At 42.4% G+C, this 576,716-nt stretch overlaps 3 protein-coding genes across 7 annotated transcripts; 1 reads left to right on the top strand and 2 right to left on the bottom strand.

The window, feature by feature from the left end:
- Nucleotides 1-100,572: 100,572 nt before the first annotated feature.
- Nucleotides 100,573-280,125, bottom strand: dicer1 (dicer 1, ribonuclease type III). 4 transcript variants are annotated; one of them, XM_060829478.1, is made up of 29 exons: nucleotides 279,776-280,125; nucleotides 232,591-232,651; nucleotides 227,631-227,729; nucleotides 209,387-209,569; nucleotides 207,873-208,035; nucleotides 197,841-197,971; nucleotides 196,645-196,779; nucleotides 189,884-190,044; nucleotides 185,805-185,976; nucleotides 184,497-184,969; nucleotides 182,976-183,108; nucleotides 180,701-180,943; nucleotides 177,598-177,752; nucleotides 173,797-173,929; nucleotides 172,885-172,960; nucleotides 172,657-172,796; nucleotides 171,168-171,347; nucleotides 169,301-169,514; nucleotides 168,346-168,499; nucleotides 155,791-155,973; nucleotides 151,070-151,175; nucleotides 142,472-142,647; nucleotides 134,882-135,677; nucleotides 118,260-118,415; nucleotides 113,270-114,179; nucleotides 109,970-110,238; nucleotides 105,583-105,745; nucleotides 105,422-105,497; nucleotides 100,573-103,754 (listed from the first exon to the last, which is right to left on the bottom strand). In XM_060829478.1, exons 4-29 carry the CDS (start codon nucleotides 209,498-209,500, stop codon nucleotides 103,589-103,591), a joined length of 5,778 nt encoding a protein of 1,925 aa, XP_060685461.1. In that variant the 5' UTR covers nucleotides 209,501-209,569; nucleotides 227,631-227,729; nucleotides 232,591-232,651; nucleotides 279,776-280,125; the 3' UTR covers nucleotides 100,573-103,588. The 4 variants fall into 4 exon arrangements, with proteins under 4 accessions (XP_060685461.1, XP_060685462.1, XP_060685463.1 ...); XM_060829479.1 differs by lacking the exons at nucleotides 100,573-103,754; nucleotides 105,422-105,497; nucleotides 105,583-105,745; nucleotides 109,970-110,238 and having other exon boundaries at nucleotides 113,989-114,175; XM_060829480.1 differs by lacking the exons at nucleotides 100,573-103,754; nucleotides 105,422-105,497; nucleotides 105,583-105,745; ... (1 more) ...; nucleotides 113,270-114,179; nucleotides 118,260-118,415 and adding an exon at nucleotides 129,907-129,965.
- A 10,197-nt stretch (nucleotides 280,126-290,322) lies between these two features.
- On the bottom strand, nucleotides 290,323-378,468 carry LOC132818434 (calmin-like). Of its 2 annotated transcripts, none has more exons than XM_060829483.1 (14): nucleotides 378,299-378,468; nucleotides 330,609-330,670; nucleotides 327,701-327,796; nucleotides 321,596-321,679; nucleotides 321,057-321,149; nucleotides 318,273-318,460; nucleotides 313,531-313,724; nucleotides 310,565-310,647; nucleotides 307,382-308,761; nucleotides 305,315-305,466; nucleotides 304,719-304,815; nucleotides 302,432-302,557; nucleotides 300,694-300,758; nucleotides 290,323-293,981 (listed from the first exon to the last, which is right to left on the bottom strand). In XM_060829483.1, the coding sequence occupies exons 1-14, from the start codon at nucleotides 378,378-378,380 to the stop codon at nucleotides 293,777-293,779; spliced, it is 2,907 nt and encodes a 968-aa protein (XP_060685466.1). In that variant the 5' UTR covers nucleotides 378,381-378,468; the 3' UTR covers nucleotides 290,323-293,776. The 2 variants fall into 2 exon arrangements, with proteins under 2 accessions (XP_060685466.1, XP_060685467.1); XM_060829484.1 differs by lacking the exon at nucleotides 378,299-378,468 and adding an exon at nucleotides 329,619-329,665.
- A 63,741-nt stretch (nucleotides 378,469-442,209) lies between these two features.
- LOC132818228 (cytosolic carboxypeptidase 3-like) lies at nucleotides 442,210-562,493 on the top strand. Its single transcript, XM_060829008.1, has 11 exons — nucleotides 442,210-442,360; nucleotides 503,935-504,082; nucleotides 510,938-511,720; nucleotides 516,763-516,925; nucleotides 526,884-527,010; nucleotides 530,166-530,266; nucleotides 533,355-533,482; nucleotides 534,869-534,935; nucleotides 539,840-539,935; nucleotides 551,268-551,435; nucleotides 562,374-562,493. The coding sequence occupies exons 1-11, from the start codon at nucleotides 442,210-442,212 to the stop codon at nucleotides 562,491-562,493; spliced, it is 2,052 nt and encodes a 683-aa protein (XP_060684991.1).
- Nucleotides 562,494-576,716: the final 14,223 nt, after the last annotated feature.

Raw genomic sequence — 576,716 nt, forward strand, 5'->3', positions numbered from 1 at the left:
CTCAGCCATCTGCTGTTAAACCTTCCTCCACATCTTTGTTACCTGATGTGACTAATCCAACATTGTCCCTAACATATTCCAAATAGTATAATTCAAACTTATTCAAAACCTTGTTTCCCGTATCTTAATGAACACCAGCTCTCATTTACCCATCCTCCCGTGCTCTATTCTGGATTATCAACTCCTCACTTTTCAAATTCTCATTCTTCTTTTCAAATATCCTCATTGTCTTTCTCCTCCTTTTTCTCTGAGACTTCCTCCAACCCACTACCTTCTGAAGTCTCTGCCATACTCCAACTTTATTGCCTGTTTTACTTGCTCTGTTATTAGTGCTCATGCTTTCAGCTGCCAAAGCCCTAATTTCTGGAACTCTCTACCTAAACCTCTGTCTCCTTGGCCGTTTGCCTCTCCAAATGGCTCGATGGTTCTGTAAGTTCATAATGACCTGATGGTGGCCTCAATTCCACATTCCTGTTAACTTCTGATAACCAATGACTCCATTGAATCTACCTACATCTGCCTTAGAAATATTCAAGGACCCTGACTTGGCCAGCTTCTGGACAAGTGAGTTGCACAGGCCCAGAGGAAAAAAAATCCACCTAATTGCCTTAAATGTGGACCTTGCTTTTTAATCTTAGTCCCCTAGTTCTAGCCTCTCCCACATGGGGAAACCTTTCTGCATCCACATTCCTCCACAGTTCAATGGATACAAGCTAAATCTATCCAACCTTCCTTCATAATGAGAAGACTCTTTCCCATTTTTATAGATGCACCATATAAAGAATCCTATCTGGATGGCAACTGTTCTTCCCAAGACCACGAGAAACTACAGAGAATCATGAACACAGTCCAGTCCCTCACACAAACCAGCCATTGAATCCATTGACTCCATCTATACTTCCCACTGCCTCGGGAAAACAGCCAACATCATCAAAGACCCCTCGCATTTCAGTTACACTCTCTTCTACACTTACATCAGGCAGAAAATATAAAAGTTTGAATACCTGTACAAACAGATTCAAGAACAGCTTCTTCCCCAATGTTATCAGACTTTTGAACAGACCTCTCAAATATTAATTCTGATCTGTCTTTGGGCTTTCTCTGTGTCTATAACACTGAATTTTACACTCTATTCTGTTATCCTTTGTACTTTGTACAGTACAATCTGCCTGTATAACACACAAAACAACACTTTTCACTGTATCACTGTACACATAACAACAATAAATCAATCGATCTGATCAAGGTCTCATTGTACTCTGAGATAATCTTCTTCACTGTCCACTACACTACTTATTTTGCTGTCATTTGCAAACTTACTTAACCATGCCTCCTATATTTACACCCACATCTGGCCCTCTTGAAATTAATGCTAACATTGCAATTGAGGAGAAAGTGAGGATTGCAGATGCTGGAGATCAGAGCTGAAAATGTGTTGCTGGAAAAGCGCAGCAGGTCAGGCAGCATCCAAAGAGCAGGAGAATCGACATTTCGGGCATGAGCCCTTCTTCAGGAAATTGTCGATTCTCCTGCTCTTTGGATGCTGCCTGACCTGCTGCGTTTTTCCAGCAACACATTTTCAGCTAACATTGTAATTTCCCCGTTTACTGCCAACTCAATCTGCATGTTAACTTTAAGAGAATTCTGAACTCGAGCTCCTAGGTCCCTTTTTTCTTAAGAACTCTGGTGCCCTTCGCTGTTTAGAAAATAGTCAATGCTTCTATTCTTCCTACCAAAGTGGATAATGTCACATTTTCTACATGGTATTCCATCTGCTACTTCTTTCCCAATCTCCTAGCCTGTCAAAGTTCTTCTACAGTCTCCCTGCTTCCTTAACACTACCCATCCCTCCATCTATATTTGTGTCATCTGCAAACTTTGCAACAATGCCCTCCGGTCCTTTGCCCGAATTATAAATGTATAGCACGAATACTTGTGGTTCCCGACACTGACCCCTGCAGAACTCCATTACCTCTGGGCTGCCATCCTGAAAAAGACCCCATTGTCCCCACTCTCTGTCTCCTGCCAGTCAGTCAATTCTTTAGCCATGACAGTACCTTGCTCCTCACACCATGGGCTCATCTTATTTAGCAGCGTTCTCTGAAGCACCTTTTCAAAGGCCTTCTGGAAATCCAAATGGATCACATCCACTGGCTCTCCTTTGTCTAACTTACCATACATTCGAACCATATCTTACTTACAGCGATGTTAATTTGTTAAACATGACAAAATATCTCCTTAAATGTCTCCATGCCTCTCTACTGATCTGTCCCTCAACCTCGTTTTGCCATTCACTTTAGCCAGCTCTGTCTTGAGACCATCAGAATTTCCCTTATTTAAGCATAAAGCTCTAACCTTAAAGACAAATGATGAATTCTAATACAAATCATTTTACCAGAGCGGCGAGCAGAGAAGGAGTGGTGAAGTGAGGGATGCCAGGAAGGGTGAGGTTTCCCCGCAATAAAAGGAACTTACTTTGGGAGTCGGGCCTCCATTTGCCAAGAGGTACGAGGGAGGAGCAAAGGAATTCTGGGAAGTCATATATTTGTGTGGTTGCGTTATCTGAAACACTACTCGAGTAGTGTCTCCCACCCATCCTCCTCCTCTAACCAAAAATAAAGGTTCTGTGGGCCAGATTGGGATGGTACTGAGCTTATTTTTTATTCCTTATTTTTCAACAGTCTCTTTGGGAATTTAGAATCATGGGAATGGTGGTTAGGACAGTTGAACCTTCCTCCTGCAGAATGTGGGAGGTAAGGGTCACCACTCGTGTCCCTGCTGACTGCATCTGCAGGAAGTGCACCCAACTCCAGCTCCTCGAAAACCGTGTTAGGGAATTGGAGCTGGAGCTGGATGAACCTCAGATAATTTGGGAGGCAGAGGGGGTTATTGAGAGGAGTTACAGGGAGGTAGTCACTCCTCAGGAACAAGAAAAAGGCAGATGGGTTACAGTCAGGGGATGGAAAGGGAACCGAGAGGCAGTGCAGGGATCCCCTGTGGCCATTCCCCTCAACAATAAGTATATCATTTTGGATACTGTTGGGGTGGACGACAGGGGAAAGCGGTGGGGCACAGGGCTCTGGCACAGAGTCTGTCCCTGCTGCTCAGAAGGGAAGGGGGAAAACGATCAGAGTGGTAGTCATTGTGGACTCCATAGTTAGGGGGACAGATAGGAGGTTCTGTGGGGACGAGAGAGACTCACGGTTGGTGTGTTGCCTCCCAGGTGCCAGGGTTCATGATGTCTCTGATCATGTTTCTGGGATCCTTAAGGAGGATGGGGAGCAGCCCCAGGTCGTGGTCCACATAGGCACCAACGACATAGGTAGGAAGAGAGATGGGGATTTTAGGCAGAAATTGAGGGAGCTAGGATGGAAGCTTAGAGCTAGGATGAACAGAGTTGTTGCCTCTGGTTTGTTGCCCGTGCCACGTGCTAGTGAGGCAAGGAATAGGGAGAGAGGAGTTGAACACGTGGCTGCAGGGATGGTGTAGGAGGGAGGATTTTGGATTCTTGGATAATTGGGGCTCTTTCTGGGGTAGGTGGGACCTCTACAAGCAGGATGGTCTTCATCTGAACCAGAGGGGTACCAATATCCTGGGGGAGAAATTTGCTAAGGCTATTGGAGTGGGTTTAAACTAATCCAGGAGGGGGATGGGAATCAAAATTGTAGTTCAAGTATAGAAAAGGTTGAGAGTAGGGAGGTCTGAAATCAAGTTTCAGGGACACAAGATGGCACCTGCAAGCAAGAAGTTGGATTGAAGTGTGTCTACTTCAACGCCAGGAGCATCTGGAATAAGGTGGATAAACTTGCAGCATGGGTTGGTACCTGGGACTTCGATGTTGTGACCATTTCGGAGACATGGATAGAGCAGGGACAGGAATGGCTGTTGCAGGTTCCAGGATTTAGATGCTTCAGTAAGAACAGAGAAAATGGTAAAAGAGGGAGAGGTGTGGCATTGTTGGTCAATGACAGTCTTACAGTTGCAGAAAGGATGTTTGGGGACTCGTCAACTGAGGTAGTATGGGCTGAGGTTAGAAACAGGAAAGGAGAGGTCACCCTGTTGGGAGTTTTCTATAGGTCTCCGAATAGTTCCAGAGATGTAGAGGTAAGGATAGCAAAGATGATTCTCGATAGGAGTGAGAGAGACAGGGTAGTTGTCATGGGGAACTTCAACTTTCCAAATATTGACTGGGAACACGATAATACGAGTACTATAGATGGATCAGTTTTTGTCCAGTGTGTGCAGGAGGGCTTCCTGACACAGTATGTAGACAGGCCAACAAGGGGCGAAGCCACATTAGATTTGATAATGTGTAATGAGCCCGGCCAGGTGTTAGACTTGGAAGTTGGTGAGCACTTTGGTGATAGCAATCACAATTCTGTTATGTTTACTTTAGTGATAGAAAGAGGTAGGTGTACAGCACTGGGCAAGAATTACCACTGGGGAAAAGGCAATTACAATGCGATTAGGCAAGATTTAGAAAGCATATGATGGGGAAGGAGACTGCAGGGGATGGGCACATCAGAAATTAGATTCTTTATTAGATTAGATTACTTTATTAGATTACTTACAGTGTGGAAACAGGCCCTTCGGCCCAACAAATCCACACCGACCCGCCGAAGCGCAACCCACCCATACCCCTACATATACCCCTTACCTAACACTACGGGCAATTTAGCATGGCCAATTCACCTGACCCGCACATCTTTGGTCTGTGGGAGGAAACTGGAGCACCTGGAGGAAACCCACGCAGACACAGGGAGAACGTGCAAACTCCACACATTCAGTCGCCTGAGGCGGGAATTGAACCCAGGTCCCTGGCGCTGTGAGGCAGCAGTGCTAAATAATGTGGAGCTTATTCAAGGAAAAGCTACTGTGTGTCCTAGATAAGTATATACCTGTCAGGCAGGGAGGAAGCTGTAGAGCGTGGGAGCCGTGGTTTATGAAGGAAGTGGAATCTCTGGTCAAGAGGAAGAAGAAGGCTTATGTTAGAATGAGATGTGAAGGCTCAGTTACGGTGCTTGAGGGTTACTAGGTAGCCAGGAAAGACCGAAAGAGAGAGCTCAGAAGAGCCAGGAGAAGACATGAGAAGTTGTTGGTGGATAGGATCAGGGTAAACCCTAAGGCTTTCTATAAGTATTTAAGGAATAAAAGAATGATGAGAGTAAGATTAGGGCCAATCAAAGATAGTAGTGGGAAGTTGTATGTGGAGTCAGTGAATATTTTTCGACAGTATTCACTCTAGAAAATGACAATGTTGTCGAGGAGAATACTGAGATGCAGGCTACTGGACTAGGTGGGATTGAGGTTCACAAGGAAGAGGTATTAGAAATCCTGCAGTGTGTGAAAATAGATAGGTCCCGTGGGCCGGATGGGATCTATCCTAGGATCCTCTGGGAAGCCAGGGAGGAGATTGCTGAGCCTTTGGCATTGATCTTTAAATCGTCATTGTCTACAGAAATAGTGCCAGAAGACTGGAGGATAGCAAATGTGGTTCCCCTGTTCAAGAAGGGGCGTAAGGACAATCCTGGTTATTATAGACCAGTGAGCCTTACTTCAGTTGTTGGTAAAGTGTTGGAAAAGGTTATAAGAGATAGGATTTATAATCATCTAGAAAAGAATAATTTGATTAGGGATAGTCAGCATAGTTTTGTGAAGGGTAGGTCGTGCCTCACAAACCTTACTGAGTTCTTTGCGAAGGTAACCAAACAGGTAGATGAGAGTAAACCGGTTGATGTGGTATATATGGATTTCAGCAAGGCATTCGATAAGGTTCCTCACAGTAAGCTATTGTACAAAATGTGGAAGAATGGGATTGTGGGAGATATAGCAGTTTGGATCAGTAATTAGCTTGCTGAAAGAAGACAGAGGGTGGTGGTTGATGGGAAATGTTCATCCTGGAGTCCAGTTACCAGTGGTGTACCGCAAGGGTCGGTGTTGGATTCACTGCTGTTCGTCATTTTTATAAATGACCAAGATGAGGGCAGAGAAGGGTGGGTTAGTAAATTTGCAGATGATACTAAGGTCGGTGGAGTTGTGGATAGTGACGAAGGATGTTGTAGGTTACAGAGAGACATAGATAAGCTGCAGAGCTGGGCTGAGAGGTGGCAAGTGGAGTTTAATGTGGACAAGTGTGAGGTGATTCACTTTGGTTGGAGTAACCGGAATGCAAAATACTGGGCTAATGGTAAGATTCTTGGTAGTGTAGATGAGCAGAGAGATCTCAGTGTCCAGGTACACAGATCCTTGAAAGTTGCCACCCAGGTTGACAGGGTTGTTAAGAAGGCATACAGTATTTTAGCTTTTATTCATAGAGGGATCGAGTTCCAGAACCATGAGGTTATGCTACAGCTGTACAAAACTCTGGTGCTGCCACACTTGGAGTATTGTGTACAGTTCTGGTCACCACATTATAAGAAGGATGTGGAAGCTTTGGAAAGGGTGCAGAGGAGATTTACTAGGATGTTGCTTGGTATGGAGGGAAGGTCTTACAAGGAAAGGCTGAGGGACTTGAGGCTGTTTTCGTTGGAGAGAAGAAGGTTGAGAGGTGACTTAATAGAGACATATAAGATATTCAGAGGGTTAGATGGGGTGGACAGGGAGAGCCTTTTTCCAAATCTGGTGACGGCGAGCACAAGGGGGCATAGCTTTAAATTGAGGGGTGATAGATATAGGACAGATGTCAGAGGTAGTTTCTTTACTCAGAGAGTAGTAAGGGTATGGAATGCTTTGCCTGCAACGGTAGTAGATTCGCCAACTTTAAGTACATTTAAGTTGTCATTGGACAAGCATATGGACATACATGGAATAGTGTAGGTTAGATGGGCTTCAGATTGGTATGACAGGTCGGCGCAACATCGAGGGCCGAAGGGCCTGTACTGCGCTGTAATGTTCTATGTTTAAATGTTCTATAAATCTGTCTATTCTTATTACATGTCAGTAAGCAGATTGTGACATAAATGTTCCTTTTTTTAAACAATGGGGGCATATGTTCCCACTCTGTCTATTTGTGTGATCTGACTTTACAAGGACTGTACGAATATTGTTGACAAGTTAAACCAGAAGATGGGAGTCAGAGAAAGGGCAGTGGCACTTCAAGACACAAATAACTTGAGGGTAGAGATTGAACAAAAAGAAGGATAAAGAGATTATTCAACTAATGACAACTCAAATTCAAAACAATTGAGAGGTATCAGTTTATCAATGACCTTGCTTTTGAGATGGTGTATAAAAGCCCAACAATGGAGTTAGCAGTCTTGCATTCCTTTGTGCTGCAAATGTGTTGCTGGTCAAAGCACAGCAGGCCAGGCAGCATCTCAGGAATAGAGAATTCGACGTTTCGAGCATAAGCCCTTCATCAGGAGTAAGAGAGAGCAGCCAAGCAGGCTTACTCCTGATGAAGGGCTTATGCTCGAAACGTCGAATTCTCTATTCCTGAGATGCTGCCTGGCCTGCTGTGCTTTGACCAGCAACACATTTGCAGCTGTGATCTCCAGCATCTGCAGACCTCATTTTTTACTCTTATATTCCTTTGTGCTGAATTGGCGAGCCAGCAGTTATAGAGTCATAGAGATGTACAGCATGGAAACAGACCCTTTGGTCCAACCTGTCCATGCTGACCAGATATCCTACATTAATCTAGTCCTATTTGCCAACATTTGGCCCATATCCCTCTAAACACTTCCTATTCATATACCCATCCAGATGCCTTTGTAATTGTACCAGCCTCCACCACTTCCTCTGGCAGCTCGTTACATACACATACCACTCTCTGCGTGAAAACGTTGCCCATTAAGTCCCTTTTAAATCCTGCCCCTCTCACCTTAAACCTATGCCCTCTAGTTTTGGACTCCCCTGTCTATTTACCCTATCCATGCCCCTCATGATTTATAAACCTCCACAAGGTCACCTCTCAGCCTCCAACGCTCCAGGGAAAACAGCCCCATCCTATAGCTCAAACCCTCCAAACCCCAACATCTAATTTAAGTGTCACAGTTTCTTCTCTTTAAAAACTTATTTTAACATTGTCCAAGGAACTTTGTTGAACTGTAACTTCTGTTTCACTGTTTTGGTGAAAGAAAGTTGATGTCTTGTAGATTGTTGGCTGTTTTCACAGGCTGGAGGTTTTTACTTTGTACCCTGCAGTTAGGGATTTTGCTATAAATAGGTGCTGCACGCTGTTGAGCACTTAAGTGATTGCTGTTTCAATAGGTTTGTTGTAGAAAGGGTTCAATGCTGTGGGGGTCATGTGACAAGCCTCTGTGGGGGTGGGGAAACAGTTTTCATCAATACAAAAGTTTGCATTGCATTCAGTCGACTGTCTGTGACCCATCTCAGAGGTTAAGTGGAAAATCAATAACACAGCATCTTGCAGGATAGCTATAACTTGAAATTCTATTGTATCTCTTTGTTTCTTGGAGACAGTCATTTGGAGCAAGTTATAAGAAATTAGTTAGCATCCCAGTCCTATCAGAATGTATACGAAGCTATATATTTCATTTTTAGGACAATAAACTAAAATGGAAGCTGGACTGGTCTAACTCAAATACAGGGGAACTTTACATCTCAAAAGGCTACATGTACTGATGGATTATGTTGATCTAATGTTGCTTTTCAAAGGACCAACAAGGAGAAGTCAAAACTGAGCAGCACCAAGAGTTTTTCCAGTTCTGGAAATTCTGCCTGACAACAGCTCTCTGATTGATTGAGTTGCAGAGGGTTTAAAAACCTGTAGGCGCCCATATAAACATAGGAAAAGAAAAGGCTAGAGCCTGGACGGAGAACATCTCCCTCTCTGTCTCCGGGGAAAAAAAAAGTTTAAAAGAAATAATTTACACAAGAAAAGATCCAAGTTCACCTGATCAACCATTGAATTCAGGAAATTCCATCTTCCTACTGTCAACAGTGTATCAACATTACAAAAATGTGAGAAAATAGCTTTCCATTTTTTTGATCCTTGGAATCTTTGTTTATCCCTCTGATATTATTTTCCCATCCATAGTATATGTGTTAAATCAGTTCTCTTTTGCCTGTCTTAACTGTGATTGAGTTTATGTGGGTTCTGGGGCTTGGAAGGAGCATAGTTTAACTTGCATAATCATGCGTTCCTTTTTTTAACTGCTCTTGGTAAAGTTAAGCATGTTACAATAAAGAGGCTTTTTTTCCTGTTACTGAAAATACACCTTGTGTGAATTGCTTTCATCCTGCATAGCAATCAGTTAGCAAATTGGTCAGCGTAACTATTCTTATCTGACCCAAACTGATTGTACACCTCAATATTTAGCATTGAGGCAATATTTCCTTTGTACTAATGTCATCTCTAGTTATCACAGCTAGCCCTCCACTTCTTCCTTACTGCCAGTCCTTCTGAAATCTGATGTACTCTAAAGGCACAATCATTGTTATATTGCCATGCTGTTTAATGGGTGTCAGATCATCCATATTTAATGATTTTTATGTCATCATTTCAGCTGTTTTGTCACAAAAGGCTCTGATACAGAGCCTTTAGAACTTTTTAAAGCCCTCTGGATCATGATAGTTACAGGATTCGCAATACATTGGTTACATCACAATACAGGTACAAACCATCCTTGTGGTATATCTTCCACATTCTCCCTGAATCAAGCCCATGTCTTCCACACCAGCCTTTGTACCACACACTTAACTTTCTAATATTATTTTGCTATAACTGAGACGAGCAGTGCACTGTTGCTAGTTCCATGACTTCACAGGTAATAATATACAATAAAAATATTTTGCCTGATACCAAGATGGTAAATTAAATACCTTATCTTCATAAGATTTAACATACAGTATATATAATGTAGAAGTATAAATGTTTATGCCTCTAATTACCTCAAAAGTGTGACGAACTTAGACTATGATGTTGCGGCCATAACAGAGACGTGGGTTTCACAGGGGCAGGAAGGGTTGCTTGATGTTCCAGGGTTTAGAACATTTAAAAATATCAGGGAGGGTGGAAAAAGAGGAAGGAATGTAGCATTGCTAATCAGAGAGTGCATCACAGCTACGGAAATGAAGATTGTTGAGGAAGGTTTGTCTACTGAATCAGTGTGGATAGAAGTTAGGAATAGCAAGGGAACAGCCACCTCATTGGGGATTTTCTACAGATCACCTAATAGTAGGAGAGAGATTGAAGAACTCATAGACAGGCAGATTTTGGAAAAATGCAGATGTAGCAGTGTTGTTGCTTTGGGTGATTTCAACTTCTCAATATTGACTGGAACCTCCTAAGTGCAGATGGTTTGGAAGGAGCTGTTTTTGTCAGGTGTGTTCAGGAGGGTTTCCTTACTCAGTATGGAGACAGACCGACGAGGGGAGAGGCCATTTTGGATTTGGTGCTCAGCAATGAGCCAGGACAGGTGTCAGATCTTGTGGTGGGAGAACAGTTTGGTGAGAGTGATTACAACTGCCTCACATTTAGCATAGACTTGGAGAGGGAAAGGTGCAGTTACTGAGGGAAGATATTTAATTGGAGAAAAGGAAATTATGACGCTATCAGACAGGATTTGGGATGTAAAGACTGGGAGCAATTGTTCCACAGAAAGGGCACAGTAGACATGTGGAGACTATTTAAGGAGCAGTTTTGCAAGTGATGCACGAATTTGTTCCTCTGAGACAGGTAAGACGGGGTAGGATTAAGGAACCTTGAATGATGAGAACAGAGGAGCTTCTCGTCAAAAGGAAGAAGGCAGCTTATGTAAGGTGGAGGAAGCAATGATCTAGCACAGCTTTAGAGGATTACAGGCTTGATAGGAAGGAGCTAGAAATGGACTGAGGAGAGCCAGAAGGGGGCACGAAAAAGGTTTGGCAAGAAGGATTAGGGAGAACCCAAAGGCATTTTACTCATTCGTGAGGAATAAGAGAATGATTAGGGAGAAGGTAGGGCCAATCAGGGATAGCGTAGGGTACTTGTGCGTGGAGTCTGAGCAGATAGGGGAAGCCCTCAATGAGTTTTTTCTTTCGGTTTTCACGAAGGAAAGGGACCTTGTTATGAATGAGAACTTTGAGGAGCTGGGATACAGGCTTGACCAGATCAAATTGATGAAGTTGATGTGCTGGAAATTTTGGCAAACATTAAGATTGATAAGTCCCCCGGGCCAGACCAGATTTATCCCAGGCTGCACCGGGAAGTGAGAAAAGGGGTTGCTAAGCTGTTGGCAAAGATCTTTGCCTCCTCACTCTCCACAGGAGTCGTACCGGAGGATTGGAAGGAGGCGAATGTTGTTCCTCTTTTCAAGAAGGGGAGTAGGGAAATCCCTGGCAATTACAGACCAGTCAGTCAGTCTTACGTCTGTGGTCAGTAAAGTTTTGGAAAGAATTCTGAGGGATAGGATTTATGACTATTGGGCAAACCATAGTGTGATTAAAGGAAGTCAGCATGGCGCTGTGAGGGGCAGGTCATGCCTCATAAATCTTATTGAGTTCTTTGAGGAGGTGACAAGACAGGTCAACGAAGGTTGAGCAATGGATGTGGTGTATATGCACTTCAGCAAGACATTTGATAAGGTTCCCCATGGTAGGCTCATTCATAAAGTTAGGAAGTATGGGATACAGGGAGATTTGGCTGTCTGGATTCAGAATTGGTTGGCTGACAGAAGGCAGAGAGTGGTTGTAGATGGAAAGTATTCTGCCCTGAGGTCCCGCAGGGCTCTGCTCTTGGGCTTCTGCTCTTTGTAGTTTTTATAAATGACTTGGATGAGGAGGTTGAGGGGTGGGTTAGTAAATTTGCTGATGACACAAGGTTGGACGTGTCGTTGATAGTATTGAGGGCTACTGCAGGCTGCAGTGTGAAATAGACAGGATGCAGAGCTGGGCTGAGAAATGGCAGATGGAGTTCAACCTGGATAAATGCGAAGTGATGCATTTTGGAAGGTCGAACTCGAATGCTGAATATAGGATTAACTTAGATTACTTACAGTGTGGAAACAGGCCCTTCGGTCCAACAAGTCCTCACCGACCCTCTGAAGAGCAACCCACCCAGACACAGTCCCCTACATTTTACCCCTTCACCTAACACTATGGGCAATTTAGCATGGCCAATTCACCTAACCTGCTCATTTTTGGACTGTGGGAGGAAACCGGAGCATCCGGAGGAAACTCACGCAGACATGGGGAGGATGTGCAAACTCCATACAGACAGTTGCCTGGGGCGGGAATTGAACCCGGTCTCTGGTGCTGTGAGGCAGCAGTGTTAGCCACTGTACCAGGTCTTGGCAGTGCTGAGGAACAGAGGGATCTTGGTGTTCAAGTACAAAGATCCCTCAAAGTTGCCACCCAAGTGGATAGGATTGTTAAGAAAGCATAAGGTGTTTTGGCTTTCATTAACAGGAGGATCGAACTTAAGAGCCGTGAGGTTTTGCTACAGTTCTACAAATCACTGGTGAGACCACACTTGGAATATTGTGTCCAGTTCTGGCCGCTGAACTATAGTAAAGATACAGAGGCTTTGGAGAGGGTGCAAAGAAGGTTTACCACAATGCTGCCTAGACTGGAGGGTTTGTCTTATGAAGAGAGGTTGACTAAGCTTGGACTTTTCTCTCTGGAGAGAAGGAGGAAGAGAGGTGACCTGATCGAGGTGTACAAGATAATGAGGGGAATGGATAGGGTCAATAGCCAGAGACATTTCCCCAGGGCAGGATTGACTGGTACGAGGGGTCATAGTTTTAAGATACTAGGAGAAAGGTATAGAGAGGATGTCATAGGAAGGTTCTTTACGCAGAGAGTTGTGAATGCATAGAATGCATTGCGAGTGGTAGAAGCAGAGCCATTCGGGATATTTAAGCAACTGCTGGACATACACATGGATAGCAGTAAATTGAGGGGTGTGTAGGTTAAATTATTTTATTTTACATTAGGATTAATCCTCAGCACAACTTCATGGGCCAAATGGCCTGTTCTGTGCCATTTTCAGCATTCTATGTTCTTAAAACACATACTCTCTCTCTGAAACAACCTCTGCAGAGGTCCACTTTAGAACAACTTTTTTCTGCCATTAGAATTATTTTTGAAGGCAAAAAATACAATGCATAGGCTTTTCTGAAGTCTTTGACTCTGATCTTCTGCCACATATCATTAATTCAGTAATCACATGTGGTGCCTGGAGTCTTGGCAGACCCAGCTTGCTCAGGAGCTACAATATTGAGAAATTCCTGACAAACAATAATATTCACCCGAAAATCAACAACAGGTTTCTTTTCAGAAGTAGAAGAAATCAGCAGGTCAGTTCTTCCTCACAGGCAACATATTCCCCAACTAATTCTAAAGTACCAAAGTACTCTCCACCTCGTCACTGTTCAGACAACTCCAACAGGGATCAATAGCAAAGCAAGTAGTTATCATTAATCAAATAATTTCTAGGAGGCCTTGTTAAAAAAAATTCTGCTATCACAGAGACCTTCCAATTACATCTTTTTTAAAAAATGCCCGCTCCAAATATTTTCACAATACTTGAAATAAATCAATTTCCACACCTTCAAAATTTAAGGTTTCCATGCAACATTTATAGAATCCCTACAGTGTGGAACCAGGCCATTTAATATGACTTGTTACAAAAAACAATTGCCCTATGCCAATTTGCTTACGGCTCAGCATAATCCAGAGATTAATATCATTGAAGTTCCAGTTTTTTAAAAAAAATTAGTCTCTCATTGTTCCTGCTCTCCCCAGCAGAGCTAGTTTCCTAATCCCATATTGTTGATAGCTACATAGACTACAACAACTGGATCCTCCCCATCCTCTCCAGCCCACAGCCAATGTCCTCAATCCTGATCCTGAACAGACAATACAACCCTCTGGTATCTATCCTGGCTGTAGACAACTGGGTCTCTGCTCCTGACTGTCCTCTCTAAGACTCTGTCATCCTTTCAGGCACTTTAAGACACTCCTTAAAACCTACAACAAAAACAGCATCTGCTGCAGAAACAGGATACATCTGAAGAAGGGTCACTGGACTTAAAACGTTAATTCTGTTTTCTTTTCACAGCTGCTGCCAGACCTGCTGAGTTTCTTTGGCGATTCTTGTTTCTGTTTGTTTCAGATCTCCACCATTCACAGTTCTTTGTTTTCATTTGCTCCTTAAAATCAATCTATTTTCCAAACCTCTTTGATTTAAGTTCTTTTCAGTCAACTGTCCTGATTATTTCATGTGGTTTGGTGTCAAAATTGGAAAGCCTGCAACATGTAACTAAATATGTTGCAGAATTGCAAGTTATAGTTATCAGTGTTTATATATGTGTGTTTTTAGCAGGAGATTTAATGTTAGACTAATTACAAAACAAGGTTTAATATATCTGATGGTGCTACAAAATGCAATCTAAATATCAGAGTTAGTGAGAATTGTATCTGAAAATGTTAAAATGAGAGATTGAATTTTGGTTACGCAAGGAGATTAATTATATCAGAGTATAATAGAGGGGGGCTGATTATATCAGAGTAGTATAGACTGAGATTGATTATAACAGAGTTTTAGAATAGGAGATTTAATATCTTAGAAATTGTAGCAACAACATAGGATGCCTTCCTTGAAGAAGCTCTCTTCCTCCCTCTACAAGGATTTCAGTGAGTCCCTCTCTCACTGCACCCCCCAGGTCATCTCCTCTGCATATAATGCATCAGAGAAGCACAGTGAGGAAAAATGTGCCAGTATGTAGTTAGGGAATTATTATGTCAGGAAGCACTACAACAGAATGTTTAATATATCAAGGAGTGTTATAGTCAGAGGTTTAACATATTGAAGAGTGCTGGAGTGAGAAATGGAATATATCAGTGTAACAATAAGATTTAATATATCAGAATTACTGTTGGAGATTTACTGCAACATGTTATTACAAGAGGTGGTTTAGTATATCAGAATTACTGTGGGAGGTTTTCAGAGGGTTACAGTGCAAGGCCTGATTTCAAGTCTAATAAGAGCATAAGAAATAGGAACAGAAGTAGGCCATTTGGTCCCTTGAGCCGACTCCACCATTTATTAGGATTGTGGCTAGTCTGTCGTTCCTCACTCCACTTTCCTACCCCTTCCCTGTCATCTTTGATTCCCCGACTGATTGAAGATCTCTCTCTCTCTCAGCCTTCAATACACACCTGGACTCTTCTCCCACAGCTCTCTGTGACAAGGAGTTCCAAAGACTTGAAACCAAAAAAATGAGAGAAGGTGATTGGGAGAAACCTAGGGAACTGAGGTTAAAGATTTGCAGTGTCATTTTCAGAGGATCACTTCTGTTCCTTTTGAACCACAAACAAATCTGAAAAATAAAACATTAAATCTCCTTGCATGGGTCTCCACATCTGTGGTGACCTTTCAGGAAGTTATGTCTTGAAGTGATATATTACAGTTGTCTCAATAAAACCACAACCTGCAGATTCCTGGAGAGTTCAGCGATGTAGGTGCCTTGATTAGTGACTTACAAATCAGGAAGGTTGTGGAATCCAGAAAGGGATCGATTGGTTCCACTTGTTGAAAGAGCGAACTCAATTGGATTCCCCTAGGCAGGCAATATTTTAAAAAAGAGTTAGACAGGAGGAAATGGGGAAGGAAGGAAAGAGAAGAGAAAAAGGGAAGGACAGAGGGGAAGGGAAAGGAGGAAGGCTGGAAAAAGCTAGGGAGAGAAAGGTTGGGAGGGAAAAAAGGAAGAAAAAGGAGGGAGGGATGAAATAATTCATTAAGAGATACTGGGATGAGTACAATTCTCATTGTGACCGAAAGCACCCAATTAGGTTAGACATCGATAAATTCGGATCACTGATTCACTGTGGACAGAACCATCCAGTGAATCTTGTTAACACAATGTCCAAGTTCAGACGGAAATAGTTTGAGACCTGTTTCTGGTGAGCACATCTTTAATTTACTTCAATCCTATATTTGCTGGGAACTCCCTGGCCCTCAGTTTCTCTCGGGCCTGCAGCCTGACAGTGTGGTGTGGGATTCATTCCTGGAACATGGGCATCACTGTCAAGGTTGGCATGTTACTGTCCTCAGAGGTTAGTTATATAATCAAATAGTCCCAAGACGCAACAGCACTGCAAGTGTACCCGACCAGGTGAGTTTGGCAGGGTATTGGTGAACTAATTCCTTTTTTACAATAATCCAAGTACTTCACACTGATCTTTATTTCCAATACAAGTATCCCCCACTTTTTGAAAGTTTGCTTTATGCTACTTCGTTTTCACGAAAGACCTACATGAGTACCTGTTTTCGCGAATCCGAAGAGGATTTTCACTTTTACAAAAGAACTGGCGAAATTTACCCCATATTAGTCATGCATTTTTGCTTTACGCCATTTGAGGGTATGAAAGGTTTCCTGGGAATGCTCTACTTTTGGATAGTGGGGGATACCTGTATTTTTTAAAAAACTGTAACTTTTTGTTGTGAAGCTGCTGTGACGATATTATGGCTTTAAGAGGTGAATTTTGTCCTTTAGTATTATGAAGAATGGTTGAACCAGAGGTAATGAGCAGTCTGCTCAAAGCCAATAAACCAAACAGCTTGTGAGACTCTGGGTTTTTTTTAAAAGTTGAAACAATAGAAGCAACTTGAATGGGTGGGATTAAGCTCTCACAGAATCAAGAGTTTTTGTTTCAGTTTTTCAGGAGCAGTTGCTGGGCTCTTGAAACTGGATGTGGAAACTGTTTTTCCTTTCCCTGTTCCTGGTAAAAGCTGCAGTTCTCTTCTTGCTGTGAGAATTACCCAGGAGTAAAAAATGAGGTCTGCAGATGCTGGAGATCACAGCTGCAAATGTGTTGCTGGTCAAAGCACAGCAGGTTAGGCAGCATCTCAGGAATAGAGAATTCGACGTTTCGAGCATAAGCCCTTCATCAGGAATAAGATGAAGGGCTTATGCTCGAAACGTCGAATTCTCTATTCCTGAGATGCTGCCTAACCTGCTGTGCTTTGACCAGCAACACATTTGCAGAATTACCCAGGAGACAATCTATTTTAATACATTTGCTTTCGCCAAGAGTGTGTTTATAGGATGTTCCTGTATTGGAACAGTTACTGTTTAACAGTTAAATAATCTATTATTCTGTTATATTTTCCAATAGAATTCAGTTATTCCAATTCTTTCTTTTGTTGTATTTTAACTAAAGTCTGCGAATAATGTATGTTTTTCTTCAAATCTGACAGTTTGACCAATTGATTTGCAACAAAGTTGCAATGCCCAGCATATACTTTTAAAATAAGAAAACTTCGGGACCTAGGCTATTTCCTTGACATATTTTGAGGGGGTTTGGTCTGGTCCATCACACTGCTTGTGACGACATTTGAAAATATAAATATTAGATCATTTGCATCCATAACGCTGTTCATCCCTGCCAAAAGCAAACCAAAGAACTGCAGATGCTGGAAAGCCGAAACAAAAACAGAAAGTGCTGGAAAAGCTCAACAGGTCTGGCAGCATCCGTGGAGAGAAAACAGAGTTAATATTTTGGGTCCAGTGACCTTTCTTCAGAATTGATTTTAGCTGGGAAAATGTTGGCATTTATGCTGAAGATGTAAACAGGGGCTTGGAGCCAACAATAGATGGAGATGGAGCCCAGAGAGAGAGAGAGAAACAACTGGGCAGACAAAGAACTGAGTAAACGACAGCCTGGGGGGAGTGAATAGCTGCTAATGGGGAGCATTAGCAGCTGACAATGGCTAGTGTATCAGAACAGACCAAGAGGTGACAAGGCCGAGTGTGTGGGGTTGAGGTAAGGACATGAGATAAGGTGGCTCAAGCCCTAACGTTATCGAAATCGGTATTACGTCACAAAGGCTGCAGGTTCCTAAAGTGGAAATTGAGATGTTATACTTCCAGCTGACACTGGCCTCCACTAGAGTACTGCAGCAAGTTCAAGACAGAGATGTTGGCCAGGGAACAGTGTGGTGTGCTTTTCCAGCAACTTCTGCTTTTGTTACTGTTCCCTGTTAGAGTTTGAAGGTGAGTTGATAGGTGTATTAGTGTCATAGTAAGGGTTCAGCAAAGATTTACAAGGATGTTGCCAGGGTTGGAGGATGTGAGCTATAGGGAGAGGCTGAACAGGCTGGCGCTGTTTTCCCTGGAGCGGAGGCTATGAGGTTTACAAAATTATGAGGGGCATGGATCGAGTAAATAGGCAAAGTCTTTTCCCTGGAGTTGGGGAGTCCAGAATTAGAGGGCATAGATTTAGGGTGAGAGGGGAAAGATATAAAAGAGACCTAGAGGGGCAACTTTTTCACACAGAGGGTGGTACGGGTATGGAATGAGCTGCCAGAGAAAGCTAGTACAATTGCAACATTTAAAAGGCATTTGGATGGGTATATGAATAGGAAGGGTTTGGAGGGATACGGGCTGGGTGCTGGCAGATGGGACTAGATTGGGTTGGGACATCTGGACGTCATGGACGGGTTGGACCGAAGGGTCTGTTTCCATGCTGTGCATCTCTATGACTCTATGACTCTAGATCAGTTGGTTTGCAATATGCAGCAATGTCAGTGTGGGTTCAATTCCCACACCAGCTGAGGTCTCTCAGAAGGATTTTCCTACTCATTCCTCTCCTGCCCCCTGAGGTACAGTAACCCTCTGGTTAAACCACCACTGGCTGTCTCTCGCTGATGAGGAAGCAGCCCTATCGTCTGGTGGCACTAGGGTGACCTTACCTTCAGTGTAATTGCTGGACTTGAATCTGCAGCCTTCAACAAACAATCTGGAAATAGGGAGGTGATAGCCTTGTGGTATCATTGCTGATCTGTTAATCTAGAGACACAGGTAATATTCTGGGGACCCAGGTTCGAATCTCACCACAGCAGATGATGGAATTTAAATTCATTAGAAATCTGGAATTGTAAGTCTAATCATGCCCATGAATTCATTGTCAAATGCTGGGTGGGAAAACCCATCTGGTTCACTAATGCCCTTTTGGGAAGAGAACTGTCATCCTTACTTGGTCGGGCCTCCATTGGTGGTAAAGTAGGAGGTATCATGGATAGTGAGGAAGATTCTCAGAAATTGCGGCTGAGAAATGGTAAATGGAGTTTAATATAGATAAGTGTGAGGCCTTGCATTTTGGAAAGTCAATTCAAGGTAGGAGTTTCATGGTGAATGGTAGGGCCTTATGGAGTGTAGTGGAACAGAGGGACCTTGGAGTTCAGGTGCATGGGTCTCTGACAGTGGAGTCACAAGTAGATAGGGCAGTGAAGGCAGCTTTTGGCACTTTGGCCTTCATCAGTCAGGGCATTGAGTATAGAAGTTGGGAAGTTATATTGCAGTACTACAGAATGATGGTGAGGCCGCACTTGGAGTACTGTGTTTAGTTTTACCTTGTTGTAGGAAGGATGTTATTAAACTGGAAAGAGTGCAGAATAAATTTAAAAAGATGTTGCCAGGACTCAATGGTCTGAGTTACAGGGAGAGGTTGGATAAGCTACGGCTTTTTTCTTTAGAACGTAGGAGACTGAGGAGGGGGGGGGCTACCCCATAGAGGTGTATAATATCATGAGAGGCATGGATAGGGTGAATGCACTCAGTCTTTTTCCCAGGGTTGGGGAATCGAGGACTGGAGGGCATCAGTTTAAGGTTAGAGGAGAAAGAATAAAAGGGAACCTGAGGGGCAAATATTTTACACAGAGGGTGGTACGGATATGGAATGAGCTGCCAGTGGAAGTGGTTGAGGCAGGTACATTAACAACATTTAAAAGACATTTGGACAAATACATGGATAGGAAAGGTTTAGAAGAATATAGGCCAAGTGCAGGGAATCAGGGTTAGCGTGGATGGACATTTTGGTTGGCATGGACCAGTTTGAGCCAAAGGGCTTGTGTAGGACTCTTTGACTCCACACCCACAGTAATATGGTTCATTCTTTACTGTCCTCTGGGGTGGGCAATAAATACTGACCTTGACAGTGACACGCTCATCCCATGAATATATATATGTGAAGCAGCTTAGCTGGCACAGATTGGATAGGCTGAATGGCCTCATTAAATGCCAACAATCTTTATATCACAGCCATCCTGCCTTCAAGGGACACTGTCCTATCTTTATTCATTTACACTCACTGACACCACTCCCAAGCCTTATACCATCTCAATCAGAGTCTGACCAATTGAAAGAATGGTGGGCGCTGAAAGTCAGAAACAAAAACAGAAATTGCTGGAAAAGCTCAGCAGGTCTGACAGCATCTGTGGAGAGAAATCAGAGTTAACGTTTCAGGTCCAATGGCCAGTCTTCAGAATTACTCTCGGGAGAGGTGACGACCGAGTGGTATTATTGCTGGATTGTTAATCAAGAGACCCAGGTGATGTTCTGAGGATCTGGGTTCGAATCCCACCACAGCAGAATTTGAGTTCAATAAAAATTTGGAATTAAAAGTCTAATGACGACCATGAACTGATTGCCAGAAAAGTCCATCTGATTCACTAATGCCCTTTACGGAAAGAATCTGCCATCCTTATCTGGTCTGGCCTACATGTGACTCCAGACCCACAGCAATGTGGTTGACTCTTACCTGCCCTCTGGGTAATCGCTGCTGTTCTAACCAGTGATACCTTCATCCTATGACGGATCATCCTATGGGTGGCACGGTGGCTCAGTGGTTAGCACTACTGCCTCACAGCGCCAAGGACCTGGGTTCAATTCCTGCCTCGGGCATCTGTCTGTGTGGGTTTCCTCCCACAGTCACAAAGATGTGCAGGTTAGGTGATTTGGCCATGCTAAATTGCCTGCAGTGTTGGATGGTTTAGTCAGGGGTGAATGTAAGGGAATGGGTCTGGCCGGGTTGTTATTCGGAGGGTCGGTATGGACTTGTTGGGCCAAAGGGCCTGTTTCCACACTGTACGGAATCTAGTCTAATAAAGAAAAATATATATATTTTCCCTCCTGTCCACAGTTTTTGCACTTAGCCAGAAACAACCCTAAGCCCCTGGCCCCAATCACATCTCCTGCAGTCCAACACAAGCTGCAGTCCTTAATTAATCAGTTGTTATTGGCTCCCCCAGATAGGAACCCTGATCAAAGGAATTCTGTAACTTTAAGCTGAACAGATCTGGAAAATATAGAAGCAGAATTTCCCCATGTAGCTCCAAACTGGGATAGATTTTCTGTTTTAGCTGAGCATGTGTGGGACGACACAAGGAGGGGAAAAGAATGGAGGGAGGAGAGGATTATGAAAGAGCTAACCACGACAAAGTGACTCCCAGATCTTCAGAGCCCAGGGCTGAAGTAGGTTTCATTAAAACTAGAAAAATGTTCATGCAGCTCCCTGTAAACTTGTATTTTTCATGAGGACCATGATTCAAAAGTGTTTTTTTTAAAGAATACTATGCTGAAGATATTAATGCAAGCTTCCATTTGATGCAATAAAAGCCAATCTGGGCGCTTATTAACGCTCTGGTTTAGGTTCAGTTGGAGTACACTGTAAATTTGGCTCTGGGTTTCCTCTCTGCTCTCTCTCTCTCTCCCTGTCTGTTGAGTAAAGCCTCACATGCAGCTCATATGTAGATCTGTTTTGGATTGTAAAATAGGATTATTGCGCTAAAGTGTGATTAGGATGGTTAAACACAATTAATTGGAACAGACCTAAGTCGCCGAGGGAGCACGGCTGCTTTTGGCCACTTTCCAGGTTCTGAATTGGAGCGAGGGAGAGAGCAGGCGGAGAGTTGCAAAATCTTGCTATGTGCCTTTGTATAGTCTCCGAGCCAACTTGTCTCAGCCCAGATTAAATACAGCTGAGAATGTTGGTGCAGACCTGCTGTGTGTGTTCCCGTGGGGATAGGCAGGAACATTGAGGCCAGACTTGGTTTGGTTGAAGTGCTGGATGAAAGCTGTCATGTACTCAGGGCAAGAATCCAGGTGTATCGGCGAGGGAGTGGGAGTAATTTCGCTTTCTTTATATAAAAAAAAGTTCTATTAAACTTCTGAACTTTAATCAGGATTGCTACCAGGCTGACAATTGTGATTTAGTTACAAATCAGCAATCAGGGAGCTTTAAGGAGGTGGAGTGGTGGGGAAAGCTGAAAATTCCCTTCTCTCTTTCTCATCCAAATGCTCGTTTTTAAATACATGTATACCAGGAAAAACAGTTGAGGATTTTGCACCTCTGATTAAGCGAGAGAAAGCAGACTCTCGTCAGTTGAGAGAGTTTAAATTGTGGGTAAATGCTGCACACACACATCCCTGCACAGTCTGAATGAGCACTGAACTTTCACCGCACTATTCACACATCGACTGACACTGCTGCACTTCTTGGTGAGAGATATACTGACAAGAGTTCTTCCATGTGGAGGGAAAGACCCATCTGTGTCAGAGAGATAGCAAGAAATCAGATCGTGAATTTGGTAGAAATGTGAAGAGAGAGATGTGGAACTGGCTACCACAGGGTTAGTTGCGGCTGTTAGTATAGGCGCTATACAAGGGAAGGGGGTGATAAAGGCAAAGTAGTCCAGATGCTGGCAATCCGACACAAAAAAAAACTAGACAGTACTGGAGTAGCACAGCAAGTCTGTGGAGAGAGAATGAGTTAATATTTCAAATCTAGTCCTTGGTTCACAGACAGGAGAAGGGATAGATGGGTCCAAGGGGCGATTGAGATGACAAAAGATTGGGAGATGGCTCAGGTGGAGTGTGGACAGCAGGATGGAGTTTTGGGGCTGAATGTGTTGGAAATTCTCTGTTTTCAGGTGTCAGCCTCACCAGTTGAGATAGCAGCACCTTGTCCAGGCTGACATTCCACTCCTCTGAGTCTGTCTATGCAGACCCAGGATCACGAGGAGAAAGTGAGGATTGCAGATGCTGGAGATCAGAGTTGAGAGTATGGTGCTGGAAAAGCACAGCAGGTCAGGCAGCATCTGAGGAGCAGGAGAGTCGACATTTCAGACATAAGCCCTTCCTCAGAATGAGCTGATGATTCCTGATGAAGGGCTTATGACCAAAAAATTGATTCTTCTGCTCCTTGGATGTTGCCTGACCTGCTGTGCTTTTCGAGCACCACAGACCCAGGATCACTCCCTTACGCACAAAGACACACACATGCACATAAGCACACTCACGCACGCATACACACACACACACAAACACACACAAACACTCGCGCACACACAAACACTCATGCACACTCACACACACACACAAACACTCACGCGCACATACACACACACAAACACTACGCACATGCACACACACACAAACACTCGCACGCGCGTGCACACACACGGTTTGGAGGTGACTGAACAGCCCAGTGTTGGAGGCACACCCTTTTCCTTGGGCTGCTGTATGCTGAAGTGGCTGTTTCAGACACACTCCTTCCACCTGGGGCCTGTTGGAGATCCTCGAATTGCAGATGCCTCTTCTCTAGTTTGGGAGGTTTTTGGCTGAGAGATCCCCATGACACTTTGACTTCCCGTTCCAGGAATCACTGCCACACACTGAGAAAACAAAGCAAGAGGGAGCATTGTCCCTGAGGCGTCGGGAAGTTTAATTTCTTTCAGGGAGACTTTGAAGACACCAGGAGGGTATTTCGTCTGCTGTACTGGTAACAGCTTGACCTGATAAAGCTCAGGGGGATTAGAGAGGCTTTTTTGAAAGTCTTGTGTCAGGCATGTGGAGGATGTGGCCAACGTGATTGACTGTTACCAATATGTCAATACTGGGGATGTTGAGCTAGAGAGAACCCTGATATTGCAGTGCCTATCCTGCAATACACTTGTCAGATTTAGTGGAAGCGTCACTGGTGATATTTCCCCAAGGACTGGAGCTGTCTGCTGGACGTTGTCCATGTCTCTAACTCATTCGGGAGAGTAGGTAACATTGTGACCCTGTACGCCGTGAGCTTGGTGCTGGGTTTGCAGTCTTTGTCATCAAGCACTCTTATCTCGGATGGCCAAAGGCTGCACTAGAACAATGGAGGCCATGTGAAATTACATCGTGAATGTCTACCCTCCCTGAGAGGTGCCATGTTGGCCAATAGCTCAGTGGGGATCTTGATCACTGGGATCGGCGGGGGGTTGGAGGAACGGTGCCGGGGGGACCGGACAGTGTTGTGTGGCAAGAGCAGGCTGGAAGAGGAGCTTTGTTCTCTGGATGTTTAGCCTAAGGCCCATTCCTCCATATGGCTATGAGAAGGTGTCAATGATGGTTTGAAGCCCAGCCACTGAGTGTGTGTGCACACAAGCATCATCTGTGTACTGAAACTTGACAACAGAGGCTGGGGTTGTCCTGGGTGTGAACTGGAGGTGGCACAAGTTTCCAATTTGTCCTGGAGAGAAGCTCCACACCAGTGAGAAACAACATGGAGATGGGGTGGAGTTGGTCAGTGAACAAGACAGAGAAGAGGATTAGTGCAATGACACAGCCTTACCCAATCCTGTTTTAGTTTGGGCCAGTGGTGGGTCTGTTAGTGAGGGTTACGGGTTGTTGTCATTTAGCAGATGGGTGATGGAGACCTCAGCTCCTGTAACAAGCCGGCTGCAACTCTTTCTCTGCTATTTTCCACTCAGCCAATCATTTACCAGCTTTCCTTCTGAGTGGCTCCCCCTGGTGGTGGTAGCACTCACTGCTCCCCACTGTATCCTCACTGGCTTGGTGCTGCTTCAATCCCCACAGGGTCAAATACTACCAAGTGTCGTACTGAGGGAGTGCTGCACTGCCAATGCAATGAAATGGTAGGCCAAGGTCTGTTTGGTTTTGTGGTATTGCTGGAACAACATAACAGAATGAAACCTCGATTTGATTCGCTAATTAAACAAGGAGAGCTCATACTCGCTTTCATTTAGAAGGTTAAGGTGTGATTGATCAAAGCTCTCCAAATATTGAGGGGAACAGGTAAGGCCAATTGGGAGAGGGTTGTATTGTTTTCCTTGAAGAGAGGAGATTTGTCGAATGCGTTCAAAAACATGAGGGGTTTGGACAGGGTATATTGGGAGAAACGGTTCCTGTTGGTGGAAGGTTTGAGAATGCAAGGGTGCGGTTTAGCACGAGAAGCAAAGACAATATGAAGAGAAACTATTTCATGCAGTGTGTGCTTGGGGTCAGGATTGAACCCCTGAGGGTGTGGTCGAGGCAGATTCAAATGCGGCCTTCAACACAGAGTGGGATGATTATTTGAAAAGGAGCAACAAAGAGTTCCTGGGAGAAGGCAACATAACGGAACTAAGTCATGATGCTAATTTGGGAGAGTCAGTGAAGTCACAGTGGGCCGAATAGCCTCTTCAGCATTGTAACAACTCAGTGTGAAACTGGGAGGAATATTCCCACCATTTGTGGAATCTGGGAAAGGGACATAGTCTAAAATTTAGAGTGAAATGAGGAAACATTTAGATACACACAAGATAGTAAACGTTTGGAATTCCCTTCCAGAAATGGCCAATAATGCTCGATCAATCGTTCATTTCAAATGAGAGCTTGATGATTGTTTTGTAATCCAGAGTTGATGAGGAGATGGGGCAATAATGGATAATTGGATTTGGCTTCCCCTTGGACCAAGATCTCCTTGGGCAGTGGCAGCTAACTCTTTACAGAAGGAATTTAATGAAGGTGAGGATTTGAGATAAGGTTCCTTCCTTGTTCTCCCCAGATGGATGGGATGTACTAACATGCTATTCCAAGGAGAGGAGCAGATGTCAGGAATTTCGGCTAAGTGTCCATTTCAAATACTGGGGCAATGCCAGGTTACTTTGTATTTTGAACAGCGGAAAGCAGTTTATCAGCTTTATGCCCTTCTGACCACTTTGATCAATCAGAAACTCAAGCTAATCTTTTTCCCCATCTTAAACAGCTCGATTAAATTCCAGTCTGTAACTCACTCCTGGATATCTGTAATTCTGTATATAAACCACCCTGAACACCTCAATTAGATTCCTGCCTGTAACGCACTCCTGGCTATCTGTTATTCTATATATAAACCGCATTAAACACCTCGATTAGATTCCAGTCTGTACTCACTTGAAGGTATCTGTTATTCTATATATAAACCACCCCAAACATCTCGATTAGATTCCAGTCTGTAACTCATTCCTGGGTATCTGTTATTCCATTTATAAACCACCCTGAACACCTCGATGAGATTCCAGTCTGTAACTCCCTCCCGGATATCTGTTATTCTGTATATAAACCACACCAAACCCCTTGATTGGATTCCAGTCTGTAACTCACTCCTGGGTATCTGTTATTCTATATATAAACCACATCAAACCCCTCGATTAGATTCCAGTCTGTAACTCACTCCCAGGTATCTGTTATTCTGTATGTAAACCATCCCGAACCTCTCGATTAGATTCCAGTCTGTAACTCACTCCCAGGTATCTGTTATTCTGTATAGAAACCATCCTGAACCTCTCAATTAGATTCCAGTCTGTAACTCACTCCCAGGTATCTGTTATTCTGTATATAAACCATCCCAAACCCCTCGATTAGATTCCAGACTCCCGGGTGTCTGTTATGCTATATACAGATAACCCTGAACATCATCCCTTTGGTAGCAGCCGACAAGCATCCTAGCTCAGCAAACTGGGACACAGTTCCCTGGGTCACAGATCCCCCCGGGTCATAGTTTCCTGGGTCACAGATCCCCCCGGTTCACAGATTCCCCCGGTTCACAGTTCCCCACTGGTTCACAGTTCCCCATTGCGGGAACGGTGGCACGGTGGCACAGTGGTTAGCACTGCTGCCTCACAGCGCCTGAGACCCGGGTTCAATTCCCGCCTCAGGCGACTGACTGTGTGGAGTTTGCACATTCTCCCCGTGTCTGCGTGGGTTTCCTCCAGGTGCTCCGGTTTCCTCCCACGGTCCAAAGATGTGTGGGTCAGGTGAATTGCCCATGCTAAATTGCCTGTAGTGTTAGGTAAAAGGGGTAAATGTAGGGGCATGGGTGGGTTGCGCTTCGGCGGGTCGGTGTGGACTTGTTGGGCCGAAGGGCCTGTTTCCACACTGTAAGTAATCTAATCTAATCTAAGGGTCACAGTTTCCCCCCGGGGTGACAGTTCCCTGCTGGATATGGAGAGCATTCCCTGGAAGTTGAGTTGTGTCACCGCTGCTTTTGCTCAAACCCTTAACGGATTGAGGGAGGCAGAGAGAGAATGAAAAAGAAGCAATATAAAGCAGGGGCGGGAAGGAAATAAAGAAGTGTTCATTTCTGCAGCTTGTTTCACATCTTCAGGATATCTGAAAACATTTACAATAATATGATCACTGTTGTGATAGAGGAAACATAGCAGTCAGTTAGTGCACCGAATGTGATCACTAAAAAATCATCTGTTTCAGGCACTGGGGGAGGGATAATTGTTGGCTGGGACACTTGGGAGTATAGTACCAGGTTGAGACCAAATTACTATATTCTGGATTAGTGGTGCTGGAAAAGCACAGCAGTTCAGGCAGCATCCGAGGAGCAGTAAAATCGACGTTTTGGGCAAAAACCCTTCATCAGGAATAAAGGCAGTGAGCCTGAAGCGTGGAGAGATAAGCTAGAGGAGGGTGGGGGTGGGGAGAGAGTAGCATAGAGTACAATAGGTGAGTGGGGGAGGGGATGAAGGTGATACGTCAGGGAGGAGGGTGGAGTGGATAGGAGGAAAAGAAGATAGGCCGGTAGGACAAAGTCCGGACAAGTCATGGGGACAGTGCTGAGCTGGACGTTTGGAACTAGGGTGAGATGGGGGAAGGGGAAATGAAGAAACTGCTGAAGTCCACATTGTTGCCCTGGGGTTGAAGTGTTCCAAGGCGGAAGATGAGGCATACTTCCTCCAGGCGTCTGGTGGTGAGGGAGTGGTGCAGTAAAGGAGGCCCAGGACCTCCATGTCCTCAGCAGAGTGGGAAGAGGAGCTAAAATGTTGGGCCACGGGGCAGTGTGGATGGGTGCGGGTGTCCCGGAGATGTTCCCTAAAAGTGCTTTGCTAGGAGGTGTCCAGTCTCCCCAATGTAGAGGAGACCGTATCGGGAGCAACGGATACAATAAATGATATTAGTGGATGTGCAGGTAAAACTTTGATGGATGTGGAAGGCTCCTTTAGGGTGTTGGATGGAGGTGAGGGAGGAGGTGTGGGCACAGGTTTTACAGTTCCTGCAGTGGCAGGGGAAAGTGCCAGGATGGGAGAGTGGGTTGTAGGGGGGGAGGGGGGAGGGGCGTGAACCTGACCAGGTAGTCACGGAGGGAACAGTCTTTGCGGAAATCGGAAAGGGATGGGGAGGGAAATATATCCCTGGTGGTGGGGTCTTTGTGGAGGTGGCGGAAATGTTGGCAGATGATTTAGTTTATGCGAAGGTTTGTAGGGTGGAAGGTGAGCGTTCTGTCCTTGTTACGGTTGGAGGGGTGGGGTCTGAGGGCGGAGGTGCGGGATGTGGACGAGATGCGTTGGAGGGCATCTTTAAGCACATGGGCAGAGAACTTGCGATCTCTAAAGAAGGAGGCCATCCGATGTGTTGTGTGGTGGATCTGATCCTCCTGGGAGCAAATACAGCGGAGGCGGAGGAATTGGGAATACGGGATGACATTTTTACAAGAGGTAGGGTGGGAAGAGGTGTATTCTAGGTAGTTGTGGTAGTCAGTGGGTTTGTAAAAAATGTCAGTGTCAAGTCGGTCATCATTAATGGAGATGGAGAGGTCCAGGAAGGGGAGGGAGGTGACAGAGATGGTCCAGGTAAGTTTAAGGTCAGGGTGGAATGTGTTTGTGAAGTTGATGAATTGCTCAACCTCCTCACGGGAGCACGAGGTGGCGCCAATGCAGTCATCAATGTAGCGGAGGAAGAGGTGGGGAGTGGTGCCGGTGTAATTACGGAAGATCAACTCTTTTACGTAGCCAACAAAGAGACAGGCATAGCTGGGTCCTATATATGTGCCCATGGCTACCCCTTTGGTCTGGAGGAAGTGGGAGGATTCGAAGGAGAAATTGTTAAGGGTGAGGACCAGTTCGGCCAAACGAATGAGAGTGTCGGTGGGAGGGTACTGTCGGGGATGTCGGGAGAGGAAGAAAACGGAGGGCTTGGAGGCCCTGGTCATGGCGGATGGAGGTGTAGAGGGATTGGATATTCATGGTGAAGATGAGGCATTGGGGGCCGGGGAAACGGAAGTCTTGGAGGAGGTGAAGGGCATGGGTGGTGTCTCGAACGTATGTGGGGAGTTCCTGGACTAGGGGGGATAGGACAGTGTCGAGGTAGGTAGAAATGAGTTCAGTGGGGCAGGAGCATGCTGAGACAATGGGTCGGCCAGGGTGGTCAGGCTTGTGGATCTTGGGAAGGAGGTAGAACCGGGCAGTGCGGGGTTCTCGGACTATGAGGTTGGAAACTGTGGATGGGAGATCTCCTGAGGTGATCAGGTTATGTATGGTCTGGGAGATGATGGTATGGTGATGGAGGGGTGGGGTCATGGTCAAGGGGGCAGTAGGAAGAGGTGTCCTTGAGTTGGCGTTTGGCTTCAGCGGTGTAGAGGTCAGTGCGCCAGACTACCACTGCACCCCTTTATCCATTGGCTTGATGGTGAGGGCAGGATTGGAGCAGAGGGATTGGAGGGCTGTGCGTTGTGAGGGTGAGAGGTTGGAGTGGGGGAGGGGAGTAGACAGGTTGAGGCGGTTAATGTCCCAGTGGCAGTTGGAAATGAAGAGGTCGAGGGCAGATAATAGGCCAGCGTGGGGTGTCCAGGTGGATGCAGTGTGTTGGAGGTGGGCGAAGGGGTCCTTGGAAGGTGGGCAGGAGTCCTGATTGTGAAAGTAAGCTCGGAGGCGGAGGTGACGGAAGAATTGTTCGATGTCACGGCGTGTATTAAATTCATTGATGCGTGGGCGGAGGGGGATGAAGGTGTGTCCGTTGCTGAGGACTGATCGTTCGTCCTCAGTGAGGGGGAGGTCTGGAGGGATGATGAAAACTCGGCAGGGCTGGGAGCTGGGATCTGGTGTGGGTGTGGAGCTGGGAGTTGGGGGCAGAGCCGGTAACTGGAGTGGGTGTGATGGTGGGGTGAATGGGGGTGGAGTCATGAGCAGGGGTAGTGTTCCTCTCAGGGTTCTAGGGGCCAGGAATGGTGACAGTGGAATCTGTGGGAGGTGCGTGTCAGCAGAATGCAGGTGAGTGGCATTGGTGGGGGCGGAAGTGGTGGCAGACACGGCAGTAGGGGTGGCGGAAATCACTGAGTGTGTGACATCAGCGATGATGTGAGAGGTGGAAGTGATGTCACGTGTAATGCATGAGGAGTTGTGAGGAGCGGAAGTGGCTGTGGGAGTGGCCATGATGGGGGTGGAAGTGACATCATCAATCAGCATCGGGGTGGCAGCTGCACCAGCCGCATAGCTAATGGCAGCCGAGCAGTTCCAGAGGCCGGGGGAATCTTCTGGAATGTTTGAGGATCGTTGGTTATGGAGGTGGTTAAATAAAAGTTTGTTGTACTTACCGTTTTGGATGTTTGAGATGGAGTTGAAATACTGTTTGTTGAGAGTATGAATTCTCCTGAGGATGTAGTCCTTTGCGATTCTAAGAGAGTGTGGCCCTCAGCTGAGGCAGGGCTGACAGTAGAGAGGTTAGGTGCTGGCGTATTGCTGCGAGCGTGGAGCAGAGGATCTTGAAAGAGAACTGTTGCTGGTGTTTTTGAATCTGTAGTCTGTACTGTTTGTCCTGTTCGGGTCCAAACTCTGCTGGTTTAAAGATGGTCTGGAGTCCGTGTGGGATGAGTTGGTTACAGAGGCAAGCACTGAGGAAGCAAATGTGGCTGTGGTACCGAGTTTGTTTCAGGACATGGTTGAAGAGCTTCAGGACAGAGGAAATGACCTGGGAGTTGCAGTGGGAGAGGGACTCACTGAGATTCTTGTAGAGAGAGGAGGAAAACTTATTCAAGGCAGGCGTCCTTGCAAGAGGATTCACAGTATGGTTAAAATCAACTAGGTAAAAACAATGACTGCAGATGCTGGAAACCAGATTCTGGATTAGTGGTGCTGGAAGAGCACAGCAGTTCAGGCAGCATCCGAGGAGGCCCAACATTTCAACATCCCCTCCCACTCTGTCGAGGACATGGAGGTCCTGGGCCTCCTTCACCGCCGTTCCCTCACCACCAGATGCCTGGAGGAAGAACGCCTCATCTTCCGCCTCGGAACACTTCAACCCCAGGGCATCAATGTGGACTTCAGCAGTTTTCTCATTTCCCCTTCCCCCACCTCACCCTAGTTCCAAACTTCTAGCTCAGCACTGTCCACATGACTTGTCCTACCTGCCTATCTTCTTTTCCACCTATCCACTCCACCCTCCTCCCTGACCTATCACCTTCATCTCCTCCCTCACTCACCTATTGTACTCTATGTTACTTTCTCCCCACCCCCACCCTCCTCCAGCTTATCTCTCCACGCTTCAGGCTCTCTGCCTTTATTCCTGATGAAGGGTTTTTGCCCGAAACGTCGATTTTACTGCTCCTCGGATGCTGCCTGAACTGCTGTGCTCTTCCAGCACCACTAATACAGAATCTGATTTCCAGTATCTGCAGTCATTGTTTTTAACCAAATGACTATAGCTATAGGCAGAAGCTGAATAGGCTGGGGCTATTTTCTCTGGAGCATTGGAGGCTGAAGGGTGACCTTATAGAGATTTATAAAATAATGAGGGGCATGGATAGGGTAAATAGACCCGGTCTTTTCCCAGGATAAAGGAGACCAAGACTAGAGTGCATAGGTTTAAGGAGAGAGGGGAACAATTTAAAATTGACCTAAGGGACAGCTATTCCATGCAGAGGTTGGTGTTTGTGTATGAATTAAACTCTCAGAGGAGGTTGTGAAGGCTAGTACAATTACAACATTTAAAAGGCATATGGATGAGTATATGAATAGGAAGGGTTTAGAGGGATATGGGCCAAATGCAGACAAATGGAATTAGATTAACTTAAGATATCTGCTCGACATGGACCAAAGGGTCTGTTTATGTGCTGTACAACTGTATGACTCTATGACTACTGTGGCAGAGATTTGTTTAACTTCGAATTGGCCAGGAAACCACCCTGGGAGTTTTTTTTTGGTTCATAACTACAGACACAAATATTTGTCCACCAGGGTGCCTACCACTGCTATAACCAATGAGCAAAATTCTTCACTATAGCCCAGTCCATCGAGTGCCTGCTGTGGACATAGTGTAACGTTTGTTACTGGGCCCAACTGAGAATCGAATCATCATCATGGGTGAGGAAACTGAAACAGCTGTCCCCAGAGGAATGAGATTGAAATAAAAAGATCACTTGGAGCACCACCGCAGTTAGGTGGTAGTGTGGGGGTAAAAAAAACAGAAAAAGAAATTTAACAAAAAAGACCACTTGGCTTGGATGATGAGTGCAGGGTGAAGGGAAGTCAAGCATAGTTTGACCAATCGGAATAAGGATTCTAGTTTCCTTTGAAGTCATTCAAGGGAAAAGCAAGAGTTGAAGTTGATATCTGCTCAGGGTTATCGAGTTATTATAGTGTCTCATTTGATTTCTCTTTCCAGGAAAGACTGGGGAATGAGCTTCATGTTCCTTGGAGCATTCCAGGCGTGGTATAGGATTGAGGGATCGATTCTGGATGGCCATTTCTCACTCTTGGTACTGCACGTACACACACAAACACAGGGACACCTTTATATATATATATATCTATCAAACACACACAAATGTATAAAGGCATTTATCATCAAACCTACATCTATACAGAAAAACACACACAGGAACACACAGACAGACAGACCCACACACACATGCACACTGGCACACCTAGGCACAGGCATGAGAAATTACATTTACATGGACACTGACACACGTTAGATAGACACAGTATGTCATATTTCTAGATTCAGGATGCTTAGGAAATTCAACATGCCCATAAGGACCCTCACCAACTTTTACAAATGCACCGTAGAAAGCATTCTATCCAGGCGCAATACAGCCCGGTACAGCAACTAAAGAAGGTGGTGTGAACAGCCCGGACCATCCCGGAAGCCAACCTCCCATCCATGGACTCCATTTACACTTCTTGTTGCCGTGGAAAGGCTGCCAACATCATCAAAGACCACTCCTACCCCTGTGATGCTCTCTTCCAACCTCTTCCACCAGGCAGAAGATGCAGGAGCATGAACACATGCACCAAAAGGTTCAAGAACAGCTTCTTTCCTGCTGTTAATAGACTGCTGGATGGACCCTCTAACTTCAAATAGTATTGATCTTGCTTTATGAACCTCCTGTGCAGTGTCACCTTGTCTGCCTCACTCTGTTTAAGCACCGTATGATCTGTATGTCCTTGCTTGCCTGCTCGCAAAACAAAACTTTTCAATGTACTGAAGTACATGTGACTACAAACAAGACAATCAAATTTTTTTACATGAAGGGGTTTTATTTTAATGCAATTTATATTGGTCTCAGCTTTAAGAAGACCCCCTTAAATGAAAGGGAGAAATAGAAGATTTTGTTCTTTAAGATTACGAAATAATGCAAAAAACCTTTTGAACTTCCCAAGTCTTTAAGAGGGTTGAGTTTGGACACAGTAAGAGGCCTTTGAGCACTTAATGCAGCACCAAGAAAACACACAAACATGAACTGGGAAGAATGGGCTATTCAAACCTCTTGCACCATTCAATGGGATCTTGGATGATCAGTTAGTCGCTCCCATCTCTCCGTGATAACCTACGACTCTCTTGCAAACAAGGTGGTTAGCACAGCTGCCACACAGCACCAGGGTCCCAGGTTGGATTCCAGCCTCGGGTGACTGTGTCGAGTTTGCACATTCTCCCCGTGTCTGCGTGGGTTTCCTCTGGGTGCTCTGGTTTCCTCCCGCAGTCCAAAAATGTGCAGGTCAGGGGTGAATTGGCCATGCTAAATTGACCATAGTGTTAGGTGCATTAGTCAGAGGGAAATGGGTCTGGGTGGGTTACTCTTTGGAGGGTCAGTGTGGACTGGTTGGGCCGAAGGGCCTGTTTCCACACTGTAGGGAATCTAACCTACTTCAGCCTGAAATAATGTTTCAATGACTCTGCTTTCTAAGGCTGAATATTTCAAAATCACACAGACCTTAGAGAGAAAAAAAACTTTCTGCACATCGCTGTCTTAAAAGGGTGATCCAGAATTTTATAACAGTGCCCTCTCATTCTGGATCGATCCAGAAGAGGAAACATCTCTTCATATCCACCTTGTTAAGATCATTTAAGATCTTATAAACTTCAGTCAAATCAGTGGAGACAAGCCCAGTCTGCCCAACCTTTCCTCATAAGACAACATACTCATTCCAGGTATCAGAGTCGAATAATGTGGTGCTGGAAAAGCACAGCAGGTCAGGCAGCATCCGAGGAGCAGGAGAGTCGATGTTTCAGGCATAAGCCCTTCATTAGGAATGCCCGAAATGTTGATTCTCCTGCTCCTCAGATGCTGCCTGACCTGCTGTGCTTTTCCAGCGCCACACTTTTTGACTCTGATCTCCAGCATCTGCAGTCCTCACTTTCTCCCATTCTGGGTATCAATTTGATAACCCCCCCCTGTGAACTGTTTCCAACACATATACATTCTTCAATTATTAAGGAGACCAAAACTGCTCAAAATATTTGAGATGCTGTGGGAATGGAGGGTTTGAGTTATAGGGGTTTGAGTTGTAGGGAGATGCTGGGAGTTTTTCCATTGCACCAGAGGTGTTGAGGAGTGACCTTAAAGAGGTTTATAAAATCATGCTCCTTCATCAGGTGGTTGTGTAGTCCACACAAACCATCTGATGAAGGAGCATTGCTCCGAAAGCTAGTGCTTCAATTATACCTGTTGGACTATAACCTGGTGTTGTGTGATTTTTAACTTTAGTACATCACAGTCCAATGCCGGCAACTCCAAATTATAAACTTATGAAGATTATAGATAAGGTGATTTGCAGGTGCCATTTCTCTAGTGTGGGGTATTTCAAGACTGAGGGCATACTTTAAGGAAAGAGGAGAAAGATTTCAGAAAGACATGAAGGGCAATATTTTTTGCACAGACACTGATTCATGTATGCAATGAACTTTCAGAGGAAGTGGTTGATGTGGGTACAGTTAGAATGTTTAAAAGGCATTTGGACGAGTACATGAATAAGAAAGGTTTGGAGGGATATGGGCCAAGTGCTGGCAGGTGGGACTAGTTTAGTTTGGGAACATGGTGTGGATCTGTTAGAGCAAAGGGTCTGTTTTCATGCTGTATGACTCTACATGGTTTCATTCAATATCCTGTTCAAGTGAAGCATCACATCATTACTTTTATAGTCAATCCCTCTCTTAAAGAAGGAACTAAACTTCTAGGAGCAAGAGAAAAATGACTCTTGGAAATTCTGCCGTGTCCTTACAGCAATCCGTGACCATTTAGAATCTACTTGTCTGGTCTGGGAATTAAGATTAACTGTTCTTTCTGCATCTTCATGCCAATGATGGTTCAACAATTAGCACCCTCTTCTCATGCTGTTCGAAACAGTCTTTCTTTTCTCAACTCTGTTCTTGTCTAGTAGTTCTGATAAGGGCAAGGCATGAAGAATCAACTTCTTAACTTAAATAAGACATGCATTGTCGAGCATTTATTTAAATGGGAGGGTATGTAGGCAGTACAACAGCAACAATCTGCATTTACATTGCCTCTTTGATGTAGCAAACCGCCCAAGACACTTCATAGGCGTGTTATTAGAGTTTTACAAATGGATATTCTTCAACTGCAGTGAGTAACTCACCTCCTGACCCCCCCAAAGCCTGTCCACCATCTACAAGGCACAGGTCAGGGGTGTGATGGAATACTCCCCACTTGCCTGGATTGGGTGCAGCTCCAACAACACTCAAGAAGCTTGATACCATCCAGGACAAAGCAGCCCATTGATTGGCACCATATGTACTGTCTGTAGCATGCACTTTCTTCACCACTGACATGCTATGCCAACAGTGAATGTTAACCACAAGATGCACTGCAGTGACATAGCAACGTTCCTTTGAAAGTGCCTTCCCAAACCTGCAATCACTACCACCTAGAAGGACAAAGGCAGTAGATGCATGGTAAGATGACCCAGTAGACGCTGCTCCGTCAGTCACATACTAGCCTGGCTTGGAAATATGTCACTGTTTCTTCACTTCCGCTGGGTCAAAACTCTGGAACTCCCTCCCCAGTGTTGTGACCCTCCCTTCACCCAGAGACTACACTGGTTCAAGAATGCAGATCATTACCACCTTCTCCATGACAATTAGCGTTCGGTATTAAATGCTGTCCTAGCCAAGAGTTTTCACATTCCATGAACTAATTTTAAAAAAGACTGAAAACTAGTTATCTTTGATGATGTTAGAGATGCTTAAGTAGAAGACGACTCTACAGAATTAGGCTTACATACGCAAAATCATTGCAGCTGACAAGACAGGTTGAGAAAGTGGTTAAAAAGACTTAAGGGGTCCTGAGATTGCTAACAGAGGCAAACAAGTTACTGTGAACTTAATAAAACAGTTGTGTCCAATTCTGGAAGAGTGAAAGACTTTAGAAAGGATGTAGGACAGATTTCATGAGAATGATTCCAGAATCGAGGAACTACAGTTAGGAGCATGCATTGGACAAACTAGCAGTGTTCTTATATGGAGAAGTGAGGGCGTTTAAAATCATGAAGGGTCTAGGGAGAGTAAATTAAGATGAAACCCTTTGCAATGGCAGAAGAATTGAGAACCAAAGGGCAACAATTAAGTGCAAATTGCACCTAAAGACAACATGAAAACATATTCTTGGTTAGAAACCTGAAAAGCACTGTGTAGAGAGTGCGCTGGGGAGAAGGTTCAATTGCAGTTTTCAAAAAAGAATTGAGTAAGTGCTCACTGATCAACAAAAAAAACATGGTTGTGTTGGGGGAAAACATGGGACGAGCTATATTGTGCATGCAGACATTTCGAGGCAGAATGGCCTCTTTCTGAGCTATAACCAATCTATGATTTGAAAGCTTTGGTTACAATGAAAGCCAAGGATTTGGGACAGGGAGAGGCTTCATTTGGACTGTAGGTTAAGGTAAGGGCTATTCTGTTCAAGTAGATCACTGTACCTTGTTCATTATTTTGGATAAGTTGTCCCGGTTGAACAAAGTGATTAATGTATAATCCTCAGAAGCAGCTTCCCATTCAATCAGCACGTGTACAGAACCACAGAAAGTCCTGTTCGAAAATGATACTTGAGCTGACGGGTCCAGCTATCAGGAAGGATTGATGAGGCTGGGAACCTTTTCTTCAGGAAAGGCTGAGGGACAATCAGATAGTGGTACTTATGGTAGGGAAAATGTTTCCATTTGGTTGGGGGGGGGTGTGGGGTGATGGGGGGTGTGTATCCAAAGCTAGGAGCCATAAATATGAGATAGTCAATAATAAATCCAATCAGGAATTCAGGCAAAATCTTTTTACACAGAGAATGGTGAGAATGTGAAACTTTGGACAGTCTGAAGAAATGCAGATATCGAGTTCAGTTCTCCAGGGTGTTTTGATATTCTGTCTTGGATTATGCTACTGAGTCGATTCAAGCCTCGATATATTATAAAAGTCAATGCAATCCAAGTTTATGCAATGTCTGAATATAATTTAACCCTTTAATACCTGATGTGATTCTGATGATTAAACTCAGTATTCCGATTATAGCCAAAGTATTATCCCTAAGGTACAATGCTAAATTGGGAAGCAAGTGGGCCGACGCTGTCAGATGTTTCCAGGTAGAATGAAAAGGGCAGTGTTGGGAAGGGGTCCCTGTAAACATTACCGGGATTTTGAATGCAATGTAACAGAACAAGGAAATCTATTGGAGACCTGTGAGGGCCAAGTATGGGATAAGATTCTTGGATGGGCTTCTGGATAGGTGAGACGTTGGAGGTCTCCGTGGGGAGTGATTGAGAACAGGAGAATGGAGTGGCCTTCTTCATGATGAAGTGGGTCAAGTCAAGATGAAAGTGGGTAATGTCGGTATCCCTCAGCTGTTGGCATCAATCTTCATTCTAAACCAACTGTCCAACCAACTGACCCTCTAATCCTGTATCGGCTGAGGTCACTGTGAGGGATTCTCCTTCTCAACCTCTCCCCTCGCCTGAGGCACAGGGACCCTCAGCTTAAACTGATACCAGTTTGTCTCTAATGAGAGACTAACCCCACGGTCCTCTGGGATGGTGGTGACTTTATCTCCACCAGTTTTTACATATCAGGGAATATTGGATGTAAATGCATGGCAAACCGAATTCTAATTGGACTGAGGCATCTCGGAGTCCCATTCAAACCTTCAAACAAGGAACAGGTGTAGCCCACTCCACCCTTCGAGCCTGCTCTCCCATTCAGTGGAAATGTAGAATCCAGGTGCAGGAATAGGCCATTCAGCCCCTCAAGCCTGCTCCACTATTCAATAGGATCATGTCGGATCATTCAACTCAGTATCCACTTCCCATTTTTTCCTCATTCTCTTTGACCTCTTTAGCCCTCAGGACAATATCAAACTCTTTTCTTGAAGACATTCAAAGTTTTGGCTTCGACTGCTTTCTGTGGCAGTGAATTCCGCAGACTCCCCGCTCTCTCGGTGATGACATTTCTCCATATCTCAGTCCCAAATGGCCTATTCCATACCCTGAGACTGTGACCTGATTCTAGACACACTGGTCATCGGGAAAAGTCCTTTCCAACAGTGAAGGGGTAAGTGTAGGGGAATGGGTCTGGGTGGGTCGGTGCTCTTCGGAGGGCCGGTGTGGACTTGTTGGGCATAAGGGCCTGTTTCCGCACTGTAAGTAATCTAATCTAATCAATAATACCCCATCAATAGTATCATTGCTGATCAGTCTACTCCATGTCCCTGCTAACCCTCCAATACACGTTCACCCTTTGTGCCTATCCAGAGTCTACTTGCTTCCAGTTTACTTACAACCTGATCCACAACTGAACTACAAGTCTTCTCCAAAATCTACTTACTTCTGTCTTTAAAATATTCACACTCTGCTTCCATGATCTTTTGAGAAAGAGTTCCAAAGACTCATAGCCCTTGGTGAGGAAAACATTCTCCTATACCTTTGCCTTTAACGGGTGACCCCCCTTATTTCTATGGACTATATTTAAGGAAATTGATTTATATTGCACTATGTGAATCACCACACTTGAACCATCCTGTGATGTATTTTCACAAACTTTGCGAACTGTGCATTTATGAAAACTAAAATGTGTATTTTCACAAAACAGTGTGTCTAACGGGGCTGAATCCTTGGAATCTTCACAGGTGTTGAATAACTCAGAGTTGTCTTTTTTGATTCATTTTTACTCATTTTGAACACCATTGTACACATCTGAGTTTGCAATGGGAGGTGCTGGCGTTGGACTCGGCTGGACAAAGTTAGAAGTCACATGACACCAGGTTATAGTCCAACAAGTTTGTTTGGAATGACGAGACTTTGGAGCATAGCTCCTTCATTCGGGGCAGCACTTTGAAAGCTTGTGATTTCAAATAAACCTTTTGGACTATTACCTGCCATCGTGAAACTTCTGATTTTGCAATATGAGATTGCAGATAGAAAAGTTGGCAAAAGCTTGACTACTCCTGCTCTTGATCCTGACTGGGGCCCTGAATATCTGGCGATTAATTAAAGATTAAAGATTATCGAGGCATCAAGACTGATTGCCTCATCCTGACTGGGGCTGTAATATGGAAGTCAAACAGTGGCCTTAGACATCACTCCCACCTCACAGTCCACCACCAACTGGTCCCCAGACCCACACCCCAAACCTTGCCCAGCCAGACATCTCAGCTCTGACAGAGGAGAACGACACAAACGAGATGGAAATTGAGAGCTGTACCAAGGCCCAGTGGGAGGTTGGTGGATAAGCATGATTAACAAATTGGTATTCTCATAGATTTGTGGGGAGAGAGAGAGGGAGCCATTTCTAATCACCCTAAGGCTGGGCAGAGGCAGGGGTCAATTCTCAACTTATCGCACACCCCGTGCGCTTGAACCGAGGGCCCCGTCTTAATTAAAAGACTTCGACGCAAACGCAAACCAGCTGTGAGTAATTAGACAATTAAATCGCTATTGAGAACGAATCATTTCAGTGACCATTGCAATAAATCTTTTGCTGCCTGGGTTCATGCTTTAACATGAACTTTTTGGTAATGCTAGCAGAAAAACATTATTGACTTAAAGAAACAGTATCCTTTTTGTGTGAAGGCCCCAGCTCAGTTTTGTAACAGAGACGCGTCCCGAGCAAAAGCCTGATGCTGTATCTGACCCTTCTTATCCACCAGCCACTGCTGAACGCTGTCAGGGAGTCTCTCTGGATATCGATGGGAAACGCTGTAGGTCCAGTGGGGGAGTAGGGGGGGTGGTGGGTGGGTAACCTGCTGAGAAGTTAGCCATTAAGATCTGCTGCTTCTCCTATTTCTTTTGCTTTCACTTGTGGGTGGGAGGGGTATGCTGAGTGAAGGAAAGGGGGGTTGGGCTCCTGTAGGATGAAGATGGCGGGGTGGGGTGTCTTGCTTGGGGTAAGTAGGTGGACCAGGACGGGTGTGCAAGTGTGGGTGTTAGTGGGTCAGAGAGGGTGATCGTGTGGAGCCGCCTCAGGTGCCAACATCTACCTCTGTGGCCAAGCAGTCAAGCTGTGGCACTGAGCAAACATAGTGAGTTCCACATGGTACACAACCCTCTGAAGACAGATGCCAAAGACACAGAGTGGGTAAATGACCAGCTTATCACCGGGATCTTCCCTGAAGTTTCTTGGGATTGGCTCTCACATGACAGCAGAAATGATTTAAGTACACCATGCACCAAAGATCGAGAGAAACCGGCAGGAACTATCCAGGAAGTCCATTGTTTAAGGGCAAAGTATTGGCCAGTACACTGAGGAGAAACTCCTTCCCCTTCTTCAGTTCAGTGCATTGAGATCCTCTACGTCCCTCTGAAAGGGCAAAACGTTTCTCAAATTGGCATTTCATTCAAGAGTTGGCACCTCTGGCAGTGCGGCATTCCCTCTGAACTGACCCTCTGATGGTGCGGCACCCCCTCAGTACTGACCCTCTGACAGTGTGGCAATCCCTCCGTACTGACCCTCCGTACTGCTCCCACTGACAGTGTGGCACCCCTTCCGTACTGCTCCCACTGACAATGCTGCATTCCCTCCGCACTGATCCCACTGACAGTGTGGCACTCTCTCCGTACTGCTCCCACTGACAGTGTGGCACTCCCTCCACACAGACCCTCCGTACTGCTCCCACTGACAGTGTGGCACTCCCTCTGTACTGATTCCACTGACAGTGTGGCACTCCCTCCGTACTGCTCTCACTGACAGTGTGGCATTCCCTCTGTACTGATCCCACTGACATTGTGGCACTCCCTCTGTACTGCTCCCACTGACAGTGTGACACTCCCTCAGTACTCACCCACTAACAGTGCAGCACTCCCTCTGTACTGCTCCCACTGACAGTGTGGCACTCCCTCTGTACTGCTCCCACTGACAGTGTGGCACTCCCTCTGTACTGCTCCCACTGACAGTGTGACACTCCCTCTGTACTGCTCCCACTGACGGTGCAGCACTCCCTCTGTACTGCTCCCACTGACGGTGGGTAGGTTTGGGTGTGGGGAAGTCTGGGCCTTTGTCTTTAAAGGCAGTAGTTTTGGTTTGCTCTGGGCAGAGAATTGTTCTCAGTTTCAATCCATTAATCACATAATCACAGCAATATTTGGGGTTTCCAAGGCTTCCTGAAACATGCAAGTAGACAATGGAGGGTGGGTATGGGGTTTGGGGGGGTGGGAAGTATAGCAACAATCTCTAGTTACACTCAGCTGCTGTCCGTGTTGCGTGTGTGCACTGATCTCCTCCTGTGAATTGGTGAATGTAGAGCTGTGATCCACTCCAGCGAGTATGGACACCACACTGGACTGTGCTGGGCTGGATCCCAGATATGACTTGAGATAATGAGCAGCAGGAATGGTCCCAGGGTGAGCACTGTCTCCCACTGCGGGAATACCCTGCCTCAGGGAGGGCAGGAGCGGTGAAGGTGCATTCCCAGGAAGCCATGTCCTCCACACAGACTCTGCAGCTCCAGGAAGAGCTTCCTCAATGTGCTGCTGAGTCTAAACTAAGGCATGGAACTTGAGAGAACACCTGGATACCTGAAACAACAACGGCAAATCCAAGCCTGTAAAGTCCTCCCCACTAACATCTGGGGGCTGGTACCAACATTGGGAGGACTATCTCACAGACTATTCAAGCAACATCCCCCGACATAGTCATACTCACAGGATCATACCTTACAGACTGTGTCCCAGGCACCACCATCACCATCTTTGGATACATCCTGCCCCACTGCCAGGACAGACCCAGCAGAGGTGGTGGCACAGTGGGATACAGTCGGGAGGGAGGGAAGTGCTCTGGGAATCCCAACATTGACTCCGGACCTTGTGATGTCTCATAGCTTCAGGTTTAACATGGGCAAGGAAACCTCCTGCTGATTACCATGTACCATCCTCTCTCAGCTGATGAATCAGTACTCCTCCATGTTGAATAACACTTGGAAGAAGCACTGAGGATGGCAAGGACCCAAAATGTACTCTGGGAGGGGGAGTGACTCGGCAGCAAAATGGTCTGGTACAGTAACTGCTGTGCCCAGGACAGTAAGAAACTACAGAAGGCAGTGTGCACAGCCCAGACCATCACAGAAGCCAACCTCCCATCCATGGACTCCATCTACACAGCTCGTTGCTATGGAAAGGCTGCCAACATCAAGAAGGACCTCTCCCCCGACCCCCCATAATGCTCTCCTACAACCTCTTCCATCAGGCAGAAGATTCCACGCACGCCAACAGGTCCAAGAACCGCTTCTTCCCTGCCGTTATTAGACTGATGAATGGACCTCTCTAACTTTGAATAATGTTGATCTTCCTTTATGCCCCTCCTGTGCAGTGTAACCCTGTATGCCCCGCTCAGTCTGAGCACCCTGTGATCTCTATGTCCTTGTTAACTATGATCCGACTGTACCGCTCGCAAAGCAAAGATTTTCACTGTATTTAGGTACATGTGACTGCAATAAATCAAATCAAAATCAAACTACTGATCGAGCTGGTTGGGTCCTAAAGGAATAGCTGTTGAACTGAGTCTGTGGCAGGCAGCGAGGGAACCAACAGCGGGAAAAACATATGTGATCTCATCCTTACCAATCTGCCAGCTGTAAATGCATCTGTCCATGACAGTATCGGTGAGAGTGACCACCGTACAGTCCTTGTGGAGATGAAGTCTCCCATTCACATTGAGAATAACCTCCAGTGAGTTGCAGTACTATATCACGATAATGTTAACCCCTATAGACTAGACATACACAAACATACACATATGCACAGACACACACTGATACGAACACACACACACACACACACACACAAAGACACTCTCACACACAGACAAACACACGTATACACACACACATGCACACACTGGGCTGAATGGCATTTTTCTATGTTGTAAATGTTCTCATTCTGGTATCTTCAGCTGGTCATAATCACAGAGTCACAGAGTCCTCCAGCAAGGAGACAAGCCCTTTGGCCCAAACTGGTCCATATCGACCAAAATGTCTATCCACACTAACCCTATTTCCCTGCACTTTCCCCATGCCCTTCTAATCCTTTCCTATCCATGTATTTGTCCAAATGCCTTCTAAATGTTATTAATGGTCCTGGAATATCCCTGTTGCTCTTCTTAAACATAAGAACAACATGAGCTATTCTCCATTCCTCTGGAACCTCCCCTGTGACAAAAGAGGATGCAAACATTTCTGTCAAGGACCCAGACATCTCCTCCCTTGCCTCCCTCAGTATCCTGAGAAAGATCACATTAGGCCCCAGGGGCTTATCGATCATATTGGGGATGTTAATTCATACACAGCAACAACTTTCAGTATAACCCCATTACGGTGATTGCACCTTTCTGAGTTCTACCCATAATGCCTTGCTGGATGACCCCTCCAAGATGTCCTCTGTCGGTACGGCTGTGACATTCTCCTTAGTCAGTCATGGAACTCCGCCTCCCCTTTTACATCCCTCTCTGTCACACCTGAAACATCTAAACCCTGGAACACTGAGCTGTCACCCCTGCCCTTCTCTCAACCAGGTTTCTGTAATGGTTACCACTTCATAGTCCCATGTACTAATCTGGGCCCTGAACTCATCTGCCTTCCTCTGTTATATTCCTTGCAGTGAAATAAATACACCTCAGATGGCTAATCCCACTGTGTTCATTAACCTGGCCCTGCTTTTACTTCCAATTAGACTGACTTGACCTTCACCTTCTCCTCAATCACTCCACATGCTGACCTGTTGATCTAGTTCCCACCCACTGCCGCAGTAATCTAAACCCTCCTGAATGGCACTAACAAATCTCCCTGCCAGGGTATTGGTGACCCTCCAGTTTAGGTGTAACCCGTTCTTCTTGTACAGGTCCCTCCTGCCCTGGAAGAAATCCCAATGATCCAGATATCCGAATCCCTCTGTCTCACACTAGCTCTTCAACTTTAATACCTTCTTATTTTTGACTTCACCTAGCATGTGGCATAGGGTGTAATCTCAAGATTACAACCTTAAACGTCCTGCTTTTCAACTTTCTATCTAACTCCCTGAGGTCCCTTTGCAGGAGCTCATTTCTCTTCCTGCCTACGTCATTTGTGCCAATATGGACGATGACTTTTGTCTACTTACCATCCCCTTGCAGAATATCCTGTGCCCTCTCACAGATATCCTTGACCCTGGCATCAGGGAGACAACTTACTATCCTGAAGTCTTGCTTGGAGACACAGAAATGACCAGTTAGTGCCCCTGACTGTAGAATCTCTATTCACCTTCCTTTAACCTTCTCCACTGTCCAACAGAGCTGATCATGGTGCCAATGATCTGGCTATTGGCATTGCTGTCTCCTGAGGGGCCATCCCTTCTCTAACAATATCCAAAACGGTATATCCGTTTTTGGACGGTTAGGGATAGGGTTGTTAGATAAAGCCCCAGGACAGTCCGGCACTGCCTGCCCCTCCTGGTGGTCACCCATCCATCTGGCTGAACCTCCCTGAAGCTTTTATCGATCCCACTGTATTTCCTGTATGTTCCTCAGTGAGTCTAACCGCCGCTCCAATGATTGATGCAATCTGACAGGAACTGCATGTGGACACACTTCCTGCATTGTCGGGGCACTTAACATTCCCCGATTTCTGACATCTGACAGGAGGAGCAGGCCTTTACAGTAACTGCTAGCGCCGAATGTCTCTAGTAACTGATTGATTAAACAATAGACCTTACCTTGCCTTACCTTAATGCTGTCTGCCCTCCTCAGCGAAAGCCCATGCTCATCCACACCTCTCATTTTACTAATCTTCAATTTCCACAACCTCCTCTTTTCAGGCAATCCCCTGATTCCCAGGAATTTCTGAGAGAAATTACCAGAGCCTCACTCAGGGATCAGAGCAACTGAATTCCTGGGCACCAATGCACTGACATTACTGAGCATGGGAATGCACGCACTACAGCTCAAGGTTGGGATGAAACCCAGGGACAGGGAATTGGAGGGTGGGAAAGCAAGGAGGAGAAAACCAAAAACAGATAGGATTCATAAAACAAAAGCTGAAAATCGCTGGAGAAACTCAGCAGGTCTGTGGAAAGAGAAACAGAGCTAACATTTCGAGTCCAGTGACCCTTCTTCAGACCAGCTAGGACCCAGGAAAAGGGATATTTCTCTCAATGACAAAGGAATGAGGAAGAAAAGCAGTAAGTGGACAGGTGAGAACAGAACACAGACAGAGAGTGGGAGAAGGAGTGAGAGAGAGGGGGAATAAAGGGATTGTGGATTGTAAATCAGGAAAGGAAAAAGATTGGATGGATCAAAATGGGGATGATGAGCATGTGACAATGGCTAGGCTATGCTGAAAGCAGAGTCCAGATTAGAGTGATGCTGGAAAAGCACAGCAGGCCAGGCAGCATCCTAGGAGCAGGAAAATCAACGTTTCAGACAAAAGCCCTGATGTAGGGTTTTTGCCCGAAATGTCGATTTTCCTGTTCCCTGAATGCTGCCTGACCTGCTGTGCTTTTCCAGCACCACTCTAATCTTGACTCAGATCTCCAGCATCTGCAGTCCTCACTTTCACCCTGTGCTGAAAGCAGTCCACTTGATGACAGGAGCTGGACTGTGGAAATGGGGAAATGACATGGAAAGACCTGTTCAGCCTCTGAAATCATTGAACTCAATTTTGAGTCCTGAAGGTTGCAAGGTGCTTTATTTTAGGATTGTTTCATTTTAGGATTTATAAACACCTCGTGCAGGATAATTCTGATGATCTGGCTGAATGAACTGAGGGCATTGTTGCAAAAGTTTGCAGATGACACAATGATTGGTCCAGGGATGGGTAATGTTGAGGGAGTGGGGAGGCTGCAGAAAGACTTGGACAGGTTTAGAGAGTGGGCAAAGAAGTGGCAGATGGAATACAATGTGGGGAAGTGTGAGGTTATGCACTTTGGCAGCAAGAATAGAGGTGCAGACTATTTTCTAAACAGGGATAGGCTTCGGGAAACAAAGGGAGTCCGGGTTCAGGATTCTCTTAAAGTTCAATTGGCAGTCAGGAAGGAAAATGCAATTTTAGCATTTATTTCAAGAGGGCTAGAATACAAGAGCAGAAATGTACTGTGAGGATGTATAAAGGCTTGGTCAGACCGCATTTAGATTATTGTGGAAAGTTTTGGGCCCCGTATCTAAGGAAGGATGTGCTGGCGTTTGAGGGGGGCAGTCCAGGGATGATGGGTTTGTCATATGAGGAGCAGTTGAGGACTCTGAGTCTGTACTTGATGGAGTTTAGAGGGATGATTGAAACCTACAGAATACTGAGAGGCCTGGATAGAGTGGATGTGGAGAAAATGCTTCCACTAGTAGGAGAGACTGGGACTGGAGGGCACCCCACGATGAAGGGATAACCCTTTAGAACTGAGATGAGGAACTTCAGGTGGTGAATCTGTGGAACTCATCCGTGCAGAGGGTTGTGGGGGCCAAGTCATTGAGTACATTTAAGACAGAGATAGGTTTTTGGTTAGTGAGAGGATCAAAAGTTACAGGGAGAAGGCAGGAGAATGGGGTTGAGAAACATATCAGCCATGATCAAATGATGGAGCAGATTGACGGACAGAATGGCCTAATTCTGTTCCTAGATCTCATGGTCTTAGCCATGTAAGCATATGGTGGCAAGAGAAAATGTGAACTCAATTGAGTTGGTACAGGACAGATAGAAGGTACAAAAAAAAATTAAAGACAGGACAAAGTGACTGAGATTGCTGGGAGGAGCAGAGAGATCCAGGACATTGTGTCACGTCACCATGGGAACATCAAGAATGATAAACACGAGTGGAGTTAAAAGGATTAACTGAATCAACAGCACTGTGCACCCAGCCAACTGAATGGTGGAGCAGGCCAGGAATAAACCATGACACAGCAGCCCTTTATTGTTCAGCATCTTCTGTCAAAAGGAAAGGACTTGCATTGCCATAGTGCCTACCACCACCAAAACACATTTAATTACTTTTCAGATGCTTTCCTAGTGGTATTTGGGAAAAGGAGGCAGCACGATCCCACAAACAGCAATAATTCTGTGTGTTGTTTTTCGAGTGCTGTTGGTTGAGAGACAAGTGTCAGTCCAGACAGCAGGGATAAGTTGTTTTATAGTGGCTGTCCAGTCTTTGACGTTCAGTTGAGTGGGTAGGCAAGGCCTTGGGAAATGAAGAAAAGGAGCATCTTTCTGAAGCAGTGACCCTCAGCCAGTAAGGACAGGGAAAGCAGACTCAGTCAGAACTGTGGAAATGGAATTGGGTTAATATCTGCCAGTTCTACATGGGGTATAGATAAAGACACCATAATCCCACACTCTCATTGGAGAGAGAGAGAGAGAGAGAGAGAGAGAGACAACTAGTGCTGGTTTAACCTGAGGGTCAGCATCTTTTCCCTGGAACGTCAGAGGCTGAGGTGTGACCTGATAGAGGTTTAGAAAATTATGAGGGACTTGGATAGGGTGAATAGACAAGGTCATTTCCCCAGGGTAGGGGAGGCCAAAACTAGGAGGGATTTAGGGAGAGGAGAAAGATTCAAAGGTGATCTAAGGGGTAAAGTTTTCACTCACAGGGTGGTATGTGTATGGAATGAGCTGCCAGAGGAAGTGGTGGAGGCTGGTACAATTACAGCATTTAAAAGGCATCTGGATGGGTGTATGAATAGGAAGGGTTTGGAGGGGGGCCAAAATTAACTTAGGAAACCTGGTTGGGATGGACAAAGAATCTGTTACTGTGCTGTACATCTCTAGGACCTTAGGCGAGGGGAGAGGTTGAGAAGGAGAGTCCATCATGGGGGACATCAGCTGGTGTGGAAATTGAACCCACGCTGTTGGCATCACTCTGTGTCACTAACCAGCTGTCCAGCCAACCGAGCTAGCCAATTCTTTAGGGTGATGTTGTGGGGGAGCGTAGTTAATGAACAGGGAACAATTAAGTTCTTTCAAAGGGCTGGTATGGACTTGATGGGTAGATCAGCCAGCCTCAGCTCCATTGTTCCGTGATGTGGAAGGAGACTGGGAAGGGGAAGAGAAGGATGTTTAAGCTCACCCCGCGATGGGGCTCAGTAGAGGGCTGTGCCACATATGCTGGCTATTTACATTCTCACAGTCAATGTGTGGACACGGCTGTGTGCATTCTCTCTAAGTGTTCCGAACACTTCAAGGGCAGTGTTATTGTAAGCACTCATGTTGACACTTACATCAACTTGAAGCCACACAGAGCAATGATTGGGACCCTAATCGTGGCTTTCGGACTTGTCCTGTGCATTTAAAACCCATTGACAGGGAAAGCAGTAAGATGTTTCTGAATTAGATTTGAATTACAGCCACTAAATGCCTTTGTCAGAACTTATTACATCTGACAATCTCCATGAGCCCTTGGCCTGACTCGAAGCTAGGGGGAGGAGCTCTGATGTGAACAAAAGGAAATCTCGCCGACCTCACATTGAATTGTCAAAGCCCTGAGCCCTGACAGCGCGGCAGCTGAACACTGACACTAGCCAGGGTTCCCACAATATCTGAGTAATGAAACAAGAATAACGCTGGGGCTTTGGAGAGAGAGAAAGAGAATGGCAGAAAGGTGGGTGGGAGGGAGGAGATGGGATTGTTGCTTTAAAATCATTGAGGCTATTTGGTGCGGTGGGTGAATTAAAGTTTTCAAATCTGAAATTATCACTTCAATTTGTTTGCTAAGGCCATTAAAGGTTAGGGAACAAGACAATTGGTTAGGAAACAGGTCAGGCGTGACCTTACTGAATGGTGGAATAGGTTGGGTGCCTCTATGGCCTCCTCCTGTTGGAGTACACCCTGGTTTGTATTTATCAGCAGCCTCTCAGTTACATCAGCTCCACTCTCCAAAAGCCCGGGCCTTCTCTTAGAAGCATTTAACTGTTTCCAATGGGGTTCCTTTGATAAATGTTTTAATGGGATATTTTAGTTATTCTCAGTAAAACTCAGCAATGGGTAGAAACAGTCAGAAGCCTGAGTTTACTGTGTCAGGTTCACAACCAGCGTGGATGATTGAACTTGAGACCAGAATTTAATGGCCCCTTTGTGATGTTAAAAATTGATACTGAATACGAACCTGTATAATGGAAGCAGTACACTTTCAGATCGACAAAAGATGCAGGAGATCACAGCGGGTCAGGCAGCATCTGTGGAGAGGAAACAAGCTAACGTTTCGAATCACGCTGGCTCTTCATCAGAGCTGATGTTAGCTTACCTGACCCTCTGTGATCTCCAGCACTTGTTGCTTGCGGTATAGCTTCCAGCATCTGCAGTAATTTACTCTTACATTTTCAGATAGATGTGTGTGCCATCTGTGTGTACATATTTGAGGGCTTATATACACATGAATGCACACCTGCCTGTCTGTGTGAGAACACGTGCGTTTATGTATATGTAAGTTCATATGCGTTTGCATACATGTGCATAGTTTTGGGCTTGTATGTTTATATGTGAGATTCAAGTGCGTGCGTCCATATACATATTTATGCAAATGTATGTCTATGCATGTATGGTTGTAAATGTGAGCATTTTTGCATTTATATGCATGTGAACAAGAAATCAAAACCATTACATTATGTGAAACTTGCATTGAATAGTGGTTATTCTTCAATTGAGAAAACTGTGCAAATGCCAGTCTCTATATTACACAAACACTGGAGAAAGTGCAAAACAGATTTTCCAAACTGATACCAGAACTGAGAAATTCTAACTATTACAGGTTGGGACTATTTTCACTGGAAAAGAAGTGGTTTGAGAGAGGTCTTTAATTTATGAAGGGGTTTGACAAGGTAGATGTAGAAAAGATGTTTCCACTTGTGCAGAAAGTACAGAACTAGGGGCCATAAATATAAGGCAGCCTCGAATAAATTCAGTTGTAATTTCCAACAAATTCAAGTGCACATTTCTTTTCCCAGAAAGTGGTTAGACTGTGGAACTTGCTACCACAAATAATGCTGCTATTTCTTTATTCACTAATGACATGTGGGATGGCTGCTAGCAAGTCCATTTTTATTACACTTAAGTAGGCAGTGGGTGAGATACCTTCAGCAAAAGTGAGGACTGCAGATGCTGGAAATCAGAGTCTAGATTAGAGTGGTGCTGGAAAAGCACAGCAGGTCAGGCAGCATCCGATGAGCAGGAAAATTGATATTTTGTGCAAAAGCCCTTCATCAAGAAGGTGAGATATCTTGCTGAGTCACTAGAAGGTCTTATTTTGCAGTTACTATTGCAATGAGGACCTAGAATGAGTAAATTACCTTCTGCAGAAAGACTGAACAGGCTGGGCCAGTATCCTCTGGAGTTGAGAAGAGTTAGTGGTGATTTTATTGAAACATATAAGATCCTGAATGAACTTGACCCGACTGATGTGGAAATGATGTTTCCCCTTCTGGGAGCATCTAAAACTAGGGGATGGTAGTTTATAAATAACGGTCACCCATTTAAGACAGAGATGAGGAAACATGTGTTTCTGTCAGAGGATTGAGGGTCATTATAATTCCCTTCCTCAAAAGTGGATGCAGAATCTTTAAATAATTTTGAGACAGACTTGATAGGTTATTGATGGCCAAGAATCAGAGAGTCATCGAGATGTACAACACGGAAACAGACCCTTCAGTCCAACTTGTCCATGCTGAACAGATATCATAATCTAATCTAGTACCAATTGCCAGCACTTGGCCCATTTTCCTGTAAACCCTTCCTATTCATATACCCATCCAGATGCCTTTTAAATGCTGTAATTGTACCAGCCTCCATCACTTCCTCTGCCAGCTCATTCCACACATGCACCACCCTCTGTGTGAAAAGGTTGCCCCTTAGGTCCCTTTTAAATTTTTCCCCTCTCACCCTAAACCTATGCCCTCTAGTTCTGGACTCCCCGACCACAAGGAAAAGACTTTGTCTATTTACCCTATCCAAGCCCGTTATGATTTTATAAACCTCTATGAGGTCACCCCTCAGCCTTCGCTCCTCCAGGGAAAACAGCCCCAGCCTATTCAGCCCCTCCCCGTAGGTCAAATTCTCCAACACTGGCAACATCTTTGTAAATTTTTCTGAACCCTTTCAAGTTTCACAACATCTTTCCGATAGGAAGGAGACCAGAATTGAATGCAATATTCCAAAAGTGGCCTAACCAATATCTGGTACAGTCCCAACATGACCTCCCAACTCCTGTACTCAATGTTCTGACCAATAAAGGAAAGCTAACCAAACGCCTTCTTCACTATCCTACCTACCTGCGACTCTACTTTCAAGGAGCTATGAACCTGCACTCCAAGGTCTCTTTGTTCAGCAATACCCCCTAGGACCGTACCATTAAAGATGAAAGATTATTGGGGGATATGCGGGAACATAGAGTTGAGGTGAAAATCAGATCAGCCATGGTCTTGTTGAACAGCACAGCAGGCTCGAAGGACTGAATGGCCGCCTTCTGTTTCTTGTTTGTAAGCTTCTATAAAAAGTCTTGGACTGGAGGTTGATAAATTCCTTGGACCAGATGAGGCACATCCCAGAATGTTAAAGGATGATCATGGATTGTGGTTGTAATTCATGATTCTACTGCTTTCTGGAAAGGTTCCTGGGAAGTATGAAGTGTAACCCCATTATTTAAGAAAGGCGGGTGATGAAGTATGGAAAAACATACACTGTAAGTTTGACGTCAGTGGTCTGTAAAATTGTATCTGCTAATATAAAGGATATGAATTAGAAACAATAAAAAGAACATTTGGAAAAGAATGGCAAGACTGAGCTGAGTCAATCTGGATTGGTGAAAGGGATTGTAAACTCCACCTACCACTCCTCAGCCCATTGGCCCTTCTGATCAAGATCCCATTGTATTCTAATCGCACCTCCCATTTTGGTGTCATCTGCAAACTTACTAACCATACCTCCTGTGTTCACATCCAAACCATTTATATAAATGATGAAAAGCAGTGGACCCAGCACTAATCCTTGTGAATAAAATTATGTTTGAGGGCCAATGTACCAGTATGGATTGATTGGGGTTAGCAGATTGAGAGCAGTGAATAAAAGCATAACACTGGAGGCCTGTGACCACTGGAGTGCCACAAGGATCGGTGCTGTGTCCGCTACTTTTCTTAATTTGTATTAATGATTTGGATGTGAGCATAAGAAGTATAGTTAGTAAGTTTGCAGATGACACCAAAATTGGAGATGTAGTGGACAGTGAAGAAGATTACCTCAGATTACAATGGGATCTTGATCAGATGGGCCAATGGGCTGAGAAGTGGCAGATGGAGTTTAATTCAGATAAATGTGAGATGCTGCATTTTGGGAAAGCAAATCTTAGCAGGACTTATACACTTAATGTTAAGGTCCTAAGGAATGTTGCTGAATAAAGAGATCTTGGCGTGCAGGTTCATCGCTCCTTGAAAGTGGATAGGATAGTGAAGAAGGCGATTGATATGCTTTCCTTTATTGGTCAGAGTATTGAGTACAGGAGTTGGGAGGTCATGTTGCGGCTGTACAGGACATTGGTTAGGCCACTGTTGGAATATTGCATGTAATTCTGGTCTCCTTCCTATCAGAAAGATGTTATGAAACTTGAAAGGGTTCAGAAAAAGTTTACAAGGATGTTGCCAGGGTTGGAGAGTTTGATCTGTAGGGAGAGGCTGAATAGGCTGGGGCTGTTTTCCCTGGAGTGTCAGAGGCTGAGGAGTGACCTGATAGAGGTCTATAAAATCATGAGGGGCATGGATAGGATAAATAGACAAAGTCTTTTCCCTGTGGTAGGGGTGTCCAGAAGTAGAGAACATAGGTTTAGGGTGAGAGGGGAAAGATATAAAAGTGACCTAAGGGGCAACTGTTTCACTCAGAGAGTGGTAGTGTATGGAATGAACTGCCAGAGGAAGTGGTGGAGGCTGGTACAAGAAGCAACATTTAAAAGGCACCTGGATGGGTATTTGAATAGGAAGGGTTTGGAGAGATATGGGCTGGATGCTGGCAGGTGGGACTAGAATGGGTTGACATATCTGGTTGGGATGGACGAGTTGGGCTGAAGGGTTTGTTTCCATGCTGTACATCTCTATGACTCTATGACTCTAAATAGGAACAGGAGTAGTCTGTTCGACTATCATTCAATGGGATCATGGCTGATAAAAAAATTCCTCACTTCCAGTTTACTGCCTTACCCTGTAACCTTTGATTCCTCGACTGATCAAGAAACTCTCTCTCTCAGCCTCATAGACAAAGACTCTGCCCTCACAGCTCTCTATGGCAAGGAGTTCCAAAGACTCACAACCCCCTTAGAGAAGAAATTCCTCCTCATTTCAATGTTAAATTAGCATCTCTTTATGCTGAGTCTGTACCCTCTGGTCCCAGGGCGAACATCTTTTCAGCATTTATCCTGTCAAGCTCCTTAACAACCCAACATGTGTCAATGAGATGACCTCTCATTCTTCTAACCTCCAGTGAGTAGACTCCAGACCCTGTTTAGCCTTTGCTCATCAAACAAACCCATCCACACCAGGGATCATCCTCGGGAGCCTTCTCTGACCTTCCTCCAATTAAATTATATCTTTCCTTAAATAAGCAATTCCCCAGATGTTGCCCTCACCAGCGGTTTGTACAATTGCAATAAGACTTCCCAACTCTTATACTCCAACCCTCTTAAAATCCAAGCCAACATACAGTGGCTCAGTGGCTAGCACTGCTGCCTCGTAGCACTAGGGATCCAGGTTCGATTCCAGCCTCGGTGACTGTGGGAAGTTTGCACGTTCTCCTTGTGTCTGCGTGGATTTCCTCTGGGTGCTCCGGTTTCCTCCCACAGTCCAAAGATGTGCAGGTCAGGGTGGAATGGCCATGCTAAATTGCCCATATTGTGCAGATTGGATGCGTTAGCCATGGGGAATACAGGGTTAACGTAGGGGGGGATCTGACTGGGATACTCTTCAGAGGTTTGGTGTGGACTTAATGGGTTGAATGGCCTGCTTCCATGCTGTAGGGATTGTATGATATAAAAGGGAAATCCGGTGTAAATGGTCTCCATAATTCTCCGTCTAAAAACAAAAATTCTAGCTCTTTTCTGTAATCAGACAGATTTCCAGGAAATACAGGTTGAAAGTGCAATTACAAAGGGTTTGGGTTAATCTCCCTTTCTTCATTTTTCTTGTCGGCTATGTGCTTGGCACTCATTGCAAAGGAGAACTCTGTGTCTCCCAACAAAACACAGGATGTTTGGGCCACACAAATTTAAAACTCAAGTCTCACTTGCAGGTCCTACTCACTTTTGGATGTGTGGAAACACCCGAAAGAGAGGGTGGAATAAACTAACGTTAATCCTCCGACCTGTGTGGGAGGCAGCTTCACTGCCTTCAGAAATCCAGTTTTATTTTTCATTATTCTTGAATGGCATTTGTTGCCAATCCAGAGTTGCCCTTGAACAGAAAGGGTTCAGTTACACAATTCATTGGAAGTTGCGTCGCATATAGACAGGGTAGTTCAGAAGGTGTTTCGTACACCTGCCTTCATTACTCAGAGCTTGGAGTATAGGAGTTGGGCATCATGTTGAGGTTGCACAGGACATTGGTGAGTTTTGTTCTGGAATATTGTGTTGAGTTCTGGTTAAAAAATGAGGTCTGCAGATGCTGGAGATCACAGTTGAAAATGTGTTGCTGGTTAAAGCACAGCAGGTTAGGCAGCATCCAAGGAATAGGAAATTCGACGTTTCGGGCACAAGCCCTTCATCAGGAATGTGGAGAGGGTGCCAGGCAGGCTAAGATAAAAGGTAGGGAGGAGGGACTTGGGGGAGAGGCGATGGAGATGTGATAGGTGGAAGGAGGTAGCATGTGGCTGAAGAGCTTCTGTGCAGAGGAGATGACCTGGGGGGTGCAGTGAGAGAGAGACTCACTGAAATCCTTGTAGAGGGAGGAAGAGAGCTTCTTCAAGGAAGGCATCCTTGCAAGAGGATTCGCAGTAGGTTAAAATCTTCGGGTAAAAAATGAGGTCTGCAGATGCTGGAGATCACAGTTGAAAATGTGTTGCTGGTTAGAGCACAGCAGGTTAGGCAGCATCCAAGGAATAGGAAACACAGCAGGTTAGGCAGAATGTGCCCGAAGGGCTTGTGCCCGAAACGTCGAATTTCCTATTCCTTGGATGCTGCCTAACCTGCTGTGCTTTAACCAGCAACAGATTTTCAATTGAGTTCTGGTTGCCCTGCTGTAGGAAAGATGTTTTTAATCTGTAAAGAGTTCAGAAGAGATTTACCAAGATATTGCCAGGAATGGGGGGGTTTGAGCTATACAGAGAGGCTGGGTAGGTTGGGACTTTTCTCATTGGGGCGCAGGAGGTTAAAAGGTGACCTTATAGAACTTTATAAATCATGAGGAACATAGATGAGGTGTCTTTTCTCCAGGGTGGGGTATTTCAAGATGAGGGAGCATATTTCTAAGGTGACAGGAAATAAGATTTACAAAGGACGTGAGGGGCAACTGTTTTACACAGAGAGTGGTTCGGGTGTGGAATGAGCTGCCAGAGGAAGTGGTGGATGTGGTACAGTTACAACACTTAAAAGACATTTGGATAAGTTCATGAATAGGAAAGGTTTGGATGGATATGGGCCAAACGGAGACAGGTGGGACGAATTTAGTTTGGGGTTATGGTTGGCCTGGGCTGGTTGGATGAAAGGCTCTGTTTCCGTGTTGTATGACTCTATGAGAAACAGAAATTGCAGGAGAAACTCAGCAGGCCTGGCAGTAACTGTAGGAAGAAAGCAGAAACAACATTACGAGTGAGCTATTCAGCTGGCAAAAGTTCAGCAGAGATTAATAAGTGTTCTACCAGAACAAGTAAGGTGAAGCTGCTTTGGGGTGCAGAATGCCTAGATATGGGGCTATGGGGAAAAGGGCAGGAGATCGGCAGTAGATAATAGAGCCACTACTGGCATAGCAGGCTGAATGGCCTCCACCTGTCCTGTAATACAATGCAGAAGAGTCAGTAACTTGAGGAAACAAAGTTCAGACCTAATCAGCCAGATGGGAAATGAGGAAGAACATCTTTTACCAGGTGTGATTACGATTAGGAATGTCCCGTGTGAAAGGATGATGGAAGTACATTACTTCCAAAATGGAACCTAATAAATATTTGTAAGGGCAACGCTGGCAGGGTGATGGTGAGAGAGGGAACAGAATGATAACATCATGATTATGTTACAGCAATAATGATTCAGGATACAAAGAGGAAGTGATAATCAGTGTATTATCGCTAGATTATTAATCCAGAAACTCGGGGATGTGCTTTTGAATCTCACCCTGGCAGATGGTGGAATTTGAACTGAAACAAAATCTGGAATTACGAGTCTAATGATGACCATTGTCGATTGTCAGAAAAAACCCATCTGGTTCACTAACATCCTTCAGGGAAGGAAACTGCCATCTTTACCTGGTCTGACCTCTATGTGACCCCAGACCCACAACAATGTGCTTGACTCTTAACCACCTGCTGGGCAATTAGGGTTGGGCAATGAATATTGACCGGGCCAGCGATTCTCTCGTCCTGTGAATTAATAAAAAAAGACAGGAGTTCAAATCCCACTAAGAAAGTTTGGAAATTTAAATTCAATCAATTAAATTTGGAAATGAAAAAGTTAGTGTGAATGACTCATCTACCAACCCACACCTGTCATTCCAATATTCCATAAATATCAAAGGAGAGACTGCGGAACATTTTCCCAGATTTTGGCAGCCACTGGTCACCATTGATGATGGGGTCTAAGATCAGATCAGCCTTGTACAAACGATGGGCAGGAAGGATCTCCACAAGCCAACAAAACTCTGAGCATATGGAGCCAATATCATGCTCCTTTTCTGCAGTGGGACCTGGCCTGTGTATCAGTGACATCACATTCACCAGCAATCTTTGCTGGATTCAATAGAAGATCTATCGAACAAAGTTTTCTGCCCTTCTTGAAGCGAGGTGTACTAGCTTTCAGGCAAAACTCAATCAACACTGGATGGCTAGTAGCCATTACCACATCTCCCACCCTCCCGCGCCCCCCTCCCCTCCACCCCGCCCACCCCCACACCTCTTTCAGGTCCTGTTTACCCAACTCGCAAATATCCAAGATTCCAGGGGATGGTGCTACAAAGTCACTCTGAAGTTCTCCCTCGTGCACGGCAGCATTGACATCACTAACTAGGAGGAGTTTAAGACCATAGGACATGGCAACAGAAGTAAGCCATGCAGCCCATTGACTCTGCTCTACTCATGAATGAGATCATGGCTGATCTGATGATCTTTAACTCCACTCTCCAGCCTTTTACCCCTAACCCTTGATTCCCTTCCTGATTAAAAATCTGCCTCTCAGCCTTGAATATACTTCATGACCCAGCTGCCACAGCCCCCGTAGCAAAGAATTCCACAGATTCACTCCCCTCTGAGAGACAAAATTCTCCTCATCCCTGTCTTAATTGTGCAACCCTTTATTCTGGGATGATGCCCTCTGGCCCTAGACTCTCCCACAAGAGGAAACACTTTCCCCCTTGACCCTGTCAAGTTCCCTAAGAATGTTGCATGTTTCAACAATGTCACCACTCATTCTTCTAAGTTCCAACACTAGCCCAAACTACTCAGCCTCTCCTCATAAGACAGTCCCTCCATCCCCGGGATCAGTGGGTGGACCTTCTCTTGACTGCATCCAATACCAATACCCCTTCAGAAAAGGGGCCCAAGGCTGTTCACAGTATTCCAGCTGTGGTCTGACTACTGTCCTGCATACTTTTAGCAGAATTTCCTACATTTGAAATAAAGATCAACATTCCATTTGCCTTCCCTATTGCTTGATGTACCTACATACTAGCTTTCTGTGATTCAAACTCTGAGGCTCCCACACCCCTAGCTTTCTGTCGTCTTTCTCCTTGTAAACAATATTCAGCTTCTCTATTCTTCCTGTTAAAGTGTATAACTTCACATTTCCCTACATTATATTCTATCTATTACGTTTTATTCCCTTTCATTTAACTTGTCTATTTCCTTCTGCTGACTAATTCTGTCATCCTTAATATTTCCCTTCCCACGTGATTTTGTGTCATCCACAAACTAGGCGATCGTACATTCACTTTCCACATTCCTGAAGAAGGGCTCATGCTCGAAACGTCGACTCTCCTGTTCCTTGGATGCTGCCTGACCTACTGCACTTTTCCAGCAACACATTTTCAGCGCTATTCATGTATCTATCCAAATTAATGTTGATGTGGAGGTGCTAGTTATAGTCCAACAGGTTTATTTGGAAATACTAGCTTTTGGAGCGCTGCTCCTTCATCAGGTAACTGAAAAGCAGGATCATAGGACAGAATTTAATGCAATTGAAATGATATATTGAACAAATGTAACATAAGTTATCTCAAGAATGTGACTTGATAGAAGTTCCAGGATTTATATATTAATGAACCAAAACCTGCAACCCATTCTAAAAGATGAAGGATTTAACAGCAATCCAGGTTTGTTCAATATGTCATTTCAATTGCATGACACTGTAATTTTTGCTCTAAATTCTGTGTCTTATGATCCTCTTCCAAAGCTACCTGATGAAGGAGCAGCGCTCCGAAAGTTAGTTCTTCCAAATCAACCCGTTGGACTATAACCTTGTGTTGTGTGATTTTTAACCAAATGAATGTTGGATTGTTGTAACTGTATCAGCATCTACCACTTTCTCTGGCATTTCATTCCACATACAAACCACCCTCTGTCTGAAAGAATTGTCCCTCAGGCCCGTCTTTTTCCCCTCACATTAAAATTTAGCCTTTAGTTTTGAAATACCCACCTCTAGGGAAAGGACGCTTGCTATTCACCTTATCGATGCCCCTCATGATTTTATAAACCTCTAATAAAGTCACCCCTCAACCTTCAATGCTCCTGGGGAAGATGTCCCAGCCTATCCAACCTCTCTGTATTACTCAAAACTTTGAGTTTTGGTAAATACTTGTAAATCTTTTCTGCAGCATCTCCAATTTAATAATGTCCCTCTTATAACTGGGCAATCAGAAATGGACACTGTACTCCGAAAGTGGCCTCATCAATGTCCTATATAACCTCAACATGACATACCAACTCCTATACTCAATGGTCTGAGCAATGAAGGCAAGCGTGCCAATGCGTTCAATACCAACCAGTGACACAAATCCCAATGAACTATGTACATGAAACCCTAGGTCTCTCTGTTCTACAATTATTGTTGATTTTATGGTCACCAAGACTGAGTATAACTCTCATAGAATCATGCAATCCCCACCATGTGGAAAGAAGCCATTTGACCCATTGAGTTCTGCACCAACCCTTTGAAGAGCATCCCGTGTGGTGGCATGGTGGCTCAGTGTTTAGCACTCTTGCCTCAGCGCCAAGGATCTGGGTTCAATTCTCACCTTGGGCAACTGTCTGTGTGGAGTTTGCACATTCTTCCCGTGTCTGCGTGGGTTTCCTCCGGGTGTTCTGGTTTCCTCCCACAATCCAAAGATGTGCAGATCAGGTGAATTGGCCATGCTAAATTGCCCATAGTGTTAGGTGCATTAGTCAGTGGTCAGTATAGGTTAGGGGACTGGGTCTGAGTGGGTTACTCTTTGGAGGGTCGGTGTGGACGTGTTGGGCTGAAGGGCCTGTTTCCATACTGTTGGGAATCAAATGTAATCTTAAAAAAAACCCTCCATTTCCCATGGTTAACCCACCTAGCTTGTACACTATGGGGCAATTTAGCATGGCCAATCCATCCTAATCTACACATCTTTGGACTGCAGGAGGAAACAGGAGCACCCAGAGGAGACACAGGGAGAACATTCAAATTCCACACTGACAGTCATCCAAGGCTGGGATTGAACCTGAGTCCTTGACACACTGGGGAAGGAGTGCTAACCACTGAGCCACCATGGCTTTCAACTCTGAGATGAAATTACAGCAGCTGCTGCAGAGAATGCCCAGGCTGTGCCTGTAAACCTCTGGATTGCTAATCCAGTGACATCACTGTTCTGTTTCCCACAATGCCCCTGAAATAGCTTTGTCAACACCGTCATCTTACCATCACGAACAACTAGGGATATGCTGAACCTGCAGAGACACCTGAAGGGTAAACCTAATGAGGTTATTCAGCTGATGTTGGAGTAAATGGTCTGTACTGTATAATTCCACAATTCTCAAGAATGATTATTACTCCAAATTAACTATGCTCAATTCAGACTGTAAATTAGAACCCTAGATAGGCAATGTATACTGTGGTATATAACAATGGTGATAATACGTAACTATTTCAGAACTGCCTCAAATTGTAAAGCTGTTCCTGCTCTCTAGTGCTAATGATTATTACTGCAGATAGTTTCTGTGCCATGCTCCAGCTTCTATAGGTACCAGTTGTAGTCAATTGAATTGGTGCAGGGAAATCCGGACTGGGGTGAGACACAGCATTGAAATTTCATGGCTCCTATTTCTGTAGGCTGGCACAGAGAGGTTGGGTCTCGGGGGAATGCTAAAAGCTTTACCTATTGGTTGACTTTTTCAATGTTGTTCAATAAACTCTCTGAGTCAGGAGGTTGTGGATTCAGGGAGTTGTGCACACACAGTGCACCACTGAGAGAGTGCTGCAATGTCACAGGTGCCATCCATCGAATGAGGCATTAAATCAAAGCTCCAAATGAATGTAAAGGACCCAATGGCACAATTTTTAAAAACAGAGGAATTCTCCCATGCGCCCTTCAATCAACATCTCAAAAACAAGCTTTCACACGCAGCTATCGACAAACAGGCACATGAACACGAACTAGCCACAAAATGACATGACCCTTCTCACTAGTTTCCTTACATACAGATAAGGAAGGACATTACTTCGACTGGACAATACATCCATCCTTGGACAAGCCAAACAGAGACATGCGCAAGAATTCCTAGAAGCATGGCATTCCAACCGGAACTCTATCACCAAACACATCAAGTCAGAGCCCATTTACCACCCCCTGGGAAAAAGAACAGGAAATTACATCACAGCAGGAAATGACATCACCATGGGAAATGACATCACCAACCCAAAGAAACCCAAACATATAAATGGAAAGCAGGATTCATGAACAGTGCTTCACTTGGAGGCCCACTGAAGATGTTACCTAGTAGGGTGATGAAACGTCTGGAAATGAACCTTTCAGCTCAGCGAGCAAACCTACATCCAAAACCTCAACCTGAGCTACAAATCTTCTCAAAACAGCTATATATAGCTTACTGTGCACAAAGGTTGCCATGTTTCTTAGATTAAAAAAGAGATTGAACTTCAAAATGATTCAATTGGCTGTAAATTGCACTGGTGAAGTTACAGAGGTGCTACAGAAATGCAAGTCTATCTTATATTCTTTAACTGGTGACTTGTCATGTGATGAATGAGAGGCCCTGACTGGCTGACATTTTAAAGATGTGGTCAGCCTTATTGTAGTAGGTCATTGTACCTCTCAGACATATCCTAACGAGATTATCACTGTATGATCTAAAGGTGTAAATGTCTCGTATTGCATCTGACTGGAGATCACTTGAAGCATGACACGCTGAAGGATGCATGCTACTCTTTGTAATTAGAGAGCATAATATTAGCCCAGATATTGAAGTGCCGTTATATTTGTAAATGCTAGGGAGCTGTGATAAACATGTATTAAAGGTTTCAAAACCAAATTACCACATCCTGGTACATTATAAATGATAATATCATGGCGTTGGGCAAAGATGACTGCTGGAGGAAGAAAACACATTATATTAAGGAGCAATGGAAATCTGTAAGAAACTACACCAAGATCTCAGTGGTAGATACTTGGAAACCTAATTGAAGATCAACTAGACAGCACTCCTGTCTCTCATTGAAAAAACAAGTTCTGATTTTTTAAAAGGCAGACAAATGCTGCAGTAGCATATCTGCAAAGATCTCAAAGAAAATCCAACTTCTAAAACACTAAAACTTAGTTTTCTACACTAAGCAGCCTTACCTGTGTCTGAAAGGTTAGTATATTTTGTTTCTTCAAATTGGCATCAAAGTAGAGGGATGCACAAATGACTTCATCGCTCCTTATTTGGTATAAACACTATTTAGAGGTGAAAACCTTCAATGAAGAGCATGCAAGCTCTGAATTACAAAGCTATAATTCTTAAATCATTATTCTTAAGGGGATTTAGGCCAAACAATAATGGAAAACAGTAGCAAGATAGAGAATGAAATTGGGTTGGTCAGTTTGCTGTGACCTCTACTGTGCACCTCGCAAACTTGTCATAACTCAGGGCCTGAGACTGAAGACAGATAGACAACCAGAGAATTGTTACAATACAGTAGGCCATACAGTGCACAACTCTAAATTGATGCACAGAGAAACGGAGAGGATGCTATTCCTGCTGCCAATAGAATTTAAAACAGTAGAATTTACTCCAGCAAGACAGTAAATGTAGGTCATACATGAACAGGAAAGGATGAACTCAGCGATGGATCTATAGAGCCAGTGTGTGTCAGGTGCAAGGTGAGTAGGTACGTAGTTTGGCAGCTCTGACCATCATGCTGGTTTTTGTCACCATCTCGCTGCTCCCAGACCCACTTTCCTTGAGGCAGGATTAGGATCAGGGCTACTTCCCATGGTCAGTGGACAGGTAGCCAATTAAATCAGTTGGAAGACCTGTTACGGCTGATTGTCAGAGATTGAGCTTTACAAGCTGACCTCCAGGAGGAAGCCCGTACTGGCAGACCTGAGGGCCAAGCACTCCCAGCAAGAGTTGAGGTCCTTCTGCCCATGTGTCAGCTGCTGCCTCAGTCTGGTCTATGCTGGTTCTGCTGTTAACAGCTACTCCTACCAGGAGGCTGGTGTCAAGGCCTAGATCACCTGTCCATCTTGCCCCACTCTCACAGGGAGGGTAGTCTTACTGTAACTGGATAAGGGGCTGGAGTGCAGTGAGCAGTTAGGTCTCTTTCTTTAAGGATATATCATTTCATTGGAGGCAGTTCAGAGAAGGTTCATGAGGATGATCCATGGTATGGAGGGATTGTCTTATGAGCAAACATTAAACAGGTTGGGACTCTACTCACTGGAGTTTAAATGAGAGGTGATCTGACAGAAACATATCAGACAGGATCAATGCTGAGAGAATGTTTCCCCTCATGGGAAAGTTTAGGACCAGAGGGTACAGTCTCAGAATAAAGGGGCTCCAATTTGAGACTGAGATGTGGAGGAATTTCTTTTCTCAGAGGGTTGTGAGTCTTTGGAACTCCTTGCTCCAGAGAGCTGTGGGGGCAGAGTCCTTATGTATACTTAAGGCTGAGAGAGAGGGAGAGAGAGATTCCTGATCAGTCAGAGAATCAAGGATTACAGGGAAAAGGGCAGGAAAGTGGATGTGAGGAATGTTTGATCAGCCCTGATCCTACTGAACAGTGGAGCAGCCTTGAAGGGCCAAATGGCTAGCTCCTATTCCTATTTTCAAAGATGTGCACATTAGGATAGATTGACCGTGCTACATTACCCATAGATCAGGGTGGATTGGCCATACTAAACTACCCACAGTATCTAGGGATGTGCAGATTAGGGTGGATTGGCAGTGCTAAATTAACCATAGTGTTCAGGGATATGTAAGTTTGTCATGTGAAATGCAGGTTATGGTGATAAGATTGGGGGGGTGGGGGTAGGTCTGGATGGGATGCTTTTTGGAAGGTCGGTGTGGACTCAATGGGTTGAATGGTCTGCTTCCACACTGTAGGGATTCGATGACTCTATGATTCTGATGGTTTGAGCTACTCTACTGTCGCTCATCTGCAACTGGTCAGTGACACCTGTCATCCAGCCAGGCTTTCTGTAACGGTTAATCAGGGCAGGACCTATACACTTAATGGTAAGGTCCTAGGGAGTGTTGCTGGACAAAGAGACCTTGGAGTGCAGGTTCATAGCTCCTTGAAAGTGGAATCACCGGTAGATAGGATAGGGAAGAAGGCGTTTAATATGGTTTCCTTTATTGGTCAGAGCATTGAGCGCAGGAGTTGGGAGGTCATGTTATGGCTGTACAGGACATTAGTTAAGCCACTTTTGGAATATTGTGTACAATTCTGGTCTCCTTCCTATCAGAAAGATGTTGTGAAACTTGAAAGGGTTCAGAAAAGATTTGCAGGGATGTTGCCAGGGTTGGAGGACTTGAGCTAGAGAGAGAGGCTGAATAGGCTGGGACTGTTTTCCCTGGAGCGTCAGAGGCTGAGGGGTGACCTTATAGAGGTTTATAAAATCATGGATGGGACAAATAGACAAGGTCTTTTCCCTGGGGTAGAGGAGTCCAGAACTACAGGGCATAGATTTAGGGTGAGAGGAGGAAAATATAAAATGAACCTAAGCGATAACTTTTTCACACAAATGAGCTACCAGAGAAAATGGCAGAGGCTGCAACATTTAAAAGGCATCTGGATGGGTATATGAATAGGAAGGGTTTAGAGGGCTACGGGCCAAATGTTGGCAAATGGGACTAGATTAGGTTAGGATATCCGGTCGGCATGGATGAGTTGGACCGTAGGGTCTGTTTCCACGTTGTACATCTCTTTGACTCTATGAATCTATCTAAAACTCTGGAGGGATTGAGAAGGAGGGCCCCAGAAGATGGCAGTACCCTCTATTACATTTGAAGGATGCTCCTTCCTGTGGCTCTCCAGCTTTGTCAATCTGTACGCCATCTTTAATGGCCCTGCCTGGCCAAAGTCAGGACCGCCACAATCTGAGGGCCTTCCCCCACAGCCACGCGCCATGGTTCCTGTTTCACCCAGAATCCTTTTGGGAGAACCCTGCTCCCCCCACCCCCACCCCCATCCCAGAGCTTGAAGAGGAAGGAGCAGACCGGGTCGATAAACCAGAGAAACATAAGAGCCAACAGCCTGAATGACAAGACCTTCCTGAACCAGCACTTGAGAACATGATTCAAATAAATTCAGTTGTAAATGACGGCACTACAGAGCCTACAGAAGGATCTTAAGCAGAATTGGAGGTTGTTCATCGGACTGATTTTTATTAAACAAGGAGAGACAGAATGAGACTAACAGAACAACAACTGACTATTGAGTAATTAGACAATGAGACAACAGCTAACACGAACCCAGGAGGCCACATTGCCTGGCATGAGCCAGGAAATGATCCATTTGCTCTAATCCTCAAGCAGCTCAACACCAGGAAAAAGCAGCCAATTAATCAACACCCATAAACAGTCACTTGCCCTGCAAAAAATACACAGTATGTTTACCATCAATAAGAGCATGTTACAGAGAGGGGTATGGGACATATCAGTGTTGCAGTGAGGGGTGTGGCAAGTATAAGAGTGTTACAGTGAGGGGTGTCAGGTATTTCAGAGTCTTACAGTGGGGAGTGTGGGAAATATCAGAATGTTACTGGGACGGGTGTGGGAAATATCAGAGCGCTACAGTAAGGGGTGTCAGGTATATCCGAATGTTACAGTGGAGGATGGGAAATATCAGAATGTTACTGAGGGCTGTGGAAATATCAGTGTTACAGTGAGGAGTGTGGGAAATATCAGTGTGTTACAGTGAAGGGTGTGGGAAATATTAGAGTGTTACAGTGAGGAGTGTGGGAAATATCAGTGTGTTACAGTGAAGGATGTGGGAAATATCAGTGTGTTACAGTGAGGGGTGTCAGGTATTTCAGAGTTTTACAGTGGGGAGTGTGGGAAATATCAGAATGTTATTGTGAGGGATGTGGGAAATATCAGAGTGTTATAGTAAGGGGTATCAGGTATATCCAAATGTTACAGTGGAGGGTGGGAAATATCAGAATGTTACTGAGAGGTGTGGAAAATATCAGTGTTACAGTGAGGAGTGTGGGAAATATCAGTGTATTACAGTGAGGGGTGTCAGGTATATCCGAATCTTACAGTGGAGGGTGGTGTGGGTTATATCAGAGAGTATTTCAGTGAGGGGTTTCAGATATATAAGAAGGATTTGGACAGGTTAGGAGAGTGGGCAAAGAAGTGGCAAATAGAGTACAATGTGGAAAAGTGTGAGGTCATGCACTTTGGGAGGAAGAATAGAGGCATGGAGTGTTTTCTAAATGGGGAGAAAATTCAGAAACCTGAAGTGCCCTAAAGAGACTTGGGAGTTCTTGTCCAGGATCCTCTCAAGGTAAAATTGCAGGTTGAGTTGGTAATTAGATTAGATTACTTACAGTGTGGAAACAGGCCTTTCGGCCCAACAAGTCCACACCGACCCGCCGAAGCACAACCCACCCAGACTCCTACATTTACCCCTTACCTAACACTATGGGCAATTTAGCTTGGACAATTCACCTGACCCGCACATCTTTGGACTGTGGGAGGAAACCGGAGGAAACCCACACAGACACGGGGAGAACGTGCAAACTCCACACAGTCAGTGCCTGAGCTGGGAATTGAACCCAGGTCTCTGGCGCAGTGCTAACCACTATGCCACCGTGCCACCCATGATTTATTAATTGCTGTCTAATATTGATGGTTCTCGGTTTTCCCCTTGCCCCCACCTTCTTCACTTCTACCCTAACAAGCCCCTTTGTCATTTTAGGATTTCCATGAGACTGAGGTTTATATTAACAAAGGTGAGGAGTAAGGAAGGCAAATGCAATGCTTGCATTTATTTTGAGAACTTGAACTGTTGGTAGGAGAGTCTGGGACCCGAGGGCACAGCCTGTGAGTAAAGGGAAGACCTTTTAGAATGGAGGTAAGGAGCAACTTGTTCAGCCAGAGAGTGGGGAATCTGTGGAACTCACTGCCACAGAAGACTGTGGAGGCTAGGTCATTGAGTGTATTTAAGATGGAGATTGATAGGTTCTTGATTGTCAAAGGGATCAAGGATTACAGGGAAACGTTGGAGAATGAGATTGAAAAAACATGATTGAATGGTGGAGCAGACTCGATAGGCTGAATGGCCTAATTTCTGTTCCTATGTCTGATGGTCTTATGGTGATATCAGAATGTTAAAGTGAGGTGTGAGGGGTATATCTGTGTGTTACAGTGGAGGGGGAGTGGATGATGTGTGGGGTATATCAAAGACTGTTATAGTGAATGGTGTGGGGTATATCTGTGTGTTACATTCAGGGGAGTGGGGTATATCAGAGAGTTACAGTGAGTGGGGGTGGGATATTCAGCGAGGGGTGCGGGATATTTCATAGCATTATAGCAAGGGGAGTGGGATATATCAGAGTATTATGGTGGGGCATGTGAGGTATATCTGAATGTTTTAATGAGTGGATGTGGGATATTCAGAGTGTTACAGTAAGGAAATGACCACAGGAAATGACATCACCAAAGAAAATGACATCACCAAGCCAAAGAAACCAAATCATATAAATAGAAAGTAGGATTTATCAGCAGTGCTTCACCTGAGGCCCACTGAAAATGTCGGTTAAAGCACAGCAGGTTAGGCAGCATCCAAGGAACAGGAAATTCGACGTTTTGGGCCAGAGCCCTTCATCAGGAATGAGGAGAGGGTGCCAGACAGGCTAAGATAAAAGGTAGGAGGAGGGACTTGGGGGAGGGGCGATGGAGATGTGATAGGTGGAAGGAGGTCAAGGTGAGGGTGATAGGCCAGAGTGGGATGGGGGCGGAGAGGTCAGGAAGAGGATTGCAGGTTAGGAGGGCGGTGCTGAGTTCAAGGGAATCGACTGAGACAAGGTGGGGGGAGGGGAAATGAGGAAACTGGAGAATTCTGAGTTCATCCCTTGTGGCTGTAGGGTTCCCAGGCGGAAGATGAGGCGCTCTTTCTCCAACCGTCATGTTGTTATGTTCTGGCGATGGAGGAGTCCAAGGACCTGCATGTCCTCGGTGGAGTGGGAGGGAGAGTTAAAGTGTTGAGCCATGGGGTGGTTGGGTTGGTTGGTTCGGGTGTCCCAGAGGTGTTCCCTGAAGCGTTCTGCAAGTATGCGGCCTGTCTCCCCAATATAGAGGAGGCCACATCGGATGCAGCGGATGCAATAGATGATGTGTGTGGAGGTACAGGTGAATTTGTGGCGGATATGGAAGGATCCCTTGGGGCCTTGGAGGGAAGTAAGGGAGGAGGTGTGGGCGCAAGTTTTGCATTTCCTGCGTTTGCAGCGGAAGGTGCCGGGAGTGGAGGTTGGGTTGGTGGGGGGTGTGGACCTGATGAGGGAGTCACGAAGGGAGTGGTCCTTGCGGAACGCTGATAGGGGAGGGGAGGGAAATATATCCCTGGTGGTGGGGTCCGTTTGGAGGTGGCGGAAATGGCGGCGGATGATACGCTGTATATGGAGGTTGATGGGGTGGTAGGTGAGAACCAGTGGGGTTCTGTTTTGGTGGCGGTTGGAGGGGCGGGGCTCAAGGGCGGAGGAGCGGGAAGTGGAGGAGATGCGGTGGAGGGCATCGTCGATCACGTCTGGGGGGAATCTGCGGTCCTTGAAGAAGGAGGCCATCTGGGCTGTACGGTATTGGTCCTCCTGGGAGCAGATGCGGCGGAGGCGAAGTAATTGGGAATATGGGATGGAGTTTTTACAGGGGGCAGAGTGGGAGGAGGTGTAGTCCAGGTAGCTGTGGGAGTCAGTCGGTTTATAGTAGATGTCTGTGTTGAGTCGGTCGCCCGAGATAGAAATGGAAAGGTCTAGGAAGGGGAGGGAGGAGTCTGAGACAGTCCAGGTGAATTTGAGGTCGGGATGGAAGGTGTTGGTAAAGTTGATGAACTGTTCAACCTCCTCGTGGGAGCACGAGGCAGCGCCGATACAGTCATCGATGTAGCGGAGGAAAAGGTGGGGGGTGGTGCCAGTGTAGTTGCGGAAGATGGACTGTTCCACATATCCTACAAAGAGACAGGCATAGCTGGGGCCCATGCGGGTGCCCATGGCAACTACCCCGTGGCTCAACACTTTAACTCTCCCTCCCAGTCCACCGAAGACATGCAGGTCCTTGGACTCCTCCATCGCCAGAACGACGGTTGGAGGAAGAGCGCCTCATCTTCCGCCTGGGAACCCTCCAGCCACAAGGGATGAACTCAGATTTCTCCAGTTTCCTCATTTCCCCTCCCCCCACCTTGTCTCAGTCGATTCCCTTGAACTCAGCACCGCCCTCCTAACCTGCAATCCTCTTCCTGACCTCTCCGCCCCCACCCCACTCCAGCCTATCACCCTCACCTTGACCTCCTTCCACCTATCACATCTCCATCGCCCCTCCCCCAAGTCCCTCCTCCCTACCTTTTATCTTAGCCTGTCTGGCACCCTCTCCTCATTCCTGATGAAGGGCTCTGGCCCGAAACGTTGAATTTCCTGTTCCTTGGATGCTGCCTAACCTGCTGTGCTTTAACCAGCAACATATTTTCAGCTCTGATCTCCAGCATCTGCGGACCTCACTTTTTACCCACTGAAGATATTACCTAGTATGATGATGAAACATCTGGAAATGAACCTTCCAGCTCAGCGAGCAAACCTACATCCAGAACCTCAACCTGAGCTACAAATCTTCTCAAAACTCACTAATATCAGAGGCTTACACTGACAGATGTCAAATATATCTGAGGGTTAAGTGAGGGCTGTGGGGTATATCAGGATGTTCCTTGAGGGGTGTGGAGTATATCAGAGTGTTACAGCGAGGGATGAGAGGTATATTCTAGTGTTACAGTAAGGGGTGTGCTCTATAAAGTAGTGTTATAGTGAGGGATATGGGGTATATCAGCGTTACAGTGAAGGGTGTCAGGTATATCAGAGTGTTACAGTGGGGTATATCAGAGAGTGTTACATTGAGGGATATGGTCTATATCAGAGAGTTACAGTGAGGTGTATGGGTTATATCAGTTTTACAGTGAGGGATGAGAGGTGTATCAGAGAGTTACAGTGGAGTATATTAGTCAGTATTACAGTGAGAGGTACAGTCTATATCAAAGGGTTACAGTTCAACGTGTGGTGTATATCAGAGGGTTACAATAAGGGATGTGGGGCATATCAGTGTGTCACAGTAGAGCATGTAGGGTATGTCAGAGAGTGTTACTGTGAGGGGTGTGGTCTATATCAGAGGGTTACAGTAAGGGGTGTGGGGTATATCAGTGTTACAGTGAAGAGTGTGGACTGTGTCAGCAGCAGTTCGTTAAAATTACTAAACATATTAAAAACTCTTTTGAAAAAATTATGTCTAATACGACTTAAGTTCTGAAAGGATTATAAAGTAACTGTACAAGAGGTATTACAGCATTAAGGGAAAGAGAGCAGAGAGAAACGATCCACCATCAATTAATATCAGCTCGAGATAAAGTGGATTTCTGGAGAATGATGGGATGGATCGCTGAAACACATGGGCCCAACTGGTTCTAATTACGTCTGAGTGAGTGCAGGCTGAGCCTAGCGCTGAAAACGGCCTGCTGTATACATGCCATTAATAAGCAGCCCAGTGCCCTGTGCATTGTATTTGTCATATGGCAATTTACAGTAATCCTCCAGTACAAAACTTAAATATCTACAGCTGTTTTTTTTTAATCTTCTGTTTTTTTTCTCTCTTGTAGAAATAGGCGCAAGGCAAAAATAGCTGAGAGAAGAGAAAACCAAGATGGGTTGTGTGGTCAGGGCCAAACTGAACAAGCGAGCAACCGTGTTGAGTGATGGGTATTTTAGTGCTAACTTGGGACTGCATTGAGAGGTCATAGGAAAGTTTCTTGGCAGCGGGTTCTCGGGAAACAATGAACTTCCACATATTTATTTGCCATTTCTTTGTTTTTACAGCGAGTTGAATAAATGAGTTAAACGACATGAAGTGAGTCTGCACAGTGTCTACACAGGTTATAAGTCATTATTATACTTCACTGTGCTGTGCTAAGTTGGTCTGGAAAAGGCAGTTAAAAAAACTATCCTGAATTCTTTCTGTCAAAAAAATCATATAGATTTTCCTGTGTTTTCTTTTAAATATTAAATGCAATCACTTGTGTATTTCATTATTTTGTTTCAGTCCAGATCAAGACCTCTGCAGATTCCTAGCTTTCTGAACAAAGAGTCTATTTATTAAAGTGTTTCCTGATTCTGTTGCAGGGGCTCTGATTGCTTTTCACGCATTAATCCTAAATAAGATTAGCTCTTGAGTATGTATTGCTGCAATAGGAAGCTTATCAAGATCAAGGCTTTTTTTTAAACTCGTCGAATATGTGACACTAACAGAAAGCAGGGAAGGACTTGGGGTAAGACAGGTCTCCCAGTGGACGCACTGTTTTCCAAATCACGAGCCTTTGGAGGGAGAGGTCTGACATAAAAAGTGATTCTGAAACTCTGTGTAGAAAGCTTAAACTGTGCCATAGTTGCACTCTGTCAGGTCTGAAATAACAGAAGATATATTTTGTGAATGTTTGATGGAGACAGTGTAGACAAAACCTTACTTTAGTTTAATAGAGTAGAGGGAGCTTTGTCCTATATCTAACCCCTTGCTGTCCCTGTCTTAGGTGTGTTTCATGGGGATAATGCAGAGGGAGCTTTACCCTGTATCTAACCCTGTGCTGTCCCTGTCCTGGGACTGCTTGATGGCAAAAATATAGAGGGAGCTTTAGTTTGTACATAACCCCTGTGCTATACCTGTCCTGGGTGCATTTCATGGGGATGGTGTAGAGAGAGATTTACTCTGTATCTAAACTTGTCCTGCCCCTGTCCTGGGATTGTTGGATGAGGACAATTTAGAAGGATATTTGTTCTGTATCTAATTTTGTGCTGTCCCTGTCCTGGGAGTGTTGTATGGGTAGAGAACATGTATTTAAATCACACCATGGCATTTTGAGTTTGAATTTAATTTAGAAAAAAAAATTATGTCAAATGACCATGTAGCTGTTGGATTGTCAAACCCACCTGGATGTTTAATGGGGTTCAGGGGAGGGTGACCTTAAGCAGTCTGCTATCGAGGTGACTGAAGTCTCACTCTCATGTGGCTGGATACTGAACCATCACAAAAGACTGCTGTTTGGCCCATCTTGTTCATTGCTTAAAAATGTTTTGCTGGAAAAGCGCAGCAGCTCAGGCAGCATCAAAGGAGCAGGAGAATCGACGTTTCGGGCATAAACCCTTCTTCAGGAAGGCTCATTGCCAACCCAATACTAGCCAGTTACTTCTATCATAATAGAATTGATGTTTCTTTTCATTCATTCCTGGAATTTGGGCATTGCTGGCTGGGCCCAGCATTTATTGCCCACCCCTAGTTGCCCCTTGAGAAGGTGGGGGTGAGCTGCCTTCTTGAACTGCTGAAGTCCATGTGCTGTAGGTGGACCCACAATGCCCTTAGGGATGGAATTCCAGGATTTTGAGCTAGTGAAGGAATTTCAAGTCAGGATTGTGAATGGCTTGGAGGGGAACCTGCAGGTGACAGTGTTCCCATATATCTGCTGCCGTTCTAGATGGAAGTGGTCATAGATTTGGAAGGTCTGGTCTAAGGATCTGTGGTGAATTTTTATTGTGCATGTTGTAGATGGTATACATTGTTATCACTACTACTGAGTATCAATAGTGGGGGGAATGGATACTTATGGATGTGGTGCCAATTATGTGGGATGCTTTGTCCAGGATGGTTTCAAGCTTCTTAAGCGTTCTTGGAGCTGCACCCATCCAGGCAAGAGGGGAGTATTCCATCACACTCCTGACTTGTGCCTTGGAGATGATGGACAGACTTTGGGGAGTCAGGAAGTTACTTTTGACAGTATTCCTAGCCTCTGACCTCCTGTCATAGCCACTGTGTTTATATGCTGAGTCCAGCTGAGTTTCTCATCAATGCTAACTCCCAGGATGTTGATGGTGGGGGATTCAGTGATGGTAACCCCATTGAATATCAAGGGACGGTGGCTAGATTGTCTCTGATTGGCAATGGTCATTTCCTGGCATTTGTGTGGCATGCATGTTAATTGCCACTTGTCGGCCAAGCCTGGATATTGTCCAGACCTTGTTGTATTTGAGCACGGATTGCTTCAGTATCTGAGGAGTGGCGAACGGTGCTGAACATTTTGCAATCATCGGCGAACATTCCCACTTCTGACCTGATGATGGAGGGAAGGTCATTGATGAAGCAGCTGAAGATGGTTGGGTCAAGGGCACTCTCCTGAGGAACTCCTGCAGAGATGTCCAGGAGCTGAGATGACTGACCTTGATCAACCACAACCATCTTCCTATGTGCCAGGTATGATTCCAACCAGCGGAGAGTTTGCCCTGATACCCATTGATTCCAGTTTTTCTAGGAGTCCCTGATGTGGCACTCGGTTGAATGTGGCCTTAACATCAAGGGCTGTCACTCTCCCATTCCCCTCTGGGATTCAGAATGTATTGAGAGAAAATCCTTCATTGCCCTCCCAGGTTAACTATGCCTGGTGCTACTATATGCACTATCCAGTCTAGTGATGTGACACATCCCGTTCCTAACTACAGCAACAACAACCATTGGTACTTAAATGGTGCCTTAAATTTCAAAAACATTTCAAAATGCTGCACAGGAGTATAATCAAAACAGAAATTGCCCTTGAGTCTCATAGAGGCAAGATGACCATTTGCTAGATCCAAGAGGAACAGGGAGGAGGAGAAAGAATGAGAGATGGATTTAAGAAAGGAATTCAAGACTGAAGGGCTGGATGACTGAATACCTTAGTGTCAGTGGTACAGCAATTAAAATTAGGGCTATTTGGGGTCTCTCCAATGTAAGCCCCACCTCAAGTAAGAGGACCAAAACTGAACTCCAGGTGCAATCTCACTAATTACAACACTTCCCTACTTTTATACTTGCTTCCTTTTGCAATAAATGACGAAACTCCATTTGCCTTCCTGATTACCTGCTGTTCCTGTATATTAGCTTTTTGTGATTCATGCTTCAATCCCTCTGCTCCGACATACTCTGTAATTTTAGTTCATTTAGATAATGAGTTGCCTTTCCATTATTCTGACACAAGTAGATAGCTTTACACTTATCCATGTTAAACCTCATCTGCCAAATTCCGATCCATATCTATTTGTAGCCATGATTTGGAGGAGTTGGTGTTGGACTGGGGTGTACAAAGTTAAAAAATCACACAACACCAGGTTATAGTCCCAACAGGTCTGTTTGGAAGCACTAGCTTTTGAAGCACTGCTCCTTCATCTGGTGGTTGTCACCTGATGGAGCAGCGGTCCGAAAGCCAAACAAACCTATAACCTGGTATTGTGTGATTTTTAACTACTTGTAAATTTCTTATTTCTTCATTGCAACATTGCAATAGGGATTCTATGATACTATGAACTTATGTTTAACCTATGTTTGTGGGCGGCACGGTGGCACAGTGGTTAGCACTGCTGCCTCACAGCGCCTGAGACCCGGGTTCATTTCCCGACTCAGGCGACTGACTGTGTGGAGTTTGCACGTTCTCCCCGTGTCTGCGTGGGTTTCCTCCGGGTGCTCCGGTTTCCTCCCACAGTCCAAAGATGTGCGGGTCAGGTGAATTGGCCATGCTAAATTGCCCGTAGTGTTAGGTAAAGAGTAAATGTAGGGGTATGGGTGGGTTGCGCTTCGGCGGGTCAGTGTGGACTTGTTGGGCCGAAGGGCCTGTTTCCACACTGTAAGTAATCTAATCTAATCTATTTTAGTATCATCTGGCTATCATATATATTCTGTCGCTGCATCCATTAATACAGATTATAAATAGTTGGGGGTTGAGGATCAAACACTGTGGCACCCCATTTGTCTTGACTCTCTGCTTTCTGGCGGTTAGCCGGTCCTCCAGCCAAGGCAATTAAATACCCCAACCCCGTGTGATCCAATCACTTACTCTGAACTCCACTTACTTTCTCCCCCAGAACTCAGCTCCCCTCCTGCCCACTGTACATAAATACTGCCTCCTCCCCACTTCATGTCAGTTCTGATGAAGAGTCATTTAGACTCGAATTGTTAGCTTGCTCTGTCTTCATGGATGCTGCCTGACCCGTTGTGATCTCCAGCATTTGTTGTGTTCAGAACGGATTCCAGCATCTGCAGTAACTTGCTCCCCTACTTGTGTTTTAATCTTTAGTGCAGCATTTTATCAAATGCTTCTCGAAGTCCAGATGTACTATATCTACAGGATCCTCATTACCCACCTTGTTTGATATCCTCAAATAATTCTAGTGGACTAGTCAAACACAATTTACTTTTCATAAACCATGCTGACTCCGATGGATTAGATGTTGATTTTGCAAATGTCCTGTTATTCCTTCCCTAATGATGGATTTCAACAATTTCCCAATGATACTGCTGTGTAGTTTCCTACTTTCTGCCTGCCACTCTTTTTGAACAATGGCATTATATTAGGGGCAGCACGATGGCTCAGTGGTTAGCACTGCTGCCTCACAGCACCAGGGTCCCAGGTTCAATTCCAGCCTCAGGCTGCGTGGAGATTGTACATTCTCCCTGTGTCTGTGTGGGTTTCCTCCAGGTGCTCTGGCTTCCTCCCACAGTCCAAAGATGGTACAGGTCAGGTGAATTGGCCGTGCTAAATTGCCCATAGTGTTAGGTGCATTAGTCAGAGGGAACTGGGTCTGGGTGGGTTGCTCTTCGGAGGGTCGGTGTGGACTGGTTGGGCCAAAGGGCCTGTTTCCACACTGTAGGGAATCTAATCTAATTAGCATTATTCCAATCTCCTGAAGCCTTTCCTGCAATTTTAGAATATTAGTAGAACTATATGCTGATAGGATACAACTGCTTACCTGTACCTCGAGTCTAATTACTTGTAAATAATAGGGACTGTGTTCAGTCTCTATCATTCTGGGGCTGAAAATCAGATAAACTGGGGAACAATGAATACTTTTTAAAAGTTTTAATTATTGTGATGATTATGGGAATAGTGAGAATCTAGAACCAGAGGGTATCACTGGAGAGTGAAAGGTCTCACATTTAAGAGAGAGATGAGGAGGAATTTCTTTCCATAGAGGGGAGTGAAACTGTTGAATTCTTTGCCCCAGAGGGCTGTCGAGGCTGGGTTGTTGAGTATATTGAAGGCCAAGGTAGTCAGTCTTCATGAGTCTTACTGAAAACGAAAGCAGACATCGTTATATCTTTACAATTATGAATGTGACAACTTGATTCCTAGAAGCTATTCCCTTATGAATGATTACTGCTGGTGGAAAAGTTATCAGTTTATTACTGGTTATGGACTACCAACTGAAATACAATCTGATCAGGGTTCTAACTTTTATGTCTAAGGCTTTTCAGGAAATTATTAGCAGTTTGGGAACAAAATAACTGAAATCAACTGCATATTGAAGTCAACAAATACAGGGAACTTTGGAGGCATGTCATCAGACTCTGGAATACTGTTACAAATACCTATGTGATTGCACTGAAGGATTAGATTTCTTACTGTTTGCTACCAGAGATTCTCCAAATGAATCTATTGAGTTTAGCCATTTGAATGGGTTTACAGCGATGAGATTAGAGGACTATTAGGGAGAATTGAATTGGAAACGATGAATCCTCAGCGTTGGATTACATGTCCATTTTTGAGAGACTCACAGTAGCAAGTAATGACTGGGATGGACAAAGTTAAAAATCACAACACCAGGTTATAGTCCAACTAGTTTATTTGGAATCACTAGCTTTCGGAGTGCAGCTACTTCATCAGGTGGTTGTGGGGGTTAAGATCATAAGACACTGAATTTATAGCAAAAGCTTAGAGTGTCATGCAATTGAAATGATATATTGAACAAACCTCAATTATTGTTAAGTCTTTCATGTTTTAGAATCTGTTGCTGGTTTTGGTTCATTAATATGTAAATCCCAGAATTTATTTTAAGTCACCTTCTTGAGATAATTTCAGGTTTTATAACAAAAGGTGACATCTCAGCTCAGACACTGTATTAAAGATGTGAGATCTGAGTCTGTCTGTATCCCAATCTTGAGTCAGATTGGTTGTATTTCCAAAGTGGAATTTACAAAATATTCCATGTATTGACTGCCAGCATTCACTGCCTGCAGACTGTGCATTTTTTTGAGCAAAATAGAATATATCTGCAAATAGAATTCTACAAACACAGATTCACCCCATAGACCTATATATGTGTGTGTGTGCGTGTGTGTGTGAGTGCACATGAGAGAATGTGTGTATGCATGTGAAAGCTTGGTAAAGTGTGTGTGGGGGTGTTAGTGTAATGGAGTCTAAGCCTGTGACAGGATGTGTGCGTTGGTGTGAGTGTGGGGAGGGGTGTATGTGTGTGCATATGAGAGAGAGCGTGTGAATTAGAGAGGGTCTGCATGAGTGTATATGTAAGAATGTGTATGTGAGAGAGATAGCGTAGTGGGGTCACATGAACCCAAGGTCCCAATTGAGGCCATCCCCATGGGTACCGAACTTGGCTATCAGCCCCTGCTCGGCCACTCTGCATTGTTGCCTGTCTCGGAATCTGCCTTGGAGGATGGTCACCCGAAGATCCGAGGCTAAATGTCCCAGACTGCTGAAGTGCTTCCCGACTGGGTGGGAACACCCCTGCCTGTTGATTGTTGTGCAGTGTCCATTAATCCATTGTCACAGTGTCTGCTTGGTCTTGCCAATGTACCGTGCCTCAGGACATCCTTGCCTGCAGCATATGAGATTGACAATGTTGGCCAAGTCACCTCTGCACCTGCTGCACGCATGGTTGGTGGTGTCCCCATGTATCAAGATTAGAGTGGTGCTGGAAAAGCACAGCAAATCAGGCAGCATCTGAGGAGTAGGAAAATCAATGCTACATCAGGAATGAAGACCCCACGTGTCCCCACGTGAAATGGTGGTATCCATGTTGACACTCTGACAGGGTTGTACGGTGTTGTGGTCGATGTTGTCTTGAAGGCTGGGCAGTTTACTGCAAATAATCATTGCATTGTTCCTGACATTCTTGGACAGGGTAACTAAGGGGAAATTGGTACCTGCTATGTAGGCAGAGAACGAGAGACTTTGCTGCATGGAATTGTGCAGTGGTGGGATTTCCTCTTCCCCTGGGACCAGAGATAAGACCACAAATTCAATCAATAGAAATCTGGAACTGAAAACTATTTGTGACCATCAGAACAATCAACGTGAAGAAAAAACTCCTTTGATTCACCACTGTTCTTTAAGGAAGGAAAGGTCCCATCATTGCATGGTCTGACTTACATGACTACACATTAACATCATGTGTTTGATTCTGAATTGCCTTCTCAAATACTCTAGCAAACGACTCAGTTTAAGAAAAATTAGGGATAGGCAAGAAATACTGGCCTTCCCTATGGCACTTATATCCCATGAAAAGCATAAAACAAAAGACATTGGCCAATAGACAGGCCAGTGAGTAAAAAGTGAGGTCTGCAGATGCTGGAGATCAGAGCTGAAAATGTGTTGCTGGTTAAAGCGCAGCAGGTCAGGCAGCATCCAAGGAGCAGGAGATTCGACGTTTCGGGCACCAGCCCTTCATCAGGAATTGGCCAACAGACAGGCCCCAAAAGATGATGCAGCCACACTTACAACTTAGCCAGGAAAGACCTAAAGAGAGCTAGGAAGAGCCAGGAGGGGACATGAGAAGTCATTGGCAGATAGGATCAGGGTAAACCCTAAGGCTTTCTACAGATATATCAGGAATAAAAGAATGAATAGAATAAGATTAGGGCCAATCAAGGATTGTAGTGGGAAGTTGTGCGTGGAATCAGAGGAAATGGGAAAGCGTTAAATGAATACTTTTCGTCAGCATTCACACTCGAAAAAGTCAATGTTGTCGAGGAGAATACTGAGATACAGACCATTAGATGAGATAGGATTGAGGTTCACAAGAAGGAGATGTTAGAATTCTGGAAAGTGTAAAAATAGATAGGCCCCCGGGGATGGGATTTATCCTAGGATTGTCTGGGAAGCCAGGGAGGAGATTGCAGAGCCTTTTGCTGTGATCTTTATGTTGTCATTGTCTATAAGAATAGAGCCAGAAGACTGGAGGATAGCAAATGTTGTCCCTTTGTTCAAGAAGGGGAGTAGAGACAACCCTGCTAATTATAGACCAGTGAGCCTTACTTCAATTGTGGGTAAAGTGTTGGAAAGGGTTATAAGAGAGCGGATTTATAATCATCTAGAAAGGAACAAGTTTATTAGGGATATTCAACAGTTTTCTGAAGGTCGGTTGTGCCTCACCAACCTTATTGAGTTCTTTAAGAAGATGACCAAACAGGTGGACGAGGGTAAAGCGGTAAATGTGGTGTACATGGATCTCAGTAAGGCATTTGATAAGGTGCACCATGGTAGGCTGTTACATTAAATATGGAGGCATGGGATTGAGGGTGATTTAATGGTTTGGATCATAAATTGGCCAGCTGAAAGAAGACAGAGGGTGGTGATTGATGGGAAATATTTATACTGGAGTTCAGTTACTAGTAGTGTAACGCAAGGATCTGTTTGGGCTCACTGCTGTATGTCATTTTTATAAATGACCTGGATGAGGGAGGAGAAGGATGGGTTAGTAAATTTGCGGATGATACTAAGGTTGGTAGAGTTGTGGATAGTGAAGAAGGCTGTTGTAGGTTACAGAAGGACATAGATAAGTTGCAGAGCTGGGCTGGAAGTGGCAATTGGAGATGAATGTGGAAAAGCGTGAGGTGATTCACTTTGGAAGGAGTAACAGGAATGCAGAGTATTGGGCTAATGGTAAGATTCTTGGTAGTGTAGATGAACAGAGAGATCGCGGTATCCATGTCCATGATCCTTGAAAGTTGCCTCCCCGGATTGATAGGGTTGTTGGGAAGGCTTACAGTGTGTTAGGTTTTATGGGTACTTGTTGTGTTTTGGAACCATGAGGCCATGCTACAGCTGTAGAAAACTCTGGTGTAGCTGCACTTAGAGTATTGTGTAGAGTATCACTGCAATATAAGAAGAATTTGGAAGCTTTGGAAAGGGTTCAGAGGAGATTTACTAGGGTGTTGCTAGGTCTTACAAGGAAAGGCTGAGGGACTTGAGGCTGTTTTCATTAGAGAGAAGAAGGTTGGGAGATGACTAAGTTGAGACCAAGCTAATCAGGGGGTTAGATAGGTTGGACAGTGAGAGCCTTTTTCCTTGGATGGTGATGGCTAGCTCGAGGGGACATAGCTTTAAATTGAGGGGTGGTTGATTTCAGAGATAGTTTATTTACTCAGAGAGTAGTAACAGCATGGAATGCACTGCCTGCAACAGTAGTAGATTTGCCAACCTTAAAGGGCATTTAAATGGTCATTGGATAGACATATGGATGAGAATGGAATAATGTAAGTTAGATGGGCTTCAGATTGGTTCCACAGATTAGAACGAACAAAGAAAATTTACAGCCCAGGAACAGGCCCTTCGGCCCTCCAAGCCTGAGCCAATCCACATCCACTGTCTAAACCTGTCGCCCAATTCCTAAGCATCTGTATCCCTCTGCTCCCCACCTACTCATACATCTGTCTAGACACATCTTAAATGAATCTACTGTACCTGCCTCTACCACCTCTGCTGGCAACGCGTTCCAAACGCCCACCACCCTCTGTGTGAAGTACTTGCTGCATATATATTCCTTAAACTTTCCACCTCTCACCTTGAAAGCATGACTTCTCATTATTGAATCCTTCACCCTGGGAAAAAGCTTGTCTCTATCCACCCTGTCTATACCCTTCATGATTTTGTAAACCTCAATCAGGTCCCCCCTCAATCTCCTTTTTTCTAATGAAAACAAACCTAACCTACTCAACCTCTCTTCATAGCTAGCACTTTCCATACCAGGCAACATCCTCTTAAACCTTCTCTGTACTCTCTTGAAAGCATCCACATCCTTTTGGTAATGTGGCGACCAGAACTGTACATAGTATTCTAAATGCGGCTGAACCAAAGTCTTGCACAATTTTAACATAACCTGTCGGCTCTGATACTCAATACCCCGTCCGATGAAGGCAAGCATACTATATGCCACCTTGACCACTCTATCCACCTGTACAGCAACCTTCAGGGTACAATGGACCTGCACTCCCAGACCTCTCTGCCCATCAACTTTTCCCAAGGCTCTTCCATTCATTGTATAAGTTGCTCCAGAATTAGACTTGCCTAAATGCATCACCTCACACTTGTCTGGATTGAAATCCATCTGCCACTTTTCTGCCCAACTCTCCAGTCTATCTAGATCCTCCTGTATTCTCTGACAGTCCCTTATGCTTTCTGCTACTCCACCAATCTTTGTGTCATCTGCAAATTTACTGATCATACCAACAGTGCCCTCTTCCAGATCATTTATGTATATTACAAACATCAGTGGCCCCAACACTGACCCCTGTGGAACACCACTGGTCACCTTTCTCCATTTCGTGAAACTCCCTTCAACTACTACTCTCTGTCTCCTGTTGCTCAACCAGTTCTTTATCCACCTAGCTAGAACACCCTGCACACCATGTGACTTCACTTTCTCTATTAGTTTACCATGAAGAACTTTATTAAATACCTTACTAAAGTCAATGCATATGGCATCTACAGCCCTTCCTTCATCTATCAACTTGGTCACTTCCTCAAAGAACTATTAAGTTGGTAAGGCATGATCTCCCCCGCACAAGACTATGTTGTCTATCACTGATAAGCTCATTCTCTTCCAAGTATAAATAGATCCTATCCCTCAGTACCTTCTCCAGCAACTTTCCCACCACTGATGTCAGGCTCCCTGGTCTGTAGTTACCCAGAATATCCCTACTACCCTTCTTGTACAGGGGGACAACATGAGCAACCTTCCAGTCCTCCGGCACCTCACCTGTATTTAAGAATGCCACAAAGATATCTGTCAGGGCCCCAGCTATTTCCTCTCTCCCCTCCCTCAGCAACGTGGGATAGATCCTATCCAGTCCTGAGGATTTGTCCACCTTAACAAACTCTAGCCTACCCAACACAACTTCCCTAGTTATGTCAACGTGATCCAGACTAATCAAACTTCTATCTCTAATCTCAACATTCATCATGTTCCTCTCCTCAATGAACACTGATGCAAAGTAATCATTCAGAATCTCACCCATTCTCTCAGGTTCGACACACAAACTTCCTTCCTTATCCTTTAGTGGACCAATCCTTTCTCTAGTTACCTGCTTGCTTCTTATATAAGAATAAAATGTTTTGGGATTTTCCTTAATTCTGCTCACTAAAGCTACTTCATGACCCTTTTTAGCCCGTTTGATTCCTTGTTTAAGATTGGTCCTACACTTCCGATATTCCTCCAGGGCCCATTCTGTTCTTAACTGCCTGGACCTTATGTACGCTTCCCTTTTCCTCTTGGCTAGTCGTACAATTTCTCCTGTTATCCACGGTTCACGAATCTTGCCTTTCCTATCCTTTGCCTTCAACGGGCATGCCTATCCTTCACTATCTTCAACGGATCTTTGAATGCCTCCCACATCTCAAACATGGACTTTCCTTCAAATAGCTGTGTCCAATCCAGCTCCTGCCTAATTTTGATATAATTCACCTTGAAGCTGAAAATGTGTTGCTGGTCAAAGCACAGCAGGCCAGGCAGCATCTCAGGAATAGAGAATTCGACGTTTCGAGCATAAGCCCTTCATCAGGAATGATATAATTCACCTTGGCCCAGTTTAGTACTCTTCCCTTAGGACCACTCTCTTCTTTATCTATGAGTATTCTAAAACTTGTAAAATTGTGGTCACTGTTCCCAAAGAAATCCCCCACCGCAAATCCTACCACTTGTCCAGGCTCATTCCCCAACACCAAGTCCAATATGGCCCCTTCCCTCGTCGGACTATTGACTTACAGCCCTAGAAAACTCTCCTGGATGCTTCTTACAAATTCTACCCCATCCAGATCTCTGACGCGAAGTATATCTCAGTCAATGTTGGGGAAAATTAAAATCTCCCATCACCACTACCCTATTGCTTCTACATTTTTCCATAATCTGTTTACCTATTTGTTCTTCTACCTCACGCTCACTGTTGGGAGGTCTGTAATACAGCCCCAACAATGTAACTGCACCCTTATTTCTCAGCTCCACCCATAATGCCTCACTATCCAAGACTGCCATAGTGTCCTCCTTTAGCACAGCCGTGATATCGTCCCTGACCAGCAATGCAACTCCAGCCCCTCTTTTACTTCCCTCCCTGTCCTGTCTGAAGCGTCTATATCCTGGAACATTTAGTTGCCCTTCCTTCAACCAAAATTGAGGTTGGTGCAACATTGAGGGCCGAAGGGCCTGCACTGTGCTATAATGTTTCATGGTCTATGATCTGCATCCATGCCTCTCTCCTCCTTTAAAGCAACACTTAAAACTAGCCTCTATGTGACACAAATCTTGGTCACCTGCTCTAATCTCCCGTAGCTCAGTGTCAATTATTTGTCTGATACTGTGAAGTACTTTGGGCACTTATCTAATTTATTGGTTGTGTTTAAATGCTCTCTCATGCACGCGCACACACATAAATCTGTGGGGTGAATTTGTATTTGCAGAATTATATTTGCAGATAACATTCTATTTTGATCAAAAATACACAGTCTGCAGGCAGCCAATACACATCATATTTTGTAAATTTCACTTTGGAAATAGAATCAGTCTGACTCAAGATTGGGATACAGGCAGACTTTGACCTCACACCTTTAATGCATTGTCTGAGCTGAGATGTCACCTTTTGTTATAAAACCTTAAATTATCTCGAGAATGTGACTTAAAAGAAGTTCTGTGATTTACGTATTAATGAACTAAAATCTGCAACCCATTCTAAAACATGAAAGACTTAACAATAATCCAGGTTTGTTCAGTATATCATTTCAGTTGCATGACATGTAATTCTTTCGCTTTAATTCTGTGTCTTATAATCTTATCCTCCACAATCACCTGATGAAGGAACAGCGCTCCAAAAGCTAGTGCTTCCAAATAAATCTGTTGAACTATAACCTGGTGTTGCATGATTTTTAACTTAGTAGCAAGTAAGGTAGCAAAGGAACATTTAAAGGTTTCACAGGTGAAAATGAAAAGATGGGCAGAGAAACATTCAGAAAGTAGAATGATTCCAGTGTGCAATGACGTAATAGTATTGTTGCGTTTGTAAAGTGACCCTCTGAAAGTGAATTTCAATGGTCTGTGCAAAGTAGTTTAAAGGGTTAGGAAAATGACTTGTCCGGTAAATACTCCTAATCACAGGAGAAAGAGTTATGTGCTGACATATAGTGGCTCAGTGGTTAGCTCTCCTGCCTCACAGCGCCCAGGGACCTGGGTTCAATTCCAGCCTTGGCTGACTGTCAATGTGATGCTTGCACATTCTCCCTGCGTCTGTGTAGGTTGCCTCCCACAGTCCAAAGTTAAGCAAGTTAGGTGCTAAATTGTTTGTAGTGTCTTGGGATGTGAAGGTTTGGTAGATTAGCCATGGGAAATGCAGGGATAGTGTGAGGGTCTGGGTGGATGCTGTTTGGAGGGGTGGTGTGGATTCAGTAGGCCAAATGATCTGTTTCCACACTGTAGGGATCCTCTGTTGAAATAGTATTATGTAAAGAAGATGATAAAGAGGAACAAATAGGTCAGGTGGTAAGAGTTATGGAAAATGACAGAGATAATTCCAGATAGTTCTCAAAGTGAACCTCCAGCAATTTTACTAGTGAACACAAATACTGGGAGAATTAGACACTGTGTTCTCATATGTAAAGAAAGGACAATGAGACAATATTGTAAGATTATTGAGAAAGTATGGGATAATCTAGAGATAAAGCTGGATAAACTACATTCGTGAGGCACGATCTGGATGTTGACAGAGTCAGGACTGGTAGAACCACATCCTATTGGTTGAATGCAGAGAAAAAAGGTCAGGTGGGATTTGAGGTTCAGGACATTCCTGAAAACCACTTAACTGAAGCTGGTCAAGTCAACTGGAGTTCACCGACAGGATTAGTTCTTAAACCAGACAGACAAAGGAGACTTTGTAACGATTATGGAAAGGTAAATGTGTCACAAAAACAGATTTGACAATTGGAAGATTCCATCAATAGGGTTGGCCAGTGACTCATTCCTTTCTAAGACTGATGTATTAAAGGAGGATTGGCCTTAAACATCAAGAGGTAATGAAATGTCCAGTTTTGCCACATCAGATGCATTATACTAATGTCACGTGATGTCATTTGGCTCAAGGAATGCCCCAGCTATACTCCAGGGGCTTATGAGATCAAAATGGACATTTGTTTTTGGGTAGTGTATTTGGATGATATCATTTATAGTAGCATTTGGGAAGAGCGTACAGGAAATATCAAAGACTCGTTTAAGCGATGATGTGGAGGTGCCGGTGTTGGACTAGCTTGGACATCACATCACTTGTATGACACTTGGATCTTGTACTATACATTCTGTGTCCTATGATCCTACCCCACTAGCTATCTGACAAAGGAGCAGTGCTCCAAAAGCTTGTACTTCCAAATAAACACACCTTGTGTTGTGTGATTTTTACCTTTGTTTCAGCAATTAGAATTGTCTAGCAGAGTGACGTGTTTAGCTAAAAGTGAGTCTGTGAAAGCAAGAGTAACTAACTCAGGATAGCTGGTTGGACAAGGACAGGTACTGCCAGGTAAGCGGAAGTAAAGGATTTAATAGAATTCCCTGTTCCTAAAACTAAATGATAAATCACAAACACTTTTAGAAATGTGAGAATTTTACTGGAAATATGCATAGTTTCAGTACGATAGCTATGCCTTTAACAAAATTGCTAAAAAAAAAGCAAAAATGTTATGGTCAGCAGTATGCCAAGTACATTTGAGAAACTAAGGCAATTCTGGTAAATGAAACAGTATTGGCCACCCTCGACTTTTCCAGAAGTTTCAGAATGGCAGTTGATGCTAGTCATCTGGGGTTTAGGTGAAGTCTTGTAACTGGATGATGTGTTGGGAAAAGAGAATCTGGAGGAGGCCTTCTGTAAGAAACTAAACCTTAACTGTAAATTAAGAGAGTTTGAGATTGTTAGATGTTCAACACCACGAAGTTTATATCCAGAATGGAAACAAGGAAACTCTAATTTATACTGATCACAATTTACTCGCTCTCATTCAAAAGTTTAAAAAATGGAATATGAGACTGTTCAGTTGGAGGCTTTTGTTGGAACCATTTAATTTACAGATAAATATCACTGGAATTGATAATGTCATTGCAGACACAGAGAGAAAAAACTTTGAGGAAGTTAAAGGCTTAAGAAATGTTAAGACTTTATAATGTTTTATAGAGGGGAGGAAGAGTAAATGGATATGGGTTTTGTTTAGTTATTTGACTACCATATGTTTTGAAATGAAACTCATTTTTGAAATGTTGCTTAATTTTCTTTAGTACAGAGGAATATAAATTATTTTTGTGTGTTTAAATTGAAGTGAGGAAGAGCTGTTCTTAAAAGACAGTTTGAAGAATGACTCAGTTTTGAAAAGCGAGTAACCTAACATCTGTGCCAGGCACCTGTTTGAACAAGCAGGCATTGAGGTTTGGTTGAAGATGATTTGGAGCCAAGGGGATGTACTGATGCAGCTTTTGCTGGCAACAAGACATTGAGTGGTCTATGGACTAGTGACAGTTACATACTTGTGGGATGTGATGTTACTGGCTGGCCAGCATTTATTGCTGGTTCAGATCTCGAGCATCCATATCCATTGTTTTATTCCATTGCCCATTCCTGGTTGCCCTTGAGAAGGCTAGAAGTCACACGACGCCAGGTTATAGTCCAACAGGTTTAGTTGAAATCACAAGCTTTCAGAGCACTAATCTTTTGTCAGGTGAAGTGTCACTCACCTGATGAGGGGACAAGGCTCCAAAAGCTTGTGTTTGAAATAAACCTGTTGGACTGCAACTTTAATTGTGACCTTTTTCACCCCAGTCCAACACCAGCACCTCCTCACCATGGCTCTTGAGAAGGTGGGGCTGAACTGCCTTCTTGAACCGCTGCAGTCCATGTGCTGTATGTAGACACACAATGCTTTTAGGGCTGGAATTTCAGGATTTTGACCCACAGTGAAGGAATGGTGATACATTTCCAAGTCAGGATGATGAATAGCTTGGAGGGAAATGTGCAGGGGGTGATGTTCTCATGTACCTGCTGCCCTTGTCCTTCTAGATGGAAGTGGCCACGGGTTTGGAAGGTGCTGCTACTGAGCATTGGTGGTCAAGGGAGTGGATGTTTGTGGATATGGTGTCAATCAAGCAGCTGCTTTGTCCTGGATGGTGTCAAGCTACTTGAGTGTTGTTGGAGATGTCTCCATCAGGCAAGTGGGGAGTATTCCATCACACTCCTGACTTGTGCCTTGTAGATGGCGAACAGGCTTTGGGGAGTCAGGAGGTGAGTTACTCATTGAAGGGCTCCTAACTTCTGGCCTGCACTTATATGTGGTGAGTCCAGTAGATTTTCTGGTCAATGGTAATCTCCAGGATGTTGGTAGTGGGGGATTTAGTGATGGTTACAGTACTGGATATCTAGGGGTTGTGGTTAGATTGTCTCTTATTGGAGATAGTAATTGGCATTTATACAGCATGAATGTTACTTGTCACTTGTCAGCCCAAGTCTGGGTATTGTCTAAATGTTGCTACATTTGGACACAGACTGCTTCAGATAGTTAGGCCTAGGACACTTCCCTGAGGAACTCCTGCAGAGATGTCCTGGTGCTGGGTTGACTGACCCCTGACAATTACAACCATCTTCCTATGTGCCAGTTGTGACACCAGTCACTGGAGAGTTTGCCCCCGATACCCATTTACTCCAGTTTTGCTGGGGCTCCTTGATGTCCCACTCGGTCAAATATGGTCTTGATGTCAAGGGCTGTCCCTCTCCCCTCCCCTCCCCTCTGGAATTCAGCTCTTTTGTCCATGTTTGAACCAAGGCTGTGATGATGTCAGGAGCTGAGTGGCCCTGGTAGAAACCAAACGGGGCATCACTGAGCAGGTGGTGCTTGACAGCACTGTTGGTGACCCCTTCCATCACTTTACTGATGATCGAGAGTTGACCGATCGGGTGGTAATTGGCTGGTTTGGATTTGGCCTGCATTTGTGTATGGGACATACCTTGGCAATTTCCCACATTGTCGGGTAGATGCCAGTGTTGTAACTGGAAGAGTTTGGCAAGGGGAGCGATGAGTTCTGGAACACAGGTCTTCAGTACTATTGCTGAGACGTTATCAGGGCCTGTTGCCTTTGCAGTATCCTGTACCTCCAGCTGTTCCTTGATGTCACATGGAGTGAATCGAATTGGCTGGAAACTGGTATCTGTGATGCTGGGGATCACTGGATCATCCACTCAGCACTTTTGGCTGAAGATTGCTATGAAAGCTTCAGCCTTATCTTTTGCCCTGATGTGCTGGGCTCATCCATGACTGAGGATGGGGATATTTATGGATCCACCTCCTCCGGTGAGTTGTTTAATTGTTCACTACCATTTGCGACTAAATGTGGCAGGACTGTAGAGCTTAGATCTGATCCATTGGCTCTGGAATCACTTAGCTCTGTCTATCACTTGCTGTTTATCCTGTTTGGTACACAAGTAGCCCTGATTGGTGGCTTCACCATGTTGATGCCTCATCTTCAGGTATACCTGGTGCTGCTCCTGGCATGTCCTCCTGCACTCTCCATTGAACCAGGGTTGATCCCCTGGCTCGATGGTAATGGGTGAGTGGGGGATATGCTGGGCCGTGAGGTTACAGATTGTGCTGGAGTACAGTTCTGCTGCTGTTGATGGCCCACAGCACGTCATGGATGACCCCCCCAGCCTTGAATTGCTGGATCTGTTCAAAATCTGTACTGTTTAGCACAGTGATAGTGCCACAGAACACAATGGAGGGTATTCTCAATGTGAAGACCTCAAGGACTGTGCGGTGGTCACTCTCACCGATACTGTCATGGACAGATGTATCTGCAGCTGGCAGATTGCTAAGGATGAGGTCAAGTACGTTTCTCCCTCTTGTTGGTTCCCTCATCACCTGCTGCAGACACAGTCTTGCAGTTATGCCCTTTAGGATCTGACTAGCTTTATCTGTAGTATTGCTGCCAAGCCACTCTTGTTGGGGGGGCATTGAAATCCTCCACCCACAGTACATTTTGTGCTCTTCCCATCCTCAGTGCATCCTGCACATGCTGTTCAACATGGAGGAGTACTGACCCACCATCTGAGGGAGGACAGTACGTGACAATCAGCAGGAGGTTTCCTTGCCCATGTTTAACCCAAAGCCATGAGACATCATGGGGTCAGGAGTCAATGTTGGGGACTCCCAGGGCATCTCCCTCACTACAGTATCCTATTGTGCCTCCACCTCTGCCGGTGGGACAGGACATATTCAGGGATGGTGATGGCAGTGTCTGGGACACTGTCTGTCAGGTATGATCCTGTGAGTATCACTATGTCAGGCTATTTCTTGACTAGTCTGTGAGACAGTTCTCCCAGCATTGGCACCAGCCCCAGATATTAGTGTGGAGGACTTTACAGGGTGGACAGGGCTGTTTCTGATATTGTTTAGGTGCCTCAGTCAAGGCCAGACAGTTCATCTTGTTTCATTTCTTGTTGCAATCAATACAACTGAATATCTTCTAACACCATTTCAGAGGGCAGTTGAGAGTGAATCACCGTGCTGTGGGTCTGGACTCACGTAGGCCAGACTTGATTTGGTTTGATTTAATGTTGTCACAAGTTCTGTGAAAAGTTTTATTTTACATACAGCACAGACAGATCACAGCAAACAAGGATCATAGGGTGCTCAGAGCAGGATACACGGGGTTACATTAGACAGGAGGTGCGCAAAGCAAGAACATTATTGAAATTAGAGAGTCCATTCATCAGCCTAATAACAGCAGGGAAGAAGCTGTTCCTCAACCTGTTGCCCAAGCTTCTGCCTGATGGAAGAGGTTGGAAGAGAGTATTACTGGGGTGGGAGGGGTCCATGATAATGTTGGCAGTCTTTCCATTACAGTGAGAAGTGTAGATGGAGTCCATGGATCGGAGGTTGGCTTTGAACACAACTTTCTGTAGTTTCTTACAGTCATGGGCAGAGCAGTTGCTGCATCGAGCCGTGGTGCACCCAGACAGTATGCTTTCTGTGATACATCAGTAAAATTTGGTGAGGGTCTGTGTGGACATGCTGAATTTCCTTAGCCTCCTGAGGAAGAAGAGACATTGTTGTGTCTCCTTCAATGTTGCATCTATGTGGGGGGACCAGGACAGATTGTTAGTTATGTTTGCTCCTAGGAAGGCGATGCTCTTGAATCTCTCCAACTCCTTGCATTGATGTAGATCGGGGTGTGTCCTCTTCCTTTTTTCCTGAGATCTTTTGTCTTGCTGATATTGAGAGAGAGATTGTTATCATTGCACTACGACACTAAGCGCCCTGTTTCCTTCCTCTATTCTGACTCATCAATTGTTGTATATCCGGTGGTGTCATCAGCAAACTTATAGATGGTATTCGTATAGAATTTGAAACACAGTCGTGGGTGTACAGGGGGTACAGTAAGGGGCTGAGTACATATCCTTGTGGGCCTCCAGTGTTGAGGATTATCGTGGAGGTTAAAAATCACACAACACCAGGTAATGGTCCAACAGGTTTATTTGGAAGCACTTGCTTTCGGAGTGCTGCTCCTTCATCAGGTGGTTGTGGAGTATAATATTGTAGGACACAGAATTTAAATTAAACCACCCGATGAAGGAGCAGCGCTCCAAAAGCTAGTGCTTCCAAATAAACCTGTTGGACTATAACCTGGTGTTGTGCGATTTTTAACTTTGTCCACTCCAGTCCAACACCAGCATCTCCAAATCATGACTATTGTGGAGAAGGTGCTATTGTCTATCTTCTCAGATTGCGGTCTGTGGGTCAGGAAGCTGAGGAAACAGTTGCAGAGGGTGGAGTTTTGAGATCAGTCTGGAAGGGACTATGGCGTTGAAGGCGGAGCTGTAGTCGATGAGCAGGAGTCTGGCACAGGTGTCTTGTCATCTAGATGTTCCAGGGATGAGGGTATAGTTGGGGAAATGGTTTCTGCTGTGGAACTGTTGTCAGTAGGTAAATTGCAGGGAATTGAGGCAGGATGGGAGGCTAGAGGGGGCAGTGGTTACATTGTCTCTTATTGGTGAAGGTCATTGCCTAGAATTTGTGTGGCGTGGATGTTACTTGCCACTTGTCAGCCCAAGCCTGGATATTGTTGAGCACGGACTGCTTCAGTATCTGAGAGTCGTGAATGGTGCTGAACTTTGTTAATCATCAGCAAACATCCCCACTTCTGACCCTACGATGGAGGGAAGGATATCTTTGAAGCTGCTGAAGGTGGTTGGGCCTAGGACACTACCTTGAGAAATTCCTGCAACGATGTCTTGGAGCTGAGGTGACTGACCTCCAACAACCACAATCATCTTCCTATGTCCCAGGTATGACTCCTACCAGCAGGGAGTTTGCTCTTGATACCCATTAATTCCAGTTTTGTTTGGGTTCCTTGATACCACACTCGGTCGAATGCTGCCTTGATGTCAAGGGCTGTCCCTCTCCCCTCCCCTCTGGAATTCCGCTCTTTTGTCCGTGTTTGAACCAAGGCTATAATGAGGTCAGGAGCTGCGTGGCCCTGGTAGAACCCAAACTGGGTGTCACTGAGCAGGTTATTGCTGTGCAGGTACTGCTTGATAGCATGATTGATGACACTGCCCATCACTTTACTGATGATCAAGTAGACTGATGGAGGTGTAATTGGATGGGTTGGATTTGTCCTGCTTTTTGTGTACAGGACATACCTGGGCAATTTTCCACATTGGCGGGTAGACGCCAGTGTTGTAACTGTACTGGAAGAGCTTGGCTCAGACAGCAGCACATTCTGGAGCACAAGTCTTGAGTATTATTGGTGGAATGTTGTCAGGACCTGTAGCCTTTGCAATTTCCAGTGTCGCCAACCATTTCTTGATATCATGTGGACTGAATCGTATTGGCTGGAGACTGGTATCTGTGATGCTGGGGAAAGTGAGGTCTGCAGATGCTGGAGTATCAGAGCTGAAAATGTGTTGCTGGAAAAGCTCAGCAGGTCAGGCAGCATCCAAGGAACAGGAGATTCGACGTTTCAGGCATAAGCCCTTCTTCAGGAATCAGGACCATTGGAGGAGACCGAGATGGATTATCCACTCAGCATTTCTGACTGAAGATTGCTGTGAAAGCTTCAGCCTTATCTATTGCACTGATGTGCTGGGCTCTTCCATCATTGAGGAATCAGGAAGGCTAATGGAATAAAAAAATGAAAGAATTGTGGATACTGTTAATCAGAAACAAAAACATAAGTCGCTGGAAAAGTTCAGCACCTGTGAAGAGAAATCAATCTTAAGGTCCAGTGACCCTCCTCAGTTCTGAGTTAGTCTTACTGCAAAGTTGGCCCTTACTTCAAGCCGGTTAGTGCATACAGGTAAGCAACTCTTACTGCAACTATATAAGGAGCTGGTGAGATCAAATCTGGTCTATTTTGAGCAGTTTTGATCCCTTATTTAAGGAAAGATATCATTCTATTGGAATCAGCTCAGGATGATCCCCGGTATGGAGGAATTGTTTAATGAACAAAGACTAAACAGGTTGGTCCTCACTGGAGTTTAGAAGAACAAGAGTTCTCATTGAAACATGTCGGATCACTAAAGGGCTTAACATGGTAAATGCTGAGAGGGATGTGCCCCTTCATGGGAGAGTCCAGGACCGGAGGGCACAGTCTCGGAATAAAGGGGTGCCAATTTGAAGATGAGGAGAATTCCTTCTCTTAAGAGGGTCGAGTGTCTTTGGAACTCCTTGCCACGGTGAGTTCTGGGGACAGAGTCCTAGCGTATATTTAAACAGCATGGTGGCTTAGTGGTTAGCACTGCTGCCTTACAGTGCCAGGGACCTGGGTTTGATTCCAGCCACGGGTAACTGTCTGTGTGGAGTTTGCACATTGTTCCTGTGACTATGTCGGTTTCCTCTCACAGTCCAAATATGTGCAGGTTAGGTGAATTAGCCATGCTAAATTGCCCATAGTGTTAGATGCATTAGTCAGAGGGCAATGAGACTGGGTGGGTTACTCTGCGGAGGGTTGGTGTAGACTGGTTGGGCTAAAAGGCCTGTTTCCACACTGTAGGGAATCTAATCTTAAACTAGAGATAGAAAGATTCTCGATCAGTTGGAGAATCAGGGGTTATGGAGCAAGGGCAGGAAAATGGCCATGAGGAATGTTGGATCAGCCATGCTCCCACTGAAAGGCAGAGCAGGCTCAGGGTTGAATGGCCTACTCTTGGTTACTGTTTCATATAGTCTTGAGATATGAGGTGAACATACCTTTAAAACAGTCTACCTTAAAATGCTGCCAATCACTATCTATGATGCTGTACAGAGCACGCAACAGCAGTCATTGAAGTCAGATACGTATACACTGTTCTCCCATTTGACTTTGCATGCAGGCAGAGTTATTTTCCAAGAAAGAACCGACATTTTCATATCACCAATCCTGGTCATATAATCAATACGTTTACATCGAATAAAGGAATACGACAGTCTTCACAAACCACTTTAAACAACAAATGCTGGAGATCACAGCGGGTCAGTCAGCATCCATGGAGAGAGGGCAAGCTAACATTTCAACTCTAGATGACTCTTCATCAAAGTTGAGTGGCAGCATTTATACAATAGCGGAGATTGGTGGGGGCGGGGGGTGAAGGTGCTGGGGGAGATGAACCATTGCAGTCTTGATGAGCAAAGTATACCCAGTGCTTTTAGGGAGTTCTTGCCTTGGTTTGTATGGTCAGGAAGACAAGAGTAGGTGAAAAGCTTCAACAGAACATTCTAAAAGTCACAGCAAATTTAGTTTTAGGCACATTGGCAGGATTCAGCTGTGTTTCTGAATCCCGCTACTAAGTACTTTTTTTGTTTAAGACTTAGCACTAGAATGAGACCTACAAAAAAGTTCTTCTTTGCCATATGATAATATCACATGATATGTGACCCTCTAACATTGAGGGTGAAAATGCTGACATATGGAAGTCTGCTGTGGGAAGTGTGATGCTTTCAACCATTAAAAATGGGAGTAAATGTCAGACAAATCCTTTAGCAAACTGCTCTCAGACACCCTCTTGTGGCTGATATCAAGACAAAGTACCTACAAACAGGAATAGGAATATGCTTAACTAAATAACAGAAGGGCTCTGCTCCAGACTTTGTTCTATACAAATTTTATAAGGCAAGGAAACAAGTTAAGGTCGTCTGCACATTTTCAACAGCGTGCATGCCTGACCGAGTGCTAGTCTTTCTTGACTGTGAGCTCTGAATAGTTATAGTTTCTAGCTTCCTTCCCGTATTTAAGCATGTATGCCAGCTGGCGTATGAGTGCAGCTCTTAAGGGAGTGCAGCATTGTCAGAAGTGCTGTCTTTGACATGAGATGTTACACCAAGACTCTGAATGCTGTTTAGATGATCTCACATTCCGATTATAAAAAACAAAACTTGTTTGAGGCCTGATAAACATTACTTTTTTATTCAATACCAGCACTCTATATAACAATATAATTGCACATCAAGTAGTAATGCATTCACGGTGAATATGAAGTATTATACAGCAAGTCCTAGGAGCACCATTTCCATGTGCACATCAGATCGACACAATTATATGGGTGCCAACCAATGAATAAACTATTAATTTGTATTGCTGCAGTGCTTGATGTTCTCCTCACACTGCTTCTACATATAGCTGCTGATCACGATGGGGTAAGAAAGAGTCTATGTTTGATTATTCCTCCCTCTCATTGGTTTCCACCACAAGTCACAGCAGGGAGTTGCAGGGGCCAGGGTTGAGCAGAGTAATTCCAGTACAGTCCCTTACTAATGCTCTAGCTAAAACCATCTCCTAAAACCCCTCAAACAAAATTGCATTATTTAAGTGTGAAAAATCCAGTTTGCTGCCAAGAAGTTTGGGTTCAGTTCACTCTGCAAGCTCATCAGCGGATCATGAAAAGATGATATTTTTGCCAAATGCCTCCTGTGGGGAGCTAGAAAATGTTGACACATCATGAGATGCTTAGCCCTGTCTTCACAGGATTTGCTGATTTGGCTGTGTAAAAGTCTGAATGTTGGTTTTAACTTACAGGAGTCATGGCTGTAATAGCTTTGACAAGGATCCAAGACACAGAGCCCTGCGCCATTAAAAACAACAGTAATTTAAGTTCCAAGGAGCATGCCTTAAGACACTACTGTGCTTGACATTCAAGTTTCACAAGTAGACAGATGTAGTTGTTACAAAGGGGATGGGTGGGAAGGGATGTGAGAGTGGGAAATGGGAAGAGGACCACCCAAGATAGGATTTCAGAGTTTTTATATTTGTATCAAGTTTTGCATTCATGGTGAAGTTTTATTTTTGATGAGTGTCTTTCCAAACTGAATTTAAATGTGAAAAAAAATGAAGTCAGAGTCAGGAATTGGGACTATTTGACAGAGCAAATACAGTCTTAGCAGGCAAAGTTGGCTCATTCTGTAATATTCTATGATTGGGATTCTTTCTGCCAGGAGCTCTTCAACCTCCAAGCCAAGTGATTAATCTTCTTCAACATGGATAACCTCCATTTTTCACCACAGTGTTGTTATCAAAAGCTAACAAGGGAACTTCATATTCAGGACTGCCTATTTTTATGGGAGGGATGTCTCCATTTCACATAACAAAAAGAAATTAACATCCTTTGTGGGACCTTCTATCCAAAGTTTATGTTTTATTTACTTGTGGGATGAGAATTGTTGGCTGGGAGTCCCTAATTGCCCTTCAGAAGGTGGGATAGAGTTGCCTTTTTGAAGTATTGCAATCCGTGAGATGCAGGTGGGCCCAAAATAACCTCAGGGAGGGAATTCCATGATTACTGACTCAATGACACTGGTATATTTTCAAGTCAGAATAGTGAGTGGATTGGAAGGGGGAGCTTGAAGGTGGTAGTATTCCCATCTATTAGCTGCCCTTGTTATTGAGCCATACAGGACAGAAACAGACCCACCAGTTCAACCAGTCCATGCCGACTATAATCTCAAACTAAACTAGTCCTGCCTGCCTATGCTCGGCCCATATCTCTCCAAACATTTCTTATTCGTGTACTTACCTCAATGTCTTTTAAACATTGTACCCGCACCCATCACTTCCTCTAGAAGTTCAAACCACACAAAAACTGTGTGTAAAAGAAATTGCCCCTCATATCTTTTTGAGATCTTTCTCTTCTCATCTTAAAAATATGCCCCCGGTATCAAAACCTTTTCTGGATGGAAGTGGTCATGGGTTTAGAAGGTGCTGTCTTAGGATCTCTGGTGAACTTCTGCAGTGTATCTTATAGATAGTACACAGTGCTGCTGCTGAGTATTAGTGGTAGAAACATAGAAAATATTTATACCATTTGAGCTCTTGAGCCTGTTTCACCATTCAACATGTTCATGGCTGATCATCAAAGTAATAACCTAATTCTGCTGTTTCCCCTGTATTCATTTAGCCACTAGAGCCATCTATCTCCTTGAAAACATATTTTGGCCTCAACCTCTCATTGTGGTAGTGACGTCCAAAGGCTCACCACTCTAAGCAAGAAAGCTTCTCATTTCAGTCTGAAAAGATTTACCTCCATTCTCAAACTATGACCCCTAATCCTGGACTCTTCCACCACTGGGAACACACTTACTGCATCTAACCGGTCTCGTCCTGTTAGAATTTCAGACGTTTGTCTGAAATTGTTCTAATTGTTCTAATCACTAGAGAATATAATTCTAACTGATTCAACCTCTTTTCATGTCATTCCTGCCACTCCAGGAATCAATCTGGTAAATGTTTGCTGTACTCTCTTTATAGTAAGAGCATCCTTTCTCAGATGAGACCAAAACTGCACAGAATACTCTGGGTGTGGCTTTATCAATGCCTTGTATAATGGTTACAGAATTCCTACAGTGTGGAAACAGACCACTTGGCCCAACAAGTCCATACAATCCCTCCGAAGAGTAACCCACCCAGACCCATTTCCCTCTGACTAATGCAACCGACACGAAGGTGAATTGGTCATACCAAATTGCCAGACCTGCACATCTTTTGGACTGTGGGAGGACACCCATGTAGACACAGGGAGAATGTGCAAACTTCACAGCCGGTTGTTGGAATGGAGGCTGGAATCAAACCCGGATCCCTGGTGCCATGAGGCACCAGCACTAACCACCAAGGCACCTTGCTGCCAGAAAGACTGTTTAATCTTTTCACTGACATCTTTTCACAGGACAACTTTTACTAACAGTATCTGCGCAGGCTTCACATTCATCTTCAATGGATTTTTTGTTTTATTCATTCTGTGGATAAAGAAGTTGCTAGCTTGGCCAGCATTTGTTATTTGTCCCTAATTGCCCAGAGGGCAGTTCAGAGTCACCCAAATTGCTGTGGGTCTGGAGTCACAATCGCTACAAGGCATCCTTGTTCCTGTACTCAAGTCCCCTTGCTTTAAAGGCTGTCATACAGTTTGCCTTCTTTACTGCTTGCTGCATCTGCACACTTACTTTCAGTAGCTGGTGTACAGGGACATCAAGATTTTGTTGAGCACTTCTTTGTCTCAATTTGCAGGTCATTCAAATAATATTTATCTATCCTTCCTATTTTTGCTACCAAAGTGGGTAACCTCCTCTTTCTCCACATTATGCTGCATCTCCCATGCATCTGTCCACTAACTCAGCCTGCACTAAATCACACTGCAAAATTTGTGCATCCTCCTCACAGCTCACCCTTCCACCCAGCTTTATGTTATCTGCCAAATTCCTGAAACTAACCAAGCCTGGGTTCATTCACAGCTGGTTTAACTCCTACTTTGGGAGCAACTACTAAATTTTGTTCCTTTTCATCTCTTTTCCCTTTGTAATTTTCTTTTTTTAAAAACCTCTCAGCTGAACAGCTCATTTTAACATGCAAAAATAGAAGAAAAACTACTAGAAATCTCAGCAAGTCAGGCAACATCTTGAGAGGTCTGAATCTTACTTTTTTTTGGGTTTAAAGTGTAAACCACATCAGGTCTGATGGTGATTCTCACAAGAGCTTGTTACCAAACTCACTGCAGCTCTAATTCCTGATGAAGGGCTTTTGCCCGAAACATCAATTTGCCTGCTCCTCGGATGCTGCCTGACCTGCTGTGCTTTTCCAACACACTAATCTATTTCTGTCCTGATGGCAAAAGTCACCAGATTTCTGTCCCAACTTGTCAGGTACCATCATCTTTGAATGATTGGGGCCTGCTGAGCCTTGATAAGCTCAAGTTTGTGCCTGCTCAGAATAGCAAGACAGGACAGTCATAACGTGAACCTGGCATCTGTGGCTGAGGGGGGCATGACTGCTGTATGCATCTAGATAAGCTCTGAATGAGCAGTGACAGTTGAAGACCTGAGAGCTGCAGCCCAGTCCAGGCCATGAGGGGTGTGTGCATTCCGGAGTGCAAAATGCTCATGATGCAGCATTACAATGAGTTGCCAATGTAGTCCAAGGTGCAACACTGAAATGCAGAAGTGACTTGTTAAGTGGATCAGAGGGGTTCCAGTGCTAGCATGTGTCAATACCGTTGTCCATGGATGTGGGCAGATCTTGGTCAGTGCCCATGAAGCAAACCTGAGCTGATGGTATGTTACGTCCAGGTCTTTTAGACTAAGCGGCAAGTTGAATCAGTCAAGAACCCATTCTGACTTCTGTGTCAAGATTTCCCAGTCTAGTTTGTATGACATATATAAACATAAGCTGTGACAAGTTAGACTGTCAAAACGACATCTCACAAGCAACAATGAGCATCAATTGGGACCTTGCCACTGCCAATGTCACACCACTTGTAAAAAGCATACAAGATATGGTTAGATGATCCTGATATCAAGTGGGTCTCACTGAACATCCTCTCTGATTATGCCACCATCTTGCCATAGCTCACTTTGGTCAAATCCTCACAGGATTCCATCTAATGCTTCAAGTCAACATGACCTTTGTTCAGAACTAAAGAGAAACAGAATTACAATAAAATGTAATGTTCAAATCATTGGAAGTGGTTGGGAAGAGACAAGGCAGGAAAAGTAAAATGGAAGGCATGTGATCATGCAGATGGAGAGAGAAATTAAAGATTTTACAGCACAAAAAACCAGAGTGTAATAATGGATGCAAGAAAGAAACAGAATTTGTCATTTTGAGGTGTGGATGGCTAGATTGGCCTCCTAAATGCAACACTAAAGAAAGAATTGAGACCAATTAACCAGGAAATCAAAACATATAGAACAAAATGGAGACAGAGGATATGATCTAAAATTTGCCATGTAAAACAGCTTAGCAGTACAAACCACAGATGTCTTGATAATTTGCAAGGCACAGCACTAGAGACAACTGATTTGGTGATTGACTTCAGTCGAATATCTTTTTCCCAGTGAGATCGAAGGAAGCAAATAATTTTATTTTGAGCGGGGTGAGGAGGGGTATGGGAGTTTGTCAGGTGTGTGCCATTTGACATTGCCAGAGAGGAGAAGCAATAGATTGCCAATCTTCTTGCTCCTTGCAGAAGGCCACACGGTGACTGTGGAATGATGTGCAACACAAGCTGATCTGATGGATTTCTTCTCAAATTGAAGCTCCACACACAGTCCCTGGCCTTCTGTATTACAGAAAGGAACATGGAGGTACAAAAGCTTTACAACAATGCTACCAAAACGGATTCATTCTAATCTGGAAATATTGAAGAGGTTGGGCTAGTTTACTTCTCTCAGAAAGACATGATCCAATTAAGGTCTTTAAAATAACTAAATGGGGTTTGATAAAGCAGGCATAAACAAGGTGCTTCCATATGTGGGAGAGAAGAAAACCAGGTGTCATAAACAAAAGTTATTAAAAACCTAACTAGGGAATTTTGAAAAAATCTTAGAGAACATGAACTCCCTACCTTGTGGCAAATGATATGGATGCATTTAAGGGCAAGCTAATAAGTACTTGAGAAACTGAAGAAAAAGAAAGTAATGCTGAGGTTAGAGGAACAGGGATGAGTGAGAGGAGGCATATGTGGAACTTGAGTAATGGCATTGACCAATTGGATCATCTTTTGTAAATTTCGTCAAGTAATCTACCAGTAACCGAGTAAAATAAGTTTCACTCCTCTGCTCTTTAACTGTCAGGTTTCTCTGCTCACAGATGATAGTGTTATTGAAAACACAAAAAAACTTTTGATACATACACTGAAATCACCAGGCTTCAAAATAATGAACAACCAGACCATACTTTATTGTAGATATTCAGCTACAATTACAAAAAGAAACTATTAAAAGGTAAAATTGTGATCCATAAGGTGCAGAATGCAAATCTCTGCAGCGAGTTTACAGTATGAATGAGATATATTCCATGTCCCTTAAAGACTGCTGCAGCATATGATGATGCACTTAATTTAGTTTCAATACATTTCGTATCCACTCCCATTCTGCTACAGGTGCTTTAAAATCACACTATTTACAGTACAGCAAACGCCTGCAAATACTCAAACGCCTCGCAAACACGCATTCTTTCTCTTCTTCCTTTAATAAATCACAGTTATCATTCTGCTACAAAATACCAACAAAACAATAAGTTTCTGCCACTGCTGCTGACCCGCTGATGCTATGAAGTTCGAGTGCATTAAAGTCATGTATTGTACAGTGAGTGAGGGACTGCAGGCACACAATAGATAGCAAGTTAATTATCTTTTACATAAAAAACCTTAGCAGTTATAACAGCAGCAAGGCCCAAACCGAAAATAAAAAAATCATTGTTTCTGTTAAGCATATTAGCATATACATTTCTCGTTTGAAATGAGGTAAAGCATGGTGCCAAGTGCAATGCTTAAATCGTGCTACATGTATACAACGGCGAAGGGGACAAAAAAAAACTGTTTTGTGCCTCGACAAAGACAAGGAGGAATTAAACTGCAGCATTGATTAGGACTTTAAAGTAAATGTAGATTGTTCAGTTACAATGAGAAAAAATGGTTTCACAATGAATGCACATGCCATAAATAACCTCACACTTCTGTGGATTTCAATAAAGTGTGATGCACTGTTAATACTGGAAATACTCCCAAACTTGTGGCACACTGTTTGACATAGCAGTTTTTGCCAAGTAAATTAAAAATAGATGTATACATAGATGAGTGCTCGCCTAGGTCTACGCCCACAGAATGAAAGATCTTTCTAACAAAATTAGGGTAATAACAGAGCATAAAAACAGATACAAATCCATCTTCTGTATCATGTTATGAATTAAAATGAGTTTATGCCAATCAGTAAGACAATACACATATGACAGAAGTATTAAAATCACTTACACATTTTTCAGCTTCTACTTTAAAAAGTACCCACTTATTAAAACTGCTAAGTGGACAGGATAAATGACTTTACCTTTTCAAATAAAGTGAAAGGAAAAGGGACAGAATGGGATGCAAAAAAAAAGGAACACCTCAACATACGTATTTCAAATTTCTATCTCCAACTCAAGAGACCAACAAAAAAAAATGGCTAGCTCTTGAAATCTGAAGCATATCATGGTGGTTGGGTGGTGACGACTGCAGATAACTTGAAAGAATTATTTAGAGTGTACTGGGATGAAATTCTCAAACAATTTTTTAAAAAAAGTAAATTAAAAGAGGTATTATAGTTACAGTGCAAAAACAATTATTTTTTAAACATTTCAAGCATAATAAAAACATAGCACCAAAATAAACGAGAAATCAAAAACGCATGCAATTAAGAACTGAGGTATTTAAAGGGAAGAACGCCTAACTGGTAACTACTGAAAATGTAACTACAATTTTGAGCCGAGCCAAGTAGGATGCATCCTTTTTTTAAAAGCTTGAACGCTGAAGACTGATTAAACATGATCGTCTTTTGTCACAGGATTTCATTTTTCTTGCTTGTGCCGCTTTTGAAGAGAAAAACAAATGAAACTAATGGAACATGAATGCGCTTCTTCACAAACACAGCTTTGGTGTAAAAGTCAACTGTTAGGTGCTATAGACAGATGTTGAGGATAGTCATATGCATGTGTTGTACTCATCTGTCTTTTTTTGTCTGCGTGCATTGTATATGCATGTACCATGTGTCTTGTATGCTGTATATATGCATGTATGTGTACATTAATCCCCACCCCCTTAGAAATGGAAAGGTGCTCATATTAATTAAAAAACCCTTTCAACGGTTCTTACAAAATTCTGCAGCATATATTTTGAATGATATGTCTAAAGTTGCTGTGTCATGAATGTGACAGTTTCTGTACTGCACCATCTACTTCACGTTGCTTGCGTTTGGAAGCACCGCACTCACATTGTCAGCACAATGCACACTTTCCCCAAAGACCACATAGTGTAAATTTAGCTGCTTCTTGCATCAAAGAAAATTTTCAACACCTTGACTCTAAGTATCTGGAACCATTTAATCTGTATTAAAATATATGTGCAGCTACCTCTAGCTCTGCAATAAGTTACACAGCCACAGCTCCAAAAGAGGTCAGTCAAGGGCTGTGGTTAATTATCATACAATATGTGTATTAAATGGGAATGTAAAATCAGCTATAGAAATGTATCAAAAGGTTTAGGAAAAAAACAAGTGGGGTTACGTTCAATTAAGGCAAAACCCTTTTGATTAAATGCAAGAGACTCAATATGTGGCATTATGTTGAACAAATGCTACTGAAAATGCCAGTCGCTTTAAGTGGAACCTGTTCCTATTTAAATTAAGTGCAAAACAAGGATTGGAAATGCCATCTCAAAATGTGAAAGGATGACAAGGAAACAGGACAATACTGGCACACTCACTCGCTCTCTCTTACCAGCTCATACACAACAGTTTTACACACTGTGGCTGGACTGGCACTAGTGCACAGGTCGAGAATTTCAAGATTAGTAAAAATGTGCAATCTAATAACTAATCACTTTCCAGCATAAGCTTCCTGGCTCACTAAACAACAAGCAAAAGCTTCTATTAATAAAAAAATTAAGTAAACATAGGGGGACCTGACAACTGTTAAATGGTTGCAAAATGAATATAAAGCACTCTTGTGATTAATCTAGCAAAAGGAGGAGGGGGGGGCAGGATTGTGTTCGCGCAAGAACTTACTATAAACTACGATTATTCCTAAATTATACTACTGTAGTACAAACACTTTACACCTTCATAGAATGACTCTTTTGACCCAGACTCGTGTGGTGTAACCTCAGGTGAGCTGATGAAGGGGCTGGGTTGGCCTGGAGGTTGGGAGAAAGGGTCTCAGCTATTCTGCAGTGGAGGCTGATTTGCCTTCAGGCTCCGGAGTGCTCTCCGGGCAGCTGCAGACTTGGCGATCCTGTAACTGCGGCCAACACCTTTGAACTTGCCTTTGCCAACCACCTCCACGGTGACACGGACTTTTCCGTCGTAAGTTCTTTCTGCAGGACTTCAAAAACAACAGAATTTACATTAAAAAAAAGTATCAATTACAGAATGGTTAAACATTCCTACTCTTCAAAACAAGTAAAACTGATTATTACAAGTTTTACAATCCTGCTTACTATCTGTCAAAAATCAATAACTATATAAATATGTACAAATATTGACAGATGGAATGAAGAAAGCATGCATTAAATTTGCCTTCAACATCTGTGGCTTGCCTCTTGATCAGAAAATTATAGGTTTGAAATTTAGCTCTCTCCTAACTTCAAGTTAAGCAGGTAAAGTTGATATAAATTCCTTCCAGGTGCACTGTCCTTAAAGATATTGCTATAACTTGTACTTTATACATTTCCAATAACACACACGTTCTAATTCAGCAGCTATCTGCTCAGCATGACTTATGGACAGAACAGAGGAGTTCCAGCAGACAAACTGCACTTCTTGCCCATACTGCTGACACAGATTTGGGAAATTATAAGCTCTTCATTACCACGAAGACTAAGTTGACTCCTGAACACTGTGGAGTTGACTGGGGGTGAAAGAAGAGAGAGAACTAAAGCTGGAAATTAATGCGAGCAGCAGTATGGTGAAATATTTTGCAGACAGTGATCATAACTCCATTAGATTGAAGATTGTTACAGAAAAGGAAAAGGATGAGCCTGAAATTAAAGTTCTCAACTGGGCGAAGGCTGATTTTAATAAGATTAGGTATAATTTGGCTAGAGTGGACTTGGAGTTGATACTTTTAAGTCTGTTTGTAAAAGAGCAGTGGAATTATGCAAGTAGGAAATGGAGTGTTCAAGGCCAACATGTACCAATAAAGGTAAAGGGTAGGACAAACAAATTCAGTAAACCCTGGATATCAAGGGATATGCAGAATTGGATAAAGAGAAAAAGGGAGGCTTATGGCAGATACCAAGGGCTCAAAATAGAACAAGTCCAAGGGAATACAGTTTATGCAAGGCAAAACGAAAAAGGGGACACGAAAGAATAATTGCAAGTAAAATGAAACTCCTAATTTATTTCACAAGTACGTGAAGAGTAAAAGGATAACTAGGAAAGTAGTACAGCCCACTAAGGACCACTGTGGTAACTTCTGAGGGAAGCAGAAAGATGTAGGTACAGATCCAAATGAATTCTGTGTGTTGATATTCACTAGTGAGAGGTTCATGTGGATACAGAAGTCAGGGAAAAGGACAGAGACATATTTTTAAAAATTTGCATAGACAGAGAGGAGGGTCTGAATGGTCCCTGTGCTCTTTTTCATGTGTTCAGTTAAGTCACCTAAACACCCTAATAAATTATGTGAAAGATCCCTCAGCAATTTAGAATACTTTGCACTGTTAAGTGTTTCTCCTTGCTCAAACTGGATGTTGATATTCTTGATAACTTAGAGTGGACTTATTGCAACAACACAAACATTGTATATTTAATTTCTTCTCTGGTCACAGAGTTTAACTATCTTTGAAAGAGCTAAAGTGAATCTCCAAGAAAAGAAAAAGGCACAGCATTCAAAACAGAAAACTGACGATCTGGGTGGAACACTACCCGGTCACATGAGATCTAGGTGAAACACTGCCCGATCCCCTCTTTCACACACTAGTGTACCTGCTAAATATTTTGAGCCACTTTTCTTGCCCATTTCTCAAGGATGTTTCGTCCACTCCTTACCTGAACTTGGCAGTCTCTGGCTCCATCTCCAACAACTCACGAACAGGGGAACGGGGTACATTTGCTGAAAATTTCTCTAAAATAGGAAACACGTTGAGGTATTAGCAACTTAGTCAAAGCAACAAGGGAAATGGTAAGGGGAGAACAATAAGGACGACTACCTATCAAGGGTCTCATCATGGGGTAATAGACTTGCCAAACTGTTTCCAAGGACATCCTGCTATCCATGTAGATGGCACCGGCAAGAGATTCAAAGATATCTCCCATGGCCTTTGGAACCTCAATATCTTCCTCCTTTTCTTCATCTTCTTCAGATCTTCTTAGCTTTTATAATAAATAAATTAGTGCATTAAACATTCAGAAAAACGCTGTTAAATCAGGGCATAGATCGGAAAAAGGAACAGCAAGAACAGGAGACATAGTAAGTGACCATTGATGAATTCTGAAATGGTTAGAATAGCAAAATTATACAGCCTAAGATTTTCATAAAACAAGAGTCACCAGACTTGAAATGCTGACTATCTTCTCCTGACAGATGCTGCCAGACCTGCTGAGTTTTGCCAGCAATTCCTGATCTGGAACCACATTGTCTTTCCTTCACTGCTCCTGGGTCAAAAACCTGCAACTTCTTCAGCACTATGGGTGTACCTATTCAACAGATTGCAGTAGTTTAAGATAGCATCTCACCATCACCTTCAAGAGTAATTAGGGATGGGCAATAAATACTGCTCTAGCCATTGGTGCCCACAGCCCATGAAAGAATAATTGTAAAAATGCCAATAAATAGGGTGTTACTGTGTGCAAATTAGCTGCTGAGTTTCCTAAATTACAAGAAATCACATTTTAAGTGCACTTTACTGGCTGCAACATGTTTTGAAATTCCAGTGGTCATGAAATGTACCATATATCTGAAAATGCTTAGACTTCCTCATAATTAGAAGGCATAAAGTCAATTACTCCAAGTTGCACGTATTCGCTATTCATCATAGAGTGCTCCCTTCAAATCGCTATAAGAGTCTACTCCAGGTCACATGAAGCGGAAAATGCCAAACATTTGTCTCAACCACAAACTGTTGTGACATGATGCTAGGTGCCTTACTATGCTCCAAAGTTTGAGAGAAGATTTGTAGCTAGAGTGCTCGTTGCTGTGGTTCTGTTCGCCGAGCTGGGAATTTGTGTTGCATCCATCTGCATAAACTCCAGTTAAGCTAAAACCTTGTTACCGAGTTTTGAGAAGATTTGTAGCCGAGGTTGAGGTTCTGGATGTAAGTTTGCTCGCTGAGCTGGAAGGTTCATTTCCAGACGTTTCGTCACCCTACTAGGTAACATCTTCAGTGGGTCTCTGGGCGAAGCACTGCTGATAATTCCTGCTTTCTATTTATATGTTTGGGCTGGTGATGTCATTTCCTGCTGTAATGTCAATTCATGTTCTTTTTCTCAGGGGGATGTAGATGGGGCCTAACTCGATGTATTTGTTAATGGAGTTCCAGTTGAAATGCCATGCTTTTAGGAATTCTTGTGCATGTCTGTTTGGCTTGTCCTTGGATGGATGTGTTGTCCCAGTCGAAGTGGTGTCCTTCCTTATCTGTATGTATGGGATGCGAGAGAGAGGGTCACGTCGTTTTGTGGCTAGTTTTCTTCCTGTTGTCCAATGTAGTGTTTGTTACAGTTCTTGCACAGTATTTTGTGAACGACATTAGTTTTGCTTGTTGTCTGTATAGGGTCTTTGAAGTTCATTAGCTGCTGTTTTAGTGTGTTTGAGAGTTTGTGGGCGACCAAGATACCAAGGGGTTTGAGTAGTCTGGCAGTCATTTCAGAGATGTCTTTTGATGTAGAAACCCTAGCCACTCTCCCCTACATCAAAGACATCTCGAAAATGACTACCAGAATACTCAGACCCCTTGGCATCATGGCAGCCCACAAAACCAATCAACACACTAAAACAGCAGCTAATAAATTTCAAAGACCCTGTACAGACAATGAGCAAAACTAATGTCATTTACAAAATACTGTGCAAGAACTGTAACAAACACTACATTGGACAAACAGGTAGAAAACTAGCCACCAGGATACATGAACACCAACTAGCCACAAAACAACATTACCTTCTCTCACTAGTAGTCTTACATACAGATAAGGAAGGACACCACTTCAATTGGGACAATATATCCATCCTAGGACAAGCCAAATAGAGACATGCACGAGAATTCCTAGAAGGATGGCATTCCAACCGGAACTCTATCGATAAACACATCGAGTTAGATCCCACCCACTACCTCCTGAGAAAAACGAACAGGAAATGACATGACAAACCCAAACACGTAAATAGAAAGCAGGAATTATCAGCAATCTTCACCCGGATGCCCACTGAAGACGTCTGGAAGTGAACCTTCCAGCTCAGCAAGTAAACCTACATGCTAAAATCTTGTTGCCCACATCTTATCCCACTTTGCCTTTATGCAATACAAACTGACCTACTTTGGAGTGTGGATGGCCAACATTTGAAGGCTACATCATTTTTATATATTTTTAAAGTTGCATTTGGGAAGAGGCTTGTTGGTATGCCTACAATTTATTGTCTATCCCTAATTGCCCTGAAGAAAGTAGAAATGAACCATATTCTCAATTTGTTGCTAGCTATCTGGTGCAACCAGACACAGTCTGAGACCTGCAGCAACTTTGTACAAATGAAATGCCTTACTAAGCCATTCAGAGGGCAGTCAGGAATGAAATAAATTGCTGTGGGTCTGTTGTCAACACACCAGGCCTGGTCAACTTGGCAGATTTCATCACCTGCAAGACATTAGTGAACCACATTACCAGATTGTCATTTAAAAAAAACAAACTCATGGTCATTAGAAATTAAGACTAGAACTTTATTCCAGATTTTATTAATTAAGTAAACTTGAATTCCCCTAACCACTGTGACAGGATGTGATCATGTCTGTTAATGGAGTCTGGATTTCTAGCAATCTACTGTCACTTTAAATTCCTTCCTGGTTTCACTCCAACATTTTCTTGCAATCTTTACTACCATGCCATAAGAGAAAAGAGCAGAATTAGACCATTTGGCCCATCCAGTCGGCTCTGCCATTTGACCATGGCTGATGTTTCTCAACTCCTTTCACCTGCCTTCTTCCTGTAACCCCTGATCCCTATACTAATCAAGAACCTATCATTGTTGTCAATACATTCAATGACTTGGCCTACACAGCCCCCTGCAGCAATGAGTTCTAAAGATTTACCACCCTTTGACGGAAGAAATTCCTCATCATCTCAATTCTCACATCTCATAGGGACTCTCAGGGCGCTGGGCCCTCAGATCCTAGTCTCTCCTACAAGTGGAAACATGTTCTCTACATTCACTCTATCCAGGCTTCTCAGTATTTTCTAAGTTTCAATCAGATTGCTCCTTACGCTCCTAAACTCTGAGTACAGACCCAGAGTCCTCAACCGCTCCTCATATGATAAGCCCTTCATCCCATATATCATTCTTGTGAACCTCTGGACTACTTACACCATTTGATCCTCTCACTTCGGTCTCTAGTGTGTAGTTGAATGAGAGGAGAAACAAGAGATAGACTTAAATTGCCCTCTCCACACCTCTACCCTTTTGTTTAACCCTCCTTTTAAGGTCTTTGTTAAATCTGGGGGCTACCCCAACTTCAACTGCATTTGCCTTTAAGTGCATGTTTCTTACTGTAATACTTCAATGAAGGATGCTGAGAAGTTTTCTTATAACAATGCAAACTGGAAAGCGAATATATTCTCTTGAGTAATGTGGATAATGCTGGGCAGTTAGTTATAAAGGCAAGACTTGAGAAGGCAGGACTTTTTTCATTGAAGTTGAGAAAGGATTAGATTAGATCGGATTACTTACTGTGAGGAAACAGGCCTTTCGGCCCAACAAGTCCACATCAACCCCCGAAGCGAAACCCACCCACACCCCTACATTTACCCTTTCACCTAACACTACGGGCAATTTAGCATGGCTAATTCACCCGACCCGCACATTTTTGGACTGTGGGAGGAAACCGGAGCACCCGGAGAAAACCCATGCAGACAAGGGAAGAACGTGCAAACTCCACACAGTCAGTCGCCTGAGGCGGGAATTGAACCCGGGTCTCTGGCGCTATAAGGACTTTAAACATTATGAAGATTATAAGCTAAATATTAAACTACTGATCAACAAGGCAGTATATGCATATGAATTTAATATGCAACTTCACAGAACCAATTAAAGGAGAGAAGAGATAAAATTAGATACTGAGAGATAAGAATGATTTGTGGCAGAGAATTGCCCAAAGTGGAAGTACATTCCGTAATGTATTAGAGTAGGGAATGAAATTGCTGGGAAAGCTCAGCAGGTCTGGCAGCATGTGTGGACAGACATCAGAGTTAACATTCCAGGTTGAGTGACCCTTCCTCAGAATTGGAATGAGGTGATTGCTCCAACGTGCAGTTCTGAGTATCCCTCAAACCAGACCCTCTTATGGGGTTGTAGCTCTCTTTAACAGGTTAGTGGAAGATCAAAATGCAGAGACTAACCTCAGAGTCCATTCCTTGCATCTCATTCTTTTCTAACTGGAACTGAACAAAGTCATCTATAACATGGAACAACTCAGGTGAGATGGCTTTGAAGTATTTGTGATAGTCATACTTCACAGCTAAAGAAGCAAAGATGGTGTTGTTCACAAGAGCAGAGCGCAGGTCAGTCAACACTCCAGGAGAATGCTGCCGGGGATCTTCGTAAAGGTGCTTGGTTATGAGGTAGTCCAAAATTGCATCTCCAAGGAATTCCAACCGCTGGTAACAATCTACAAAAAAAGTTTTAAAAAATTATTCTAAAATAGTCATTCATAAATTGTTTGGGAAAAGTCCATTGGATCTTGCTTGGATTTCTATTGTAGGAAAAGTTTCCTGCTACTTTTCTGATGTACAAAATTGGAACTAAAATGCCAATTTTAAAATTCACACACAATGACAGTTAAAATCTTAAGTGCTTCCTTCTTCACCCTCAATTAAAAAGTGGTTATTTGTCCAATAGGTTTTCTGCAGACACAAGTCAACAAATATTTCTCTGTAACGTCATTAATACATGGTGGGGTAATAAACTTTCAGTAACTTAGCAATGACTTTAGCCATGAGTCCAAATTCTCACTTCAACTATTCTCATACAACTGACCTTCTACAGTTTCAGAACTCACTTCCATGAATAAGACACCTGCCTGCTGATTTCAATTGTTGTTCTTGAGACATGGTCAGAAATTACATGACACCAGGTTGCTGGCAGGTGGGGCTAGATTGGGTTGGGATATCTGGTCAGCATGGATGGGTTGTTTGTTTCCGTGCTGACTCTATAATCCAACAAGTTTATTTGAAATTACAAGCTTTTGGAGTGTGGCCCCTTTGTCAGGTGAAGTGAGAAAGCAGCATACAGAATACATGAGCAGAGAAATCAAGGTCAGAAATCAAAAGAAATCATACAACTGGTGCGAATGGATTGTCGAATAATAAGTCTCTGCAGGTGACCAAGAGTGCTAGACAGTGAGAGTAAAGTGTCAACAGCTGAATAACAAGCTAACTGATGACCTTTAATCCAATTAAATGAGGCAGGGAGATAATTACAAAAAAGTAAAAAGTAAGGTGGTGCTGGAGACACACCCAAAGACTGGAATAACATGGAACAAAATCAGAAGCAGCTGGAAAAACCCAGAAGGTCCAGCAGCATCTGTGAAAAAAAACTAGAGGAAAGGTCACCGGACCAGAAATGTTAACTCTGATTTTTTTTCCACAGATCTCACCAGACCCACTGAGCACCCCCAGCAAACCCTGCTGGGCTTTTCCAGCATCTCCTGGTTTTGCTCCATGTCATATTTCAGTCAGCTGGTTTGTTTCCAGCATCATGTTTTCTCAATTTTTGTAACTATTTCTCAGCCTCATTTAATCGGAATAAACGTTATCCCTTCACTTGTTATTCAGCTGTGGACACTTTACTCACACCACTTGATGATCTTTTGATCTCCCTGCCTATAAATTCTGTATTCTGTGTGCTTCACTTTCACTTCAACTGACAAAGAGGCTATGCTCCAAGAGCTATCAAATAAGCTTGTTGGACTATAACCTGGTGTCATCTGATTTTGGACTTTTTGCACCCAATCCAACATGGGCAACTCCACATCTTCAGACATGGGCATGGAGTCAGTTTTACATTTTTCAATCCAGCACAAAATGGCTTCCATGGATATTTCAGTTAAGAGTCAACCGCACTTGTGGGGGTTTGGATTCTCATGGAGGCATATCAGGGTAGGAAGGAGGATTCTTTTTATTTAATACACATAGGACATGGACATTGCTGGCTGGGCCAGAACTTATTGTTTATCCCTAGTTGCCCTCGAGGGATCTAGATCAGCTGCCTTCTTGAACTGCTGCAGTCCGTGTGCTTTAGTTAAACACAATATGCCATCAGGGAGGGAATTCTAGGTTTTCAACCCAATGACACTGAAGGAACAGCAATATATATTCAAGACAGGGTGGTCATGGTCTTGGAGGTGAACTTGCAGGTGGTGTTGTTCTCCTGTATCTGCTGCCTTTGTTGTTCTAGATGGTGGTGGTGCTATCTGAAGATCTTTGGTGAAATTTTGCAGGGCATTTTGTATATAGTAACACTGCTGCTACTGAGGATTAGTTGTGGAGTCAATGAATGGCAGCACAGCCACAAACAATCAAGGGGGCTGCCTGTCAAGCTTCTCAAGTGTCGTTGGAACTGCACTCATTCAGGCAAATGGGGAGTATTCCATCACATTCCTTACCTGCCCTTGTAGATGATGGACAGGCTTTAGGGAGTAAGGTGGCGTGTTACTTGCTATATCATTCCTCACTTCTAACCTGCTCTTGTAATCACTGTATTTACATAGCTACCCTAGATCATTTTCTGGTAAATGGTAATCCCGAGGATGTTGACAGTGGGGGACTGAGTGATGGTAATGTCAATAAATGCCAAGGGACAGTGGTCAAATTGTCTCTTAAGAGATGGTCATTGACTGGCATTTGTGAGGTGCAAATGTTACCACTTGTTACCCCAAACCTGGATTTTTGACATGGACAATAGTATCTGAGGAGTTGTGAATGGCGAATATTATGCAATCATCAATGAACATCCCCACTTCTATCCTTACGGAGGATGGAAGGTCATTAATGAAGAAGTAGTTGAAGATAACTGGGCCTAAGACAATACTCTAAGGAACTCCTTCCTTGAAGGACATTTGTACATGCAGGTTGGTTGGATAAACCAAGGCATTCTACCATTGAAACAGCCTTAAAACAAAATAATCATGCACCTCACGGATTCTAATACCCAATTCTTCTGGTGTTTGTTCAGACCAAATTATAATTTGCATGAACTCAAATGAAATTATTACCTCAACCCAAGATGATCTTCAATTTGCTCATGCTACCCATCAAAATGGCCACATTACCTGTAATTTCCCTTTAAAGGTCATTCTCAAAACTGTTTATGCTGTTTAGTTACTGTTTTCCTAATCATCTAATTTCAGCAATACCTTTCTTCTGACTCTAAAAATTTCAGTCACCTACAATACAATCTCTATTGCCAATGACCCAGGTACTCCATTGATTTTCTTATGCCTAACCAATGAAAATAAAACTCTCAGATCACAAATCCAACAGCAAACCACCACTAATTCCAACTCTATTTCACAGTCCTTCTGACAGTCTCCTGTGACAAAGTAAGACCCTGAAATGTACTCTCTTTCTCTACAAATACTGGCAGACCAGCTGACTACATTAAGCATTTATTGTTGCCTACAGGAATTGGCAGGGCTTTACCTGTGATTGTATTGTAGTGGTAGGAGGCATGGGTAAATGCCTGTAAAAGATACGCCTTGTTCTTGAACCTATAGTTTATTTTCTTCTCAAAGTTTTCATAGCCTGATATTAAATGGCCCAGGGTCCTATCAGCATCTGGGTGATCGAACATACATCTAGGAGGAATCTGAAGATGTCCATATTCTAGGTCTTTGCAAGAAGGGGATTTCAAAGTGGATGAAAGAAGAGGAGTTTCAGTGCCTGTCTGAGAGTTTAGATCAAAGGCGCTCTGTTCCTCAGGTAGAATCTTTTTGTTGACAAGCTTTTCTTCAGCTGGGAGGACTTTCAAACCCAACGAGCAGAGAAATAGCTGGGCAGCTCTTTCACCACAGCTAGTTAAGTAGCAGCCCAACAAAGCCTCTACGCAATCAGCAATGCTCTTATCTGCTATGCACTGCTCAGTGTGCAAGTCATAAGAGATGGACTGCTTGCCAGTATCAACACCGCCATTCTCTTCAGATGGGTTCCAGAATCCCACAACAAAATCATCTTCATCTGTAGCCTTACTAGGGTCAAGGTAGCACATAGCGTCCCAGGAGCTGTAGTCAAATTCATCACAATCGGAGGAGGAATGACCATTTCCTGATGCAGATTTTTTGGGAGGTTTCCACTCGTAGCTTGCATCATTGGGAGGGAAAGCAGGAAGAGAGATCTTTTTTCCAAAAGCCCCAGAGCCCATAAGCATATTGTCGATGAATTTAATGTGCTCCTGATCATACTCGGAGAAGTCATCATCATATTCTGCTTCCTCCTTCTGTGCCCTCCACATCAAATCTTCACGGAAATCAGGGTCATCGTCCTCCTCTTCCTCCTCCTCCTCATCGTCATCATCCAAATAAGAATCACCATTAGCCACTTGATCGGTTTCTGTCTAAAAGAAAATTTCAAGATTAGACATTGTGCATCGTCTCTTCATAATGCCCCGAGTTTCGATTTTGTGCAGCCTGGACTTGCATGCAATCATTACAAGAATCTTGATGACTGGGTCCACTTAATCATGGGAGAGATCCATGTCACTCTCCTGATACCAAAAAGTTGGCAGATGGAACAGGATTCCCAACAGCATGTCAACAATTGACTTATTAATGATACAAATGCCCCTGAAGCCACTGCAATTGAATGTGGCTTAATGATTATCAGAAGCCACACAGACAACCAAGGCCCATTTGGGGGTCTGGGTGAGAGAAGGATGAAATAAAACCACTCAAAGCTAAATGTCCTGCCCTTTTGTCTGCATTTGTTCACTTCCCCACCACAACATTCATATTCCATACCTCAAGATCAAGAAAAACTTGATAGGCTGGGACTTCCCATTGGAGTGTAGGAGGTTGAGGGGTGATCTGATGGAACTTTATAAAATAATGAGGCATGGATACAGTTAATGCTCATTGTCTTTTCCTTAGGATGGGGGATTTCAAGACAAGGGGGTACATTTTTAAGGCGAGAGGAGAGAAATTTTAAAAAGACATGAGGCAATTTTTTTTGTTTTACACAGAAGGTGGTTCACGTGTGGAATAAACTTCCTGAGGAAGTGGTGGATGCTGGTACAATTACAACATTTACATGAAGGAAAGGTTTGGAGGGATATGGGCCAGGAGCAGGCAGGTTTATTTTGGGATTATGTTCGGCACCGACTAGTTGGACTGAACAGTCTGTTTCCATGCTGTATGACTCTATCACCAACATGCTGTTGGGACCAAGTCTGTTAGGATCAATCTCAGTTCAGAGATCAAAAGCCTCTTATGCATTTATGAAATGAATACAACACCCAAACAGATCATTCAGCTGGTCAATTCACTGATGGCCCATTCTGACAGCTACTTGGCAAGTCCCATTCCCTTGCCTTTTCTCAACAGTATTGCAAATGCCTTCACCTTGAGATAATCATTCAATTCTTTCATAAACTAGCATTAAATCTGCTTGTACCATACATACACACACGAGATGTATTCCTAATCTGGGTGATCGAACTACTGTTCTATAACATAAGGACATAATGAGTCAACAGTTGTTTATTCTATAGCATGAGTCAGGGTGTGCAGTAAATTGGTTCCTGAAGTGACTGACCTCAGATATACAAATAAATAATAAAATATGTTTATCGGAAATATCTTCTGCACATTTCATGAAATTGGAGTAATACAAAAAGGTTGCAGACTCAGTAATTTATATTCACATAACTCATTAGAGAAGTAAAGTAACCAAACATTTCACACATGAAGAAAAAGTGAAAGTTGGAATTAAGTAGTGAACAAAAACAGTTAGAGATTTTCAGGTTTTTAAGAGATGACAAATGTAAAAGAGGAAGGGATTTTCAAGATGGAGTGTGATACTTCCAAGGTTGATGAAGGCTGATACCAGTAGACGGGTGGAGTGCAGAACAACAGTAAGTGAGTATGTGACGGCAGTGGAATGAAGTTGTGAGAAGCTTTGTAAATCAAGGATTTCAATTTATTCCGCTAGATAGGGACAAATCAGGGAGTTGTTGGGCAAGTGGTAAATAATATAAGGCAACTGTGGATTTGAGATGAGTTATAATGGCACAGACATGAGTGAATCCTTAAACTGCATTGGAGATCATGCATTGTAGAGAATGGAGAATTCCTAAAGATATCCAGTACTTTGGGACATTTTGCTACATTAAGGGGATTACATAAATTATAAGTTGATGAGGGTGGAGTAGAAGATTGGCAGCTTAGTTCTGAGTGGGAGAAGACAGTAAATTTGCACAAAATATCCAAGAAGCCATTCATTACTAGTTCAAAGGTAGATATTATATTCACCGTTTATCATCATTCTTCAAAAAAAGAAATAGGAAAGTTGGTCCCATGAGTCAAATGCAACAAGATTACAGGAAATTGAATTTAGACCTCAACTCTACTTTCCTGCCTACTCCCACACCCATTCCACTGATGACCTAATCTCCACTGCTCGCCAGGGAAGAGAATTACAAAGATTACAACTCATCAAGAAGCAGAAATTCCTCCTCAGTGTCTTAAATGGGAGACCTTTCACTCAAACTATACTCCAGCTCTAGATTCCTCCAATAAAGGGAAGCATTCTCTCAACACCTACCTTGTTAAGTCTCTTCAGAATATATTTTAAGAAGATTACCTTTCATTCGTCTAAGCTGCAATGAGTATTGGCCTAAATCAAAAAGGCAACAGGAGTATCCTAGAAATCGACCTAATGAATTTTATGTGGCCTATTTCCAATTTATCTGATCCTTAAATAAATGGTCCAAAACTGTACCCAGTTGCAGTCTCACCATTTTTATGTATAGCTGCGTCAAGACTCCCCTACTTTTATATTTCATCAGTTTTGCAAAAAGCTCTACATTTCACATGCCTTACAAATTATTTGCTGCACTTGCATGCTAATGTTTTGTAATTCAGGCACGATGAAGCCAAATCCTCTGCATTGACACACTTTGCAATTCTCATATCAATTGAAATAATATTCCGATTTTCTATTCCTCCAAAATGGACCATCTCATTACTCATATTATACTCCATTTGTCAAATTACAGCCCATTCACTTAACATATATTTTTGACATCCTCATAACTAGCCTTCCTTTCCATCTTTGCATCATTAGCAAAGATGACTTCAATACAGTTGGCCCTTCATCCAAATCATCAGCACAGGTCAGAGTGTGTTTAGGTACCAGCACTAATCTCTGTGGTGCTCCTCTAATTACAGTTTGCCAACCCGGAAATAACTTTTCTCATGCTGTTTTCTGTTAGCCAGCCAATGCTTTGTTCATCATTGATATACCTAAGTGACAACGATAGTAATAAGTTCATCCCTTCTTTTTGCCCCATGATTTCTCCTTATTGTGATGTTTTTGGTGCTTATTATCCTAAAGACAGATCAAGAATACCTGCTTAAAGTTTCTGCTATTTCCTAGTTTTCCAATGTCAATTCTCCATATTTTCTAAGGGACCAACATTCACTTTAGCTACTTTTAATATAATTGTATAAGTTCTTATTGTCTTTCTATCTCTTGCGATTTACTATCATATTCTAATTTCTCCCTATTGTATTTTGTTTTAAAAATTATCCTTTGCTTGTTTCTAAAATTTCCCCATCTCCGTCTCAGACCTACCTCTAATATTTGCAGCACTGTGCATCTTTTCTTTCAATTTGATACAATCCACAACTTCTTTAGTTATCAATGAATATTTTGTCTTTCTCATAGACTTACTTCCTTCATGAATCATACATTTGGAAGTTACAAAATCTCTCTCAAATGACTGACACTGCTCATTGTTGAGTTTTCTTTAACATATACAGCTAGAAACTTGTAAAAAAAAGTCAAAATTAAATAATATATTCCTTTCTTTTCTTGATATCTCCACCGATTTCACTGGAGGACTCAACACTTTTCCTTGCTAATAGCAATTAGATGAAGGCTTGACTATCTAATCAAGCGTCTTGTCCTTTGACCTTAATCTCCTATCCTATGCTAGGAGTTGAAATCAAGTAGTCTCAGAAATAACCCAGACTGTACCTCACATATTGTAGGAAAAGTTAAAGAGAAACAAAGTAGTTAGTTTATTCCATGCTTGCACAGCACAGAAACCTGCACTGGAAACAAACTGCATGCACAATCAATCATTCTTCTCGACACAATATGCTTGAGAACTAATATCTTCCACACTTACACAGTTTGAAGACAAAACATCCCAAAAGCTATGAGCAATCAAAAGCAAGCTCTGGAACTTGCAGATGCAGACACTGCCAACATGTTGCTCAGCAACAGAATATTTATTGTCCATGGTGAATTCAGGCACTGGTGCAGCGATTTCAGCCAGGTTTTACAAAGTTGGTATGGAAAATGTTATTTTAAATTCCACGAAAGAAACTGGGAGCCCTCTATTCCAGCATTTGTCCTTTCATTGTAAATAAACCTTACCCATCTCTCCCTATCTCAACTAGCTTACACATACCATGTCCTTCACTTCACTCTTGTCCATAATGCATCTGTCTTGATTTACCACGTAGCCAGGAGGAAGCCAATTCACTGGTGGGTCAAATATTGAGACAACCATCCGACTGGGAAGTCCTTTCTTCTTTCCAAGACGATAGAGATTACAGTTGCTGACCTGAATAAATGAAATAAATTGATAGATATTGATAGATCTTCAATCAGAGCAAAAAACCAGCAAGAAACCATCTCTGCTACAAACAGAAATACAACATCTTCCAACTAGTGCATCTTGAAGACACAGGAATACTGTTTATTATATAGCTATAAATTAAGACTTAATTAATAATTGTATCCATGACTCAAAAGTCAATTCCATGAGTATTTTCCAATAATCTGCTGCAAACAGTTTAGTAGGATTTGTATACTATCTCAATGCTTGAAGTTGTTTCTAAATGCCAGCTTTAAGCAACTCTACCAAATTAAAAGCCAAGGGTCACAAACTTGATTTTGGAAAAATTATACATATTTTCAGAGCAGCCCTCTGAAGGGAGATGCTGAGCTTTGTCTGGCCTTTCAGTTTTGTCTTGTGTCATACTTAGGACGATACTTACTTACCAGCACAAACAATATCAAGTGGTGTTTATGATATTGCTATAATCTGTGAAATTGTTGGATAGCTATCTTATTGCTCTTTACAACGCAGAACAGTAACTCAAGACATTCTGGAGTGATTTCCAAAATTCTGATGTCAGGTGACTGACTGATACATCAGTTTAATTTGCTTCCACGCTATATACTCTATAGGTGAATGAGAGTCCCTTGATATTTCACAACCATTCTTCACTAATCGGCAATCTAAATAAACATTGCAGGTTCAGTACAGAGAGTAGGGACAAATACAAAGGATGTGAGAAAGAGTGATCATGCTGTAGATTAGAGATCTGAGGGCACAGAGGGAAAAGCTTACAGGAAGACTTCCTTCAATAACATACAGTAGTTGCGTTAATCTGTAAGCGCGTTCATGAATTAGATTCAATAAAAATGAGAAGTTTGGATCAATTGTAAATTGGAAAAAGTAGAACTGTGATGCTGCAAAGTCAAACAAATGAGGAGGGTAGATATTCCTGAAGGAACAGAAATAGGCCATTGGTACATCAAATCTGGTCCACTGTTTGATCTTGGCTAATTTGTTTCTCAACCCCATTCTTCTGCTTTCTCCACATAAGCCTTGATCCCCTCACTAATCAAGAACCTATCTCTGTCTTAAAGACATTAGAAACTTTACTTTCTAAACAGTGAGAAAATTCGTAAAGCCAAAGTACAAAGGGATCTGGGAATGTTAGTCGAGGATTCTCTAAAGGTAAACATGCAGGTTGAGTCTGTGATTAAGAAAGCGAATGCAATGTTGTCACTTATCTCAAGAGGGTTGGAATATAAAAGCACCGTTGTGCTACTGAGACTTTATAAAGCTCTGGTCAGGCCCCATTTGGAGTACTGTGTCCAGTTTTGGTCCCCACACCTCAGGAAGGACATACTGGCACTGGAACGTGTCCAGCTGAGATTCACACAGATGATCCCTGGAATGGTTGGTCTAACATATGAGGAACGGCTGAGGATCCTGGGATTGTTTTCATTGGAGTTTAGAAGATTAAGGGGAGACTCAATAGAAACTTACAAGATAATACATGGCTTGGAAAGGGTGGACACTAGGAAACTTTTTCCGTTAGGCGAGGAGACTAGGACCCGTGGACACAGCCTTAAAATTAGAGGGGGTCAATTCAGAACAGAAATGTTGAGACATTTCTTCAGCCAGAGAGTGGTGTGCCTGTGGAATTCACTGTCGCAGAGTGCAGTGGAGGCCGGGACGCTAAATGTCTTCAAGGCAGAGATTGATAGATTTTTGATGTCTCGAGGAATTAAGGGCTGGGGGAGAATGCGGGTAAGTGGAGTTGAAATGCCCATCAGCCATGATTGAATGGTAGAGTGGACTCGATGGGCCGAATGGCCTTACTTCCACTCCTATGTCTTATGGTCTAAAGAATCAGCTTACACAGCCCTCTGCAGCAATGAGTTTCACAAATTCACCACCCTCTGACTGAAGAAACTTCTCATCTCAGTACGAATGGGTCATCCCTTCACTCTGGGGCTCTCACCTTGGGTCCTAGTTTCTCGTATTAGTGGAAATATATTCTCCACGTCTAATCTATCTAGGCCTCTCAGTATTCTGAAAGTTCCAAGCAAAACCCTCCTCATCCTCCTATGGCCCACTGTGTACAGACCCAGAGTTCTTGACTGCTCCTCATATTACATGTATTTTATTTCCAGTGTCATTCTTGTGAATCTCCTCTGGACTTCCTTCAAAGCCAGCACATCCTTCCTTAGATCCGTGGCCTAAAACTGCTCACAATATTCCAAACTCTACAGCCTTACGCACTCTCAACAGTACATCCCTGCAGTTGTACTGTAGCCCTCACAAAATTAATGCTAAAATTGCAATTCCCTTCTGAACTGCCAACTATTTAATATTCACTCATAGGATGGCCAGAACTTACTGCCTGTCCCTTGTTGCCACTAAAGTTAGCAGTGAGCAGCCTTCTTAAACTGTTGCAGTCCACGTGGTGTAGGTTGACCCATAATGTCATGCTTAGTTGTTGGGGGGAGGGTGGAAGTGGAGGTGAAATTACAGGATTTCAACCCAGCAAGATTGAAGGAAAGGCAATATGTTTGGGAGTCAGGATGGTGAATGTCTTGGAGGGGAACTTGCAGGTGGTGGTCTTTCCAGATATCTACTGCCCTGTCCTTCTAGCTAAAAGTGATCACTGGTTTGGGATGTAGTGTCTAAGGCACCTTGGTGAGTTTCTGCAGTGCAGCTAGTACATAGTACACACTGGGTCACTGTGTCGGTGATAGGGGGAATGGATTCTTGTGAATGTGGTTCCAGTCAAAAGGGATACTTTGCCCTGGATGGTGTTGAGCTTCTTGAGTATTAGACCATAGACACAGGAACAGAAACTAGGCCATCCAATTCATCCACTCCACTCTGCCATTCGATTATGCTGATGAGTTTCTCAATCCCATTCGCCTGCTTTCTCCCCATAACCCTCGATACTGAAGAACCAATCTACCTCTGTCTTAAATATACTCAATGACGTGGCCTCCACAGTTTCTTTCATTTCTCACAGAATTCCGACAGTGCGGAAACAGGTCCTTCGACCCAACAGTTCCACACCAACCCAATCAAGAGTAACCCATCCAGATCCATTCCCCTACCCTATGTTTATTCCTGACTAATGCACATCCCGGAACACTATGGGCAATTTAGCAAGGCCAATTTACCTAAACTGCACATCTTTGGATTGTGGAAGGAAACCAGAGCATCTGTAGGAAACCCAAGCAAACATAGGGAGAATGTGCAAATTCCACACAGAAAGTCGCCAGAGGTTGGAATTGAACCCGGGTCCCGGAGCTGTGAGGCAACAGTATCCCCTGTGGCAATGAATTCCCCTGTGATAATGAATTCCATAGCTTCACCATTCTTTGGTTGAAGTTTCTCCTTATCTCTGTTTTAAAAGGTCTTCCCTTTACTAAGGCTGTGTCTCAGGTCCTAATCTCTCCTATCAATGGAAATATCTCTGACCAGGTAATTCAGCATTCTGTATGTTTCAATTAGATACCTCCCCTCAACCTTCTGAACTCCATAAAGTACTGACCCAGCGTCCTTAAACATTCCTCATATGTTAAGCTTTTCATTCCTCCCCGTTTCTGTCAAGTTTCTCGAGTGTTGCTAGAACTGCTCTCATCCAGGCAAGTGGGGAGTAGCCCACCACACTGATGTGTGCTTTGTCAATGGTGGACAGGATGGTGGTTATTTGCTACAATATCCATAGCTTTTGCTTGGTTATTGAAACCACTGTATTTGTATGGCTAATTCGATTCAGTTTCTAGTCAATGGCAACCCCTAGGAATAGCAGGAGATTCGGTTAAATTTATTCCAATGAATGTCAAGGAACAATGGTAGACTCTGTTGTTGGAGATGGTCATTGCCCAGTACTTCCATGGCATGAAAGTAATGCCACTGGTCAGGTCAAAGCTGGGTCTTGTCCACGTCTTGATGCATTTTGACATGGACTGTTTCAATACGATGGTAAAAATGGTTTTCTGATGACTACACATTGCCACTTTTGACCTAGTGAAGCAGCAGTGGTAGATGGTTAGACCTCTGACACTACCCTGAGGAAGTCCTGCAGAGACGTCTTCCTTTTTGCTCAATAGGACTCTAGCACTGGAGAGTATGCCTTTTATTCCCAATGACTCCAGCTTTGTTAGAGCTCCTTAATGCCACACATCAAATGTAGCCTCAATGTCAAGGGCAGTTACTTGCACTTCACATCTGGAATTCAGTTCCTTTGTCCAGGTTTGGACTACTACTGCAAAACACTTGAACTCTGTGTCAATGAATAGGTTAATGCTGAACAAGTGTTGCTCGATACCAGTATTGATAGCATCTTCCATCACTCTGCTGATGATCAAGAGCAGACTGATGGGGTGGTAATCGGCCAGGTTAGATTTGACCTTACTTTTGCGCATGACATACCTGGGAATTTTCCACATTGTAGGGTAGATGCCATTATGGTAGCTGTGCTGGAAGAGTCTGGCAAGGAGCACAGTACATTCAAAAGCCTTTATTAGAAAAAAGGAGATTGAGGGAGGATTTGATTGAGCTCTACAAAGTCAAGGGTATAGACAGGGTAGATAGAGATAAGCTTTTCCCCCCAAGAGTGAGTATTGGGTATATGCAGGAATATACCATTGAAGTTCAATAAGATCATGGTAGATCTGACTTTAAGTAGAAGGAGCCTGCTCCATTGTTCATGGCCAAAGTGAGGACCGCAAATGCTTGAAATCAGAGTCTATATTAGAGTGGTGCTGGAAAAGCAGAGCAGGTCAAGCAGTATTCGAGGAGCAGGAAAAATCGATGTTTCGGGCAAAAGCCCTTTTACTTCATGATTGCATGCCATCTGGTTCACCCAGGTTCGTTCAGTTTTGTTCCTTTCTAACTATTGCTAGAGTGGTTGAGTGCCTTGTAACTATAACCTAAGATAAATTAATCTTTTAAAATGTAAATTTCAGTATGAGGTGGTAAAGAAATTGTACATATCAAATCCATACGGTACATTTTCTTCTCAGCATTTCTTCACAGATGATGAACTTAGGAGTGGGTGCAGTCAGAGTGGTTGAGTGCCTTGCTGTGAGTCACAAGTCAGTTTTCATGATTATCAGTTTTTAACCCCAGGTTTTAATTGAATTCAAACTGCACAATCTGGCTTCAAACCCAGGTGTCAATAAATCATCTGGGTCTCTGGAATACTAGGCCAACTCTTCCCCCTTCTTGTAGGCAAGCTAGAAACTGGTAATCAGCACTGAAAATGTAACTATAACCTAAGATAAATTAATCTTTTAAAATGTAAATTTCAGTATGAGGTGGTAAAGAAATTGTACATATCAAATCCATACGGTACATTTTCTTCTCAGCATTTCTTCACAGGTGATGAACTTAGGAGTGGGTGCAGTCAGACTATCACAAACTCAGGATTTCAGTTTTGTTGGCAGTAGGGGTTTAGAGTTGGCTGTTGAAGGTGATAGATACAGCTCTCTTTCTACTGTTGCAAAAAGCTTAAACTCTCTCTCTGCTAGATGGTTTCTTTAAGTGTTCCTTTCTCCTGGCCTGGAGAAGATAGCTCTGCCAAAGGAGTCATAGGATGCAACTACATTAGAACAGTTGATTAGTAGATAAATGATATATTGTTTTATTACATTTTTCAATATGGTTATGCTTTTTTTTGTTGTTTGCACTTGAACTGTATTGTAAGAATTAAATGGGTTTTGCTTAAAGGCTAGCGGTAGACCAAACAAATCACACTTGGAACACAGTGCCTTGCACTTGCCTTTAAATAACCTAAAAAAAATGTCGTCTATCTCCTTGACATATGTTGAGGGGAATTAGTCTAGTCCATAACAAGAGGTACTTGTCCCTCCATTCTGCTTACCAATAGCCAGCTCCTAGCACTTCAATGTTTGTGATGTAGTCTTGTGAGCTGATCTTGAGGATGCTGCAAAGACAGTACTGACAGAAGTGGTCTAAAAAAATGTACATGACAATGGTGCATGAACTATGATTTGGTGCCATACAAAAAAAAGTGAGCTCTAATGCTTTGTACATCTCGAGCTCTGAAGTGATGGTTACTTCACATTAGTTTGTAGAATCTGCAAATTGTGCTGCTTGATTTTGAAAGCCTAATTTCAAATTTCTTGTTCATGTTGGCATTGAAGTAGATGACACTCCCCAATAGGTAAGCTGCTTGACGAATTCCAGCTTGATTCCCTTGATGACAATGCTTGGCAGTATATATTTTGCAGCTCCAGGCTGATTCAAAACTTCAGTTTTCTTTAAACTGATTCTTAACTCAGTTGAGCTGCTTCAGAGAAACGCATTAAACGGGCAAGTCTGACTGACTGTGAACCAGAATGGTGCAATTATCAGAACTAAAATGTAGTTCATGCATTAGTTTTCTTATGTCTTTGTGAGGTCAAAAGACCTCCAACAATTTGGAAGCATATGTAACCTTCCTCCTCAAGGTCGTCTTCTAGTATGATGCTGCAGTAGACAAAGATAGTGGTAAATATGACTGGGGCCAGCATATATCCCTGCTTCAAGCCACTGTAATTCTGTAAGTGACTCAGGAGGATTGGTGTTGTGCTGGACATATTGTATTGATTTTTGTGAAAATACTTTATCATTGTTGGATATAATTTATAATCCAATGAATTAGCATTTTAACTGCAGTAAAAGATTGAGAAAGTGATAAACAACTCTGATTTAAAGGCAATTCAAACAAGCTCATAAGCTTGTTTAACTTTCAAAGACAGAGTTGAATAGTGTAACAAACTTGAATAATAGATTTCTGGACTTTTTAATAGAGTCAGGATGTCTATTGTTATCTCCATTAAAAATGTAGTAATTTTGGGGGAAAAAAGTCATAAAACTCCATTAGAAACATACGTTATGACTTCCCAGAAGCAAGGAAAAAGTTGGATGTGAAATGGATTCCACTTGAATTTCTACTTGAGAAAGGGGTGTGTGGACCTGATAAGAGAGTGTGTGTAAGATATCGATTCTGAGTAAAGACTTGGTCAAAGGTCTCCAGTTCCATCACAGAACAATCTGATGGCCTCCTTCTTTGAAGGCTGCAATTTCCCATTCCACATGATTGATGATGCCCTCCAGTGCATCTCATCCACTTCCTGCACCTCTGCCCTTGAATGCCACCCCTCCAACTGCATCAAGGACAGAACCCCTTGGTTCTTACCTTCCATCCCATCAACCTCCGTATACATTGAATCTTCCTCCGCCATTTCTGCCACTGATAAACAGACCCCACCATTAGAGATATATTTCCCTCCCCACCCCTATTCACTTTCCGTAAGGACCATCCCCTCTGCGACTCTCGTCAGGTCCATGTCGTCCCCCACCAACCCACCCTCCCCTCCCGGCACCTTCCCCTGCCACAGCAGGAATTGCAAAACCTGCACTCACATCACCCTCCCTCTTACCTCCATCCAAGACCCAAAAGGTGCCTTCCACATCCAAGATTTCATCTGCACTTCTACACGTGTCATTTACTGTATCAGTTGCTCCCGATGCAGTCTCCTCTACTGAGGGGGAGACAGGACGCCTACTCACAGGGAACATCTCCGGGACACCCGCACCAACTAACCTCACCACACCGTGGCCGAACACTTCAACTCCCCCTCCCACTCCGTCAAGGACACGCAAGTCCTGCGCTGTCTCCATCACCACCTGACACCTGGAGGAAGAACACCTCATCTTCTATCTCGGGACCCTCCTGCCCCATGGCATCAATGTGGATTTCATCAGTTTCCTCATTTCCCCTCCTCCCCACCTTATTCCAGTTCCAACCTTCCAACTCAGCACTGCCCTCATGATCTGTCCATCTTCCTTCCCACCTATCCGCTCCATCCTTCTCTCTGATCTATCACAGTTAACCCCACCTATCGCACTCTCAGCAACTTTCCCCCCAGCCCTATTCTTGAAGAAGGGCTTTTGCCTGACACGTTAATTCTCCTTCTTCCTCTGATGCTGCCTGACCTGTTTTGCTTTTCCAGCATCACACTCTCTACTCTCATCTGCAAGTCCTCACTCATCAAAAAGATTCATTTACAGAGTCATGGAAACAGGCCCTTCAGCCCAACTCATCCATGCCAACCAGGTTTGCTAAACTGAACTAATCCTATTTTCCTGCATTTGGCCCATATGCCCCTAAACCTTTCTTATTAATGTACATGTAAAAATGTATTTTAAATGTCATAATTCTACTTGTCTCTCACATTTCCTCTGACAAGTTGTTCAATATATACCACCACGCTGTGTATGAAAACATTGCCCTTCAGGGCCCTTGTAAATCTTTCCATTCCCGCTTAAAACTATGCCATCTAGTCTTGGACTCCCCTAGCCTGGGGACAAGACCCAGGCCATTAACATTATCTATGCTCATGATTTCACAAACCTTTAAAGGTCACCTGGGCCTTTGTCTCTACCTATCCAGCCTCTTCTTAAACTCATACTCTTCAGTTTATGTCACATTCTTTTACATCTAATTTTCACTCCATCCTATTTAATAACATCCCTCATGTAACAGGGCAACTAGAAGTTTATGCAGTACTCCAAACGTGGCCTTACCACCTTGCCTTGTACAGCTTTAACATGACAGCCCAACTTGTTCTTACCGATGAAGACAAGCATGACAAACAGTTTCTTCACTACTCTGTCTACCTAGGACATCACTTTCAAGAAATTATGTACCTTCCCCCCCCTAGGTCTCTCTGACTGCCAACAGGGCAATTTGATTTGGAAATAATCAGAAACAGTTAGAGTTTTGCTTTGATGAAAACGCATTTCATTGGATTGAAAGCCAAGAGGAAGACACTAATTTAGGCCTGCATTTCAAGCAGAGAAATGACCAAATGGAATGCACAAAGGGCTGTCAGTTTGGATCTTGTGATAAAAAAAACAGCTGGAAGATTTACTTTAGCCGGATCTAATGGAAGAATCTACAGTGGCCCTCAGAGCCTTGTGATAGAAATCAGTCAGCAGAATTCGCTTGGAAGGCAGTTGGATATCTGACAATAACCTGTTCCAGAGATGAAGCAATTGCACTCATGAGGTCAGCTTAAATCTCACAGTCAAACAAAAAAAAAACACATTGGAATCTCTCTCAAATGAACAGCTGGAACATTAAGGAAAATTAAACTCTGGTGGGCTATGGCATAACTTTAGGGTTAGTTCCAGAGTATGCAAATGAAGCTTCAAGATTTCCTAAGATAAGGAAACTTAACCTTTTAAAAATTCTTTCATGGGACATGTGCATCACCGGCAAAACCAGCATTTACTAGCCATCACTAATCGAGCTTGAACTGAATCACTTGCTTTGTAATTTGAGAGAATATTACTGGTCCAGTGATATTACCACCATCTCCTCTCAAACTTTGTGATGGTGATTACTAAAGGGGAGTAGAGGTAAGTTTACAACATATGCATAAGCTTTGCTCTTCAATAAATTACATTTGGTTTGTTTAGCTTCTCTTTAAAGACAATAAAAGTTCACTTTTTATTAACAACCAGGAAATCTTTGGTATTCTGCTTTTCTTCATGTCGGAGTGCTGCAGAAACCAAGCAGATTCGGCAACATCTGGGAGATAGAAACAGAGTTTCAAATCAAAAAGATTAAAATCAGAACTGAAGTGTCAACTTTGATTCTGTCTCCCGAGATGCTGCCATATCTTTGGCATATTTCTGTTGGTTGATTGCAGGGTATAGAGATTGCTTTTTTAAAACATGTCAATAATCCTGAATAGGATCATAAGCGAGGAGAACAAGCTGGGCAAGAGAAGGAGGAAAAAGAAGGAGTATTAAAAACTCTGAGGTTTAAAATGGGAAGAAGGTTCCTAATTTAAGTAAACACTGATATTAAACCCTTTAAAGTGGAGTCATTTTTATGTATATACCAAATGTTAAAATATAAATTTCGCCAAGTCTCATTAAATAGAATCAAACAATGCTTAAATAAAGTAGAATGACTGTATCTGAAGGTTTGCATAATGTCTCATGGATTGTAAAACAGTCATACACCATTTTAATAGGGCACAAAGTCTTTGTCACAGATGTCTCCAAGGGAATAATATAAATATAAGATTGTAAACAGTTATGATTTCACATTAATAGCTTGCGTTTATAGAATACATACAATGCAGAAAAATATCAAGCTAAAAGGGAGAGATATTAGGAGGGATAAAACCACCTCTTGGACTATTAAAGTGTCTTTATATGGGAGAGTCCAGTGAAGAATAAGGTTCAACTTGAGGAATTCTTGGACAACTCATCCCTTAAGGTTTGAGCAGCCAAAGAGCACAGCCAGTGTACGAAGCTCCTCGCCAATCTCATAAACCGGGAACATTAGCTTTCCCATTGTTCAAAGCTGCTTATTCCTCAATCCCCAAAGAACACAAGAATAGCAAGTATTAGAAATATTCAGATTGAGCAGCAAAGGAGACAGAAATGTCAGTGACACAATGGCCAAAACTCCAACAAAAAAAAGCTGCCCAGTACTTAACCTCATGTGTAACCTGAAATACTCAAGTTAGAACATGATGCATCAAGAAATACCCTCTACAGCTTTAAAAATAAAGACTCACAAAAACAGGGTTTGAAGTAAATCAACAAATCAGTTCAAGGTCGACTGCACAGATTCTTGGCCAGACAGAATTTTTAATTGACACACAGTGAACAACTTCAAGTTATGCTCACGGATTCCTCACTATAAGAGCTGTGATAAAAATCGTACAATATCATAATAAAAACTGTAAATTTTGAAAATCAAGAAAAGAGAAAATTCTGGATTAGGTACAGGTTCATTGGTTACCTAGACCAATTGACCTGTCCTTTCCTTGCAGATCTTTATGGACCAGAAGTGCGCCCGAATGTAGCCTTTTGCTCTTTTATTTGACTTTGTATCAGAGTGGCTATATCAATTCTATACAGTGCATCAATTAACAGCAGCGCGCACTAGCCACATTTAGAGCCAGAGGTGGCTATTTAGTCAGAAACTAGTAATGTTTTCCAGGTGCCTCCCTCTCTATTTTCTTTAAAATTGATTTATTAAGGAAACAGCTGCAATTACAACAATATAATTTAGAACACATTTCCTGCTAAATCATCCATTTTATTCTTTACGGTTCCACACTCTGAAATAATTAACACTGCAATATTCTCTCCAATCTGAAATTATTCTGTCAGAACACGGGCTTCGTAACATTATTCCAGTGTATTACAGTATAATGTATAAATATGCTTCTAACAATCTGTCATTATGGTGACACCTAGAAGACTCCACCGGATTGATGAGGGCAGACTCTGTAATCATCCAGTAACTCAAACAAAAAAATACAAGTGACGAGACTTTTAAAAGTATTGCATTTCACATATAAAATAATAATTACTGTTATGACATTTGATTTTTTTTGACAGTTTAGAACAGATGGGATTTTTCCAGCATTCTCCAAATCTGATTTCCATACATTTTCCTGTCGTGTGGCTGAATATGCTTCAAAAGCCTTTTTTTATCCTCTCCATCTCCCCTTCTATTAGGGTCTATCAATTTAAAACGACAGACAGGGTTAATTGTTGCTAGCAATGTTTGTATGAGTGTAAAAAGGCTTTTGCAGGAAGACGATGACAGGCAATGTTGAAACCTGACAACTAATTTCACACGCCCAGATTCTGGCTTGTGACAATTAAGCAGTACCTGTCATTTCAACAGGGCTATTTATTTCTTAAAAGGCCGATAACCTGCTTTAATTTAAAATAAGTCTTAAAAATTAGACACATTAGCTGGAATTCAACATTTCAACATTTGTTCAAGGAAACAGCTGCAAGTTCAGGATCCAAGCTTTAAGAATGGTGTAGCTGATTCATCTCATAAGTGAGGGCCATCTACTGGAATAACATTGAATAAAGAGGCAGTATCTTCTCATCCTACAGTACCATAAGCCAGGACTAAGAGGGCTATCATACTTCATTCCCAACATCTTATATCTGATACAACTAAATGAAAAGTGTATACTTGAAAGAACAGCATTCTCAGTTAGTACTGAATAAAATGCGACTGTGCAAATTCAGGAAATTGAACAGATTCAAAGAAGTTGTTGGAGGAGGAAAGTTCAAAACAAATTCTCTGTTGAATTATTGCAACTTTTTACAAGTTGGATTTCCATCTTCCACCACATTTTATTAAGTCCGTGCATACTGGAACAAAGCAAAAAAGTGAAGGAAGGGTAGTTGTCAATATTAACAATGCCAGCTGGTTATATTTGTCATGCATCTTAACCTGGTGAACACAGTATGTGTGCCCACCAACAGCATGGTCTTCTTGTTCTTTCCATCTCTTCTCTGTACAAACCCTGCATTCCCTAAAATGTCCTCATTTAAAGTTGTCATTTTTGTGCTCCTACAAGATTAAGAAAGTGTTCAAAACTCCAAAATGTTATAATGATTCATGTTTCAAAGTGACACCAGAGTAAGAACTTTGCAACTTTCAGCACTGTTGAGAATAACCAAGCTGAAAGAGTAGGGCCCAACTGGGGTCCAAAGTTGGGATCTGTGAGTCAGAAGACAAAAGTTGTGGTTTTAAATAAATACCTTACATCTTTACACATTACAGAGAAGGATAATAAAGGTAATGAAATCAGGGAGGTGAACGAAATAGCATCAAAAAGGGAGGAAATGAGTGGTTTTAACAGGCTTAATATTTGATAAATCTCAAGACCCTGATAGATGCATCCCAGATTGTTGTGGAATGTAAGGAAGGGGATTACAGAGGTTCTTGGCCATTAATTTTCAAATTACTTTGGCCACAGAAGAGGTGCCAGAGGACTGGAGATAATTTTATACCACAGTTTAAGAAGAATGATTGGGTCAAGTAAGGAAACCACAGACCAGTGAATCTAACATCAGTGGTGGAGAAACTATGGAACAAAAATTTAAAGGACAGAATTAAGCTACACTTGCAGAGACAAGAAAGAAGGATAGCTTAGCTTTGTCAGGAAAGATAACGTCTAATAGATCTAATTTAAGCATTATGTTTGAGACAACAATGAGGCATGTTGATAAAGGGTGCAACTTTTACACTGAATTCAGAAAGGCCTTTGTCAAGGTCTCACATGGGAGACTAATCAAAGTAAGAGCTCCTGAGATCCATGGAAATTTAGTAAATTTTATCTAAAATTGGCTTGGTGGCAGAGGATGGTGAAAGATTGTTTTTGTGATTGGAAATCTTAAGAGGTATGATTAATAAGATCGCAAATGACAAATTAGTGTGGTAAATAGTGAGGAATAAAACTTTGGACTACTGGATGATATAGACAGGCTGTCAGATGTGCAGAATAGTAACTGTAATTTAATCCTAAAATAGGAGAAGTGATACATTTTGCGAGGACTGACAAGACTAGGGAACACACAATGAATGGTAGGCCCTTAACAAGTACGTAGGATCAGAGGGACCTTGGTATTAATATTCATAAATCCTTGAAGGCAGGAGTGCTGGTAGATAGGGTAGTTAGGATCCATTGGGATGCTGGATTAGTGGTGCTGGAAGAACACAGCAGTTCAGGCAGCATCCGAGGAGCAGCAAAATCGACATTTCGGGCAAATGCCCTTCATCAGGAATATTTGCTTATGTTAGTCGAGCCATCGAACACAAGAACAAGGCAGTTATTATGGAGCTGTACAAAACAATGGTTTGCCCACAGCTGGGGTACTGTGTGCAGTTCTGATCGCTACATTACAGGAAAGATGTGATTTTAAACTGGGGTGTGGGAGAATCCACCAGGATGTTGCTTGGCTGGATTTCAACTGGTTGGAGGTTGAAATGTTTTCCAACCATTCTATACACAATGCCCACACCACTGGAAAGCTTGTTCCTGATAAGAATAATGGTGGCAATGAAGATAGAGAAAAGGATGGAGGTGATGACAAAACACTGCTTGACCTCAAGAAGATTCTGTGATATTTCCATTGGTGAGGACCATCACCAACATCTCATCACAGAGGAGACAGAAGTCCTTGGTGAATTTCACTGGACATCCTTTGGCAGGATCTTTCATAGCACTTCCCAACTGAAAGAGTCAAAAGCTTTGGTCAGCCAAGAAGAAAACACTGACCTCGCTTTGTGGAATTTCAGCATGCGGATGACAATGTCATCTCTGCTCTCTCAGAAGACCATTTTCCAGCCTCACTTAATTCCAAAACATACCGAAAAACTGATCTCAGCCTCAAGAAAATGCAAATCCTTTACCAATCTATCCCAGGTTGAAATCTGCTCATCCCTCCATTAAGATCAACTGAGAAATCCTCCCAAATGTGGAACATTTCTCCAACCTGACAAGCTACCTTTTATCGAAGGCTGACATTAGATGCAATGTTAAATCCCCACATTAGCCATCTGAGGATGGTACCTACAGACTAAAGAGGAGTGTCTTTGGTGACTGTGACATTATTGCTGATATAAAAAAACCTTGTGCATAAGGCAGTCAGCCTTCTGACTCTTCTACATTGCTCCAAAACCTGGTCTATTTGTATTCACCACTTCAGTGCTGCTTCAGACAGATTCTTTGTATTAGCTGGGAGGACAGGCATACTAAGTGCAGCATCCTTGAAGCAGCCAAAAGCACCATTCAAGACCAATTCGCTGGGCTAGCCACAGGCTCAGGATGCTCGAGTTCGGACTACCAAAGCAAACCATTCAAGGCATTCGAAGGAATGGTGGACAAAAAAAAGCGTTTTGAGACTTCTATAATGCGTTTCTTCATGGATATCAACACATGGGAGATCCTCGTTCAAAAGAAACTGACTTGGAGATAAGTCCAACATGAAGGATCACAATTCTTTGAGATACACAGCAGCAAGAGAACAGAAAAGAATGCATGTAAGGACCAATTCCACCTTCTAAAAACACTTGCAAAGTGAGCAGTCGAAGAAGTTGCTCCAGAACTGGGCTCATCAGTCATGCACAGACCCATGACCAGTGACAGCTTCCCAGGTGGACAATCATATTTGTTGAGTGATTGTCACCACCAATGCCTGATTCAGCTATGAAGAGACACTAGATAGACTGAGGTTGTTTCCCTCAAGTCAGAAGTCATGTGACACCAGGTTATAGTCCAATAGGTTTATATGAAATCACAAGCAGTGTTCCTTCGTCAGGGGTGATGGAAGGAAGTGCAGAGGGAACTTCACGTTTTTCGTAAAGCAGAGAAGGCGGAGGGGGGCTCCTGATTGAGGTGCTTAAAATATGAGGTGTATAGATAATAAGATTTATTTTCTCCTTAGAAGAAGATACAATAACGTGGGATATCAATTTCATCTAAAGATTTAAAGTGGTTTTGAGGAAGAATATTGTCAAGTAGGGGAAGCATTACCTGAACTCTCTGCCTGAAAGGGTGCTAGAGGTAGGAACATTTAAGTAGCACTCAGACGAACATTTCAAATATCATAGCATCCAAGACTATGAGTTAGGTACTTGATAACTGACATGGACACAATGGACTGAAGGGTCTCTTTCCACACAGTAAAATGTTAAAAACGGTTGTTTCGGTCCCAGAGAAAAAGGATTAAAAAGATTTCTTTGACTGAATGCCACTGACTCTTAATCCAAAATGTTCACAAAGACAAAAGGTACAATTTGCTTGTAATACCCTTCATGTAGAACAGTCATCAACATTCAGAGTCGAGACTGTGGTGCTGGAAAAGCACAGGTCAGGCAGCATCCGAGAAGCAGGAGAATCGACGTTTCAGGCGTTAGCCCTTCACTATTCCTGAAATGTCAATTCTCCTGCTCCTTGAATGCTGCCTGACCTGCTGTGCTTTTCCAGTCCATACTCTCGACTCTGATCTCCAACATGTGCAGACCTCACTTTCTCCTAGTCATCAAAATTTACCATGTCGGTATAATCAAAGAATACGCGCTGAGATGGTGTATCAAAAGGGCAGTGCATCAAAGTCTGATTAAGAAACAGACAACTGAGCGGAATTAAGACAAAAAGCAACTTATTCCTGCCTCCAAAATCAACTTTCCAGATTCTATACACTATAGGCTTTAATATGAGCTTATAGTTTTACAAAGCAGTGCAAACAGACAAATTGAGAGGGATTGCCTGTAGTTAATTAAAAACGTCAATCTCTTGTAGAGTTACTATTTTCTAACAGCTTACGGGGGGCTACGTATAATGTTATTTCATTCTTTTTTGCAGAGATGATGTTGAATGCGAGAAATAAACATGTTTAAAGCAAAACAGTTTTATCTAAAGTGCACTGACACTGGATTTTAATTATCAATGATGTGAAGTACCTGTTTATAACACTACTTACACATTCAAACTATCTTGAACTTTCAGGTGCTTGCATTAGAAAGATAACAAAAAGGAGAAGACAAATATTGAAAAGGCAAGAAGTAATTATAACACAAAGCTTTTCAACCCACACGACCTAACAGTTACAGATTTAACACTCACCTTCTTACTCCTCATGTAAGATAGCCGCCCTTCGTGGGCATCAGGGTACGTACAAAACAGATATGTTGTGATAGCATGTTTTAGGAATGAATCACCAAGCATCTCCAGGCGCTCCAAATTGAACCCGTCGCTAGCATTTGACAACGTCAAAGCCTGGAGAATCAGACCGGGGTTGGGGCCGAGGGTTTCGGTTGTATATATGCCAGGAGGGCAACTGCCCGAATCCAAAATCCATTGCGGAATTGCCAGAGGCTCTGAGGAATTGCAGGAAACTGCCTCTTTTGAGCAATAATCTGAGGTAGATTTGTTAGTAATTCCGTCTAGGTTATTACTTTGTAGATTACATTCAACTTGGGGCTTGGGCTGGTTCTCTCTGTGGTGTGTACTACGCACGGGAACTGAGGTAGCTGGTTGTATGAGTAAGTCATGCCTGTAGGAGTTAAGTTGATTTTGATGGCAAATGCAACCCTTGTTTAGCAGTTCAGCATTTCCATTGGTTAGATTTTCGGTACAAACTATGCCATTTACTGGTATTGTGCTCTTGGTGACTTTGTCAGCACTGAAGAACTTTTTGGGTGACAGACTCTTGGTAGATGTTTTGCTGTTCAGAGACGGCTGAAGAAGGTTCTCCATGAAGGGGGCCTCATTGATAGCACCTTGATGTGCAGCATCTTCAGGGGCTACAGTTGTGCTGTGCATACAGTAAGTCTCATTTTCATCTGTACAGGAGCTGGTTGTCAAGATGTAAGCTTTGCTGTCTATAGATTTTTTCCACCCAAAATCTAGGTTGGGATACCTAACACAACAGAGATCATAAGTTTACAAAACAAAACAAATTCTGGAGAAAACACCTGCATATGTCATTAGAAATAAAAGTAACTTCCTCAAAGGGAAATTCTGAAACATATTTATAAATTTAGGAGCAAAATTGTTAAACTTATATCAAGGATTCATAGACCATTACAAGTCAACTATACTGGTTGAGGTTTGGAGTCATATGTAGCCAAGGCAGGAGAGGGACAGTATGTTCCTTTATGAAAAGGACATTAGTGAACCAGTTGAAATCCTATTTACTCTAAATAACTATTTTTATTGGACTGAATTTTAATTCATGACCTCTGAGTTGCTCAAGTGTATGATGATTTGCTATGCCACTTCTTACCACTATCCTACTGAAAGCAAAGCTTATCATACTAACTCTACTTTTATATTCCAACTCGGGAACAAAAGTTGGAGACATGGTGGTCTTTCCCTTCTGTTTGATGCCATCTATAACTTTTCAATCTTGGTGGTGTCTTGAAAAAAAGCCCTGATCAGGCAGATTTCTCAGTAAGGATCTACAAATGAGAATACCTAATTCCTGGTTACAGTAGTCATAGAGATATACAGCATGGAAACAGACCCTTCGGTCCAACCTGTCCATGCCGACCAGATATCCCAACCCAATCTAGTCCCACCTGCCGATATCCCTCCTATTTGTATACCCATCCAAATGCCTCTTAAATGTCACAATTGTATCAGCCTCCACCACATCCTCTGGCAACTCATTTCATACACGCACCACTCTCTGCGTGAAAAAGTTGCCCCTTAGGTCTCTTTTATATCTTTCCCCCTCACCCTAAACCTATGCCCTCCAGTTCTGGATTCCCCGATCCCAAGGAAAAGACTGTCTATTTATCCTATCCATGCCCCTCAATTTTCTAAGTCTCTATAAGGTCACCCCTCAGCCTCAGACGCTGCAGGGAAAACAGCCCCAGCCTGTTCAGCCACTCCCTATAGCTCAAATCCTCAAACCCTGGCAACATCCTTGTAAATCTTTTCTGAACCCTTTCAAGTTTCACAACATCTTTGCGATAGGAAGGAGACCAGAATTGCATGCAATATTCCAACAGTGGCCTAACCAATGTCCTATACAGCTGAAACATGACCTCCCAACTCCTGTACTCAATACACTGACCAATAAAGGAAAACATACCAACTGCCTTCTTCACTATCCTATCTGCGACTCCACTTTCAAGGAGCTATGAACCTGCACTCCAAGGTCTCTTTGTTAACACTCCCTAGGACCTTACCATTAAGTGTATAAGTCCTGCTAAGAGTTGCTTTCCCAAAATGCAGCACCTCGCATTTATCCGAATTAAACTCCATCTGCCACTTCTCAGCCCATTGACCCATCTGGTCCAGATCCTGTTGTAATCTGAGGTAACCCTCTTTGCTGTCCACTACAGCTCCAATTTTGGTGTCATCTGCAAACTTAATAACTGTACCTCTTATGCTCACATCCAAATCTATTTTTTTGTCATTTACATAAATGAGGACCCAGCACTGATTCTTGTGGCACTCCACTGGTCACAGGCCTCCAGTCTGTAAAACAACCCTCCACCACCACCCTTTGAGCCATTTCTGTATTCAAATGGCTAGTACTCCCTTTCTTCCATGAGATCTAACCTTGCTAATCAGTCTCCCATGGGCAACTTGTCGAATGCCTTACTGAAATCCATATAGATCACATCTATTGCTCTGCCCTCATCAATCTTCTTGTTACTTCTTCAACTCCATAATTTGAGATTAGATGGCTGTTACTTGATTTTTTTAAAAAGAGTGTATAAATTAGACAGCATCACACCCGAAAAGGAGGAAAGTGTTTCACAGAATCATTCTGCAGTTTATCTTTCCTTAAAGGGGACCAAAACTGTTCACAGTATTCCAATTATATTCAGACTAGTGCCTTGTATAATTTTAGGAAAACCTCCATAAGTTTGGACTCCAATCTGTTTGTTACAAAGACCTATTATCCACTGAACCAATATTTTTTTTTGATTCACGCACAAGGGTAGCTCAGTGGTTAGCACTGCTGCCTCAGTGCCAGGGATGAAAATGTGTTGCTGGAAAAGCACAGCAGGTCAGGCAGCATCCAAAGAGCAGGAGAATCGATGTTTCGGGCATGAGCCCTTAATCAGTGCCAGGGTGACGTTCTCCCAGTGTCTGCATGAGCTTTCACTGGGTGCTCTGATTTCTTCCCACAGTCCAAAGATATGCAGTTTAAGTGGACTGGACATGCTAAACTGTCTTAGTGTCCAGGGATGTGTAGTGTCCAGGGATTAGCCACAGTAAATGCAGGGTAAGAATCGGGGCTGGGTGGAATGTTCTTTGGAAGGTCAGTGCAGACTTGATGGGGGCAAATAGTCTCTTTCCACACAATAGGGATTCTATGATTCCCAAATCCCTGATCCAAAATTCAGTTTCTTTATTCATCCTGACAAAGTGCATAACCTTACATCATATTCCATTTGCCATATTTTAGCCCAATCACATAAACCTGTCTATACCCATCTGCAGACCCTGCCAGCTTCACTATTTGCTTTCTCACCTATTTTTGTGTCATCTGTAAACTTAGCAATAGTACACTCACTTCTGTCATCCAAGTCATAGCATGGTTCCTGCACTGATCCCGTGGCACACCATTAGTTAAGCTTGGAAACTTTTTTTTAAGATTAGATTAGATTACTTAGTGTGAAAACAGGCCCTTCAGCTCACCAAGTCCACACCGACCCGCCGAAACGCAACCCATCCAGACCCATTCCCCTACATTTACTCCTTCACCTAACTCTACGGGCAATTTAGCATGGCCAATTCACCTGACCTGCACACCTTTGTAACTGTGGGAGGAAACCGGAGCACCCAGAGGAAACCCACGCAGACACGGGGAGAACGTGCAAACTCCATACAGATAGTCGCCCGAGGCGGGAATTGAACCCGGGTCTCTGGCGCTGAGAGGCAGCAGTGCTAACCACTGTGCCGCCCAAGCTCATTTCAAGATCCTCATTCTCAGAATGTTTTATAGGATAAAGAAAAGAATGCAACTCAGCTTTGCAATCTTCACCATGGCATTGTGCAGTTAATGAATTTGTTGCGTGTTGCTAGTCAGGCAGTCTACCTCAGCTCTTGAACTAATGCTGCTCTGCCCACTTTACAAAACCAGTTCCATAGCAGTACACTTTTTTTCATTCGCCTCCTGATTCCAAGTCATTAAGTTTCCTTGGCCACATTTAAGACCATACACTTAATTATATAACCCCATATCAAGCTGTCGATACCAATTGGTCATAGTGTCCTCCTGTCAGATTTATCCATTCAATGAAGCAACAGCCCATTGCAAAAATCTGCAAGTTTACAAAAAGTGAAATTGAATATTCCAGTGAACAGGGGTTGTGGGACACGGTGATAGTAACTGATTTGCCTCCAGGTTATTAGGCTCTTAGACTACAGTTTGGACATCAGCAATTATACAGCACACTTCAAATACAAAGAAAACAAATCTTTTTGTGCATCAATCGCAGTATGTGATGGAGAACACTTGATAATAGCTGCAGTCTTCACAACAAAGTTCAGTGAACTCTCAGCCTTCAGATGACTGGTACGGCAATTGCTGAAGCCTACAGGGATACTTCAGTCCAACCAATCACTTAAGTGAGCAAACATTTATATAAGTAGTCAGGATTTTGCTGTAATACAATCTTCAGTCTGTGATGACATAATGTTAACAGCCTCAAGCCAAGCTGTACACATGCTATGTATAGACCTTCCCTGAAGCTTGCTGCAAGTTACTCTCAAAAAAACAGCACAAGGTCACATGGATGAAATCCCCTCAAATGAGACAAAGTCACCAACAGAAGTTAGCATTTTTAAACTTTAAAAGCATACCTTGAACATTACATAATCAGACACTAAGGACTAAGTTCAAGGTGGTAATCGAATCTCAGGGTTCAGATGACGTTATAAACCACTTAATAGTTGCCTTCACGGTTTTAGGAAGTCTGAACCCCCTCTATTAGATTAGAGCCCTGTAAATTCCTTCCCAAGAGAGTTGCTATTTTGTATAATACAATAATCACTGTAAAAACTGTTGCATTGCTGGTGTTTACCCTGGACTGTTACCAGCATTCCTGATTTGAACTTCATCTCCTATGTCAACTGCAGTGATGCTTGGTCCAAATACACTTACTACAATGTGATCTGATACTTCCAAATGCTGTAAGTTAAGATTCATAGCTTTTCAAAAGAACAGCGTTGTTGTTTCAGGAACTTCTAAATGGAACTCCCTGCAGATCTTAAATATACATTTGGACATGCCCAACTTTATAGACTGATTAGAAACTAAAATGAGTAAATTTACAAGGTAAAGAAATTTTAAAATGCCATGCTATCTTTTTCATTTTACTATAGAATAGAGTTTACTATTTTACAATAAATATTCACTTTTCAATTTATTCCTATTGATATCACTCATGTTCAATTTCCTGGCCAAAAGGACAAGAATGAGAAACAGGTTGGGGTGAGCCATTCTGCCCTTTGAGCTTACACTGTGGTAAGACCTTCTAGCCCAAATCCACTTTCTTATTCTTTCCACTTATCCCTTAATACATGAAAACCTTTCAATCATTGCCCTGAATATTCTCAATGACTAAGCATCCACAGCCTTTGACAGAGAATTCCAAAGTCCTGCAACCATCAGTAAAATTCCTTCTCAACTCAGTCCTAAATTTGAAACTATTGTAGATTCCCTAGCCAGTATGTATTTTAATGACATCACTTCTCAATCTGTTACATTGCATGGAGAATTTTGCCTCCTTAGAAGATTATACCCCATTAGCAGGAATAAAAAAAATTGCTGCATTTCCTCTTGGACACTCGTGGCTCTTAAGATGATGACACCCAACTATTAGCACCCACCGTGTAGTCTCCCCAAATATATAAATGCAGTGAAACATTTTACTTTCTTCTCCATATAATCTCCTTGTAATAAAAAGGAAAATAAACAGAAATTTTGCCAATTGCTTGCAGCATCTGTATGTTTTCAACGAGGTTGTAGCCACCACCACCATCATATGCCATTCGTCCACCAGTTCCCTTTTTCTCTCCTTCACATCTGGTTTCACCTTCTCTCACCCTATGTTTTTTGAAAACAATGTCAGGACCAGGAGTTCAAAAACAGAAAATGTTGTGGAATGGGGCAGAGGAAGTGAAATCAAAAGTCTTCCTAGAATTTTTGAAAACTAAAATGTTAGCTGTAGGTTGTGGTTATACTGACAGATCACCAGATATTTACACACTGACTGAGATGCAAGTGAAGCTACAGAGTCACCCTGAATTAATTTCTTTATCTTCACTTCCCACATTAGCTAGGGCTTCAACACACTTGGCAGTTCAGAGTATCCATTCATTTCCTTCCTTTCAGGAAAGAAAAAGACAGGTTCCCACAGAGGCAAGGCTAGGATTGGCAACAATTTGTGGGAAGTTATAATGTACATCTCAGTGCTGACAACATCGATTCTGGGAATCAGCATGGAGGTACAAGCCAGTGATTGAAGCCATGTTCTCTTATATCTCCCAGACAGAATACTGTAAGGCAGACAAAGAGAGAGGGGGACCACCAGAGACATCATATAAGAGAAGGCTCACAGGATAGTGGCAGGGTGCCAACCCCATAACATCAATCAAAAATTAGAGCATCTTGAGTTATAAAAAAAGATTTATTCAGTTGTTGTTAAACCAGAGAGTATATACATAGGTTGACACTCTTAGCATCCCCAGATGACTGGTCTCTTCATTTTCCATCAGTAAGTGGTCCCCTGAAACCAACAGCAGTCATTTTATTTTCCAGATACACTACAGCGCACTCCACATTGCCTCTACAGGCAATTTCTAAACATCAGAAGTGACAAAATGGAATTATTTATTGAAGTCTGGCTTTAAAGAAAAAATAGATGGCAAAACTCTTTCATCGAGGGGAAAAATTTAGAATAAGATAGACCGATAGCATGAGGGGACAGGGATAACTACACAAAATATTGACAGTGAGGAAGCAAAAAAGAAAAATGCATATATTTGAGGACAAGAGTCAGAGAAACTCATAGGTTGCTTCCATTTTCAGATGGCAAGCTTGTGATGGAACATCCCCAACACATGCAAGTTCCAACTTCCTTTAAGCTTTGGAAAAGAGAATAATGCAAGATCCAATGCCATTCAGTTGCTGGTGGGATCAGAGTTAGATCCAAATTGGTCAAACGACCTTACATTCCACAGTCAAATGTTCTTGCATCTGCAAATATGGTCATTGCCATACTCAAAATGGTTACTGCAATATTGAAACTGCATTAGAATTAATATATTTTGGGTTCAATGCCCGCTCCAGAACTTTGAACAAAAATCAATGTTTGCATTCCAGTGCAGTAGAGGGGGTATGCAAAAAATTGTCAGAGGAGCCTCCATTGGGATCAGAGATTAAATCTGTCTGAGAGTTGTCTGTTTTCTAAGGGTGGAGGCAACAAGAAAACTCCCAGGGCATTATTTCAAAGTAGTGCACAAATGTTATCCCAATGTTGATGCATCCTTCAATATTGCCAATACAGATTTAGCCATTATCACTGTATTGTCTTTCACACACCAAGCAATTTGTGGATTTTCTAATTATAAAAACGACAACGCCTCAAAAATATTTGACAGGGCGTGAGATGTTTTTTGGGATATCCTGAACTTGAGAGGTTCCAGAGAACTGCAAAAATTTCTCGTTTTAATAAACATACATACCTGAAGTTTGAAGGGAGAGCTTCAATTCCCACGCCGGCTTCCTTTGCTGTTTGGGCTCTCAGCTCCTCCGCTGTTAACAAACAGTGCAGTCGGTAGAGAATACTGGGAAGGCAGACTGCCTTTCTCCATAAGGAAGCTGGGATTGGATGAATAGCACAGAGTTCTGGGACAAGAATCTTTTGAGAGAAATAGAGCTGAATGAGTAAAATTTCAAACAAACAAAAACTCCAGCAGAACTAATGACAGATTCATTACAAAACAGCAACATGGGGAAAACAAATCTCAATTCCTCTGAATGCACTCAGAATACACGTAAGGTGAAAACGTGAAACAATCGCCGTTTATCTCTTCAAGCCTCCTGATGACTATTTTTTGCTTTTATTTCAGATTTCAAACACCCACACATTACTTTGTATTTATTTGTCAACATGCTTAAAAACAAATGTTATAAGCACTAAGTAGTAACAAAAGCAGAAATTGCTGGAAAAACTCAGGTCTGGCAGCATCTGTGATGAGAAATCAGAGTTAATGTTTCAGGTCAAGTGTTGCTAACTAGGAAAATGTCAGTTTTGCCACTAATAGTCCTCATTAATAGCTATTCACCCTCCTAGCCAGATTGTTATCCATTCCTTTGTTTATCCAATTGTTACTTTCTCTCTTTGGGCCCCATCCTCATCTGTCATTTAATCCTTACCTCCTCCCCAAACCTATCTTCTGTATCTAAGTTGACATTTTCCTAGCTACCATTAGTTCTGAGACAGGATCACTTGACCAAAAATGTTAACTGTGATTTTCCTCCACAGATGCTGCCAGATCCGCTGAGGTTTTCCAGCAATTTCTAGTTTTGTTTCCGAGTTACAGCATCTGCAGCTCTTTCCAATTGCCATTTAGCACACAGTAGTGTTGTATTAACAAAAACTATTACAATTGCAGCACTAAAATATCCATTCTAGAACAGAGCAGGCATACATAAACTTCATACTTCTCAGTCATCCTTAAAATTTAAAAAAAAATCAAAGAATTGCAGGTTATGTTTTAGAATACCCCTTTCAAAAATCCTCTTGTGGCACTTGCCAATTTGTTTGGTGTTGAATTTATTTGCCCCGGTAGCTGTTGGGTGCACTCAGAAGAATTAATTTCCTGTTCTTCTACAGCAAATCTTCAAATCTATGGGGCACACTTCCCACAGAAAACACGGATACTTCTTCAATGTAACCCTTATGTACTGTGAAGGATTGCTCATTCAGACTGGACCAGTCAATGAGAACAAAAGATGGTGCCTGGGACCACCTTCACAAGTATATGAACCTACAGGTAGCAAATCAACAGATAAGGAGGAGTGTATTACACATTCATCAAATAGATTCTTCAGAGTAGTGCCATGAACCTTTCACATCCACTTGAGAGGTGCAATGAGACCTGGGTTTAATTCCTTGCCCAGAAAGCTGCAGCCTCTGCAAGCCTAGTTTCTGATGTTTAAATGTCTTGAATGGGATTTGGAGGCAATATCTGCTGGCGTTGGCAGAAATGTTATCTATTGAACCACATCCCAAACCTACAATATATAACTTTTCCTTTGAGGCTAGGTCAAACAATTGCAAGGGAGAGACTAGATAGAGAAAAGAGCCACAATTTAGACCCAAGTACTCATGTGAGCTTTAAAATGGATAGTGTCTGTTTTGAAGTTGGATTCATTTAGTTTTTGCAGCTATATGAGAGAGGAAAAATCCAATGTTTCCTCCTTTCCAATTCTATGAACAATTGTGAATATAAGAGACATATTTATGCATTTTTTTTATTCATTCATTTTGTGGGACATGGGCGTCACTGGCTGGGCCAGCATTTATCGCCCATCCTTGCTTGCCCTTGAAGGTGGGGGTGAGTTGCCTTCTTGAACCATTACAGTCCACCTGCTGTGGGTTGACCCACAATGCCTTTAGGGAGGGAGTTCCAGGACTTTGACCCAGCAACAGTGCAGGAATGGTGATGTATTCCCAAGTCAGGAGGGTGGATGGCTTGGAGGGGAACTTGAAAAGTGCTGGTGCTCCCATATGTCTGCTACCCATGTCCTTCTAGATGGAAGTGGTCATGGGTTTAGAAGATGCTGCCTAAGGATCTTTGGTGAATTGCTGTCATGCATCTTGTAAATAGTGCACACTGCTGCTACAGTGTGTTGGTGGTGGAGGGAGTAGATTCTTCTGGATGCAGTGCCAATCAAGCAGATTGCTCTGTCCTGGATGACGTCAAGCTTCTTGAGTAATGTTGGGGCTGCACTTATCCAGGCAAGTGGGGTTTACTCCATTATACTCCTGACTTAAACCTTTTAGGTGGTGGACAGGCTTTTGGGAGTCAGGCGTGGAGATACTCACCGCAGTATTCCTAGCCTCTGACTTGCTCTTGTAGCCAGTGTTTAAATGGGGAGTCCAGCTGTGTTTCTCATCAATGATAACCCCCAGGGTATTCATTATGGGAGATTCAGTGATGGTTACATCACAAAGTCAAGGAGCAGTGATTAGATTCTCTTATTGGTGATGGTCATAATCTAGCATTTGTGTGGTGCAAATGTTATTTGCTGCTTGTTATCCCAAGCCTGGACCTTGTCCAAATCTTGTTGCATTTGAACATGGACTGCTTCAGTGTCTGAGTCATGAATGGTACTGAACATTGCACAATCAACGGTGAACATCCCCACTTCTCTCCTTATGATGGAGGGAAGGTCTTTGATGAAGCACCCAAAGACGGTTGAGCATAGGGCACTGAGAAACCCCTGCAGAGATGTCCTGGAGCTGAGATGACTGACTTCTAACAACCATGACTATCTTCTTATATTTCAGGTATGACTCCAACCATTGGAGAGTTTGACCCCAATAGCTAATGATTCCACTTTTCCTGGTTTTAACTATCTTATTTATCACACCTTCCCATTTTTATATCCATGGCGCTCTAAACTTTAAAAAGCAGCCAGCCACCTCAGTAAGGATGAAAGGCTTATTTGCATGAAGACAAGGGACACGGATACTGCATCTAAGGTTAGGAGATCAAAAAGATCAAAGATTACAAATATATAAAGAAAATTACACCCGCTTGTTTGAGAAGTCAGTAAGCAAACAAGATAAATATAAAACAAATCATTAAAATCATGTTTGGTTTATTTTCAAAATGTCAAAGGTTGTTAGGATGTGGAATACCCTCCTGGAAACAGTGGTAGAAGCACAACCCATGCTAGACTTGAGGTAAGAGGTAAAAATAAAATCTAAAAAGGCACGAAAATAAACAAGTGAATAACAGCTTTAAGAACTGGCATTGGCTTGATGCACTGTTTGACCTCTTTCCAAGTAGTAAAATGTCAATTCTTGGCTAACACCTAACTCACTGGGACAAATCAACTCTGATCCATTTTCAGATATGGACAGTGACGCTGAAAGCAACAAGAAATAAATCTAGACAAACAAGAGGTCAGGGTTTACATAACTCTTGCAATTTCTGTTTTTCAGCGGCAGCAGCAACTCAAAGTGGGAGCTTGGACCAGTGGCCTGCTGGAAGTGGCGAGTCACCGATTTGAGATTTTATATTTGAAATCAGAGAGCCGAGGTTTCTGGGAAAGGAGGGACTACTACTTTTTATTTCGGTCCAGCTACATAAGTCAGTGTTTTCTAAACCCGAGACCCTACCTTTGTTGGACCTCCCACTCAACCACCTCCTCTAACCTTAAAGACCAGGGACACATCAGGTAAGCATCCCTTCTTTTTAACTTTGTGACTAGGGAACTAGCAGGGATGGCAGTGCAGGGAGAGGAATGTTCCTCCTGCATGATGTTTGAGGTGAGGGACGCCATTAGCGTCCCATCCAAGTCCATCTGCAGGAAGTGCATCCAACTCTCGCTCCTCCAAGACGGTGTTAGGGAACTGGAGCGGGAGCTGGATGAACTTTGGATCATTCAGGAGGCAGAGGCTGTGATAGATAAGAGTTACAGGGAAGTAGTTACTCCTCGGCATGAAGAAAATGGGATAATTGTTCGAGGGCGGGGAAAAAGACAGATCAGTGGAGGGATCCCCTATGGTCATTCCCCTGAAAAACATGTATACAGTTTTGGATACTGTTGGGGGGTAGGGGGAAGAGAAACTTAGCAGGGGTATGCAGTGGGCCCAGGTCTCTGGCACAGAGCCTGACCCTGCTGCACAGAAGGGAAGGAGAGAAAGGAGGAGACTGTTAGCCATTGGGAACTCAATAGTTAGAGGGTCAGACAGAAGGTTTCTTGGGAACAAAGAAGACTCATGGTTGATGTGTTGCCTCCCAAGTGCCAGGGTTCGTGATGTCTCGGATCATATCTTTGGGGTCCTGAAGGGAGAGGGTGACCAGCCTCAAGTTGCTGTCCATGTAAGTACCAACAACATTGGTCAAAAGATGGATAGTGATATGAGGCAGGATTTCGGGGAGCTAGAGTAGATGCTGAGAGCTAGAACAAAGAGTTGTTATTTCTGGTTTGTTATTCATGCCATGTGATAACGAGGCAAGGAATAGGGAGAGATATCATCTGAGCACCTGGCTGCAAGGATGGTGCAGGAGGGAGGGTTTCAGGTACTCGGATAATTGGGGCTCATTCGAGGAAAGGTGGGACCTGTACAAACAGGACAGTCTTTACTTGAACCAGAGGGGTACTAATATCCCGGGGTGGGAAATTTGCTGGTGCTATTCAGGTGGGTTTAAATTTGCTCAGCAGGGTGATAGGAACCTGAAATGTAGTTGCAGTGCACAGGAGGATGACAGTAGGGAGATCAGGGACAGGATTTCACCGTCACAGGAATGTGCTGGCAGACAGCAAAGTGGTTTGAAGTGCGTCGTCTTCAATGCCAGAAGTATCCGAAATAAGGTAGGTGAGCTTGCAGCATGGATAGGTACCTGGGACTTCGATGTTGTGGCCATTTTGGAGACATGGATAGAGCAGGGTGAGGAATGGATGTTGTAAATTCCAGGGTTTAGATCTTTCATTAAGAACGGACAAGGTGGGAAAAGAGGGGGTGGTGTGGCCTTGTTAGTCAAGGATAGTACAACGGTGGCTGAAAGAACTTTTGACGAGGACTTGTCTACTGAGGTAGTGTGGACTGAGGTTAGAAACAGGGGAGGAGAGTTCACACTGCTTGGAGTTATTTTTAATATAGGCCTCCGCAGAGTTCCAGGGAGGTGGGAGAGGGGATTGGCAAAATTATTCTGGGTAGGAGTGAAAGGGCAGTCATTATGGGGTACTTTAACTTCCCAACAGTGACTGGAAAAGCTATAACTCTAGCACATCGTATGGATCAGTTTTTGTCCAATATGTACAGGAGGGTTTCCTGACACAGTATATCGAAGGGTCGACAAGAGGGGAGGCCATAGTGGGTCTGGTGCTTGGTAATGAACCGGGCCAGGTGTTTGTTTTAGTTGTAGAGGAGCACTTTGGAGAGAGTGACCATAGCTCAATTACTTTTAGTTTAGAGATGGAAAAGGATAGGTACATGCCACAGGTCAAGAGTTATTGATGGGGCAAAGGCAATTATAATGTGATAAGGCAAGAATTAGGATGCATAGAATGGGGTAGCAAAATGCAGGAGATGCAGACAATGGAAATGTGGAGCAGGTGTGTCCTTGATAGGTATGTCCCTGTCAGGCAGGGAGGAAGTGATAAGGTAAGGGAACTGTGGTTTACTACAGAAATTGTATCTCTTGTTAAGCAGAAGGAGGCGGCTTACGTGTTGATGAGGCAAGATGGTTCAGGTGAGGTGATGGAGAGTTCCACATCAGCTAGGAAGGATTTAAAGACAGAGTTAAGAGGAGCAAAGAGGACACGATCAGTCTTTAGCAAATAGAATAAAGGAGAACCCTAAAGCTTTCTATAGGTATGTGAGGAATAAAAGGATGATTAGGGTAGGAATAGGGTCAGTCAAAGACAGAAGTGGGAAGTCGAGTGTGGACCCTGTGGAGATCGGAGGGGTGCTAAATGAACATTTCTCATCGGTTTTCACTCAGAAGAAAGGAGAATATTCTAGAGGAGAAGAATGAGGTACGAAATATTAGACTGGAAAGGATCGAGGTTAGTTACGAACAGGTGTTAACAATTCTAGAAGGAGTGAAAGTAGACAAGTCCCCTGGGTCGGATGGGATTTACCTGAGGATTCTCTAGGAAGGAGATAGCAGAAACTTTGGCTTGGAACTTTGAGTCGTCATTGTTTACAGGTGTAGTACCAGAGGACTAGAAGATTGAAAATGCTGTGCCCTTGTTCAAGAAGGGCAGCAGAGATGACCAAGGTAATTATAGACCAGTGAGATTTACTTCTGTTGTAGGAAAGGTTTTGGAAAGGATTATATGACATAAGATTTATAATCATCTAGCAAGCAATAATCTGGTTTCAGATAGTCAACATGGTTTTGTCAAGGTAAGTCATGTCTCACAAACTTTACTGAGTGTTTTTGAGAAGGTGACCAAGCACGTAGATGAGGGTAGGGTAGTCGACGTGGTATACATGGACTTCAGTAAGGCTTTGATAAGGTTCCACATGGTAGGCTGTTGGAGAAAATGCAGAAGCATGGGATTGAGGGTGATTAGTAGTTTGGATTAGAAACCGGCTTTCTGAAAGGCGGCAGCGAATGGTGGTTGATGAAAAATATTCAGCCTGGAGTTCGGTTACTAGTGGTGTGCCACAAGGATCTGTTTTGGGACCACTACTGTTTGTCATTTTTATAAATGACTTAGACGCAGGCATAAGTGGATGGATTAGTAAATTTGCAGATGACACTAAAGTCAGTGAAGTAATGGACAGTTTGGAAGAATATTACAAGTTGCAGGGGGGCCTTGGATAAACTGCAGAATTGGGCTGAGGGGTGTCAAATGGAGTTCAATGCAGCTAATTGTGAGGTGATGCACTTTGGGAAGAATAAAGAAAGGCAGAGTACTGGGTCAATGGAAAGATTTTTGGTAGAGTGGATATGCAGAGAGATTTTGCAGTCCATGTACACAGATCCCTGAAAGTTGCCATCCAGGTTGATAGTGCTGTCAACAAGGCAGACGGTGTGTTAGGTTTCATTGGTAGAGGGATTGAGTTCCAGAGCCACAATATCAAGCTGCAACTATACAAAATACTAGTACGGCCACACTTGGAATATTGTGTACAGTTCTGGTTTCCATTTTTCAGGAAGGATGTGGAAGCATTGGAAAAAGTGCAGAGGAGATTCACCAGGATGTTGCCTGGTCTGGTGGGAAGGTCTTATGAGGAAAGGCTGAGGCACTTGGGTCTGTTCTCATTGGAAAGAAGGTGGCTAAGAGGGAATTTGATCGAGACACACAAGATGATTAGAGGATTAGATAAAGTAGACAGTGCAAGTCTTTTTCCTAGGATGCTGACGTCAGCTTGAACAAGGGGCATAACTACAAATTGAGGGGTGATAGATTTAAGACAGATATCAGAGGCAGGTTCTTTACCCAGAGTGGTAAGGGTGTGGAATGTCCTACCTTTCAATGTAGTTAACTTAGCCACATGAGGGAGATTTAAACAATCCTTGGAAAAGCACATGGATGATGATGGGATAGTGTTGGGGGAATGAGCTGAGAATAGTTCACAGGTTGGCGCAACATTGAGGGCCAAAGGGCTTGTTTTGCGCTGTATTGTTCGAATTCATGGTATGTGGACATGACTGGCAAAGCCATTATTTGCTGCTCATCCCTAAACTCAGGAAGGTGGCGATCTATCATTTTGAAATGCCACAGTGGGCGGCACGGTGGCACAGTGGTTAGCACTGCTGCCTCACAGCACCTGAGACCCGGGTTCAATTCCCGACTCAGGCGACTGACTGTGTGGAGTTTGCACATTCTCCCCGTGTCTGCGTGGGTTTCCTCCGGGTGCTCCGGTTTCCTCCCACAGTCCAAAGATGTGCGGGTCAGGTGAATTGGCCATGCTAAAATTGCCCGTAGTGTTAGGTAAGGGGTAAATGTAGGGGTATGGGTGGGTTGCGCTTCGGCGGGTCGGTGTGGACTTGTTGGGCCGAAGGGCCTGTTTCCACACTGTAAGTAATCTAATCTAAAAAAAAATCCATGTGGCACAAGAACACCCAGTGTTGTTCAGTAACAACTCTGTGGATTCGGACAAATGGAAGTACATGGCCTACTTGGGTCATTATATTTTTGCTATTCAAATTCAGGACAGACGGTAGAAATGGAATTCAATTTGACAAAGAAAAAAATCTGGAATTAAGAGTATAATGATGACCCGGAATTCATCGTCAATTATCAGGAAAAATGCATCTAATTCATTAATGCCCTTTAGGGAAGGAAACTCGCCAACCTTATCTGGTCTGGACTACATACAACTCCAGACCACCAATGCGGCTGACTCTCAACTGCCCTCTGGGCAATTACTGCTAGCCTAGTCAGCAATATCCTCATCCAGGGAAAGAAAGAAAAAAGATTCCGTTTGAATGGTTTACCATTGAAAATGAGCACGATCTAATTCAACTACATTTCAGTCTTTTCCCAACCACAACCATCAGTTTAAAATCCAAATTCACTGGTAGCATCTAACCTGATCCACAGCCATGTCATTAAACAAATCTCACTCCAGCCTACCTTACCTGTTTGTTTTGCAGACTCTCCCACTTGGCCTTGCGTTTCTCGGCACTACTTAAAGGAAGTGCCTTTCCTTTTTGATTCAAATGTCGAGGGGTTAAAAGGTTCAGTCTTAAAAAAAAAGGGAGATAGGTATTCCAGTTACAAGTAATGATCATAACCTTCATAGCTTCATTTTACATTTATAAATTCAGGTTGCTAATCTGCAAGCTATAAAATAGTTGGAATATATTAAAATTTGTTGTTATATTTATAAGTGGCCAAATGGTATTGCCTCTTTACCGGCATCTCTGGATTGCTAGTCATGTTCTGGGGACCAGTATTGAAATTCCACAAGGTAGAATTTGAATTCAATGAATGTTCTGGAGTTAAAAGTCTAATAATGACCACATTGTCAACTCCAGTAAAAACTCATCTAGAACATAGCACAATAGAGCACAAGACCAGGCCCTTTGGCCATCATGGCTGCAGCGACTATGATGCCATTCTAAATAATCCCATCTACCTGTACATGGTCCATCTGCCTGTATTCCCTGGCTGTTCAGGTGTCGGTCCAAATGCTTCTTAAATGTTGCTATCTTATCTGCTCTTACTCTTCTGCTTCCTCCCTTGCAAAGTCTTCCAAACACTTACTACCCTCTGTAAAAACAACCTTCAGATCTCCTTTAAATCCCCCCACCTTAAAGCTATGCCTGTAGTATTTGAGGGGAAAAAAAAACTATCCACCTTACCCATATCTCTCCATCTTATATACTTCTATCCCTCAGCCTCCATCACTCAAGTAAAAACAATGCAAGTTTGCCCAACCCCTCTTTATGCACTCCAATCCTATTTTGTAATTGTCCCTCTGCCTCAATCAGATTATTGACCATTCCTTCATGAGCTGTTCAGCTGTTAACACTTTACTTACACCATCTGACACTTTTGATTACCTATAGACTTATTATTCAGCCTGTTGATACTCCACTCACACCATTTGTTCGATCTTTTGATCTCTCCGCCGATAAATTAGAAGCCTGTGTGCTTTTCTTCACTTCACCTGACAAAGAAGCAGTGCTGAAAGTTTTAAGATTTCAAATAAACCAGTTGGACTAAAATCTGATATAGTGTGACTTCTGACCTTGCCCACCCCAGTACTATCACCAACACCTCCACATCACACTCCACTCCTGATAAACCTCTTTTGCACACACTCTAAAGCCTCCACATTGTTCCTATAGGCAGAACTACATATATACTCCAAATGTTACCTAAACAAAGTCTTATACAGCTGCAACAAGGGTCGCCATTTTTAAAATCAAGATCCCCACTGATTAAGGTATATGCCATATGCCTTCTTTATCACTTAGTGTTGCCACTCTCACAACACTGTTGCCCCAAGGGTCTGGTCATTTAACTGTTTACTCCTACATACAATGCTTCACATTTGACCACATTAAGCTCCATCTGCCATCGCTCTGCCTAACTTTCCAACTGATCTATGGCCTGTTGTACACTTTGACAACCTTCCTCATTATCTACAGCTCCACCAATTTTCATGTTGACTGCAAAATTACCAATCAGACCACCTATATTTTCATCCAAATCATTTATAAACGTTACAAACAGAAGTATCACATTGATTCTTGTGGAACACCATTGGTCACAGACTTCTAGTCAGAAAATACCCCTCCACAACAATCCTCTGTCTATGACCAAGCCAATTTTGTATCCAGGAGAAAGTGAGGACTGCAGATGCTGGAGATCAGAGCTGAAAAAATGTGTTGCTGGAAAAAGCACTTATGCCCAAAACGTCGATTCTTCTGCTCCTTGGATGCTGCCTGACCTGCTGCGCTTTTCCAGCAACACGTTTTTCAATTTTGTATCCAACCTACCAACTCACTGCAAATCACATATGTTAATCCAGAAGATTAAGTCACATCACTAGCACTAGATTGTTAGTCCAGAAACCTAAGTAATGGTTTGCTTTGGGGAGCTGGGTTCAGATCCCGCCACAGCAGATGGTGGAATTTGAATTCAATATCAAAATAATCTGGAATTAAAAGTCTCATGATGACCATGAATCCACAGTTGATGTTCTTGTGAAATGCTTTACTGAAGTCCACATAGGAAACATCCACTGTCTTATCCTCAATCATCTGCTTCACTTCCTCAATATCTCAATCAAATTTGAGACACAAGATCTCCCCTGTACAAATCCATGTTGACTATCTTAAGTCAGTCCATTCTCTCTCACTAATCCATTAATGTATGTTAAGGAAAGAAACTGCTATCCTTACCTTGTCTGGACTAACGTCAGACCAACAGAAATGTGGTGAACCTTAATTGCCTCTGGAATGACCTAACAAGCCATTCAGTGGCTTGTTAAGGGCAACTAAGGGTGGACATTAAATGCTGGCTCAGCCAGCAATGCTTACATCCCACGAATTTAAAAAAACTCAAAATCCAAAGTTAACAGGAAACAATTGTGCTAGTTGAGACATTCTTTAAATGTGTGCAGATACTGTATACATCATACTCTGCACAATGCAACAAATAATAGCATCAAAATTGGGCAGGCAATCCTAGAATAAATGAAGAAACATTCTGTCTTGTGGGTGGTTGCGATATTTAAGCCCATCTTGGAATGAAAAAAGGCCAAGATATCCTCTATTTAAAAATTCTGTCACTTGCCACAAGCGACAGATTTGCAGACCACTCAGCCTGTTGAGCATATGCCATCCTTCAATACAAACATGACTAATCATGGGCTTCAACTTTCTCAGTCACCATACCTCTTCATTCCCCAAGAGTTCAAATTCTGTATACTCTTGCCTTAAATGCAGTTAAAAATGGAGGAGCAACTAACTTTGGATTAAAAAATTCTGAAGATATATAACCTTTTGAGTGAACACATTTCTCATCAAAATGATGACTCTTTAGCAGAGATTAAGCCCCCCATGGCACTACCCCACCCGACCCAAGCGTTCTAGATTTCCCAGCCAGCTCTAACAACCTGTTTGTATCTACCCTATCAAGTTTCTTCAGAAGCTTCTATATTTTATCGAGCAACTCATTCTTCACTCAATTTATTCACTACACACCCCAGGTACCAGTTTAGTGAACTTTGACTATTCTGCCTCTAATGCAGGTACATATCAGGTATCCTTTGTCTGAATGCCTGAAAACCAAAAAGATCTAAAAACTGAAGGCCTTTTCAAAGACCACCCAAATAGACTTATAGACATGCTGAGTTCAGGCCCTTTGGAAAAACACTTCGTTTGGCCCAAGTGGACCTAAAAGTATTTGGACCCAGAGGCCCAGACTCAGCTGTGTCTACATATTCATTTGGGCCAAGTGAAGCTCTCATTCCAAAAGGCCCGAATGGACTCTTATCAAGAAGCCACAACTATCCTTTATCTTAAATATAGCTGGTTCTGAAGTTTTCAGCTAAAGAAATCCTGACCTGCGTATCGAGATGGGTAAATGGACTGCTCCAAACCTAAACATCTCCCATTCTAATGAACTATTTGGAGACTCACAACAACTCAAGCAGCTTCGGCTGATCATTTCCCCCTCCCCTCAATAGAACACTAGTACTTTGATGGAGTTCATTGCAAACAAATCCTTGTAATCAGAGTTACTGATCTTGCTTATGCCTCAAAATGGAGGCACCAGGAAAAGCTAGCTTTGTAACTTTAGCAATTCAACATCTACTACTGTAGAAAGTGTAGTACTTATGAAACGCTCACATGGACAGACAAGCAGAAGGCAGCAACACAGTAGGTACCCTGGAATATTTCCCTCCCCATTCAAACTTTTTGCACTGACTAATGGTAGCCCCAACTACAATTAGATTGGTTACTCCAACACTTCTCGATCTAAGGCATGTTGGTCACATCCCAATGTGCCACAGGAGGAGCCCCTTTCTAAAGCTCACATCAGAAAAAGGGTTCCAAAAAAAAAGTCACTAAATAAGTTGAACGTTTTGTAGCATTTAGAGACCCAGAGCACATTGTCCGAGTGTGTGATGGAAGCAGATTCAAATGTAACTTTCAAAAGAAAACTGAATAAATAACTGCAAAGGTTCCAAGATGAAAATGAAAGCACAGTCGAATGAGATTATTTGACAAACTTGCAAAAAAATGGCACAGGCTTTGGTGGGCTCAATGCTCTCCTTTTCTGTACTGTAGCATTCTCTACAGTGACTCAGCCAAGGAGGATTCTCTCCCCATCATTTCAACCACTGCCACTGAAGTCAGGCACTTAAGTTTAGCAAATCACAGATGCCTACAGCAATTTTTGGTGCCAGGTACACCTCAGAACTCAAATGAGTTACGCCAACGCATAAACTGGTTAGGATTTAGAATACGCTGTCTAAGTGCTAATGGAGACAATAGCAGAATTTGTGCAGAACTAGATAAACAAAAAATTGGCAGGAATGTGGGGAAGAGGTGGGGGAAGTCCAATTAATTTGTGTGCAGAGACTAGAGGTATGGGCTCACAAACCAGTGACTACTGGGTGAGGAACATACAGAAATGCTGTTAGCATAACAGACCTGCCTGTCTCTTCGAATGTATCTGCAACGTCAGGACGAAAGAAGGGGTGTTTAAGTTTTTAAAAATCATTATCATACCATTATACAGCCACTGGGTGGCTCCAAAGGGCTCTTTAAGACACACAAGCATAATGTCTCTACACAATTTCAGAAAGAAAATACCAAGTGACTTAGCATGATATTCTTACCTGGATGATGTGTGGTCCACATCCAGCAAAGGCTGGTTCAGGTTGGTCAAATCAAGATTGTACTTGGTTTTGTAATACTCTGCAAATGTTTCATACTCAGGGGAAGGAAATTTACTGAGAGGTGTGAGATCGGTGTACACATCAGCCACATAGAAGCGATGAGGCTGGTCAAAATTTCGATATCTGTGGGCAAAACAGAAATCACAGTTCAAACTACATCAAGTTTTCTGAATGAGAATCAACTCTACAAGGCCTTTTCAATAGCACCTTCCAAACCCAAAACCACCACTGCCTAGAAGGTCAAGGGCAGCAGAAACGAGACCACCACCACCCACAAATTGCCTCCAATCACACATCATCTGACTTGGATCTACATTACCATTCCTTCACTGACAGTGCATCAAAATCATCGAACTGACTTCCTATGGGCGTAGCCACACCCCCACAGACTGCATGTCGTTCAAAAATGCAGCTCAACACCACTGTCTCAAGGGCCATTAGGGATGGGCCGTAAATGTTGGTCTAGCCAGCAATGTCAAAAATCCTTCAACAAGTAATTTTTTTAAAAAAGTTAGATAAGTCTGAGAAAGCCCAAAGCAGCTTTAGAAAAATTTGTTAAAGTTAGGGCTTTTGCCCGAAACGTCGAATTTCCTGTTCCTTGGATGCTGCCTGACCTGCTGCGCTTTAACCAGCAACACATTTTCAGCTTACATTGTTGAGAACCAACATAGAAAAAGAATTTATCAACAAGTTGCATTTCTGTAGCATCATCAGATTTCAGTTGTGGACACATTGGCATAATTAATAAGACTTAAAATGATCAAATTGCACCGCACATCAGCTTAGTGATGAAGTCTTAGATAACAACTGGAAGGAATGGTCAGCTATTGGACGCCAGAAACGATTCTATGGTAGACAGCATTTGACACAATTTAATAGAATAACTGCTATAGGGGACTCTCCTGTAAGGAGCACAGACTGGCGATTCTGCAGCCGTAAGTGTAAATTTAGGATGGTATGTTGCTTTCCTGGTGCTAGGATTAAGGACACCTCTAAATATTTCAAGCAAACTGTTACACGAGAGATTGAGAAGCTGGAAATTATCGCACACGGTAGGAATGACGTTTTTAGGGAAAAGATCAAAGCTTTACAGATTGAATTTAAGAGGTGAGGTAGAAGATTAGAAATAGAATCTTAAAAGTAGTAATCTCTGGTTTACTCCCACTGCTCAAATGGGGGAAGGAACAAAAGGCTAATGGAGATAAATCAATGGCAGAAGAAGTGATGTATTGTTCAGTAATGAACTCAAGGCATATTTAGAAATATGGAATTGATTTGATATGATTTATTATTGTCACATGTACCTTGTACAACAAAAAGTTTTGTCCTGCATGTAGTACAGCATATCATAACATGCAAAGACACAAAGATCATAGGGTGATTGAACAAAACAAGAAATACAAAGTTAGGGCTGCAAAGGTGGTGTACAAAAAGATCAACATCAGTTTAGAAACTTGAGGTCCATTCAGAAATCTAACAACAACGGAGAAGAAGCTGTTCTTGAACCTGTTGGTACGTGTGTTTCAGGTTTCTATCTTCTGCCTGACGGAAGAGTCAAAATCCGACAGAATGGAGACAGGCCCTTCGGCCCTAACTGGTCTAGTCCAATCAAAATGTCCAGTCACGGTGACTCAATTTTCTTGCACTTGGCCCATACCCTTCTAAACCTTTCCTAACCATGTATCGTCCAAATGCCTTTCAAATGTTGTTAATATACCTGCCTCGACCACTTCCACTGGCAGCTCATTCCATTATCTCGGTGTAAAAAAGTTGCCCCTCAGGTTCCCTTTTATTCTTTCCCCTCTAACCTTTAACTGTTGCCCTCCAGTCCTCGATTCCCCAACCCTGGGAAAACGACTGAGTGCATTCACCCTATCCTTGCCTCATGATCTTATACACTTCTGTCTCCTACGCTCAAAAGGAAAAGGTCCTAGCTTTGTCCAACCTCTTCCTATAACTCAGACCATTGAGTCCTGGCAACATCCATGTAAATTTCTTCTGCACTCCTTCCAGTTTAATAACATCCTTCCTATAGCCAGGTGACCAAAACCAAACAATACTCCCAAGTGCTGCCTCACCAGCATCCTGTACAACTGCAACATAAACTCCCAACTTCTATACTCAATGCCCTGATTGAAGGCAGCCAGTGTATCATAAACCTTCTTCACTGCCCTGTCTACCCGTGACTCCGCTTTCAGAGAACCGTGCTCCAAGGTCCTTCTGTTCTACTACACTCCTTAAAGTGCTACCATTCACCATGAAACTCCATTTTACTTTCCAAAATGCAACACCATGTTAAACTCCATTTGCCATTTACCAGCCCACTTCCCCAGTTGATCAAGGTCCTGCTGTATTGTTTCTGATAACTGTCCTGATTGTCCACAATACCGCCTATTTTAGTGTCATCTGCAAACTTACTAATCATGCCTTGTACATTCTCATCCAAATCACTGACATAGATAACAAACAGCAACGAGCCTCGCATTGACCTCTGAGGGACTCCAGGCCTCCAATCTGACAAGCATCCTTCCAATATTACAGTCTACTTCTTTCATCAAGCCAATTATTTATCTAACTTGTCAGCTCTCCCTGGATTCTATGCTATCTAACATCCCAGAGCAGCCTACCATGTGGAACCTTATCAAAAGCCTTACTGAAATCCATATACACTACATCTACTGCCCTGCCCTCATCAGTCTTCGTGGTCACTTCAAAGAACTCTAACAAATTTGTGATGCATGATCTCTTACGCACAATGCCATGGTGACTATTCCGAATGAAATCCTGTCTTTCCCAATGCATGTATATCTTATCCATGGTTAGAAGAAATTATAACCTAGGTGGGAGGGGTCTTTGACGATGTTGGCTGCCTTTCTATGGCAATGAGAAGTGTAAATGGAGTCAACAGATGGATAGTCTGGGCTGTGTTCACAATCTTCTGCAGTTTCCTCTGGTCCTGAGCATAACACTTGCTGTACCAAGCTGTAACGCATCCAGATAAAATGCTTTCTATAGTGCATCTGTAAAAGTTGGTGAGGGTCCTTATGGACATACCGAATTTCCTTAGCCTCCTGTCAGGACTGGCAGCTCAATGCTCTGCGTTTTAGATGCTAAAGGAAGGAGAAGGGAGGCTAAAAAGGAGTGGAGTGGCATTCTTTGATTTAAAAATATACTACTCCTGTAACTAGAGAAGATATTTCTGAAAAATCTTTTAGTGAAAATATATGAAATTAGAAATGTGAAGAGATTGATCATCCTGCTGGGACTGTACTATAGACTCCCCCAATAGTCAAAGGGAAATTGAGAAACAAATATATAGGGAGATCTCAGATATAAGCAAGCACAATAAATTGGTAATGATGGGGATATTAATTTTCCAAACATTGACTGGGGCTACAGTAGTGTTAAAAGGTTTGGATGGTGAAGTATTTGTCAAATATGTTCAAATTTATCAGGGTGTGGATGATCCTAATACAGAAGGCACTAAATTGACCTCGTTTTGGGCAATAAGGTAGGGCAGATGACTGAAGTAGGGGAACATTTTGGGTCCAGCAATCATAATTTTATTAGCTTCAAAATAGTACAGAAAAGGATAAGCCTTCCATAAAAGTTAGTCTTTAATTGGAGTAAGGTAAACTTTAATAGGCATGAGACATAATCTTTCAGAAGTTGATTGGACTGTTTGCAGTAAAAAGGACATCTGACAAGTGGGAGGCTGTCAAGAATGCGATGACAAGAATTCAGAGACATTATGTTTCTGTTGCAGTGAAGAGTAAGGCTGATAAGATTAAGGAATAATGGATCACGAAAGATATTGACGTTCTAGTCAACAGTTTAAAAAAAATCTTATTTCAAATATCAACAATTTGATTCAAATAAATCTCTAAAATCAATGTAGAGTGTACAGAGCATTCTTAAGAAAGAAATCAGGAAAACAAGAGAGGATATGACATAGCATCGGCAGATAAGATGAAAGATAGTAGAAAGAGATTCTACCTGTACAAGTACAAAATCCTTTATCCAAAACCCTCAGGGCCAGCTGGTTTTCGGAATTCAGAGTTGTTCAGATTTTGGAATAAGTGACAGTTTAACATGAAATTTAAAAAATCTTACCAAACAGCAAATGCACCTGTGAGTACTACGAGCCCAGAGACAGAATTGAGGCCTACTAGTGCTGGGCCATGCCGCCATGTTACATCTGAGTCACGGGGGTCGAGTGGGTTCACTGCTTGCATGCCAAACAAAATTATGGAGATATAAGCTTCACAAGATCAACTTCAGATTTCTGAGTTTTTCGGATTTCAGATAAAGGATGGTGTACTGTATATTAAGAGCAAGAGGGTAACTTGGAGGACAGGGCCCCTTAAAGATCAAGGAGGGTGTCTTTGTGTTGAACTCCAGGACCTGGAGAATACTAAAATGAATATTTCATTCCAGTTTGTGGAGAAAGAAGTGGAAGCTAGAGAATGCAGAGATATCAATAAGAATAGTTCACATTACAGAAGAGGAAACCCTGGAGGTCTTTTGAGAAAATAAAGGTGGATAAATCTCCTGGACCTGACTTAATGTATCCCAGAACATTGTGGGAAGTAAGGGAGGAAATTGTCAGGTCCCTTGCAAAAATATTTGCATCATCTATCACTGTGGGTGAAATGGCGTGATGACTGGAGGGTGGCTAAAGTTGTGCCTTTGTTTAAGAAGCATTGTAAGGAAAACCAGGGAACTACAGACCTGAGAGTCTAACAGTGGTTGTGGGTATATTATTAGATTCTGGATTAGTGGTGCTGGAAGAGCACAGCAGTTCAGGCAGCATCCAAGGAGCACTGTTCCTCGGATACTGCCTGAACTGCTGTACTCTTCCAGCACCACTAATCCAGAATCTGGTTTCCAGCATCTGCAGTCATTGTTTTTACCTGGCATATTATTGGAGGTGATTTTAAAGATAGGATTTATAGACACTTAGAGAGGAACAAAGTTGATTAGGGATAATCAGCATGACTTTACGTAAGGGAAATAGTATTCCACTTGATTGAGTTTTTTAAGGAAGTTAACAAGGATTGATGAGGACAGAACAGTTGCTGCTGTTTACATGGACTTTAGTAAAGCCTTTGACAAAGTTCCACAAGGTAGAATAATTAGTAAAGTTAGGTCACACAAGATTCCGGGTGGGCCTACCAATTGGATACATAATTGCTTAACAACAGGAGACAATAGTGATGGAGGGTTGCTTTTCAGACTGGGGGCCTATCATTAGCAATGTTCCACTGGGATGGTTTTAGATCCATTTTTGTTTGTCACTTGCGTAAATAATTTGGATGAGAATACAGAAGGCATGATTGGTAAGTTCGTAGATGATATCAAAATTGGTGCTACTGAAGGCAGTAAAAGTAATTCCAAGTAAAAGTAAAAGGTGACTGACTGTGTGGAGTTTGCATGTTTTCCTCGTGTCTGCGTGGGTTTCCTCCAGGTGCTCCGGTTTCCTCCCACAATCCAAAGATGTGCAGGTCAGGTGAACTGGCCATGCTAAATTGCCCGTAGTGTTAGGTAAGGGACAAATGTAGGGGTATGGGTGGGTTTCGCTTTGGCGGGTCGGTGTGGACTTGGTGGGCTGAAGGGCCTGTTTCCACACTAAGTAATCTAATCTAATTTTCTAAGATTACAAAGGGATCTTGGTCAAATGGGCCAACGGGTTGAAAAATAGCAGATGGCATTCAATCTGGATAAACATATTTTGGTACAACAAACAGGGATAGGACTTTTACAAGTAATGATAGGGCATTAGGTAGGGTTGCACAACAGAGGTTCAGGTACATAATTCAGACTGTTTGCATCACATATAGTCAGGATGGTTAAAAAGACATTGAGCACACTTGCCTTCATTGCTCAGTCCTTTGGACTATAGGAATTGGGAATTCATGTTGAGGTTGTGCAGGACATTGTCAGAACTCTTCTAGAGTACTGCGTCCAGTCCGGACAAACAGTTATAGGAAGGATATTATTAAGCTCGACAGGGTTCAGCAAAGACTTACTAGCATGTTGCCAGGTATAGAAGGTTTGAGTTATAAAGAAAGTCTACACAGCTGTGACTTTTCTCACTGGAGTGTAGCAGGTTGAGGGGTGACCTTAGAGGTTTTTAAAATCATAAGGTATAAATAGGATTAATGGTAGGTGCCTTTTCCCTAGCATGCAGGCTTTCAAAGCTACAGGGGTACATTTTTAAGGTGAGAGGAGAGAGATTTAAAGACATGAGGGGCAAACAATTTTACACAGAAGGTGGCATGTATATGGAATGAATTCCTGAGAAAGCGATGGATATAGGTACAAGGTTTAAGAGAGACTTGGATAAGTACACAAATAGGAAAGGTTTGAAGGAATATGGGCCACAAGCAGGCAAATGAGGCTAGTTTAGTTTGGGATTATGTTCGGCATGGACTGGTTGGACTAGGAGGGTCTGCTTCTGTGCTGTATGACTGTCTCTTGGTGTCATACTGTAATGTAGCATTAAGAAATAAAAAGATGAAGCAAAGATCAGAAAAGGGTCAAGTACCCTCTGCTCTAGGGCACCCTGTTTAAATACAAATTACACTTTAGATAATTACAATTGAAACAATTGGAAAAGATGCATAGCTTATTGGCTCTGATCAGGTGTTTCCCAAAGGGAAGAGGTTGCGAGGCCCCTGGCAGAAGTATCTGTATCAACGACAGCCACAGGTGAGTGCCAGAAGACTAGAGGGTGGCTAATGTGATGCCATTTTTTAAGCAAGGCTGTAAGGAAAAGCCATGGAACGAGAGACTGGTGAGCCTTAGGTCAGTGGCAGGTAAATTGTCAGAGGGGATTCTGAGAGAAAGGATTTACATGCATTTGGAAAGACAAGAACTGATCAGGGATAGTCAACATGGCTTTGTGCATGGGAAATAGGCTCTCACTAACTTGACTGAGCCTTTTGAAGAGATGGCAAAGATGACTGATGAAGGCAGAGTACTAGATGCTGTCTATGTGATCTTTAGCAAAGCATTTGTCAAGGTTCTGGATGGTAAACTGGTTACTAAGGTTCAATCCTGGTGGAGCTAATCAATTGGATACAAAATTAGCTTGAAGATAGGAAACAGAGGGTAGTGGCAGGGGGTTGCTTTTCACTGGCCTGCAGTGTGCCACAGGAATCCACTGGTTTTCACTGTTCAGATAGATGATTTGGATGCAAATAAGAGATTTGGTTAGAAAGTTTGCAGATGGCACCAAAATAGGATGGTGTGGTGGACAGTGAAGAAGTTTCTCTCAGGGTATGTGACCTTGATCAGATGGGCCGAGGAATGGCAGATGGAATTTAATTTAGATAAATGCAAGGTGTTACTATTTGGTAAGGCAAGCCAAAGCAGAACTTATGTGGTTAATGACAGACTTCTGGGGAATGTTGCTGAACAAAGAGACCCAGGCGTGCAGGTGCATTGTTCCTTGAAAATTGAGTCACAGGTGGACAGGGGGATGAATAAGGAATTTGACATGCTTGCCTTTATTGGTCAGTGCATAGAGCTGGGATGTCATGTTGCAGCTGCACAGGACATTGGTGAAGCCTCTTTTAGAATGAGTGTTCAATTCTGGTCACCCTTCTATAGGGAGGGTGTTGTTAAAATTGAGGGGGTGCAGAAAAGACTTAAAAGGATGTTGCTGGGACTGCAGGGTTTGAGTGTTATAGGGAGCGGTTGAATAGGCTGGGGCTACTTTCCTTGGAGCTAAGGGGTGATCGTATATAGGTTTACAAAATTACGAGGGACATGGACAGGGTCAATAGCCATGGTCTTTTTCCTAGGTAGAGCAGTCTAAAACTAGAGAGCATAAATTTAAGGTGAAAGAGGAAAGATTTAAAAAGGACCTCTGGGGTATCTTTTCCTGCAGAGGGGAGTGTGTGCATGGAACAAACTGTCACAAAGTGGTTGAGACAGGTACATTTATAATATTTAAAAGGCATCTGGATGGGAAAACAAATAGGAAAGATTTAGAGGGAGATTGGTCAAATGCTGCAAAATGGGTCAGATGGAGATGTCTGGTCAGCATGGCCAAGTCTTTTCAATGTTGTATGACTATGGCTCAAGGGAAGTTGTCCAAGCAACAGATTGTTGTGGAAAAGGTAAGGTTGATGCATTCGCAACAGTCTTTAGCCAGAAGTGTTGAGTGGATGATCCATCTCAAGCTCCTCCAATGATCCCCAGCGTCACATATACTAGTCTCCAGCCAATTTGATTCACTCCACATGATATCAAGAAACAGCTGGAGACACTGTATACTGCAAAGACGACGGGCTCTGATAATATTGTGGCAATAGTACTGAAGATGTGCGCTCCAGAACTTGCTGCTTCCCTAGCCAAGCTCTTCCAGTTATAACACTGGCACCTACCTGACAATGAGGAAAATTGCCTAGGTATGTCCTGTACACAAGAAACATGACAAATCCAACATGGCCAAATTCCGCCCAGTCTACTTAATCAGTAAAAAGTGATGGGAGGAGTCATCAACAGTGCTATCAAGCAGCACCTACTCAGCAAGAACCTGCTCAGTGACACCCAGTTTGGGTTCCAGCAGGGCCACTCAACTCCTGATCTCGTTCCAGCCTTGGTTCAAACATGGACAAAAGAGCTGAATTCCAGAGGTGAGGTGAGAGTGACAACTCTTGTCATCAAGGCCGCATTTGACCAAATACAGCATTAAGGAGCCCTGGCAAAACTGGAATCAGTGGGTATCAGGGCAAACACTCCACTGGTTAGTCATACCTGCCATAAAAGATGATGGTTGTGGTTGTGTCATCTTAGCTCCAGGACATCTCTGCAGGTGCCCCTCAGGGTAGTGTCCTAGGCACAACAACCTTCAGCTGCTTCATCAATGACTTGCCCTCTGTCATAAGGCCGGAAATGGGGACATTCGCCGATGATTGTACAGTATTCAGCACCATTCGCAACTCCTCAGATGCTGAAGCAGTCCGTACTCAAATAAACAAAGATCTGGACAATATTCAGGCTTGGGCCAAGTGGCAAGTAACATTTGCATCACACAGATGCCAGACAACGACCATCACTAATAAGAGACACTCTAATCACCGTCCCTTGACATTAACGATATTACCGTCACTGAATCCCCCATCGTCAACATTCTTGGGGTTACCATTGACTAGAAACTCAACTGGACTTACCACATAAAACACAGCGGCTACAAGAGCAGTTCAGAGACTAGGGATACTATGGCAAGTGACTTACTTCATCGCACTCCAAATTCTATTCATTATCGACAAGGCACAAGTCAGGAGTGTGATGGAACACTCCCCATTTGGCTGGATGGGTGCAGCTCCAACAAAACTCAAGAAACTTGACACCATCCAGGTGGCTGGCACCACATCTACAAACATTCAATCCTTCTACCACTGGTGCTCAGTACATCTAAAAGATGCACTGCAGAATTTCAAAGATCCTTAGACAGCACTTTGCTATTATCATTTTAATAGAAAAAGTGGGGCAGCACAGTGGCTAGCACGCTGCATCACAGCCCCAGAGACCCGGGTTCAATTCTCACCTCGGGCAACTGCCTGTGTGGAGTCTTCCTCCCACAGTCCAAAAATGTGCAGGTTAGGTGAATTGGCCATGCTAAATTGCCCATAGTGTTAGATGAAGGGGTAAGTGTAGGGGAATGTAGGGGGTGGGCTGCTCTTCAGAGGGTCGGTGTGGACCCGTTGGGCCAAAGGGCCTGTTTCCACACTAAGTAAATCTAATCTAAGCACCCTCCAAACCCACGATCACTTCCATCCAGAAGGACAAAGGCAGAACTTACTTGGGAACACTACCCACTGCAAGTTCCCCTCCAAGCCACTCACCACTCTGACTTGGAAATTTACAATTGTTCCTTCACAGTCAATGGATCAAAATCCTGGAATATCCTCCTTACTGGCACTGTGGGTCAACCCACAGCAAGTGCACTGCAATTCAAGAAGGCAGCTCACAACCACCTTCCCAAGGGCAAACAGGGATGGGCTATCAATGCTGACCAGCCAGCGATGCCCGAATCCACAAATGAATAAAAAAAGGGAAAGAGATTAGGAAATCTATATTGATTAAAAGATAAATATTAATTAGGAGCTAGTAGTTCTGTTGGCACAGAAATGTTAGGAAAATACCCTCAAGAAAAGGTACATTACTAAGATTTTGGTAGAGAACACTTGCTGGGAGCCACCTATTAGGAATGTCAAAAAGAGAGAGAGAGCGCGAGCAAGCGAGCACGAGAGAGAATGAGATTGTGCATTCTGCCACACTCCACTGAAGGAATACTAAGTATTAATCATTATCATTCAACAAAGACTTTACATTCTAAATTAGGTGATTGTTGTTTCTGCCTGTATGCCAATAAGAATTTTCTTTGAGATTTAATACTAAGTTCACATCCCAACATATATTGGAGACAGATAGATATCCCAAAGAGCTTCACAGGAATGGTATAAAAACAAGTACGAGATCAAGACACACGAGGGATATTGTGACAGCTGACCAAAGGCCTGGTCAAAAAGGTAGGTTTTAGTGGCCACCTTAAAGGATCAGAGAGATTTATTATGGACGAGACCAAATTCTTTTCAAATATATCAAGGAGATAGCCTAGACCCTAACTTTTATCTTATTTAAAAGCAAGAGTACAGTGCTATGTTCCAGATGTAATTTGACTGGTTACACCACTCAGGGTTAAGCAAAACACACATTACCCTTATCCTAGTTTAGATATAAAAGACAGAAGAATTGGTACAACTTTCTATTAGAAAACTTAATAGAACAGATTATTTAACGACTAAACAGTAAATGCTCTTATGTAGTAACATCCCATAAACACACCTTTGGCAAAGACAAATTCAGTAAAACAGATTGTCTCATGTGTGATTCTGGCAGCAGAGAGAACCCAAACTTGTAGCTGTAGTGAAGGGTGAAGATGTAGCAGCTTTCACAACCAGTTTCAAAACCCCTCAACTGGGGTTTTGAAAGCTAAACTAAAATGCTAGCTCTGTGGGAGCCTGACTCTACACATTCATCCTGTTTCTATTGTCCCACATTTTAAGAAAAAAACAAAATCTCAAGCTGTTTATTAGCTTGGACAAGATAGCTTGGCACCTATGGCTTAAAACCTCTCTTCCTAAAAAGAGAAGGACAAAATACACATCTTAAAGCCATGATATCATCACACAAAGCATACAAGCGTGGGGGCGTGGGATACGTGAAACTGAAGGCAGTATTACCAACGGTGAAGTAATAAAAATGCAAATAGATTTTAAAAATTCGGAAACAAATTCAACATATTACACTCAGTTTCACAGAAGAAAGGTGGTAGCAGGTAGTGAGGTCAACAAAATGAGCGACTGTTGCTTAATGGGAAGAAGATATCCATGTTGCTGACTTTTAATAAGCTAGCCCATCATTCAAACTGGAAAGTTATTGGACACTGACTGACTAGTAGGGGAACTCCTAGTTATTAAAACCCCATCACCTAGCATCCTAGGCATTGGGAATACAATCTGACACCACAGGTCTGTGCCAAAATTAATATGGTACTGCTTTTGGAAGATGTGCTGAAGTCATTCAGAATATTCACTTCACATGTACTTACTAACAAAAGCAAGATTGTAAAGTCTGTGTGTCGTTAAACCACCTTCATAAATCAAAACAACCAGGCAGCAGGTACTCTATGGAGTGCCGACGGCCTCCCAGTATTATCGCTACACTGTTAATCCAGAAACTCAGATAATGTTCTGGGTACCTGGGTATGCATCTGCCATGGCAGATAGTGGAATTTGAATTCAATAAAAATCTGCGATTGGGAGTCTTACGATGGCCACAAAACCTGTGTCGATTGCTTGAAGAACCACCTAGATACAGAAGGAAACTACGATCCTTCCCTGGTCTAGCCTACATGTAACTCCAGACCTACAGCAATGTGGTTGACTCTTACCTGCCCTCTGGGCAATTAGGGATGGGCAATAAATGCTGGTACAGCAATCGATGCCTTTGTCCCGTGAATGAATTAAAAAAAATCTTGTTTATCTACTGCCAAATTAGCAGATACACAAGATTTTTTTCCCTTCAACCAAATGATATATGGGAATTAATTTGCAGTGACGGGGTTGGAACATGGAAATGAATCATTTCATATCTCTGTATTTTTGATTGTGGACTGAAATGAGAAAAATATGATTGTGGAAGGGATTGCTGTATTGCTGGTCACAAGCAAGTGACCAGAAACTCATTGAAAGTGACATTTACACTATTGCTTTGTTCACCTAGTGGGAAAAACTGAATGCAGACAAGCCGGCACCAGATTCTGCCACCAACAAATAGCTGATCGGTTTGTGCAACTGTGGGTGACAAAAGTCATCTGCCTGCCAACAACTATGTTAAAATGTTAATGTACAAATTAAGGAAAGCACAAGTACATGGAGTAAATAATGATGGATTAAAGCAAAGGAACAGTTTTCCTACCTTGGAATGATAACTGCATCCTGGTAGTCTTCCAGATTAAACATGAAGGGTTTCTCTTTAGTATATTGTGTGTTGGGAATGCCCGTGCGCGCTTCTGACCTTTCTATATCTTCCATAAAGGTGAAGTCGATATCCAAGTGGCTGGAACCATCAACTATGAAAGGAAATATTTTACAAATTTGTTTATTTAGCAATAATTAAGACTGTTCAACTAACATATTAATGAATACAAGGTGGAATCTAGTAGAGAGAACCTAGTGCTAAAACATGTCTAACACTTTTTGGTGCTCACAACTTAGTGAGCATTTAGGGTTATACTTTCAGACCACATATTTGTATAGCCTGCATCTGAGCAAAGTGACCCTGGCACACCAGTTTTGGTGTTTTTGACAATCTACACCTGTCAGAAAGGTGTTCAATGGCGCTCCAGCCATGGCCAGCTTTATGACTGTCTTACACTCTATCAACTCTTGTGCAACACCTTCTTTGTGTGGTATTTAATTCAGTGCCTTATGATTCCCAGACCAGTGTTTCAGACGTTGAATGAGAACTTCCTAGCCCTGAATTACATTCGACTGAAACCCTATTTAAAAATATTCCCATGCAACAAGAGTTTTATCTGCACAGGTCCAACATTAAGCTCTATTAAACCAGTGAAGGAGTCTTGTCCCTGTCTGAGAAACTCCAGCTTCACTTTTCACTCAATCACAGAAAACGTATCCATAATATAGGTTAGGTCAAATGTCTACCACAGCTTGTAGAGACTTTCCCATTCATCCATACTTGATGTGGAATGGTATCTCTCTAGCCACAGCCTCTGCTGATCTGCCAGCAATGCGTACTATGAAAACTAGCTATGGAAAGACAGAAGCACACGCATAGTCTGTCTATCTGTGTTACACTACATGCCAGAAACTCATGCTTATATAAGCTACAAATATTACTAACAGTTTACCTTTATCAAGAGGTAGAACACAGTAGGCTGCATCAGCTTCTGTAGGTTTGAATTCTAGTGCAGGTTTCTCCAGACGAAGAATGTGAGAGAAGATGTACTGATGTAGCCTAGTGATCAGCTCCAGCTGCTTTGTACTCAATGTGAAGTCTGATTTACGTAGTTCAATAGATATGGTAACCTCACCAGAGCGAGTATATACCGGAAAATGAGGAATCTGCCGAGGGGTTAAAACCATAATATCCTGCATGATTAGTGTGAATTACTTATGCATCTCTCATGATGCTTACACAGATATTCAAACTGCAGGGTCTTTTTCCTTCATAAACCTGTTTAGAACATAGAAAAATACAGCGCAGCCTTCGGCCCTTGACATTGCACCTTGACCTGTGAACTAGTCTCAGCTTGCCCCCCTACACTATTCCAAAATCACCCATGTGCTTATCCAAGAATTGTTTAAACCTTCCTAATGTGGCTGAGTTGACGACATCAGCAGGTAGGGCATTCCACGTCTTTACCATTCTCTGCGTTTGAAAATGTACTTTCCAATGGAGAAGTACTGCCAAATTTGGAACTGAGCTGCACAAATCACGGGTGCCACGTTGTATTTCAAATCTGGTAGGAACGCAGTGTAGATACCTCAATTGCAACTTTCAAGTATCTTTACCTAGTTAAACATTAAGAGGCACTTCACAACAGTGTTATGAAATACCTTTGACACTTAGCCAAATTAGGGACAGTCGACATTTAAGGCATGCCTTAAAGGAGAAGGGATGTTAAGGAACTTCAGAGATGAAGACATGAATGTTAAAACAAACAAAATAAGGGATGCTTACAAAATGAAAGAGCATAGAGATCACCAAAGCTTACATGCTAGAGATAAAGCTCTGCAGGAATTTGAAAGTAAGGATGAAAACTTTGATATTTTGATTTTTCATTGGTTTCCACAGCTTCAAGGCAGGGCAGTTCTGCAAGTTTGCTCACATTTCTTGTTGGAAGAAAGAATTAATTGCAAAAGTAGTTTCCGAGACAAATTTAGTGCTTTTTATTAAATACAATAAAGTTCTTTTAAAAAAGTCAAATTAGCTTATTCTGTTCCAGTGTAGATAGTTTATAATATGTTTGATTTGGGAGTAATTGTTGTGAAATGCTTCATTGTGATCTGATTGAAACATAATACATTTGCTGTAGCAGATAATTTGGGTATTTACTCCCAATTCCCAACATCCTCCATTTTGGGGTTCTGTTTCAATTTGACTTCTGTCTCCTTCCTTAGAGTGTACTTGGTCTAATACCTAACCTCTCTGTCCTTGCAAATTATTGTCCCACCTTCAATCTCTCTTTCCTCCTAAGGTCCTTGAATTTCTATCGCTTCCCAAATCTGAGCCTGTCACTCCGTGTAAGAATCCTTCCAATTGAGTTTCCACTGCTGCACCAGCATTGAAATATCTTTTACCAAAATCACAATGTCCTATATGACAATGCGAAAGATAATATCCCTTCTTGTCCTTCTCAATCTATCTACAGCCGTCGAATTTGAATTATCACATCATTACAGGGGAACCTCTATTATCCAGCATTCAATAAAAATAAACAGAATAAATCAGGCTGCCATGTTGCAGAATTTCTAATCACACCAACATAATTATGGAGAGTTAGTAAAGGAAGGAGTAACCCACAAAAACCAGATCTTAATAATCAGAACCTTTGTGCTTCTAAATGACATCTGCATATTTTCATGACCAACATTTGCCAGAGTAGTTAGTTAACCTGAGAAAAATGGATTATAATCGACAAAGAAAACCTAAATGATTTACTATCTGCCTATAACACAACCAAACTGCTAGATAATAGTAAATGATTCAGGTACCCGAGGTATTGGTTTGGCAGTCAGAATTCCAAAACATCGGGTTGTATCTTCTGGAGGATACAATTTTCTTCTTCTGAAGTTGAGCTCATCAGGAAGCGGAGTGGTTAACACCATGCCAATCACATACAAGTAACAAGGTTGATTTGCTTTGGGGTAACTGTTCCTCAGACATTCAGGAATCTATGCAAACAGATAGTTGTATGAGAGGTGGGAGGAGGAACAGACCAAGATATTTAAAGACACATAACACAGATACATAATTTATAGTAATAACTATTCTAATTTCTGCTACAAAGATAACAGTTTGTAGACACTTAACAGGAGATGATAGAGGTAAATGTATCCTCAATGTTATTAGGTAGCTCCAGAACACACTGATTTTCATTTTAAGTCTCCAATATGAAATGTGGAAATTTAACATTTGATTTAAACATCTACCCTGCTGTTACTGTGCAGGGTAGCTGGTACTGTGCAGCCATGTTTAGAAAGTTGTAATTTATTCCTTAGGTTGTGCCTTGTGTGACCACTAAGCCTTCAGCAGGGATTCTTAAAGAAACTTTATTCATCACAGGATGCAAAGACCTGCAATCTATGTCATGTAGGGGCACTGATTTTGTTAAATCATAATGCGTACAGTCTAACTTTCATTATTACTACCCTCCAATATATATTTTAGTTATCAGAGAAACAGTGGACATGAGTGGTGACCAGGTTCAATATACAAAATAGTCTGCTCCTCATTATTCCGGTGGGAGCACTAAGCCAGGAGAATGAAAATCTTTATAAATCAAAAAGCCAGTTTATAATGAGCACCGAATCCGGATTCCTAGAGCACCCGCAGGTGCGTGGTTCCAAAACAGCAACAGTGGAGTCATACTCCTTCCTAATCTTTGTTTTCTGCTGTGCAGACATCAGGTCCACGTGCCAATGAGGCGGTATGCTGATTAGTGTGCACGGGACTTCCGAGAGGTTGCGCGGCATAAAGGCAATGCCAGTTAAGCTTCAATGTAGGTCATTCTTCTCTCAAAATTCAGGGGACGTGGGCTTCCCTGACTGGGTCAGCATTTATTGCTTATCCCAAGTTGCTGTTGGTGGTGAGCTTGCTTCTTGAACTGCTACAGCCCATTTAATGTAGGTACACCAACAAGGCCGTTAGGGATGAAATTCCAAGTTTTTAATCCAGTAATGCTGGAGGGATGATGATAACTTCCAAGTGAAGGTGGTACGGAGCTTGAAAGATAACTTGCAGGTGGTGGTCTTCTCACATGTCACAGGCTTCAGGTGGCATTTTGCATTCCATCTGGCAGAAGTGGAGGCATCTATTGCTAAACATCTCCATCATTTCTTTAGAAAATTAATCACCCGCCATGTTGTGGCAGCCTTCCAATGACAAGCTGAAGAGCAGTACAGCCTTAGGACAACATTGCCTGCTCAAACGCGTGTGCTTTTAAATGTGCACTCCAAGTGTAGACAGATTGTCTGTACTTACTGCTTTAGGGTAGCACTGTCTCCGTTTTGTGGAACCTGGCCTCCCAGGAATACTGGTTTCTTCCTCATCATGCAAATCAAGCTCTTCTTCATATTTCACAGTTTCTTTCCCAACTGGCATTAAGTGATCATCAAGTTCACCTGCACCAAAACAGAAGAAACCTATTAGTTATACCACATTTTTTAAGGGGATGGAAGACTAAAGAACATGCATTTGTTCATCTCTTACCGATTTTGTGCAGTCTTTCACAACAAAGAAGGGCTGCTGCTTTCTCAGCCAATCTCGTACAAGGCATTGGAGGACCCTAGGTACAAAAAAAAACACCCTCAACAGATTTGTAGCTATGACCTAAAGTAATACATTATCTTGGGGAATCTGAATTAACGGGTGCAATTTCATCAATGTGTTGTGGATTGCAAGAGTCAAAAGAATACAAATATTTAAGTAGCAGTGGTATTCCTCATCTCTGAAGCAGATGTTCATGCGTTCATGTTCCATTCCAGAGACTCGAGCGGTGCTGCACTTTCACAGGTATCATTCTTTGGGTGAAATACTAATCGAATGGTTTGCATACCTTCTTAATTGGGCATAACACATTTGAAAAGTAGAGTCATTCTGCCAGATGTTCTAGACAATCTTTGTCCCTCAATACATATCACTATTGTCTAAAACTTTCTCACGACGCTGGTATTTTGCAACATTTCTTACACAGATGTGAAAGGCAGAATAAACGCAAGCGGTCTCATTGTAATGTAAACAAAATGCTGAAACTAAACACCAGATCAACATCTCAAGAGGAAAGACACATGGGAATTTGTCTTTTCTTAACGAATTTCCTGCATTTTCTGTGGAGTCAAGAGGTTGTGTGTTTGTGATGTCTGAAGGTGATGAACAAGTCCCAAAATTATATCCTATTCTCTACAACACCACAAGAATAAAGCCGTACACCTTTCAGAAAGGAGATGGTTGAGGACTGCTACTTCTTTATAAAACCAGCTTAAGCCAGGTTTGAGAAATACCTAGATTGTCAATCTGATCCAAGTCACATTGAGAAATGGATAGAAAATGAATTCTTTAAAACATGAACATATGTAGGAGAGAGATATAAATATTAATATCAAAAATGAAATGCTTACTCACAGTTACTGGGACACGAAGAGGTGAATTAATTGGAAGGTAGAGAGTTGACTGAAAAGTACAATCCGAGAGTTCCTGCGTTTTACATTTTGGGGCCAAGTGTGTGAATGGGTCGCTCGGTAACCTGGCACAGTATCTTTCAGAAAAACACAAGTTGCATGTATATTAGGAATGTTATACAAGATACTTTTATTCTATTTAATCCTCGGGATCATCATCTTCCTACACAAATTGGAAATAATCAAAAGGAAATAACAAAAATTAAGTTCAGTACTACAACCCTTTTAACAAGATTATCTTAGGTTACTGAGTGAAGCAGCCTCCAAGGCAGAGCAAATGGCGAAGTGTTGGCTGCTGTTGCTGATTACAGGATTTCTACATAAAATATGCTTAGGCAAAGTTCCTGAATGGACATGAGGTGAGAATGTAATTTGTCCCAAAAAGCAAAATTCAATAATTCCATTTATAATGGAAACTTGAAAAAACAAAAATGCTGGAGAAACTCAGCAGGTCTGATTGTTGCTTTCTCCACAGATGCTGAGTTAATGTTTGGAATTTAGTACAACTTACAATGTCTTATCAGACTTCAAACTTTAACTCATTTCTCTCTCCAATGATGCTATCCGACCTGCTGAGTTTCTCCAGCATTTTGCATGTTCGTTTCAGATTTCTAGCATCTGCAGTATTTTACATTCATAATGGAAACTTTCTGCACAACCATGTATTGCTAGAATTTTGACTCTGAATCTGTTTCATCATTCAATAAGCTCATATCCAATCTTCTACACTATACCTAAATCTCTTAATTCCTTTGGTATCCAAAGTTCTACCACATGGACCTTGAATGCACTCAACTGGCACCAGTATAGGAGATGGAGCAAAGTAGAAAATTGTTAAAATTAGTTAAATGAAGCTTCTCCTTCACAGAGAGGATTAAGATATATTGTACGATGCCACTTGTGCATCAACTTATTGAGTGCTTTAAAACAGATATTAAAATACAGCAAATTTTGTTTTAACCAGCATCTAACAAACAAGCACTACTGACAAACTGGCAAAGATTATATACCTGAAATACCAGAAGATTATTGTGATCTCAGAGGAGTTAGTGGAGGCTGAGAAGGATCTCAGCAGTTAAGTTTTAAGTTATTACTCATGCTTTAACAAACTATAATAGTGATGTGTATTACCCTCTGCATTATGCTTGTATTAGTGTGCATTTTTACACTGAGCATGTGGCCCTTTTGATCAACCGATACACTCCTAGTCCCATCGGTGCGAGTGAGTAAAACATTTGCTGTAGTACTAAATTACAGATTGACATTAATGCCCATGTAAATGTCTTGCATAGAATGTTACACAAAATATTTATAGCTATAAAGTTACTGCACCCTGACAAAATAAGTTTGCTCCCCCCCTCAAGCATGCATCCCATTTCCTTTTGAGATCAGTGTCTTGCTACACAAGATACACAGTAATGTAGTCTTTCCTTTTTAAAAATTTACTCATGGGACTTCAAGGGTTGTATGCATTGCTCATCCCAAACTGCCTTACAAATGGTAGTGATGAGCGACTTTCATGAACCACAGGAACACTCATGGTACCACTAAGAATGAGAATTTTGGCCAGTGACAAAGGAGGAACAGTGCTATAGTGATGCATGATCTGGAGGGGGTACTGAGGTGGTGGGGTTTTCTAGTGCATGGCATCAAGGGAGATTACTAACTTCAAAGCCTCAAGTTTTAACTTCCTCCTTAGCTCCTAAAAGTCCATGGGACCTTAATATCTGTTCCCCCTGCCCTCCAACTTTGTTTGCAAAGAGCATTCACCTGAAGCACCTTGTAATTCCTGCCTCTTTCTCCTGTGCAAGATAGCCATCCATCTCAGCTTCAACTCTTATCCAGTGTGGAATGACTAACCCCAGTTGCTCAAGTTCAGAAACTCCGCAAATGGAGTACAAGTAGCTAGAAACAATTAGTGTACACATATCACCCAAGATAATGGAGTATTCTGATCTTCCCACATAGTATATATTTTCTAATTGGCTTGCTCAGCTTTATGACATACTTCTGGAACAGGTGAGACTTGAATCCAAGTTTCCTGGCTCAGTATGGACACTACTACTGCACCACCACAACAGCCCACTGTTTGGAGTTTTCCAATCAACCAGTCCAGAAATGTTATCAACACACCTCTGATCCTTCCCTACCACTTCATCACAATGATCTCAATGTTTTTATGCATAATCTATCACAAGTGGTTTTCCAGGCAAAACTACAGTATCCCAAATTTCAAATGAGCCAGTACACCAAGTGAAGTCATCTAAAGGTTGTTCAAATTTGCATTGTCAGAAAGTAATCGTTTTGTTATTCTTAAATAATGCATACCTATTAAAACAGTATGTGTTGAGAGTTACAAAGCTATTATCCCAGAGATTTGTATATTTCACACAAGACAACCATAGTTATTGAGGTTTAGTTTCAAAAGGTATTATTTTACAATACACAGGACACTGCCGCCACTGGAAAAATTAGCCCATGGTACACTGTCATCCCCTTATAACTAAACACTGCATTTGTGAACATTATTTTTAGTACTGAAAAATAAATTGAATTTTTCTACTTTAATCTCCGCAATAGAGATATAGTTTGTAAACAAAAGGATGTAGCGTGGAAGGAGACTATTCAGCCCATCATACCAACATTAGTTATTTTAAAGAGTATTAGCTAAATCATAGCCATGCAATTAGTCCTTTTGAAAGGTATTGGTGACCTGACTTCCATCACCCTTTTAAACACTACTTTAATTCATAATGCACTGCATTGAAAAAAACTTTTGCAAATGATCTTTTGTTTTGCTGGCTCAGGGCCAACCTGTCAGCACAGGTTTCTCTGTCCAATGCAACACGTTAGTTTTTAAACACCTCCATTAAATTTGCTCTCATGCTTCTTTGCTCCAAGAATAATACAGGCAACTCCTATCAGCATCGGATTCAAGGTGTAGGGATGCAGAAGTGAGGGAACAAGCACAAACCCCGCACTACTCACCACCAATTTTATTTTTATTTCCAGCTATTTGCAAGTTTTGAGAAGATTGTAGCTCAGATTGAGGCTTTGGATACAAGTTTGCTCATTGAGCTGGAAGGTTCAGTTTCAGATGTTTCGTCACCATATTAGATAACATTATCAACGAGCCTCCGGATGAAGCACTGGTGGTATGGCCCACTTTCTATTTGTGTGTTTGGGTTTCCTTGGATTGGTGACACCATTTCCTGTTCTTTTTCTCAGGGGGTTGTAAATGGGATCCAAGTCAAGGTGTTTGTTGATGAGAGTTCAGGTTGGAATGCCATGCTTCTAGGTATTCTTGTGCATGTCTGTTTGGTTTCTCCTAGTCGAATTGGTGTCCTTCCTTATCTGTACATAAAGATACTAGTAAGAGTGGGTCGTGCCTTTTTGTGGCTAGTTTTCTGCCTGTTTGTCCAGCGTAGTGTTTGTTACAGTTTCTGCAAGGTATTTTGTAAATGATATTGATGTGGATCCCATTTCTCCCCCAAGAAAAAGAACAGTAAATGACACTAGTGCTTCATCCAGAGGCTCATGGATGATATTACCTACTATGGTGACAAAATGTCTGAAGCCGAACCTTCCAGCTCAGTGAGCAAACTTACATCGAGATTTCTAGCTATCTTATTTGTTTTAGACAGCAACACAGTATAAAACAACAATAAGTTCTAACTTTAACAGATGCTTAAAAGCTTAAGATTAGTGATTCCGCCAACGTGTTGTATCAATGGTCAGGATCTACCTGTTCACATGTCCAATGGCAGTGTTGATAGTTACTCGCGGACTCCCTTCTTCCGGCCTCAATACATACGGGGGAAGCACATCATCATCATCGGTGACAGGTTCTACCTCCAAATCAGCAGAATCCACAGACTTTGAGCACTTGTTTCGCAGAATCTTAGTAAGATACCAATGTAAATATATGAACCTTCCAGAAAATATAGCTACAAAACAATGTTTTACAATTACAGTATCTTCAGTCATAATCAACTCCAGGTTAATTCTGCACCCTCTCCTGCAATTATTGAGCAGAGATTGTTGCTTAGGTCTTTAGACATTCTTCAATAGAAACCTTAATAGTATCAGCAGGCTATTTGAGCTACATACATATTGAGAGCGCAATTCAGTCTTCACCCAACATTTATGTGTATAAACCTGTCAGAGGTCAGTGGGTGGTGAACAGAAACATGAATCATGCTATTTTAAATATCGACAGCTTAAAACACCAGATTGATTTGTACCAACCCAACAACCAGCTTAGCTGAGATCACCTAATGGAGGACAATGCTACATTAATAAGTGTGAACTGATGCACTTAGAGAAGCCAAACAAGGCAACAGAATATATGAACAACGGTGGAATTTTGTAAGCACTGAAACTAGAGGAACCTTGGTGCATGTCCACTGTTTCCTTAAGGTTGTGGGACAGGTAGATAAAGTGGTTAAGTTGGTAGATGGGACACTTGCCTTTATCAGCAGAGGTATACAGTATTTAAAAGCATGGAGGTAGTGCTGGAACTGTATAAAACAGGTTAGGTCACAGTTTTGCACGGTTCTAGAATCCACATTACAGGAAGGGTGCGATAACACTGCAGAGGATGCATGGGAGATTTGCCATATTGTTGCATGACTGGAGAGCTTCAGTTACAGTTTGCAACAAAAACTTCCAGCTCGGCGAACAGAACCACGACAGCTTCAGTTACGAAAAGAGATTGGACAGACTGAGGTTGTTTCTCTTGGAGCAGAGCAGATGGATGTGGAACATGATTGAGATGTATACCATTATGAACTACACAGACGAGGTTGATGGAAAGAAACCCTTTCCCTTGATGGAGGGATCAGTGACAGGGGAATGGATTTAAGGTTAAGGGGCAGAAGGTTTAGAAGGGATGTAGGGAAACCTTCAACATTTTAGTAGTATTTAGATGCACACTTTTGAGGTCAAGGCATACAAAACTATGGTTAAGTGCCAGAAAGTGGGATTGGTGTAGACAGTAATGGCCTAAAGAGCCTTTACTCTACCCTGTAGATCTCTATGACTATGATTCAGGCTGATTTTTAATATGAGCAACTCAGGTATTTATTTCAAATTGAGAGGATAGTGAAATATTAACTAAAACTAACTTGTGACATAGACTGATTAACACATGTACCTTTGAAGGTGTATTAGAATCAAAAACATACCCCAAGAAGAAGTATTAAAAGATTCATTCCTCTGGAACTGAAACAAATGTCATATTTTGTTACAATCACCTTATACTGTAGTTCTTTCATCTAGAGGACCTCTCTTTAATTCTACTAGTAAAAGCTAGATCAAAGTTCTATTTTGAGTGGTTGTGAAGATTCTCAGTGAGCTTGATTTGGTGGTTGGTGCATATTTGATCTTTAAGTTCCTAAGTCTTCCTGGGATGGGCGATGGTGACAACCATATGGCAATTCAACCAACGCACCATTTGCAATTGCTACATAATGGCCCCTGTTGGAAAAACGTACACAGGAGGATATTGACTAACTATGGTGATAAATAAAAGAACAATTACTATGGGTATCAGTAGCATTCTGGTCTTGAAATTCAGAAACCTTGAGTTTAAATTCTATCATGCAGGTAGAATTTGAGTAATCAGTACTAGCATCAGAAAATATTACCACGTAAGCTGCTGAAGTGCCAGATGAACTCAGCAGGTTTAGCAGCACTTGCTGACAAAAACAGAGTTAGTTATAGTTTGGAACCCAATGATTCCTCTGGATATAGGCAAAACATATTTGAAGCTCAGGACAAAACACATCACTGTTTTATCCTTGTAAAATGATTTGTATATAGTAAAATGCTATATATTTCAACCTGGGCTATTCAGGTGTGTCTCTCCAATTGTACTATTTTCAAATTTGCTGATGACACCAAATTGGGTGGGAATGCAAGCGGTGTGCAGGGTGCAAAGAGATATGGACTTGGACAACTACATGAATGGACTAGAACATGCTGAGGGGGAATAATAAAATTAAGTTATTCACTTTCTTTGGATAAAAAAAGTGAATGTTTCTTAAATGAAGGAAGGTTGGGAAGTGTGGATGTCTGAAAGGAAATTGGTGCCCTTGTCCATGCAGGTGCTACAAACAAATAGAAAGGCAAATGTCATGTATTGAAACAACTGGAGTACAGAAGATGTCTTTGAGCAGTTGTAGAGGGCCTTGTGATGGCCCTTAGTTTTAAACATTGCATTCTCAAGTGAAGAATGGGGCTGAGTGGGGGGGGGGGGGGGGGGGGGGGGGGGAAGACCTCATCTGGAGTAATATACAGCGTGTTAGTCTCCCTGTCTAGGGAAGGATATACAATGGACGTTCAACAGATTAATCCCTTGGATGGCAAATTGTTTAACAAGGAGTGACTGAGCAACTTGAATCTGTATTTACTACAGTTTTGAAGAATGAGATGTAATGCCAATGAAGCTTAAAAATTTTTCACAGCATGACAGAGTGGATATAGATTGGATGTTCCCCCTGGTTATCTAGGACCAGGGCGATTAATTCAGGATAGGGACAGGCCACTTAAGATGGAAATAAATTCAAATTTCTTCAGAGGGTGGTGAATCTTTAAAATTCTTGACTGCAGAAGGCTGTGGACTCAAAAATCAAGCAGGTTCAAATCAAAAAGGTTTTACAGTTTCTAGAAACAAATCTGATTCAAGGATATGGAGATAGTGTCATTTTTCAACACTGTGGAAATGATCAGCCATGATCTAGAATGGCAAGGCAGAATTGATGCCCTGAGCATCCTAGTCCAGTTTATATCACTTTATTTCAAGTGAATCCATAAATTTTGTTTATCTAACAAAAGCCAGTAGACACCTTTTCAATTGCCTTATAGGTTTTGAGGTCTTCTTTGAAATCTTCAATTTTGTCAGAATCTGAAAGCATGATGTAGTTTGAGATGGGTGCTCGTGCTCTTCCTTTCGATTGTACGTAAGAACGATATTCTGTTGGCAAATCAAATCGAACCACCAGATTGCATTTTGGAATATCAACTCCTTCTTCAACAACACTGGTTGCAATGAGCAAGTTGGTCTCATGCGCACGGAATTTTCTGAGCACCTACAACAAATTTTAGGGAAGAAAACAACATTAACGTTAATGCAGTCCCAGAAGCTCAATGACTAGGTAACACATTGTGGTAGAAGATAATTTTGCACTTATGATTCACCATCTACTTTAATTTTTCTCTACTTCAAAATACAGGCTTCAAAATAAACCAGCCTAAAAAGCGAGAAAGAGAAAATGACAATGTGAATCATCAAGTTGTTTTTCATACTGTAGATGTTGGTATATAATTGACATTTGAAGCTCGAAAAATCCCATCAATAAATGATGGTTCATCTATATGGTAAGTATAACATTAAAATGCTGGCATGGTTGTTGACATCTTGAAATTTTATCACTTTCAGCAAACATTCATGTCTTTTGCACTGGCAACAGTATTGTATTACCTGCCTGATCCCTTATGCCCAACTGTCGAAAATCAGGAAATTAAACAAGCATTTGTGGGAGAGTATGGGGTGTTGGAAAAGCACAGCTGGTCAGGCAGCATCTGAGGAGCAGGAGAGTCAAAGGTCAGGAATGACGAAGAGCTTATGCTCGAAGCGTCGACTCATCTGCTCCTCGGATGTTGCCTGACCGGCTGGGCTTTTCCAGTGCCACACTTTTAGATCTCCAGCATCTGCAGTCCTCACTCTTTCCTTTGTGGGGAGAGAATCTAGTTGAGTAATCTGAGTAGAGCATGATGCTACTGAAAAGTGGCAAGTGGCGTCTACTTGAATGCCATTGGAAAATGTGAGCTTTTTATATTGGTTACAAATTAGAAATTGATGATAAATGCTAGCCTAGCCAATCACCATAAGTCTGTGTCTTCTGCTAAATAACTATCGCAATGGTTTTCCTTTCCTTTCTCTATTCAAAATTATGAAAGGTTTTAAGTCTCCATAACTTTTTTTAGCTTCTCTGCTTCCAAAAATAAGGAGTGCTTTCCTAGCTCCTTTATACATGAAATCATTCCTGGGACCTATCGAATCAAATTGCTCTGCAACCATGATTGAATGGCGGAGTGGACTCGATGGGCCGAATGACCTTACTTCCACTCCTATGTCTTATGGTCTTATGGTAACCACTCCAAGATTTTTATATTTTTCCTGAACAGTGGTGTTCAGATTTGAACACAACACTCCAGTATAAGTGTAAATTTCAACTTGAGGCAGGATACAATGAAGATGTCCACTTATTTTAAAAGTAAACTTCCATAACCCTGATTTAAAACGAAGCGACAAGCCATGCTGTACTACCGGGCCATTCTAGAGGAGTCATGCTAATCCCACCTCACCTTGCCACTAACATACCTATAAACATCAGTACTTTAATACTATGATCAAAATACAGAGATAGATAATATCTACAAACTTAAAATACTTCCATCAGCCACAATGAGCTTAAAAGGAAAAAAAGACAACTCCTTGTATTGCCACATGCTTTCACAACTCAAGCAGCAAGTAACCCAGAAAGTTAATAAAGTCTTCATGTCTCAGGCAAAGGGTAAAGCACTAGACTCCAAAATCCAAAAGTTTTTTCCGAAAGTTTTTAAATCAGATTAACAAGGTTGTTTGGTATGGAAACAGTTAACCCAACTCCACACCCACTCAATGCATGTCACTCAGATGCAATGTGGGGGCTGGGGGGGGGGGGGGGGGGGGGGGGGGGGGGGGGGGGAAAAGAGCGCAGCCAGGCCTCAATTCTGTCTCAGGGCCGGTAGTACTCACTGAGAGTCTGCTGTTTGCTAAGGTTTTTAAAATTTCACAGTTGAACCGACACTTATTCGGAAATTTTTGAATTCTGCAAACCAGCTGGTCCTGAGCGTTTCGGATAAAGGATTGTGTATATGTTTCAGTTATTTATCTTCTGGGATTACCCATAGAGCTTCCAAGGAAACTACTACTCAACATTCTTACATAATTTGTTCAGAAATAAGAGTAAAGATTTTAAATGTACAGCTTTAACTAAGAGAATGACCAAGTGGGAAGCCAATACAGCCTTCAATATTAGATTGTTTCTTTGCGGAAAAGAGATGAGATGCCTTTACCTCCTCTTGTTTCCTGAACTCCACTTCCATCTGTTTATTACGAGGCTGGTTCTTTCCAATGCCATGACCAGTTATGAAATTACTGCTGACATAAGACAACTCTGGATCCTGCTTGCCTGCTTCTTTTATTAACCTGAGGTAAGATAATCAGGTTAACTCCATGAAACACGCAGGGCCAAAAACAGGACAACAATGGAAAACAAGGGGGGAAAAATAGCCAGGGCAAAGCCAAACCTTTAGCAGAGAATGATTTTAATGTCAAGTCAGTAATCGTCACCTGCCTACCTCATCTACCTGTGAAAATAGCTCCCCATTCATAATTTTCAGTAAAATGGCCAGAAATATTTTCTACTCCCAAGATATGGTCTGGGGTGAAACAGGTTATTTTCAATTTCCAAGTGATGTTAAAGCCAGGGAGCTGGCAAAATTCTAAATCTCTATCCTCTTGCAGTTAACATTCTTGTTAACTGCACACACGGTGATAAACGTATTAAGGATGAAATTGCAAGTAGCCTAGGATTCTTAGAGCTGTTCAAGATGTTCAGCATTGCAACAATTAATAAATCCAATAGAAAGCATATTGAACAAATCAGACAGAGTTGTGATCAAGCTGTCTTATAGTTTGATCGGAGCAAACTTTGTATAAGAGTTCTAACTCTGGTCTTGATACACAAGTGAAAGTTTGGAGAAGCTTGCTGTTTAACCTAGACAGGTCATATCGAAGTGGTGATTTTGGAAAGACCTACAAAACTCTACAGAAATCAAACAAGTTGTTCAAATAATAACTTTACATTTAATTGCAAGGGTAGGACAAAGGGACATCGGTTCAAGAAAGTAACCGATATATTTAGATTGTTGCCAGGAAATACAACAAGAAAATGATCAATGTAAAGAACAAACTTCTAATTAGAATAGCAGAGGTTAAAATGCTAAATCTATTAACTGTTTGAATTACAATGCAGTCTTGAGGAAAGCTTTCTGGACAGACAAATTTACTTGGGCTGAATTTTCTTTTGTGTATTTTGTGAAATCTGGATATAAAATCTTCTGCAATTTAAAAAAAAAATGTATAGGACATGGGCATCTCTGATAAGATTGTATTTGTTACCCATCCCTTGAACTGAGTGGCTTGCTAAACCATATCAAATGGTAGTTAAAAGTCAACTACATTATTGTGGCCTGGAGCCAAAGGTTGAACCAAAAAAGTAAGGAAGTTTCATTCTCAAAGGGGAGTAGTGAAAAAGATGGGTTTTTACAACAATCACTGATAGCTGACCTAGCCACCATCAGTTAGTCCAGCTTTATATTCAATCTTCTTTTAATTTAAATTTCACCAGCTGACACTGTGGTATTTGACGCAGAGTCTTCACAGCGACATTCGCAAACTTTCTTCATAAAGAGACCCACTCTTAGCTTATTCTTCAAATTCAGCATCGAATTATCAGTTCTCTTTTTTTAAATAGCACAAAATTGCATGCAAAATTTTCAGCAATGTCTTAGCCACGCACTATTATCCCTTACCTGTTTAAGACAACTGCTGTATAACGCCTCTCAACAAAAATAATCCCACATAATATATTGGTGAAAGGGGATGGGAAGTTAGTGTCAGTCTTCTCCTTTTCTTCTATTTCTTCATCCTCATCCTCATCTTCAGAATCACTCCATGATACGTAATTGTCCTGGTTTCGGTTGTTGTACCATTCAACACTTTCAAACTGCTGTCGCTCAAAAGGTTTGTACTCATGCAGGATTTCCAGCAATTTACTGACTTTTGGGGTCACGTATTTCAGATCGAGTGCAGCGGGTGAGAAGTGCTCTTCACAGAGTGCATGAATTTTCCTAAGAAGAGTGTCTGTAAACAAAAGGAACTTCCTGTTCAACTCCTCCTGCTCATGTTTTATATATTTCTGCAGCTCTCTTACCATCATCCCAGCTACTTTATCTGCACACCAAGGCCCCAGAACGGTTAATACTGCACGGCAGTCTACCAGTACCTACAGTAATCAAACATACAGATAAGGATTTATTGTGGAAGCTGATTTTTTTTACAAATAGAAAACATCATTGAAGAAATAAAAACACTATGCAGAAATATGATTGCTTAAAACATTGAAAATTGAATTTTGAAGTAAGTAGTGAAGGGGAATCACCAAAGACCTGGATGGCTCACCATCTCAAAACTAAATGTTTCTGCTTTTGAAAAATTCTACCAAGGTATCATCATCAACTCCATAATTCAAAGCATATGGAGATAGAAGGTTAACATCTAACTCAATACTATTTTAGGACAGTGAAATAGGCCAAGTGCTGGTAAATGGGACTAGATTAGTTTAGGATATCTGTTGGCAAGAAGTTGGACCAGAGGGTGTGTTTCCATGCTGTATATCTCTACGATTTGGAATTTGAGTTTTTCCGTCAGGAATCCCTTTCATCAACATTATATAAATTGATGCATCTTGAATCACAGGCAAAATATATAGGTGAAAGTGAGGTCTGCAGATGCTGGAGATTACGGTCAAGAGTGTGGGGATGGAAAAGCACAGCAAGTCAGGCAGCATCCGAGGAGGAGAATCTACGTTTCGGGTAAAAACGCTTAATCAGGAATGAAGGCAAAATTTATGATGTATGATATGGTAGATCTTCGTTTTCAAACATCTTTGCAAACAACCAAGACCTCAGTAACCTTAAAAATTTCAAACAGATATTTCACTGGAATCTGGGAGTAATACCGTCAGTATCAGTGTCCAAAAGAATAAATTAAGTTGAATCTTTATAAACAAAAACCCGAGTTGTATTACAAAGGTGTAAGTTAAACAGTTCAACATTTACCTGCTTAGGGACTGACGTTGGACCTCTATCATCCCAATGTGCAGATATGTTATTGAAATCATTAATAAAATTAAGTGCTTCATCCAACTCCTTTAAAAGCTTTTCATATAGTCCACTTTTATCCTCATATGGTCCACAGTCAAGCACAACTTCATGAGGCTGAGAAGAATACCTAACGATGAAAGATGACAACAATAAATGAAGCATATCAATCAGCAATACTTATTCTGCTCCTTTCCTCCATCTTCATAATAAAACTTTGTTAATTTTTAATAAGCAAATTAACAACTCCATTTCATTGCAGGTATAATAAAATGGATACGACATTGACAGAACAAAATTCAAATCCCTCAAAATGTAAATTCTAAATCTGATCCAACAACCATGCTAATTTGATGGCTGGTACCAACATGTGTGACCATGGTCCTGCCAGATTATAGAAACCAAATCGTTTACGAATGCCTTTCAGGGAACACACAAACACTAGTGGTAAAAACAGAAGTTAGCTATTCAGCCCTTTAAGCTGCCCTATCATGCTGTCAGATCACATGCCAGCTCATCATAGGCTTCAACTCCTTTAAGTTTCAAAATCTATTTACTACACCTTTACGTGCTTTCAATGATGTAGCGCCCACAACTCTTTGGGGGTAGTGAATTCCAGACACTGTCCTCCGAGAGAAGAAACTGTTCCACTCCCTAGTTTGTCCACTGGTTTGAAATGTGTATACTAGAAAAACCATTTCAACAACAAACCTAAAGACCCCTCAAAATCTTCAATATTTCAACAAGCACATTCCCATTTTTAAAACCTCTAATGAATAAAAGGTTAAATCTGTTTAGCTGCTCTACTCTGAAAACCAATACCAACATTTGGTAACATTATCTGCCATTTCCAACCCCATTATTAATTCCCTGTCGCATTCCTCAAGGACACCACACTTGTTTTAGCTACTATATCTTTTGATTAAGCTCTAGTTCGAGTTTTATATTTATATTTTTGTCTATTTACTTTGATAATCATTTTCCCCCTTTTGGTAAACAGTCTAAGAGATCTGTTGCTAGTTCATAACACAAAATCCGTACTCCTCTGGCCTACTATTACAGTTTTTATTGCTTTGTATGCCTTAGAGGATTGGACTGGATTCTTTCATTGACTGTCTCTGTTAACCATAGTGGTTCAGCCTTTTCATCAAGTCTTTCTTTCTGACCAGAATAATTTAAGTAACATGAAATATCTGCTTAAATGTGTGCCACTGATCATCTATTGACCATCCCCTTATTTTCCCAGTCAGTTGTGGACAACCTTCAACTACATAATTCCCTCTTATTTAAGTCAAGGGCACTGGTTTGCTCTCTCTCAAACGAAATTTAAAATTCTATCACGTTGTGAACACTATATCCTACAGGATGTCCAAGTAACAGATCTGATTAACTCTTATTACATACTATACTGGATCTAAAATAACTTCTGCCAGGTAGGTTGCGCAAGTAGTACTGCTCTAAGAAACAATCTCTGATGCACTGTACAAATTCATCATGTTACCATCACCCCATTTGATTTCATAGGATCATGGAATCCCTACAGTGTGGGAACAAGCCCTTCAGCCCAACAATTCCACACCCATCCTTCTAACAGTAACCCACCCAGAGACATATCCCTACCCTATTAGCCTATATTTACCCATGACTAATGCACCTAACCTACACATTCCTGAACACTACGGGAAATTTGGCATGGCCAATTCACCTAAACTGCACATCTTTGGATTGTAGGGTGAAACCGCTGCACCTGTAGGAAACCCATGCAGATACAAGGAGAATGTGCAAACTCCACACAGACATTTGCCAGAGGTTGGAATCAGGCCTCTGGCACTGAGAGGCAGCAGTGCTCATCACTGAGCCACCATGCCATCCAGTCCAGTCAATAGGACTCATGGCAATTGCACTGCCTTGTTTACACAATCATTTCCTAATTTATACTTTGTTCTACAGTGAGTCACCTCTTTGGGGGCTCAAACTATTGCTCCCATGAGCTCTTTCCTTTGGTATTCCTTCTTTCTGCCCAAACTGATTCCATATCAAGATCTAAAATCACTACTAATACACCTACTCTCTGCCACACAGGTACTGTCCTTTATCAACAAAGCTATTTCATCATCTTTTACTTTTCGTCTATTGGCCAGAATGTCGAACCCCTTTAAATATCGACTCCCTCCCTTTTGTCACCTGGCAGCCATGTCTCTGTAACAACTATGAAATTATGGTCATCTATTTCTATTTATGCCATTAACTCATCGATTTTGATACAAGTGCATTCAACTAAAGAGCTTTCAACTTTCACCATGATCTATTTACTCTAATTCCAATTTTTGCTGCACTCTTCTGGTATCTTCTGCTCCTCCCTGTCACTTTGATTATCGTTTGCCTCTACATTCCTCTGTACATTGGCTATCATTTCTTTCTTTTTTTATTTTTAGAACTTCCCTAGAATTGAACCTCCCTCCGCCATTTAGTTTAAAATGGTGTCTACATCCCTAGTTCTACTACTTGCTTTATAATTTTCCGAGTTGTTTGTAACCCCTCAGGAGAACCTCTTTCTTAGTCTACCCAGGTTGTTGGTACCTATGTGGACTGCAACAACTGGATCATTCCCTTTCAACTCTAAGCCCAAAAGTGATATCCTGAACATTAGCACCTGGTAGGCAACAGAACCTTGGGGACTCTTCGTCTTTACTGCAGAGAACAGTATCTATTACCCTAAATATGCTACCGCTAATTGCTATCATATTGCTCTTTTTCCCATCTACTTCAATGATGCTCTGAACTACTGTGCTTTGGTCAGTTTGCACATTGTTCCTGCAGTTGATGCCCTCACCCTCAGTGGCAGCAAGAATCTCTTTCGGGGTTCGTACCTACTGGTCGAAGGCCCTGGTTGATGTTCCTTCAAAGCTACATCCTGGGTAGCTAGATCTGCCTTACTCACAGTCACATGCCTCCTATCCTCAACCACAGATGAAATTTGATGTAATTTCAAGTAACTGAAGGGTTTGTTTCCATACTGTATAACTATGACTAACTCTCTCCCTTCCTGATGTTTTGCAGTGTCTACACCGCTGACCCTAAGTTGCTTGAATACTTGCTGTGTGGATATATTCACTGTGGATTGCAACAGCATCCTCCAGTTCCCAAATACCACAGCTGTAACAAATTGCCTTCCCAACACCTCTATTCTGTCCTATTTGTTAAATAAGTTTGGAGGCTTTTTAGCTTAAAAGTCAATTTCTAAACTGCATTCTTCAGCAATAATAATACCTCTAATTTAAAACACTTAGCCAATTAAAAAGGACATGGAAGAAATACCTACCTATCACTGCCCTGATTTTATTTATTGTCTCATTTTGGATCTGAAAGGTAGGAACAGGGCTAAGGGGCTTTCTGCACCAGTTTCCATCTCCCATCAGTTTGCTCTAGCAATCTGTGCCTCAAGGTGATGCTGACCTGTTGCACACTCCCCTCAAAATGTGTTTTACAGTGACACTGACTTCCCATTTGTACCATCTGGCCTGCATGTAAAGTTTGTGTCACATTATGTTTCATTCACTGTCCTCTGAAGTGAACTGCCACACCAGTCTGCAAAAATGGCAACTAGGGAAGTTGGTCCATGACTGGTTAACTACAGACATGAAACAAATTCAATCAATTTGCACTGTTTGTGCCCTACACAGCAGTCAAAGCCCACATTACTCTATGCCAGAAATACTTTTTTTTAAGAATCTGATTCTGGAGAACTAATGTGAATTTTCTACTTTCCATATCCATCATCCTTTTGGGTTTTCACAGCAATATTGCTCCGCCATGGCTAGTTTGCATAATCATACCAGCAAAAGGGTTGTGACCACCTGATAATATTTGCAGCAGGTAGACACAATCAAGTTCAAGTTCAAGATCAAAACATAAATCAGCCTTAAAGGGAAAGATGAAAGCACTAATCTTCACAATACTAACCTTTAAAAACAATGTACCTTCTCGATATTAGCATACAATGAAGAATAAGAAACTAGACTGTGTCTACAACTCACTTGTCCAACACTACCAGGTCAGTGGCAGTCTCTGCACTGCTCCGGAGAATCTTTTCCAGCTTCAAAATTTTCTCCTCTAGCTCAGAAGGGTCACATTTACCATTTAAAATGGAGGCAGTCAGTCCCAAGATCCGAGGGCATGAAGGATTCTCCTCACACATCTGATTTAACAAAAAAGAAACAACATTAAAATGAGTCATGGAAAGAATTCAAAGTTAGAGATTTCCCTTTCCAAACTGTTGGATTTGTGATTTATTTTTAATAATTCAAACTTAAATCACAAAAGAATCGCCAGATGTGAAGTTAAAAGCTGTGGAGTTGCTTCAGTGGAAAAAAAAGGAAAGCATGAAAAAAAGATAAAAGACAAAGAAAGAAAAGACAGATAAAAACACAAAGGAAAAGATGACCCAAAATGTTAACGGATTTCCCTCTACAGATGTTGCCAGACCTGCTGAGCATTTTTTGTTTGTGTTTCTGGTTTCCAGCATCTGCAGTTCTGTGGTTTTTATTTTGTTGATGATTCCTAAAGTACTTGACAAAGTATAATCTGAGAGGATGTTCCCCCTCAGAGTGTCTGGGACCACACAGCATAGTCTCAGAATAAAAGAGGGCCAATTTAAGACTGAGTTGAGGACAAATTTCTTCTCAGAGGATTCAGTTGTAGGCACAATCCATATGGATACTTAAGGCTGAGACAGATTTTTGATCAGCAGGGGAAACAAAGGTTACAGGGAAAGGTTAGGAAAGTGGACATGAGGAACATTGAATAGGACATGGCTGATTCTATGCTGAAGCAAGCTCTTGAGGCCGAATGGCCTACTCCTTTTCCAGTTTCTCATGGTCTTATGGAGGGGTCTGGCAGCTGAGTAGATAAATCCCAGGTTGTTCAGAGGGGTAAGGGGGGAATAACTGGGTGCTGGTACAAATTTTCAACTTTTTTGACCACAGGAAAGATACTAGCAGACTAGAGGACAGCCAGTGTGGTACTGTTATGTGAAGGGAGCAAGGAATAAACGAGAACAGTCTAACTTTGGTGCAGGAGCACTATTGAAAGCAATTTGGAGGCAATCAACTTGCACTCGGAAAGGCAGACATTAATCAAGAACAGTCAGCATGACTTTGTTCAGGAGAGATCTCATCTGACCAACTGGATTGATTATTTTGAAGAGGTGACCAGATGTGTAGAGGAGGTCAATGCATTTGACATAATCTACTTATCAAAAGCTGGGATACACTTGGTGTCAGAGGTCTGGATGGGGCAAAATTTGTAAGCAGCATCCAGGAAAGTTTTCTAGAGCAATACATCAACAGATGCTGAGGGAAGGGGCCATATTGGATCTGGTGTTGGGGAATGATCCAGGCCAGGTGGTAGAAGTTGCTTTGGGGGATTTCTTTGGGAATAGTTACCACAATTCTGTAAGTTTTAAAATACCTACAGACAAAGATGAAAGTGGTCCTAAGGGATGAGTACTAAACTGGGCCAAGGCCAATTATATCAAAATTAGACAGGAGCTGGGAAATGTGGATTGGACACAGCTATTTGAAGGAAAATCCACATTTGATATGTGTGAGGCTTTCAAAGATAGTGCAGGATAGGCATATCCCTTTGAAAATCAGGGTTAGAAAATTGAAGATGTGTGAATCGTGGATGCCATGAGAAATTGTATGACTAGCCAGGAGGAAAAGGGAGCGTACGTAAGATCCAGGCAGCTAAGAACAGAATGGGCCTGGAGGAATATTGGGAGAGTAGGACCAGGAATCAAGCGGGCTAAAACTGGTCATGAAATAACTACAGCAAGCAGAATTAAGGAGAACCCCAAGGCATTTTCTTCTTGTATAAGAAGCAAGAGAGCAACCAGAGAAAGGGTTGCGCCACTAAAGGATAAGGAAGGAAGGTTGTGTGTCGAACATGAGAAAGTGGGTGAGATTCTTGATGATTACTTTGCATCAGTGTTCATTGACGAATGGAAAGGTGATAAATGCTGAGCTTAGCAATTGAAGTTTGTTTAGTCTGGATCACATGGACATAAGGAAGGAGGATACGTTGGGTAGGCTAAAGGATATTAAAGGTGGACAAATCCCCAGGACCGGATGGGATCTATCCCAGGTTGCTGAGGGAGACGAGAGAGCAAATAGCTGGGGCCCTGACAGATATCTTTGCAGCATCCTTAAACGCAGGTTACATTATGGAGGACTGGAGGGTTGCTCATGTTGTCTTCCTGTACCAGAAAGGTTGTAGGGATATTCCAGGTAACTACAGATCAGTGTGCCTGACATCAGTGGTTGGAAAGATGCTGGAGAAGGTACTGAGGGATAAAATCTATTTATATTTGGAAAAGAATGGGCTGATCAGTGATAGGTAACAAGATTTTGTGCAAGGTAGATCATGCCATACGAACTTAATAGAGTTGTTTGAGGAAGTGACCAAGTTGATCGATTAACGAATGGCTGTACATGTCATATAAGGAGTTTGATAAGGTTCCCCATGGTAAACTAATGGAGAAAGTGAAGTCATGTGGTGTGCAGGGTCTTCTAGCTAGGTGGATAAAGAACTGGTTGAGCAACAGGAGACAGTAGTAGTTGAAGGGAGTTTCTTGAATGGAGAAAGGTGACCAGTGGCGTTCCGCAGGAGTCAGTGTTGGGGCCACTGATGTTGATAATATACATAAACGATCTGGAAAAGGGCATTGTTGGTCTGATCAGTAAGTTTGCAGATGAAACAAAGATTGGTCAAGTAGGAGAAAGCATAGGGGACTGCCAAAGAATACAGGAGGACATAGACTGGAGAGCTGGGCAGAGAAGTGGCAGATGGAGTTCAATCCAGGCAAAATGTGAGGTGTTGCATTTTGGGAAGTCTAATTCTGGAATGAACTATATTGTAAACGGAAGAACCTTGAGAAAAAGTGACGAGCAGAGAGATCTGGGAGTGCAGATCCATTGTATCCTGAAGGTGCCTGCTCAGGTGGATAGAGTGGTCAAGGTGACATATGGTATGCTTGCCTTCAATGGAGAGGGTATTGAGTAGAAGAGCTGGCAGGTCATGTTAAGATTGTACACACTGTTGGTTCGGCCGCATTTAGAATACTGTGTACAGTTCCGGTCGCCACATTACCAAAAGGACGTGGATGCTTTGGAGAAGGTGCAGAGAAGGTTTATGAAGATGTTGCCTGTTACAGAAGGCGCTAGCTATGAAAAGAAGTTGAGTAGGTTAGCATCGTTTTAAATTAGAAGAAAGGAGATTGAGGGGGATCTGATTGTGGTCTATAAAATTATGAAGGGTATAGATAGGGTAGACAGAGATAAGCCTTTTCCTAGGGCGAGGGATTCAATAACACGAGGACACACATTCAAGGTGAGAGGTGAAAAGTTTAAAAGGGGGATATACACAGCAAGTACTTTACACAGAGGGTTGTAGGGGCCTGGAACGCACTGCCAACAGAGGTAGTAGAGACAGGCACAGTAGATTCATTTAAGATGCGTCTGGACAGATGCATGAGTAGGTGGGGAGCAGAGGGATACATCCTTAGGAATTGGACGATAGGTTTAGACAGTGGATTTGGATCGGCACAGGCTTGGAGGGCTGAAGGGCCTGTGCTGTAAATTTTCTTTGTTCAAAAAGTACCTTGGTGCACATGTCCACCAGTCCCTTAAGATAATATGGCAGGTAGATAAAGTGGTTAAGGCGGCATGTGAGAGACTTGTTTTCTTGCCAAGGGGCAGAGTTTAAGATCAGAGATATTAGATAGTCCAGTTAAGGCAGTTCTGGAATCCACATTATAATGGGAGAATATGATTGCACTACAGCAGGTGCAGAGGAGATTTACCAGAATGTCGCCTGACTGGAGTTTGTTATGTAGAAAGATTGAATGGATATCAGCTGTTTACTTGGAGCACAGCAGAGCAGACTGAGGGGGAACGTAATTGTGATGAATACCATTTGAGGGGTAGATAGGAAATGTTCCCCTTTGTGGAAGGTGGAGGGATCAATGACCAGAGGGCATACATCGAGCTAAAGGGCAGGAGGTTTAGAGGGAATGTGAGGAAAAACTCCTCCTTCCCCCCCACCCAAGAGGTACTCATTGCCTGTAAAAGGTGGCACAGGTAGAAACCCTCATCACATTTATTGAATTTTTAGATGTATATTTGTGCAACCAAGACATACAAGCTATGGACCAAGTGCTGGAAAATGGGATTAGAATAGTTAGGTGACTGCCTTTAAGTGGTACAGACTTGATGGGCTGAAGGGCTTTTTTTCTTTGCCGTAGAGCTCAATGACTATACAGCAAAAATACTCTTTCATTAACAATGGCTACCGCTGGGAGATATTAGAAATACGTATTCTGATGTACAATGTTACTTCATGCTTAAATGGATAATGTTAGCACCAGTTTTGGTTACCTATAATAAAACAATTCCATAATCAATGGTCTAACAAGGTTCTTTTAAGGTCTCTCCTTTAATCAACTCGTGGGAAGCGAGCATCGCTGGCAAAACTAGCATTTATTGCTTTTAACTCTCAAACAAATATTAGGTACACCTTGAGCCTTTCCAGGCATGAGCAGAAAGTATATATCAAAAAAAAAGGGCGAAAAGCAGGTTTGATTTGGAATGGTGCACCAAGCCATTTTGAGTCCAATGTGACCAAATCAACATTTTTAACTATTTAGCGATTATTGTTAAGTGTATCTGATCAAAGATGCCACTTCACAAATATTTAAACATTTCATGTTTCATCGGAGGAGACAAAGAAGTTGTTACAATTTTCGCAATAAAAATTCCAGCAAATACTTCCATAGCCTCTCCACCCACAGGGTTAGAGGCAATCAAGCTGACAAGTTCAATAAATAAATGAATTCAATTTTTTTAACAAAAAGCAGTAATGGCAAATGGAACCTTGTCATGAATGCTTTGGTCTGAAGACTTGTTCACATCAAGCCAAAGGGAGGGGAAGTGGAGAGCAAGAAAAAGAGAAACAGCTGCTGCACTTCTGTTATCAATGTTAATATTAGGCAATGCCAGCAGACTCACAGGGAGAGCCAGTTACATTCAAAGTGATACTTCTTCAGATTGGTACCATGTAGGAGAGGGAGCTGTACTCAATGGCATTCTGCCTGAATTTAGACAGATCTGCACATAAACATCACACTCCCATGAGAATATGTACACAGGATTCACACGGCTAAGCTGATTGCTCAGCTTGTACTCTAATACATAGCTAAAGGCAAACTATCCTCTTGAAGGTGCTCGGCAGGGTTTTGGCTCTACTGGAAGAATGCTAATAATTAGGATACTTACCTTGTGGGGTCTTTTGCAACTTTAGCACTTCAATTAAACAACGTTCATGTATTATAAGCACTTAAGGAAAGAGCTAACAAAACTAACAGATTAAAAGAGTAGAAGGGCTAGAGAACAAACGTGGACACTGACCTTTACATGTGACCGGTTAGATATAAAATCTGACTCCGTAAGCCAAATTGGAACTGCCATAACAGAGGCAAAACTAAACTGCAACAACTTTCTATCAACAGACTAGAAGATGGAAGATTAGCCTCTTGCCCTCAAACAGTAATTTTGCTTTACAATTTGTCATGCATCAAGACCCAAAATAGTTCTTGTTCAAAGTCCTGTCATTCAACCAACTTGCAAACTATAGATCCTATTAACAAAGGGGCAAATAAATGTTCCTTGTGCAACAGTCCTGCAGTTGTATAAAGTAACATCTTAAGTACCATCTGGCTTGGGTTAATGGCAAAGGACATAATATCAAGCTTTTTATAACGTAGGAAAAACACTTTCAATATTTTGCCATCTTTTTAGAAACGGTAGACACACTCGTGAGGCAAAAATAAAGTGAGTTATAAATGGTGAGGATTCCTGATACCATCCCACGGTGAATCTTTTCAAAAAAGGTCAAACCATTGCTGCTAGAGCCTTCAACATTCAACAGAGGATGTAGCAACCCTCAGGGATGACAGCAAAAAAGAACATTACATCATAACAGCTCAAAGAGTTGAGATTTCAAGCTAGTTAACTTTACTCAATTTCTTTACCTATTTTAGGCAGGAAGGTGACTAAAAGGTCAATCACAAGTGAATGGTAAAGCAGATTCAAAGTATCATATTTCTTAGGGTCATGTTTTCTATTTCATTGAAAGACAATATTTACAAGCTTATATCTTAGTTTAAGTACACAGATTACCTTATATTTCTAGTCAGAACACTAGACTCCAAGCTATCAAATTGTCATGGTTGACAGGTAGCATGAGAAAACAGCTGCATCTCACGAAGCAAACACAATTTGGGGGGCAGGGACAGGCAGGTGAGAGGGGAGGAATGTTCTCAAATTTGGATTATTTTGGAAAGGTAACAAAAACTGTAAAGTCAAGCAGCTTTATACAGGGGATGTGCACATGACTGACAAGAAATACAAGTTCCCAATTTCCACAGAAGTGAAAACAATGTTAATAATTATTTGCAATTAAACTTTCCAGGATGTCACACTGACAAGAGGCTGTAACTACAAGTTTACATAGACAGATTTTAGTTTGAATTTAGAAATTAAGAGTTTTCTTTGTAATGGAAATATAAAAACAATAAAGGACTTCAAAATAATAAATGAACTAAGTGCCCTTTGGCTGCATGCACTGGAGGTTTGCCCCAAATTTGTAACTTAATTTCACATGAGAACGACATTTGGACTTCACTCCCAGTGTGGAATGTTATGGCAAAATGATTTGTCTAAATGACAGCAAGAAATAATACCTTCATAATCTCCTGATAGGGATGTTCTCTGATTGCAAGGTGGCATTCATCAAACACTAGAAGGTTGATTTTGGAGAGGAAAAGGTAGCCCCTTTTCAAGATGTGCAAGAAGATGTGGCAAGTCATGACTAGCACCTATAAAAATCAAAAACAGGAGAGAAATAAAGAAGGACAATCAGTAAAGATTTTACATAAACATAACGTTTTTACGCAGTTAACACATGGGTATTTCTACAACTTTTTAAAAAAAAAATTGCATCTGTGCTTTAGTTTTGGTTGTGGACTATATGGGAAAGGGCTGTTTTATGAAAATGGACTGAGGAAGGAAGTGCAATATGTTTTAAAAACAAATTACTGAAACTAACTGTAAAATTATGTCTACACTGTTGCTTTCCAAGCTGTGTAAGACACAAGAGAAGTTGGCCTGGCTTTGGGGTTCTTGTACAACGTGAAAGTCAGCTGGCTATAGGTTGCTGATTAGTTTGTGGAGTTGTAATCACTTGTGGATGCCCGACAGTGCCAATCTGATTGGCTCATGAGTGGTTGCTTATCTTATTGGTGTGAACGACACTGGCAGGTCTTGGACCTCTGGAATGTGGGGTGGTGTCTCTTTCTCTGCAGTAAAAATGCCTGAAAAAAAAAAGCCAGTTTATTTTCTTCCACCAGTTACTGTAAGCCCTTGCTTTTATCCAATAATTCAAATTTTATCACTTGTAAACCAATTGCTCACTTTTCTAGAGAAGGCAAAGAGTAAACTGAAGGATTAGGGAAACCAGAGGGTCTCCTCCAAAAAACTCCTGAGGTGTTATGCCACTGAACATTTTCTCCAGTGTTTTTTAATAACACCAATTTTTGCTTTGTATTGGAGTATTTTTAGAAGGGGGGGGGGTCGAGTTTTTAAAACTAAGTTATTCAGCAACAGTTCTGGTTTACTTGTCCTTAGGATCTACTTACTTGTAATAAATTGTACTTCTTGTTAACTACATGATCCATGTTTTCGGTCAATCTGAATCTACCAGGGAGGTAAATTGGGAATTCAGCATAGTGCGATACAATCATTAACTGTTAAGATGCCTCCGGGATGAGCAGGACTTTATTTTCAGGCTTTAAACATTTTACATTACGGCATACAAAATGGAAAATGCAAAAGACAGGACTACGATCTTTAACTAGACTTTCAAACTAAGTTGAAATACCTGTTGTCCAACAAAGCTTTTGTTCCATTCTTTACTTGCCCATGACTCAATGTTTTCCAAACTGGAATACTCTCCGACCTTCAGGTCTGAATGGGTCTTGACAGCTGCTGCTAGCTGAGCCACAGAGGGTGCTAGAAGAGATTATGCTTAATTTAACCACTACATTCTCTCACCAATTTACATTCTGCACACAAATGATGCTATTTAAACAGAAATGTCCAGTTATACAACCATATCAATTACCTGAACTAACTGCTTCAGATAACAGTCCTAAAATGGTTTCTTATTTCAGTGAGTTTGCACTAAGGATTACATCATCCACGAAGTCCTGAAAAGGTGCTAGATTTAATCCCATCAATATCCAGGCTGGCACAACAATGGAAATGCTGCATATTGCTGCATTATCTGAAAATGCCTTCATTGCAGATTATTATACTACTGAGCAAGGACCATGCAAGGCTGCCCTGGTCATTTGGTGAACTGAGTTTAATCCACTATTAAATTAATAATAGCCAAGCATTTTCCAGCAGGAATTACCCGTTAGTAATCAGCCCTGAGAATCCTTGCCCAGAGGTTGGTATGTATTGAAGACGACACTGATTATTGATCTGATCAATTTGGAAGTAGAGGGAATAAGGCTACACCACAAAATTTTATTGTCAGGTGGTTATTATGACTACGTTACTGCAAATGCAGCTTGACCAGAACATCTAATCTTATGACCTTGCATAGACTCACTCTACCATTAGCATTCAATCAGGGAATCAACCCTTGTTCAATGAAGAATGCAGGAGGGACATGCAAGGAGCAGCATCAGACAACTAAAAATTAGGTGTCAACCTGAAAACATACTATGAAGTCCTACTTTCATGCCAAGCAGGAGGAGGATATAATGCACAGAACTAAATGATTCCACAACCAACAAATCAGATCTTAGGATGTGTCAGTACGGTAGAGCTGTCATGAATGGTTGTGGACAGTGAAATAACTAACAGGTAGAGGAGATGACACAAATATCCCAACCTCAAATGATAGCACAGCTGAGCACACTAGTTAAAAAGGTAAAGTGGAAGCATCTGCAACCTGCTTTAGCCTAAAGTGCTAAGTGGATTATCCACTTGAGCTTCTTTCAGAAATCCACTGCATCACAGATGCCAGTCTTCAGACAATTTGATTAACTCTATATAATAAAAAGAGTCAAAGGCAGCATATACACATATTTTGAACCATGTCAACATTCTGGTAATAAACAAACGTGCTCCAGAACCATTCTTACGCCAGCCAGGTTGTTCCAATTCACAGCTACAACAATGGCATTACCTAACAACGTGATAAAGTTGCTCAGATATATTTGGTACACAAGATGCAGGACAATGTCAAACCAGACAATTACTGGCCAGTGTATTCTTGATCAAATTGACCATGCTAGCATGTGACCTTGAAAAAGAACAACCCGCTCACAGTAATTCAATATAGGTTAGGCCAGGGCCACAGTTTCTGGCCTCATTAGAGCATGAAACAGCTGACCTCCAGGATGTATGGCGAGAGGGACTGTCCTTGACAAAGGTAGTTTTTAACAAATTACGGCATTAAGCAACCCTCGCAAAACTGAAGTCAAAAGGAAATCAATGGAAAACACTCTGGTAATTGGAGTCGTACTTAACATGAAGAAAGTTAGTTGCGAGTGTTGAAGGTCAATTAACTCCACCCAGGACATCAGTGCAGGAGTTCCTCAGGGTAGTGTCCCAGGAACAACCATCTTCATGGTCATCCTCAATGACCTTCTCACCATCACAAGATCAGAAATGGGCATGCTCCACGATGGTTGTACAATGTTCAATATTATTCAGACTTCCACAGATACTGAAGCCAAAAAATACCCCAATACCAACACCAGGACCTGATCAGGTGTACTCTAGAACTCTGTGGAAAGCTAGGGAAACGATTGCTGGGCCTCTTGCTGAGATATTTGTATCATTCATAATCACAGGTGAGGTGCCAGAAGTCTGAAGGTTGGCAAACATGGTATCACTGTTCAAGAAGGGTGGTAAGGACAAGCCAGTGAGCCTGACCTCGGTGGTGGGCAAGTTGTTGGAAAGAATCCTGAAGGACAGGATGTACATGTATTTGGAAAGGCAAGGACTGATTAGGGATAGTCAACATGGCTTTGTGCATGGAAAATCATGCCTCATAAACTTGATTGAGTTTTTTGAAGTAACAAAGCGGATTGATGAGGGCAGAGTGGTAGATCTATATGGACTTCAGTAAGGCATTTGACAAGGTTCCCCATGGGAAACTGGTGAGCAAAGTTAGATCTCACGAAATACAGGGAGAACTAGCCATTTGGATACAGAACTGGCTCAAAGATAGAAGATGGTGGTGGAGGATGGTTGTTTTTCAGACTGGAGGCCTGTGACCAGTGGAATGCCATAAGGATCGGTGCTGGGTCCACTACCTTTCATCATTTACATAAATAATTTGGATGTGAGTATATGAGGTACGGTTAGTAAGTTTGCAGATGACACCAAATTGTAGGTGCAGTGGACAGCGAAGAAGGTTACCCCCGATTATAACAGGATCTTGATCAGATGGGCCAATGGGCTGAGAAGTGGCAGACTGAGTTTAATTCAGATAAACATGAGGTGCTGCATTTTGGGAAAGCAAATCTTCGCAGGACTTATACACTTAATGGTAAGGTCCTAGGGAGTGTTGCTGAACAAAAAGAGACCTTGGAGTGTAGGTTCATAGCTCCTTGAAAGCAGGTAGTTAGGATAGTGAAGGAGGCGGTTGGTATGCTTTCTTTTATTGGTCAGAGTATTGAGTACAGGGGTTGGGAGGTTATGTTGCAGCTGTACAGAACATTGGTTAGGCCACTGTTGGAATATTGCATGCCATTCTTGTCTTCGTCCTATCGGAAAGATGTTGTGAAACTTGAAAGGGTTCAGAAAGATTTACAAGGATGTTTCCAGAGTTGAAGGATTTGAGCTATAGGGAGAGGCTGAACAGGCTGGACTGTTTTCCATGGAACGTCGGAGGCTAAGGGGTAACCTTATAGAGGTTTATAAAATAAGGGGCATGGATAGAATAAATAGATAAAATCTTTTCCCTGGTCAGCTAGCAACACCCTCATCCCGTAAAAGACGACTGTCTATACGACAGCACATTCCAAGCCATTTCCATCCCAAAAGACATGGGCAGCACACACTGGGGAACAAGTTTCCCAAACCACCTGCAAATTTCCTTCTAGACCATTCACCTTCCTGACTTAGAAGCGGATTGCTGTTCCTTTGCCGTTGCTGGGTCAAAATCCTGGAATTCTCTTCCCAAGGGCATTGTGGGTCTATCTACAACATTTGGACTGCAGTGGTTCAAGGTAGTTCACCACCACGTTTTCAAGGGCAACTAGGCATGGGCAATAAAAATTTTGGCCAGCCAGCGTTGCTCTTGTCACATGAATGAATGAAAATATGCAGCATGACTTAGCGTACACTCAGGTTTGGCTGTCAAGTAGCAAATAACATTTGCATCACACAAGTGCCGGGCACTGACCATTTTCCAAAAGACCTAATCTAACCATCACCTTGTGACATTCAATGGCACTGAATTCTCCGTGGTGGGCGACACGGTGGCACAGTGGTTAGCACTGCTGCCTCACAGCGCCAGAGACCCAGGTTCAATTCCCGCCTCAGGTGACTGACTGTGTGGAGTTTGCACGTTCTCCCCATGTCTGCGTGGGTTTCCTCCGGGTGCTCCGGTTTCCTCTCACAATCCAAAGATGTGCGGGTCAGGTGAATTGGCCATGCTAAATTGCCCATAGTGTTAGGTAAGGGGTAAATGTAGGGGTAGGGGTATGGGTGGGTTGCGCTTCGGCGGGTCGGTGTGGACTTGTTGGGCCGAAGGGCCTGTTTCCACATTAAGTAATCTAATCATTAACAGCATCCTGGTGGGATTGTCATTGACCAGGAACTGAACAGGGTCAGCCATATAAATATTTTGGCTACAAGACCAGGTTTGAAGCTAGGAATTCTGAAGGAATTACCTCCTGTCTCACCAATACCTAGACAGACAAAAGCACCAGAAACATGAGAACACTACTACCTATCTCCATGTTGCATACTTTATCACTAATCCTTAGCTGTCTGAGCCAAAATTCGAGAACTTTTCCCAAACAGCGATGTGGATGCTACACACTAAAGATTAAGCAGTTCAGAAAAACGCTCACCACCATTTTCTACAGGGCAAAAGAGATGAGCAAAAAAAAATGCTGACCAACCCAATGATGCTCACATCCATGAGACCACAAGAAATATTTACTCCTGTTCAGTTTGGCCCCTTGAGCCTGCTCTGCCATTCGATAGGATCATGTTGACATTCCTAATGTCTACTTTACTGCCCTTTTCCTGATTCATCTAGAGTATATCTTAGCCATAAATATACGCAAGGACTCTTGCTCCCAAAGCACACTCTGCAAAAAGTTTCAAAGACTCTCAATCTTCAGAAGATCCTCATCTCAGACTTCCTCTGTAAGACGTGTCAGATCATTAACATAACTACTATCACCACATGTGGCAACACCACCCACCACGTATACGGGAGATACTCATATGACACGGCTAATGTTGTCTACCACCCAAGCTGCAGGCAAGGATGCTCTGAGGCATGATGTATTGGCAAGACCATGTAGGTGCTATGACAATGATGAATGGACACTGTACAAATTCCAGACAGGAGTGTTCCACCGCAATCGGGAACACTTCAGCAATCAAGGACATTCAACCTCCAATCTTCGCGTAAGTACCCTCCAAGTTGGCTGTTGAGAAACACAACCACTGAGCAGAAACTGAGTGTCAAGTTCCATATCCATGAAGACTGCCTCAATCATGATCTTGAGTTCATGTTGCGCTGCATGTAAACCCACTATACTGTTCCGTGCCTGTAAAAATCTTCATCCTGTCCGGTTTTGACACCACCATCTTGATAACTTGTTATGATGTACCTCAATTAGTTTGTACAGGTGTGGATTACTTGTTCCTTTGCTTTGACCCTCAGCATGCAACTCTTATACCTCGCACATTATTCCAGCTGTTTGGTTTGTCTCCAGCACCACCTTATTTTAATTTTTTTGCAATTATCTCTCTGCCTCAATTAATCAGATCATTGGTCATCCCTTCATTTGTAATTCAGTTACTGACACTTTATTCACACAGTCGGACACCTTTGATCATCTACAGAGACTTATAATTCAGCCTTTCGACATTCCATTCATACCACTTGTATGATCTTTCTGCCTATTGAACTCTCTGCCTATACATTCTGTGCCGGTGTATTCTTCTTCACTTACCTAACAAAACAGGAGCACTTTGAAAGCTCGTGGCTTCAAATAACCCGGTTGGACTATAACCTGGTGTTGTATGACTTCTAAATGGGCCTTAAATGGGTATCGCCTTAATATCCTGTCTGGTCCTAACCTTACCTCATGAAGGGAAACATACGCTCAACATCTAATTTGTCAAGCCCTGTAAGAATCTCATATATTTACACTCATTCTTCCAAATTTCAGTGAGTAGAGTCCCAAACTGTTTAGCCTTTGTTCATAGGACAATCTCTCCATAGCAGGGAACATCCTCATGAACCTTGTCTGAAGTCACTCCAATGAAATTTTATCTTTACTTAAGGGGACCACAACTGCTGAGTACACTGGATGCGGTTTTACCAGCACCTTGTACAGTTGCAATAATATTTCACCACTCTTTGGAGCATAGGCGATGCTGAGGGGGTCGTGGAGAGCATGTTTGGTGACATTGCAGAGTAGGATTGCTGAGGGAGAAAGGGAATGGGTAACCAAAAAGGCAGAGAAAGAGCAGGAAGACAGTGCAGGTGCCCCACGTAGTCATCTCCCTCCAAAATAGGTATACCGTTTTGGATACTGCTGGGGGAGATGGCTCACCAGGAGAAGGCAGCAGTAGCCAGGTTCATGGCAATGTGGCTGGCTGTGCTGTACAGAAGGGTGGGAAAAAAAAAGTGGAAGGGCTACAGTCATAGGGGATTCAATTGTAAGGGGAGCAGATAGGCGGTTCTGTGGTCAAAAATGTGACTCCCAAATGGTATGTTGCCTCTTAGATGCACAAGCTGAAAATGTGTTGCTGGAAAAGCGCAGGTCAGGCAGCATCCAAGGAACAGGAAATATGACGTTTCGGGCATAAGCCCTTCATCAGGAATCAGGGTTCCTGATGAAGGGCTTATGCCCAAAACGTTGAATTTCCTGTTCGTTGGATGCTGCCTGACCTGCTGCGCTTTTCCAGCAACACATTTTCAGCTCTGATCTCCAGCATCTGCAGACCTCACTTTTTCCTCTTAGATGCACGAGTCAGGATGTCTCAGATCAGCTGCAGAATATTCTGAAGGGAGAGAGTGAACAGCCAATTGCCATGGTACATATAGGCACCAACGATAAGTAAAAAACAGGATGAGGTCCCACAAGCTGAATTTAGGGAGTTAGGAGCCAAGTTAAAAAGTAGGATCTCAAAGGTAGTAATCTCAGGATTGTTACCAGGGCCATGTGCTAGTCAGAATAGAAATGAAAGAATAGGCAGGATGAATGGCTTGAGAGATGGTGTGCTGGGGGGGGGGGGGGGGGGGGGGGCAGGGAAGAGACATCAGATTTTGGGGACATTGGGACCTGTTCTGAGGGAGGTGGGAATATCACAAATTGGACAGTTTACACCTGGGCTGGTCTGGAACCAATGTCCTTGGGGTGCTTTTGCTAATACTGTTGGGGAGTGTTTAAACTGATGTGGCAGGGGGTTAGGAACCAAACGAAGGGGTTAGTGGACAGTCAGAAGGTAATAACTAAAGCCTGTAAGGAATTAGATAATGAAGTCAGCGTAACTAAGGTGAAGATGAATGCAAAGGGACTGATGGCCTGAGGTGCATTTATTTTAAAGATTAGATTGCCTACAGTGTGGAAACAGGCCCTTCGCCCCGACAAGTACACACCAACCCTCTGAAGAGTAAGCACCCACCTAACACTATGGACAATTTAGCATGGCCAATTCACCTGACCTGCACATCTTTGGATTGTGGGAGGAAACTGGAGCACTCGGAGGAAACCCACACATACGCGGGGAGGATGTGCAAACTCCACACAGACATTTGCCCGAGGCTGGAATTGAACCTGGAACCCTGGTGCTGTGAGGCAGCAATGCTAACCACTGCCCCACCATGCCACCCCCTGCAAGAAATGTAGTAAGTAAGGCAGATGAACGTAGGGCTTAGATTAGTAATAGGGAGTATGATGTTATTGCTATAACTGAGAGTTGGTTGAGGGAAGGGCATGATTGGCAACTAAATATCCCAGGATATCAATGCTTCAGGCAGGATTGAGGGGTAAGTAAAAGGGGTGGAGGTGTTGCATTACTGGTCAGAGGGGACATCACAGCTGTGCTGAAGAAGGGTACTATGGAGGACTCAAGCAGTGAGGCAATATGGACAGAGCTCAGAAATCAGAAGAATGCAGTAACAATGTTGGAGCTGTACTACAGGCCTCCCAACAATGAGCATGAGATAGAGGTACAAATATGTGAACAGATTATGGAAAGATGTAGGAGTAACAGGGTCTTGGTGGAGATTTTAACTTTCTCATAATTAGTGTTGGAGGTTTGATTGAGCATGATTTGTAAGAAGCATTCAGGAGGGTTTTCCAGAGCAGTACGTAAATAGTCCAAATTGGGAAGGGGCCATTGTGGACCTGGTGTTGACAAATGAGCCCAGCTAGGTGGTAGTAGGGGATTACTTTGGGAATTGTGATCACAATTCCATAAGTTTTAGAATATTCATGGACAAAGACAGGAGTGGTCCTAAAGGAAGAGTGCTAAATTGGGGAAAGACCAATTATACCAAAATTCAGGAGGAGCTGGAGAATGTAGATTGGAAGCAGCTGTTTGAAAGTAAATCCACATTTGATATGTGGGAGGGTTTTAAAGAGCGGTTGATTAAAGTGCAGGAGAGACAGATCTTTGTGAAAATGAGGGATAGAAATGGCAAGATTAGAGAACCATGGATGACAGGTGAAATTGAGAGACTAGCTAAGAGGGAAAAAAAAGGAAGCATTCATAAGGTCTAGGCAACTGAAGACAGATGAAGCTTTGGAAGAATATTGGGAACGTAGGACCAATCTGAAACGAGGAATTAAGAGGGCTAAAAGGGATCATGAGATATCTTCAGCAAACAGGGTTAAGGAAAATCCCAAAGCCTTTTATTCATATGTAAGGAGCAAGAGGGTAATTCAAGAAAGGGTTAGCCCACTCAAGGACAAAGGAGGAAAGTTCTGCATGGAGTCAGAGAAAATAGGTGAGATTCTTAAATGAGTACTTTTGCATCGGTATTCATCAAGGAGAGAGACATGACGGATGTTGAGGTTAGGGACAGATGTTTGATTGTTCTCGGGCAAGTCGGCTTAAGTAGGATGTGTTGGGCATTCTAAAAGGCAATTCCCTAAGTCCGGATGGGATCTATCCCAGGTCACTGAAGGAAATGAGCGAGGATATAGCTGGGGCCTTTACGGATATCCTTGCAGCATTCTTGAACACAAGTGAAGTCCCAGAGGACTGGAGAAATGTCAATGTTGTCCCCTTGTTTAAGCAGGGATAATTAAGGTAATAATAGACCAGTGAGCTTGACATCAGTGGTAGGAAAGCTGCTGGAGAAGATAAAGAGGGAGAGGATCTGTTCCCATTTGGAAGAAAATGAGCTTATCAGTGATAGGCATCATGGTTTTGTGCAGGAAAGGTCATATCTTACCAACTTAATAGAATTCTTTGAGAAAGTGACAAAATTGATTGATGAGGGAAAGGCTGTAGATGTCATATACATGGACTTCAGCAAGGTGTTTGATAAGGTTCCCCATGATAGGCTGATGGAAAAAGTGAAGTTGCATGGGGTCAAGGGTGCATTAGCTAGATGGATAAAGAAGTGGCTGGGCAACAGGAGACAGAAGAAGGGAGTTTCTCAAACTGGAGAACTGTGACCAGTAGTGTTCCACAGGCATCCGTGCTGGGACCACTGTTGCTGGTGATATATATAAATGATTTGGAGGAAGGTATAGGTGGTCTGATTAGTAAGTATGCAGATGACACTAAGATTAGTGGAGTAGCAGATAGAGAAAGAGACTGTCAGAGAATACAGCAGAACATACAGAGTACAGCAGATTAGAGAGTTGGGCAGAGAAATTGCAGGAGGAGTTCAATCCGGACAAATGTGAGGTGATGCATTTTAGAAAATACAATTCAAGTGTGAACTATACAGTAAATGGAAAAGTCCTGGGAACATTGAGATTTGAGTGTTCAGGTCCATTGTTCCCTAAAAGTCGATAGTGGGGTCAAAGCAGCATACGGCATACTTTCCTTCAGCAGACAGGGTATGAGTATAAGAGTTGGCAGGTCATGTTAGAGTTGTATAAGACATTAGTCCAGCCACATTTGAAATACTGCACACAGTTCTGGTTGCCACATTACCAAAAGGATGTGGATCTTTTGGAGAGGGTGCAGAGGAGGTTCACCAGGATGTTGCCTAGTTTGGAGGGTGCAAGCTATGAAGGGGTTGAGTAGATCAGGATTATTTTCATTAGAAAGACGGAGATTGGGGGGGGGAACTAATTGAGGTCATGGGAGTATAGACAGGGTGGACAGCAAGAAGCATCTCCCCCTGTCCCCGCCCCGAGTGGGGAACTCAATTACTAGAACTCATGAGTTCAAAGTGAGAGGTGGTGGAGGCAGACATGATAGCACCATTTAAAATGCATCTAAACAGATACATGAATGGCAGGGAGCAGAGGGGTGTAGATACTTAGAAAATAGATGACAGGTTTAGATAGAAGGTCTGGATTGGCGCAGGTATGAAGGGCCAAAGCACCTGTTCTTGTGCTGTAATTTTCTTTGTTCTTATACTCCAACCACATTGAAATAAAGGCCAACATTCCATTAGCTTTCCTGATTACCTGCTGCACTCAAACAATTATTTAAAAAAAGTACTTACCGGAACTAACCAAAAGCACAGTCCGTGATCCATTCTTGTTGAATTGTCCCCTGATCTGATGAGATAGCTCCTTTGTAAGTAGCACTGCAATGAAAGTCTTCCCTGAGCCAGTATTTAAACAAACTATAGTATTATGTTCCAAAGCTGCTTCTAGAAGTTCAACCTGCAAATAAAAATTGTTTTTTAAAAACCAATAAAACATTGACTATTTTCCTTTTATTCTTTCCTATAGTTGAAAAAAATATATACAGACTGAGTGGCACTAATTGCACAAATTTGACAGCTATTACAGTGGCTTTTTAATCCTAGCAAGCTTGACAGCTGAGCCAATTTTTAAAATTATGCAGAGACAGATAAACTTTCCAGCAGGGGCCACTAGATGCTGAGCCAGAAACAACAGCCTAGACTGAATTTTCCTGCCCAGTTCAGGGTCAACACTGGTGATGATGAGGGAAAAAAATAGTAGTGTAGGTCTGCACACACTACAGTTTCCATTTTGCCAATTGTATACGAGTACCAATGCCCCAAAATAAACAAGTTACATTAAATATAAATCATGGTAATTGAAAAGAATAAGGAACTGCCACAAATTTGACACTGGTGTACTGCTCTTCAAGCAAGTGTTGTACCTAGAATCCCAGAGATAAGGAATAACTTGGCTTTAAAATAGCACATTCTTGTGGATAAGCTTGAATATTTTAAGAAGTCATTTTGTCTTGTACAGTGCATTTAAAAACTGTTCCTTTTTATAGTTAATCAGTACTACCAGCAATCTCGAGGGCAGGGACAATTCCCAACTCATGGAAACATCTGCCAAACGTGTGGTGGGAGATGTGGCTCCAGGTTTGGGCTCATTAGCCACGCAAGAAACCACAGAATCCATGTCCAGTGACCCAGCGCTTCCTAGTCAAACTTGTTAGTGAGTGATTGCCGATGATGACAAACAATATTACGTTAGATAGCTGTAATTGAGGCTGTCAACAAAGAGCCTCTAGAACTCAATACTGAGTTCAATAACTTAAATGGCTGATTCTGTCCTTAAATATTTTTTGCCCATCTCACAACCCATCCTATTATGAAATGGGTTGCTTTTAGCACAGTCACATTCTCACGTACAGTTAGGCTCATTATCATGTTATATGGGCTGCATTCAGCACAGCTCACCTATTTTCTACTCTGAGCTCTTACAATCTCTTATACAGTGTTGTGTGTGTGTCCTGGTCTACAATTTATAATCTCCTTATTTAACTACTGCTTTGACATTTCTCTTCCTGGACACCATCTCCACTTACCTGCTCACTCACCACTCCTTCCCCACCACTAATTTGGCTTCAGCATAAACACAAGTGTTTTTCTAGCTACTTACAATTCTGATAATAAGAGGCACTGGATTCAAAATGTTAACTCCACTTTCTTCCCACAGATGATGCCAGACTTGCTGAGTTTCTCCAGCAGTTTTTGTTTTTGTTCCTATAATACCTATTTCTACGTACCATCTTCCAAACAGCACGTACCTGATATTTCCTTGGTGTAAAAATGTTATCATGGATAGCTTCCTGTTGCCACGGCAGTCCAAAAAAGGGACCCATTGGTGATGAAGCAGGCGTCATGAGCTGTAATCCTGCCATGCTTAGGTTTCACAAAGCGGTCTTTTCATTCATCCAGTGTTTCTGTCATTTCAAATGTTCCAGCAAATCCTGACCAACACAAAGAATTGAGCTCCATTGTCAAAATGTAAACTCCTTTGCATTTCCAGGCCACTAAAAACAAAGTTCAAAATTGAGAAGTACTATTTTATTTGACCCCAATTATTTCCCATCTCCAAGTGCTAAACCTTGCTAGAGCATGAATCCACAAACCTGATTAAATCACCAATATTTTGGCCAAGCCACCACCATCATTCTTTATAGATTGAGTGCATAAGATGGGAATCACAACCATCTTAATCTCAGACTTATTCAACATCCAAACCTTTAACCTCTATTGCAAAACCAAAGTTATTAGATCCCTTTTCTTCCTATAGTCCTTGGATCATACTCCACAGACACTGGACAACTCTTGAACCATTTATTGTTACTTTCCCTCAACATAATAGTAGAGTAGGATTGGGAGGAAGATTATTGATAACAATATAGATCGGCTTCCATTCATTATTACTCAAATCAAAGCTCCAGTGGAACAGTAGTATACCATAGATAACTTGTTAGCCCAGATCTGAGCAATACCTAGATAATATCCTGGCTTTGGCTAACAAGTGGCAAGTAACATTGCCAACACAAAAGTGCCAGCCAATACCATTGCTAACAAAGAGAGAATCTAACCCTTGACATCAATGATATTAGAATCACTGATGGTTCCAATATCAAAATCACAAGGGTTGCCTTAAATAGAAACTGAACTGAACTAGACTAGTCACATAAATAAATGTTACAAGTGCAGGCCAGCGAATGGAAATTCTGCAGAGAGCACCTTGTCTCCTCACTCACCCAACTATAAAACACAAGTCAGGAGAGTGATGGAAGACTCCCCACTTGCCTGGATGAGTGTCACTCAAAAATCTCAGACAGGATAGAGAAGGCAGTGTTTGGTGTACTTTCCTTGGTCAGATTGTGTACAGGAATTGGGAGGTCATGATGTGGCTGTACAGGACTTTGGTTAGGCCAACGTTGCATGCAATTCTGGTCTCCTTCCTATGGGAAGGGTGTTATGAAACTTGAAAGGATTTAGAAAAGATTAACAAAAATGTTGCCAGGGTTGGAGGATTTGAGCTATAGGGAGAGGTTGAATAAGCTGGGGCTGTTTTCCCTGTGGCATCGGAGGCTGAGGGATGAGCTTAGAGAGTTTTAACAAATCATGAGGTGCACGGATAGGATAAATAGTCTTTTCCCTGGAGTGGGGGAGACCAGAACTAGACAGCATAGGTTTAGGGTGGGGGTGGGGGAAGAGGTGGGGAGATATAACAGAGACCTAAGGGGCAACCTTTTCACTCAGTGGGTAGTGCATGTGTAGAATGAACTGCCAGAGGAAGTGGAGGAGGCTGGTACAACTGCAACATTTAAAAGGCATCTGGACAGGTATATGAATAGCAAGAGTTTGGAGGTATTTGGGCCAAGTGCTTGAATGTGAGAATAGATTGGGTTGGGATATCTGGTCGGCATGGACGAGTAGGACCGAAAAGGTCTGTTTCCATGCTGTACATCTCTATGTCTATCACCCAGTACAAAACAGCCTGCTTGTTTGGGGTCATATTCATTCCCTCCACTATTGATGTTCAGTAACAGCAGTGTTCACTCTCTACAAAATGAAATAAAGAAATGCAGCAAGGCATAAACAGCACCTTCCAAACCTGCAACTACCACCATTTAGAAAAACAAGGTCAAAAGATACTTGGAAAAACCACCATATGCAAGTTCCCCTCCAAACCATTCACCAGCCTGACATGGAAATATATTAACACTGAGTTAAAATCTGAACCCCTTTTTAAACAGAACTGGTTGTACCTTCACCAAATAGACTTCAGTGCACAACGGGGCAACTAGGAATAGGCAAGAAATGCTGGCCCAGCCAGTGCAACCCATCCCATGAACAATTTAAAATTTAAAAAAAACTTCCATCTTTCGATCACTATTTTGAAGAATGGCCAATTAGCCAACTTCTTAAGAATCCTGTTACTAGGTTAAAATTTACTTAATCAATAGGTGAAGAAGGAAATTGCAGAGGCCCTGAGACAAATTTTGATATTAAAGGCATGATATTAAAAAAAGTTAACTTGTCCTGCTGACCTGCAGGAAACTGGATGTCCCGAGGCTAGGGTGGGATGCCTCTGGCTTACAGATAAAATTGTAAGAAATTACATTATCATCTCCTATCCAAAGCCATTTACATGACCATTTCCTTGCCATTCAAAAGCCTATTTCCATTTTCATCCCATATTCAGAAATCAATAATAACATTACACTTGGAATTTAACTACTCCCTGTAGTTTTAAAAAAAAATACAATTCACACCAGATCTGGCCATTAAGGGATGATTTGCATGACATGGTTTCTGGAGAGGAGGTGATCACTGCAGTGTGCCTTGAGTAGCATGTGACTGTGTGGGGGATGGCTGGGGGTTGTCTTGTGGGCATTACTGACTGTGATGTAAAGATTTTGTATAAAGGAATGATTGTTGCCTTTGTTCAGACAGAGCTTTTGCCGCAACCCTGTAAGCCCTGCCAGGTGTGTTAAAGGTTCTTCCAGTAAGCTTGCACTGTACTGTGCTTTATGAAATTTGGTTGTTGTTCACAGAAGTTGGCATGTTGCAGTTGCATGTAGTGTGCAAGAATCTCAGGAAAAAGAATTAACATTGGGAAGTGTCAGAGAACTGGTGGTCAGCTAACTTTACGAGAAGGGTGACAGAGTTAGATTAGGAAACTATAGACGAGCGAGTCTAACATCTATAGTAGGGATACTGTTGTAAAAAAAAAATCAAATCAGCAAAAGGCAAAAAAAAAAGATCGCCAGAGGTAAGATTTAATCAGGGATAATCAGAGTGGCTTTGCCAGAGGGAGATCATGCCTAACAAACGAGGTGGATTTTTTTGAGGATATGACTAAGTGCTTGAATAAGGGTAAGGGAATTGACGTTTGTATAGATTTCCAGCAAAGCCTTTGACAAGGCCCCACATGGGAAACTGATAAAGGAGACAAAATTTCACAGGATCCAGGGTAACTTGCAACTTGGATGCAAAATCAACTTAGTGACCCAAGACAGCAGGTGATAGAAGGTTGTTGTGCAACTTGAGCCCAGTGTACAGTGGCATACCACAAGGATCAGTGTTAAGTACCTTATTGTTTGTAAAATTCCCAAATAATATAGGAGAGAATTAAGAGGGGGTGATTAGATTAGATTCCTTAGTGTGGAAACAGGTCCTTTGGCCCAACCAGTCCACACCGACCCTCCAAAGAGCAACCCACCCAAGCCCATTTCACTCTGAATGATGCACCTAACACTACGGGCAATTTAGCATGGCCAATCCACCTAACCTGCACACTTATGGACTGTGGAAGGAAACCGGAGCACCCGGAGGAAACCCATGCAGATATGGGTAGAATGGCGATTGTCTGTGTGGAGTTTGTAGAGGCTGGAATCAAACATGGGACCCTGGTGCTGTGAGGCAGCAGTGCTAACCACTGAGCTGCCCTGGTTTGGAAATGATAAGTTAGTTTGTGGATAACAAAGATTGACCAGGTAGTTGACAGGTGCAAAGCAAGGTATTAGGTTACAGGAGGGTATAAATAGATTGGCCAGATGGGCAGGTGAAAGTGAATCCTGAAAATGCGAGATGATATACTTTTGAAGGAACAAGACCAGACCTGATGAATGACAAAACATTAGGAAGACCTGAGGTACAGAGGGATTTTAGTATGCTTGTCCCCAGATCCCTGAAAGTAGTAGGACAGATTAATAGGGTAGTTATGAAGAAATACAAAAACTGCATACATTCATGTAGAACTCTGAGCTCAAAAACTGCAGGAATTTATATAGAACACTTATTAGATTAGAATCAATCTAAACATCAGGTCATAGACAGAGAACACAGGGGGCTAACAGCTTCAACATATTGTCTAGCTATCACCATTGTTAGCAGCTAACCCGAGAATGCAACTTTAAAAAGAAGGGTTTTGTGATTTACACATGAAAGAAGTGAGACTACCACTGTATTCTAACACATGAAAGGCTTAACAGACAATCAATTTTTCAATATATTATTTGTTACATCACACTGCAAATTTTTGCTATAAATTCTGTTACGATCGAGCCCTCCACAATCACCTGATGAAGGAGCGTCGCATCAAAACCTAGTGTGCTTCCAATTTAACCTGGTGTTGTGATTTTTAACGTTGTACACCTCAGTCCAACACCGGCATCTCCAAATCACGACTACTATCGACACCACTAACCGCCAAGAAGATTGCACATATCGACACAGACATCAAGTTTCTACAGGAATGCAGGCAAGCAGGAAAGATCCCGAAAGGATTACGGATCACGAACCCACTTAGGTCGACCTACAACGCAGACTACGCAGAGAGACTTTGCCACCGCTTCTCTTAAACTTCTGCATCATCTTGTGCATCAACTCTACAGCAGACGCCACAACCTTGAAATTCAGATGGAGTCCACACTCACAGCCTGCAATCAGGATACAGCAGTACAATTACGCGACATTGCCAAACAGACAAGGCGACAAAACTACACCACGTACATGCACACCATGAACAAAAACTGGAGAAGCTTGGCATTCTTACCAGTCATAGCAAAGCCCGCCCTGGAACCACAGTAGACAACATTATCACTGCGGGGAAGTCTATTGTCAACTTATCCGACCACATCCTTTGACCGGAAGAGATTGAAGTCCTGAATAGGGGTCTCAACTTCTGCCCCACCACCAAAATGGACCCGTTGGTTCTGGCAGCAGACACAGAGGAGTTCAGACAACTGAGACTCCGGGAATTCTTTCAAGGTGCTCGCAGTGATCCCACTGAGCCCACTGCTGAACTAGAACAGTCATCACAGGGATCTGAAGAGCGACCAAAGAAGGTGTCAACATGGACCCCACCGGAGGGCCACTGCCCTGGGCTTGACATGTATGCTCAAACGGTCAGGTAATATATAAATGCCAGATTCATCAGCCGTACCCACAAGGTAGAGCAAAACATCACCCGTTCACAACGCAATACCATCCAGGCTCTCAAAACCAATCACAACATTGTCATCAAACCAGCAGATAAAGGAGGAGCCATTGTCATTCAGAATAGAACCGATTACTGCAAGGAAGTGTACCGACAACGGAACAACCAGGAACACTACAGGCAACTACCAGCTGATCTGACCAAAGACCAAACCTGAGAATTAAACACTGATCAGAACTTTGGATCCAGTCCTTCAGAATTCCCTACGCGCCCTCATCCCATGTACTTCTCGTGTAGGCGACTTCTACTGCCTTCCAAAAGGTACACAAAGCCAACACACCGGGACGTCCCATATGTCGGGCAATGGAACCTTATGTGAGAATCTCTCTGGCTATGTGGAAGGCATCTTGAAACCTATTGTACAGGGGATCTCCAGCTTCTGTCGCGACACTACGGATTTCTTACAAAAACTCAGCACCCACAGACCAGTCGTACCGGGAACATTCCTGGTCACAATGGACATTTCCGCACTCTACACCAGCACCCCCCACAAGGATGGCATCGCGGCAACAGCCTCAGTACTCAACACTAACAACTGCCAATCTCCAAACACCATCCTACAGCTCATCTGCTTTATCCTCAATCATAACGTCTTCACCTTTGACAACCAGTTCTTCATCCAGACACACGGAATAGCCATGGGGACCAAGTTTGCACGCCAATATGCCAACATTTCTTCCTCTGGATCCATGGCGAGGAGTCACTGATAAAACTACAGTGACATCAACGAGTTTCATCCCATCATCAAACTCACCATGGACTACTCTCGACTGTCTGCCTCATTCTTGGACACGTGCGTCTCAGTCAAGGATGGACACCTCAGCACCACGCTCTACCACAAACAGCCATTCCCTATGGACAAGCACTACACATACACCAGACCTGCTCAGAGGAGGAGGAACGTGACGGACACCTGGAAGTACTCAAGGATGCCGTCACAAGAACGGGGTACGATGCTCAACTCATCGACCACCAGTTCTGACGTGCCACAGCAAGGAACCGTAATGACCTCCTCAGGAGACAGACACATGCTGCAACTGACAGGGTACCCTTCATTGTTCAGTACTTCCCAGAGGCTGAAAAATTATGCCATGTTCTTCGTGACCTGCAACACACTATCAATGAGGATGAGCACCTCACCAAGACCTTCCCCACTACTTGCCTTTAAACAACCGCCAAACCTCAAACAGATCATTGTTCGTAGCAAACTGCCCGGCTCTCAGGACAATTCCATACAACCCTGTCACGGTGGACGCTGCAAGAAGTGCCAAATTGTGGACATAGATACCACTATTAAGCGTGGGAACACCTCCCACCTCGTACATGGCAGGTACTCATGTGACTCAGCCAATGTTGTCTATCTTATACGTTGCAGGCAAGGATGCCCGGCGGCATGGTACATTGGGGAAACTGAGCAAAAGCTACAACGGATGAATGGACACCGCACAACAATCAACAGACAGGAGGGTTCCCTCCCATTTGGGGAACACTTCAGTGGTCCAGGACAGTAGAGGAAAGTGGCCGAGCAGAGGCTGATAGCTAAGTTCGGTACCCATAGGGAGGGTCTCAACCGGGACCTTGGGTTCATGTCACATTACAGGTAATCACCATTGCACTACACACACACACACACATACACGCGGACAGAGGTACACACAAACACCCACATATACTCTTATAGACACACACACTTCCACGCTCACACATGCACCCCCTCAGACCTCCTACACACACACACAAATTTTGTGTGGTGAATATGTACTGCAGTTACATTGCACGTTGCTCAAAAACTGCATACATTCATGTAGAACTGAGCTCAAAAACTGCAGGTATTTATGTAAAACACTGCTATCTCATTTATTAGATTAGAATCAATCTAAACATCAGGTCATACAGAGAACACAGGGGGCTAACACCTTCAACATATTGTCTAGCTATCACCATTGTTAGCAGTTAACCCGAGAATGCAACTTTAAAAAGGGTTTTGTGATTTACACATGAAAGTGAGACTGTGTTCTAACAGATGAAAGGCTTAACAATCAATTTTTCAATATATAATTTCAGTTACATTACACTGCAAATTTTTGCTATAAATTCTGTGTTACGATCAAGCCCTCCACAATCACCTGACGAAGGAGCGTCGCTCCGAAAGCTAGTGTGCTTCCAATTAAACCTGTTGGACTATAACCTGATTTTTAATGAAGGAATACAGGATGCTTGCCTTTACCAGTCATGGCACAGGTTCTGAGAGCAGGGAAAAAAAGCACAGCAGGTCAGGCAGCATCCAAGTAGCAGGAGAATTAATGTTTTGGGCAAAAGCCCTTCATCAGGAATAGAGGCAGGAAGCCTCCAGGGTGGAGAGATATATGGGCGGAGAGGAAAGAGAGAAGGAAGAGTACAATTGGTGAGTGAGGGTGGGGATGGAGGTGGTAGGACAGAGGGGAGGGTAGCAAAGAGCAAGCGAGAGAGAGAATCAAATTCTTGTGGATCGAGGGGGAGAACTTCTTCTTCAAGGCCAGCATCCTTGCAAGAGGATTCACAGTAAGGTTAAAATCAACTAGGCAGAAGTGAGGACTGCAGATGCTGGAAACCAGAGTTTAGATCAGAGTGGTGCTGGAAAAGCACAGCAGGTCAGGCAACATCCGAGGAGCAGGAAAATTGACGTTTCGGGCAAAAGCCCTTCATCAGAAATAGAGGCAGTGAGCCATGTTGTCAGTGTGGGAAAGTGGGACTATTGCAGGCAGTATATGTTTGGCAGTACAGACTCAATGGGCTGAAGGACCTCTTCTCTACTGTATGATTCAATAAGATCATTCCATCATAGGCAAGGACCTAAATAAACTCATTGAGGTTATAACTAGATGTTCAGGAATCCATTTTATAAAATTCCACAGCAGGTGCTGTTTTAAAGTTAAGTTTTGTGGAACTAGTAAATGTATTTACTAAACTGAAACTACCTTGGCATTTTTGCAAGTAACCAATAACAAATTAAATGATTTAGAGAACAATCCGCATATTTATGTTGAAATCATCACTGTCCCCAGGTTTAGACCTATGCAGTCCAAATTTTAAACACTGCATGCAAACTAACTTTTCTAAATGAAATGTGTCAATTCATTGAAATCTCAGTCATCAGTGCAAATGATATATCTTTATTGTACTAACCATAAACTAATGTAATGTCATCTCCAACAAGTCACACTTTAATCTGACGCCAGTCAAAAAGCCCCTATTTCTACTGTACCTTTAATTAGTTATGTTAAACACCTTTGGTACTTTAATCAACAGTTAATTAATCCTCTCAAATTGTAAGAGGCCCAGGTTAACTTCTAGGTGTTTGGCTTCATGAAAAATGGTTGAACTTAAATTCAACTAATAAATCTGGAATACAAATCTAATCTCAGTAATGGCAACTACAAGTTAGTCATATGGGATTTCACTTGTGACTCAATGTCTTAATAACGTACTGGGGGAAAATACCTCAAAGTTATCATTTTTTTGATTCGCTTAATGTCATTTAGAATTAAATGCACAATCTTTCTGTGGTCTAGTATTCAAGCTTCAGCAGCATTTTTGCAAGGAATGGAAAATTTGAATGAAATAATCCTATCTAGGAAAGTATTTAATATTCAATCCAAAACAGTTTCATGATTTATATCTATCGTAGAACACATGAATCTTGAGGCAAGTGAGAAAATGTTGATATTTAAGAGAAAAAAAACATTGATATTAATCCTTTTCTTCCATCATGAACTTTTATTCAGGAAGGTTCATGTCACTCCAAACCAGAAGCAATGCTGTTGGCTCTTAACTGCCCTCTAAAAATGGCTTAGTAAAACAATTCAGTTTAAAAGCAATTAGAGCAACAAATTCCAGCAATGGCTACATCTCATGTAAAAAAAAAAGCTGAAGCTGTGATTACATCTATAAAACAGTAAATAAGAGGCTGTTGTTTGGGTTTAATCCTTCATTAGGACTTGGCTTTACGGTTTAATTTTCATCATGCAACCAATTTGATCCTTCCTGGAACTTTAGAACAAAAAGTTCATTATGTAAGAAAAAGGTTTAATATCAACTTAAAAATCAAAATTTTCTCATTCCTCAAGATTCATGTGTGTCCTGAGACAGATACAAATTGTGATTAAGGTTTGGACTGATAGCAAATACACTCCTAGTTAGGAATACTTAATTTAAGGAGTCCATTCATTACAAAAATCCTAAAGCTTGAATTTTAGAATCCATCTAAACTATTCTAATCTGGTTTTGATAACCAGATTATTGGAATAATGAAAAGAATTTAAAAAGAAAAATATTAATGCAGCGCAGCAGACAGACTGCCATTTCCCAAATCCAAAGCTATATTTCCTGGAATTTGTTGTTTGAATCCCTCCAGTTTTCCACCATCACCATAATAACAAAACTAACAAATGAAATCTTATCTGACCAACTATGGTGAATTGCACTTCAAGCTGTCTACAGATGCTGGCACAGTTGACTGTATTTTCCTTTTACAGCACAGTGCAATGTCATGAGGGAAGGGTGCGCCACCTGTGGCTAACTTAAGTAGCACATGGTCACAGAGAAAGGGGGGGGTGGGGGGGAAAAAGAGAGAGAGAGAGAGAGAGAGACAGACAGACAGACAGACAGAGAGAGAGACAGACAGAGAGAGAGACAGACAGAGAGAGAGACAGACAGAGAGAGAGAGAGAGAGACAGACAGAGAGAGAGAGAGAGAGACAGACAGAGAGAGAGAGAGAGAGACAGACAGAGAGAGAGAGAGAGAGACAGACAGAGAGAGAGAGAGAGAGACAGACAGAGAGAGAGAGACAGACACACAAGACAAAAAATCCAGACTCTCAGCTAATGTCTCTGCACATGATATCGAATCCCACCATGGTAGATGGTGAAATTGGAATTCAATGAAAATCTCTAGTGAAAGCTGGACTAACAGCAATATTACCACTGTTGAATGCTCTAAAACTTCATCTGGTTCACTGGTGTTATTTGGAGGAAGGAGGGCTGCCATTCTTATGAGAGACTCCAGACCCACAGCAATCTGGTTGGATCCTTAACTGTCCTCTGGGCAATTAGGGACAGACAATAAATGCTGGTCAACCCAGTGGGCCCAGATCCTATGTACTAAAAATTTGGCTTCTTTTTGCATAAGAAGCCATTTTAAAATTAAATAATGATCGAGTCAGATTGTTACATAAACCTAAATCATCAAGAAAGTTAGATCGCTTTATTTGACAGAGGGCTAATCTGGTAGTACCAGTTATCTGTCAATTCGGTGAAAATACTTGTTGAGTTGGTGCTAATTACTGTTCTCATCGATCCAAGTCTCTCAGTGGTGACATTTAAACATCCCCTGCAATGGTACTTGTGGACCTGCAACAGTATCATTTCAGGCTGTGTGGTACAATGGTAGTCTCCCCACTTCTGGGCTAGAGGTCCATGCTCAAGTCCCACCACTGGACGCAATGGCCAAGAAGGAGCAAGATGCCCAACTACTGACTTAAAAAACCAGGTTATAGATTAGAGTGGCGCTGGAAAAGCACAGCAGTTCAGGCAGCAACCAAGGAGCAGGAAAATCGACATTTCGGGCAAAAGCTAATCTGGAATCTGGTTTCCAGCATCTGCAGTCCTTGTTTTGACCTACCTTTTAAAAAAAACAGGAGTCGTACACACAACACTGTAGTTTTAGTCCGATTTATCAGCATTAGTATTTTTATTACTAGTATTTTATTTGGTAAGGAGGATGATGTGAAACTTCAGAACAGTATGGACTAGTTGGTGGAGTGGGCAGATTTATGGCAGATCAGGGCAGCACTGTTGCTCAGTGGTTAGCACTGAGCCTCACAGCACCAGGGTCCCCAGGTTCGATTCCAGCCTCGGGCAACTGTCTGTGTGGAGTTTACACATTCTCCCTGTGTCTGCATGGGTTTCCCCCCACAGTCCAAAGATGTACAGGTCAGGTGAATTGGATATGTTAAATTACCCAGTGTTAGGTGTATTAGTCAGAGGGAAATGGGTTTGGGTGGGTTACTCTTTGGAGTTTCGGTGTGGACTTGTTGAGCCAAAGGGCCTGTTTCCATACTGTAGGGAATATAATCATCTAATCTAAGTTCAATGTGGAGAAATGTGAAGTTATACATTTTAATAGAAGAACAGACAGACAATATAAAATAAATGGTGCAACTCTAAAGGAAATACAGAAGAGGAGTGATCTTGGTGCATAAGTCATTAAAAAGGTGGCAAAATATATTGAGAGCAATTAATAAAGTACAAAGTATCCTAGGCTTTATTAATAGTGGCACAGCACAAGAGCAAGGAGCTTTTGTTAAAATTATGTAAAGACACTAATTCAGCCTCAGCTGGAGTAGTTTGGCCAGTTCTAAGCCTGCACTTCAGGAAGCGTCTGAAGCAGTGACCCTTCTTCAGAGAGCAGTGTTTTACAAGACTGATTCCAGGAATGAAGAATTTTAGTTAAGATAGATTGGAGAAGCTGGAACTATTCTTCTCAGGGATGGCTGTGAGAAGATCTGACTGAAACATTCAAAATCGGGACAGAAGAAATAGGGAGAAAATGATCCCCCTCATGAAAGGATTGAGATCATGAGTCCACAGGTGCAATACAAATTTGGAAGAGACACAAGGAAAAGCTTTTCGAAGTAGCATGGGATGAGAGCCTGAAACACAGTTTGAGATGTAGTGCTCTTGTGGGGGAGGGGGGGGGGGGGGGGGGGGGGGGGGAAAAGAGGGAAAGCAGGTTTAATCCATAAAAGGAATTAATTAAGGAATAAGACAGTCATTTGAAAAGGAACAATGTGAAGAATTACAAGGAAAAGGCAAGCGAATGGCACAAGGTGAGATACTCATTTCAATGACAGACAAAACGGAAAAAGGTGATGGATTAGTGAAAGATGAAATCATACAATAGAGTTAGAGTCATACAGCTCAGAAGAGGCCTTTGAGTATGTGCTGACCTATCTAAACTAGTCCCATACTACAACACATTGAATGAGGGCTCAGCCTTCAACCACTTTCCCAGGAAGTGCATTCTAGATCCATCACCTTTTGGGTGAAATTCTTTTCCTCAGAACCTCCTTCCTTCCTCCTTAAACTATGCCCCCTTTTGAGTCCAGTGGCCCAAAGTTCCGAAGAAGGGTCACTGGACTTGATTAACGTTAGCACTGCTTTCTCTCCACAGATGCTGAGAGTTCTGCTGAGATTTTCCAGCAATTTCTGCTTTTGTACCCTATAAACCTACCTGCTGTCTTCAGGGATCTGTTGACAAGCAGCTCAAGAACCCCCAGTACATCTGAGCTTCTTCAGGTCCTGTCATTCATTGCTTATTCCAGCAATGTTGTTACTTCTTCCAAACTGCAACACCTCATCCTTATCAGGGTTCAACTGCCACATATCTGCCCATCATCTTGTAACCCAAGACATTCTTCCTGACTATTAAGCAGCCAGACAATCTTTGCATCATCTGCAAACTTCGTTATCACTTCCTCGTCACATCCCTCTAATACTCTTATCTACATCATACCCTTATGTTATGAAGAATAAGGAACCCAGCACTGATCCTCGTGGGATGCAACTGGACAGTGGCCTCCAGACTCTCAAACAACCTTTTACCACCATCCTTTGTCTCCTGCCACTAAGTGAATTTTGAATCCATCATACCAATTTACCCTGGATAGCACAAGCTTTTATCTTCCTTTATCAGTTTCCCATATGGAACCTTGTCAAAGGCTTTGCTGAAATCTATATAAACTACATCAATAGCACTACCTTCCTTTACAGACTTGATTATTTCCTGAAAAAAAATTCAATGTGTTAGGCTTCACCTCCCTCTGACAAAGCCATGCTGATTAAACCTTGCCTCTCTAAGTAGAGGTTAATTCTCTTCTTCAGAAGCTTCTCCAATTTTTTTCCCTCCAAGACTCACTGACCTGTAATCCCCTTCTTTATCCCTAACACCCTTCCTGAAAAAGTGGAACCACATTAGTTGTCCTCCAGTACTCTGGCACCTGCCCTGTGGTGAGCGAAATTAAAATTTGGGTTAAGCCCCTGTAATTTACCCACAGCAGCCAGGATACAGCTCATCCAGACATAGGGATCTGCCCATTTGAAAGCCTGCCAAAAACCTCCAACACCTCCTCAATTGCCTATGTCAATCTACTCAAATAGCTCTTTGCCCCTCTCCCTAAATTTTGTACTTACATCCTCCTTGAGTGAAGGTAGATGTGAAGTGTGCATTTGAAATACTCCCAAGAGTTGTTAAGCCAATTTTCCTTTAATAAATGCATTCTGGCTTTGTCCAATCCTACTGATGCTTTCCAAATGTTGTATCACCATGCCCTTTTTCTCAAGATAGTCTTTAGCATTTCCCTCATTGCTAATATTTAGCTAATTGGTCTGTTAAAATTTAACATTTAAAAAAAATAGTTGGGTTACATTTGCCACCCTTCAATGTGTAGGAATTACTCCAGCACTATAGAAGTTTGAATGATGACCGCCAACGTATCTAATATTTCCAGGGCTACTTCAGTTCTCTGGGATATAGGTTTATCAGGCCCTGATGATTTGTCAGCCTTGAACTGATTAATTTCCACAGCATTATTTTCTTACTAATTCCTATTTCCTCAGGGGCAACTTTTTCATACAGAGGGTGGTGTGTGTATGGAATGAACTGCCAGAGGAAGTGGAGGAGGCTGGTATAATTACAACATTTGAAAGGCATCTGGATGAGTATATGAATAGGAAGGGTTTAGAAGGATATATGGGCCAAATGGGACTGGATTTGTCTCGGCTATTTGGTCGGTATGTAGGAGTTGGACTGAAGGGCTGTTTCCATGCTGTCTAACTCCATGACAAATTTAAGTTGTTATTTCACCCTCAGGCAAAACATCTCTTCAAAAAAACTGAATCCTGTGTACTCATTAGGAGCATTCCTAATAATAAGCAGTAATCAGGGAATTATTATAAATATATTCATGACTATGATCAATGAAGTTTCATTTCATCTTTCTAAAAACCACCTTGAGATTGTTGATAAGCAGATGATCTAGGTGGTAAGATGTATCATTTCGAGTCACACAGCATGGAAACAGACCCTTTGGTCCAACCAGTCCACACTAACCATGTTCCCAAAGTAAACTAGTCCCATCTGCCTGCGCTTAGCCCATATCCCTCCAAATCTTTCCTACTCATTTACTTATGCAAATGTCTTAAGCATTGTAACTGTATCTGCATCCACCACTTCCTCTGGCAGTTCTTTCCACATACCACAGAGAAAAAGTAGTTATTCGCCCTTTTTAAACTCCTCCACTACAGAGAAGAGGCCCTTTTCATTCACCTGATTTATGCCCCTCATGACTTTATAGACCTCTAAGTCATCCCTCAACCTCCTATGCTCCAGTGGAACAAGTGCTGGCCTATCAAGCCCCTCCTTATAGCTCAATTCTTCCATTCCTGGCAACATCCTGGTAAATCTCTTCTGAACCCTCTCCAGCTTAATAATAGCTTTCCTATAACAGGGCAACCAGAAGTACATACTACTCCAGGAGGCCTAGGTGTACAACACAACCCAGAGCCCTACCATTATATGACATGTCCTTGTTTGCATAACCAAAATGCAATACCTCACATTTATTCAAATTAAACTCCATCTGCCACTCCTCAGCCCATTGACCCAATTGATCAAGATCTCTTTGTAACCTTAGATAACCTTTTCCACTGTCCATTATACCACCAATTTAGTCATTTGCAAACTTACCAACCATGCTTCCTATACTTTCATCCAAACCACTTCAAGAAATGGCAAAACAAAACCCAGTACCGAAACCTGTGGAACACTGCTGGTCACAGGCCTCCAGTGCTCCGAATATTTATGACACAATTTGAACCTTGATCTGATTGCATTTCTTTGGGCAATCCATACATTGTAAAAGAAAACGGCATTAACTTATCCACTACCATTTTCACAGCCACTTTTCTTAATGGCACTGTATTAGGAAACCTTGTTCAAACGTCTATAAATTGTTTTAAAAAAACACCCATTCCTTTCTTTAGGTGCAATTCCTCAAGAATTTATTTAGATTCTGATACAGTTCTTTGAAAGCTGGTGTTGATTGATAGGTATGACACTAACTGATAAAACATAATCACCTTTTAAATGTAATTTTGGGCAAGAAAAATAGTGTTTTCATTCTTCTATCCCAGTGACCTGTCACTGGAATGTGTAAGCCTCTAAATATTTCATTACAATAATGAAATGAACTAACAGATGGAGAGCTTCCTCATTTCTGATATTTGAGTGGCTTCCATTTCCTCATTTTACTTTATCTTCAAGTGATAACACTCAGGTCTGGGTTCCATACTCTCAGAAAATTCTTAGTAACAGTCAAATACATGTTAAAAATCTAATCAATACAATAAACTGCTTCACAACACTCCTATGTAATGTCCAGAATATCAGTAATACTAGTTTCTTTCAAAGAGACATAGATTCCTCTTAAATTCCATTACTTCAAATCTGAGTCAAGAGTTACGCATATTAGGATCTCAGCTAAAGGTACCACCAGACAATTCAGATCCCAGAACAAAATCAATCTTGGAAGATCATGTGTACTTTTTAATTAATGTGGCAGTTAGGCACTGAAACAGTCACACAAAGCTACACAGAGTTCCATCAACAACAATGCAGAGGTTTGTTACACTAATAAAATAAACAAGTTACTTAAATATAAAATACAGTCAGAAAGATCTTAAAACACAGCAAAACAAGGTTTCAATATGTTTCTCAATACTATTCTGTAACACATCTCAATCCAAACTACTGATATCAAATCTTTCACAAGTTTGTTTCCTGCAAATTGTGGAATCGTCTGACACGATATCCATAGATCAGGGCTTAGGCCTTCCCAACCTATATTAACCTGAAGATTTCTAACCAATATTCCCAGTCTGGAAGTTTTCACAAACTAGGCGTTACTCCTCAGGTAACCGTTTGCCCAGAACTGCCTTATCAAAAAAAAAAATTCTTGGAGAGAAACCAGATTTAGTTTTAACCTCAGTAAGGTTCCCCTGAACTGCAATTAAAAACTGTCGATTGCAGGGTTTTCTAAGCTAAAACATAATTGTTCATTATATTGAATTGAAATAAAAGCTTCCATTTCCTTTAGCAGCCATAACCCATCATGTGGTAAACAACTTTCCATTAACACTCCAGGGGCTTAGTCACCTGCTCTTTAATATGCACTGTATTAGGTCACTGATCCAGAGGAAGAATCTGACTTTTTTTTACAAAATAATTGAAATCCAGTCCCTAAAAATGGACTATAACTTAGCATAATTAAGACTTCATTTAGTTCAGATTGTAAGCACTTCCTGTCATTATTATTATAATTCTAGCCCCCTTATCTAACAGACTCCCATTTCATTTCTTCTGTGAATCAATAGATCAGCTCCCAACCAAGTATCAGGATCGAGCAGAATCGGCATGGATTTATGGAAGAGAAAATCATGCTTCACAAATCTCTTCGAAGTTGGAGGGTGTAACTAGTAGAGTTGATAAGGGCAAATCAGCAAATGTGGTGTATTTGGTGTTTTAGAAGGCTTTTGATGAAGCACAACGTAAGAGATTAGCATGTAAAATTAAAGCACATACGATTGGGAGTTGGGCATAACATGACAAAGAACTGATTGGCAGACAGAACAAAAGGATCTCTTTCCAACTGGCAGTTAGTGACTATAGAGTACCAAAGAGACTACTGCTTGAACCACAGCTGTCATAATATAGATTCACGATTTGGAGGAAATTAAATGTAATATCTTCAAGTTTGCAGATCAGAAAGCTGGGTAAGAAAGCGAACTGTGAGGAGGATCCACAGATCCTTCAGTGCAAGTTGGACAATTGGTGAGAGTGGGCAACTGCACAATACAGAAAGTATAAAGTGAATAAATGGAGGCTATTTTGGAACAAAAACAGGAAGACATATTTTCTGAATGGTAATAAGACTGGGAAAGGGGGAGCTGCTGTGAGACCTGGGTGTCCTTGTCCACCAGTTGTTAAAAGCAAGCATGCAGGTGCAATAGTCGATGAAGGCAGCAAATGGAATGTTGGCCTTTATAACAAGAGAATTAGAGTATAGGAGCTAGGATTTCTTACTGCAATTCTACAGGATCTTGGTAAGACCGCACCTGGAGAATTGTATGCGGTTTGGATCTCTTTATCTGAGAAAGGATGTTCTGGTTACGGAGGAAGTGCAAAGGTTTACGAGATTGACTCGAGATGACAGACTGACATAGGAAGAGAGACTGTGTTGGATGGGAATGTTCATAAGAATGAGACAGGGGAAGAATCTCAAAGAAGTTTATAAAATTATAATGATACTAGACAGGGTAAATGCAAGAAGGATGTTCCTGATGATGTGGAGTAAAGGTATGAATACATGATAGGGCATCTAGGACCAAGCTGAGAAATTTCTGCACTTAGATAGTGGGGAGCCTGTGGAATTCTCTGCCTCAGACAGTGATCAAGGCCAAAACACAATGTTTTCAAGCAGTTAGATGATTAAAGGGTGTGAAGAGAAAGCAGGAACAGGGTATTGAATTGGATGATCAGCCATGACCATACTGAATAGTGAAGAGGTTCAAAGAGCAGTATGGCCATTCCTGCTCTTATTTTCTGTTTTGATAAAGGTCCTCAAGTGTCAAAGTGCAGCCCACTTGCCATTCTTCCATAATCTGAACAAAGCATAATATATATTCGGTTAGTTTACCAAACAGTTTTGGTGCTATTTCAAAACTTGAATCTGCTCTTGGTGAACTATTTACTTCGGCTCTCTTGTCAGGAGATCCTCCCGTTATACTCAAGAGTTTATGATAACTGCCCAATTTTTAGCAGCATGGTGAACTAGGCTCATAATAAGAAAGCACGGTATTAAATAAGCTGAATAATGAGGTGTTAAATTATGTTCTTTTAAAACTTTTGATATTTTACCAATGACTTACAGTTTCAAAGATGTCTACATTTGTCCTGTTTGTATTAAATGTAAGCATTGTGAGATCTGTAACCTTGACGTAATCACATCATTGCTTCAGCTTCAATTCCTGATTTGATGGGGAAAAGAAAATATAAGATTAGGAGGTGGTAAAGGAAAACTAAAAGTGAATGATAAATAACGCATGCTACAAAATCATATACTAAGTAAACCAAACAATTTTCAGTTTTCCAAAGTATGTTTTTGTCACCTGCAGGGGCTACAAAAAATGTAAAACTGTTTTAAAGGTTTCACTTCAAAAAAATAGTTACAAGACATGGGGAAACTTTCTTCCTGCACACCACACGACCAGTTTCCAGAACTTCACATCTAACCATATGTTTCCAAGAGGTGACATGCCCAAAGGGAGAGTGCAACAAAATGAAAAAGTATAATAAAAGTCTAAAATACTGAAGAAATTCAGCACATCTTGCAGCATCTGTGGAGAGACAAGCAGAGTTGGTTTGAGTCGAACATCAGTTCCAAAGAAGGATCTGGAGTTGTGAAAGAAAAGCCATATGAGACTCCAAACATTAACTTAGCTTCTCTCATCACAGATTCTGCCAACCCTGCTGAGTTTCTCCAGCAGGTTTGTTTTTACTTCAGATTTCCAGCATCCACAGTACGATGTCTTTACGAAGAAAAGTTGCACTGGAAAGCCTCACTACGCTAGAGTGGGTAGTGGTCCAGGTGGTGTACATCACAAGTTATTAACTTAAGCTGGAATGAAGATGGCAAAAGTGCTGGCCATAATCTTTCACCTTTCCCTAGACAGAGCAAAGATGTCAGGGGATTAGATCGTGATAAACGAGACACCATTCATAATAACAATTACAGGTTGGTCAGCTTAACATCAACAGTATGCAAGGATTTATGAGTAATTGGGTGAATTTCAATGGGTACATTTAGAGGTTTGAGTTTATTAAGGAGAGCCAGCACGAATTTGTAGGATATCTAGTGGGATACAGACAAAGTGCAGAGGCCACAAAACTTTTGAACGGCATGCAAGGGAACTTTTCACCCAGCACTTAACAAGCCCAATGGGAGGGGACATAATCCTAAACATAGTCTTAAGAAGATGAAGTTGGAGAAGTTGAAGTGGAGGATCATTTCAGACATAGTGACCACAATTCAATTAAACTTAGCATTATTATGGAAAAGAACAAACATAACAGATCTAGATTGGAGAAGATTTTTTAAAACAAAGCAGAAAGGTGACCAAAAGTGGATTGGGTAGACCTACTGGATGGCAAATTGCTGACAATCAATGGCAGACTTTCAAAGTGAGGTTCAACAGGCACAGTGTAGACACATTCCTACAAAGAGAAAGAGTGGTACTACCAAACCTATTGCCTCTTTGTAATCCAGAAGCACATACAACAGGACAAAACAGAAGCTTAAAACAGTCACACAAGGCTTAATCCTGTAGAAAGACGAGAGTATAGAAAGGGGTGTAGAGAAAAGAAACTGGAAAAGCAAAGGATATGAAAACAAAATCAGGTAAAATCAAGGAAAACTCAAACACATTTTAGCAGTACATTAAGAGAAATGGAATGACTAAGAAAATGGAAGGACTTTTTAAACGAAATGCAAAAGATAACGTGTTATGACACAAAGTAAGTAAGTGAATATTTTGTTCCTGTCTTCACCAAGGAGAGATATGATGCAGACATTCTCATTAAAAGAGTGCAAAATATTGGGTTCTACAGCGAGGGCTAGATGGAATTTATCCCTGGACATTAAAGGAAGCGAGGGAGGATTAATAGTAGGTAGAGATTAATAGTAAATACTCCAAGGATAATTCTCTGATCTTCATTAGATATAGGCAAGATATCACAGAATCAAAAAGTCTTCAAATGTCTACCATCATTTCAAAAGGGTGAAAGGGATACGGCTGGTGGGTCAGACTTCAGTAAAGGGCAGATTATTGGAAAGTGAAATCTGGAGAGATAAGATAAGCTGTCATTTAGAAAGGCAAAGGGGCCAGGGATCATCAACATGATTTTTCTTAAGGGAAGAGTTCTGTCTTAGTAATTTAATTGAATATTTTGAGCAAGTACAGGAGGACTTGTAGACTAATGCAACGTTGTCTATGTGGATCTTAGCAAGGTATTTGACAAGGTCCCACATCGGATAGTGATCAAAAAAGTGAAATCCTGTAATTTAGCAACAGGAAACAAAGGGAAATGGATAATGGGTGATGTTCCACAGAGCTTGGTGTATGGGCCCTTGCTGTTGGCATATTTATTAATAATATGGACTTAAATGTGTCATTTTCATTGGGAAATTTGAAGAGGACACAAAAACTGGCTATACAGTTTATAGCAAAGAGGATAGATATTGTCTCTGGAGTGATGGCAATGGCTTGGATGAATGGGCAAAAAGTAAAGCATTTGAAGGACTTAAAAGTAAGGGAAGACAGAATTAGTCAGGATAATGCCAAAAATGAATGGAGTGCCTAGCCACACAAGTTACCGATGTCTGCAGGATATGTGAATAAGTTGATATATAAAGCATATGGAATGGTTTCCTTTATTGAACAAGGTATAGAATATTGTTATGACTGAGGTTGGAGGAGGGCACTGTCACTTCAGTTCCACAGCTCCCACTTCATACGTTTGGATAGGTTAATGGAGGAAAATCGGAATGTGGAATTTGAAACAAACTGATCAGTCACAATGTTACTGAATGGCAAAGGGGCAGAATGGCCTACCTTTTGCATGTTTGTTTCCTATGTTCAACACAATACAATTCTACACAATATAAAGTGACAAATTAAATACAGAACTATAGAACAAGTTTTAAACAAAGAAAATCTGGTAACCAGGATCTGTCAACCAGATTTCTTGATAACACAATTAATGGCTTATTATTCAATAATTTTCCTTAACTAACAATGATTGTGTATGTTAACCAGTCAGTAATGTAAAAGTATAAACACAGAGTCATAGAGATATACAGCACAGAAATAGACCCTTCAGTCCAACTCATCTATGCTGACCAGATATCCGAATTAATCTTGTCCCATTTGCCACCATATCTCTCTAAACCCTTCCTATTCATGTGCCAATCCAGGTGCCTTTTAAAGTACTGTAATTGTACCAGTCTCCACTACTTTTACTGGTACCTCATTCCACACATGCACCACTCTGCAAGAACAAGTTGCCTCCCAGATCCCTTTTAACTCTCTCCCTTCTCACCTTTAACCTATGCCCTCTGGCTTTGGACTCTGCCAACTTGAGGCGAAGATCTTGACTATTTATCTATCCATGCTCATGACTTTATGAGCATCTAAATGGTCCCCCCCCCCCCCCCCCCCCCCCCCCCATCACCATCCAACACTCCAGGGAAAATCGCCCCAGTCTATTCAGCCTCTCTCCTTAGACCAAATCCTCCAACCCTGGCAATATCCTCAAACCTTTTCTGCACCCTTTCACAACATCTTTTCTATAGCAGGGAGACCAGAACTGCATGCAGTATTCAGAAAATGGCCTATCAAATGTCCTGTACAGCTGCAACATAACCTCCCAAATCCTATCCATTTAAACATTTCCCCCAAGACACACGCACATACAGATGTGCACATTTTCCCTTTTCCTGGGGAGAGAGAAAACCTCTGCAATTTGGCTTTCTGAAAAAAAATGTTGGCCAATGGGTTATCCTTAAAAGGTTAATGGATAAAGAGTTTGACATTCCTGAGTCTGTTGTTCTGACTGATGTGGTCAGATCAGAAATCTTACACCCTCTGATGTCTAGCAAACACAAGTTGCTCAGGAAACACATTCTTTCCAATCATTCTTTGAACAGAAAGAAATAAGTTTCACCCTGAACTCAACAAGAGGAATGAGAGTTGGCAGCTTGTTCTTAGTAAGCTTTCCTCTAGGTAACCTGATAAATCAAAATACTTTAACACAGAAACTCTTCAAAACAGTCCCAATAGAGATCCACAACAAAGCAAGGAGTCAGTCATGTGATCTACTGGATTTTTTTTCAATTAAGGTTTCCTCTGATCATAGTGAACTTTCATGACTACTTTTAAAGAAAGTACACCAGATTTATCAATGAAACTTGCCAACTGGATTCCTGTCTCCACAAACTTTCAAAACTCAAGTCCTCTAAGCAAAATTAAATGCAAAACACCTTCATGACAATACAAAAGCAGGGACATAATGTTTGAACTGTATAAAATGAACTCTGTAGTTCTGGGCAGATTACAGTAAGGACTCTGGAAAGTGCATGCAGGAGATTAACAAAAATGCTGCCAGAGCTTGAGAATAGCAGCTGTGAAGAAAGATTAGGTAGGATACTAAGGGGTTTTCCAACAGGTACATTTATTTGAAATCATTAACTCAGATTTCTCTTCACAGATGCTGCCAGGCAGGCTGAGCTTTTCCAGCCATTTCTGATTTTGTTTCAGATTTACAGCATCTGCAGTTCTTTCAAATTTATTAAGATGCTTAGAGGACTTGACAGGCTAAATGTAGAGAGGCTGATATCCCCTTCTGGGAGAGTCTAGGACCAGAGAGTAGAATCAGAATGAGTAGCCCATTTAGACAGAAAAGAGGAATTTCTAGGAAGGTAGTGAATTTATGAAATACTGACAGCTGTTGAGGTTGGGTCAATAAGTACATTCAATACTGAGACAGACCGCATTTTAATTATCAAGAGATTTAAAGGTTACGGGGAAATGTCAGGAAAGTGAAGCGGAGAATGATCAGATCAGCCACAATCACAGACAATGGAAGAGCAAACTAGAGGGGCTGAATAGGCTGCCTCTGCTTCTGATCTTTTATATTCCCAAGTTCATAACTGGAATAGTAGTCTTGGGTGATTCACCACTCAATAACGTACACATTTCAGACCAACTCATATTTCAAAGGCCAACAACAGAATTTAAACCTCAAGTTAATATATTGTCAGCATCAACATACCTCGAACACTGATGCTTTGCTGGTTTGAGTCCAAGGCAGAGTTTCTTTGAGCAGGAACAGCCTAAGAAAATTAAAATAAAAAGTTATTCATCCCAAAGAAGAGCAGTCTTGACGCTATTTCTTCAGAACATGCAAAACATGCTTCGGAGCCAAGTTATCACATTTGCCAGCTGGACAAAGGCAGCTTTTGATGACACAAGGAAGAACCTAAGGGTAGGTCATTCATATTTTCAAGCCTGCCCGGTTAAAAAAAACAAATGGGAAAGTGTCTCAACTGTGGCTTACAAAAGAAATTCAGGATAGTATTAGGTACAAAAAGGAGACATAGAATTGCCAGAAAAAGCATCAAGCCTGAGGACTGACAGCATTTTTAAAATTCAGTAAAAGAGGCCATATAGTTTGCTAAAAAGAGGGGTAAAAGTGTGGAGGAACAGCAGGATCTTGGTGTGCAGGCACATAGATCCCTTAAAATTGCCACCCAGGAGGACAAGGTTGTTAAGAGAAGCATATGGTGTTTTGGCTTTCATTAACAGGGGGATTGAGTTTAAGAGCAGTGAGATCTTGTTGCAGCTCCATAAAACTTTGGTTAGACTGCACTTGGAACACTGCGTCCAGTTCTGGTCGCCCTATTATAGGAAAGATGTGGATGCTTTGGAGAGGGTTCAGAGGAGGTTTACCAAGATGCTGCCTGGAATGGAGGGCTTATCTTACGAAGAGAGGTTGTCTGAGCTCAGAGTTTTCTCACTGGAAAAAAAAGGAGGAAGAGAGGGGACCTAATTGAGGTGTACAAGATAATGAGAGGCATAGATAGAGTTGATAGCCAGAGACTTTTTCCCAGGGCAGAAATTGTTAACACGAGGGGTCATAGTTTTAAGCTATTTGGCTGAAAATATAGAGAGGATGTCAGAGGCAGGTTCTTTATGCAGAGAGTTGTGGGAGCATGGAATGCGTTGCCTGCAGCAGTTGTGGAAGCGAAGTCATTGGGGATATTTAAGAGACTGTTGGACATACACATGGTCGCAGAAATTTGATGGTTTGTACATTAGATTTACCTTAAGTGAGGATCAATGGTCAGCACAACATCGTGGGCTGAAGGGCCTGTTCTGTGCTGTACTGTTCTATGTTGAAAGAGAGTGACAGAGAGAGAAATTGCAAGGAACATAGAAGCTTGTGGTAAAAGCTTAAATTAGTGAAGAGAAAAAGATTAGGAAAGACAGATGTAGGTCCCTTTCAGACAGAAGTTGAGGGAAGTATAATGGGAAACAAATAACCAAAATACGTGTTTAGTTCTTCTTTGTCTTCAGAAATGAAGGCACAAAGAGCCTCCCAGAATGGAGAGGAAGCCAAGCAAGTGTTTTGGACAGAAGAAAATCAGAACTAAGAAGAAAATAGCACTGGGGAATTTAAAGGCTAACAAATGACCAGAAGTTGATAATCCATATCCTGAAGTACTAGAGGAAGTGGTCCTGGAAATATTGGATGCACTGGTCACCTTTCAACAATTCTGCAGACTCTGGAGCAGTTTCAACACATTGGAGGGCAGCAAATGTAACACCACATTGCATTGTAAGGGAGGAAATGAGAATAAGAGAATTACAGACCAGTTAGACTAACATCAGTTGTGGGGAAATACTCTGGTCTACTGTAAAAGATTGGATATCAGAACATTTGGAAAGCAACCAAAAGAGAAAATGCTGGAAAATCTCAGGTCTGGCAGCATCTGTAAGGAGAGAAAAGAGCTCAAGTTGCGAGTCTAACTGACCCTTAGATTCGAAATGTCAGCTCTTTTCACTCCTTACAAATGGTGTCAGACCTGCTGAGATTTTCCAGCATTTTCTCTTTTGGTTTCAGATTCCAGCATCCGCAGTAATTTGCTTTTATTTGGAAAGCAACACCAGGGTTGGAAAAAGCATAGGAAAATATGAACTTTCCCTTTGGCAGGTTCAGGAATTCAGCATCTTATTTAAACAGAAAAAGACCACATACCTCTGAAGTACAGTGGGATCTGGGTACCCTGGTGCATGAATCAAAATTATACGCAGGTACAGCAAGTGATTAGAAGGAAATGGAAATTTGCTATTTACTGCCTAGGAATGGAATATTGAAAGTAGAGATGTTTTCTATAGGTCAACAACTGGGATATTGTGTACAGTTTGGATTCCTTATTTAAGGAATGATATAGACTCATTGGAAGCAATCTAGAAAGGATTCACTCAATTGCTACTGGAGATAAGCAGGTTATCTTACAAGGAAAAAGTTAGACTGGCTGAACCTTTATATATTGGGATTTAGAAGAATGAGGGGTAACCTTTTTCAACGTACAAGGTTTCAAGAGGATTTGAGAGACTGGACATGGAAAGAATGCTTTGCCTTGTGGTAGAGACTGGAAAGAGGAAATACAGTTTAAAAAAAGGGGGGAAATTTCCATTTAAGTACGCAATGCGATCCATGGGAGAGGCTTTGAGTTCCCTTCCAGAGACAGCAATGGAGGCAGATTCACTGAATATTGTTAAAACAGATTTATTAATATGGAGTTGAGGCCAGAATCAGATCTTTAAACTTACTGAATGACAGAAGTAGTTTGAGGAGTTAAATGACTTATCCCTTACCTTTTCACCTGTAGATTCATACGTAACACCAAATATCTTAACTTTACACTGAAACTACCTATTAATGCATGGTGCTTTATTTGAAAATGTTTAAATTGTTGTGCATAAATTAGTTTATGTTAGGCCCCAAACATCAATGATAGAAGTTTAATTTTAGACTTCTGATTGGTTCAAAGGAAAAAGGTTTCTAGCCTCCTAAACCAAGCAATATTTTAACCTGTCAACTCAAACATTGTGACACAAATAAACTCAGTAATCAAACTAAAACATCAGAACAGTTAAGAGTATAGGATTAAAGTCAATCTGTAATGCTAAATACCATTACAAACAAATTTAGCAATTATTGTTTTCTTTCCATTCAGTTTTTCCTCACGCTCAAACTGTGCTTTCAGTTTAACCTCTTCCAACACAAAAATGGAATTTGCTAGAGAAACTGTGGTTCTGGCAGCATCTGAGGAGAGGAAGAAGAGTTAACATTTCAGGTCCAGTGACCATTTTTCAGGACTGGAGTCAGGGTCACTGGATGCAAACATGAACTCTGCTTTCTTCTTCTAGAAGTTGACAGATTTCAGATTTCGAACATCTGCAGTCCATTTTAATTTAATCTTTTCCAATATTTCATATCAATATTTAAGTTGAAACTATCTCAAGGTTCCTTGTGGTAGACTGATTAGCAAGATTACAGCACACAAATACAGGGAGAACTAGCTATTTGGATACAGAACTGACTCAAAACATAGAATTCAATGGGTGGTGGTGGTGGGTGCTTTTCAGACTGGAGGCCTGTGACCAGCAGTATACAGCAAGGATTGGTGCTGGGTCCACTGCTTTCATCATTGATAGAAGTGATTTGGATGTGAACATAGGAGATATGGTTAGTAAATTTGCAGATGACACCAAAATTGGAGGTGTAGTGGACAGTGAAGAAAGTTACCACAGAGTACAACAGGATCTTGATCAGATGAGCAAATGGTCCAAGGAGTGGCAGATGGAGCTTAAATTTAGATAAATGTGAAGTGCTGCATTTTAGAAAGGCAAATCAGGGCAATACTTATATACTTAATGGTAAGAGCTTAGGGAGTATTGCTGAACACAGACCCCTAGAGCACTGGTTCATAGTTCCTTGAAAATGGAATTGCAGGTAGACTGGATAGTGAAGGCAGTCGTTGGTCTACTTGCCTTTATTGTTAAAAATCACAGAACACAAGCTTTATTTGTAAGTACAAGCTTTCGAAGTGATGCTCCTTCGTCAGGTAGCTAGTGGAGAGAATCATAGGACATAGAATATATAGTAAAAGATCAAAGTGTCATAAAACTAATGTGACATATTGAACAAACTTACAAATACTGTTAAGTCTTTAATCACTTAGAATGGGGCTGAGAGTTGAGTGATTAATATATAAATCCCAGAACTTCTTTCAAGTCACACTTCTGAGATAACTTAAGGTTTTATTTGTCAAAACATGACATCTCAGCTCAGACAATGCATTACAGGTGAGGGGTTCCAGTCTGCCTGTGTCCCAACCTTAAGTCAGACTGGTTCTATTTCCAAATACTTCCAATGGTTCTATTATAAAATGTCACATGGACTGACTGCCTACAGATTGAGTTATTTGTTCAAAAAATGCACACAGACTTTCCTCATACACACGCACCCACATTCCCACTCGTGGGCACCCTCTCACAGGCATATACTCAGTCATACTCACGCGCACGCACCCTCACATACACATGCATGCCCATACACACAAGTCTATTTGCATATTTGTATTTGCAGATATATTGTGTGCCTTATGAACAAAATAAAATGTATCAGCAGTCAGTCCATGTGACAATTTTATAAATTCCTACTTTGGAAATAGAATCACTCTGACTCAAGGTTGGGATCCAGACAGACTCTAACCTGACATCTTTAATGCATTGTCTGAGCTGAGATGTCATTTCTTTAAAAATTAAAACCTCAAGTTACCTCGGGACTGACTTGAAAGTAGTTTTGGGATTTATATATTAATCACTTGAAACCTGCATCCCTATTCTAAGTGATTAAAGACTTAACAGCACTCTTAACAGCTTGTTCAATACTTGTTCAAAAGTTGTATAACACTGTCCCATTAGCTACCTGACGAAGGAGCAGAGCTCTGAAAAATTGTACCTGTTAGGCCATAACCTGGTGTTGAGAGATTTTTTCACTTGGTACACCCTAGTCCAACACCAGCACCTCCACATCATGCCTCTAATGGTCAGTGCATGAAGTATAGGAGTTGGGAGGTCATGTTGCAGCTGTTAAGGACATTGATTAGGCCACTATTGGAATACATGTGCAATCTGGTCTCCCTGCTATAAGGATGTTGTGAAACTTGAAAGGAATCAGGAAAGATTTATGGAGGATGTTGCCAGGTTTGAGCTACAGGGAGAGGCTAAGTAGACAGGGATAATTTTCCCTAGACCTCTGGAGGGGTGACATTAGAGTAGAAACGTGTGGTGCTGGAAAGGCACAGCAGCTCAGGCAGCATCAGAGGAGAAGAGTTGATGTTTTGGGCACAAGCCCTTCAATCTCCAGGTCCTCGGATGCTGTCTCACCTGCCATGCCTTTCCAGCGCCACACCGACTCTGATCTCCAGTCCTCATTTTCTCCCAGGGGTGACCTCAGAAGTTTATCAAATCATGAGGGGCATGGATAGGGTAAATAGACAAGGTCTTTTCCCTGGAGTGAGAGTCCAAACCTAGAGGGCATAGATTTAAGGAGAGAGGGGAAAAATTTAAAAGGGACCTAATGGGTAACTTCATCATGCTGCATGTATGCAATGAGCTGCTAAAGGAAGTGGTGGAGGCTGGTACAATTACAGCATTTAAAAGAGCATCTGAATGGGTATATGAATAGGAAGGGTTTAGAGGGACATGAGTAAAATGCTGGCAAATGAGACTAGATTTGTTTAAGATATCTGATTGGCATATAAGAGTTGCACCAAGGTGCCTGCTTCCATGCTGTACATCTCGATGACTATTTGCTTGCTTGCCTATCCTTCCAGGAAAGCTGGTGGCAAAAATCATTGGAATAGTTGATGCCGACTTCAAATTCAGCCAGTAAAATAAGTAATTGAAGCTGTGATTTTGACAGGATTGCGATCTCACTTTGAAACATTTTCCCCACACAAATAGTAATCTTATGCTTACCTCTAGACCCAACCCAGTATTAGACACAAAAGTTGCCTTCATTCAGCTGGTCCTAAAGCTGCACTTTTAACTCTCCATTTCCCAAATAACTGGAAAGAATTATTTTATTTTAGATTAGATTAAATTTCCTACAGTGTGCAACTGGCCCTTCAGCCAAACTAGTCCACACCGACCTGCTGAAGAGTAACCCACCCAGACCCATTCCCCCTAACTAATGCACCTAATTCTCCATTCCTGAAGAAGGGCTCTTGCCCGAAATGTCGATTCTCCTGCTCCTTGGATGCTGCCTGACCTGCTGCGCTTTTCCAGCAGCACATTTTCAGCTCTCATCTCCAGCATCTGCAGTCCTCACTTTCTCCTAACTCTACAGGCAACTTAGCATGATCAATTCACCTAACCTGCACATATCTTTGGACTGTGGGAGGAAACCAGAGTACCCGGAGGAAACCCATGCAGACACGGGGAGAATGTCTGTGTGGAGTTTGCACAGTAACCAGAGGCTGGAATTGAACCCGGGCCCCTGGCACTGTGTGGCAGCAGTGCTAACCACTGAGCCACCTTGCCACCCATTTAGAATTCCTGGAGTGTGGAAACAGGCCATTTGGCCCTGCGCGTCCACACCGACCCTCCGAAGAGTAACCTTCCCAAAGCCATTCCCCTAATGATACCGACCCGACACATCCATGAACATTATGCGTAACTTAGCATGCCCAACTCACCTAACCTGGTATTGTGGGAGGAAACTGGCGATGTGCAAACTCCACACGGACAGTCGTCCGAGGCTGGGATCGAACCCGAGTCCCTGGTGCTCGGAGGCAGCAGTGCTAACCACTGAGCCACCGTGCCAGCTTCAACTAAGTTTTAGCACCAACCTTCTGTTTGCAGGAAATGCAAGAATTTGAAAAAATTACAATATTCTTCCACTTCCACCTTTCTTATGCTGAAATGTTTGTTACAAGAACATATTTCCAACCAATTTATGCTGACCCAATCAATGACAATCCTTGACCGAATGTAGATAAGCATAAAAGAAAGTGTTAAGGGTACACCTGATTCAATTAAAAAATGGTAATGAGATTAGTTCCAGGTTTTCTATTAAAACAGTGATAATCAACCAAACCATTCGTGAGCTGAAATTTCTAATTTTAATCAATCTAAATTTGGAAAATGTTTTTAAAAATTTTTTTACCCACAAGTTGAATGTGCTGGAAATGTTGACAGAACTCTCATGACTCCTAAGAGCCAATAGCAACCTCAAAACATCCTTGAAACTACAGACAGCAATTGGATGTGAAATAAAGCTCCATTTATTTTGTACCAACTCTGTCAGTCTCACTCTACCTCACCTACACCAATAATTTGCATCCTTTAACTTGGCAAAACATTCCAAGGTGCTTCATTGCAGGATCAAAGAAAATTTGACACCATACACAATACAAAATATTTAGCCAGATGACCAAAAGCTTGGTTAAAGATCTACTTTTTTTAAAGAAGCATCTTAAAAAAGGAAAGAAGTGCGGAAGCGCAAGGAGGGCATTTCAGAGTCTGGGACCTAGTCAGCTGTAAGGTCATTGGTCACTATTTTAGGGGGGGAACATTTTCTGTTCAGTCTTTTAGCTGACTAAACAGAAAATGTCTCCATGAATTAGTGACCAATGACCTTGTATAATGGACCACCTTGTGACCAACTCATTCTGGTGTGAACCCAGAGACAATTTTGCATTCTGGATCTGGTCCCACAGGAGCAGGAATTGACAATCCTTTGATACAAGACTTAACAGTGCTTGCACTCTCATTTGTTTCTGAAACTTAGGACTCACGCAGCTGGACTAACATCAATATTATGTCACCAAATCTACTAAATCCAACCATTGAGAAACAGATCCTTTGCTCACTGCCAGAAACATTCCACTGACACCATGTTACAAATTAGCACAAGACTATCTGGAAAGTTTCAGTTTATTGGTATTTTTGCATTGTAATATGCATTTCCATTTGTAATCTTCCAAACTTACTGCAGAATAATTTAATTTTCTTATTCATGCACCATTTACAGCAAAAACATACCCAAAATACCCAAAGATGTACTGGTTAGGTGGACTGGCTATGGGAAATGCAAAGTTACAGGGATAGGGTGGGGAGGGGGGTGCCTGGATGTGATGTACTTTGGAAGGTTGGTATGGACTCAATGGACTGAATGGCCTGCTTCCACACTATGACTCTATATCTATCTGTTCATGAATTTAGTTTTGTCAAAATGTTTTGCTGGAATCACTATGGATCATCCACTGAACAGTTGATATAAAATCTAGTAAACATAGATTCTGAAAAAAAATGTCCATTACACACCACATTTCTATCCTTTATGAGAAAGTGGAGAATGGACTACTATTGTATTCAAAACATCCACATCGTGAATACTTCCATGCTACACATAAAAAGGTTAGAGTGGCACAAGTGGAAAGGTACCTGAAGCTCAATTTTTGCTTCAGGTATTTCATCTTTCCCCAGAATACACAAGAATACTGCCTCATTCAGGCTTTCACAGAAACAGATAAGAACACTGCCCCAACCAGAGTCACAGTATTTTATTGAAAGTGTCTCAATTCTAAGACAAATATCATGGCTTTTCTTTGCAGACTATTAAAAGCAATTTTAAAAAGCCCCACAAACAAAAAAGCTGAATAATATAGGCCTCAACATAAAAGATAGCTTCTAGCCAGAGAGGTAACATAACACAGACTATGTCAAGTTCAAGTAGAGAAAACAGCAAGCGTAACCCGCATTAACATGTTAATAGCGCACAGCACCTACTGGAACAAAGCATTTCTCCTGCAAACGGCCATCTCTCATATTCTGAAGGCCAAAGGCAGCTGCAGCTTCCCGTGTGGATGCCAAACAATGGAGAACAGTGAATGGTTACTGCAGCAATGAACGTGACCTTTGCAGTTTTGTCGTAGATTCCGGCACCGGCAGCCACGCAGCCAAGGGCAAAGAATTTAGCCAAGGAGGATTTTTTTAAAAAATGTTTAAAAAATTCCATGGAATTAGGAGCAGACTACTCACCACAGACAAAGTAGATATACTGAATATGCTTCACTCTAGGAGCTTAGGAATTCAAGACAATTATGCGGACATCATAATTCGCACAACTCTGCCATAGCTACCTCCACCACTTCACTGTACCCCTTGCTTTAAAACAGATAGCCAACAGCGCTGAGTAAATCTAAATGCAGACTTGCGTTAAACAAGAGCACGAACTTGCGGCAGAATGGCAAGAGAGAAAGAAAAACAAGGGGTGGGTGGAGGGGGAAATAAAAGCCTCACAAGACAGCTGCTCTCTCCTCAGAAACAAATATGGCGGCAGACTGACCCCCAGTGACTTTGACTTTCAGCGTTCTACCAATTCCCACCTTTCAATTCTAAGCACACTCTTCTCAGCAATGAGCCACTAATTAGCTGCAAGCTTCTGCTATCGTAAGTAACAATAGCTTCTTTGAAATCTTTGGACAGTAATGTAGGATCATGCAGAACATTCATACAAACACACACTCCGAATACTTAAGAGTGGCTGCATCAATGCCAACAACATTCACAGTGCAAGACGTCCTGCTGCTTAATTAGGCAGCATGATGCTAACTATAAATATGCAAAAATATCCAAGAATTAACAACATGTTTAAACACAGCAAACGGTTTATTAACCGGCACCTACGGGACCAGGAGTGCGCAGGTTGATCAAATTTTCTGGATAATCAAGAGGTACGTATGATTGCAGTAAACCATGACCAAGTGAAGGTTGAAATCCCTCAAAAAAACCTCTGAAAACATCACACACCTCCTAAAATCTAACTAATATAAATGTAATGCAGGGGGTAAACACATCACTGTTATACTTCATTTACAGCATAAATACTTTTAACATTGTGGTCGATGGCCACATTATAGGTACATATTTTTTGGTTTATCAAGAGTGCCAATTAAAAGTTTACTTTAATATAAAAGTGAAAGTCTGCAAAGGACTGATTTGTTCACCTACTTCAGGTTTTCAGGAAGTACAATTTGTGTCCAATCTCAGCTACAGTTGGAAAAGATGGTATTGCTTAAAGTATATGTGCACAATGTCTGCAAGCTTAAAGTGAACCATATCTCCCTTGCATCACAGAGTTGAAGAGATGATGCGGTTTATGATCAAAAATTATTTTTAATGTAAATAAAGCAAAATAGTTGTGTTAAATACAACCTGTCTATAGACAAGCAAAAACTGGTTTATTATGGTTTTATTGAGCTGTATTTTTAACATTGCATATAAACCAAATATAATGGCAAAAGAATAATTAATTCCATTTCATAGCATTTGCAAAACACTATCAACAGAATCAGTATCTTCAGCTTAGATATGCAGACTTCTTTATTCAATTCCAATTATAGAAGAGGACTTTCAATCTGAACTACTCTTTCCTCTTCTTCAACCAGGATCTTTGTATTATATTTACACTCAAAGACATGAGCTAAACACAAAGTTTAGCAGATTTTTTTTAAACAAGATATTTATAACTCAGGTGGAGTACCTGGTCTCAAAGAGGAACCAATACTGGGGTCATCCCAGACAGCACACCTTTTGGGCAATCTTTTAAAAGTTTCAGAGCAGAACATCCAGTTGGACAAAGATAGTGAGGACTTCTAAAAGTGAGAGGACAGCAAGCAACAGATGGAATTAAATAATTCAGAGAGAGTTGATAAAAATAATTTCTCATCAAGTCACCACTGAACAGTTTTTAAAATTCCAGTCATGTGTTTTTACGAAGAACTTACTGGGTCATCCATAATGGGACAAAGAAAAAATATAAAATTTGATTTTAATTAAAGCAGACTACACCGAACATGCACACATTTTTTCCTTCAACCTCAGATTCTGCTTTCTGATGATTCAATTGATAAGGTTAACAGCGACGCAGCACAAAGTAGATAGAGTCAGTTATACTATGCTGACTTGTTTTCTCAAACTACACCCATTTGCCCACATTTGGCTCCTATCCCTCTGAACCTTTCACGTACCCGTTCAAATGTCATTTAAATGTTGCAACTGTATCTGTATCTACCATTTCCTGTGGCAGTTCATTCCATACATACCTGTGTGGAAGAAGTTGCCCCTCAGTTCCCTTTTAACATCTTTCCCCTCTCACCTTACTCCTCGACCTTCTAAGCTTTGAACTCCCCTACCCTCGAGAAAAAGACCTTGGCTGCTCACCTTGACAATGCCCCTCATGATTTTATAAACCTCTATAAAAGGTCAACCCTCAACTCCCATGTTCCAGTGAAATATGTCCCAGCTTCTCCTTATAACTCAGATCCTCTCATCCCAATAACATCCTTGCAAATCTTTTCCGCATCCCGGTAACGAGGTCTTTACAGATTTGTAGTGCAAGAGGCATGGAGTGCAAGGCAGAAATATATTTTCTGAAAAACAGAAAACTTAACAGGAAGTTGACAAAGCGAGAGAGCGCAAGCAAGAAAAGCAAGCGAGGAAAAGAGAGCAAGCGTATGACGTTCAAATTAAGAGACGGGATATTCAATGGTGACATCATTTCTTCACAAAGGTTAGACTCTAAGCCAATTGCAAATCTCAAAACTGAGATTCACAGGTTACTATCTAAAGGTGTTGAGGTGTACAGAATCCAAAATAAAAGATGACAACATAAAGATATAGTGCTTGTGCTTCTAGACTAACAATATCCCAAAGTCTGTAATTCAAATTTCACCATGGTGATTTCTAAATATAAATTTAGTTAATCATTTTAAAAATATGGAATTAAGAGCTAATATCAATATCATGGCTATTAAGTTATTGGATTAACATAAAATGCAATAATTCCCTCCAGACAGGAAAGATTCTGTCCAAATACCTGGACAGATATCTAGTTGATATGTCATAAAAATATGGTTGATTATGTCCCTTTGAAACTGCTCTAGTGAACCACTCATTTACCAACAAATGGATTGCAGCGTTCAAAGAAAACTACTTAACCTGCTCGAGCGTGAAGAATCTAGGCCTTGGCCACAACCATTGAATGAAGAGGGATATACAGATCAACAGTGATTTACTCAAATGGGACAGCATGTTCAAGGGGCTGAATATTCCTGTGCATGGGGAGAGATAGTTGAATGGAATATTGAAAATTACTTTAGAGCCGACAAGGATGCTGCTGGTTTATGAAATGTGGAAGACTAGCTCAAGTTAAATTATTTCTAAAAACTCCCAAACTTTGTCTGCTGCAATTCAACCAGAAGGTGGATTCTACGAAATATCACTCTCTGCTCTATTCCAAAACTAATAAACCAATAAAGATACCACATACGCATCATGTATATTCTTCAGCACAACAAAAAGTCATACTACAGAAAGAATGAGGCTGAAAGTTGATAAATCTTTGTGATTCGGTTATCTACATCCCAAATATTCAAAGAGATGGTTATAGATAGTGGAAGGTGGAAGTGATCATTTTTTCTTCTCCTATAAATTCTGGAATGCATTAAACGATTGTAAACATAACCCCACAAGTTAAGAAAGGTAGTGAAATAGAAGAGGGAACTACGGACCTGTTAGATTCCAGGATTTTTCCTAGTACAGATGTCATGTTGGTATAATCTATGGACACTTATAACAAGATCAAGGAGATTACATCGAGTTTATATAAAGATGGCAGACTTCAAGTTGAGTGTTGCATTCAGTTCTGGGAACACTTTAGGAAAGGAGTAAAAGTGTTGGAAAGAGGACAAAGGGTTTTATCAGAATTGACAAGAAGGAAAACTGGAGTTGGGCTCAATTTCCTTTGAGAAGAGCATGCAAAGAGAAAACCTGATTGAAGCATTTAAATCACAAGATCTTAACAGAATGAACAGGGAGAAGATGCTCCCACTCATGAAGAGATTGAGAATGAGAATGTAACAGATAAAATTACTGAAAAAAGCAAAAAGGCATCAAGAGGGAAGATTTTCTCATGCAGCAAGTGGTGGTAGTCTGGAATGCACCGACAGCATGTGGAGGCAGTTTCAATTAAAACATTCAAAAGGGAATCAGATGACATTTACATAAAAATAATTTACATTGTAACTTAGATAAATTATGTGAGCATCAGAGGTATAGTTAGTAGGTTTACAGACGACACCATAATTGGAGGTGTAGTGGACGGCGAAGAGGGTTACCTCAGATTACAACAGGATCTTGACCAGTTGGGCGAATGGGCTGAGAAGTGGCAGATGGAGTTTAATTCAGATAAATATGAGGTGTTGCATTTTGGGAAAGCAGATCTTAGCAGGACCTATCCACTTAATGGTAAGGTCCTAGGGAGTGTTGCTGAACAAAGACACCTTGGAGTGTAGGTTCATAGCTCCTTGAAAGTGGAGTCGCAGGTAGATAGGATACTGAAGGAGGCATTTGGTATGTTTTCTTTTACTGGTCAGAGTACTGAGTACAGGAGTTGGGAGGTCATGCTGCAACTGTACGGGACTTTGGTTAGGCCACTGTTGGAATAATACGTGCAATTCTGGTCTCCTTCCTATCGGAAAGATGTTGTGAAACTTGAAAGGGCTCAGAAAAGATTTACAAGGATGTTGCCAGGGTTGGAGGATCTGAGCTACAGGGAGAGGCTGAACAGGCTGGGGCTGTTTTCCCTGGAGCGTCAGAGGCTGAGGGGTGACCTTATGGAGGCTTACAAAATCATGAGGGGCATGGATAGGGTAAATAGGCAAAGTCTTTTCCCTGGGATCGGGGAGTCCAGAACTAGAGGGGGTAGGTTTAGGGTGAGAGGGGGAAGATATAAAACAGACCCAAGAGGCAACTTTTTCACACAGAGTGTAGTGCATGTATGGAATGAGCTGCCAGAGGAAGTGGTGGAGGCTGGTACAATTGCAACATTTAAGAGGCATTTGGATGGGTATATGAATAGGAAGGGTTTGGAGGGATATGGGCCGGGTGCTGGCAAGTGGGAATAGATTGGGTTGGGATATCTGGTCGGCATGGACAGGTTGGACTGAAGGATCTGTTTTCATGCTGTACATCCCTATGACTATTTGAAAAAGGAAAAAATGTACAGGGTTATTCAAATCTCCTGCATACAAACAATATTGTGATTCAGATTGTGCAAAGTCTACATTATTACCCTTTCAGAAATTTATGTTTTATAAACCAGCATTACCAATGAGGGAGAATCAGAGGTGATGTATTTGTGTTTGCAGGTGACTTTCGGTAAGGTCCCACATAAACTTGGAGCACATGAGAATGGGGTAACATACTGACAGATTGAGAATTAGTCAATGGAAAGAAAAAAAATGAATAACTAGCTACCAAAGGAACTGGGGGAGTACAATTACACCATTTAAAAGCTATTTGGACAGGTACATGGATAGTACAGGCTTAGAGGGATATGGAACAAATGCAGGCAAAATGGGACAAATTCAGTTTAGGAAACCTGGTCAACATGGATGAGTTCAGAGAACCCATGCAGTGAGAAAGCAGGCATTTTGGCCCAACGAGTCCACAACAACTCTCTGAACAGCATCCTACCTCGATCCATTCCCTTATCCTATCGCTGTAGCCCTGCATTTCCCATGGCTAATCCACCGAGCCTACACATCCCAGGACACGATGAACAATGTAACATGGCCAATCCTTTAGCTTCTTTTCCTGAGGTTTCGCATACGAGATGCGATTCATACATACCAACTTCTGCAAACAAGTGAAGTTTATTAAAGCTTCTACAAGCTAGGTGACTCCCTTTGCAGCCATTTTTGAGTCAAAGTGAGGCCCTGACCAAAGAAAACACATCCCCTTTATATGGGCCAGTTGGCCATGCTTACAGATAGCGTGGCCACTTCCCCACAGTCACATGCCATTCAATACAATCCCCAGTTACTCTCAGCCACGTTACCCCTTGCACAATAGCAGGATGCGGTCATCCTCAGGAGATAATGCCCTAATCCTGGGAAGTCGTTATGCAGACAATTGCCTGACCGATTCCGCAAGATAATGTAGGTGTGACCTATCTCTGGCCAGAGAGCATTTTGAACAATAGTTTAACTTAACAATAGCAATGGAGAGTAGTAGTAAATGACTGTCTAATTGGGATGTGGGTGATTCGCATTTTTGCCTGACTGCCGTCCCCACCCAAAGTGCAGTTTAACTCTTTACTATTACATTAATTGCCAGAGATATTCCCATTTAATCTTTTAACATTACAAATCTGCCTAACCTTCAGATTTTTGGCAACTGGGAAGAAACCAGAGCACCTGGAAGAAATCCACACAGAAAAAGGAAGAATGTGCAAATTCCACACAGACAGTTGTCGGAGGGTGGAATCGAACCGGAGGTCCTGGTGTTTAGACAGCACTGAGCCACCACGTCGCCTCGAAGAGAATGTTTCTAATCTGTGTAGCTCTACAAGCAGATCATCCTCAGGGTGGCAGGTTATGATTTGTGTCAGGACCAAAAATGGAGGTTGCTGGAAAAGCTGGGCAGGTCTGACGGCATTTGTGAAGAGAAATTAGAGGGTCCAGTGACCCATCCTCAGAACTTTTGGGTTTATGATTTATATCAGTGTTTGGACACCAGCCATTCACAATCCATATCAATAACATGGAGGTGACAAAATTTAATACTTCAAGTTAGTGGATGGCACAAAAGCAGGTGGGAATGAGTGATACGAGGAAGATGCAAAGAGGTGTTCAGAGTTTGGACAGGGTGAGTGGGAAAAATACAGACTATAATGTAGGTATGTGAAGTTATCCAATTTGGTAGGTGAAATTAGAAATGTTGAGTATTTCTTGAACACAGATTGAGAAAAGCTGACATCCAAAAGAGACCCAAATGTCCTTCTACACAAGTCACAGGAAGCTAACATGCAGGTGCAGCAAGCAATTAGAAAGGTGAATGATTATAAAATGATGTGAGTACAGGAGTAAAGACAATTTGTATCAGTTATGTAGAGCCTGGATGAAACTGCACCTGCAACGTTGTGTGCAGTTTTAGTCCCCCCACAGAGGAGGTTAAAGCCAAGATTCTCCAAACCAATTCCTAATACCACAGGGCGGTCCTGGAGGAGTGACTGAGCACACAAGACCTGTATTCTCTACAGTTTAGAAGAGTGAGAAATGATATCATTGAGAATTTAAAAAGTCTTAAAGGACTAGACAGGGAAATGGGAAAGGATTTTCCTCCTGGCAGAGACCCCAGACCAGGAGACAGAGTTTTAGAATAAGAAGCTAGCTAGCTACTTAGGACTGAAGAATTTCTTCATACACAGGGTAGTGAATCTTTGGTATTCTCTACCCCAGAGAGCAGGAGTTCAGACATTGAGTTGGTTCAAGACAGAGACTGATTGTTTTATACACAACATGGACATTAAGGAATATGGACATAGCATAAGAAAATGGATTTTTAAAAATGTATTCGTGGCACTTGGGCATCGCTGTCTGGCCATCATTGATAGCCCACCCCTGTTTGTCCTTGAGAAGGTGATGGTGAGCTGTCTTCTTGAATCGCTGCAGTCCACCTGCTGTGGTTGACCCACAATGCCAGTAGAGAAGGAATTCCAGAATTTGACCCAATGCCTGTGAAGGAACAGTGGTATATTTCCAAATCAGGATGGTTAGTGGCTAAGAACACAAGGCCTAGCAGCAGGAGGCGGCCATCTGGCTCTTCGAACTTCCTCCGCCATCCAATAGCTGATCTTTTCGTAGACACAGATCCACTTACTTGTGCTTTCACTATATCCCTTAATTCCTTTATTGTTTAAAAAGAAATCTACTTTAGCTTTAAAACGTTTCCTGACGATGCATCAACTATGTCAGAGGGCAAGCAATTCCATAGATTTCTAATCCCTCTTAATTCAGCTTTAAATCTGCTCCCTCTAATCTTGAGGCTATGCCCTCTTGTCCTAGCTTCACCTGCCAGTGGAAACATCCTTTCTATCCACACTCTTCCTAGTTCAAAGTTTGGGAGAATATTTGTAGCTCTGGTGCTCATTGTTGTGGTTCTGTCCGCTGAGCTGGGAATTTGTGTTGCAGACGTTTCGTCCCCTGTCTAGGTGCTCAGTGCTTGGGAGCCTCCTGTGAAGCGCTTGTGATCTTTCCTCCGGCATTTGTAGTGGTTTGAATCTGCCGCTTCCGATTGTCAGTTTCAGTTGTCCGCTGCAGTGTTCGGTACATTGGGTCCAGGTCGATGTGTTTGTTGATTTAAATCTGTTCAAATCGACCTGGACCCAATGTACCGACCACTGCAGTGGACAGCTGAAACTGAATCGAAAGCGGCAGATTCAAACCTCTACAAATGCGGGGGAGGGGGAAGGGAGAGGGGGAGAGGGGGGGTAGAGAGAGCGAGAGCGAGAGAAAGAGAGGGGGAGAGAGAGCGCGAGAGAGGATGATCACCCATATGCACAGGGACATGAGGTCTTCTCTGGATCAGCAGTTTCTCAATGAACTATATAGTCATTTTCCAAGGAGGAGCATCCAGATAAGGCAACATCAATTGGGTGACATTACAATCAACGAATATCAATACCAGAGACCAAGTCCTTTACTGTTATACAATGAATCTTCTTAACCAGATTATTATAAATGGATACTCTTCCCCTGGTTGGCTGACCTTACATACTGAATGCTTCCAATATTGTTAAATAGCTCTACATAATCAATGCTTTTTCACTTCATTTCTCTTGCCTCCAGTACCCCATTGTTAACTGCAAGTTCTTATCTAATAAGAGCCATGCCCAGCTGAACCTCTTGTTTCACAAAAAAATTGAACTTAACTCTTTCCCTACTTGCTTATACCCTATACACATTGTTGAAGCTCTGTTCGCCGAGCTGGGAATTTGTGTTGCAGACATTTCGTCCCCTGTCTAGGTGACATCCTCAGTGCTTGGGAGCCTCCTGTGAAGCGCTTCTGTGTTGTTCCCTCCGGCATTTATAGTGGTTTGAATCTGCCACTTCCGGTTGTCAGTTTCATGGCTAGTTGGTGTTCAACTGCACAAGGACTGCACAAAACACTACATAGGACAAACAGGAAGACAGCTAATGACCTGTATCCATGAACGCCAACTAGCCACGAAATGACACGACCAGCTATCCTTAGTAGCCACACACGCAGATGACAAGCAACATGAGTTCGACTGGGACAACACTACTATTACAGGACAAACCAAACAGAGAACAGCCAGGGAATTCCTAGAGGCATGGCACTCATCCACAGATTCTACCAACAAACACATCGACCTGGACCCAATATAACGACCACTGCAATGGACAGCTGGAACTGACAACCGGAAGCGGATTAGACAAACCACTATAAATGCCGGAGGAAAGATCACAGAAGCACTTCATAGGAGGCTCCCAAGCACTGAGGATGTCACTGAGACAGGGGACGAAACGCCTGCAACACAAATTCCTAGCTCGGCGAACAGAACCACAACGAGCACTCAAGCTACAAATCTTCTCTCAATTTTCTCTCAAACTTTGAACCCTATACACATTCTCACCAGTATATCCTTTCTCAAGTAAGGAGACCAAAACTGCACACAGTACTCCAGGTGTGGCATCACTTGCATCCCGCACAGCTACAAAATAATCTCGCTGCTTTTAAACTCAATCCCTTTAGCAACGAAGACAAAATTCCCCTATCTATCGCAACCTTAAAATGTAAACAAGGACTCTGCTCTCAGTGGCAAGGGGTCCAAAGACACTTAATCCTCAGAAGAATTTCCTCATCGCAGTCTTCTGTTGTGCAGTGTATAGTATTTTTCACCTCAGTATAAATTTTCCATGCCGGCCACACACACATGAGATGAAGAGCTTATTCATAAAATTGGCTACTTTCACCCTGCTCCTCTTCATTCTCAGCCTCTTGCATAACTGTAGAGGATTTGAACCCCACGGGGCAAGACAGTCGGCAATTGTGACTTTGCTATTACATTTTTCCACGCCACCTTTATGAACATGGTCTCTAGAATAGTTAGATCATACTCCTGCTCCTTATTGATGGCCTGGATAGCCTGACAAATCAGATGCCACTGGCAGAGAGTTTCCAGATTCTAGTTACCCAACTAATCCGCTAACTGGAACTTGGCCATGGCATTGAGTGTTATGACAGTGTGAACCCTCTGATAATTTAAACCTGACACACAGAGAAGCTCACCTCACACCACAATCTGTTAAATTTTGAGGCAAAGAACTCTCTCACAGGTCACTATTTAAAGTAAAAATTAACGATTTTATTCCTTAAATTCAAGAGAGAACATTGAAACAATAGTTATATACAACTCCTTTCTCGCAAACCTATCTTTTACCTCCCATTTTACAATACTGGTCCAATAAATTCCCTCTTAAATTTACAACAAAAATCAATTTCAAACCTAGGTATAGTCTTTGGATGTCAAATTTTCTCTCTAGATTCCTCTACGTCAACTGTGATGTTCTGCTGCACAAATTTCTTATAGACAGATATCTTTCAGAGAGTGACTCTGCTAGCTGTCTGTTTGATGGCGCTCAATGCTGCTCTCCCGACTGTTCAAAATGTCTGGTTTTACACGCCAAAACATTATATACTTTCATTGGTTTGATGTCATCTCCAACAGTAAAACTCAAATTCGATTGGATTTTGGTATCTGGGGCATAATTTAAACTGATCAGCTGAATTTGAATTTGTTTTTGCTTCATGACAACACATCACCAGCTATTTGTATCAACTAAATGCTACATTTTTAAATCTTTCAGTACACTCGGTGCTTCTCCAAGTCCTTGACAGCTTCCTCTCTCTCAAAAAGGTACAGTAAACGCCTACACCTTCATAACAAGAGGCAAGATCACCTTGACATTTGAGGCTAGTAATGACAGGGTTCATGGGGCTGCAGTCTGTAATGATAATCTTCCTTCTCTTCTGTCCATACATTTTGTCCACTTTCCTGATTCATACCTTAAAAACATGGAGGACATCCATGCAATTTCATTAACCCCAATTTACAGGAGTATTGTCTTGACATTCAAAAAGCAATGTTCATTCTCAGACCTTCCAGTAATAAGTAGCAGCAGTATTGTCATGCCATCATAGCAGTGACACATTCCTTACTCTGCTCTCCAATATTTCACATTTAAACATAAAACAACATTCTGGTAAAAGACAGCAGGACATAAGAAAGGCCATTTTACAGTACTTCCATTTGGAAGACAATGTCGAGCCTCATCTCGAATGAGGTCAGTTATCCATCAGCGGCTGAACATATGACCCAGGCCCTTCCCCAGAGACGGGAATGTTCTCATTGCTTGGACTGCCTCAAACCATATTAGCAGTGCTTCTTCAGCATCAGAAAAGGCAGCCAATCTTTTCAACAATGATTCCCTTCCTTGCTGAAAAAGGATGCCTGCTTCTGGAATCGTTCCAAGATGTTTGACATAAGCTTCAAAATGGATGCAGGTTGACCAACTCAAAGGTAGAATTTCCTACTCCTTAGTGATGTCCACTTTTCAATTCGCACCAATTAGTTTCCCAAGTGCTCAATCACCATCGATTTCTTTCAGATTTATATCACCCTGGGGCTTACCATCAACCAGCATGAGCCATATATACTGTGGCTACAAGACCAATTCGAGGCTGGGAATCCTGCAGTGAATAACTCAACTCCTGATTCCCCAATGCCTGTCTACAATCTACAAGGGAAAAGTCAGAAGTGTGATGGTACACTGCCCCCTTGCCTGAATGGGTGCAGCTCCCAACAGCACTCAATAACTATGACACTATCTAGCCCACTTGATTGGTACCACATCCACAGTCACTTCCTTCACCAAAGCACAGCAGCGAGTACCATCTATAAGATGTAGCGCAGAAACTGCCAATTTTGCTCGACAGCAGCTTCCATACCCACCTCCACGAGAAAATTGGAGGTGTACTGGACAGCAAAGAAGGTTAGCTCAGATTACAACAGGATCTTGACCAGATGGGTCAATAGACTGAAGTGGCAGATGGAGTTTAATTCAGATAAATGCAAGGTGTGGCATTTTGGGAAAGCAAATCTTAGCAGGACTTATACACTTAATGATATTGTCCTAGGGAGTGTTGCTGAACAAAGAGACCTTGGAGTGCAGGTTCATAGCTCCTTGAAAGTGGAGTTGCAGGAAGTTATGGTAGTGAAGGCAGCGTTTGGTATGCTTTCCTTTATTGGTCAGAGTATTGAGTGTAGGTTATGTTGCGACTGTATGGGACTTCGGTTCGATCACCGTTGGAATATTGCATGCAATTCTGTTTTCCTTCCTGTCGGAAAGATGTTGTGAAACTTGAAAGGGTTCAGAAAAAATTTACAAGGATGTTGCCAGGGTTGGAGGATCTGAGCTATAGGGAGAGGCTGAACAGGCTGGAGCTGTTTTCTATGGAGCGTTGGAGGCTGAGGAGTGACCTTATAGAGGTTTACAAAATCATGGGGAGCATGGATAGGATAGACAAAGTCTTTTCCCTGGGGTCGGGGAGTCCAGAACTAGGGGGCATAGGTTTAGGGTGAGGGGGGAAAAGATATAAAAGAGACCTAAGGGGCAATGTTTTCACGCAGAGGGTGGTGCGTGTATGGAATGAGCTGCCAGAGGAAGTGGTGGAGGCTAGTACAATTGCAACATTTAAAAGGCATTTGGATGGTTATATGAATAGGAAGGGTTTAGAGGGATATGGGCCAGGTTATGACAGGTGGAACTAGATTGAGTTGGGATAATGGTCGACATGGACGGGTTGAACCGAAGGGTCTGTTTCTGTGCTGTACATCTTTATGACTGTATAAGTAGGAAGAGCAGATACATAGAATGAGGATCACCATAATTTGTTCATTTCCAAGTCAATAGTCTCTTCAGTATTGTTGGGTCTCCGCAACACATTGTTGGTGCACATATACCATACTGGCACAGCTAAAGCTCACATCTCAAGAATGAATACAAAAACTTTGATTTTTTTTCTCAGGTTTAGCTGGAATTGCATCATGTGACCAGCCTTTCACGGAGATCTTGATGTTGACTTGCCCAGAACTATTTCAGGCTCTAGTATGGTCCACTTCTGAATGGTTATTACAGCTATATGAAAGCAATTCTGCTAATTAAGACTCACCAGTCCAGAGCTTCCACTCATTGTGGAATCATTCTATTTGATTCAACGTTCTACCAGTGAGAACTACTGACAACTTTGCTGATCAGAATTTCTGGGCATCCAAGTTCGAAACACTATAATCTCATGATGGCTGAATGGTCCAATTCTACGCCGATATCTTATGGCCAGGGTGGACAGAAAGGAGCTATTTTCCTTAGTTGAGGGTCAAAAACAAAGCGAAACGCAGAAGATGGAGACAGGATGTGAGGAAAACTTTAACTCTGAGGGTGGCAGGGGTCTGGAAGCCATTGATCGAGTTTGTAGTTCAGGCAGGAAACCGCAACATTTAAAAAGTATTTGGATCACCTCTTGAAATGGCCCACAGCCTTGAGTGTTATGACAAGTGCTGGAAAGTGGGATGAGTGGAGGTGATAGTATATTTTTGGCAGTACAAATTTGTTGGGCTAAAAGGGTTTCTTTTGTGTTGTCTGATTCGGAGATAAGGGATTTGCCTTCTAAAGAAAGATTGGACAGTTTGGGCCTATACTTTCTAGAGTTTTAAGAAAATGAGAGGAGATTTAATGGAGGAACATAAAATGCTAAAAGTTGATCGACAAAGTAGATATAGAGGATATATCCTCTTGTGGGGGACAATCTAGAATAAGAGGTCATTGTGGTAGGATAAATAGCAGATTTAAAACAGAGATGTGTGTTGGTAGGATTAGGGAAAACCCAAAGGCTGTCTATAGGTATGTCAGGAATAAAAGAATGACGAAGGTAGGAATAGGTGCAGTCAAGGATAGTAGTGGGAAGTTGTGCATGGAGGCTGAAGAGATTGGGGAGACACTGAATGAATACTTTTCGTCAGTATTCACTCAGGAAAAGGACATTGTTGCCGATGTGAATTTTGAGTCACAACTAATTAGAATGGATGGCTTTGAGGTATGTAGGGAAGAGGTGTTGGAAATTCTGGAAAGGGTGGAAATAGGTAGGTCTCCTGGGCCTGATGGCATTTATCCTAGGATTCTGGAAACAAGGGAGGAGATTGCAGAGCTATTGGCCTTGATTTTTATGTCCTCGTTGTCTACAGGAATAGTGCCAGAAGACTGGAGGATAGCAAATGTGGTTCCCTTGTTCAAGAAGGGGAGTAGGGATGACCCTAGTAACTACAGGCCGGTGAGTCTCATTTCTGTTGTGGGCAAAGTCTGCGAGAGAATTGTAAGGGATAGGATTTATGAACATCTGGATAGGAATAATGTGATCAAAGATAGTCACAGCATGGTTTTGTGAAGGGTAGGTCGTGGCTCACAAACCTTATTGAATTCTTTGAGGTGGTGACTAAGGAGGTGGACGAGGGTAAAGCGGTAGATGTGGTGTATATGGATTTTAGTAAGGTGTTTGATAAGGTTCCCCATGGTAGGCTACTGCAAAAAATACGGAGGTATGGCATTGAGGGTGCGTTAGAGGTTTGGATTAGGAATTGGCTGGCTGGAAGAAGACAGAGGGCAGTAGTTGATGGTAAAGGTTCATTTTGGAGTGCAGTTACTAGCGGTGTTCCGCAAGGATCTGTTTTGGGACCATTGCTGTTTGTCATTTTTATAAATGACCTGGAGGAGGGGCTAGAAGGTTGGGTGAGCAAGTTTGCGGATGATACGAAAGTCGGTGGAGTTGTTGACAGTGAGGAAGGATGTGGCAGGTTACAACGGGATATAGATAAGCTGCAGAGCTGGGCAGAAAGGTGGCAAATGGAGTTCAATGTAAGCAAGTATGGGGGCGGCGCGGTGGCACAGTGGTTAGCACTGCTGCCTCACAGCGCCTGTAGACCCGGGTTCAATTCCCGACTCAGGCGACTGACTGTGTGGAGTTTGCACGTTCTCCCCGTGTCTGCGTGGGTTTCCTCCCACAGTCCAAAGATGTGCGGGTCAGGTGAATTGGCCAAGCTAAATTGCCTGTAGTGTTAGGTAAGGGGTAAATGTAGGGGTATGGGAGGGTTGCGCTTCGGCGGGTCGGTGTGGACTTGTTGGGCCGAAGGGCCTGTTTCCACACTGTAAGTCTAATCTAATCTAAAGTGTTAAGTGATTCTGGTAAGGGTAACAAGAAGATGGGGTACTGGGCTAATGGTCGGATACTTGGTAGTGTGGATGAGAAGAGGGATCTTGGTGGCCATGTACACAGATCTCTGAAAGTTGCCACCCAGGTAAATAGTGCTGTGAAGGCGGCATATGGAGTACTGGCTTTTATTGGTAGAGGAATTGAGTTCCGGAGTCCTGAGGTCATGTTGCAGTTGTATAAGACTCTGGTGCGGCCGCATCTGGAGTATTGTGTGCAGTTTTGGTCGCCATACTATAGGAAGGACGTAGAGGCACTGGAACGGGTGCAGAGGAGGTTTACCAGGATGTTACTTGGTATGGTAAGAAGATTGTATGAGGAAAGGCTGAGGCACTTGAGGCTGTTTTCATTGGAGAAAAGGTGGTTTAGGGGTGACTTGATAGAGGTGTACAAGATGATTAGGGGTTCAGATAGGGTCGACAATGAGAACCTTTTTTCCACGTATGGAGTCAGCTATTACAAGGGGGCATAGCTTTAAATTAAAGGGAGGTAGGTATAGGACAGATGTTAGGTAGATTCTTTACTCAGCGAGTCGTGAGTTCATGGAATGCCCTGCCAGTAGCAGTGGCGGACTCTCCCTCTTTATGGGCATTTAAATGGGCATTGGATAGGCATATGTAGGATAGTGGGCTAGTGTAGGCGCAACATCGAGGGCCAAAGGGCCTGTACTGCACTGTATTTTTCTATGTTCTAATGTGAAATTATTTCTCTTAAAAAATTTTGAATCTGTTGAATTCACTATCCCAGATTGCAGTGGATGCTCACACACAATAGATTTGAAGGGTTTATAGAGAGTAGGTACGAAAGTGGAGTTGAGGCCGAGATGATATCAGCCATGATCATATTGAGTGGTGAAGCAGGCTCAAAGGGTTGAATTGTCTACTTCTGCTCCTAGGTCTTATTCAAAGTACAATTTTAATTGATGAAACATGGCAAATTTTATATCTGCACAGATTTTTGAAATATGCATAGATTGTTTGCAAAAAGATATTCTGCAATAGAATAGTCATGCTCATCACATTTACAGTGATTTTCTTTGATCTTTAAGGGTACAAATGGGCAAGGAAACCATTGGTAATGGCATCCCCCTCAACGAAGCAGCATTTCACAAGTAAAATCTCTCTGTAGAGATGACAAAACACAGACTTGCCATCAGAATCAAAATTTGCATAATGTTTCTTATGTGATAAGTATACAAACTTAATAATTGACCAAGATACTCAATGTACAGTAAAACCTCTTGCTAAAAGTGAAGAACATTATCAAACATGCCAAAGTAATGCTTGTTTTACTTTTAATTTTGAGCCCTGGTAAACTGCTATTTGTGCCACCACTTTCAGTTTTTTTTGTTGAACCATGCGACACAAAATATATCTGCACACTTTCTATTGCTGATTATTTGGTTAAAGGATCTGCAATACAAAGATTTTATAACCACTATCCTTTTATCACTGACTTTATTCAAGAAAATATATGGGCACTTCTACACCAAGAGGAATATTCACCAAAGTCAGCACAATTGATATGCTTCAATCACCGTCACTGGGTCAAAATCCAGGCATTCCCTCCCTAACGGCTTTGTGGTTCAACCCACAGCAGGTACACTACAGCAGTTCAAGAAAGCAGCTCACCATCACATTCTTAAGGGTAACTTGAGAAGAGCAATAAATGCTGGCTAGGCAGTGATGCCCACATCCCACAAGAGAAGTATTAAAAAAATGTGCAATGGGCCACGGCATAATGTTAATGCAGAATAGTAATGCAAAGGCCCAAGTTAATGCTTTGGGGAGGCAGATTCAAATCCCACTATGGCAGATGATGGGATCAAAAATCATTAATAAATCCAAAATTGAAAGCTAATCTCAGGCAAGGTAGCCATGAAACCATCATCTTAAAAACCCATCAGATCCCTTTAAGGAAAGGAATTTGCCATCCTCACTTAGTCTGGCCTACATAATTCCAGATCCACAGAAACGTAGCCTGGCAATCCACAGTTTGTGGGCAACAAGTACAGGTCTTGCCAGAAACACCAACTATCCCCACAAAATATAAAAACTTTGCTGGTTCCTGTTGTCATTTGTTTAATCCTCGCTTTCTTTGGTTTAAACCATTCTTCAGATTAAAAATGCATCCATTTTTGTTGAAAAGCATAAGTGAATCTATGCAGCATGTCTAGACAATGTACGTATAAACGTATGCAGAGGGATGTAAAGTGAATAAAAATTAGGTTTCACTTTTGTTTCTCACTAATAACATTCAGATAACTGATAGCACACTGCACAAAGATTGTACTAGCCTGCGGATATAGTTACGAAAAGAAAAGATGTACAAGGGTGTTGCTGGGACTAGAGGGTTAGAGTTATTGGGAGAGGCTGAACAGGCTGGGGCATTCTTTTCTCCTGGAACATCAGAGTCTAAGGGGTGACCTTATAGAGGTTTACAAAATCGAGGGGGGCATGGATAAAGTGAAGATCCAAGGTAATTTTCATAGGGTGGAGAGCCCAAAATAGACGGCATAGGTTTAAGGTGAGGGGGAAAAGATTTACAAAGGAACCGAGAGGTAACTTTTTTTACGCAGAGAAAGCTTGTATGGAACAAGCTGCCAGTGGATGTGGAGGACGTGGATACAATTACAACATTTAAAAGGCTTCTGGATGGGTATATGAATAGGAAGTGTTTAGAGGGATACAGGCCAAATGCTGGCAAATGGCACCAGGTCAGATTGGGACATATGGCTGTCGCAGACGAGTTGGAATGAAGGGTCTGTTCTGTGCTGTAGAACTCTCGACAGTACAGCAAGAATTTCTGCACTCAGGAATGGGTGGTGGTCAATCACATTACTCAATGAACCAAAAGCACAAATCATTGCCTTAAATTTTTTTTTAAAAAGTCCGGTCACATTTCAATAAGTGAGGTCGAGGACCATCAGTCGAGGCAAAATTAATCTGTTTTTAAGGAATAAACATTAAAACTTTGATATTTTGTTGACCAGGCTCGCCTTTTCCAACAGAGCAATGTTTGGAACAGCACAATGCCTACAACACAAAAGGAAAGTCAACCACAACAATGGCTATCCAGTGGACATGTTGGCATGCGTGCGCACTTCATAGGATAAACTCAGCCATAATCTCCCTACCAACAACATGCACCTTCAAGCAGAGTAGTTTTTAAACAAGGTTCCACAGCACAAGCATGGAATAGACAGGTCACAGATTGAAAAGGAGTTGTGGTGAGAAGGAAATAGCAGTGGCACAGTCCTTCTGATTATAAAAAGCACTCAGGAAAAATAACAATGTCATTACTGGTCAAGACAGATAAGTTCATCTCCATATGTAATGCTGACTAAAGCACACTTGGGACATTGGCCACTTCTTTGTTATCCTTTCAGCATATACACATGGAGATATTTATCATCCTAGTTCCAGCCATGACAGATTTTCCAAGTACATAGTGATCTGCAATTATTACAAACTCCTTACATTTATGTTTAGAAATTTTACACAATTTGCTCATGGGAACTATTTTACCCCAAATCAGCAGAAGTCTAAAATAATGCATGAAATCCATCCATGACATTAATAAGTCAACACAGCAAGCAGTACATTCTCCATCCCTGATAGACTGGCTAGACAAAAAGATCCTCAGGGAGGAAAGAAATGCATAATTCACTCTACTCCCTTATGGCACCTTAAGAGATAGCCATTAGCTATATCAAAAGAGCTACTGTTTCATACTTTAAAATGCCACCTGCATATTCAGTCTGGAGAAGAAAAAAGCTTGTGACAAAAGACAAGTTGTTTCAATTTTTCTTAGATGGGATTTCATTTCACAGCTTAACCAAATCAAAACTTTAGATTTACTTTGCAATATTTACCAGCTATCCAAACATCGAAAACATGCCAGGATTGTATATTCTAAACGTCAAGAATTAGAATGCACAAGTGACTTCAGTCTGCAAACCACTCTTGATCGTGAAATTACCTCAAAAGTGACAGCCTTTGATGTACCACTTCCTTTGTTAATATGGGTGGTCTCTGAATGTCATTGTGCTTACTATTATCTGTTGCTTTTAATGCATTCTTAATCCCATATTAAATGGAAGAAAGAAAGTGAGAGGGGGTGGAAAAGGTGAAGGAAGAAAAATTGAAGAGTAATGGCCCAGTATTGTAAGTAACAGCAGCAGAATCAAAACGGATCAGCATCAATAATAAAACTACTTTGACTTCATGAGGAGATACTAAATTGGAGATTCAAAAGAAATACCATTGATTTGTAAATTAAAATTAATTCAGTTAGAAGAATAATGGTTTAATCTGTTTTGTTAGTTTTGGGGTTGGAGGGGGAAAAGAGAAAACACTGAGGAAGAGAAAAGGATTTGCTGCATTTATTCTACTGTTTCACACAACAAATACATTCTTCACAGTTACTGTACAATAGCAATTACGCACAACATAACTGTGGGAATGAAAAGTGCTATTAATTTTGAAGGGCTTTTGCCCGAAATGTCGATTTTCCTACTCCTCAGGTGCTGCCAGTTCTGTTGTACTTTTCCAGCACCACTAATTTATATCCCTTTATTCATTGCCTGTTCATGTGTCTGCCTAAATACCTTAAACGTTGCTCTCTTATCTGCTTCTACCACCTTCTTGGCAGTCTATTTTAGGCACCTACCACCCTCTGCATTAAAAAAAACTTGCCTCGCAAATATACTTTAAACTCACATTACCCCTCTCACTTTACGGCCTAGTATGTGGCATTTCCACCCTCGGAGAAAGACTCTGACTATCCATATTATCTAAACCTCTCATGAATTACGTACTTCTATCAGGTCACCATGCAAACAATCCAAGATTCTCCTGATAGTTAATATGCTCCAATCCAGGCAACTTCTTTTGCACCCTCTCCAAAGCCTCCACATCTTTCCTAGTTTGTCGCCCAGAACTGCACACCATTCTTGTGCAGCACATTAGAAAACTTGTTTTTAACATTTACTCCTGCCAAGTATTCTGAAGAACAACCATCCCACCTTGATTTTATTTCACCTAGCAAAGTCAATCTGGCCAGTTATTCAAGTAGTCACATCTCACATCTGCAGCCATCACAATAATATTTTAATACCAAATCCCATCTCCAGGTATCATTGATGTTATTGTACAAATCGGGAAGGAACAAAAAAAAAATCAATTCTCCTGCTCTTCAGATGCTGCCTGACCTTGTGTTTTTCCAGCAACATACTCTCGACTCTGATCTCCAGCATCTGCAGTTCTCCCTTTCACCATGCTTTAGCCATTAACTTCATGTGATAGCAAGGAACAACAAAGGGCAGCAAATATTGCAAGATTAATTGCCTTGACATCATTCCAGAAATAATACTCAAGACTGTACTCCAGATTTTGTTGTAATGCTAACATGCTATTCCTTTACAGCTACAACACTGGCACACTTCATTGCATGGGACCCCTACAACCTTGCAAGAACAGCACTAATCCCTGCATCCGCAGAGGCCTGGGCTCCCTATCCAACAGAACTGAACTGACCTCTGCCAGACTAGATTTTGTTTTCAGCTTGGACTTTACTGAGAGAGATTTTGGATAACTTGCTTGATTCCACTCAATTTGGAGGGGGGGTGGAGTGGTCTCTAAGGACTGTGGATTTAAGAACTTTACTGGTGATCACTTTACCCACGTGGGAGGATTCTGGGGATTATATCTACTGCATGGACTAGTACTTCTTGCTGTTATAACCATTGTATGTTGTGTCAATAACTTGCTTAAATACTAGCTGTCAGATTCTTGTGACTAAGCTGGTAGCATCTTTGTCAACCCCATTTAGTTGATTATCATAGAACGATAAAAAGTGGGAATGAGATTTTAAAAGGTTAATTTGTTCTGCTGACGTGTCTGGGGATTTTTGGGTTGGGGGAGGGGGGGTGTTTTTCAGTCTTGCAGGATATGACAACCCATTCTCTCTCTCCTTTCAGGAATAACCCACCGACGAGCCTTCTCAGTCTTTTTCTCTACCAATAACACATGCTTTGTCTGTGTCGGGGTTGGTTATTAGTAGATTAGAGTTTTAACCAGTAGAATTGTGTCAATTGTTCATAATTGTCTGTGCAGTTTGAATCTATTTACTTGTTAGGAACAGAAACTTGGTCAGTATTATCAGTTTATTTGGGTCTAAATGGCAGGTAAATTGGGGAATTGCAACTTTGACTTTGGAATAGTGGGACTTGATATCCAGAGTGCTACTCCAGTGAGGCATTACACTACAACCTGCAAGCTCTCCTGAAACACATTCCTACCTGGGAAATACATTATTGTTCAAACAAGATCTTGGAATTCCTCATTTAACAGCACTGTGGATACTGCTACACTGCATAGTCATCAGGACTTTGACTTGGCAATCAAGTACCTCGATCTTTAAGATCAGTAACAAATGCAAGGTTTGTCCAGCTACCACCAAGAATAGAAAAAGTCCTGAAAGCTATTGGGTGAATTTGAGCCCAAACATCTTATCAAAAAGACAGCATTTCATTTTCCCATGTTGCTTTGAATTTAGTTTGAAGTGGAAAATGGGCCATCACTGGCTAGGCAGCATTTATTGCCTATTCCCGATTGCCTAGAGGGTAGTTGAAAGTCAGCCACTTTGTTGTAGGTCTGGAGTCACATTAGATCAGGTAAGGACAGCAGACACCCTTCCCTAAAAGACATTAGTGAACCAGATAGGTGTTTTCTGACAATTGGCAATGGATTTATGGTAGTTATTAGATTCTTAATTCCAGATATTTATTGAATTCAAATTCCACCATCTACCATAGCAGGATTTGAACCCAGGCCCCCAGAACATGACCTGGGTCTCTGGATTAACAGTCCAGTGATAATACCACTAGGCCATCGTCTCCCCAATTGTTGATAATAAGTAAATGGTCAGGTCGTGCTTAGACATGAAGCTATGCTTATATTGCAGGTCACTTGTCAAATTTTCTAATAATTATCACCGTGGGATGATAAGGTTAAACCATATAATTAATTTGATTACTGAACAGTTAGGTTTCTGTCCAGCACAACTGAGCCCAATTAACACACTGACATTAGTGTTGGATCTTTGTTATTTTCTTTTCTGCCATCTTTGGGCCTTACATCATTGAATTAGGATCAGTTAGATGACTAGAAAGCAGAAACTCAAGGAGTATTGTTGCAAATAGTTTTCAGTCAACCACTTGTTGCATAGTCACACACAAAACAGCACCTCTCTGGAGGCACCATGCAGCAAAGGATTCACTTGCTTGACAGGTAGTCAATGAATACTATTTCAGTTGTCAATTCGAGTTTAAAGATACTTTTAGGTGCACTTTTGACTCAGTGGATGAGGAATGATTAACCAAACACGATGTTTATGCTTTAATTCATCCTAACTCCTGTATTTATTAAGCATGACAGCTTTTATGAAAGCTATTCTCTAACAACACAATTTCAGAGCCTTGAACTATACGCAGACTATTTTTGGTCTTCGATCTGGAGTCAGCAATTTACAAACCGTAGTAAGAAAAAAAAAGGGTTTCTTGCCGAGAATGGAATTTTAAATATGGATTGTATGTCGCTCTCCCTTGATAGTTTCCATTTCGACTTCCTTTGGATCAGAACTTCTTTAGACAGAAAATATACTGCCAGTATTTTGCAACTAAAGAATTATTTTGAAGACAAGTCACTTACTTTACACAGAAATCAGATCATTCTCTTTTCTCCTGTTTTACAAATTGTTGAGCCTGTTTTAAATTTGATATTTCTGAATGCAAGAACAACATGGAACGGAACCTGTAACTTGAAGGATAAGACATTTAGGAATGAAAGGAAACCAAAAAAGGAGGAGAGATTGTTAGTTAATGATTAGCCCAATAGAGAGGGACGACCTAAGTTCAGGAAACCAAGATGTGAAAACTGTTTGGGTAAAAATGATAAATAAAGGCAAAAATTCATTTCTTTGGAATCACACAGCAAGGAGAGGCACAAAGGAAGAAATACTGAGACATTGTCAGAAAGGCACGTCAATAATCTTGAGACTTTTTAATCCACAATTCATTGGCAAAGTTCAGACGGACAGAGAGCGCCAAAATGAAGAGTTGGTAGAATGCTTTCAGGGCAGTTTTCTAGAACAGCACATTCTGGAATAAACCAGCAAGCAGATTTAAAATCATTCTCCTATATCACAAAGCTGGTCCCTTTTCTCAAGGATACTGTGCCTTTGGTTTCTTTATGAGGGGTCGTAAACAGTGCCCACTTCCGATCAGACTGGTTTGGTACAGAGATAAACAAAAGGGCCTCTCAATACCCTTTAATATGAAAACAGATGAGACTTCAGAGTTGAGAGTGTTGCTGGAAAAGCACAGAGGTCAGGCAGCATGAGGATCAGAAGAATTACAGTCCCGACTCTTTCAGGCCAAAGTAGTCATGTTTTAGAAGTGACATGTATAATGAAAGGTGTGTGATCAACTGCTGAGCAGTTCAGCCCAGAACTAGTTAGGAGTTCAGCTGTATGGAAACAGGCTCTCTCTCCCTTTCTGTCCTTCTAACTTCAACCGGTAAGCATCTGTTCCGTTTTTACTGTTAAGGGGGTTTGCTTATTTGGACTGTGGTATATATTCGGAGCAGCATAATTAAGTCTAGTTTCGATAGACTGGGTTCTGTAGAGGTTCATTATTCTGTTCTGTGTTTCATTGTGTAATTTTGTGAATAAATTTTTGTCTGTTTTAAAACCTGGTAGTCAACCTCGCTAACTTACTCTAGGTAATTTTCACTGTACACTTACCAAAATAAATTGCAAAGTTATGGTCCTGGCTGCCTGCTTAAGAATGTTTTGCATAAGCTGGTCTAGTCCATAACACCTATTACACCATAGTTGCATTCCAGAGAAAAACTGCTAACATAAATAATGGGGCCGATCGGAAAAGTTGAACTGCGGCAGACCAGCAGGAAGTATCACTCATGGTCACCCAAAGGTCTAACACAAAGTATAGCATTGTCTAGATGAAGGTATCAATCATATTAACCAAAGAAACAAAAGTAAATTTAACATTGTTAATGCAGAGACAGAGGGTCATTCTCGTGCATATGGTATACTTCCTTATTCCTATTAAGCAAGCTATATCACATTTTCTCCTTTTGCTCAAAATGCTTCATATTATCTAGTTTTTGTATTATAGCCTTTTGTGCTCACCGACTACAATTTCATCAGTACACTTCTTGCTAACATTCTTGTCACTATGTGCCCTCATTTTTTCAAAAAGAGATATTCTAGGAATAGTGTACCTTTCACAAGGATCTGCTCATTGGATCTCTCTCAAACCTGCTCTGTGTACGGTACCTCTCACAGGAAACTGCTCTGTTGGCAGTTGACATCCGCGCATGTGTAGACGGCACGAAGACTTGCACTGACACCAGCGCACGTGTAGAATGCTGCTGATATCGGCTCACGCACAGAACAAAACATGCAAAACGATCACCACTGAAATTGGGCTACTGTGAACAGAGGTAAGCGTTCTCTAAACTCCCATTCCTTAACTCCTTAGTGAGTTTATAAGCAAATCAGGTTGCCTGAACTCGCATTATTCTAGAACTACCTGTATACTAGACCTGGTATTGTGAAATGACATACAATTATCTCACAGTCTCCTATTAAAGCAGCAACCACAATACAAGTGAAATTTATATGTTTTCAAGGAGAGAGGAATGAGTCAGATAAGTTTTTATAAGGGCAATTATGAGGACATGAATGCAAAGCTGGCTAAAATGAACTGGAAAATTAGGTTAAAAGTTTGGTCAATAGACATGAAATGATAAACGTAAGGTTGTATTCCAGAATAAACAGAATAAATACATTCCAACAAGAAAGAAAATTTCATCTGTGGTTAACAAGAAATTGCAATTAGAAGAATAATTGCGCAAGGTTAAAAGGTTGGACAAAATGAAAAAAAATCAGCAAAAAATGAACAAAACAATTAATAAAAAGAAAAAAATTAAGAGTTTGAGAGAAAGCCACTTAGAAATATAAAAACAGATACAAAAAGCAAACAAAGAAAGCTTTGTTCTGATAATAAGTGACACTGCAGAATTAATCATGAAAAATAAGGAAATGGCTGATGAATTCACTTTCAAAGGTACCAGTAACATCCCAAAAGCAGCAATAAATCAAGAAATCAGATCACCAGAGATGTAAATTGTTGGAGTTGTGGGCTGACAAAGTAAATGACAGACTTCATCTTAAAAGAAGTGGCTAGTCAGATAGGTGACATACTGGTTTTAGCTCAGCAAACCTTCATTGATTTGGTAACAGTTTGAAATGGACGGTAGTGACGCAACTCTTTTATTCAAAAAGGGAGGGACACAAAGCAGGAAACATGAGGCTAGTCAGCTTAACATCTGTCAATGGGGAGATGTTAGAGGCTACTATAAAAGAGGTTATAGCAAGGAAATTGGATAAGGTAAAGATAATAAAACAAAGTCAACATGGTATTGTGAAAGGGAAATCATGTTTGACTGACGGGTTCTTTGAGAAGGAAACACAAACAGTGGAAGGAGGGAATATTGGTAGATGCATTGCACTTCGATTTTCAGGAGCATCTGATAACATATCGCATTAAATGTTATTGTGGAAGCTAAAAGCTTATGGTTTGAAGTGGATTTAAGATAAAGAGGTATTTTCAGATTGAGAGTACACAACAAGTGATATGACATAGGGAACATGGTCTACAATTTATATTAATGACTTAGATGAAGGGATAGAAGGTATGGTTGCCAAAGTTACTCGCTTACCAATCTTTGCCTCCTCAGTAAGTTGTGAAGAGGACACAAGGGAGTTCCAAATGATATCGTGAGGTGAGTGGTCAAAGATATGGCATATGAAGTACAATGTGTGAAAATGTCTAATTTGGCATGAAAAATAAAAAACCTTATCTGAATGATGACAGATTGCAAAGTTGAGCTGCAAAGATCTGGGTGACCTCAGGCATGAATTGCAGAAGGTTAGTACACAGGTATAGAAAATAATTAGGAAAGAAAGTAGAATAGCTCATTTCTTGCGAGGAAAGTGGAATACATAAATTGAAAGGTCATGCTTCAGTTATACAGGGAACTAGTGAGACTGCAGAGACTACTGTGCACTGGACGTAGGTTTGCTCGCTGAGCTGGAAGGTTCATTTTCAGACATTTCGTCATCATACTAGGTAATATCTTCATTGAGCCTCTGGACAAAGCACTGTTGTTTCCTGCTTTCTACTTATATGTTTGGGTTTCCTGTTGTCATTTCCTGTTTCCTATTTATCTTAAATCCACTTGAATATGCTATCCCCTTAGATCATAAGCTTTTGTTTTCCACAACAACATTTAATATGACAGCTTTGGGTGGGGACAACAGTCAGGCAAGTATGCAAATCACCCACACCCCAATTAGACAGTCATTTACTTCTATTCCCTCTTGCTATTGTCAAGCAAAACTATCGTTCAATCTCGTCCATTCAGAAATGCTTTCTGATCAGAGATATGTCACACCTACATTGCCTTGGGGAATTTGTCAGGAAATCATCTGCATAACTATTCCCCAGGATTAGGGCATTTACAGGGAGGATGATCTCATCCTGTCATTGTACCTGGGGTAACATGTGACTTAATGTAACGTGGCGGGAATCTCAAGTGGCATGTGAATGCAAGGGTGTGGCCAGAGTATCTGTAAGCATGGCCAACTGACCTGTATGAAGGGGATGTATTTCCTTTGTTCAGGGCTTCACTTTGACTCAACCTCACACGGTTGCAAGGGGGGGCAAAGGGGGTCACCTAACTTGTACAAGCTTTAATAAACTTCAACTGTTTGCAAAAGTTAGTATGTGTGAATTGCATCTCACATGTAAAACCTCAGGAAAAGAACCTAACAACAGGATGTTTTCTCTTGCAGGAGAACCTCAGACTGTGTCCTCGTTTAAAAATCAGAGGTCATTCATTTAAAACAGATGAGGTGGAACTTTTTATTTCCCCCCTCTCAGAAGTTTGAAAATTCAGAACAGTCTTCCTGAAAAGGTGGTGGAAGCACAGTCCTTGAATATTTTTTCAGGCAAAAAGATATATTCTGCTTAAACAAGAGATTAAACGGTTAGAGGTCAGCAGGAATTTGGATTTGAGGTTATAATCAAAGCTCACAAACTTGTTCTTGGAAATGAGTGAAATTTGTCTTAAGAACCAGCATCAGAGCTCACTAAAATTACAAGTTTGAATTTGGGAATTAAGGTATAAATCCAAGAATTTTAATATTGTTTCTTCAAACAACCTTGCCCTTTACAGATCATTTTTGATTGAATAGGAAATTCTAAATTAGATCACAGAAAGGTTCAATTAAGCAATGTGGGAGATTAGTAAACACGAAATGTGGCTCAACATGAATGACTGCGTTGAAGAATAGAATTTTCTGCACTCAAATTGAAAAAAAATGCTCCCTTCTCCTCTTTTAAACAAAGTAGATCTCTCTCTATGCTTTTATATCTTTCACAGCCCTGGTCCACAAGCATTCTTTGACTGGATACCATACACCAACAAACAAACCAAAACTTAGCAATACCTGATACCTATCCACTTTTTCTAAGAGCTGTGGACTTTATTGTTCAGTGATGTTAAACTCCATATCATGAACAACAAACTGGTGGGCCACTGTTATTCTCGCTAATTAGAATATAAGGTAAAAACAAGGACTGCAGTTGCAGGAAACCAGATTCTAGATTATAGTGGTGCTGGAAAAGCACAGCAGTTCAGGCAGCATCCGAGGAACAGAGAGAGAAAACAAAATCGATGTTTCGGACAAAAGCCCTTCATCAGGAGGCCCTGAAGGGCTTTTGCCCGAAACATCGATTTTCCTGCTCCTCAGATGCTGCCTCTAATTAAGAAATAAACAAAACAAAACTCATTAAAAGTATCAAAGATGGCTAAACAAAAAATGGGCAATAAATGCTAGCCTAGATATAACAGAAATATCCAATGAATGAATTTTTAAAGAGTGATAAAATATGCTCCATGCTAGAAAATCCTGCCCTTGTTGCTGTGTACCATATTGGTCCACTGCCATTAGTGCAATTGATTAAATATTTATTACTCACTCCTCTTGCTCATAAAATTTGTGGGGGTGGTGGGACTGTGTAAAGCTTCTCTTTTCTTTACCTTTGTAAGGAATTTTGGATGGCCAATTATGGAGATATGAAGCAAGAGTTGTCTGAAGCAGTCTGGGAGAATTGTGCAAGGTTAAACTCTATCAACATTAATTTTGTAGCTCTGTGCACAAATGTTGCCAGAGCAGAGTTTGAGTATTCTTCAATGGAATCTTGATGGGATGAACAAATGGATTGAGAAGTGGAAGATGGAGTTCAATTCAGATAAATGTGAGGTGCTGCATTTTGGCAAAGCAAATCTTAACAGGACTTATACACTTAATGGTAAAGTCCTAGGGAGTGTTGCTGAACAAAGAGACCTTGGAGTGCAGGTTCATAGCTCCTTGAAAGTGGAGTCGCAGGAGATAGGATAGTGAAGGTGGCATTTGGTATGCTTTCTTTTATTGGTCAGAGTATTGAGTACTGGAGTTGGGAGGTCGTGTTGAGGCTGTACAGAACTTTGGTTAGGCCACTGTTGGAATATTGCATGCAATTCTGGTCTCCTTCCAATTGGAAAGATGTTGTGAAACTAGAAAGGGTTCAGAAAAGATTTACAAGGATGTTGCCAGGGTTGGGGAATTGAGCTATAGGGAGAGGCTGAACAGGCTGGGGCTGTTTTCCCTGGAGTGGAGGCTATGGGGTGACTTTTTAGAGGTTTATAAAATCATGAGGGGCATGGATAGGATATATAGACCAAGTCTTTTCCCTGGGGTCGGGGAGTCCAGAACTAGAGGGCATAGGTTTAGGATTAGAGGGGAAAGATATAAAAGAGACCTAAGGCGCAACTTTTACACGCAAAAGGTGGTACGAGTATGGATTATGTCCAGGTCTTGCTTAATATAGCATGGACTACTTCAGTATCTAATGAGTCATGAAAATGGCAAAATCAGTGACTATCCTCACTGACCTTTGATGGAAGGAAGATCATTTATGAAGCAACTAAAGACGGTACTGGGAAAATCCTGCAGAGATATCCTGGAACAGTTAAATTGATTTCATCACTTTATTTTCCTTTATGCTAGGTATGACGCCAACCACCAGAGATTTTTGCCTAATTCCAGTTGACTCCAGTTTTGCTCGAGCTCCTTTCAGTTGAACACCTGGATATTAAGGCCAGTCACTCTCATCCCACCAGGTCTCCAAGCAGACTGTCAATGAGGTTATTATTTTGCAAGTGCCTTTTAATGGCCCGATCAAAAACGTTTACAAATCATTTTGTTGATAACCAAGAGTTGATTGCTTAGACAATAGGAAGTGAAGATTGCAGATGCTGGAGATCAGAGTCGAGAGTGGAATGCTGGAAAAGCACAGCAGGTTAGGCAGCATCTGAGGAGCAGGAGAATCCACATTTTGAGCAAGAGCCCTAATGAAGCTGCTTAGATAATAATTGGCCAAGTTGGATTTGTCCAGAACACAATTATATAATTTTCCACATTGTTGGATAAATGTCAATGTCATAACTGTACTGGTACAACCTGGGCAGGACACAGCTAGCTCTAGAGCACAAATCTTCATTACTATTACCAGAATGTTGTCAGGGTCCATAGCCTTTGCTGTATCCAATGCCTTCGAGTGTTATTTTATATCACAATGTGAAGACCTTTCTTTAGGACTATGGACTAAAAGCAAATAGGAAAATATGCTGCTTTAAACAAAGGAAAATGTGGACTGGGATGTAGCAATTTTAAAAATGAGTTACTGGAACTTATTGAGTGTTGTGAGCATTGGTGATTATCTTCCAAAATTCCAGAGATTCGGGAAATATTTTGCAGATCGAAATGTAGCATATATCATTCCACTTGTTAAGAAAGGAGCGAGAGAGAAACAACAAACTGCAGACTTCAGTCTCTTTAAAAGAATGAAAGATAGTCATTTAGTTGATAATAGAGTTTAAAACTGATCAGCTGGCGTGGGATTACTATTGTATACTACTTCTACTATTTGCCATTCAAAAACAGTATGTTGTACCGTCAGTAGGTTGGCACCCCACTTTTAGGTATGCCTAGCATAAGACTGCTTCATTACAAAGCATGGCAGGAGCAGGAAGATACTGGATAACTATGAAATGACAATTTAAAATATCCTTTGGATTACTGCAAACTTTCTGGTTTTCAAATCTGCTTTCACTACTGCTCACTGTTCTACAGGCATTTCAAACAGTCAGAGTTATACAGCACAGAAACAGGCACTTCAGGCAAACTCATCCGCATCAACCAAATATCTTAAACTCATATCGTCCCATTTGACAGCATTTGGCCCAGATCCCTCTAAATCTTTCCTATTCACGTGCCCATCGAGATGTATTTTAAAATGTCGCCACCACCTCCTCATATACACACCACCCTCTGTGTGAAAATGTTGCCCTTCAGATCCCTATTAAATATTTCTCCTTGCAATTTAAACCTATACACTCTAATTTTGGACTTCCCTACCCTGGGAGAAAGACATATCCATTCATAGGTTTTATGAAGCTTCTTCAAGGTCATCCCTCAGCCTTCCACACTCCAGGGAAAACCATCCAACATATTTAGCCTCTCCCCATAACCCAAATCCTTTAATCGCAGCAGCATCTTTGAATTTTTTTTTCTGTATTCTTTCAAGCTTAACAACATTTAGCAGGGAGACCAGAACTGAATGCAGTATTCTGAAGCAGCATCACCGATGTCCTGTACAGCCGCAACATTGCATCCCAACTCCTATACTCAATGTACTGACCAGTGAAGGCAAGCATGTCAAATATCTTCTTCAGCACCCTATTTGCAACTCCATTTACAAGGAACTAGGCACCTGCACTTCTAGATCTTTTTGTTCAGCAACATTCAGTTACTGAACTCCAAAACAGTACGTTTAGGTAAATTAAGTGACACATGGGTAAGCACCACATTCCATGACCTCAGAGTTGAGTGTATATCTCGCCAATGCACTCAAGTGGCTGTTAAATCACAGCTTTTAACTATGGTATTGTAAGAAACCCAAAATGTGGTCCTGATTGACATTAGAACTAGTGGTCTTACTCATTTGCACAAGGTATAGAGAACAACTACTGTAGAAATTCATGAGCCTTTAAAACACTTATTTGATACGTACTAGAGGTATGGAAAAATTGATCATGCAGCAAAACATCAACACCTTGTCATGCATTCGTTTTAATGAGCAAACGCATTTTAATATAAACTAGATTTCATTAAATGTTTCTAAAGGTCTTCTCTGCACACCAGAAAACATAACACTGCTCTCAGAGATTAATTCTGACTAGTGGTTGACCTGAAGAGCATGAAAAACAAATTTACAAAAAAACAGACATCTCATCTGTCCCACACAATTACAGCCAACTTACAAACAACAAACTTTGCTCTGGAAATCACCAGAGTGGTTTGGCACACAAGGATGCAATGCAGCCCAGTGTGACTCTGCTGACTCTTCAAATGAAGACCAGTACTGACTGCTAATTTCCTGCCTTTTCCCCATACCCTTGCACAATAGAGTCATAGAGATGTACAGCATGAAAACAGACCCTTCGGTCCAACCTGTCCATGCCAACCAGATATCCCAACCCAACCTAGTCCCACCTGCCAGCACATTTTGAGATAAATCATCTAATACCTTCTTGAATGCCTCAATTGATCCTGGCCCCACGACACTTGAAGACAATGCATTTCATTCCCTATTTAACAGGTAAATAAGTTATTTCCCTATCTCACATTTACTTCTTTTGGCAATCACTCAGATTCTTTTACAAGTAAAAACAATTTCTTCCTATCCACACCGCTTTATCATTTTGAAAATCTCTAACAGATCTCCCCCTTAGTCTTTTCCTCTCCATGCAGACCAGTCTCAACTTCTTCAACCAATCCTCATAACAAACTTCTCCTCCATTGAACCATTCTTATAAACTGGTTCTGCACTCTCTCCAAAGCCTTTATATCCTATTGTGTGACACCCAGAACTGTACAAAATACTTCAGCTGAGGTCTAACCAATGTCTTAAACAAGTTAATCAGAAGCTTTCCAAATGTTGCCCCTTTGTCAGGTGACTTCATTCAAATCTCCCTTAATTTAAACAATACTCAATTTCTCAATTCTTCCTGCCAGAGTGCATAGATTCACCTTTCCCACATTATATTCGACCTGCCAAGTGTTTTGCCCACTTGCTTAACCTGTCTCTATTTCTCTGCAAACTATCAGACTTACCACTTGCTTTCCCATCTATTTTTGTGTCATCTGTAAACTTGGCTCTAGTACATTGATGTGCCTCCAAGTTAATGTGTTGTAAAGTTGTAAATAAACCAATATCTAGTAAGGAGCTTTTTTTCCCCTCCAGCTATTTCAATCTGCAAAGTACCATATATGTTAATCATTCATCCTGATCCTATCACCTGGACCAACTATAATGGCTTAGCCCCATTACTAATGCACCATGCAATGATGGGAGCTTTCCTTCCTTAAAGGACAATAATGAATCAAAGGAGTTTTTCTTCAAGCAGATAGTTCTGATGGTCACAATTGGTTTTCAATTCCAATTTCTATTGATTGAATTGGTGGCCTTACTTCTGGTCCTAGGGTAAGAGGAAATCCCATCTCTGCACCATCCCATCCATCAGGACCTCTGGGTCTCTGCCTGCACAACAGGTACCAATTTCCCCTTATTGAGAATGTGTATAGGGTATAAGCAGGCAGGGAAAGAGTTAAATTCTGAGTTTTGTGAAACAAGAGTTCAGCTGAGCATGACTCAGATCAGATACTGGAGGCAAGGGTAATGGGTGAACAAGGTGGAAAAGCAGTCATTATGTCAAGACATCTAACAAGATGAGGTAGCATTCAGTATGCACGGTCAGTTAGCAAGGTAAAAAGTATTCGTTATGTGAAGCCAATTATTCATTGTGTAATAGCAGATGGCTTAATCTGTACTATTGATACTCATTGATTATAACGGTCACCCAATCAATATTGTTGCCTTATCTGGATGCTCCTCCCTGTAAAATGACTATATGATGTCATTGAGTAAAAAATGAGGTCTGCAGATGCTGGAGATCACAGCTGAAAATGTGTTGCTGGTCAAAGCACAGCAGGCCAGGCAGCATCTCAGGAATAAGGAATTCGACGTTTCGAGCATAAGCCAAGCATGTTCCAAAGACCTCACGGTCCTATGCACATGGGCGATCGCGCTCTCTCCCTCCAGGGCCCGGAATAAAGACAAATGAGGTAAAACTATACTGTGTCTGAGCATTTTGCTTCAACAGAGGTGGGGGAAACAGGACAACATTGTTTGCCCTGTCCAAGAATGTCAGGAACCATGCAATGATTATTCTCAGCGAATTGCCCCACCTTTAGAACATCAACCACAATACCATACAACCCTGTCATCTCAACCACTGCAAGATGTGCCAGAGTGTCAACATGGATAATACCATTACACGTGGGGACACCACCAACCGTGTATGCAGAGCAGGTGCTCATTTGCCTTGGCCAACATTGTCTGTCTCATATGCTGCAGGCAAGGATGCCCTGAGACATGGTACATTGGGAAGACCAAGCAGACGCTACAACAACAGATGAACGGACACCACACAATCAACAGACAGGGATGTTCCCACCCAGTCAGGGAGCACTTCAGCGATCTAGGACATTTGGCCTAAGATCTTCAGGTGACTGTCCTCCAAGGTAGACTTTTGGACAGGCAACAATGCAAAGTGGCCAAGCAGAGGCTAATGGCCAGGTTCAGTTCCCAAGAGGATGGCCTCAACAGGGATCTTGGGTTCACGTCACACTACAGGTGACCCCACATGCAAACACACACTCCCGCAGACCCTTTCCAAATACACACACACATACAGCCCCCACACCCTCTCACAGGCTTATACTCCATCACATCCACACTTTACGAGCCTTCACACATGCAAATACTCTCTCTTTGTCTCATGCATGAGCACACATACACAAGTCTCTGGGGTGAATTTGTATTTCCAGATACATTCTATTTTGCTCAAAAATGCACAGTCTGCAGGCAGTCAATACACGCAAAATTTTGTGAATTCCACTTTAGAAATCAAACCAGTCTGACTCAAGATTGGGATACAGTCAGACTCTGACCTCACACCTTTAATACAATGTTTGAGCTGAGATGTCACCTTATAAAGCCTTACATTATCTCGACAAGGTTTTATTCCTGATGAAGGGCTTTTGCCCAAAACATAGATTTCGCTGCACTTTGGATGCTGCCTGAACTGCTGTGCTTTTCCAGCACCACTAATCCAGAATCTGGTTTCCAGCATCTGCAGTCATTGTTTTTGCCTGACTTAGTAGTAGTTCTGGAATTTACATATTAATGACAAAACCTGCAATCCATTCTAAAAGACTTAATCAATATGTCACTGTATGAAACTGTAATCTTTTGCTATAAATTGTGTCTCATGATCTTAAACTCCACAACCACCTGAAGGAGTTGCGCTCTGAAAGCTAGTGATTCCAAATAAACTTGTACTATAACCTGGTGTGATTTTTAAACAGGAAGACACCATGCAAGACAGCGCAGACAAACAGTCTTTGCCCAAGTGCACAATGTGCCTTTAAAGATGGTACACACACAAGGGATGCCTGTGAATTCCTGGTTATCTGCCAAGTGGCAGCTGCATTTGGGAACCACAAGGGTTACTACATAGATAGAATCAGACATGACAAGTGGTGTAGGGTTGGGTAAGTAAGCAATGACGTGAGTTTGGCAAGATACAGTGAGAAAACTCTCTACATCTTGAGGTGGAAATCCTTCCAAAAATCTCAATGTAACTTGTACTTAGCCAAAACAAAACACATGACAAGGCCATCATCTGAAGTGGCACTATACTGCAGAACAGAACTGCTGCATTGTTAATGATGCCATCTTCCAGAAGAGATGTCATACTAGGGCTCCATCTGTCTTCTCAATGACTGTAAATTCTCCATGTCACTTCTCTAATACCATCAAGGGAGATCTCTTCAGTCCCCTGTCTAATACTCATCCCTCAACCAATGCTATTAAAAATACATTGAACTCATTCTTGTTCATGGGACTTTGGTACTGCATGACTACAATAAAGTGAGATCCCTTTTGGATTACTGCATTCAATTTTGGTCTCCCTGCTCTGAGAAGGATGTTATGAAACCTAAAGGGTGCAAAAAAGATTTAAGGATGTTGCCAAGGTTGGAGGCTTTGAGCTATAGGAAGAGGCTGAACAGGCTGACGCTATTTTGCCTGAAGCATCAGAGGTGGTGGTGGGTGGTACAATTACAACATTTAGAAGGCATCTGGAAAGACATATGAATAGGAAGAGTTTAGATGGAGATAGGCCAAATATTGGGAAATGGAAATCGATTAATTTAAGGTATCTGGTCAGCATGGACTAGTTGGACCGAAGGGTCTGTTTCTGTGCTGTACATCGGACTGTATAGCTACATTTGAAAAGCCCCTAAATTAATAAAACATCTTGGGATATTCTGAAAGGCAAGTTAGTTCTAACCAGTCCTGGAGTACCAGTACTATATCTTAAATAGCACAAGACTGTGTCACTGGAAGTTTCAGTCAAACACAATATTCATAGCCTTCACATTAATAATGGCATTTTTAAAAACAAGTACGAACACCTACTGGCCTGAAATGGATCAATAAAATTGATCTATTTCAAGGTACAGAAGTGGTATGATCAAGAGGGGGGGAAAAACCCACTGCAAGCAGAGTTTTACAATTTCATTGCATGTTTTCAAGCACGCTTCACTGTAAACAAACAGTACACAGAAACATTTGTGGGAACCACTTAATTTCAGTGCAAAGACTAGTACAGTACAATACTTAAAATAGTCCAAGTCGACCAACAAACATGCTTGAAATAGCACAAGAAACAAAATACTGTGTATTTTGGAAGTCTGAAATAAAAACAAAAAATGCAGCAATTATTCATGAGGTCTGGCAGAATATGGAGAAAAAAAAACACTAGCATCCATGAAAGATCATCTACCTAAAACCGTTTTTCTCCATAGATACTGCTATACATACTGAGCATTTAAAGCATTTTGCTTTTTATCCTTGAAATAAAATCTCTCCGTTATACAAAATTCCACAAAAAGCTGCTAAATTTTAATGTTTCGCAACAGAGCAAAAGGTTTGTGCCAAAGCTAAACAAGTTCTCAAAGTGCTTAATGATTTTTAAATAATACTTGCTTCCTCTGGCAAGAGAGATAAAAAGACTAAGTTAATTTTGACTAGGACTCCAAACAGCTCCATTGTGCAATGTGTGAATAGTAGAGTAGCTTTTTTGTCATTTTTACCATATACAACTAATACAGTTAAAAAAAAAGCATTCCTCCCGTACCAAGGGTGCTACATGGACAGCACAAACCACACAATCATATATGGCAAAAAGCACACAAGTGCAAAACACGCAAGTTACAGTGTAACAGAAGAATGATGAATAGTAGATTTTTTTCTAGCAGCAATACGAAAGAATTTCAGATGGGAAATCAGATGAGGTGAGACCAGCTTGACTATGATGGTTAGGCTTAAACCTGTTTATAGTAGATTTGGTCACGGGCAAAAATTTAATGAGAAAGATTCTGATCACTTGTACACCCCTGATTTCCTTTGTCCAACTATGGGTGGCTATACCTGCAACTGCCTAATCCCTGAAAGCTGAATGCCTATATCCTCTAATGTGGAAGTACCAGTGTTGGACTGGGGCGGACAAAGTCAAAAATCAAACAACACCAGGTTATACTCAAACAGGTTTATTTGACACAGCAAGCTTTTGGAGCCTCAACTCCTTCCTTAGGTAGCTGCAAATTTGTTGGGACTATGACCCAGTGTGGTGTGAATTTTGACCATGTCCTCTAGTGAATACCTTAAAATCTACTTGTTTGAGTGAACATTTAGTCATCTGCCTTAATATGTTCCATGGTTCTAATCAACTGTTAAAGCAAATAAAGTACTTCTGTAAAGAATGCACTTTAAGATGTTTAACTGGTGTTATATAAATGCAAACCATTACCGCTGAGAAGAAATTAACAACCACATTAGACAAGACGACAAAAGCTCAGCAAAGGGCGGTAAACTCGATAAAATGACGAGAATAGGACATAACCTGAGGGCATGGAAGGCGAAATAGATGTGAACGAAGGATGGGTTATCATGTGAAAGCCCTAACAAGTGAAGGAGAGTGAAGAACTGGCTGAGAATCACCAGGGGCAGCAACGCAGACCGGTTTCCTGGGAGACTTTCTATTAACTTCAGGAAAGCAGTCGGGTTCCCTTTCTCCTCTGCGGATGCAGCCGATGTGATCACTAGCCGGCATGGCCTCACAGAGTTTAATAAACGCCAACACGCTATCCCCAAAAACGTCGACGCCCCGTGGGTGGGGAGAATGTGTGGATGTAGAGGCAACACCTACACCAATCCCAATTAGAACCGGGGCAAGACTGCTTCAGAAGCCTGAACACTAGGCCTCGCAGCGCGACCTCGGCCACCTACTCCCACTCCGAGGCTAACAGGCCCAGACCTTTAAATATCCAGAACAGTGTCTTTTCTTTCTTTAAAAAAAAAACGGGGAAGACAGCGAACAATAAAATCTCAGTTAGGCCTCCAACTACTGAGATTACATCGGGTAAAGATCCCCGGCTGGGATTGATGGGGGAGAAAGAGATGTGTAAATTAAAATATCAAACTCTTTCGCACCCGCGGCGTATGGGAGGAGGGGGGGAAAAGAGAGAGAGAGAGAATTAAAAATTCAAACACGAGGTGAGGGAGAGCGTCCGTTAACGGCCCGAGGCGCGCGTGCGAGGCTGGCGGAACATTCTGGTAAAGGGAAGCCGTTGGCGGCGCTCGCGCAGCCACGCGGCCGGAGGAGGAGGAGGAGGAGGAGGAGAGGGGCAGCACCGTCTGAAGGATTAACAAGTACCAGGTTTTTCGACTGATTAGATATTTACACGCGCGTTTCAAACATACACACATGACGTGAAGTGTCTCGAAAAGAAGTGTGGCTTACCCACTGGCTGTAACGATGCATTGAGTGTGTTTGTTGTTGAGGGGAGGGAGGGAGAGGGTTTGGAGGTAGAGTTCGGGAGGATGGCGACGGTTTTCAACTCCCCTCCCCTTCCCCTGCCGCCGCCGTTGCTGGTAATTGCCCGGTGTCTGTTCGGCACCCCACCCTTTCCCCTTTCAGGTAACTCGTTCTCTTTTTTTTAAAAGAAAAAGGATAATTCTTCCTTCCCTTCCCGTTTCGCGGCCTTTTCTTCTTCGAAACTCCACCCCCCGCCCGTCCTCTCTTTGGATTTTTTTTCACGCCGAAAAAAAGAAAATGTTTTTCTTTCCTCGCTTCTCCACTCCCTTTTCCTTTTCACCTGGACGGGCCGCAGGCTGCGCGCGCATTCGCCACCCTGTTTTCTTTCCCCCGCCCCCTCTCCCTCCTTTCGGCCCCAGCCCGGTGCATCAGGATTTCCGATTGGTCCACGGGAGCACAGGAGGCAGAGGAGATCCAATCGCGTCGCTCGTTAGGGTCGGACGGGGCGGACAGCGCTCCGGCTGGCGGTGTCAACAAGCTGCGTGCACACGGATAGACCGTATTCACAAGCTGCCATCTTGGACGTTGCCTTCCTACCGTGTCTTTGCAACAACAACAGAAAATATCTCAAGAGGGTTGGAATATAAAAGCACTGTTGTGCTACTGAGACTTTATAAAGCTCTGGTTAGGCCCCATTTGGAGTACTGTGTCCAGTTTTGGTCCCCACACCTCAGGAAGGACATACTGGCACTGGTGCGTGTCCAGCAGAGATTCACACGGATGATCCCTGGAATGGTTAGTCTAACATATGAGGAACGGCCGAGGATCCTATTGTATTCATTGGAGTTTAGAAGATTAAGGGGAGACTTAATAGAAACTTACAGGATAATACATGGCTTGGAAAGGATGGACGCTAGGAAATTGTTTCCGTTAGGTGAAGAGACTAGGACCCATGGACACAGCCTTAGAATTAGAGGGGGTCAATTCAGAACAGAAATGCGGAGACATTTCTTCAGCCAGAGAGTGGTGGGCCTGTGGAATTCATTGCCATAGAGTGCAGTGGAGGCCGGGACGCTAAATGTCCTCAAGGCAGATATTGATAAATTCTTGATGTCACAAGGAATTAAGGGCTATGGGGAGAATGCGGGTAAGTGGAGTTGAAATGCCCATCAGCCATGATTGAATGGTGGAGTGGACTCGATGGGCCGAATGGCCTTACTTCCACTCCTCTGTCTTATGGTCTTAAAAACAAGCCCTGTGGTACCCATACTAGTATCACTCGGGCCCCGGTTGAAACTTTTTAAAAGAAAGATACCGTAGAGGCTGGAAATCTGAAACAAGCACAGGGGATGCTGAAGAAACTCAGCAGGGTTGGCACATTTTGTGGAGCGAGAAACAAGGGAAGGTAGGCAAAAGTGAGGACTGCAAATGCTGGAAACCAGAGTTTAGATCAGAGTGGTGCTGGAAGAGCACAGCAGTTCAGGCAGAATCCAAAGTGCAGTGAAATCGATGTTTCAGGCAAAAGCCCTTCATCAGGAATAAAGCCTTCCTCAGGATGTGTCAAGTCTCCCGATTATAGCTATTTTTCATACCACCTGAATTTCTCCAACATGTCTGCTTTTGCTTCAGATTTACAGCATCCATTGTTTTTTTTTCATTTTTAGGTGATGTTTAGAGTTAACGTTTCTTCCTCAAAGTTAAAAATCGCACAACACCAGATTATAGTCCAACAAGTTTATTTGGAAGCACTAGCTTTTGAAGCACCGCTCCTTCATCAGGTAGTTTGTGAAGGCTAAGATCATGCTCACAGAATTTTTCGTGCCCAAGACTTTTTATGAAGAGTCATAAGCATGGAAACAGGCCCTTTGATCCCACTCATCCATATTGACCAGATTTCTTAGACTGAACTAATCCTATTTGCCTTTATTTGGCCCATATCCCTCTGAATATTTCCTATCCACGTTTCTGCCCAAATATCTTTTAAGTATTGTTAATGTACCAGCCTCTACCTCTTCCTCTGGCAGCCTGTTCCATATACACACCACCCAGCATGTGAAAAAGCTGCCCTTTAGGTCCTTTTTAAATCTTTGCCCTCTGACCTTAAACCTATGCACCTGTTGTTTTCAACTCCCCTGTCTGGGGCAAAGACCTTGGCAATTTACCTTATCTAGGTCCTTTTCATGATTTTAAAAATCTCTATTATGTCACCCCTCAGCTTCCTATGTGCCTGGGGGAAAAGAAAGTCCCAGCCTATCCAGCTTCTCCTTATAACTCAAACCTACCAATCTTGGGAACATCCTTTTAAACCTTTTTGTATCCTTTCCGGTTTTACTAACTTCCTTACTTCCTCTCCTCTCTCTCCTCCCCCATCAGTCGAAGCAAAAAGCTCAGAGACACATCTTTATTCTGGTCCCCGGAGGGATAGAGAACGATCGCCCATGTGCACAGGGACATGAGTTCACAGTCTTCTCTGGAACAGCGGTTTCTCAATGAACTATATGGTCACTTTTCAGGGAGAAACATCCAGATAAGGCAACATACATAATAATTGGGTGACCGTTCCAATCAACAAGTATCAGTAGCAGAGACCAAGCCCTTTACTGTTATATAGTGAATCTTCTGAACCTTGTTAACTGGATACCTTTCCCCTTGTTAGCTGACCTTGCATACTGAATGCTTCCAATATTGTTAAATGGCTCTACATAATGACTGATTTTCCACCTGTTAACTCATTACTCTTGCATCCAGTACCCAATTGTTAACTATAAGTTCTTATATGATCTGAGTCATGCTCAGCCGAACCACATTTCACAAAATTCAGAACTTTACTCTTTCCCTGGCTGCTTATACCCTATACACGTTCTCAGGGGGGAGGGCAAATTAAGTCAGTATTAGTCAGGAGCTACAGAGTGTGAATTGGGAGGAGTTGTTATCAGACAAGTGAACATCTGACATATGGGAATAGTTTAAAGACCTGCTAATGACAGTTCAGGACTGGCATGTTCCATAAGGAGGCAGGACAAGGATGGCATTGTAAGGCATCCTTATATAATGAGTGAGATTATGGATTTAGTGAAAAGGGAAAAAGAAGCAGATGTAAGGTTTAGGAATTTAAAATCAGACAGATCCCATGAGAAATATAAAGAAAGCAGGAAAGAACTCTGTCAGGGTGTTAGGAGAGCAAGAAGAGGTCATGAAATAACCTTGGCAAGTAGGATTAAAGAAAATCACAAGGCAAGAGGATATCTAGGGAGAAGATAGGACCACTCAAGGACAAAGGAGGGAGGCTTGGAGGCAGTGGATATGGATAAAATCCTAAATGAGTACTTCGTATTCATATTCACACAGGTAAAGGATATGGAGGATGGTGAGATTTGTGTGGCATATGCTGATGTGTTACAGCATTTTGAGATCAAGAAAGATCTGAAACACAAAGAAAGGATCTCTTGAAGAGCATTGAAATGAATAAGTCCTCAGGGTCTGATGATGTCTACCCCAGGTTATCAGGTGAGGCAAGAGAGGAGATTGCTGGGGCCTTGACCAAGGTCTTTGTCTGCTCAATCGCCACTGGAGAGATCCCAGAGGAGTTGCGAGTAGCTAATGTTGTTCCTCTATTCAAGAAGGAAACTACAGACCAATGAGTCTTACACTGGTGGTTGGGAAGTTATTGGAGAGAATTCTAAGGGTTAGGATTTGCATGCATTTGGAAAAGCATAGCCTAATTAGGGATAGTCAGCATAGCTTTGTGCAGGGCAGGTCATGCCTTACTAACTTGATTGAACTTTTCAAGGAGGTGACAAAAGTGATTGATGAAGGTCGAGTAGTGGATGTCATCTCCATGTATTTTAATAAGGCTTTTGACAAGGTCCCTCATAGTAGGCCCATCCAGAAGATTAAGATGCAAGGAATACACAGTGACTTGCCCATGGAAGGCAGAATGTAGTGGTGGAAAGTTAATTTTCAGACTGGAGGTCCACAATTAGTGGTGTTCTAAAGGGACCTCTGCTGTTTGTGATAATAGATAAATGACCTGGATGAAAATGTTGATGGGTGGCTTAGTAAGTTTGCAATGATACAAAGATGGTAGAATTACAGATCATGTAGAAGGTTGTCAAAGGAAACAGCGGGATATAGATCATTTGCAGATACGTGTGGAGAAATGGCAGATGGAGTTTAATGCATTTAAGTGTGAGGTGCTGCACTTTGGGAAATCAAATGTTAGGGAAAAGTATACAGTTAAAGCAGGACCTTGAACAGTATTGATGTACTGTTTTGATGAACAGTACAGAGGAATCTTGGGGTTCAAGTCCAAAGCTTCCCAAAAGTGGCCATGCAAATACATAGGGTAGTGAAGGTGGCATATGGCATACTTGCTTTTATTGGTTGGGGATTTGAGTACAAGAGTCAAGATGTCATGTTGCAGCTTTATAAGACTTTGGTTAGGCTGCACTTGGAGTACTGTGTTCACTTCTGGTGGCCACATCACAGGAAGGATGTGGAGGTTTTGGAGAGGGTGCAGAAGAGGTTTACTAGGGTGCTGCCTGGATTAGAGGGTTTGAACTATACAGAAAGGCTAGAAACACTCTGGTTGTTTTGTCTAGAGTAGTAGAGGCTGAGGGGAGACTTGATAGAAGTCAATAAAATTATGAGGTGCATAGATAGGTTCTGACTGTCAACCCTTTCTCCCAGAGTTGAAATGCATTTAAGATGAGGGGTGAAAAGTTCAAAGGAGATGTGAGGGCAAGTATTTTACACAGAATGGTAGGAGTGTGAAATGCATTGCCGGGGTGGTGGTGGAGGCAGATATGACAGCAGGGTCTGAGACTTATAGATTAGCATATGAATATAAAAGGAATGGAGGGGTATGGACCAATGGCAGGCAGAAAGGATTAATTTAATTTGACGTCATGTTTGGCACAACATCATGGGGCCAAAAGGCCCATTCCAGTGCTGTACAGTTCTATGTTCCAAGCATGCCAAATGCCTTCTTCACCACCTTGTCTACCTATGATGCTGCTTTCAAGGAACTATATATCTGCACACCTATATTTCTCTGCTTGACAATACATCCCAAGGCCCGACAATTAACTGTGTAAGTCCTGTCCAGGTTTGTCTTACCTACACCTTGCATCTGCTATTCCTCTGCCCACTGGCCCAGTTGATAAACATATTGTACTCTTGTGGTTCTGTTCGCCGAGCTGGGAATTTGTGTTGCAGACGTTTCGTCCCCTGTCTAGGTGACATCCTCAGTGCTTGGGAGCCTCCTGTGAAGCGTTTCTGTGATCTTTCCTCCGGCATTTGTACAGGTTTGAATCTGCCGCTTCCGATTGTCAGTTTCAGCTGTCCGCTGCAGTGGTCGGTATATTGGGTCCAGGTCGATGTGCTTATTGATTGAATCTGATTGTGCTTATTGATTGAACAGATTCAATCAATAAGCACATCGACCTGGACCCAATATACCAACCACTGCAGTGGACAGCTGAAACTGACAACCGGAAGTGGCAGATTCTAACCACGACAAATGCTGAAGGAGAGATCACAGAAACGCTTCACAGGAGGCTCCCAAGCACTGAGGATGTCACCGAGACAGGGGACGAAACGTCTGCAACACAAATTCCCAGCTTGGCGAACAGAACCACAACAACGAGCACCCGAGCTACAAATCTTCTCGCAAACTTTGAAGATTGTATTCTTTGATAATCACCTTTACTTTTCACTAAACCACCAACTTTGGTGTTATCCACAAACATACGAACCATGCCTCTATGAAACAATTTGGATGAGAATAGTGGACCCAGCACTATCCGTTGTAGTACACCACTGGTCACAAGCCTCTTATCTGAACAACAACCCTCTACCACCATCCTCTGCCTCCTAACATGAAGTTAAAAATCACACAACACCAGATTATCATCCAACAGGTTTAATTGGAAGCACTAGCTTTCGGAGCGCTGCTCCTTCATCAGGTGGTTGTCACATGTAATTGTGTACTAAATTAATCAGTATTTGCATATAACCACCTGATTTAACACTGTGCTAAATTACAATGTGTGTGACCACTATCTATCAGGGATCTTAAACATTAATTTTACTTTGCAATAGGATGCCTTTTCATTTCACTTTCAGCTGTAAGTGTTGTGATGGCTCACCAGGCGAATGTGTAATTGTGTACTAAATTAATCACTATTTGTAGATAAAAATAGATCGAGCACATTTATATGTTTGAAATAATTTATTTGAGAGCTTAGGCTTTGAAACAACTGTATATGGTTTATTCACCTGTGTGATAAATGGGGTAGTAAATTAATTTGTGGAGCCATGACTTAAAACTTCTATGTACCAGAGCAGTCCTGGAGCATTCTCTTGGAGCAGTAACGCAGATTTGTTTGTATTTTGACAGCCAGAAATTAAAGAGAGCAAACATTGAAAGACATTAGCTTGTTTTTGATTTAGAAGACTCAATGATGTTTCACTTAGGAAATACCCACAGATCAGAAAGCCTTTGGTTTCCATTCACGGGTGACCTTGCTGGATTTAGTTGTAACAACAGTTTCTCTTGGAACAAAAAGAGTTAGTGCAGAATATTTGGGAAATAGATTGCACTAATGTCAGGATTTTAGTTTCAAAATTCCGGACCAGATATATTTGGTAACAACCCTGAAGGGGTTATTTGAAGTTAAGAAAATTTAAACTCCATTGTGTGAATCGTCAAAAAAGAGGCTATCAAGCTCTCAAGACCATATATAACAGGGCAACAAGGTATAGAAGCAAAGAGGTTCTTCTGCAGCTGTAAGGGCCATGGTGAGACTGCACCTAGAATATTGTGTGCAGTTTTGGTCTCCAAATTTGAGGAAAGACATTCTGGCTATTGAGGGAGTGAGCATAGGTTCACGAGGTCAATTCCCAGAATGGTGGGACTATCTTAACGCTGAAAGATTGGAGTGACTGGGCTTGTATACCCTTGAGTTTAGAAGGCTAGAGGGGATCTGATTGAGATGTATAAGATTATTAAAGGATTGGACACTCTGGAGGCAGGAAGCATATTTCTGCTGATGGGTGAGTCCTGAACCAGAGGACACAGTTTAAAATAAGGGGTAGGCCATTTAGAACAGAGTTGAGGAGAAACTTCTTCACCCAGAGAGTGATAAGTGTATGGAACGCTCTGCCCCAGAAGGCTGTGGAGGCCAAGTCTCTGGATACTTTCAAGAAAGAGCTGGATAGAGCTCTTAAGGATAGTGGAATCAAGGGTTATGGGGATAAGGCAGGAACAGGATACTGATTCATTATGATCATGGCTGATCATCCTCAATGGTGGTGCTGGGTTTCCTCCGGGTGCTCCGGTTTCCTCCCACAATCCAAGTATGTGCGAGTTAGGTGAATTGGCCATGCTAAATTGTCCATCGTATTCAGGGATGTGTAGGTTAGGTGCATTCGTCAAAAGTAAATGTAGAGTGGTAGGGGAATGGGTCCAGGTCAGTTACTCTTTGGAGGGTTGGGGTGGACTTGTTGGGTCCAATAGCCTGTTTCCACACTAAGGATTCTATGAAACCAGGAATTTTAAAAAAACAGTTAAGTCACAGCTTTAAACGTGATAAGGGAATGGTCTCTGACTTTTGGGTACAGTAAGGTGTTGTTGAGATTGATGTTTTGTTTTGCTGCGAGTTTCAATTATTTTCAAGTTGTGTTATTTGTAAATAGCTTGGTTGGATCTATTTTATCTTCATCTTACATTCAGGAGAGTTTCCTACAGCAGTATGTGTCCACTCCAACAGGAATGCATTGTTGAACCTGGTTCTTGGATAGCAGGTGGGCCAAATGGATCAAATATCAGTGGGGGGACATTTAGGAGATAGTGATTTTTGTATCATATGGCTAAAGAATGGTGTTAGAGAATGGCATGCAACAATTCAGAGTAAGAAAAATCAATTGACAGAGCTGATTTCAATGGGGCAATAATTGAGCTGGGCAGATTTGTCTGGAAGGGGAGCTTGGCAGGAGAAACTGTAGCTAAACAGGCTACCTTCAAAGAACAGCTGGCTAGTACTGTTGAAGTATATTCCTGAAATGGGATCAACCGATCGTGGGTGGCACAATGGTTAGCACTGCTGCCTCACAGCGCCTGAGACCCGGGTTCAATTCCCGACTCAGGCGACAGAGTTTGCACGTTCTCCCCGTGTCTGCGTGGGTTTTCTAAATGTGCTTCGGTTTCCTCCTACAGCCCAAAGATGTCCGGAATTCAGGTGAATTGGCCATGCTAAATTGTCCGTAGTGTTAGGTAAGGGGTAAATGTAGGGGTATGGGTGGGTTGCGCTTCGGCGGGTCAGTGTGACTTGTTGGGCCGAAGGGCCTGTTTCCACACTGTAAGTAATCTAATCTAATCTGATCCAGAGTTGGCTGGATGACGACAGACATAGAAATTAACATTAGAAAAAGTGTAAGGCAGAAAATATAATAAAAGAGGAATGTCGAGTATAATGGGCAGATGGTAAAGCAAATAAGAGAAACAAAGAAATTGAGGAAAGATTAGCAACTAATATAAGGGGGAATCCCAAAGTCTTCAATGGTTGCATAAATAGTAAAAACAAAAGATGTTAAAAGGAGGAGAAGAGCTGATTAGAGACAAAAACGAGATTTATAATTGAAGCAGGCTATTAAATGAATACTTTGAATTGTCTTTACAATAAGGATGTTGCTGCTAGGCCATGGTGTCAGACAAAGAAACCCTGTAATGGGAAGAGTCCACAACCACCTGAAGAAGGAGCAGCATTCAGAAAGCTAGTGCTTCCAAAAACACCTGTTGTACTATAACCTTGTGTTGAGATTTTTTACTTTGTACACACAGTCTAACACCAGCACCTCCAAATCATTCAAGAAAGGTTGTAAGGATAATCCCAACAATTACAGACTAGTCTGTTTAGCTTTGGTGGTCAGGAATCTCCTAGAAACAATTATTTAGGATTAAATTAATACATGAAACAAGGTGAATAGATCAGGAAGAATCAGCATGCATTTCTAAAGGGGGCATCATTTAACTAAAACAAAACAAAAGCCTGTTGAAGATCTGAACCGAAACCAAAATTGCTCGAGCAACTTGGCAGGTCTGGTGGCATCTATAGAAAGAAAGCAGTTAATGCTGAATCAAGTGATTCTTCTTCAGAATTGATAGGAGCTGGGAACTGGTGGTATATATGCTAATGACAGCGTGTGAGGTGGGGGAATGGAGGAGTGAATGAATAGGTGGAGATGGAGCGGAGGGATAGAAAGAAAGTTAGGTAAAGGGATGGATGAATCTAAGTTAGGAAGGAGAAAAGCTGAAAATGAGATCCATGATAGACGTAAATGGGTTGGTTGTGCTGAAAGCACCCAATGTCACGGACAGGGCCTTGGTGTGGGGCTGGGCAATGGAGACGGAAGGAAATGTTCAGTCTCCATTGAATACTATTGAGCCTTGAAGGCTGCAGGGTTCTGAAGTTAAAAATGAGATGTTCTTCCAGCATGTGCTGAGCCTCACCCAAACACTGCAGGAGGCCCAAAACAGATGTTGGCCAGGGAACAGTGTGGTGCGTTGAAGTGGCAGGCACCTGGAAGCTTGGTGTAAATTTTATGCATAGAATGTAGGTGGTTCCACAAAACAGTCACCCAATCTGCATTTTGTCTATCCAGTATAAAGGAGACCATGTTGTGAGTACTGAAATATGGTATACTAGAGTGAAGTGCAAGTAAATCTCTGCTTCACTGAGCAGTTGTATCTGAAGCCTTGGGTAGTGAGGAGGGAGGAGATAAACAGATATCAAAAGAATTGTCCTTTCTATCAGTGATTCTGTCCAGCAGAATTGGTGAACTTGAGAGCCAGATGACATCTATGGGGTTCCACAGGAAGCCACCACAGGCAAGTCCGAGCTTGTAGCAAATGAAGTGGTGTACAACTGACCTTTTAAATATGGTACCAGGATCTTCTATCCCAAAATGTCCCACCACTGGTGAGTTCGTCTGACGCACTCACAAGGTGATTTGCTGAGTAACTCACACTACATTATTAGCATAGAAAATGAGCTAAGAAACACAAGATTGCATGAAATAACTTGCTCCGGGGATCGGTGTATATGAAGTTATCCAACACAGATGATGCCATACTTTAACTTGAAAATGAGGAATCTTGGCCATAATTACTGTTCCTTCACTTTTTCTCAGCCAAAATGTGTCACATCCTCCTTAACAGCAATGTGGACATACTACACCACATTGACTTTCGTGGCTCAAGATTGCAGATACCACCAATTACTATGAGCAATTAGGAATGGGCAATAAATGCTGACCGAAATAAAATATCGTACTGTTGAGGCATCGTTTAAAAATACTTGCAGAAAGATGTTATTTTGGTAACAATAGACCCTGATTTGATTCTTTAGTTTACCCCATTCATTAGGGTTGCACTATATCATGTGAAATTGTATCTCAGCAGGAGCAGCACCTCAGTTTGATTGGTGTGTGAGAAATATTGAATGGAAAGAAAAACAAAATCAACCAGGAAGTTTAAGACCAGATTTTAATAAATTGTTGAATAGCTTTTATTCACAAACTTATTTTTACAGAAGCTCCCAAACTAAGACAGAAAATGTACACCATTTTTAGAGAAACAAATATTGTGAAAAGATTTTTATTTTGAGAATCATATAATCTGTGTAATATTATGGTCTGTGCTCTAAAGCAAGTATCCTTGAATGATACAGAGGGTCCAAAGGCTAGAGATACCCAAGCTCCTATCTACAACTGGTACGCAAACAGGTAACCTCTTTGAAGGTGTGTTTCTGGAGCAATGGAGTACCACCCTCAAAGCAAAGCATAACATGGTTGTCTCACTACTGATTGATAACCAGCTGTTCTGACTTCATTAATTAAACATTAAAGTTTCCAAAAAGGCACAATTTTTGTTTTCTCCTGTACAAAAAATTAATCCTACTATATTTTAAATCATTATAGAGTTGGTGATACTGTACCTGCCAGTATTTCTATAAATAAGCTTAAGAGTTTTATTGTGTTGATGTACATCTCAAATAACTGCAGTACAGCAAGAAGAATGTTACTCAATAGCAGTCCAAGCAAAACAATTGTCTTTTTGCTCAATATTTCCTCCAACCCTACTGCCCTCAATTGAAGATGAATTGTTACTGGTACAGTTCTGTAGGTATGCACCTCAATATTCAAATATGACCCCAGATGGCCATTGTAGATTGGCTATTTGACTGGAAGTATCATGACAAAACTACTTTGTTTGAATTAACATTAACTAGATTAGTGGTTTCAAAATGGGACGAGAGATTTGAATGCCACCTGGCAGTTTCTGCAGTTGCCTACCACTAATAGACCATGCAACTGCCTGTTTCAGGGGTCAAGTTCCTTTTCTATGCAAATTGTAAATGCCTGGCATCAATAGAGCTCCAATTGTCGGAAGAGTTTGGAGCCTGTGCCATATTCACTCTGATCAGTTTGATGTATGATGAGACTCCAAAAGGTTAAAATTATACTTGTGAGGCTATGATGATCAGGAGGAGTGTAAGCACAGACAGGAAACATAAGTACAAAAATATGATAACATCAGAGTCCAACCTCATCCTGTCTTCCCTACACATTATAATAGTGGAGATCGGGGCTGCCATGAGTAGATATTTTTAATCAATCTATTCAGATGTGTTATGAAACACCTCTGAAGCAAGTAAGATTTGAATTCAATGGCTTAGAGCATTCAATCACACTACCAATAGGTCAAAAATGCAAAGCATGGGTATAAGAGTGAAAATATTTGCCCACCCAGATTTGTGTCCTTCACTAATCATTTAAAAAAAAGTCTATCTGCTATCTTGACTTAGCTAACATAATTGGATCATAGACTCTGCCAAACCTTCTATAGGTTTATCTCAGCATTACACTGAACTAAAGGTTTTTCTCCATTCCACTCTTAAACAGATGAGTGGAACATTTAAAATTGTAAGTATAGTTATAATTACTTTTGCTTTCTCATTTAGCGAACATTACAGATTACAGCAGTGGTATTCTAATTTGTAACATTGGGTAACTCATTACTGTAATACTATTGGAGTATTAATGAGCTTTGAGATGATACTTAGGTGAACAGTGTAGAACAGCACATTTCTAACTGTTATGACCGAGATTTTTGGGGAAAATCGCAGGTGTGTGAGGGTTTAAAACGTCAGACTGAATAAATAGCTTCAGCTTTCAGTATGATCTACTTTAAGTGTTCTGGGCAGTGTACACAGTAGGAAAGTCTCCAACACAATACTTGGTGTGTGATGAATCAATGAGTGGGTACACTGCAGTTAGTTGCGGTTGGTTTCTGCAGAGCTTGAATGAGCTTCACGAGCTACTGATCACTAACCAGTGGGTCCTGCCTACAAGCCCTTGTGGAAACAGGATTAGGTTGGATTATTGTGTTCAATAGATGCATTTCCTGCCCAAACTCACCATCAACTTTCCTGCACGAGATTTCATAAATGCTATTAGCAGCATTTGTGGAATTTAGTTTATGGAAAGGAGGAAAAACCTTCAATCATAAGGTAGAGCCTTAACTGTCTAACCAGCCAAGAACAAATTCAATTACAGAAAACAACTGTACACAAACACAAGCACATCCAGCACATACAGACTATTAACAATCAAAGAAGTTGAGTCATATACACAAATAATGAAAATAGTAAAGGCCCAGCCTCTACTTTCAGTGGCAGTTTAAAGCTTCGTTTTAAGTGCAATTTCATCATCTAGATGAAAGAGAAAGAAAATGCAGAGAGGGAAAACTTCAAAATGTGCCAAATCTTTGTGCCCATTTTCTAATCTTTGGCTTATTTATTTAGGACTTACTAGAATCACAGGACCGACAACAAATAAAAGCAAATGAGAAAAAAAATCTGGATTTAAATAAAACATTGTGAATATATCAGTAATATATCATGCTGTCTTGCAATCATTTGCCACTAAAGGTTAGCAGGAAGATGTCTAGAAGCCATGATACCTTGTTCAACATATTTTAGTGAGGAGGCCAATAGGCAGTGATAACCTGGACCACTTATGAAAAAGATGATAAAAGCTTATTTAGTAAAGAACTAAAAGCAGATTCTGAATGCACCTTCCAAATACCCCAGGCAATGGGGAGACAAACGGAAAGTGAGAAACAACAATCAATGAAACCTTGAAAAGATCAGCCCAGCTGTGTTTTAACAATATATTCTTATTGCACAAAATACAGGGTGATTGAGCAGTCTTGCACATGCATTGGGGAAAGCTATATTCTGTAGGAACACAAGTTAGAGAAAAGATTACAGTAGTAATGTTCCAGAAATGCAGGATTATAACTTTCACATTATATTCCCATTTTGCCAGTCTTGGTATTTAAATCTCAAGTGTTTATTTCATTACTTGAGTACAATTGTGTCTTATTCTTCTAACTTTTGGTATCAACATAATAGGTTGCAAATGAAACCCTTTTACGAAAGAGCAAAATGCAGCCATAAAAGTAAATATTAAAATAAAGCTTCATTTACATCATGTATACTATAAAAGGTATTAAAAAACTATTCACTTTCTTGCTGTCATACCACTCAGGAAGCTTCGATTGATTGGAAATTTGTACCCCCTTCAGCACACATAGAAAGTCTGCAACATGCTGTACCATTCTTTTTTGAAGATGTGGACAAGACCAAGTATGTTCAATAACATGTCACTAGTCCTCATTGGGTCACCTCTTCTTAACCAAACAATCCAGATTAATGGAATAAAAACAATTTCTCAGGTTTATACTCAGTCTTTGCCCTTCATTTGTTACAGGCATTGGAACTTTGGGATTTTACAATTTAAATAGGGATGTCAGGAAAACTCTGGAAACATATGAGTATAAAAAGAACAAAACCCAACAGTACAAAACTACTCCACAAAATCTTAAGTAGAAGAGTAATTATGATCTATCTGGTAACATAATCAACTGGCTGTGAATGGGCCAAGTGACTCCAAGTCGAGGTGCAGAAGAATGATCAGCCAGTATACTACCATCCAGAGAATAACAACAAGGTACGGTAATTGAGGAGGAGTAGGGGATCCTGAAGGTACCTTATCACGGATGACAGCAGCAGTTGGGTGCCACATTGCTTCCAATACACTTGCATTGTCAGATTGTTGATCTGACCTGGAGGAAAGAATGCAAATATGAGTACCAAAAACAGATTAGCGAGTGCTAAGGTTTTCATTATCTCATTTATAATATCAAATCAGTAATAGGTGCACTTCATTACAACTCCAGATACTGTAATAGTGTCCTACTCACTGACTATTGTGTGGTCATGCCTGCTCACTATAAGACCAGTTTGTTTTATTATAGGACAGGCAAACCGCTACCTGGTCTAACTAGCAGTGTCTCTTGTAGTTTACATGGTATTTAGTTTATTGCTTGTTAGCAGCTGCCGACAAGACCATAAAACATAGGAGCGGATGTTGGCCATTCAGCCTATTGAATTTGCTCCACGGTGCAGTGAGATAATGGCTGATTTGATAATCTTGAAGTTCATTTTCTTGTCTTTTCCCCATTGCCCTCTGTTCATTATTAATGAAAAGTCTGTTTATCTCAGCCTTCAATATAGTTAACTGCATGGACTCTTTAGTCCAACTAGTCCATGCTGACCATAATCCCAAACTAAATAATCCCACCTGCCTGCATTTGGTCCATATCCCTCCTAACATCTCTTATTTAGTCATCTTTTATGTGTTGTAACTGCACCCACATCCATCATTTCCTCCGGCATTCATTCCACACACAAACCACTGTGTAAATAAATTGACCCTCGTATCTCTTTAAAATCTTTCTCCTCTCATCTTAGAGGTATGTTCCTTTAGTCTTGACATCCCTCAACCTAGGGAAAAGACACCTGCCATTCATGATTTTATAAGCCTCTATAAGGTCATCCCTCAACTACTTATGTTTCAGTGAAAGAAGTCCCAGTTTCTGCTAAATTAACTAACCTCAGAATATATTTCTCGTCATCTGTCTTAAATGGGTGGCCCCTAATTTTGAGAGTATGTCTTTTGGTCCTAGACTTGCCCGCAAGATGAACCACCCTCTCAGCATCTCAGTCAAGTCCCCAATGAATCTTGTATGTTTCAATAAGATTTTCTTTAATTCTTCTAAATTCCAATGAATACAGACACAACCTAATTAATAGCTCATAAGTCAGTACCTTCATATCCTACTGAACATTTGTTGGACTGTCTCCAATACAAGTATATCTTTCCCTAAATAAGGGATTAAAAGTGGTCACAGAATTACAAGTGTGGTCTAATTAGTAGCTGATACACAGTTCTGGCAAGACTCATTATTTTTATATTCCATTCCCTTTGAAATAAAGGCCAACATTCCATTTGCCTTCTCTATTACCTGCTGAACTTGTATGCTAGCCTTTTGTGATTTATTGACTAGGCTTCCAAATCCCTCTTGTGCAGTAGCATTTTGCCATCTTGCACCATTTAGAAAATAGTCAGCTCCTCATTCTTCTTGCTAAACCATACATTTTCCCACATCTGAGGAATTCTTTTTTCCCCACCCAGCGGCTGGTAGAAATATCAAACATGATGCCTGAGAGGGTGGTGGAGACAGGTATTCTCGCAATATTTAAGAAGCATCTGGACGAGTATTTAAATATCAGGATGTAGTAGGCTGTGGACCAGGTAAATGGGATTAGTTAGTTTGATGTTTGTTGGTTGGCATGACACAGTGGACTAAAGGGCCTGTACCTATGCTGCATGACTAAGATATTCTATCTGCCAAGTTTTTTCCCTACTCGTTAAACTTGTCTATATTTATCTGCTGACTCAATTCCTTACCATTCACCTATTTTTGTCAGCCGCAAACATGATTATTATACACTAATTTTCTTCATCCAAGCTATGAATATGTATATGTAAATAATTGTGGCCCCAGTACTGATCCCTATGATACTCCAGTATAGTTTGCCATGCTGAAAATGCTCCATTTAACCTCTCATTCTTCGATTCATGCTAAAATACATATCTAAATGCTCTGTTGTACATCTTTTATAGTAGCAAGAAGTGGCCATTTGGCCCTTCGAGCCTGTTCTGTCATTCACCATGATCATGATGGATTGTTCAACTCAATAGCTTAATTCTGCTCTCTCCCAATTATCTTTGATCCCATTTGCTCCAAGTGCTGTATCTAGCTGCCTCTTGAATACATTCAATGTTTTGGCATCAATTACTTTCTGTGGTAATGAATTCCATAAGCTCAGCACTCTTTGGTGAAGAGATGGTGGTCCACTCCAAATCCTCAGATTGTGACCCCTGGTTCTGGACATACCCACCATCAGGAAGATTCCCCCTGAACCTACCCTATCTGTCCTGTTAGAATTTTATAAGTCTCTATGAGATGCCCTCTCACTCGTCTGGACTCCAGTGAAAACAATCCTAACCCAGTCACTTTCTCCTCATAAGTCAGTCCTGCCATTCCCAGAATCAGCTTGGTAAACCTACACTGCACTCCCTCAAGAGCAAGAGTATCTTTCCTCAGAAAAGGAGACAAAAACTCCCCACAATATTCTAGGTGCAGCCTCACCAAGTAGACTCCAACTTTCTTCCAATAACAAACGTTAAGCTAACTGACATGTTTTTAGTCTCCTTTCCTTTTCTTCCTCCAAAAATAAACTGGCAGTCTAATCCACTGGGACTTTCCAGTATCGGAGGAGTCTGTAAACATTACGACCTGTTAATCCACTATCTCTGGTAGCTAGTATTCCATATAGCGATAAGGTCATACCCGTTAATCTGTATTTGTGCCATTAAATCATATATTTTGTTGTGAATGCTACATGTATATTCGAGAAAAGAATGCCATTTTGCCAGATTTTTTTCTCCCCTTCATCCTTATTTGTTGTTGTTTTCCTATGTTTGCATACTTGTTCTATCCCACTCTGGGTACCATTATTCAAAGAGCTGCCTTGTAATGCTGCAATATCCTTCACACTTTAAGGCTAGGTATCCCATCTCCCCAAACCCTCTTCCCCTCTAATTAGTTTAAAACATTATCTACAAGTCTAATTATTCAATTTGCCAGGACACTGCGCCCAGCATGATTCATTTTTCAGGTGTTTCATGAGAAAACATTAATCAAAAGGATTGGGTGGGGAGGTATTACATATTGGGCTGAATTTTACATTATTTTGGCTAGTCCAAGTTAAATTGGCTTTTTTAGAGAGATTTCCTTGAGGTATCATGAACTTTCTTGTTGTATCATACCAAACTCACCTCATTAACTACCTTCCCCTCCCCTGCAGCATCTGTCAACTCTGATTCTTGCCCATCTTTCCACATGCAATTACAAGAACCGATCACCAGTCAGCAGATATCATGGAATTCACCAACATCCTTTGCACCAGTGCCATCTGGAAAAGGCCAATGCGCACCTGAATTTGCACTTTCAGTCCAGTGCTGTCCCGTGCAGTTCCTGACATTTTCCCCTGGTACTATCCTTTTTGGTCTGTGTCCTGGAGGGTCTGGAGGACGAGGTGGTGTAGAGGCACTACTTACTCTTCCACTAGGACCAGCAGTGAAGACCACGATACCAGTTCAAGCCAGCCTGGTCCAAGCTTGCAAACCATGTCAAAGGAATCTTCGATACATGGAACAACGCACAGCATTGTAGGAAGGTCAATGGCTTTCCCAACTCCACCAGTGTAAGTGGCACTATCTTCTCTCTGAACATCATATTGATTCCATCTCTGCTACTATGCCCACCACACCAAGGCACTTACCCAGTGGCCAACATGAAGGGTCCTTTGAAGCAAGCGACAAGCTGGATTGACCTAGTACCTGCTCTTATTCCATAAGGAGTTTTCCCCCACATCTAGTTTGTTTGCTGCATTTTGTAAGATAGGAAGCTCAACATTGATGAGGCGAGATGAGCCTTTAACAAGGCATTTAACAAACAAGAATCCCCCTTAATTCGTAATTTGCCACACAACTTGTCAAAGGGATAAGAGGTGGAAGATGATGTTCCTAATACCAAGATTGGCCTCACCAGGCTTCTCCCTTGCGGGAGAGTCAGTACTAGATGTCATAAATCTTAGAATAAAAAGGAGTTGAGCATTTAAGATAGCAATGAAATTTATTTTCCAGGTAGTGAAACTGTGGAACTATTTACTGAAAAGGGCTGTAGAGGCTGGGTCACTAAATATATTCAAGACTGAGATAGACAGATTTTTAATCAGTAAGGGAATTGAGGATTTTGGGGAAAAGGCAGGAAAGTGGTATTGAAGGTTTTGGCATCAGCCATGAGCTCACTGAATGACAGCAGATGAGCTGAATGGCCTAGTTCTTCTTCTACACCTCATCTCTCCTGAGCAAAGCTAGTGCGAGTCATCTTAGCTCTGTTTAAGAAGAGGCGTGACGACACAATTGCAAAATCAAGAAGGGGAAATCATATCCAGAGTAAGGCACGACTGAGATAGATTGAAGCCCAGGATTGGGGGCCAACACATCTCTGAGATCAATTACATCAAATTTGTTCAGTAGTCAGGGACAGGAGAGTGTGACTATGAGGGAGGCAGGGAGTTCAGGAGATAACGCTGAAGGGACCTAAGCCCTTGAGCTTGAATAGTAGGTTTGAGATTCTGGCTTCCTGTGTGGACAAGAGCAGAAGGCTGGTAGGAAGAATGAGTTAATTGACCATAGCACCTCACTACAGGGAGCCAGTCAAGACAATGGAGAAAAGAGTAATGTAGTTATGATCAGCAATAGTATAATCAGAGGAATAGACACTGTCTCTGGCCAGGATCAAGAGTCCCAAAAGCGGCGTGTCTTGTCTGGTGGCCAGGTTCAGGAGATCTCATCTGGGCTAAAGAGGAATTTTGAGTGGGAGAGCAAAGATCCAGTATTTGTAATCCACATTGATACCAATAATACAAGGAAAGAGAGGTTCTGCTGAGGGAATATCAACAGCTAAGGGCTAAATTGAAAAGCATAACCAAGAAAGGTGGTAATCTCTGGATTACTACCTGAGCTACAAGCAAATTGCACCGGATTAATAAGATTAAAGAGTGGCTCAAAGACTGGTGTGGGAGAAATAGATTTGAATTCATGAGATATTGGCATCTATACGGGGGAAGGAGGGAGCTGTTCCAAATGGGATCAGCTCTGCTGAATCATGCTGGGACCCGAATCCTTGCAAATCACATAACCAGTGCTGTGAATTGGGCTTTAAACTAAATAATGGGGAAATGGGTTCAGTTGCATGAAAACTTACGGAAAAAATAAAGGGGGCAGGAGGGAAGGTTCAGGAGAGGTTTTTAAAAGTTTGCAAAAGAAGTAATAAGATGAAGTATGGGAAGGCTCAAGAATTTAACTTCAGGCACAGCAAATGAGGGGACAACTATAAGAAGGGGGCCGTCAATGTAGGACCAAGGATGTTGTACTTAAAATTCATGCTGTTTATGAAACAAGCGAAATGAGCTTTAGCTCAGATTGAAATTGATGGGTATGATGTTGTGGGTCTGACAGAGATGTGGCTGCAAGGGGGATCAGGGCTGGGAACTAATTACACAAGGATATGCATCCTACTGAAAAGACAGGTAGACGAGCAGAAGGAGTGGGGTTACCTTGTTAATAAGAAATGAAATTATAATGATAGCAAGAAGTGATATAGAAAGAGAAGGCATAGAATCTGTGTGGGTAGAGTTGAGGAACCACAAAGGACAAAAAAAGACCCTAATGGGAATTGTATACAGGCCTCCTAGCAGTACTCAGGATGTGGGAAGAAAATTAATCAGGAGAGAGAAAAAGTATTAAGAAAGGCACTATTACAATTATCATGGGGGGTCTTCATATGCAGGCGGACTGGGATAATCAGGTTCCAAGAAAAGGGATTCATGGATTGTCTATGAGATGGATTTTTTTGGAATAGTTTGTGGTAGAGCCAACTAAGGAACAGGCAGTTCTGGATTTGATGATTTGTGATGAGGCAGATTTGATTAGAGGGCTGAAGTTGAAGGAACCCCCCCCCCACCCCAGCGGTGGGGGTGGGGGGATAGAAGTGGAAGAGTCACCATAATATGAGAGAATTCACACTGCAGTTTGAGCAGGAGAAGCTGGAATCAGATGTAATGATATTGCAATTCAGTAAAAGTAACTACAAGGATATTAGGAAGGAGCTGGCCAGAATTGATTGAAGGGGAACCTAGCAGGGAAGATAGTGGAGCAGCAATGGCAGGAGTTTCTGGGGGTAATTCAGGAGGCACAGCAAAAAAATCAGCCCAAGGAAGTAGAAACATTAACAGGGGGATAAGGTAACCAATGCTGACAAGGGAGGTCAGTGACTGCATAAAAGCAAAAGAAAGAGCATACAATGTGATGAAGACTAGTGAGAAATCAGAGGATTGGGAAACCTTTAAAAGCTGCAGAGGATAACCCAAAAAAAAAAGCAATTAGCAAAACAAGATGAAGTACGAGGGGAAGCTAGCTAGTAATAAAACCGATGATTGCAAGAGTTTGTTTTAGATATATAAAGTGTAAAAGAGGCAAGAATGGACATTGGACTACTCATACGGGTTCACATACAGATCAAAAATATTTCTTTGTTTTTGTTCTCAAGGCACAACATTCACTCAGTATGCTCCTCATATCAAGAGCTAGCTGGAGTGCCCTGCTTCAAGCTCCAGCATATCTACACATGATCAACTAATTTCCTTTGTGTAATCTGACAGATGCAGATTAAAGCATTTTATTTATTTTGAATAATCTCCACATTTGGCACTGTGGCATATCAATCTGAATAGTAACATCAGCCTCTGGATTAAACTAGGTTTTGGGTAATAGCTTAAGCACAAATTCAGTATTCTTACCTTGTTTGGAGATGTGTTTCATCTGTAAATTTTGCTTCATTCAGCAGCACCAGATTCTCAGGTATCTGCAGTTCAAAAAGTTATGATGTCAATAGAAAATGATTCCTTCCATCTTCTTGCAGGATGTACAATCCAAACGTATACTATAACTAGACCCTTGATACTTTCTGCTAACATTTTTGAAACAAAGATGACTCTTTCGGGAAATTGACCACTCTGTAAAATGTCTGGTGTGACAACGCAAAGAATTAAGGAGATGGATTCTCTAATTTTAAACATGTTTGACTGTACAAACAATATTTCCGCATCTGATCACAGAGGTTCAATTATGTTGTCAAGCTCTTTTCAAAGTGAGACGGGAACTCTACAAAGCTCTGTTCATTTATGCATCAAGAAGGAAATTTGTATTCCCAGAGTACTAGTTCCTCTAGTTTAGTGTCTTTGGAGTGGGCCATTAGCTAGTTGAAATTATCTCATTCCCATTTCATAGCCCAATCTCACAGTTGGTAGTGAAGCCAAATCTAGATACTTTCAATCAACCTGTTTTGACACACCTCTGGAACCCAATCTTTCTGGCCCAGAGGTAGGGACACTACCACTGTGCAACAAAAGCCTTTCAGTGAATCCAATCTAGGGAAGTGTCCATAATTGTGTCACCAGAGTAATGAAGCAGGGAGTAAGTTTAAAACGATAAAGAGGGGCTGAGTTATCTTGATTGTGTTTTAAAAATTTTGAATCTGTGATTTGAGGGAAGTGTTTATTTTCTTGTATTAGCTTAATTTTTGGTGTTGCATGTATAAATTTCCAGAAGTGGTAGAGGTGAATGCAATTACAACATTTAAAAGATATTTGGACAATTACATGGATAAGAAAGGTTTGGAGGGATATGGGGGGGGGATAAAGAGTGGAGCTGAAAAAGCACAGTAGCTCAAGCAGCATCAGAAGAGAAGGGGAATCAATGTTTCAGGTCGGAACCATCCAAACACAGGCTGATGGGAGTAGTTTAGTTTGGGAAACCTGTTCAGCTTGGATAGGTTGAACTGATAGTCATACAGCACAGAAACAGACCTATGACTCTATGCTGAGATGTTTCACCTCATAGGAAAATCTAGAACTGGGGCACCCCAATTCAAAGTAAAGAGAGTCCTATTTAGAAATATAGAAACACAGGAGCAGGAGTAGTCCGTTTAGCCTTTGAGCTTGCTTCACTGTTCAAAATGATCATAGCTGATCATTCAACTCAATAGTCCGTTCCTGCTTTTCCCCCATATCCTCTGATCCCTTTAGCCCAAAGTGCTATATCCAACTTCTTTTTGAAATCATACAATGCTTTGGTCTTGACTGCTTTCTGTGGTAGTGAATTCCATAGGCTCACCACTCCCTGGATAAATAAATTTAAGACACGCACAAGGGGGAATTTTGTCTCGGAGGATCGTTAATTTTTGGAATTTATTATCCCTAAAAAAAGGTTAAGAAATAAGACAGAATTTTCATCTACAAGGCAGTCAAAGATTACGAGGGGAATGCAGGCTGGAGTGGAGGTAAGGCCATAATTGGAACAGCCATGATCTTATTGCATAGGAGAGCAGACTAGACAGGTCAAGCATGCTGCTGCTCCCATTTTTTAAGCTGTTATTCCAAAGCATGATAAATTACAAGATCAAGGGCAGCTCTTCATGAGTTACTAACTCAAGATATTGGAAAATGTGCATTGAGCACATTTTATCATAAGGCTTACCTTGTGCTGAGTGTTATGTTGTCTTATCAATGACAGCATATTGGGATCAGAGCAATGTTCATCCTGAATCAGTTTTTCATCTTGATTGCTTGTGTTCTCTTCTGATTCACTTGAACATTGGTCATTCTGAGGAAGAAACAAGATACAGTATTGCTGTTAATTGGAGGCTCAAATGTTCTGAGTCCTACCAACTTATTTCCAGCATGTAGGTCCCTTTGTTGAGCTTCTCAGATGGCCTTCTATTGGCAGAAAATTTCTCCAGCCTTGCCAAAAACAGTTGGGGGGGAAGGCTTTAATTGGGCACTCCCTATGTATTCAATCATTGAACTCCTGCAGTGTGAAAACACACCATTTGGTCCAACAAGTCCACACCGAACCTCCAAACAGTAACCCACCCAGACCTATTCCCCTTCCCTATTACTCTACATTTACCCCTGACTAATGCACCTAAGCCACACATCCCTGAACACTGTATGTGATTTAACATGGCAAATTCAGTTGATCTGCACATCTTTGGATTGTGGGAGAAAACCAAAGAACCTGAAGGAAACCCAAGCAGACATGGGGATATTGGTTTGTGTATTTCCCAAACCTCCAATAGGACCTGGAATTATCGGAGGCAAAAGTGGGGACCATCTGGACATCTTATAATCACGAGGAGAATCAATTTTTCTTTTTCCAAACATAAAAGTGAAATGCCTTTCCCTTGCAAAGGTATAAAAGTCAAATTTTAGTGTCCTTTCAGACCCACTATATTAGATTCATTGAAGTTTACACTACAGAAGGAAGCCATTCAACCCTTCATATCTGTACTGGTCTTGTGCTGAAAGGGCTACACAACTGGTCCCACTTGCCAGCCCCATTTCTGTAGCTCTCTAACTTAGTCACTTTCAAATATATATCCAGCTCTCTTAAAACCTTCAATGGAATCCACCTCCCCTACTCTCCCAGGCAGTGCATTCTAAATCTTAATAACTCTAAATGAAGTAGTTTCTCTTCATCTCACTACTAGCTTTCTTTCTGACAGCTTTGAAATTGTGACCCCTAGTTACTGACCTGCTAACTGGTGAAAATAGATTTTTTTTTACCCTGTCAAAATTGTTCATAATTTTGAACACTTCAATAAAGTCACCTCTTAATCTTCGTTGTTCTGATGAGAATAAGCCTAAACTCTCTAATCTTTTCTTCTAAAATCCTTCACTCCTGATATTATTCTAATAATTCTCTTTTGAACTCTCACATTGCAGAAATTTCTCCTTTGGTGCTTACACTCTACCTTTTTCCCAGTCTACCCTAGAATTAATGAAATCAGCAACTATTGCAACTCTACATGATCTGTCGATTTCCATATTCTGCCTATAATGCTCTTTTCTACTTCCTCCCCACTATTTGGAAGTTTATAACAAAATGCCAAAATAAGGTCCTCAAGTAAGGGGTCTAAACTGCATGCAATAGAAGCCATCTCACTAATGCCTTGTATAGTTGCAGCAACATTTCTTTAGTGTTATACTGTCTTCCTTCAGCAATAAATGCCTGACAAATCTCGGAAAATGGTGAAAAGCTGGAGCTGATGAATACAAGTCAACTTTGTGAAACAGTATCAGAAGGGTTAAAAGAGAGTAAAATACATAGAAAAAGTGAAGTTTTTACCCTGTTAGATTCTACAAACTTGCACTGTATATTTCTTTCTTCTAGTGGTTGATCTCCTAAGCAATTGTCAACACAAATTTGAATATTTCAAGTCACATAGGAAATAGCGGAACTAATGTAGGCGATGAACTAAAATAGGGTAATGAAGCAGAATAAAATTAGCATGTAAGGAATAACTGGCAACCCTGATTAATTGGCAAGGAAAGAGATTAGTGTCCAGTAGCAAGGAAAGAGCTAGAATCCTTCTTGTTGGAATGGCCAGTTGAATTGCACAACTTGACCATCTGGGAGTGATTTTCTTCATATAATTTGGTCCCATTAGAATCGATATTAGCCACATTTCAGTGATAACACTCTGACTTCCAAGACAAAAGATTGTGAACCTGTGTTCCACTCCAACGACTTGAATACATAACTTAAAGCAGAGTTACCCAGTACGAACAAGTTAGTCCCATTAGCTAATATAACAAAATCTCCCAAACTTAGAATTTTTGAAGTCCTCTCCATTAAGTGCATTGAGAAATAAAAAAATCTACTTCCCTTATTTAAATGGGATCTGTCTGCTAGAGACACTATTGAACAGTTATAACGAGTACTTAACCTAACTACATTGTAGCTCCCAGTCTGTTTCACTCACCATTGCTTTCAGGCGGAATTCATGGTTGTGATCTTTATGGCTGGTGAAAACATAACTGCTTTTCTCTTGCGAGTTTTCAGCACTTAAAGTGGGTGAGCTGGAAAAATACAAATCAAATAACAGATAAAAAGATCAGTTTGAAAAGACTTAAAACTCGTTATTTAATAAAGAAAAGTCTCCTTTATGGCTTGCAATTTTATTTGGAAAAGAGATAATGATGATGTTTTGGTCACTTAACCCAATTGCTCTTTTTTTGTGGAGTCAGTGAGGATTGCAGATGCTGAATATCAAAGTCGAGAGTGTGGTGCTGGAAAAGCACGGCAGGTCAGGCAGCATCCCAGGAGCTCTTTGGATGTTGCCTGACCCGCTGTGCTCCTTTTTTTTGTCCCAATTGTCAATTTATGTCTTATATAGCTTCCATGAAGCTTAGGAGGTTTCATGAGACATCTTACTTCATTAAATATTCTATATTAAATACAGGTTGTTGTTCTGGTTCCTGGTTGTGCATTAGAAGCAAACATCTATGAAAAGGTTAATTGCAGAATGAGAAGAGGAGAAGGGCAGAGAAAAAAAATCAGATGGAAATAGAAACCAACCATGAAATCACAGAACTTTGCAGGATGTTGTGCTGCCCATCTTTTGTATCAGCTGGCTGTTCTGGACCACTACCATAAATCTCCACATCTTCTCCTGTATCTTTCAGACCCATTTGACTTTGCAGCGAGTGCAAAAGCTGGTTGTTTAATGCCTGGAAACGTAGAAAATCAGTCTCGTTATGATAGCTCTAGGCAACACAATCAAAAATCTTCCAAAAAGATGTGCATTGCTGATTTTTATTTAAACTGCTCTCCATTTCCAAATCAAAATTTGCTTCTAGTTTTCAACTATGTCTTTTTCTGTACAGCTTCTGTACAACATGTTGACAATGTTGAGATTGACAAGTTGGCCAAACGAGCAGACACTTAGCAGATGAATCGCAAAACAGAGAAATGTGAGGTAATACAAATTTGGACTGAAGAAACATTGAAAAACAATACAGGCTCAACTGGTACAAGTTTGAGGATGATACAAAAGCAGAGTGACCATGGGGTTCACGGGCATAAATCTCGGAAAGTGGCTAGGCAAGTTGCAACTGTTCTGAAGGCGGCTTATAGGATCCTTCAGTTTTTAAGTGTAAGAGCAAGCACATGATGCTATACCCCTACAATTCATTGGTCAGAACAAATGTGGAATATTATGTTCAGTTCTGGGCCCCTTATTTAAGGAAGGATGTTAAAGCCCTGGACAGAGTACAAAAGAGATTTACTACAATGATACCATAATGAGAGATTTTAGATACAAGAAAAGGTTAGGAAAATTGGCCTTCTTCTCCTTAGAGCAGAAAAGATTAAGGGGTGACCTTATGGAGGTATTTCTAAATTATGAACCACTTTGAAGGGTACAGAAGGATATTCTATTTCCATTAATTGATATTTCGATAATTAGGTGTTACAATTTCAAGATTGTCAGCAAGAGAGCTCCAAGTTAGATGAAGAGAAATTTCTTTACTCAGATTGATTAGGATTTGTAGTGCACTGCCCAGGAGAATGGTGGGGGTGGAGTCCATAACACGTTTCAAAACAGTGGTGGGTATATATTTGAAGGTGATGAATTTTGACAACTAGGGAGAAAAGGCTGGAGAATGGTACTAACTAGTTAGCTCTTTCAGGAGCCAGTAAAGACACAAAGGGCTGAATGGCTTCTTCTTGTATTGTAAAATTTTATGATTCTATATTATTCTGAAATTCTGAATTAAACTAAAAATGAAATAATTAGGCACATTTCAAAGCAGCTTGTTCTGATTAGTTGTTAGTTTAAAAATAAATCAGTTTTCCTTGCTAAAATCTCTCCAAATGTTGAGTTAAAGACTACTGGATTTTGCTGACCAATTGCCTAGCAGTCCTCCAATAATTCTTCCAAGTAACCATTTTCTTCACAAGTCTATTTAGAATATCTCCCCATTATTCTCCAGTTTATGTTTAAGGATTCAGGGAAGGTTAGATGAATTCATAGAAATAAGTAACAATACCAGTGCTCACTGCTCTTCTACATTGCTCTTTCACATTAGCTATGCAGGTAAGATGGTACATTTTGCAACAAAATGTGCCACTATGCAGGTCAGACTTTTAACTATCCTTTTAATTGGCCTCAAGGTCTACTCAGTTATACAAAAGACGAGGAAGACAATCTTGTTACTACTGAGTGATTTCCTATGCCATTGCAGAGGACAATTTCAAGTCAAACCCAATGATTTTGGCCTGGAGCTGCAAGTAGACCAAACTCAGCAGGATGGTAAGTTTCCAATCTCAAAGATTACGTTAAGTGAACAAGTTGGTTTTCACAATGGTCAGACAGCTTGAACAAAATGGAAACTTACCATTTTTTATCTCTAGATTTATGGCAAAACAGAATTCAAATTCTCAGACTGCTATTATCATATTTGAACCGATATATTCTGAAACTCCAAGTTCAATCATGGATAGCAACTAACAATAGCAGGTTAAAAGTTTGAATTGTAAGCAAATATGACCTTGAAAATAATCTGCACGAGAGTAGGAAGGCTTTACAAACCATCATAGTGGATCTCTCAATTCAAGGTTCCAAATGTAGTGAATGTTTGTTACCTCTGGACCTGGACTGTTCTCATCTTGATCCTTTTCATGTTCGCTTTTGGGTATCTGAAGATCTCCAGACTTTGTCACTGAAGGTTTTTCTTCCAAAAATCGTTCATTAATAGCCTCCAAGCTAGGCTGATCTGGCAATTTACTAAGAGGATTCACAATGCTTTCGTTGGCAGCATTAGGGATTGCTACTGGCAGAAACTGAGACAAGTCAGTTCCTTGGTAAGAAGAAAGTGACTGAGCAATCTTACCAGGTTCAGCATGACTAGAGATGCTCGAGCTGTCAATCTGATCAGAGTCAGGGGTGCACAAAGTTTTTTCAGAGAATGTTGGACTAAGTTCCTGCAATGAAAAAGAACCACTGAGCTCAGAGCAAGACTGGTAAGCTTCATCAGCCAGTGGTGACAAGTCTTTCTGAAACTCTGGGATAAGTTCCTTTTGAGGACTACCAGTAACTGAAAAAGCTTCAAGTACCTTAGACACTGGTATCTCATAATGAGGATAGTAAACAAGGTTAAGTGGAATTACAGACACTTTTTCTTCACCCATAAGTGCATTATCTATTACTGAAGGCAATTGCTCATTCTGTTCAGAAGATGGTTTTTCATCCGTCTGTGTACATGATTCTGAAACTTTACGTATCCGAGCAGGCATACTAGCATTAGATTGCATATCCATACGGTATAAAGAAACACACTGATCTTGTGGACTTTTGATAGCTTCATTCAATTTATTAGAGGAGTATGTGGCTTCTGAGACGATTTCCAAGGATGTGTCACATTGATCTTCAGCAAAAGGTTCAGGTGTTTCAATTCTGGACCTAGCTTTCAACACATCATTCGCTGCAATTGGTGAATGATAATCATAAGGTTCCGGAGAGGAAGGCTTCTTTTCCAACAGTGTTTTCTCACCATTTGAAGACTTTCTTTTCAATGGATGTAGCAGGACATAAATCTCCTCTACCGTGTCAGTGACATTGGTGTCAGATGCGGGTTGTAAGAGTACATTGTGCAGATCAGATGATAACTGACCATCTTGATGTGAGGACATACTTGATTTTGCAATATTGGAAACATCAACCATGTTAGTGGTAACCATTTCCGTTTCATTAGAACTACTGCCCTGATTAACAAAAGAATTATCGTTTTCTTCATGTAATGGCTGATTGTCATTCATCACGACATTTTGTGCAGATAATTTATCATCTTTCAGGTAGGAGGGGATAAAGACTGTAGAGTCCTGTAGCAGAGGCGAGACAATATCTGAATCACAATGTTTATTTCCAACATTGGAATCTTGTGCACTAAGATCAGAAGACATGGTTGCAAAGCTGATACAAGAATCCTCAAATGGAGATTCATAGGCACATTCTGCAGTATCATTCTGTCAGTAATAAAAAATGTAATGATTAGATATTGTAACAAAACTTAATGTGGATGAGGAGCTAGTATTGGGTTTTCAATATAATATATAAATAATATATAGCATGACATGACTAAATCTTAATTTTCATCACTTGTGAGGTGTCACTTGGTAGAAACCAACTTTTTTTTCCATTGGCAGGCAAAGGAAAAAAGGATTCATTTAGCAATTGCTGTACATCTGCTCTCACAGACCTCTCAGTGACTGGTTTCACCACCACCTCACCACCTTTACGTCTGATCAAGTACTGGAAAGAAGAAACTATGTATTTTACTCTTTAATTTATTGAGCCTAAATGGTGATCCAATTAGTATTTTTACAGAAATTATTTATTTGGCAGAATTTACTTTTCTTTAGACTTAAGTGTGACAACAGGTGTAATGGCAAATGGGGCTTGCTCAGAGTGGCAGGATTTTCTCGAGATTATATTCTTCTCAACTATAATGATGTTACAGATGCATAAGCAAGTAAAATGCTAAATTTTGTAGGCAGAAAGCTCTTAAATATGCAGGGACCTTCTGGGCTCCAAAGTTTGGATGCCATATTTAAAATGCAAACCAGGAGCTTCACTTAGTTTCTGCTCACTTAAAACATAGGGAAATAGGACACTTACAGATTTACACACCAACACATCCCTGACCTTTTAAAATCAGCTGGGAGAACTTACATATCTGATAGCTTTTCACCAAAAGCTTGAATGGGACAAGGACACAAATTATAAAGGGCAAAAATTATAACCTTTTGAGTTCGGCCTCACTGCCCACCCTAATCAAGTTTGCTGACATCAGCCAGTGTTGCTGTGTCATTCAGGCAGACGTGTTGATCCAAATCAGGCTTCACCCGAAAACTAAGGTTTTAACAGCAACAAGGTACTCTGCATGTAACTGAGACTCCTCATGAGCTGATTAATATGGAGAGGCTTCACAGCTAACAATGCATATCTAGACAAACCTTGGTTGTGAAGAAGACAAGTAGTTGAAGAAGTCCGTACTCAGTGGCGTTTAGAGGAAGAAGTCTATCATAAAATAGAGGAGCATAATAAGGCAATTCAGCTCATTAAGTGTGCTCCAGTATTAGATCATGGTTGATATGTTTCTCAACTCCATGCTCCTGCCTTCACCTCATAACACTTAAACCTCTTACTAATCAAGAACGTATCTATTGCTATCTTAAAAGACACTCAATGACTTGGTCTCCAGAGGCCTATGCAGCAATGCGTTCCATAGATTCACCATCTTCAGCTGAAGAAATTTCTCCTCACTCAGTTCTAAGGGGTCCTCCCTTCACTGAGGCTGTGCCCTGGATCCTGGTCTCTTTTACTAGTGAAAAGATCTTCTCCACAAGCAAGATTTTCTGTTACACAGAGAAGGATAAATGCCTGGAACACACTGCTGGGGAGGTGGTACAAGTAGATATGACAGCAAAGTTTAACAGCCATTTAGATAGACACATACACAGGTAGGGAAGAGGGATATGTGGACCATGCAGGCAGATGAGATTAGTTCAGAATAGCATCGTATTTGGTGCAGACATGGCAGACTGAAGAACCTGTTCCTGTTCTCTACTGTTTTGCATTCTAACATGCCACCAAAGGCAAAACAACGTGGAGAACCACAACAACATAGTAAAATATTCCTTTTGATTTTTATTATACATGCACAATAAATGCTGGACCAAAGTCATTCAATTAACAGTGACTGGTAGATGAACAGCAGCTTAAACATAGCATAATGTTGGACAGATAATAACAGACAAATCTCATACCTCATCAATATCAGGGAAATGCTCCAAAAACTGTGATACATAAGTGGTGATGGACTGTTCTTCTGGATGTTCAACATCAACATCTGCAGATAAAGGAGAATTGTCACTGCATTACTTGTGTTCTGCTCGGATGATGTTCAGAGGGCGAGCAGGAACACATGGATTATGGTGTCTCGCTCCAGTATGATTAAGGGAAATGAACTGGTGTAAAAGACTTGGACAGAAAGTCAGTTAAGATGATGGTTGTACATGGTAGTCATGTGAATGGAAGTGACAAGAGCCTAATTGATGTCCCAGGATTGTGGCTTGTCTGCAACATTTGGCCACATTATTCGACTGTCCTTTAGGAGAGGCATGAACCAGAACCAGTACAACCACTTACTTGTGCTTTTGTAGACTCTGGAGAATCTCACAAACTCCTTCAAGTTCCACAAAAATAATTCTGGAAACATTTTGTGGCCATCTTTCTTTTGAAAAGCCTCTGGTGGTTCCTCTAGAAATCGCTTGTGAAATGGCATAAGTCCTACTGATATAACTCCAAGCTTACTTATTTATACCTGAATTTTGAGTATGGGGTCACACACTAGCAAAGAACCCGAATCTGATAACAAACCTATTTCAGGCAGGCAGACTTCTCACACATTGAAAATTCTGCTTCATCATGGTAAATAGCAAATCTTTTGCATCACAAGGCAGCTAAAGTACCCACCTACGACTTTCAACTGCTGGCCACCTGTTTTTCTGTGAATGGACTGCTGTGGATTGACTTTTCTCCTGTTATAATCGAAGATAATCAGGGCTGTTGGTTTACATTAATTTACAATGTATTCCCACTTTAACTCACATTCTGAAACTGAATAAGTGCAAATCAGTTTTAATGTACAACAGTAAAAGAAAAATCACAGAATCTAAATAGGGCACAATAGAATGCCTGACCACATCTTTAGTGATCATCAAAGCAAGGTAGAATTGGAAAGTCACTTAGTTCATCAAGAGATTCTGATCTGAAATTGGGATAAAAGGACCATCAGTGGAACAATTTGAAGGATTGCCATTTGACCTCATCTGCTGGTGTTTCTTGGACCAGGATGGAGAATGCATAATTCATAGAGTCATAGAGATGGAAACAGACCCTTCGATCCAACCCATCCATGATGACCAAATATCCCAATCCAATCTAGTCCCACCTGCCAGCACGTGGCCCATATCCCTCCAAACCCTTCCTATTCATATACCCATCCAAATGCCTTTTAAATGTTGCAGCTGAACCAACCTCCACCACTCCCTCTGGCAGCTCATTCCATACACGCACTGCCATCTGTGTGAAAAAGTTGCCCCTTAGGTCTCTTTTATATCTTTTCCTTCTCACCCTAAACCTATGTCCTCTAGTTCTCGATTCCCTGACCTCAGGGAAAAGACTTTGCCTTTTTACCCTATCCATTCCCCTCATAATTTTGTAAACCTCTATAAGGTCACCCCTCAGCCTCCGATGCTCCAGGGAAAACAGCCCCAGCCTGTTCAACCTCTCCCTATAGCTCAAATCCTCCAACCCTGGCAACATCTTGTAAATCTTTTCTGAACCCTTTCAAGTTTCACAACATCTTTCCGATAGGAAGGAGACCAGAATTGCATGCAATATTCCAACAGTGGCCTAACCAATGTCCTGTACAGCCCCAACACAACCTTCCAACTCCTGCACTCAATACTCTGACCAATAAAGGAAAGCATACCAAATGTCTTCTTCACTATTCTATCTACCTGCGACTCCACTTTCAAAGAGCTCTGGACCTGCACTCCAAGGTCTCTTTGTTCAGCAACACTCCCTAGGGCCTTACCATTAAGTGTATAAGTCCTGATAAGATTTGCTTTCCCAAAATGCAGCACCTCGCATTTACCTGAATTAAACTCCATCTGCCACTTCTCAGCCCATTGGCCCATTTGGTCCAGATCCTGTTGTAATCTCTTTGCTGTCCACTACATCTCCAATTTTGGTGTCATCTGCAAACTTACTAACTGTACCTCTTATGCTCACATCCAAATCATTTATGTAAATGACAAAAAGTAGAGAGCCCAGCACCGATCCTTGTGGCACTCCACTGGTCACAGGCCTCCAGTCTGAAAAACAACCCTCCATCACCACCTTCTGTCTTCTACCTTTGAGCCAGTTCTGTATCCAAATGGCTAGCTCTCCCTGTATTCCGGGAGATCTAACCTTGCTAATCAGTCATGGGGAACCTTGTCGACCGACTTACTAAAGTCCATACAGATCACATCTACCACTCTGCCCTCATCAATCTTCTTTGTTACTCCTTCAAAAAACTAAATCAAGTTTGTGAGACATGATTTCCCACGCACAAAGCCATGTTGACTATCCCTAATCAGTCCTTGCCATTCCAAATACATGTACATCCTGTCCCTCAGGATTCTTTCCAACAACTTGCCCACCACCGAAGTCAGGCTCACTGGTCTACAGTTCCCTGGTTTGTACTTACTACCCTTCTTAAACAGTGGCACCATGTTACCCAACCTCCAGTCTTCCAGCACCTCACCTGTGACTATCGATGATACAAATATCTCAGCAAGAGGCCGAGCAATCACTTCTCTAGTTTCCCAGAATTTGAGGGTACACCTGATCAGATCCTGGGGATTTATCTACCTTTACCTGTTTCAAGACATCCAGTACTTCCTCCTCTGTAACATGGACATTTTGCAAGATGTCACCATCTATTTCCCTAAGTCTATATCATTCATATTCTTTTCCACAGTAAATACTGATGCAAAATACTCATTTAGTATCTCCCCCATTTTCTGCAGCTCCACACAAAGGCCACTTTGCTGATCTTTGTGGGGCCCTATTCTCTCTAGTTACCCTTTTTTCCTTAATGTATTTGTAAAAACTCTTTGGATTCTCCTTAATTCTATTTGCCAAAGCTATCTCATTCAATGTAGAAAGAATTCTGCCATACCTTCAGGCTCTAATAGTGGTGGGATGTCCAGATTGATGTGTGCTAGTTTGAACGCATCTTCAAGATTGACCTTGTTTGGTCTCTCCATAGCTTTTCTCATATCCACTAAGCTTGGGTCGATTGCTTTGATGAGAGCTAGGAATGCAATGCCACTCCGCCAACTGGTACCAAAGTCTTGAATGGCCACGCCATACCTGTATAATGATAAAGTTCATGGTATTGGCAATTTAATAAATGTCATACATGTAGCACAACACCATCCCATGCCAATCTATCCTCACCATATCTTGACAACAGGCAAGTGTAGCAATATTGGATTCTTAGATCTCCTAACCATGGATGCTTTGAACCAGAAAGTGCGCAGTTGCCATAGGTTTCTCTCACTTGAGACACACACATTGGTACATAAAAATTGAATTGCAGAATTGTTACTATGTGGAAGGAGGCTATGTTCTCATTATCAATCAGTATTATGTCTTTGTGTCAATTCTGCCTTTAATCATTACTAATTGTTTCTACTCAATTAATCATAAAATGCACATAGAAATGCCTCATTATACTTCCGGGCAGCACATTCCAGATGTGAATCATTTCTTTGTAAAAAAGGTCTCTCTCGTTTGTCTCCGTGCCTCACACCCCACCTCCCCCAAGTTTATGCCACTTTATTGCATGTAGTAAAGTCTTAGAATGATTGCCTGGTTCATGATAAATAATCTCTAAACCAGTGACAAACTTTTCTTTTTCTAATGCCCTGAACTCTCTCCTCAGGGCAAATGTTGAACATTTGCTGAAAAGCTTTTAGCAGTAACATCTGATCATGACATTTCACCAGACAAATGGGACCCATCTGATAATGACAGCACTGACAACAATCCTTCTGAAGGGTTCAAGTGGCTTCAGAAAAGTGCTGCTCAGTGTCTAATCTCCAAGCCCACATGAAGCTACCAAATCTTCCCAGGGTCTGTTCATTACCAGTCAATAGGCAGAAAATCTGACACCGCGTTAAACAGACAACATTAGACAGACTGTTCAACCTCCATTGTGAAACTCCTTGTTCTTTCCAAGATGCAAGGTGTGTGATTTTCATTTTTTAATATCCTTTGCATATAGATTTTGAACTAGTGGCATGTGGATTTGGTTGGCCTGCGTGAAGGGGTTTAATAATTAACGTGTCAGTATTTCTGGAACCATAATTTTTGAAAACCAGTTTAAGAGAGGTGATAATGTGAATGTGTTTGCAATGGGAGAGCTTTACTAGTGGAGAGAGGAAACCTTGAGGAGCATTAGCTTGCCTTCTGTTTAGAATGGCCAGGAATTTGCTTCTTGGGGGAAAACCACTCCATAACCTTGAAAGCTTTTTGTTTCAATTCACAGAAATCCTGTCTGAAGTTAGATACAAAAAAAAAGTTGCTCCTTGAGAAGGGAGAGGAGTTGATTCAGAGAAGTTAGGAAATAAGTTATCTTCATGAATGGGTTTTAGTTGAATACTCCAGATCCGAAGTATATGGTTAGAACCATGAAGCATGTAATTTAAAACTGAGAAAGTCTAAATTCAGTTGTATAACTAATCAAGAAAAAAGCTATCAAACTCTCAAGACTGGGAATTCAAAGAAATAGTTACATTAAACATCTGCAATTGATCCTTGATTTCCTGATCCATAAACTGCAATCAGTAAAGATAGGTGACACACCTCCTCCATAATAATCCTCAACACTGGTGCCTTACAAGGCTGTGTACTCAGTTCCTTATCATAGTCCTTATATAGTCATGAATGTTGGCTAAATTCAGCTCTAACTCCACTTACAAATTTTATGAAACCACTATAGTGAATCAGATCTCAAAAGAATGACTCGAAAGAGTACAGGAATGAGATAAACAACTTAGTGGCATGGTATAAAGACCAAAAGTCTCTCCCTCAATGTCAGCAAAACAAAGGAGCTGGTCATTGACTTCAAAAAACAAAGTGGAGGACATGTCCCTGTCTGTACCAATAGTGTGGAGGTGGAGGTGGTCGAAATCTTCAAGTTCCTATCACCAACAATTTATCCTGGTCCATCCACATCAACGCTACAGTCAAGAATGGACATGAAACTTCTACTTCCTCAGAAGGCTAAGAACATTTGGCATGTCCATAATGACTCTTAGGAGGAGAAAGTGAGGTCTGCAGATGCTGGAGATCAGAGCTGAAAATGTGTTGCTGGAAAAGCGCAGCAGGTCAGGCAGCGTTCAAGGAACAGGAAATTCGACGTTTCTGGCATAATTTCCTGATGAAGGGCTTATGCCCGAAACGTCGAATTTCCTGTTCCTTGGATGCTGCCTGACCTGCTGCGCTTTTCCAGCAACACATTTTCAGCATAATGACTCTTACCAATTTTTATAGATGTACCAAAAGAAGCATCTTGCCAAGATGCATCACAGCTTCGCATGACAACAGCTCTGCCCAAGACCACAAGAAATTACAGGGAGTTGTGAACACAGCTCAGTCCACAATGAAAACCAGACTTCCTTCTACCGACTCCATCTAAACTTCCTACTGCCTTGGAAAAGCAGCAAACATAGTCAAAGACCTTCCCACCCTAGTTACACTCTCTTCCATCCCCATCTTCCATTTGACAAGTTTGAAAACATATACCAACAGATTTAAAAACAGCTTCTTCCGTGCTGTTATCAGGCTTATGAACAGACCTCTCATATATTAGAATTGATCTTACTCTGCACCTTCTCGGTAGCTGTGATACTACATTCTACATTCTGTTCTATTACCCTGATGTACTTATGTAAGGTATAATTCATCTGGTTAGCATGCAAAACAATACTTTTCAATGTACCTCAGTACATGTGACAAAAATAAATCAAATCAAATCAAAAACCTATAGACAGAGAGCAAATTCCCTCTGGTATTTGGATTATTGTAAAATTACTATATTGGGATAGAGGAACAAAGTTAAAAATCGCACAACACCCGGTTACAGTCCAACAGGTTTATTTGGAAGCACTAGCTTTCGAGGCGCTGCCTTTTCATCAGGTGTGGTGTGATTTTTAACTTTGTCCACCCCAGTCCAGCACTGGCACCTTCAAATCATGGGATAGAGGGAGTAATATTTTCACAGCATGTTTTGAAATATTCCACATTGCATTATATGTGATTTGCTTGGTTTATTCTATTTTAACTTCATTCCTATTACACAATGAAATCCCATTGTATTGTTAACTTCAAATCTGCACCATTGTGTTTTAGTGAAAAATCACTGTTAAATAGAAACAAAATCAACATATGATCTATCAAGCCAGATTTAATTCTGTGATCTAACTTGTCCAATAATGCTATCAGATAGATCACACAATCCTTATAAAATGTGAATAGATCTACAATTACTATAACATCAGTACAACACAATAAGTTGGTAGAAGAGTATTTTGCTCTTAGAAGATCATGAAAGACACCAAGTACAGAATGCAAGTCATTTTTTTCATACAGTGGTTTTAAAATATCAAAACTCTCCTTTGGCACATAAAATGTGGAATAACTATTTTAATGGCACCATTCACAGCCTACAAAAAAAATTGACCCTCTAACCTAACCCTCCATTAAGTGAGATTATGTCTGATCTGCAATATAACTCCATACATATCAACTTATTACTCCTACTTTTAGTTAACAAAGTGTACTAATCTGATTTAACACTAAAAATCATCATTAGATCGAGCATCAATTGCAATTTGTGAAAGAGAATTCTAAACTTCTGTCACCTTTTTCCTTAATTTCACTCTTAAACATCTGGTTTCTAGTTTTCAACTGTACTATGGCATAGTCCTAGTTTTCCCAACCAATGGATATAGTTTCTGTCTATCTATCCTATCTGTTCCCTTAGAATCTCAAAACCTTGAGCAAATCAACACATAACCTTCTGAATTTCAAGAATGCACCCCTGGTCAATGTTATCTTCCTACAGAATTTAGTCCATATTGTCATGTCATCATTCAAGTATAGCTAAAAGGATCAGTGTTCCTTTAGTTCCAAGGTGCTTCCGAGCTAAATAGGTTTTTTTAGAACAAGTGTTGTATTGTGAGAAACATATGAATTTGCATACAAACTCCCAAAAACAGCAATGACATAATGTGACATACTCTATATCTAGGTGTTGTTTAGGGATGAATGTTGGTGAGTGTAATGGTATCTTTAACACCAGCGAGCGTACAAGGTACTTTGATTTACCAAACTCATCCAAAAAAAAAACAGGGAGTAAACCCTCCCTTAAGAACTGTATATTTTTTATTATTCATTCAAGGGATATGGGTGTGACTGGCTATATCTGTATTAATTGCACATCCCTAATTATTGAAGAGGTGATGGTGGTGATTTACCCCCATGAAAATGGCTATAATTCTTTCGGTATAGACACACCTTATGTAGAAGGGAGTTTTAAGATTATGACCGAAGTGAAGGAACGACGATATAGTCTTTGACATGGGCTTGAATCTATGACTTGTGATATTGAGCTGGAGAGGGAACACAGCCATTATCTGCTGAGTGTGGTACTGGCTGAGCCATTGATTACATAATAATAATGTAGTGGATTCCAAGTCGGAAATTTGCCAACCATTTTGCCAGCAGTAGATTATGGAAGGCTTTTAAAATTGGGAAAGAGAAGAAAAGGAGTAGAAGAGTTCCAGATTGCAAGAGCAACATAAATGAAGATTCTGCTGTAAATAAAGCAAACAGCATGAAGTTGAAACCTACTTTGCAATCCTCCTCTGCACCCAGTTCAGGAGAACTTTAATAACCCTCCTCTGATCCTTATATGGAGCTGAAGGGACGGTTTCCTTAGGAGTGCAGTGTAACGTCAGGTCATTATCACTTCCACTGTGCAAGGAAGACAAACTGGATGTGGGAGAGAAAGTCCTCAGGTGTCCTGTTGCTTCCTTTATCTGCAGTTAAAGGAACAAAAATTATTTGTTAAACCTGTTCATGCGAAAGGTGGTGCATGTATGGAATGAACTGCCAGAGGAAGTGGTGGAGGCTGGTACAATTACCATATTTAAAAGGGATCCAAAAAGGTATATGAACAGGAAGGATTTAAGATGGATATGAGTCAAATGCTGGCAAATGGGATTAGATTTATTTTGGGTATTTGGTCGGCATGGACGAGTCAGACCAAAGGGTTAGTTTCTGTGCTGTGTATCTCTATGATTCTAAATACTGCAGAACATAACATGAAGGGAGCTTTTTTTAACCCTGATGCCTGGTTAAAAACCATTCAAATGAACATATAAAAATCACTCATGACATACAGCTTAAATCCTCAATTCCAATTTTAATCAGCTCTTCTGCTTAGGCAAGGTGGACATCTGCTTGAATATTTTTAACTCTCCAGGTCTGGCAAGGAGAATTTCATTGGAATATCAAGTTCAATTGTTTGTTCACTTGAATGATGGCTGTCAGCAGTTTAAGATTAGTGAGGAGCAAGATCAGACAATCTCGCATTTATCATATAGTCACTGACTGACTGAAGGGGCTCATATCTGAATGACGAGATAATGTACTGATACACAAATTGACATCTGCAGAGGTATATCTCAACACATGATACTTCCAGGATAGCATGGAAACTGATGAGATAAACATACATTTCAATCCAGCAGCAGTACAGGTTGATGGTAAAGGGGTGGGGAGCTGTCTTCACTTCCAAATCGCTTAGAGACACACTTCATAATACTGGAAAGCAGGTGATCCATCTTCTTTCACCATTTTAGATGTTTAAGTATTACCATATTAGATTAGGTATTACCATAGCAGCACTAAGAAACATACAGAAGTCAGGGAAAAAGAGAGAGGAAAAAAAATGAGAGAGATTTTAACAAAACCTCCCTACTTTTATATTCCATATAATAACTTTGATGAAGTGATGGAAGATATGGACATCAAATTTGTTGTCGACATAAAGATTAGTAGGAAAGTAAGCTGTAGAAAGACCATGTCTTTGTATTTTTGTACTTTTTGAAACTGTGGGCTGAAATTAGAACGAACTGTTGTGAAACCAATCCATGTATAAGGATGCTTGCATGTTTTGTATATAAAGGAGTTTCTCTGTTTTTGTATCCAAGAGGTAGGTTTATGAATGAAACTGATTGATAATTTGCTCCGAGTCCACAAACCAATGACAAAAAGCTTCTGCTTGCCAATAACAAGATGATTGGCGGTCAATTAGTTGAACAGCTTGGGCTGTGAAAAAGACTGTTCAAGACCAAAAGAGAACCCAGCAGATCTGCAGCCACCAAAATTCACTCTCTCTCACTCCTCTATAGTAAGCCACTCCAAACCCAAAGAGCTCAAGCCTGTCTTTCCTTCAGCAGTTAATGCAAGTAATGACTTCAAATTGGATAAGTCAAAGATCTATCATATATGAACCAACCATCCTACTTCCTTTGTAAATCAGTGGAAGCATTTGGAAAAAGGAGGGTCAACAAGGAGCGTTTGGGTCAGCAAGAAACCACCCTACAAATCTCTCCATCCATGTGTTTACGTTTGTCTGTGTGCACGGGAAATCAGGTGCGTGTGTGTAAGGGGAGTCTTTGAAGCCTTTAGAGTTTTAATTTGTAGAGTTTACTTCACTTAATTTAATCATTTACATAGAGCTAGAATCTAATGATTCATTATAAATGGTGATTTCTTGAGGAGTACAAAAGCCTAGTCCATAGTTTTTAATCAATGAATGTCTGACAATCAGTAATTTGTGGATTTCATGCATTTCTGTTAAACACTAACTTTTGTGATAGCTCTGAAAATAGTAGAGCTTGATTTCTAGCAGATCACTCAAGTCAGTTGCGATAGTTTTCTAAAGAACATGATGCTACAAAAACGTGAGTGGGCAAAAATTTGACAATTGAAGTATACTGTGAGAAAATGTGAAATTGTCCATTTTGGCAGGAAGAATAAAAACAAAGTATATTTATTTGAATAGTGAGAGATTGCAGGGCTCTGAGATGGGAGAGCTTCAGTGGGTCCTTGTGCATGAATTGCAAGAGGTTAGGATGTAGGTACAGCAAATAATTAGGAAAACTAATGGACTGTTATGAGAAGAGGAACTGAATACAAAAGTAGGGAGGTTATGCTTCAGTATACAGTTTACTGGTGAGATCACAATTGGAGTACTAAACAAGTATTCTTCGTCTTTTTAAAGAAGTATACAAATATATTAAATAGCAGGCCAAGCTCAACTGACTGAATTGTTCCATTGTTGTTCCTATTTCAAAACTGATCAGGTAAATACTTGATGTGAAAAATGATAGAAGGTTATGAGGGAAAGGATTGGCACTAACTATGTAGCTCTTTCAGAGAATCAGGCACAAAGCATGATCGGCAAACAACCACTTTAGCACCCTATCATTTGAAGTGTATTGTCATAACATTAGCTAGCAAATAATATGCAAAACACCAAATCCCAAGTTGGTTGACTAGATTGAAAGAGTTGAGAATGATTGGCTGACCTTTCAGTCTATGAAGAGAGGGATGCCATTACCTTACCTGGAAATAGAGAATGATATTCCAGATTAAGCCAAGGATCATAGAAGGGTTGCCATCAGCAATCTCATGTGCATCAATGCTGACCAGTCTCACCTACAAACAATGAGGCACTGGCTAGTTAATGTTCAAAACATTCGCAGTTACAGGACAGATATTTCAGATCAAGATTCCACATCACAATTCGCAGTGCCTCAATAACAATTGTGCATCATAAATTTCAATGTAAGTATTAAACTTGAAAGTTTCAATTACATCTTATTGTTAGAATGCTAAATATTAAAGGGAAGAAACCAGATTGTATGAGCAGTAGATCAACGTGTAGTTTTCCCAGTCAGTAAAGTTGGCATTTATCTGCATTGCCTACATTGAATCAACCAGGTGGTGCACAGAGGATAGTCTGGTGGTCAGTGTTGTTACACCTTTACAGAAGCCACTAATGAAGTTAACTGAGGCAACTGAAATCTATTTTCAACTATAGACATGTGTAAATTGAACAAAGGTTGTTGACATAGCCCCAATGCCCCAAATAAAATACTTACGTATCCTTCCTCCAGAAACTGAAGGGCCTTTGCAATATTATTCAGTCTGAAAATCCGATGAGTGGAATGTTTATACTGTTGCATCTGGGCAAAGTAAAAGAACTATTAGTCAATTCAATATTTTCAAGATTGTGATGTCTAAAAAGAAAATTACTATTGTGCATGAATTCTGCTGTTATTTGCCAACCATACAAAATGATGAACAGGACTACACACCCCTTTTCAAATTTGCAGAACCAGAAAAATGTTACTTCATTCCATACTTAGATCATGCACGATCCTGTCCTGCTTCGCATTCCAAAAATTCCAAACTTTTTATTCTGATAATGCACCCTCCTAGTTGTAGACTCACCACTGAGTCAGAGTCATACAGTACAGAAACAGATCCATCAGTCCAACTCATCCATGTTGACCAAGTTTCCCAAAAGTAAACTAATCTCACTTGCCTGTATTTGGCCCATTTCCCTCTAAACATTTCCTATTCATGTACCTGTCCAATGTCTTTTAAATATTGTAATTGTACCTGCATCTACCACTTTCTCTGGCAGTTCATTCCACACATGAACCATGCTCTGTGACAAAGTTGCCCCTCAGGTCTCTCTGAAAACTTTCTCCTCTCACCTTAAACCTATGCCCTCTAGTTTTGAACTCACCTACCCTAAGAAAATGGCATTTGCTGTTCACCTTATCTATGATGCTAATGATTTTATAAACTTCTATAAGGTTATCCCTCAATCTCCTACACTCCTGTAAAGAATATCCCAACCTACCCTTATACTCAAACCTTTCAATTCCAACAAGATCCTAGTAAATCTTTACTGAACCTTCACCAGAACTCCAAAAAGAGGAAGAAGAACACCTCTACAATGTATTAGCCAAAAACGCATACCCCCGCAATTTCATCAACAGATGCCTAAAGGAAAGACAACGGAATGAGGACATGCCACAACCCAAAGGACTAGCCACGTTATCATACATCAAGAACATTTCTGAACTGACAGCCAGAGTATTACGACTACTAGGACTCATAACAGCACACAAACCAACAGCCACTCTCAGACAACAACTCACCAGGACAAAGGACCCGATACCCAGCATGAGCAAAACCAACATGGTGTACAAAATCCCATGCAAGGACTGCACAAAACACTACATAGGACAAACAGGAAGACAACTAACGATCCGTATCCATGAACACCAACTAGCCACAAAATGACACGACCAGCTATCCTTAGTAGCCATACACGCAGATGACAAGCAACATGAGTTCGACTGGGACAACACTACTATTATAGGACACGCCAAACAGAGAACAGCCAGGGAATTCCTAAATTCTGGATCAGTGGTAGCTGCCTGAACTGCTGTGCTCTTCCAGCACCACTGATCCATAATCTGGTTTCCAGCATCTGCAGTCATTGTGTTTTTACCTCGGGAATTCCTAAAAGCATGGCACTCATCCACAGATTCTATCAACAAGCACATCGACCTGGACCCAATATACCGGCCACTGCAGCGGACAGCTGGAACTGACAACCGGAAGCGGCAGAGACAAACCACTATAAATGCCGGAGGAAAGATCACAGAAGCGCTTCACAGGAGGCTCCTAAGCACTGAGGATGTCACCTAGACAGGGGACGAAACGTCTGCAACACAAATTCCCAGTTCAGCTAACAGAACCACAACATAGTTACAGGATGGTCACAACTGAGAATTAAATATCCAGTAGTATCAGACTATTCGGAAGGTGCAGCACAAGAGGCTGCTGCGTAAGATAAAGATGCAAGGTGTTACGGGTAAAGTATTAGCATTGATAGAGCATTTGTTGACTAACAGGAAGCAAAGAGTGGGGATAAATGAGTGTTATTCTAGTTGGCAATCAGTAACTAGTGGTGAGCCTCAGGGATCAGTGTTGGGAGCACAATTATTCGCAATTTATGTAGATGGTTTGGAGTTGGGGACTACGTGTAGTGTGTCAAAGTTTGTAGGCGACACTAAGATGGGTGGCATATCAAAGTGTGCACAGGACTGTGAAACTTTGCAGAGGAACATAGATACTTTAAATGAGGCAAAATATGAAGTCATCCATTTTGGTAGGAGTAACAATAAAAAGGATTATTACTTGAATGGTAAAAAGTTGCAGAGGGACCTGGGTGTCCTTATGTATGAATCACAGAGGGTTTGTCTGCAGGTACAACAAGTAATTAGGAAGGCAAATGAAATTTTTTGTTCTTTGTTGCTGAAGGGATTGAGTTTAAAAGCAGGGAGGTTATGTTGCAGCTATACAGGGTGCTGGTGAGGCCACACCTGGGAGTACTGCATGCAGTTTTAATCTCCTTCCTTCAGAAAGGATGTACTGAAACTAGAGGGGATGCAGAGGAGGTTCACTAGGTTGATTCTGGAGTTGAGGGAATTGGCTTATAAGGAGACTAAGTAGACTGGGATTATATTCATTGGCATTTAGAAGAATGGGGGGAGTCTAATAGAAACATATAAAATTATGAGGGGAATAGATAAGATAGAAATAGAGATGATGTTTCCACTGGCAGGTGAGACTAGGACAAGAGGGCATAACTTCAAAATTAGGGGGAGCAGATTTAGGAATGAATTGAGGAGGAACTTCTTCACTCAGAGGTTGTAAATCTATGGAATTCACTGCCCAGTGAAGTAGTTGACATTACTTCAGTAAACGTTTTTAAAGCTAAGATAGTGTTTTTTTGAACAATAAAAGGAATTAAGGGATATGGTGAGGGGACAGGTAAATTGGGCTGAGTCCACGAAAAGATCAGCCATGATCATATTGAATGGTGGAGCGGGCTTGAGGAGCCAGATGGCCTACTCCTGCTCTTAGTTCTTATGTCTATACCCAATATAGGACTCCTTATTTTTGACCAGAACTTCAATAATCTCATTCATCCACCGTTCCCTACTCTTATCAACTTTACCCTTCATTCTAACAGAAATATAATGCCTCCGAACTGGTTATCTGAATTTTGAAAACTTCCCACTTACTAGTCGCCCCTTTACCTGCAAACAGTCTACTTCAATCAACTCTTGAAAGTCTCATACCAGCAAAATTCACCTTACTCTAATTAATACCTTTTATTTTTATACAAGGCTTATCCTATTCCATAACTATTTAAACATTAATAGAGTTATGATCACTGATTCCACAGTGTTCCCCCCAACACTTCAGTCACTTGCCCTGGCCTTATTTCCCAACAGAAAGTAGTTTTACTCATTTTCTAGTGGGTACATCTACATATTAATAAAGAAAATTTTCTTGAACACATCAAACAAATTCCTCATCATCCAAGCCCTTAACACTATGGTAGTCCCAGTCTATGTCTGGAGAAAGTTAACATTCCCTACTATTACAACCCTATTATTCTTAATATATCAGAGATGACCAGCCAAGTGAAATATTCTTGTAGCATTTACCCTGGCAAACTCCTAAAGAATTCTATATCTTTCAGTGAGATCATCTCTTATCATTTGAAAATAAATATATTTTCTATTATACCTGCCAATCTAGTAATTTTTCCACATCATAATACACTTGCCATTTTCTAAACCACACTCTCTAATTTCTCAGATTGGAAAAGTGTCGAAAGTGATGTTCCCCAAATATCAATGTTGGGACATTTGCTTTTTCTGATTTATAAAAATTGTTTGAAGATGGTTGTTGAAGGCAAAATCTCTAAAATTTGCAGATGATACTAAGCTAGGGAGAATAATGAATTGTGAGGATAATGCTGAGTAACTTCTGAGGAATATTAAATAGACAGACACCGGACAGGTGAATTTCAATACAGACAATTGTGAGGTAATGCAATTTTGTAGAAAAAACATGGAGAGATAACCCAGATTCGATAGTGCAATTTTGAGGAGAGTACAGGAGCAGAGGGACCTTGGGGATCATGCACATAATTTTCTGAAGATAACCATGCAAGTTGCGACAGTTGTTAAGATGGGTTATAGGACCCTTGGATTTATAAATAGAGGAATATAGAGTATAAAAATCAAGTAAGCAAGTGCTACACCTCTACAAATCATTGGTCAGGCCACACTTGGAGTAGTGCGTTCACTTTTAAGCACTTTTATTTAAGGAAGGATGTTAAAGCCCTGTAGAGAACACAAAAGGGGTTACTGGAATGACATCAAGAATGAGGGATTTTAGAAACAAGAAGTGATTAGAAAAATTGGATTTATTCTCCTTGGAGTCAAGAGTGTGGTACTGGAAAAGCACTGAAGGGCTGGGGAAGGTAGCTGAGAGTGCGTTAGGGAGATGGAGGTGGTGGTAATAGTGATAAATCAGAGGGGAAGGTGGAGTGAATAGGTGGGAAGGACGATGGACAGGTAGGACAGGTCATGAGGGCAGTGCTGAGTTGGAAGGTTGGATTTGGGATGAGGTGGGGAGAGGGGAAATGAGGAAACTGGTGAATTCCACATTGATGCCATGGGGTTGGAGGATCCCGAGGCGGAAGATGAGGCGTTCTTCCTTCAGCATTAGGTGGTTAAGGAGTGGCGATGGAGGAGCCTCAGGACCTACATGCCCTTTGCAGAAAGCAAGGGGGAGTTGAACACTTCTGATCTATTACCATTACCTCCCCCCTTCATCTACCTATAGTACTCTCAGCTACCTTCCCCAGCCCAAACCTCCACCCATTTATCTTACCACCCCGTCGGCTCACAACCTCATTCCTGATTAAGGGCTTTTGTCCGAAACGTCGATTCTCCTGCTCCTTGGATGCTGCCTGACCTGCTGTGCTTTTCCAGCACCACACTCTGATCTCCAGCATCTTCAATCCTCACTTTCTCCTTATTCTTCTTGGAGCAGAGAAGATTAAGGAGGTGACTTTGTTGAGACCTTCAAAGTTATAAACAATTTTGACAGGGTAAAGAAGAAAATTCCGTTTCCACTAGTTGATATGTCAGTAACTAGGGGTCACAATTTTGAGATTGTCATCAAGAGAGCTGGTAGTGAGATTATGAGCAACTTAATTACTCAGAGTTGATCGGATTTGGAATGCACTTACTGGGAGAGTGAGTGGAGGTGGATTCCATATGATGTTTTGAAAAAGAACTGGATATATATTTTAAAAGTGTTGAAATTAGAGGGCTTTGAAGGTAATGCTCGAGAATGGGAATAGCTGGGTGGCTGTTTTGGGAGCAAGTACAGAAGAATCAATAGGTCAAATGGCCACCTTTTGTTCTGTAAAATTCCGTGATTCCTCTTTGCATCCTCCTCACAGTTGACATTTCCACCCAACTTTGTAATATCAGCAAATTTGAATAATCACACTCACAAATGTCATTAATATTGATTGTAAATAGCTGAAGCCCATGTACCATTCTTGTGGTATTTCACTGATACAGTTTACTAACGTGAAAGTATATATTTATTCCTAGTCTTTGGTTTCTGATCATTAACCAATTCTCAATCTGAGCTGACACACAATTCCACGGATGCTAATTTTATTTTTAAAAAATATTGTAAGGCTCTTTACTGAATGCTCCTGTTATAATCTAAATACACTACATCTACTGGTTCTCCTTAACCACGCTAGTTGCATTCTAATATGGAATTATCAATACAAAATTTCCTGTCATAAATGTGTTTATTGAACTCTCTCATGTTATGATGTTGTTAACATGTCCTAATAATAAATTCTAGCATTCCCAGTAACTGATGTTAGGCTAACTTGATAATTACTGCATTTTTCAAATAGGTGACTCATCATTTTGAATACCACTATATTAACAGTGAGAACAATCAACCTTTTCTAATCTCACCAATGTAATGCTGAAATCTCTGAACACTGGTACCATTCTGTGAATCCTTTCTGTTCCCACACCATATCTAAGACCTTGATATCCTTTCTAAAGCATAGTGTTCAGATTTGGACAGAATAGTTCAGTTGAGACTCAAGTAGTGATTTGTAAACATTGAAGATAACTTCTATTGCTATCAAATATTTTGAAACAGTTGCTTAATGATAACATTCCTCACTAGGATATCTACCGCTAGGTAAAGATATTGCGCCAAAATAAACAAAGTCACAAACTACAAGTTTGTAGAAGTGCAATAGTGTTAAATAACTTTACCAGTCTTTGCCCAGATAGGACCTCCAGTAAAGCCATCAGGATCTTCCCATCTTGCATATCTTTAAACAAATCCTTCACCTCCAGGGGTGGATTGCACTGTAAAATCACAAAAAAAAGGTCTGGCAAACAGAGCATAAACAATCCCAAAGTATATATGTGGACACATAATTTGCATTTATTTTACCAGTAAAATGTAAGAGAATAATGGACAAGGAATTGGAGAAAATTTCAGGAGTTTTGATACACATCTAAATTAAAGAATTTGTTATTTTGAGAGGTTAAAAGTTTTAAGTAAATGCAAATTATTTGTGTTTATTTCAGTATTATATCAAACAAGAAATGCAAATATTTTACAAACCTGTAGTGTCTACTGCACTCAACAGCAACTTACATTTACTGAGCTACCCTACAGCAGCATCCTTCAGATATGTTCCCAGGTAGAAATAGCACCAAACCAAAAGAGGTGGATAGTTGGATGTTTGGTCCAAAAAAAAAGGAAATTGTGGGCTTTCAGGTAATTCTTTGTCATCACACGATAGGGCAGGTATGAGTTTTGACTCCAATGCCCTTCACTGTTCACCCTACTGACACTCACTATTTAAGCTCAGATCTGAAGAATGACTTTTGAGTGACATGTTGGAGCAAAAGCCAAAACTGGTGACCATATAGCTCAGCAAGAGGCAACACCTGCAGGAGTGTTTGATTGGAATACGTAGCATATTAAAAACATTATTAATCATTCATAGCTGGCCAGAATGTAAAATTTTTAAGGGTGTTTTTAATTCAAATGATGTGGGCATCACTGGCTAGGCCAGTATTGATTGCCCATCCCTAATTGCTCAGCGGGCAGTCATTGCTATCAGTCTGGAATCACACTTGGTCACAAACTTGATCAGTACTCTCCCAAGGACGGACTGACGGACACACACACACACACCCTTTTTGGGCCAAACCATCCGCTTGACCCCGTCTTTTGGTTTACTGCAGTTTCTATCTGGGGATATATCTGAGAGATGATTGCTGTTGGGTAGTTTTCTATATTAAAAGGACTCAGTAAATGCAACCACCCAGAGTACATGTTGTGTCCTTGCCACTCTCAGTGCTTCAACATGGAGGAGTATTGATTCTCAACCAAGGGAGGACAATAAGTGATAATCAGCAATAGGTTTCCTTTCCGATGTTTACCCATGAAACTTCATGACGTCCAGAGTCCATGCTGTGTACTGCCAAGGCAACTCTCGTCCTGTGCCACCACTTCTGCTGGTGGGACAGGACATTTCCAGGGACGGTGAAGATGGTGTCTGGAACATTGTCTGGAAGGCATGTCGTTGCTTGACTAGTCTGTGAGACAGCTCTCCCAATTTTGGCACTAGCCCCCCACAGTGTTAGTAAGGAAAACTATACAGGGTTGACAGGGCTGTTTCTGCCATCGTCTTTTCCAGTTCCTAGGTCGATACCAGCCAGTCCATCGGTTTCATTTTTTTGTTGAGACTTCATAGCGATTGATACAACAGAGTGGCTATTTTAATGATTGTAATGAGGTCAACCAGGTGGACCTCATGAGTTCCCTGACTGGACCAAATTATCAGGCCCAATCAGGGTGCCCTGGCTGACAATATAAGCTTGAACATTTCACTTTTTGATCACACAGCATTGCCCTTTGATGAGAATGGCACTGCTCATCATTGGCCATTCTGGTGTTTCCTTCCTTCCAGGTGGTGGAAAACGAATAAAGATTTATGCACTCGTCTTTCACTGTGTCTCACACCTGCACACAAACATCATGGGTGCTGGCAAAAATATAATCACTATTGGTATTAGGTGGTAGTATGGGGAATAAAATAAGAAGAAAAAAAAAGGGAAAAAAAAAGAAAAATTTTTAAAACTAAACAGGAGTGTTCACGTAAGCATTGCTTACTCTGGGCTTTGCTGGTCACTGGTTCATTTGCCACATGGGTGTCTTTCCTGGTGGTAGAATATTAATAAAGTTATTTTCACGTGGTGTTTCACTGTGTCTTGCAGATACAGATACAGATACAAACATGGGTAGTTAAAAATATATATATATAACCACGAGAAGATTTAGAATCTCTCCAGTTCAGGAAACTGATTCCAAGCTGGCTTGCCACGCAAAAAAAGAGCTATGTCAGAGGTTCTGTTCACTCAGAGCTGGCTCTCCATGTGTAAGTAAAAGGTGACTTGGTGAAAGGATACTGGCCTCGGAGTTGTTTCAGCTATCTAGACTATTTCAGAGGACAACTGAGAGTCAACCACATTGACAGGGGTTTGGAGTCACACGTAAGCCAGACCAGGTAAGGATGGCAGATTTCCTTCCCTGAAGGACATTAGTAAGCCAGATGATTTTTTTCTGAGAATTTACAATGTTTCATGATCATCAGTAGATTCTAAATTCTGGATTTTTTTTATAAATTAAATTAAATTTCAACCAACAGCTGTGGCAGGAATTTGAATCCCAGTCCCCCGGGCTGATTTACTGTATTACATGTCTAGCAATATACCCTTGTGATGCATCTGTCTTACATCCTCCTGAAAGTCACTGGCCATCATTCAATGTTTTTTTTTTAAGTGCTGATTTCAGAATTTGCCTTTTAACACCTTTCTACACGGTGAGAAATGCTTCTGAGTTAACTTATAACCAATAATGAAAGCTGTATGTTAACTGAATTACTAATCATGGACACCAATACTCCATCTAGTGGCCTTAAATACGGCCTTCAAAAGAAAATATTCCAGGTGTTTCCGCAAAACTTGAAATCTATCCCATTTTCCACAAGCCTTCAAAACATAAGCCATCCAGACAGTATTAAATATAAACTCTCTTCGTAACAATAAATATTGTTTGGAAATGATTAATTAGCCTGAACTAGAATTCAATGCTCGCTCTTACCCTGTACAAGTGGAAGTTGATCCATCGGGTAAACGTTCTCTTCTGCGTGCTCACTCTTTCAACTGAAGGGGAAACAAGGGGACAAATTGCTCATTATTGTCACAAGTACATGCCAACAAAACACACAATCCTACCTGGGTCACAATTTGATATGCTTGTACTGTCCGAATCAGACGTGAGACAGAGCCAATTTTTCTGTAAATTAGTTTCACTGTGAGCAGAGCACCATCACCATTTCAAAATCTCACGGCCTCGTTGTACAAAGTACCGTCCAGTCTGCATTAACATGAGCAATAATGCTTCATGAGCTGATCTAGACAGTGAGTGTCTTGCAGCAGAACCTAGGGGTAGCCAAATCCAGACTTACCAATTCCAGAAATTTTAACTAACTCATCCTCCTTTTATAAAAGTTAACACGCACATATCAGATTTCACCAAAGCTTAGGCCCCTTCATCAACAGCTAAGGCAAACAGCTCCTCTGATCAAATGAATTACAATTCTGTGCCACGATCTATGATATCATTGCATCACCGAACTCAAAGCTGATTATTCATCTCCAGTTTCATCAGAACAGAAACAAGTCCAATATAAATCTTAGAATAGAATTGCACATTGCAGGCCATTCAACCCATTATGCTTATGTCTCTTCGGTAGAGCTTTCCAATTGGCCCCGTTCCTTCTGCTGTTCCCAGCTTAATTCTTTCCCTCCAAGTATTTATTCAAATAACTTTTCAAAGTTGCTTTAGAATCTCCATTTATCACACTTTCAGATTGCAGCTCATTGTGTAATAAAAAAATTGCTCAATTCTCCCCTAAAAATAGCATGGAATTAATTTTATACATTTTAATTTCATTTTTTTAAAATATCACCACCAGGGGGCAAAGTTACTCCAAAAACATAATAATTACAATCGAATTCTGGAGGTTTTCCAGGCAAATGGCTGCTTCCTCAGATCAAAACATGTTTATTTGTGTGCCAGCTCCCTTAGTGTGTGCTAGGAAAATGCGCAAAGGGCACACAGCAATGGGTTCAGGCTAACCTGACTGCACAATTAATTATTTTACATGGGCTCCATTGGCATGGAAACTAGATTTAAATGAGATCACAGATGTTTTTATGTTCTCTCTAGTCATTGAGGGATTGTCATAGCCTACAGATATACCTCAGATTTCCTCCTTTCATTTATTACACACCCCCTGTACATTATTTACTGAAAGCTTTCTGTTGCTTTGCAATTTCTTCCAGTCTTTCAACCCTACGAGACCTTTGTATTCCCCAACTCAGGCAGTTTACATCAATCCAGATTTTAAAATCACTCCCCCATTGGTGGCCTTCCTATTGCCAAGATTCTGGAATTCCCTCCTAAACTCTCTCTTTCTGTGTTTTCCTTAAATCCTTGGAGATAGTGAAGACTTAAATCCTACCTCATTGATTAAGCTTTTGGTCACCTGTACTTGGGTCATTCAGTGTCAACTTGTTTCTAGGCAGCAGCATACAGTTAACTGGTGCACTTAAATGTAGTAAACATCCCAAGATACTTAACAAGAGTGATATCAACAAAAAAAAAGTCTTTGACACCAAGTCATAATAAGATAAATCAAGGCAGATGATCAGAAGATTGATCATAGAGATGGGTTTTTTGAACATCTTAAAGAATGGGATGGTTGAGAGGCACAAGTAGGTCAGGGAAGGAATTCTAGAGCTCCTATTGAAAAATTGAAATTTTCCAATGCAAGTTTTTATTGATCTAGAGGAAAGCATAAGGTATATGCTTTCCTGAAGCCCAATATGTGTAACAGAGATAAGCAAGAATTCTAAGATAGTACCCATGATTATTTAGTTTTCCTTCCAAACCTTGACAACATCAGCCAAGAGTACTTCACACAATAAAGCACTCAGAGGCACTTCACTTTCAGTACAAGTAGTAAAATGATTGCAGTGTTTACTATAAAGTTGTTATTGTAGTTGGAGGAATTCACCATCATCAACATGAGAAGGCCTCCTCTCTAAGTAACAGGATCACTTTGGAAGGATTATGTTTGTGCTCTATAGAAGATGGTTTTCTAGAAAATACTTCCATTCTCATAAGAGGATGTCTTAAAGCACTTAGTGTCAGCTTGGCTCAGTGGGCACCACTCATGCCTGAGTCCGGTGGTGAATGCCACTATTAAATGTCACTCTACAGATACTAGAATACATTAAAAAAAAAGCTGACCCTTTCAATTCCATATCAAGGGAGCACTGTGCTGGAAGTGGTTCTGCTTTTTGCTTGAAACATGAAATCAATAATAACCAACATTTAAGCCTTTTAGGGAAGAAAGACAACCCATGACTAATTTTTAAAAAAATTACCCTGGAGTCCGAGGCAACATTTATCCTCGGACAAATCACTGAAATCTACACATTGGGCAGAATCTTATAGTATTGTGAACAGCATGGGCTATATGAGTGGCAGAGGTATATGAGAAGTCGGATATCAGGTCCAACTTGCTACATCTTTTACATAACAACTGGGCAGTTAAGTGAAATTCTCACCAGACTGTGGCAGGTTGCCTATTGAGGGCATTATTGCACGTTAACAACCTTATTTACTGCATATTGAATCTCATTAACATACAGCTTCACACATTTCTGATCCTGTGAACACACTTAATGCTGAGAATTCTCGACACAGAAGTCAGAGTGGGTATCTGGTGGTGACTTCAGCTAGCCGTTTTCTCCAAAGCACTTCCATGTAGGTCACCAGACACCAACATCTCAGGCCACACTCCATAGGCACCAGCTGCATAAATTCCATGTCAAAGATTGAAAAAAACAAATGCTAGAGATCATCCAGACTCAACATTAGCTTGATCTCTCTCCATGGATACTGTCTGACCTACTGTGATCTCCAGCATTTGTTGTTTTCAGTATATTTCCAGCATCTGGAGTAATTTGTTCCTCCATGTCCAAGGACGTTGGTATCCAACATGTGCCAGCCTCTACAAACTCTCATGGCACATATCTGATCCAATTAGAGGCACTTATGTACTTCAATGCTGCACTTTGGGCTGCATCAATAACTATCATTGTAATGCTGCAGCGTTCAGGGACATGCACCCAGTTCATGACATAGTCAGGTTGCCATTCTGGACAGTTTGCTTGATCTTTCGGTACTTATTCACTTTGAGTCTACCCAGATTTTCACAGCACCTCTGCCTTGACTTGCTTTTTTGTGTACTGCCTCCTCAAATCAGAGATATCAGGCTCATGGTCCGTAGTCATGTCAGGGGAGATAGCCTTCAAACGAGGGCCACAGTCATGGTTAGCTTCCAATTTCAATTCAATCATTTGAACAGGGTCAGCCAGTTGCTCAGGGTGGTCACAGTCACAATTATTTCCTCATTAGGAGTGAGAAATTGAATGTTGGGCAGGCCACCACTGATCTGCACTCTTTCCATCCTATTGTGAGCTGTTTTCCTCCTACAACGATGGACTTGTATTAAATTGGTTGAAATTAGATGGCACAACTGTTATTTCTGGTGCAGGTGTGAAGGTGTTCCAAGCAAACGAGTAGGCAGTATAGTCACAATGTAAGGTTACCATGTCAAGGGTTAGGTTAGATGACAGCTAGTGTGGCAAGACTTTGCAGGCAATAGTGAGAGTGGTAGAGCTTTGGTGGGAGGTGGATATAGTGGCAGATAGAGGGAGTGAGAGGGTCCAAGATAGCAGCACTTTTGCTGGCAGAGTGGGTAAGATCATTTACCTTCTTCCTATACTGCTGGGCATTCCTGCAGATGGCTGAAACTGCACGGACCCAGGTGATAATCTCTAACCAGACTGGCATGACCTCCTCTGCTGGTCTGGGAAATAGATGACGTTCTGCACAAAACTACCCAGTAGGACCTCAAGATCCCTCTCTGCAAAGCAATGGTCTCTCATCTGTCACATCCAGGCAAATATCTGGGAGCATGCAGAGCAACTTCAAACTGTTACATCATAATGGCCCTTTAACGATGGCAGCAACAAGTTCTTGTGGTAGGGTAGGATGTGAATCTCACAAGAGGTGCACTATAGAGTCAGAATTATTAATATAGGTTTGGTTAGCTGAAGTAAGAAGCATCACTGGACATCACACAGAGAAATCCTCTTTGAAAACTTGAAGAAACAAACTTAGTCAGAAAAAAAAGATTCAGCACATGTATCTCATTGCAGTTTGTGGAATTTCCTTTGAAACAAATCAGTTGCCATCAAGGGAAAAAATAAGAGGGTGCAATTGCAGTTTGGGTGTCAACAGTACATTCGAGTCGAGAGATTTTTGACCTCCACAAATTGCACAGCACTGCAGTAAGTCGTTCTTTGTACTTGTTTCAATACATACTGGATGTACAACATAATACAACACAATCCAAAGACGTGCAGGTTAGGGGAATTGGCCATGCTAAATTGCCCATAGTGTTAGGTGTGTTAGTGAGGAGTAAATATAGGTTAAGGGAATAGGTCTGGATGGGTTATTCTTCAGAGGGTCAGTGTGGACTTGTTGGGCCAAAGGGCCTATTTCCATACTGTAAGCAATCTAATCTAATCTAATCTCATCTAATCAATGCATCTCCAAATGAGGAGACATCCATTTAATGATAGGGGCAAGGCGAAACAACTTCTTTCTGAGGGTAGTGAATCTTTGGACTTCTTTACTACAGATGGTTTTGGGGCTAAGTTATTAATATTCAAGATGGAGATAGATTTTTAATCAGTAAGGGAATCAAAGGTTATGGGGCAAAGGCAGGATAGTGGAGTTGAGGATCATCTTAGATTTGGGGACCAAGTGCAGTGGGTCAAAGTTCACAGATGAGTTCTAAGATGAGTGGTAAAGTCTGCAAAGGACTCTGCCAAGTTTAAGGAGGGATCTAGGTAGGTTAAGTGAGTAGGTAAGAGTCTGGCAGATGGCGTGCAATGTTGGTAAATGCGAAATCATCCATTTTGGGAGGAATAACAGCAAAACATACTATTATTTAAATGGTAAAAGAAATTGCAGCATGCTGCTGTGCAGAAAGACCTGAGTGTCCTTGTGTATGAAGCACAAAAAGTTGGTTTGCAGGTTCAGCAGGTAATTTAGAAGGTAAATGGAATATTGTTCTTCTTTGCTAGAAGGATGGAGTTTAAAAATAGGGAGGTTGTGCTAAAGTTGTATGGGGTGCTGGTGAGACCACACCTGGAGTAATATGTACAGTTTTGGTCTCCTTCCTTGAGAAAGGATGTACTGGCACTGGAGGGGGTGCAGAGGAGGTTCACTTGCTTGATTCTGGATTTGAGAGGATTTGTTTAAGAGCAGAAACTGTGTATACTGGGACCAAATCCATTGGAATTGAGAAGAATGAGGAGAAATCTTATAGAAATGTAGAAAATTATGAAGGGAATCGATGATAGAAGCAGGGAGATTATTTCCACTGGCGGGTGAAACTAGAACTGGGAAGCATAGCCCAAAATCAGAGGGAGCAGATTTAAGACTGAGTTGAGGAGAAACTTTGTCAACTAAAGGATGTGAATCTGTGAAATTCTCTGCCCAATGAAGTAGCTGAGGCTATCTCATCGAATGTTTTTAAGGCAAAGATAGATTTTTGAACAGGAAGAGAACTAAGGGTTATGGTGAGCAGGTTAGCAAGTGGAGCGGAGTCCACAGAAAGGTCAGCCATGATTTTACTGTATGGTAGAGCAGGCTCAACAGGCTAAATTGCCTACTCCTGCTCCTACTTCTTATGTTCTTATGAGATCAATTGTAATCTTGCTCTATGGTTGAGCAGACATGATGGGCTGAGTAGGCTACTTCTATGTCTAATGATCTTACAATGAGATAATCGCTTCAACCTCAAAGTGAATAAGATACAAAGCGCCAACCCAGATATTTCTACTGCAAGCTTCCTGTTATTTCCACCATCGTTCCGCACACATTAGCTCTCCCTGTTATTTCATTTAAAAACGGAAATGAAATTAGTCAAACATGTAATTCATGTGTTAGATGGGTCATCTTGGCTCAGTGGGTACTACTGACATCTGTGTGTCTGGTGGCAAAAAATCAAATACCTCTCTCAAGATTGTGGCACAGAAACCAGGTTGACCCTTCCAGTGCCAGTATTGAGGGAGAAACCAAATGAGACTCTTCAGTGTAATCAAAATCGATGAAAGTGGATTATAAAACAGCAGAATAATTAAAAATAAAGAGATTGGTGACATTCATGATGACAGAAGAACCTATTTAACTTCAAAATGTGTTTTTCAAAATATACTTGCTGCAGCCAAAAATGACAGTAGGTGTAAATTCACTGTTTGGCAAAGTCCAACATAAGACCAATGGAATTTCACAACTGCAGAGTGTCGGCTGAAATTCAAACAGAGAGAATGATGTAACACTGAGAAAACATGAGGCCCGATGATCTCCCACCAATTTCCTCACCAGCCCCCTCCCCACCATAGCTGAAAGTGGGGGTCGTTAGTGCAGAAATAATACATTTCTAGCAATATACAAGAGAAATACTGAAAACTGATTGGCACTAACCAGTGTGCATTGGTTGCCTGGCACCCTGCTTTGTGAACTAATGTGCAGTCAAGGACTCTGCTTTAGGAACAGTTGTTAAATCATCTCTGCACATCAGGTAAAGAGAACGATGTGTCCTTTCCCTTGCCCTCTCTCTTCCCTAATCCAGGCTAGCAGTCACACCTCTGTTTCTGTTGCTCTATTTTAGATCAAGGAACACAGAGCAGGCCAGGCTAGTGTAATACTCACAATGTGGCGGTCAAGAGCCCAAGTCAGGTCACAAGCTGGGGTCCTGTGCACTAAAGGCAGAAATGGCCACCACAAATTTCCAGCCAAGTTATAACAGCTGTGATTCTGCTTTAACAGGTCCCTGCTCGCATGACTCCACAACCAACTCTCACAGTTCTCCCAGAGAGGTCACATCAATTTTCAAGCCTCAATATGTGGTCATAACAAGAAAAGGTTTGGGAAGCATTAGGTTAGAGTCATAGAACATAGAAAAATACAACGCAGTACAGGCCCTTTGGCCCTCGATGTTGCGCCGATCCAAGCCCACCTAACCTACACTAGCCCACTATCCTCCATATGCCTATCCAGTGCCCGTTTAAATGCCCATAAAGAGGGAGAGTCCACCACTGCTACTGGCAGGGCATTCCATGAACTCACGACTCGCTGAGTAAAGAATCTACCCCTAACATTTGTCCTATACCTACCACCCCTTAATTTAAAGCTATGCCCCCTCGTAATAGCTGACTCCATACGTGGAAAAAGGTTCTCATGGTCAACCCTATCTAAACCCCTAATCATCTTGTACACCTCTATCAAGTCACCCCTAAACCTTCTTTTCTCCAATGAAAACAGCCCCAAGTGCCTCAGCCTTTCCTCATACGATCTTCCTACCATACCAGGCAACATCCTGGTAAACCTCCTCTGCACCCGTTCCAGTGCCTCCACATCCTTCCTATAGTATGGCAACCAAAACTGCACACAATACTCCAGATGCAGCCACACCACAGTCTTATACAACTGCAACATGACCTCAGGACTCCGGAACTCAATTCCTCTACCAATAAAAGCCAGTATGCCATATGCCTTCTTCACAGCACTATTTACCTGGGTGGCAACTTTCAGAGATCTGTGTAAATGGACAGCAAGATCCCTCTGCTCATCCACACTACCAAGTATCCGACCATTAGCCCAGTACCCCATTTTCTTGTTACTCTTACCTTGTTAGTCTTTGCTTATTAATCCATAAGGGTAATATGAAAACATATACAAGAACAGATTTAAACTGATCTACAATAGAAACAAGGGTGAAGTGAGGAAAAGCTTTTTTCACTCAGCGAGTAGTTAGGGTACGGAGTGCAAATATGATGTAAGCAGTTTAATTGAGGCATTCAAGGAGTTACTCGTTGATTTTTGGTATAAAAACAACATTCAAGCATAGGGTGAAAAGCAAGAGATTGGCACTATGCAATGATACTCATTTAACAAGTTGGTGCAGGTCTGATGGGCCAAATGGCCTCCTGTGCCATAACTCTTCCGTGATATACTCTCCCCACATCTAAGAGTGGGCCCTCTGATAGGAATGTATATTTTAATCAAACAGAACAAAAATCTTGATTTTTTTAATCCCCTTTCACAGTTTCAGAAAGTCCCAAAGTACTTCAACAGGAAAGTATTGCCGAAAGCGTAGCCATCCACTGCTGCAATTTTGGAAACGAGAAAGCAAGCTTGTTTACAGCAAGCTCCCACAAACTGAAAGAAAGAATTGGCCAGAACACTGGGGTGATCCCTTCACCTCTTCTTCAAATAATATTGCAGAACCTTTTGCATCCATTAATGATGGAATTTAAAGTCCCTTTGATCAATGTTTGTGTAAACGATTTGCAGCTCAGGTGCCAATTGGTGGTGTTGTGAGTAGGTTCACTGAGTTCTCCTTGAGCTAAAGGTGAAGCAGCATGTTCTCACTGCTGTTCCAATTCCACTTACTCTTAACACTGTTTCTTATCAACCAGATGTCCTGAACATGCAGAGTAGTTTTTCAAGGACTTAAGTGAAGAACTCAGGTTAAATGTCTAGCTGTTGCCACTGGCCATGAATGCAGAGTTAAGAGATCTCATATGGAGGCTGGTGAATAATTGGGTGGGATGGGACTGGGGAGGAGGGTATTTCATTCTGTATCATTATTTATTAACCCATAATCCTCCCATATGTTTATGATGGTTGAGTGGTGCCCAGACTTAACTTGACTCTAATAGTCTTTACATGAAGGCCTGTCAATGATCAGAATAGCATCCAATTCTAGGTTTTTATTTAATTAATACACAGCATGTTGATACCAGTGACCATGACAGCATTTACTGCCTAACCTTAGTTGCCCAGAGGGCAGGTAAGAGTCAACTATATTGCTGTGGGTCCAGAGTCATATGCAGGCCAGACTAAGTTAAGGATGACTGTTAATAATGGACATTATTAAACTAGATGGGAATTTCCAACAATTGATAATGTTTCCATGGTCATCATTTGACTCCTAATTCCAGACTTTGTTTTTTTAAATTTTCACTTCAAATTCCATGGAAAAATGTCACTAGCTTCAGAGAACTAAGTTTAACTTTAATGTAACAATGACGTTGTGCATTTATAAAGGCACCATTAATGTGGTAAGATATCTCAATGTTTCACATGAGCATGATCAAATAACATTTCAAGACATTAAAAAACAAGCCACATTAGTATTCAGACAGATGATCTGCCTGCTGTTTTTGACACAGTTTACCACATCCATCTTCCTCCAAGCATTTCTTCTGTCAGTCAGCTGAGTGGAACTGCCCTCACCTGGCTGCAGCAACTCAGATAATGAAGCAGTTCATGCCCAAATGCAACAAGACCAGACAATATCCAGGCTTGGCCTAATAAGTAGCAACGAACATTTGTAACTAGTGTCAGGTGATGGCCATCTCCAACAAGACAATATAATTACACCCCCCCCCCCCCCACTTGATGTTCCATGACATTACTGTCACTGAATCCCCAATTATCAGCATACTAAATATTACCACTGACCAGAAACTGAACTGGACTAGCCTGATGTATTCTGTGGATACAAGAGCAAGTCAGAGGCTGGGAATCCTGCTGTCAGTAATTCACTTCCCATCTCCCCAATGCCTGGGCAGCACAGTGGCTCAGTGGTTAGCATATTGCCTCATAGCGCCAGGGAGGCAGTTCGATTCCAGCCTCAGGTGACTATCTGTGTGGAGTTTGCACATTTTTCCCATGTCTGCGTGGCTTTCCTTCTGGTGCTTTGGTTTTCTTCCACAGTCCAATGATGGGCAGCTTAGGAGAATCAGCCATACTAAATTACCCATAGTATCCAGGGATGTGCATGATAGGTGGATTAGCCAAGGGGAAATGCAGGGTTCCAGGGATGGGCAGCGTGGGTTTGGGGGAGATGCTCTTCAGAGGGGTGGAGTGGACTTGATGGGTGGAATGGCCTGCTTCCACACTGTAGGGATTCTATGATTATCTAAGAGACACAAGGCAAGTCAAGAGTGTGATGATGTATTTTCTACTTTCTTGGTGTGTGTAGTTCCAAAAATACTCAAGAAGTTAGATGCCATCCAAGAAAAAGAAACAAACAATCTGCTTGATTGCACCCAATTCACAGCCTTCAACATTCACTCACTTCACACAGTGGAAAGTATACCATCTACAAAATGCACTTCAGTAGCACACCAAAGCTCCTTCTTCTGTTAGCACCTTCTAAACTTCTGTTACCTAGAAGGATAAAGGCAAATGTGTGGAAACAACTCTGCATGCAAATTCCCTTCCAAGTAGATGCAGGAAGGATGTTTTCAATGGCAAGAGTGTCCAGAATTAGGGGCCATAAGTCAAAGGAAAATGGGTCAACCACTAATGACTAAGAATAGAAATTTCTTCATCCAGAGACTGGTGAGCCTGTGGACTGACACAGGAATCAGTGCTGAGACCACAATTATTTACAATGTAATAATGACTTGGATGAGGGAAACAAACATACTATCACCAAGTTTGTGGATGATACAAAATTAGGTGGGTAGGCAGGTAGTGTGGATGAAAAATGTCTACAAAGAGAAATCGGAGCTGAAAAATGTGTTGCTGGAAAGGCGCAGCAGGTCAGGCAGCATCCAAGGCCCTTCTTCAGGAAGGACTCATGCCCGAATGTCGAATCTCCTGTTCCTTGGATGCTGCCTGACCTGCTGCGCTTTTCCAGCAACACATTTTCAGCTCTGATCTCCAGCATCTGCAGTCCTCACTTTCTCCTACAAAGAGAAATCAACAGGTTAAGGGAGTTGTCCAAAATTTGGCTTGTAATGTGGGAGAATGTGAGGTTACATACTTTAGCATGAGGAATTGCAGAGCTAATTATAATTTAAATGGAGAATGACTGCAGAGGAAGCTAGGAGTCCTTATGTATAACACACAAGGCTGGCAAACAAGCTCAGGGAAGACAAATGGAATATTACCTCCTTTGGCAAGAGCATGATTTCAGCAAGGATCAGTTCACATGCTTCGTTCTGCACATGCACGCTGAAATCTCTGAGCCATTCTGCACATGCACCAGCATCCACGCATATCCGACAGTCGGTGCTGGTTTTTCTGCCGTTCGGTGCATGTGCGACGTCAGCTAATTATACAGCAGCTTTCTGTGAGAGCTACTGTCCAGTGAGCAGCTTTCGTACTTTTTTAAAAATGTGCTTTATTAAATTTACTTTTGTTTTGTTAATAAATAGGATTTCAACCTCCATTCAAGTTGTGCTATACTTTGCGTCAGACTTTTGGGCGACTATTAAGCAATATTTTTTGGTCTGCCCCTAACCCCACTTTTCGCATTGGCCCCATTAGATTACTTACAGTGTGGAAACAGGCCGTTCGGCCCAACAAGTTCACACCGACCCGCCGAAGCACAACCCACCCATTCCCCTACATTTACCCCTTTTACCTAACACTATGGGCAATTTAGCATGGTCAATGCACCTGACCTGCACATCTTTGGACTGTGGGAGGAAACCGGAGCACCCGGAGGAAACCCACGCAGACACCGGGAGAATGTGCAAACTCCACACAGACAGACAGTCGCCTGAGTGAGGAAATGTACCCAGGTCTCTGGCGCTGTGAGGCAGCAGTGCTAACCACTGTGCCATCGTGCCGCCATTATTTCTACTAAACAAGGTTTCACTGTTATTGGAGAACTACCTGTATAAACAATAGGCAGGCCTTGCTAAAACTATACAAAGCACTAGTTACACCACATCAGATTATTGTGAACAATTTTTGTCCTCTTATCAAAGGAAAGGTATTGCAAGCAGAACAGAGTTGGTTAACTGGGTGATTCTGGGTATAAAAGGGACTGTGTCATGAGGAGAGATTAAATAGATTGCGTTTGTACTCATTGAAGAATTAGAGTGACCTGACTTAAACATCCAAAATTCTTAGGAGGCTTGAGAGCATAAATGCGGAGATGTTGTTTACTTTGTAAGAGAGTCTATGATCAGTGGGCATAATGGATCTCCCAGTCAGGATAGAGATGAGGAGGAATTTCGTCTTGCTGGTGATACTGAATCTTTACCAGAGGGCTATCAAAATCAGATCATTAGATATATTCAAGGCTGAGTTTAGATCAGAGTGGTGCTGGAAAAGCACAGCAGGTCAGGTAGGATCCGAGGAGCAGGAAAATCAACGTTTCGGGCATTAGCCCTTCATCAGGAATAGAGGCAGGGAGCCTCCAGGGTGGAGAGATAAATGGGGGTGGGGGAGTTGCGGAGAAGAGTACAATAGGTGAATGGGGGTGGGGATGGAAGTGATAGGTCAGAGAGGAGGGTGGAGTGGATAGGTGGGAAGGGAGATTGGCCGGTAGGACAGGTCATGAGGATGGTGCTGAGCTGGAAGGTTGGAACTGGGGTGAGGTGGGCAGGGAAGGGGAAATGAGGAAACTGGTGAAGTCCACATTGATGCCCTGGGGTTGAAATATTCTGAGGTGGAAGATGAAGCGTTCTTCTTCTAGGCGTCGGGTGGTGAGGGAGTGGCAGTGGAAGAGGCCCAGGACCAGCATGTCTTCAGCAGAGTGGGAGGGAGAGTTGAAATGTTGGGCCATGGGGCGATGGGGTTGATTGGTGCAGGTGTCCCGGAGATGTTCCCTAAAGCGCTCTGTGAGGCGGCGTCCAGTCTCCCCAATGTACAGGAGACCGCATCAGGAGCGATGGATACAATAAATGACATTGGTGGATATGCAGGTGTAACTTTGACGGATGTGGAAGGCTCCTTTAGGGCCTTGGATAGAGGTGAGGGAGGAGGTGTAGGCGCAGGTTTTGCAATTCCTACAGTGGCAGGGGAAGGTGCCAGGATGGGAGGGTGGGTTGTTGGGGGGCCTGGACCTGACCAGGAAGTCACGGAGGGAACAGTCTTTGCGGAAGGTGGAAAGGGGTGGGGAGGGAAATATATCCCTGGTGGTGAGGTCCATTTGGAGGTGGCGGAAATGCCGGTGGATGATGTGGTTAATGCGAATATTGGTAGGGTGAAAGGTGAGGACGGGAGGGGTGGGGTGGGGTTCTGTCCTTATTACGGTTGGAAGGGTGGTGTTTGAGGGCAGAGGTGCAGGATGTGGATGAGATGTGTTGGAGGGCATGCAGTCATCAATATAGCGGAGGAAGAGGTGGGGAGTGGTGCTGGTGTAACTATGGAAGACCGACTGTTCTCCGTATCCAACAAAGAGACAGGCAAAGCTGGGGCCCATATGGGTGCCGATGGCAACTCCTTTGGTTTGGAGGAAGTGGGAAGATTCGAAGGAGAAATTGTTAAGGATGAGGACCAGTTCAGCCAAAGGAATGGGAGTGTCGGTGGAAGGGTACTGTTGGGGACGTCGGGAGAAGAAGAAACAGAGGGCTTGGAGGCCCTGGTCATGGAGGTGTAGAGCGATTAGATGTCCATAGTGAAGATGTGGCATTGGGGGTCAGGGAAATGGAAGTCTTGGAGGAGGTGGAGGGCATGGGTGTTGTCTCGTGTGGGGAGTTCCTGCACTGGGGGGGAAATAGGACAGTATTGAGGTAGGTGAAGATGAGTTCGGTGGGGCAGGAGCAGGCTGAGACAATGGGTCGGCCAGGGTGGTCAGGCTTGTGGATCTTGGAAAGGAGGTAGAATCGGAACGGTGCGAGGTTTCTGGACTACGAGGTTGGAAGCTGTGGGTGAGAGATCTCCTGAGGTGATGAGGTTCAGTATGGCTTGGGAGATGATGGTTTGATGGTATTCAAGGCTGAGACAGGCAGATTTTTAGTCAGTAAGGGAATTAAGGGTTATAGAAAAAGGCAAGAAAAGTGGATTTGAGGATGATCAGATCAGGCATGAATCATATATTCGTTTCCCCCATCTCGTCCATACCACAAAAAAAAATACGACTACTGACACAAGTCCCACTCTTTCTGCACTAGGCCCATAGCCCGGAATGTTATGATACTTCAAGCAATGTTTAAGTTATGAAGTTTCCCTCCTCAGCTGTCCTCCCTGACAGTCCAAACCACCAAAACCACCACCACCCCACTCCAGGCAAAAGGTTTTTCCTCAAATCCTTTCACTTTAAAATTATGCCCTCTTGGTACTAACCCTTGAATGAAGGAGAACAGCTGATCTCATTGAATGGCAAAGCAGACTTAATGGGCCAACTGGCCTACTTCTGTTCCAAAGTTTATGGTCTTTGTGGAGTTGTGAATGACACTGAACATTGATTTTGACATAAACACAAAATGCTGAAGAAACTAAGCATGTGTGGACAAAGAAGCAGAGTTAACTGAAGCAGAGTCACGTCATACTAAACATGAAATTTGAACGGTTTCTTCCTTCAGCGTTCTCCGTTTTCTGCAGATTTCCATTCTTTGTAGTATTTTACTTTTATTGATTTTGGGACTCTCTGCATTGCTCTTTGCCTCTTTGTTCTAATGATTGACTTCTTTTCACTTATCTATTATGACACCATAATGTAATCCCCCCCTGGTAAAAAACACAGTTGGAAATTAAACAGTCAGTGTTTTTGAAGCCAGTTTTAGCTGACATTGAGCTTTCTGTTTTGAATTGCAAGTATAGATTCTATTTTATCAATGCCACTTGTGATGAAATGGGATAAGTTAAGACTTGGAGTTTAAATGACAAGTAACAGACACAGTAAATGTTATTGGTTAACTGTCACCAAAAAGAGAATCTAACCATCACTCCTTGGCATTCAATGGTATTACCCTCTCTGAATTAACCCAGCGTGTTGATGGTGGATTTCACTTTTGATCTGAAACCGAGAAGGAAAGAAGCTGGGACGTCTACTGTGAGTAACTCACCTCCTTACTCCTGAAAACCAAATCAGCCATCTACTAGGTACAACTCAAAAATAGTTTCCACTAGCCTGTGTGAGTACAACTGGATCAGAATTCCTTCAACCACCTTCATCATTACTGTTTGCCACCAATGCACAACGACATGTCTACACATGCACTGCAGTTGGTCATCAAGCCTAATTCAATACCACCTTCCAAACCAAAAGCTCAATCATCTACAGATATATGGATAAACCATCACCTGCAAATTACTCTGCAAGTTACATACCAACCCGATTTGGAACAATATTGCCACTTGTTTACCACCACTAGGTGAAAAGCCTGAAACTTCCATCTTTAGAGCACAGTGGGTGTATCTAAAAAGTGGAGAGATTGCACAATCCAAGAAAGTGCTCCCGCCACCATCTTCTTCAGGACAAGCAGAAATGGCCAACAATAGCTTTGTCAGTGACACTCTCATCACACTGAATAAAAAAATTAAAAACAACTATGACAAATCTCATCAATTTAATCTCAACTGGCAAGATTAACTACTTGCATGTGTGATTTACCTTCTGGACATAAGCAACCAGTTCAAAATAGAAACAGAACATAATAGAAAGGGCAACCAGTTAGTCAACATTTACATTACAAACCTCCTGCCAGAATTCTAATGTGGTATTTAAAATAGAAGTTTCCCAATATTCTTATACCAATTCTAATTTAGAGGTTATAGAAATATTGAAAATAGGAAAAAGGGTACTTGACAGGCAGAATGGTTGAGGGAAGGAAAGTCATAAAGTGCAGCTTCCAAGAATATGTCAAATTAGAGTTGACAACCTTATCTCATGTGTCTTTTGGCAACATTCTAAAGGGAAATAGTTTTCTTGCCAGTTCCTTACCAACTGATCTTAAAAAGAATGAAGTTCAAAATAAGGGATTTTAAGTGATAAATTCTCCTGATCACACTGTCAGATTTAGAAATTTGGTGACAAAGCGAGTTGGGGCACAATCATTTATGATATATTTATGACTTAGAAATTGAATCTATCTGGACTTCCAGAATGCCTTTGATAAGGTGCTGCACAGGAGGCTGCTCAATAAGATAAGGGCCTGTGGTGTTAGAGGCAAGGTACGAGCATGGATAGAAGATTGGCTGTTTGGCAGAAGTCAGAGAGTGGGGATAAAAGAGTCCTTCTCAGGTTGGAAGCAGGTGACTAGTGGTGTCCCACAAGGGTCAGTGTTGGGACCACAACCTTTCACTTTATACATTAACAATCTAGATGAAGAAACTAAGGGTATTCTGGCAATGTTTGTAACATCTGCAAAGATAGGTGGAGGAGCAGTAGTATTGAGGGGGCAGAGAAGCTGCAGAAAGATTCCTAAGGGGCTTTTGCCCAAAATGTAGATTCTCCTGTTCCTCGGATGCTGCCAGACTTGCTGTGCTTTTCCAGCATCACTCTCTCAACTCTAATCTCCAGCATCTGCAGTCCTCACTTTCACCTTGCAGAAAGATTTAGATAGGTTAGGAATGTAGGCAAAGAAGTGGCAGATGAAATAAAATGTGGGAAAGTGTGAGGTCATGTGTTTTGGTAGGAAAAATAAAGGCATGGACTATTTTCTGAATGGGGAGAAAATTCAGAAGTCTGAAGTGCAAAGAGACTTGGGATTCTTAGTTCAGGTTTCTCTTAAGGTAAACTTGCAGGTTGAGTCAGTAGATCTGGTTTCCAGCATTTGCAGCGCTTGTTTTTACTTAGGAAGGTAAATACAATGTTGTCATTTGTCTCAAGAAGACTAGAATATAAAAGCAGGGATGTACTTTTGAGGCTTTATGAGTATAAAAATAGGGGTTTTGTTAAAATGAAGCAGGGCACTAGTCAGACCACAGCTGGAATGCTGTAAACAATTTTGGGTCCCTTATCTCAGGAAATATCCTGGAATTAGGAGCAGTCCAGACAAGTTCACTAGGGCTGAAAACTGGAGAGACTGTTTTATGGAGAGAAGTTGGGTGGTTTGGGTCTGTACTTTTTGGAACATGGGTGAATGAATGCTGACCTTATTGAAACATTCAGGATTCTTAGAGGATTCAGCAGATTAACTTGAAAAGTTGTTTCTCCTTGTGCGAAAGTCTAGGACCTAATCTTATAGTAAGAGGTCGCCCAATTAAGTCAAAAATGAGGAGGGATTTCTTCTCTCAGAGGGTAGTATATATCTGTAGAATTATTTTATCACAAAAGGCTATTGAGGCTGGACTATTAAGTATATCAGGGTTGAAATTGATTTTTAGTCAGGTTGGGAATCAAGGGTTTTGGATAAAAGCATGAAAGCGGTACTGAGGGTTATCAGACCATCCACGATTTTATTAAAGTGCAGAATGGATTTGAAGAGCTGAATGGCCTATTTCTGTTTCTACTTTCTATAGTCTGACAAATACTTACACAGCCTGAAACGATGTTGAGGACATATTAATAAAGATAAGGGTGTACACTGGCACCATCAGACCTGCATTCACAGCACAATTTGCAGGGATCACTGAATCAGAAGACTCTCTTGATACAAGATAAGAAATAGAACAAGACGACACCGTATGGGCCCTCCAGCCTGCTCAGCTACTCAATAGCAACTCCACTTCCTGGCCTGTTCCGATAACGCTTGACTCCATAATATTGCAAACATTTGTCTGTCATCTCAGTTTAAAAACTTTGCGCTGACTCAATCCCACTGGAACAAACAGGGGAAGTTCCACAGGAAGAGAGAGAACCAGCACCACAGAGCAACCTGCAGTAGCTTAGTTAACAAGTCTAAGGAAAGGAATAGTGCTTATAAGTACTAAGAATAAATTTACACTACAGAATTAGTGTGACTGTGGAGTGGTTTGCATGCATGTTGATATTAATGTTGCAGTGCTCTAGTTAAACCTGGACCCGAATACAGAGGGAAAAGGAGCCAGATTCCCGTTTAATTCCAGATAAAATAGAAATCACCGATATCCCTTGGATCTCCTGAGGTTGGAGGTGCTGTCTCTTCAATGATTTATTAATCTACGTCCTGTCTCAGATCAATGTAAAAGATTCCATTGCAGTACCTTGAAAACCAGTGAAGGTTTTTTTTAAATAAGTTAACGCTTACTCCTGAATTAACAGGAGATTATCCTCAGCCATCATTCACCCCTCAACCAACATAATCAAAGCAGAATAACTACTCATTATCCTATTTTGTGGCTGGCATGTTTTCCATGTTGCAACAGCCGTAGCACTTTTTAATAAACACTGCCATGGTTGGGAATCATTTTGGGACATCCCAGTATGGTGAAATGCTGTAAACAATCATTAAAAGAGTCAGAGACTTATACAGCACGGAAACATACCATTTGGTCCAACTTGTCCATGCCGACCAGATATCCTAAATTAATCTAATCTCATTTGCCAGCATTTGGCACATATCCCTCTAAATCCTTCCTACCCATCCAGACATTTACATGTTGTAATTGTACCAGCCTCCGCCACTTCCTCTGGAAGTTCATTTACATACGTGCACCACTCTGTGTAAAACGTTGCCCCTTGGGTCCCTTTTAGATCTTTCTGCGCTCACTTTAAACCAACGCCCTTTACTTTTGGACTCCTCTACCCAGGGGAAAAGGCCCTGTCTCTTCACCTGATACATGCCCCTCATGATTTCAAAACCTCTGTAAGGGCAGCCCTCAGCCTCTACGCTCCAAGGAATTTAGCCCCAACCTGCTCAGCCTCTCCCTACAGCTCAAACCGTCCAACCCTGGCAACATCCTTGTAAACCTTTTCTGAACCCTTTCAAGTTTCACAACATCTTTCCTATCACCAACTAAACTTGCTGGATTGAATACAGCCAGTGCTCGAGGAGATCCCACAAACGTCAAAGCTCCTTTTCCTGACAGTTAAGAGAGAGTCCATTCACATTTCCTTTATGAGTTCCACATCCTTGGGCAAACTAGCATCACCAGAGCACTACCAGAAAATAATTGCGACAAGAGACTCCATAGACGGGAAGGAATGCTTTAGGAGTCACCAGTTACAGTGTTAAGGTTCCAGACATTCACTACCTAAGAACAGCTGGAAAACACTCATTACAAATAAATTCATCCCTTTTATTCCAACAATAACCTTATAGCCATTCAAACCCCAATGGAGAATTGCCACAAATGTCTTGCTCAGTTATAATCAGTTTCAGTTTCAGGAAATTTCTGTGCATTGACTTGATGCAATTTTCTTCAATGAATATTTCTCCCATGGAGATTTTAAAAATGTGCACTTAGCGCCCATTTACTGTTCAGCATGAATTATTTAATCTCATGTCTTCCAACAAGGCTGTTGATGTCTTCCTTTCTGACATATTCACAGCGTTCTGCCTTTGATTAAAAATCACACAACCAGGTTATAGTCCAACAGGTTTAAATGGAAGTACTAGCTTTCGGAACGCTGCTCCTTCATCAGCTTGCGATTTCTCCCAGTCCAGACTGCTTTTATACTGAATAATAGTACCTCTGTTATTTTAGATCTCTCTCTCCAAGTTAACCTGCATTTGGTTCCTTTCCCTTCCTACATTACAAACTCAAGTCAGTAAACAAAGAAAAATTTTCTCCCAGGTCACTTGCCAGACATTTAGGTAAAACCACATGACTCTACGGAAACACTATCTTAAACACATAGGGTCATAGAGATGTACAGCACGGAAACAGACTCTTTGGTCCAACCCATCCGTGCTCACTGATATCCCAACCTAATCTAGTCCCACCTGCCAGCACCCGGCCCATATCCCTCTAAATCCTTCCTATTCATATACCCATCCAGATGCCTTTTAAAATGTTGCAATTGTACCAGCCTCCTCCACATCCTCTGACAGCTCATTCCATACAGGTACTTTCCTTTGCATGAAAAAGTTGCCTCTTAGGTCTCTTTTATATCTTTCCCATCTCCCCCTAAACCTATGCCCTCTAGTTCTGGACTCCCCCAGCCCAGGGAAGAGACTTTGTCTATTTATTTTATCCATGTCCCTCATGATTTTATAAACTTCTATAAGGTCACCCCTCAGCCTCTGATGCTCCAGGGAAAAGAGCCCCAGCCTATTCAATCTCTCCCTATAGCTCAATCCTCCTGCAGAGTCAGGCACTGGAGTGTCACTAACCCTGTTGTTAACCTGGTCCAACCAGGGAAATCATAATCAGAGGTTCAGCTGGCTTTTATAAAAGGCATAACAGTGTCCAAGTGAAGGCTTAAAATATGTTGAACTAAGAATTACTGAGTTGTAAACCAGTTTGTGAGTTCAAAGATCACCACTCAATGTTGGTGGGCAATTTCAGCTGTGAAAATATTCACAGCTAAGCTTGGAACTGTCATTATCAGAGACTGACACTCACATGTATGGTTCTCACAGAAAATGCAAGCCACAAACTCATCCTGTTCATCAGCGCCAACATTCCTCACCTCAATAGTTTTATACTAATTGGTGAAGTAAAATGAGTCATGGTTAGTTTATTTCTGGATTACCACTATGGATTTGAATAATGCAAATTTAAAACATTAGGCTGTTAGCAGGCTGAAATATGTTCAAAGCAATTTCAACCTAGTAAAATGTGATCACCAGTTTTCTGAATTCTCCTCTTCCCCACACCAATTGCATACTACATAATAGGAGAGAAAATAAAAGACTTAGATTTGTGAGATACCTCATCTCTGAGCAATTTGTTGTTCTGCTTTTATCTGAGGGAGAAATGTTGGTCAGGACACCTGAAGAAATTTTGGTTCTTAAAAGACAATGCTAAATTGTTCAAACAAAACAGGTACATCTTTATGCTGCACCTACCCACCCTATTACTAACTGACATGTGAAGGGTGTGGGAGGGTGGGGTAGAGGGTCAAACCAGTCTTTAGTGAGAGCTCCCAACAGCAGCTGTTTACACCTCCTCATTTTTGACTTAAGGAAATTTGTGTTACTGCACAAGATCGGTTTTCACCTTCCCCAGAGTTCCTGAAACTCCCAGTTGAACATTGATGAGTATAAATAGACATATTTGCAGTTATTGTATATCAAAAGTGAGATGCTCAATACTGTGGACTCTAATCAAATTAAGCACACTCTGCTATAGAGAGCACAGAAACACACCTTATTATATTCATTCGTAAATATAATTTTAAAAAGTGAAATTATTCTGTAAAACATGAGAGACCGGCAGTGTCAAATTAAATTGTCCAGCCTATAATACCACAGTGATGCAGTCAATCTAACCATCAACCATTCTCAACCATTCACAGCTGGCTTTTAAAATGGTAAATGATTAAGAAAGTAAACCCTTAAAAGTTGTAAAGTAGACCTAGATTCATAATACAAAAAGGAACCTTCCCCAGAGCTGAAGATAAAGAGCTGGTAGAAATAAATACACCAGTATTACATAACAGTGATCAAAAACATTTGAATAGACGATATAAGTAACACAGCCAGAATTCCATACGTGACATTACAGATTATCAATATCAATATCCACCAAGATTTCTTTTTGGATAGTGAAGAAAGACATTTGCTTTTTTTTTTATATATAGAACCAAGCTCAGGGCATACCAAAACCTGTTACAGCAAGTACTCTGGAAGTGGTATTGCTGTGGTAATATGGGCTATCAGGAAAAATCAGTTTTGTCAAAATTAGAAAAAAAAGCCCAGGAATGTCTTGTTGAAACTGAAGCTTAAAGACTTCTGTAATTAGGAAGCACATTAAATTACCTTGATATCAAGTACAGCTGTGTTACCGAGAAAGCAAGTACTGCATACCAATTCTATTTCAGTCCTCTGCATAGTCTCAAGTTTTTTTGATGTATTTACTGATAGATTTTGAAAAGACAATAATCTCAGATTGCTTTAAAAAAAAAGCAAGAGATATTTTCTACTGATATAAATCATAGAACTACAAGTACCTAAAAAATTTGGAAGAGAAAGATTTGCTGGAAATAGACACCAGCTCTTCTCTGAGTAAAGAGAGACAAGAAGGGCCAATTTCAGATGACATATGCCCCAGGTTAGGAACAGGAATAAAACACAGTACTCTCCCAGTTTGCTTCATTATTCAATAGAATCATGACAGATCTTCAACTTCAAATCCATCTTCCCCAGGAAATTAAAAGAAAACAAGTGACTCATCAGAGCTCTCTCATAAGAGCATGTTCAAAGTCGCAGTCAGAATAAACTGCATGGTCAGATTGAGACTATGATGCAGTGAGACTGTGTGAAACTGGGAATTGGTATCAAAGTGGGAATTTGGGGTAGCAGGGGTACATTTAATTAAGGAAGGTTCAAACACATAAATGAGAGGTGAGCAGAAGAGGAAATGTTCAGAACTTGGGCAGCAGTTGGAACCACAGTCATGCTTTCTGTGGAGCAGATGACGACATGGATAGCAAGTATAGGGGGTTGGTCACACCACAGATTAGAAATGGACAGACAGAGGGGGAAAATCGGTGAGTAGCAAGTAGTCTACGAAAACCAGGCAGGTAGCGTAAGTGTTCCCTGAGTCTATCGTGTTTGCTGATCAGTATTTCATTTTGAAAACTTCTGAGGTGATGGTTCATCAGGATAGTTCAGCAAGAGCCAACCCCATGACACCACAGGGTGACTCAACTGAAGAAGGGAGGAGAAAAATGTAGAAGGGTAATAATGATACAGTATCCCACAGGCAGGGGATCCAAGAGTGTTTCTGTGGCAGTAAACATGGCAGCAGGCTGCCTTTTTGGTGGCAGGGTCAAGGATGACACAGCATGACTGCAGGCCATTGCGAAGGGAGATGGGGATCTGCCAGGTATTGTGGCCCACATCGTCATAACTATGTCATTGGACAAAATGATGTGGTCCTGAAGGCAGATTTCAGGGAGTTACAAAGAAATTTAAAAATTCTCAAAGGCAGTCACCTCAGGATGACTCCAGTTACTCGTACAATTGAGTATAAGAAAATGAGGATTGATTGATTGATTGTATGAATACATGGGTGGAGAATTGGTTTAGAAGGGAGAGCATTATAATCAGACCATGACTGATATGCCCCAGGGAGATTTGCTAGTGCCTCACCATTGGTGGTTCAACTCAGGTCAGGAGGACATTTTTCTGATTCTCTGGATTACTAGTCTAGCGGTAATCCAACGAGGCTACTACCTTCCTTAATGTATATGGATCTTTAAGGATAAATGATCAAAATATGATAGAATCTTACATTACGTTTGGAAGGGAGTTTGTTGACCCACTGGATATGATCAATTGGGATAGGATTAAAAGAAAAGTTGCCACAAATAGTAGTAATTCTGAGGATTGTGAATTTATAAAATACAAGATAGGAAAACTCTGAAAGTGAAAAAGAAAAGGAGAATTGAATATGAATATAACCTAGCAAAAAAAAACAGAAATGGAAAATAAATTTTCTATACGTTACACATGTTAATCCATTAGTTAGGTAGAGTCAGGAGTATTTATATTAGAGAATAGAGAAATGACAGTGATTCCGAAAGATCATTTAGTGTCTGTTGTCACTCAGGAACATTCAAGAAACCCCCAGAGTTAGAGATCCAAGAGGCTAGGGATAATGGGGGATTGAAAGAAATTGATGTTAGTAAAAAAGATGGTACTGGACAAATTAATGGGGCTGAAAGTTGATAAATCCCCTGGACCTGATGGAAGTAGTTTGCTTGGATTTAATTTTAATTGTACTAGAGTACAGGAATACAGGAGTACAGTGAAAAGTGTACAAAGTCGCCATTCTCTACTGCCATCTTAGCATACAAAAGACAGGATTAAAACCAGAAACCAAAATGAAAGATTAGTTCATTGGAAGTGGAGTTGCAGATGGATAAGAGCGTGAAGGCGTTTAGTATGCTTTCTCATATTGGTCAGAGTATTAAGTACAGGAGTTGGGAGGTCATGTTGCAGCTGTACAGGACATTGGTTAGGCTACTGTTGGAAAGTTGTCTGCAATTCTGGTCTCCTTCCTATCGGAAGGATGTTGAGAAACTTGAAAGGGTTCAGAAAAGATTTACAAGGATATTGCCAGGGTTGGAGGATTTGAGCTATCGGGAGAGGCTGAATAGGCTGGGGTTGTTTTCCCTGGAGCGTCAGAGGCTGAGGGGTGACCTTAGAGTTATAGAGGTTTACAAAATCATGAGGGGCATGGATAGGGTAAATAGACAAGGTCTTTTCCCTGGGGTGGGGGAGTCCAGAACAAGAGGGCATAGGTTTAGGGTGAGAGGGGAAAGATATAAAAGAGACCTAAGGGGCAACCTTTTCATGCAAAGGATGGAACGTGTAAGGAATGAGCTACCAGAGGATGTGGTGGAGGCTGGTACAATTGCAATGTTTAAAAAGGTACTTGGATGGGTATATGAATTGCTTAAAAATGTGTTGCTGGTAAAGCGCAGCAGGTCAGGCAGCATCAAAGGAACAGGAGAATCGACGTTTTGGGCATAAGCCCTTCTTCAGGAAGAAGGGCTTATGCCCGAAACGTCGATTCTCCTGTTCCTTTGATGCTGCTTGACCTGCTGCGCTTTTCCAGCAACATATTTTTAAGCTCTGATCTCTAGCATCTGCAGTCCTCACTTTCTCCTGGGTATATGAATAGGATGGATTTAGAGGGATATGGGTCAAGTGTTGGCAAATGGGACTAGATTAAGTTAGGGTATCTGGTCGGCGGGGATGAGATGGACTGAAGGGTCTGTTTCCGTGCTGTACATCTCTATGACTCTAAAAGCCAAAAGAAAAGGAAACATCCTGATCATAACCCACTCTCCACCATGATTCCTCAAAGCCAGGAAAACAAACCCACAAAATACATCCCTGAGAAAGTCCTGCAAAGGAGGCTGTTTAGAAATGTTAAAGCACAGAGGTGTGAGGTGATGCACTGACATGGACAAATGGATTGGCCAAGACAGAAAATAAATAGGGAGTAGGAATAAATAGATAATTCTTACATTGACAGGGTGTGACTAGTGGGTACTCTCAGGTTCCAGGAATTCACATTATATATCAGGGATTGGGAAGTGAAAACCAAATGTAACATTTCCAAATACGTGGCCAATACAAAACTAAGTGGGGGCTGTGATGGGAGGAAGATGTAAAGTGGCTACAGGAGAATTTAAGCAATCTTAGTGAGTAGGTGAGTGAGAACGTGGAAAATGTGAGATTGTCCATTTTGGTAGGAGAAACACATGCAGAGTATTTCTTAAATAGTAAACGACTGGCAAGTGTGGATATGCAAAGGGACCTGGGTGACCTTGTCAATAAGTCACTGAAGGTTAACATTTAGGTCCAGCAAGGTCTTAGGAATGGAGGAATGTTAGTGATTGGAGGAATGTTAGCCGTTATCACAATAGGATTGAGTACAAAAGTAGCGATTTCTTTCTTATACTTGATTAGTAACTTGGTTATCTATTCCTGGAGTATTGTGCGCAATCTTGGTCTTCTTCTTTCAGGAAGATATCATTGCCATAAAGAGAGTGCAATTAAGGCTTCACCAGACTTGTTCACAGGATGGCAGAATAGTCCCATCAAGAGAGACTGTGACAACCGGGCATGTAATTGTTAGAGTTCTGAAGAAAAAGTGGTGATTTAATTGAAACTTACAAACTATTTGAAAAGGGGTTGCAAAATAGGTGTTTTACCTGGTTGGAATCAGACTCATACAGTACAGAAGAGACCCTTCAGCCCAATGAGCCTGTACTGTACCATCAAAAAAAATACCATCAACACTAGTCCCACTTTTCCATACTAAGCCTTGAATACTGTGACACTTCAAGAGCCTATCCATAAGACCATAAGACATAGGAGTGGAAGGAAGGCCACTCGGCCCATCGAGTCCACTCCGCCATTCAATCATGGCTGATGGGCATTTCAACTCCACTTAACCGCATTCTCCCCGTAGCCCTTAATTCCTCGAGACATCAAGAATTTATCAATCTCTGCCTTGAAGACATTTAGCGTCCCGGCCTCCACTGCACTCTGCGGCAATGAATTCCACAGGCCCACCACACTCTGGCTGAAGAAATGTCTTCGCATTTCTGTTCTGAATTGACCCCCTCTAATTTTAAGGCTGTGACAACAGGTCCTAGTCTCCTCGCCTAACGGAAACAATTTCCTAGCGTCCACCCTTTCCAAGCCATGTATTCAAGTACGTTTTAAAGGTTTTGAGGTTTTCCACCTCAACTCCCCTCCCAGGAAGTGCTTTTCAGACCTCCACCACCCTATGGGTGAAAATCTTTTTCCTCACTCCCTCTAAGCATCCTATCTTTCACTTTAAAATTATGCCTCCATAGTTAATGACCCTTTGACTAAAGGACAGCTGCTTTATACTTACTTGCCCTTGCCCCTGAATTTACACACCACTATCATGTCCCCGCTCAACATTTTCTGCTCCAAAGGCGGCTGAATAAGCCCAGTTTCTTCTTAGCTGATATGTTCCATTCCTGGCAACATCCTGGTGAAACTCATTTGCATCATCTCCAGTCCCTCCATTGCAATCAAATCATTCTTGTAGTGAGGTGAACAGAACTGCACACAATAGAGTTTACCAGCTGTGGCCTACCCAAAGTTCTGTAAAGCTTCAACATAATCTCCCTGTTCTAATGATCTATGTCACAACTGACAAAAGCAAACATCCTGCAGGTTTTCTTAACTACTCTGTCAACCTACAGTAACTGCCATCTTCACCAGGTCTGGCCCAAAGCAACGTGGATGACTCTTAAACTGCCTTCTGGGCAATTAGGATTGGGCAATAAATGCTGGCCTACCCAGCACAGCCCTCAACTTATGAATGAATAAAAACCCCTTCAGGGACAGTAAGGATGGCAGTTTCCTTGCCCAAAAGGCATTAGTGGAATGGCAATGTTAAAATACTAATTGTGTCTGGGGATGTGTAGATTATGTGGATTAGCAATGGGAAATACAGGGATAGGGCAAAGGGGTTGGTATGGATGGGATGCCTTTTGGGGGGGGGGGTCGGTGTGGACTCGATGGGCTGAATGGCCTGCTTCCACACTGTGGGGATTCTCTGATTCTTAAAAGCTTCAGGTGTTCTCCATTGCATTCCTTATAGTTTATGCCATCCACAACAGCACAGGCCCCATTTCAAACTCCCCAACTGCTCTACACTCTCCAAGTTCTCTGCCATCTCCCTCTCTTCCATATCCCTCAGCACTGCCTTTCCAATAGTGTGGCACTTCCTCAGTCCTTGCTGATCTGATACAGCAGCACTGACTCAGTCCTGGATTCACTGACAGAGCAGCACTGACTCAGTCCTGGATTCACTGACAGAGCAGCACTGACTCAGTCCTGGATTCACTGACAGAGCAGCACTGACTCAGTCCTGGATTCACTGACAGAGCAGCACTGACTCAGTCCTGGATTCACTGACAGAGCAGCACTGACTCAGTCCTGGATTCACTGACAGAGCAGCACTGACTCAGTCCTGGATTCACTGACAGAGCAGCACTGACTCAGTCCTGGATTCACTGACAGAGCAGCACTGACTCAGTCCTGGATTCACTGACAGAGCAGCACTCCCTCAGTCCTGGATTCACTGACAGAGCAGCACTCCCTCAGTCCTGGATTCACTGACAGAGCAGCACTCCCTCAGTCCTGGATTCACTGACAGAGCAGCACTCCCTCAGTCCTGGATTCACTGACAGAGCAGCACTCCCTCAGTCCTGGATTCACTGACAGAGCAGCACTGACTCAGTCCTGGATTCACTGACAGAGCAGCACTGACTCAGTCCTGGATTCACTGACAGAGCAGCACTCCCTCAGTCCTGGATTCACTGACAGAGCAGCACTCCCTCAGTCCTGGATTCACTGACAGAGCAGCACTCCCTCAGTCCTGGATTCACTGACAGAGCAGCACTCCCTCAGTCCTGGATTCACTGACAGAGCAGCACTCCCTCAGTCCTGGATTCACTGACAGAGCAGCACTCCCTCAGTATCACACTGGGATGCTAGTCTGAATGAAGTTAAAAATCACATTAGGTTGTAGTCCAACCTGTTGGACTATAGCCCGGTGTTGTGTGATTTTTAAACTTTGTCCACCCCAGTCCCTCCATATCAAGCCTAAATTATGGAGTTGCAGCTCTGTATGAGATCTCCCAAGAGACCATTTAAAAACTGTGGGGAAACGTGGTTAAATGGAAATTAGACCTAGATGTTTCCAAGTCCTGTCAAGTGGTAACAGCTCTGCTGTGATGAGAAAAACATTGCTGCAAATGTGTTGCTGGTCAAAGCACAGCAGGCCAGGCAGCATCTCAGGAATAGAGAATTCCCTTGTAGAGGGAGGAAGAGAGCTTCTTCAAGGAAGGCATCCTTGCAAGAGGATTCGCAGTAGGTTAAAATCTTCGAGTAAAAAATGAGGTCTGCAAATGCTGGAGATCACAGCTGCAAATGTGTTGCTGGTCAAAGCACAGCAGGCCAGGCAGCATCTCAGGAATAGAGAATAGAGAAAAACATTGACTTAGTCAAAGAGGAACACAGGAGTTTTTGTTACATGAAAGCTTTTAAAGGACAAGAATCTTAAAACAGCCTATATTATTAACAATCTAACACCTTCAGCATTCATTCCTTCCAACACTGGCACTATTTACAAAATGAACTTCAGCAACTCACTAAGGTGCCTTTGAAACTGGTGATCAACTCCACAAAAGGAAACAAGGTCAGCAGATACATGGGAGTATCACCTCCTGCAAGTCCCCCTTCAAGGCACATACCATTCTAACTTGCAACTGTTGTGTTATGTCTTCCACTCAGTATACATCGTGTTATCATCTGTATAACACAGAATGTGACCTCAAGTGTAAAGGTCTCATACTCCTTACTTTGGAGATTTGAAGCATAGTGCGCTATTGGAAGCATGGTCCTCTGTTATAGCATAACTTAATGTCAGCCCAGATACTTGTGGCTGAGTAGTGCAATATCTGTGTATAATTGTAGTAATATGTCTGTTGTTGTCTTCAATCCCATTTTCCATGCCCAGTTTATGATGTCATAGGAGATAAGAACCATTCTGAAAAACGTGTTGCTGGAAAAGCGCAGATCAGGCAGCATCCAAGGAGCAGGAGAATCGACGTTTCGGGCATAAGCCCTTCTTCAGGAATGAAGAAGCCATTCCTGAAGAAGGGCTTATGCCCGAAACATCGATTCTCCTGCTCCTTGGATGCTGCCTGACCTGCTGCGCTTTTCCAGCAACACATTTTTCAGCTCTGATCTCCAGCATCTGCAGTCCTCACTTTCTCCTAGATAAGAACCATTGCTGCATCAGGTAAAACACTCTGCTGAAAACTCATACCATTAACTATACAGTATTACCTATGTTTTACCATTGTGGGTCAAAGTCTTGTCATTACTGCTGTAATACCATCACTACATTTGACCAAAAGTGGTTCATGGCAGTAACTCACCATACCACAAGAAAAACTAGGGATAAACAATACATTCCAGATTTGTTAATGACTGGTACATTACATGAATGAATGCAAAAAAAGTTTCTAATTCATCATTAAACATGTCAAAACAAGAGCTTACTGAAAACCCTTTCCTGCCTATTAAACTGAGGGAGTTAATACATTTGAAAAACTCACTTATCAGCACTACCCTCAGCCAATGTCTAGGCCTTGTCTACGTTGCCCCCTCACTCCAAACAAGCCTCAACTCCAAATACTGAAAAACAGTAAGATTAGATTAAAGCAACGGCTTTCCATTTAAGATCTAGATTTAAAAAACTTTTTTCACACAATGAGTAGTCTGGAAGGCACTACTTGGAATTGTGCTGAAGGGAAGTTCAACTGAGGCATTTAAGAGAGCATCAGTGAATATTTAAATGGAAAACAATGCACAAGAGAAAAATGCAAGAGATTGGTACTAAGTCACAATGCAGACAAGAGAGCTGAATAGACTCCTTCCGCAGTGCAATAATTCTGTGATCCATCTAGATTCACTCCTGACCATGAACCATTCTCTTCTGAGAAAGTAATAAAGCATTGTGGGCGGCACGGTGGCACAGTGGTTAGCACTGCTGCCTCACAGCGCCAGAGACCCGGGTTCAATTCCCGACTCAGGCGACTGACTGTGTGGAGTTTGCACGTTCTCCCCGTGTCTGCGTGGGTGTCCTCCGGTTTCCTCCCACAGTCACAAAGATGTGCGGGTCAGGTGAATTGGCCAAGCTAAATTGCCCCTAGTGTTAGGGAAGGGGTAAATGTAGGGGTATGGGTGGGTTGCGCTTCGGCGGGTCGGTGTGGACTTGTTGGGCCGAAGGGCCTGTTTCCACGCTGTAAGTCTAATCTAATCTACTTCTCAGCATCGAGTGACTAGATTTTCAAATCAACATCTGCACCATTACTGGATAGATATGGCCTGAGAAATCTTTTATGAATACATGTACCAGCCAAATTTACTGCTTCCTTTTGTGCGATGCAGAGTAAATTCCTCAGTATGATAGTTTATTATTACAGCTGCCATAATTACTGCCTCAGCCAGCACTCTTACTTACCTGACTGCCCGCATACCATAACAATAACATCCCTGTGGTATTTTGTCTCCATGATATGATGTTTTCATAGTGTTATATTTCACCATGATATTCACAGCTCTTAAAAGACACTCCAAAGACACTCCTTGGCTTGAGGTGTTAATTAAGCAGCAAGTCAGGATGTGATAGCCGAAGCAAAATTGAGCAGATTGGCGAGACATAGTGGAAGCAATGATGTAGAGTCATAAAGTCAAGCAGCACAGAAGCAGACTCTTTGGTCCAACCAGTTCACACTAACCATAACCCCAAACCAAACTAGTCCCACTTGACTGCACTTGTCCAGTATCCCTCCAAACATTTAGATTAGATTACTCAATTTTTAGATTAGATTATTTACAGTGTGGAAACAGGCCCTTCGGCCCAACAAGTCCACACCGACCCGCTGAAGTGCAACCCACCCATTCTCCTACATTTACCCATTGACCTAACACAACGTGCAATTTAGCATGGTCAATTCACCTGACCCGCACATCTTTGTGATGTGGGAGGAAACCGGAGCACCCGGAGGAAACCCACGCAGACACGGGGAGAACGTGCAAACTCCACACAGTCAGTTGCCTGAGGCAGGAATTGAACCCGGGGTCTCTGGCATTGTGAGGCAGCAGTGCTGACCACTGTGCCACTGTGCCGCCCACATTTATTATTCATGTACTTATCTAAATGTCTTTTCAATGTTGTAACTTTGCTCGCATCCACCACTTCATGTGGAGGATCATTCCACATACAAACCATCCTGTGTAAAAAAAAGTTGCCCCTCATGTCTTTTTTAAAATTTTTCTCCTCTCACCTTAAAAATATGTCCCTTAGTCTTGAAATCCCCCACTCTAGGAAAACGATATCTGCCATTCACTTCATCTATATTCCTCATGATTTTATAAACCTCCATAAAGGTCACCCCTCAACCTCCTATGCTCCAGTGAAAAAAAAAGTCATTGTACAAACAAACAATCCAGAGGTCCAGGTTCATACTCTGGGGATACAGGTTCAAGTCCTACCAAAGTAGCGGGTGAAATTTAAATTCAATTAATAAATCTGGAATTAAAAGCTAGTGCATGAGTACTAAACCACTGTAAATTATCCTAAAAACCGATGTGTTTTATTAATATTCTTTAGGGAAGAAATTCAGCTGTCCTTACCAACTCCATACCACAGAAATGTGGTTGACTTGTAAATAGCTGAAAATGTGTTGCTGGTTAAAGCACAGCAGGTTAGGCAGCATCCAAGGAACAGGAAATTCGACGTTTCGGGCCAGAGCCCTTCATCAGGATGAAGGGCTCTGGCCCGAAACATCGAATTTCCTGTTCCTTGGATGCTGCCTAACCTGCTGTGCTTTAACCAGCAACACATTTTCAGCTCTGATCTCCAGCATCTGCAGACCTCACTTTTTACTTGACTTGTAAATACCCTAAGAAATGGCCTAGCAAGCCATTCAGTGCTATCAAACCTATACAAAGCATAATAAAATAAATAAATTATTTTGGTCCACCTGGCAAGATTCTAAGCATCAGAAAAAAACCATGCTTCATCTGGTCATTCCTGCAGATTTATCCTTACTAACATCCAGAGTTTCTGTTTCTAGGAAAGAAACAGACAAGTTGAGCAATAGTGTATTCATACCTGTATTACCATTCCTGGGTATGTCCTGTCCCAGAAGCAGGGCAAACCCATTAGGAATGGAAGTACTTGGGAGGGAGTCCTCAACTTTGATCCGGATGCAATGAAGTCTCGTGGCATCAGGTCAAACATGGGCATGGAGGCAATGACTATTAATCCAGAGATCCAGTAATGTCCTGGGGACCCGGGTTGGAATCTCACCATGGCAGATGGTCGAATGCGAATTCAAAAAAAAATATCTGGAATTAAGAATCTAATGATGACTATGAAACCATTGCCAATGGTCAGGGGAAAACCCATCTGGCTCATTTGTGTCCTTTAGGGGAAGGAAATTGACATCTTTACCTGATCTGGTCTATATGTGACTCCAGACCCACAGCAATGTGGGTGACTCTTAAACTGCCCTCTGGACAATTAGAGTTGGGCAATAAGTGCTGGCTGAGCCAGTGCCACCCCCATCCTATGAATGATTAAAAACACCTATCACAAGCCCAAAACAAATGCCTCGGCTGATGAATCACTATTCCTCCATGCTGAACACCAATTTTAAGAAGCACTGAAGTAGGTAAGAATGTGGAATGAACTCTGGATGGAGGTGAAGAGATTTCAAGTCCATCACAAAGAGTGGCTCAGTAGCACCATTGCTAATCAAACAGGATGAGTTCTGAAGGACATAGCTGCAAGACTGGGTCTACAGGAGGTGATGAAGGAGCTAAAAGGGGAAATTTACAAAAAATAGAAATTGCTGGGAAACTCAGCAGGTCTGGCAACTCAGGTGGAGCTAAGCAATATTGCAACACACACAGTAAGTTCGGCAGTCCTGCCACATCCAGACGTAAATGGTGGTTAAACGTTCAACATCGAACCGGTAAAGCCGGTTCCACAAATATTCCTATCTCAAATATGGAGAAGCCCAGCACATTGCTGCAAAACACACGGTATTTACAACAGTCTTCAGCCAAAAACACTGAATTGATAATCAATCTTGTCCTCTTCGTGCAGTGCTGAGTATCATAGCTGCCAGTATTTAGCCACTCCATGTCATATCATGTCATGGTTGAAGGCACCAGGCACTGCAAAGGCCATGGCACCTTGCAATATTCCAAATATAGTCCTGGAAACTTATGTTCCAAATCTAGCCATGCCTCAATTCGAGCTGTTCCACTCTAGCTACCACACTCCAAACAGCAACATGGAAAATTGCCCAGAAATATCCTCTTTACAAAAAGCATGAAAATCCCAACCCAGACAATAACTGCCCCAATCTACTCTCGATCATCCGTAAAATGATGGAAGATATCAACAGTACTATCAGATTAGATTAGTTTAGATAGTCTACAGTATGGAAACAGGCCATTTGGCCCAACAAGTCCACACCGACCCTCTGAAGAGTAACCCAGCCAGACCCATTCCCCTATTCTACATTTACCCCTGAGTAAAGCACCTAGCACTATGGGCAATTTAGCATAGCCAATTCAATTCACCTTCCTAATCTTTGGATTGTGGGAGGAATCCAGAGCATCCAGAGGAAACCCATACAGACACAGTGAGAATATGCAAACTGTACACAGACAGTCACCCGAGGCTGGAATTGAAACCTGGTGCTGTGAGGCAGCAGTGCTAACCACTGAACCACTGTACCATCCCCAAGGGGCGCTACTCAGCAACATCTAAGGGGAGGTTTGGCTTAATGTTATGATCACCAGATGATTAATCCAGAGACACAGGCAATGTTCTAGTAACCTGAGTTTGAAGGCAATCAGATGCTACAATTTGAATTCAATAAAAATCTGCAATTAAGAGTTTAATTGTCACCATCAGCATGGTCATTTGTCAGGAAAAACCCATCTGGTTCACTAATGTCCTTTAGGGAAGGAACCTGCCATCCTTACCAGCTCTGGTCTACACATGACTCCAGACCCACAGCAATGTGGCTGATTCTGAACTGTCTTCTGGGCAATTAAGGATGGGCAATAAATGCTGGCCTAGCCAGTAATAACCACACCAATAAATAAAATAAAACAGCTCACTGATATTCAGTTTGCATTCTGCCAGGGCAACTCAACTCCTGACCTCATTACAGCCTAAATACAAACACAGGCAACAGAACTGACTTCCAGAGATGAGGTAACTGTTCTTGACCTCTGTCAAATACGGATTTGATGTGTGACATCAAAACTGGAGTCAATGGGAGATTCCTGATGAAGGGCTTTTGCCCAAAACGTCGATTTTACTGCTCCTCGGAAGCTGCCTGAACTGCTGTGCTCTTCCAGCACCACTAATCCAGAATGGAGTCAATGGGAATCAGGAGGAAATCTCTCTGCTGGTTGGAGTTACATCTGGCACAAAAGGACAATGGTTGTGGTTTTTGGAGGTCAATCATCTCAGAGCCAAAAATATTGCTACAAGTGTTTCCTCAAGGCAGTACCCAAGGCCTGAACATCTTCAGCTACTTAAATGGGAAATGGGGATGCTTGCTGATGGTTGTACAAAGTTCAGTCTCTTTCACAACTTCTCAGGCACTGAAGCTAAACATATCCAAATGCAATAAAGATGAATATTCAAGCTTGGTTTGATAAGTGACAAATAACAATCATGCCAAAAAAAAATGACATGATTTTTTCCTGACAAGAAAATCTAACCACTTCCACTTGACGTTCAATGCCATTACCAATCCCCCATTGACATGCCAGATAATACCAATGACCACTGAACTGGGCGAGTCTTATTATGAATCACATCAGTTAGTTCAACAGCACCTTCCAAACCAACAAACTCTACTATCTAAAAGGTCATGGTCAGCAACTGCATAGAAAGATCTCTTGCAAATTCCCTTCCAAACTACACACTATCGTATTTGTAAATAATATTGCTGTACCTCATTGTTGCACATTATACCATATAGATCAAGAGACAGATTCAACCTATAATTATGATGGTAGCAGACAGATTAGAATGTATCTGGTTTGTGTGTGTTGTCACATACCAATCTTTATCACCTTTAACTAATATGCTTCTTTTAAATGTTAAGAGGTATAAAGGAATTAGTGAAGGCATAATGGAATCCGTCAGAAACAAAAATAAGAATTGCTGGAGAAACTCATTAGGTCTGGCATTATCTGTGGAGAGAAAGTAGGCTTAACATTTCGGGTCTAGATACCAAAGCACAGAAACAGACCCTTCAGCCCTCCCACGCCTGTGCTGGCACATTTTACCCCTCCAAGATTGCCTTCACTTACAGGATCCATATCCCTCTATTCCCTTCCTATTCATGGATTCATCCAGGTGCTTCTTGACTGCTGCTGTTGTGTCTGCTTCCTCCTCTGCCAGTGTGTTCCAGGCACTCCCCACCCCTTGTGTGAAAAACCTTGCCTCTCCCATCTCTATTAAACTTGACGTTAGGGACACCTTCCTGAGCTGTTTATTGTGAGGCCTTAACTTCCCAAAAGGTTGAATCACTTGGGTATTTAATGTGGAAATTTCAGTCAACAAGTTAGCATGAGACATCAAGTAGAACAGCACAAACAATTGGTTACAGTAAGAAATCAGTTTCTTTTTTTAAAAAAAGGTTGCAAGTGGAGCAAGTAGAGAGAATATCTAAAAAAACAAACAAGCTGGGTAATAGAATATTAAGATCATGTCTGAGTGCTACCAAGACCCATTATACAATTATCTTCAATTAATCTGGCCACTTTCATTCCACAATTAAAAAAAAACATAGTTCTCATTAATGACCAATTAAAATTCCTCAGGAAATGAAGCAGCCTTAACCAACCTACCATCCATGAGTTCACATTCTATTCTGCCAATGCAACACATCCCAAGAGAAAGAAAAGTTCTATTCTATGTCATGTGGTTAATATGAATTAAGCTTGGTCATTGTGTTGTTTCTTCAAGTTATGTCATCCTGCTGTCTCTACATTCCGAACTCAAATTTGTCAAGGGTCACATACCACTACCTCCCCAACAATGGGCAAAGCACAAAGATTTCGCTGCTTGTTGGATGCTGCCTGAACTGCTGTGCTCTTCCAGCACCACTGATCCAGAATCTGGTTTCCAGCATCTGCAGGCATTGTTTTTACCAAAGCACAAAGAAAGATGAACAGTAAAAATTCATGCTCTTTGCAACGTTTTACTTGTTATGCATCATTTTGACTCAGTATGTAGTACAGAGGAACCTCGGTTGTCCAGCATTCAATTATTCAAAATTCAGATTATCCGGACAAGCTCCCAACGCTTGGCTAAACTGTGTTATCCGGCATTTGATTATTCGAAAACGTTACTCCCCATATGTGTCATTCAGATGATCGAGGTTCCTCTGTACTCTCATCTGAATGTATGTGCTTTCAAACCCACTCCAAACATTTGATTACAAACTCCAGACATGCCCACTTCCCGTGGGAGTACAAATGGACCACTGTGCTGTCAGAAATGACAGCACACAGCAAACCTCTGCCCCCTCAAAAGTGGTATAAAAAAGTTGCATTATTCTGAAGAGGACTTCCTCCTATTGTCCTGAAAATACTTATCCCTCAATCAACATCACACAAACAACAAACATGTTTCCTACAACAGTGACTCCATTTCAAACATACTGGCTCCAGTAAGCTTTGGATCATTCAGATGTTATGAGATGTGTTATGAACGCAAGTCTTCTATTTTGTAAGTACTGTATGTTGGGGGGAAGGGTTTAAAAGGTGCCATTTATTCATCTCACTCTTTCAGTATAATCAAGACCTACACTGTTGTATGCCAGAACCCAGGTCTCCTCTTTTTCCCGAGTTGACTCCAGTTTACTCCAGTTGGTTCGCTTTGGTGTTTACATACTTCTAGCTTCTAATTGAAAGGCAAACCCTTGGAATCAAAAGAGGGATTGAAGTTTAAAATGGCAACACATTTTTGGTCAAAACAATTTCCAAACAATTAAAAGGCACAATTTACCAAAAGACTGGTGGGGGGAGAAGAATCTTACACAATGTAGATGGTGTCAAGGACTTAAACTTCAAAAGGGTGCATTTATTTATTTACTATTTGACGTGATGTGACATCACCAGCAAAACCAGTGTTTATTACAAATTCCTAATTGCTGTGGATCTGAATGGCTTGCTTGGCCATTTCAAAACACAATTAAATGTCAATTATATTACAGTGGGCCAGACCAGGTAGGGATGGAAAATCTCCTTTTGGAAAGGACATTGATGAACCAGATGGGTATTTCTCAATTGCTGTGATAGCTTTGTGTTAACCTTTTTCTTTAATACATGAAATTAATTTAAATTCCATTATCTCTTAGTGGGATTTGAACTCAATTTTCCAGAGCATGAGTATCTGAACTATAAGTCCACTAACATAACCACGACACACATCTCCCCATGATCTACAACAACAGTCACAAGTGCCCATAACTCTCCCCGAGCAACTCTCCCTGCATAACAAAGTGTCCTCTATATGTCCTCCCCACTTGATGCATTCTGTAATGGTATCTCTATTGATCATGGCCCAATATGGTGGTTGGAGCAGCGCAGATTGGAGTTGTGCAGTGAGACTATGCAAAATCCCAAACGTAGGAATGGCCCAGGAAAAGAAAGATTCTAATGAGCAATTCCCTTGCATCTAGAATCTTCTGCATTAAAGTTGCAGAATTTTTTAGCTAAGCCAAAGTCTCCAGATTTCATGAAGTTGGTCAAACAAATCATAAATTCTTCTGACTTTTTAAATAGTTCTTCACTCAAGTTAGTCAAATGCTCCCTCTTCATTTACTTGCAGAAGATTTTGCAGTCCACTTGTGTTTTGTTTAAGTTTCTTTTCTCTAGCTTGCATTTGTTTTATAGAATTATAGAATCCCTACAATGTGGAAACAAGCCCATCGGCCCAACAAGTCCACGCCGACCCTCCGAAGAGTTTCCTATCCAGACCCACTCTCCTACCCTATTACTCTACATTTCCCCTGATTAATGCACCTAACTGATACATCCCCGAAAACTACAGGCAATTTAGCACAGCCAATTCACCTAATCTGCATATCCTTGGACCGCAGGGGAAAACCGGAGCACCTGGAGGAAACCCAGGCAGACACGGGGAGAATGTACAAACTCCACACAAGGCAGTTGCCTGGGGCTGGAATCGAATGTGGGTCCCTGGCACTGTGAGGCAGCGGTGCTAACCACTGAGCCATCGTGCCACTGCCAAATTCTATTCTTCCATTCCTTGGACCACATTTACTGTATTCTAAAAACTTCCCAATCCTCAGATTTACTACAGTTTCTGCCCATTTTCAAAGCCTTTTATTTTTCAGCTGTGGTTGACTTTGTCTTACTTCTGTTCTTAGCATTTAGTTGAAGCCAATTCCACAAACATTCAGACAAAATGGTATGGTACAAAATAACAGCGGCTCTTTATAACCATCATTTTCCAATTCTTTCTGACTTTAGATATGGTCTTAGAGGATTTGAGGTCAGCTAAAGCTGCTCCATTGAGTGAAAAGGGAGAAAAGAATAGATCAAGTAATTACAGCTCAGTCATCTTAATCTTGTGGTGGGCAAATTATTGGGAAAAATGTCCAAGGAACAACATAAAATTATGTTAGAAAAGCACAGGTCAATAATTCAGGCCGCATGGATTTGTTAAGGGAAGGTTGTATCTAACTAACTTGATTGAACATTTTGAGGAAGTGGCTTAGGGTAATATGTTTGAAGCAGTCTTTATGCATTTTACAGTGATTTGGATAAGGTCTCTCATGGTAGACTGATACTAAATTCATAGTTCACAGGATTCAAGAAAAAGGCAAACTGGATGCAAAATGGACTTACTGACAGAAATAAAAGTGTAATGATTGACAGGTTTTGTGTGATTGGAAGACTACGTCCTGTGAGGTTTCAAAGAGATCTTTCCTTTTCATGGAAAAATCCACAGCTTCCCAAAGTGGGGCCAGAACCCAAATGGGGTCACGAGTGGAAATTTACTTAGGTTAAAAGCTCCTAATGGCAGAAATGGCTGCTTTGAGGCTCTGACCCTTCTCGGTCTAAAACACTCCCACAGGATCTCTCTTACTCATTCTCCAGTCCTCAAAATTCTCACTATTAGCCTTGAAATGTGGTCTTTATGGAAAAACGTTTGGGAATCATTGGTATAATGAAAGGTTTAGAAGTAAACGCAAAAAAAACCTATCAAAAACTTTGCAGACAAGACAAATATTTACCATGGGGCTCATAGTGAGAAAACAAAATGTAAATTGCAGGACAATATCAATGAATTAGTCCGGTTGGCAGAAAAGTAGCAAATGGAATTGAATCCCGACAGGTGTGAGGTTATGGCAAAGGACTAACAAAACAAAAGGAGATGTCAGGAACATGGAGAAAAATAGGAGGAACAATGAAACCTCGCAGTCCACAAACCCTTGAAGGTAGCAGGACAGCTAAATAAGAAAGTAAGCTTGCTGCTTTCTCTTGCTGGCTAAAGGTATATAATATAAGAGGGAGAGTCTATGAGAATGTGTAAAACACTAGTTTAGCCACAGCTAGAATATTGCATTGAGTTCTGTTCGCTGCATTACAGGAGGTTTGAGATCACACTAGAAAAAGAGCAGAGTGCAGATTTACGAGAATGGTGCCAGGAAGGAGGATCGTGACTATCAGAAAATAACAAATCGGCTGTTTCTCACCAAGTGGAGGCAAGCAGGAAACTTACTTGATGCATACAAGATTATGAGGGGCCCCTTATTTCCTCTTAGTAGATAGGTCAATAGCCAGGCACCATAGACTTAAAGCAATCAGGAGAAGAATAAGAGGAGGGTTGATGGTAATTCTTTCACCCTGAAGTTGTGGTGGATGCCCTGTCACTCTGCCTGGACAACACAAAAACCTGCATCACATTTTGAAATTTGTGGATATGAACTTTAACTATCATACCCACACCTTAAAAGTCATGGTCCAATAATTAGAAAGCATGATAGCTAAATAGTTTTTTTTTTAAAAAAAAACAGCATGAACACAGCACACCAAATGACCATACTCTCAAAGTTATGTCTATTAGAGGTCATCCAAACCAATTGAGCAACAAGTTATTGCACCACACTCTCTGTGTTTATACAGGAGCAAGAGGGGAAGAAGTGAGGAAAGTGATAATCAGTATTGATTCACTCTATGTTATGTGTATCCGAGAAAGAATGAGTGATAGAGGCAATTCATAAACATAACACCAGTGGAGACATTTCCTGCCTGGAACTTCAAAGGAGGCATTTCAAACTTGAGGAGCTGAATGGTCTTATTTTGTTCCTGTAACAGAAAGCAGGTGATTGCAATGAATACTGTACACAATATGCTTTGGAATCCAAGACGATCAGCCATTAAGTCGCACCTGCATCTGGGAAGTCCCTCCTAGCTAACATGCCTGCTTGAAATTCTGACCTTTTTAACACAGAAATGTAAACATGAGAGTTAACACTTCCTCGCTGGCTCATACTTAAAAGATAAAAATGGACAATTTGTAACTTGTCCCATAGGAACCAGTGCCAAGTCTCCCTATGCATAGAGGAACCTCCAGAGATTACTCAGTAAATCCATTAACATTGAGGGAGGTATTACTTTGCCTATGCTGCCAAAGCATACTGGGAACAGAAAAACAGTGATGTAATATTTGTGATTGAATTGAATGTCAACAAGGCCTTGCAAAATTCTCCACTTGAGCTATTTATTTTGTAGATCTCTGAAACATTTGGCAGAACCAGGCATACTGCATTTCTAAATAAGTTAACACCAGCCTGCCCTCCCTCTGTACATAGCCATCTAGTTTACCTCTAAACTGTCATGTTTCTGTTCACCATTTAACTTCTTTCCCCATTACCTCTAGAGTTTTCAGGACTCTGTTCTTATCCTCACTCTATTCTTTATTATGGTCAGCCAGGTGGACCGCAGATTATGAGGGGAATCATTTCAGGATTTTTGATCAGCAGGTGGACAGGGGAATAGGACTTTGGAACAACTTTTAACGAGATGCTGAGAGATTGTTGGTATGTGGGATTGATGATGTAACCGTGCAAAACGCCTACTAGCTGAAGCCCAACTGGACTTCAAATAGGCACTACAACTGGCTTTATCATTGAAAAATGCAGCAAATAGGGCATAGGAGTCCGATGAATGTGGACACTCTCGCCACTCTGAGTGAACTTGGGAGCACCACTTCAGTGAAGGCAATCGCACAGCCTCATTCAGGATATATCATAAACAGAGGGACTCTGGGGCTGCCCACAGCAAAACCCCAAAACAAAGCCAAGCCTCGGCCAAATGGTTAGAAGTTCCTTCATAATCTGGGCTGATAAGCCATTGTAGTTGCTGGTGGTATGTGGACTCAAGACAGCAAAAGAGTCTCACCCGATCCTAAACCGAGCAAGAGAACTCAGGCCAATATCCAGGACAGTGCACACCTACATCGGGAACAGTTCAAATGCTGAGCAACGTCCAAATCAGAACAAATCAAAATAAACTTTTGGTTAAATGGTCACCTGGTTTTAGTGGAAATCGATACTGGTGTGGCCCTTTCAGTGATCACAGAACTGGTCTTAACAAAATTTGCTCTGGACTCCAATCCTTAAGTTTGCACAAGATCTCAGCTAAAATGAGAACCTATACTGGGGAAATTTTACAGGTGAAGGGTACAACGTCGGTTCCAGTGCCTGGTTTATTTACCACTGATCGTAGTAAAAGGCTCGGGCCTAAGCTTGATGGGGCAAAATTGGTTGAGAAAGATTCACCTTGATTGGCTCAACATTTTTTGATTAGAAAATTACCTCCTGAGTGAAGTCCTAAGTGGAGGTTTTTCAGGAAGGTCTAGGGACCATCAGCGGAGCCAAGGCATATTGATCCCGAAAGCAATTCTATGATTGTGCAAGGCCTGCCCAATGGCCATTGGTCTTGAGCAAAAATAGAGGCAGAAATCAGAAGGCTGGGAAGTTAAAGAACCATCAAACCAGTCCAGTTATTGAATGGGCTGCACCCATCATACTGATTGTGAAGCCCTATGGGTCAGTGTATCTTTATGGGGACTTTAAACAAATGGTAAACCACTTTTCTCAGCTGGATAAATATCCAATCCCTCTCATAGAGGCTTTATATTGCAGGGGGCTGTCCTTCAGGGAGCTGGATATAAGCCATGTGTACTTGCAACTGCAGTTAGATGAGGATTCCCAGAGTACACTACGATTAATACCCAGAAGGGTTTGTACCATTGTATATGAGATTGTCATTTAGGGTATAGTCATCCCATACAATTTTTCAGCAGACAATGGAGAACATTTTACAAGATCTACATCAGATCACCATTTATCCAGATTATGTGCTACTTATAGGGAAGATCAATAATATGCACTTAGAGAACTTGGTTATAGTCCGTAGATCTTTCTTCCAAGCGTGTGTATGCCTCAGAAGGGAAAAATGTGTATCAGACATCCCAAATGACCTAGCTAAACCACAGAGTTAAGAAGACTGGGTTACACCTATTGGAAGTTAAAGTGACGGTGATCAAAGCTGCCCCAGCTCCCACATCTACACTGGAGCTTAGGTCTTTCCATGGACTGGTGAATTGTTTTGGAAAGTTCATACATAATCTGGCCTCCATCCTGGCATCTTTGCATCAACTCCTAAAAAAAGGGTTTGCCTTTGAAATGGCCATGTAGCCAAGCTATAGCTTTCAGGGAAGTGAAGAATGAGCTATCATCCTCTAAGATGTTGACATACTATAATCCCAAGTGAAATCTGGTATTGACAGGCAAAGCCTCCCAATATAGCATCATGGTCGCATTAGTTCATAGATGGTCCAATGGAGAGGAACATCCAAAAACGACGGAGTCATCACAACCAGATTTTTGAACCTGGACAGACCAAATCACAACAGAGGAAAGAATATGATTGTGCGGAGCAAGAGTGATTGTCCCAAGCTACTGGCTGAACTCCACCAGGGTTATCCAGGAGTTTCCAAAATGAAGATGTTGGCATGATGTTATGTCAAGTGATCAGGACTGGATGCAGTCATAGCCATGTTGGTGGGGCAGTGCCAGGAGCACTGACAAGGACAAAACTCACTGCCAGCAGCTTGCCCACAGGTAAACCTGGGACTCAGTTATGTGTTGACCACACAAAGTTAATTCGTCAAACATGGAGGGGGGGGGGGGGGGGGGGGGGGATGAAATGGCATCTGGGATGCTAATGCCAGACACAAGATTCCTCTAAGTGAGAGAGACAGGTTACTTCAGGGGATGACAGTCGGTGTAGGAACCATGGGATTGGTCCTACATGGGTAAGAGGCATGGTTGATGCAAAGTTGGTCCAGTGTTAAAGTTCGGGGAGGTGCGATGGTCTGAACAAACTCTTTGATTACAAAAGTTGCAAACTCACAAACGGTGTGGGAGCAAAATGCGCAGAGGTCCGTGACAGCCTTTCTGAACGTTCCAGAACCCATGGGTTCTCCCTTTCATAAAATCCCTAGAATGTGGAAGCAGGTCATTTGGGCCAACAAGTCAACACCCAATCGCCGAAGAGTATCCCACCTAGACTCACCCTCCTATCCTATTCATGTAACCCTGCATTTCCCATGGCTAATCCACCTAACCTGTACATCCCTGGACACTATAGGCAATTTAGTATGGCCAATCCACCTAACCTGCTCATATTTGAACTGTGGAAGGAAACCGGATCACCCAGAGGAAGACCACACAGGAAGAACATGCAAACTCCACACAGACAGTCGCCCGAGGTTGCAATTGAACCTGGGTCCCTGGTGCTGTGTGGCAGAAGTACTAACCATTGAGCCACTGTGCTGCCTTAAGCGTTGAAGAGACCTCAAAATCTGAGATGGACATGGCAGATGCTGCCACCTTGATGCCTTTGCTGCCTGAAGAAGCAAATGACTTTCATCCGAGATGCTTCAGGCACAAGAGCAGAGCAACTGTGCATTACACACCGCCCATATCAGAGGCAGGGTAGGAGGAACCTGACCCAGTGCTAAACTGCCTCAGGAGGAGCTACAAAAGGAAAGAACTGGCCCATGTCCTCAGACTCAGGGGAGAGTGATACAGTGATCGTAGTGAGGTCAGCCAGGTGGACATCATAGAATATGAGTTCCCTGATTGGGACTGTTAATCTGGTCCAATCAGGGAGCCCTCACTGACAGACATAAACAGGAGTGTCTACTGCTGTTAGGCGGTAGTGTGGGGGGAAAGAAAAAAAAAAGAAAAACAAAAGAAAAATAAATAAACAGCAGTGTCAGATATACTGTTGTTCTGAAAGCTGGCTCTGAGGGAGCTAGGAGAAAGTGAGGACTGCAGATGCTGGAGATCAGAGCTGAAAATGTGTTGCTGGAAAAGCGCAGCAGGTCAGGCAACATCAAAGGAACAGGAGAGTCAACGTTTTGGGTCCTGAAGAAGGGCTCGTGCCCGAAACTTCTGCTCTGAGGGAGCTAGATCAGTGTCAAGGACTCTCCATGTGTAAATAAAAGGTCTTGTGATGACAGGATAGAGTGATAGAATCCTACAGTTTTTACATGAGAGTGGTGCTGGAAAAGCACAGCACGTCAGGCAGCATCCAAGGAGCGGGAAAATCCTGCTTCTCGGATGCTGCCTAACCTGCTGTGCTTTTCTAGCACCACTCTAATCTAAACTCTGGTTTCCAGCATCTGCAGTCCTCCCTTTTGCCTCCCTGATAGAATCCTACAGCACAGAGACAGGCTCTTTGGCGCAAACTGGTCCACGCTGACTAAAGTTTCTGTCCAGTCTAACCCCATTTCTCTGCATTTGGCAGATATCCTTCTAATCCTTTCCTATCCATCTATTTGTCCAAATACCTTTTAAATGTTGTAATGTACCCGGCTCAAGCACTTCCGCTGGCAGCTCATTCCATATACATACCATCCTCTGTGTAAAAAGTTGCCATTCAGGTTCCCTTATATTCTATTCTGTCTAACCTTAAACGTATGCCCTCTAATCCTCGATTCCCCAGTCCTGAGAAAAGAAACTGAGTGCACTCACCCTATCCAAGCCTCTCATGATCTTATATAGGAGAAGGGCTTTCTGTGCTCCTTGGATGCTGCCTGACCTGCTGTGCTTTTCCAGCACCACACTCTCAACTCTAATCTCCAGCATTTGCAGTCCTCACTTTTGCCTAATCCAGATAAACTATGTCTACTGCTGTGCCCTTGTCAACCTTCCTGGTCACCTTAAAGAACTCTAACAAATTTGTGAGGCACGATCTCCCACTCACAAAGTCATGTTGACGACTCTTAATTAAATCCGGTCTTTCCAAACGCATATAAATCTTATCCCTCAGAATCTTCTCAAGTAACTTACCCACCACTGATGTTAAGCTGACTGGTCTATAGTTCCCAGGCTTGCCTTTGCAACCCTTCTCGAATAATTTGCTACCCTCCAGCCTTCCAGGACCTCCCAGATACCGGGAGTTATTTCACCGACCATAAACTTCCTACATTTTTACCAAGTCTCATTATCTGTGGGGTAATGATCTAAACGCTGGCCAGTGGGGTTAAGCTGCGAGGATCATTTTTCAACTGGGACTGACACAATGGGCCAAGAGATCTTTTTCTGTGCCGTTCTAACTTTTTTTTTCAGAACACATTCCCAGGAAGGAATTTCACTCTTCAAACTGGCATTGAAAACACAGTCTTTTAAACACATTACGAACTCCTTTTCCCATTTTCGTTCCATCCTTAGCCATTCCTCATCTTGAATGATTTATTTTGACCTGAAATGAAATGACTATTCTCCAAGGAGCTGAGTTTACTATTTATTCCAAATGTTTACATCTTTCTCAACAACTATTTGAATAAAATTCAAACTTGTGCCCGGCTTGAAAGCTGCTGCCATAGGTAGGCAGGCACTTTTAGCATCTCTTTCCCTCTCTCTATATACCTTGACTTTTTAAAAATGAAACTCTTGTCTGTTAGAGTCTCCTATTCCATCTCTCCATTGTAGCCTTATCTATAGTACCATGGTTCAAAATATAAGGCACTGACAAGGTTTGTATTGAGAGAAGGAGATGGAAATCAGAAATGCGCATCCTCCAGCTTAGACTGGGCAAAAGACAACTAAGGAAAATAAGGTTTTGAAGTGCTGGGTAAATTAATTTATAGACTAGTCGATGTGTATTTTCTAATTACTTATTTGTGGGATGTAGATACCACTGACAAAGCCAACATTTCTTGTGCATCATAAACTGCCCTTGAGAAGTAGTGGTAGTGAATCTTGACAATGGAGTGGTTTGGCAGACTGCTTTGGAAAGCTGTTAAACAGCAATCACATTGGTAGAGTCACATGCAGACCGTGCAAGGACAATAGATTTCTTTCCCTAAATGAAACCAGATGGATTGTTTTTACATGGTAGTTTCATGGTTACCATCACTAATAGCAGTGTTTTCATTCCAGATTTACTCAATTAACTGAATTTAATCTACCCAACAGCCGTGGTAGGATTTGAATTCATGTCTTCAGATTGTTAGTTCAAGCATACAGAACCACTAATATAACTACTATATTACCATCCCCCAGCCAGCACTGCAACAAATCCTGACTTCAGCACAGGAGGAGGAAGGGTGTGCATAATGGAATATTCAAAGTTTAGGAAAACAAGACAAGGAAGTTGTGAGAAACATTGACCATATCAGTATCAATAAATGAGACAGAGAAATGTATTTGACGGAGGAACAGCTAGGTGAGGAAAAGACAAGAGAGGAAAAGCCAGCGAGAATGACACATACAGAGAGAAAAGGTAATCAGATGGGAAAAAACGTCACAGGTGAAGGCGGGAGAGAGAGGGCAAGCTGGGCAGGGTCAGAGAGGGCAGGCAAGGGAAGGGAACAGAAAACAAGAATAAGGGGGCAAGCAACAGAGTGTGTATGAATAGAAGGGCAGCACATGACCAGGCAGAGGGGTGGTGGTCAGGGAGGAGTGTGTGTGGTACAGATACTGAGAGCAGTTTGAGTATATGATGTAGCAGGGAAGATAATTCCTGCAAGAACCAACCCAGCTGGTCTGCAAAAGGGCACAAGATTAAACACAGGGAAAGGTCGTCAATTCCAATCACTGTTTTGGGTGTAGGTAACAGATGTATTTTGAGATAATATTTGTTCTTGTGTCCTTGGGTTGGATCTGGAGTGTTTTATACTTTGTGATGATTCAGTCAAATGACAGAATGGCACGTTTTCAATCCTGTCCTGTTGATAGATTCAAATTAGGGGTTAGTCTTTGCAACAGTGATCTAGTCACATCACAGAGACAGACGGAGTAACAATTAGTGACACAAACATACAGACATCAAAAACTGTTAAGAAGTGAACAATATAAAGCAACGGCTGGAATGGAATTTGACCCCGACCGAAAAATTCCTGGAGTTAGCCCACGATGTGTAACGACTCCCACAGGCTATTTGGAAATATTTAATGAATCTTAATTCATCAGTAATATTAATTTGGAAAGCGGTTTGCTTGAAGTAAAATGAGAAGGATTATGTTCAAACTATCCCTATCCAGCAAGGATGGTGAATAACGCGCGGTGGGAGCAGCTTTTACTCCAAGTCACTAAGAATAGTTTCATTTACAGACAAAGTTTTTTTTTGGCAAACTTTCCGCCCGGCTCCCAGGCTGTGATCCCAGTTCCATCAGGCTCTTACCCTGGAGGTTTTGCACTCGGATGTCGCTGATGTGACCGATCAGCTCCTCTCGCTGAAACCAGTCCCATTCGTGTCCTGCCATAGAGAGAGAGTGAGAAGAGAGAGAGCCCCGATCCGTCTGTACTCTCACAGCGTCCCTTTAACCTGAGGGGGAGCCGAACAGAGAGGAAGCACTCGAGAGACGAGGGCGAAGCACTGGGCGGGGAGAGGGTGGGATCACAGATTCACTCAGGGGATAAATCCGAACGACTTCCTGGTGACGATGGGATTTTGCCCGCCCTCTTTCACTGCGCAGCACCACCTGGTTACTGGAGCAAGAATACAGATAAACTGAGCACACCTTCAAACTGGAGACTACACCCACCCCGCGGGAGAGGCAGACAGAAGTGCTGCATCTCAATGAAACACACACACACAGACATTAACAGTCAGCGAACACACAAATATTGCACACTCTCGAACAGACACACCCTCAAGCACACACAAACATGCAGATATTGCACAGCCCTTGAGCACATACAGGCATTACAGAGTGACAACAGCCTAAATTAAGTCACAAACCATGTAAACCACATACTGTAGAGGAGAAAGTGAGGTCTGCAGATGCTGGAGATCAGAGCTGAAAATGTGTTGCTGGAAAAGCGCAGCAGGTCAGGCAGCATCCAAGGAGCAGGAGAATCGATGTTTCGGGCATAAGCCCTTCTTCAGGAATGAGGAGGGTGTGTTCCTCATTCCTGAAGAAGGGCTTATGCCCGAAACGTCGATTCTCCTGCTCCTTGGATGCTGCCTGACCTGCTGCGCTTTTCCAGCAACACATTTTCAGCTCAAACTACATGCTGTACACTGGGACTGACACACACACGTACAATGTACAAATTGTGTCCTGTCTGTAAATCTAATCTGGAAGCAAAATAATCTGGACGCTGGAGGTCAGGAGAAAAGACAGTAAGCACTGGAACAACTCCGCTGGTCCTGGTAGCATCTGTGGAGAGAGATAGAGTCATAGATGTGCCTCTGCTTTGACGATCTGTGCTTCTGAAAAATGGTCATTGGACCCGTTCACTGGATCAGAGTGTTGCTGGTAAAGCACAGCAGGTCAGGCAGCATCCCAGGAGCAGGAAAATCGAAAAAAGCCCTTCATCGGGAACTGATTTTCCTGCTCCTGGGATGCTGTCTGACCAGCTGTGCTTTTCCAGCGCCAATCTAATCTAGACTCTGGTATCCAGCATCTGCTGTCCTCACTTTTGCCCAAAACGTTCACTCTCTCCGCAGTGCTGCCCGAGTTTCTCCAGCTAATTCTGTTCTTGTTTTCCAGCATTTTGTTTTCCAATCTAGACAATCTCGAACACCAAAATAATAGAATATAACAATGCCATTAAAGAACATTTACTAATCTCGGTCTAGATTCCGCTAGGACCATTCAGCTCCTGACCCCATTACACCCTTTGTTTAGATCAGAGTGGTGCTGGAAAAGCACAGCAGGTCAGGCAGCATCCGAGGAGCAGGAGAAAGCCCTTAATCAGGAATAGAGGCAGGAAGCCTCCAGGGTGGAGAGATAAATGGGGAGTGGGGAGAAGGTAGCAAAGAGTACAATAGGTAAATTTGGGTGGGCATAGAGGTGATAGGTCAGAGCTTCAGGACAGAGGAGATGACCTGGGGGTTGCAATGAGAGAGAGAGAGAGACTCACTGAGATTCTTGTAGAGAGAGGAGGAGAACTTCTTCAAGGTAAAAATCACACAACACCAGGTTATAGTCGAACAGGTTTAATTGGAAGCACACTAGCTTTCGGAGCGACGCTCCTTCATCACCAGAAAGCTAGTGTGCTTCCAATTAAACCTGTTGGACTGTAACCTGGTGTTGTGTGATTTTTAACTTTGTACACCCCAGTCCAACACCGGCATCTCCAAATCATTCTTCAAGGTAGGCATCCTTGCAAGAGGATTCACAGTAGGGTTAAAATCAACGAGTTCCTTTGTTCGCACAGGGGCAACATGCTGGATTCAAAAGGTGAGGTGAGAGTGGCAGCACCAAGGTAGTATTGGACTGAATATGACATTGAGGAACAAGGGTAATATTGAAAACAGTGAAATAATTGTCTTTTTCTTTTACTCGCACCATCACAGGCTAGGCCAGCATTTATTGCCCATCCCTAATTGCCCAGAGAACAGATAAGAATCAGCCACATTGCTGTGGGTCTGGAGTCACAGATTGATCAGATTAGGTAAGGACAGCAGTTTCTTTCCTTCGCGGACATTGGTAAACCAAATGTCCCCCCCACCCTTCAACAATTGGCAATGGCTTCATGGTCATTGTTAGACTCTTAATTCCAGATTTTTGTGGAATTCAAATGCCACTATGGCAGATTCAAACTTGAATCCCCAGACCATTACCTGGGTCATTGAATTAATAGTCAGTGATAATGCCATGAGACCATTGCCTACCCCCTATGTCAGAGTCACATTCAACTCAAAGATGGTGATTGCTTGATGGCTCGTCAATGTCACATTCAGTCCAATGCTCCCTTGGTGCTGTCATTCTCAGATAACTTTTTGAATTCAGTTTTTTTGCCCATGTTTGAACAGCTGGTTTGATGAGGTCAGGAGCTGAATGATCCTAGCAGGATCCAGACTGAGACCAATCACATCTGTCACAAGACATAGCTGCAAAATCTCTCAGCATAGTGCCCTAGGTCCAACCATCTTCAGCAATCACTTTCCACAATCATAAGGTAATGGTGTTCAATGATGTGTGTGTAATACTCAGCACCATTTCTCACATACTGAAACAGTGCATGTCCAAATGCAGCAACAGCTGAACAGTATTCATGCTGATAAGTGATATGTAACATTCACATCATACAAGTGCCAGGCAATTACCATCGCCAATAAGAATTTGATTGACAGTCAAGGCAGACAAGAGCTTAGCAGGGAATGAGATTAGACGGATAAAATAAGCTAATAATTATATAATTGACTGATAAAATAAACTGCATTTATTTCTATGCAAGATGCCTGACAGGTAAGGCTGATGAACTTAGCGCATGGTTGGGAACATAGGACTGGGATATCATAGGTATTACAGAAACTTGGCTCAGGGATGGACAGAACTGACAGCTTAATGTTCCAGGTATAGGAGGCAAAAGAGGAGGAGGGGTGACATTTTTGGTTAGGGATAACATTACGGCTGTACTTAGAGAGGATATTCCCGGGAGATTATCCAGTGAAATAAATAGTGATATCTTGAAAAGGGTTCATATTACAGATTATTGGTGCGTAAAGGTAGATTAATCCCTTTGATCTGATCAGGTATTTCCCAGAAATTTGTGGGAAGCTAGGGAAGAGATTGCTGGGTTCCTTGCTGAGATACTTGTATTATCGACAACCATGGGTGAGGTACTGAAAGACTGGAGATTGGTTAATGTGGAGTCATCATTTAGGATAGGTGGTAAGGGAAAAAAACAGGGAACTATAATCAGGGTGAGCCTAATGTCAATTGTGTACAAGTTGTTGGAGAGAATTCTGAGGGACATGATTTACATGCATTTGGAAAGACAAGAAATGATTAAGGATAGACAGCATGGCTTTGTGCAGGGAAATTGGGTCTCACTAACTTGATTGAGTTTTTTGAAAAAGTGACAAAGAAGATCGATGAAGGCAGATGGTTGGACATCTTTATGGACTTCAGCAAGCGTTCAACAAGGTTCCACATGGTAGATTGGTTAGCAAGGTTAGGTCACATGGGATCCATGGGGAGTTAGCCAATTCGATACAAAATCAGTTTGAAGATAGAGTGATACAGCGTTGCTTTATGGACTGGAGGCGTATGACCATCGGTGTGCTCCAAAGATCAGTGCTGGGCCCACTGTTTGTCATCATTTAAATAAATGATTTGAAGGTGAATCGAGGAAGTATGGTTAGAAAATTTACAGATGATGCCAAAATAAGTGGTGTAGGGAATAGGGAAGAAGACTATCTCAGAGTATAATGAAACCTTGTTCATATGGAGTTTAATTGAGATAAATGTGAAGTTTTGCATTTTGGTAAGCCAAATCAGGGCAGAACTTATACAATTAATGACAGGGCCAGTGGATGTTGCTGAATAAAGGGACCTACAGATGCAGGTTCACAGTTCCTTGAAAGTGGTGTAACATTTAGACAGGGTGGTGAAGGAGGCATTTGGCACGCTTGCCTTCATTAGTCAAAACATTGAAGACCGAAGTTGGGATGTCATGTTGCGGCTTTACAGGACATTGGTGAAGCCACTTTTAGAATACTGTGCACAGTCTGGGGTCCTGACAGATATCTTTGTGGCATCCTTAAATACAGGTGAGGTGCTGGAGGACTGGGAGGTTGCTCATGTTGTCCCCCTGTACAAGAAGGGTAGTAGGGATATTCCTGGTAACTACAGACCAGTGAGCCTGATGTCGGCGATGGGGAAGTTGCTGCAGAGGGTACTGAGAGATAGGGTCTATTCATATTTGGAAAGAAATTAGCTTATCAGTGATGGGCAATGTGGTTTTGTGCTGTGGAAACTGTGCCTTACCAACTTCATAGAGTTCTTCAAGGAAGTGACCAAGTTGTTAGATGAAGGAAGGGCTGTTGATGTCATATACATGGACTATAGTAAGGTGTTTGATAAGGTTCCCCATTGGAGACTAATGGAGAAAGTGAAGTCACATGGTGTGCAGGGCGTTCTAGCTAGGTGGATACAGAACTGGTTGGGCAATAGGAGATAGAGAGTAGTAGTTGAAGGGAGTTTCTTGAAATGGAGAAAGGTGACCAGTGGTGTTCCACAGGGGTCAGTGTTGGGGCCACTGTTGTTTGTAATATACATAAATGATCTGGAAGAGGGCACTGTTGGTATGATCAGCAAGTTTGTAGAAGGCACAAAGATTGGTGGAGTAGCAGAAAGCATAAGGGACTGTCAGAGAATACAGGAGGATCTAGATAGACTGGAGAGTTGGGCGGAAAAGTGGCAGATGGTTTTCAATCCAGACAAATGTGAGGTGATTTAGGCAAGTCTAATTCTGGAGCAACTTATACAATGAATGGAAGAGCCTTGGGAAAAGTTGATGGGCAGAGAGATCTGGGAGTGCAGGTCCATTGTACTCTGAAGGTTGCTGTACAGGTGGATGGAGTGGTCAAGAAGGCATATAGTATGGTTGCCTTCATTGGATGGGGTATTGAGTATAAGAGCTGGTAAGTCATGATAAAATTGTACAAGACATTGGTTCGGCCACATTTAGAATACTGTGTATAGTTCTGGTCACCACATTACCAAAAGGATGTGGATGTTTTGGTGAGGGTACGAGGATGTTACCTGATATGGAAGGTGCTAGCTATGAAGAGAGGTTGAGTAGGTTAGGTTTATTTTCACTAGAAAAAAGGAGATTGAAGGGGGACCTAACTGAGGTTTACAAAATCATGAAGGATATAGACAGGATGGATAGAGACAAGCTTTTTCCCAGGGTGAAGGATTCAATAACGAGAAATCATGCTTTCAAAGTGAGAGGTGGAAAGTTTAAGGGGGATACACGCAGTAAGTACTTCACACAGAGGGTGGTGGGCGTTTGGAACACGTTGCCAGCAGAGGTGGTAGAGGCAGGCATGGTAGATTCATTTAAGATGCGTCTGGACAGATGCATGAATAGGTGGGGAGCAGACGGATACAGATGCTTAGGAATTGGGCGACAGATTTAAACAGTGGATTTGGATCGGCTCAGGCTTGGAGGCCGAAGGGCCTGTTCCTGGGCTGTATGTTTTCTTTGTTCTTTGTTCTTCATTGTAGTCGTTCTTCTATACAAAGCATGTTGTTAAACTTGAGAGGTTGCAGAAAAGATTTACAAGGATGTTGCCAGGACTGGAGGGTTTGAGCTATAGGGAGAGGCTGAATAGGCTGGGGCTGTTTTCCCTGGAGTGTCGGAGGCTGACAGGTGACCTTGTAGAGGTTTTACAATCATGAGGGGCATGAATAGAGTGATTAGCCAAAGTCTTTTTCGTAGGTTGGGGGGAGTCCAAACTTAAAGGGTATAGGTTTAAGGTGAGAGGAAAGATTTTAAAAGGACCTGAGGAACATCATTTTCACGCAGAGGGTGGTGCCTGTCTGGAATGAGCTGCCAGAGGAGGTGGTGGAGGCTGGTACAATTACAATATTTGGGTAGGTATATGAGTAGGAAGGGTTAAGGGACAATTTTGGCAAATGGAATTCCGTCAGCTTGGGAGGTCTGGGAGGTGTGGGCAAGTTAAACCAAAGGATCTATGATTTTCCAGGACACTCGAGAATAATCAAGAATGTAACCCATCCAGGACAAAGCAACCCATTTGATTAGTGCCAAATCCATCACCTTGAATTTTCACTTCCTCTACATCAACACACAGCAGCAACAGTGGCTACCACCTACAAGATTACTGCAGCAGATCACCGTGGCTTCTTTGATAGCACCTTCAAGAAAGCAAAAGGGGTATTGAACAATCATTGACTGCATGCTCCCCTTAAATCCACTATCCGACTTGGACTTAAATCATCCTTCCTTCAGTGTAGTTCAGCCACAAATCTGGAACTCCTTCCTTCACAGCACCGTGGATGTATGTCTACCACGTGGGCCATAGCAATTCATGAAGGTGGCTGATCACACTTTCTCAAAGGCAGTTAAGAATAGGAAATAAATATCAGTTCTGCCAACATGTCCATTGCATAAATTACTATGAGAAAAAATGATTAGTTTAAGTATTCAATGGCAATTGATGGAATTGGGGGATGTGGTGCAGTGATAGGGAGGGGTGGGTTAATGTTGAATTCCCTACCATCCACTCTTGGGAGTTTTCATTAACCCAAAATTTAAATGGACTAGTCTTGTGGCATGGTTTCATGAGCTGGTCACAGGCAAGGAACTTATCTCTTGACTCCATTAAACTGCAAGGCTGCATCATGAGTGCGATGGAATACTTCCCACTTGCCTGGATGAGTGCAGCTCCAACTACATTTAAGAGGATCCACACAGTTCATAACAAAGCAGTTCTTTTGATTGGCATCCAACCCAAATGTCCACCCCCTGTACCACAAGCATGCAGCAGTATGCCAAAATCTCGTGATTCATTATACACAATATGGTCTCAACTGTAACTATTACACACAAAGATACACATAAATCGCAGAGTCACAAATCTTATAAGCAGCCAGCAATATAAGCAACAAATACAGTTATTATTATACAAATACACCATAGAGTGACGATAGAGATGCAAACAACCAGTGCAGTCCATCCATACCCAGTCACATTCACCGTTTTATAAATATTTCCTCTACAATAAATGTATACAATCACCAATCGCTGACTTATGGACCTAACCCTCCAACTTACAGTGACAGAGACACAAGAAGTTCCATTTATCAATCACAAAGGCATGTAACACATCTAAAAAATCCACACGTAGGGAGCAGTAAAGTCTCACATTTGTATCAAAGTGCAATGTGTCAACAGCATTGCACCAGAATTTCTTTCAATAATAACGAGTTTAATGCACTCACTATTATGTCAGGAAATAACTATGAAAATTGTTGCAAGGAACAAATACCCTGTGGGTTCTAGATTAGTTTAAATTTTCGTATATTTTGCAGCTCTGTTCGCCTTGTGAAACAATTGCTCAAAATCAAACTCCCTGTGATTTTCAATAAACACTATGTACATATTTTCAATATGCGCTAAGTACCCATTAAACCTAACACAGAAAGTTAGGGCTGTTACTTAGGACACTTTTTTAATAGATATTTTTACTGAAAATTTGACATGTTTTCACAAGTTTACAAATAAAAAAAATAAGTGCAAACCCTAATATACAATTAAATCTGAAATAAATAATAGCCAAAACTTGTCAAACAAAAAAAAGAGATAGAGAGAAGAAAAAGAAAAAGACAAAACTCAACTAACTACTAATCTAACCTACAACTAACCAGAGTGTATGATCAAATATCTTACATTACACAAGAGAAAAAAGGATAACATAGTAATTAAGTAGTGAAGTACATGCTTGGAATGAGTTAACATCAAATCGTAACAAAATCCGTATTCATGCGGGATTCCTCCCTCAAAGGGCCCCGGCCCAGCCAGAACCGTTACCTCAACTAGATGAAAGCCCTTGATAGAATGGCCGAAATATCTGCATCTATGTAATTCAAAAAGGGCTGCCATATTTTATAGAATAATTCAGTTTTTCAGTGCACCATATTTGTAAGGAAGTCAAGGGGAATACATTCCATGATTAATCTGGGCCAATTCGGAAGTCCTAGAGGGCACTCAGCCACCCAGTTTACGAAGATATTTTTCCTTGCACAGAAGGAGAGAATGGAAAATAATTTCCTCCCGTGCACATCCAGAGAAGGTAAGCTCGAGAAGCCCAGAAGAGGCGATTCTGCATCTACTGTAATTTCCGTTCCCAAGATTTCTGTCAGGGCGTTTACTACTTATGACATGTCCGTAAGCAATGTTTAAGAGTGCCCACCTCTGTTTTACATTTGGGACACATTGGAGATGCTCCTGCCCTAAATTTTGCCAATCGTTCCGGTGTCATATAGGCCCTCTGAGGTATCTTTAACTGAATGGCCTGGGTTCGATTACAGTGGAGATTTTTTGGGCATTTTCCCAGATGTCATTCCACATTTCTGTAGAAATTTCCAGCCACAAATCCTGATCCCATGTTCTAAGCAGACAGTCCATATCTTCCAACACTTCATCATGTAATAAATGATAAAGACTGCTGACCGAGGTTCCACCCATTGACCACAACATTCTACATTCTCTATCTGATTTATAGAGACTATCTAATGGCGTAGTCTTCTTCTGTACATAGTCTTGAATTTGGAAGTATCAAAAGAGGTCTCCATTAGGTAATCCAAATTTCTGATGCAGCTGTTCAAAAGACAGCAGGACCTCCTCCTCAAATAGATCCCCTAAACAGGAGATATCCCTGGGTCTCCAGGATTTGAATGTGGCATCTGTAACCCCCGATTGAAAACCCCATGCCCCCACTATAGGAGTTTAGGGGGATGTTTTATATGAATTACCCTCGTTTTGCCACATTATATTCCAAGCTTTAATTGTGTTTAGTACTTTAGGGTTTTTACAATGGTCAGTATCTTATCTAAAAATAAGAGGTTTATAAGAGGGCATTGAGAAGCCTCGATGTCCAGCCAGATTGATTGTGGGTCAGACAAGACCCAATCAGCTATGTACCTTAATAGGGAACTTAACTGATACTTCCTAAAGTATGGAAAATCCAGCCCTCCCCTTGCCTGTGGAAGTTGTAGCTTCCTTAACTTAATGAGGGACTGTCTATGATTCCAGATGAAAGAATCCAGCCAACCATACAATTTGAGCAGTGCCAGCCTTGGCAGCATCACCGGAAACATTCCCATAGGGTATGGGAGACGGGGCAAGACATTCATTTTAATTAGGGCTATTCTACCCAGCCAGGAAATTGGAAGGTCTCCCCATCGTTGAAGGTCCTGCCTTATCCTTTCCAATAGATGCACAAAATTGGCCTTGTATAACTGACCAAATACCGGGGTGATAAAAATGCCTAAGTATAAGAAACCCTCCAGAACCCACCAAAAGGGGAAGTGGGATCCATCCAATAAGTGGGACATACTAGTGAGGCCACGCATTGGCATAGCCTCTGATCTTGAAAAATTAATCTTATAGCCTGAAAATGCACTAAATGTATTAATAACTTAGATTTAGCGAGGCACGGACATCAGAGGATTACTAAGAAAAAGGAGAACATCATCTGCATACAGGGTAATTTTATGTTTACCTGTACCAACTCTCGGGGCCATTATATTAGAGTCAGCCCATATAGCCTCCGCTAGTGGCTCAATTATTAGCGTGAATAGCAACGGGTGAGAGAGGACATGCCTGACGGCAGCCCCTACCCACACTGAAGCTATCTGAGCCTAATCCATTGGTGATCACAACTGCTTTGGAATCATTACACAGTGTTGAAACCCATTTGACAAATACTTTTCCAATGCCAAACCTTTCCAATGTATAGAATAGGTATGACCATTCAACCCTGTCGAATGCCTTCTCCACATCCAATGAGACCACAATTACCGGTATTGTTTCCTGATGACAGACTTGAACCACATTCAAGACCCTTGTAATACTATTAGATTATCTAGTGCCCTTGATAAACCCCGTCTGGTCCTCTTTTGTGATATATGGCAGTACCCTCACTAGCCTCAATGCTAATGTTTTAAAGAGAATTTTAAAATCTACATTTAGTAAGGATATTGCTCTGTATGATGCACAATCTTCTGGATCCTTTCTTTTTTTGAGAATAAGGGAGATATTCGCCTCTTTCAGCGAAGATGGGAGACAGCCCCGATTATATGAGTGTTATACATGTGCATAAGTGGACCAGCTAATACTCCTGTGAACTCTTTGTAAAATTCAACCTGCAATCCACCTGGGCCAGGTGCCTTACCGTTCTGAAATTGCCTAATTGTGTCAAGTATTTCCTGGGTTGTTAGGGGAGCATTCAGGACCGATACCTGTTCCGGGGTTAAGTTGGGAAAGGCCAGGCTTTTAAAAAAGGACTGCATCCTCCCGGCTCTATCTTCACAATCCTGCGATCAGAACAAAACTTTCTGAAGATTGTATTGATCCTTTTATGATCATGAGTCAGATTACCAGCACTTTCCCTGATGGCTGTGATAGCTTGAGGGGCCCTTTCTTTCCTTGCGAGAAATGCTAAATATCTACCAGGTTTATCGCCAAATTCATATAATCTTTGTTTTGCAAATAATATTTCCCTCTTTGCCGTTTGGGTGAGCTTGGTATTCAGGGCTGTCCTAAGGGCCGTAATCCTTTGTAATTTGGCAATAGAAGGTCTATCAGCGGATGCTGTTTCAGCTGCTTTTAAGCGAGCCTTAAGTAGACGCTGTTGTTCTCCCTTTTGTTATTTTCTGGGTCACTGAGTATGAGATGATCAGACCTCGTGCATAAGCTTCAATAGTCTCCCACATCATTGACAGATTACTAGCCGTACCTGAATTAATTTCCAAGAAAGTTTTAAGTTCTTGAGAAAAATATTTTACAAATTTACTATCCTTCATTAAAAAGGAATCCATACACCAATGTCAGGGGGATGCCTCATTGTTCCTAGCCTTGATTTCCATATTCACAGCAGCATGATCAGAAATTATTATATCACTTATTTTACAGGATGATATGGAATTTTAAAAAGTCGAGGGGGCAAAAAACATGTCAATTCTAGTGTGACATTTATGTGGATTAGAGTAAAAAGAGAAATCTCTGCCTTGCGGGTGGAGCCACCTCCATACATCTACTAATCCAAATTCTTGATTCAAATCTGCCAATTGTCTAGATCTGGGGGATCCACCCGCAGTACTCTTGGGTATCCTGTCTATTTCCTGCTCCATAATGCAATTAAAGTCTCCCCCTGTAATTGTATGCAGAGCACCGAGAGCCTTCAGTTTGGAGAAAGCTTCCATTATAAATTTGAAAGGATGTGCCAGGGGATAATACAGATTTAAAATCCCATATTCCTCTCCATTTATAAGGGCTTTACTTAGTATATATCGTCCAGATTTGTCTTTTATTTAACTTAGGATTATGAAAGGGAGATTCTTCCGAATAAGAATGACTACTCCCCTACTTTTTGAGCTGAAGGAAGAAAAGAAGGCCTGATCAAATCCACCCTGTTGTAATTTCAAATGTTCTTTATCCAATAAATGGGTCTCCTGTAGGAGAGCTATATCAACTCTTTCTTTTTTGAGGTTTGATAATATTTTCTTCCTTTTGATTGGAGAATTACTCCCCTTGACATTCCAGGTGCACCATTGAATTGAATGACTAACCGTAATCATCCAGGCAAGTCCGAGGTCCCCCAGGAGGAGAAACACCATCCAAAACACCCCGAGCATAGGCCATAGAAAATTCACAAAAATAGAGACTCTTTAATACACACACACCAATATAATAAAAAACTATTCCTAAATAGAAAAAAATATAAAACATATTTAAACGGAGATTTTCCCCCTTGTTTCCGGGGGGCATCACTTCCTTTCTGAAAACCCACCATATCCTCTCCCAACCAGTGCCCCACCCTCAGACCCAGGCACCCTATAATAAAATGAAGAAAATTCAAGTGTACTACAAAGCTAAAGTTAACAGTGAGTACCCTACCTCACCCCTCCCTCCCCCCACCCACACCAATACCTAGATATATTTGGTGATGTTAATACCACGTATAAACATATAAAACTATAGAATTACAGTCTCAGCAGATAATAATTAAGTATGGTAATACAAAATAACAGGGGGAAACAACCCAGCTTTAAAAGAAAGAGAAAAAAATAAGACAAAGCAGAGACCCCTCCTCACCTAAATCAACGAGACCACCCGGCCTTTATATATTTATAAAAAGGAGAAAATTGCAGAATGGAGAACAAATAAGCCCCCCTCCCTACCCCCCCCCCCCCCCGGAGATAATATTAAGCAATTAAGAAATAAAAGAAAAAAGGGTGAACCAGGGGAGGAAGGGGCAGAACAACATCATTCACCACCCGAGTTAACTCTTACAATTTATCTAAGAGAGTCCAAAAATTTCTTGGCCGTCTCCAGCAATCCAAAGTTATACACGGACCATTCGTGGCTAAAACGTAGCATCGCTGGGTAGCGCAGGGAGTACTGAATGTTTAAATCCCTTAAACACTTCTTTGTTTCCTCAAACGCCCTCCTCTTTCAGACCAGAGCTGGGGAAAAGTCCTGAAACAGCATAATCTTGGATCCTTCATAAATCATGGCTTGGGGATCTATCCCGAGATTTCTGGAAGCTTCCAGGAGCATCTGCTTCTCCTTGTAGCACTGCAGCCGGAACAGGACCGGGCGGGGGCGCTGGTCCGACCCGGGCCTGTGTATTGCAAACCGGTAGGCCCATTCTACCCTTACCTAGCCTGATCAGCCTCCAGATTCAATAAGTTTTATGTCTTGGTCATGCTTCTGCAGCGCGGCCGACAACGGTTCCCATCTGTTCCTGGACTCTTCTATGAAGGCGTCGATCTTCCCTTCAAGCTTGGAAATCACAGCAACAAGGCTCGCCACCATAGGTAAGTCCCCCAGGGCGGCTGCGGACACCTCTGCTGCAGCTGGAGAGGGTGGGGGAGGGGTTCCTGTGTGCTGCGAGCTGCGGGCATTCTTTCCTTTAGTCATTTTAACGGGGCACTAAACTGCTCAAGTTTGGTGCAAAATGACCAGCAGTATTAAATAAAAGTTATTTTAAATGATTTGGCAGGGATGGTGGAGGCTGCAGCCCACTTTGCCTGAGTCTTGGGCAGAGCACTATAGACTCAGACTTGTTGGGTCGCCGCCATCTTGGATCTCCGACTTAGGAAACTTTTAACAACAAGATTTTAGTTCCTTCAGTGTCAATTAACCTCTTTGGCACAAAAAAATGAACAATTCCAACTGGAATCTCAGTCCCATAGGCATTAAATTGTTGTTAGAGATGTTTAAAATTCTGAGCACTAAATTTAAAGAATTACCTTTCCTTTATTTTCCTGCCTCTCTTACTTCTTTTCCTTTCTTTCAGTACTTGATTTGACTCTAATTTTTAACATGAGAACTTATGAAATTGGGACAGGAGTAGACCATTCGGCCCCTCGTGCCTGCTCTGCCATTCAATAAGATCATGGCTGACCTTTTCATGGACTCAGCTGCACTTACCCGCCCACTCACCATAACCTCAAATTCCTTTACTGTTCAATAACCTATCTTTGTCTTTAAAACATTCAATAAGGTAGCCTCAACTGTTTCACTAGGCAGGGAATTCCACAGATTCACAACACTTTGGATGAAGAAATTCCTCCTCAACTCACTCATAAATCTGTTCACTCTTATTTTGAAGCTATTCCCCTGTTTCTAGCTTCACTTATTTCTATCCTATTTCTATCTCTATTATTCCTGTTTCTTTCTCAATCCTTAGACTTGACCATTGTATCTTACATTAACCATTTCCATCAACCATAGATCATTGTTTACTAAGATTCCAGATGTCCTGTTATCAAATAGGACTTTCAAGAATTTAAGATGCAAGCATTTTTCAGGCTGAGGCTAAAAACCTAACAAATGATCAAACATTGCAAGATCCCCATTACTGTAAAATTTGAACCAAAGGCTCTGAATTTCCACAGACTTACTGTAGTTGCATATTTGCCAGCAGCTAGGTAGAAATGAAACGCATCTGGAATTAGAAAGCGATGCTTGTGTCATACTTACTGCTGTGGAGCCCAGGAAATTCAAAGCCCCAGTCATTCATCCAGTGAACAGCATGCTCTCACTCGCACACATATCCTGCAGACCAGCAGTCACTCAGACAGACACACACTTTGCAAAGGACGTGTCCAGCTGATGGAGCTGGTCTTCCTGGCTGATGGCCCCTGCAACTAAGTCAGACATGTCATTTTGCAGTGGATCCAGCAGTTGTGACTGTATGTGTTTTTCTGTGTAGGTGGGAAACTATGCAGATCACGTCCGCCTGAGTGAAGTGAATGAGATGTGTTTGTGTGACTAATGCATAACAGTATTTGGAGATGGTGCAGTACTGGTGGGATGGGAAGTGTCATACACAGCAGTTAAGTAGCTGCACTGAATAATGATGACTCAATTTAATTCAACTTTTAACTGATGAAAATAGTCTCCCCCACCATCTCCTATGTAGCAATGAAAATTAATGCTGGATCATTGGCTTAGGGTGTTAGCAAGATCCTGGGTTCAGTGCTCAGCCTGTACTGATCCAGAGAAAGATACATGATACCTGGAATAAGCAGGTTGACCTATGAGGAAAGGTTGGATGGGCTGAACCTGTTTCCACTGGAATTTAGAAGAGTGAGAGGTGACCTGGTTGAAATGTAGAAGGTCCCGAACGGTCTTGACAAGGTGCGCGAGAAGTAGAACTTCCCTTTTGTGAATCAGTCCAGAGCAAGGGATACCTTTATAAATTGTCGAAAGTAGCCATAAAGTGGCTACCTGTTTCACCTGATGCAGAAGGAGCGCTTCTGTGATTTCAAATAACCCTGTTTGACTAGCCTAATGACTTCTGACTTCATCTACCTTTTTCAAATTATGGATGAGTGATGAGGGGAACGTTTTTTTATCTCAGACGATTGTATGACTTTCTGTCTCAGAAGACAGTGGAAGCGTGGCCATTGATGATTTTTAAGACAGAGATGGATAGTTTGTTGTTAGGCAGGGAGTCAAAAGCTATCAGGGCTCAACAGGAATCCGGAATTTGAAACACAAACAGATCAGTCATGATTTGTGTAAATATTGAGTAGGCTTGAGGGGCCAAATGGTCTACTTCTGCCCCTAGTTTGTAAGTTCACATGTAGCAGGAGAGAGCAGTCTCTGTACTTTTGACCTTCTGACCTAATATCTCCTTCAGTGGTCTGGCATCACAGTTTTCTAATGCTCTAGTCAAGTGCTTTGTTACATGTTATGAGTTTAAGTAAGCAATATAAGTAGAACATAAAAACATAAGAACATCAAAAATATGTGCAGGGATATGCTATTTGACTCCCTGTCCCACGTCTGCTCCACCATTCAAATAAGTCGTGGCTGATCTGATTGTGGTCTCCAATTTCCTATCTATTCCACCTACCCTCATATATTCTTTGACTCCCTAACCAGTCCAAAATCTGTCTAACTCAGCCTCTTACATTCAATGACCCATCCTCCACTGTGTACTGGGGAACAGAATTCCAAATAGTAATGACCCTATGAGAGAAGAAATTCCTCCTCATCTCCAAAGGTTTTCTTTTTAATTGGATGTGTTTATATATTCAAGGACTCTTATTATATGCCATGACTCACTAGGGTAGTGTGTGGGATTCAAGCATCACTATTCGTGCGATTGTTAAAATGTGGAAATTTCATTAAACCTCCAAATTACTCAATGTTATGTGTGAGGGGGGAGGTGTGGGCACAGTTTTGCAATTCTTTTTGTGCCCCACCACCAGAGATATATCTCCCTTCCCATCCCATCTGCTTTCAGTAATGATCATTCCCTCCATGACTCCCTCGTCAGGTCCACGACCCCCACCAACCCACGCTCCCCTCAACGCACCTTCTCCTGCCACCTCAGGAATTGTAAAACCTGCGCCCACACCTCCCCTCTCACCTTCGTCCAAGGCCGCAAAGGAGCCTTTCACATCCATTAGAGTTTTATCTGCTCTTCCACACATGTCATTTACTGTATCCATTGCTCCTGATGCAGTCTTCTCTACATTGGGGAGACAGGACACCGACTCAGACACCGCTTCAGAGAACATTTCAGGGAGACCTGCACCAATCAACCCCACTGCCCTGGGGCCAAACATTTCAACTCCCCCCTCGCATTCTGCTAAGGACATGCAGCTACTGGGCCTCCTCCATCGCCATTCCCTTACCACTCTACACCTGGAGGAAGATCGCTTCATCTTCTGCCTCGGGACCCTCCAACCCCACAACATCAATGTAGATTTCACCAGTTTCCCCATTTCCCCTCCCCCTACCTCACCCCTGTTCCAGCTTCCAGCTCAGCACCGTCCTCATGACCTGTCCTACCTGTCCATCGTCCTTCCCACCTATCTGCTCCACCCTTCTCCCCGACCTATCACCATCATTTCCCCACCTCCACCTACCTGTTGCACTCTCAGCTACCTTCTCCCCAGCCCGGCCCCTCCCATTTCTCTCTGCACCCCTCGGCTCACAGCCCAATTCCTGATGAAGGCCTTTTGCCTGAAACGTCGATTCTTGTGCTCCTCGGATGCTGCCTGAACTGCTGTGCTTTTCCAGCAACACACTCTTGACTCCTTTTATTCATATATCCATTCAGATGCCTTTTAAATGTTGTAATTGTACCAGCCTCCACCACTTCCTCTGGCAACTCATTCCATACATGCACCACTCTCTGCATTAAAAGGTTACCCCTCAAGTCACTTTTAAACCTTTCCACTGTCACTTTAAACCTATCCCCTCCAGTTTTGGACTCCTCTACTCTGGGAAAAAGACATTGGTTATTCACCCTATCCATGCCCCTCATGATTTTATGGATCTCTGTAGGGTTACTCCTCAACAACTGAAGCTCCAGGGAAAATATCTCCACCATATTCAGCCTCTCTCTTTAGCTCAAACCCTCGTATGTAGAAAAATGTAGAAACATAGAAAATAGGTGCAGGGGTAGGCCATTCAGCCCTTTGAGCCATCATCACCATTCAATCTGATCATGGCTGATTATACCATCTCAGTATCTCACCCTCTCCCCATAACCTTTGATCTCTTTAGCTGCAAGAGCCATGTCCAAATCACTCTTGAAAATATCTAATGAACTGGCTCCAACAGCCTCCTGTGGAAGGGAATTTCACAGGTTAACAACACTTTGAGTGAAGAAATTCTTCCTCATCTCAGTCCTGAATGGCTTACCCCTTATTCTTAGACTGACCACGGCAACATCCTTGTAAATCTTTTCTGTACTCTTTCAAGTTTAACAACATCTTTCCGATAACAGGGAGACCAGAGTCGAATGCAGTATTCTAAAAGTGGCCAAACCAATGTCCTGTACAACCGTAACATGACCTCCTAACGCCTGTACTCAATGCATTGACCAATAAAGGCAAGCATGTTAAACACCCCTTTCACTATAATTGATGAATTGCTTCCTTTTAGTTCTTTTTGCCTCCTTTCAATTTCGCTGATGAGATGAAGTTGTTTGCACGCTGATGCTGAGAACATTACAGCGCAGTACAGGCCTTCTCAGCTCTTAATGTTGCACCGACCTGTGAAACCAATCCGAAGCCGATCTATCCTTCACTATTCCATTTTTGTCCATATGTCTCTCCAATGACCATTTAGACGCCTTACTACTGTTGCATGATGTTGTCATGCATTCACTGGTAAGAAATTGGCAAATTCAGTGTCTCTGAAGGCAATTTTTACTCCTTTATCCTTTCAACAATCAATTTGCAGAGAGAGCTGTTAACAAGAAATTGGTGAGTGAGTGAGAACAGCTACTGGGAGATATTCAGTTATTACTCAACACAGAAGGGGGCAGAGAGATATTGTGGTGCTTTCTCTTTGTGGGTACAATATTTTAACAAGCCTGTAACCACTTGCCCAGGAACCATTTAGATTTTTTCTACTATGCTGAGCCCTTCCAAACGGATAACCACTGGTCAGTTGAAAAACCAAAGGGTAATCTCTGGGCAAAACAGCCCTAAACATACACAGACTAACGAGGAGCCAATATGCCTTGTATCCTCGCTTAAATTCTTGATTTTAAAACTGCATATCCTTGTTCACATCTTCTTTCTTGGTTTAAAACAATACCTTTTCTGATTTATTAGTCCACAGTCTAAAAGAAATAAAAATGTTCTTAGATTTGTAAAATTGCAGGCAAGCAGTCCAAACGCATTAATGAATGTCTTCTTAGAGAATATCATGCGATGTTGATAACTTGCTTCATTTAGATCTGAGCTGTTGAAATCATACCAGTTTAAATAAACGAGTTCTATAAATAACACAGTGGAAATTCTTTAAAAAGAGAGCAGTGACTAAATTGACTCAGTTGATGCATTGAAGAGGAGGTTTAATGTATGTATGACGCAGAGACAAGTAGGAGGTTACAGAGGCAGAATGGTCAAGGTGGTTGGAAGCCAGTGTGAAAGGTACAGTATATACAAGCTCAACAGGTGGTCTCAGTGGCCTAGTTCTGTGCCACAGATTCAGTGTAATTCCAGTGCTGTCTGTCTTTGGGCTGAGATTATTTTTCTGCATGGATTATGTTGTCTCTAATTCATGTCATATGTTCATACACAACTACTTCAATTACATCCGAAGAAAGGGCCTAAGCTAACTCTTCAGGATTTAATCAGGCCCTCAGGCAGCAGTAGCATAAACCCATGACAAACTCACCACACCTTCACAAACATTCAAATATTATCTTTTCAATCTTTTCAATTTCATCGTTTCAAGAGTCCTCACCACTAACATCAACCCCCAACCCCAGGACACCAGGCTGAGCCAGTTCATAACATTGGAAAAATAGTTGAGCATGATTTGAAACTCCTTCTTCATATCTTCTCCATCTCACTGATTATTTACTTCCAGCTCCTTATAAATAATCATCTCCCAGTGCCTCAGTTCATCAGCTGAAATCCATATTCTATCTATACCACTTTCAAATGTCTCAATGACTTCTCATCCTTCATCCTCTGTAAATACCATATTATTCCGAAACTCTTCCACCATCTCGGCCTGTCTGTCCATGCCTTAAAGCCCCAAAATCCCCATCTTTTGCATTCCATTTAGTGTACAGTACATCCTGGAAGGGAAAAATGATGGTTAAATAGAAATAACGCTTGGAAATGAACACATTAGTGATACTAGAGCTCCATTCTGAAATGTACAAGGTGAATCAGACCAGTATGATTCATTCATCAGGCAGAAGTGGGTGCTGCTGATACTGGAGATTAGAGTCAAGATTAGAGTGGTGCTGGAAAAGCACAGCAGGTCAGGCAGTATCCGAGGAGCAGGAAAATTGATGTTTCGGGCAAAAGCCCTTCATCGGGATGGCTCATTCATCAGTTTTACTGAATTTTCATTTCACATATGTGGAGTAGGGAATTACCACATCTAATTCAAAATAATGTCATGCATTTATTGTCAAATTCAATGTATATTGTCAATATCATTGCTTATTTAAGGTGAAATTTTATCAGCTTTGAGAGGTTTCAAATGTTAGATGCATTGCAGGTCGTTACCCCACGTAGATCAGAAGTATGGTCTGCACTGCTACCTTGTAATGGACAGCCATTTACTATTCAATTAAGAACATCAGGAGATAGTTTTGGAGGTCAAGTTGGAGACCTCAAGACAAACTGGCCAAGGCCCCACAAGGGGAGAGATGATGCTACTGATGCAGAGGGAAAGCTTGGGGATGCCTCAAAATGTGCTCACGGTCTAACATCTCCCAAAGGTTTATTCAAAATGAAGGCCTTGAGTTTTCCTGGCCATCAGTATGGAAGGGGAGCACTCTGGCTGCACTCTGGCCCATTTCAGCCTTACACATCCATTACACACAATTGAGATCACTCCCCACTGATCCTTATTCATCTCCTGTTCTGTGGCTGTCTCAAATATCTTGCTGAATTTCTGGCATTGTGTGGGAATAGAATTACATTACTGTCCAATTTCAAAGCAGTTTCCCCTTTACATATCTTGATTTGTTGCCTACGCACAGATAGGCAGAAGGCTGTACTTTCTGATTTTTGATTCATTTTGCTCGTCAAAAGCGGCCTTTGTTTATTCTCAGCAGAAAGGATATTCAGGGATGTGTAGGTTAGGTGTATTAGTCAAGGGTAAATGTAGAGTAATAACGTAGAGGAATGGGTCTGTTTGGGTTACTCTTCAGAGTGTCGGTGTGGACTTGTTGGGTCTAATGGCCTGTTTCCACACTGTAGGGATACTTTGAATGATATATCTATGAATAATCAGTAAATGGACTCAAAGGTTGTGGGGAAATAAAAACAGGAAAGTGGAGTTCAGCCATGATCTCATTGAATGGAGGAACAGACTTGATGAGCCGAACGGCCCAATTTTGCTCTTACGTCTTATCGTTTTGTAGATTATAAGGAGTTTAATTAATGAGGGGTCATGATTTATGAGGTCTTTGATGTTTTAAGAACATAATTTCTGAGTGGTTTTATTTATGTGGCAAATATGTGATGAATGGTCATCTTTTCATACCTGCTTCATCGTTTTCAAGATTTGGAAAAAAAAAACGTTTCTCAAAAAGCATTTCAAAATTTTCGATTAAGAATGCATTCAATGGTTGCTATTTAGCAAGCAAACAACATTACTCTTCATGGCAACGTCAAACTATTAACTAAAGTATCATGTAGCAAATCTAGTTTGTTTTAAAAAATTTATCCATTTTCTTCCACTCTCCATTCTCCTCACACTCATCTGGAACAAAGTCCTGATCTTTTGGCCTCAGATTTAATGCGTGATTCATAGGACAACTCCAAATGTTCATTTTGAAATATAGCCAGCAATGTTGCAAGGTCAGGCTTGAGGGTGCAATAATTGCCCATGGGGTCTTTGGGGTAAAGGAAGGAAAAAAATATTCTTAAAAATAAGAGAAATGATTTTTTTTTAAACAAAACAATATCAGTGCTCTTTCTGCTGAGAATAAACAAAGGCCGCTTTTGACGAGCAAAATGAATCAAAAATCAGAAAGTACAGTCTTCTGCCTGTCTGTGTGTAGGAAACAAATCAAGATATGTAAAGGGGAAACTGCTTTGAAATTGTATAAGACTCTGGTGCGGCCGCATCTGGAGTATTGTGTGCAGTTTTGGTCGCCATCCTATCGGAAGTATGTGGAGGCACTGGAACGGGTGCAGAGGAGGTTTACCAGGATGTTGCCTGGTATGGTAGGAAGATCGTATGAGGAAAGGCTGAGGCACTTGGGGCTGTTTTCATTGGAGAAAAGAAGGTTTAGGGGTGACTTGATAGAGGTGTACAAGATGATTAGGGGTTTAGATAGGGTTGACCATGAGAACCTTTTTCCACGTATAGAGTCAGATATTACGAGGGGGCATAGCTTTAAATTAAGGGGTGGTAGATATAGGACTGACGTTAGGGGTAGATTCTTTAGTCAGCGAGTCATGAGTTCATGGAATGCCCTGCAAGTAGCAGTGGTGGACTCTACCTCTTTATGGGCATTTAAACGGGCATTGGATAGGCATATGGAGGATAATGGGCTAGTGTAGGTTAGGTGGGCTTGGATCGGCGCAACATCGAGGGCCGAAGGACCTGCACTGCGCTGTATTTTTCTATGTTCTATGTTCTTTGGACAGTAACGTAATTCTATTCCCATAATTTAGCATCACCAATTCAGACAGATTATAATCACACAGATTCTCAACCCTCTGAGAGTATAAATGTCTTCTCCTCTCTGTCCTAAACATGCGACTCCTAATTCTGAGATTATACTCTCTGGTCCTAGACTCTTGTTTTAAGAGGAAACCATTTCTTAACTTACCTCCTGACTTCAAGCACAGTCCATCATTTACAAGGCACCGGTCAGGACTGTGTTGGAAGAGTCACCACTTGCCTGGATGAGTGCAGCTCCAGCAATACTCAAGAAACTTGACACCATTCAGGACAAAGCAGCCCTCCATGATTATCACCACATCCACAAGCATCCACTCCTTGCACTACCGATGGTCAGTAGAAGTAGTGTGTACCATCTACAGGATACACTACAGAAATTCATCAAAGCTCCTCTGACAGCATCTTCTAAACCCATGACCACTTCCATCTAGAAGAATAAGGGCAGCAGATATATGGGAACACCACCGCCTTCAAGTTCCCCTCTAAGCTACTCCCAATCTTGACTTGGAAATATATTGTTGTTTCTTTACTGTTGCTGGGTCAAAACCCTGGAATTCCCTCCCTGTGGGTCTTCCTACAGCACATGGACTGCAACATTTCAAGAAGACAGCTCACCACCATCTCAAGGGCAACTAGAGATGGGCAGCCAATGGAGTGATGCCAGCATGTCTTAATTGAATATTTTTAAAAAATCCAATTTTGTCAAACACGATTTCCCATTCCTCTCCCCTAATGCCTCTCCCCAATCAGATCATTATTACCCAGATGCTCACTTATCATCTTCTTTCAACTACAAACCACACGAAACAATCTTTCATAAATCAAAATCCCCCACAACCCATTTCTATGTTTACCCAAGTAAACTCTTACAGATCAAACATTCATTCATGAACCCCCAAAAAATCCTGAAAAATCAAACAATTATACATAAACCGTCTGTTAACTCAAAACCACATGAATCAATCTTTCATGGAATAAAACCCTTCATAAATCACCTAATGTTTTAAATAAACCACTTGCTAACAAAATTATTCATGAATATCCTTCATAAATCTAACCACTCATAAATCAATACCCCTCTTGTATGACAAATCAAAAGAAATCAAACTCATCGTCAGATTCTGAACAAATCAAACCCCTCCTAATTCCAACCGTATAAATAAAATCCTTTTGTAAATCCTCCCTGCCAAGTAATCAAAGTCCTCATAAACCAAATCCTCAAAGTTAAGTTTTTGGTCAATCATACGTCTTGTGACTAAACACACAAAAATCAACCTTTCCCAATCAATTTAATTTCTTCACAAATAAACTCTCAGAGTGCAACCATCAAGCCAATCCCCCATGAAGCAGCCCACTATCAAACCCTGTAAATCAAAATCCCTTATAAATCAAAACCTTCAAAAACCATTTTCCTCATAAACAACCCCCACAGATTAAATCATCATAAATATGACTCAAATCAATCCTTCTTCATTCAAACCTCATAAATTAATCTCCCATAAATCAACTTGCTGGAAAGAACACTGTGAATCAATGCCAGTCAGAAATCAAAAACTCACAAAAACAAACCCTCATAAATTGGGTCCTCATAAATTAGACAGTCATAAATTAAACTTCCATATTTCAAACTCAACATATCTGACCTTCATAAATCTAGCTCCCTCATATGTCAAGTTCCTTACAAATCAGACCATCATAAATCAACCCCTCCATTTTCAAATCCTGTATAAGCACACACCCCATAAATTAGATCTTCCTAAATGCATCCCTCATAAGTTATCCTTCTCATTAGTTAAAAACTCATAAATTGAACTCCTAAGTATGTTGCATCACAGATTTGCTTTACATTCAAATTAACCACTTCAAAAAATATTGAAAGATAATTATTTGAAAGATCCTTACATCTGGCAACATGAATGAGATTAAATTCTTTTTCCCTCTCTTCCTCTCTAAAAAAAGTCATTTGTTCACATTGGATTGGAATGAAAAGACAAGGTCAGAAAGATTCTTCACATATTTGCCGTAATTCCCACATAATATGTCTATTAATATTCTGCTTCATTATTACCTCCAAGCTTTCTAAAGTGGAAACTAGCTCAATGGAAAGCACAGAAGCAGGAGAGAGCCTGTAATCTAGACAACATGCTGAAGAGTTTGATTTGTGGGGGTGGAAATACAAAGAATGTAATGTTTAACTCTTTGGTGAAGCAGAATTTTGTAGTTTGTTTATTAGTTTGTTCACAGCCATGATTATTTCCGTTGCTCTGAGAAGATGTAACAGTAATGACATTACTAAGTCAGGAATTCCAGGATTTTGACCATGCAACAATAATATGGTTAAAGCAGGAGAGACTGTAATCTGAAGGGGAACTTGAAGGTGATGATGGTCCCTCACTGCTTCTGTTCTTGCGGACAATGTCAGAAGTCACACAACATCAGTTTATAGTCCAACAGGTTTATTTGAAATCACAAGCTTTCAGAGCACTGCTCCTTCATCAGGCGAAGTGTTCTTGTGAGGGAAGCTGTGGGAGTAGAGAACTATTGTCCATAAGATATAGGAGCAGAATAAGGCCATTTGGCCCATTGAGGATGCTCCACTATTCAATCATGGCTAATATATTCTTGAGTAAAAAATGAGGTCTGCAGATGCTGGAGATCACAGCTGAAAATGTGTTGCTGGTCAAAGCACAGCAGGCCAGGCAGCATCTCAGGAATAGAGAATTCGACGTTTCGAGCATAAGCCCTTCATCAGCCCTCATTCCTGATGAAGGGCTTATGCTCGAAACGTCGAATTCTCTATTCCTGAGATGCTGCCTGGCCTGCTGTGCTTTGACCAGCAACACATTTTCAGCTAATATATTCTTGACCCCATTCTACTGCCTTCTCTCTGTAACCCTTAATCCCTTTATTAATCATATTCACTGGGACTGTTCCCTCGGTGGTGTCCTGGCTCAATCCTTCATTACTCCTAACACTTTCCTCACGGTATCTTCCCACACAATTGCAGAAGATGTACCACTTATCCATTCACCTTCTGTCTCCTCACAGTCTCAGGCCCCAAATACACTTTCCTGGTGAAGCAACATTTCATTTGTACTTCTTTCAATCTGATGTGCTGTATCCGCTGTTCACAACACTGTCTCCTTCACACTATTGAGACTGAATGCAGATATGACCAGGGGCTGGATTATCTATCCGTGCATGATGCCCAGATGACACCATCCAGGACAGACCAGCCTGCTTGATTAGCCCCCCCCTCCCCCATTCACCACCTTCAATATTCACTGCTGCCACCTCAGGGGTAGCATAGTTGCTGTGTATACCAGGATCTCATATTTCCTTCTCAAATGTACTTTTTATGGGAATACTTTGACTATTTAAGAACATGGCCTGCCACCATTTTCACAACAGCAAACAGGGATCATTTCAAGAGCCCTGTATCCTTTGGGGATTGTAAAAACAGATGGAATTTCTTGTCCCTATTTGGATCCAATTTTGAAATCATCACGCTTAAAATGGAAGTAATGCATTCATTTCAAAAGCAGCATGCTTGATTCACAGACAAAACGCCTACAGAACTTCTGTGAGGGAAAGAAAATAACTGTAACACGCAATATTTTCGTTTCAGTTATTTTGTTAAGGAATGTACAACCGATATTTTTAATGTTATGTAATAGTAACATAGGAACAGGAGGAGGCCATTCAACCCCTTGAGCCTGTTCCATCATTCAATGAGATTATGACTGATCTGTGACTTTACTCCATACACTTCCCTTTGGCCTGTATCCCTTAATACATTTGCTTAACAAAATAACAATCTAGCTCAGATTGAAAATTAACAATTGATCTCACTTCCACTGCTGTTGTTAGAAAAATGTTCCAAACATCTACCACCCTTTTATGTGTAGAGATGCTTCCTAACATCTCTCCTAAATGTTCCAGCCCTAATTCTCATGCCCTGGTTCTAGAATCCCCAACCATTGGGAATGGTTTATCATTATTAGATTACTTACAGTGTGGAAACAGGCCCTTCGGCCCAACAAGTCCACATTGACCCGCCGAAGCGCAATCCACCCATACCCCTTACCTAACACTACGGGCAATTTAGCATGGCCAATTCACCTGACCCGCACATCTTTGGACTGTGAGAGGAAACCGGAGCACCCGGAGGAAACCCACGCAGACACGGGGAGAACGTGCAAACTCCACACAGTCAGTTGCCTGAGGCGGGAATTGAACCCAGGTCCCTGGCGCTGTGAGGCAGCAGTGCTAACCACTGTGCCACCGTGCCGCCTGGATCAACCCTGTCTTTTCATGCTAGCATCTTGAACATTTCAATCAGATCACACCTTAACCTTCTGAATTCTGGAGAAAACAGGCCTAATATTTCCTCATAGCTTATGCTCTGAAGGCCAGGTATCATTCTTGTAAGCCTTTGTTGTACTTCTCCAAGACCAATTTATCCTACTTAACTGTGGTTCCAGATCTCACTTTGCAGAAAAGTCCAGAAGAAATTTACAAGGATGTTGCCAGGAGTCAAGGGTCTGAGTAATCGGGAGAGGTTGGACAAGCTAGGATTTTTTTCTGTTGAGCAAAAGAGACTGAGGAGAGATCATACAGAAGTGTAGAAGATCATGAGAGGCAGAGATTTGGTGAAAGCACTCAGTCTTTTTCCCAGGGTTGGGGAATCGAGGACTAGAGGGCGTCAGTTTAAGGTTAAAGGGGAAAGAACAAAAGGGAAGCTGAGGGGCATCCTTTTTACACAGAGGGTAGTTCCCATATGGAATGAGCTGCCAGCAGAAGTAGTTGAGGCGGGTACATTAACAACATTTAGGAGGCATTTGGACAAATACATGGTTAGGAAAGGTATAGAAGGATATGGGCCAAGTGCAGGGAAATCGGATTAGAGTGGACGGACATGTTGGTCGGTATGGGCCAGTTTGGGCCAAAGGGCTTGTTTCCGATCTGTAAGTCTCAATGACTCTATGACATCTCAGGCTGTCATCACCATACCACACCTCCACTGTCCAAGTACTATTAGCTGCTATCACCAAGCATTGGTGTAGGTTAATGACTAGCTCAAATAGATCAGTTCAATCAGATTGCTCCTCAATATAGGGATTGACTTACTAAGGGTTTTGTGGGTGCAAAGTCCCAACTATCAACATCCTGGGAGTTGCCATTTATCAGAAGCTCAACTGGACCTGCCACATAAACACAGTGGCTGCAACAGTAGGTCAGAAGCTGGGAATATAGCGCTGAGTAACGCACCTCCTGACTCCCCAAAGCTCATCCACCATCTACAGGCCACAAGTCAGGAGTGTGACAGATGGATGCAGCTCCAACAACACTCGAGAAGCTTGATACCAACCAGGACAAAAGCAGCCCGCTTGATTGGCACCACACCCAGAAACTCCTTCCACCATCAACGCTCAATAGAAGCGGTGTGTACTATCTATAAGATGCACTGTAGAAATATACCAAAGATCTTCAGACAGCACCTTCCAAACCCACGATCACTTCCATCTAGAAGGACAAGGGACTTCTGTAAGTTCCCTTCCAAGCCACGCGCCATGCTAACTAGGAAATATATCACCATTCCTTCATTGTTACTAAGTCAGAATTCTGGAAATCCCTTCCTAATGGTATTGTGTGTCAACCCACAGCAAATACACTACTGTGGTTCAAGAAGGCAGCTCACCATCACCTTCTCAAGGGTAGCTTAACATGAGAATTAAATGCTGATTAGCCAGCATCCCACAAATGAATTTTTAAAAATGAGATTACCTTGCATTCAATTGCCTGTCCGTTCAGATGAGTCTGAAGATGCGTGCATTCGCCTGGATAAACCCCACAGGGTTTCATTCCGTTTACTGACAAAATGGAAGTATTTTAGCTGCATTCATGGAATCTTACAATGTAACAGCACAGCAAGAATAAACGCAGTGTGTTATGAGGAAACGTTGAACAGGCTGGACTTCTTTCCACTGGAGGTAGGAAGTGCATAAGATTCTGAATGGTCCTGACAAGGTGGACATTGAAACAATGTTTTTTTCTTGGGAGTCAGTCCCGAAGAATAGGGTTTTAAAATTAGGGGTCACCCTTTTATGACAGAGATGATTTTTTTTTCTCTAAAAATGTCATGTGGCTTTACAACTGACTGCCTCAGAAGAAAGTTCAGAGGGGTTGCTGAATATTTTTAAGATGGAGATGGATAAATTCATAGACAGAACAAAGAACTATGGTTGCTGGAAATCAAAAGCCAAAAGAACATGCTGGAAAAAGCTCAGCAGGTCTGCCAGCATCTGTGGGGAGAAAGCAGAGTTAATTATTTGGGTTCAGTAACCCTTCCTCAGAACAGATTCTTGTTTGGCAGGGAATCAAGGGTGATCAGGGCTGGATGGGAATGTGGAATTCAAAACATAAACAGGTCAGTCATAATCTTACTGAATGGCAGAGCAGAATAGACAGTCAAATGGTTGACTTTTGCTTCTACTTCACATGTCTGTAAGGAAGTCACTTGACCCCTTGTGTTGTGCCAATTCTTTAATTAATCTCACTGCCCTGACCCCGCCTCTCCTTCTTCACAGCCACACATTTTTTTCCCCTTCAATGTTTATTCAACTGTATTTCAAATGTTATTAGTGAATCCTCTTTCACCACCATGCCAGATCATAACATCTCATTGCTTAAAATAAATATTTCTTCATGTGTGATTCCTTTGCCAGTTATCTGAAACTAATGTGCTCTGGTTGCTAACTTTGCTTCCATTTGAAGTTTTTCCTTATTTACTCTGTCAAAACAATTCCAGCTCTTGGAGGCTTTACTCAAATCTCCCTTTCACCTTTTCTCTAAAGAGGAAAAGGAAAACAACTTCTCCAGTTTCATATAAGGTCCCTCAAATGAAAAAAAACCTTCTTCATCCTCTAAAAAACAACTTATTCAATCTCTCATTAAGTCTGTTACACATATTACCATTCTAATACATATATTCTGCACTTTCTCCAAAGTCTGATCTCCAGTTTGAGATGTATTATATGTTATACTGATTTGCCGATTCTATACATGGGCAGCACGGTGGCACAGTGGTTAGCACTGCTGCCTCACAGCACCAGAGCCCCGGGTTCAATTCCTGACTCAGGTGACTGACTGTGTGGAGTTTGCACATTCTCCCTGTGTCTGCGTGGGTTTCCTCAGGGTGCTCCGGTTTCCTCCCACAGTCCAAAGATGTGCAGGTTAGGTGAATTGGCCATGCTAAATTGCCCATAGTGTTAGGTAAGGGGTAAATGTAGGGGAATGGGTGGGTTGTGCTTCTGCGGGTCGGTGCGGACTTGTTGGGCTGAAGGGCCGGTTTCCACACTGTAAGTAATTTAATCTATACCCATTCAAACTTTACGTCATCAACCACTTTAAACATCCAACCAATCAGGTATGGCGACCTAATAGATATAGCACTGGACAAGCAACCTAAAAATCAAGTTTTCAAATCTTTACCATAGCAAAATGTGATTCTGAATTCAGTAAGACTCAAAGTTGTCACTCTTTCTTGTTTTTACATGCACTTGAGTTCATTCTTATGCTGTGTGGCTGACCCAATATCCTGCAGATCAACATCTTAGAAATCAAGATGACAATATTAATTGTTATACTAAGAAGTACTGACCACTGCTGTAAATAATTGTTTCGTCATTTTATTTCTTTTATAAGAAACAACTAGTTTGGCTTATATAACCTATCTTCTGAAGTGACGTGAGATGCTTTGGAATTCATGCATGTCATCTGGTCACAATAAAAAAGTGTAATTGTTCATGTGGGGCACGTTAACCCAGATATCTTTGCATCTAATGTAATGTTTCATTTCATATATGGGTTTAGCACTTGAATAAGTAAACTGAACCTGAATCACAATGAAAGAAAGAACTTGTGATTATACAGCATCTTTCATGACAGCCCACTTTATTGCCAATTAAATATTTTTGAAGTGCAGTCACTATTGGGAATGCGACTTTCAATTAATGTTCATCTAAATCTCATAAACAGCCATGTGATAATGACCAAATGACAAATTTTCAGTGATATTGTTTGAGGGATAAATATTGCGCGTTGACTGGGAGCCCAGGAGAAGTTATCTGTTGTTCAAAGTAGGGATCTTGGGCCATTACAATTTTCATATCAGCCTATGAGGGTAAGCTAGGATTCTTGATTTAACACTTTCTCAGAAAGCTAACCCCTCCCACAATGTAACCTTTTCTTAGTAATGCATTGAACATGTCAGTCTGTGCTAAATGTTCAACTGAACTTTCTGGTTCAGAGATGTTAATTCTACCCATTGAACCACAGGTGATATTAGGCCACTAGTGTTCTTCATGTATAACTAAGTTATAACTCAGTGAGCCTGAAACATTAATTCACAGACGAGTCTTAGAGATGTACAGCGCGGACACTGACCCTTCAGTCCAACTCATCCATGCCGACCAGATATCCTAACCTAATCTAGTCCCATTTGCCAGCATTTGGCCCATATCCCTCTAAACACTTCCTATTCATGTACCCTTTCAGATGCCTTTTAAATATTGTAATTGTACCAGTCTTCACTACTTCCTTTGACAACTCATTACATACCTCCTGCATGAGAAAATTGCCCCTTACGTCGCTTTTAAATCTTTCCCCTCTCACCTTAAACCAATGCCTGCTAGTTTTGGATTTGCCTACCCTATGAAAAAGACCTTCACCCCATCCATGTCCCTCATAATTTTATAAACCTCTATAAGGACACCCCTGAACCTCCGATCTCCAGGAAAAATAGCCCCGGCCTATTCAGCCTTTCACTCTAGCTCAAACCCTCCAGTCCAAGCAGCATCCTTGTCAATCTTTTCTGCACCCCTTTTAGTCAGACAACATCTTTCCTACAGAAGGGGAGACCAGAATTGAATGCAGTATTCCAAAAGTGACCTAACCAATTTCCTGTACACCCGCAAACTGAAATCTCAGCTCCTTTACTCACTGCACTGACCAATAAAGACGTGTACCAAATGCCTTCTTCATTACTCTGTTTACCTGTGATTGTACCTTCAATGAACTATGTACCTGCATCCAAGGTCTTTTTATCGGCAACACTCCCCAGGACTTTACCATTAAGTGTATAAGTCCTGTCTCGATTTGTCTTACCAAAATGCAATACCTCACATGTATTTAAATTAAACTCTATCTGACACTCCTCAACCCATTAGCCCATCTGATCAAGGTGAGTACTTCTAGCACTTTTTATTCGACCAGGGTTTGCTAGACAGAAATCAAGAGAGAACACTTGCTGAATTCCTCCTCCCCATCGTCTATCTAAGAGCTACAGAAGGCTCTGCACCCCACTCTGAGATTGATTGAAATATCACAAAAGAAAGATGTAAACTTCAGGTCAAATCCTAATTTAAAAGAAAGTAGTTATGATGTCATGTTCTTATATTGACACTTGCCAATTAAACACAGCAAATTGGGGTATCTTTGCCTCATTTTAGGTGCCCTACACTGGAAAGGCAGGTTAAGCAATTAACCCTGATTCCTAGAATTCAGGATACTATGATCCTGCGAGTCCCTGGACTTCCTCTCCACATTAGATCTAGAGAGCAAAGAATGATGATTATGGCAAGGTCAGGAAACGAGGAGGTTATTAATGGCATACTTCATGTTTCCCACACTCCAAAGGTCATCATGGATCCCTGGAGTGTTGGCCTTATGCTCAAGCTCCATGCATGGGCTTGGCCTGACTCTGCTAACTGTTTCACACGAACACAGTTTGACATAGCCTGCGCTGGTACAAAGACTCATTCTAGATTAGTGTCTGACAGTAAATGTGAGATGTAAGTCACGAATGAGATTGGAAGCATGCCAGTCAAAATTTGTGCACAGCAAGATCCCACAGGCAGTAATAAGATAATGCATGGTCATCTGCTTTTCCTTTTTTAATATCAATAGTTACGGAATAACTCACATCCCTGAGACACTGGACACCGAGACACCCCTTCTCTTCTTTCAAAACACCATAGGTTGTCTGTGCCTGGCTGAGTGGGTAGACTGGGCCTCAGTGTAATGTCTCGATTGAAAGACAACACCTCTATCAGTAAACTCGAGACCCTAAACTGTAGGGCTTCCCTCCCAACTACCTCCTCTAGCCTTACTAAGAGTCTGTAAACTCAGTAGGTATTCAGGCGTTCTCTTTTTTTTCTTTTCTCCTCTTTCTTTGTTTAGTTCTCTGCGGGCTTTCAGATTAGCGGGGTATGGCTGATAGGGCAGCTGCATGTTCCTCCTGCAGAATGTGGCAGGTGAGGGACACAACACATGTCTCTGCCAACCACATCTGCAGGAAGTGCACCCAACTCCAGCTCCTCGAAAACTGAGTTAGGTAACTGGAGCTGGAGCTGGATGAACTACGGATCATCTGGGAGGCTGAGAGAAAAATTGAGAGGATGTACAGGGAGTTGGTCACTCCTCAGACACAGGATAAGGGCAACTGGGTTACAGTTACAGGAGGAGGAAAGGAAACCAACAGATAGAGCAGGGATCCCCTGTGGCCACTCCCCTCAGCAATAAGTATACCGTTTTGGATACTGCTGGTGGGGACGGCCTACCAGGGAAAGCCATAGTTGTCAGGTCTCTGGCACTGAGTCTGGCACTGTGGCTCAGAAGGGAAGGGGGGAGAATAGAAAAGCGCTAGTGGTAGGGGACTCAATAGTTAGACTTTGTGGTCAGGAACAGGACTCCCAGAAGGTATATTGCCTCCCTGGTGCCAGGGTCTGAGATGTTACCGATTGGATTTACAGGGTTCTGAAGGGGGGGGGGGGGTGCAGCCGGAAATCGTGGTACATATTGGCACCAATGATGTAGCCAGGAAAGGGATTAAGGATCTGAAAAGTGACTACAGAGAGCTCGGTTGGAAGCTGAAGAGCAGGACGTGTAGAGCAGTGATCTCAGGTTTGCTACCGGTGCCACGAGACAGTGAGATGAGGAACAGTCAGCAAATGCTGCTTAACATGTGGCTGTGAAGCTGGTGCAGGATGGAGGGCTTCAGATACTTAAACCATTGGGATGCCTTCTGGAGAAGGTGGGACCTGTACATGAAGGATGGGTTGCACCTGAACTGAAGGGGCACAAATGTCCTGGGTCAGAGATTTGTTCATTTGTTTGGGAGGGTTTTAACTAGTTTGGCAAGGGGGTGGGAATCAGAGCTACATATCTGAGAGGGGGGGTAGTTGTAGATGGGGCACTGACAGGATGTAGTGAATCTATTGGGAAGGTATTTCATGTGATGAAACAAAGGGATCAGTTAAAGTGTGTCTGCTTTAACGCAAGGAGTGTCAGAAATAAGAGTGATGAACTTAGAACATGAATCAGTACTTGGGACAATGATGTTGTGGCCATAACGGAGACATGGGTTTCACAGGGGCAGGAAGGGTTGCTTGATGTTCCAGGGTTTAGAACATTTAAAAAGAACAAAGAGGGTGGAAAAAGAGGAGGGGGCGTAACATTGCTAATCAGAGAGTGCATCACAGCTACAGAAGCAAAGGTTGTCGTGGAAGGTTTGTCTACTGAATCAGTATGGGTGGAAATTAAGAAAAGCAAGGGAACACCCACCCCATAGAAAGGGCACAATAGACATTTGGAGACTATTTAAGGAGCAGTTGTTGCGAGTGATGCATAGATTTGTTCCTCTGAGACAAGTACGAAGGGGTAAGATTAAGGAACCTTGGATGATGAGAACAGGTGCAAATGTGTTGCTGGTCAAAGCACAGCAGGCCAGGCAGCATCTCAGGAATAGAGAATTCGACGTTTCGAGCATAAGCCCTTCATGATGAGAACAGGGGAGCTTCTCGTCAAAAGGAAAAAGGCAGCTTATGTAAGGTGGAGGAAGCAAGGATCGAGCCCAGCTTTAGAAGATTATAGGCTTACTAGAAAGGAACTCAGAAATGGACTGAGGAGAGCCAAGGGGGGCATGAGAAAGGCTTGACAAATAGGATTAGGGAGAACCCAAAGGCATTTTACTCATACATGAGGAATAAGAGAATGATCAGGGAGAAGGTAGGGCTGGTCAGGGATAGTGGAGGGAACTTGTGCATGGAGTCTGAGCAGATAGGGGAAGCCCTAAATGAGCTTTTTGCTTTGATTTTCACGAAGGAACAGGACTTTGTTGTGAATTAGCACTTTGAGGAGCTGGGAAACAGGCTTGAATAAATCAAGATTGATGAAGTTGATGTGCTGGAAATTTTGGCAAACATTAAGATTGATAAGTCCCCAGGGCCAGACCAGATTTATCCCAGGCTGCTCCGGGAAGCAAGAAAGGAGGTTGCTAAGCCACTGGCGAAGATCTTTGCCTCCTCACTCTCCAAGGGAGTTATACTGGAGGATTGGAGGGAAGCGAATGTTGTTCTACTTTTCAAAAAGGGGAGTAGGGAAATCCCTGGCAATTACAGACCAGTCAGTCTTACGTCTGTGGTTGGCAAGGATTTGGAAAGAATTCTAAGGGATAGGATTTATGACTATTTGGAAAAGCATAGTGTGATTAAAGGCAGTCAGCACGGCTTTGTGAGGGGCAGGTCATGCCTCACAAATCTTATTGAGTTCTTTGAGGAGGTGATGAGTCAGGTGAATGAAGGTTGAGCAGTCGATGTGGTGCGTATGGACTTCACCAAGGCATTTGATAAAGTTTCCCATGGTAGGATCATTCATAAAGTTGAAAATGTGTTGCTGGTTAAAGCACAGCAGGTCAGGCAGCATCCAAGGAATAGGAAATTCGACGTTTCGGGCATAAGCCCTTCATCAGGAATGATAGGAAGTATGGGATACAGGGTGATTTAGCTGTCTGGATTCAGAATTGGTTGGCTGGCAGAAGGCAGAGAGTGGTTGTAGATGGAAAGTATTCTGCCTCAAGGTCAATGTTGAGTGGGGTCCTGCAGGGCTCTGTTCTTGGGCCTCTGCTCTTTGTAATTTTTATAAATGACTTGGATGAGGAGGTTGAGGGTGGATTAGTAAATTTGCTGATGACATAAAAGGTTGGAGGTGTCGTCGATAGTATTGAGGGCTACTGCAGGCTGCAGCACGACATAGACAGGATGCAGAGCTGGGCTGAGAAATGGCAGATGGAGTTCAACCTGGATAAATGCAAAGTGATGCATTTTGGAAGGTCAAACTTGAATGCTGAATATAGGATTAAAGACAGGATTCTTGGCAGTGGGATCTTGTTGTTCAAGTACATAGATCCCTCAAAGTTGCCATCCAAGTGGATAGGGTTGTTAAGAAAGCATATGGTGTTTTGGCTTTCATTAACAGGGGGATCGAGTTTAAGAGCCATAAGGTTTTGCTGCAGCTCTATAAGACCTTGGTGAGACCACACTTGGAATTTTGTGTCCAGTTCTGGTCACTCTATTTTAGCTGAAAATGTGTTGCTGGTCAAAGCACAGCAGGCCAGGCAGCATCTCAGGAATAGGGAATTCGACGTTTCGAGCATAAGCCCTTCCTGATGAAGGGCTTATGCTCGAAACGTCGAATTCCCTATTCCTGAGATGCTGCCTGGCCTGCTGTGCTTTGACCAGCAACACATTTTCAGCTGTGATCTCCAGCATCTGCAGACCTCATTTTTTACTCACTCTATTTTAGGCAAGATATGAAGGTTTTGGAGAGTGTGCAAAGAAAGTTTACTACGATGCTGCCTGGACTGGAGGGCTTGTCTTATGAATAGAGGTTGACTAAGCTCAGACTTTTCTCTCTGGAGAGAAAGAGGAAGAGAGAAGACCTGATTGAGGTATATAAGGTAAAGAGAGGCATGGATAGAGTCAATAGCCAGAGACTTTCCCCCAGGGCAGGATTGACTGGCATGAGGAGTCATAGTTTTAAGATACTAGGAGGAATGTATAGAGAGGATGTCAGAGGAAGGTTCCTTAAGCAAAGACTTGGTTAGATTATTATATTTTAGATTAGAATAATCCTTGCCATAACATCATGGGCCGAAGGGCCTTTTCTGTGCTGCACTTTTTTATGTTCTATGTATTAGCTTGGATTACGATATCAAGTCTAAGCTTTTCTTTGGCTTTGGAGCAGTTTAGATTACCTTGAGAGAGTCTTTACTCTTTTATAAGATGTCAGTGTCACTGGAAAGCCAACATTGGTTATCCATCCCTAACTGACCTTGAATTGATTGGCTTGCCAGGACATTTCAACTTGGTAGTCAAACCCCAAACACATGGCTGTGGCTCTGGAATCCCACTTAGGTCAGACCAGGCAAAGACAGCAAATTTCCAAAGGACATTAGTGAACCATGTGGGGTTTTTAACCCATTGTTCATAATGATCAAAGATAATTCCGTTGTCAGCAGTACTGAAGACTAGCTGTCATTGAATTTCATTTCCACCAGGTACTGTGGTAGGCTTTTAGCCCAATTCTCAGATTATTAACCTGTGCCTCTGGTTTCATGGTGCATGATATTACCCCTACACCATCCACCTGGCCCACACTGAACGGAGTGCTCAGTAAGGGGTCTGGTCTGTGCTTCGTGATATCAGCAGGAGCCCAATCAATTTTCCCGTCTCTCTCTTATTTGCATGACAGAGATGGATTCTGCTGATTACAGCTTTAAATCATCAAGTGAATATGGCAGAAGGTAGACAGAGAAGCATAATTCTGTAGCAGGGAGGGCTCTCATGATGCAGTGATAGTGCCTTCACCTCTGAGCCATTAGGGCTGGGTTCTCATCTCACTTACTCCAGTGATGTGCAACAACATCCCTGAATAGCTTGATTAAAAATAATTTATTTCTGCGAAAAGAAAATTAAATTGTAGCAGCTTGCATTTAGAGTCATAGAGATGTACAGCATGGAAACAGACCCTTCTGTCCAACTCATCCATGCTGACAAGATATCCCAACCCAATCTAGTCCCACCTGCCAGCACCCAGCCCATATGCCTATAAACCCTTCCTATTCATATACCCATCCAGATGCCTTTTAAGTGTTGTAATTGTACCAGCCTCCACCACTTCCTGTGGCAGCTCATTCCATACACGTACCACCCTCGTAGTGGTTCTGTTCGCCGAGCTGGAAGTTTTAGTTGCAAACGTTTCGTCCCCTGGCTAGGAGACATCATCAGTGCTGTGGAGCCTCCTGTGAAGTGCTTCTTTGATGTTTCTTCCGGTATTTATAGTGGTCTGTCCTTGCCGCTTCCGGGTGTCAGTTTCAGCTGTCCGCTGTAGTTGTTGGTATATTGGGTCCAGGTCGATGTGTTTGTTGATGGAGTTTGTGGATGAATGCCATGCCTCTAGGAATTCCCTGGCTGTTCTCTGTCTGGCTTGCCCTATGATAGTAGTGTTTTCCCAGTCGAATTCATGTTGCTTGTTGTCTGAGTGTGTGGCTACTAGGGATAGCTGGTCGTGTCGTTTCGTGGCTAGTTGGCTACACCAACTATTTCTCCTATCCATGCCCCTCGAGATTTTATAAACATCGATAAAGTCACCACTCAGCTTCCAACGTTCCATGGAAAACAGCCCCAGCCTATAGCTCAAATCCTCCAAACTCTGGCAACATCATTGTAAACTTTTTCTGAACTCTTTCAAGTTTCACAACATCCTTCTGATAGGAAGGAGACCAGAATTGCATGCAATATTCCTAAATTGGCCTAACCAATATCCTGTACAGACCTCCCAACTCCTGTACTCAATACTCTGAGCAATAAAGGAAAGCATATCAAACGCCTTCTTCACTATCCAATCTACCTGCTACTCTACTTCCAAAGTATCTTTGTTCAGCAACACTTCCAAGGACCGTATCATTAAGTGTGTAAGTCCTGCTAAGATTTGCTTTCCCAAAATGCAGTATCTCACACTTATCTAAATTAAACTCCATCTGCCAAGCCTTAGCCCATTGACCTACTGATCAAGATCCTGTTGTAATCTGAGGTAACCTTCTTTCCTGTCCACTGCACCTCTAATTTTGGTTTCATCTGCAAACTTACTAACTGTACATCTTATGCTCACATCCAAATCATTTATATAAATGACTAAAAGTAGTAGACCCAGCACTGATCCTTGTGGCACTCCACTGGTCACAGGCCACCAGTCCACTACCATTCTCTGTCTTCTACCTGTGAGCCAGTTCTCTATCCAAATAGTTAGTTCTCCCTGTATTCCATGAGATCTAACCTTTCTAATCAGTCTCCCATGGGGAACCTTGTCGGACACCTTACTTAAGTCCATAAAGATCACATCTACCGCTCTGTCCTCATCAATCCTCTTTGTTACTTCCTCAAAAAACTCAATCAAGTTTGTGAGAAATTATTTCTCATGCACAAAACCATGTTGACTATCCTAATCAGTCCTTGCCTTTCCAAATACATGTACATACTGTCCCTCAGGATTCCCACCAACAATATGCCTACCACCGATTGGTCTATAGTTCCCTAGCTTCTCCTGACCACCTTTCTTAAATAGTGGCACCACATTAGCCAGCCTCCAGTCTTCTGGCACCTTACCTGTGACTATTGATGATACAAATAGCTCAGCAAGAGGTCCAGCAATCACTTCCCTAGCTTCCCACAGAATTCTAGGGTAGGCGGAATGGTGGCTCAGTGGTTAGCACTGCTGCCTCATAGCAGCAGTGTCCCAGGTTTGATTCCAGCCCCGGGCAACTGTCTGTGTTGAATTTGCACGTTCTGCCCGTGTCTGTGTGGGTTTTCTCTGGGTGCTCTGGTTTCCTCCCACAATCCAAAGATGTGCAGGTCCGGTGAATGGCTATGCTAAATTGTCCATAGTGTTAGGTACATTAGTCAAGGGGAAGTTGGTTACTCTTCAGAGGGTCAGTGTGGATTGGGTGTTCTGAAGGACCTGTTTCTACACTGTAAGGAATCTAATCTAAACCTGATCAGGTCCTGTGAAATTACCCACTTTTATGTGTTTCAAGACATCCAAGCACTTCCTCCTATCTAATATGGACATTTTTCAAGATGTCATCATCTATTTCCCTATGTTCTATATCTGCCATGTCCTTTTCCACAGTAAATACTGATGCAAAATACTCATTTCGTATCTCCACCATCTCCTGTGGCTCCACACAAAGGCCGCCTTGCTGATCTTTGAGGGGCTGAAAATGTGTTGCTGGAAAAGCGCAGCAGGTCAGGCAGTATCCAAGGAACAGGAAGTTCGACATTTCGGGCATAAGCCCTTCATCAGGAACTTTGAGGGGCTCTATTCTCTCCCTAGTTACCCTTTTGTCCTTAATATATTTTGTAAAAACCCTTTGGTTTCTCCTTAACTCTATTTGCTAAAGCTATCTTGCGGGCAGCACAGTGGCTCAGTGGTTAGCACTACTGTCTCACAGTGTCAGGGACCCAGGTTCGATTCCAGCCTCGGGTGACTGTCTGTGCTGAGTTTACACATTCTCCCAATGTCTGCGTGGGTTTCCTCTGGGTGGTCTGGTTTCCTCCCACTATCCAAAGATGTACAGGTCAGGTGAATTGGCCATGCTAAACTGCCCATAGTGTTAGGTGCATTAGTCAGAGGGAAATGGGTCTGGGTGGACTTGTTGGGCTGAAGGGCTTGTTTCTACACTGTAGGGAATCTAATCTCATGTACTCTTTTTGACCTCCTAATTTCTCTCTTAAGTATAATCCTAATGCCTTTATTCTCTTTTTAGGATTCACTCAATCTATCCTTTCTATACCTGACATATGCTTCCTTCCTTTTCCTTTAGTCATCCAGCATTCACTATATGTAACAGCCTTTCCTTTCACCCTGACAGGAATATACTGTCTCTGGATTCTTGTTATCTCATTTCTGAAGGCTTCCCATTTTCCAGCCATCTCTTTATCTGCGAACATCCGTCCCCAATCAGATTTTGAAAGTTTTTGCCCAATACTGTCAAAGTTAGCCTTGCTCCAATTTAGAATTTTAAGTTTTAGATCTGGTCTATCCTTTTCCATCACTAGTTTAAAACGAATAGAATTACGATCACTGGTCCCAAAGTGCTTCTCCTCTGACACCTCAGTCACCTGCCCTGCCTTATTTCCCAAGAGTAGGTCAGGTTTGCACCTTCTCTGGCAGGTACATCCACATACCGAATCAGAAAATTTTCTTGTACACACTTAACAAATTCCTTTCCATCTAAATCCGTTTCACTATGGCAGTTCCAGTCTATGTTTGGAAAGTTAAAATCCCCTACCATAACCACCCTATTATTCTTACAGATAACTTATATAGTGGTTGTCATGTAGTAACACACCCCCAAAATAATTCTTGGGGGAATGTTAGCAAAACATTATTGTGCAACACTCAGAATCTGCAGAAGAAAATTCCAATACCAGCTTTCAGATTTACTTGACTGGAGCTCAGGATCCCTTTCAGATATTCTGGCAATAGTTATCTCCTTGTAGAAGACCATCACCTCAATGGGATTGGATTAGGTTAAATTCCCTATAGTGTGGGAACAGGCCCAACCAGTCCACCCTAACCCTCTGAAGAGCAACCCACACATTCCCCTCTGACTAATGCTATGGGCAACTTAGTGTGGCCAATTCACATGACCTACACATCTTTGGACTGTGGGAGGTGTGCAAACTCCACACAGTTACCCAAGGCTGGAATCGAACCCAGAACCCTGGTACTGTGAGGCTGCAGTACTAACCACTGAGCCACCGTGCCACCCCTAGGAAAGAAATTCTTAGGAATAGGAAAAGTTTGAAGGGATATGGGCCAGGAGCAGCTGATGGGACTAGTTTAGTTTGGATTATGTTCAGCACGGACTGATTGGACCAATGGGTCTGTTTCTGTGCTGTATGATTCTGTGACTCAATGACTCTGGTTTTTGGGAGCATTGAGATGAAAATGGGAAGTTTTAAGAGTCTAAAAACATGGGATCAGCAATTTAGGGCTGAGATTAGGAAAAACCTCTGCACCCAGCAAGTAGTGAGCTTATGGTATCCTCAGCAACAAAAAGCAGTTGAGGTCAAAACACTAAATATTTTCAAGAAACGATTAGACATAATTCTTCGGGCTAAAGGGATCAAAGAGTGTGGGGAGAAAACAGGAGTTGGATGATTAGCCAGGACTGTATTGAACAGCAGATGAACTGGAAGAGTACAGAAAAGATTAACCGGGATGTTACTGAGACTAGAAGTTTTGAGTTATAAGGAGAGGCTGGATCGACTGGGTTTTTTTGTACTGAAGTGTAGGAAGCTGAGGGGTGAATTTATAGCGACTTATAAAATCATGAGAGGCATAGATAAAGCCAATAAACATGGTCTTTTCCCCAGGATAGGTGATTCTAAAACTGGAGGGTATAGGTTTAAGATCACAGGGGAAAGATTTAAAAGGGACCTGAGGGGCAGCTTTATCACACAGAGAGTGGTGCATGTATGGAACGAGCTGCCAGAGGAAGTGGGTACAATTTTTTTTAGATTAGATTACTTACAGTGTGGAAACAGGCCCTTCGGCCCAACAAGTCCACACCGACACGCAACCCACCCATACCCCTACACCTAACCCTACAGGCAATTTAGCAAGGCCAATTCGCCTGACCTGCACATCATTGGACTGTAGGAGGAAACCGGAGCACCTGGAGGAAACCCACATAGACACGGGGAGAATATGCAAACTCCACACAGTCGGGAAATGAGGCGGGAAATGAACCCAGGTCTCTGGCGCTGTGAGGTAGCTGTGCCACTGTGCTGCCCAATCGCAACATTTAATAGATGTGGGAAAGAAATTGGGAAACATGGTGGCATTGTGGTTAGCACTGCTGCCTCCCAGCTACCCAATGAGGACCAGAAGCCAAAGTTCTAAATTGAAACCATTTTGATGGTATCGGAGGAACTTTCAAAGGTTAATTGGGGGATGCTGTTCGCAGGTAAAGAGACATCTGGCAAGTGGGAGGCTTTGAAAAGTGAGACAACAAAAGTTTGGGGTCAGCATGTTTCTATTAGTGTGAAAGTAAAGGTTGGCAGGAGTAGGAAACACTGGATGACTAGAGATAGAATCATACAGCAAAGAAACAGACCCTTTGGCTGACTCATCCATGTCAACCAGGTTTCCTAAACTAAACTAGGGTTAATAAATTTGCAGATGGCATCAAAATTGGTGGTACAGTGGACAGCAAAGAAAGTTACCTATGATTACAAAGAGATCTTAATCATTGGGTCAATGGATTGAGGAGTGGCAAATGGAGTTTTACTTGGATAAATGTGAGGTATTGCATTTTGGTAATGCAAACAAGAACATGGCTTATACAAATAATGGTAGGGTCCCTGGGTAGTGTTATTGAACAGAGAGACCTAGAGGCTGAGCTACATAACTATGGTCCTTTTGCATAACTATTTTAAAGCTGATAGAATTATGGTCACTGATCACAAAGTGCTCCTCCACTTACACCTCAGTTACTTGTCCTGCCTTATTTCCCAAGAGGAAGTTGAGTTTTGCCTCTTCTCTAATAGGGCCATCTACATATTGATTCAGAATGTTTTCTGTAATGTACTTAAAAAAAATTCCTCCCCATCTAATTCCTATGGTAGTCCCAGTCTATGTTTGGAAAGTTAAAATCCCATACTATTACATTCCTATTATTACATCTATTTGCGATCTCCTGGCATATTTGCTCCTAACTTTCCTGCTGACTACTGGAGGGTCTATAGTACAATGTTATCAAAGTGATCATCCCTTCTTATTTCTAAGTTGTACCCATTTAGTTTCACTGGACCATCCCTCAGAAATATTCTCTCCAACTATTGTATAATGTTTTCCTTAATCAAAAACACCATTCCCCCTTCTCTGTTGTGTCCCCTTCTATCCTTCCTAGCATATATACCCCAGAACATTGAACTGCCAGTCCTGTCCTTTCCTCAGCCATGTTTCTGTAATAGCTATGATATCCAAGTGAAATCTTCCTATTCATGCCCTATTGTTGTTCTGACAGTCGACTTTATCTTTGGTGTTTGTATATTAAACCTATGTGTAAAAAGGGTGACAAGCTAAGATTTGCATGATATAAATTTGTGTCACTGCTTTGAATTGTTCCTGATTTGTTTGGTCACAATGTGTATCACCTGACTGATGAACAAATATCACACCAGGAAAAGTGATCATGTTTGCATATGTGAAAGAAAGCTGCATTGAGCTCCATTGTCACTGCAACTTTGACCACTATTGACCTACAGGTGTCATGCAGAATAGGAGCTGTCTCAAGTTACAGTGTTAAAAATCACACAACATCAGGATATTTTTAACTCTGTACACCTCAGTCCTAACACCGGCACCTCCAAATCAAGTTACAGCAGATGCTTCCAGTGGCCGAGCTGCCAGCAGCTACATTTGCACCATTGCCTGTCTGCAGATGGCTCTCACCTTTCCTGTCTCTTCCTACTCTGCAAATTAATTTTATTCACTTGCGGGTGTCACTAATTGGCCAGCATTTATTGCCTGTCCCTAGTTGTTCCTTGAGAAGGTGAGGGTGAGCTGTATTCTTCAACCACTGCAGTTCGTGTTCTGTAAGTTGACCCACAATGCCCTTAGGGAGGAAATTCCAGGACTTTGACCCAGTAACACAGAAGAAATGGCAATATGTTTCCAAGTCAGGGTGGTGAGTGGCTTGCAGGGGAACATGCAGGTGGTGGTGTTCCCATGTATCTGCTGCTTAGCCCTTCTCGATGGAATTGGTCATGGATTTGGAAGGTGCTTTCTGGAGATCTTTGGTGAATTTCTGCTGTGAATCTTAAGATAATACAACACTGTTGCTACTGAGCATGGATGTTTGTGAATGTGATGTGAATCAAGTGGGCTGCTTTGGCTGGGTGAAGTCAAGATTCTTGAGCGTTGTTGGAGATGCACCCATCTAAGCAGGTGGGGAATATTCCATCACACTCCTGACTTGTGACTTGTAGATGGTGGACAAGAAGCTTTGGGGAGTCAGGAGGTGAGTTACCCACTGCGTTATTCTTAACCTCTGACCTGCTCTTGTAACCATTGTATTTATATAGCTAGTTCAATTCAGTTTTTGGAAATGTAACCCTCAGAATGTTGATAGTGGGATTCGGTGTTGGTAATGTCATTTAATGTCAAAGGGCATTAGATGACTCTTATTGCAGATGGTTATTGCCTGGCATTTGTGTGATGCAAATGTTGCTGATCACTCCTTACCAGGATATTGTCCAGGTCTGCCTGCATTTAGACATGAGCCGCCTGCAAAACAAGGTGCCTGGTGTGGTATTCCCATGTAGGGAGAGAAGGAAACCATTCAGGCCATCAGGTCTGCTTCACCACTCAATCAGATCATGACCTATCTATCATCTACAACTTCACTTTCACACCTTTACCCATTACCTTGATTCCCTTACCGATTATCACAGCCTTGAATATACTTAGTGACCTTGACTCTACTGCATTCTGTGATAAAGAGTTCCACAGATTCACCAGGCTCTGAAAAAAAAAGGTCCTGTTCATTTCTGTCTTAAGTGTGCAACTCTTTATTCTGAGACTGTCTGCAGGTCCCAAATACTCCCTCAAAGGGGAAAGGAAACTTCTCTACATCAACCCTGTAGAATCCTGTAAGAATCTTAAGGTACTTTTTTGAAAAATAAAGGAATTAAAGGATATGGTGAAGACGCGTAAGTGGAGCTGAGTCCATGAAAAGATTAGCCATGATCTTATTGAGTAGGATGGCCTATTCCTGCTCCTAGTTCTTATGTTCTTATATGTTTCAATAAAATTACCCCCCAGTCACTTAAACTCTAATGATTGTAGGACTAATGTACTCAACTCCTTCCCATAAGACAATTCCTCCATAGCTGGGATTGGACTAGTGAATCTTCTCTGGACTGCCTCCAGTGTCGGTGAGACAACTCAATAGTATTCACTATGGAATGGACTCTTTGATGTGATACATATTCGTTGGTGCAAGGACCATTTTAGAACAAACATGCAAGACTGTGAGGCAGTGGGAGTGCTCATTGTATCACAGCTGTTATAATATGTTAATAGGAAGTATCTGATTTTTAAATTCTTGCCTGATTTGTTCATTATTCTTGGGAGTGAAAAATCATACCAAGCAGAAATTAGGCATAGAAATAGCAAGGTTGAATGAGGAAAATCCAGTGTTTTGGATGTAGGCAGCTGAAGGCACAGACCCCACTAGTGCAGCATTTAAAATCACAGATGCAGAAGTGGCCAGAAAGAGAGATGGTGGAGATCAGGGAGAACTGTGCAAACACCAGAGAGAGAAACAGAAACAGTGACAATACCATCATGGAAAATGGGGAAGAAAGAGAAGCAGAACAAATTGTACAAACATGTTATTGAGTTGGTTAAAAAGATATTTAGCATGCTTGCCTCCATTGTTCAGACCTGTGAGTATACAGGATATTGGTGAGGCCTCTTCTGCAGTACTAAGTCCAGTTCTGATCACACTGTTATCGGAAGGATATTATTAAGGTTCAGAAGAGATCTACTAGGATGTTGCCAGGAATGGAGGGTTTGAATTATAAGGATAGGCTGGGATGTTCTTCACTGGAGCGTAGGAGGCTGAGGGGTGACCTTACAGATGCTTATAAAATCTTGAGGGGTATGGATAAGGTGAATGGCAGGTGTCTTTTCCCTTGGGTTGAGGATTTCAAAATTAGGGGCATATTTTTAAGGTGAGAGGCAAAAAGATTTACAAAAGACATGAGGGAGTTTTGTTTTACACAGAGTGGTTCGTATGTGGAATGAACCTCCAGACAATTGGATGCAGATACTGTGACAACATTTAAAAGGCATTTGGATAAGTGCATGAATAAGAAGTATTTGGAGGGATATGTGCCAAATTCAGGTAGGTGGGGCTAGTTTAATTTGGAATTATAGTCAGCGTAGACTGGTTGGATTGAAGGGTCTATTACCCTGCTATAAGACTCTGTGACATTAATAGGCAGGCTGGCCAGTCGGTGAGCTTTTTCTGCTGATGATAATGCCCAAAAATATGGATAACATTTGAGAAGTCATTCCCATTTGGGCTTCAGGTGGGACTTTGAACCAACCTCCTCTGTCACAGAATGTTACTCACTGAGCCAAAGCTAATACCTAACTTTATGTGCATTGTTATAAACTACAACTGTCACACCCTTCTAATCATGTTTTCCAAATATAGTATAAGTCTGTGACTAATTTCCCTGTAACTATTGCAACTCTACATTTTACTTCTGTATGCTTGAGTTCTTGTAAACAGTAACACTTGCTTGTTTTATATTTTCATTCTCTCCATGGTATCCAGGTTAGGAAATGCCAAAAGATTGTTAACATTGAGTGATTGTAAGAGCCTCTTGTGCCAGAAACCGTGGTATTGTGGTTAATAAATAATCTAAAGGCAACCCAAAAGAAATGCTGGCCTCTGTCTTAATGGCTGGCATTAAATAGGATTATTACTCACTTCGTAGACAATCATTTTTCCGTTCTTTCCCCCAATTCTATAACACGTTTGTGCTACCTGATTCTCCTCCTTTGATTGCCTCCCTTAATCTTATTAACTTTCTTTGTAATAGAGTGTTTACACCTAATAGGAGAAAGTGAGGACTGCAGATGCTGGAGATCAGAGCTGAAAATGTGTTGCTGGAAAAGCGCAGCAGGTCAGGCAGCATCCAAGGAATAGGAGAATCGACATTTCGGGCATGAGCCCATCTTCAGGAATCATTCAGGAAACATTCCTGAAGAAGGGGTCATGCCCGAAACATTGATTCTCCTGCTCCTTGGATGCTGCCTGACCTGCTGCGCTTTTCCATCAACACATTTTCAGCTGTTTACACCTAATGCCAATGTGGCCAATGTTCACATTTTTTTTACTGTCGGCAAACTTTACAAAAGCCACTTTTATGTTATACTTTTCTCCAGCCTCATAACCAACAGTTCACCACTATTATCTCAGCCAATTTAACTTCCGCACTGTCATCATTCCTTTTAATCCAATAGATTACAATCTTGTCGGAAAGTCTATTTTATGGATATTATCAAATTCCTTCCAAAAATCCAAATGCACATCGTTGACTAGTAGAACTTCGTAAGGAACATGTTCAGTTTGTCAAACATTATTTTCCTTTTGGAGAAAGTGTGGATGCTGGAGATCATCAGAGTTGAGAGTGTGGTGCTGGAACAGCGCAGCAGGTCAGGCAGCATCTGAGGAGCAGGAGAGTCAATGTTTTGGTCATGAGCCCTTCATTGGGAATGTGGGGGGGTGGGAAGTGGGCTGAGAGAAAAACAGAACGGTGGGGCTGGGACTGGGGGAAGGCAGCCTGGAAGGCAATTGGTAAATGGAGGATTTAAAGATCCAGTTTAGTATGAAGCCCTATTCTTCAATGTGACAGTTAATTGTTGCCAGATTATTTATCACAACATTTCCCCACTGTTAAGTAAGAGCGCTGAAACCCTACACCTCAGTGAATATATAAGGACAGGGTGGGTGAAGTTAGAACACAAGAGAACTTTAGAACCTTTGACAGTTTGGAACTATATTGCGATGTTCTTTCAGGAGTGAACTCATGAAGAAGAGAGATGTGTCCTTACCTAATATAAGTCAGAACCTGGTATATTTATGATTACAATGCACATCTGTATTTAGCATTAATGTTCTCCAGAACTTACCTCTCCCCTAGCTAAGCTCTTCCAGTACAGCTACAACACTGACATCTCCCTGACAATGTGGAAAATTGCCCAGGTATGTTCTGTACACAAAAAGCAGGCCTAATCCAACCCAGCCATTTAAACCCCATCAGTCAGTCTACTCTTGATCATCAGTAAAGGGATGGAAGATGTCACCAACCGTGCTATCAAGCAGCACCTGCTCAGTGACACCCAGTTTGGATTCCGTCAGGGCTGCTCAGCTCCTGACCTCATTACAGCCTTGGTTCAAACACGGACAAAAGAGCTGAATTTCAGAGGGGAGGGGAGATTGACAGCCTTTGACATCAAAACAGCATACAACTGTGTGTAGCATCAAGGAGCCCTAGTGAAACTGGAATCAATGGACATTACAGAACAAACTTTCTGCTGGTTGGAGTCATACCTGACACTTAGGAAGATGGTCATGGTTGTTGGAGATCAGTTATCTCAGCTCCAGGACATCTCTGCCTCAGGGTAGTGTCTGAGGGCCAACCGTCTTCAGCTGCCTCATCAATGACCTTCCCTCTATCATAAGATCAGAAGTGGGGATGTAAGCCGATGATTGCACGGTGTTCAGCACCATTCATGACACCTCAAATACTGAAGCAGTCCATGTCCAAATGCTACAAGATCTGGACAATATCTAGGCTTGGGCTGACAAGTGGCAAGTAACATCCATGCCACACAAGTGCCAGGCTATGACCATCGCCAACAAGAGACAATCTAAGTACTGCACGTTGACATTCAGTGTTGCTACCATCATTGAATCCCCCAATATCAACACCCTGGGGAGTTATCATTGATCAGAAACTTAACTGGACTCACCATATAACTGTAGTGGCTACAAGAGTAGGTCAAAGGCTAGGAAATAAGCAGCAAGAACTGACCTTCTGACTCCTGAACACCTGTCCACCATCTACAAGGCACAAGTCAGGAGTGTAATGGAATACTCCCCACTTGCCTGGATCGGTGCAGCTCCAACAACACTCAAGAAGCTTGGCCCCATCCCGGACAAAGCAGCCTGCTTGACTGGCACCACATCCACAAGCATCCACTCCCTCCACCACCAACGCTCAGTAGCAGCAGTGTGTGCCATCTACAAGATGCATTGCAGTAGTGCACCAAAGATCCTCAGACAGCACCTTCCAAACTCACAACCACTTTCATATTGAAGAACTAGGGCAGCAGACATATGGGAACACCACCACCTACAAATTCCTCTCCAGGCCACTCACCATACTAACTAGGAAATATATCACTATTCTTCCACTGTCGCTGGGGCAAAATCCTGGAATTCCCTCACTAATGGTGTTGTGGGTCAACACGCAACAGGTGGACTGTAGTGGTTTATGACAGCATCTCACCCCACTTTCTTAAGAGCCAACTAGAGACAGGCAATAAATACTGGCCAGCCAGTGACACCCACGTCCCAAAAAAATGAAGAAAAGTACTCTTACTTTGAAGTCTAAGTCTGAAGATAGCCTTTGACTTTGCCTTCTCCTCAATCAGTCTGTGAAGAACCCATGCACATAGTTTGGTATCAAACGATATGGGAATTGATCCAAAGTTAAGCTGACTGCTCTGACATTTTGGTTTAGTTTTCTGTCCATTGTTTTTGAATAGTAGAGTACCATTTGTGATCCTCTTGTTCTCTGACCCTACTCCCACATCCCAGAAACGTTGCAAGATTGGCGGCACGGTGGCACAGTGGTTAGCACTGCTGCCTCACAACGCCTGAGACCCGGGTTCAGTTCCCGACTCAGGCGACTGACTGTGTGGAGTTTGCACGTTCTCCCCGTGTCTGCATGGGTTTCCTCCGGGTGCTCCGGTTTCCTCCCACAGTCCAAAGATGTGCGGGTCAGGTGAATTGGCCACGCTAAATTGCCCGTAGTGTTAGGTAAAGGGTAAATGTAGGGGTATGGGTGGGTTGTGCTTCAGCGGGTCGGTGTGGACTTGTTGGGCCGAAGGGCCTGTTTCCACACTGTAAGTCTAATCTAATTGAGGCTAAAGCTGATGCTATTTCTCTCCTTGTTGCTCCCAGCAGCCTCGGAAACAGCCCCTCTGCCTCAGGTATCTTTTCTACTTTGAGCCTTGTTAACCACTTAAGGTCTGCAACTTTCTTTTCATTCCATCGAATTTGTCTACCTTTTCATTCTTTGCTGTGACATTAGCTACATCTGGTTATCATGAATTGAGGTGCAGGGAGAAAGTGAGGACTGCAGATGCTGGAGATCAGAGTGTAGTGCTGGAAAAGCGCAGCTGGTCAGGCAGCATCCGAGGAGCAGGAAAGTTGACGTTTTGGGCATAAGCCCTTCATCAGCAAAATACTTCAGCCATTCTCTCTACCTCCATAAAATTCCTTTTTGTCTCTTCAACAGGCTCACCCTTTATTTCACTATCCTTTTATTCTTTCCATGTTGATAAAACACTTCAGTATTCCGTTTATGTTAACCCAACATTTCTTAAAAATTCTCGTTATCACATTTATTTCCTCTTGCAGTTCTCTTGTGCACTTTGTACAGTCAGCTTAACTCTCTTCTGTGTCATTGTCCTGCTATTTATTTTAACCATATTTTTGTTTCATTTAATACCTTTTTGACCTTTCCCTTCTACCCCATCATAAGCATGTGTCTGGATGATAGCTGAACTCATCATCAATCTCCTCTTATTTCTTATTTAATCTTTTCTAACCAAAAAATCTGAGCCAGATCCCTTTTCAACTCCCTGTACTTAGCCCTCCTTCAGTTGACTATTTTCAGCTTTCTTTGCTTTCTGTTCTTTTCCATTAGTAATCAAAACCAAATGATAAATGATGCTGTTGTCACTTTATCCCACTTGTCTCCCAGTTGAAACATACTTCACTCAAAGATTACAGCTCATAATCTAGGTTGACTCATCATTTGTAAATTTGAATTTCAGCTTTGCTGAATCTGGAAATGTAATGACTATTGGTGCCAGTAAAAGTGACCCGTAAATTGTTGGATTGTTACAAATTCCAACTGGATCAGTGGTGCTGGAAGAGCACAGCAGTTCAGGCAGCATCCAACGAGCAGCAAAATCGACGTTTCGGGCAAAAGCCCTTCATCAGGATGAAGGGCTTTTGCCCGAAACGTCGATTTTGCTGCTCGTTGGATGCTGCCTGAACTGCTGTGCTCTTCCAGCACCACTGATCCAGAATCTGGTCTCCAGCATCTGCAGTCATTGTTTTTACCACAAATTCCAACTGCTTTGCTCAAATTCTTTTGAGAAGAAACTTTGCTGTCCTTACGTAGCCCTGGCCCATATGTGACCCCGGCACTATGACTATATGGTTGGCCTCCTGAGCCTTCTCTGAACAGAGCGAGAAAGTCACTCAGTTGTATCAATCCACTGCAGGTGGTTCAAAGGAAAGGCTCACCACCAAACAGTCAGTACAGCCAGATATGGTTGATAAACACAGAGCTTGCCAGCAAAGCTGAGTGCCCATAAGCTAAGATGTTTTTTTTCCCCTAAGGCAATCTGCTCTGCCCTATTGGCAGAGATCTATGAGTACATTTCCAGCCTATTGACTTCGCTGGAACAAAACCAGCAAGGAAATAAACTAATCCATTGATTAGAATCATAGGGTCAACAGTTCACACTTGTCTTGATTCTCCTTTAGAAAAATAGCACAAAAGCTTGAAATGTGTAAATTATATTGACCAATTTGTGTGCACATATACTTTTTGTTCACTCATAGGATGTATTAACAAGGTCAGCCTTTCGTGGCTCATGCCAGTAGCCCTTGATATAATGACAAACGTTAAAGCAGGTGGAAGATTGGTTTGTTGAAACTTACAGTACTTATTAAATGATAAAAACATGAATACCTAGGTGAGAGATACAAGCTGGAATATCTAATGTGTTATGGCCTGAAATTTGTGGGCGACACGGTGGCACAGTGGTTAGCACTGCTGCCTCACAGTGCCTGAGACCCGGGTTCAATTCCTGCCTCAGGCGACTGTGTGGAGTTTGCACGTTCTCCCCGTGTCTGCGTGGGTTTCCTCCGGGTGCTCCGGTTTCCTCCCACAGTCACAAAGATGTGCAGGTCAGGTGAATTGGCCATGCTAAATTGCCCCTAGTGTTAGGTAAGGGGTAAATGTAGGGGTATGGGTGGGTTGCGCTTCGGCGGGTCGGTGTGGACTTGTTGGGCCGAAGGGCCTGTTTCCACACTGTAAGTAATCTAATCTAATCTAACTGTGGAGTTCAGTTGATTATATTTGGATTAAATGATACTCTGAAGTATCAGGAACGGAATCTGATGGACAGATTTAGGTTTGGATTGAGATGTTGTTATATATAGAATAACTAATGTCCGGGAGTGAGTTACAGGTTGAAATCTAATTGAGGGATCTTTGTGGTTTGTATGTAGAATAATAGATATCCGGTAGTTTAAGTTACAGGCTGGAATCTAATTAAGTTGATTCAAGCCAAGTTTTGTTCAATGTTACTCTTAAGCCATGTGGTTAATCTTATTTCAAACAGGAATTGCTTTCCATTATTCGGTATTGAATTTCTTTTGAGAAAGGAAATAAGAAAGACTTGCATTTCTAAAACGCCTTTCATGACACCAGGAAATTGCAAAATATTTCACAGCCAGTGAGGTACTTTCGAAGCATTGTCACTCTTGTAATGTCGGAGACAAGGAAGGAAATTTGCACACAGCAAGATCCCATAAAGGGCAATGTGCAAATGACCAGATAATCCAAATGAATGTTTATGTTGAATTCTTTGTTGTCACTTCAGATTAATTTACATCCTACCTCACTGATTTGGTCTTATCAACAAACCTGACCAGCTTGCTTTGATTCCCAAGTAATTACTGCATATTAGAAAATGTTGCTGTTGCTAGCAGCCAGTCCCACCTGTTAAAAGGAATACATTCAAAGAAACTAGTGTGAATGTTGAAATGGATGGTAACCTGGAACATGTCGATAAGTTTGTCAATATTGAACAGATGATCACAGCTGATTGGCAGATATGAAACAGAAGTTTCATGGGCGGCACGGTGGCACAGTGGTTAGCACTGCTGCCTCACAGCGCCTGAGACCCGGGTTCAATTCCCGACTCAGGCGACTGACTGTGTGGAGTTTGCACGTTCTCCCCGTGTCTGCGTGGGTTTCCTCCGGGTGCTCCGGTTTCCTCCCACAGTCCAAAGATGTGCGGGTCAGGTGAATTGGCCATGCTAAATTGCCCGTAGTGTTAGGTAAGGGGTAGAATGTAGGGGAATGGGTGGGTTGCGCTTCGGCGGGTCGGTGTGGACTTGTTGGGCCGAAGGGCCTGTTTCCACACTGTAAGTAATCTAATCTAAAAAAAAGTTAGAACAAGAGGAGAGAGGCAGGAATTATAGGACCTACTACTGCTGTCATAACATGTCTTGCTCCACTGTCTTCTGCCACCCTCACACATCCAATGTAGCTCATCTGCAACAATGCTGGGGCACCCTTCGTCCACCAATACCCAGGCTGGCCCTGCTATGTAGCTTTCAGCTCCAATCAAATATTGAAATTACTAACGTTTTCACTTTTTAAGAGTTGTTTTTGATATTACAGTTTCAAACACTTCTCCATTTGTTGTATGGTTTGCATGTAGAACTTTTAGCATATGCCATGGCTGCTGCATTTCAAAGGCCCCTACTTTCTTTCACAATTTACCGGTCAGGTTTCTGAGCTATACAGAACAGTGGATAGAATCTTATGAGCTTTTCTTTGTAATAAACTTGCATTTTCCTGTTGTTAACTCATCCTTAATCTTCATAGAATTTTTGCCTCTCTGTCTTTGTTCTAACTTCTGTATCATACCGTCATTATTTGTCGTAAATAGGCAAAAATGTCTACTTTGTTCTGGGGTGATACCATCCATTTCAACCTAGTTTCTTTGAATGTATTCCTTCCAGCTAGCAATTCTTTTTTTATCTGTTTGCTGTTCATACTCAATATATATTCTAACATTCCAGATTTTCTATGAGCTGTAGTTCTCTTGTGACTTTGCAAGCAGTGCTATGTTGTCAGTTAGTGGATTTTATGATGTTCCAAATCGAAAGTAGTCATGAAGTTAAAGAGGCAAATGAAGGACCAAACATGGTGATATCAAAAGTTAAAAAAAAATTGAAATTGAAGCATGCTGGAAAATCTTCAGGCTTAGATGGAGTAATAATGTAATATATAAAAAGTCTTGGAGAAGCAGCATTAGAATAAAATCAGAAATGTGTGATCAGGTATAGAGTCAGAGAAATACAGCACACAAACAGACCCTTAGGTCCAATATATACAAAAGGATGCAATCCATGTGACTTGAGATATTTGTTATTCATTATTACCAGGGAGCAATGTAGTGCAATCATTTTGGGACTGTGTTTAGTGAATCATCTCATTAATGTGATCAAGTAGAAATTGGTGAAGCACAGTCTGGATTTAGACTTGGAGTAGGAACACAAGAGGTACTTCTTAACCATAGAACAATTTATCTATAAGGAAACAAGAACTGTGTGGTGTTTGCACATTCTCCCTGCATCTGCGTGGGTTTTTGCCAGGTACTCCTGTTTCCTCCCACAGTGTGCAGGTTAGGTGGATTGGCCATGGTAAATTGCCGATAGTGTCCAGGGATGTGTAGGTTAAATGGATCAGCCATGAGAATTGCAGGACCCAGGGATAGGATTGGGTAATAAGTCTGGGTGGGATGGTCTTCAGATGGTTGGTGTGGACTTAAGGGGCTGAATAGCCTGCTTCACCACTGTAAGGATTCTATAATACTATCCCTTCTTCCTGAAGAAGGACGTACGCCCGAACGTTGATCCTCCTGCTCCTCGGATGCTGCCTGGCCTGCTGTGTTTTTCCAGCATCCCATTTTTCAACTCTGGTCTCCAGCATCTGCGGCCCTCACTTTCTCCTTCTCTAATTCTATGAACACTTACATTTGCCTCATAGACTATGAAAAAGTGATCATGTTTATCATAAAAGTTGATGGACATGTTGCTGAAATGTGACATTGACAATAAATATATGAGGTTTATGTGGAGCCTGTATTGGAATCGAACAGAGTGCATCAGGTGAGGAGAGACAATCAGACATGTTTCAGTGAAGAGATGTGTACAAGAAGACTTTATATTGTCACCAACATTATGTGATCTGTACACAGAACAAATATTCAGGGAATCAGATGGATTTCCAGAGGTGCAAAATTTGAAGCTTAGAGGTAAGTAATTAGTTAAGACGAAAAGGCTTTACTGAGTTCACTTTCCTAATCAACATGCCATTAGAGTCCTCAAATGGTTAATCTGAAACTTTGAAGCTAGTTTAATGTGTAATGGAACAAAGTACAAAAAGATCTCTTGTTATTGCTATCGGGTGAAGTCGAGTTCAACATATCAGACAATGTTTTATTCTATTCTTTAGCAAAGAGTCAAAGTCTCAGCTTTCTAAAAAACCTTATTTCATTGAAAAAAGTCTTTTTTTTCTGTATTCTAATTTTACTGCCTTATATCAAGTCTTCACTTGAACTGCCAATCTTCTTATAGTTGATATTAGACAATTTTCCTTGGAACTAACACAAAAACATAGCCAGCTGAAAAGATCCTGGTTTGTTGATTATCTCTGATACTTAAGCCACTGTAATGACCTGCCAGTTGGCTATTCTACCCCAGAGGCATCACAGTCAAGACTATGCCTTTCCTTCCTCAGTCTGCCTGTGCATATTTCCGAGATGAAGTCACTGTGTCAGACATGAATGCCAATTTTGGTCTGATGTAGTCCTGGACATTTCATCACATGAATGTCTCACCTTCAGTTATCCCACAGTCAAACTTACTTCCAACCTGGTCAAGCCTCTTCTTATTAAATGTGTTAGCCCATATAAATGCCACCTTAGAGTTCTTGAGGCAGCTTTATATGTATGACAGTATTCTAGTGGGGAATCATTGTTTTCATGTAGCTTAAGTTAATCCAATTCTAATTGTGTTCTAATAGTGTTCATAGAGTCATAGAGATGTACAGCATGGAAACAGATCCTTCGGCCCAACCTGTCCATGCCGACCAGATATCCCAGCCCAATCTAGTCCCAGCTGCCAGCACCCGGCCCATATCCCTCCAAACCCTTCCTGTTCATATACCCATCCAGATGTCTCTTAAATGTTGCAATTGTACTAGCTTCCACCACTTCCTCTGGCAGCTCATTCCATACATATACCACCCTCTGAGTGAAAGAAGTTGCTCCTTGTGTCTCTTTTATATCTTTCCCCTCTCATTGTAAACCCATGCCCTCTAGTTTTGGACTCCCCGACCCCAGGGAAAAGACTTTGTCTATTTATCCTATCCATGCCCCTAATGATTTACTAAACCTCTATAAGATCAACTCTCAGTCTCCGGTGCTCCAGGGAAAACAGCCCCAGCCTGTTCAACATCTCCCTATAGCTCAAATCCTCCAACCCTGGCAACGCCCAGTACTCTACACTCTATAGCTGAATGTTGACTAGTTCTTGTAAAGTTCCTCATAAATTGTTTCCATATTACGTGAGACTTGTAAGCATGTTTACAAAAATTAATTTGATCAAGTGCAGGACACAAATCTAGATGCAAGAAGTTTTCACTGAAAATTACAAATTACTGCTGAAAAACGTGCCCTAGAATATTTCCTAACCAATCCTCTAAGGGCTGTCAAAATCTTAATGCCTATAAGCAAGGATTGAAGAAGAAGCCCACGAGTTTTATAAACCTATTGCTACTTAGACTTACACTGAATTTTTAAATGGATCATCACGAGCAGTGCACTGAGACAGCATTTATTTCCTACCCTAATCGCTCTTGAGAAGGTTGTGGTGAGTTGTCTCCTTGAACTGCAGCAGTCCATGTGCTGTAGGTAGACACAAAAGGAACAACGATATATTTCCAAATCAGGATGATCAGTGGCTTGGAGGGGAACAGGCAGATGATGATGTTCCTATATATCCACTGGCCTTACCCTTTTAGTTGGTTGAGTTTGTCAGTTTGGAAGGAGTGAACTAAGGAGCCTTGGTAAATTCTTATTCATCTTGTAGTTGGCACAAACTGCTGCTACTGCGCATTAATGGTGGAGGGAACGTAAGTTGACAGTGTTGGATGGACTATAAATCAAACAGGTTGCTTTTTCTGGATGTATTAAGCTTCTTGGGTGCAATTGGAGCTGCACTCATTCAGGTAAATAGAGAGTATTCTGCCACACTCCTGACTTGTGCCTTAACCATGGTGGATAGGCTTTGCAGAAACAGGAGGTGAGTTACTCACTGTAGGATTCCCAGGCTCTGACTTGCTCTTGTAGCCATAGTATTTATATAGCTGGGCCATAAGAGATAAAAGTTGAAAAAAGTCATGCAGCCCACTGAAACTACTCTGCCAATCAATGAGATCATGGCTGATTTCAAACCCTCCATTTCCACTTTCGTCTGGTTTCCCCATAACGCTTGATTCCCTTACAGATTGAAAAACTGTGTATTTCACTCTTGAATATTCTTAACAGCTCTCTGTATCAAAGAATTCCACAGATTCACCATCCTCTGAGTAATGAAATTCTCCCTCGTCTCTATTTTAAATGGGTGGCTCCTTACACTGAGCTTCTGTCCTTTTGTCCCTGATCCTCCCACAGGGGAGCCCAAAGAATCTTAGATGTTTCCATAAGGTCACCTGTCATTCTTCTAAACTCTAATGAGGCCCAACCTACTCACCCTCTCCTTATAAGAAAATCAGCCTGTAGCAGATGAGGACTGGAAACTATATGGGTGCAAGTGACTGAACATTTATTAACGATTTACATTACATCCAGAGAAATGGTTCAGCTGACTCCATTAATACATTTATCCCTTTGGTCCCAATTCCATGTTCTCTGACATCATCTGATAAAACTAATGCACTCTAGCTGTAGGCTAATTACATTTCACCTTTATGCTACAATGGTAACTTGGCATCCAGGCTGAACTCTCCCTTCCTTTAATCCAGTAATTCTGCTGCCAAATGTAATTCCTTCATTTTTCTGAGTTGGGTCCTGGATCAAGGGCTAGCCTTGGTTCTATTTCAATGACCTGAAGAGCCTCAGACTCTGCTACAATGTTAGTTATGTCAGTTAATCCAAGACCTAGTTGGAGTTTTCAAAGTTACATTTTTGGAAATTCAGAGGAAGCAATTTTTGTTTTATTAGGGCTGATCAAGGAGAGCAAATGGATGTTATTGACCTGGATTTCAAGAAGGCCTTTAACAAGGTACCACACAGGAGGCTACTGAGTGAGATAAGCACCCATGGTGTTAGAGGCAAGGTGCTAGGATGGATAGAAGCTTGGCTATCTGGCAGGAAGCAGAGACTGGAGATAAAAGGGTCCTTCTCAGGATGGCAGCCAGTGACTAGCTGTTCTGCAAGTCTCAGTGTTGAGACCACAACATTTTTTTTATGCCTTAATGATGTAGATGAAGGAACTGAGGGCATTCTGGCTAATTTTGCAGATGATACAAAGATACGTTGATTTGGATAGCTTAGGACAGTGGATAAAGAAGTGGCCGATGGAGTACAATGTGGAACAATGTGAGCTCATGCACCTTGGTTGGAAGAATAGAGGCATGAACTATTTTCTAACAGGGAGAGAATTCAGAAGTCTGAAATGCAAAGAGATTTGGGAGTTCTCGTCCAGGATTTTCTCTCAAGATAAACTTGCAGGTTGAGTCAGTAGTTAGGAAGGCAAATGCAATGATGGCATTCAGTTTGAGAGGACTTGAAAATAAAACCAGGCATGAACTTCTGAGGCTCTATAAGGCTCTGGTCAGGCCACATTTGAGTATTGTGCAGTTTTGGGCCCCATATCTCAGGAATGATGTACTGGCCTTGGAGTGTGTTCAGAGGAGGTTCATGAGAATGGTCCCAGGAATGAAAAACTTAATACATGAGTGACATTTGAGGATTCTGGGTTTATACTCGATGAAGTTTAGAAGGACGAGGGAAGATCTAATTGAAATGTGTAGAATACTGAATGACCTGGGCAGAATATTCATTGGGAAAATGTCTCCATTGGAAGGAGAAACTAGGACCTGCCTTGGAGTAAAGGGAACACTTTTTAAAACGGAGATAAGGAGAAACTTCTTCAGCCAAAGAGTGGTAAATCTATGGAATTCATTGCCACAGAAGGCTGTGGATACAGATCGGTAGGTAAAAACAATGACTGCAGATGCTGGAAACCAGATTCTGGATCAGTGGTGCTGGAAGAGCACAGCCTGCCTATCTTCTTTCCCACCTATCCACTCCACCCTCTCCTCCCTGACCTATCACCTTCATCTCCTCCCCCACTCACCCATTGTACTCTATGCTACTCTCTCCCCACCCCACCCTCCTCTAGCTTATCTCTCCATGCTTCCAGCTCACTGCCTTTATTCCTGATGAAGGGCTTTTGCCTGAAACGTTGATTTCGCTGTGGATATAGATCATTGAGTATATTTAAGACTGAGATAATAGGTTCTTGAGTATCAAGGGGATCAAGGCTTATGGGGAGAAAGTGGGAGAATGGGGGTCAAGAAACCTATCAGCCATGATTGAAAGACGGAGCAGACTCGATGGGCTGAATGGCATAACTTCTGCTCCTATGTCTTATGGTCATCCATTTTACTTCTGCAGTATCATCCAACATTCATACGTCATTCATATTTTGAAAGGAAAAGCCTGATTAACAACTGTGCTGAGATGTGTATATTGGGCCTGTGTCTCAAAGGAGATAGTTATGTTGTCTGTCTCATCTACTTCAGGATTCATATGTTCACACCTTTGACCTCCCTGAACTTACTTACAACCTTTTTTTAATGCTCTGTTCTGTAAACTTCACAGTAAACAATAGAATGGGATGTAAGTATTCAAAACAATATTTAAATTATGTTACAAATAGAACACATCATCTCCTGCAATAGGTACATACTCTTCTGTCAAGCTATTAATCACTAGTGCTAATATCTCCTTAGTCTTTTTCTCTCTCCACGTTTGCTTCAAGATCATGAAGGGTGTGGAGGGAGTAAATAAGGAGAAATTGTTCCCAATTGTAAGGAAATCGAGAATCAAATATCACAGTTTTAAAGTGTTTTGCAAAATAACTAAATGCAAGGTGAGAAAAACCTTGGACTGCAAGGCTCAAAATCATTAACTCAAAATGATCAAGAGCCAGTGCAAATGGACTGAATGGCAACAAGATGTAGGAGCAGAAATAAACTCTTAACCCATCATGTCTGCCGTTCCATTCATTGAAATCATGGCTGATCTGATAATCCTCAACCCATTCCCATTCCCCATTACCCTTTGATTCTCTTACTGATTAAAAATTGTCCATCTCAGCCTCCTTCTGCACTGTAACACTCCTGTGATTTATATTTTGGTTAATAAGGTTTCTGTGAAGTGCTTTGGAATATTTGACTATGTTAGTGCAAATGCAAATTATTGTGTGATGTGGTGAAATTTTCCATTCTCTTTCAACTTTCTCTCTGTTGTCTTGCTGAACGTTTTCAATCTGTGTCCTGAATATCAGAGCTGAGGTTACATGTCGGAGAAATTAGCCCAATAAAGCAGAGATAACACAAACCAGAGCGGGTGAAATTGACAAGCTGTTTATTATAAGCGATATCGCTGCAAGAGAAGTTGACTAGGCTGACATAGAACTGACAGTTTGTACAGGTAGATCAAGGGTTCTCTTCCTCGAGCTGAGGATGAAGCCAGGTTTTATAGGAATCTTGTACAATAAGGTTAATTAAAATAGGGAAAGATACCTTTTATCTTAGCCTGCTTGGCACACTTTCCTCATTCCTGAAGAAGGGCTCATGCCCGAAATGTCGATTCTCCTGCTCTTTGGATGCTGCCTGACTTGCTACGCTTTTCCAGCAACACATTTTCAGCAAAGATACAATGTATTTGGAAATGGAGTAATCCAGTAACAGTGATAATAACTGGAAAACAGTTATTGGAAAAATGTCCTAATTGTCGATACAATGTAACATCCTGACAGTATCAACGGGATCAGGATATTCCAGCTGTCTTTGCAGCTAGGTTAGAATGTCTCTTTTGAAACAGTAAGGTGCTTCCATTGTCCTGTCCTAGGAACAAAGTCGCTGGTGGTGTCTCTCTGTCTAACCTGTTCTTTGTGTGGCTTTGGTATTGCTGTGTTATGAGACTGCCCTCAGGGCTTTGGGACAGCTGTGTTGACCTGGTGTTCGTAGTGTGTTTTGGGAAGTGTACTTCCCTCTCTGCGAGTGCTGTCTGGTTTCACTTGTCAACCTGATTGGTCACTGCTGAGGCATTCTGGGTATTTCTGGTATAGTTTGGCCAAGTTTGCTTTCCTATGTTCTGTGTGGGCCTACTATGGGTAGGCTTGATGGCAGATCTTTTCCCACACTACATCTTTGTCAACCTATTCCCATGTTTTATTTATTTTCGCATTCAGCAGCTGCAGCTACAGTTTGATCTCAGATATGTAATGAACACTTCAAAAGGAGTAAGTAAGTACAAGGACTGTCTCTTCATGTTTGCAAACCATCTATGTTCTGGATATACCTCAAAGCAGGGACATCTGTAAAGACTCAGCAGAATGAAGCCTGACTTTTCTTGCTAGTATCTTCTGAAGCTTTTAGCTAGAAAGGACGGAAGCTGTGATGTAGTTGTGTTTCAATTACCTGTCTCTGCTGTATCCTCAGGGAGCTACAAAATCTGCTCAGTTACATCACTCTTCCTACTGAAAATCAGCCAAAAAGAAATCAAATCAACCCACAGCTGTGCTGTATCAACTTCAGGGAAAGGTCATTTGACAGAGTTGGAAAGAGTTAAGTTTGAGAGCCTTACGCTAAGGGCAGGGCATGCAATATTATAACCAAGAGTCTTATACTGAGGTGTGGCGAATAGACAATGTGTTATGACCTAGAGCATTATACTAATGATGAGGTGTGACAGGCTGTGTGCTATACCTGAGAGCCATACACTGAGGGTGGAGTATGTAACTAGAGAGAATGTTATAACTGAAAGCCTTGTATTAACATTCCTGTGTAGATATCAGTGAGAATTAAAATTGAAAATTAATTAAAATTTAAAATTGCAAACAACATCCTAAAACAATGCAAATAACTTGATGTGTTGGGATGGGTGTACAATAGAAAAAGTGTGGTAATTCAAAGACTTATACTGAGGATGGGATGTAACAAAGTGGGTGTTACAACTGATAGCCTTGTAATGAATGTGGGTGAAACAGAGTGAGAGTGTAACTGAGAGTGTTATATTGACTTGGAGGTGCCGGTGTTGAACTGGGGTGGACAAAGTTAAAGATCACACAGCACCAGGTTATAGTCCAACAGGTTTAAATGGAAGTGCTAGCTTTTGGAGCACCACTCCTTCATCAGGTGGTATTGAAGGGAGAGTAAAACATCCCAGGGTACTGCTTTATAAGGGTGTAAGGTTCTGCAAGGATTAATATTGAGGAATGCTTCAAGCACTACCTACACAATGGTGATGTTACATTGATCTGTAGGAAAAACAGCTTAGGATCTCACAGGAATAAGACCTATTGTCTAGATCCGCTTTATAATCTTAGTAACATTGGGCCAGATTTCCCAGGGAGTGTAAAACTCATGTAGATTGTCATTCCAGCCCTTAATTTTTACAATTTCTGAGAAATAAGTTTTGCATTTCTGAGAGGAGACTTCACTCAGGACCCCTTTAGGAATGTGGAGCCACAGCACAGAACTGTCAGGGGAAGGCAAACCATGCCCCTTATTCACAGTAGGCGAAAGTGAGGATTGCAAATGCTGGAGATTAAAGTCGAGAGTGTGGTGCTGGAAAAGCACACCAGGTCAGGCAACATCCGAGGAGCAGGAGAACGAAGGGCTTTTGCCCGAAACATTGACTCTCCTGCTCCTCAGATGCTGCCTGACCTGCTGTGCATCTCCAGCACCACACTCTTGACCCCTTTTTCACAGCAGTAAACTGCTGTATTATGAAACTTATAGGTGCCGTCAAGCAGTAAGTTCATAAAGCATGATGTTAGAGTACTGGGGGGGTATGAGACAGATAGGGTGCCAACTAGAAAGGGAGTAAAGTGCCAAGTGCAGGATGTCAACTGAGTAGAGGGTAAGATGTCAAGTTGGTAGAATATATACATGTTGCCAGGTAAGTAGGGTGATAACTGAGGAGAGATAGGCTGCCAGATAGGTAGAGGCTAGGGTAACAACTGGATAGAATCCATTTGGATAACAGCTCAGTAGGATGCCAAGTGGAAGGGGAAAAAGTGCCAAGTGAGTAGTGTGCAGAGCGTAGGTAGGCCAGATGGGGGTGCAATGTTTAGGGTAGATGAGTGGGTAGGAGAAATTTGCTCTGTTGGAGTGTGGGGGGGGGGGAGGATTGGGGGGGGTAGGTAGAGCTGCAGGGAGGGTGGGTGTTGGGTCTACAGGATTCTGGTCCAGGCTAATGGAGGTTAAGTTGGGTCAGGAGGGTTTGGAAGATGGTGCTTGGTGGGGAGCTAAGTCTGGCAATGTGGGTGGAGTGGTTGGGGGGGAGGTAGTGGATGGAAGGATTTGGGTCAGGGGCAGGGGATTCAGGTCAGGACTGGCTTGTGGGAGACATATGATCGAGTCAGGCCAGGTCCAGCAGAGGGGAGGAGTCTTGTGTCAAGTCCTGCAGCATGGTGGGAGAAGGTGGGTCTGAATGGGGGGTGGGGTTTGGATTGGGCCCTCCAGAGTCTCTGATATAAGTAAAAATCCACAAAGTTACTGCCCAGTGGAAAATTGAATTCTGGTGTTGCAACATTTAAGAGGCATTTGGATGGGTATATGAATAGGAAGGGTTTGGAGGGATATGGGCTGGGTGCTGGGAGGTGGGACTAGATTGGGTTGGGATATCTGGTTGGCATGGACGGGTTGGACTGAAGTGTTTGTTTCCATGCTCTATGACTCAATGGTCAGTTCCTTCAGCATATACTGCAATGAGGATACTGCAGTTCCACCACGTGCATCTCTCATCCACTGTGGAATAACAACTGTCTAACCAGGCAGGGCAATGTCCAACATATCAGTATAACTTGTTGCTAACATGCAATTAACTAGATCTTGTTTAAGACAAGATTTTTTTTTCTTGTCGGGCCAGCAAGTGGTTTTCCTTGAGACACCAGGTCAAATACACAGTGTAGATCCTTGTGTTGCTGGAGAGCTGGTGCAGGAGGAGGGATATCAGATTTCTGAGACATTGAGATTGGTTTGGGGCAAGAATGATGGATGGATAGTGAAATGACTACACAAAGGCCAGTATCCAGTCACCAAGACACTCTTTATTTACATGTGCATGGGTTCTGACCAGTCAGCTCAGAGCCAGTCCCTAGACAGAGGAGACCTGACACTCCCTGTCATCCAGGGTCTCCGGCCCAGACTAACAACCCCAATTAAGGATCGCATCATCAATGAGATCCACCTGGTCCTGGTTCTAATCGCTACAGGTGGGTTGCATTGTCCTTATAGGGTGGCCCTCCGAAAAAGCAAATGACAGCAACATTTGATGAAAGTTGTTAATGGTGACCCAACTATGATGCTAATGTAGAGAAAAATATGAATCAGGAAATTAAAGATGCATGTAACATGGGTAAAACCATAATAATAGGTGAGAACAACTTACGTATAGACTGTGTTAAACAAATCAGCACTAATGCTGTGGATGATGAACTCTTGGAGTGCATAGAAGAGATGGAACCAAATAGGGATCACCTTCTCTTAAATGTAGTTTTATATGCTGAGAAAGAGCTAAGTAATAATTACCATCAAGGAATCTGTGGGCAACAACAACCATAATACAGACAAATACATCAAGTTTGAATGCAATATGTTCCATTCTGAAACTAGGCCTTAAATCTAAACAAGGGAAAAAAAAATGAGAGAATGCAGGGTTGGTTGACTTGTGGTAGATTGAAGAAAATACCCTTAAAGGATCAATGGTACACTGGTGAGCGTTTAAGGAAATAGGACATTCCTCCAAGGCACACACGCCTATCAGGTACAATGCATTCACAGGTTCTTTCTGTCTGCTCAATCTTTTGAAATTTTGAAACATCAGGTTAATTTAAATCACATAGCAGTAGATTAGGAATTCATTTTTATTCTCTGCTTTTTGTTAAAGTTAAATGTCTTGTAATAAATAGTTATTTTCTGTTAATGATCAAACTTGACATAAATTGCCCTTATACTGAATAGCAGTCATTCAGACAAATTGGTCATCTTGGGGTCTAATTGTGACATTTCATTCTGCGATAGCTGAAAGGACACTGGGGCACATTTTTTCCAGTTAAATCAGAATAACATCAAGGAAAATGGAGATGGTAGCATGGAAGTAGATGATTAGGCACAATCTGATTGAACTGCAGATCAGGCTCGATGGGCTGAATGGCCTAATCTTGTTCCTTTGCTTCTACCCTAAAAGAGGATAGTGGCAAGAAAGCTATCTGCCATAAAGTGAACAATAGTGCAGACAGCTGAATACATCAATATGGTCAGCAGTGAGGATTCTCTATGGTGTTTTCTCCAGTATTTAAGCTTCACAAAACATTAGTGCAAACAAATGATCTCATTGCTGTTTACCTGCAAATTGTTTGCAGCATTTCCGACTTTGTAGTGTTGATCATATTTTAAAATTACTTCTTTGGCTGTCAGGCACTTGGAGACATTCTGACATCAAGAAAAGCTCTATTAAAATGCAAGCGAAGTAAACTCCCCAGTATCTGGCACCCTCTGGGAATGGGGAGTATTGGTTACATGAATGTGCATAGCCAGGTTGTAGCCAAGGCTGCTCGGAAATAACATTGAGGTTTGATCAAAGAAGGGGGACAGAAAGAGAGAGGGAGAGAAAGGAGAGCAAACGATCAGTTCCCAGAGCAGGGAAACCTACTCCAGTTAATTGCTGGTAGTTGAGAATTCCTGTTAATTCCGGATAATGAGAATGTTGCTGTAGTTTCTTTATCCTTATGAAAAATCTCTCAGTCAATCAGTTGATGTCAAGCTGACACAAGCTGCAGCATTCATTTACGTGGGGAAACATGTACCCAGGGAATCACTTGTTTCATTATATAATCCTCAGGATAATTTAAATTCTGTGAAAAATTGCAATGTCACAAGTAAGGGGTTCTTTAATTGGGTAAATACTGACAGGAGGGTCATTAGCCAGAGGTTATAAGATATAAGACCATTGACAAAAGAACAGGAGAGATGTGGAGACTTTTATTTAATACTGTCATTGTTTTGATCAGAAATACATTGTTGAAAAGATGAAGGTATCATATTTAATATGAATATTCCTATTTCAAAATGAAATCAGAAAATATGAATGGATGAATTAGGAGCTAGAGTAGACTGGTTAGTCATAGAGTCATAGAGATGTACAGCATGGAAACAGACCCTTTGGTCCAACCCGTCCATACCGACCAGATATCCCAACCCAATCTAGTCCCACCTGCCAGCACACGGCCCATATCCCTCCAAACCCTTCCTATTCATATACCCATCCATAAGCCTCTTAAATGTTGCAATTGTACCAGCCTCCACCACTTCCTCTGGCAGCTCATTCCATACACGTACCACCCTCTGCGTGAAAAAGTCGCCCCTTTTATATCTTTCCCCTCTCACCCTAAACCTATGCCCTCTAGTTCTGGACTCCCCGACTCCAGGGAAAATACTTTGTCCATTTATCCTATCTATGCCCCTCATGGTTTTATAAACCTCTATAAGGTCACCCCCCAGCCTCTGACGCTCCAGGGAAAACAGCCCCAGCCTTTTCAGCCTCTCCCTATAGCTCAAATCCTCCAAGGAGAAAGTGAGGACTGCAGGTGCTGGAGATCAGAGCTGAAAATGTGTTGCTGGAAAAGCGCAGCAGGTCAGGCAGTATCCACGGAGCAGGAGAATCAACGTTTTGGGCATGAGCCTGAAGAAGGGCTCACGCCTGAAATGTCGATTCTCCTGCTCCTTGGATGCTGCCTGACCTGCTGCACCTTTCCAGCAACACATTTTCAGCTCAAATCCTCCAACCCTGGCAACATCCTTGTAAATCTTTTCTGAACCCTTTCAAGTATCACAACATCTTTCCAATAGGAAGGAGACCAGAATTGCATGCAATATTCCAACAGTGGCTTAACCAATGTCCTGTACAGCTGCAACATAACCTCCCAATTCCTGTACTCAATACTCTGACCAATAAAGGAAAGCATACCAAATGCCTTTTTCACTATCCTATTTACCTGCGACTCCATTTTCAAGGAGCTATGAACCTGCACTCCACGGTCTCTTTGTTCAGCAACACTCCCTAGGATCTTACCATTAAGTGTATAAGTCCTGCTAAGATTTGCTTTCCCAAAATGAAACACTTCACATTTATCTGAATTAAACTCCATCTGCCACTTCTCAGCCCATTGGTCTATCTGGTCCAGATCCTGTTGTAATTTGAGGTAACCCTCTTTGCTGTCCACTACACTCCAATTTTAGTGTCATCTGCAAACTTACTAACTGTCCCTCTTATGCTTGCATCCAAATCATTTATGTAAATGACAAAAAGTAGAGGGTCCAGCACTGATCCTTGTGGCACTCCACTGGTCACAGGCCTCCAGTCTGAAAAACAACCCTCTGTTTTCTACCTTTGAGCCAGTTCTGTATCCAAATGGCTAGTTCTCCCTGTATTTCATGAGATCGAGCCTGCTACATTATTTAGTAATCTTGTGGATGATTTGATAAATTCACATTCCTGCCTTTTCTTGATTACCTCAGTAAATACTGATGTAAAATTCCTGTTCAAATCTACCTCTTTAATTTCCATTACTAATGTTCCAGTCTTATTTTTGGTAGGATCACTGCTCAGTTTGGTAGATATTCTTTCCTTTAAATGTTTATGGAAACTCTTAATATCTGTTTTGATGTTTCCAGCCAGCTTTCTCTTGTACACTGGTTTCTCTTTCTTTTGGTCGCTTTCCTGTTTTTATCTCCAATCTGATTTGATTTACCACATGTTTTGCATAACAATATGTTTTCTCTTTCAGTTTGTTACTATCTTTACCATTTCTAGTTAATCTCAGTTAGTGAGTCTGCCCCTTAGATTTTATCTTTCTTGTTGGAATGTATCTATTATGTGTATTCTGAAATATCCTCTTATGTTCTGCAACTGCAGCTCAACTGACGTATCCCTTAACTTAATTAATCAATTTGATTTAGTCAGCTCTCCTTTCATGCCCTCATAATTGCACTTAAAGGTAAGTAAATAGTCTCAGATCCATTCCCCTCTCTCTCAAATGGAATGTAAACTTAACTCATGTTACGTTCACAGCTATCCAGATTACTATCAGATTATTAATGCATTTTATCTCATTTTACAGGACTGGATCAAATATTCTGACACAGGGATAGCAAACCAGACCAAACCAGACTCACTAATACTAGATTTGCAACATAGTGAAACTAAAACATTCAAAAACCCTCAAAGTTGCCCCCACCGGACTTTAAATAAAACAAATATCACACACCAAGTACATAATTTAAATAGAAATGAACAATTTATTATTAATATATAACTTTAGTAGAGCAAAGCTAATCAACAGGGAATCTAATTAATGTCTATGATTTAAAACCAATCTTCTTTTATCTTAACACCCACTCTCATAGACAGACAGCTAGCCTGACACAATTAGGGGAAAATTTAAAAAAAAAGGAAGAATTGTACCTGGCCAGTTTGATCATCATTTCAACAATGAGCAGTAAGGCTTAATGAAATTCTTTGATTGGTGTCAAGCTTCTTGAGTATTGTTGGAGCTGCCCCCATCCGGGTAAGTGGAGAGTATTCCATTTCACTCCTGATTGTACCTAGGAGATAGTGGGCAGACCTTGTTGAGTCAGGAGGTGAGTTACTCGCTGTGGTATGCTTAGCCTCCAGCCTGCTCCTGTAGCCACTGTGTTTATGTGGTGAGTCTAGTCGAGCTTCTGGTGAATGGTAATCCCAGGATGTTTGCAGTGAAAGATTTTGTGATGGTAACACCATTGAATGTCAAGGGATGGTAGTTAAATGATCTCTTATTAGAGATGGTCATTACTTGGAATCTGTGTGACATGAATGTTATTTGCCACTTGTTAGCCCAAGCCTGGATATTGTCCAGGCTTTGCTGCATTTGACATGGACTGCTTCAGTGTCTGAGAAACCATGAATGGTGCTGAACATTGTGTAATCATCAGCAAACATCCCACTTCTGATCTTATTATGGAGGGAAGGCCATTGATGAAGCAGCTGAAGATGGGGCCTAGGACAATATCCTGAGGAATTCTTGCAGACATGAGCTAAATTTGTATTGACTGACCTCCAACAACCCAATCATCTTCCTATGTACAGATATGACTCCAACCAGTGGAGTGTTTGGACTCTAATTCCTATTGATTCCAGTTTTGCTAGGTCCCCTTGATGCCACACCGAAGATTCCCGAAGAAGGGCTTATGCCTGAAACATCGATTCTCCTGCTCCTCGGATGCTGCCTGGCCTGCTGTGTTTTTCCAGCACCACACTTTTCAACTCTGGTACTCCAGCATCTGCAGTCCTCACTTTCTCCTAACTTTCCCCTTGTTGCCACACTTTGTTGAATGTGGCTTTGAAATACTTATAAAGGAAAAGATTACAGAGCATTGGAAAGAGAACAAATAGTGAGTTTTATTGGGTATCTCTTTCATAGGTATTCTGAACCAGGGGCCTGTTGTATGATTTGCCATTTCGAGCATAGGCCCTTCATCAGGAAGGCTTATGCTTGAAGCCTCGATTCTCCTGCTCCTCGGATGATGCTTCACTGACTGTGCTTTTACAGTACCATACTCTTGAACTCTGATCTCCAGCATCTGTAATCCTCATTTTCTCCCTGTTGCATGATTTGTCCCTGATATACACAGGGAGAGATGGAAGGGGAAAGTTCTGAATGCAAAACTGAGAAGTAGCTATTTCAATATTATGCAGATGCTAATGGCTGGAGGTTCTCTGCATTTTTTTAAATGCATGCATCTGCCTGATGGACAGGTTGACTAACAGCCTGTGAGGAGAGATAAGAGGGCTCAGGCCCAATGATGTTATGGTCATTCACGGGCAAATGCTTTCATCACACAGAATTGTGGTAATTTGGCATGGTTGATATTGGACTCGACCTATACAGGAAACTGAAACATAAGTGGCTTGCTGGTTCATGAACAGAGCTTGACCTGAACTGGTGGAGTAACCTATATAATGTTTTTCTAACAAAAACAAAAAAGAATGAAAGCTCAGTTAGGACTGGATGCAACTTGCATTAGAAGCTCCTTGATCTTTTACAATAGTTTGATCAATTTTGGAAAAATGCATTCAAAGAACCAACACAGCTTAACAGAACCTCTACCTCTCAGGCCCTACATCACTGCATCAGGCTCCGACTTATTAACTGCAGTTTCACCTTCAACACCATAAATCCAACAACGTGGGAAATCATGTCTCACAAACGTGATTGAGTTTTTTGAGGAAGTAACAGAGGATTAATGAGGGCAGAGCAGTAGACGTGATCTATATGGACTTCAGTAAGGAATTCTACCAGGTTCCCCATGGGAGACTGATTAGCAAGGTTAGATCTCATGGAATACAAGGAGAACTAGCCATTTGGATACAGAACTGACTCAAAGGTAGAAGACAGAGGATTGCTTTTCAGACTAGAGGCCTGTGACCAGTGGAGTGCCACAAGGATCAGTGCTGGGCCCTCTACTTTTTGTCATTTACATAAATGATTTGGATGCAAGCATAAGAGGTACAGTTCGTAAGTTTGCAGATGACACCCAAATTGGAGGTGTAGTGGACAGCAAAGAGGGTTACCTCAGATTACAACAGGATCTGGACCAGATGGGCCAATGGGCTGAGAAGTGGCAGATGGAGTTTAATTCAGATAAATGCGAGGTGCTGCATTTTGGGAAAGCAAATCTTAGCAGGACTTATACACTTAATGGTAAGGTCCTAGGGGGTGTTGCAGAGCAAAGAGACCTTGGAGTGCAGGTTCATAGCTCCTTGAAAGTGGAGTCGCAGGTAGATAGGATAGTGAAGAAGGCATTTGGTATGCTTTCCTTTATTGGTCAGAGTATTGAGTACAGGAGTTGGGAGGTCATGTTGTGGCTGTACAGGACATTGGTTAGGCCACTGTTGGAATATTGCATGCAATTCTGGTCTCCTTCCAATTGGAAAGATGTTGTGATACTTGAAAGGGTTCAGAAAAGATTTACAAGGATGTTGCCAGGGTTGGAGGATCTGAGCTACAGGGAGAAGCTGAACAGGCTGGGGCTGTTTCCCCTGGAACGTCGGAGGCTGAGGGGTGACCGTATAGACGTTTACAAAATTATGATGGGCATGGACAGGATAAATGGACAAAGTCTTTGCCCTGGGGTCGGGGAGTCCAAAACTAGAGGGCATAGGTTTAGGGTGAGAGGGGAAAGATATAAAAGAAACCTCAGGGGCAACTTTTTCGTTCAGAGGGTGGTGTGTGTATGGAATAAGCTGCCAGAGGATGTGGTGGAGGCTAGTACAATTGCAACATTTAAGAGGCATTTGGATGGGTATATGAATAGGAAGGGTTTGGAGGGATATGGGCTGGGTACTGGCAGGTGGGACTAGATTGGGTTGGGATATCTGGTTGGCATGGACGGGTTGGACCGAAGAGTCTGTTTCCATGCTGTACATCTCTATGACTCTAAACCCATAGACCTAGGTCTCGGTTCCCCCCCTCTCCCCCCAACCATGTAACTGGATCCTCAACTCCTGACCCATAGACTGCAATCAGTAAGAACAGGTGACAGAACTCCTTGAGATTGATTGCTTATTGGCAAGATGTAAAGATAACAATCTCTTCACTGAGGTCAGCACAACAAAAGAGCTGGTCATTGACTTTAGGAAGTGGAGTGGACAGCATGGTCCTGCCTGCGTCACTAGTACTGAGGTGGAAATGGTTGGAGTTTCCATGTTACTGGGAGTGACAATCACCAACAATCTGTCCTGGTCCATCCACCTCGATGCGACAGTCAAGAAAGCACAGCTCCTTTCCTTACTCAGGAGGCTAAGGCAATTCAGCATATCCACAAGGACACGTACCAATTTTTATAGATGTACCATATAAAGGATCCTATCTGGATACATCACAATGTAGTATGGCAACTGCTTTTCCCAAGACTGCAAGAAACCACATGAATGCAGGCCAGTCCCTCACCCAAACCAGCTTTCCATCCAATGAGGAGAAAGTGAGGTCTGCAGATGCTGGAGATCAGAGCTGAAAATGTGGTGCTGGAAAAGCGCAGCAGGTCAGGCAGCATTCCTGAAGAAGGGCTCATGCCCGAAATGTCAATTCTACTGCTCCTTGGATGCTGCCTGACCTGCTGCACTTTTCCAGCAACACATTTTCAGCTTCCATCCAATGACCCCATCTATACTACCTGCTGCCTTGGGAAAGCAACCAATATAATCAAAGACCCCTCTCACCCCAGTTATTCTCTCTTCCACCTTCTTCTGTTAGACAGAAGATATAAAGTTTGAAAACACATATGAATAGATTCAAGAACAGCTTCTTCCCCACTGCTATCAGACTTTTGAATGGACCTCTCAAATGTTACGACTGATCTTTCTCTCTGCATCTTCTCTGTGGCTGTAACATTGTATTCTGCACTCTGTTCTGCTGCCTGATGAGCTGTGTATGGTACGATCTGCCTGTAGAGCACGCAAAACACTTTTCACTGTATCGCAGTGTATGTGACGATAATCAATCAAATCAACCTTAGGATTCCAGTTTATTTTGTTGAGAGTAAGGAGCACAGCCGAGCTAGATTCTCAGTTTCTCACACGCACTCCATATGATGCCCTTTAAATAAGATCCCAGGTAGATATTCTCAACCAAGTTAAATAGAAGCAGAAACCAAACAACTTTCTTAGGTTTGCAGTTTACGGTCCACTTCTGTAACTAAGCTCATGGTCTTGTCCAAGATAGTGCTGAGAGACTGCTGATTGTCAGAGGTGCTGCCTTACTGGTGCAAAATTAAACCAAAGGCTCTGTTACTTTTGTTGAGTGTCTGTTAAAAAACCTGATTACTCTATCTGGTGAAGAAGAGAGAGTCCTCCTGGTGTATTGGCCAATATTCCAGTCAAGATTAGAGTGGTGCTGGCAAAGCACAGCAGGTCAGGCACCAGGAAAATCGATGTTTTGGACAAAAGCCCTTCATCAGGAATGAGAAATATTCCAGTCAGTGAGCTCCACAAAACAGATGAACTGGTCACTCATGTCATTGCTGTCTGGTGGATTCTGCAGTGTAAAAAAATCAAGGCGTTAGAAGCACCTTTGAAATGCTTCTGAACAATGTGACAATTCCCACTTTTCACTGCGTTTACTTACCTTAGCACACACCAGGATCCAACTTGACACCCTCCATCTGTGTTGGTAGGGAGTGGTGAGGGTTAGCGTTCATTTGCATCATCTTATGTACTCTCCAGGTATTGGTAGCATTGGCAAAACAACTGCACTTCGCCAACAACATCGCTCGCATTGACTCTAGACTATGGATGAGAAGGACACTGAGGTGCTTGTTAATAATTGACAGGAGGAAGGCAGTTGAAAAACCTAAGCACTTTTCAAGCTCTCTACAAACCCCACAGCTTCCCAGCACATCTGTGTACAGGCTTTGCAAACACCTGCAGGTTTTAAGGGTCTCTCAGGAGGGGATTAAACTTAAATAAGAGTAATAAAATGTTAATAGTCTCATAATAGTGGGAAGTTTCTCCAGATTATTTGGAGAAATTCCACTTATCACTCAGCTACCTTCCAGTTCTGACAGGTTCAGGAAACGGTACCTCTCACTCAGTGTGATTGCCACTTTGTCCCTGCTTGGCTCTGTCTTTAAAAAGAATTCTAAAGTGCCTCTCACATCTGTAGGATATTTCAAAGTACTTTGCAGACAACGAAGAATTTCTAAATTGCAGGAACAGTTGGAATGTGGGAAATGCAACAACCCAATTTGTTAACAAGTCTGTGGTGAACTGCCCTGCTCTTCTCTAACATATTTTAATGGGGTTTTCTGCACTCCCTTAGTGCTGTACTGAAATATTAGCCAGGATTTAGCAGGGTTGGGTCAGCCCCAGTCTCTTCCCATTTCTGGCAGCTCCAATGTTTGCTGCTGGGGAAAGGGCAGCTTGTGAATGACAGAGTTTGGAAATCCAAACTCAGCAGGGCCATTTGAAATTAATGCTCTGTTTTAAACAAATCCCATTTGCACTATTTCGAGGGCTTAAACCTGCAGTGTGGGAGTTAAGAATTGATTAAGTAAACATAAACATTCTTGAAATGTGGATAAGGACCATTTCAGTGCCAAGATCTGAAGTTTCTTTAAATTCCAAACCCTTTAAAAACAAAGAAACAGGTCGAAGTTGTGAGAGTTTTAAAAAAAATCTTTGATTTTGATTGACAGAACATCTGGTGCAGGTTAGAAGAATCACAAGCATAATTTCAAATGAGTTCTTTATTAAAAGCTCACTAGGATGTGCCAATGAGTAGATGCCATTGTGAATTCTTGACTGAGTTTCAAAAGCTACAAAAGCATTTGGACAGAATGTTTTTGAGTCTCGGCAGAGCCAGCTAAACGTCCAAGCAGCCTCTTTCAAGAAAAGTCTCTTCCATTGAACCATAAGCCAATCAGGACATGGGAAGGCCGATGACGGGCTTTCCCCTGTGATCAGGTCCACAGAGGTGGAAATCTTGCCTAGCGAGCACAGTCAGCCAATTGGAACCTAGCAATCTCTATGCTCAGTTGCAGCAAAGAGGAAGTTACTTGAAGAGCACCTCCAGAGTCCAAGCACCATGTACAATTCCCAACAAAGAAAAGTGATGTTGAAGGTGGTGTGGTGTTTTGGGTTGAGGGGGCTAGGGAGCTGAAAGCAAAGGCAGTGAGCTGGTTTGCAGTGGGCACCAGCCCACCTGAAGTCCACATCCTCATCCAGAAAGTTGTTACCTTTGATTGAGGCAAGCTCCCACTTAGAAATATGTTAATCCCAGTGGTGGTAAGTTGTGGTGCTAATTTTGTGCTTAATTGACCACTTAAGGGCCTAAATTGACAGCATGTGTGAGAAGGTTGACCATGGCCAGAACTTAGTTCTCATGAACTTTGTATGGACATGCCACCATCCAACTGAGTTAAATACCCTTCTGCATCCAGCCCACCATCACCAGCAACCAAAGATTGCTCTTCTTATCTCAGTAGGCGTCTGACTTCAAAGATTAATTGATAGTTTCAAGATGCTTATTAAGTATTAGCTGTCTTTGTTGTGGTTACTGAATTGCGGTTTGTTTGTTTTTATAGCAGACTAAACACCTGAGGTATTCAAGTATATATTTCAAAACTAGCACAAGGAAACAAAGAATTATCGGCACAGGAGGTGGAGTTGGTTTGAATAAGGGTAAGTGTTTTGATTTTCTGCTCATCTCCAGTTTTTTGTCACTTTAAGCTTACTCTGGTATTATTAAGTTAAAGTAATTCCCACATTCAGAATTTAGGATGGTGAGTGGAAATTAGCAAACAGGATCTCTAGTAATCTCTGGGTTACCCTCAGTGCCACATGCCAAGTGAGGAAAGAAAGTAGAAGGATAAAGCAGATGAATGCATGGCAGCAAAGATGCTGCAGGAGGCAGGGCTTTATGTCTTTTGGGATGTGGGGACTGACTCTCGGGAAGATGTCACATATACAAACAAGGTAGGTTGCACAGAGTTGGGACTGAGTTTCTTGCAAGTTACTCTGTTAGTATTTTTGTGGACGGTTTAGGCTAATTCAACAAGGATGTGGGAATCAAGAGAGTATATTAGAAATTCATCCCAGGAAGGATGAAATTTCTGGAAGAGGCAGATAGCACTAAAACAGAGAACAATAGGTTGGAGACAGAGGAAGCGAGACAGTAACCATGTCTAAACCAGGGCAGGCAAGTGAACACACAGAGTATAATTATAGGTTTGGGGAGTTAAAGGTGGAGATTGCCGTCTGGGATTTTGTTGTAGCCATACTGAAGGGTGTTAAACATTCCACATTACAAGGAGTTCAGAAATGATAGGAAAAGAAAACAAAGCTGAGGGATGATGTGTTTTTATTAAGGAGAATATTGCAGGACTGGTGAAAGAGGGTGCTTCGCAGGGTTCAAACACAGAATTAATTTGGCTAAAGCTTATGAATAAGTGAGCGCAAATAAATCAGTGCAATTACATCCTTTGGTGCAAAATACAGACTACATCCTTTGGTGCAAAACAGAGACTACATCCTTTGGTGCAAAATAGTGGGAAGGATGTAGAGGAAGAAATCTGTAAAGAAATTAGAGAGTAGTATAAACATCATAGAGCAGTTATATTGGGGAACTTGTTTATCCTCTGGTATAGTGGTTATGTAAAGGTCAGAGAAGAGCAAGAGTTCATTGAGAGTGACATGAGTCCAGGAAAAATGTGGGCTGATTGACACGAGTCTGCATGGATTTGGGAAACAACATTTCTATCTAACTCACTTGTTTTTTGAAAGGATGACAGAGAGTACTGAGAAGGAAAAGACTATCGATATGTACATGGATTTCCGAAAAGCATCCAATACCATGCCAGTCAACAGACTTGTGGGAAAATTTATCGATCAAGCAATAAAAGGACAATAGTAACATGAATACAAAATTAACTAGGGATAGAAAACTGAAAGTAATGATCAATGGGTGTTTTGGGACAGGCAAAATGTTTTAGTGGGGTTCCCCAGGATCGGTTTTGGGACCCTTTTCTTCCTGTTATATATAAATGATCCAGACCTTGGTGTCCAAGAGAGAGTTTCAAAGTGTGCAGAAGACACACAACTTAGAAGCATTGTAATCTGTAAGGAGGACAGTGTAGAACTTCAAAAGGACATTGACAAGTTGATGAAGTGGGTGGTCGGGTGGCAGGTGAAGTTAAACATGGAGAAGGGTGAGATGATGCTCTTCGGTACAATGAATGTAAGGAGGCATAAAATAAAGGGTACTGTTCTGAAAGGTATGCAGGAGCAGAGACCTAGGTTTATATGTACCGGGGTCATTAAGGTTAGCAGGGCAGGTAGATAGAGCTGTTAATAAAACACACAGTGTTGAGCTCAGCATCATATGTAGGAGCACAGAGTACAAGAGTCAGGGGGTTATATAGAATGCTGGGTAGATCTCAGCTGGAATACTGTGTACAGTTCTGGGTGGAGCACATGCACCCGAAAGTGCAGAAAAGGTTTATGAAAACCATTCCAAAAGTGGAAAACTTCAGATATGAGGGAAAATTGGAAATTTCAGGGCTGTTTTCCTTGGAGAGGGGAAGGCTAAGAGGAGATATTTTAGAACTTTCCAAAATGATGACATTGAAAAGCAATGAAAAGCCGACCTTAGTGTTGTACTGCTCCATGTTCTGGATGGAGTGGCTGGGTAGAAACTGTTTCTGCTGATAAATGGATTCAGAACCAAACGGCACCGTTTTAAGGTGTTTTGCATAAAAAGCAAACATGAGTTGTAAAGGAACTTTTTCACACAGTGGGTAGTTAGGACATGGAATGCAATTCCTGATGGAGATTCAATCGAGGCATTCAAGCGGTCATTTTGTAGATAAAAGCAATGTACGGGTTTCCTGGGAAAAGGCAGGTGACTGACACATGAATCGGTGAAGATATAGTGGGTCAAATGTTCTCCCCTGTACCATAACAATTCTGTGATTTTATAATATGATGTTACGTGCAGAATTCCATAGGATCTCAAGAGTGTGAGATCTATCATCGGGCTCTCCCCAAAGTTTCTGTAACAGTATCTATCATATCAAGGTAAGCTGTCACCAGCTGCTAATACACAAACACAACATATCTTGTTAAGTAAAAAGAGACTGTTCTGGTTAGACCAGTCCCAAACCGGAACACACAAGCCCTGTGCTTCTTCCACTTTGATCATGGTTTCAGCAACTTTAGTGGGCGGCACGGTGGCACAGTGGTTAGCACTGCTGCCTCACAGCGCTTGAGACCCGGGTTCAATTCCCGACTCAGGCGACTGACTGTGTGGAGTTTGCACGTTCTCCCTGTGTCTGCGTGGGTTTCCTCCGGGTGCTCCGGTTTCCTCCCACAGTCCAAAGATGAATTGGTCAGGTGAATTGGCCATGCTAAATTGGGTAAGGGGTAAATGTAGGGATATGGGTGGGTTGCGCTTCGGCGGGTCGGTGTGGACTTGTTGGGCCGAAGGGCCTGTTTCCACACTGTAAGTAATCTAATCTGATCTAATCTAAACTTCCATTATGAGCAGCAGCAGCTTCTTCAGCATGGTGAGCCTGCAAGCCCAGACCACACCGTCGGCAGCAGTGTGGATTTGATTTGATTTGACAGCTTATACGGCATGGTGAGCAGCAATGTGAAATCTTCAGACTCCACTTTAAGTCACCTGTATAGTACATACAATACAGTCAGCAGCAAGAGCTCAAGATTGAACAACCCTACAGAAGAAACCCTTATGGAAATCCTACAAAAAGAAGAATACTCTAGTAAAAAGGAAGAGCATTTCCAACTTGGAGAGTTAGCAACTCACTGGGGAAAGAGAGCCAATAACTCTAAAAAACAGCTTTGAGAGCTGCCTGTGGGAGCAGTCCCCAGTCAGATTTCTGTGGGGACTGGACAGACATAAAGGCTTGGTGAGTATAGTTTAAAATGCCTAGTTGTGAGGGGAATCTTTTAGCAAAGTGTATTAACTTTGACTGGAAAAGTGACATGTTAAATAATTACTTACAGCTCAGATCAAGCTGAGTCACTGCTGGAGCGAGTGGGTACCATGAGGGAAAAGTCACAGAAATACAAGCAAAAGGCCATCACAAGACTATTTATCCCCTGTCACAGACGTGGGGACATCACAAGGCCAGTAATTAAAGGGATAACGTCAAGCAGATTAAAGGCTGAAACAAAAATGGTCAAATGGGGAAAGTTTGGAAGACACTAGTCCAGCCACAGAAAAGATGGAAGATTCTCAACTGTTCTGCCCACAAACAGCTATAAAGTCATCACGGTTTTCCTGGAGACATCGAACATTCAAGATAACAAAGGAAGTTCACTAGATAGATTTTAGAGATGAGGGCTTTCCCTTATGATGAGAAACTGTGCAGTTTAGGGCTGTACCCTCTGGAGTTTAGAAAAATGAGAGGAGATGTAATTGAGGTATATGAGATGTCAAAGGATTTGACAAATAAACATAGACAGGGTGTTTCCGCATGTGGAGCCAATCTAGAAAAACAGATTACAGTTTTAGGATAAGGGGTAGCAGGTTTAAAACAGAGATGAGGAGAAATTACTTCTGTCAAAGAGTCATAAATCTACGGGATTTACGAGCCTAGAGTACCTTGGATGCTTGGACATTGAGGAGGGGATAGACAGGTTTTTAATTAGTAATGGATTGAAGAGTCATGGGGAGTGAGCAAGAAAGTGCAGTGGAGACTGAGATGAGATTGGCCATGATTGTTTAAATAGTGGAGGAGGCTCAAGGGACTGAATGGCCTGCTCCTGCTCCTATTCTTATGTTCTAATGCTGTAGGAGTAGGCCATTTAGCGTTTACTTTGAAAAAATTAGAGTGTTCAAAGCAGGCTGGTCACATGAATACTCCAGCTAGGAATAATGGAATAGGACCCCAGTTCTATTTTGTTGGTTTTCGGAACTGGGGCCTCGATGGTACTTTCTGTGCCTACCATGGTGACCAAGGGTAACGGGGAATCAGGGTTCGATTCCGGAGAGGGAGCCTGAGAAACGGAAGGCAGCAGGCGCGTATTCAACCCTTCAAGCCTGATCCAACATTCAATATTCAATCATGGCTGATCTTCCAATGCAACACCCTGTTCCCTCTTTCTCCACATGCACTTTGATCCTTGCACCCTAAGAGCCATTTAACTCCTTCTGAAAATCATTCAACGTCTCAACTTTTTTCTGTGGTTGAGAATTTTATAGGCTCACCATTCTCTGGGGAAAGAAATGTCTCCTCATCTCAATTCTAAATGGCATACCTGTATTCTGAAATTGTAACTCCTGGTTTTGGACCCCCTGGTCATCCTTCCCCATTTATCAGGTGCTATAACGCGTGTTTCCTTAATGCAATTTCGCTATAACATGATTGATGAATTGGGGACACTGTTTCTAAATCTTGAAATTTTAAAACTTGTGTTGACTGTAACACGATTACATCGCCAACATTTTAAGTGCTGTTTCTAAAACACAATTTTTCTATAACACAGGGTCACACAAGAATGCAACCATCGCATCATAGAAGAACGACCTGTATCCTGTCTAGTCCTGTTAGAATTTTATATGTTTCTATCAGATCCTCTCTCATTCTTCCCTTTCAGCAGGTACTCACACTCTGTCCTTCCCCATGCATGTTGTCAGTCACTCCCTAATGAGGGCAGATCTCTCACAAACTGGTCTCTGCTTTTGCAATTGGGAAGGCTGCAGCTGTTGTTGACTGCCAAGGACAGTTAAACGCAGTGGCTGATGGGAAGGGGCTCTGAGGTTGTCATTCATTGCCCACTTTCGGGTCTCTATTGCAAGTCTGGTAGGGTATTTAAGCTTGGGCATTCCCAGCCGGACTGAATTCCTGAGGTTGGAAATACAAGCCTGACACCAACCCTCCTGATTACCTCTTCCACCTGCCAACATCTCCCCTGCTTTTCAGGAGAGGAAGGTTCCATCAACTAATTCTAACTCAAAGCTAGCCTCACTGGAATGCCAATTTTAATGTTTATCCTACACATAACTCAAATGTTAACTGACACCTTAATTGAAATATTGGCAGCCAGGATCCTGATCCTGAGTCTCATCTAAAGCAGACTCACCCTCCTTCAAGAACCCAGCAAATTCAGCCTCTGATCTCAACTCTGAGTGCAGCAGCTAAATGACAATAACTTGAGTAAGTATACCAGCCGTGGACAAAGCCGGTTTAAACTCCTGCTCCTTATTCGTATGTTCACAAACATCAGTCGTAGAGAAAAGAACCCTAATAAATGATTTTATGATTTGATGGTTGATAAATCCAACCCCACGACCACAATCCAGCTCAGGAATAAGACAGAAACGATGATGAGTAAAATGTAAGACCGAAAATTGAAAATATGACCCAATCAACATTGTCAGCTGAAACAAAATGAATGAGTGAAGTTGGAAGAACACAGGAATGGAGAAGCAACCTCACGCCTGCACTCCCTCCTCTAACCTAATGTAACCATAACTTTAACCTGAACCAACTGTTAATCTGCTTCTAAATTCAAACAAAAGCTAATCTAGTTTTAAACTTAACTTAAACTTAACCTAACTTAATCCTAGCCTGAAGTACTGAAATTGTTGGACATTAGTAAGTCCACAGAGGGCAGTGCCCCAACACCGTTATTTATATGTGGAGAATCCCTGACACTGATCCAGCTCCCTCACAGCCAGCTCTCAGAGTGAACAGAACCACTGACACTCCTGTTTCTTTTCTTCCCCACACTCCCGCCTAACTGCGGTAGTGTTTATTTTTTCCCCAGCCCCCATGTTGTGTGTGCAGGTGTGAGACACAGTGAAGGACACAAGGTGCACGAATCTTTATTCAGTATCCGCCACCAGGAATAAAGGAAATACCCGAGTGGCCAGTGACAGGCAGTGCCCTTCACGTCAAAGGGCAATGCTGTGTGATCAAACAGTGAAGGGGAGGGCAGGGACTAAATCAAAATAGAGTTGGAGGGGGAAATGATGCACTCCACTCCCTGCGGCGCCCACCTCTCCCTGAACAACTCCAGCGTGAACACTCCTGTTTCTCCTTTTTTTATTTTATTAAACAAATTACAAAACAGTTTACAATAAACATTTACAGCTGTACAAGAGACAGCAGTTTTACAAGGGAGAGGAGCAGCAAAGCTAGGCCCCAAACCCTATCATTTGCCCATTTTACAGGGAGATGAGGACAAACCTCAAATCCCAGTTCCACATTTAACAAGACAGTGACAACAACATTCGTACATTAAACAATACGGTTACATACAGAAGTGCAGACAATACAGACCCAGCAAGCCCCCCACCCCTCCCACCTTCCGACCACACTAAGGCAGCCCGCCCCTACCCACCTTACGGTTCTTAGTCCACCCCATGCCCCTTCCAGTTCTCGGTCCACCCTCATCACCTTTCGACCACCTCTGGGACAGCCCGCCCCGGTACCTGCCCGGGGTGACAGCACTGAGGACGGCTACCCGCCTTCTGGCTCTCGGTCTGCCCCTGCGTACCATTGGGCTCTCACCCATCCCGTTGCGCCTCCGACCAGTGGGCTATCCTAGCACACCTTTCGACCACCTCTAGGGCAGCCCGTCCCCTTCCCTGGGATGACAGCGTGTAGGGTAGCCCACAAGCCTTCCGGATCTCAGCTGCCCCTACGCGCCTTCTGGCTTTCGGCTGCTCTGACACCTTTCGACCACAACACTCCTGTTTCTATCTGTTAGCTGGGACTCCCTGATTGGACCAGGTTAACAGCCTCAATCAGTGAACACGTATTGTTGAGGTTCACCTGGCTAATCTTGTTATAACCACGATATCCCTATCTCTGAGCCAGGACGTCTAGGCTCATAAGTCCCATCTGCTCCAGAGTTGGGTAATAACATCCTTGAACAGGTTGATTCAAAAAGTACATAGCCTCAACTAATTTACACTGATCTTAACTCTCATTACAACCTTCACCCTAACCTGAGGAGATGTCCCTGTGGAATTCTTGAGGGATGGAATTGGGAAGCTGTGATTTCAGGAGACTGAGGAAAACCACAAGGCAGAATCAAGGAATTGAGGAATTTCTTTTTGGAAACCAAACCTGTTAAGCTGATGGCTGTGCCATTTAATGTGCTGAAAATCACACAACACCAGATTATAGTTCAACAGGTTTAATTGGAAGCACTAGCTTTCGGAGCGACGCTCCTTCATCGGGTGGTTGTGGAGGACACAATTGTAAGACACAGTATTTATAACGAAAGTTTACAGTGTGATGTAACTGAAATTGTACATTGCATAGTCTGTGCTGTAGGATGACTCGAGTGGGTCCGTGATCCGTAATCCGGGGTCTTTCCACTTTAAGCCGGAGGTTAGTGGTGTCGATAGTAGTCAAGCAGGAAAGATCCCAATAGGATTACGGATCATGGATCCACTCAAGTCAACCTACAGCACAGACTCCGCAATGTATAATTTCAGTTACATCACACTGTAAACTTTTGTTATAAATTCTGTGCCTTACAATTATGTCCTCCACAACCACCTGATGAAGGAGCAGCGCTCCGAAAGCTAGTGCTTCCAATTAAACCTGTTGGACTATAACCTGATGTTGTGTGATTTTTGACTTTGTACACCCCAGTGCAACACCGGCACCTCCAAATCATTTAATGTGAGCATTGTTAGCATTTTTGAAAGAAAATCTGCACTGCATCCCTGATACAAAACAGATCACCTGGGCATTGAGAATCCCACACCGGTGGCCTGTCCAGCTTCTATATTTTAACACAGAAGGGAGCTCCGCATCTCAGAGAGCAGGTTTCAGTCAGGGCCCCATCAGAAATGCAGAACCGTCCTACTGTTCTGAAATTGTTCTTCTGTAGCGTGGAGCTGTCAGAGGAAGGCAAACCACACCCTCCTTTCACAGCAGTCAGCTGCTGTAATTTGAACCGTAAGGGTGCTGGCAGACATTTAGACAACTGATGTGTCAAATGGCAAGTATAGAAGGTAAGTGTGTGGCTCATGTAGCACAGTGGCAGTGCCCACCTTATCCAGAGGTGTGACATAACATTTCTGAACAGGTTGGGTAAGGGCAAAGGAATAAATGGTAAGTGTTAAGTGAAAGTTGAGTGCCAAATGGTTAGGGTCTCAGTGTGCCAGGTACATAGGATGCCAGCTGATGGAGTTACAACTGATAAGATACCAGCTGGGGTGTGGGTGAGGTGTCAGGGTGGTAGGGCATTGGGGGGTGGGCGAAGTGATGCAGTGGTGTAAGTAGACTGGGATGAACAGGAGAAGGGGGCAGGGATGAAGTCACCAGCTGGATCTTGGGTCAGTGTCTGGCAAGGAGGAGGAGAGGGTAAGGTCCATGGGTTTAGGTGCTGGGATGGGGGAAGGGTGGTGTGTTCAGGGTGTGGGGAGAGGGGATTGTGTCTGGGTGATGGGGTTTTAGGGGCCTTGGGGAAGTGTAGTTGGGTGTGTGAGAGGGTAAATATGGGGTCTGTTACTTAGGAGTTAGACTATATTCAACAATCTATCTTTTCCTGTGTAACCATTTTACTTAATTTCCTTGGAGCCATCCTAAGTTTCTGATTTAAATGGAGAATTTCAGAGGGATACCAAGGTAGAGGAATTGGCCAATGCAAGATTCAATTTCCTGAACAATTCCTGCGTAGTGTACTGCAATGAGGATTGTACACCGGGTCCCTGTCAGCACCTTCCACAGTTTCAACTTTCATCCTGTGCTCATTCTGCAAATACGACCAAGTGGTTACGAAATCCCAGAAGTTGGAGGGGGTCAAAGGTTATGGGGTGGTGTGAGAGGTAGACAGTTTGGGAGAGTTGAGAAAAATATGTGGCTTCTCATGTCAAATTGCACCTGGCATGCTGCTCCTGCACCTGGAATCAAAAACACCAAACTAGTGTCTACACCCACTGTTAAACTAATAACTTGTATTTAATGTAATTATATTAGTGAGTCACATGCTGAGATATTTGCTTCATATGCCGGAAAATACAACTGGAAAACAAACACTTGCCAAATTAGAACACAGCTCATGATGAACTGAGGACTGGTGCCCTCTTGTGACATGAATTGGTACTGCTGATAGATGTTTGTAGCAAGCGAGAGTTTAGATCAGAGTGTTGCTGGAAAAGCGCAGCAGGTCAGGCAGCACCCAAGGAGCAGGAAAATCGACATTTCGGGCAAAAGCCCTTCATCAGGCATCAAGCTCCCAATCCAGCGGAAATTGTTGATTTAATTTGATTTATTTAATTGTCACATATATCTTGTGACAAATTACAATGAAAAGTGTTGTACAGTGTCACCACACCATCTTAAAACACAGAAAAATAAACCAAGATTTGAATATAAAGGCAGAAGAATAAATAAAAGGAAAGGTGTTCAACTTTACAGTTCTTCTTCTAAACTGTCCCACCATGGGTCATGTGCGTAGTGGGCAGAATGAGTCCCATTCATTGCGCTACTGTCTTTAGAATGAGAGTCACCACTTTTCAGCGCCATCTTGCCTCCAACAATGAGTCCTCACTGGACCTCGCCAATACTGACACTGCACCCAAACTTGACTCTACCGCTACAATGAGTCCTCTTCAGACCCAGCTCTGCTGCTGCAAGGTCTCATACTGGGCCCTAACCTGCCTCTGCCACTGCCACCAACAATCTGTGTTGGACGCAGACACCATTGGGAAGAAATATTGTTCTAATCAAATGTGCTATTATACATCTCTGGAGCAGGTGGGACTTGGATCTGGGATTTCTAGTCTAGAGGTCGGGGCACTATCTACTGCACCACAAAGCCCTCCAGTGAAAATTATATCCTTTTCAAATCACTCCACCATCCTGTCCCCTCCTCATCTCTGTAATCTCCTCCAGACTTTGAGATCCCTACACTTGCTCAATCCTGGACCCCCAATTTTCACAGCTCCACCAGGGGTGGGGGTGGGGGGAAATCATATCTTCAGTTACCTGTGTCTTAAACTGACTTCAGCCTAAATTCCTCCATTTCTCCCCTCTTTAAGATGCTTCTTAAGATTCCTTGACCAAACATTTGGTCACCTGTCTTCACGACTCTTTATGTGCCATAATGAGGACTCTTTTTTTTTCTGATAATCACTCCTGTGAAACTCTTTCAAACATTTTTATCACATAAATGTTTTCATCTCAATATGAATTGTTGTTGCCTGTAAACTTTCCAGTCTGGTGTACAAATTCCCATCACCCCACTTCTGCATGGGAGCATCTACCTGCCAGGAAATGATTCCGAAAGACTGAGGAAGGTCCAATGAAAGCATGAATTTTAAAATCATTAACTGCTTCTTGGAAAATATGTCCATACCTGGACACACAAGAACGTAAGAACAAGGAAAGGAGTAGACAATTCAGTCATTTTGGCCTGTTGGTTTTGAGAATCGATGGGCCCCTCAGCAGTCAGGTTGCTTGGTTGTGTTGCAAGATAGCTTACTATTTAGAAACAGTGCCTTATTGCATTACTGCAAAACTTCTCATAGCTTTGCACTGTAACCTATGTTCAGCATGATCTCACTAACAGTGGGTCAAGTGAATAACCAATTCCTCTGTACTGGTTCATTGAGGGAGGAATATTGACCAGGAATCTCTTCCTGTGGTCAACACCCTGAGAATTTGTTTCCATAAACTCTGGGTGACAAGAATATCGGTTTCCACCTCCATAACATTACCTGCCTCTACATTAACTCTCAGCCAAGCTTTTAGTATATGTAGATGTATCTAAATCCTGGGATATCGATGTTGTGACCATTTCAGAGACATGGGTAGAGCAGGGACAGAAATGGTTATTGCAGGTTCCGGGATTTAGATGTTTCAGTAAGAAAATGGTAAAAGAGGGGGAGGTGTGGCATTGTTAGTCAAGGACAGTATTATGGTGGCAGAAAGAATGTTTGAGGACTTATCTACTGAGGGAGTATTGGCTGAGATTGGAAACAGGAAAGGAGAGGTTACCCTGTGAGGAGTTTTGTAAAGGCCTTCAAATAGTTCCAGAGATGCAGAGGATAGGATAGCAAAGATGATCTTTGATAGGACCAAGTATGACAGGATAGTTGTTATGGGGACTTTAACTTTTCAAATATTGACTGGGAATACTATAGTTCAAGTACTTTAGATGGGTCAGTTTTTGTCCAATGTGTACAGGAGGGTTTCCTGACACAGTATGTAGACAGGCCAACAAGAGGTGGGACCACATTAGATTTGGTACTGGGTAATGAGCCCGGCCAGGTGTTTGACTTGGAAGTAGGTGATAGTGGAGCACTTTGGTGATAGTAACACAATTTGGTTATGTTTAATTTAGCGATGGAAAGGGATAGGCATACACCGGAGGGCAAGAGCTAAAACTGGGGGCAAGACAATTTCAATGTGATTAGGCAAGATTTGGGATGCATAGGATGGGGAAGGAAACTGCAGGGGATGGGTACAATTGAAATGTGGAGCTTATTCAAAGACCAGTTACTGCGGTTCCTTGATAAGTATGTACCTGTCAGGCAGAGAGGAATTTGTTGAGTGTGGGACCGTAGTTTGCTAAGGAGGTTGAATGTCTTGTCAAGAGGAAGAAGGCGGCTTATGTTAGAATGAGACGTGAAGGCTCAGTTAGGGTGCTTGAGAATTACAAGTTAGCCAGGAAAGACCGAAAGAGAAAGCTAAGAAGAGCCAGGAGGGGACACAAGAAGTCATTGGTAAATAGGATCAAGGAAAACCCTGAAGCTTTCTGTAGGTATATCAGGAATAAAAGAATGACTAGAGTAAGATTAGGGCCAATCAAGTGTAGTAATGGGAAATTGTGCATGGAGTGAGAGGAGATGGGCAAGTGCTAAATGAATACTTTCTGTCAATATCCACACTAGAAAAAGACAATGTTGTCGAGGAGAATACTGAGATACAAGATACTAGACTAGATGGGATTGAGGTGCATCAGGAAGAGGTGTTAGCAATTCTGGAAAGTGTAAAAATAGATAAGTCCCCATGGCCGAATGGGATTTTCTATGGATTCTCTGGGAAGCCAGGGAGGAGATTGCTGAGCCTTTGGCTTTGATCTTTATGCTGTCATTGTCTACAGGAATAGTGCCAGAAGACTGGAGGATAGAAAATTGTGTTCCCTTGTTCAAGAAGGGGAGTAGAGACAACCCTGGAAACTATAGACCTGTAAGCCTTACTTCGGTTGTGGGTAAAGTGTTGGGAAGGGTTATAAGAGATAGGATTTATAATCACCTAGAAAGGAACAAGTTGATTATGGAGAGTCAACACAGTTTTGTGAAGGGTTGGTCATGCCTCACAAACGTTACTGAGTTCTTTGAGAAGGTGACCAAACAGGTGGATGAGGGTAAAGTGGTTGATGTGGTGTATATGGATTTCAGTAAAGGGTTTGATAAGATGCCCCACGGTAGGCTATTGTACAAAATACGGAGGCACGGGATTGAGAGAGATTTAGTGCTTTGGATCAGAAATTGGCGAGCTGAAAGAAGACAGAGGGTGGTGGTTGATGGGTAATATTCATTCTGGAGTTCAGTTACTAGTGGGGTGCCACAAGGAACAGTTTTGGGTCCATTGTTGATTGTCATTTTTATAAATGACCTGGATGAGGGCAGGGAAGGATGGGTTAGTAAATTTACGAATGACACTAAGGTTGGTAGAGTTGCGGATAGTGACGAAGGATGTTGCAGGTTACAGAGAGACATCGATAAGCTGCAGAGCTGGGCTGAGATGTGGCAAATGGAGTTTAATGTGCAAAAGTGTGAGGTGATTCACTTTATAAAGAGTAAAACGAATGCAGAGTACTGGGCTAATTGTAAGATTCTTGGTAGCTTAGATGAGCAGAGGGATCTCGATGTCTAGGTACATAGATCCCTGAAAGTTGCCACCCAGGTTGATAGGGTTGTTAGGAAGGCATACAGTGTGTTAGCTTTAATTGGTAGAGGGATTGAGTTTTGGAACCATGAGATCATGCTGCAGCTGTACAAAACTCTGGTGTGGCCACATTTGGAGTATAGCATACAGTTCTGGTCACTGCATTGTAGGAAGGATAAGACCATAAGACATAGGAGTGGAAGTAAGGCCATTCGGCCCATCGGGTCCACTCCGCCATTCAATCATGGCTGATGGGCATTTCAACTCTATTTACCCGCATTCTCCCCGTAGCCCTTAATTCCTTGTGACATCAAGAATCTATCAATCTCTGCCTTGAAGACATTTAACGTCCCGGCCTCCACTGCACTCTGCGGCAATGAATTCCACAGGCCCACCATTCTCTGGCTGAAGAAATGTCTCTGCATTTCTGTTCTGAATTGACCCCCTCTAATTTTAAGGCTGTGTCCACGGGTCCTAGTGTCCTCGCCTAACAGAAAAAATTTCCTAGCATCCACCCTTTCCAAGCCATGTATTATCTTGTAAGTTTCTATTAAGTCTCCCCTTAATCTTCTAAACTCCAATGAATACAATCCCAGGATCCTCAGCCGTTCCTCATATGTTAGACCAACCATTCCAGGGATCATCCGTTTGAATCTCTGCTGGACATGTTCCAATGCCAGTATGTCCTTCCTGAGGTGTGGGGACCAAAACTGGACACAGTACTCCAAATGGGGCTTAACCAGAGCTTTATAAAGTCTCAGTAGCACAACGGTGCTTTTATATTTCAATCCTCTTGAGATAAGTGACAACATTGCATTCGCTTTCTTAATCACGGACTCAACCTGCATGTTTACCTTCAGAGAATCCTTGACTAGCATTCCCAGATCCCTTTGTACTTTGGCTTTACGAATGTACTCACCGTTTAGAAAGTAGTCTATGCTTTTATTCTTTTTGCCAAAGTGCAAGACCTCGCATTTGCTCACGTTGAATTCCATCAGCCATTTGCTGGACCACTCTCCCAAACTGTCTAGATCCTTCTGTAGCCTCCCCACTTCCTCAGTACTACCTGCCTGTCCACCTAACTTCGTATCATCGGCAAACTTCGCTAGAATGCCCCCAGTCCCTTCATCCAGATCATTAATATATAATGCGAACAGCTGTGGCCCCAACACTGATCCCTGCGGGACACTGCTTGTCACCGGCTGCCATTCCAAAAAAGAACCTTTTATCCCAACTCTCTGCCTTCTGTCAGACAGCCAATCCTCAATCCATACCAGTAGCTCACCTCGAACACCATGGGACCCCTCACCTTGCTCAGCAGCCTCCCGTGTGGCACCTTATCAAAGGCCTTTTGGAAGTCTAGATAGACCACATCCACTGGGTTTCCCTGGTCTAACCTACTTATCACCTCTTCAAAGAATTCCAACAGGTTTGTCAGGCATGAACTCCCCTTACTAAATCCATGTTGACTTGTTCTAATCAGATTCTGCTCTTCCAAGAATTTAGAAACCTCATCCTTAATGATGGATTCTAGAATTTTGCCAACAACCAAGGTTAGGCTAATTGGCCTATAATTTTCCATCTTTTGTCTTGATCCTTTCTTGAACAAGGGGGATGTGGAAGCTTTGGAAAGGTTTCAGAGGAGATTTACAAGGACGTTGCTTGGTATGGAGGGAAGGTCTTATGAGGAAAGGCTGAGGGATGTGAGGCTGTTTTTGTTAGGGAGAAGAAGGTTGAGAGGTGACTTAATTGAGACATATAAGATAATCAGAGGATTAGATTGGTTGGACAGTGAGAGCCTTTTTCCTCAGATGGTGATGGCTAACATGAGGGGACATAGCTTTAAACTGAGAGGTGATAGATATAAGACATACCACCACAAGCAAAGGTTGAGGAAGCTCTGGATGTGCTGTACTCCCCCACTAACACCCTGGAGATGGACCACCCCGAAACCCTGTTTATTGTAACTGGTGACTTCAATCAGGCCAATCGAAGGAAGATGTTGCCCAAGTACCACCAGAACATTACCTGCCCCACCAGGGGCCCGAACATTTTAGATCACTGCTACACCACTGTGAAGGATGCCTACCACTCCATCCTCACCCTCATTTCGGGAACTCCGACCACAATGCAGTGTTTCTTCTCCTGGCTTACAGACAAAAGCTCAAGCAGGAGACCCCCCCCCCCTCGCGGATACAGGTCCAGTGCTGGTCGGAGAAGGCAGAGGATCAACTCTGGTACTGTCTGGAATCAGCTGACTGGGCTGTGTTCAAACCGTCTGCAGGTACCTTGGACAAGTCCACCACCATCGTCACAGACTTTATCAGCAAGTGTGTGTAGGACTGTATACTGAGGAAGTCAATCCGTGTGTTCCCCACAGGAAACACTGAATGAATCAGAACAGACAGAACCTGCTAAAAGCCAGGCATGAGGCCTTCAGATCAGGAGACCCACTCAAATATCAGGAATCCAAGTAAGACTTTTGCAGAGCCATTAAGACAGGCAAGGACCAATACCGATCCAAACTAGAGACCCAGACAGACACCCGGCGACTATGGCAAGGACTGAATGACATCACAGGTTCTAAAAACAGACAGTGCAAGATAGCAGACAATGACATATCCCTCCCAGATCATCTCAACACCTTCGATGTTCGCTTTGAGCAGAATTTCAGCGGAGAGGTTACACCTATTCCGACAAGTCCTGACGAACCTTTCCCAACAATCACTGTATCAGAAGTCAGATCAGTTTTCCTTTGCGTGAATCCAAGGAAAGTGATGGGACCAGACGGAGTACCAGGCCGTGCACTCAGAGCATGTGCAGATCAACTGGCAGAGGTCTTCTCAGACACCTTCAACCTCTCCCTGCAGCAGGCCACTGTCCCTGCCTGTTCCAAGAGGGCCAGCATCATCCCTGTGCCTAAGAAGGCCCATGCAGCATGTCTCATTGACTACCGCCCAGTGGGCCTAACTTCGGTGGTCACGAAGTGCTTTGAAAGGCTGGTCATGGCATTAATCAACTCCAGCCTCCCCATTACCCTTGACCCACTCCAAATTGCCTATTGGACCAACAGATCCATGTTAGATGCCATATCACTTGCCCTTCACTCCTCCCTAGAACATCTTGACACCAAGAACAGCTATGTAAGAATCCTACCCATTGACTACAGTTCAGCCTTCAACACTATTATCCCCTGGAGACTGATTACTGAACTTAGTGATCTTGGACTAAGCCCCACTCTCTGCAACTGGATCCTCAGTTTCCTGACCCGCAGGCCACAATCAGTGAAGATTGGGGACAATATTTCATCCTCACTAACGCACAACACTGGAGCCTCCAGGGGTGCGTACTCAGCCCCCTACTGTACTCACTGTATACCCATGACTGCATCACCAAATACCACACTAAAGCTATTTGCAAGTTCACTGATGACATCACCATAGTCGATCGAATCTCAAATGGTGATGAACCAGACTACAGACAGGAGGTGTAAGACGTGGGAAAATGGTACACTGAGAACAACCTAGCTCTCAATGCTGGCAGAACCAAGGAACTCATTATTGACTTTCAGCGGGATGTTACTCATGCCCCCTACACATTAACAGGACAGAGATGGAACGAGTGGAGAGTGTCAAGCTCCTGGGAGTGGTCATCCACAGCAAGCTTTCTTGGGCTCTTCATGTGGATGCACTGGTTACAAAGGCCCAACAACGTCTCTTCTTCCTCAGGCAGCTGAGGACATTTTTCATGACGGTGAATACCCTTGCCAACTTTTATAGGTGTGCCATTGAGAGCCTTCTGCTTGAATGTATCACTCCCTGGTATGGTAACTGTACCATTCAAGATGGGAGACGGTTACAGAGAGCGGTGAACTCAGCCCAGATAATGACAAAGGCCAACCTCCCATCTATACAATCCATCTACCAGGCCCACTGTCAAGGAAAGGCCACCAGCATTCTCAAAGATCCATCCCACCCTGGCAATGTTTAGCTACAACCTCTACCATCGGGGAGAAGGTACAGAAGCCTGAACACAAGCAGCAGCCAGTTTTGCAACAGTTTCTACCTTACTGTTGTTAGAATAGTGAATGGACTCACAAATTCTTAACGTTGGCCTGAATCTGTGTTTTTGTTTTTGCTGCTGTTTACCTACAGCTTTTCACTGTGCTTCGGTACACATGACAATAAATTCAATTCAAATTCAATTCAATTCAGGTGTCAGTGGTAGTTTCTTTAATCAGAGTAGTAGGGGCATGGAATGCACTGCCTGCAACAGGAGTAGACTTGCTCTGGAAAACCAACAAGTTTTGGTTTGACCAAAGTGCATCTTTCACTGATTTGATAGTCTTCCAAGCGCAGCCAATGTTTGTCTCAGTGTGTGTCCTCAGGATCAGCCCATAGACCACAGAGTCCCATATCATGGACCTGCTCAGGATGAACCTTGCCAAAACCATTGTATCTCTCTCCAGAGAGAGAGAGAGAGAGGCACGTTCCAGAAGGAGCTGTGTGGCTGTCTCAACCCACCTTCAACTGCTTCAAGGGCAGAGTGTGGTGGTACAGACCAACTGGGCGTACATGAAAAATCTCACAGGTAGTGCCCTTCTGACAGCCAGCCAGGCGATGTCTTGGTGCTTGTTGGAAAGTTCTGGTGATTAGATATTCTGCCAAATGACTTTGATTGTCTGCTCAGGGAACAACCTGACAGGATCCACCTTTTCTGGCAGGGTCTCAAGGATGCTATGTGCTGACCACTTTCTGATGGACCTGTGGCCAAAGGTGATTTTCTTTGCAAATTTCTCCAATGGAAAACAGGTGATATGGCATGGACCAACTCCTTGGAGCATTCTGCAGCCCAATAAGGCCAGTCCCATCCTTCATAACATCGAGGCCAGAAGAACTTCAGTACATAGTGACACTTGGGTATTTGCGTATTTAGGGTCTAAGCACATACTTAGGGTCTTAGGGTTGATGCAGCCACACTCAAAGGTAGCCAACAGGGTGGGGGCAGCATTGGGTACATTCTTCTCTCCCTTTGTATATGGTGTCTCTGCGGACAGCCCATCTGGGACCTCCAGATGAAGTGGAAGATAGCTTGGGTGACTGCAACAACACAGGTTTGGGGAATGGGCTGGACCTACTCTACTTAAGAGAGAGTATCTTGCATATGTTGACCAGATTTTTACCCGCAACGGAAGGGAAACCGTATTCCCAAAGACCCAGGCTCTGCCCCACCTTTGCAATATACTTCTCCCAAATGTTTGCACACTCCCTGGCCCCTCCAATCATATTCCCAGCATCTTCATGTAATATCTCCTGAATGGTGAAGGGGATAAAGAATCCATCGGCCTGCTTCCCAAAGAACATGGCCTCGCTCTTGCCTTGATTTACCTTGGTTCCCGAGACCAGTTCAAATTGGATGCAAATGCTCATGAGTCTAGCACTGACAGCTGATCTGAGCAGGAAACAGTGACATCATCCACGTACAGTGAGGCTTTGACCCACAGGCTTCCACTTCCTGAAATAGTCACCCCTCTCGGGCTCGCACCTTCCCTGGTGGACTCAGCAAAAGGTTCTATGCAACACACAAACAAGGGCTAGTGGGCAGCTCTGCCTGACTCCAGATCGCATTAGATTACTTACAGTGTGGAAACAGGCCCTTCAGCCCAACAAGTCCATACCGACCCTCCAAAGAGCAACCCACCCAGATCCATTCCCCTACACCTAACACTACGGGCAATTTAGCATGGCCAATTCACCTAACCTGCACATTTTTGGACTGTGGGAGGAAACCGGAGCACCCAGAGAAAACCCACACAGACATGGGGAGAATGTGCAAACTCCACATAGACAGTCGCCTGAGGTGGGAATTGAACACGTGTCTCTGGCGCTGTGAGGCAGCAGTGCTAATCACTGTGCCACCATGCCGCCCATCCTGGGAAGCTTTCTGATTCCCATCCATTGAGACTCTGTCAGACTTGGTTGGTAGAAAACACTTATTTTTTATCTCAAAAATATACTTTATTCATAAAAATATCTTTATTACATGTACAAAGTCACTAAAGTTCTGTACAGTAGTGCATCAAGAAAACAAACATTGGAGTTTGATTCTTTCTGATAAACAAACCAAGGGCATTTGTTACTTATACAAGATGATATTTACATATTTGAGGCATTGGGAGGGTCTGATAATTGAATGGACCCCCATTTAACTTTGGCAGAAAGCCCTCAGTCAGTAGTCTTTCCCTACCGTGCCTTGGCAGCAGCTGCCCCAAGCTTTGGTGCATCCCTCAGCTCATAGTCCTGGACCTTGGAATGTGCCAGTCTGCAACCCTCGGTCAGGGTTGGCTCCTTGTTCTGGAGGAACAACAAGTTTCAGGCAGACCAAAGAGCATCTTTCACTGAGTCGGCTGTCCTCCAGGCGCAGTTGATGTTTGTCTTGATGTGTGTCCAGGGGAGCAGCCCATAGAGTACGGAATCCTGTAAAGAGCACAGAGCTGCTTGGGATTAACCTTAACAAAAACAACTGCATCTTCAACTCTGGTACTGAAAGTTATGAGCTCAGGCCTCTGGTCTAGAGCCTTGGATCCATGTCCTATGCTAATGCTCCAGTGTAGTGTTAGGCATGCAGTTATTTTGGATGAGATGTATAACTAAGACCTGGTTTCTCATTTGGATGTAAATGATTCCATGACAAGTGAGAAGAACAGGTGAGTTCTGCAGATATAGGTCAATGTCTATCTTTCACTCAATGCTATCACAAACGGATCATCTGATCATTAACACTTTTTCATCTGTAAACCCTTGTTGTGCATTCACTGGTTGTGATGTTACCTATAAAACAAGTGATTAATGTTTCAGAACATATGTATCTAACTAACATAACTCACTGTAAAGTGCTTTGGGATGTTGAACATTTATGAAAGAGGCCATATATAAGCAAGCTTCCTTACAAATACCCTGAGGTGGAATGAGAATTTAATTCCCTTCTGCCCACAGCAGCAATGTCAGGATCTGATGGCTGAACTATGTGCCAAATAATGTGTGTTTAATTACCATCAGTAATGGAGGGATCAACTTTGATGCTGCACTCTGGGGAAAAAAAAACACCCATCAGGCTTTCATCTGGTCTGCTGTTTCTCAGGGTGCCTTTGTTTGACTGCAACCTGACTTTGACAACACCCACAATGCACATGTGTTGGTGTTATATACAGAGATGGACTACTAGTCTCATGGGACACAGCCTGATTGAATTATGACTTAATCTGATTTGGATGACAGCACAAGCTTGGTTTTGAGACCCATTTAATAATTCATGTCAGCAAAACGGTTGTCAGTATTTTTGTTTCAGTGACTGTTAGCCTTAGGACCAATATTAAAACTAGAGACTGTGAGGTGTGTATTTCAAAGCTAGATTTTTCTCAACATCTGTTTGGTTCTGTTTTAAGGAGTGTCATGCCTTTGGCTCAGGGGTGGGGTGATGCCTCACCAGTGCCAGGGACCCAGGTTTGATTCCAACCTCGGGCAACTGTCTGTGTGGAGTTTGCATGTTCTCCCCATGTCTGTGTGAATTTCCTCCCACAGTCCAAAGGTGTGCAGGTTAGGTGAATTGGCCATGAAAATTGCCCATAGCATTCAGGGATGTGTAGGTTAGGTGCATAAGTCAGGGGTAAATGTAGGGGAATGGTTATGGTGGGTTATTCTTTGGAGGGTCAGTGTGGACTTGTTGGATGGAAGGGCCTGTTTCCACACTGTAGGGATCCTACGCTTTCTCTTCTCAAATCTTATTGAAACATTCTGTGAAGGATTTCAGAAGGATATTTTATTCATTCAGGGGTTGTGGATCTTGCTGGCTAAGCTGCTTGTGTTAAGAGTTCTGTGAGAGAGGGTGTTATAGGATTTTGACCCAGTAGAGTAATGGAATACTCTCCACTGGGACTAGATAAGTGAAGCTCCAGCAACTTTTAAGAAGCTCAGCACCATTCAGGACAAAGCAGCCCACTTGAATGGAACCATATCCACTGCATGCAACATTCACTCCCCCCACCACTGAGTACACAGTAGCAACAGTGTGTACCATCCATAAGATTGACTGCAATAACTCTCCAAGGCTTCTCCAAAAGCATCTTCCAAACCCAAAACAGCTACCATCTAAAAGATGAAGGGCAGCAGGTACATGGGAATACCTCCAACTGCACGTTCCTCTTCAAGTCACTCACCACCTGGGTTTTGAAATCTCCATTCCTCCAGTGTCCCCCATTCCTGATGAAGGGTTTTTGCAGGGAAACCGATTCTCCTGCTCCTTGGATGCTGCCTGACCTGCTGTGCTTTTCCAGCACTACACTCTCAATTCCTCCAGTGTTACTGGGTCAAAACCATAGAATTCCTTTCCAAATAGCACTGTAGTTGTTCCTAAAAGCCTAGAACTGCATTAGTCCAAGAAAGCAGCTCATTACCACTTTCTCAAAGGCATTTAGGGATAGACAATAATTGCCCGGCCTAGCCAGGAACACCCACATCCCGAGAATGAATAAAAACATCATTAAAGGTAAAGCCATATTAATACCCCATCAAACACCTTCAGCATTCAGTCCATCCACCATTGAAGCTGTAGCAGCAGTATATACCATTTACAGAATGCACTTCAACAATGCAAGAAGGCTTCTTAGATAGCACTTTCCAAACCCACAACCACTTTCATCTAGTGTTGCAGATACATGGGAATTGAATCAGCTGTGTTAACTCAATTTTCTGTAAGCTATGGCTGTGAGACTTATGTAAGCATCTGTTTCCAAATAGTGTCTTGGCAGGTACACAACATTCTACAGAATACAACCAAGCTGAAAAATGTGTTGCTGGAAAAGCGCAGCAGGTCAGGCAGCATCCAAAGAGCAGGAGAATCGACGTTTCGGGCATAAGCCCTCCTTCACATTTTTCAGCTCTGATCTCCAGCATCTGCAGTCCTCACTTTCTCCTAGAATACAACCAAGGCCTAACACTGATCTTATTTACATAGCGAATGTAACAGCGTATTGGAACTGTGTGGAATGGCAGCATAGTGTTTGACAACAAGTGCACTCACAAGCCAGTCCTTGTGTACAGAGCTGTTGTGAAACCTAGATGTGTATCAGCAGCACATGAGAGAGCAAGAGATATTCCACAAACAATGTCTCTGTCACATTCTTCAGGTGTGTTGAGAGCAAGGCTGCACAAACACTAATGCCCTACTTGAATTCAGCTCCATACTCAATCAGGCAAAACTCCTGTGAAGTCAGTTTCATTGGATTGGGCATTGTAGCTAAACAGCATCTCCTCCACCAGGAATATGCTTACTTCAGCACCAAAATGGCAAAGGCTGATTGGATTATTTCCTGAGATGAAGGTGTTCTCCAATGGCTCCATTATTTGGGCCTACACACCTCAGAACCTGAAGAGTAAGAGCTAATTTCGTTTGATACATTAATGATTCTTAAAGGGCTTGTCAGAGTAAGGGGATCATTCATTCAGGATTGAGCTGAGGGGGCATGGGGGGGACATCTCTTTCCCCAAATTGTGAATCTTTGGAATTCTGTCCTCTAGATACCCTGTCACTGTGTATTTTCAAGGTTGAGATCAACAGATCATTGATCTCTCAGGGAATCTTTTGATATTGGAAGCAGGGAAAAAGTAGAGTTGCGATTTAATTATAGTATTGAATAATGGGAGCATGCTCAAAGAGCTACATTGTTGGCTCCTGCTCCTATTTCTTACATTCTTAAGTATCTATTTCCAAATTGTGCCCTCTAAAATAAATGGAGTTCACAGTACACACCCAGGGCATTAGGCTTATCTAACATACATTGAACAGGTAGTTTGCATTGGTCTTCACTATAGATGATGCCAATAAGAACACAGAAGCAACAATAGATAAGGAAATGGAAGTGAGGAAGGAAAATTACAATCACAAGAGAACTGGTATTGAGTAAGTTATTGGAGCTGTAGCTGCCCGTTGTCTGGGTCATGATGGACTTCAACCTAGGACCTGAGAAGAGTTACCTGGTGAGATGTCTTTAGATTTTCAAAATTCTCTACATTTCAGAAATGAACAATTAGATTGGAACTTAGCAACTTTAATTTCTTTGTTCAAAGAGAGAGCAAGATCCCAAACAGGAAACTACATGCCAGCTAGTTTATTATCCGTCATCAGGAAATTTTTAGAAGCTGTTGTTGAAGAAGTTATAACTTGGTACTTAGATACATTCAAGGTTATCAGGCAGAGTTAATGTAGTGTTGTGAAAGGGAATTAATCTTTGACCAATATATTGGAGTTCTTTGAGGAGGTAACATAATGTGGTTGAACGGGAAGCAGCAAATATTCCATACTTAGTTGACAGAATCCCAATAGTGTGGAAGCACTCCATTCAGCCTATTGAGTCCACACGAACACTTCAAAGAGCATCCCATCCAGACCCGCTCTGCTTCCCCCCCCCACCAATCAGCACATCTTTAGGCTGCAGAAGGAAACTGGAGCACTTGGAGGAAGACCTCGCAGATAGCCACCCAATGGTGGGATTGAACCTAAGTTCTTGGTGCAGTGAGACAGCAATGCTAACCACTGAGCCACTTAGATTTCCAGAAGATATTTGATAATGTGTTTCATCAAATAAATGCTCATGCTTTAGGATCTAGCATAATGGCATGGCTAGAAGATTGGCTGGCTGACAAGAAGCAGAGAGCAGACAGGCAGGAGGCTGGGAGAACACAGCAAGCCCGGCAGCATCTGGAAGTGGAGAAGACGTTTCAGGTGTAACCCTTCTTCAGCACTGGGGGTGGGAGTGGGGGACGCTGCAATAAAGGGGAAAATGGGGGCTGGGTGGTGAAATGGAGATAGGTGAAGGCAGATTTGAGAAAGTGGTGCTGGAAAAGCAAAGCAGGCCAGGCAGCATCCAAGGAGCAGGAGAATCAACGTTTCAAGCAAAAGCCCTTCATCACAAATGAGCAGGTAGAGGGCATGACCTGGTTGGTTAATGGAAAGAATGAATCTGGATGGTGGGACTGGGACAGGAGTCGGGGGATGGTGAGGGAGGTTATTTGAAATTGGAGAACTCAATGTTGAGTCCGCCGGGTTGCGGAGTGTCCAAGTAAAAGATGAGGTGTTGCCCCTCCAATAGGAGCTGTGGTTTGTTTTAACAATGGAGGAGGCCACTTGGAAACCCTCCCTTCCACTGCTCCCTGCCACCAACCCAATTCACTCCTCCCATTGACCAACCAAGTTGTACTCTCTACCTGTTTTTACCTATCCCCATGTCACCACCCTGCCCCGTGCACCCCCTTTATCTGCAGCTCCCCCCACACCCACCCCCAGTCCTGAAGAAGGATTACACCCGAACTTTGACTTCTCTACTTCCTGATGCCGCTGGCTTGCTGTGTTCTTCCAACCTCCTGCCTTTCTACCTTGGATTACAGAATCTGCAGTTTTCTTTGCCTCTAGAAGTAGAGAGGAGGCAAAAAATGGGACTTCTTCAAATTGGAAAGATAATGGACCACAGGGGTTGGTGAAGGAATCTCAACTATTTAGAGTTTATAAAAATGACACAGATGAAAGGATGGAAGGTAAAATTGTCAAATAGTAAGCAAAGGTGGTAAGTTGTGAAGTGGGCTGAAGGAGGCTCCAGAAAGATATAGATAGGTTGAGTGAGTGAGCATTGATCTAATGAATAGAGTAGATTGTGGGAATAAATAGAATTGCCCATTTTGGTTGGGTGATTGAAAAAAAGAAGCATATTATCTAAATGGTGACAAACTGCAGGTCTCTGAGATGTAGGGAGATTCTTGTGCATGAATTATACAAGGTTAGTATGCAGGTTAGTAATCAATATAAGGTTATCATTGATTACGAGGGAATAGAATACACAAGTAGAGAGGTTATGCTTCAATTACATAGGGCACCAGTGAGACCATATATGGAGCATTCTGTACAATACTGGTCTCCTTCTTTAACAAAGGATGTTAATGCATTGCAGGCAGTTTGGGGAATGCTTGACAGATTAATGGGTGGGTTGTCTTATGCGGAAAAGTTGGACAGGATTAGGCTTGTGTCCATTGGAGTTTAGAAGAGTAGGGGGTGATTTCCTTGAAACATACAAGATCCTGAGAGAACTTGACTGGATAGAGGTAGAAATAATGTTTCCTCTTGTAGGAGAATCTAGAACTGGGGCTCGTTATAATCAGGAATGTTGATTTAAACAGAAATATGGTGACATTTTTCCCCAGAGGATCATGAGTCTTTCAAATTCCTTACAGAGGCAGTGGAGTCACAGTCTTTGAATATTTTTAAGGCAGGGTGGGTGGACTTTTGTTTCTCAAGGGTTTGAAATTGGGATAAGTGAGAATGTGGATTTGAGGGAACAATCAGATTGTCACAATTCTATTGAATGACGGAGCAGACTCAAGGGGCTGATTGGCCTGCTAATACTTCTGCGTCATATGTTTTTTATGGAAATAATAGCAGAGAATTTGAAATGGATTAAAAAGTAACCCATTATAATGGTTCTGTTTGTAGCTTAGTAGCCCATCCCTGGGCTAATGGAACAAGAGTTCAACTCGCTCCACAGAGCTGACGAATTGAATTAAATAAATCTGGAATAAAAAGTAAGCAGCAGGAACTGTGATCAAAGCTACAGGATCATTGTGAAAGGAAATCCATCAGGTTCACTAATGTCCTTCAGTGAAGGATACCTGTCACCCTAACCAGGTTTGTCTGAAACATCACTGTAGACTTCCAGCAATATGTTGATCACTAACGACCCTCAAACAAGCTCATGAGCCTCCAGTTGTCAAAAAGGTGACTCAATTAACATAATTAGCTCTGGGCAATAAATGTTGGCCAGTGCTCTCTGAATGAATGTGAAGAATGACACTTACGGTCCACCTAGTGCACCTTCACCTATTGGAGAAACCACACTGTTACTTTTCAAAGAGGGAACAGAGACAGAGGTTGGCTATCTGACATGCCAACTTTATCCACTGATCTGGTGCAATGGCTCATCATCATCGGGAATAAGATGTATTTGTTGGTTTGGAATTTTTACATGTTATCACGCAGCATGGCAGGAAGCCTAACAAAATTTCATAGCAGTAAAATTCAAATTGGTTTCCGTGACCTGTTGGTATTGCATACGACACAAAACAAACACACCTCATCTCTCTGATTCAGAATTTTGCTGAAATCAAATTTCATCAACAACAGAACATCAGTGGTGCAATTTGAACCAATGTCCCAAAAACGTTGCTTCAGGGTTCTGATTAACTAGCTCAATGACAGTACCACTACTCCACCTCCTCATTTGTGTGTTGATGATTTATTTGTCAATCATTCATTCAAAACAATTGATTGCCTCACTTTCCAATAGAAACGGAAGTTTATGCTCCCTCTTTTCTTGTATATTCCTTACCTCTTAACAGTGGCTTCTGAGAGGCTGTGATCAGGAGTTCACACATTTTTGCTTGATAAAGCAGAACACCGTAACTGGTATGATCACCTTGCACAGCTAACTTTCTTTTTCTGAAATTCCAGAGCTGGTGAGGACTGCTTTGTAATGTCACTCACCAACACACTAGGGGCCACTGAGCAAGAACTGAACTGGACTAACCACATAATACTGTGGTTACAAGAGCAAATCAACACTGGGAATTCGGCATTAAGTAAGTGTCTCCTGATTAATTATGTTATGCCATACCTCCAGGGCAGGTAAGATTTGAAACCTGACCTTCTAGCTCTAAGGTAGGTACAGTACCACTCTGTCTTATTCTTGCATATGATTTATATTTAATTGGGTAATATAATGATATATATGTTTATAGCTGTATGGTGGGCATTGACTAGGGATTAATCTAAGCCCTAATAAATAGGGAAAGTTACCATAGCATCTTCATTAGAGAGAGGGATGATTGATAGTAGTTTAACCTAAGGGTCACCACACCTCCGATGAGACAAGATGTTGAGAAGGAAAGTCCTTCATGATAGTCTCAGCCAGTACAGGAATAGAACCTATACTATTGATATTACTCTGTATCAAAGACCAGCCATTGAGCTAACTGAGCTAACCTTTTCCTAGCAGTTATGGAGAAGAGCAGATTGAAGCCACAGTTGTTAGCTTAGGCAGTGCTTGTTTGGAAGGTTTATTTCAGTGCAGAGAATTGGTTCTCATTCTGCCCCTCACTACCTGGAGCAAATCACTCCAGACTCCTCAATGCGTGACCACCCTCTCAACACCATTCAAGATAAAGCAGCCTGCTTGATTGGCATTGCATTCACAAGTCTCCACCATCGATGCTCAGTAGCAGCAGTGTGTATTATCTACAGGATGCACCTCAGAGAATCACCAAAGAGCCAGAGGCAGCACGTACATGGGAATATCACCCCCTGCAAGTTCCCTCCAAGCCATTCACCATATTTTATGACAATTTATTTTTATTCATTTGTGGACGTGGACATTGCTGACTGGGTCAGCATTTATTGCCCATCCCTAGTTGCCTTTGAGATGGTGGGAGTGAACCACTGCAGTACGTGTGCTGAAGGTAAATCCGCAATGCCTTTAGGGAGGGAATTACAGGATTATGACCCAGCAACAGTGAAGGAACAGTGATATATTTCCCGTGGTTCAAGAAGGCAGCTCACTCCCACCATCTCAAAGGCAACTAGGGATGGGTAATAAATGCTGACCCAGTCAGCAATGTCCACGTCCACAAATGAATAAAAATAAATTGTCATAAAATATCTGCACATCCATCCCTGCACAGGCCTACATGTGACTCCAGTCCCACAGTCTCTTGGTTGATCCTTAATTGACTGCTGGGTAATTAGAATGGGCCATAAATACCCTAAACAGCAATCCTCACAGTTCTTGCACGAATACAAAACAACTTATGCCTTCTACCACCTAAAAGAACAAATGCCACACAGGGAAGTGGGGACTCCATCTATCTGCAAATACCCTTTCATGCAGAGACTCTCCGTCCTAACTCAGAAGTATATAGTGTTACTTCAATGTTCCTGCTCCTCGGATGCTGCCTGACCTGCTGTGCTTTTGCAGCACCACTCTAATCTTGTCTCTAATCTCCATCGTCTGCAGTACCCACCTCTGCCTAGTTGATTTCTTCCTTCAATGTTGTTGGGTCAAAATCCCCTCCCAATGGCACTATGGGTTGACCAATCCCAGATAGGCTGCAGTGGTTCAAGAAGGAGGTAAAACACACCACCTTCACAAGGCCAAATAGGAAAGACTAACAAATGATTTAATTTGATTTGATTTATTACTGTCATGTGTACCGTGGTACAGTGAAATTTATTGTCGTCTGTGCTTTGCAAGCAGATCGTACTATACAAGTGCATCAGAGTAACAGAATAGATGGCAGGATACAGTGCTACAGCTGCTGAGAAGGTGCAGAGAGAGAGAGATCAACTTTAACATTCAAGAGGTTTATTCAAAAGTATGGTAACATTGGGGAAGAAGCTGTTCTTGAATCTGTTAGAATATGTATTCAAAGTTTTATGTCTTCTACCTGACAGAAGATGGTGGAAGAGAGTATAACCGGGGTTGGAGGGGTCTTTGATGATGGAGTATAGGTGGAGTCAATGGCTGCAAGGCTTTATGGGATATGCTGTCTTCACAGCCAGTGATGTCACATTCCAAGAATGAATAGAAAATCAATTGTGATTGGTTTGATTTCACAATCAGGGCAACTATGACCCTTGCTCTCATCATTTATAGTTCATCTTTGCAGAAAAAAAAAATTCACATCTATTTAAAATATTTCAAGAGTTCAGGGTTTCGCAAAACACATTGGCTGCCATTGAAGAAATTTTGAATTCTGAGGAGAGGAAACATTGCAGTTAATTTTCACGCTATGCAGTTCCACATAAGGTAACAATCTGTTTTTGTGATGTTCATGAAGAGTAAGTATTAGCCTGCATGTCAATGAGAGAAAACCAGGATTTCTTAGAACATTTATTTCAGTTTGAGAAAGCAGTTAAGATCTTGGTTTATTGTCTTTTTATCTGGAAGATGTTACCTCTGCCAGAGCTATACACCCTCAGTGCTCCAACAATGTACGCTTGAGTCTATAGAGTGGAATTTGAGGCTACAACCCTCTGATATAAAGGTGAGAGTGTTACTGAATGAAGCAGAGATTGGTAAGATCACCAATCAACAGGCTGAAATACAGAGCTTGGTTAACTCTATTCTCTCCTCAGCCTTATTCCTTCTCTCATTAGCTGAGGTTGGTCAACTTGGCACTGAGAAGGATTGACTCCATGATCATCACAGAATGATTCATACATGCACCACAAAGTGATTTCTCAAATCAAGCTAATCAGGTGAGATGCTTTCTGCTCACAGTAGACAATGCAACTTGCAGAATTCATAAGTGCCTCTATTTCAGGTAATGTGTGTAACAATGAATTGCTTAGCATGAATGTGCTTTCTGATTGGTTAAACATGGTTTCTATGGCAACAGCAAAACCTCTGACTTCAGTGGTAGCTGCCTTAGTAAGTTTTTGTTAGCCAATCAAAAATGGAAATGCATCAAAGAGGGCAGAGCTTATTAATGGTTTTTATCTGCTCCAACTGGCCTGACTCTCTTATTGCCAACCCCAGCGCCTTATATTCAGGCAGATAATGGATCTGGACTTTCTAGGTTTAAAGAATGTGGCCTGACCTAGGTCAATTAGCACAACAAGAGAAGAACATTTTAAACAGGCAAGAGGTGGAATAGTCCCATCTGTGACCATGGAGGAAGCTGACTTTGTAAGTATGTTCCCAGCACCTAGAATGAAGTAACTAATATATATATAATATCTCACTTTTCTCACAACCCATAAATGTCCAGAAGTGACTTACACATAATGATGGAGTATTTTGAAGTGTAGTCACTGTGATATAATATTCTTGGTCTTATTATGTTGCTAAAGAATATTTGCAGTTATCTGAGGTAAGGAAAACAGTAGCTTTATTTAAGAAACATGTGATGGCGGCTTTATGTACCACAGGACAGCAAGAAATCTTGTGACATTGCATCATTTCCTGTGATGATGCACACTATCTCATTTTTTAAGAATCACACAATTAGCATTAACCCTTTCTGGAACATACAGCAGCTCAATTGATCAGCAGGCAGCTCTCACAAGCCATATGATAATAATGACAGAATCTGATTTGAGGTGTTGTTTGAGGACTTAATATGGGTCAGATCACCACAAACCATCAAGATACCACTGTATAATGAACAACAGCAGAGTTATCTCTAATGTCTGCCTGAATTGTTACAAAATTGAGACAACAAAATGATTTCCACGTGAACTCCAGCAATGACCCTGATGTATAGTTGGGGGCTGGAACAAACTTGGGGCTGAATTATTTTGTTCACACAGTAATCAAGAAGGTGAATGAAATACAAACATCTCAACAAAGGATGATAGTAGGCCACTCAGCCCTTCCAGCCTGTTCCATCATTCAATAAGATCAGCAGCATGGTGGCACAGTGGTTAGCACTGCTGCTTCACAGCACCAGAGACCCAGGTTCAATTCCTGACTCGGGTGACTTACTGTGTGGAGTTTGCACGTTCTCCCCGTGTCTGCGTGGGTTTGCTCCGGTTTCCTCCCACAGTCCAAAGATATGCAGGTCAGGTAAATCGGCCATGCTAAATTGCCCGTAGTGTTAGGTAAAGGTGTAAATGTAGGGGAATGGGTGGGTTGCGTTCGACGGGTCGATGTGGACTTGTTGGGCCAAAGGGCCTGTTTCCACACTGTAAGTAATCTAATCATAGCTGATCTGATTTTAACCTCCAGTTGACATTCTATTTTCAAAATAATCTTTCATCACCTTTGTTTTCAAGAATCTATCTATGTCTGCCAAAAAAATACTCAAAGTTTCTATATTCACTGCTTTTTGAGGAAGGGCATTCCAAAGATTCTCAACCCCTGGAAGACAAAAATGTTCCCTCATCTCTGTCTTAAATGGGCATCCCTTACTTTTAAACAACGACCCCTAGTTATAGAGTCACCCCAGCCCCACAATGAGGAAACATCCTTTCCACATCTACCCAGTCAATTCCCCTTAGGATTTCATATGTTTCAATTAAGTCACCCTTGAGTCTTCTAAACTCCAGAATACATAGACCTAGCCACACAGTCATACATTACTGAAACAGATCCTTTGGTCTACCTCATCCATGCTAGCCAGGTATCCTAAACTGACTTAGTACCATTTACCTGCATTTGGCCCATATCCCTCTAAACATGTCCTGAGGAAGGGTCACCTGACCCAAAATATTAACTCTGATTTCTCTCCACAGATACTGCCAGACCTGCTGAGCTTTTCTAGCAATTTCTGTTTATGTTTCTGATTTCCTGCATCCACTGTTCCTTTAGTTTTTATTCCCTCTAAACCTTTTCCATCATATACCTGCCCAAATGTTTTTGACTGTTGTAATTGTGTCAGTCTCTACTAACTTCCTCTGACAGCTCATTCTATACATGCACAACCCTCTGTGTGAAAAAGTTGTCCCTCAGGTCCCTTTTTAAATCTTTCCCCTCTCACCCTAAACCCATGCCCTCTAATTTTGGACTCACCTACCCTTGGAAAAAGACCTTGGCTATTTACTTTATCTATGTCTCTCATGATTTTATTAAACCTCTATGCGGTCATCCCACACTCCAGCCTATTTAACCTTATGCTGTAGCTCAACCCCTCCAGCCTCAGCAGTATCTTTGTAAACTTTTTCTTACCCTTTCCAGTTTAACAACATTCTTCCTATAGCAGGGCAACCAGCATTGTACATAGTATTCCAAAAGTGCCCTAACCCAATATCCTGTACAGTTGCAAAATAATGCCCCAACTCCTGTACTCGATACTCTCCCCTCACCTGAAGCATGGTGACCCTCAGGTTAAACTACCATCAGTCATCTTTCTGTAATGAGAGAGAAGCCTGATGGTAGGCTAATCATGACATTAGCGCTGAAAATGTGTTGCTGGAAAAGTGCAGCAGGTCAGGCAGCATCCAAGGAACAGGAATTTCGATGTTTCGGGCATAAGCCCTTCATCATGACTTTACCTAGCCTTTACATTTCACATTGCAGGTATCATGTTCATCATTATCTCAAGGTGGGTAGATATTAAAGAAGGTACAGTGATACAGAGCCTTGGTTAGGCACCATCTGACATATTATGTTCAGTTTTTGACAGGGACCGTCACGAAGGTCTAAGGAAATGATTCACCAGCAATGAGATCATTCTGGGATGTTAAAAAGTCCAGTTTGGGACAAGTTGTACATTGTATTTCCTTAGATTAGCAGGTTGAAGGATAATCTAACTAAGCTGTTTAAAATGGCAAAGAGATTTGTTTGGGTATGTATAGAGATATTTTGTATCATAGCCCAACTAGGAATTAGCCTGAAACTGTTTCAGAGGCAATAAATCTTGGATTCTTAAAAACTGAAGAATTTTTCATCTTGAGCTGCATGAACTTAGACAAAAGACAATGAGCCAACTCTCTGATATATCAATAGTTATCTGAAGAGTTGGTTCATTGTCCTTTGTCCAAGTTCATGCAGCTCAAGATGAAAAATTCTTCAGTTTTTAAGAATCCAAGATTTATTGCCTCTGAAACAGCTTCAGGCTTTTGTGGGAAATGTGAGCTGTCAAACTGGTGCAGTTTGACCCTCCATGCACCAACTGGACAGTGGAAAAGGGGGCTTTACTCTGTATCTAACTCCATGCTGTCTTTTTCCTGGGAGTGTTTGATGGGGTCAGTGTAGAGGAAACTTCACTCTGTATCTAACCTGTTCTTGGAGCATTCGATGGGGACAATGTAAATTGGGGTTTTACTTTGATTCCTACTCCAGTAACTCACTTTACTCTGTATCCAACCCATGCTATACCCTGCAATTTTTATTGTGGTCTTAATTGTTGTGTGTTTGTTTGATTAATTATGCTTTGTGTGGTCACAGAAATGTGAACAAACTATAACTAACTGCTAGGAACGTAGAGCAGATATGTTGAAGCACTGAATAAAGTATAGAAGATTGTGTATCATCTCTGCGTAACTCTGAAACATATAAAATACATATCACAAAGCAAGCTTTACTCTGTATCTAAAACAGAGTTGTTCCTGATCTGACAGTGTTAGGTTCAATGTAAAGGGAGAACCTTCCTCTGTACTAGACCTTGCTGTGCGAAAGTGAGGACTGCAGATGCTGGAGCTTTCATGATGAAGGGCTTTTGCCTGAAACTTCGACTCTCCTGCTCCTCAGACGCTGCCTGTCATGCTGTGCTTTTCCAGCACCAAACTCCTGACCCTTGACCTTGCTGTATACTGCCTTGTACTGATTGATGGGGTGCTGGAGTACCTGGCTTTTGAATGCCTTTACTGACTTTGATTCCAGTTTCTTGTTCCCAACTCTTTCACTATGATAAACACAAATATTGGCTGAACATGTTGTAAAAGGTCATGCTGTCTCTCTCTTGATAGGCTGAAGATATATATGTCCGATATATGAGGAAACATTTTCCAGAACTCCTTGCAGGTTAGTTACATGTGTCATAAATCTGTGTCGTTAGTAAAACCATTCAGTGAAAGAAAGATAAAGTTGCAGTTCTAGTGGTTAAGAAGTTTTAAAGTTTATCTCTGCCTGTGTATGTGAACAGCTTATCATTGTTTCATTCCCTTCACATACCATGGTCAATCATAGAGTCATAGAGATGTACAGCATGGAAACAGACCCTTCAGTCCAACCCGTCCATGCCGAGCAGATATCCCAACCCAATCTAGTCCCACCTGCCAGCACCTGGCCCATATCCCATTTTGAAGAATTCTTTCACGGAGGTGGGGCGTCGCTGGTTTACCCAGCATTTATTACACAGAGGGCATAAGGAGACAGCCACGTTGCTGTGTGTCTGGAATACATATAGGCCAGACCAGGTACAGACGGAAGTTTCTTTTCCTAAAGGACATTAATGTATCGAAGGGTTTCTAACAGCAACTGACAACAAATTCATGGTTTTCATTAGACTCTTAACTCCAGATTTTTTTGAATTCAAGTTATATCATCTGCCATGGTAGGATTGAACCTGACACCAGAAGATCACTTGGGTCTTTTGACTAGTAGTTTAGCAATAAAAGCACTTGCCTAGACTTAGACTGTTATAATTTGTACACAAATGTAGGTAGTACCCCATGAGCTACCATTGCCTAACACTGAACACTCTGTGCATTCAGTAATCAAGGAATTTAGAAACAGGATATTCCATATATTTGACATGGGAATGGGTGTGGGAGTGGGGGGGGAATGGGATTTCTGTGTTTCATGTCAGGGATATTTGATACCCCTTTGGATGAAATCTCTGCCTATTTTACGGGAGGCATGGTGGCAGAGTGGTTAGCACTGCTGCCTCACAGCGCCAGAGACCCGGGTTCAATTCCCGACTCAGGCGACTGACTGTGTGGAGTTTGCACGTTCTCCCCGTGTCTGCGTGGGTTTCCTCCGGTTTCCTCCCACAGTCCAAAGATGTGCGGGTCAGGTGAATTGGCCATGCTAAATTGCCCGTAGTGTTAGGTTAAAAGGGGTAAATGTAGGGGAATGGGTGGGTTTCGCTTCGGCGGGTCAGTGTGGATTTGTTGGGCCGAAGGGCCTGTTTCCACACTGTAAGTAATCTAATCTAATCCTGATGTTTGATGTTGGGAAGCACTTGACAGATAGAGAGTGACTATGTTAGAATGCTTTTCATTTTCATGTTTATTATGATGGTACAAAAAAAAAGATAGTTGGCTCACCAAACTCATTCCTTTCAGTGACCACGTGCAATCCACACAATTGTGGATTCACCCAAAGGGAATTATTTGACAGAACCTAAAGATTTATCCAGGCAAATGTAATAGTCACTCATAGAATTATTTGTTGCTTGTCATATCTTTAGCTCAACAGAAGGCCCATCAAAGAGATATGGGAGTTAAAGTGAAGCATAAGAACCATTTCTTTCTATCCTCAACGGGAAGTTATTATGAAGATGAAATCGAAGAATTCTTGCAGGAATCAGATGCAGAATGGAATGACCGAGATAGCCCACTGGCTGCCAAAAGCTCTGAATGTATGACATCTGTTTTATAAATATTGTTTTAACTTAGATCTTTTACAGTGTGTTTCTTTCTGTGCATATCTTCTGGGTCTTCTTACTGTGAATACTGACCTTTTACCTCATTTCTGAATATTCATGGGAAGATATATTTATTAAGCATCTCTGTAAGACTTAACTCACATGTCCTTCTTAATTTCCTTTTCACACTTATTTGTTCTAACACTTTCCTCATGACAGTTTCCCTTTCACACTTAGTTTCTGTACCATTTGCTTGTTATGACACTTATGGAAATAATGAAACCATACTTACCTTAAAAAAAAATAGTATGTCCTCAGACTCATCACTACTGGAGATCAGCTGGTGATTCAAATTAAAGTCCAGATAAGACTAGAGGTTGTGAAAAGAATAAAATGACATAATTTAAAGCACTCTGTCTGAAAGTATTTGCAAGGCATTTAGTGAATTGATTACATAAATCAAAATAAACAGGTATTGGTGTTACAGAGATGTGGTGGTAGGGTGGTCAAGGCTGGAAACTGGGTGTTTGAGGGTATTTGACATTTATGAAGGACAGACAAAAACAAATGAAATAAAGGATTGGTGAACATTGTTAATAAACGGTGACATCACTACATTAGGGAATAAGGATGTTAGATCACAACATCAGGATGTAAATTCTGTTTGAGTGGAGCTAAGAAACAGCAAGGAGTAACAACCTTTGTGACCTAAGCGCAGCACCTACCCAACAGTAAGAGTTTTGCATGTCATTGTATAAATCAGGGAATTAAAAGTCCATGTAATAAAGTCAACACAGCAATCAGGGGGGACTTCTGTCTACAATAATCTGGGTAAATCTAATTAGTACTAATGCTGTGGAAGACAAATTCCCCAAAGGTATGTTGAGGAACCAACAAGAAATCAAGCTATTTTAGGATTGATATTGTTAAATCCAAAGAGGCGAATTAATAATCTGATGGTATAGGATACTAGGCTGTGCACACACAGCGACATGTTCCTGCCCACTGAGCTGGTTTCTTCCTACCTTGGCTTTATTAGTTTTCATTCTCTCGCCTCTTCCCAATTTTCTGCTTCTTTATACTGATTCTGCAATTTCCAGTTTCCCAGGCCTAACCTCCTCCTCTTCGCCATGGACATTTAATCCTTCTGTATCTCCATTCCACCATAAGAAGGACTCCAAGCTTCCAGATGCTTGCGATTTCAACAAACCATCTTGGTTGCTCACATTTCCATCCTAGGCTTGCTGCAGTGTAGCAGTGAGGACAAGCTGAAAGATCAGTGACTCATTTTCTGCTTTGGCAGTTTATAGTCTGTAGGACTCAACGTTGAATTCAGCAACTCCACAGCATGCCCTTTATCTTGATGAAACCCTCTTTCTCCACATTAGTATTTTGGATGGTTTGCTCTCAGCAGAGCTGATCTATTTTCTGTTATTAACATCTACTCTTCATCTACATCTTTCCTTTTCCACTATTAGCACTCTCTTTGCTTTGGACACCCTCATCATCTGTTCCAATTAGTCCTCCTCCTCCTCCTCCCTTTTTGTCAGCAGCAGGAAAACCATATTTTCCCAACCCCCTACCGTTCCAAAGAAGAGTCATTGAATTTGACACATTGACTCGTTTTTATTTTCCACAGATGCTGCCAGATCAGCTGGGTTTCTCCAGAATTTTGTGCTTTTATTTCAGATTCCTAGTATCTGTAAAACTTTGCTTTCATTCAATGCAGGAAGAATGTTACACCTGACTCGGGGCTATAGAACCAAGTGCCATCATTTTGGAATTAGTGTCCAAATTTTAAGGGCTGAGATGAAACTGGATTTCTTCACTCAGTGAGTGATAAATGTTTGAAATTCCCTACCCAAAAGGCTCAGTCGTCAAGACAGAGATCAATAGATATCTAGAAATTAAAGATGTAGAACCCTATATTATTAGATTAGATACAGTGTGGAAACAGGCCCTTTGGCCCAACAAGTCCACACCGACCCTCTGAGGAGTAATCCATCCAAACCCATTCCCCTACGCTATATTTACCCCTGACTAATGCACTTAACACCATGGGTAATTTAGCATGGCCAATTCACCCTAACCTGCACATCTTTGGACAGTGGGAGGAAACCCGCAGACACAGGGAGAATGTGCAAACTCCACACAGACAGTTGCCCAAGACAGAAATCAAACCTGGGTCCCTGGCGTCGTGAGGCAGCAGTGCTAACCACTGAGCCACCATGCTGCTCCAATTGGGAAGATAGTGCCATAGCAGAAATGTCACTGGTCTAATAATCTGGAAGCCATTACTTAATAACAACTTGAACTATTGTAAAGAAAGTCATATATCCAAAGTTAGGTGACATTGTAGACAGTGTAGATGATAGCATAAAATTACAAGGGGATATTGATAGACTAAGTGAATGGTCAAAACGGTGGGAGGTGGAGTTCAATGGCAGGAAGAGTCAGGTTATCTATTTTGGACTGAAAAAGGATATTTCAGGGTACTTTCTAGATTGTATGACTTTAAATACAATCATTGTCCAAAGAGACTTGGGGTTCAGGTACATAGATCTTTAAAACACCATGATCAGGTGCAGAAAATAATCAAGAAAGCAAATGGAAAGCTGCTATTCATATTGAGAGGACAGGAGTGCAAAGCTGCAGAAGTTATTCTGTGATTATACATAACCCCGGTTCGTCCCCACTGGAGTACTATGAGTAGATATGGGCACCAAACCTTAGGAAGGATAATATTGGTCTTGAATGAATACAACATAGATTTACAAGAATGATGCCTAAACTTCAGGGCTTCCATTATGAGGAAAGATTATGCACTTTATGCTTGTTTTCTCTAGAATTTAGAATCTTCCGGAGTGATCTCATCAAAGTCTAAGTTTGAAGTGTTTTAAGGTCAATTTGATTGTAGCTAACAGATACAGGAGTTTGAAAAAGTATCATTGAGTTGGTGTAATCTGTTGGGTTTTCAGACAGGTTAAGTTAATCTGTTCTTCTTTGTTTGTGTTTCATTTGCTAATCTTGGAAATAAATTCTGTTTTGTTTAAAACAAAGCGGTTGACCAGCTATTCTCTCCTGGAATATCCACTCTTCAGCCGCTTAACACAACCAGCAAAGTAAGGGTCTGGGCTACTTTCTTGAAATGTTTTGAGGGGGCCTGGCCTGGTCCATAACAAAGTGAAGACCGTTTTAGTTTGGAAGGGCAAAATGTGTCAGCACAGGCCTGGAGGACTGTGTTGCTTTGTTCTTTGTTCTATTAAAAAAAAAGTCTTCACAGTGGTTACCACTGCTGCCTCACAGTGCCAGGGACCTGGGTTTGATTCCTACCTTGGGTTACTGTCTGTGTGGAGTTTACACAATCCCCCTGTGTCTGCGTGGGTTTCCTCTGGGTGATCCAGTTTCCTCCCACATTCTAAAAGATGTGCAGGTCAGAGTGAATTGGCCGTGCTAAATTGCCCATAGTGTTAGGCGCATTAGTCAAGGGGAAATGGGTCTGGGGGGGTTACTCTTTGGAGGGTCGGTGTGGACTTGTTGGGCTGATGGACCTGCCCACACTGTAGGGAATCTAATCTAATATTAACAGGAAAAGGCCAGATACATAAAGATGGATTATTTACTCTGGATTCTAGAACTAGGGGACGTAGTCTGAGAATTAGGACCAGACCGTTCAGCAGAGATGTTAGGAAGCACTTCTATATTCAAAGAGTGGTAAATGTTTGGAACTCTCTTCCAAAAATGGCAGAGGATGTTAGATTGTGTTAACTTAAAATCTGGGAGAGATAAATGTTTGTTAAGTGAAGGTAATTAAAGGATATGAGGTCAAAGCAGGTATACGGAGTTCGGCTACAGATCAGCCATTATCTCATTCAATGATGGAGCAGGCTTGAGGAGCTGAATGACCCATTTATGATTCTAAGCCCATTCACTGGATATACAGTTTCAAATCCCACATAGGCAACTGATGGGTTAATAAGAAAAACTCTGAATTAAAAACTAGTCTTGGTAACAATGTATGTGAAACTATCATTGATTGTAATTTTTTAAAGTCTAATTTACCTTGTCTTTTAAGGAAGAAAATCTCCTTTCCTTGCCTAGTTTGAGGTGATTAGCTCTTAACCGTTTCTGAAATATCTCAGTAAGCCACTCAGTTCAAGGGTAATTTGGGATTGGCTGCAAATGCTGTCCTTGTCGATGATGTTTGCGCTGCAAGAGGAGACAAACAAAAGGGATTAATGTAGGAAGAAGCTGTTAATGTTGAAGGTTAGCCATGATCTAGTCAAATGGCAGCGAAAGCTGAATGAAGTGTCCCTGAAGTGTCCTTGCCCAATGTCAGATAGACAACCTTGCCACCTAGTATCACCCATACTCAGGTTGGAAGGAAAATGGAACTGGGAATAAACAAAGTAACAAAGTAATAAACAAATAAACAAAATATGACATAGAGCAGAAGTAGAGTGGTGCTGGAAAAGGATTCCTGATGAAGAGCTTTTGCCCAAGGTGTCGATTTTCTTGCTCCTCGGATGCTGCCTCACCTTCTGTGCTTTTCCAGCACCACTCTGATCTAAACTCTGGTACAGCATCTGCAGTTCTCACTTTTGCATAGAGCAGAAGGAGGCCATTCAGCCCATTGAGTCTGCACCACCATTCAACAATGGTGGCTGATCTGATAACCCTCAACTCCACTTTCCTGCCTTTTCCCCATAACTTTGGTTCCCTACCTGGTTAAAAATCTCTCGATCTCAGCCTTGAATATACTTAATAACTAAACCTCAACAGCCCTCTGCATTAAAGGAATCCACAGACTCTCAACCTCCCCCCGAGAGATGAAATTCCTCCTCATTTGTGTTTTATATGTGCAACCTGTTATTCCGAGTATTGCATACTCTGAAGCAAGAACCCTTCACGTGTTCACCAGGGAAAGCTCACCATTTGCTGACCACTACTTATCGTTTCTGTGACACTGAAGAGCAACTTTACCAAAGGCATATAGGACCCGCTGTCCAATGTGTCTCAATCCAATTTCTGATTGGTGCTTTTGTAGTCACCACCTTTGATTGTTGCTGGTTGTATTCAGGATTGGAGTTGAAAGACACTGCAGATACCACATTACTAATAATACTGTCTTCTAACTATATGTATAAAACATGGCTTTCGATGAGAACTCTACATAGATCCAGTTCCCAATTGTTCTGGTTGTCATCTGATCTTACATTCCTGATGACGGGTCTAGTTACATATTTAACCCTTTGCATGATAGTGCTGTTTTCAACTGGTTTCCAGCATCTACAGTCCTTGTTTTTACCTCTTGTCAGTATGTCAACAAGAGGCACAATGCAGAAACTACTTAGTCTCATCCTTGCTCTGATCAAAATGATCTACAGCCAACTACACAATAAATAAAGTGATAATAATAAGTCAACGTTTCCCTGCTTTACCTTACTTCTAATTGTCTTCATTCCTCAAGAAACATGTTCAAGGAGGTTCCTGCTATTCCGAGCCCCACTGGTTGGAAGTAGGTGAGTGTGGATATCAGGGGAGGGTAGAGTCATGTTTCGCTGTGGCACTCCTTCTCCATGGTGTATTCGTCACATTGTTCAGCACTTGGCATGAAAAGGAAGCCTGAATAAAAGAGAAAATGTCCACAAAGTACTTGCTAACACAAGAGAAGGAAAGGTCAAAGCAGTTTTTATTATTATTGCCACATGGACCGAAGTACGGTGAAAGGTTTCATTTGGCATGCAGTACAGGCAGATCATTCAATACAAAGTGCATTAGGGCAATAGAACAGAGCAAGGAATACCACGTTATAGCTGCAGAGAAAGTGCATAAAGAATACAATGAATTTAAAATTTGAAATTTAAGAGTCCATTCAGAAATTTATTAATAGTGGAGAAGAAGCTGTTCATGAATCTATTGTGTTCAAGCTTTTGTATTTCCTGCCCAAGAAAAGGGGTGGAAAGAGATTATAACTGGGACGGGGAAGATCTTTGATTAGGCGAGCTGCCTTTCCCGGGCAGCGAAATGTAAACCATTTACTATTAAAAATGCTGTAATTCAGGATTGAACTCATTTAAAAGATAAATGGTCAGGGTTGTTATTGTGGAAGAATAATATTACATGAATTAAGGAGTAGCTTGTGGATCTAAATCTGACTTTCTGTCTAATGGCTGTGAGTGGGTAGCCGTGGTAACTGCTTTCCATGTTGCAAACACAAGTGGAGTGACTCTATAATAAATCAAAGAACTGCAGGTGCTGCGGATCTGAAATAAAAACAGCAATTGCTGGAGAAACTCAGTGGGTCTATGATCCTTTTTCATAGTTCTTTCTCTCCACAGATACTGCTAGACCTACAGAGTTTCTCCAGCAATTTCTAATTTTCTTAGTGTCACTCTATGATGATTGTAAATGTTAATTTTGATGCCATTGGGCACCAGGAAATGGGTGGAGTGATTTGATTGTAGAATTACAAGGCCGTGCTTTCCTGGTGCTAATGTGCAAGGCAATGGACTGAATACAATCCTGCCCTATCCACTTCTGATGTGATTTACTTAGCTGGAGCAATTTATATTTAAACTTTGTTAAGGGAAAAAGAGTCTTTTACCATTCCTCTCCCCTTTTCTTCCCATTTTAGGGTGTCAACGAAAGCCTCTTTTACCCCGTACAACTCAGATTGTGATTGAGGACAGTTTTGGAGGGCTTGTCCATCGTTTGTGTGAACCATGGGACCTCTATGGCCTTTCAACCAATCACCAATTGCCCTGTTGGCCACAGGAGTGTGAGGTCATCAAAGAACGTATTAGGCACATTGGTGAGTTCTGGCTACAGACCAAGGAACGTGTTGGACATTGAGTGTTGTTATGGTGAATGGTGTGTCTCTCTCTCTCTCGCTACACACACGCTCACAGACATATGCACACACATATATCATTTTTTGGGTCAGGATTTTAAGACCATAAGACCATATGACATAGGAATGGAAGTAAGGCCATTCGGCCCATCGAGTCCACTCCGCCATTCAATCATGGCTGATGGGCATTTCAACTCCACTTACCAGCATTCTCCCCGTAGCCCTTAATTCCTCGTGACATCAAGAATCTATCAATCTCTGCCTTGAAGACATTTAGTGTCCCGGCCTCCACTGCACTCTGCAGCAATGAATTCCACAGGTCCACCACTCTCTAGCTGAAGAAATGTCTCCGCATTTCTGTTCTGAATTGACCCCCTCTAATTTTAAGGCTGTGTCCACGGGTCCTAGTCTCCGTACCTAACGGAAACAATTTCTTAGCGCCCACACTTTCCAAGCCATGTATTATCTTGTAAGTTTCTATTAAGCCTCCGCTTAATCTTCTAAACTCCAATGAATACAATCCCAGGATCCTCAGTAGTTCCTCATATGTTAGACCAACCATTCCAGGGATCATCCGTGTGAATAGTAATTTACATGGTTGAATATTTTCTGATGGGTTTGGAAAAAAAAAGTAACCAGAGAGACAGTCTTTCCGGAAAGATGACCTGATCCAGTAAGTGTTAGACAGCAGGGACCCCTGGAGTGTTAATAGAAGATTGTTTGCATTGAGGTAGTAAAGGTAAACATTGTAGGCCATTGACTTGCTTTTGGTTCAGGATAATTAAAATTGGTTCAGAAATTCAGAGATCAAAAGTTTGAGGGCAACTCAGGAAACACCTGACTTAAAAAAAGTATAAAAATCATACAACTCTAGGTTATGGTCCAACAGATTCATTTGTAACCTCTTAGACCATAACCTGGTGTTGTGTGATTTAAGAGACCTTGGAGTGCAGGTTCATAGCTCTTTGAAAGTGGAGTCACAGGTAGATAGGATAGTGAAGAAGGCATTTGGTATGCTTTCCTTTATTGGCCAGAGTATTGAATACAGGAGTTGGGAGGTCATGTTGCGGCTATATAGGATATTAGTTAAGCCACTGATGGTATATTGCATGCAATTATCGGAAAGATGTTGTGAAACTTGAAAGGGTTCAGAAAAGATTTACAAGGATATTGCCAGGGTTGGAGGGTTTGAGCTACAGGGAGTGGCTGAACAGGCTGGGGCTGTTTTCTCTGGACCGTCGGAGGCTGAGGGGTGACCTTATAGAGGTTTACAAAATTATGAGGGGCATGTATAGAATAAATAGACAAAGTCTTTTCACTGGGGTCAGGGAGTCCAGAACTAGAGGGCATAGGTTTAGGCTGAGAGGGGAAAGATGTAAAACAGACCTACAGAGCAACTTTTTTACGCAGATGGTGGTACGTGTATGGAATGAGCTGCCAGAGGAAGTAGTGGAGGCTGGTACAATCGCAACATTTAAAAGGCGTTTGGATGGGTATATGAATAGAAAGAGTTTGGAGGGATATGGGTCAGGTGCTGGCAGGTGGGACTAGATTGGGTTGAGATATCTGGTTCGCATGGATGAGTGGGACCGAAGGGTCTATTTCTGTGCTGTACATCTCTATGACTCTATAACATTGACACCTCCACATCATACTTTAACAATAGCATAGGAGTGGCCAGTTTTCCCCATTCATGTTTTTTTTCTAGTTTGGTTTAGTTGTGGTAGAGAAGCTGCTCGTAGCAGGCAGTCAGAAGCTGCTACACTGTAAAAATGTTCCAAGCTTCAGCAGATGATTCTTGACTGACTTCTCTCTCTGAAATCTCTCCTGCCTGTACGAACCTAAGACCATAAGACATAGGAGCATAAATTAGATCATTCAGCCCATTGAGTCTACTCCACCATTCAATCATGGCTGATAAGTTTCTCAACCCCATTCTCCTGGTCTCTCCCCATAACCCTTGATCCACTTGATACTCAAGAAACTGTCTATCTCAGTCTTAAATATACTCAATGACCTGGTCTCCACAGCCTTCTGTGGCAATGAATTCCACAGATTCACCACTGCCTGGCTGAAAAAATTTCTCCTTATATCTGTTCTAAAGGATCTTCCCTTTACTAAGGCTATGCCCTCGGGTCCTAGTCTCTCCGACCAATGGAAACATCTTCCCAACATCTACTCTATCCAGGCCATTCAGTATTTTGGAAGTTCAGTTAGATTCCCCCCACCCCCCCATCCTTCTAAACCACATAGAGTATAGTCCCAGAGTCCTCAAACGTTCCTCATATGTTAAGTTTTTCATTCCTGGAACCGTTCTAATGGACCTCCTCTGAACACGCTCCAGGGCCAATAAATCCTTCCTGAGATAGGGGACCCAAAACTGTGCACAATATTCCAAATCTGGCCTGACCAGAGCCTTAGCTGAAAATGTGTTGCTGGAAAAGTGCAGCAGGTCAGGCAGCATCAAAGGAGCAGGAGAGTCGATGTTTCGGCTTCCTCTCTGACCAGAGCCTTATCAAACCTCAGAAGTACATCCCTGCTTTTATATTCAAGTCATCTCAAAACAAATGCCGTCACTGCATTTGCCTTCCTAACTATTGACTTAATCTGCAAGTTTACCTTGAGACAACCCTGGACTAGAACTCCAAGTCCTTTTGCACCAGGCTTCTTAATTTTCTCTCCATTTTGAAAATACTCCATGCCTCTATTCTTGCCCACTCTCCAAAACTGTCCAAATCCTTCTACAGCCTCCCTGTCTCCTCAATGCCACCTGCCCCTCCACCTATCTTTGTATCATCTGCAAACATTGCCAGAATGCCCTCAGTTCCTTCATCTAGATCGTTAATGTATAAAGTGAAAAGTTGTGGTCCCAACACCAACCCTTATGGAACACCACTTGTCATCGGCTGCCATCCTGAGAAGGATTCTTTTAACCCCACTCTCTGCCTTCTGCTGGACAGCCAAGCTTCTATCAATACGCCCACCTTGCCTCTGACACCATGGACCCTTATCTTACTCAGTAGCCTCCTGTGTGGCATCTTGACTAGGACCCGTGTTTGAATTTATCTTTTGCCAAGAGGTGTGTTTATGGGATGTTCCGGGAATTGGAACAGCTCCTCAGTGACGTTGCGGTACCAAATAGTGAAGTTATTCTACATTCTGTTTTCTTTTGTTTGCGTTTCAACTGCAGTGGTTAAATAAACTCTGTTTTGCTTAAAGCTGAGTGGTTTGACCAGCTGCGTCACACCTGGAATATCCACTTCACATCTACCTTTAAAATATGAATAAATTAGGATCTAGGCTACCTTCTTGAGATATTTTGAGGGTGTCTGGCCTTGTCCATAACACTATGTATCTGCTGCCTTTGTTCTTCTAAATTGAAGTGGTCATGAGTTTGAAAGGTATTATGTGAGGTTCTTTGGTGAATTTCTACAGTGCATCTTGTAGACGGTACATGCCTCTGCTACTGAGCATTGGTTGTGGAAGGTGTGGATATCTGTGAATATGATGCTGATCAGGTGGGTTGCTTCATCCTGGATGGTATCAAGCTTCTTGAGTGTTGTTGGAGCTGCACCCATCCAGGGAAATGGGCACGATTCTGTTACACTCCTGATTTGTCGTAAGTAAACCAATAATGATGTTGAGAGACAATGAACAAGTGTCATTAATGCTGGCTGATGATACTATTTGTCTTCTACAGTGGTTAATAAAAGAGAAAATATTAATTGGAAGTGTATATGGATACTCCATTCAGTCTCACTATCGAGTGGGATTAAAGGAGTGACCCAGTAAATAACAAAGTTGCGCTGGGATTAGTAAAATAAATTCCTGTAGTGGGAATTAATTTTTGTTGTGGTTCTGTTCGCCGAGCTGGGAATTTGTGTTGCGGATGTTCGTCCCCTGTCTAGGTGACATCCTCAGTGCTTGGGAGCCTCCTATGAAGCGCTTCTGTGATGTTCCCTCCGGCACTTATAGTGATTTATATCTGCTGCTTCCGGTTGTCATTTCCAGCTGTCCGCTGCAGTGACCCGTATATTGAGTCCAGGTCGATGTGCTTATTGATTGAATCTGTGGATGAGTGCCATGCCTCTAGGAATTCCCTGGCTGTTCTCTGTTTGGCTTGTCCTGTAATAATAGTGTTGTCCCAGTTGAATTCATGTTGCTTGTCATCTGCGTGTGTGGCTACTAAGGATAGCTGGTCGTGTCGTTTCGTGGCTAGTTGGTGTTCATGGATGCGGATCACCTAGCTGTCTTCCTGTTTGTCCTCTGTAGTGTTTTGTAGTGTTTCCTAGAGGCATGGCATTCATCCACAGATTCAATCAATAAGCACATCAACCTGGACCCAATATACTGACCACTGCAGCGGACAGCTGGAACTGACAACCGGAAGCGGCAGATTCAAACCCCTACAAATGCTGGAGGAAAGATCACAGAAACGCTTCACAGGAGGCTCCCAAGCACTGAGGATGTCACCTAGACAGGGGACGAAACGTCTGCAACACAAATTCCCAGCTCGGCGAACAGAACCACAACAACGAGCACCCAAACTACAAATCTTCTCACAAACTTGGAATTGATTTTTGTTTAGAAAGTGATCTGGCAGGCTTGAGAATATTAGTTTTACCAAGAGTGGTCGAACAACAAGGTAAAAGATATTGAGATACTGCAGGAGGAACACCTCAGACTGTTTCCTGACTGTGTCATGACTAGATCTTAAGCCCATAATCATAGACAGGAAGAAGAGGATTTTATAAAACAGGGAGATCTTTAGAAATTAATCTATCAGATTCAATTATTGAATATATAAATGAAAAGAATGGAAGTGAAGAGAATAAGGCTAATGTTTAGCCCCTGGTCTTTAACAAAAACACAACAAATGGACCTTAAATTGAAAGAGTTATAACAACCAGTCTATCAGCAATTGATTTTTTAAAAAAATCTGCATATTACTAATTGTAAGCCAAAGTACTAATAAAGAAATGAACAGCACCTTAAATGGGCAGTGGCCCAAGAATTCTATCTGAGTATCATAATAATGTTTATGAGTGACTCACAAAATTTTAAAGGCAAGTCCCTTAAAGTATTATCTGAACACAAGTAAAAAATACTAAAGAAATGTTTATTAACACAATGACATAAAGATGTGGTCAATCTTTCCAGACATTTCATACATATCATGTAGTGGGGAAACCCCAACTCTCAATTTAATCTGTATCTTTCCTCAGGGTGCCAGCTGTTGAAGACCTGGTTAGCAGTATCCGAGTAGATTGTGTAGGACCCCTACACAAAACCAGGAATGGCAATCAATGTCTTATAATGATTCTGTATCTTTCCATAAAATTTCCTGAGGTTGGACCTTTCGGAAAAAAATTGCTACAAAAATGTTAGTGGAAAGAAAGTTCAAATTTTTACAAGATGTTGACTACCCAGTGAAATACAACTGGATTCAATGACCAAATTTAATAACGTAAATGTTCAATACAAATTATGACTGGTTTGGAAATAAAACAATGCACATTTTTTCCTCATCACTGACAATCTCAAGGTGCATTGGGAAGGGGCATCAAACCTTTGAAGAACATGATTAGAAATTCTTACCAAGGATGTCCTAAGGACTGGGGAGATAGGAATTCTTTTGTCACTGTTTACTATTAGGGATGCCCCTAATGAGTCCACAGGATTCAGTCTTTTTGAACTGCTGTATAGATATGAAGTGAGAGGTCCATTTAAACTGATTAAAGAAAAATTGAGAAATCAGGGCTTAGAAGCTAAACTTTTAGCCTATGCTTTAGGCTTCCAAGAGAAACTGGTCAAAGTATCTGAGATAGCCAAAAAGAGTTGGAAGAGTGCTCCATCAAAACTACAGCAGATAGAAAAGGTCTAAGTTCAGCATCTTGTTGCTGAATGCAAGCAGCTAGTATGGCTACCTACCTCTCAGGAGCCATCAAAAGCATGATTAACTGGCCTAAGCAAATCAATAAGAAGCTAGAAGAAGTAATCTATGTCGTGAGTACTGAGAAGGAATCAGCTAGTGCATTCTGTTAATATGTTGAAGAGATATTATGACAGAGATGCTAGTCAGGAGAAAAGTATATTTACAATAGTGAAAGAAATAGGGAATGCAACAGAAACATTGCAATTGGAGAATGAATCAGAAATTAAAAATTGAGAAGTTGATTTGATTTGATTTATTATAGTCACATGTATCTAAGTACAGTGAAAGGTTTTGTTTTGCACAAATCATAGCCAGCAAAAGCATATAGATCATAGGGTGACTCATCAGCAAACAGATTAGGTATCATACAGATGCTTAAAAAGTTCAATAGCTTAGTGTTTTATTGTCCAAAAGACTATTTATTTGGAGGCTATTACAGAACCATGAGTCAATCTGTATATATAGGCTGGAGAAAATCCTTGTCCATGATATTTATGTAGATGTTGCATTACTGTTTGATATTTTATATAGAAGGCTTCTATCTCTGGATATGAATTGTTGCAAATTGATAATTTAGGGGAATAGATTAGATTACTTACAGTGTGGAAACAGCCCCTTTGGCCCAACAAGTCCACACTGACCCGCCGAAGCGCAACCCACCCATACCCCTAACCTAACACTACGGGCAATTTAGCATGGCCAATTCACCTGACCCGCACATCTTTGGACTGTGGGAGGAAACCGGAGTACCCGGAGGAAACCCACGCAGACACGGGGAGAATGTGCAAACTCCACACAGTCAGTCACCTGAGGCGGGAATTGAACCTGGGTCTCAGGCGCTGTGAGGCAGCAGTGCTAACCACTGTGCCACCGTGCCACCCACTAATAGATTGGGAAGTAGCTGGGTGTTTAATGTCTCTTTGTTTCTCGTTATGTTCTATATCGCATCGCAAAACTCTGACCTCATTTGAAGGTACCTGGATCCATACCTGAAGTGCTTTAACCTACTTGGCTACAAACCAGGAGCTGGAAGGTAGTGAATGGCTGGCTCGTGTTTACATTTGGCCAGCATGGGTAGATGTGACAAATTAAATTGTTTCTTTCTGTGCCATAACCTTTCTACATGTGCCATCTTTCTTGTACAGAATACAGTGCAGGACTTTGCAACAATTCTCATGTGCCATCTTTCTTGTACAGAATACAGTGCAGGACTTTGCAACAATTCTCAACTGCTCTCTCTCTTTTCACAGTGGGTGTTTCAATAGGCCCAGAACCTCTGTACAGAGCAACGGGGTTGGAGCAAGCACCAATCTATATAAACCCAGAAGAGTGTGAAGTGGTTTATAGTACCAGTAAAGGTAATTAGAGAGATGTGCTGTATTGTCTGCACAAAATAGAAGTGTTAAATAGAAAGCAGATTTCTCTGCATTATTCATAAGGAGCTGTCTTTAGATTCTTAACTGTTTAAATAAAATGCAAGGATTTTTTGATTTCTCCAGTAATTTGTCATGGGTTTCACTGTTTTCCATGAATATGGATATATAGGATTAGAACAGAGTGTTCTCTTTAATTCTCAGTTTAATGGAGGAGGAAATTAAATACAAAAAAATTATGAGCTCAAAGACACCCCTTGAAAAGGTGGTGAAAATAGATTCAGTAGTAGTTTTCAAAATCCATTTGAATGAATATTTGAAAGGAAAATGTTTGCAGTGTTTTGGGGCAGGACGAAGGGATTGGAACTAACTGGATAGCTCATCCCGGCACAATGTGTGGAATGAGAGTGGTGCTGGAAAAGCACAGCCGGTCAGGCAGCATCCAAGGAGCAGGAGAGTCGATGTTTCGAGCATAAGCTCTTCTTCAGGAATGAGGGGGTGGCCGAAGGAGACTGAGAGATAAATGGGAGGGTGGGTGGGCTGGGGGGAAGGTAGCTGAGAGTGCGATAGATGGAGGTGGGCATAATGGTGATAGGTCGGAGAGGAGGGTGGAGGGGATAGGTGGGAAGGAAGATGGACAGGTGGGACAGGTCAAGCGGGTGATGCTGAATTAGAAGGTTGGAGCTGGGATAAGGTGGGGAGAGGGGAAATGAGGAAACTGGTGAAATCCGGATTGATCCAGTGTGTTTGGAGGGAGGGTTCCAACGTGGATGATTTGGGACTGCCTTGGAACCCTCCAACCACATTGGATGATTCAGAATAAATTTTACATTCCCATTGTTGAACATTGCCTGTTACTGGTGAGAGGGGATTGGAGGTATTCACGTCAAGGAACAATGATCATGCAATTCCACCATTTTCTATCTGTGATGGATAAAAGACCACAGTTACAGATGTGGAGGTTTTCAATATGTGCTTCCACACTGTAATACTGCCCACCGTAAACCTGAGATTGCATGATTGACTTTTGTATGTCAAAACTGGAAGTATTGGAAATAAAGCTTGTGATGCATTTGTCTTGCAGCTTATATGGAACCCTGCTTCACCTTTTCCCGAGTGAGTGGCAGTTCCAAGCCCCTGAAACAGGCAGCCATTAATGTCAGTGATCAAAACAACACACTGATATTTGAGTCTCGATTTGAGAGTGGGAATCTCGAGAAAGTATTCAAAGTGTGCGTAAGGTTTTTCTGCAATACGTGGTGAAGCAATGAGCCCCACTTCCTAAACGCTTTTGAGGTCTATTATATATGTCATAATTTATGCATTCTAAACCTTTTCAAACTTTCTGTAAATGCAGGTTCCTACTGGCAGTGCAGGTTAGGGGGGATTTATCTTCGGATATTTGTCCATCAGCCGTGTATGAGCAGTATCATTGTTACCATTGTGTCAGAAGGCCAGACTACAGTACATAATAGGGGTTGACACTTCTAGAGCAGTACAGAAGGGATTGGAATTACTTTCTTTATAAGATATTAGGTGAAGGACCTGTCTACTTTTCCAGGTGAACCTAAACAAAACCACATCGACTAATTTGAAGTAGTTAGTAGATGAAAGGTCTGGTTTCCAGGCCAATAATTATCTCTCAACCAACACTTTGTTGTATATTAATTGTACACAGGTGGTCATTAGCATGAGATTCACTTTTGCTCCATGAAAAAGAGCCCTTGTGGCAAACCAGTAGTGTCCCTACCTCTGAACCAAGAGACCCAGGTTCAGGTCTCACCTGTTCCAGAGATGTGTCATAATGTCGCTGAGCAGATTGATTAGAAAATAGGTTGTGCTCCATCACTAAAGACTGAATCTGTTGTCCTTGAGTTAGGAGAGGTACTTTGTAGTCTAGAGATCAGTAAGCAAATATTAAGATGTAGAAAGATTGCCTCCAGTTTTATCCTTCACTAGCTGGCTTTGTAGACTAGAATAGCCAACTGTGTTCTACCCTCCACAAACGTGAAGTCATCCGAAACTCTTCTCCACATTATCTCAATTACGGCAAATTATTTTCATTTATCAGCTCCCTTCTCATTGTCCTATATTCAACTCTGATAAAGCAGATTTGACAATGTTCACAATTGTTTTAAGTCCCTCCAATTTCCCTGTTGGACCTACCATATCTTTCCCATTTCTTTGTAGTCACTTCCTGCACTACAAGGAGCCCAGACATCTGGTCTCAGTTGGTTCAGGCCTTTGACACGACCCACGTTTTTAAAAATGTATTCATTTGTGGGATGTGGGTGTCACAGGCTGGCCAGCATTTATTGCTCATCCCCAGTTGCTCTTGATGCTGCCTTCTTGAACCATAGTTCACCTGCTGTGGGTTGCCCCACAATGCCCTGAGGGAGGGAATTCCAGGGTTTTGACCCCGCAACACTGAAAGAGCAGTAATATATTTTCAACACAGAATGATGATGGCTTGGAGGGGAACTTGCAGGGCGTGGTGATCCCACGTATCTGCTGCTCTTGTCCTTCTAGATGGAAGTGGGTATGGGTTTGGAAGGGGCTTCTTGAGGATCGTTGGTGAATTGGCTTGAAGCGAGCGAATTTGTCTTCAGTTTCCAAGACTTGAATCCCTGGAATTCCCATCTAATTCTCTCTACCTCTTCTTCATCTTTTGAAGACAGACTTTGACCAAGCTTTGCTCATCTGCCTTTGATTGCTATCATTCAATAGCAAATTTGGCAGCAGTGGATGGGACACTATAGAAGAAACATTACTCTGTGTTTCAACTGTGCCATGTGTTTTCTGGAAATGTTCAATGAGACGGAACTTTGTTCTGATGACCTAATTAGGATTCTGGGTAATCTAAGATGGAGGATGGGGAAAATTTGTTTTAAAATACTGTTTTATAAGCTGTTGCATTGTTTTGGAACTTTGGGGGAGAAAAGATTAAAACAAGCGCACATTTAAGATGAGGAAGAGAACAAAGGCAGAGACCACATAGTCAGTGTGAGAAAGAAACCTACACTGTGCTGTCTGACACAGCAGTGAACCTGTACAGCTACAGCCTTTGCTGTTTGAGTTCAAGTATCTCTGGACATTGGAGTGCGTCTAAGAAAAAAATAACAAACAGCAAAATTCACAGCTGACTTTGGAGGAACCTGTGTGGGAGAGCTCCCATCACAGGAACTGATAAGTGCATGGTTTTTAAATGTGACCTTGCTGTCTTTTTAAATAGTGAGGAGAGTGGGTTTAGTTATATGTTGTATTGAGATCTGTCTCTTGATTAAAATTTGAAAATATAATACATAAGTACGAAGTTAGCTGGGTGCTTGTTTTTTTAGAGCAGTAAGACTGTGCTATTTTCTGTAGATTGTTAAGGTACAAAGATGACCCTTAATAGAGGGATGTGCTCCTCATGTCAGATGTGGGAGATTAGGGAGAATTTCCATATTACTGATGATTATGTCTGCAGTAAGTGTTTTTGGTTACAAATCCTGTCATGTTGTATTGATTGATTGGAGTGGCAGTTAGAGGCAACGAAGAATTTACAACAGCTCAAGGTGTGTGATGGATGGCAGTTATAGGAAGGGAGAAAAACTGCAGATACAGTCAGGTAGATGGGTTACCGCTAGGGAGACCTGGGTTCAATTCCTGCCTCGGGTAACTGTCTGTGTGGAGTTTGCACATTCTCCCTGTGTCTGCGTGGGTTTCCTCCAGGTGCTCCGGTTTCCTCCCACAGTCCAAAGATGTGCAGGTTAGGTGAACTGGCCATGCTAAATTGCCCATAGTGTTAGGTGAAGGGGTAAATGGAGAGGAATGCGTCTGGGTGGATTGCTCTTAGGAGGGTCGGTGTGGACTTGTTGGGCCGAAAGGCCTGTTTCCACACTGTAAGTAATCTATGTAATCTAAAAGAAAGGTAGGAGAGGGAGACATGTACTGCAGGAGTCTGTGTGGCCATCCCCAACTCAAACAAGTATGCTGCTTTGGAAAATGTAGAGGGTGATGGGCATTCTCAGGAGAATGTAGCACGAACAGCCAAGTTCCTGGTATCAAGACTGGCTCTTAGCAATGAGGGGTACATCAGTTCCAAGCAATTGTTTGTGATAGGGAACTCTCTAGTCAGAGGCACAGACAGAAGTTTCTGTGGCCAACAGTGAGAAATCAGAATGGCCTCCCTGGTGCCATGATCAAGGATATCTTGGAGAGAGTGCAGAATATTCTCAAAGGAAGTGGGACCAGCAGGAGGTTATTGTACACATTGGAACTAATGATGTAGGAAGGAAAAAGGATGAGATTCTGAAGGGAGAACATAGGAAATTGGGAAGGAATTTAAAAAGGAGGTCCTGAAGAGTAGTAGTATCTGAATACTCCCAGTGCTATGAAGTAGTGAGGGTAGGAATAGGAGCATAGAACAGATGAATGTGTGGCTGAGGAGCTGGTGCAGGGGAGAAGGGTTCACATTTTTGGATCATTGAAATTGCTTGTGGGGTAAAAGTGATCTGTACAAGAAGGATGGATTGCACCTGAATTGGAATGGGACTAAGATACTGGCAGGGAGAGCTGCTCGGGAGGATTTAAACTCATAATTGGGGGTGGGTGGGAACCCAGGGAGATAGTGAGGAAAGAGATCAATCTGAGACTGGTACATTTCAGAAAAGAAGTGAGTCAAACAGTCAGGGCAGGCAGGGACAAAGCAGAGAATGAGTAAATTAAACTGCATTTACTTCAATGCAAGAGGCCTAACAGGGAAGGCAGGTGAACTCAAGGCATGGTTAGGAACATGGGACTGGGATTACATAACAATTACAGGAACATGGCTCAATGTTGGACAGGGCTGGCAGCTGAATGTTCCAGGATACAAATGCTGTATGAAGGATAGAAAGGGGGTAGGAGAGGAGAGGTTGTGGCATTTTTGATAAGGGATAGCATTACAGCCGTACTTAGGGAGAGTATTCCTGGGGCGGCACAGTGGCTCAGTGGCTAGCACTGCTGCCTCACAGCACCAGAGACCCGGGTTCAAGTCCCACCTCGGGCGATTGCCTGTGTGGAGTTTACACATTCTCGCTGTGTGTTTTTTCCTCCAATTTTTTTTTCATCACAAAGATGTGCAGGTTAGGTGCATTTGTCAGAGGTAAATATAGGGTAAGGGAATGGGTCTGGGTGGGTTACTGTTCGGAGGGTCAGTGTGGACTTATTGGGCCAAAGGGCCTGTTTCCATACTGTAGGGAATCTAATTTAATATGCCCAGGGAAGTTAGTTGAGTGGAACTGAGAAATAAGAAAGGGATGAGCGCCTTATTGGATGCTTGCAAGTACAGGGATGACTGGAAAATGGGAAGCCTTCAAAGATGAGATAACAAGAGTCCAGAGACAGTATATTCCTGTTAGGGTGTAGGGAATACTGGATGACTAGAGAAATTGAGGGTTTGGTCAAGGAAAAGAAGGAAGCATATGTCAGGGTTGGACAGTAGAGATCGAATGAATCCTTAGGGTATAAAAGCAGTAGGAGTAAACTTAAGAGGGAAATCAGGAGGGCAAAAAGTGACATCAGACAGCTTTGGCAAATAGGGTTAAGGAGAATCAAAAGGGATTTTACAAATACATTAAGGACAAAAGGCTAACGAGGGAGAGAACAGGACCCCTCAAAGATCAGCAAGGCAGCCTTTGTATGGAGCTGTAGGACATGGGAAGGTACTAAATGAGTATTTTGCATCAGTGTTTACTGTGAAGAAGAACATGGACGATACAGCTTGTGGGAAAATAGATGGTGACATCTGGGGTGGCACAGTGGTTAGCACTGCTGTCTCACAGCGCCAGAGACCCGGGTTCAATTCCCGCCTCAGGCGACTGACTGTGCGGAGTTTGCACATTCTCCCTGTGTCTGTGTGGGTTTCCTTCGGGTGCTCCGGTTTCCTCCCACAGTCACAAAGATGTGCGGGTCAGGTGAATTGGCCATGCTAAATTGCACGTAGTGTTAGGGGCAGAGGGGAATGGGTCTGGGTGGGTTGTGGGTCGGTGTGGACTTGTTGGGCCAAAGAGCCTGTCTCCACACTGTAAGTAATCTAATCTAATCTTGAAAAATGTCCATATTACAGAGGAGGAAGTGTTAGATGTCTTAAAACACATAAAAGTGGATAAATCTCCAGGACCTGATCAGGTGTACCCTGGAATTCTGTGGGAAGCTAGGGAAGTGATTGCTAGGCCCCTTGCTGAAATACTTTTATCATCAATAGTCACAGGTGAGGTGCCGGAAGTCTGGACATTGGCTAATGTGGTGCCACTATTTAAGAAAGGTGGTAAGGAAAAGCTTACCGGTGACCCTGGCATTGGTGGTGGGCAAGTTGTGGAGGGAATCCTGAGGGACAGAATTTACATTTGGAAAGGCAAGGACTGATTAGGGATAGCCAGCAAGGCTTTGTGCGTGGCAAATCATGTCTCACTAAGTTGACTGAGTTTCTTGCAGATGTAATGAAGAGAATTGATGAGGGTAGATAATTGGATGTGATCTATGTGTAATTCAGTAAGGTGTTCAACAAGACTGGTTAGCAAAGTTAGATCACATGGAATACAGGGAGAACTAGCCACTTGGAAACAGAACTGACTTGAAGGTAGAAGACAGAGGGTGGTTGTGGAGGGTTGTTTTTCAGACTGGAGGCCTGTGACCAGTGGAGTGCCACAAGGATCGGTGCTGGGTCCTCTACATTTTGTCATTTAAATAAATTATTTGGATGTGAGAATAAGAGGTACAGTTAGTAAGTTTGCAGATGACATCAAAATTGGAGGTGTAGTGGACAGCGAAGAAGGTTACCTCAGATTACAACAGGATCTGGACCAGATGGGCCAAAGGGCTGAGGAGTGGCAGATGGAGTTTAATTGAGATAAATGAGAGATGCTGCATTTTGGAAAGGCAAATCAGGGCAGGATTAGTATATTTCATGGTAAGGTCCTGGGGAGTGTTGCTGAACAAAGAGTGGAGGTTCATAACTCCTTGAAAGTAGAGTTGTAGGTAGATAGGATAGTGAAGAAGGCTTTTAGTATGTTTTCCTTCATTGGTCAGAGCATTGAGTACAGTAGTTGGGAGGTCATGTTGTAGCTGTTGGTTAGGCCACTTTTGGAAGACCGTGGGCAGTTCTGGTCTCCCTCCTATAGGCAAGGATGTTGTTAAACTTGAAAGGGTTCAGAAGAGACTTACAAGAATGTTACCAGGGTTGGAAGGTTTCAGCTATAGCGAGAGGCTCAATAAGCTGAGACTGTTTTCCCTGGAGCATCGGAGGCTGAGGGGTGACCTCATAAAGGTTTCTAAGATCATAAGGGGCGTGGATAAGGTAAATAGAAAAGATGGTAAAAACAATGACTGGAGATGCTGGAAACCAGATTCTGGATTCGTGGTGCTGGAAGGGCACAGCAGTTCAGGCAGCATTCGAGGAGCAGTAAAATCAGTGATTTCGCTGCACTTTGGATGCTGCCTGAACTGCTGTGCTCTTCCAGCACCACTAATCCATAAATAGAAAAGATGCTTTCCCTTGGTTGGGGGAGTCCAGAACTAGAGGATATAGATTTAGGGTGAAAGGCGAAAGATTTAAAAGGGACCTAAGAGGCAACTTTTTCACTCAGAGTGGTGTGTGTACTGGATGAGCTGCCAGAGGAAGTGTCGGAGGCTGGTATAATTACAGCATTTAGAAGGCATCCAGATGGGTATATGAATAGGAAGGGTTTAGAGGGGTATGGGTAAAGTGCTGGCAAATGGAACTTAATTCATTTAGGATATCTGGTTGGCATGGATGAGTTGGACTGAAGGGTCTGTTTCTGTGCTGTAAATCTCTATGACTCTACGCCCATTCATTGGGACAAATTACTGATAATGATGATGATGAAATTGCAGTGATCTGGCATTGGTCAGATATCAATATCAAATTTGTTTAAGGTTCCTCTAAGCACGCTACGAATTAGATTAGCATTATTCAAAATAAATAGCTTTATCATATATGAATAGAGAGTTATTTTGCTCATATTTGCACAGACAGAATTCTCAGGGCACTTAATATTTCCCTGTCTCTTAATCAGCTGGTTATTTCCATTCTACTTCTGCAGAGGAGAATATGAATATAACCTGATGTTGCGCACAGACCTCTACACAGCAAAGCACACCCAGTGGTATTACTTCCAGGTGCAGAACATGCAGCCAGCAGTCCAGTACCGCTTCACCATCATCAACCTGATGAAGCCCACCAGCCTGTACAACATGGGAATGAAGCCGCTGTTGTATTCCACCAAGGATGCAGAGCTGCACAAGATTGGCTGGCGCAGGGTGGGGAGCCAAATCAAGTACTACCGAAACAACTACAGCAACAGCAAGCACCACTACTACTCGCTTACCTGGACCTTTGAGTTCCCGCATTACGGGGACACTTGCTACTTTGCCCACTGCTATCCCTACACCTACTCTGACCTCCAGGAGTATGTGACACATGTGGTCAACGATCCAGCCAAGTCCAAATTCTGCAAAGTCCGGGTGCTCTGCCGCTCATTGGCTGGGAACATGGTTTACGTTCTGACTGTGACAAATCCCTCTGAGAGTTCCGAGGCCGCACTGGAAAAGAAAGCAGTGATCCTGACCGCCCGTGTCCACCCAGGAGAGACCAACAGCTCCTGGATGATGAAGGGTTTCCTTGACTATCTTCTTGGCAACTCGCTGGATGCCAAACTGCTGCGGGACACATTCCTTTTCAAAATCGTGCCAATGCTGAACCCTGATGGGGTCATCGTGGGGAATTACCGGTGCTCACTCTCTGGTCAGGATTTAAATCGTAAATACCGGTCCTATTTGAAGGAGACCTACCCCTCTGTGTGGTACACCCGGAAACTGATCAAACGGTGAGAGAGAATGGAGCAATGTGTGTTACAAAGTTAAGCGTGATCCACCATCTCCTTCCCCTGAATCATACCCAGGTCTCAACTCAGTCAGGGAGGTAATCCCATTATTGCCGTGTAGTATAAACTATAGGCACTAGCAACATTTCCGTGTCAGTCACTGGGCCATGATGAGCATCTGAACTCAATCAGGGATGGTGCAATTGGAGTGTTGGCCACTTGTCATACAGTAGAAATGTCCCTGTCTCTGGGCTGAGAGGCCCAGGTACATAGTCCCATCTGCTCTGACATCTCTGAACAAGCTGATTGGAAAATACCTTGGGGGGGGGGGGGGAGTGTGATTAGTAAGATTGTGGCTTGTGCAGCCCTAGGAGGACACAAAGACGGACAACAGAAAAAAGAGAGCAACTCAGAGATCCCTCATGGTTAAGAGCAATACTGTGAGCTTCAAAAATACATTTTCCCCTTCCTTTTGCAAGAAACGATTCCATCTCCTCAACTATCAATGACTCACCATTTTGGGCCTGTCTTCCAGGCTGTCTTGATGACATCTTGAAGTATAAAACTTGCGCCCACACCTCCCACCTCACCTCCCTCCAAGGCCCCAATGGATCCTTCTATGTCCATCACAAATTCACCTGCACCTCCACACACATCATTTACTATATCCGCTGCACCCGATGTGGCCTCCTGTACGTTGGGGAGACAGGCCGCCTACTTGCGAAACGTTTCAGGGAACACCTCTGGGACACCCGCACCAACCAACCCAACCACCCCGTGGCTCAACACTTTAACTCCCCCTCCCACTCCGCCAATGACATGCAGGTCCTTGACCTCCTCCATCACCAGACCCTGACCACACGACGCCTGGAGGAAGAGCACCTCATCTTCCGCCTGGGAACCCTCCAACCAGAAGGGATGAATGTAGATTTCTCCAGCTTCCTCATTTCCCCTCCCCCACCTTATCTCAGTCCCAACCCCAGGATTCAGCACCGCCCTCTTGACCTGCAATCTTCTTCCCGACCTCTCCGGCCTATCACCCTCCCCCTCACCTCCTTCCATCTATCGTATTCCCAACGCCCCTCTCCCAAATTCCCTCCCCCCAACCTTTTATCTCAGCCCACTTGGCACACCAACCTCATTCCTGAAGAAGGTCTTATGCCTGAAACGTCGCTTCTTCTGCTCCTCGGATGCTGCCTGACCTGCTATGTTTTTCCAGCACCACATTCTTCATCTTTGATGATATCTTTGCCCATCACGTAGTTTTTGATGTAGAGTAAATCTCCCTCTGCACTATCCCCAAAAAATGTTCACAGAACATATACCACGAGGTTAATTGCAGAGTAAAATGATCAATTTGTTCTGCTCTTTTATTTGTGTTTCGAAATACATTCATGAGATGTGGGCATCACTGGCTGGGCCCAGCATTTATTGCCTGTCCCTAGTTGCCTCCTTGAGAAGGTGGGGATGAGCTGCCTTCTTAAATCGCTGCAGTCCATGTGCTGTGGGTTGACCCACAATGCCCTTAGGGAGGGAATTCCAGGATTTTGACCCAATGACAGTGAAGGAACAGTGACATATTTCCAAGTCAGGATGGTGAGTGGCTTGGAGGGAAACTTGCAGGGAGTGGTGTTCCCATGTATCTGCTGCCCTCGTCCTTCTAGATGGAAGAGGTCATGGGTTAGGAAGGTGCCGTCTAAGGATCTTTAGTAAATTTTTCCTGGAACACGTCAAGGTTGTTGAGTGTTATTGGAGCTGACCCATCCAGGTTAGTAAGGAATATTCCATCACATTCCTTACTTGTGCCTTGTAGATAGCGGGCAGGCTTTGGGGAGTCAAGAGGTAAGCTACGTGCTGCAGGATCCCTCACCTCTGACCCACCCTTGTAGCTACCCTATTTATAAGGCTAGTCCAGGTGAGTTTCTGGTGTATGGCAATCTCCAGGTTGCTGGTGGTGGGTGGGGTGGGGGGAGGAGGTTTATGAAAGTTGTGCCATTAAATGTTAGCTATGACTAGAAAAAAGGTCTCAGAATAGCTAATGGGCCGAAAGACTAATCTGTCCCCTGGACCTGGTGGGATATATCTTAGAATATTAGAGGAAGTTGCTACAGAGGTAGTAGCTGCACTGTTAGTAATCTTCAAGGAATTCTTAGATTCTGGAAGAGTCACAGAGGATTGGAAAACTGCCATTGTAACATCGTTATTTGACAATGGAGGGACAGAAACATTGGGAATTAATGAATGGAATGTATTTGGAATTTTAGACTTTGATAATGTATAACATGTATGCTATTTAATAGGGTACCACAAGGTACTTAATAGGATAAGAATCCTCTGGTGTTGGAGGTAGTACATTAGCATAGAGAGGAGGTTGGTTAATGAATAGAATAAAGAGTTGGGGGAGAAGGGGGACATTTTCAGGGTGGGAATGAGTGATGTGCCCCAGGGATTAGTGCTGGGGCCATAGCAATTTACCATCTATATTACTGACTTGGATGAGGGAAGTGAATATACTGTATCCAACTTCACAGATAACCAATATTAAGGGTTGGAAATCAAGCTGTGAGGATGACACAAAGGGTTTGCAGATGGATAGAGACAGGGTAAGTGAGTAATTACCAGTGATTACCATCGTTGAATCCCCTCCCTCCACCCACCCAGCTATTGGCAGAAGATATATAATTCGGAAAATTGCAAATATGTACTTTGGCAAGAAGAATAGAGGAGCTGAATATTGTTTAAATGGAGAAAGATTACAGAAATCTGAAACACATACATAAATCACAAAAAGCTCGCATAAAGTTTAATGGGTAATGGGGAAAGCAAACAGAATGTTGGCCTTTATTTCAAAAGGATTAGAATATAAAAATAGATTTGGCTATAGCTATGCAAAGCACAAGTCAGAGCAATGGGTAAGAGCAGTATACTGGCATTGGAGGCAATCCAGAGAATGTTCACTAGGTGTGAAGGACACCAGGTGTGGAAGGACTGCATTGTGAGGAGAGGTTGAGTAGATTGGGTCTGTACTCATTGGAGTTTAGAAGAATGAGAGGTGACCTATTGAAACATGCAAGATTCTTATGGGCCTTGTAGGGTAAATGTGGAGAGTTTGTTTCCCCTTTTGGGAAAGTCTAGGACCAGAGGGTATCATCTCAGAATAAGAGGTCACATATTTTAGAAAGAGAGATAAGAAGGAAATTCTTTTCTTGGGGTGGTGATTCTGTGGAATTCTTTGTTAGAGAGGGCTGTTGGGGCTGGGTCATTAAGTCTATTCAAAGTTGAGGTAGGCAGGTTTTTAATTAGATAAAAGCAAATTACTGAAGATGCTGGAATCTGAAACCAAAAGAGAAAATGCTGGAAAATCTCAGCAGGTCTGGCAGCATCTGTAAGGAGAGAAAAGAGCTGACGTTTCGAATCTAACTGGCCCTTTGTCAAAGATCTTTAATTAGTAAAGGAATCAAGGGTTATGGGGAAAAGGGAGGAGAGTGGAGTTGACGATTATCAGATCAACAATGATCTCATTGAATAGCAGAGCAGACTTGATGGTGTGAATGGCCTACTTCTTTTACCCTCCTTATGGCTTTATTGAGACTACATGCTCTCTTATCAGAGACAGGCATTGATAACCGCCACCAAGACAGAACCCCACTGGTTCTCACCTACCACCCCACCAACCTCCGCATACAACGTATCATCCGCCGCCATTTCCGCCACCTCCAAACAGACCCCATCACCAAGGATATATTTCCCTCCCCTCCCCTATCAGCGTTCCGCAAGGACCACTCCCTTCGTGACTCCCTCGTCAGATCTACACCCCCCACCAACCCAACCTCCACCCCCGGAACCTTCCCCTGCAACCGCAGGAAATGTAAAACTTGCGCCCACACCTCCACACTCACTTCCCTCCAAGGCCCCAAGGGATCCTTCCATATCCGCCACAAGTTCACCTGTACCTCCACACACATCATCTATTGCATCCGCTGCACCCGATGTGGCCTCCTCTATATTGGTGAGACAGGCCGCTTACTTGCGGAACGCTTCAGAGAACACCTCTGGGCCGCCCGAACCAACCAACCCAATGACCCCGTGGCTCAACACTTTAACTCTCCCTCCCACTCCACCGAGGACATGCAGGTCCTTGGACTCCTCCACCGGCAGAACATAACAACACGACGGCTGGAGGAGGAGCGCCTCATCTTCCGCCTGGGAACCCTCCAACCACAAGGTATGAATTCAGATTTCTCCAGTTTCCTCATTTCCCCTCCCCCCACCTTGTCTCAGTCGGTTCCCTCAACTCAGCACCGCCCTCCTAACCTGCAATCCTCTTCCTGACCTCTCCACCCCCACCCCACTCCGGCCTATCACCCTCACCTTGACCTCCTTCCACCTATCCCACCTCCATCGCCCCTCCCCCTAGTCCCTCCTCCCTACCTTTTATCTTAGCCTGCTTGGCTACTCTCTCCTATTCCTGATGAAGGGCTTATGCTCGAAACGTCGAATTCTCTATTCCTGAGATGCTGCCTGGCCTGCTGTGCTTTGACCAGCAACACATTTGCAGCAGGCATTTGTGTGACACAACGTCACTCACCACACAACACCATGCTGTCGTCCAACAGGTTTATTTGGAAGTACAAGCTTTTGGAGGTAGCTAGTGGGGTAAGATCATAGGATGTAGAATTTATAGTAAACTGTGTATATTTACTGTAATCTCTGTGTCCTATGATCCCGCCCCACTAGCTACCTGATGAAGGAGCAGCGCTCCAAAAGCTTGTACTTCCAAATAAATTGTTGGACTATAACTTGGTGATATGTGATTTTTAGCTTTGTCCACCCCAGTCCATCACCAGCACCTTCACATCACAAATGTTACTTGCCATTTGTCAGCCAAAACCTAGAGTTTTTTCCAGGTCTTGCTGCATTTAGATATTGATTGCTTCTGTATCTGAATAGTTATGAATGGTGCTGAGCTTTGAGCAGTCATTAGCAAACATCTCCACTTCTGATCTTATGGTGGAAGCAAGTTCATCTTTCTTCTTTCTTTCCAGGTTAATGGAGGAGCGGACAGTGTTTCTATACTGTGATCTCCACGGTCACAGTCGGAAGCAGAACATTTTTATGTATGGTTGTCAGAGTCGGAGACGGACTGTATCATCATATGCCAAGCAGCGAGTGTTCCCCTTCATGCTTAGTAAGAACTGCTGTAACAAGGTATGGTCTAATGATGTAGGATTTCAGATAGATCTCATAATTCTTCCTTGGGAACCTAGGGAAATCCCTTGAAGAGTTTAATTACAGTCATAGAATCATAGAGATGTACAGCACGGAAACAGACCCTTGCTTTCAACTTGTCCATGTTGACCAGATACCCTAAATTATTATAGTCCCATTTGTCAGCATTTGGTCTATATCCCTATAAACCCTTCCTATTCATAGGTGTCCTCGAGTTGACGTCTGGATTCAGCGGTGTAGAGGTCAGTGCACCAGACTACCACAGCACCCCCTTCCGCTGCCTCTGCCTCAGAGCTTACTTTCACAATCAGGACTCCCGTCCACCTTCTGAGGACCCCTTCACTCAACTCCAACACACTGCATCCACCTGGACACCCCGCGCTGGCCTATTATCTGCCCTCGACCTCTTCATTTCCAACTGCCGCTGAGACATTAACCGCCTCAACCTGTCTACCCCCCTCCCCCCTCACCCTCACAATGCACAGCCCTCCATTCCCCCTGCTCCAATCCTGACCTCACCATTAAGCCAGCAGATAAAGGGGACGCCGTGGTAGTCTGACGCACTGACCTCTACACCGCTGTATCCAGACGCCAACTCAAGGACACCTCTTCCTACCACCCCCTCGACCATGACCTCACCCCCCCCCATTGCCAAACCATCATCTCCCAGACTATACAGAACCTCATCACCTCAGGAGATCTCTTCCACCCACAGCTTCCAACCTCATAGTCCAGGAACCCCAAACTGCCCGGTTCTACCTCCTTCCCAAGATCCACAAGCCTGACCACTCTGGCCGACCCATTGTCTCAGCATGCTCCTGTCCCACTGAACTCATCTCTACCTACCTCGACACTGTCCTATCCCCCCTAGTCCAGGAAGTCCCTACATACGTTCGAGACACCACCCACGCCCTCCACCTCCTCCAAGACTTCCATTTCCCCGGCCCCCAACGTCTCATCTTCACCACGGATATCCAATCCCTCTACACCTCCATTCCCCATGACCAGGGCCTCCAAGCCCTCCGTTTTTTCCTCTCCAGACGTCCCCAACAGTACCCTCCCACAGACACTCTCATTCGTTTGGCCAAACTGGTCCTCACCCTTAACAAATTCTCCTTCGAATCCTCCCACTTCCTCCATACCAAAGGGGTAGCCATGGGCACAAGTATGAGCTCGAGCTATGCCTGTCTCTTTTTTGGCTACGTAGAACAGTCGATCTTCCGTAATTACACCGGCACCACTCCCCACCTCTTCCTCCGCTACATTGATGACTGCATTGGCGCCACCTCGTGCTCCCACGAGGAGGTTGAGCAATTCATTAACTTCACCAACACATTCTACCCTGACCTTAAATTTACCTGGACCATCTCTGACACCTCCCTCCCCTTCCTGGACCTCTCCATCTCCACTAATGACCACCAAATTGATACCAACATTTTTTACAAACCCACCGACTCCCACATCAACCTGGATTACACCTCTTTCCACCCTACCTCCTGCAAAAATACCATCCTGTATTCCCAATATCTCCGCCTCCGCCATATCTGCTCCCAGGAGGACCAATTCCACCACAGAACACAACAGATGGCCTCTTTCTTTAGAGACCCAAATTTCCCTTGCCACGTGGTTAAAGATGCCCTCCAACCCATCTCGTCCACATCCCGCACCTCTGCTCTCAGACCCCACCCCTCTAACCGTAACAAGGACAGAACCCCCTGGTGCTCACCTTCCACTCTACCAACCTTCACATAAACCAAATCATCCGCTGACATTTCCGCCACCTTCAAACGGACCCCACCACCAGGGATATATTTCCCTCCCCACACCTTTCTGCCTTCAGCAAAGACCGTTCCCTCCGTGACTACCTGGTCAGGTCCACGCCCCCCTACAACCCACCCTCCCATCCTGGCATCTTCCCCTGCCACCGCAGGAACTGTAAAACCTGCGCCACACCTCCTCCCTCACCTCCATCCAAGGCCCCAAAGGAGCCTTCCACATCCATCAAAGCTTTACCTGCACATCCACTAATATCATTTATTGTATCCATTGCTCCCGATGCGGTCTCCTCTACATTGGGGAGACTGGACGCCTCCTAGCAGAGTGCTTTAGGGAACATCTCTGGGACACCTGCACCAATCAACCACACCGCCCCGTGGCCCAACATTTCAACTCCCCCTCCCACTCTGCCGAGGACATGGAGGTCCTGGGCCTCCTTCACCTCCGCTCCCTCACCACCCGATGCCTGGAGGAAGAACGCCTCATCTTCCACCTCGGAACACTTCAACCCCAGGGCACCAATGTGGACTTCACCAGTTTCCTCATTTCCTCTTCCCTTACCTCACCCCAGTTCCAAACTTCCAGCTCAGCACTGTCCCCATGACTTGTCCTACCGGCCTATCTTCCTTTCCACCTACCCACTCCACTCTCCTCTCTGACCTATCACCTTTATCCCCATCCCCACTCACCTATTGTACTCTATGCTATTTCCTCTCATTTATCTCTCCACCCTTCAGGGTCTCTGCCTCAATTCTTGATGACGGGCTTTTGCCCGAAACATCGATTTTCCTGCTCCTCGGATGCTGCCTGACCTGCCTGACCTTTTCCAGCACCACTCTACTCCAGAACAGTGGTTACATTAGCCCATACACCACCATTGTATAGGTCATGGCAGAATTCAAGCCCATGTTCTTAGAACACTAGACTCGGGCTCTGGATTAACAGCCCAGGTTAACATTACCATTACACCACCTCCACTCCATCCATCCCATTGCATCCAGGCTTGGTCCAGATTAGTTCCAAACCTTGATGAACTCTCCCTCAAAATCTAATTAATTTCTTTCAGTAGTTGTACAGAAATTTCTAAAATTGAGATAAAAGATAATATACCCAATAAAGATCAAGTCTGCAAAGATGCTGTAATTCTACCAGCCTCCACCACTTCCTCTGGCAGCTCATTCCATACAAATACCACCCTCTGCGTGAACAAGTTGCCCCCTTAGGTCCCTTTTATATATTTCCCCTCTGACCCTTAAAACCTATGCCCTCTAGTTCTGGACTCTCCCAACTGATGGAAAAGTCTATTCATCCTAATCATAAATTCTGTGATTTTATAAAGCTCTATAAAGTCACCGCTCAGACTCCAATACTCCAGGGAAAACAGTCACAGCCTATTCAATCTCTCCCTATACCTCAAACTCTCCAACCCTGGCATATCCTTGTAAATCTTTTCTCAACCCTTTCAAGTTTCACGACATCCTTCCAATAGGAGGGAGACCAGAATTGCACACAATATTCCAATGTCCTCCTTGCTGCAACATGACCTCCTGACTCCTATACTCATTGCTCTGACCAATAAAGGAAAGCATACTAAATGGCTTCTCCAATATCCTATGTACCTGAAATTCCACTTTCAAGGAACTATGAACCTGCACTCCAGGCGTCTTTGTTCAGCAACACTCCCCAGGTCCTTACCACTAAGTGTATAAGTCCTGTCCTGATTTGCCGTTCCAAAATGCAACATCCCACATTTTTCTAAATTAAACTCCATCTGCCACTCCTCAGTCCATTGGCCCATCTGATCAAGATCCTGTTGTACTCTGAGGTAACCTTCTTTGATGTCCACTACACCTCCAATTTTGGCGTCATCTGCAAACTTATTAACTATACATCTTGTGTTCAAATCCAAATCATTTATATAAATGATGAAAATGAATATGACCTATCACCTCCATCCCCACCCCCACTCACCTATTGTACTTTATGCTACTTTCTCCCCACCCCCACCCCTCCTCTCATTTATCTCTCCACCCTCAGGCTCTCTGCCTTTATTCCTGATGAAGGGCTTTGCCTGAAACGTTGATTTTCCTGCTCCTCGGATGCTGCCTGACCTGCTGTGCTCTTCCAGCACCACTCCACTCCAGAACCTGGTTTCCAGCATCTGCAGTCATTGTATTTTTCTACTGTAACCACTGTTGACTATTGTAAATATCTCACCTGGGTCACTAATGCCCTTTCAAGAAACACAATCTGCTGTCCTTACCTGATGTGACCGACATGTGACTTGCAGCAATGTGTTTGAGTCTTAATTCATAATTTGGGAAAACCGAAAGAGCCGTGGATGCTGTAAATTAGAAACACAACCAAATATTGCTGGAAAAGCACAGCAGGTCTGGCAGCTACTGTGAAGAGAATCAGAGTTAATAGAGTTTCAGATCTGTTGACCATTCCTTTGAATTGATGGTTGCTTGGAAAATGTGGGTTTTATGTAGAAGCTGGGGGTTGGTGGGGGTGTGGGGTGGTGGTGGGGGGATTAGTAAGGAGTAAACAGTAAGTGGGGATGAAGCTCAAAGAGAGAGAAAAACAGTTGGGCAGGCAAAGGTAGCCAGCATTCCAGCTGGGAGGGTGAATAGCTGTTAATGGGGACTGTTAGTGACTAACAATGGGTTGTGTGTAATTATGTGATTATAAGGCCTGGTGTGTGTTAGTGGTGGTGGTTGGGGTTGGGAGGGTTGGATCAGCTGGCTAGGACATAGGACAGTTCAACCTCGAAAGTTATTGAGGTCGATGTTAAGTCCCGAAGGCTGCAGGGTCTCCAAGCAGAAAATGAGGTGCTCTTTCAACTTACGCTGAGCTAAGCTGGAACACTGCAGCAAGCCCGAGACAGAGATATTGACCAGGGATCAGGGTGGTGTTATGAAGTGGCAGACGACTGGGAGGTCAGTGTAATTTTTGCAGCCAGAATGGAGGTGTTTGACACTTTGTTTCCCCAATGTAGAGGCGATCACATTGTGAGCAGTGAGTGCAGCAGACTAGATCCCAACTATTGGCTCCAGCTCTGGCACTTCGGCCCTCAGCCCCTCTCTTCCCCTTGTCCTTATCTACCATCCCACCAAACATCCACATCCAGAAAATCAGTAGCTGCCATTTCTGCTACCTCCAGAAAGATGCCACTACCAGACACACATTCCACTCTCCTCCCTTGCCCGCCTTCTGCAGGGACTATTCCCTGTGGGATACCCTGCTGCACTCTTCCTTCACTCCCAACATCCCCCCACAGCCCCCGACACCTTCCCCTGCAATCACTGAAGGCGTAACACTTGCCCATTTACCTCCTCCCTCCTCAAGGGCCCAAATATACTTTTCAGGTGAAGTGATGCATTACCTGCATTTCACACGATATAGTCTACTGCACTCACTGCTCACAATGTGACCTCCTCTACACTGGGACACCACAGCCTGCCTGCAAAAATGATGCTGAGTTTCCAGTCACCTGCCACTTCAACACACCACCCTGACCCCTGGCCAATGTCTCTGTCTCAGTGCTCCAGCGAAGCTCAGTCTAAACCTGGTGTTCCGCTTGGGGACCCTACAACTTTTGGGACTTAATATTGATTTCAACAACTTTAGAGCTTGAACTCTCCTATGTCCTAGCCAATCGATCACCCCTGCCACCAGTATACACCAGGCCTTGTAATCACATAGTTAGGCACAACCCTTTGTTAGTCACTGACAGTCTCCATTATCAGGTAATCATCCTCCCAGCCAGATCGTTGTCCACTCCTTTGTCTGTCCAACTGTTTTTCTCTCTCTTTTGGCTCTATTCCCACCTATTGTTTACTCCTTCCCCACCCCCACAACCCCTGCTCCACCGCCAACCTATCTTCTGCATGAAAACCCACCTTTCCCAGCTACCATCAGTTCTGATGAAGGGTCACCGGACCCGAAACGTTAACTCTGATTTTTCTTCACAATTGGTAATAAATGCTGGTTTAGCTGGTCTTTGCCAGACCCTGTGATCAAAAGAACAGGCTTCCTGTTATGCTCTGTGATTCTATAACTCATGGCAGATTACGAATGTCAGTAAAACCATTAAGCTCCTTGAGCCTATTCTGGGACGTGGGTGTCCTTGTACACCAGTCAGTGAAGGTAGACAGGCAGGTGCAGCAAGTCATTAGCAAAACAAAAGATATACTGGCCTTCATTGCATGAGGATTTGTACTCAGAAACATGGATGTCTTGCTGCAGTTATCAAGGACCATGGTGAGCTCACACCTGGGGTATTGTGTGCAGTTTTTGTCTCCTTACCTAAAAAAGGTTATACTTAACATAGAGGGAGTGCAGTGGAGGCTCACTCAGTTGATACCAGGGATGATAGGACTGTCTTGTGAAGAGAGATTGGTTTGACTCTGTTACATTCACTAGAGTTTTGAAGATGAGATCAGATCAGATTTCATTGAATAAACTTCAAACAAGACTGTGTTATGGATCAGACCAAACCCCCTCAAAATATATTAAGAACATAGCCTAGAACATAACTTTTTCTTATTTTAAAGGTAAATGTAAGATCCAGATGCAATTCAATTGGCCAAACTACTTGACTTTAAAAAAACACATTTTAGTTTTATGCGATAGTTAAAATACAGACAAAATAAAAATAAAAGAAAATAATTGGTTTAAGTGAACTCTATTGAAATGCTTAACAAAATAATATAAAATGCATGGCTCCAAACCATTCCTGATGAAGGGCTCTGGCCCGAAACGTCGAATTTCCTGTTCCTTGGATGCTGCCTGACCTGCTGTGCTTTAACCAGCAACACATTTTCAGCTCCGATCTCCAGCATCTGCAGACCTCACTTTTTACTCCAAACCATAGTATCATCACAGCTGGACAGAGCAGATCTAGAGAGGATGTTTCCCCTGCCTGGGGAACCTAGAACCAGGGATCGCAGTTTCAGGGTTTGGGTAGACCATTTAAGACTGAGATAGGGTAAAAATTCTTCACACACAAGGTAGAGGACACATGGATTTCTCCGCTGTGGAAGGTGTGGAGGCCAAGTTACTGAATCTACTCAAGAAAGGTCATAAGACATTGGAGCAGAAATTAGGCCATTTCGGCCATCAAGACTGCGCTGCCGTTCAATCATGGCTGATAGGTTTTGGTAATTGTGACGTTATTCACTTTTTAAAAATAATAGATCAGAGTATTATTGAAATGGTGAAAGATTGCAGCATGCTGTTGTACAGAGGGACTCAGGAGTGCTCGTACAAGCATCTCTAAAAGTTGATTAGATTTAGATTACTTACAGTGTGGAAACAGGCCCTTCGGCCCAACAAGTCCATACCGACCCGCCAAAGCACAACCCACCCATACCCCTACATTTACCCCTTACCTAACACTACGGGCAATTTAGCATGGCCAATTCACCTGACCTGCACATCTTTGTGACTGTGGGAGGAAACCGGAGCACCCAGAGGAAACCCACGCAGACACGGGGAGAACGTGCAAACTCCACACAGTCAGTCGCCTGAGTCAGGAATTGAACCCGGGTCTCAGGCGCTGTGAGACAGCAGTGCTAACCACTGTGCCACCGTGCTGCCCACTAATTGATTTGCAGGTGCCACAGGTAATCAGGAAGGCAAATGGAATATTGGCTTTCATTGCTGGAGGGATTGGAGTTAAGAGCAGGGTGGTTCTGCTGCAATTGTACAAGGCGTTGGTGAGGCCACACCTGGAGTATTGTGCGCAGTCCTGGTCTCCTTACTTGAGGAAGGATACACTGGCTTTGGAGGCAGTGCAGAGGAGGGTCACCAGAGTGCAGAGGTTGATTTCGGAGATGAGGGGGTTACCCTCTGAGGACAGATTGAGCCGCTTGGGACTGTACTCACTAGAATTCAGAAGATTGAGAGGGGACCTTATAGAAACTTATAAAATTATGAAAGGGATAAATAAGATTGAGGCAGAAAAGCTAGTTCTGCAGATGGGTGAGACTAGGACTAGGGTACATGGCCTCAAGATTAGGGAAAGTAGATTTAGGACAGAGATGAGGAGGAGTTGCTTTTGCAGAGAGTTGTGAATCTATGGAATTCTCTGCCCAGGGAAGCAGTAGAGGCAGCTTCATTAAATATATTCAAGACCCAGTTGGATGGGTTGTTGCATGGTAGGGAAATTAAGGGTTATGGAGATAATGCAGGTCAGAGAAGCTGGGATGATGGCTATATCAACCATGATCTTAATTAGTGGCAGTGCAGACTGGACAGGCTAAATGGCCTATCCCTGCCTCTATTACTATGAAACTATGAAAACCCCATTTTCCCACTTTCTCCCTGTAACCTTTGCCCTTAGCAATCAAGAACTTATCTATCTCTGTTTTATATCTACTTGATGACCTGGCCTTCACAGCCTCCTGTGGAAATAAATTCCACAGATTCGCCACTCTTGGCTAAAAACCATTTCTCCTTATTTCCTTTCTAAAAGATTTTCCCTTTACTCTAAGGCTGTGCCCGCAGATCCTAGTCTCTCCTGCTAATGGAAACAACTTCTCAACATCCAGGCTGTTCAGTATTTTGAAAGTTTAAATTAGATCTCCCATCATCCTTCTAAACTCTATCAAGTATAGTCCCAAAGTCCTCAAATGTTCCTTATATGTTAAACCTTTAATTCCTGAGATCAGAATCGAGATTGTGGTGCTGGAAAAGCACAGCAGGTCAGGCAGCATCTGAGGAGCAGGAGAATCAATGTTTCAGGCATAAGCCCTTCATCAGGAAGGGATCATTCAGGGATCATTCTCATGAACCTCCTCGAGACCCGTTCCAGGGCCAATACATCTTTCCTGAGGTACGGAGCACAAAATTGCTCGCAATATACTAAACGTGGTCTGACCAAAGCCTTACAAAACATCAGAAGGACCCCTGGTTTTATATTCTAGTCCTTTTGTGATGAATAATAATGTTGTATTTGCCTTCCTAACTACTGACTCAACCTGCAAGTTTACCTTTTGAGAAACCTGGACTAGGACTCCCAAGTCCCTTTGCACTTCCAATTTCTGAATTTTCTCCCCTTTTAGAAACTAGTCCATGCCTCTATTCTTCCAACCAAAGTGCACCACCTCACACTTTCCAACATTGTATTTCACCTACCACTTCTTTGCCCACTGTCCTAACCTGTCTAAATCTTTTTGCAGCCTTACTGCCTCCTCAATACCACCTGTCCCTCCACCAATCTTTGTATCATCTGTAAACTTAGCCAGAATGCCCTCAGTTCCTTCATCCAGATCATTAATATATAAAGTGAAAAGTTATGGTCCCAACACTGAGCATTGAGGAACACAACTTGTCACCAGCTGCCATCTTGAGAAGGGACCTTTAATCCCCATTCTCTGCTTTCTGCCAGACAGTCAAGCTTCTCTCCATGCTCTCACAGAATGGGCCCTTATCTTACTCAGCAGCCTCCTGTGCAATACAAAAGCCTTCTTGAAGTCCCAGTAGATAATATCCATTGGCTGTCCTGGATCTAACCTGCTTGTTGCCTCCTCAAAGAATTCTAACAGATTTGTCAGGCATGACCTCCCTTTGATGAAACCATGCTGACTTTACCATATTTTACAATCCACTTCCAAGTATTCAGAAATCTCAGCCTTCACAATGGACTTCAAAATCTTACCAAATCTGAGGTCAGGCTAATGGGCCTATCGTTTCGTATCTTTTGCCTTGCTCCCTCAAACAGGGAGGTGCCATTAGTGATTTTCCAGCCCTTTGGGACTCTCTGTGACTCCAGTGATCCCTGAAAGATCACTACTAAAGCCACCACTATATCTTCAGTTAGCTCCTCCAGAACTCGAGTGTAGCCCATCTGGTCCAGGCAATTTTTAGATTTTAAAGGCATCAGGGTATGGGATGAAAGCAGGAATGTGGCATTGAGCTAAAGGATCAGCAATGATTACATTGAATGGCAGAACAGGCTCGAAGGACTGAATGAATAACTTCTGCACTTATTTTATTTCATTGCTTATTTGAAGATGGGCAGTAATTGAGTTAAATAACATGTTTCAGAATGATGCTAAAAGGTGTCAACTTCTTTGAGCAGTTAGATGTTTCTCTCTGCCAGTGACAATTGAGTATGATTGTGACTTTTGCCCACTGACTCCCCTTTTCATTCCAGTTTTGTTTTCAAAGTTGTAAATTCCACGTGAAGCGGGCTAAGGAAGGAACAGGACGTGTGGTGGTGTGGAGGATGGGAGTCACCAACAGTTACACCCTGGAAGCAACTTTCTGTGGCTCCACATTGGGTAAGCGCAGTATATCAGAGCAGAACTACCTCAATCTGTTTATAGATTGAGAAATCAAGGGTTTATGATCCATTGTGTTGTGTGTGATAGGAGAATTGCATATATTAATATATTGATGTGTAGTCATTTTTTTACTACATTATCATAAAAGAATATTTCATTTGTCTAGAGCAGAGAGACTAAAGACTAATAGAAATCCTTAAAACTATGGAGGAATTTGATGGGGTAGAGGAAGAGAAGGCGTTTTCATATCTAGGAGAGTCAAAAGCTCAGTGTCATAAATGTAAGATAATCACCAATAAATCCAATCAAAAATTTAAAAGAGATATCTTTACCTGAAGTGTCATTAGCAACTCATCACCATGTGAAGCCATTGAGGCAAATAGCTAGAGGTATTTAAGAGGAGGCCAGATAGATACATGCAAGAGAAAAGATAGAGGGACATGCTGATAGTTTGAGATGAAGTAAAGTTGGAGGAGGCTCACATTAAATGCACATAATGCCAGCATAGGCCTTTTGGGTTGAATGGCCTGTGTTTGTAATTGTAAATGGGAAGGCATAAGCCTAGTAGTATTATTGCTAGACTATTAATTCAGAGAGTTGAAAAGGGTGGCACTACAAAAGCACAGCAGGTCAGGCAGCATTCAAGGAGCAGGAGAATCGACGTTTTGGGCATAAGCTCTTCATCAGGAATGCCGATTCTCCTGCTCCTCGGATGCTGCCTGACCTGCTGTGCTTTTCTAGTGCCACCGTTTTCAACTCTCTGAATTAATAGTCTAGCAATAATACTATAGGCTAATGCCTTCCCATTTACAATTTGACCCTTGATTTTCCGGTATCTGCGGTCCTCACTTCCTTCTATTAATCCAGTGACCCAGATAAATGTTCTGGGGATCCAAGTTCGAATCTTGCCAGAGCAGTTAGTGGAATTTGAATTCAATAAGGATTGGCAAATTAAGAATCTAATGAAGACATGAATCCATTGTTGATTGTTGGAGAGCACCATCTGGTTCACTAATGCCCGTTCCGGAAGGAAACTGCCATCCTAACTTGAACTGGACTGCAGGTTACTCCAGACCCACAACAATGTGGTTGAGTCTTAACTGCCCTCTGGGCAATTAGAGATGGATATGAAATACTAGCCTAGCCAGTGAAGCCTAATTCCTGTGAATGAACACCTTTTAAAGATACATTGGTGGAACCAGCGACACAGCTGCTTTGAGTATGATTCAATATACAAGAGGAATTAAAGGTAATTCAATAATTACAGGGGATTTCATACCTTCATAAAAATCAGATTGACAACATTAGTTTGGAAAATGGGCTCATGGCATGTGACAGATGCTTAGAATAATAATTTTGATTAGATTAGATTCCCTACAGTGTGGAAACAGACCATTTCCAGAACCAACTGGAGGCTAGATTGCTGCTGATCTGGTCTGTGTCCATAGTGTCCTGTCATTGCATCTCTAAGATTTAATTCTAGAATTTTCCAACAGCAGATGTCAAACAAACTGGCATTTAACTCTCTGGTATTCTCACTCTGTCCTTTATTGAGCAATGAAATTGTTTTCACTATTGTACAGGTTATGGGGATTATTTAGAATCTGAGGGATTCTGGAAGATTACATTCTCTGCAGCTACCTCTGTACAACATTGAGACATAATCCATCACGTCCCTGGAGATTTGTTAGCTTTTAGTCCCATTAATTTCTATTGCATTTTTACTTTACTATTATTAATTATTAGATTATTAGACTCCAAGTTCCTCTTTATTTCTAGATTGTTTATGTTTTTACTTTGAAAGCAGATGTATCTCCCTCGCTTTTCTGTGATAATTATTATTTATCCTACCTCAATCTTTAAGCGACTGAGACTTACATGATCTGTTCTCTTCATTTTACACACTTGTAGAAACTCTTAGAATTTGGTTTTAGCTTGAATTACATTCTACATTCTCTCTATTCATCAAATTTTTGTCATTCTTTCTGCATTTCTAAATTCAGCAAATCCTAAAGTTTACTCATCCTCTGGATGATGTTACAAACTCCTTTTTGAATCTAATATATCTTTGACCACTTCAGGCAACCACGGATGGTCACCTTTGTGACAGAGTTTTTATTGTTTAATGAAATATGTATTCATAGAAAATTTGTATGTTTATTAACATTTTTGGTTATGTCTTTCTACTGCCATACCTTTTAATCTGATTTCCCAACTGACACTACTTAATTCACTCCTTCTGTCGAACTAATTGGATTTATTTAATTTAGATTATTTAATTTTATTGGAATTAAGTATATTATTTTGAAATTAAATGTGAATGTTTTTGCAATTATGATCTCTCTTTGCGGGAAATTCCCTTTATATGAGATTCCTAACAATACATAATACATTGTTAATTATGTATAACACCAGATCCAAAGCAACCTAGACCTTTGTTGAGCCCAGGAAATACTATTCTAAGCAACCTGAGTTTGTAATTTTATATGAAGATTAAAATGACTGTTACTGTACACAGGAGCCTCACAAACATATTTAATTTGCAGTCCTACTACCTGAATATATTGTGGCTTTCATCTGTCTCCCATATCCTTGGGGAAGTATTTGTTTCCACCTTGGCCTAGACCACTAGGTGGTGCTTTGATCAAGCGTGCATGGTGAGATACACGTCCCAATATATTACAGTTCTGGTGTCACTGAGTCAAAGTCCTGGGTCTCCATCCCTAATGGTACTCTGTATCTGCCTACAGTAGAATGACTGCAGCAGTTTAACAAGAAAACTCATCATCTCAAGGGAAACTAATGATGGGCAATAAATGCTGGCCCAGCCAGTGATGCCCACATCATATGAATGAACAGAAAAAGAAACCTAACTGAGGATGTAGAAGGTGCTTGTCTTGGGGAGTCCGTTCCAACTTCTTTAGCCTTGTCCCCTTAAAATCAATGGTCTTGCAAGGCTAGGCAGGTGCTCAATTCCAATAGCCTATCTGACAAACACCTGTTTAAGGAATATTAGGTTGGTGGTTCAGTTCCCAGTTGTTCCAGTTGGATTGCCAGTGAACATATTGTGGGAGTCAGTCCCCAATTCCTCCAACAAAGCAACGTATTGAAAATAAGCTATTTGAATCTTGACTCTGATTGTTTCATTACAGGGAACAGTGGGGACGTCCATTTCAATGTAAACGATCTGGAATCAGTGGGCTTTGAGTTTTGTGACACACTGTTGGACTACTGTGATCCTGATCAGTCCAAGGTAAACTTGCAGAATGGAAATGTGTTGGTGTAGCCTGCCTGTATTAATTGTATTCAAATGTTAATCTTATTCAAAGTGCCATCAGCTCTTGGCAAGCAGGACTTCTGCTGCTGAGATTCTGAATCCTGGCAAGGCCTGACTGATGCTGGCCATTTAAGTGGCTGCCCCATAAAGCAGACAGGAATTTCTCACCAGTCCTCCAGCCAGTGGGTAAGAACATTCACAGTTCTATTCAATTCAGGCCCCTGTTATGAGATGAATTTTGGATCTTTTAGTTTTTCAATACATGTGGATCCATTTCATAGACTGGATACTCTGTCAAACCAGTCCAGAGACTGTGTCAGAATTTGTTTTAAAGTTTAATTTAAGGACCTTAATTGTAGAGGTGGCTTGAATGATGTTAAAACAATCAAAGTAACTGCAAACATTTTAGCCTTTAATAAATCTGAAATGAGTTGAGTGTTTAAATTGAGGGAAATATTGGGAGAAGGTAGCGATGGAGAGAAGGGAAAAGCTTCTATCGAACCAATTGCTTACGACTCAATGATACTGCACGGTGGCTCAGTGGTTAGCACTGCTGCCTCACAGCACCAGGATCCCAGGTTCAATTCCAGCCTCGGGTGACTATCTGGTGGAGTATGCACATTCTCCCCGTGTCTGCGTGGGTTTCCTCCGGGTGCTCGGGTTCCTCCCACTATTCAAACATGTACAGGTCAGGTGAATTGGCCATGCTAAATTGCCCATAGTGTTAGGTGCATTAGTCAGAGGAGAAATGGATCTGGTTGGGTTGCTCTTCGGAGGGTCGGTGTGGACTGGTTGGGCAGAAGGGCCTGTTTCCACACTGTAGGGAATCCAGTCAAGGTTGCAAATTCAAGTTTCACTCTATAGTCGTAAACTTGAATCCAAGCTGACTCTTCAGAAGGAATATTGAAGGAGTACTGCACGGTGAGGTATAATCTCTTGAATTAAACATCAAACTGAGGCCATATCTACCTTCTCAGATGAATCTAGGAGATTCCATTGTATTAGTGAAGAAAGAGAGGGGAACTACCTGCTGTCTGGGCCGATCCCTCAAACCAAATCACTCAGTTTATCTTGTTATTGTTTCACTGTTGCTTGTGGTGCATTTCCTGCATTACAAAAGTCACTACTCTTTTCAAAGTGCTTCATTGTCTGTTGGGGAATTTGGGATGTTGTGAGATCAAGGAAGTTGTCATAAAAATGCAACTTTTTTTTAAAATGAACATTTCAAATACATGGAATATTAAGTGACAGTGTGAACACAAGGAAATGGAGAACTTAGAAGGATTATTTGCTCTTTAAAACCTTTTTCCTTCACTGGCCTTATACAATCATCCCTGTCATTGAATCAACATGATATGCCTATTCTCTCTTTGAGAAGCATTTGCCACTTAATTTTTATCTCTTCTGCTGAACTCACTTGCTCCTATGCTCCGGTACCTGGCATTTTCAGAAAACTTGATGTGTTGGGAGGAGAGCAAGATCAAAGACTAAAACAGTCCAATCTTCTTCCCACTATCTACACAAGTGTACATTCTGTTACTGAAAGGAAAACAAACTTGCTTTGCTCATCTCAACTCCAGATAATGAGGCCAATTTTATCATCAATACAGTAGCCCTAAGGATGTTTTGGATAAACACAGCTTGGAACATCCTATGGCTTTGTTCCACACTGCAGAAATTTTTTTATCAACTAATTTATGCAGGCTTGAAAAATAGTCATCAAAGTGCCCCCCATCCCTCAGACTGAAATCAGACTCCAGAATGTAAACTTCTTCTGATGGAAGATTATTGACCTGAAATGTTGGCTCTCGTTCTCTCTCCACAGATGTTGCCTGACCCTTTCTTGTGTTTCTTATAGAGTATTTTTGCACGGACATGTCCCACACTATTAATTTCACTGTCTACCCATCTTTACATTGTGACACCTATCTAACTTCACTTACCAATATTTTTCCTAATATCTATTGACCTCGCATCCCAACTTTTTCCCAATCTTACATCCCAACAACTACTGACTTTGCACCCCAATACATTCCCTATCTCACATCCCAAAATCTACTGACCTTACATCTCAATATTTTTCCAATCTCACATCTCAACACCTATTGACTTCACAGTTCAATATATGCCCAATTTCACATCTATTCCTTGGATCCCTGACTATTCATTCCAAAACCTGTCAAATCTCATATTTCAAACATTCATCAACCAAACCAAGTCAAATTCACATCCCAGGTTTTTCTTTCTAACATCTATAGAACCTCAGTTCCAATATCACCAATACAAAATGTGTCCATGTATATTTCCTGAACCCAGGTTCAATTCCAGCCTCGGGCAACTGTGTGGAGTTTGCACATTCTCCCTGTGTCTACATGGGTTTCCTCCGGGTGCTCCAGTTTCCTCCCACAGTCCAAAGATGTGCAGGTCAGGTGAAATGGCCATGCTAAATTGTCCAGAGTGTTCAGGGATGTGTAGGTTAGGTGCATTAGTCAGGGGTAAATATAGAGTAAAAGGGTAGGGGAATGGGTCTGAGTGGGTTACTCTTCGGAGGGTCAGTGTGGACATGTTGCTCTGAAGGGCCTGTTTCCACACTGTAGGGATAATTCTATTATCCCAATATGTATGCAGTCTTGTTTTCTAGACTGTTATTTCAAATCCCAACTAACATCATACCTCCTCTACCATAATCCCATAAGAACAGTGGGTTTCCTCCGGGTGCTCCGGTTTCCTCCCACAGTCCAAAAATGTGCAGGTCAGGTGAATTGGCCATGCTAAATTGCCTGTAGTGTTAGGTAAGGGGCAAATGTAAGGGTATGGGTGGGTTTCACTTCGGCGGGTCGGTGTGGACTTGTTGGGCCGAAGGGCCTGTTTCCACACTGTAAGTAATCTAATCTAAAAAAAAACAATATCTATTGGCTATATCCACATTACTTTCAGCCTTTTGAAAAATACAACTTCATTAATTTTAATACCTTGTGTAGAGAACAGAGTGTAGAATAAGCTGCTGACTTCATTCCCCCTCATTTAATGAAGTGCATTTTTTGATTCTTTGTCTCCTCAATAGTACATCCAATGCAAAAGGCATTTGCAGAACCAAATAAAAGAACATATTGCTGCCAAAATGGAGATGTCTGGTACAAAGTATGACTCTGATGCATCACTGGGAGATATCCTATCTTATATTGAATCCAGGTACGCGACAATATTTTTTACTGATTATAGTAACGGGCACTCTCTCCTTTGTTTACTGGGCATATATCAAGTTTCCAGTGTTTCCTTGAGGACCACCGTATCCTTCATACTTTCAGGGATTATAGAACACTTTAAACTATGGCCAGGTCATTGCCCAGACTGGACATTCGATTCCTCACGTTGTGAGTCCTGGGTCTTCAACTTGCCAAATCAAATATGAACATTTCCCTCTACATGGAGGGAATTATTATATGAAAGCTTGATTTACATTGCTCCTGATGGTATTTAGATGTTTAAAAATAAGGACGTGCTGGAGAATCTCAGCAGGTCTGGCAGCATCAGTGGAGAGAGAGTTACTATTTGGAGTCCGCTGTGATTCTTCTGCTAGGTTACCTGGAGGATAAATGACGAGGGAATAGCACAAGATAGACAAAAACATTTTGCCAAATACAGGGGATGGTGCCTTAGGATCATGTTCAAAATAGGCAAGTTTAGCATTTGCCTCCTCCCTCCTTCCTTACTGAGGGAATCAATGCACATATATGGGAGTACCACAAACTGCATCAAGCAACTTACCAGACAAACTTGCTGTTTCTTCAGTGTTATTGGGTCAATATCTTGGAGCTCTCTCCCTAACAGCATGTTGGGTGCTTCACATTCCAAGGACTGCAAAACTTCAAGAACGCAGCTCACCGTCACATTCTCAAGAGCATTTAGCATGCATGGTTGAAACACGCATGTCCAATGAATATATTTTTAAAAAAGTAATCCCGTGAAATAACTGTGGGCACATTTACTGCATCACTTCCATAGCCCAATATTACTGTCTGTTGAAACCTCACGGACAGACCTGTGCAAAAAGGTGGCGGGATTAATATCACGGGATTAATCATGCAGACACCAAAGACACGGGTTCAAACCCTTCCACGGCAGCTGGTAGAATTTGCATTCAATTCATGAATCTGGAATCACCACTGTGGTGGTGACCATGATATCAATTTTGGAAAAAAAATCGATCCAGTCCCCTAATGCTCTGCAGGGAATGTAGTTAGGTAATACCTGCCTGTAGGTACATCCAGCTGCCATCCTCCTTGGTCTGACCTATGTGTGATTTCAGACCCAAATGAATATGGTTGACTCTAAAATGCCCTCGATAATGGCCGTTCAAGGGTAACCAGTAATGGGCAATAAATGCTAACTTTGCCAATGATGCCTACTTCCCATGAAAAACAGTACTATATCAGTCTAGAGTACATACTCAAGTCTCTTAGGCTCACAACCTTCTGACTCAGAGATGAGAATGTTATCCATTGAACCACGAGTGACAATGTGGAGAATAGGTTGTTGTGCTTTGTGAAAAGTTTAATAGTTCTCCTCTCATTTCAGCACCACAGGTTCAAACAGTTCCGAGTCTGATGACCAGTCTTTGCATTTTGGAAGAAAGGTCCACCAGGTATGTATGGAATGGTTGGATAAGATCAGGACAGAACATAGAAATGTCCCGCACAGAACAGGCCCTTTGGCCCACAATGTCGTGCTGAGGGTTAATCCTAATGTAAAGTAAAATAATTTAACTTACGCACCCCTCAACTCACTGTTATCCATGTGCATGTCCAGCAGTCACTTTAATGTCCCCAATGACCCTGCTTCCACCACCACCGCTGGCAACACATTCCATGCATTCACACTTCACTGGGTAAAGAACCTACCTCTGACATCCTCTCTATACCTTTCTCCTAATATCTTAAAATTATGACCCCTTCGTACCAGTCAATCCTGCCCTGGGGAAATGTCTCTGGCTATTGACTCTATGCATTTTTTTCATTATCTTGAATAACTCGATTAGATCACCTCTCTTCCTCCTTCTCTCCAGAGAGTAAAATTTGAGCTTATTCAACCTCTCTTCATAAGGCAAGCCCTCCAGTCCAGGTAGCATCCTGGTAAACCTTCTTTGCACCCTTTCCAAAGCCTCTGTATCTTTCCAAAAGTAGGGTGATAAGAACTGGACACAATATTCCAAGTGTGATCTCACCAGGGACTTGCAGAGCTAGAGAAAACCTCACGGCTCTTAAACTCAATCCCCCTGTTAATGAAAGCCAAAACACCATATGCTTTCTTAACAACCCTATCCACTTCAGTGGCACACCAAGATCCCTCTATTACTCCACACTGCCAAGAATCCTGTCTTTAATCCTATGTTCAGCATTCGAGTTCGACCTTCCCAAATGCATCACTTCGCATTTATCCAAGTTGAACTCCATCTGCCATTTCTCAGCCCAGCTCTGTATCCTGTCTATGTCACACTGCAGCCTGCAGTAGCCCTCAATACTATCAACGACGCCTCCAACCTTTGTGTCATTGGCAAATTTACTAACCCACCCCGCAATCTCCTCATCCAAGTCATTTATAGCCATGATAACCACTCTCTGCCTTCTATCAACCAACCAATTCTGAATCCAGATTACCAAGACTCCCTGTATCCCATACTTCCTGACTTTATGAATGAGCCTACCATGGGTAACCTTATCAAATGTCTTGCTGAAGTCCAGATACACCACATCCACTGCTCAACCTTCATTGACCTGTCTTGTCACCTCCTCAAAGAACTCAATAAGATTTCTGAGACATGACCTGCCCCTCACAAAGCCATGCTGACTGCCTTTAATCACACTATGCTTTGCCAAATAGTCATAAATCCTATCCCTCAGAATTCTTTCCAAAACTCTGCTGACCACAGACGTAAGACTGACCGGTCTGTAATTGCCAGGGATTTCCCTTTTACTCTTCTTGAAAAGAGGAACAACATTCGCCTCCTTCCAATTCTCCAGTACGACTCCCGTGGAGAGTGAGGAGGCAAAGATCTTCGCCAGTGGCTTAGAAACCTCCTTTCTCGCTTCCTGGAGCAACCTAGGATAAATCTGGTCTGGCCCTGGGGACTTATCAATCATAATGTTTTCCAAAATTTCCAGCACATCAACTTCATCAATCTTGATCTGGTCAAGCCTGTATCCCAGCTCCTCAAAGTGCTCATTCACAACAAGGTCCCTTTTCTTCGTGAAAACCGAAGCAAAAATCTCGTTTAAGGCTTCTCCTATCTGCTCAGACTCCACGCACAAGTTCCCAACACTATCCCTGATCGGGTAAAAAGTGAGGTCTGCAGATGCTGGAGATCAGAGCTGAAAATGTGTTGCTGGTTAAAGCACAGCAGGTTAGGCAGCATCCAAGGAACAGGAAATCCGACGTTTCGGGCAGACGAAACGTCGAATTTCTTGTTCCTTGGATGCTGCCTAACCTGCTGTGCTTTAACCAGCAACACATTTTCAGCTCTATCCCTGATCGGCCCTACCTTTTCCCTGAGCATTTTCTTTCCAGCATAGAAGGCCGAGAGGGGACCTAAGTGAGATGAGTAAGATTATGAGAGGCATGGACTGGTGGATAGAAATTCCCTTTAGTTGAGGGGTTAATAACAAGGGGGGGGGGGGGGTCATAACTATAAGGTGATGGCAGGCAATTTAGAGGACATTAGAGGAAATGTCACCCAGAGTGTGGTAGGAATCTTGAATGCACAGCCAGGGAGGGTACTGGAGGCTGGAAAGCTCGTAACCTTCAAAAAATACTCGGATGAGAACTTGAAGTGTCATAACATTCAAATCTATGTGCCAAGTGCTGGAAAATAGGTCTAGTGCAGATTGAGAGTAGTTTTTGTCAGTGCAAACTTGATGGGCTGAATGGCTTCTTCTGTACCGTATGACTCTGTGACTGTATGATTATGCCATGGGAAGATTGGTTCTCTGCCTAAGAAGCGTGTTGATTTATATCATCCCTTCCTCTACCTTTTAATGGCTCCCATTGGTTTACTGTAGTGGTCCCCAATCTTTTCAGCATCAAGGCACAATTGAATGAGTCAAACAATGAAGAACACCTCCTTTTTTTCAAGTCTACGCATGTGCTGCTCTGGAGGCCATGTGCTAGCCCAGTCGATCAGGGCGCCTGCTGTCAGAGATACTGCCTTCAATAGTAGACATAAAGGATCCAGAGGAGATCAGAGGCACAGACACTGCCTCGATGCTCAGATAAGCAGCACAACTCCCAGAAAATTCCACAGCACACCTCCCACCTCATCGCAGCTCGCCAGTGTGCTGTGACACACCGGTTAAACACCACCAGTCTACTGGCTAATGGTATAGCTAGGTGTGCCACTGACTAATCCACATTAATGCATTAGTAGAGTGTGGCTGAATAATCTTGAGGAAAGGCACTTTCACTGAATAAACACATTTTTAAAAATGCTGATAGTAAAAATACTCTCAGCAAAATGGACATAAACTTATTGTTCAGAGTTCAAAGATTGGAGGATGGACATCAGGATACACGTTCAGGGTTACGATGGCTTGGTGGTATAATTGCAAAGCTGTTAATCCAGGAACTCAACTAATGTTCTAGGTGCCTGGGTTCAAATCCCACCACACCAGATGGTGGAATCAGAAATCAATTTTCAAAAAATCTGAAATTAAGTATCTACTGATGATAACGGAGCCATGGATTGTCATAAAGGCTAAACTGGATCAATAACGTCCTTTAGATAGGTAAATCTGATCTGGGTCTCAATGAAAGTGCAGTCTTCCTCCTAGTCTCTGCTGAGTTAGTTGGTCTTAGTAAGGCACCATTGAGGAGTTACCCTAATAATACTTCTGCATCCCAAAACTAATGAGGGAATAATCACTTGAAAGCTTCCATTCATAGTAAACATTGTTAATGTTTTGGTGTTGAATAAGAAAGGACTGTGTCAAGGGCATTAGACCGCCAAAACACTGAAAGTGACAGGATGGGAGCAGAGTGAAACTAATAAGGTTTACAGTCTCCTAGTTGAGAGAGTGGTGCTGGAAAAGCACAGCCGGTCAGGCAGCATCCGAGGAGCAGGAGAATCGACATTTCATGCATAAGCTCTTCATCAGGAATGACAGTTGATCACATTGAAATGTGTAAGATCCTGAGGGGAGTTGATAGGGTGGATATTTCCTCCTGGGAGAACTGCATTTAGAGGACACATTCTTGATGAATGGTTTATGCCTGAAACATTGACCTTCCTACTCCTCAGATGCTGCCTGACCCACTGTGCTTTTCCAGCACCACACTTTTTGATTCTGACCTCCAGCACCTGCAGTCCTCACTTCCTTGTTAACAAGCAGATGTCTTATTCTTCAACTGTGTCCTTTAAATGCAGTCCTCCCAGGAGGAAACATTCACCTTATCAACTCCCCTCAGGATCTTACACAGTTCAATGTGATCAACTGTTATTCTTCCCAACTTTAAAAGGTACAAACCCAATCTGGCTGTTACCTGTTGCAAACTAAATCTCTTGCTGATGCTCAGCCTTTTAGCGTCTGTGTGAAGAGGACACACCAAAAGGATTCAGGAACTTTGGGAATTGTACCCTAAGCTGCTTCCTACCTCTTGGGAACCATCGAGAAATCCTTGAAGCTGTTTGCATGATGGTTCGTAGTCATCTAATTGTCTGGTGTTGCAAGTAATTGTTGTAACCATGTCACATCCATGTAGAATTCAAAGGAGTTGAGGAGATGGCTTCAGGCACAGTTGAAATGGTATGGAAGGAGGGGAGAAAGAACGACTTGAACAGAAGGTCTTAGAGAGACTTCCAGTATTTGGGGATGAAGGTCCTGCCACTGATGGTGCAGACGAAAAGGAATGCACGGTATCAGAGTTCAAAGATTGGAGGATAGACATTAGGATACACATTCGGGGTTACAATGGCCTGGTGGTATAATTGCAAGCTTGTTAAACCAGGAACTCAGCTAATGTTCTGGAGGCCTGGATTCACATCCCACAACAGCAGATGGTGGAATCTGAATTCAATGTTCAAAAAAATCTGAAATGAAGTATCTACTGGTGATAATGGAGCCACTAGAAAAAAAATTACCTGGTTCACTAATGTCCTTGTGGAAGGAAATCCGCCATCCTCACCTGGTCTGGCTTACCTGTGACTCCAGACCCACAGCCATGTGGTTGACTCTCAACTGCTCTCTGAGCAATTTGAATGGGGCATTCACCCTTTTGAAACTTCTCCACCATTCAGTATGATCATGGCTGATCATCCAACTCCGTCCCCTGTTCCACTTTCTCCTCATACTCTCTGATACCTTTAGCCCTAAGAACAGTGTCTGGCTGAACTGGTGTAGCATTACAGTGTGATTGTTGTAAATACCTTTGTGTTATTCAGAGGTCTCAATTGGGGCACATTTAAGTATTCATAGAGAGATACACTGGCTTTGATAATGAGAGAATGTTGATAACAGTACTTGAAGAAACCTCATTATCCTTTTCTCTTTTATTTTGCAGCGTGTGACAAAAAGGAAGAAACAGCTAAAAACCAAAAAGCAGAGACAAAATTCCTACTTAATCCGAAAGGTGATGAATACTGAAAAGCAATACCAGGTGGGGATTCTTAGAAAGAGAGAGAGATACAGACAGGGGCAGAGAGATAGAGGGAGGAACATAAAAAGAAAGAGATATAAAGGGGAATAGAGTGAAAGAGAAATGAAGAGCAAAAGATAGAAGCAAACAGTCGCACACAAATAGATTGTGATAGCGAGAGAGTAACACAGACATGTTGTATACAAACACACATAAGGAGATGAGAAGTTTTATGTGTGTATGTGTGTTTTAAGTGAGTAGTTATTTTAAGTCACTTGTAATCTGGAATGTGTTGCCTGAAAGGGCAGTGTAAGGAGTTTCAGTCATTTCGATCAAAGTGGAATTGGATACATCGTGAACATGAAAAAATAGGGAAAGAGCAGGGATATTGGAAACAATTGGTTAATCCTTTCAAAATGTTAACACAGACAAGATGGGCCGAATATCCTCCTTGCTGTCGGATGCTCTACTAAGAGGAAGAAGAATGATATAAAGTATGAACTGCATCAGGTGGTGAGGAATCCATCAAAAAGGAGCATTTAACTTAGTCTTATCCTTACCATTATACCAGTTGCAGATGCATCTGTCCATGAAAGTATCAGTAAGAGCGACCACTGCACAGTTCTTGTGGAGATAAAGTCCCATATTTGCACTGAGAATACACACAGCAATGTGGTGACTTTCAACAGCCCTCTGAAATGGCCATGTAAGCCATTCAGTTGTTTCAATCACTACAAAGTCTCAACAAAGGAATGAAACCGGATAGACCACCTGGCAAGCACCAAGGCACAGGAAAGGCCGACGGCTGAAATAGACCGGTTGGGCCTGTAAAGTCCTCCTCACTAACATCTGGGGGCTCGTGCCAACAGTGGGAGAGCTCCCTTACAGACTAGTCAAGCAACAGCCTGACATGGTCACACTTATGGAATCATATTTTACAGACAGTGTCTCAGACCCCACCATCACCATCCCTGAATATGTCCTTTCTCACCAACAGGACAGACCTCGCAGAGATGGTTATACAATGCTTTAGAGTCAGGACGGAGTTAAGATCTTAAGACATAGCAGCAGTAATTAGGTCATTTGGACCAGTGAGTCTCCTCCACCATTCAATCATGGCTGATAAGTTTCTCAACCTCATTCTCCCACCTTCTCCCTTTGATTCCCTTAACAATCAAGAACCTAAATATTTCTGTTTAAATATTCTAAATGATCTGGCTTCCACAGCCTTCTGTGGCAATGAATTCCTTATATTCCCAACTCTCTGGTTGAAGAAGTTTCTCCTTATCTCTATTCTAAAAGGTATTTTCTTTACTCTAAGGCTGTGCCATTGAGTCCTAGCCTTTCCTGCCAACATTCAATCTATTCAGGCCATTCAGTATTTTTTTTTAGATTACTTACAGTGTGGAAACAGGCCCTTCGGCCCAACAAGTCCACACCGACCCGCCGAAGCGCAACCCACCCATACATTTACCCCTTACCTAACACTACGGGCAATTTAGCATGGCCAATTCACCTGACCTGCACATCTTTGGACTGTGGGAGGAAACCGGAGCACCCGGAGGAAACCCACGCAGACACGGGGAGAACGTGCAAACTCCACACAGTCAGTCGCCTGAGTCGGGAATTGAACCCGGGTCTCTGGTGCTGTGAGGCAGCAGTGCTAACCACTGTGCCACCATGCTGCCCCCTCAACCTTCTAAACTCCATTGAATATAGTCCCAGAGTCCTCAAACGTTCCTCATATGTTAAGCCTTTCATTCCGGGGATCATTCTCGTGAACCTCCTCTGGACCCTCTCCAGGGCCAGTACATTCTTCCTGAGGTATGGGCTCCACAGTTGCTCACAGCATTCTCAATGTGGTCTGACCAGAGCCTCATAATGCCTTAGAAGTACACCCCTGCTTTTATATTCTAAAATAAATTCCAACATTGCATTTGTCTTCCTAACTATCACCTCAACCTGCAAGTTTACCTTCAGAGAATCCTGGGCTCGGATTCCTAAATCCCTTTGCACTTCCAAAATCTGAATTTTCTACCCATTTAGGAAATAATCTATGCCTCTATTCTTTCTACCAAACTTCCTACTCTCTCACATGTATTCCACATGCCACTTCTTTGCCCACTCTCCAAACCTGTCTAGATCTTTCTGCAGCCTCCCCATCTCCTCAATGCTACTTGTCCCTCCTCCTATCTTTGTATTATCTGCAAACTTAGCCAGCATTCCCTCAGTTCCTTCATCTAGATCATTAATGAATAGAGTGAAAAGTTGTGGTCCCAACACCAGCCCTCGTGGAAGACCACTTCTCACCAGCTTCCATCCTGAGAAGGTCTCTTTTATCCCCACGCTCTGCCTTCTGCCACACAGCCAATCTTCTATCCACGCTAGGACCTTGTCTCTAACACCATGTGCCCTTATCTTACTCAGCAGCCTCCTGTGTGGCACCTTGTCAAAGGCCTTCTTGATGTCCAGGTAGATAATATCCACTGGCTCTCCTTGGTCGAATCTGTTTGAACTCCCCTTAATGAAACCATGCTGACTTTCCCCTATTTTATCATACACTTCTAAGTATTCAGAAATCTCATGCTTCACAATGGCCTGCAAAACCTTGCCAATGGCTGAGGTCAGGCTAATTTCCTGCCTTTTGCATTCCCTTCTTAAACAGAAGGAGTACATCAGTGATTGGACACTCTCTGACTTCAGTGATTCCTGAAAGGTGACCACGAACACCTATGTCCTTTAGAACTCTGGGGTGTAGTCCATCTGGTCCAGGTGACTTATCCTTCAGACCTTTCAGTTTTTCTTTTACCTTAGACTTGGGAATGGTCACTATACTCACTTCTGCTCCCTGATTTGCATGAATTTTTGGCATGTTACTCATGTCTTCTACAAGTAAGACTGACACAAAGTACCTATTCAGTTCCTCCACCATTTCTTTGTTCCCCATTACTAACTCTCCAGCCTCATTTTCTGGCAGCTCAAGGTCCACTTTTGCGGCTTTTTTGCCTTTCAAATATCTAAAGAAACTATAGCAATCTTCTTTTATATTACTGGTTAGCTTATCCTCATACTTAACCTTCTCCATCCTCATTTCTTATTTAGTTGTCCTCTGTTGGTCTTTGTAGGCTTCCCAATTCTCTGGCTTCCCATTACCTTTCGCTGTATGATATGCTTTCTCTTTTGCTTTTAAACTATCTCTGACTCCCTTGTCAGCCATGGTTGCCTTGTCCTCTCTTTAGTATGCTTCTTTTTCCTTAGGATGAATTTTTATGTTCCTGCTGAATCACTCCCAGAAACTCCTGCCATTGCTGTTCCATTGACTTTCCTGCTAGGCTCCTCTCCCAGTCAAATCTGGTCACCTCCTCTCTCATGTCTCGATAGTTACCTTTATTTATCTGTAATACTGTTACATCTGATTCCAGCTTCTCCCTCTCAAATCGCAAAGTAAAGTTGCCCTGAGAGACCACAACATTGACTCTGGAGGGTGGGTTAACATGAACAAGGAACTCTCCCGCTGGTTACCAGGAATCAATACTCCTCTATGTTGAACAGCACTTGGAGGAAGCACTGAGAGTGGCAAGGGTACAAAATGTACTCGGGGAGGGGATTTCAATGTTCATCACTAAGAGTGGCCGAGCTGGTCAGGTCCTAAAGGGCACAGCTGCTAGACTGGGTCTGTGAGGGAAGTGAGGTAGTGAGGGAATCAACAAGAAGGAAAAAATATACTGGACTTCATCATTCTTAATCTGCCAGCTACAGACGATACTAACCATGACAATATCACTAAGTCTGACTTCCACACAGTCCTTGTGGAGACAAAGTCCTGAGTTCACATTGAGAATAACCTCCATTGCGTTCTGTGGCATTGTCACTGTGTTAAATGGGACAGACTTCACACAGATCTAACAACTCAAGACTGGACATCCATGAGGTGCTGTGGGCCATCAACAGCAGCAGAAATGTACTTCAGCTGCTGTAACCTCATGGCCCAGCATATCCCCCACTCACCTATTACCATCAAGCCAGGGGATCAACTCTGGTTCAATGGAGAGTGCAGGAGGGCATGCCAGGAGCAGCACCAGGTGTACCTGAAGATGAGGCATCAAGCTGGTGAAGCCACCAAACCATCCCACAATGAATGGACCAGAGCTAAGTTCTACAGTTCTGCCACATTCAGTCATCAATAGTGGTGGACAATTAAACAACTTATTGGAGGAGGAGGCTCCACAAATACCCCCATCCTCAATCATGGAAGAGCGCAGCACATCAGTGCAAAAGGTAAGGCTGAAGCATTTGCAGCAATCTTTGACCAACACTGCAGAATGCATGTTCTATATTTGCCTCCTCCAGTAATCCCCAGTCTTTAGCCAATTCCACGTGATATCAAGTAATAGTTGGACGCACTGAATACTGCAAAGGCAATGGGCTCTGACAACATTCCAGCAATAGTACTGAAGACTTGTGATCCTGAACTTACCACTTTCCAGTCTAGTCCTTCCAATACACTGGCATCTTTCCGGCAAAGTATATAGTTACTCAGGAATGTCCTGCACATACAAATCAGGAAGAATCCAACTTGATCAATTACCACCCCTTAGTCTACACTTGATCATCAGTAAAGTGATGGAAGGGGTCACCAACAGTGCTATTAAGCAGCACCTGCTCAGCAATACTCTGCTCAGTGACACCCAGTTTGGGTTCCATGAGGGTCATTCAACTCCTGACCACAATACAGCCTTGATTCAAACATGGACAAAAGAGCTGAATTCCAGAGGGGAGGGGAGAGGGACAGCCCTTGACATCAGGACCATATTCAACTGAATGTAGCATCAAGGGACCTGAGTAAAACTGGAATCAATGGGAATCAGGAGGCAAACTCCCTGCTTGTTAGAGTCATACCTGACACATAGGAAGGTGGTTGTGGTTGTTGGAGGTCAGTCATTTCAGCTCTAGGACATCTCTGCAGGAGTTCCTTAGGGTAGTGTCCTCAGCCCCACCATCTTGAGCTCCTTCTGTCCAACATAAGGTCAGAAGTGGGGATGTTCACTAATGATTACACAAAGTTCAGCACCATTCATAACTCCTCAGACAGGGAAACAGTCCGTGTTCAAATGCAACAAGATCTGGACAATATCCAGACTTGGGCTGACAAGTGGCAAGTAACTTTGGCGCCACACAAATGCCAGGCGATGATCATCACGAATAAGAGACAATCTAACCACCACATCTTGACATTTGATGGTGTTACCATCACTGAATTCTCCTGCTATCAATATCCTGGGGGTAATCATTAACCAGAAACTCAACTGAACTCACTACATAAATGCAGTGGCCAAAAGGTCAGGTCTGAGGCTAGGAATCCTGCAGTAAGTAACTCACCTCCTTACTCCCCAAAGCCTGTCCACCATCTCCAAGGCACAAGTCAGGAGTGGGATGGAATACTCCCCACTTGCCTAGATAGGTACAGCTCCATTAACACTGAAGAAGCTTGTTCACCATCCAGGGCAAAGCAATCCACAATTTGGGACCACATCCACAAACACCCACTTCCGCCATCACTGGTGCTCAGTAGCAGCAGGGTGTACCATCTACAAGATGCACTGCAGAAATTCACCAAAGGTCCTCAGACAGCACCTTCCAAACCCATGACCACTTCCATCGAGAAGGACAAGGGTAGCAGGTACATTGGAACACTACCGACTGCAAGTTCCACTCCAAGTCACTCACAGTTAAACAAGAATAGAACAATACAGGCCCCTGGGTCCTCAGTGTTGGCAGTGGAATAGGGCTTCTGAGACCGGGGCTCATCTCCTCAGTCTGCTTTTCTCTTTAATTTCTTTTCTTTGTTTTCTCTCTTATTCTTTTTCCCTTCTTTTCTCTCTTTTATTTTACTTATCACTTGGTGACAGTAGCAGTGAATGACCTCACCACAGACTCGAGTAGGCCCAGCAGTGTCTACTCATGGCAGTGGCATCGGAGTTTGGGTTCCCAGTGGCTTCTGCACGGTCAAGGTGATCCTAGTGCCGACTCATGGCTGCTGAGGCAGAGGAGAGTTCGGGTTCCAGGCAGCATCTGTGCCCAGCATAGGTTCCAGGTGGTGGAGGTGGTTTTGGTCCCAGTATGAGACCCTGCAGCATTAACAGTGGCTCCATCAGCAAGATGGGCCCAAAAGGACTCATGTTTGGGTCACTGTGGTACCTGGTGTTGGTGGCATCTGTGTTGGTGAAGTCCATAGAGGACTCATAGTGGCATAAACATCAGTGGAGGTAAGATGGTGCTGAAATGTAGCAACTTTGATTCCAACAGTGACATGGCGAAAGGGCTTGTGCCTGGCCACCAGGCCCATGATAGAGCTGTTAACAAAAAGGACTGTAAGCTGAACAATGTTCTTTATTTCTTTATTCCGCTGCCTTTATCTTTTATATTTTGATTTATTTTTCTGTGCTTTAAGATGATAGCAAAGAGTCGTGACACTATACAACACATATTTCCTTGTGTCTGCATGGGTTTTCTCTGGGTGCTCAGGTTTCCTCCCACAATCCAAAAATGTGCAGATTAGGTGAATTGGCCGTGCTAAATTGCCCGTAGTATTAGGCGAAGGGGTAAATGTAGGAGAATGGGTGTGGGTGGGTTGCGCTTCGATGGGTCCGTGTGGACTTGTTGGGCCGAAGGGCCTGTTTCCACACTGTAAATAATCTAATCTAATCTAATATTTTGTAACAAAACACACATGACAATGAATAAAATAAATCAAATCAAATCATCTTGATTCAGAAATATACTGCCATTCCTTTACTGTCACTGGGTCAAAATCCTTTCTTAGGACATTGTGGGTCTAACACAGCACATGGACTGCACTGATAGAAGAAAACAGCTCAAGCCCACCTTCTCAAGGGGCAACTGGAGATGGGCAATGAATGCTATCCCAGCCAGCGACACCTACTTCCCATGAGTGAATTTTAAAAATCTCTCCGCTGATTGGAGTCATACGTGGCACAAAGGAAAAAGATTTGTAATGGTTAAGGAAAATATTGGTAACAGCAGCAATGTGCGCCATCTTCAAGATGCAACAATTATCAAGGTTCATTTGACAGCTCATCCTAACCCATGACCACTTCCATTTAGAAGGACAAGGGGAGCAGGCATAGAAGAACCCCTCCACTTGCAGGTTCCCCTCTGAGTTACTCACCATCCTGACTTGGAAATATATTGTTGTTCCTTCAGTGTCGCTGGGTCAGAATCCTCCCTAAATGCACAAGTGTATGTTCCTACCCCACAGAAACCACAGTGGTTCACGAAGGGGTTTCAACACTACCTTTTGAATAGCATTTATGATGGATAATGAATGCTGCTCTAGCCAGTGATACCCACACCCCATGAAAGATTAAGTTTAAAAAATCTGTTGAAGGGTAATAGTTCCTAAGACAGTTCCTAAGTCTTGTATTCCTAAGGCAAAGGATGGATATGCATGAACAGTCAGCTGAAATCTATGACCAAATATGTCATATGTATAAACTTCCTGCTCTAACTTCTGAATTTTGTAATTTTAGTGGGTATGGTATTTTTGTGATTAATGGCATCCACAATGATACCATCTATTCCAAGCTGCCAACTCTCTTTGAAAATCCAGTTGGTTCACAGTATCCTTCTGATCTGACCTATGTCTGACTCAAGTTCCACATTAAAACAAAAGTATAATATGACAGAGATTGGAAATTGGAAACAAAAACAGAAAATACACAAAAACTCTCAGGGGGACAGGCAGCAGCTGTGGTGAGAAAAACAGTTAATGTTTGATGTCATGACAAAAGTTGTTACCAATTCTTGTTAACTTTGAGCACTTGCTGTTTTTTATTTCAATATCTTACTGTGTTTTACATGCTTCTCTGGGAAATGTAGAGATGACCTATATCCTGAGTACAGATTTTATGGATATATTATCTTTAGTTTGTACAGCAAACACAAGCACACAAGAAACCACAAAAAACACATGCAGGAAACCATCAACACTACTTGAATCAAGCACCCGATCAAAATGGGAGTGACTTGGACTCTGCTGTCAATGTCCTGGTAAGTGCTCCATTTGTCATGGATGTGTCCTCAGCCTGATTAAGGATAAAGAGAATGAAAAGCATTCACTGAGTAATTCATGTATGCCATCCAGGAATCCAATCACATAATAGAATTAGAGAATTGCAGGAGGGGACATTGAGATAGGTCTTTTGAAGAACAATTCAACTATGAATACAATTCAATTTTTCTCATTATCCCTGGATTTTTTTTCTCTGCTTGAGGACGTTTACAAAATCCCTTGCTTCCAGCTCATCAGTTCTGTTATTCTCTTTCCCTCAGATCAACTTGTCCCTCTGTTCCCACACTGACAATAAAGTGCTAACACCTATTGTTCTGCCATTTTATACCACCTTGAGCAGCGCCTCTGATGTTGCCTGTCTTCCCACCACAACATACTAGAAAATACTTTGGGGTATTACTGTATGAAGGACAGTGTGTGCATTATGCAAGCTATTTATTTCCTGGCCCTAGTTGTTCTGGTGATGCTGTTAGACTCTCTCTCTTGGTGTAGAGGAGGCAGGTTATGGAGTGCCCATAGTCTTCTTCATTCTGTCCAATTCCTCCGTGGAGCGAAGGGCAAGATCTGCCTTCCTCCTTCGCTGCCAATTAACCTGAGATGTTAATGGAAAACTCAGGTGGAAATAGCCATCTGCACCCAACGCAACCCTCCAGCCCAGTTGATGGGTCGTGCCTGACTGGACTCAGTCAACCTGACCCCATTTACCCAGGTCATGTGGCATGCTCCAGGGTTACGGGTCCTGGCCAGGTGCTGTCTGAGTTGTATTCACTGCTTTTGGCCTCTCTTAGAAGTGGGATACCTACTCTGAAAAGAATAGATGCCCTAATGTCTGATGGGCACATCAAAACAAGTGCTTCCAGAAGCAGCTACAACTTGCAACCTTATGCCAGCTTCACTGCTATTACCATCTCTCCAGTTTGGGATTTTAGAAGTCATTTATTTTACCCTTTTCCTCTTTTTAATTCTGGGCAGGTACTTGTTCTCGCTTCATTTTCCCATACTACAGCATCGTGCATTAAATTACAGATCAATCCTTATCAGACAGAAAGAACATATAGGTGCAAATATTTCAACCCAATGAAATAGGTGGCAGCCATTTGCTGATATATTTGTCAGGGACAATGTTCTCACCATTGACAGTCAACCTGTCTGGTTTAAAATTTAAACAGGTAGTTAAATGTCAATCATCATTAATTGGTAGATTCTCCAGAACAATATTTCTATTGTGTAAGGTCCATTTGCCAATCAAAGAGAACTTGCCTCTCATGCAGTATAAATGTTCATTTTCCCCTCTAGTTGGTATTTCTTGCAAATTTCCTAGATGGGTGCAAAATGAAACGCTTCCATGAAATGTGCCTTTGCCAGCCAGACCCACAAGCTGCCAGTTCTTAGTCATAATTGATTTGAAACCATTCCTTTTTCCTTCCCATTATAGTGTGCTAGTTATCAAGAATGAAACCTTCTGATTAAAATTTGTCCCTCAGCAGCAGGTACTTTCTGCAAATGTTGGGAAATGGAAAAGCACAGAAGATTTACAGATAACAGATCATCAGACTTTCCAAAAGGTTTGAATATGATTCACTATTTGTATAGAATTGCTGCAAACTTGAGATATTTACATTCTTCATCAGGAATGTTGCTTGATTATGTCCATCAAGCAATGATTTGGGTGGAATTAATTGACCTTTCCTCTTCACCCAACCACAAGAATTGCACCGAGACCTTGGGTGGAATCCTTCTCTTCTGAGAAGTCATGGAGAACATGGTGGGGGAGAAGATTAGCACATGGGTTAACATTATTGATATACCTGCTATCTTCCTGCCACAGGAGGAGTAGCATTCTGGGTTGGACATTCACACAAACATAGAAGATAGGAACAAGTGTAAGCCATTCAGCCCTTCAAGCCTGCCCCACCATTCAACATGATCATGGCTGCTCATCCACATCCCCTCCAGTTGTCTCTTCCCACTTTCTCCCCATTTCCTCGATCCTTTAAAGTAAAGAACTATATCTAATTCCTTCTTGAAAACAGTTAATGTTTTGGTCTTGACTAGTTTCTGTGGTAGTGAATTACATAGGCTCACCCCTCTCTGGGTGAAGAAATTTCTCCCCATCTCAGAGGATTGACCTAAGTGGCCAATCTTAAGTCATATGTAATAATCTCTGTGGACTGGCTGCCTAATAGAAAATAATTGGTTTTGGAACCTGTTTTGTAAGGAACAGTCCCACTAGGGATCACAATTGAGATTGCAAGGCCTCAGTGTGCACAAATGTGAGTGTCATGGCAATTTCCAAAGGTTTTCTGAATTATCATGTCAATATGGTGCTGATCTGGACGTCAGTACCACAGGGATGGAAAACATCGTGTTGCTAAGAGTGCCCTGCTAAAGATTTCACAAGACCAGGGCAGCTGTAATGCATTGCATCTCTCAGGGAATTCAGGATCCTTTGCATTTTTAGATCAGCATCCTCAGTGAATAATGTGTCACAGACTCAGGGTCCAGTGAAATGGAAGTCAGTGGAGAACACCTAGCTGAATAGTTACATCTTAGGACAGGAGCACAAGACAGAATTCGGTCTTCACTCTGTAAGCAGTTCTCAGGCTGCACTAATGCACAAAGGCAGAGCCTGGCTAATTGATTAGCTCCCCTGCCTCGAAATCAGAAGGTTGAGAGTTTAGGTTCCCCAACAGGAGTCTTAAGCACCTATTCTCGGATGATACACCGAGCACAAAACAGGAGGGGTGCTGTGTTGTCAGCGGCACCATTTGTTCATTAAGATGCTTAACTGGATAATGCTGCAGCAGTTTGAAGAAAATTGTAATTTTCTCTGGTGTTCTAGCTAATGGTTCCCCTTAATCAACAATGTCTAGACAGATGATCAATATCTCATTGAGTTCTGAAGAGTCACCGGACCTGAAACATTAACTTTGATTTCGCTCCACAAATGCTGTCAGACCTGCTAAGCTTTTCCAGTAACTTCCACTTTTGCGTATGTAAATATCTCACTGCTTTCTGATGAAGGGCTTATACCCGAAATGTCGATTCTCCTGCCCCTCGGGTGCTGCCTGTGCTTTTCCAGCACCACACTCTTGACTCTGATCTCCAGCATCTGCAGTCCGCACTTTCTTAAATATCTCACTGCTGTTTGTTGAGTCATCCCACACAAATATTTGTTGTCACATTTCATCCAGCAGCTCTTTAAATGACTGTAAAGGTTGTGAAAGGTGATATTCAAATGCAGATCTTTCTTTCTTGCAGATGCAGCCTAAAGTAGCTCCTTCCCGGGCAGAAAGGACCACAAAAAGAGGATCCCTTCAGTCCCATGGCCACTTTGAAGCGCATGAGCCTGGGTCTGAACATGAAGAGCGGACACCTGCCCTTTCTGACCCTGCACCCCAGAGAAACCGCAAAATCGGGGAAGGAAAGGTATTTGCCGGCTTTTACAGATTCATAATATGTGTTTTGAGAAAAGACAGTGACTAAATTCTGTTGTGTTTGTTAAGATTCTGATGGGTATGCAGATGACTCTTAAGCCTGATCTGCTAAAAAGGTTAACGTTTCAAATCTAGTACGACTCTTCTCCAGATCTGGAAGGTGTTAGAAAATATATTTTTCCTGATATTTTGTCAATATCAGAGGAGTAACAAGAGAGAGCAGGGGGTTAAATTCCTCTCAGTACACAACCTAGAGTCATAGAGATGTAAAGCGTGGAAACAAACACTTTGGTCCGGCTCGTCCCAGTCGATCCAGACATCCTTACCTAACCTTGCCCCATTTGCCAGCACTTGGCCCATATCCCTCTAAACTCTTCCTATCCATGTCCCCCCATCCAGATGCCTCTTAAATGTTGTAATTGTACCAGCCCCACCACTTCCTTGGCAGTTCTTTCCACACACACAGCACCCTCTACATGAAAACGTTGCCCCTTCGGTTCCTTTTACATCTTTTCTCTTATACCTACACCCCTCTAGCTCTGGAATCCTCCACACCGGAGGAAAATAGCTTGCCTGTTTACCCTTTCCGTGCCCCTCATGATTTTATAAACCTCTTCAGCCTCCAGGGAAATCAGCCTCCAGCCTTTCCAGCCTCTCCCTGTAGCTCAAACCCTCCAACATCCTTGTAAATCTTTTCAGAACTCTTTCAAGTTTCACAACATCCATCCCATTTTGTTCGTAATAATTTCGTAATCTTGGAAATAAATTCTGTTTTGTTTAAAACTAATGGGGCTTGGTCAGCTTAATCCATCTTGGAATACCTGCGTTCCGACTGCTTAAACCAACTCGCAAAGCTCGGGTCTGGGCTACCTTCTTCAAATGTTTTGAGGATTTGTTCTGATAGTTCCGATTGGGATCATGTGCAGGACATATTTTATGTCGGAATGCTACTGTACATCAGCAGGCACACAGCCTTTGACAAAAGATAGATCCAGTACTAGGGATCAGGAGACCTTGCTGACTGGGGTTCTCCATACAGCTGCAGCCTTTATCCACTGTCGGCGCCACTGATATCACATGAATGGCTTCCACCTAAATCACTATTGAGGACCTGTTTTGGATTGTGCTTTGTCTAGCTCCTCCCCTCAATCGTCAGGATCCCTACCAAGAACCAAGGGCTCAAGTGACTAAATGGCTGGATTGTAATGCAGAGTAATGCCAAAAATTTCCATACTGTGGTGTGATGATGCTGCTCCTTTAACAAGATTAAATTATCCTTGTTTTCTTTTCAGAGGGGTCATAAAGTCAGAGGTTCCGATATGTCTGGGTTTATTTATTTGAGAATGCTTTTAAGTCTTTCTTTTAAAACACTTTTACAATGAAAGGGAAGTGGCTAATTGTCCCAGTTCAGGGTTTGGTTTGGTTTGTTTTCGCAAGTGGTCAATTATTGCTGGACCCAGAGAAACAGCTCCAGGCTGATTCTCTCTCTCTCTCTCTCTCTCTCTCTCTCTCTCTCTCTCTCTTTTTTTCTCTCTACAATCTCTGTGTTTGATTTTATCTTTTTTTTGCCGAGGGGGTGTTTATGGGGACGGTACAAATATTTGGAACAGCATCATTAAGTTGCGAGAGCGTCAACTGGGGTTTCAGATAGATTGTTATTCTAAATTTAATTTGCTTTTGTTCATGTGTAAAATGAATTTTGTTTTGTTTATCCTGGGATATCCACTTTACACCTGCTCAAAACAACTAACAAAATGAGGGTCTGGGCTACCTTCTTGAAATGTTTTGAAGGGGTCCAGCCTCGTCCACAACAGTGGTTGCCATGAAAAACTCTCCTTCTCAACCTCTTCGCTCCACACCTGAGGCATGGTGATCCTCAGGTAAACCACGACCAGTCATCTTCTCTACTGAGAGAACAATCCTATGTTTCAGTCCTTCACTTTATTAACAAACACTTTACATTTTTCACTGTATCTCTACACCATCTGCCCACTTGCTCCTCCTCTGTCTCTGTCAAAAGTATAAAAATAGCCTATTTTTCACCATCTTCCCGTTCTGAAGAAGATTAACTCCGTTTCTCTCTCCACAAATACTACTAGACCTGCTGAGTTTCTCCAGCATTTTCTCTTTGTTTCAGATTCTAGCATCTGCAGGATTTTGCTTTTATTTGCTGTATAGAGGGCAGGGTAGTGCAGACTGAGAGTTTTGGACAAAGTGCTGACATCTTGTTGAAATGCCTTCTGGACATTTAGTTCAAGCCGGTTCCCCTTTATCCTCATTGCTTGTTATTTCCTCAGAATCACTCCAAAACCTTAGTCAGATACGATTTCCCCAAACATAAATTGTCTTTCCCAAAATCAAGTTGACTCTGTCCAATTACATTTTGATTTTCCAACTGTCTCGCTACATCCACCTTAATAAAATGTTCCAGCATTTAGAATCATAAAGTCATCAACATGTACAGCACAGAAATAGACCATTTGCTCCATCTTATCCACGCCAACCAGATACCCTAAATTAATCTTGTCCCTTTTGCCAGCACTTGGCCCATATCCCTTCCTATTCATATACCCATCCAGATGCCTTTTAAATGTTTTAATTGTACCAGCCTCCACCACTTCCTCTGGCAGCTCATTCCATACACGCACCACCCTCTGCATGGAAAAGTTGCTCTTAGGTCCCCGTTAAATCTTTCCCATCTCACCTTAAACCTTAGTTTTGGACTCTCCTTCTACAGAGAAAATACCCTGACTGTTCACTCTATCCGTTCCCCTCATGATTCTATAAACTTCAAAAAGGTCACCCCTCAGCCTCCAATGCTTCAGGGAACAAAGCCCCAGCCTCTTCATCCTTTCCGTATTGCTCAAACCCTCCAACCCTGGCAATATCCTTCCATATTTTTTCTGAACCTTTTCAAGTTTCACAACATCTTTCCTATAGCAGGGAGACCAGAATTGAACACAATATTCCAAAAGTGGCCTAACCAATGCCCTGTACAGCTGCAACATGACATCCCAACTCCTATACTCAATGTATTGACCAATAAAGCATACCAAATGCTTTCTTCACTGTCCTGTCTGGGTGACTCAGTGGTTAGCACTCCTGCCTCACAATGCCAGGGAACTTGGGCAACTGCGTGTGTGGAGTTTGCACAGACACCTCGTGTCTGTGCTGGTTTGCTCCAGTTTCTTCCCACAGTCAAAGATGTGCAGGTTAGGGTGGATTGGCCATGCTAAATCCAAAGATGTTTAGGTGGATTAGCTATGGGAAATGAAAAATGTGTTGCTGGAAAAGCGCAGCAGGTCAGGCAGCATCCAAGGAACAGGAGAATCAACGTTTCGGGCATAAGCCCTTCTTCAGGAATGAAGAGGGTGTGCCAAGCAGGCTAAGATAAAAGGTAGGGAGGAGGGACTTGGGGGAGGGGCATTGGGAATGCGATAGGTGGAAGGAGATAAGGTGAGGGTGATAGGCTGGAGAGAGGGTGGGGGCGGAGAGGTCGGGAAGAAGATTGCAGGTCAAGAAGGCGGTGCTGAGTCCGAGGGTTAGGACTGAGATAAGGTGGGGGGATGGGAAATGAGGAAGCTGGAGAAATCTACATTCATCCCTTGTGGTTGGAGTGTTCCTAGGCTGAAGATGAAGCGCTATTCCTCCAGGCGTCGTGTTGCCATGGTCTAGTGATGGAGGAGGCCAAGGACCTGCATGTCCTTGGTGGAGTGGGAGGGGGAGTTAAAGTGTTCAGCAATGGGGCGGTTGGGTTGGTTGGTGTGGGTGTCCCAGAGGTGTTCTCTGAAACATTTCGCAAGTAGGCGGCCTGTCTCCCCAATGTAGAGGAGACCACATCAGGTGCAGCGGATGCAGTAAATGATGTGTGTGGAGGTGCAGGTGAATCTGTGGCAGATATGGAAGGATCCCTTGGGGCCTTGGAGGGAAGTGAGAGGGGAGATGTGGGCCCAAGTTTTGCATTTCTTACGGTTGCAGGGGAAGGTGCTGAGAGTGGAAGTTGGGTTGGTGAGGGATGTGGACCTGACGATGGAGGGAATGGTCTTTCCGGAATGCTGATAGGGGAGGGGAGGGAAATATATCCTTGGTGGTGGGGTCTGTTTGGAGGTGGTGGAAATGATGAAGGATGATACAATGTATCTTGAGGTTGGTGGGGTGGTAGGTGAGGACCAGTGGGGTTCTGCCCTGGTGGCGATTGGAGGGGCGGGCCATGGGAAATGCAAGGTTACAGGAGTGGTGCGTCTGGGTGGGATGTTCTTCAGAGAGCGGACTCTTTGGGTCAAATGGCCTGTTTCCACATGATAAGGACACTCCTTGTCCCATTTGCCCATCTATTCAAGGTCCCATTATACTCTGAGGTAACCTTCGTTGCTGTCCACTATACCACTAATTTTGGAGTCATCAGCAAACTGGGCGGCACGGTGGCACAGTGGTTAGCACTGCTGCCTCACAGCGCCTGAGACCCGGGTTCAGTTCCCGACTCAGGCGACTGACTGTGTGGAGTTTGCACGTTCTCCCCGTGTCAGCGTGGGTTTCCTCCGGGTGCTCCGGTTTCCTCCCACAGTCCAAAGATGTGCGGGTTAGGTGAATTGGCCATGCTAAATTGCCCGTAGTGTTAGGTAAGGAGTAAATGTAGGGGTATGGGTGGGTTTCGCTTCGGCGGGTCGGTGTGGACTTGTTGGGCCGAAGGGCCTGTTTCCACACTGTAAGTCTAATCTAAAAAAAACCATACCTCCTATGTACATATCCTCATTTCCCTCTGTCAGACTTTGAGCTAACTCACCTGTAGTTTCTTGTTTTCTGTCTGTACCACATCCCAAGCTCACCACACATCTTGCTTGAATAGCAGAGTCTGTTTGGCTATCTTCCACTGTTTTACTTTGCACGTGGGCACATCATCTGGGCAGTGAAGAAAAAAAAACGCTGTGCACATCCATACCTCTGATTTTATGTTGGAACAGCTGTTTGGGTGTAGGATTCTACCCTGATGACCTCTTACAGAAATGTCCTAGTGTTGAAACGATTATCCTCCAACAAACACAACCAGTTTCCCTTGAGGAAGGTAATGGCGAGGATCCTCCTTGAATCCGTTAACTTGAGTTTGGTAGTGCTGTGGAATCATACTCTTGGTCAAACATTCCCACATTTCAGTCACTCTTACTGTACTTCTAAAATCAGCTCCATACCTCAGGTTACAACGTGATCTTGACCAGATGGTCCAATGGACTGAGAAGTGGCAGATGGAGTTTAATTTAGATAAATGCGAGATACTGTATTTTGGGAAAGTAAACCTTAGCAGGACTTATACACTTAATGGTAAGTTCCTAGGGAGTGTTGCTGAACAAAGAGACCTTGGAGTGCAGGTTCATAGCTCCTTGAAAGTAGAGTTGCAGGTAGATAGGATAGTGAAGAAGTCGTTTGGTATGCTTTCCTTTATTGGTCAGAGTATTGAGTCCAGGAGTTGGGAGGTCATGTTGCGGCTGTACAGGACATTGGTTAAGCCACTGTTAGAATATTGCATGCAATTCTGGCCTCTTTCCTATTGGAAAGATCTCATGAAACTTGACAGGGTTCAGAAAAGATTTACAAGGATGCTGCCAGGGTTGGAGGTTTTGAGCTACAGGCAGAGGCTGAACAGGCAGGGGCTGTTTTCCCTGGAGTGTCGGAGGCTGAGGGGTGACCTTATAGAGGTTTATAAAATCATGAGGGGCATGGATAGGATAAATAGACAAAGTCTTTTCCCTGGAGTGGGGGAGTCCAGAACTAGAGGGCATAGGTTTAGGATGAGAGGGGAAAGATATAAAAGAGACCTAGGGGGCAACTTTTTCACTCAGAGGGTGGTATATGTATGGAATGAGCTTCCAGAGGAAGTGGTGGAGGCTGTACAACTGCAACATTTAAAAGGCATCTGGATGGGTATATGAATAGGAAGATTTTAGAGGGACATGGACCAAGTGCTAGCAGATGGGACTAGAGTGGGTTAGGATATCTGGTCGGCATGAACAAGTTAGACCGATAGGTCTGTTTCCATGCTGTACATCGCTATAATTCTATGACTCTATAAAAGCAATAATGAGATCTGGGATCAAATGACCCAAGACAAATGACTAGATTATCCCAAAATGGAGATGGAATGTAATGATGTGTTGATGGGCTCAGAAAAAATAGATTGCATGAGGTGCATAATTATTGGCATGCTCTTATTCAGTCATGCAGTCTTTTGGTTGCTGTATACTCCAGGTAATTCTTATAACATATAAAAATGCGGATGAGAATGTTTGTACTTTTCTGCAACATTGCTAATCATTTGTGCCGAACCTAAACTATTTTCATTCTCTCCTAAAGGTCACCCCAGTCTTGAGTATTGAAGAAACTGCTGCTGTTTCAGAGGTATTGCATTCCTACCACCTTCAATGATCAAGGATAGGTAGATAGGAAAAAAGGAAACTGCATTCATTGTCCTACTCTGATGGTGTGGCTTTCATCAAAACACTAATCCATGGCAGTAGGAGAGCTTTGAGGGATTTCACATCCATTGTTGTTTTTATTATGTCTCTCAAACCACAAGGCAGTTTCATGTAGTTTAATGAATTACTTTGATATAAGTAATTATGGTTATATCACTAAGGATGGGAGCCATTTTGCACAAGTCTACAAACTCCAAACAGCAGAGAGATCAATAGTCAGGAGAGCAAGTTAAAGAAAGCAGAGGATTTAGTGGTCTAATACATAGACAAGATGTTATAACAAGTAATGCTTCGTCACCCTGACATAACTGCACAGAAGCTGGTATCTCGTCATCAAGTCCTTGCTGAGCAAGAATCCAGCACACCTTTAAAGCATTACAGGCTTACTAGAAAAGAGCTCAAAATGGACTGAAGAGAGCGAAGGGGGGAATGAAAAAGGCTTGGCAAGAAGGATTAGGGAGAACCCAAAGGCATTTTACTCATATGTGAAGAATAAGAGAATGATCAGGGAGACAGGTAATGCTGGTCAGGGATAACGTAGGGAACTTGTGCGTGGAATCTGAGCAGATAGGGAAAGCCCTAAATGGGTCTTCTGCTTCAGTTTTCACTAAGGATAAGGACCTTGTTGTGAATGAAAACTTTGAGGAGCCAGGAAACAGGCTTGACCAGATCAAGATTGATGAAGTTGATGTGCTGGAAATTTTGGCAAATGTTAAGATTGATAAGTCCCCCGGGCCAGACCAGATTTATCCAAGGCTGCTCCGGGAAGTGAAAAAGGAGGTTGCTAAGCTGCTGGCGAAGATCTTTGCTTCCTCACTCTCCAGGGAGTTTTACCGGAGGATTGGAAGGAGGCAAATGTTGTTCCTCTTTTCAATAAGGGGAGTAGGGAAATCCCCGGCAATTACAGACCAGTCAGTCAGTCTTACGTCTGTGGTCAGTAAAGTTTTGGAAAAAAGTCTGAAGGATAGGATTTATGACTATTTGGAAAAGCATAGTGTGATTAAAGGTAGTCAGCATGGCTTTGTGAGGGGCAGGTAATGCCTCACAAATCTTATTGAGTTCTTTTAGGAGGTAACGAGATAGTGGATGTGGTGTGTATGGACTTCAGCAAGGCACTTGATAAGGTATCCCATGGTAGACTCATTCATAATGTCAGGAAGTATGGGATATAGGGAGATTTGGCTATCTGGATTCAGAATTGGCTGGCTGACAGAAGGCAGAGAGTGGTTGTGGATGGAAAGTATTCTGCCTGGAGGTCAGTGTTGAGTGGGGTCCTGCAGGGCTCTGTTCTTGGGCCTCTGCTCTTTGTAGTTTTTATAAATGACTTGGATGAGGAGGTTGAGGGGTGGGTTAGTAAATTTGCAGATGACACAAAGGTTGGAGGTGCCGTTGATAGTATCGAGGGCTACTGCAGGCTGCAGCGCAACATAGACAGGATGCAGAGCTGACTGAGAAATGGTAGATGGAGTTCAACCTGGATAAAGGCGAAGTGATGCATTTTGGAATGTCGAACTCAGATGCTGAATATAGGATTAAAGACAGGATTCTTGGCAGTGTGGAGGAACAGCGGGATCTTGGTATGCAGATGCCTAGATCCCTCAAAGTTGCCACCCAAGTGGATAGAGTTGTTAAGAAAGCATATGGTGTTTTGGCTTTCATTAACAGGGGAATTGAGTTTAAGAGCCACAAGGTTTTGCTACAGCTCTACAAAACCCTGGTGAGACCACACTTGGAGTATTGTGTCCAGTTCGGGATGCCCTATTGTAGGAAAGATACAGAGGCTTTGGAGAGGGTGCAAAGAAGGTTTACCAGGATGCTGCCTGGACTGTAGAGGGCTTGTCTTACAGAGACAGGTTGACTAAGCTCGGACTTTTCTCTCTGGAGAGAAGGAGGAAGAAAGTTGACCTGATTGAGGTGTACAAGGTAATGAGAGGAATGGATAGAGCCGGTAGCCAGAGACTTTTCCCCAAGGCAGGATTGACTGCCACGAGGGGTCATAATTTTAAGACATTAGGAGAAAGGTATAGAGGAGACATCAGAGGTAGGTTCTTTATGCAAAGAGTTGTGAATACATGGAATGCATTCCCAGCTGTGGTTGTGGAAGCAGAGTCATTACGGACAGTTAAGCGACTGCTGGACATGCACACGGAGAGCAGTGAATTGAGGGGTGTGTAGATTGGGTTATTTTATTTTAGATTAGGATTAATCCTTAGCACAACATAGTGGGCTGAAGGGTTTGTTATGTGCTGTACTTTTCTATGTTCTATGTTCTCAGTCCAAAAGATCATAAGACATAGGAGTGGAAGTAAGGCCATTCAGCCATTTCAACGCCACTTACCCGCACTTTTTATTTACTTGAGATCTTTAGAACGTATTGGGATTGTGAAAAGTAGCAAAATGAATATAAGTTTCTTCTTACCCAACAAAAATATGTTGTACCTTTGGAATGTGTGGTCCCAAAGAGCAGCATGGCCTGCTGGGAATTTGATTTTTCTGAGTATCCCTAAGTGGCCAGGAAATCATGGTTAGCAGTGAACCTTTTAATGTGCTCTCGAAGCAAATGAAGTCTCAGTTACAACGTCAAAAAAAACCACATCATCACAGAGGGAATGCAAATAACTCATGTGATGACGAAATGGCACCCAGAAGAAACTCATGGCCAAAGCTTGATTGTAGGATTTCATTATGATCTCATGGTATCATAGGTTCATACAGTGCAGAAGAAGCTCTCTAGCTCATTGAATCTGCTCTGACAAAAAACACTCTAAATCTGTACTAGTCCCAGGTTCCTGTTCCAGGCCTATAGCCTTGCTTGTTACGATATTTCAGGTGTCTCATCCAAATACTCCTGAAGTTTCCTGTTCGAACTACCCTCCCATGCAGTGCATTGCAGATCTCCACAACATTCTGGGTGAACAGGTTTAACATGGAATCCTTCCTAAACCTCCCGCCTTTCACTGTCGTCTTGCAAATGGCCACATTTTGAAGAAGGGGAACAGCAGCTTTCTATTTACCCCCTTCATGCCCCTCATTACCTTACACACCTCTATCAGGTTCCCCCTCTGCTCCAAAGAAAACAGCCTAAACCTATTCAGTCTCTCTTCATCACTGAACTGCTCCATCCCAGGCAACATTCTGGTGAATCCCCTCTGTAATCCCTCCATTGCAATCACATCATTCCTGGAGTGTGGTGACCAGACTGAGTCAGTACTCCAGTGCGGCCTCACAAAAGTCCTATACTGCTCCGACACAACCTTCTTGCCCTTATAATCTATGCATCAACTGACAAAGGCAAGCATCCCATATGCCTTCTTAACTACCCTGTAACAGGCCTCACCGCCTGCTGGGTTCTGTGGACGAGTATCCCAAGATCAGTTTGTTCCTCTGAGCTTCCTAGTGTCCAGTCATTTGTTGAGTATTTTTCCACTTCTCAGTGTTAAATTCCATCTGCCACTGATCTGTCTGGCTGACCAACCTGTTTATATTCTCCTGTGTAACATTAGACTTTCCTGCTCACTGTTAACCACCCGGCCAATTTTCTGTTATTTACAAACTTACTTATCTTCTCCCTGACATGCTCATTTATGTCATTCATATATGCCATGAACAATAATGGACCCAGCACTGATCCCTGTGGTACACCACAGGGCACTGGCCCACAGTCACACACACAGCCTTCTACCACCACCCTCTTGTGTCTCCTGTCACTAAGGAGAAAGTGAGGTCTGCAGATGCTGGAGATCAGAGCTGAAAATGTGTTGCTGGAAACGCGCAGCAGGTCAGTCAGCAACCAAGGAACAGGAAATTTGACATTTCGGGCATAAGCCCTTCATCAGGAAGGAATGTTCCTTGGATGCTGCCTGACTTTTCCTGTTCCTTGGATGTCTCCTGTCACTAACCCAATTTTGGATCTAACCTGGCAAGTTTCCCTGGATCCCATGTGCTTTCACCTTCTTTATCATTCTCCCATATGGCATCATAACAAAGGCTTTGCTGAAATTCGCATAGAGTGCATCAACTGTACAAACCTCATCAGCACATCTGGACACCTCCTCCAAAAATTCAATCGAGCTTGTTAGGCATGACCTGGGTTGTATGGAAATCTGTGCTCTATTTGGTGGCAGGGTAGCCTGTGAGTCAGAAGGCTGTGGATACAAAATCCAGGCTAACCATTGTTTGCCACGATGAGGGAGTCCTGCACGGTCAGTTAAGGCATTAAGCTAAGGTCTGATTGCTGTCACATTGTTCCCAGATCCCTTCTTCGGCAAATATTTATCCTACAACCAATATCAATGAAACAGATGGGTCAGCATGTTGAGATTACAATTTCTGAGGGCTTGCAAATTGACTGCTTCCTTTCCTTCATTATAGCAGAAATCAGAATTAGCTGCAAAATGCTTTAGAATGTTGTGAATGACTCAATGTATTTCCAAACTTTAATTGATCTTTATTTCCACCCTCAGGCTAGACTTGGGACCAGTGAAGATTCAATCTATGATGACTATATGTCTGGTGGAATAAGCATGAGACTACACCACCCTACGAATAGTAAGACGCCTGTTTTGTACTTTGTGGTCACCTGAGATTATTGATAGTATTAAAAGGTCTGAGCAAATATTGGAAGGGAAGGAGTGAGCTGATGAAACTGCACAAATATCATAAGTACAGGCCACAAAGGTTTATTCTCCAGTTCTAGTGTTTGCAAACAACCCCACTCTAAACATATGTAAAGGTTTAAATACCTATTTTCACGCCCAACAGATCATTCCATACAAGGTTCATGGACTATAAGAGAATAGATCCATTCCACTAACTAATGCACCTTACCTACACATCTCTGAACACTATGGACAATTTAGCATGGCCAATTCATCTAACCTGCACATCTTTGGACTGTGGGAGGAAACCCAAGCAGACACAGGGCGAACTCTACACAGCCCGAGGACTGGAATCGAACCCAGACCCCTGGCAATGTGAGGTATCAGTGTTAACTACAGAGCCACCATGCCAGTAAGAGGGTTGTGAATCTATGGAACTTACTGCCTCAGAGTACAGAGCACTGCCTCAATCAACAGATTCACAAAAAGAAAGAAATGTGCTTATAATATAAAGTTTGATAAAGGGCAATGGAGAGCAGGCAGGAAAATGGAGTTGGGACCAGGATATGATCAGCCATCTTTATGTTAAATAGCAGAGCGGGCTCGAAGGGCTGAATTTCCTGCTCCTGCTCCTAATTCCTATGCTCCTAAACTTCCATAAAGGTATAAACCAAATAAGAAAAGTAGGGCAGACTAACTAGTTTCAGTCATTATGATAACATATCCATTTAATTTTAAGAGTGAAATTTGTTTATTGATGGTTTTTTGAGCTTGATTCAACCTGGTCAGGTGATCATAGTGACCATCTTAATTTGATGTTTACCTTTTCTAAAAAAAACATTTTCGTCCATGAAAGGTCCCAGGTATCGAAAATCAGAAAGTGAATATTGGAGACTAATGGCCCATTTTAACCATTATAATAACAGACATTATTGCACAAAGCCTCGATCTCACTGGTGTACAGCACGTGTGGAAGATAGCTGTGTATGAAAATAACCATTACGATTCAAACTGAGTTCAAACTTCTTATCCATCTGGCCATACAATCACAAAGCCTGTTTTTATACTCACTTAAATATCAACTAAATAAATAAACACATTAACTAATTGACAGCCACTTAAAGGGGCACATTAACTTTAAAAAATATAATTAAGGAAAACTGATCACAATTAAATTAAAATATTATCTTCTGGGAGAGATGATGCACTAAATCCAATCTCGCTCTCTAGGGAGACCCCAAATATGGGCATAATCTAGATATAAAAATGTGGCAAGTATGAATATGAGTTGGCCATTTGACCCCTCAAGCCTTGCTCCTCTGTTCAGTAGGATCACAGCTGACCTGTTTCTGGATTTGTCTCCACTTTCCTGTCAGCTCTCCATCATCGTTCACTCATTCTCTTACAATATTCACACGGAAGTCTGAAGCCTTATTCATCAGACTGTACAGGCAAAGTCCAGTTTGCAATGTTTACAGAACTATTTGACTCAGCAAATGTGTTTGACAATGCCATGCCATGTGTGCTGTGTTGTAAGGCATCTCCTCGGCTCATTACCAAGCTGAGCTGTCTTTAATGATGATGATTTGCCATTGCCTTTCACTGGTGGGGGCACAATGAGGAACTAGGCCCCAAATCCACCTCAGCCTGAATAGGAACGGAACCCATGCTGTTGGCATTATTTTTATTTATATCCAGCCACATAAACAAACTGTGCCCCATCCCCACAATTCTTTCTTCATGGTTTTTAAGGCACTACAATGAGATCTTGATCAGATGAGCCAATGGGCCGAGGAGTGGCAGATGGAGTTTAATTTAGATAAATTTGAGGTGCTGCATTTTGGAAACGAAAATCAGGATAGGACTTATACACTTAATAGTAAGGACCTGGTGAGTGTTGTTAAGCAAAGAGACCTTGGAGTGAAGGTTTATAGCTCCTTGAAAGTGGAGTTACAGGTAGATAGGATAGTGAAGAAGGCGTTTGGTATACTTGCCTTTATTGATCAGTGCATTGAATAAAAGAGTTGGAGGGTCATTTTGAGGCTCTACAGGGCATTGGTTAGGCCATGTTTGGAAAACTGTGTGCAATTCTGGTCTCCCTGCGATAGGGAGGATGTTGTGAAGCTAGAAAGGATTCAGAAAAAAATTACAAGGAAGTTGCCAGGGTTGGCGATTTTGAGCTAGAGGGAGAGGCTGAATAAGCTGGGGTTGTTTTTCCTGGAGCGTCGGAGGCTGAGGGGTGACCGTATAGCAGTTTATAAAATCAGGAAGGGCAAGAATAGGATAAATAGACAAGGTCTTTACCCTGGGTTAGGGGAGTTCAAAACTAAAGGGCAAAGGTTTTAAGGTAAGAGGGGAAAGATTACAAAGGGACCAAAGAGACACCGTTTTCCTGTAGAGGTTGGTACGTGTATGGAATGAGCTGCCAGAGGAAGTGGTGGAGGGTGGTACAATTACAACATTTAGAAGGCATTTGGATGGGTACATGAACAGGAAGGGTTTAGAGGGTTATGGGCCAAGTGCTGGCAAATGGGACTGGATTAACTTAAGATATCTGGTCGGCAAGGACGAGTTGGACTGTAGGGTCTGTTTCCATGCTGTACGTCTCTATAACTCCAAATGTATATTTTGATATTAAGGTATATTATATACATTGCACATCCTATTGTACATTTTCAACAGTAATCATTAAAATTGTGTCCCCTTAAATCCAGTGTGTGTGTGTGTGTGTGTGTGTGTGTGTGTGTATGTATGTGTGTGCGTGTATGTGTGTGCGTATGTGTGTGTGTATTGTGTGTATATGTGTGTGTGTATATGTGTGTGTGTGTATGTGTGTGTGCCCATTGGAGCAAGAGTGGTATTTGCTCAAGGCAATGAACTCCACATGTAGCCTATATCTTGGTGGCGGGTGACTGTTAAACTGCTGCCCCAGGGTTCTGACTGGCTAGGCAAGTATCCTATTTTTACTGCCTGTCATAGGCCTATCTGAAGGATTTAAAGATTGATGATCAGACAGTCTAGCCAATTTAGGATATATCTTCTCTGCTCATCAATTGCTTAGATGAGACATTTTCTATCCTCTCATGGAACGTGGGCATTGCTGGTTGATTGCCAGTCCCTAGTTGCCCCTTGAGTAGGTGGGGATGAGCTGCCTTCTTGAACATCTTCAGTTTACATGCTGTAGATAGACCCATAATGTCCTTAGGGAGGGAATTACAGGTTTTTGACACAGCCACACTGAAGGAACAGTGATAAATCTCTACATTAAGATGGTGAACTTTTGGATGCAAGAGATCATGGGTTTGGAAGGTGCTGCCTGAGGACTTTTGATGAATGTCTGCAGTACATTTTGTAGATAGTACACACTGCTGCTACTGAGTGTTGCTGGGGGAGGGAGTGGATGTTTGTGGATGTGGTGCCAATCAAGTGGCTGCTTTGTCCTGGATGGTGTTGAGCTTCTTGAGTGTTGTTGGAGCTGCCCCCATCCAGGGCAAGTGTGGAGTATTCCATCAGACTCCTGACTTGTACCTTGTAGATGGTGGACAGGCTTTGGGGAGTCAGGAGGTGAGTTACTCACCGCAGGATTCCCAGCCTCTGACCTGCTGTTGTAGCCACAGTGTTTATGTGGTGAGTCCAGTTGAATTTCTGATCAATGGTAAACCCCAGGATGTTGATAGTGGGGGATTCAGTGATGGTAACACCATTGAATGTCAAGGGACAGGAGTTAGATTCTTTCTTATTAGGATGGCTGTAGCCAGGCATTGTGTGACCAGCTGGCATTGCCCTAGGCACAGGGCTACCTCATGAACTGCAGCATAAATCAGTTTGACACAAACAGACTCAAAGCAAGGCCTCACACCGACAATGCATTGTCTGACCCGAGCTTGCGGTTTCAAATACACCTGTTGGACTATAGCCTGGTGTCATGTGATTTTTTACTTTTGCATTTCAAGAGGGTAGCTCACCACCCACCAGGCATCACACACCATCAAAGGCAACTCGGGACGGAGCAAGAAATGCTGGTCTAGCCAGTGACGCCTCCATGCCACCCACTCTAAACTTTTACCGCTTAATTGATATTTCATCTTGTCAGTCCTTCTATCAAAATATATCACAGCACTCATCTGTTCATTAAATTGCATCTGCCGTCTATCTGTGCATATATATATATCCCCCTGAAGTCCATTAAAATCCTTCTCTGCATTAATAGTACATTTGAGTGTTGTGTATTGTGCAAACTTCAAAATTATACCCTTTAGTTTGAGATGCAGGGTTTCAATACAGACCAATAAAAACAACTGTCCTAATGATGGCCCCTTGAGGAATGCTCGTGTATTGTATCATCCCATTTGAAGAATGACCATTCATTCTGCTCTCTGGTTCCTGTTCCTTGGTAAATTTTGTATCTACAACCACTTATCCTTTCATCCCAGGGGCTTTACGTTTGCCAGAAATATGATTTGTCATCCTTTCTTTTCTCTTTGCAGCTATTACAGAGGATTGTCAGAATTCAGACTCCACTTTCTCAGTTCAAGTCCACGAGAAGCATCCAAATTCTTCCAAATATGGTGAGTTGAAATCAAGCAGAAGGATAGAGAATAAAAGCTAAACTTGAATTTAGTACGAACCTGTCAGAATGTCCATATGAGGCTGTCGGATATTGGGTTCAGGGATACACATATGTGGGGTCTTGCCCAACTGGATTCAGATGTGGAGCTCCACTCTCCTCCATTCCTTTTACCATTCAACAGGTTTATTTGGAACCACAAGTTTTTGGAGCATTGCCCCTTTGTCAGGTGAAGTGAAGAAAAGCATACAGAATTTATAGGCAGACAGATCAAAAGATCATATGAATGGTGTGAGTGAAGTGTCCATAAATTGAATGCAGATGATCAATAGAATGGGACCCCTCTGGAAGGCTGTTGCCCGAGGCTCGACATGTATGTTCAAGCCGTGAAGGGACATGTTAAGTCCAGATTCATCAGTTGCACTCACAAGGTAGCACAGACATCACCCAAGCACAATATAACGCCATCCATGCTCTTAAGGCCAATTATAATATCAAAGGAGGAGCCATCATCATACAGAATAGAACGGACTACTGCAAACAAGTGTACCGACAAGAGGAACACTACAGACAATTACCTGCCAAACCAGCCAAAGAACACACCTGTCAACTCAACAGACTGATAAAAACCCATGATCCAGACCTTCGGAGTAGACTATGCACTCTCATCCTGTGTACTTCTTGGCAGAGGAGAATTCTACTGCCTGCTGAAGATACTCAAAGCCAAGACACCAAGATGTCCCAGTTGTACCAGGGAATGGGACCCAGTGTGAGAGCCTCTCTGGCTATGTCGAGGGCACCTTGAAACCCATTGTACAGGGGACCCCTATCTGTCGCGACACTACAGATTTCTTACGGAAACTCAGCACCCACGGACCAGTCGAACCAGGAACATTCCTTGTCACAATGGACATTTCCACACTCTCCACTGGCATCCCCCACAATGACAACATCGCTGCAACAGCCTCAGTACTCAACACTAACAACTGCCAATCTCCAGGCACCATCTTACAATTCATCCGCTTCATCCTCAACCATAACATCTTCACCTTCGACAACCACTTCTTCATCCAGATGCACTGAATAGCTATGGGGACCAAATATGCACCCCAATACACCAGAATTTTCATGCACAGGTTCAAACAAGATTTCTTTGCTGCATAGGACCTCTGACCAATGTTATGCAACAAGATACATAGACAACATTTCTTGCTGTGAACTTGTGGCTTGGAATCATTGAAGCAATTACAGTGATTGTGTGTGTGGGTTTCCTCCAAGTGCTCCGGTTTCCTCCCGAAGTCCAAAGATGCGCAGGTCAGGTGAATTGGCCATGCTAAATTGCCCATAGCGTTCAGGATTGTAAAGATTAGGCGCATTAGTCAAGGGAAATGTAGATAATAGGGTAGAGTAATGGGTCTGGTTGGGATACTTTTCAGAAGTTTGTTGTGGACTTGTTGGGCCTGTTTCCACATTGTAAGGATTCTATGATTCTATGATTCCACAACAACATCAAAAAGTTTCATCCCACCATCAGACTTACCATGGCCTCCTATTTAGTATCTGCCTTATTCTTGGACACATGCCTCTCCATCAAGGATGGCCACCTCAGTACCTCACTCTACCATAAACCCACGAAGAACTTTACAATGCTATTTCTTTAGCGTCCACCCTAAACATGTTAAAGAAGCCCTCCCCTACAGAGAAGCCCTGTGTGCATACAGGATCTATTCAAGTCAGAAGAAACACAATGGAACCTCAAGATGATGAAAGATGCCCTCGTGAGAACGGGATATGATGCTCAATTGGTCGATTGCCAGTTCCGATGTGCCACAGCAAAAAAATCACAATGTCCTCCTCGCAAGGACATGATTAATTGAGTACCCTCCATTGTCCAGTATTTCCCCAGAGCAGAAAAACTGAGCCATGTTCTTAGCAGCTTTCAACAGGTCATCGATGATGATGAACATCTCACCAAGATCATCCCTAAGCCTTCATTTCTCGCCTTCAAACCATTGCCAAACCTTAAACAGACCATCGTTTGCAGCAAAACTACCCAGCCTTCAGGACAACATTGATACATAACACCCCATCACCCTGTCAGGGCATGTCAGTTCATTGTCACACGTGGGGACACCACCCACCAGGTACACAGCAGATACTCGTGTGACTTGACCAATGTTGTCTACCTCATGCCCTGCAGGCAAGGATGCCCCATGGCATGGTACATTGGTGAGACCAAGCAGACACTATGACAATGGATGAATAGAGACTGCACAACAATCACCAGGCACGAGTGTTCCCTCCCAGTCGGGGAACGCTTCAGCGGTCAGAGACATTCAGCATCCGACCTTCGGGTAAATGTCCTCCAAGGTGGACTTTGATATACATAGCAACACAGAATCACCAAGCAGAAACTGATAGCCAAGGTCTGTACCCATGAAGATGGCCTCAACCGTGATTTTGAGTTCATGTGCTACATGTAACCCCACCACACTGTTCTGTATTTGCAAAATCTTCCTTACTGTCCTATTTTAACACTATTACTTTGATAACTTGTGATGATCTCTCTACCTGAATTAGTTTGTACAGTTTTGGATTACTTGTTACTTTATTTAGATGGGGAGAAAGTGAGGTCTGCAGATGCTGGAGTATCAGAGCTGAAAGCGCAGCAGGTCAGGCAGCATCCAAGGCACAGGAAATTCGACGTTTCGGGCATAAGCCCTTCCTGATGAAGGGCTTATGCCTGAAACGTCGAATTTCCTGTTCCTTGGATGCTGCCTGACCTGCTGCGCTTTTCCAGCAACACATTTTCAGCTACTTTATTTAGACCCTTGGTATGTGACTCTTATACCTACCACATTATCCCAGTCATTTGGTTTGTCTCCAGCACCACCTTATTTTTAATTTTTTTTGTAATTTACTCTGTGCCTCATTGAAAATTATTATTGATCATCCCTTCACTTATAATCCACCTGCTGACAGTTTACTCACACCATCTGACACTTTTGATCACCTGAAGAGACTTATTATTCAACCCATGGACACTTCACTCACACCACTTATATGATCTTTTGATCTGTCTGCCTATAAATTCTATGCTTTTCTTCACTTCACCTGGTAAAGGGGCAGTGCTCCAAAAGCTTGTGATTTCAAATAAACCTGTTGGACTATAACCTGGTGCCTTGCGACTTCTGACCTTGTCTACCCCAGTCCAACACTGGCACCTTCACACCATTTATCATTGGCAACTATTTATTTGCATCAGAATTATTGGGAGGAGCTTTGAAATCCAGACATTTGTTTCTCATTGTTGTCATATGCTGATGCGTGAGGTAACTTGAGCTACTGAGAAACCATAGGAGATGCTTCCTTTATTAGTCAAGGCATTGAATACAAGAGCAGGGAGGTTCTGACAGAACTGTATAGACCATTAACTAAACCACAATCTGAATATTATGTGCATTTCTGGTCACCACACTATAGGAAGGATGTGATTGCTGTCAAGATAGTGCTGATGAGATTCACCAGGACGTTCCCTGGGATAGAGTGATTTAGCTATGAAGGGAACTAGATGGGCTGAGGTAGTTCTCCTTAAAATGGAGAAGTTGGAGGAGGTGCCTGATTGCGGTTTACAAAATTATGAAGGGTATAGACAGAGTAGATAGAGAGAAATGTTTCTCTTAGTAGAAGACACATTAACCAGGAGGCATAGATTTAAAGTAAAAGTAGGGAAGTTCAGAGAGGATTTGAAGAAGAGTTGTTTCATTCAGATGATGGTGGTATCTGGAACTTGGTGCCTGAAAGAATGGTAGAGATGAGATCGCTCTCTGGGGGAGAAATGTCTCACCATCTCAGTCCAAAATGGCCGACCTTGTATCCTTAAACTGTGACCCCTGATTCTAGAGTCAAGATACAATCCATCCACAGTAAATGTTAGGGCAGTCTCAGGGCGACAACAGACCTAATGTTGTTCGTAAGTGCCATCTGATGATTAGGATATTTGAGATATTATTGCTCAGTGGTGGAGCATTTTGTACTCTGCACAAACAGTTTCAGCATCTACCAATTTCCTGCTCAGCTTTCACACAGTAAGATGCAGAGTAAACCTCTTGATCAATTCTGCCCAAACCTCTCAGCACGCTTTCCACCCATGACCCTTTTCCACACCACACCCCGACCCCAGCCTGCCACTGTTCTCTCTCTGGTCTCTCTGTGGGCTGTGTCAGGCACAGCATTGGGAGGGTTCAATCTTCACTACATAGACCATGAACAGAGAAACACCTTCATGTTTCTGGCATGGATTTGGACGCAGAGTTTCAGTGATAAAAGTTGCTCACGTTTTGAGCCGTCGCTTATTTCACTCTCAGCAGAAGAAAATAATACAAGAGTTACTCCCACACATGTTGCCCTCACTGACAATTGCTGCACATCAACACATATTCTCGGTTTGGAGGAACGAGTTCAAATCAAAGCGTGACATTTTCTTTCATTCCTCAGAATTTGAATGGGTTCCAAGAAAACAGCCTTCTAACCTGAAAACATCTCCCCCCAAACCACAGTCGATTGCTACTCCAGCACCCTTCTTTCCCATTAAAAAAACAAAGCTGCCTGTCATTGACCATATACAGAACAGGAACCTGAGGGCAGCCAGACGAGGTAAGAGACAATCTGAAGGTTTGGTGCGTCATCTAGTAAGACTGTTTTAAATAGAGCTATAAGCTAATGCCTTCATTTTCACTCTCTTCATCACCAAGTGTGCTGTGCAGAGGGATCTGGGCATCCTTGCGCATGAATCACAATAAAGTTGGTTTGCAGATGCAGCACATAATTAAGAAGGCAAATTGAACATTGTCCTTTCTTGCTGGACAGATGGTGTTTAAAAATAGGGAGGGTATGCTGCAGCTGTACAGGGTGCTGGTGAGGCCACAGATACCCAGAGTACTGTGTAAGGTTTTGGCAGCCTTACTTGAGAAAGGATGTACTGGCACTGGAGGAGTGTTCACCAGCTCGATTCCAGAGCTGAGAGGGTTGGCTTATCAGGAGAGATTGAATAGCCTGGGATTACACTCAGTGGAATTGAGAAGAATGAGGGGACATCTTATAGAAGCATATAAAATTATGAAGGGAATAGGTAAGGTAGAAGCAGGGAAGTTATTTCCACTGGCCGGTGAAACCAGAACTAGGGAGCATCGTTTCAAAATTAGGGGGAGCAGATTTAGGACTGAGTTGAGGAGGAACTTCTTCACCCAAGAATTATGAATCTGTGGAATTCCCTGCCTGTGAAGCAATTGAGGCTACCTCATTGGATGTTTTTAAGGGAAAGATAGATAGATTTTCAAACAGCAAAAGAATTAAGGGCTGCAGTGAATGAGTGGGTAAATGGAGCTGAGTCCATGAAAAGATCAGTCATGATCTTATTGAACTCAGTGGACCAGATGGCCCACTCCTGCTCCTTTTTCTTATCTTCATATATATACATAAATTAGATATGTGTGTGTGTCTGCACGTGTGTATGTGTGTGTGTGTTTGTTTGTGTGGGTGTGTCTGTGTGTGTGAGAGAGAGTGTGTGTGAATGTATGAAATATTTGAATTAAAAACCTGATTTACTCAGGCACATTTAAAAGCATTTCACATCGCAGAAATAATTATCAACCTAATGTTTCAAACTCTGCCAGCCAGCTGCAAACAACAAACAAGAAGGAACATTAGTCCACATTAACCCATGTTGCAGCCATTAAACTAGTGCAACCCAGGCCTTGTTATCTCTGCATATATGTTCAGGCCACTGGTACATTGATGTGGTTTGCTGTTAACATATTGCAACAGATCACCTGGTTGGTCCTTCAGGATATATTAATAAGGAGTTGAATCCCAATTTAAAGTTTCCACTAGGCAGTTTGTTTCTCACAAAAGGAGCAGTCTCAGGAGGGATCATCTACAAACAGAACTATCCTGAGGCTGGGGTGAACTGGGTCAACTACCCTGGGCCCATGGTCAGGAACTGGCCCCCACCCCCACCCGCCCTCAAACCCATCCAGCACTGCCCCCTGCCACCCAACACCACCCCCACCTGCCCTCAAACCCATCCAGCACCGCCCCCTGCCACCCAACACCACCCCCACCTGCCCTCAAACCCATCCAGCACCGCCCCCTGCCACCCAACACCACCCCCACCTGCCCTCAAACCCATCCAGCACCGCCCCCTGCCACCCAACACCACCCCCACCCGCCCTCAAACTCATCCAGCCCCGCCCCCTGCCTCCCAACACTACCCCCACCTGCCCTCAAACCCATCCAGCACCGCCCCCTGCCTCCCAACACCACCCCCACCTGCCCTCAAACCCATCCAGCACCGCCCCCTGCCTCCCAACACCACCCCCACCTGCCCTCAAACCCATCCAGCACCGCCCCCTGCCTCCCAACACCACCCCCACCTGCCCTCAAACTCATCCAGCACCACCCCCTGGCCCCCAACACCACCCCCCATCCTCAAATCCATCCAGCACCGCCCCCTGCCCCCTAACACCACCCCCACCTGCCCTCACACCCATCCAGCACTGCCTCCTGCCCCCCAACACCACCCCCACCTGCCCTCACACCCATCCAGCACTGCCCCCTGCCCCCCCACACCACCCCCACCCGCCCCCAAACACATCCAGCATCGCCCCCTGCCCCCCAACACCACCCCCACCCACCCTCACACCCATCCAGCACTGCCCCCTGCCCCCAACACCACCCCCACCCACCCTCACACCCATCCAGCACTGCCCCCTGCCCCCAACACCACCCCCACCCACCCTCACACCCATCCAGCATCGCCCCCTTTTTGTACTGCACCTTTTTGACAGGTTCCACCTCTGCCCTGTGCAGGACACTGTTGGTCAGATTATCTGGGGAAGGGGGGGTATTTAGGGTACACCCCTCTGTAGAATTCCAGGGAAAGCGTGGGGAGAGAGAGAGTGCGGGAGGTCAGTCATTTGGAGACAGTGCCTGTTTAATCACTGTAAACAAAAGATGCGATCAGTGTTGGAAACACATCTTTGATGTAATGTTTCTATCGGGACCTCGAGATCTCCTTCAGATAATCCGATTTTTGGATAATTGGTATTTGGATAATCGAGGTTCCTCTGTAACTGATTTTTAAACTGAGGTTGACAGAAAGCATGGACAAGCTTTTATACTTAACACGAAATCACCATTTATGGCAGGTCATCAGATTTGAGCCATAGGTAAACAATTAAATTTAGTAAACTCTACAAATTATAACCTCTGTACCGCTTATCAACTGTCCCTTATGCACACACAAAGATAAACAGGGGAGAGAAAGAAAAATAGGTGACACGAAACTAGCAAAATGTTTAATTGTCTTCATTTATAAGATCTGTTGGATTCCTTTTTGCTGATTGACAGATTTCCCTTGACCTTGCTTTTTCAGAATGATTCCATTGGTTTTTGAGAGGCACAGACGGCTGTTTCAATTATGAAAGCTGATTATATAAGCATGAGACAAAAAAACCCCCACAGATGCTGGCATCCAAAGTAAACAACAACACAACAAACCAGGCAGCATCAGGAGGTGGAGAGGTCAATATTGGCTCTTCCACCCCAGATGCTGCCTGGCTTGCTGTGTTCTTCCAGCCTCCTGCTTGTCAGGGTTATATAAGCATGTCTGTTACATATTGTTGTATTGCAGTTTTATATTTTACGGCCAGGAACACAGTAATGTGCAAAGCTTTCAGTGAGGCACCTTTTCATAACTGTACCTGGGTGAACATGTGTGTGAGGGAAACAGTCTAAATTGATCTGGTAGAGTCTGAAGAAAGGGCTTCTCCTGAGCCATCAGCTTGCAGGATCAAACAGTTCCTTTCTCATGAAACTTAAAATGTGGTTATTCCGACACGTCAATATCATTTCTGCTTTAATGCCAATATTAACTGCATTGAATTGACATAAGGATACCAAAAATGATAAAAACAAGACTGATTTCCATGCTTTTGTGTTTTTATGCATGTAGAAACTTTCTATAAAGTTTTTGCTGTGCCTCCAGTCCTTCTAAGAGCAAGTAGCTTAAGGTAAGTGGGAAGGTTCAGGTTTGAACTAATCGCGTGATTTTCATAATTATAGAAAGCTAGCCTGGAAGGCTAACTCCATTTCACCTTTACTACATCAGCATCATGTTTTGTTTTCCTTTCTCCATTCCATGTCTCTTCTTCATCTGTTTTAATTCCATTTTGAACATTTTAATTGAGTCAAAACTGAATTGAAATTCTCAAGGTTTAAATTTAACTTCAAATTCTCTGGCTTACTAGTCCAAATATATAAATCATATCTGGGTGATTGTGATCTCAAATCCTAGAATCTAGTTTTAACCAGCAGCCTTCATGATTCAGAGGCTGAGGTCCAACTAGCTGACCCTCGCTCTTCCACATGCAGAGGGACCTCAATTATCCGAATAGCAACTATCTGAATTTCAGATTATCCAAACAAGATCTTAAGGTCCCGTAAAAACGTTACATCAAAGAGGTAGGTGAATTTGGATTACCTGTACTGAGGAACATGTGAAAATGCTGGCAAAAACAAAGAGACACAAGCACCTCAACCATCAATGACTGGAGTTTGTTTTTACATAAGGGTTGGTTACATAGCCCTTTTCAAAAGTAAGTGCTTTATTCCCATCACTTTACCGGGCACTTCTTGAAACAAATGGCGGAGAAAGTAAATACATGCATAAGGCAATGCTTCTGTCTTTCTATCATGACTCTGAGTTCAACAGAAACTGATAAATGCCCTTGCACTTGTAGCAGCTGTTCGGGACCTTGCTTAATACTGGAAGTTTATATATTTATGTGATGGTGAGAGTTTAGCCCTACTCAGTTTAACCTGCAATTTGCAGAATGCAAAGATTAGCTTGTTAAGTAGCAGACTCATCAAAATTATAGATTTAGTCAAACTCTCTGGTACAGCACAAAATTAGATCAGTATGGCTTTGCTTGTTTAGAGTCAAATTGATTATCCAAATAATCAATTATCCGAACAAAATAGTGTCCGCCAAACTCGTATGGATAATTGAGGTTCTTCTGTATTGTGATGTTTCATACAGGCAAGTGAACTTTACACAGAATTTAAAGTACAGAAACATGCCTTTCCACACAACTAGTCTGTGTAGTTGCACAGTTTTATTTTAATCAACCTGTTGCTGAGATGTTATTACACACCTCTGGAACAGGTGGTACTTGAACCTAGGTCTCCTGCCTCAGGGGTAGGGTCACTACTGTTATGACATGGAGGTGAAGCCCTCTGTTAATTAAACCAAACACCCAGATAAGCTCACCTCACCTGTTAAAGTATGCGTGACAGAGAACTCCTAAGTCCGATGGTTTAAAGAAACTGGCATCAATTTATTTTCTGAGTCTGAAAGTGAACATTAAACAAAAACTGTTCACAAATCTAAGCTCTGCTTTCTCTTAATTGCTCACTATCTGACTCCAACTCCATAAAAAAGATACTGTTCCAATAAGACACTTATTAAATTTACATTAACTTAATTTCAAAACCACACAGGCCGTGTTTTCGCCTATGCCTTCACTCTTCTGGCTGATGATCTCCCTGGGTTGTCGTCTTTCTTTTTTACTGCGAATATG

Source organism: Hemiscyllium ocellatum, chromosome 8 (genome assembly GCF_020745735.1).
Source record: "Hemiscyllium ocellatum isolate sHemOce1 chromosome 8, sHemOce1.pat.X.cur, whole genome shotgun sequence".
Lineage (NCBI taxonomy): Eukaryota > Metazoa > Chordata > Chondrichthyes > Orectolobiformes > Hemiscylliidae > Hemiscyllium > Hemiscyllium ocellatum.

What these genes read in the sequence shown, in the direction of transcription:
- dicer1 (XM_060829478.1), bottom strand. Translation starts at nt 209,500, where the DNA reads ATGGCAGGATTACAGCTCATGACGCCTGCTTCATCACCAATGGGTCCC. An exon ending in AAAGCTTTGTTGGACAACAG is followed by an intron (nt 196,780 to 197,840) that starts GTATTTCAACTT and finishes TGATTTTTATAG; the next exon opens with GTGCTAGTCATGACTTGCCA. An exon ending in AGTTCAGGAAACAAGAGGAG is followed by an intron (nt 180,944 to 182,975) that starts GTAAAGGCATCT and finishes AATTTGTTGTAG; the next exon opens with GTGCTCAGAAAATTCCGTGC.
- LOC132818434 (XM_060829483.1), bottom strand. Translation starts at nt 378,380, where the DNA reads ATGGCAGGACACGAATGGGACTGGTTTCAGCGAGAGGAGCTGATCGGT. An exon ending in AGTTTCTGGAGGAAGGATAC is followed by an intron (nt 321,150 to 321,595) that starts GTAAGTATTTTA and finishes CATTGTTTGTAG; the next exon opens with GTGAGACTGGTCAGCATTGA. An exon ending in AATTCCGCCTGAAAGCAATG is followed by an intron (nt 302,558 to 304,718) that starts GTGAGTGAAACA and finishes TTTCTTCCTCAG; the next exon opens with AATGACCAATGTTCAAGTGA.
- LOC132818228 (XM_060829008.1), top strand. Translation starts at nt 442,210, where the DNA reads ATGGGTTCTGACCAGTCAGCTCAGAGCCAGTCCCTAGACAGAGGAGAC. An exon ending in ACCCGGAAACTGATCAAACG is followed by an intron (nt 511,721 to 516,762) that starts GTGAGAGAGAAT and finishes CTTTCTTTCCAG; the next exon opens with GTTAATGGAGGAGCGGACAG. An exon ending in ATACTGAAAAGCAATACCAG is followed by an intron (nt 539,936 to 551,267) that starts GTGGGGATTCTT and finishes TCTTTCTTGCAG; the next exon opens with ATGCAGCCTAAAGTAGCTCC.